General features: G+C 41.6%; 6 protein-coding genes and 1 long non-coding RNA gene across 23 annotated transcripts; 4 read left to right on the top strand and 3 right to left on the bottom strand.

Annotated features, from left to right (window-relative positions):
* The first annotated feature begins 9,423 nt into the window (after positions 1–9,423).
* Positions 9,424–34,140, top strand: YY1 (YY1 transcription factor). Its single transcript, XM_064174997.1, has 5 exons — positions 9,424–10,433; positions 20,098–20,260; positions 28,271–28,331; positions 30,715–30,873; positions 31,925–34,140. Exons 1-5 carry the CDS (start codon positions 9,737–9,739, stop codon positions 32,105–32,107), a joined length of 1,263 nt encoding a protein of 420 aa, XP_064031067.1. The 5' UTR covers positions 9,424–9,736; the 3' UTR covers positions 32,108–34,140.
* Positions 34,141–41,409: 7,269 nt separating this feature from the next.
* On the bottom strand, positions 41,410–51,423 carry SLC25A29 (solute carrier family 25 member 29). 4 transcript variants are annotated; one of them, XM_064174623.1, is made up of 4 exons: positions 51,117–51,423; positions 49,462–49,505; positions 44,899–44,982; positions 41,410–43,741 (listed from the first exon to the last, which is right to left on the bottom strand). In XM_064174623.1, exons 1-4 carry the CDS (start codon positions 51,148–51,150, stop codon positions 42,998–43,000), a joined length of 906 nt encoding a protein of 301 aa, XP_064030693.1. In that variant the 5' UTR covers positions 51,151–51,423; the 3' UTR covers positions 41,410–42,997. The 4 variants fall into 4 exon arrangements, with proteins under 4 accessions (XP_064030693.1, XP_064030786.1, XP_064030949.1 ...); XM_064174716.1 differs by having other exon boundaries at positions 44,899–47,471; positions 51,117–51,131; XM_064174879.1 differs by lacking the exon at positions 51,117–51,423 and adding an exon at positions 47,437–47,471 and having other exon boundaries at positions 49,462–49,500.
* Positions 51,424–67,462: 16,039 nt separating this feature from the next.
* SLC25A47 (solute carrier family 25 member 47) lies at positions 67,463–83,455 on the top strand. Its single transcript, XM_064174499.1, has 6 exons — positions 67,463–67,778; positions 75,918–75,961; positions 76,300–76,371; positions 76,638–76,820; positions 77,872–78,145; positions 78,954–83,455. The coding sequence occupies exons 1-6, from the start codon at positions 67,751–67,753 to the stop codon at positions 79,238–79,240; spliced, it is 888 nt and encodes a 295-aa protein (XP_064030569.1). The 5' UTR covers positions 67,463–67,750; the 3' UTR covers positions 79,241–83,455.
* A 5,150-nt stretch (positions 83,456–88,605) lies between these two features.
* On the bottom strand, positions 88,606–110,845 carry WARS1 (tryptophanyl-tRNA synthetase 1). Of its 2 annotated transcripts, none has more exons than XM_064174387.1 (11): positions 110,734–110,845; positions 105,236–105,439; positions 103,976–104,183; positions 101,240–101,348; positions 99,690–99,809; positions 98,597–98,779; positions 97,264–97,364; positions 95,322–95,434; positions 94,125–94,298; positions 90,622–90,762; positions 88,606–89,068 (listed from the first exon to the last, which is right to left on the bottom strand). In XM_064174387.1, exons 2-11 carry the CDS (start codon positions 105,347–105,349, stop codon positions 88,910–88,912), a joined length of 1,422 nt encoding a protein of 473 aa, XP_064030457.1. In that variant the 5' UTR covers positions 105,350–105,439; positions 110,734–110,845; the 3' UTR covers positions 88,606–88,909. The 2 variants fall into 2 exon arrangements, with proteins under 2 accessions (XP_064030457.1, XP_064030373.1); XM_064174303.1 differs by lacking the exon at positions 110,734–110,845 and adding an exon at positions 110,608–110,696.
* A 47-nt stretch (positions 110,846–110,892) lies between these two features.
* Positions 110,893–186,996, top strand: WDR25 (WD repeat domain 25). Of its 3 annotated transcripts, none has more exons than XM_064174179.1 (7): positions 110,893–111,018; positions 113,942–114,703; positions 155,509–155,656; positions 165,138–165,268; positions 182,559–182,729; positions 184,700–184,840; positions 185,800–186,996. In XM_064174179.1, exons 2-7 carry the CDS (start codon positions 113,987–113,989, stop codon positions 186,019–186,021), a joined length of 1,530 nt encoding a protein of 509 aa, XP_064030249.1. In that variant the 5' UTR covers positions 110,893–111,018; positions 113,942–113,986; the 3' UTR covers positions 186,022–186,996. The 3 variants fall into 3 exon arrangements, with proteins under 3 accessions (XP_064030249.1, XP_064030171.1, XP_064030080.1); XM_064174101.1 differs by lacking the exon at positions 110,893–111,018 and adding an exon at positions 111,029–111,280; XM_064174010.1 differs by lacking the exon at positions 110,893–111,018 and adding an exon at positions 111,029–111,317.
* Positions 186,997–211,140: 24,144 nt separating this feature from the next.
* On the bottom strand, positions 211,141–405,590 carry BEGAIN (brain enriched guanylate kinase associated). Of its 10 annotated transcripts, none has more exons than XM_064173099.1 (9): positions 405,240–405,590; positions 402,048–402,255; positions 346,177–346,205; positions 295,955–296,044; positions 280,141–280,302; positions 271,795–271,861; positions 219,742–219,849; positions 216,302–216,385; positions 211,141–213,234 (listed from the first exon to the last, which is right to left on the bottom strand). In XM_064173099.1, exons 2-9 carry the CDS (start codon positions 402,093–402,095, stop codon positions 211,867–211,869), a joined length of 1,956 nt encoding a protein of 651 aa, XP_064029169.1. In that variant the 5' UTR covers positions 402,096–402,255; positions 405,240–405,590; the 3' UTR covers positions 211,141–211,866. The 10 variants fall into 10 exon arrangements, with proteins under 10 accessions (XP_064029169.1, XP_064029091.1, XP_064029012.1 ...); XM_064173021.1 differs by having other exon boundaries at positions 402,048–402,177; XM_064172942.1 differs by lacking the exons at positions 402,048–402,255; positions 405,240–405,590 and adding exons at positions 278,484–278,540; positions 394,708–395,451.
* Positions 319,528–491,205, top strand: LOC135191455 (uncharacterized). 2 transcript variants are annotated; one of them, XR_010308826.1, is made up of 6 exons: positions 319,528–319,973; positions 426,786–426,813; positions 427,383–427,461; positions 456,224–456,303; positions 478,124–478,183; positions 491,105–491,205. It is a non-coding gene; the product is annotated as an uncharacterized LOC135191455 (long non-coding RNA). The 2 variants fall into 2 exon arrangements; XR_010308836.1 differs by lacking the exon at positions 478,124–478,183.
* Positions 491,206–549,312: the final 58,107 nt, after the last annotated feature.

Genomic DNA, 549,312 nt, shown 5'->3' with positions numbered 1-549,312 from the left:
CACTCTTGCACAGTTTGTTCTGCTCCCCACAAGTCTACAAGTCTGGCAAGTCCTTAGGTTCATTTGAGAGAGAGCTGCCAGTGGCACCAGGACCTGGATTCCCTTCGGACCACTGCATTCTGGCTTCCTGCTGGAGAACACTGTTTCTGCTGTAAACTGCTGCTGTTCATAGGAACACCTTCCCAGCAGTTTGGCTTTTTTATTCCTGCTCTGCTAAGGCAGTGTCACTTCATGAGATTTGCCTCGTGGAAGCTGTGTCTGAGACACTTTGACTTTGGCAGGTTTTATTTGCATTGGACTTAATGCCACGTGGATCCACAACTGAATTATAGCTTGCAGTTTCAGAGGCTACCATAGAGATTCAGCAGAGACTGTCTCTAAATTCCAAATTCACCTCCGTGAGTAAAATCTGCCATTCCCTAGGCTCTCTGCTCAGCCTGGTTTATGAGTGGGGTAAAGCTGTCTTGTAGCTTAGCCTTTTCCATTTTCTGACTACTAAAACTGCCCATAAGCATCCTTGTGAAGTCTCCCGACTGAATTAGAACCTGTAAATAAAATTTAACCAGTTTTTGTATATAGTTCGGGGGCAGGGCTTTTCAGGAAAATAAAATAACTCTATTTTTATAACTCCTGCCTCGTCAATTAATCCCCAACAAAATCACAAGGTTTACACTGTGATGTATATCATCATACAAAGTCAAATTTTCATAGGCAGTGCAGTTCGTAGATGAGCCATGTCATCAATGCAGACACACATGCTCAGGGGTTAGCCCAGAGGAAATAATTTTCTCTTTTCCCCTCTGTGGTAGTTTGAGGGTTCCTAAGTCCCCCTTAAACAAAGCCATAGGCAGAGGCCCATCCCTCTGGACCTGCTCATCCCAGAATATTGTAACATTCTGTTCCATCTTCTGCTATCACAGCTTAAAGGATAGTGCCTAACCTGATCTCTCCCGTTCTCTTCCTTGCCTTTCTGCCCTTCACTTCGCTGAGCAGTGTGTACTCTTATCTCAAGGTTCATGAGGGAAATGGCAGACAGGGAGTTGAGCCACTGAGGCCTTGCAGGTCCCAGCTTGGGGGAGGGGTGTGTGGTTTTGGCCTGCCCTCAGGCCAACTGAAGGTGAAAGGGGTGGAGGATTCTAGAAGGCCAGTTTGGGCTTAATAGGTTTCTGTACTTATTCTGCCTGATTGCCTTTTCTGTATATGCTCTTGTGAGCAGAATTTCTTTTTAAACTTCCAGCGTGCAGTATCCTCATTCTTACTCCTGGAAGGGATAAGAATCATTTCTGTCCTCCAGTCCTGGGTATGCTTGTGGCCCCACACTGGGACACCCTCTTACCTGTGCCGACTCTGCCCTGGCTCTTTCTGGGATTCTTTCCACTGCATTAGCTTTGCACCAGAGCTGTGAGTTGAACTGACCAAGTAAAAGCACCGAGGAGCAGAAAATGACATTTTCCTTTTGGTAGTGCAAAGTTGCTAGATACTTTTGTTCATATTATGTGTAATCCATTCTTTATGCAAGAAGGTGCTTTCATGTCAGCTAGCACAACAGCCACAGTTGCCCAGAATGCAGCAAATCCTGCTGGGTGTAGACAGGTTCATATTGTCTCTGCTCCCAAAATTAAATGCGAGGTTTGAAGAAATAAACAGTTCCTTACAAGACCAACTCACTTCTGCCCAAGTTCACCACTCCTCACTAGCTTCCAACTTTGCCAGTACCTCAGTTCTTTGCAAAGGTGTGCACTTGTCTCTAGTCAGCCCCGACGGGGTTTGCAGGACGTGGTGCAGCTCGCAGCAGGGTGAATAACTCCCTCTTGGGTCGGGAGAAGGGGAAAGTTCATAGGGAGAACCATGAAAATTCTGCACCAGCATCACGCCGGGCTTTGATCCCCACGCCCCTGTGCGAATACTGCAATCCAACGCCCTGCAGCAGAGAGCCTTGTAGCCGCCTTTTGGGTAACGCTCCTCCTCGTGCTTGCCGCTGCACGGGGCACCAGTCTGCCCGGGGAGCGGATCCCGAGGCCGTGGTTGTGCCGCAGGCACCGTCCGCCCCTGCGCCGCCAGTCGTCGTCCCATGCTCCCGCCGCAGCGGCGACTGCAGCCCGCCCCCTACTGGCGACGCGCCGCCACCACCGCGGGGAGCCCCGCTGCTGCCGGGAGCTCTGCTGCCGCCAGGGGTCCCGCTGCTGTTAGGGGTCCCGCTGCTGCCGATCCGCACACAGAGGACCAGGCTCCCTTCTGCGTTCCCTGCAGCAAGCCAAAGAGCGTTTTTCACGCTCAGAGCCGTTGTAGCAGCTCTCTGCCACCACTCTGAGGAGCTGCAGAGGCGGAGTCCTGGAACTTTGAGACAGCCTGGGCGACTCTAATCGGGAGAAACCGCTGTGCCTGTCTGCCTGTCCTACAAATGGCCTTGCAGTCATGAATAATTCTCGCTGCACTTATTTTGCCTCATATCGTTCTGCATTTTCTTCCAGCAAGTCTAATAGTCCTGCGAATGTAGTGGAAATGAGCAAAAGGGAAGCCTATGACTTGGGAAGGTCTAACTCTACCGGAGGCATGAACTGGATTTGACAGCACGCAAATGTTCTCACCTCCTTTAGAAACACGGGCTTAAGGAATTTGAAAACGCTTCGAGCTAGAAGCGTAACAAATGCACGCCTGCTCTAATTAGCAACACAGCTATGATTGACTACAGAATATATTCAGAAAGACTGCTTCTGCAGAATTCCAATGAAAACAATTTCCTCATCTGCACAAATATTTTTTCATGTGTCACATCTTTTTCAAAGAATCACAATCTTTCTGGGAAGCAATTTATTCCACAAAGAGGGTTTTTGGTTGTTGTTGTTGTTCAGAGAATTTGCAATCACTTTCTGTTATAAGACATATGTGTTGTTACACACCTTGACTGCTTATCCCATGAACAGTTTTTGTACTCTCCCTGTAACTTTGGTGTTTCAGGAGAAGTTTCATAAGCATCTCAGTACAAATACCTGAACGGAGTGTATTAACTACACTTCCTTTCCACAGTAAAAATGTCATATGTGAAAATAACATTGGTAATTGCTTATCCAAATGTAAGTACCTAAGGTGTTACTTTTTGACTGAGATTCAGGATTATGAGATGATACGGCTCTGGTGAAGAAAGGCATCAGTTTAAACTGTGATTTATCTCCTCCCTTGCCAAGTGTTGATGCAGCTCTTCACTAAAACCCTATGCTGCTGCACATCAAAAGTAAGACAGTATATCCTACACCACAGCTAACCCTGGCAGATCTGCTCTTTCAGACTTGTTTCCTGACACCCAGCTTTCAACCTGGTACACTCAAAAACTTGCTTCATTTCAGTGCTACTGAGCTCACTTCTGACAACAGGAGTGACACAAGGTCAAGGGGGGTACTCTGCTCAGCCCTTGAAGGCAGAAGCTGTGCTTGGGGCCGGGGGGGGGGGGGGGGGGTGGGGGAGTAAGTCACTTGAAAATGGCTGTGTAAATGCATAAAGGAAGAATTCTCAGTGCAGGGAACAGTTGGAGAAAAACTTTGATAATCAGCTGTGCTAAATTCCAAGGATTATGTCAGTCTCTGGTATGGCTCTGAAGAAATAATCTTAATCAGTATTTATATTACACCAGCCTAAGATATATCAATAAGTAAAACAGCAGTAAAATTCATCAGTAGATAAAATTTCCTCCAGTAAGTTTTAGTTACAAGCCCTTCTAACAGAAGCACACTAGGAAAATCATAGCTCAGCTTTGCCTTTGCCCAAGGAATGTGAATTTTTATACTTACGTTTGAGCAAACTGCCAGAGAACACTGAGTCACAGTACCTATTGCCTTCTAGAAACCCAGCTAAGCTGATTAAAAAGAGAAAAAAAAAAAAAAAAAAAAAAAAAGAAAAAACCCCAACAGGTACCCTTGGGCTCTCATTGAGACTATAGCAATGTATACATTTTATTTTTTTTTTTTTTAGTTAGCTATATTAATTTCAATCCCATTATTTTTCATTTAAAATGTAATAGTAACTGTTGGGGTACTTCATGCTACTGGGATCAATCTATAGCATAGATCTACGCTATAGATTGATCTCTATAGAACTCTAAAGCTGAGTTCAGCACTTTCCAGCATCAGATCTGGCATCTGTTACCCGAGTAAATGCAGATGCAGGGGGAGCGCTGTACGGCTACAAAAAGCTAGGAAAAAGGGTTTAGGAAAGGATGGCACAACTAATTCAGATTTTTTCTTAGTGGATTAATTTAATGGCATTGTAAATCCTAATTTAGATTTCTTCCCAAGGTGTTTATTTGTTGTGGGGTTGTTTTTTTTTTTGGTGTGTGTTGTTGGGGTTTTGTTGTTGTTGTTTAGTTGGTGTGGTTTGGGTTTTGTTTGGCTTTTTTTTGTGTGTGTGGTTTTGTTGCTTGTTTAATTCAGACTCTTCTGTTTTAATTGATTAATAAACTATTCTAGCTGAAGATAACAAATTTGATATCTTGAACTGGCAGAACTTATTCATGATCTTTGATAAGTGTTTAAAAAATGTTAACTAGAGAACTGTGCATTGCCAACTACTGACTAACTTTTCCTCCATTAAGTGATTATACCTGTTAAGAACAAAAATACATTAAAAAAGCTAACCATGCCACATATTTAACTAGATACCTAGTGATCTATCTACCAAGTAATTATTTTTTAAAAGAAGAGTTACCTTAGTTTTGTCTTGATACAGCTGAGATACAGTTCTGTAGTATGAAATAAGAAATAGATTTTATATAGATACCTTGCAACCAGATATTATACACCAGGTTGAATTTGTAGAGCAATGACAAACTGGGTTTTGTGAAACTGGACACTACTAGTTCACCACAACAAAAAAATACATGAGAGGAAAAAACATAATATCGAGTTGCTAATAATGTTGAGTGCTGTCCATCACCTACATCGAGCATATCTGAGAGATGGGTTGTAAGATTGCTCTCGAACCAGGGTGCTGCAATGCCTCATGCACCTGATGTCTTCCTGTACTATGACCAGCACTGCTGATCGCACTGCAGATAAACTGCATTTAACAAATGCTTTAAATCTAATCATGACACCCAGCATCCCAGGAGCTACAAAATGAAATTACAAATTAAGGAGGGGGGAAAAAAAAAAAAAAGAAAGAGAGAGAGAAAAAAACAGAGGCATATTTTTCTAGAGATGCCCAGTGAAAGAGCACCAGTGAGGCAATATGCATGAATTTATGAATTTCAATACAAAAAAAATTTACTTAAACATGAGGAAAGAACTTCTTTAAGGGCAGACAAGCATGGGAACAGGTTGCCCAGAGAGGCTGTGAAGCCATCATCCTTGGAGATACTCAAATGCAAACAGAATATGACCTGAGTAATCTCTTGTATTTGACTCCACTTTTGACCAGGTGTTTAGAGTATACAAACTTTAGAGATCCTTTATAGCCTTAGCCTTTTCATGGTCCTGTGAAACAGAGAAGATCAGTTACTCTTCTTTAAAGCTCAGGTGTGGTATCCTTTGGGGTAGTGAAATTGAAATAAAACATGATTTTTCAAATTACGCATGTATGTCATCTACACATAGTGGCAGTTACTTGTCTTCAGAATGCTTACATTAATGTAACTCTTCAGCCTACAGTAAGAACCCACCACATATGATCTTATGTAACACTTGATGCCAAGTATATAAAAAACCTAAAAGCTGTAGAAAGTCTTACAGAGTATATGTCTTGTCTTTTCTTCTTTTCCTTTCACTCCCTCCTCTCTTTCTTCTCTCTCATCTTTCTTCTACTTTATCTCCTGTCTTCTCTGCCTGTCTTTCTTTCTTGTGCCTGTTACTGACAGCTCAGGTATATGTGGATAGCACTATTTTTTTATAATACTGAACCAAAACTTAAAAGTTGTCTCTCAGTAACTCATAGCCTTCTAACTTCTTCAAGGAATGACTGTACAGAGCTACTAAACTGTTTTGTGCTTGCTTTGCAGTTGACATCTCTTTGAATCCTGAGGTTTCCCCTGCCTACTCAGCTTCTGAAGACAGGCAGACATGTGAGACAGTTAAGTCCCAAAGAAAGAAAGGCTCTGAGTATGGTAGTTAGTCAACAGAAAACTCATATGGTTTTGCTCTTTCAGTCACATATGCTTAGGACTCGAAACTGCTCTCAGGAATTTTCAATGCCAAGAAAGGTGAATGAAGAAAAAAACCAATACTGTGATGTGTGTGTGTGCTTGAAAAGCTAAAACCTGGTTTCTGCAGTCTGATGGTGGACTGTGGTTTACTACAGCACATTTTAAGGAAGAAACCAGAAAAGAACCACCACAAAGTGGCTAAATATGAGTCACCTAGATCATGCAGAAAATATATATCCTTAAAACCTTATTTGTTATGAACACCTATTTTAAATAGCAAGGTTTAGATTTTTTAAATTAAGGGGGTTTCACCCCTCACTTCTTAGATTTGGCTATGAAACAAGCTGGAGTTCTGAGAATGGGGAGCAAAATGGGACATGTAAGGCAGGGATGCAAGAAGTTATCAAGGGAGTAACTTCTGCTGCTATTTGGGCAGAAAAGAAAAAGTTTTGTTTTGTTTTTAAATGCCTTTTCACATCTTTAGTTTTGCTTGTTTCTGGGTTTGGCTTTTTTTCCCCCTCCCTTTTTTTTTCCCTTCTCAACAAGCACTTGGAAAACTGGTATACATTTAACCTTTGCAGTTAATGAAAACAAAATCACACAGTAATTAAGCAAATCACCTAATTCAGGATAAAGTATGTAATGAATAAAACACAGACCTGATGAAGAACATATTGTCCCTTGCAACATTTCTCTCTGAAAACTAACAAGTCGGGAATGTTGTAACAAAACATTGAAACAATGTATGAGAAAAAGTAGGAAACACTTGCAATATTGAAAATAGAGTGATTTTGAGGTTTACAAACTTCCAAGTGCCTTTTTCTGGATTAAACCCCAAACCAAACAAAAACTTGACCCAGAATAATCACTTCAGGGCCCAATCCCACTTTCTCTAAAGGAAATGTCAACTGTGGTGGAAATTCAAGAGCAGGACTGAGTGAATTGTACATTCTCTGAGTGCCCCTCTCCCCCTTAACTGTGTAATGAACTCATTATCTTTTATTTAATTTCCTTCAGCTGGAGGACAAGGAAGACTGGTATTAATTTATTAATTTATTAATATTCTTATTTTTGTAAATTCCAACCTGGTTAATTCTATGATTCTAAATTACAGGCACTATTTTCCCACACTTGTGTTTGCCCTTACAACTCTAGACAGAGGGGAAGAATCTATACATTGCAGTCTGGAGATCTCACTCCAGGATTTAAAAATAGCCTTTCAGTCTATGAGAATTTTGCAATGATAAACTACATCTTGCAGTTTGTTAAAGTGGAAGCGCTGAGTGTGATTTGAGACCAGGAATTCCCAGAACTCCACAAGTTAAGTAAATGTATTGTTATTTCTGATATTTAATAGGATACTATTTCCTAATCGCATAATTAGCCCAGAGCTCAGTATTGCTGGCTAGAGATCTGGGCCAGACTAACTTCAAGAATATTTCATGTTAAGTTAGATGAAGAAAGCATTTCTTAGAGGGAATCTTTTGTATCGTGGGGATGTGGGATATAAGCAAGCAAAGCAGTGTTGTAGTGAGAAGTGAAGATAGATGCAGAATACATACTTGCAGCAGCCTAGTAAATACGTGAGGCAACCCCTTACTTATTGTATCTTAATATGTAAGGGGAAGGAAAAGTAGTGCTAACAGCAGGAAAAAGAATGAGGAACAGATTATCTTACTCTGAGTACAGAAGGCCTATAAGGCTTCAAAGGGTTTTAAAATGCTTACATTCTGTAGCAATTAATTTTGTAAAAACAGAAATTTTTTTTTCCCCTATCCCACTCCCCCCTCCCTTTCCCCTCCCCCCCTCCCCCCCCGCCGATGTATATGTTTGCAGAGCTACCAGTACATTCATTTTCTACTGAGGATTACACATGATACCTTTGGAGAACTTTTCAAGACTACTATTTAAGAACATTTTACTGTGAGATCTTGGAAGACCCAGTCCATGGCTCTCTATTCCCTTCTTGTAAACATGTTCACACCTGTTTGCTTACATCAAGATGTTTCTTTGCAAATACTGGTCCCAATTTATACGTACACAAGCCTGTTGCCTTACAAAGCTAATAATCAAATGAGTGCAAAACGATAATGACTAGTATTTTTCTCTTGACACCTCTCCACATAGGGGTAAGGGATGTCCTATCACAGCTGGCAGAAAAAGAGGCAGTGTGTCTAGAGAACAAAGCTGCTGCCTTTGCAAAGCACATATTTTTGTTGTTTGAAAGGTTTTGTTGATCAGTGGAGTTCGGAGATGGAGAGATGTGTTAATTAAGGCAAATAAATACATCTGATAATTTTACTTTAAATGAGGGGATCGCTTTACCTGCTCGAATTTTGTGCAGTGATTGAATTACAATGTATCTCTTATTTTAAACTCAGCTTCTGGGTAACTGAGTTCATGAACTTGACTACTGATCTCCTCCACCTACTGCGATGTGACCTTAGACAGTGTTCCCGCTGCCAGCGGTGCGGAAACGAGAACCACTGCTAGCGAAAGCAAGTTGGCTGAGCGGGTTTGAGTGAAATACCGCAGAAAGCACTGTGCTGTACGCGGTGCCGATTCCCTCAAGTACGCCCGAGTCCTGCTAGCACTTCATGGGTAAAACTCAAATGAGCCGACCCCGCCGATTGCCCCCTAAGGCTTCTCCGGCGACTGCAGAGGCCGTGCCCGGAGCTCCGCAGGGGCCTGCTGCCCGCCCTGCAGCGCCACCCCGCCGACAATTCTCGGCCCTGGGTTGGGCCTCGGGGCGGCTGCTTAGCCAGCCGTTGCGGGGCGGGCTCGGCTAACCCAGCCTGCTAACTAGGTACCACCAGGACGTGGGCGCTACTGCCGGCCCGTGTTCTAGGCGCAGAGTCCTCTCCGCCCCGGCCCAGGCGCTTCCCGCAGGCCAGGCCGGCCCCACCACACAGCGGCTAGCAGCCGGATCGCTCGTGCCCGCTCGCAGGGCCGCGCGGCGGCCGTTAACCGCCAGGCTGCTGGCGCGCCACCTGCCGGCGCCTCGAGGAGCGGGTCAGGCCACTTCCACCGGCACAGAAAACACCCACCCACCACAGGGGAGAACAGGGCGCCAGAGCAGCCGCCCGCACGGCCGCCGGGCAGCAACGGCGCTTCCGCACAGGGAGGGCCCAGGAAGTAGGGGCGGGGCAGGCGGCGGAGGCGGTGACAACCGCCGCGGGCCGATTGGCGCTCAGCACCAGAGGACGCGCTCCGCAATCGCAGCGCTCCTTGATAGGCCAGCGGCTGCAAAGGCAGGCGGGCTGCTGCGGCACGGTGCGCCCCGGTAGGCTACTCCGCTCTCCTGGGCGAGCTGTGGGCGTGGCAGGCGGCGTTATTGGCCGCTTGGCGGCTAGGGGCGGAACCCGGCGGCAGTGGCCGCCCGGGGCTGGGGTCTGTCTCGGCGGCTGCAGCGGAAGTCTCGCGAGGGAGCGTAGCCGGGATTTGGCGGCTGGCTGCCTCCCTCTCGCTGGCTGCGAGGAGCTGGTGTTTGTGTGGAAGGGGGAGGAGGAGGCGAAACGAGAGGATCCCGAGCCTCACCATCCGCCGAGGGGAGCGGACCAGAGTCCCCTCGCCACCCGCGGAGCTTTCTCTCCTCTTCGTCCCGCCATGGCCTCGGGAGACACCTTGTACATCGCCACGGACGGCTCGGAGATGCCGGCCGAGATCGTGGAGCTACATGAGATCGAGGTGGAGACCATCCCAGTAGAGACCATCGAGACCACCGTGGTTGGCGGTGAGGAGGACGAGGAAGAGGAGGACGAGGACGAGTGCTGTGAAGAGTGCGGCCCGCATCACCCACCCCATCACTACCACCACCACCAGCCCATGATCGCACTGCAGCCGTTGGTTTCGGACGGGGACCCTAGTGGGGCAGGCGGCGGCGCGGCTGGAGGCGGCGGGGGACAGCTCCATCTGCACCACCACCACCAAGAGGTGATTCTGGTGCAGACCCGCGAGGAGGTGGTAGGGGGAGACGACTCAGACGGACTGCGGGCTGACGATGGCTTCGAGGACCAGATCCTCATCCCAGTGCCGGCCCCCGCCGGGGAGGACGAGTACATTGAGCAGACCCTGGTTACTGTGGCCGCTGCCGGCAGCAAGAGCGGAGGCGGCGGCTCCTCTTCGGCCGGCGGAGGAGGTCGCGTTAAGAAGGGCGGCAGCGGCAAGAAGAGCAGCAAGAAGAGTTACCTGAGCGGGGGAGGCGGTGGTGGGGCCGAGGGCGGCGGCGGCAGGAAATGGGAACAGAAGCAGGTGCAGATCAAGACCCTGGAGGGGGAGTTCTCGGTCACCATGTGGGCCTCAGGTAAATGCGCGCCGGACCCCTCCCTCCCCCGGCCCCTGACTCCGCCAGCGGCTGCCCGGTTGGTCTCGGACAGTTTTGTTTTGAAGGGAGGCCATGTTTTGATGTGTGTGATGGGCGCCGCCATGTTCATCGCCAGGGCAAGTATGGCGGCTCCCCGAAAAGATGGCGGGGTCTGCGCTGCTGCCGCCGCTGCTCCTGCCCGGCTCCGGCGGGGGGAAGGAAAGATGGCGGCGGCCGCCAAGATGGCGGCGGCTGAGGGGGTGCGAGAGGGAGGGCGGCAGCGCGCCGCTGGCTCTAGGACTAGGCCGCAATGGCGTAGTTTCTGCAGCAGGGGGAGGCGGGGTGTGCGGGCGGGCGCAGGGTGCGGGGCGAACCCAGCCTCCTCGCTTCTCCCCCCGTCCCCGCCCCGCCGCTGCTGCCGCCGCTCCCCGTGGCGCCCCGCCGCTCTCTCCACGCCTGCCGCTCGTCCTTCCCTCCCTCGGCCGCTGCCACCCGGCGCCCTCTGTCCTCCTTCTCGCCCGTTTCTCGACCCGTACCGGCCCGCCTTCCCTCCCCGGCCGCCGCTGCCTTTCCGGCTCCCCGCCTGCTGCTCTTCTCCCTCCCGCCCTGCGCTGTCGCCGCCGCGCACCCGCGGCCCCATTGGGCCGCATTTTAATGCCGAATGCAGGCGGCGGCCCCGGATGAGGCATGTGCTCCGAGCCACGACCGTTATTTGTGGCGGGGAGAACCTCTCGCCCAAGCGCCGCAGTCCCGACGGCTCTTCCCGGCCCGGGGACAGCAATTTCCCCGAAATACCGTTTCACAGCTCGCCCGGAGGGGATGGGCCTAGGGGCGGCCCGGTACCGGCCCGCCGGGCCGCTGCGGTAGCCAGGCGGAGTGTGGGTGGGGCCTCCGCCCGAAGCCGCCCGTGCCGGCGGAGGAAAGACTCTTGGGCCTCACGGGGCCTGACCGCGTCTCTCGTCGACTTCGGAGGGGGCGGCCACGACTAACTGGCCCTTCAGAAGTCCCCATGTCGGGAACTGGGGTCTGACAGCCGGGAGGGGTGCTTTAGCTCTCTGGAGGCAAGCCTCCGTCCTTGTGAGCCGCGGGGTGAAAATAAGACTTTGTGGCTGACGTGCTGAAACGGTTCAGCTTTTCCATAGTTATGTCTGAAGGTTTAAATAGGCTTTTTACATGGGCGCAGGGAGTTTGTCTTATATGACATTATATATGTTTTTTTTTTTGAGGAGGGTTTTGGTAAGTGTCTTATGACGCTAAAAGCTTGGGAATACAAAAAATTAGAAAGGGAATAAAAGCTTGTTAAGATGCTTAGTATATTCGGGTCTAGGAATAAACCTGCCATATGCCTGCCCTGCCCACTACTTTGATCTGTCACTACTTTCTGATCATTTCCTTTAAAGCCATGGAGAGGGGGAGAGGGAGAAGACTATTTTTAGTCAGCAGAAAAATGTTACTTGTGGCACATTTAGTGGGTTTGAGTGGTGGTTTGGTATTTGGTTGGTTGTTTTGTTTTTTTACTGTATTGCTGGCAGCCAGGCTGCATAGTCAAAGGTCTGTGCTGAAGTTACGTAAATGTAGGGGGAAAAAGAGCGGTCAAATGGTATCGATTCATGTAATGCTTAAATTGTCTGGTCTTTGAGTAGGTTAGTAATCTGTGTTGCATATCATCGTTTTTATGGTCTTGATTTTTTTTTTTGAATAGCATAGTGAGATGTTCTTTAAGCTCTTCATGTAGGGTGTTTGCTCTCTGTTCTGTTTGTGAGTGACCAGTAGTTGCTAGGGCAGTGTTAAAGTGTATTGGATGGCTGAGTTCACTTATCTGAAAGGATGGAAGGAATGGTAATTTTTAATTATTTTTTTTACTGTCTTTTAAAATATAAGTGTTTACTTCGCAGGCTTCCTGACACGTCTGGTACATAGTTGTTTTAGTTGTTTGACAACCTAGTCACACTAATCGAAGTTCCTTGCATCTTTATGAGCAAAGAAGAACTTTAAGAGTCTCCCAAATACTCTTTACTAGCATGGGGTTCTATGTGTTTCTGTGTATTGTTGTATGGAACTTGAATAAGTCCACTTGCTGGATTTTTTTTCTTAAAATTTACCATCTGATAAAGCAAAAAGATAATAGAATCTAGCACAATCTCCTGCCTTGTGGAAGCTACCTGAGATAGCTGAATGCAAGTGGATGTATAGCTCATGGTCTAGGACGATACAGGACCTCATGGACATAAACTGACAAATTCTAGCATGCATTTGCACTCTGAAATTCAGAGTGCCTGGTAGGATGCTTCCTTAGATCTTTTGCGTGCCGATTATTACTTGGCTGAGGTGAAGCATGTGTATGGTCAATACAAATGATTGTCTTTCTCCATACCCAGCTTTTGCATCAGGGTAGCCCTGTTGATTTTAGTGGTTTGTTCTTTATGAGCATGACAATGCAAGCTCAGTGGGAATGATACCCAGTTGTAATTTACTGGAGGTTGAATTGCATTGCTGCATTCAACTCAATTGTATCCGTGATGCAGAAAGATGCAAAATACTGTTCTGACTTGACTTCTGATGCCGTAAGGCCCACAGAAGCAAAATCCCAACACATGTAGATGAAAGAAAAATCCCGGTTTCCAACAGCCTTTGGTAACGATCTGGTCAGCTCAGAGTGATGTGAAGGTTTACTGAGCCTATTGGGTAGGCTTTTGTGCTTCTTGCCCTGCTTATTGAGTGCTATAGAAATGGTCTGAAGCGATCAAATGCTGAAGTTTTGTTGTCTGTCTTCTGAAATTTTAGAAGGGGTATAGTTGCCAGAAAAATTCTGAAGGAAGCAAACTACAGGAAAAAATCTCAACAAAACAGAAGAACAAACCTACTGGCTTGCAAAAGGATAGTTACACTAAAGTTTCCCTACAGAATTTGTCATATATTATCTTGAACAAAGAAGTAGTTTTGCCTCTGTATTTTGACATAATTAAAGACTTGCTTGCATACTGATGTAATTGACTGATTTAAATGCTTAACACAAAGTTTATCACAAGATGAATAGCAAATAAGTCCATGCATCAGGATAAAACAATGAGCCCTATATTGCTGTTCCTAAGTATTTGAATTGAGAACAAGGGCACTTTGCTCACCACAGTGTGGGAAGACAATGTGAATTAATTACTTGCTACTGTTTTATAGCAGAAGTGGTACCAAATTTAGCTGGTCATAAATGTTTTTCCAGAAATATGTACGCGATCTCTAGTTGAGCTTTTTGAAATACATAGAAATAATCAGTGAAATATATAGCGATGTGATTAAAGGGAATTTCTCAATCCTTCTCTTGTTAGGTGGCTTCTTGAAGTTGCAGTATTGTTGGTAATTACTTTAGATTTGACATAACTTCTGCTATCACCTTCATATCTATGGTGATATCAAACTTGTGACCCATGATTACTTTAATTAAAGTGTTTCATTTGAAACAGGAATGCTTTGTTCTAGTTCAAATTAGGCTTCCAGATCTTCAGAATGGGATTATTTGTCTGTCTTCATGTGTGAAAATAGGAACTGAACAAAGACATTCTGTTTTCTCTAAAAGTTGAAGAGGTGTGTGTGGTATATACTTGAATGTCCCTGTAGTGTGTTCTTTATGCTGTCTAATATCTATGCTCATAATTTTCATCAAGTTGTAATGGATTAAGAAAATTGTATGCAGTTAATGAGGCTTTCCAGGTGAGACTCCCAGTTTTTACCAGTAAAAGTTGGTTTTATGGAGTGGAATTGTTTGTGTCTTTGCTAGATTCAATTTGAGTCAATCTGCTTTAGTGACTTGTCTCCAGGTTGTATATGCAACAGTGGTAGGAGAATGGAAGCATTCTTAGAAATCACCTTGTCAGATTGTGTTTGCAAAATTGGGAGCATTTGGGAGAGTGGTGCTGAAATGCCATCTCCGCAAAATGCTGACATTTCAAGTAGCTGGAGCTGAATTTTGAGGCAGAGGGGAAGGTATTAGTGTAACTGCATTTGGAAACTTGAAATAGGTGTTGGCTTAAACTATTATGGTTAGCATAGGAAGTCTGCAAGCTTCAGGCTGAAGTAGCACAACCAAACAAAACTTTGCCCATAGATGTTAAACTACTCTGGGATCCCGTTCCTGGGTGGGAAAGACAAAGATACAGAAGTTGTATGTATTTCGGAAATGATTCTTCGTAATCTGAAAGTCTGTGCTGTGGATTTGTGTTTGAAAACTCGGGGTTGTTCTGGGTTTCTAGAAGGCTCATAAAAAAACCTCTTAAAACTGTTCTAACATCTTTTAACAATACAAGTGTTTTCATCTGACTTTATTACATTGCAGGGATAAGAAAAATAATGATCTGCTATCTGACCAGTTGTCTTGCAAGTAGTAGATGAGTCATTTAGTTCAGCTGTGGACCTATATCAAGGATGGCCAAAATTCTTTGAGAGATGAGTAATGAGTTTCTTACATGAATTTTTTTCACAATGGGGGTAGAAAGTGATTGCCTGTTTCCTGTTCTAAGACAATAGTATAGGCTGTTAGTATCCATAAGCATTGAGTCTGCTCTGACATTATTTGCATTTTTGCCAGGGAGCCTTAGAAGATAGGGTAGATACTCTCCTGCAGCTATTTCAAGTACCTTTTCAGTTTTGAAAGGGAAAGATATGAATGGATTAATCACTTAGAATGTCACAGTTGAGTTGCCTCATAGCCCACTTTCAAACGAGGGTCCTCTAGCTTCCTGTTGGATTCTTCCTTTAGAGGTCCATGTCACTCATATGCTGATGATTCAGAAGGTCTTAGTGCTTCGGTACAGTGTCTCACAAATGTTGAAGTCAGGTGGTGACTATAGATGTTTGCAGTCTTTTTGACAGTTCCTGTCACAGTCATATGAAATAAGAAATGGATGACGTAGAGAAGGAAGAACCTGTTCTCCAGCTGTGCACAGGGCACATCAGAGGGACAGTAACCTAGCAGATCATGAGGTTAAAAAAGTATGTGCTGTGCAATATGGAATTTAATATTTAGAACTGTCAGCTAAATAACTGTATTACTTAACAAGTGTAATTAAGATTCCTTGCTTCCAAACATGACCAATGAACACATTTGCCTTAGGAGACTGCAATATGGTAGCAATAACAAAGCTGTTACTACAGTGTCTTGTTAATACACAGTTGCTGAATACATCCTTTATCATGTAGTTGCCTTTCAGTTATTCCTAAAAAAAAAATTATTTAACTGTGTGATCAAAAAAGGAAAAAAATAGTTTAGTAAATGAAAGAATGACGAATATTTAAGCAGAAGGTCTTTTTAACTTGGTACCTTGAAGAGTGAGCTATAGGATTGAATTTCATTGCTTTGCTACCAAGTGTACCTTCCAAGTTCCTTTTTTCATTCCTAATTTTCCATGTGGGAAAACTGATTGAATAGCAGTTTGGTCTTCCTGTTCTACAATCAAGGAGGAGGATGGCTTGGAGAATTCAGGATCTAGAAGTGGAGTATGATGGCTAAAATAAAGAATAATTGAGGCAGAAATACTGGCAGGACTTCTTGGGTTGAGAGTTAAGGGAGGGGGGGTCATATTATAAATTGGGATGAATTCCAAAGATGTCAGCTGGAGTTTGTTACTGTTCTAGAAATGCATTAAATAACAGGGTTCTAAGGTGGATGGATTTTCTCTGCAACAGAAGACCTGCAAGAGATGGAGAAAGCATGGCAGTAAGAGCAAACGGTAATCAATAAAGTCTTGGGAAACATTCTGCAATGTTTTGTCATTGATATGTTATGTGGAATCAGTGATTTCTATAGTAGTTTTATCCCAGTAATCTGGCTTCTTCCTAATTCAGTTGATACTTGGGTTTGGTACTCTTTAAAACTTCTGGCTAATTCACCAGTAGAAATATGTTTAAATAATATGGTAATTTAAAAGAGATAGCTGGCTAAAATGCTAAGCTTTCACTGATCTTTGTAAAAACGTTTGACAATACTTGCTTTGAAGTGCATAAGTGAGTCCAGTTCAAGATACTTATTGCCTGTGTATAGGGCATGAGAGAAATGCAGATGGAAGGACACTCAGCATGAAGATTTGCTTGGTTATGTCTTAAATAGGTACATAGAACAACCCAATTTAAGCTATGTGTCTTAATGTGCTTGGATATAGAAGGATGTTGAGATGACTGTGGTGTCCCTAACATCAATATTTTACAACTATAGTAGACACAGCTTACTGCAGTGACTGGTAGTGCATATTTCTGTGAAGATAAAATTATTAACCAACTGACATGCATTCAGACCTTCACTATTTTTCAGAAGATGAGACTAAATTCCTTACAGAAAGCTGCATTACATCAATAACGAAAATGCTGAATACACACTGAAGCAGAAAACTGTTGTCCCAAGGAGTACAGGAGTGGTTTTAAGGGAGAAAACAAAGCAGACCAGATAGGTAAAGGAAACTAACTCCTATACTCTGACTGGCTCAATGGCTCAGCTGGTATTCAGCTTGTATGAGTGGTATCCATATTAGCTTGGCATGGACATAAACTGCATGGAATTACTTTACTATACCTTACATCTACTGCCCTTCTCCAGAGCTGCCACTAGAATTGATGGTTATTCCTCTATGTTTTGCTTTGAATGCAGAATATTTGATTCTCTGATGCTTCTTGAGAGGAAAAGGAGGAAACAATTTGGATGTAGTAGACATCAGGACTTCCTTGAAGGCATTAAGAATCAAGCAGTCAATTTACCCTGTTTACAGTGAGAGTATAAGTTAAATATGCAAGCCTGAGTGAAAGTTTGCTTGGACTTTAGCCTCCAAACTTTGATCTGCTTAGTTAGGGCATCACAAATAACAGTGAGGGTGGCGTAGCACTGGAAGAGACTGCCCAAAAGAGATTGTGGAGTCCCCTTCTCTGGAGACTTTTAAAACCTGCCTGGGTTCAGTCCTGTGTGGACTACCCTAGGTGATCCTGCTTTTAGCAGGAGGGTTACACTTGGTGATCTCTGGAAGTCCCTTCCAACCTCTAATCTGTGATTCTGGGAAATACACTTGTGATAAATTTGTCAATAGAAGACACTGGTAAAATTAATCCAAACATCTTCCAATGAAAGGTGGGTTTTTTTGGGTGGGTTTGTTATATTTTTGGTGGGGTTTTTTTGGTGGTGGGTGGGTGGGTTAGTGGTGGTTTTTTTGTTTGTTTTTTTTTTTAATAGGTTTTTTTTTGTGATATGTGGTGGTGTGGTTTTTTTCTTTTTTTGTGTTGTTTGTCTTTTGTATTCCCGTTGAATTGATGTCATAGGATGGTTTGAAACTAGGATGGTGTGGATACTAAAGAGCTGTTGAAATTTGCTGCTACTTTTTTTTAGAAGTATTTGCCTTTTGGTGTGAATGAGATGCTCTATAGTGTACCTTAGCCTGATATAACAGTTTAAAATAAATGTTTTGAATGTTGTTTGTTTAGTCTGTTTTGTTTTAGTCTTCAGAACTGCAAGCACGTGTTGCCATAGAGCTAAACTGTGGTATGGGAAAATTAAATTGTTTTTAATATACATGTAACTGTTAGTCTTCAATAAGGCTGACTTTCTTTTGGTTTGGCCTTCAGAAGATCTTAGGAAGTGTATATAAAATGTCTGTGTTTGCTCATGCATCTAGTTTGAGGCAAGAAATGGAAGATTGTTTCTGTCATGAATATTGTAAAACAGTCTTAACTGGAGGGTCTGGATAATTGTTGAAGTGGTTGTGTTAAAGGCATCTGATCTCATTCTATCTAGTCTGCAGCATTGAGAAGGTATCACTTAGCTTTTATAGAAGTCTTGTGCTCTTCTGAGCTTCAAAATGTCTTTCTGTCTCAAGGCACTGCTAAGTGTGTTTTCTCAAGCTTCTGTTTGGAAGATCAAATTGTTACTGAATTGTGAGTTTATTGACTTGAATTTGTAACTCCTCCAGGTGCTGTAAAACTTACTATATAATGCTTGCTAAGGCAAATTTAGTTGCTTCCTTTAAAGCACTGGTAAGACTGAAAAGTAGTGTGGTGAGTGGAAACTAGATTTGGGGGGGAGGAAGAAAAATTTTGTAGTTTTTTGAAGTGTAATGCTGCAGATAGTATTTTCTTGTTAGTGCTCCTTTATTTACAGTGTTGGAGTCTATTTTCCTCTTTCACCATGGAACATATACGCGAACTGCTATTTGATCTGGTAGATCAGATGAAACCCCAAACCAGCCGTAACATTTCTAGAAATAGCTCCATGGCAAACATTAAAAGCAGACATTACAAATTGAATAGAAATTTGTCCTTTGTATTTTTATTTTATTTGCATATATACTTGTCCTAGCTTGCCTAACCTAAGTCATAGAGTAATGAATAATGTTATTTCCTCTATTTCTGTTTAGGAAAAAACCCAACAACAACAACAAAGAAAAACCACAGCCACAAAAAATACCTAAACAAACCCCACAAACCCCTATTGCATTATTTGTTTTCTGCCTTATGTTCTCTGTTTGTTTAAATAGGGGCAATGCTGTTTCTGCCCCTATCACCTAGTATTTCTATTCTTTAAATGTTACCTGGAAAATAATGTCCTGTTAATATTTGTAAATACTTTGATATTTTAAGCCCTTTGTGTGTATTAAAGTGATTTGTAGAATCTACTCCCTATACACAGTGTATGAGTAGCAGTGTAGTGGCAAATTTATGAACGTTGAATAGTTACAACCATAGCAATAACATTTGTTCTGGGTATATTTGAGGGTGGAAAACAGGAGTGATGTTAATGTGTGCACTGCACTGAGGAACGTTGGTGGATGTTTATGTTATTTGCTTTTTTTTATCTGTCTCTTTGGTTCCTGTTATAAAACAGTAAGAGGAGAGAAAGCATCACGTCTGGGCATTTTATGAGGTCTGAATGTGAGTAGACAACCACAGCAAGTCTTCCAACTGCATCCATAGTAGGAGCTCTAGAGCACATAAAGTGGCAGCGTCTTAACTGGCATGCAGATCAAAGCTCTGAATGTTTATGTAGTGGAGTGGGAAAGAGCTTGGGCTGGCCTCTGCCATGGAAGGCAGAAGCCCCTTTGGGAGGAGGTCATGCTGTTTAGCGTTTTGCATTCTTTCAGATCTGTACAGGTTTGAAAAACTTTTATGAGTAGATGCTGATGCCTATTAGCAGTTGTTTATACGCTTCTTGTCCCTCCATGACATTCTGTTGGAGGTCAAGGGAGTCTGAAGACTCCAGGGTAAAGATCACTAGTCCTAACATCTTGGGGTAAATAATTGCCACTTCTCTGATAGGCTTGCTTTGTTACCTATTTGCCGTTGAGATTTGAAATGAGTATGGTGGAGGTTAGTCTTGAAGAGGTTAAGGAAATGAAGTGGTTAGGCATTGTTTCAGGGTACGTGCGTTATCTTTCAAATGCTTCAAACATTTCTAGATCATTTTGTTTGCTACTTATTTCTTTAGTTCTGTGCATATCTAGGTATGCCACTGTTCTTTTGGTGTTCTTTATGCTGTAACTGGATATCTTTCTGCTCTTTACAATTAGCGCAGAAATCTGGAAGTGCAACGTGTTCTTTTAAGTGTGCAGTAATAGTGAGTTTGTGTTGAGATGCAGCCTAATAACTTGTGTGCTGTTTTGATACTGAATATGTATTGAATGTAGTATTTTATATATTTCAGATGATAAAAAAGATATTGACCATGAAACAGTGGTGGAAGAGCAGATCATTGGAGAGAATTCTCCTCCAGATTACTCGGAGTACATGACAGGGAAGAAACTTCCTCCTGGTGGGATACCTGGCATTGACCTCTCAGACCCCAAACAGCTGGCTGAATTTGCTAGGTAAGTGGGAAGAAAAGATCTTAAAAATGGTTTTCCTTTCACTGCCTGTCTTGGGTTCAAATGCAAGTTCCCAGAGACTCTTATAAATTTGGTAGACCCAATGACAATTTATAGAATTTATAGAGTTTATAGAGTGCCCTCCCCTCCTCCCCCTCCTTTCCCCAAAAGACAGGGAGAGAGATAAGAGGTAGGGACACCCCCAATAAATCAATCTCACTCGATTTGGAAGTAAAAAAAGGAAAAGTTTAACAATAACTTAGAAAAAGGGATTGGAGGTAGGGGAGTTTACAAAGGATAAGGAAGGGAAAACAGCAAAATACAAAACAGGGATGGATACAACCCGAGTAGTGTGATGGTGTCTCTGCCTCGTGGCTGGTATGCAGTATCAGTGTGTGTGTGTGTGTGATCATGAACGCAGGTAAAGGAGAAACGAGCAAGAGAGCGAGGAGCAGGAAGTGCTCCTCTTTTATACCGCAGGAAGTGGGGGGAGTGGGCTAACCATCACCTGGAGTGTGGCCCACCCCTGAGGAGGGGCCGAGACCCCTAGGGTCAGGTTCAGGGTCACTCCCCCAGGAGTGTTAACCCTATACACTGCAGATTTAGCATGGCTTATTGTTCCATTTAATCATATTTGGAAACTTGAAACTTTAAACAGAGTAGTTGATACTGTGTTGAAATAACTGGATTTTGCAGTCAGCAGTGATTCCCCCAGTGACTTCTGGTCTTTAGTTCTCACAGGGTAAGACAGGACCTAAATACACTGATAAACTCTGTATTTTATATGAAATACTTTCAGTAGTCTTAGATTCTTCAGCATTCAAGGATGTAATAAGTGAAATGAAATATATTGTCTGTAAAGCCACTTACTGTTCTTTCTCATCTGCTTCTTGCTTTTAAGCTCTAGGTCTTAAACTTTTTAACAGTCATGTGTCTTAACACTTTCAAGTGCCTCTGATAATTGCAGTTTCACAGTTCACAGCTATACTGCTTGGATTTCCTCTGGTGGTTCAGAATTGTCACTCATTTACATCTCAATATGTTGACTAGAGTTACAGTGTGACTTTTACTTTCAAATAGAGGTGAAGTGACAGAAACTGTCGTGGGGGTAGTATCAGAAGCCTTATCTATTGCCCATTTCTTCTGCATAGCCCCTGACTGGTACGGAGTGCTCAGGGCAGCATTAAGTGAACACTGGTGTCTCCAAGTACTTGAGCACAACTGTTAGCCATGTGCAGCTGATAAAATTGTTTTTTCTCATGTGAAAAGCAAAGCTTTATGTGCGTTGAAGCTGCAGTCATTACCAGCTGGCCAGTTTTCAGAGCTCTGGTGCACAATTCTGACATGTAGAACAGGTGGATGCTCTGATGTTGTTAGTCTTGCTTCCTTTGTCAGTTAGTAGAAGGAGAAGTTTGTTGGGTTTTGTTTGTGTTTGTGGTGTTTTTTTTTAATCACTGGACTTTTTATTGAGTTGCTAGATGGCAGGAACTGTTGAGACGAGGCTCTAGTCTTTTGTTTTTGTTGTTGTTAAGTGGATCTTGGTATCCAGTGCATACGTTTATTTGTTTAATCTCTTCAATTTTGCTGCTTTTTACAGCTTGTTCTCTTAACCCATCAGAGTGTTTGTGCCCAAGGGCCCAGCACACCTCTGTACCGAATTATTTTCATTAAAGCCATCCAGCTATGGATTTTGAAGAGTCCTAGTAAGATAGTTTTGTAGGGCTTGCTGCTTTGAAAATTTATAAAAACCTGAATCTTTTGCAAGAAGTTACTTTCTCATAGGGTATTCTCCATGCAGTACTCTAGATAGGTTTGACTACTTGAAGTGGTTGCCAGGATTTCAGCTTTCTGAAATGACCAGATTGCTTCTATCAGTTCTGTGTGTATTCCTTAACACTATAAAATGCACCGCATCATTCTGTTGAGAATCTGACAGTCATGTAAAATCACCACTCGTTTTATTCTAGGAAGTTCTATAACTAGAATTTATAGTAGGTGATGGAAAAACTGAGTTCTGTGTGTACAGTCTCTTGTGTAAATATCTATGACGAATTGTGCTGATAGCTTATTTCAGATACAGAGAAACTAGAAGCCTCTTTTTTAAGATTTTTTTTTCTGACTTCTTGATCAGAATTGATCACTGTGAAACATTTACTCTTGCATTGAAAAAAAAAGGAAAATTAAGAAGAAAATGTTAGTTTCATGCTAGACCTTTAATAATTATAGCTCAGGCTAAAGATTATGGATATATTAGAATTTTAATGTTGCTGGTCTTGGTCCTCATGCAGTGAAGCATATTGAAGGGACAGGACTCCTAGCTAGGAACATGAACTTGAGCACTAACGCATGCAAACCTTTTTTTTTACCGGTACCTTGTTGTCTTTATCTAGATTGCTGTGTGCAGTATCACTGCAAAACAAAACTGGTTTTTCATCTGCTTGCATTGGGTTTGGAGGTCTTAGAAATACAGTTATTCATGCTAAAAGAAAGTTTATTCAGTGTGAAATTCTGTGGAAGTTTCAAGCGTTGCTGGTTGCTGTTTAATCCTGAATTTTGAAATTTTCAGTAACTATTCTCTAGACTTTGAGCAGCAGGTGATGTTGAAACATACTTTTAAACTTACTAAGTGGCTTCATATGCTGTGAGTAAGGTTTTCAGTAGCACATCAGTATTTTGATGACTTGAAAAAAGATTGTGCGCATTCCACATGTAAAGAAGCATGTAAAATTGTGTGGTAAGTGTATTGTGCAGTTCAGAGCAAATTATTTTGGGTTGCTTTCCTGTTTTCATTAATGCAGTTGGAAGAATCTCACTGTACATTGTTAGAAATTAGCTACAAACCCAAGCTAGATTATTCATGCAGTTCATTCTGAATAAGGATTAATTGACTGAGACATTTGCATCAATTCTTAGGAACGAAGTTCTGAGGTTAAGTTTAAGTGGGCAGAGCGTGAGTTCTAGTGGTAATAGCTTTTAGACAGGATTCTGGAGTTTTTACCAGTCTGGCTAGCAAGAGGTAGGGTAGGGATGGACTTAATGCCTGCAGTCCTCTCTAGCTCTGCAGGCCTTTCCATTAAAAAAAAAAAGGCACCACGGCTGCTCAGCAGCTAGGTGGCACCAGCAGTGAGCAGTTGGACGGTCTCTTGTGATACTATTGTCTTTTTTTAGTGCATTTGTCATTGAGTCATGCAGCAGGAATCCGGATCCTTTAGCTGGAGCTCTTACAGTTTTTCCTGGAACGGTTTTTATACATTCTAAAACTATTGAAAACTCTGTGTCAGGATGTTAAGATACATTTGACAATACAGTGGCAAATGACCATAAATTATACCTGGCTGGGCAATTTATTACCTCTTACGAATTACTGTAGCCTGTTGTAAAGCTCATGATTTTCTGTAGTATGCTTTAAAAAGGCAGTCAGAAAGAAAACATGAAACATTTGTGGATTTCTTAGGCAATCATATCAGACAGTGACATATTAGTGGTGAATTACCTGCTCAGAAAGAAAGAAAACCTAATTAACCACTGTGTTCCTACTTGATACCTTTTACTAGGACACTGGACATCCCTTCAAGTGAAATGAAAGATTTAATCCAAGTCAAAATTGATTACAGATAATTGTGCAGATAGCTGTGAAGAGGTTGTAACTGCATCGTAACAAAAAATTGGGGAAGTAGCAGATATATTTGTAGTTGCATATGGCAAATTCCCTGAAACAAAGCCACTAAAAAGGTTATATCTCTGATTTCTTGCTTCCTGCTCACCAGACAGATCAATGACTGACTGTCTAAAGACAGCAGAATACTGATATCAGTAAAATGTGGAAATTAGAGGGGAATATGGTGTTAGCTGGGATGTTATCACAGGAATGGGTCCTAGTGGTAAAAACTTCACTGTCCATGGATTCACATTCGGCTCTGCTTAGGACATCCTCTGATGGGGAGCCATTGTGAGGACTGCCCTTCCTTTCCAAAAATAGTTAAAAAACAAAGGAGAGGAAACTGCACTGGAGTTTGAAATTGGACACCCTTCTCCAAAGTGAAAAAGCATTCTGGTCAATTAGATTTATGACTTAATCCTCTTTGTAAGGTATGTGCTTTTGTATTGGTTTTGCTCTTCTTCCAGCCAAGCTTTTAAAGAGTGATAAACTGACAATTGCTTTACTTAGTGTTGAGGGGAAATAGCTTGCTCTGTGCCACACTGCAAAGGTCACTCTCTTTGTTCACACACATTATTTGTAACTAGTAATTATTTTTTACAGAATTTTCTTACCTAACTGTAAGCAAAGCATGGCATGACATTGGCTACAGACTCTGTGGTTGTAGATAAATTCGTCATATGCCTTCTGGCACTCCCCTTTTGTCTATTTATCCAAAATCCAGTCTAGCCAGTTTCAGTTCTTCAGCACAAGTGAATTCTTACAGCAGTGTAGAACCATGACGCTCATGTTATTTCTGCTTCAGTAGGGTAGCACAAAGGGAATGCCAGAATGAGGAAACACATCAGAAGTGCTAGTGACTGCTGATAGACAACAATTTCTTCTGCTTCTAACTACTGTTAGTGATGTGGTTATGAGCACAGGTAAACACCACTTCTGGTTATCGACCTCTAGGATGTGTCAGAGGAGTTGTCTTGAGAGAGTAATGCTGTTTAAGTTGCTTCATGTATATAGGGAGAAGAAAGGATGTAAGAGTATAGAGGTTTAACAGAGGCAATAAAAGGGAAATGACAAACAAGGAAGAAATTCTATATTGATATTTGTTTTTTGGCTTTGTGATTTCCTGTATTCCTGGCTTTAACACTGTTTCTGTAGCTAACTTAAAATTCAATCTATCATTGTGGTGGGTTAGGAACTTCCCTTCCCCCCCCCCCCCCCCCCACTTTGAAATTTACCAGACCAGCTCAGGCTGCTTGGAAGTTAAAGCTATATTTACAGCAAAGCAAAATTTACAAGCATATATGTATATATAGTGTATTTACAATAGTATACCAATTAGAAACAATACAGAAATCCAAACTCCCTCCTGGATAAAGAACCTGTGCAGAAGGGGTTCAAAGCCTCTTTCTTTCTCCCAGATAGACAAAACAATTAGCAAAACTTACTTGTTATCTGTTAGTGGAGGGTACTAGAGTGGAGCAAAGAAGCGAAAGGAAGCAGTGTCCCAGAGCAAAAAGGGACAAATTATTTACATTTTGGCTTTTTATCCCTTTTAGCAAACCAGTAAATGATATAGACTTTTATCATTATTATTCTTTTACAACCAGTGATCTAATTTCTGTTGTTCAGATACTCCAATTACCCTCAAACCAGCACAATCTTCAAGACAGTAAGTTGTGACGATTGACACAGGTTTGAGCTTGGGACTGATTCTGTCAGGGTACACTTCTTTCAGTTCAGATGGGTAGATGCAAGGAGTAGCTTACTTTGTGATACTGCACAGTGACTGAGTTACTCGCTTTATTTTGAGGAGCTGTGTGGTTTAATACCTGTGATTTGACTCACTCTTCTTTATGGGTGGATGAGAGAGTGTGCTTTTGTGGAGCTCATTCTTTGAGGCTCTTGGGTTGCGCACCTTCCTGCTTACTCTGCTATATCCCCATTCCCTCCCTCCACTTCACCAATAAAAGTTAACAGACTTCTTAATCACAACGTTGCACTGTCCATTTTTTCACAGTTAGCTAGTCTGCAGTTGCCGCTACTAGGCACAGCCTACATAGTCTCGCCGCAGAAGCGGAAATTCTAGTCTTGCAGTGTAAATTGACTTTCTGCAAAGGAAGCTGGTTCTAAAGCCAGCCAGGTGTTAATGTGTGTGTCAGTAGTTGTTTTTAAATAGTAGTGTGTGTTAGAGTTCTGTTTTTAATATTTCAGGCTAAGAAAACTTGGATGAAGCTGATGGACATGCTCTGCTGGGCGGGAGCCAAAAGTCTAACCACCAGCAAGAGCTACCTGCAACTCTGTAATTAATTAAGATCATCAGCCCAGGTTCTAGTCTGGTCTCCTTTTGCAGAAAGTTAATTTTAAAGTAAGACCAAATTCTTTCTTTCTAATACATTTGAATATGTAAGTCTTCACATTCTTCTTTGAGTGTTGTCTGTATGGATTTCACAAACTAGTGAGCAAGATAACATTTTTGGTAATACTTTCAATCCAAGTGTACGAGGACTCCAGCAGCTTCTTAATGGCCCTGGCAGTGAAATACAAACATGGACACTGTTGCCTGCCTTTTCTTCTTGAAGTTTCTTTTGTTTAGTTGACTGGCTTGGTTGCTTGTGGAATCCTGTGCTAATTATACACAGTCTTCCACATTTGAAGCTTAAGTTGTCCACTTCAGGTTACAAATAGGATTTAACATTGTGATCAGTGGAATGTTACACCCAATGTGAAAAATGCAGGTGCTGCCAACTAAAGGAATTTACCACATCTGTTGGTGGTGATTCCCTTTCTGCTTAGTTTCTCCCCTTATGAGAGGTGGGTCAGTAATTGAGAACCATAGTGGTTTTGATCATTCTGATGGAGTCAACCACATAGATATTTGGCCTAGGATTAGTTTGCTTTGTTTTTTGGGGGTGGAAGGAATGATTCAGCCAAAAATTTACCTCTGTTTCTGTTTTTTGTTAAGGAGGTCCCAGCTTTGTCACGTAAGGGTGTTGATTCTCTAGTGGAATCAAAACATAGCACTATGTTCTCTTTGTGTCCCATTGTGTCAAGCCATTCTTATGTGTGTCTGTTTTGACATAACAGGCACTCATTTCTGTGTCTTTTCATCTTGGAAAAATGAGAATCCCATGAAAGGGGTAATGGAAGGCTTTTTTTTGGTGTAGTTTCCTATAGCCTCAATACATGTATGGCATAGAAGCTCACTGGACAATGTAGTCAGTCAGTTAAGCCAAATCATTTGTTTGGATTTAGGTATTTAATATTTAGTGTTAAACACAGCTCAATCAGTCTGTACTCCAATTGGGTCATATAAATTAAATCTAGGCAATAAGGTCATCTAAATTGGTCTGTAGTCTTGCAAAAAGAAAAGTTGTGAGGAAGATAAAGATAATAAAGAAGCTGGTCTGTGAGAACAAATATAGCTAGCTGCGTTTTGGGATGCTTCTGCCCTTAAATTGAAGAAATGTTCAGATATGATGATGCAAGAGGAGCTTTGTCAACAGAAATACCTCACGCCTGTCTGCTAGGCACTCTTACTATCTGCAGTTGAGGAGATTGTTTGGGATATAGTGCTTTTCACATTTCAAAAAATGACACAGCACTACAGGTTTGAATAATAGATAGGTAGAAGAACCGTGTACTTCCATGAAATAGGGTCCACACAGCTGGCTCCTTTCTGACATTCAGACAGGTGTTCTACCATTGTTTTCTATAGTGAGTCTTACTGTATTTCAGTTGCCTAACACATGATGGGTTTCTTATGTAGTCAATGGGAAATAATGGCACCTGTAAAGGAGTGATGAAGATCCATGTCAGGACCAAGAGTAAACAGTTGATTGCTTGGATTTTCCACTCTTGTCGAATGACATGTGTACAGTAGCTTAAAGTAAGAATAATTGCAATCTCTGTGGTTATAATGGTTGTCTACATTGTGTGGATTCCACAACTTGCCAGTTTTCCTGCTTCTTTAGAGGTTTCTTTTAAAATCTTGTGTGGTGAAATACTGAAGAATGGTTGTGGTTACTCTGGCCTTGATGATGGGTGCTGGCACCAAAGCAGTTTTCAAACAAAAATTACTAATTAGTGTAAGTCAGAAAATATTTTCACATATTCAAAGGACTAGGAAGGTAGTATTAAATGTCTTAGTCTATGTGTGAGAGATCCTTCTAAAAAACCTGACCACCTCAAACCCCGAATTGTGCTGTTATGAAGGTTTTGGAAATTTTCAGCTGTGTACTATTGATGCGTGCAATGCAGTTGAATAAATATGCCCATTGTGTAGGCATTCAGGGGAGAAGAGCTGTCTACTAATGCTTTTCTACTAATGGTTGGGGTTTTTTTGTTTTATCTTTAAGAATGAAACCAAGAAAAATTAAAGAAGATGATGCTCCACGAACGATAGCTTGTCCTCACAAAGTAAGTGAAGTACTCAACTTCTTAGCAGGTAGCAATTCATAGACCAGATTTTTGTATTGGTATTTTTTTTCTGAGACTGAATAACTAAAACATCTTATTGTTAATAGACACTCAGTTAACAGTGTTTTGGTTACTGTTCTTCAGAAGCTGCCTTAAAAACCTTTCACTGAGTAATACATTATTCCCATTCCTTGTCTTAAGGTTAGTGCATCCCTAATCTTCTGGTAACCATGATGCACAGTCCCTAACATGCTGGTTTTACTGTTGTGATTTCCTGCCACCCAAGAATACATACTTGAAAGAATGTTCTGAAAGCTGTTAAAAGTACGTTCCTAAGATCTATATATCCTCTGCTTGGAAACTATTACAGATTTGGAGTCTAGATCAGGAATCAGCAATTTATGGTGGAGATGCCAAATTCAGCATTATTGGAAGACTGAATTACATTCCACAGAGCTGGGAGGTGCATCATCTTGAACAAGAGAGGGGCATCTTGGAGATAAAATTATAATCCACTCGTAGCTGGGAAGCCTCTGTCTTGAACAAATGTTGCCAGTCACCTAGATTGGTAGCATCTACCTTTACTGCATTATCCAGCTTTTGTAGAGCTTGTTAGCTGACTTTGTAATGAAGAAAGACAAATAAAATCTTGCTGACTTCTGGTCTAGATAATTGTGAGCCTAAGCTAGTAATTAGGACAGACAGGTAGTAATACAAATTAGCCTAAATAGAAGGCTTGTTTCTGACAGCCTAAGGAATTTACTAGATTCCTCTTTGTGCTTATATTGGTTTCCAGTTCTTTACATTTTAGAAGTGTCTTGTTTTTATTGTAGAATAGTATATGGAGATACATGAACTCCTTACAATACTGAGGAATGCTGCCTTCATTTTTTTAATTTACTTTTTCATAGCCTCACCTTCATCTGAACGGGGGGGGGGGAAAGACTATTCTATCCTTTCTCTCTTCTAGTGTTTCTAGGTTTTCTGCATTTATGACTTTAGTTTAAAGACAGAAAAATATTTTAGAAAATGTAACTGCTGCTCTCAGAGGCAAGTAGGGACTTTCAAAATAAATGCAAAAAAAGTTGATGGTATGTTTTTTTTGTTGCTGCCTTGCCTTGCCTAGTTCTGTTAACATGCAATGAATGGTGGCAGAAGACTTCTTAAATCTGTCAAAAAAATTCTAGTGCCTGAAGAGAGAAGTCCTCCTGAAAGCAGCATTTGCCTGTTTTCAAAGAAAAATGAAGTGTAAATAAATGTGGTTGTTTGGTTTTTTTGGGAGGAAAGAAGTACCTCCAGAGAGGAAGCCTGCAGAACTTGATTAGCAATTTAATGCTCCTTTAGGTTGTATTGGTGAATTTCTTACCTCACAACAGTGGTGTTGGTAGACTAGTTTTATGCAATTTTAAGCATAGATATGTTAAGATAGAATGTGCAACTATTAATGGGATTTTTTGAAGGAATTGGATCTTTGAGGAAGACATAAAACATGATAGATGTCTACTGATTGTCACTAAAAGGTGAAAAAAGGACAGAAAAATTAGCTAAAGGAGACCCCCCTGGTCATTGCTGGCTTAAGCATGCATGGAAGTCCAGGTAGTTTCCTTCTTTGTCAATGCAGCGTAGACCCCAGAGTAAGACTTGTGATTCTGTACCTGAGTTAATGTGAGTATGTTCAGTTGACACCAATTCAGATTCTTTAGCCTTACTCAGTTTCAGGGTCACTTTGTAGGTTTAAACTGTAGAAGCTGTGTCAGTCTCTATCTCAGGGTGGTAGTGACCAGTGTACTGCTGCCAGTTAGGATGAAGTAGTTTCTGTTAGCTGGTCCATGCTGGACATGCTCTTGCTCAGTTTCTCCTCAGGAAGAAGACAGAATGTTGGGAGATGGAGTGGTGCACATACAAATTAGTACTAGAGAATATTCTGTGGTGTGTTAAAGACTGTATTTTGTAATATGAGAGTACTCAGAATGTAGTGCCCTGAAAAATTTACCATGGGTATTCATGAACTATCATTCTGTCTTTTGTTGTGGTTGGGATTTTTTTTGTTTGTTTTTCTCCTGTAAAGCTACAAATGCCTTTGTTTTATTCATTTGCTTCTATTAGAGCTGCATCTTCTCTATGACACATTATTCAATTCACTTGGGGAGGTATTGGGGCTTTTTTGCTTGTGATTCTGTGACAGGTGGTTTTTTTGTCACTTTTTCAAATTATTAGTTTTCTTGGTATTTTCTTTAAATAAATGTAAAGGGTCTCATTTTCAGGGCCAACATTTAAGAAAGTATTAAGGATGCAAAAGCATTTTAAGAACTTGTACTGTAACAGATAAAACCTTTATCAGAACTAGCTTATGTACTAATTGAGTTTCACTGTTGTTTTTAAGGGCTGCACAAAAATGTTCAGGGACAACTCTGCCATGAGGAAGCATCTGCACACTCATGGCCCTCGGGTACACGTATGTGCAGAATGTGGCAAGGCCTTTGTGGAGAGCTCAAAACTAAAGCGACATCAGCTAGTTCATACTGGAGAGAAACCCTTTCAGGTATTGTTAACCTGCAGACATTGGTGCATATATGCAGACTGTAACTGTAACTGAGCTTCCATGTGACTTTAGGGATACTGTGTTCTTTTCTAAAATCAGGTGAGGCACTGAATGGTCAACTTAAAAATGGGAAGTACCCTTAAGATACTTTGCCTAATGTTTTAACTGTTTCCCTGGTCTTTTGTTAGAAATTAGCAAGTGGTATGTATGTGGAAATACTTTTCAAAATACAGTGTAGTTACAGAAATGAAATCTGCAGCTACTACCGACTGAGTAAAATGTTTCTTTCTCCTCATCTTTTCAAATTAGCACCTAGAGATAACTGAGACTCTGGGCTTTTTGTTCACCTGACTCCTGATTTTCAGTGGTGGCTATTAAACAGTTTTCAGCAAAATGATGGTAGTCACCGAGTCTTCTCCTGATCATATGAAGTCACATGAGCCTCTGGCCCCAGAAGTCTTATAATAGTTGTTATAATTTCTTTTTAAACATAAATTCATAGTCTTGAACATATGTGTGATTTCCAGAACGCATTTAAGTTAGGTGGTTTTATTATTTTTGTTTGATTAGCAGTGCTCAGGCATTCATTTAGATGTGTATGCTGGAGCTGCTGTGTGGTAAATATAAATATTTACCAGTAAAGCTGCTGCCTTTTGTATTCCAAGTCCACATTAAAAGTAAAGCTTGTAAAATGAGCAAATCTTTGCAAATTATCACTGGAAGAAGGAAATTGTGATGCAAAACACTGTTTCTAGTAAAATATGTTGTCATGTGCAGAGATGGTGTTTCAGCGAAAGCATTTGCTTGCAAGCTGCAAGTTATTTCCCTGTTTGAAATAGCTTTACTACTGTGGCAAAAACAACCTGAAGTATTGCTTTTAACGCGTAATGCAGTTTAGAAGTGATGCCCACAGCTTCACCTGTAGTGATCTTCAGCATCCAGCTTGGTGCTCGTGCAGTCTAATGACTGAAGAGGAGTATTCTTCTATGGGGCAGTTGGCATTTTGGTCCTATTTTGTTGGCTAATGGAGTCTGTCTTTTCCTTCCAACAGTGTACATTTGAAGGATGTGGAAAGCGTTTTTCACTGGACTTCAATTTACGCACACACGTGCGAATTCATACTGGCGACAGGCCCTATGTTTGCCCATTTGATGGCTGCAATAAGAAGTTTGCGCAATCAACTAACCTGAAATCTCACATCTTAACACATGCTAAGGCCAAAAACAACCAGTGAAAGTTGGAGGAGAAAAATTCTTGAACTCAAAAGCATCTTACAGGAATATGAATTGGAAATAAATATTGCCTCCCCTTTGTATATTGTTTCTAGGAAAGAATTTTAAAAAGAACCCTACAAACCTAAAGGACGTGTTTTGATAAGTAGTAAATAAAAAGCAAAAAAAAAAAAACCCACAAAAAAAAAACTTTAAGGTGACGTTGCTAAGATGCTCTACCTTGCTCTGTAATCCCGTTTCAAGAACACGGTGTTTTGTAAAGTGCGGCCCTAACCGGAGGGGTCAGTTCATGAACTTGCATCCAAAAAAGACAATTCTTTATACAACAGTGCTAAAATTGGACTTCTTTTCACGTTCTTATAAATATGAAGCTCACCTGTTGCTTACAATTTTTTTAATTTTGTATTTTCCAAGTGTGCATATTGTACACTTTTTGGGGATATGCGTGGTAATGCTATGTGTGATTTTACTGGAGGTTGATAACTTGGCTGGAGATAGATTTTCTTTAAAAGAATGGGCAGTTACATGCATACTTCAAAAGTATTTTCCTGTAAAAAAAAAAAAAGTTATATAGGTTTTGTTTGCTATCTTAATTTTGGTTGTATTCTTTGATGTTAACACATTTTGTATAATTGTATCGTATAGCTGTAATGAAATCATGTAGTATCAAATATTAGATGTGATTTAATAGTGTTAATCAATTTAAACCCATTTTAGTCACTTTTTTTGGAGAAATACTGCCAGATGCTGATGTTCAGTGTGATTTCTTTGCCTGTTCAGTTACGGAAAGTGGTGCTCAGTTGTAGAATGTATTGTACAGGCAATGACCGTTTATTAAACACCTGATAATATGTACATCCCATGTATTAGAAAGGGCAACAATAAAACAGTGGTCCTAAAGAAAGAATATGGCAGAAAATGATCTGTAAGGACAGTCTTATTTTCTTGTGTTGTCCAGAGCAGTCCTAGTTCCTCCTGACCTCCCAGAAATTGGAAGCTAAATAAACTCAAGTTTCCTTTTGCATTGCATTCAATTACAATGATTTGTGATGAACTCACATAATACCACATCAGATGGTGCACCTAAACAGAATTGCTGACTCTAGTTCTGGTTTTGAGTGATTTAGACTTCTAGTAACTGGAATGATGAGTTTGGAAACTTGACAGCGTAGTGGGGAGTTTTCAGCGTGCCTGGACAACAACTAGGTAAAAAAGTATAGTAAATAACTAAAACGGGCACCTTTGTTTAGTCAAGGTAAGTGTTCTTGGAGGTTTAAATGCCATAGCAACAGAAGGTGAGGAAATAGTAGGATTTGAGTCCACCAAATATTTAACAAAGGAAAACCAATCAAAAATTGTCTTTTACTTTTGGCTGACTTGTTTAACAATGAACATTCTTGGAACATTACGGGAAACTTTATTTCACAACAGGAACTCTGAGTTTTCAGAATTTGGACTTCTGGTGGTCTAGCTAAAAGTCATTACTACTCATTTGTTCAGGTGTTTCAAGTAGGAAACTTGCAGTAAAAGATGACTGATTAACACACATAAGAATATGCACGGAAAACCACAAGTATGATTTGGAGGGATGTGACATTTTATTGGAGTAAAAGCTTGTTAACCTTTTTCCAAATTCCGTTCTTGCAAGGTTCATCAAATCTTTCATTGCTAATACTGTAAAACTTAACGAGTCCACATTTGGTTTCAGTGGAGAAAAAAAAACCAAAACCTGGATAGCAACAAAGCTACTCTTAAACCCAAGGGAATTTTCATCCATATATGAGTTAATCTGAACACTGCAGATGTAGTCTGGGGGTAGCAGGGGTAGAAAGATGGGGCGTTTAATTGTAAAGTATGTATTAGAATTTTGGCAGATTGTTTTTTTTTTTTTTGTTTTGGGTTTTTTTTATATATATAAGCAGTTCTTGAACAGGACAATATACTGAAAATTGTATAGTTAAATTAAATTCTGTATACAGCTAAATTAGTGACTGTTCTTTTCAAAGGAAATAAAATGAGTTCAGTCTAGTTCTAATTTATCTTTATTTTTTCTTACGCACTACGTATGATGGTGTTAGGCTTGTACGGATGTTTGCTTTCCTCTGCCGTAAAGTGGTGCCCATTTTAGGGACCTGCAAGGTTTGTACCATGATGGTGTCAGTACTTCATTCTCGAACATACATTTCAGAGTAAATTTTATTTAAATAGTGATTGGAGGATTAACTGGGAACTGCAACTTGTATTGCATCTGGCTATATTGCCTCTCATTGTGGAGAGAGATGCGGAAAAAAAGTCATTTAAGCCTCAAATCAGTAGCATTCAGTACACTTCTGAGAGTAATAGGAACACTTAGTAATACATGAAAGGTGTTTTATAACTAGTTAATTCCATATTGAGTATGAATCCATATTTGCCCTGGGCAGTTTCTGTTATTTAAGCTTTCAAAGTATAAATGGCATATCTTTATATTAAAATGTCATGCATAGTTGATTCCAGAGTTCTCTCTATGGATTTTCTGTGAAGAAACTACAGGTTTTGAGAGTAGCAACACAGTCAAAGACTTTGAAAGCTTTGTTAGCCTCCTATTGACAAGTTCCTGCAACCACCAGTTTGTTGAGCAGGTTCAGGTAAGGGGAGTAGAGTGAGGGATGAGGGAAATGCCAACAGTTTTAAAGCTGCCAAAAGATTTATGTGCTTACTTGGCAAGCCTGTTCTGTTCATTTGAGCTTAGCATTTCGTTTTGCTTTATTTGGTTCTTCAGTCAAAATGGAAAGAGGCAATTTCTGTAGCTGTGTATTTTTTAGACTCTACAGTTTTTTAAAAGATAGAGCTGATTACAGACATTTCTAGTTGTGTCTGTGGTCTGCCAGTAACAGTAGGTCCTGCCTTCAGTGCAAGATCTACTGAACTTCAATACCTATTAGTTCTGGATGTCTATCTTGAAAAGGTAGGAGGAGCCCAAGTATAGATGCTAAGCTAAGAGATTTTTAGTGAAATGGAATACTAGGCAGGCAGCTGAACTTGCACTTAATTTTGAGTTAACTTTGTTTTAAAAGAGATGCACTGTTGGATTGAGGTAGTGCCATTTGACATTTCACTTCTACATGCAGTGGCCACAAATTGTCGATAAAGCCGAATTTTAAACACATTCTAACAGCTTGCCAGGGTCCTTCCCCCCTGCTAATTTCACAGTAAGTGTAAAAGGAAAAGTTGACAGAAATAGCAAAATTACTAAGGCTTTAAAATATTTGAACAAAGCTAATCCCTTCAAAGGGCTAGATGGTGAGGAATGGCAGTGATGATAAAAGGTGTTTCATTACTTGCCCTTTGGTTGCTTGCAGGGTATTTTATCAGGTGGGATTGATTAATCTTTCTGCGTGGTTAAGATGAACAAACTCAAGAAGAGTGTGTTCTCAAGCTGAGTTCTCAAAATGCAGCTCCTTAATGCCTTGAAGAAATAAGACAAAAAGCAGTACCTTTGTTTTGGGTCGAGTGGTAGCTGTTCCTGTTGCTGGTTGATCCAGTTCTACAATGAAAGCACTTTGCTTACAGACTTTTTCTTTTCCAGACAACTCTGGTTTCAGGGATTTCTTGAGTCTTCTGGGTTGTTTGGTGTGTGGTTTTGGGCTTTTTTTCCTGTGTCTAAAGCTTTAAAATTAGTTGCTGGCTGGAACCATTCCTTCCATACATGTTGCAGTATGAACATAGCATCCCTCTTCTGAGCTGCTGTTCTCACTGTGTTCCTCTATAAACTGGAAGGGAAGTTTTCTTCAGGAGCAATCTGCAAGTTCTTTAGAAATGTTGTTTAATTTGGGGAGGAGAGGCTTGTGGGATCCTTACAGGACTTCTGGATGCTTCTCATGCCACCACTTCTATATTAAATGTTCTTGTAGGTTTAAGTGTGATGATTTTTTTTTTTCCTGTTAGGCATCATCTACTCTGAGGCTTTATTTCAGTCTGTGCAGATACTCGTGGAGAGTAGTTTGCCAGGAGATGGCAGTGAATTACCAGTTTGTACAGTGTAACCAGCAGACATAATAGCAGTGCCAGGGTGCCCCTGTGAGGTCAAGTGTGTGTAGGGTGGTCTGTGGTGTTAAGTAGACTGATAAACTTGGAATGTGTCAGTGTCAAAGAGCACGTTTCCCACACACACCAGGGTGGAAGAATAAGGACAACTCTGCTGATTTCTGGGAGCCCCAAGCATTCTTGTGCATTCATAAAAAGCACCAGCAAGGCAATGAAAATAAAGACTCTGAATGAGAACTGTTTAGTGTGATCATGTATTCTTATTTCAACATTATCATGTGTCTTTAAAGATAAATATGGAAATGTAATGACATGTAGTGTTAATGAGTGTACTTTGAACCCTAAGTGGTCGTTTTGGTTATCTGATGGACATGTAAAACACCACTGCTTCCTAGAAAGGTCTTTAGCTTAGCTGAGGCAGTTAGCCATTTGGCTTTTCCTAGGTGTGTTGTTCCTTGTAATGATTGCTAGGCCATTGCAGAGACTGCAGGACAGATGTTCCATCAGTGAGCCCTGCGTTGCTGTTCTTCAGGCTATGAGGTAAAATGTTTTTCTCGCTCTAGCAAGCCCACAGTAAAGAGAGATATTGTTTGTGACTAACAGGTATATTTTGAGATAAATTGTAGAGCAGGTAAAGCTAGAGGTATATCATAGACTCCTTGTTTGGTGAAAAGCCCATATGCAGAAAAAGCTTGAAAACTGAGTATATCTCTGGGGTACTTCAGCCAAAGCTGAAGGCAAATTTGTGACCTGCCTTAATGTTTTAAGGATTCATAAATGTCCTTGCAAGATACTCGCCAAGGACCCTGCTAACATCACCAGTTGTGATTTCGGTTTGCAAAGTTTTTGGCTGCCTCTCACATGGGACAAAATGCAGCTTATGCTTTGGCTTATTTTTCAACACATTCCTTTTTCCTCAGCAAAACAGAAGATTTGGCCTTTGGATATGAAGTCCTTCAGTCCTCAATCTTAACTAGTGCTTTGACTGAATCCAGTCACTCCCATGATTTGAAAGGGCATGCAGCTGCTTATCATTTGAAAGTGGATTGTAAGGAATAATACTGTGACAAGTCTTCAGGGGTTGGTTGGTTTGTTTCTTTTCTTTCCTCTTGCCTAGGTTACAGAATTAACCAGGTTGAAAAAGACCTTTGAGATCAAGTCCAAGCTATCACCTAACCCTTCTAATTAACTAAGCCGTGGCACTAAGTGCCTCGTCCAGTCTCCTTTTAAACACCCCCAGGGATGGGGACTCCACCACCTCCCTGGGCAGCCCATTCCTTCATTAGTCCCTTGTCTTGAACTGGGAAGTCTGGAAGTAGATACAGTACTCCAGATGTGGCCCCACCAGGTTAGGGTAGAAGGAGAGAACTTCCCTCAATCTGCTGGCAAGACTGGTTTTACTGTACCCCGGGATACCGTTGGACTTCTTGTCCACAAAAGCACACTGCTGATGGCTCATGGAGAATCTGTCCACCAGGACTCCCAAGTCTCAAGGGTATGCATGAGAGATTTAATTTCATCTTTTTCCTTGAGTGTGAAATGGAAGTGTACAGTTTCAGTTATGAGCTGGTAGGGAATTAGGTATCTACCAGGGGAAGATGAAGGGCAAGAGAGTTATTTTTACTTTTACCTCCTTAATTGCAGTTAAAAAGCTTTAAACTTTACTAGCAGCCTGTTTGAAAATGACCTGTTGTAGACTTTTCCTTTCTGAAAGCTTATCAACGTATAAGGAAGAAGGTGTGTGGCTTGGTTGATTGCAACGCTTGAGCATACCTGATCTAGGATAAATCTTGGCTTTAGGCAACTAGATCAGGTCCTAGAATAAGAATACCTATTTTCTTCCATGCTATCTTTAGTCATTTTATTCTGGCAATGTTTAAAACTGGATATATTTAGTGGAGTCTGAGGTCAGGCTTTATTATGAATTCACTCTTCTATTGACATGGATATTGTTGAAGTAGTGCAACTCCATTTTACAGTTAAGAAACACTGAGGGTTTCTTTCACTAAGGAAAAAAAAAACAGACATAATGTATAAGTAATAATGATGCCATAAAACAATTTAAATGCATTAGTTGTAAAGTTTAATGGACCTGAAGAATCTTTTGTGAACATTAGAACTTGCCTTTCTTCCATTGATACCAATGTATAGGGTATTAATTTTTTACTGCAGGCCTTGCCTTGCTGTTGTTCAGTTTAATGATTGATGAAACTATAGAGCTTAAAACCACATTCTAGGGAAAGCCAAATAAAACTGATAATAAGCTCTAAGTAGACAAGCATTTACTGTATATCATATTATTGCACATACTAGGTCACTGTTTTTGTTGTTTTAAGTGATAATCATTTTTGTCATTAGGGCAGCACTGGTACAGAAGTTGCAGAATGGTTGTACTGGGGAAGGTATAAATGGCTCATTTTCCTCTGCTTTCCTCCCTCACTGCCCATCAACATACATAAAATCCTGAACTTGGAAAAAAAACCAATGTACTTCCTCGTGATTTCAAAGTGTATTTCTACTAGGTTTGGCCCAGCAAGTTCTCTGGTTGCCTACTGTCATGGTTTTAGGCCCTGCTGCAGCTGAGCTCCATGCAGCTGCTCATACAACTGCCCCTTTCCCCAGCAGGATCTGAAGGAGAAATCAGAAGCAAAATGCAAAACTGGAGGTTGAGATAAGGCAGGTTTAGCAAAACAGTGCAAGGAACAATTCACAACTGGAATGACAGCAGTAGTAATATAGATGTATATGAAACAAGTAATACAAAATGCACTCATTACACACACTCCCCATGCTGCCTAGGCCACATACATGCACTGCCCCCTTTATATAGCATAGAATACCCCAGGGGATAGTTCAGCTGGATATCCTAGGCATGCCCCCCCCAATGTCCTGTGATGAAAATGAACCCTATCCCAGCCAAACCCAGGATGCCTCCTCCCTTGCTGAGCCTCCCAGAGTCAGTCATACAGTCCATCAGATTATTATCTCTCTCCATGGCTGTGATATTTACAGTCCATCAGATTGTTATCTCTCTCCATGGCTGTGAAGTTTGGAAGGGCATGTTGCCTTGCATAAGCTTATATTTCCCCTGGATGGTTTTCTGGCTAAAGAGGGGTTTAAATGTACCTTATAATTAATAGTGTTTGGCACATGTCTGGACTTTAAGTTGTTCTTTACTCAGGGATCAAAAGTCTGTCTAACAATGGCTGTTTACACTTCCAGCAGAATAGTAAATATATATATGTCATTTCAAAACTCAACCATTTCTGCAAGGCAATGTTTTTATACTTGGCTCTAAGTAACTTTCCCAATCAAATGGCTGTCCTGTGCCTGCAATGTCCAGGGTTCCATCTTCTGCATATCTTGCTACTCTTCCAAATGAACTGTGAAAGAAAAATCTATAGGCAGGGCAAGGAAGAGAGGAAGAAAAACCCCAGAAGATGGAAAAAAAAAATCAAGCCAAACTGGATAGTCATGTTACAACTGCAGACATGATAAATTAATTCACTTTCACCCTAGTAGTTTTACTAAACTTTAAAACCTGGAAAGATTGTGCCTGAATGCTTCTTTCCCTCTGATCCTGATTGAGCATATTTGCAGCTTCAACTTAAAACACCAGCATGACACTAGTGAGACAAGTCGTAAAGACCATAGAGCATAGAGACTTGATAGTAGGTGAGTTTTTGCCTTGTTAACCCTCTGTTGTCGTGATATTAATAGGGCATCTCTTACCCAGTGTCATGCAGTTCTGCCCGAGTTTGCTAAATTAGTTGATATATTAAAAACCTACAGGAAGTAACTGTTTTTTTTTAAAGCTGAGACTACTGTCTAGCTTAAGTTAGGAGTTGCACAGATGCCAAGCAATTGACATCAGACTAGGTTAAAAGCAGGCTTTTATCCTCTTCTTATGCTCGAGAAACCTCCAGTATCTCCTAGTGGTTAAATTACAGCTAGATGAATTTCTAGAGGTAATGTAAATACTTGCTGTAAATGCTGCAAGTAAAACACTGTGTAGCCCATTTTTAATGGTGTTACTGTCTTTTAGGGAGACCTGTTTGGTTATTCAGAGTATTTGGTTCTGTACCGTGGTTTGGCATTGTTCCTGATGAGAGAACACAAAGTACTTAACTGGAACTGCCCTGGTCACGCTTAGTTGCAGTGGTGGCTTTTTCTGATCTAGCAAGCTGATGCTTGACAGGGTTTCTTCCAGTCACGTGTATCTGTGGCTTACAAAGCTGAATTAGCAGAGTCAGTACCTGAAATAACCTTTTTCTTGGGTCAGAACACACGTCACCCCACTTCTCTCCTGTATCTGTTTATCTGGAGAACTGATGCTCTCTAGGTTAGTAGAGTTGCCTGAAAACAAAAAGCTACAACCTATGAAGTCTTTTGCTCAACTTGTGCATCTCGGCCAGGAGAATGACTGAGGGACTTGTGCACCTTCCCTAGGAAGAGAGCCTGAAAAACCTGGGGCTATTTAGTCTGGAGAAGAGTGAGGGGAGATCTGATCAATGTGTACAAATATCTGAGGGGTGGGTGTCAAGTGGATGGGGGCAATCTGTTTTTGGTGGTCAGCAGCAATGAGGGGCAATAGCTACAAACTGGAACATGAAAGGTTTGACCTCAACATGAGGAGGGACTTCTTTGTAGCGAGGGTGACAGAGCACTGGAACAGGCTGCCCAGAGAGGTTGTGGAGTCTCCTCTGAAGATTTTCAAAGCCTACCCTAGGTGCTCCTGTCTTGGCAGAGAGGCTGGACTTGATGATCTCTGGAAGTCACTTCCAACCTCTAAAGTTCTGTGATTCTGTGATCTTGGAGCCAAGCATTCTTCCAATCTAGACGTAGTCTACAGACCTGGTTACTGATTCTGATGTGACTCTGCAGGGACTGTCTCTTGCACTTCTGCAGCCTTGGTGCTGATCAGGCATACTCAAACCAAATAAATGCATAGTATAAAGGATTCCAGCTCTTTGGTTCTAAAAGCAGGGTTGTTCTCTTAGCAGGTATATCTTCAGTGAGGTACTTGGTGAAAAGATTAGTTTGAATAAGTGAGCTCAGGCAACTTCCTTTCTTTGCTTCAATGAACTTTTGTTTTCCATGAACTTCAATGAATTTGCTTCAGCTCTCTAAGTCAGAGCAAGCACTGCCCTTCCTGGTGGTGTGTGAAAGGCAGAGGGGGAACAACTTCCTTCAGGCAAAAGCCAGAAAACCTGCTCTGTGGCAAGGTAGATTTAACAAGCACGGGAGCAAAACATAAGAAACTTTAGGAGGACCCAAGTTAAATTTTTTACAAAATTTATTCTCTCAATTTTATACACAATAATTACAGACTACTGTACAAAGGTGTAAATGGTCTTTGCTGTGAGTTGTTGTGCATATGCAGCTTAGTAGACAGATTTTACATTCAATTTGAATCTCAGTGCAAGTAGGCACTAAAACATCCAACATACCTCCAAGGTATAAAAAGACATACCAGTTTTACAGGTTTCTCCAGCATAGTTTGTTACAGTGCAAAATGCTATGAAATAAGGTTTCTTTAGAAAATTCGTATAAATTAAACACATATTGCACTTGTCCCAACCCAAAAGTGTAACAAGTTCTACTTACTGAACTATTCTGATACATTTTTGAACATTCCTCACACACATGCACTCCTTCCTCCTGGCTCTGTGTGCCAAATTTGTGTCGTTCTTACTCCAAATCTTAAGTAACTGTTTATAGCTCTCGAACTAATGAATGCTTCTCAAATAGACTGCTTAAAAGAACAAACAAAAAAAAATACAGCAGGTTAGTGTAACAAGAAAATTCTCCAAAGCTCTTTTCAGTCTTTCCAGTAGCACTGTAACTAAACACATAAAAAATCAGGATTGTTTAGATTGGTAAGAGTATACTGAACACCAATCCTCTTTCAGACACTTAACACTTCTGTTTAGAACCTCCAGTTCTAAATACGTACAGATTTCTGCAGTACTTCAAGCTGCTAAGCTAACATTGAACCCACAAATGTTTTGTGCAACACCACACAGGTAGGACTTTGACTTCTGTACATCACTGACTCCTATGGGGCATGTTGGGAAAAGTGGCACAAAGCTGCATTAACAAAGTCTACTTGCGCTGAATCTAGCCAATACAATCTGGGCACCCACCTAATCAGGAACAGAGGTGAAGGCAAACAACGATGATCTTACTAAATGTGAGTATCCCTATAAGCCTTGAGATTTAAAGGAATAAGTGCATATGAGTGCAGATACTAACTCTGTGCTTAAGACATGAATTCAAAGCTGAAAAGGGAGTAGCTTAAGAACAAATAGTTTTTCTTCTTTTTTAGCAAACTGATATGAACAAAGTTGCTACTAAAACCACTGACCTATAAAAGTAGCAGGAAAACAAAACAGATGACTAGCTGAATGCTAGCTTAAACATTCTGGGGTTACCTGCAAGATGCATCTAACATTTAATTTCCTCCCCCTACTTCACCTCAGAGGACTTACTTATTCCTGTAACATACAAAAAGAGCATTTCCTTTCTCAAAACATTTCCAGATTCAACTCAACTCAGTCTTTCAGAACACAAGTGGAAGAAAACCTGGTTTCTGGTACAACAACACTGTCCAGATCCTCTTCCAGAGCTGCAACAGTGACTGTACAGTACTTCCTAAAGGCAGGTCCCCATCTCAGTTGGATACAACTAGATATGAAGTCCTTACTAAGGCGGTGTGCTGTTTATACAAGTAATGAGATGAAATCCTAATTTGGCATGTTTAGGAATCCTTTATACAGATAGCACGTTTATACCAGTTGTGCAGGTTTACGTTTTAAAAGACCCAACCAGCACAGCTTTGGATCAGGAGAACAAGCAGCTAAGGTTCACAAACTGGAAGGCTGCTGAATTACTGGACCTGGTTCACATTCACGAAGGCTGTCTTCTGACTTCATATACATTAGGAACACGGTAACAGTAGCAAAGGTTGCTGCATTGACAGGAAAAGCACGGAGAAGTGTGGAAGTAAGACCTCTCGTGAACACTCTCCAGCCTTCTTCATGGTAACTCTTTCTGATGCAGTCTAAAATGCCATTATATTGTGTAACACCTCCCACTCCATCGGCCTGAAGCCTGGATTTGATCACATCCACAGGATACGTTGAGAGCCAGGACACAATACCTGACATGCCCCCGGAAAACAGCAGTTTGGGAATAACGTAACTGTCTTCAGCTTCACAGCCTAAATACCTGGTCATACAGTCATAGGTCAGGAAGTAAAAGCCAAAGCTTGGAGTCTCTCTTATGAATGTAGAGACCATGCCCCTGTTGATACCCCTCAGCCCTTCCTTTTGGTAGATTTTGATCAAACAATCCAGAGAATTTTTGTAGTTCTTTGTTTTCAGTTTGTATTCACCTGTTCCTTGAAGCTGCATTCTTGTCTTTGCCAGCTCCATGGGGCAGCAGATGATGCACTGGATAGCCCCTGCTGCTGACCCTGCAAGGAACTGGTTTAGAGGAGTGTCTTTCCCAAGAGCACGCAGAGTGTTTCCTTGTACACCAAACACAAGCGCGTTAATGAAGGTCAGTCCCATCATTGGTGACCCAATACCTTTATAGAGTCCAAAAGCCTAATAGAAGAAGGAGGAAAAAATGCTTTTTAACAGTGGTGCTGATAACCTCCTGAAACTGTTCAGAACATGGCCTTTCTGCCTCTCCCTTGTGTCCTAACTTCCTAAAAGTGGCCAGAAGATCAGTACCATCTTGCTTTGTAATAACAACTTTGTGACTGCCTAGGGCACAAACATCTAAACAATTTTAGCAGTATAATTGAACACATCCAAAAAATCCACCCAGAGACAGGTTTTCTGGTAAATTTTATACTTCAGCTTTTAAGTAGCTAAAATTCTAAAGTGACCTTTTTAATTATGGTCATCAAGCTTCAGGAGGAAAAAAAAAACCCTCACTAGTTTCTTCCCTCGTTACTCATTGTCTTGGGTTCAAATGCAGGTTCCCAGAGACCCTAATAAATTTAGTTCCCAGAGACCCTAATAAATTTAGTAGACCCAATGACAATTTATAGAATTTATAGAGTGCCCTCCCCTCTTCCCCCTCCTTTTCCCAAAGATAGGGAGAGAGAAAAGAGATAAGCATACCCCAATAAATCAATCTCACTCGATTTGGAAGTTAAAAAGGAAAAGTTTAACAATAACTTAGAAAAGGTATTGGAGGTAGGGAAGTTTACAAAGGATAAGGAAGGGAAAACAGCAAAGTACAACAAGGGATGGATACAACCCGAGCAATGTGATGGTGTCTCTGCCTCGTGGCTGCCACGTGGTGTGCTGGTGTGCAGTATGAGTGTGTGGGTCAAGAGGGAGCGCAGGAAAAAGAGGAAGAGACAGGCAGCTCCTGTCTCTTTTATACCACAGGAAGTGTGGGGAGTGGGCTAACCATCACCTGGAGTGTGGCCCACCCCTGGGCAGGGGCCAAGACCCCCAGGGTCAGGTTCAGGGTTACTCCCCCAGGAGTGTTAACCCTATACACTCATATTGCCTGGATTCTCAGATAGTGAGCCATTCAAATAACTCATTATCTCACTTCAAAAGCTAACTTCAAAATATCAGCTTCCAACTTGTGATCTTCGTGAAGTTTCTGGCAAACTTCTGACGATCTGCACTGTGAGAGGAGACTCTTTGCTCTTGATTTTCAATATTTGTGGTTTTTTTTTTTTAAAGAGCTTTCTCACCCTTCTGATACAAAAGATGGAAGGCATTAATTTTGTACTTACAGATTCTTGCTTTATGATGGACTGAAAGCAATGGAAGGTCCCACGGTAGAGAGGTTTCTCTACACTTTGAACTTGTAGACGAACCTATAAAAATTTGTATGAGATACTGATTTGTATGTCAAGAGCAGCCTAATTGGTAAACTACTGTCTTTTGTGTCTGTATGTAGATTTGCTATAGCAATACATATGTAGAAACTAGGCACTGGACAAAAGAGGTGACAAAATAATTTCTTAATATATATATATTTTTGAATTAATTTAGTGGTTGAAAACATGAAGGGAAAAGTGTTCTTAACTTCTTGTGGATAGTAGAATAAGAGTCTGTGGAAGTACAACAGAGTACACTTATCTAGGATTTCAGATTGAAGTGCCTACAATAAGTACTTTCTTTAGCTGCCAAGAATGCTTCTGCTCACACCAAGGTCTATCTGTACAAACCTGAGACAATAATTTGCAAGGCAAGCATTAGATTAATGATAATTGCAAACAGGATAGAGACTCTCAACACCCCCACCCATGGTGGTTTTGGCTACCAGACTTCAGTCTGTTCGCTGAGACCTGATTTATTTACTTTTTCAGAGGCCACCTGGGAAGAGATCTTTAAGATCTTTTTTACCTTGCATACAGAAAGAATGAAAGGCCACTTGCCCTCTGGTCGTTTGGTTTGGGTTTTTTTTTTTTTGCAACTTCTAAATGCAAACAATTTGTGAGAGTGTAGCTCTTTCAAAAGCATTAATGCTGGTAATTGGTTAACTTTTCCTAAACTGAAATGGTACTTTCTGCTGGCTAACTGGTGATATTAGGACACAAATCAACTGCCCAGATGGGTCTTTTTAATATTTAATGGCAAAGTCTAATTATTTTATTGCTGATTTGTCCTCAACACATTTCAAACAAACAAACAAAAGCCTCAAAGCTACCTAGGTCATGCAAAGTCCTACACTGCAATAACCTCAATAAATCAGTTTCACTGGATTGGAGAAGCTGGAAATCTGTCTTGTATCTCCAGCAAGGAAAGCTGTGGTGTTCCTCAGAAAAGATGCTTATCAACCACTTAATGCTGATGCTACAACTCCAGGGCAAAAATCTTCAAGACTCTTATTCTGAACAAAAGATTATCAGGTCTAAATGAGAGATTCTTGACTGTATTTTTTTTAAATCTCTGCCTCAAGTAATAATAAACACCACCACAACAATAAAAGACCCATAAGATAATGTGGGTCTAGAAAAGGATTTGATGTTAAGTTTCTTTGAGACAAAAAAAAAAAATATATTTTGTAGGAATAGGAAAAGCATTAAATGTTATTTTATGTTTCTCAAATCAAAACTTTAGCGTAAGCAAGCCAGACTGGGAGTCTGGCACCACCTCAGGTCTTTCAAGATAGAAAGCAGGGTTTTAGAAATTCTTAAAAGTAGGCTGATAGTAGAATTCAAAGAAAACGAGTCCTTTGTTACTCAAAGTGATAGCTGGGGGTCAGGCAGATTGCTAAAACTGCTCAAGAAGTAGACCTACAGGCAAAGTCATAAATCTTAACAGCTGTCAGAATTGCACAAAATGAATCTTTTACTCCATTTATAATTTGCTAATATTGTTTCAAACCCTGTCTATGCAATTCAAGTTGTATGATGTTTGGGAGACCTCCTTACGTTTAACTTTTATACATGCTTGTCTTTAGCAGTTTAGAATTAGTCACTCTGTATATAGGATGAATTTCCAAGTGACAAACAGCTCCCAATATTTCTGTCTAAATAATTTGTAAAACATCAACCAGTTAAATCTTGTTGTATGATAAAATATTTAGAGTATTGATGATGCTCCAGGTCTCTTTCCTCTGAGCATGGCAATGACCACATAGGGATGCCCACATGGAGACATTGCCAGGTAAAGGCAATGATTGCACATGAAACTTTATTTCATGAATCTTAATACCATGTTCAACAAGTTCTTGAATGGGTACAAGTATAGGAAGGATGAACTATGTGCAACATTTAACCCCCTTTTATTTGTTGCCCAATATTGTTGTTTCCTTCTTATTTGAAACCACTGTTTCTAAGGTTTTAGATCTAATAGTAACACACTGTAATTTCAAATCAGTAAAGGCTTGCATAAATGTACTCTAGGCTAAGCAAAAAGTATCACACTCCCAGAACTGTCCAAATGTTTAATAATGTGCAAAATGAGTAAGTGGTCTGTAAGTGTTTCAGCAATGAAAATGTCCTCCAAAGACAAGGTAAGACCTCAATAACAGTGTGCCTGAGATCCAGTTTTAGATCCATTGTATATGGACATGTATGTAGTTAGAAATGCATACCAGAAAGAAGATTCAGAACAAAACTTCAAATCCAAAAAACATACAAGCAAAAAGGGATATTTAAACCCCACTCCCTCCAAGACATAGCTGTAGGAGAGGGACATATTAATTTAAAACTAAAAAGGGAAAATGCTTTGAAAGTCTTTTAAGTCTTTATTTGTACCAATACATTTGGGAATAAATCAAGACTGAGAGAAACAGAAGTGTTCACCTGGGCTATACTTACTAGGTAACTCTCCCGTGATGAGGCTTATCTGTCATCTACAACAAAGTAACACTTTTGCTGTTAATGAAGACAGCCCCTAGCTCAGAAAGTAAAGGCAGTTAAAAGCAAAAAAGCAATTTTATACATTACATCAACAAACCAGGGATATGGAGTTTGCCAGTTCCGAGATCAGCTTGCTTGTGGGTTTTGCAGAGTGACTTTATAGACTTAATCTCTCCCTGTGTGTCCCACCATCCCCCTCCCCACCTTCTGAAACATGATCCCTGGCCAAAAAAAGGAGCTTAAAAGCCACAACAGAAGTAAACCTCAGGCTTATCCAAGCAGCTTTCCCATTATTCAATTATATTAAAAACTTAACAATCTAAGATGACTATCAGCTAGCCCTTTAAACACTGCAGAACTAAAGAAAGGGTTAATTCTTAACACATAAATGTATGCAATAAATTATGGAGTGTCTTTTAAAAAGATTTTTCTTTAGGAACTGGCCACAGTGTTAGTTTTCCCCACATACAGTGGTGACTGCCAACTAATAACACAAGCATTAGGATTTGACAACAACAATAAAAGAATAAAAGTTTGTAATACCTGGAAAACATTTAAAGCCATCTGCAAACAAGCTATTTTATTCTACTGTAAATCAAGATGATTTTTTCTAATGCCATCTATTTTGCATTAATATATCTGCTGGGGAGCTCCAGTTTTGTGGACACTTAGATGCTTGGTTTCGTGTGCTAGAAACCATTTCACCTTAAATACAGAAAAATCCCACCACCACATGCTTAACTTTAGTCTGGGCATAGAATGTCAGCAGTTTTGCTAGCTTTAGTGAAATGACCCAACACCTTAGGTTAAGCACATAAAAGTTAGAAGTGTGGGGGTGAGAAAAAAGACAAGACAGCTGCCCCTTTACCACTGTAAAAGAGAAATAACAAAATAAATAAATAATTATGCAAGTCTGGATAATACCATTCCTGAAAACATATACTAGAAGTCAACTCAATTACTTAACAGTCAAATTTACCACACTCTGAGAAACAGCTTTTAGTATTTTAGCAGCTTGCACTTGAGTGGCAAGGGCAAATATTCTCTAGTTAGGAAAATCTATGTTGAATTAGACATGTGCTTGAATACAGAGCATGGTGATGACCTCAGTAACACTGTCCTCTCTTTGTATATCTAAATTCAGCAAGGTAGAGGTACTCCAAATATAGATCTAGTGGTTGGCATGCTGTCTGCTGCAGTCAACTGATCTGGTATATTAATTTAGCAGGGAATATATTGGCACCCTTTATTCTATCCTTCCAGTGCAAGACTTTGGATAAGGCTGCCAAAAAGTGATTTGTCATGCCATTCTGCAAAGTGGGCTTGAACTCCAGGAGTCCTGGCTGCAGGACCCTCCAGGAGATTCCAAATCTTATCTTTGAAGCAGTCACCCTTTGTATGCGTAATATATACAGCTAAAAGACCATTGCAAAAATAATCTTTAACTTGGGAGGTTATAAAAATACATAATAATACTTAAAGGTGGAAAGAACTCCTCAGACAAGCTACACGCTCTGGGTTTTTATCCCTTTGTCTAAGGTAAAACAAAGTAATGCTTAATAAGTAGCAGAGTTTGAGGGGAAAACAAGCTACGAATTTCCAACCTGGTAATAACAAAGTAAGTTTGAGTTACAAATGCAAGGAGAGGCAGTTTCAGCAGTTAGTGATGAACAGCTGCAGAGAAGCAAGCTTAAAAGTAAGTTAAAAGCAAGATTGTATTTTCAACTACAACATTGTGACTGCACTGGTAAACTTATAGTTCAGGCCAACGTTTGTAATGTTACTGGTTAACATACATAAAAATACTTTTTTCACTTCTAAAAAGCTGGAGGATCTATAAACAGTAGTTGAGAAGGTCTGCTCCAACCTTTCCAGTGCAGATTTATGCTTCTACAGTGTCTGGGGATTTTTTTTCCTCCCCTACTTCTTGGAAAACTGTACAGTTTCCTATCTAGAGACAAAGGTATTTCATAATCAACCCACCTTAACCGTGTCAAATGGGTGTCCTACCAGCACTCCGGCAGCACCTGAAACAAAACCAAAGCCCTGGTCATGGCTCAGTTTTATTCCCGAGTTGAAGGCTACAGTAGCCCAAGAACAACCACCAGCCTGAGGTGTAGGCACACAGCGTTACTGGTAGGTCTGGCAAGGAGCACCCTATTAAGTTAGAAGAGATTTACAGTTTAGTCCCTCAGGCCTGCACTTAGGTGCCTTTATGCTCCCATCAAGCTTCAGAGCCCCAGGCAGGGGCTGAGGCATGTGGCTGCAGAACGTGCTACACCATACAGGATGTTCATCAGTGATTCCTAGTCTCAGCCTAAGGCAAATCCGGGCACAATATTTCATGTACGTGCCACTCTGTGGAAGCATAGAAAACCTGACAGCTTCTATAGAGGAAGAAGAAGAGCCTTGCTTCCTGCCCACAGCCCTGCCACATGCACCTGCGTTACCAAAAACGTTTGCTGTCACGGCACTTAGAATTTACGTGCAGGCCTCTTAGTTGTACTGCCCAATAGGAACATGTGCTCTCGAACCCAAAAAACACCAGTCCTGGCTAAAGCAAGGCATCCTCAGCTGCCTAAAGCTGTGAACCAGAGTTAGAAGTTCAGCCCATTCATGATCTCAGACACGCAGAAAGGTAATGCCTCTCCCTCTATCCCAGAGGATGTGTCAGGAATGCAAAGCCCACTCCAGGCAGGGGTAATCCAGGCTGGTCAATGCCAGCACAGCAGCAAGACAGTCTAAGCCACAAAAACAGTGGTGTGCGCTGTGCTCCACAGGAAACCAACCATATGGGATCCCTGGCAAGGCAATGATCACCAGGGATGAAGTCAGACGGAAGCTAAATAAGATAAAAGTATAATCTCTTTGCCAGTTTGGCAAATAGAAGACCAAAGACAAATAACTGAGAAGACGAGAGAATAAATCTTCGGAACAGCTGCTAAAAATAGAAAGCTGCAGGCCGTAAGTAGGTGCAGGGGGAAGCGTAAGACGAGCAGGCGGATTCTCTCCTCCGCCTGATGCTGAAGCTCCCCGCTGTGTATATTCCCCGGTCGGAGGGGTTCCGCGCCTTCCACTGCCCGTTTGCTCACACCGAGAGCGCTCCCTCCCCAGCCGCCGCTGCATCCAGCCCCTCCAGGGCAAACGCGGGCGCTGCGGCAGCGGCGCGGGAAGGTGCAGCCCGCACCCCCCCGCCACAGCAGGAAATCCCCGAGATCGTCCTCCGCCGCACCCGCGCTGCCAGTGCCCGGCCTCGGCGGAGGAGGCTCGGCGCCGCCCGGCTTCGGCCCCCACCTGCAGCAAAGCGACCCCTTTCATCGCCCCGCTTGCACAACGCGATCCTCCGCTCCCGACACAACAGCTCCGGGCCCAGCTCTCCCTTTCACCCGCCCCTCCTTTTTTCCCCCCTCTCTCCCTTTATTTCCTCCTATATTTTCACCCTTTCTCCCTTCCTTTTCTCCTTTTTCTTTTACCCTCTATTTCTCCATTGCCCCCTTTTCTTCCCTCTCTCCCTTTTCTTTTCCTTCTCCCTCCGCCCCACATTCATTTTTTATTTTTTAAAAATTATTTTTAATTTTGTATTCTGTTTGGTTTTTTTTTCCTTAACCCCCCACCCCCCCCCGCCCCGCGCTTCTCACCGCCGACGCATCCCGCGAGGAAATCCAAAGCCATGCTGGTACCCTCGGTCCCCAGCGGGCCCAGCCCTAGCGCGATGCCGCTCCACTTACTGCCACCACCAGCCTCGCCGCCCGCCCTTTCAATCGCCCGTTCCCCCTCCCTGCCCGAGAGGGGCCGAACCACGCCTCTGAAGGGGCGGGCGGCGGGACAACTCCCCCATGCCGCCCGCAGCCACTGGCGGCTGAACCGGGGCGGCTCCGGACAAGGGGCGGGACGCGGATGAGACTGCCGGGGATGAAGCTGCCGGGACCGAAGCCACGGAAGGGGTTCCCGGCCGCTTCGGGCTCGCCTGCCGTGGCCCCGCCCTCTCCCCTCGAACCCTCCGTTCGCGGATGCAGCTGGGAAATCAAACCAAGTAAAGCAGACAAAAATCTTGGAGAACGGGAGGAAGGGGGGCAGAGCGTCCCGCCTGCGGGGCATCAGTCACCTCGGAGTTGTTTTGGGTGACTCAGGGAAGCTCTTGCTTTCTGCCTGAGGCATCCCTGTAGTGGTTGGAAAGCCTGTGAAGCCGTGTGATGAGGAGTTCAGACAACAACAGAGTTGAAACGCTTCTATCACTTCTTCCACTGAAGAGAGTCTGAGAGAATTGGAGTAGTTAAGCCTTCAGAATACCCCGGGGACACATTGTTGTGGCCTAAATGGAGCTAACATTGAAATGTGGCTTATAAAGACAGGAGAGACTTTTTACCATGGCCTTTACTGATAGAATGGGGGCTAACCATTCAAACTGGAAGAGGATCTATTTATAGTATATATATTGTGGTGAGCTTGGTGACATGCTGGAATGGGTTGCCCAGAGAGACTGTCAATGCCCCATCCCTAGAACTGTTTAAAGCCAGATTAGATGGGGCTTTGGGCAACCTGATATAGTTGAAGATGGTCCTGCCCAGGACAGGGCAGGTGGACTAAATTATCTTTGAGAGTTCTTTCTCACCTGAATCATTCTGTGATTCTCACCTACACAGTGTTGGCCCAGAGAAGGGAGAAAGGGTACACCTACAGATCTGGGCTCTGCCCTAACTGCTGCCTCCATGGCATAACTGGAAGTTGCAGAGATAAGACCCTACCTCTGATGATCAAGGGCACAAATGACCAGCCTGCTGCAGATGAGGTGTAGCAAAGCCTTGGATCTCAGCTTTGTACACTGCTGCTGTGTTTCATTGTGCAGGAGAGGCTTTCCCTGTTTTATATTAACTCTGTTTTCCTGGCTTCAAGGTGCTCTGGTGCTAGAGGCTTTAAACTGAACACTCAAACTGTTGCAGTTTCCAAAGGGAGCTCAGTTTAATCTGCTTATTTCTGGGGGCAATGTCTGAGAAAGAGGAATACCAGTGGCCTAGAACAATGAGTAGCCTACTCAAGCTTTGCTGAAAGTAACGTGATCTTCCTCAGAGCCTGCAAAGTCAGTTTTTAGAGAGTAAGTTCCAGAAGTAAAGCAGAATGGAGAAGCAGAAAAACAGATGGATCTCCCCCCCCTCCCCATTGTGGCATGGCAGTCCTTTTCTAGGTGTAGCAGCTCAATACAAAGCTCATAAATCCTTGCAGTAGAATAGCATATTAAAAATCAAGCCAATTTTTAACTTCTGTGCAAAGAAAACACACACACAGAGAATATAAACAAACACAAGGATGCTTCCAAGGTGGTCCAAAATTTCTGCTACAGAGCTATCATTACAATTAACAAGCAGATAAGAAGGAAATGAAGAGTGCTTTAAGGAATCCCTCACCTTCTTCCTCACATCTTCCAACCAAACACTCATTTGGGTTCCTTCTCATCCCTAAGCACTGCCAAATCACATCAAGCATCCGTGTGTCTCCAGGATGCTTTGGATTCCCTGATGCCCAGGTATCTGTCCTACCTGGGGACAATCAGTTCACATTAGAAAGCAGACTGGCACTGTCATTAGCTGCAGCACTGATGGCTTTGGGAGCTGCCCACTCCTGCTGTATCATGCACTATTCTGCCTCCTAATAGAGATCTTAGACTTTGCCAAGCCATGCACCTGCAGCCAATACTGGAATTCAGAAAGTCCAGATTGATCCTTTTCCCCTAAACATTTATTTTTGGGAATCTTGTCCATTCTGGCACCCATGAGAGGAACTACAACTGTGTACAACTCTGAAGGTGAAAGTTATTTGCATCTGCCTTGTAGCACAAGCCTTGGAAAGATCACTCTATCCCAAAACATTCCTGGCTAAAGTGCTTTAATCTGTTATTCAAATCCTCTGATCTCATAAGTAATCTACCTCAGAGAAACAGAGAAATTACCTTCTTCACCAGAAGCGTTATGTAACTGTCATGTCCACACACAATGGACACAGAAAACATTTCTTGTCTCTTTGCAGGCACTTCTTATGTTATCTGAAGACAGTTTCAATCTTAGTCTTTTTCTTCTCTGAATTATATTGATGATTATATTTTGACCTCCATTTTTTCCTACCCCTTCCCTTTCTTCAGTAGTTCTGGACTTCCTTGAACTGACCTTCAAGGCTTTGCTGTGCAAGGAATAAGTTACCTTGACATCTACATGCAGCACATATCTGGCACTAAACTACAGCAGTTTCTCTATCACCTGGTGATGTCACCTCAGTAGAGGAGACTGATGATGTTTCTGCAGCCCCTCTGGGAAAAGAAGATTTGTGGGGTGAAATAAACACAGATTTCATGAAACAGCCAAGCTGATACCAATGCAAATACAAAGTATAAAAAGTTATACTCAGCTCAGCAAATGTGCAGTGGTCGCAATAAAGAGGAAAGCAATCCTCAGGAAAGGAAGAGCAGAGACAGAGCATATCCAAAATGGAGCACAATCAGAAGAGCCTCTGTCCTTACTAAACCTCCTCCTTTATAAAGAACATGACATTTATAGTATGGGATACACCTGTGAACCAACTCCAGTCAGCTGCATTGGCTGACCTTAAACTGCTAACTGCCTACAGAGCATGCCTGGCCTAGGATTCTGTCCCAGTGATCAGGACACTGGAGTGTTTGCAGGCAACAGTTATTCATATATCTGAATATGGGATCAGTCATCATGTAACACAGCATAACTCATTTATAGGCCCAAGATGTGCCACACATCCTTTTCAGTAGATCAGCTGTGTGCAGCTATGTTCTCTGTCTTGTACTTGCAGTTTCTTTCTACATAGTCATTCCTAGTTGTCCATGCTAAATTGCCTTTTCCAGATTGTCTTTCCAGTTTGTCAAGATTACCTGCATTCTAATCTTGCTGTTGATGCTTGTGCAGCCCCTCCCAGGTTGCTGCAATCTCTGAAGGCCTGTCTTGTTCCTGCATGCTTGAGCGGTTCCTAACCAACTTTATTCAGTGCTACTGCATGTTGTATTCAATGTTGCTGAACCCCACTGGAGCAGGCACACATTTCAAAAGGGGCAGGTGGCACTTTTTAAATTAACACAGAGACCACCAAGAGCTCACTGGTATAAAGTTTGAGATGTCAAGGGATAGTTCACTAAGGAACAAGCATGACTTCAGTCTCGCTGGGGAGTTTCCCTTTCATCCGTTTTTTCTTGCTTGGGGTCTTGTGTTATGTTTCAGCACCCTTGTGAGGTGGCATTGTAAGAATGTGGAGGAGTTTATTAGGTTTGTCTGTGAGGGGGAATGGTGAGTCAGCACAGGTGCTTATTTTTGTATGTCTTTCATAGGAGCTTTGTGATAAAGGGAAGGAAGTCATGGCATTTACAGTTTGGTAGTGTTATTGAGGGCAAATATTTTGTTTCTTGATCCATGTGCAATACAGATACAGTTTTGGAGAGGAGAGATAACCTGGCACTTAAAGAAGGACAGATTTAATGGTTCCCCTCTTCACTCAAACTCTTTTTCTAGACTGTTCAAAAGCTATGTACCCATTTTGCTGATATGTGATGCCTCCAGCTCAGAGTGTGACTCAGAGAGCTGTTTGGAGCCCTTGTTCCCTTAAGGCTCCACAGATTCAGTTCAGCTATGACGGAGTTTTTATGCTGCTAAACAAGATCTGAACATAAGTTATAACTGGCTGAGATGCATCCCCTAGAAATCTGGAGTAAGAGGTTGAGCTTTCCCTGCTTTCTTCTTCTTTGGGAGCATTTAGTGAAATGTGAATTCATCAAACTGAGAAAACAGAAAAGAAAGAGCTGATAGCAGCTCAGGAAACTAACACAGAGTCCACCAGCACACAGGGCAGTTGGGCTGCCACATGTCTGAGAGAAAATGTTGAAGTTATAATTTAATGCTATCCTTCTTCAAAGATCTTCTTCCCTTTGCCCTATTGTCTTTTAGATCTGAATGGTAGCAATACAGGCGGAGGAGGCTTTGCAGGTGACAGTGGAGGGGTGAGATAGTAGAAAAGGTTTTCCTCTGTCCTTGTGTCAAGAAGTGACTCTGTCAGCTCTCTGCTGCCTTTGTCACCCAGGCAAGATCTGGGAGGTGAACCTGGACAGAAGCCTGGAAAAGTGAATTGGTAGAGTAGGGAGTGGAACAGAATAAGGTGGAGAGTAAAGAAGGAGCTGAGCAGAATTAGCACTGCAGGTAAATAAAACGCAAAGAGAACAAGCAAAAGCAGAGTGAAGCAGGAAAGGAACAGAAATGTGGAGTTGCAATAAACTTGCAGAAATTGTGGTGGCAATGGCATGCAATGAAACACACATTGTTGACTCAGGTGTTTCAAAATCTTTGTTTGCTTGCAAGTTTGGCATCAGCAATTGGCCCTGTCTCTGTAGATATGTCTCACTAGAATGTGAATGAGGGGTGGTGGATATCAGGTTTCCCCGTTGCTCCTCAGAACTTCAATGGGGCTTGGCCATCTCTGTAATTACCTGGCAGGAGAATTTACTTCCACATAGCTAGCCTTCTGCCCTCAGCCTGGTCTTTGTCTTCTAAGGTAATGCACTGCTGCATCATCACATCTTCAGTACTCATAAAATTACCCAGAAAACAGAATTAATTCATCTTTTTATTTTGAGCTGGCATTGGATTTTGAACTTCTCCTTCCTACCACATACTTGGGCTCCCTGAATCACTTGTCAGAGACCTTTCGGGGCAGCAGCTTTCTCTCTCTGCCCTGTTTATGATGTGAACCTAGGTAGCACTATGTGCACATAGCAAGCACGAGCAAACTGCTTGCAAGGAAAACCCTGAATTTTTCAGAGGCAGCAGTCCAGCACAACTAGGTTTGGAGATCAGCTGTTGCTTCATCAAATAGGTGACCTTCTACAGCAGCAGTAAAGAAATCCAAATAGTGAAATGTGGGAAATATTTGGACACAATGTTAAGTGCATAAGAAAATCTTAGAAGATGAGCTGCTCTGTGGAAACACCCAGTGTCTGAAAAAGAATCTTCTCCAGGTGAATTAGTTCAGTACCTTTGCTTGGATTTGAGTCCATTTTCTTTGTTTTCCTGAACAGTGTCGTATTCATTGCTGTACTTGTACTCAACTGTTCCACTCAATGTTATGTTATTGGGTCAGGTCAGTAGGATACTCCAGATCCTCAAGTTGAAGCTGGTTTTGAAGACAGTGCAACTAAGGCATTATTCATAGGGGACTAGATGCCTTTATTATCCATTAACTTTATGACCTTGGGTGGCTTTAGGGTATTCTCTGACGTTATTATCCCACTTGCTTCAAAGGTACTGTATATCAAATGTTGAAACTTCCCAACCTGATGAAATCCCTTGATAAGGCTGGTGTTTCAAACCATGAGAGGTAACTGAAGCATTTGTACCAGAGTCAGGTATTGCTGAAACATCTGTCTTGCTTATGGATTTGCTGATGGATTGTTGGAGAAATTCTTGCTAGCTGAGGACACAGAAATCATAAACATGAGCAACCCGTGCTGGGAATATCCTTGAGTCCATCCTGGGAGTTAAGATAGCAGGCACAGGGTAGAGCTCCCCACATGCAGCTGCAGGGGGTGGAGTGCAGCTGCAGGTGGGCAGAGTTTAGCCAGCCCCAGAGGCTGACCCTCAGATTGTTATGGTATACTGACCTATCCATGCCTTACCTGTAACCCTGTACCCTCTGATTGTAACCAATCTTGGTGGAGCACACCTCTTGCTAGAATGCATATAAGTCTCTGTATCATGGAAATAAAGCGGACTATGACCATCTAACCATATTGGTGAACAAAGAGTCATTGTACCCAAGCGCTCCATCAGCAAAGGATAAGGCTTTGTGATCTCCTAATAGGCCCTGTCACAATCCCAAGATTCCCCCAATATATCCTGGTCAGAATCCAAAGATTTAAGACCCCTTCTCTTCCAAGTGAAGTCATGGCAGGCAAGCAACTGCCTAAACTAGTATCTGAGATGCTGAGCTGGTGAGAGGCAAGAGAATGAGAGGTACTGCAGGAAGGGGGTTAGTATGCTATAAATTTTGTATGTTTGATGCATTTCCAACTTTCCATGCTGTATCCTGGTAAAGTGGAAACATTGTTATTACTGGGCACACATATCTTCTGGAAATCATGGCCCTTGCTGCTTTAAGCAGAAGTGGCCAAGTTCTGACATGTACCTTCTGTTCGTCTCACCCTCTCCTTCAGGTGACATTGTATATGTGGAGGAGTGTTGGGTTTCTCAGACTCTGAAAAGACACGCTGAGGGTCACCAGAATGCTGAGCTGGCCTCACTTAGGCCAAGGGGGAGCAGGAAAGACACAAGCTTATACCCATATGGTACATAGGTGGTCAGTCCGTTTATTGAAGCTAAGCGTGATGCTTACATCGTGGATTCGGTACAAGAATGTGTACTTCTGACAGGCTTACACATCAGAATATGGGCTGTCCACATGCATAGAGGCAGACCTGACTAACTAACCCACTTAATCCCCCTTTGCACAGCTAGCCACAACATTTGTGTATTCCCAGGGCTAACCAGCCTGTCTCCTTGCACAGCTCAGCACTTTCTCTGCTTCTCTGCTAGCCTCCCAAGGCCACTTTTCTGCAGCTGTGCCTCCTTATCAGAATGACCTAAGTCTGTTCAGTTACTCAAACCCCAACAGAGGAGCATTTTAATTCATTTTACTGGTTTTACATATACCATTCTGCTGCAGAAGACAAGAAAAATAATCATAATTTGCACCTAAACCAGTAAACAATGGTTATGGTTACTCAGAGGAAGAATGCATCCTTGTTCATAGCTGTGTATTGTTTTGTTTGAAATGCAAATCTGTAGCCAACCCACTGAATGCTTCTCTGGAAACACATGAGAAATGCACTGGCCAAGAAGCAAGAAAAAGCTGCCTACAAGCATTAGCCCAAAGTAATTTCTTTGTCATTATCTTTGATTTCAAAATCCATATATGCTTTGAGTTATGTTGCCTAAACTGCTGAGTCTTTTCTGTTATGCTTCTTTTAAGCAGTTAGCAAGTAGGCTATAGAAGGGTAGACCTAAAAAACACACCTCCATGCTGGGTCTTTTCTTGTCTCTTCATAGGTTCCATCTTTATTCTCTGACCTGTGCTATGACAGCTAAGGCATAATAATTACTTTTTTATGTACATTTGGGGAAGGAACCGAGTCTCAAGTATCTGAAATATTATGAGGAAGCTGTCCTCTTATGTTTGCTGAGGTGGAGTGAGTTTCTTTGCTGCTAGCCTTTGTTGGAGAAGACCAAAGACTTTGTGTGAGCATGCAGACAGAAATACAGAGAGCAGGTCTCTGGCGGAACTAAATGCTAAGTTGTTTAGCAGCATAGTTTTAAGATGCCAGAGAACACAAAGTGGCATGCTGAGAAAAGAGAGTGGGCATCGAGTCCAGTTACCTAAATTAGTAACTATCTATCAGCTTTATCCATCTCTCCTTCTGCATGTTACTCTGTCATTCAACAAATACACATGTGACTGGTGACAGTGGGCAAAAACTGTTGGGAAATCATTCAGAAAAGAAAGAAAAAACTCAGTAGCTGGCATCTGTACATGATTTTTCCAGCCTGGATTTGCAAACAATATAGTCTAAGTCTCAGGCTGTTCCAATGAAGTAAAAATGTGCAATTATGCCCATTTCATAGGTAAGGAAACCAATAAAACGGATTTGTTCTAAAGGAACAGAAGGCAGAGCTAGGACAACCTCCTCTGCCTGCCTCCTGCCTTTGTTTTTAAGCCATAGGAACGTTTCTGTGAGGCAAATGTTTTTTGTTTTTTTTTCAGTGACAAGAGCTATACAAATATACTTTCAACACCGTGTACTTGAAATTTCCTGGCACAGTTTGTATCCACATGCAAAGTCAATGACTGTGAGACCAGGTCTGCACCTGAATCTAAGCAAGTTATTCAACAGTGTAGACACACAGTATGATGCACCAGTCAGTAATAAATGAGGAAGAATAGCATGGAAAGGAGAGGAGAGGAGAGGAGAGGAGAGGAGAGGAGAGGAGAGGAGAGGAGAGGAGAGGAGAGGAGAGGAGAGGAGAGGAGAGGAGAGGAGAGGAGAGGAGAGGAGAGGAGAGGAGAGGAGAGGAGAGGAGAGGAGAGGAGAGGAGAGGAGAGGAGAGGAGAGGAGAGGAGAGGAGAGGAGAGGAGAGGAGAGGAGAGGAGAGGAGAGGAGAGGAGAGGAGAGGAGAGGAGAGGAGAGGAGAGGAGAGGAGAGGAGAGGAGAGGAGAGGAGAGGAGAGGAGAGGAGAGGAGAGGAGAGGAGAGGAGAGGAGAGGAGAGGAGAGGAGAGGAGAGGAGAGGAGAGGAGAGGAGAGGAAAGGAAAGGAAAGGAGAGGAAAGGAAAGGAAAGGAAAGGAAAGGAAAGGAAAGGAAAGGAAAGGAAAGGAAAGGAAAGGAAAGGAAAGGAAAGGAAAGGAAAGGAAAGGAAAGGAAAGGAAAGGAAAGGAAAGGAAAGGAAAGGAAAGGAAAGGAAAGGAAAGGAAAGGAAAGGAAAGGAAAGGAAAGGAAAGGAAAGGAAAGGAAAGGAAAGGAAAGGAAAGGAAAGGAAAGGAAAGGAAAGGAAAGGAAAGGAAAGGAAAGGAAAGGAAAGGAAGTGTCACAAAGGTTTACATATAAATGCATTTTTAATATCTTGGCCTGTCTTCCAGAAAGCTTCCTGCTGGGTTGTGTGGAAGCTTCCATCTGTCATGCGGAATATATTTGTTGTTGCATTGTTCAGTCACACAGAAAAGGCACCCATTTGTTAGAAACTGAAAGTACAGGCTTAGCAGAATGACTAATGTGCCTTTGTAGAAACTTCCCAAGTACTCTCTGAGAGCAACACTCATACAGCTCCTGAACTGATGCCAGGGAAAAGACAAGAGTGATAAGTGAGGCTATGAACTTCATATGATATCCAGTTAGTACTGGTGTCTCAACATTCTTTGCTGACATTAAAACTGCTCCTGAAAAACCTACAGAAACTTCTGGCTGAGACCTCAATTTTAATCCAGCTCAAGCCAAAGGAAAAAGTCAGCTTGGCGTTGGAGGCACAGAATTGATCACCTGCTGATTAAATAGGTCTGTATTTCCACCAGGACAGTGCACGCTGCTTGTACAGAGATTTATGGCACAGATCCCTGTTGACCAAGCCAGTATGAGTAAGCTCTTTAGAACAGCCTCCTCAACAATATGTGTTTAATACCAATCTCTGGTGTTAAACTTTGCTTTGCCATAGAATTTTTAAGAGACACTTTAGTTTTTCTTGAAGGCATCAATGAATTTAGCTTTTTATTTTCCACTTCTCAAAGATAAAAACCCTGAAATCCTTTTGTATATATGCCCTCTTAACATAAGCTCATAATAATGCTTAGAAAAAAACTTCTCTTTTTTCTGAACTCATTTGGGCCAAGTTTGCCAATCAAATGTGTTTATAACAATCTTTCCCACATGATTTTAGTAGCTAATATCAAAGCCCTAATTAATAACACTTTAGACTTCTACAGCAGGCTTTACTTCCAGATTTCCAAGTAGCTCTGAGGTTGTTGAATCACATTAAATTGGATATTTCCAAAGGGAAGGAAGACTGTCAGCTAGTCAAAGTGATGCAGCATCTCAAATAGTTTTCACTGGTGTACAGCAGAGATCTGAGGAATTCTCAGTTTGAGAGTATTGGAAAGACACAGACTTGAGAGAGAGTACGGACAGGACTGCACTGAAGTAACTGCATCAGCAGTGGGTTCAGGACTTGTCACTGATAGCACCACAACAGCTATATTTTGCTGCCTAATGCCTGAGCTACCCCTGCTGAAAAGGTTGAAATGTATACATCAGCATCATCATGACAAATAAAGAGTACATTATTGCTTGGTGGGGAAGAAGAGGCCAGGAACATGAGTGCCTCCCTCTGCTCCTGGCTCTCCAAGCCTACTATCAGGTCACTGACTGTATCTTCTGTTTATTACATGGAAAGAGACTCCAAGTGCAATTGGAAAGTCAATAACAGTCCTGACATCCTCTCCCTGTGGTGGATCACAGCCAGGAGTGCTAGCAATGCCAGCTGACATACAATCCCTTCCCAGGTTTGACTGAGGTGGTGCACTGCCACCTGTCACAAACACAGTGTTTGTGTAGGGTGGCTGCTAGTGTTGCTGCTTCCACCTTTTCCAATGATTTACCTGTAGCTCTCTGAGAAGTCCCTGATTCCTTGCAGTGACTTCATGGCAGTGGAAATACACACACCAATTGTGCTGATAAGAAGATTAGATATAGGGAGATTGAGTGACTTGCCCAAAGCCAGAAACTCTATGTCACTTCTTAGATTACTACAATAATCTTCAGTACTCTGGGAAACAGGTTGTTTTCCCTTCTCTTGGAAATGCAGGTAGAAACATTCCAATCTTATATCAGCTTTCCAGAAATTAAATCACTTGATCACTTACACTTTTCTAAAAGTGGTAGAGTTGCCAATCCTCATAGTGGTTTCTGTTCTAGTTTTGTCTGTTTTGCTGTGAAATTCTTTCCATGGATGTTTGAATCCATGGAATTATGGGGGTATCATTAGTACCTGAGATAAAGGACAATGAGACTCTTTGAATCAATATCCCATAACACAGAGCCAGGAGCTTCCACCCACCACCAGACAAGCCAGGCACCAGACTCTGCCAGCTCAGCATTGCTGGTGTCACCCTTTCCTGTTCTGCAGTGTGCAAACAGGCATGTAGTGAGGTAACAGCTTGAACAGATTCTGTAGTCAAGGATTTTTCCAAAATAAGTGATATGGTAACTAGTGTATATCACAGGATCACAGGATGTTAGGGGTTGGAAGGGACCCAGGGAGATCATCGAGTCCAACCCTCCTGCCAGAGCAGGACAATACTATCTAACACAGATCACAGAGGAACACATCCAGACAGGCCTTGAAAGTCTCCAGGTAAGGAGACTCTGCAACCTCCCTGGGGAGCCTGTTCCAGTGCTCTGTGATCCTTACAGTAAAGAAGTTCCCCCTTGTGTTGAGGTGAAACCTCCTGTGCTGCAGCTTACACCCATTGCTCCTTGTCCTATCACAGGGGCAAGTGAGCAGAGCCTGTCCCCCTGGCTCCTGGCCAGCCCTCAGGTGTTTATAAACATTTATCAAATCCCCTCTCAGTCTTCTCTTCTCCAGACTAAAAAGCCCCAGGTCCCTAAGCCTCTCCTCATAAGCCATGTTCTCCAGTCCCCTCATCATCCTCGTAGCCCTCCACTGGACCCTCTCCAACAGATCCCTGTCCCTCTTAAACTGGGGAGCCCAAAAACTGAACACAGTATTCAAGATGAGGTCTCACCAGGGCAGAATAGAGGGGAAGGAGAACCTCCCTTGATCTGCTGGACACACTCTTTTTAATAGACCCCATGATCCCATTGGCCTTCTTGGCTACAGGGGCACATTGCTGTCCCATGGATAACTTGTTATCCACCAGCACTCCCAGGTCCCTCTCCACAGGGCTGCTCTCCAGCAGATCACCTCCCAGCCTGTACTGGTGCAGTTTATTATTCCTTTCCAGGTGCAGGACTCTGCAGTTGTCTTTGTTGATCCTCATTTGGTTCCTCTGTGCCCAGCTCTCAGTCTGTCCAGGTCTCTCTGGATGGCTGCACAGCCTTCAGCTGGATCAGCCAAGACTCCTAGTTTGGTGTCATCAGCAAACTTGCTGAGCAGACACTCTGTGGCCTCATCAATGTCATTGATGAAGATGTTGAACAGGACTGGCCCCAGCAATGATCCCCATGGGACTCCATTGGTTACAGCTTTCCAGCTGGACTGAACACCATTGATCACTCTTTGAACTCTATCTTGTAACCAGCTCCTAATCCACCTTACTGTCTGCTCTTCCATCCCACACTTCCTGAGCTTGCTCACTAGAATATCATGTGATATGCATGTGAAGGCAATATTGCATAGCCTAAGGGGAATAAAAGTTGCAGCGTATCATGGCAGAAAATGAGGCAGGAACACTTTCTCAGCAAATCTGAGCAGGTGGTTTCAGAGGCAGCAGGTGGTTTCAGAGGCAAGAGAGGGCGGGCTTCTCTTTCACTTTGCAGGAACTGGTAATGTCCTGGGAGTGAGCTGTGGAAGGAGACAGGTCAAGGGGTGCCCCTGCTTCTTTTCTTTCACTTAAAAGCTTTTATTTAACACTGATTACTCACCTAAAGCCTCCCTCTCAACCTTTCATTTTGCCCCATGCAATTGTACCAGTTCTCTCACCCTGCTGCTGCTTTAGCTGCAGAGCAGATTTTTCTGCCTGGGTGGGCAGACAGCTGCCTCCTCCTGTAAAGCAAATGGAGAATTTCATCCATCATGCACCATGCAAAATTAAGGCCTTCCTTGATTTTCTGTCACTTGGTTTCATAACTTCCTGCAGATTGAGTCATATCATCAGACCTGTCTTTTCATCTGACAGAAGCTTCCAAGCACTGCTTTCTCAAAATCCCCTGTGAAAGTAACCCATTTTAAACAAATCACTCTTAAACCACAGTTTGCTTCTGGAGGGAGGAACTTGTGAGTTATTTCTAGCAGAGCACTATCCCTTCTGGCTCAAAGCATATTTTTCATGTGCAGTTTCTTAGGTCATGCTTTGGGAAGACCACCTGGGTTGAGATTTCTTTAGTCTGTGTTTTTTGGGTTGTATCTGCTGACCTGTGGCATTACAGCCCAGATCCTGATAAGTGTTTCTGCTGAGGCTGCTGTGCAAGAGCTGGTATGTCTCTGAAACCTGGTGAAGAGAAAATTAAAGAGGCTGCTCCTTCACTGTGGTGTGAAGGACAGTGAGACCTCACAGACTGTGTCCTTAGGAGGACTCCTGGTAAGACAGGCTGAACCACTGCCTTGAGAACTGCCCTCTTTAACAGGCCTGTATTGTTTGGGGTGTGCCAGCAAGTAACAGCAAACAGAGTAACACAGGTTCAATTTCTAGCATGGGACTTCCTTCACACCAAATTACACCCTTCCTTCATGGATGCTCATGTGCAAGGGGCTCCTCTTCTAGAAGGTTGTGCCCTTGCTGGACTGAGCTGGTCACACACAGCTGATGACTGTGGCAGTGGATGCTCTTTTCCTCTAAGTTCTGCTCCCATTGGGACCAAGTGACTGGAGACTATGGTAGTGGTGACTGTGTTTGGTGGGGCTTGTGTTACCTTGTTAAGTCTCCATCAAGGCAAAATGTACCTGAAGTAGCTGTGTATGTACATTCCTCCAGAGTTGGCTGCCCCCAGGGACTCCTTCATAGAACAAGGTGAAATGTCTCAAGCCCAAAATGTTCTTCTTTCAGATTGCTGCTTTCTGAGTGGCCTCTCTTTGCAGAGTAATTCCAGTCAAGTGGAAAACATTACTTCCCACTGAGGTGATGGAAACCATTATCAGAAGGTTATCAGAATGCTTGAATCTGGAGTCAGCTTTGTGGTATATAAAACAAACTAACATTTTGATAGAACCGTTGATGTGAATTAAGGTTAAAATTAAGAAAACATGAATCTGTTGAAATGGAAGGGTTTGGGGTTGGTTTGGGTCTTTTAAATGAATTTTAAGTTTCATAAAATCATTAAGATTGGGAAAGACTGGAAAAGATCATCAAGTCCAACCATAACCCAACTATCATGACTAATGAACTATATCTTGAAGCCTCTACATGCTTCTTGAACATCTCCAGGGATGGCAACTCCACCACCTCCCCAGTCAGCCTGTTCCATCACCTGACCACTCTTTCAGTAAAGAAGTTTTTCCTACTATCCAATCTAAACTTCTCCTGGCACAACTTAAGACCGTGTTTCGTGAGGACGATTCCCTTGGAGCTACTCAGCTCAGCTAGAAAAAATGGAATCATAGAATTATAGAATCATATTAGTTGGAAATGACCTCTAAGGTCATTGAGTCCAACCTGACTTAACACCACCATGGTCATTAAGCCACATCCCAGAGTGTCATGTCTACACATTTTTTTGAACAGCTCCGGGAACAGTGATTCCATCACATCCCTGGGCAGCACATTCCAATGTCTGACCACTCTTTCAGTAAGTAAATATCTCCCAATATCCCATTTAAACGTCCTCTGGTGCAATTTGAGGCCATTTCCTCCGATCCTACCACTTGATACAAGGGAGATTGACACACACCTCAGTACAATCTCATTTCAGGTAATTGTAGAGACCTACTTTTTTAGATTTTCTGCTTGTTCTTGTGTAATTTCATGGGAAATCCTGATTAGCCCTTATGGTGTCAGCCAGTGTCGTGCCAGCTGGTCTCTATTTGTTTGCTCATATTGTGCCAGTCACTGCAACACTTTCATATTGGGAATAGAATGAATTCCTTCACTTTGCCTGGAAGCAGGTCCCAGAAAAGCAGTATTAATAAGTGTTGTCTAAGCAGTGGTCCCAAAGGTGGCAGTGACTGCTGTGGCATGGGCTGGAGCAGCTTGGCAGGTTGCCCAATCCCTGCTGGAACTGGGAGCCTGTAGGCTTGCGTGCTGCCCCTCCACAGGGGACTGTGTCCTTGTCCCCATGTGTCACTGATGTGGTAGTTCTCACACCCGCTCCCACTGCTGGAGAGAGGCTGCAAGGACAGCAACTGGGAATGGCCAGAGGGAGAAGTGGAAACATCACCTTTCCCCCCATTTGGCAGGTACAGACTGTTGATGAACCGTTAATAACTCCTGCATGGTCACCAAGTATAACAAGGAAGGGCTACTGAATAACTCAGTGTGTTTTTGCCCTTGCCTCCCTATTTGTCTAGATAATATTTTACTGTTGGCTTTAAGTTTTTGCTGTCCTTGCATGATGTTACATTGGAATAAACTGTTCTTTCCAGTGCAGAAAGTGTTAAGGGAAGGATGCATAAGAAATTATGGCAAACAAGTTGCTAAAGCTCCTTTGAGTTCCCAGAAACTCCAGCCCTCACACTGAGCTGTGCTATATGTCACTGACACATCAGTCCATCCAAAATACTCACTTCAGTGAGAAATAGGTTCTTGTGAATTTGCAGAACATGGTACTGGGGACTAAAGTCCTCAGCTCCTCTGTGAAGCCAACCTAGGGGGGCAGCAGCCATGAAATAGTCTTTACCCTTTGCTGCCAATGAGCCTTGGCTCTGACCTGAGGAAACCTCTTCAAAAGGAGTAAAATTGAGGTCATGACTTGGTAAGTCCTTGAAATCATCAGGACTTTGGCTTCCAGATTCACTCTGGGCAAAACTTAACCTCTGCTGTGTAGATGTAGCAGCTCTCTGGTGTGGGACTGTTGTGCACAAACAGGCAATATGGCATATTCTTGGTTCCCCTTAACCAATGAGTTTCTCTCTGCTTTTCTCCTGCTGAGATCAGCACCCTGTGCTGGGTGTAAATTAGGAATTAAAAATAAGGTGCTGGACCATTTACCTGTCAAAATCCATCTCCCATCTTCCCTGCAGGGCAAATCACTAGAGTATGGCTTGCAGCAACAGTGACTCCTGCTCCATCACTGAACCCAGTAAGGAACTGGCATTGGAAAGGGAGTTGGGAGACTGAAAAGGAATTGAAGAAGCAGAGCTCCTCCAAGGGCAGGGCAAATTACCTTGCTGTCTCAAAGGGAAGCTGTATGTGGTTGGATTAATTTCTGGGCTTCATCACTTGCATACACAGGGAGCAGGGAACCTGTGAGAATCTGCACAGAGCTTTAGGCTCAGCTTTGTGAATTAAGAAAGCCAAGGAAAATTCCTTGGGAATGGCACAAGGAATTCTCATTGATGGGAAAAGTGTCTGCTCCATTAGGGGAAAGGATAGGTTGCAACGGGAGAAAGAGTCATCTCATACAGAACGACCTGTGCTGCTTCTCCATGCTGCAGGGCAAAATAAATACGCACTGCTGTCTTCTAGGGTTAACAAGTACGACAGGGAATGGCCTCTTCACAGTCAGTTACCCTGCTAGGCACCACCCCTTTGTGATTTTCCAAGCAGAAAGGCACTGGCAGAAGCAGCTCTGGCGCAACGTTTCAGGGCTTCACGGGATTACTTATTCACTGTGTTCCTGGAACAGCTCCAGGCTTCCCATCTCTGCCTCCAGTGCACGAATTCATCAAGTGTCTACAGGGTTCACAATCCTCAGAAGCAAGAGGAGACAGTAGGAAGGAGATACATGCAGCAAATCACCTGTCTCCGAAGGACCTGGAAGCTCTGGAAACGCTGAATTCATATCCTCCTTTCTACCTCTCTAATGCTTAATCAGGGTAATTAAAGCAGCAGACTCAATCTGGATGGATTTCATTGCCGGGGCCATTGGAGGTAAATACATAAAGTAGTGCTTGTGGATGAAAGCAGATTGCTGCGTTTCCTTCTTGTTCAGCTAATGGCAGCTTTCAACGGTAAAGTTGAGAGCTTTTCGGTAAGGGCTGCTTGTTAGAACACATTCTACTTTATCGAGTGGAAAATGTCATCAGAGCAGGCTCACAGAGCTACTGGAGAGGCAGGGCTGCAATTTGGTCAGCTGAGGTCATTGCTTTGCAATCTCCTCTGGTTTAATTGCAGTGGGATGGGGTAAAACTCTGACAGGAAGACACAAAGTGAAATATGCTGCATGCAGTTACTGTTGGGGGCATGGCTCTGGGGGGTTGAGGATATGACCCGTGAGATGAGAGGGGTGCAGACATGGCTTTTTTTGCAGTAAAGAATGTCTGAATGAATGACCTTTGTGTTAGGTTAAGATGTATTTGCAGCTGTTGTAGCAATTTCAGTGCAGGCATGCTGTGTAGAAGGTCTGTGAAAAAGTAGGTTAGCTATGCATAAAAAAAGTAAAAGGAGAAGACTGTGATTTCATTCAAGACATTTTTAGACCACGTAGTGCTCATACCCAGCTTTATTTCAGACAAGATATTTCAAACAAGTGTGGTTTCTTTTCTGAAATTTTGTGAGATTTAGTGGACTATCAAATATCAGAACAAGAGACCTGGGATTACAGCTGCCAGAAAGGACAGGTAAACTGGCCAAATGGCTGAGATGTCCAACCCAACCCTGTATGTCAGATCTTGCTTTGAAATCTCATGAAATATGGCTGTTTCCCTCACAAAAAACATCCTGTAGTCCGAGTGTAGATGTGTATTTCCTAGGAAGTACCACAATGAGTTTAACCTTGCAGTCTCTTAGTGATCATCACTTAAAATGGAAAAGTAAAGCAAGGTTTAGCATCTCAGCAGCATCCAACCCTGGAGGTGCTATTAGTCCCAGGTGTTTGTCTTTGAGTTTCCGAGAGGCCCTGCTTGTGAAGGACCCTTCATGAGAGAAGGGGATGTAACCATCCCCTCCATGACAGCTTGCCATCTCTTCTTTCCTTGCTGACTCTAAAGCACTCAGTGGAGATGGTAGTCCTCTGCTGAGGCTGGCAACAGGATGTCCATCCCAGAAGGATTCACCAAACCTCCTCTGAAGTCTGCCATTAATGACTGGGCTCAGCTCAGCAGGACAGTGGCAGCTGCTTTCAATGCTTGGACTGCTTTGCTTTTGTTGGCACAGTTGTAGCTTAGACAATTAAGGCTAAACTTCCTTTTCAAGGGGATGTGAACTGTGTGAAACAGTTTAAAACTGGCTTTTCACTTCATCATTCTGCCTCAGCTCCTGTGCTAAGCCATAATTTGTGTGAAGCCCCTTGCATGTGCACTAGCATCTCTTGCTGCCTGCCCAAGCAGCAAGCCTGTCCCACAGGTGCCCTGTGAATGTGTGCAGACTGGGAGGGTGCATGCTGGGGAGCTTCAGCTGGGGTCAGAGGTGTCTTTGATTGGTTTAATGCCTCTCACTAACCCACCTGTGTCAGAAAGCAAATGCTTCCATTCTGTCATCTGTGTCTACCTCGGGGCTTTTCTAGGAGAGATAAAGCACCCTTAGTTGGCTGACAGGGGTGTTTCCTGGCATGCTGTTCCTTGCTGGGAGCCTGCACATAGACGTGTGCTGGATACCTGGGCAGTGTTCCAAAGGCCGTGGTCCCTACCCTGGCACGGGACAGCTTCCAGGGGTGGAACAACTTTCCTGTGAGAAATAGGATGTCTTTGGTGCTGAGCTTGTTTCATGGCTTGTGTTTGCTAGAGCTGAAGCAGTTTCTGCATTCCCAAGGAGGCTATACACCTGGCTGAAGTGCATCAAACAACTCAAGACACAACACAGATAATAACAGAGTTTTTGTTTAGTAAATTACATCCTTGTGATTTAGAACTGCTTTCAGAGTGTTTTGGAGAAAGCATAGATTAAACACCTCTGAAAGACAGCAGAGATGCAGGCCTTCTGAATCCTGTGTAATAATTTAGCCTAGCTCAGAGGTGCACAAATACTCTGCACTTCTTCTGAACTATTACTCCTGTGGCCATGGGACAAACTTGGCATCTTCAGCCCAGGAAACAATGACCTGCTCTAATTCCACAGGGGCAGAATGCGAGATAAATATGTTTAAGGACTGTGGAAATTTTCAAAACCTGGTGGTGTCCTCACAAAGCAGCTGGTCTATAAGGATGTACTTCTTGGTCAATAAAGCTAAGCAGAAGATTGGACTACAGTCCTTCTGAGGTTCCTTGCAACCTGAATTTTCCTGTGATCCCATGTGTGTGTTTTAGCCCTGCTATGGCATCAGCCTGGGCCATGGGCAAGGTATGGGTATTGAGGACTAGGCTATTGATGACTAGAGGATGATTTAACATTTATGCCAGTCTTAAAGGTTTGGGAAGGAGAAGCTGAGATTCACCCAGCAGTGGCCACAGGATCACAGAATGTCAGGGGTTGGAAGGCACCCAAAGAGATCATTGAGTCCAACCACCCTGACAGAGCAGGACCATACAATCTAGCTCAGGTCACAGAGGAACTCATACAGAGAGGCCTTGAAAGTCTCCAGAGAAGGAGGCTCCACAAGCTCTCTGGGGAGCCTGTTTCAGCTGTCTGTAAGGGTCTGCAGCATGCCTCGGCTTCTCCACATCTTACTACAAGGTTACACAGCAGTCAGATACAGCCCAAGGTTAGATAAAACAGTCCTCCTATGGTGGGAACATGCTGTCTCCTTAAAGCAGCTCCTGCTGGCCACTACCAGGGTCATGTTACTGGAAGAAGGTCAACTTTTTTTTAAGATATAAGGCACTGGTTATGTTCCCAGATCTTCACAAAGTAAAGGACTTTGGAAGTTGCTTTTTATCCATCCATTGCATGCACCCTGCTTCTCCTTGGATCTCTCAGACAGAAGCTATTGCAGCCTGATGGGCTCTGTACAGCTGCTGCCTGCTCTCTGCAAATTAGCACTGTAGTTGCCATCTTGCCAGGAATTCTCCTTGACTGAACTGCTGGGTCGAAGGGGCCAAACTCATGAAGAGAAAATTAGTAATTAAGTTTTGTCTCTGCACTCTGTGGCTGTGTATAGGACAAGCTGCAATCTCTGCCCAACACCTAAGAGTATCTCAGATAAGTTAGTTAGGGACTTGTTGAGCCTTTTGGATTCTCACAAATCTATGGGACCAGATAGATTCCATCATAGGGTGCTGAGGGAGCAGGCAGATGAGCTGGCCAAGCCACTCTCCATCATTTACCAATAGTCATGGCTCACTGGAGAGGTCCCTGAAGACTGGAAGCTGCCAATGTGGTGCCTATCCACAAGAAAGGTCAGAAGGAGGACCCAGAAAATTACAGACCTGTCAGCCTGACCTCAGTGCCATGCAAGATAATGGAGCAGATCATCCTGAGTGCAATCACAGAGCACCTACAGGATGGTCAGGGGATCAGACCCAGCCAGCATGGATCTAGGAGGGGCAGGTCCTGCTTGACCAACTTGATCTCTTTATGACCACATGACCCTCCCAGTGGACACGGGGAAGGCTGTGGATGTAGTCTACCTGGCTTCAGCAAGGCCTTTGACACTGTTAGCCACAGCAAACTCCTAGCCAAGCTGGCAGCCCTTGGCTTGGACAGGGGCACTCTGTGCTGGGTCAAGAACTGGCTGGATGGCTGGGCCCAGAGAGTGGTGGTGAATGGAGCCACATCCAGCTGGCAGCCAGTCACTGGTGGTGTGCCTCAGGGATCAGTGCTGGGCCCCATCCTCTTTAACATCTTCATAGATGATCTGGATGAGGAGACTGAGTCCACCATCAGTAAGTTTGCAGATGACACCAAGCTGGGAGCAGGTGTTGATCTGTTAGAGGGTAGGAGGGCTCTGCAGAGGGACCTGGACAGGCTGGACAGATGTGCACAGTCCAAGGCCATGAATATTAACAAGGCCGAGTTCTGCACTTTGGCCACAACAGCCCCATGCAGTGCTACAGGCTGGGGACAGAGTGACTGGAGAGCAGCCAGGCAGAGACGGACCTGGGGGTGCCAGTGGACATGGAGCCAGCAGTGTGCCCAGGTGGCCAAGAAGGCCAATGGCATCTTGGCCTGCATCAGGAACTGTGTGACCAGCAGGACCAGGGAGGTCATTCTGCCCCTGTACGCAGCACTGGTCAGGCCACACCTTGAGTACTGTGTCCAGTTCTGGGCCCCTCAATTTAAGAAAGATGTTGAGGTGCTGGAACGTGTCCAGAGAAGGGCACCAAGGCTGGTGAGGGGCCTGGAGCACAGCCCTACGACAAGTGGCTAAGGGAGCTGGGGTTGTTCAGCCTGGAGAAGAGGAGGCTCAGGGGAGACCTCATTGCTGTTTACAACTACCTGAAAGGAGGTGGTATCCAGGTGGAGGTTGATCTCTTCTCCCAGGCACCCAGTGACAGAACAAGAAGACACATTCTCAAACTGCACCAGGGCAGGTTTAGGCTGGGCATTAGGAAGAAATTCTTCATGGAAAGAGTGATTGGCCATTGGAATGGGCTGCCCAGGGAGGTGGTGGAGTCACCGTCCCTGGAGGTGTTTAAAAGGAGGCTGGATGAAGCACTAAGTGCTGTGGTTTAGTTAATTAGAAGGGTTAGGTGATAGGTTGGACTCAATGATCCTAGAGGGCTTTTCCAACCTGCTTAATTCTGTGATTCTGTGATAAAGTAGGCATGAAAAACAGCTAACTACAGTCCAATGAAGATCATTCACCTGGTTTTACATTTATTTTCATTACAGATGGTGCAGTGTTTCTCAGTGGGAGTCCCACAAGATCCCTCTCCTGTATGCATGCTGTACATTGCTGGTCTTGTTTGATTCTGCTGTGCAAACAGGGCATTTGCAGGTCATGCCATCTTTGTCACAGGCTATTAATATTGCATGGCATGTGCAAAACACTTCTTCAGCCTTTGGCGGACTTGGCTGAGGTCCTCAGCTCTGACAACTTAACTGCCCTGGGTGTGCTGGCTCTTAAGGAGAGCAGTTCATGGGAGGTCGTTTGGAGATCTCAGATGGGAGCAGTGAAAACTTTATCCTTATGGCTCCCAAGTGAAGATGTTTGGTCCTTACTAGTTCCAAGGTGAGCAGAAGCTCTTAAGGCTGAGAAGCAAACTTTCTTTATTTTGTCTATGTTGCTTCTGTCTCTGCATCTTAATGTGAGAACAGGACAACGTCTCCAAAAGGGGGTACACTTCTTGTCAAACACTTACCCAGACTTAGTACCTGATGTGCATTAGACAAGGCTCCCACCATCTTTAGCTGATGAAGCAAGCCAGGTCTTAGCTGTGCAAGGCAAATGGGGCCCCTGAATCACCAGTGTCTGGTCAGTCTGCATTAGCTACCTCTAAGGTTGAGTGAGACTGAAATTGATGTGTTTCCAAATCCTCTGGAATGGGTTCTTGGGCCAGGGGAACACACCTCTGAGGTCAATACAGTCACACTGGCATTGATTTATGTGCTGTTCTTCCCTGGCTAGTGGGGTCTGTGCAGTCTGCTTCTGCCTGATGCCTAAGAATCTGAGGCAGTGCAGGTGGCCCTGGGTGACTCTGTGTGTCATCACTTTACTTAGACCAGAGGCACTGCTCCTGTATAACTCTGCCTGTGTACTCCTCTGTCACTGCCTCTCTTCCAACCTGATCTCATTTTGGATTTGAAATACAGAAGATAGTTTCTTGGCCCATTTTTCATCTTCATTTCTGGCAGATTTGATAGAGATTTTTTCAGGACAAACCTCATTTTTCTTAAAGCAAGATACTGTTGGTTGTTTTCTCCTGAGTAAGGCATCTCAGGATTGTCTCCTGGTAACTCATGCCAACATCTGCTGCTTTTCTCCAAAATGAGAGCTTGCCAGAGGACCCAAGCAGGCAGGTAACCACAGATGAACATGGCTAGTGAAATGCCCACAGCAACTGAAAAACGTTTAAGTATCTTGGGGTTTATTTATTTTTTTGAAGAAGGACCCAACAGGACTCAGTTTCCAATCTGAGAATCACCGGACATACCCTGAATCTCTAACTGCTGTCTCTCTGAAAGGCTCATGAAGTACTTTCATGAACTTCATTTCTGTCTGAATACATGCATACAGCTCTGTCATCACCTCTCAGATGGCTTGGCAGTTGATATACTGGGAAGAAGCTAGCTGGGCATCTCCTTTGTCATCTCTTGTACCTGCAGGATAACACATTTAGATCAGAGCCGAGAAGTGCAGTGAGGTGAGGGCAGGAATGGTGAGCAATGTGTTTGTTATTGTGATCAAGAGAAATCCACCTTGAAGCTCCTTTGCCCTCCTCATCTACCATTAAGGAAGCATCTTTGTCTCAAAGGATTGAAGCGTTTCCAACTCCAGCAGTTATTTTAAGGTCTCAAAATGAGCCTGAGTGGTGATAGAGGATGGACAATCTGCCCTCCCCCCACTGCCCAGAACACTGGACATTCCGTCACTGCCACAGGCGGGGAGTCCTGGTCAGCTGGTGTGCGAGGCATGCTGCTGAGCACCACGGCTTTGTGCACAGCCGACGCTAATCCCTCGCTGCCCTTTAATCCTGCTGAGCCCCAAGTGACGGAGGGTGAGAGGTCCCACTGCAGAGTAGAGCTGCTGTTTGTGCTGTGCCTCGTGTCACACCAGCCTGCCTGGGCTTTAAGCAACTTTAGCTTGTGTTCTTTGCTCTGCTTTTGTAGCAGTGTTTGGTATACATGGGAGATGTGCTTTAGAGACTTAGTCTTAGTCCAGCATGACGCTGTGAACCCTGATGTTCAAAGATTTCCTCTCTCAGGGCTTTAGAGGTGCTTTGTAAGGTGTAGCTGGGACAAGTCCAGTCCCTGTTGTTCAGGAAGCAGCAGAACCTCTCTTGTCTTCGAGAGGGAAGACAAATTGCTGGGAAACAGTAATGCTCGAGGACGATCCCTCTTTTACAGATGTACTCATGACTGCTGCTTTTATTCTTTAATATTTCCAAGTCAAGAACCAAAATTAATTCAGAAACCTTCCTATGTCAGTGGGGATGCTTTGCCTATCACACAGGGGTGCTTGGTCCTAGTCCAAAGATCACAGAATCATAGCATGGTTTGGGTTAGAAGGAACCTCAAAGATCATCTAGTTCCAACCCTCTGCCATAGGCAGGGACACCTCCCACTAGAACAGGTCACTCAAGGGAGCATCCACAACCTCCCTGGGCAAACTGTTCCAGTGTCTCACCACCCTCGCTGTAAAGAACTTCTTCCTAACATCTAGTTTAAATCTCCCCTCTTCAAGTTTAAACCCATTACCCCTTGTCCTGTCATTACAAGACCTTGAAAATAGTGCCTCCCCAGCCCTCCTGTAGGCCCCCTTCAGATACTGGAAGGCTACTACAAGGTCTCCTCAAAGCCTTCTGTTCTCCAAGCTGAACTCTTGTAGCCTGTCCTCATAGAGAGGTTCTCCAGCCCTCTGATCATCTTTGTGGCTCTCCTCTGGACTTACTCCAACAGTTTGATATCCTTCCCATACTGGGGGCTCCAGAACTGTACACAGTACTCCAGGTGGGGTCTCATGAGAGTAGAGTAAAGGGAGAGAATCACCTCCCTTGCCCTGCTAGCCATATTTCTCTTGACGCAGCCCAGCACACGGCTGCTGTCTGGGCTGCACATGCACACTGCTGGCTCATGTTGAACTTTTCATCAACCAAGACTCCCAGATCCTTTTCCTCAGGGCTGCTTTCCAGCCACTCACCACTCAAGATGCTTTATGAACTAAGGTGAGAGCAGGAACAGAAGCAGTCCAATATTATACAGGCCATCCTTTTAACCCTTCTATAGCACTGCTTTTCATGTTTTCCATGTTTCCAAGCTTGCACCAAGGTGTTATTCCTCCTGAAACATTTCCCATGACACTTGAATTCCTCCTCTGAGCATGGCTTGGTCACGCAGACACCACATTTGTGCACTTTGCTCTGTCATTCTTGGCTCACATATAATCTCTGGAGTTTGAGAGAGGTCTGGTGCCAAGCACAGCAGGGCTCTGAGGCTGCATTTTTCTGCCATTCCCCTAGTGCCTTTCTGTAGCGAGGTGAGATGGTCTGACATGAGGTACACTGTTAACCATCTCCAATACACTCTCTGTTTCAGGTGGTCTAAGCACAGCTGTGGGTTATCCGCTGGACACAGTGAAGGTACTTGTTAGTGCTTTATTTCTTGACTACAGACCCAAAACAAACAGGTTCTTTTCCTTTCCCTTTCACTCTCCTTTTAAGAAAATAAGCCTATGACAATGCTTTCATCTTTTTGTACACCAACATATTTCACTTTATTTGGATGAGCTGTTGTACTTTTTTTCTTGTGATGCTATTTTCTGGTTAATTATCTGGTTTGTTTCTATGGCATTTGTTGAATTTTGGATATTTTTTTAATCTGATATCAGAGAATCATAGAACCTTATAGGTTGGAAGGGACCTGCAGAGATCACCAAGTCCAACCCCACTGCATTTTAAGTTTGTCCCTGTATTCCTAGGTGAGAATTCAGACTGAGAGGCACTACAATGGGATCTGGCACTGCATTCGGGAAACATATAGAACAGAAAAAGTAAGTACTTTACATCATAATTGCTGATATCTGTTACCAAGACCTTGTTTCAGAGAAGCAAAGCTGCCTCTGTCAGTTTGGGGAGGATGGGAAGCAGCTACATATAGCCATTTGCGAGGAGAAGTCAGGATGAAATGTGACTCTGCTAATGAACTGTGAGATGGGAGTAAGTTATGGCTCAGCAACGCATAGCCAGTGTTTCCAAGCAGATGCTTTCCCATTCTATTCTCTCTTAGAAGTATTCTTTATTCCCTGTTTTTAACCAGGTTCGTGGATTTTACAAAGGTGTGTCTGCGTCAGTCCTCACAGTGTCGGTCATTTCTTCTGTTTCATTTGGCACGTACAGAAACTTCCTTTGCACCATCTGCAAGCTGAGATATGGGGCTGCAGATGCAAAGCCATCCAAGCTGGATATTTCTCTTGCTGGAGGTGCTGCTGGTGCTGTCCGGGTAGGTAAACAGCTGAAAGGGAAAGTACAACAAGAGAGCTTGTCCACAGACACAGGAGGCTGAAAAAGCAAGGAATGTTTTCTGTCCAGAAGAACACAGGGGAGCTTGCAACCAGCCCGGTGCGTTTATTTTTGCAATGGATGGTCACACTCTGCTTATACTGCCCCTTTGCTCTGGTTGGTTCCACAGTGTGGCTGAGTACTGCCAGGTAGCTCCTGCCAAGTGTGGTTTAGAGCACCAAAACACTTCAGAACACTCTGTTAAGAATGACATGGACCTTGGCAGCAAATACAGAAAAAGGAAGGGAAACGATCTAGGCAGCAAACTTTCCAAATGGCTCTGGTGGGATGTTTATGTAAGAGAGACGTAACTCAGTGTGTTAAAACACAGGCTGGTGCTCTGACAGTGGCTGCATAAGCCCAGCACAGCACTGCTGTACAAATAGGCAGTACACAGCATTGCATTGTCAGGGCTCAAAACTCAACAGATTTGCCTGGCAAATCTGCATGATCCCAGAACAGGGAGGTGAGACAGAATCCAGGAACTGCTTCCCACAGACAGACGAATTTCTGCAAGCAGCAGAGCTCACTCCTGATGGCATGCTGGGCAGAAACATGTGTCTGATCACAGGCAATCCCCTCACACAGAAGTACAGATGGATGGGTTTCTAGGTGTTTCGTGGCAGGAATGATTCTGCTCAAAACAGGTTAATATCTTTATGGCCTTTGCTCCAAATAGAGATATATACAAGAGCCTCAAGTCTATACTGCCTTATAACTGAGGATGTTTCTTTCCATGCCCATTTGGTTTAATAAGTTGATGTATGTTATTCAGTATCCTCCGTTGATTTCTGCCCCACTTTCCACTCCACAGTGTCCTGCATGTGTGCCCTGCAAGTGGTATTTTCCACAGAGATCAGGGAGGAGGATGAAACTCACTGGCTTTGGGGAATACTACTGTCTGAAGAGGTGGAAGACAAGGAATTTGCAGGAAGGAGATCAAAACATTCTTTAAATATGAAGGGTTAAAATACTCCCTTCTGATGTTGCAGGTTGTGTTCATGGCTCCTAGTGAAGTGGCTAAAGTTCGCATGCAAACTCAGAGGAATCCACATCCTTCCCTCACATCTCCCCAGTTTGATTCCAAGCCAAAGTACCGAGGGTCTTTGCACTGTTTGAAGGTGATCGCCAAGGAGGAAGGTTTTGGGGGTCTCTACAAGGGCTGCTCTGCATTACTTTGCAGGGATTGCTCTTCCTCTGCAATATATTTCCTTACCTATTCTACTTTGTGTGACTGGCTCACACCAGCTGAGAAAAACAAACCAGGTAGGTATCAGGAATTATCCCGGCATTGCCTGCAAAAATGACTTATTTTAGTACCACAACAAGCAGGAAATCAGGCTTTCAGAAAACAGTCACTCATTATCTATAAAATCTCACCTAGATTCATTCCTCATGTAGACTTGCTGTGTGTTTGCTTCCGGGCACGATGGGGCCATTGGTGAACTCTTGATGCAAGTGCCCACAGCCTGCATTCCAGACCTATGTTGGCACTACCTTGTGCCTCAGCAGCTACTCCTCTCCCAGTGACAAGGCTGTTTATGACACACCAGTATATGGGTGTGAAATCTTCTTAATGTAGAAATAGGATAAGTAACTAGAAATGAAATATGGACAAACCTCCATCATGGAGCACAGATCAGGCTCAGTCCAGAACCTGAAAATAAGGAACATAAAGACACTGAAGTTTCCTGGTTGTGATTTGGCTCTCCAAAAGAGCTTTTAATTTTTAGAAAAGATCTAATAGGGACATTCAGCAAACAGCATCTTCTTGAAAATGATAAAGATAAATAGAGCCAGGTGAGGAAGGGTGAGGCCTCTCAGCCTACATCACATCTACACTGCATTGTGTTAAAATAGAACCTGAGTCTGGATGAGCCAGTATCATATATTAAAAAATAGAGTACACTATGAAATCAAGATACAACACTGGGAGAGGTCACTGGAAACACACAATTGCTAGAGATGGACAAAAGAGCTGCCAAAACCTACAAAAAGTAACAAAATTGTTTGACAAATCTGGAATGTGTAAAAAGCTTGAATTAACTGCTCCGTCCTTGACTCTCTCGTGCAGGTTTCCTTGTTGTGCTGCTTTCTGGTGGTTTTGCTGGAGTTCTGGCATGGGGATTAGCTACTCCCATGGATGTCATCAAATCACGGATGCAAATTGATGAATCAGACCAGCACAAGTATAAAGGCCTCATCCACTGTGCTAAGGAAAGTGTGAGGAAGGAGGGTGTGAAAGTGCTTTTCAAAGGACTGGGTTTAAACTGCATTCGTGCCTTTCCTGTGAACATGGTGGTATTTGTAACATACGAAGCTGTACTGAGATTTACAGATCATTACACAAGCAAAAAGTAGCTTGTACCATTTTGTTTAGAGGTGTATTTTATTCAATTTGTTGTTTGTAATGCAACATCCACAAACAACTGCTGAATGCTGTTTCCTTTGATGGACAGTGCAAGAAGCATGGATATTTCAGCACAAAGCTGAATAACTGAAGGCTTTATTTAATTTTTACAGGATTACAAACTAATTAGGGACTCCTGAATTTACATACAACCTTCCTTTTATGTCATTAGTATAGCAAGACTGTAGCTGCTGTTTAGGATCTTGAAACGTTTGCCAGTATTTATGTTCTAGAAAGATGGTATTCTTAACAGAGATTTTGATTAAGGCTTCATTTTATTTTCTAACAGCACAAACCCCCAGTCTTCACAACCAAGGCAAAATCTGGGGGAAGTCTGTGTAAAATTTAACACTACCCAGTGTGTGCTTTTCACATGTAATGCCTGCATTGCATTCATCGAGTAATTACATATCTGCACTTCAAGCTGCAACTTTCCTTCCCAGCTGCAATTTTCTCAAACTACTTTGTAAACACAACCCTTTGGTAGCAGCATCAATACAAATCTCCTTGCTTTTTCCTGTCATTATTTAATGAGAGCCAGATTTGGTCTATTTACGTAAGTGGCTGCACTGAAAGTGAAACCAGGCACAGATTCCCATAAGCCATGTGATTTTCTCCCTGCACAGCCCCATCCCAACAGCATCCGTTGCCGCCCGGAGGCTGATGCACAGCAGCTCTCCGGAGGCTGGCACGGCTTTGGAGGCAATCTGTTCTCATCCTGGAAGGAGGGCAGGAATAGATGCAGAGCCACTGTGCTTCTCAAGGCAGAGGCTGCCATAAAATCTGTGCTGTAATCGGGCTAGGGAAGTTAAAAGGGAACCTCAAAGTTGTAGAGTGTGGTTAGGGTTTACACCTTCAACATTTTAAAGTGCATACTCTCCTCCCTTTGAACTAAGCCACTAGGAGCAGCCACATGTTTTTTGCCAAATGTGTAACTGGAAAGGATTTTTGACTTTCCTAACAATTATTTCTCTTTCACAAATGTATTAACTTCGAACATGTCAACTGAAAAAAAAGAAGAATAGCCACACTACTGCTTCAGAAAGGAAGCCTCTAAAGGCAGAAATGCTTTAACTAGCTTATCCCACCTCAGGAGCAGCAAGTATGTTTTCTGTCCCTGTTTTAGTCCCTGGACGATGAGATCTGGAGCAGACTGGATCCAATCTGTCAGATTCTGCTGAAAGTGCATGTTTTTTTGAGGGAAAGAGGAAGATTCTGATTTAAAAGGAGCTCTTACATTCAGGGTTGACTCCCTCTGGTCCACAGCCACTTTCACCACTGGGTAGAATGGCAGTGGTGTGGCACTGACTAGAGCAACCACGATCTTTCAGCAGACAGGACTTGTCAGCTACCATGCACATAATAAAAGTAAATCCTGTACTGGAAAAACAAGTTTTAAAAAAATGAAGAAAAAATAAAGGGAACCCCTTCCATTCCAGACAGAGAGGATGAAATAACTCTTGAAATATCCTCCTGAAATCTAAGCCTTCAGCTGGCTTTTTAGACAAGTTCACATCCATGGTGTCAAACAATCAGCATCATTCTTCTCTGAAGTGTTGATCCAAGCACAGAGTTAAAAGAGCACACGGAAGCAGAGTATGTCACCTTAAAGGGGAGTGAAAGACCCAATGCTCTACCACAGCAACCTACCACGCCCAGTTACATCTTGGGGCATTCAACACCAAACTTTACCTTTAGTGAGGAAGTCCTGACAAGAGAAAAATTCATTTGAACCCTTGCAATCTGGAATTCCTCTTTGGATGCCTCTTAAATCTACTACCATCATTTGTCTCTGCAAGGAGTATATTTATCTGAGTGCTGTCCTGATGGGGAATGATTTAGCCCAGCTCTGCCTGGATCTTTTCTGCAATCTCTGCTTCATACTGTATTATTCTCAGCTGACCCTGTTTTCAGGCACTACATCCTCTGAATGGAGACAGTAAAAGAACGCTTGCAAGTCAGACTAAGCAACCATTTACTGTTAGGCAGTGTTGATACCATCCATTGTCAGCCCTGGGCTTGAAAATACAGTAGCTCAGCTTTCCCAATAAGCTCCTGTGTGCAGATGACTAAAAATGTCTCCTCCTGTGGGTGTATCTGAAATACAGTTGGTGTCAAGAAAGAGAAATTACTGATGAGTTGCAAAAGTGAGTGGGAACAACTGCAGAAGCCAGTATGAGGGGCTGAGAACTGTAAGCCTCTGGGTGTTGAACACCATATAAAAGCAGATTCTCACGTGGCCTGACCCCATGCTACACAAGAGACGAGCTGTATTTCCTGGGAGCTTATTCCAGGAAATCACTGCTTTCCAATCCCATAGTATTCACAACCCTTACCTGGAAAAAAACGCCTATACACAGTGTATGACACTGCCTTAGAGCGAGGACTCACTGCTAGCTCCGTGGTACAAACTGCCAACAGCTGCAGGAATGGACTGTATAAGTACTGTAAACAATGGCACATAAACATGAGCAGATACATCATAAATAGTACTTCTGTGCAAACACATCAACCCGGGCGTTTGGCTTCTGGATTTTAGAATTTGACTGCGTTGTTTTCTGATTCCTTCATTAGCTCGACCTTCCTCTGCTCTGCTAGTCACAGAACTGTTTATTCTGATAAATCAGCTATCTGAAGGCTAGCTTACAGAACGAAGACACCGCATTTCCTGTGCTGATAATGGGCTTACTTTGCTATTGGGACAGGAGCCTTTTGTGCAGATGATTTCTTTTAGTTACAAGGTTGATAGCCTTGAGAAAAAGAAAAAAAGAAAGGTCTTTAGAAGGTACATTTTGTTTCATGTTCTTTTATTGCTGATAGCTCCTGTTTTTTTTGACAGTGCTTTTGAAAATCCATGTAGGTTTCAGCATGCCTCTCACTGACTGTGGAAGAGCCATCGGAAGCTTCAGATAACAGCAATTGTATGATAATGTTTCCATTTAAGAACAAATCTTCACACCAAACTTGCTGAAGCATTACTGTAAACAGGTCACACTGACCTTCCCCTACTTCAGAGCTGCAAGCTGTACACAGTAGAATATAACACCTAGTCTGGACAACTGACAATCACTGGACAACTGACCCTTTTTGAACAGTTAGCTATGGGAGCAAGAAGTTTACCTGATAGGAATGGATAGAAGGTGTTACAAAGCATGCTATTTTACTACTTGAAAGGCATGTGGCATCAAAACAATGACCAGCTCCATCAGATGACTAAATCAACATCTAAAAGGTTAGGAACAGAGGTTAAAAAAACAGAGTAACTGTAAATTAAGCCTTTAAAAAACAGGCTTTTATATATTGTTTACTGCAGTGATGTATCACAGTATCACAGTATCATCAGGGTTGGAAGAGACCTCACAGATCAAGTCCAACCCTTTACCACAGAGCTCAAGGCTAGACCATGGCACCAAGTGCCACATCCAATCCTGCCTCGAACAGCCCCAGGGACGGCGACTCCACCACCTCCCCAGGCAGCCCATTCCAGTGTCCAATGACTCTCTCAGTGAAGAACTTTCTCCTCACCTCGAGCCTAAATTTCCCCTGGTGCAGCCTGAGGCTGTGTCCTCTTGTTCTGGTGAACATACTATTCTGGTGAACATAGTATGTGAACATACTATGAGCAAATAGAGGAAAATATAAGGAACATAGCTTGATAATGTTCTTAGACATTTCACACATGCTTTTGAAGACTGCCTTGCCTTGCCTTGCCTTTTCAATACCTCTGGGACATAAACTGTAAATATGACACTTTGCCAAGGCTCCTGTGAGGAATTGTATCATTTCAGAAGCATGTTCGTACAAATTTGTCAGAGTCCTTGAGTAAGGTGTTCGCTGAGTAAACAAATACTAATCAATGTTGCTACTACTTTTCTGTTCAGGACTTTCAAAACAGAAATAAATTGCTGTATTGTAAAATCATAGGTTTCACTTGAACAGAACACAGTACTGTTTCTACTACAGCATATATCTCTTTCCTGAATAATTGAAATAAATCTTACAGGACAGATCTGCACATAATGTTTTAAAGAAGAAATTTGCATTTGGAGTTTGTAAAATCTCTTTCAAAAGTCAATTTAAGCCTTATCTTCTATGTACAGCTTAAAGATGACAAAAAAGTGGACTGCAAGAACATGAAGCCCATTATTAAAGTCTACTGTAAGAAAGAGCTGGTTTGTTGATTAATAGATTAAAAAAGCTGGTTTTCTTTTCTAAGAATTGCTCCACCACATGGAAAAAAAACCAAACCACTCCCCCCCCACACTTTCAGTTGATTGTTAAACACTTGTTAGCACTGAGATACATCTGTGACCTATAGAGAGACAGTCACTGTTAGACATTCACTTTAATACTTTAAGTCAATGGCACTACAGTATCACAGTATTACAGTATCACCAAGGTTGGAAGAGACCTCACAGATCATCAAATCCAACCATTTACCACAGAGCTCAAGGCTAGACCATGGCACCAAGTGCCATGTCCAATCCTGCCTTGTACAGCTCCAGGGACGGCGACTCCACCACCTCCCCGGGCAGCCCATTCCAGTGTCCAATGACTCTCTCAGTGGAGAACTTTCTCCTCACCTCCAGCCTAAATCTCCCCTGGTGCAGCCTGAGGCTGTGTCCTCTTGTTCTAGCGCTGGCCACCTGAGAGAAGAGAGCAGCCTCCTCCTGGCCACAACCACCCCTCAGGTAGTTGTAGACAGCAATAAGGTCACCCCTGAGCCTCCTCTTCTCCAGGCTAAACAATCCCAGCTCCCTCAGCCTCTCCTCGTAGGGCTGTGCTCAAGGCCTCTCCCCAGCCTCGTCGCCCTTCTCTGGACACGCTCAAGCATCTCAGTGTCCTTCTTAAATTGAGGGGCCCAGAACTGGACACAGTACTCAAGGTGTGGTCTAACCAGTGCAGAGTACAGGGGCAGAACGACCTCCCTGCTCCTACTGGCCATTAGATTAGCGATGGCAGCTCGTGCAAACTAAAGGAAAGGACAAGAGCCAAGCACTGCTGTTTTCAGCACAACTTTGAAACACATGCAATATGAAAATACTGGCCTTGCATTTCAAGCTTTACTTGGTTCCTTATACAAACATAAACTACCAGGGGCACTTCATATACAGCTTGTTGCACAGAATCATAGAATGGTTTAGGCTGGAAAGAACCTCAAAGATGATCCAGTTCCAAGCCCCCATCATAGGCAGGGACACCTCCCACTAGAACAGGTTGCTCAAGGTCTCGTCCAGCACCTCCAGGGAGAGAGAATCCACAACCCCCCCGGGCAACTCGCTCCAGTGTCTCACCACCCTCTCTGTAAAGAACCGTTTCCTAACACCTAGTTTGAATCTCCCCTCTTCAAGTTTTAACCCATTATTCCTTGTCCTGTCATTACAAGACCTTGAAAGCAGCTTCTGAAGTGATTGGAACTGAGTCATAATTGCTTTTAGCTCCTAGATTGCCAGTTCTAAGCTGGATGTTCAAAGGCAAAGGTTCATCACCGCATCACGCTACAGATGCAACATGGTCTAAATGGGTGGCTTTGATAACCCAACGATCATGAATGGGTAATCTGTATCGCCCTGGTCTGGTGGAGGCTGGAAGGCACAGACTGTACTAAACCTCCAGAGGAGAAAAAAACCCGTGCTGAAGAAGCTCCTCTCTATGGTGATCTACTGGAATGGGCTGCCCGGGGAGGTGGTGGAGTCGCCGTCCCTGGAGCTGTTCAAGGCAGGATTGGACGTGGCACTTGGTGCCATAGTCTAGCCCTGAGCTCTGTGGTAAAGGGTTGGACTTGATGATCTGTGAGGTCTCTTCCGACCTTGGTGGTACTGTGATACTGTGAAATAGTCTCTCTCCAGCCTTCCTGTGGACCCAGCCTCATAACTGTAAGATGTGTGATAAATAAGGGCACGACTCGTGTAAGGGTAACAGCGGGGTGGGGGGGGGGATGTGCCTCCCTGGGCTGGGGAAGCAGCGCGGGAACCGGCGGGCGTCTCCCGCCTGTGGGGGAGTCAGGCTTGTGCGGCTGGGTTTTACTGCGCAGGCACCGGCGGCAGGGTCGGGAGGACGCGCGGAGGAGATCGCAGTTTTCACCTCCAACGACCGCCAGAGGGGCCTGAGGAGCCGCCTGCAACCCGGGTGACACAGGCGCAACCCGGGTGACACAGGCGCAACCCGGGTGACACAGGCGCAACCCGGGTGACACAGGTGTGTGAGTGAGCTCTGGCGCGGCAGGAACTGAAGGGCTCGTTTTCGTATTCCAGTAAGTATGCATGAATGTCTAAATAGAAGGGGCTGTGGTGTGCTGGTTGCACGAGTTGGTAGAGCGAAGCCTCCCCTCATTCTCAGCGCTGCTCGCTGCCTTTTTAACAAATAAATTTCCTGTTGTCTTCGGTATGAGCTGGCTTGTGCCTAAGACCATTTATAACAGGTGGTTGCTGAAGAGGACGTGTACATTGCTACAGAACCAGACCTGTGGGAAGGTAGCAGCACCAGCTTCAGGAAGCACGCAAAGCCCAGCACAGAATCACAGAATATTAGAGGTTGGAAGGGGCCTTTGGAGATCACTGAGTCCAACCTTCCTAGCAAAGCAAGATCACCTAGGGTGCCTAGGGTAGTCTGCACAGGAATGCATCCAGGTGGGTTTTAAAGTCTCCAGAGAAGGAGACTCCACAATCCCCTTGGGCAGCCTGTTCCAGGGCTCCGTCATCCTCACTGTAAAGAAGTTTCTTCCCATGTTGAAGCGAAACCATTTATGGTCAAGTTTGCAGCTGTTATTCCTTGTCTTATTACTGTGCACCACCAAAACACCCACCTCTCAAATATTTGTGGACATTGATGAGATCCCCTCTCAGTCTTCTCAAGACTAAGCAGCCCCAGGTGTCTCAGTCTTTCTTCTTAGGGGAGGTGTCAAGTCCCCTAATCATCCTTTCACATGTTCTCATGCAATCATATAGAATCAGAATCAACCAGGTTGGAAGAGACCTCCAAGATCATCCACTCCAACCTAGCACCCAGCCCTGTCCAATCAACTAGATCATGGCACTAAGTGCCTCATTGGGTCTTTTCTTCAACACCTCCAGGGATGGTGACTCCACCACCTCCCTGGGCAGCCCATTCCAAACGCAAATCATTCTCTCTGGGAAGAACTTCCTCCTAACATCCAGCCTAGACTTTCCCCAGCACAACTTGAGACTGTGTCCCCTTGTTCTGATGCTGGTTGCCTGGCAGAAGAGACCGGCCCCCATCTGGCTACAGCCTTCCTTCAGGTAGCTGTAGACCTATCATAGCACAGACATGTAAATTCTTTTTAAGAAAGGAAGTAATTAAATGTTACATGAGATATTTTAATAAAATGCATTTCCTCACTGGAATTAATCTTTAAATAAGCACTCAGTGTAAACAACTTGGTGTAGTAAACCAGAAGAGATAGTACCAAAAGTGTCCCTGTGTCCAGCACCAACTTCATTTTCACAACATGATTTAACAGTTAGTATCTTTTTATTACTAAAACCTAAAATTTGGGATTCCATCCTACCTTCTACCTGAGAATACAAAGGAACTTTATAATCTTTTGATAACTTCCTCCCTCCAGAGGCATTCACATGAGTTAAAGAGCTGTAGAAACAAAACTGCAGTGAGATTTCTGTGGCTTACCCAGGTCAAAGAGGACAAAAGCAAAACCAGTCTGATATTCTTTCTCCTCTGTCCAACTTGCATATCTATAGTCTTCCTGCTTTTAAACAAGGCCAAGAACACTGTGTAATCATTTATGTAACATTCCCTGTCCTTTTGTGTGCAGCATGGTCCCAGCAAGCCAAAAACACATGTTTTCTAGTAAATGAGATGCTAAACTGTGCTAATAGCTGCACTGAAAGTGAAACCAGGCACAGGTTCCCATAAGCCATGTGATTTTCTCCCTGCGCAGCCCCATCTCGACAGCATCCGTTCCTGCCCGGAGGCTGATGCACAGCAGCTCTCCGGAGGCTGGCACGGCTTTGGAGGCAATCTGTTCTCATCCTGGAAGGAGGGCAGGAATAGATGCAGAGCCACTGTGCTTCTCAAGGCAAAGGCTGCCATAAAATCTGTGCTGTAGTGGGGCTAGGGAAGTTAAAGGGGAACCTCAAAGTTGTAGAGTGTGGTTAGGATTTTCACCTTCAACATTTTAAAGTGCATACTCTCCTCCCTTTGAACTAAGCCATTAGGAGCAGCCATATGTTTTTGCCAAATGCGGATCTGGAAAGGATTTTTGACTTTCCTAACAATTATTTCTCTTTCACAAATGTATTAACTTTGAAGATGTCAACTGAAAAAAAAGAAGAATAGCCACACTACTGCTTCAGAAAGGAAGCCTCTAAAGGCAGAAATGCTTTAATTAGCTCATCTCACCTCGGGAGCAGGCTTTTTAGACAAGTTCACATCCATGGTGCCAAACAATCAGCATCATTCTTCTCTGAAGTGTTGATCCAAGCACAGAGTTAAAAGAGCAGACAGAAGAAGAGTATGTCACCTTAAAGGGGAGTGAAAGGAAAGACCAAAGCTCTACCAGAGCTCTCCCAAAGCGACCTACCACACCCCGTTACATCTTGGGGCATTCAACACCAAACTTCCTTTAATGAGGAAGTCCTGACAAGAGAAAAATTAATTTGAACCCTTGCGATCTGGAATTCCTCTTTGGATGCCTCTTAAGTCTGCTACCACCATTTGTCTCTGCAAGGAGTATATTTATCTAAGTGCTGTCCTGATGGGTAGCGATTTAGCCCAGCTCTGCCTGGATCTTTTCTGCAATCTCTGCTTCATACTGTATTATTCTCAGCTGACCCTGTTTTCAGGCACTACATCCTCTGAATGGAGACAGTAAAAGAACGCTTGCAAGTCAGACTAAGCAACCATTTACTGTTAGGCAGTGTTGATACCATCCATTGTCAGCCCTGGGCTTGAAAATACAGTAGCTCAGCTTTCCTAATAAGCTCCTGTGTGCAGACGACTAAAAATGTCTCCTCCTGTGGGTGTATCTGAAATACAGTTGGTGTCAAGAAAAAGGAATTACTGATGAGTTGCAAAAGTGAGTGGGAACAACTGCAGAAGCCAGTGTGAGGGGCTGAGAATTGCATGTGTTCTTCCTGTGTTTATCCCAGGCCTACCTCACTGTGTAATCTTTTTTATGAAATTCAGTATCTTTGTGTGTAGCATGTTCCCAGTAGCCCAAAGGGACCTGCAGTCTAGTAAACTATGGTACACAGGATGTAAGAAAACAAATAATGGAGCCACTATTTATTATCTTGATATATGACCTCTTATGAACATATCTAAAACAACTTCCAAGTTAGGCTTTGTCTTCAAAATGAAATTTTTATTTATAATTTCAACTTGTAATACAATAAAATACAATATTGTGCTGACAAACATGCTTTTCTGCAAGGAGAATTCTTGCTTATATATTCTGATTTTAAATAGATGGGAGTCCCAATTTAATTAGTTCCTGATGTTCATTGTAATTAACTTATTAATAGCAGTATTTATAAAGCACTAATTGCAGACTGTACATAACTAGGGAGTGATGACATAGAACAAAAGACAACAGTTAATCAGTTTTGGTTAATTGAGTGTTAATTACTTCACACATTTCTTCAAAATTCAAAAGCCAGCTTCCGTGGAGTCATGAACTGCTTCACTATTTCATCTGTGACCTGCTTCCGTCTCTCTTGATGAGCTGCTACCAAGGGCTGCAGTGTTTCAATAAGAACTTTCTTCAGCTCACCCGTGAGCAATTCCCCACTTGTGTATGCCTGTCAAGAGAGTGTTGATTCCTAAATATGGTGCTACATGGAAAAAAGACTCACTGAGAAGCATTTCTTTAAAAGCCTGCCCCTAGCAAATACAGATTTGGATGTCTTAAAAATAAGCACATGCCTTAGCAGATCATGTGGTATCACTCTGAAACAAACAGCTTTAATAATTGCTGGTTGCCTTTCAAGAGATTAAGGCAGCTGGGCAATTTCATATGTGATGAGCTGTATGGACTGAATAAGCTACATTCACAAGAATTTAATTGGGAAATCCTCACAATTACTTGCAGGAAACTGCTTATTTTTCTCCCCAGTCAGCCTAAACAATTTTTCTCTGCAATGAGAGGTACAAATTCTCATATTTTTCTCTCATTGCATTTGGGTAAGAGATTAGGTGATAAAAATATCCTTCTTAGAGCAAAGACATTCAGACTCTGGGTTCACACTAGTAGTCATATTCACAGTTGGTAATCTGTTCAGTTGCTGTGACACTGAACATGCTTTAACTAGAAGAACAAATTCACAGCTGACTGGTTCAGCCCTGAATAGAAGTCATGGCTGCGGCCATTCAGATATGATTTGAAATGGCAATAGACTCACCTTCCTTCCCCCTTCCTAATACCAATTCAAAGTGCGACTGTTGCTGATACTCACTCAGCAACAGTAAAAGATGTTAACAAAAAAGGAACTCAATTGGTGTCATTTCAGTGGTGTTTTTTTTTTTTGAGGGGTAGTGCTCCAGGAGTTGAGCTCTGTAGCAGAGTTATGCTGTTGTTCAGTGGTTAGAGACTAATGGAAAACTGCTCAATATGTCAAATGTGCTCCAGATTTCCATAAGGAATTTACAACAGTTCGCATGGTAGCTGTCCAGAATTGCTCTAGTGTGAGGAGAAGAAATAGTAGTTCTTGACTTTCTTGCAGCTGTTTCCAGTAAGGAAAAGCTGATAAAATATGACATGGGTACTATCAACAGCACAGTACAGGTACTGCCTTCCAGGAACACACACTGCCTAGTACTGATCAGATAGCTGAAGGATATGAAATGTCATGCTACTACCTCCAAAGGCAGAATTCTGCCAGATAGGCTTAAGGAAACGCAACTTCTGTGTATCAGTTTTTGCTTAGGATCAGTGTCTCATAGCTATTACACTTACTGTGATAAAGCACCAAAGCCCCAGCAAACTTTAGATGTGAACTTCTCTAGTTTTGCAGAATATTTAGGTTCCTTGCACGTAATGAACTGGCAGAGTGTATCATACAATTAAAACATTAATCCCTAAGGTGGCCTAATTTGAAAAGGGATGTTGTTCTATAGTCTCAGAGTTACTTATGAAAATATGAAGGATTTATATATTTATTTAGCTTTAAGTAAGAGATAAATTGTTCTGTGAGAAAAAAGAAACAAAAGCAAAGATCTCAATATTGGAACTTGGAGTGGATGGAGAGCAGAGCACCACAATTACCCTCCTGGAGAAGGTAAATAGGAGGACTTAGTAACACCTTTGCCCTCGTGGTAATGAATGAATACTATTCTCTTCAGCTCGGCTACTTACTTGCTTCAGTTGTTCAAGCCTGTCATCATCTTCTAGGAAGAAAGTCAAGTACATGAAAGACACATCAACATCACAGTTACCGCCGTACTTCCTGTGCTCTTCGACAGTATCTCTGCCTCCTGAGAAGGCATGCTTGTTAATCTGAAACAACATCATGATGTTATTGTCTGATTGCTACTAAATTCTGGATAAGTATATCATAAACAGAGCTGTGTCACGATCCTCCACACACTGTATTAACTAGCTGGGGGTGAGTGGGGCAAGTTAATGCAGAGCCTTAGGCCTGAAGTAGAGGCACAAAATTAGAATCCAGCAGAGATTTGCATGATCAGAACAAAAATAAAGCAAGAATTACCCAATCTTGAAAAATAATAATAAAAAAGTCCTTTTTTGCTGAAGCTGTTGTCTAGTGGGATAGAATATGTGCTTGAAGGAAATGTACTTCATGTAAGAGCAAATAAGATACTTGTTAAGAAATTAATTTTGAAAGAGGTGAAGAAGGGATGAAGAGTTTTGAAGAAATACTAGAGAGAACCTAGTCTCCTTCTCTCAGGGAAAAGGGAAAAAAGAGAAGGCAAATGTAAGGATTACAAAATTCTGGACAGAATGGCTAAAATTAGACACACACTGAATTGTTCAGTCTGAAAATGGAGTAAGTACTGAAACCCTCCCTCTTTTTTAGCACAACTTTCTATGGTACATGAACTGCACTGGTGAATAGACCTACTTGCTAATCCCATTCCCAGTAAATTTGCAAGCCACTGGCCTATTCAGCAAAAGCATCCATGTGTAGAATCACCAGAAGATGCTGAGCTTCCTACGAATTCAAAGAAAATAAATTGCCAGGAGAAGGGAGAAAAAAGTATCTTCCAACCACAAGATCAGCTTTCATTTGGCTCTTTTTCAGATACCATCAACAGTCAAAAGACACACAAGCATACAAAGCAGATTTTTTTTTTTTACTTCACTTTAGTTCTGGTATCTAGGAAATGTCATATATTTACAATTTCTGAACATTCTTATTGCCTGTACAACTATCAAGTCCTTTTCTGAATCTTTCTAACCAGCATGCTACAGATAATGTCTTGTGGCAATGAATTACCTACAAAAGTGATGCATCGATGAGTATCTCAAGGAAATAAATCACTGTCTGCCCTATTACATCTATTCTTCCACTGTAGGACAGCCTGAATAGCTGTCTCAGTGTCTGTAAAGCTAAGTTTGTACATATTGTTTTGCCCTTCCTTTCACCTCTCTCTGTACTAGATTTTGAAAGTCTTTGTATGATTTTTTTTTCTCTTCCTCATCTCTCCAGTTTGCCTTCTTTGTTAAGGTAAAAGGGATTTGATACAATGTGCTAGACATTGTTTTATACAAAATATTTCCTTTATTAAAGTTCACCTTTCACATATTCTGGCACCTACTTGTTGACTGAGGGTTTCAGACTTATCTGCAATGATGCAATGATATTTTCCCTGAATTAGTAGAAATTTTGAATATAAAACCAAACCAGAACATTTTCTGTGAAAAATAAATAACTGACCTGTAGTTTGGTGTTGATAGATGAGATAAAAATGGTTTATTATAATGTTGTCATTCATCTCCTTTGATATCCCAGAAGCTTCTCATCCTTTCCTAGTATCTAGCAATTTTTCATCTTCTGTTACCTGTATGTTTTGAACCTCATTACTTAGCAATGTACTGGCAAGCTGAAAAATGCTGTAAATGGTAATTTTTGTGCAGCAGTGGTGCTTCATTTTTAACTTTCATCCATCACCAGCAGGCACCTTTCCTACTCCATTTCTTAATTTATTTGTCATAACAACAGGTGATCTTTCACTCAAGCTCTGTTTCTGTAAGGACTTGATTCTGATGGGCCTCAGAAGCTGAAATGTATTTCAGCTTGTCCTTCATCACTCAGTACTTTACATTATCTTCAGATTTTTTTCTTTATAGCTTTTATATTTCTAGCATTAGAATTAATTTATTACTTTTCTAACTAGTTTAAAGAGAGCAGAAATAGGACTTATTAACTGGATCCCTTTGCAATTACTAACTACTTGCTACTTCTGAAATGACAGATTCCTTTTTCAGACAGCATCCCTGTAACTGTGCAAAACACCTGACATTTGTATAATCCAAACACAGGAAGAATTCCAGTTCTTCAAAACTGTACTGTTTAATCAGTTTCTACATAAGATAATGAATCATCCTGAGATGGAATCATAAAAAGAATTAATCCAAGTCCACCTAGCAGAAACAACATATATATCTTTTTTTCCTGTTTTGACAGGTAGTTATTTCATGTCTGGTTATACCCATAAATCCTTTCCCAAACACTGATTTTTATTTATTTGTTTTTAAATACTGTAACATTAAATAATCTCTCACTAGATAAGAGGGAGTTTTCCTTTAAGCTCAAAAAGGCACTAGGTACATAATCAGATAGAAGAAAAGACCCCTTCTAAAACATAGGTGAAATTCTACGTAATGATTTGTGAAATGAAGGGAGGAGTGCATGGTAGCAGCAGATCTCCAAGCATCAGCAAAAGCAGAATCAGTCATGGTTGGAAGGGACCACAAGGATCATCTAGTTCCAACTCCCCTGCCATGGGCAGGAACACCCTACCCTAGATCAGGCTGGCCAGAGCCCCATCCAGCCTGGCCTTAAACACTGCCAGGGACGGGACCTGAACCACCTCCCTGAGCAACCCATTCCAGGCTCTCACCACTCTCATGGTGAACAACTTCCTTTTCATGTCCAGCCTGAACCTACCCATCTCCAGCTTCGCTCCATTCCCCCTAGTCCTGTCACTCCCTGATATCCTAAAAAGTCCCCCCCCAGCTTTTTTGTAGGTCCCTTTCAGATGCTGAAAGGCCACAAGAAGGTCATCTTGGAGCCTACTCTTCTCCAGACTGAACAGCCCCAACATTTTCAGTCTGTCCTCATAGGAGAGGTGCTCCAGCCCTCTGATCATCCCAGTGGCCCTTCTCTGGACACACTCCAGCATGTCAACACCCTTCTTGTAATGGGGGCTCCAGAACTGTATGCAGTCTAATGTGTTGTAACTGACACTGTGCAGTGCTTGGTGTCCCCAGCATTGAGAGGCAGTCAAGAGGAGCTGTTTGTTTGATTTACATCATGGATTGCTAGATTTCAAAACTATGGCAACATAATATTTATTTTTAGAGCACATGTCTCCATAGCTCCTATTGTTACACTACTGCTCTGCAGATATCAGATAAACAAACATAACGTTTTGCACATCGTTCTGGCTAATGTTTGCCCTGTTACACTAGTTGGGAAGGCAAAACAGGTATTTGATAGCCGAGCTAAATATGCATAGCTTGGTCAATTCCTGAAGAAGTTTTGTCATGAAAGGCATGGGAAAAAGATGCAGATATGTTTAAGGAAAACATTTTAAAACTGTCACTGTAACTATGAGGACCACCACTTCTTTTTGTTCTAAAGCTGTGTGCTCTCAGGTTTTTCAGATTCATACCTTTGTCTTGATTTGTTTGGGTGTATCAGTGAGGAAGATGGAGGAGTTTGGATCACTAGCACTCATCTTTGTCTGTGCTCCTTGCAGGGCTGGGAAGAAGACTGAGTGCAGTAAGGCTGGTTTAGGCTGTCCAATTCTAGGTGCCACATCCCGGGTCATTCTAAAATAAGGATCCTAGAACAATGTGGTTTAAAAGCTGATTAGTGCTGACTCATTCATGCTCTCAAAAAATCCCCCAAAGCCTATAAACCCCCCAAAAAACAAACTACAAAACATTCCAGAACCTACTTCCAGTTCACTTCCTTCAGAGGAACAACTATTTCTGTAGTTTCGCTGTACCCTCCAATTCTTTCAGTTAATAGCTGTGTTTACAAAGATTTCTATGCATTCAAATAGTTGTGAAAACTACACTTAGTATGCCTGATGGCACATGCAGAATGACATGCAAGCTTCCTCCTAAAGTGTTTAACAACTGGCACTGAATCTAATCTAAATCAGTGACCAAGCCAGCAGTGCTGTGCTGATGATCTGACTTAAATCAGCTACAACAATATTACCACATGGTATTATGGCTGATGAATGTAATTACAGCATCTTATGGTGCCTGCCTCTAAGCCTAAAATAGCTAAATCTGGCAAGTGAAGAATTTGATTCCTGGGAACCATACTTATCTAAAGTAATGACACTACCACTGTGATTTGTAGCTGACGCTCTCCCATCCTCTCTCTATAGATTGGAATTGTTAAGGCTCTGCAGCCTTTCTGACAAAATATTTTTGTGCTTTTTTCATTCTAATTGATATGAGGTTCCCCCGCTGTGGTTCAAGATAAAACTCTTGTGCTGCAAGTTGAGCTCATGACATCTTGTCCTAGTTACTGTGGAGATGCCCCTAAGTTTCTTCATACCCCCGTGTCAGTATACTTAGGCATAGATTTTACTCTTTGCCTTCAAAGATGTTAGCTCACTGTGAACTAAGTTTAGATCAACACAGAATCAAGATTGGCATGAATACATAATTGTTGGGTTAAGCCTTAATCTTTGTCAGGACACAGCACAACACCCTTTTATCTCTTCCAGCTTCTGCCTCAGAAAGGTGCTTGCAGGAATGTTTTACAGATGTTTATTACGACAAAGCTTGAATGGTCTATTAGAAAAACAAATCTATTTAAGCCAAATTAAGCAATATGATTTACTTACCTGATCAATAGCACACGGGATAAGGCAATGAATGTTCTCTTTGCCATTGAAGATCTGTGGAAATGATGAACTGAAGGATGGGGCAGCTTGAATAGCAGGAAAACTGATCTTTCCTAGGGAAAAAACATGTTTGTAAAAGCTAAGCAGCCAGTGTAGGCAATGACAAATTGAACTTTGTGAAATGTGTAAAATGCAAAGTGAATCATTCAGATGCTTAGTTGAAGATCAACATCTATATTTAACAGTGTTGCCTTATCTTTTCATCTTTACTTTCCCAAATGTCAACAAACCTTCAACACTGAAACTAATGAAAAAAAAGCAAGCTATTATGACAAAGATTTCAGAAAGGGTTCATCGGCACTTACTCTCTTCACCACTGAACCATCTACCCTTTCCAGAAAAACACATTGCTCTGAGCTGCTCATTTGTTTTCTGTCTGTGAGAGAATGACTATAGAGCTACTTACTAGGCTAGTTCATAGAATCATAGAGTCAGGCAGGTTGGAAGAGACCTCCAAGATCATCCAGTCCAATCTAGCACCCAGCCCTATCCAGTCAATTAGACCATGGCACTAAGTGCCTCATCCAGTCTTTTCTTGAGCACATCCAGGGATGGTGACTCCACCACCTCCCTGGGCAGCCCATTCCAATGGCAAATCACTCTCTGTGAAGAACTTCCTCCTAACATCCTCTAAGATCTTAGAATCACTGCTATATGCATACTGTACTCATGAAAAATCTCAGATGTGTATTCCCCAATCAAAATCCTCTCAGAAGAGAAAGCAGATAGCAGAATTTTCCAAACATGTAATGAAGCCATTTTATAAGAGCACTGTAAAATAGAAGCCTGTTCCTTGGTTATATAGTGATGGCTGAAAATACGTCATTGGCCCAGCTGGTGGACAAAGAGTGCTGTTAGTACTCAGGAACCCTGAGACTTTAACGCTGTCTTTGACATAAAATCTGTCTTGTAGCCATTAGGATGGAAACCTGGAATCACAATTAAGGAAATGCGAGTCACCTAGTACCTTGATTATTAGGCTTTTGAGCACTCCTTTACTCTCCCATCTATGTATATGCATGTGTATTAATATATCTTTTTTCTGAAAAGCTTCTATATAAATTTGAAGTAGAAATTTCTTGGAGGTACAAGTGACTATAATCACAATTTTAGAAAAACCAAACAAGTAAGTTATTTATCCTGCATACTCCACTGTTGGGTGCTTTGTACTTTGCTGTTACTAAGGCCAAAAAGTTAGGCATCATTCTAGATATTTCAATGTAAAATGGTTTTTACACTGAAGGAATCACAGTAACAGCCTTTTAGAATCGTAGAATTGACCAGGTTGGAAGAGACCTCCAAGATCATCCAGTCCAACCTAGCACCCAGCCCTATCCAGTCAACTAGACCATGGCACTAAGTGCCTCAGACAGGCTTTTCTTGAACACCTCCAGGGACGGTGACTCCACCACCTCCCTGGGCAGCCCATTCCAATGGCAAATCACTCTCTCTGGGAAGAACTTCCTCCTAACATCCAGCCTATACCTACCCCGGCACAACTTGAGACTGTGTCCCCTTGTTCTGTTGCTGGTTGCCTGGGAGAAGAGGCCAACCCCATCTGGCTACATCCTCCCTTCAGGTAGTTGTAGACAGCAATGAGGTCACCCCTGAGCCTCCTCTTCTCCAGGCTAAACAGCCCCAGCTCCCTCAGCCTCTCCTCATAGGGTTTGTGTTCCAGGCCTCTCACCAGCTTTGTTGCCCTTCTCTGGACATGTTCCAGCACCTCAACATCTCTCTTGAATTGAGGGGCTAGAAGCATGGGGTCGTCTTGCTTTTTCTGTCCATTTCATGTGTGGCAGATACTAATCTCTTTCAATTGTTACTTAAATAACGCCACAGTGAGTGAAAGCAAGCATCACTTTTAATAACATTATTTTCATACCAATGCAATCACTGTCTGTAAATCCAAAGATTCCTTTGACTTGGTTAAAAGTAACATGCTTCTGAACTTTGACAATGTTTTTGTAGAATCCAGTACTTTTTCTGCGAGAAAGAAAGTGGAAAAACAAAATAAGAAGAGCAGAAAGTGATCCAAAAGCTAAAAATGACAAAAAAAATCTAGGATGAAACCTGTTTCAGATATTTTGTGGCCTGCATTTTGTGGAGATGACAATCAGAGAATTATTTACAAAGAAGAATGTTACGTCTTTGAAGTTTAATTAATTTTTCCTACCTCCTAACATTTAGTACAAACATTTTTTGACATAATTAACTGTTTAAACTAAGAAATATATAAATTTGTAAAGAGTGCCAAAATTCCACATTGAGCCTGACTTTTACTTATGCTTCTCTGTGAAGTCAGGCACAACCTGAATAGATCACTTCTTCTGTGTTGCTTGGTTTCCCCAGTGTGTATCCCATACAGGACACTGAGTTTCACTAAAGGAATAGAAGCTTAAATTTCCAGAATCTCATTTTCCCCAGGCTAATATCCCAAGGCAACTTCCTTTTGTATTTTTGATGAAGAAAAGGAAACTGTGTTTCTGCCCTGCCCTTCTCAGATTCATGTTAAGGTATTTTTTCTATGGCAGGAAAATCAGAGGAGTGAAAGGAGGAAAAACTGCTTCACATTCTGTGATCTGTACATTATACAGTTAGTCTCTAAAATACATATTCTCTCATCCAAATCTTTGAGGAAGTTTATCACCCCACTTGGAAGGGACGCCCATTCCATTGAGGCACAAACCGCACAACTTCAATTCTGAGCTCTGCCATAAAACTTCTTCCTTCTGAGAAGGCATTTCCAATAGCAGTTTCTTTTCCTTAAATTTTCTTTAAACTTCACTCAAAGTTCAAATAATAATCCTCCATGCTGTGTTACTAAATTCACTGATCCTAGTAAGTTGCTAAAATGCCTTTTGCTGATGCAGATAAAAACACATCTCAAAAGAATTTGCTACCATCTTAAATCAATCCGAAGGCTTGAGATTCAGTTATTTTTACAACTTTGCTGGCTTAAGATGCTTTTCATCATTTTAATTTAAGCATTGCACAGAAATATTTGTTCACATGTTATACAGGGGAATGACATCAGTATATATAAAAAACATTACACAGCAGAAAAATTCATAAGCTTGCCTAAAGTGTTGTAAAACCTGTCTTGAGACTTTCAAATTCAGATACACTTTTTAAAAAGATTCCTGGATGTCAAAAGTTGGAGTAAAAATAAAAGCCTTTTTTTTTCATTACAATGCTCTACAGAAATTAATACTTACCCTAAATAGTCTAAATCAGAAAATATAAAGGTTTTATTGATGTCAAAGCCACACGCAATGATGTCTTTTGCATTTTCTCTAGCGTACTCGTATGCCTTCTCAGTTGTTAGGTCCTTCCAAAGGTATTTCTCATCATCAGTTAACTGTATAATTAAGGGAACATCAAATACTTCTTGCAACCACCTAATAAAAGCAGAAAGATTTAATCTCAAAATTAAAATCAAGCTGTAAGTCAAGCAGTCAAAATAATTCTATATATCTAAACAAAAGCTATAAAGAGGTCTGCTTCTCTTTTCTTTGTGTGCACATGCAGTTATATTGATGTGCAGAGAAGAAACACTTTAGAGTGATTATAACAACATCTTATCTGGAAAAAAAGGCTCACATTTATCCTTTCCTGTACATATGACAGCAATCATCATTTGCAATGAGAACAGAGTTCAAAGAGAGTTTTAGCTCTTTGAGTACATCTGTATGTCCTACTGCTGCAGACACTGCATTATTCAGTTACTGAGTCTCAGTGAAAACTTATGTTTATGAACAGAAGTTCTAAGGAGTGCCACAGAGCTAAGGGTGCAAGGAAGAAGGCTTTATGGTCACTGTTGCAGTTTGAGGTTAATGCCTTTAAGAAAACCACAAAGTTAAAGATCTCCAGGAGCTAGTGTCCAGAAGGTGTACCAGAAAGTGTAATCTTCATATTTCATAATCCTAAATTCTGCTTCCCTATAAAATTGGTTGCGGAATCAGTTTTCTTCCCTTTCCCCCTCTCTTTCTCCTGCTGGGAAGGACAAGCAGGTTCTTGACTCCCTGGTGGAGGAGTAAGGTCTAGTCGACTTTGACAATGCTGTCACTTAGGCCTGGAACTGCTTAACTGGGGAAGAGGTAAAAGAGCAGTCTGTTCTGCTTAAAACCACAACAGCAATGCACGGATTATGATCACTTTTCACTGAAGGTAAGATTGCATTAAGTTCATTAATATTCACCTCACTTACACAGAACTCCCTGCAATGTATCATTTTGGCAGTTCCATAAATCACATTCAACACTTCCTTAGAAAATGCTTTGATTAATATAAACAGCAGAAATAACTTACTTTGCAAAGATAAATTGGATAAGATGACCAACATGCATTGCCTGAGAGGATGGCCCTCTGCCTGTATAAAGGTAAAAGGACTTCTTATTTTCATAAGCATCAAGGATTTGGTCCATATCTCTAAAGAAAAATCAGAAAACATGATGAAACTCTTTAGGAGGAAACACATATAGTAAAAATTCCTATTTGAAATTTGAGTGGCTTTAAAAGAAAAAGATTTTGTTGCATTTTTTTTCAAGTATTGCCTTTTTCAGAAGAAAACACTCAAAGAATATTTAAAAATTAAATATTAAATATTAAAATGAGCAATATAATGTTTATGTAGTTCAAGTTATATATTAAATTTAATAATTCAAATCATATAATCTATGTATACAATATATTAAAAAATGTGCAACTTTTATAAGTACTTAATTGGAACAATTAAGGCCTAGTAAAATGGAGCTGGGTTCAAACAACCAGCTTGGAATGGTCTATTGTAGAGGCTAATGCCCTAAATCACACTCAGGCACTCATCTGAAATGTCCTAGTTGACATAGCCCAAGAGCCCATGCATGCTAACAATTAAACAGTGTAGGTGATTGTCAGGCTGGTGCTTAAGATTATTTCCTAGGACTTTCTTCATGTAGCACTGCAGATCCAGAGGTCCACAGCACATGTGGACCCTTGCTGAAATAAGCAGTGCCAGCATACGAGCTCTGGAGTTGTCCTCTACACCAATGCTTTTGCCTGGCTGTTAATGTAGAGTCAAAATGGAATGTGGATTCTGTCCACATTTCTTCAATCTGGTATTAGTGAGGATGTATCAGAAGCTGATGCACACAAGGGTTTCAAACATTGCCAGGTTTAATTGTCTAGGTTCTAATTTAAATTCCCAGAGACTCAAATATATTTGATAGAACCAATAGCAATTTTATAGAGTGCCCTTCTCTCTTCCCCTTTCTTTCCCAAAAGAAAAGAATTAGATGTAGAGAGCGGAAAAGGTAAGCACACCCAAATAAATAATCTCACTCTGATTCGGAAGTTAAATAGAAGAAAAGTTTAACAATAAATTAAAAAGGTATCTGAGGTAGGGAAGTTACAAAGTTATAGGGAAGGTAAAACACATATAAAATGTGTAAATACAACCAGATTTTGATGGCAATTCGTTTGTTTGCCTCGTGGGTGATGGCCACATGGTAAAACAAAGAGAACCAGGAACAGGATGGTGATACTGGTAAGCAGGGAGCATAGCAAGAGCAAGAGAACAAGAAGTCCCTCTGCTTTTATAGACCTTTAGACAGGAAGGGGGGAGTGGGCTAACCACGAATCACCTGGTGGTGTTCAGACCCACCCGTGGGGAGGGGTCAAGACCACCTAGAGTCAGGTTCAAGGTCACTCCCCCTGGAGGGTTAACCCTGTACACCAGGAAAAATCTGCAGTAGCTGTTAATTTCAAATGACGCAGCTGGTTTCCCTTGGTCTAAAAGAACATGGCCTGTTGGTAGTTTGAGGTTTCTTCCAATAATGCTCACAGAAGGTCTAAGAGTTTTAAAACAAGAAAAAACTCACCTGTGAGAAAAAAAGATTCCTCTGCGTAGAAAGCGGTGAGGTTTTTGCCCAGTAGCTCTTTCTATTCGATTGATCAGGTCAGTGTCAATTTTACTGCTGCCAAACCGAACTATGATTTTAAAACATTTAAAACAAAAAGTTAAAAAAAAAAGGCCATAATATTGCTACAAACAGATCTTGGATTACCAAGCATGTACTAAAAAAGCCTAGATTAAAAAAGGGTATCTACTTCTTCAAGTCTCAGGTAAAACAGCCAGATTTTCCTGATTCTTGTCAGAAGTTGCAGCACTCACTCCAGTACTGACTTATCATGAGATCAACTTGCAATATTAATTACTGCAAATGCTAAAGTACTCATGAGAACAAAACAGAGACTCTGGATGTAAAGCTAAATTTTACAGGTACAAACCACCTAGTTCCATCTATTGCAACTACCTTAACCACTGTCCCGGGTTAGGGTGGATCCCTTCTCCGGTAGAATAAACTCACCACAACACAGAATTTTTTTTGAAAGTCAGGGAAAGATGAAATTGTAGTTCTTATAATGTAATAGTATAAAGAGGAAAAAACTACTAGAGAAAAAAAAGTACAATAACCTTAAGGAAGACGGGGAAGGGGTCGAGCGGTGGCGAAGCAGCAAAAGCAGCAGCAGCCAAAACAGCAGCTGGGAAAGACAGCAGGCAGGCGCAGCTTAAGCAGCAGAAGCCAGCAAGGGGAAAAGAACAAGCTGTGCTTCTAGACATAAAGCTCTTGATGCTCCAATGAAATTATATTAACTTATCTAATGTTGCCATTACATGGCTTGTCCCTGGAATGTTCACCTCTCCCCTATGTCTGAGCTAGAAAATCAGCTCAAATGGCCACAATCACAGAGATTACACTGGCAAATTGCATAGTTCTAAGACATGTCCACACAGAAGAAGCACTTTAGGTCTTCCTAGCTATTAACAGGACATATCACTGACATTTGACAAATCTCAATTATCATGACAGTTTCCTAAGGAAACCAGAAACAAAGACATTAATTAAAACGCATTAATTATGCAGCTAGCAAACGGTGACTTACATGACTACTATACTTCTGCCCCGTGGAAAACATGGCAATCACTTTGAATGTCCTCCTGTAGAGTCAGATGTACTCTGAGTAGTTCCCTCCTTATAGAATCACAGAATGGTTTAGGTTGGAAGGGACTTGAAAGATCATCTAGTTCCAATCCCCTGCCATAGGCAGGGATACCTCTCACTAGGTCACTCAAGGCCCACATCCAACCCAGCCTTGAAAATCTCCAGGGAGGGAGCATCCACAAAGTCCCTTGGCAACCTGTTCCAGTGTCTCACCACCCACACTGTAAAGAACTTCTTCCTAACATCTAGTTTGAATCTCCCCTCTTCAAGTTTAAACCCATTACCCCTTGTCCTGTCATTACAAGACCTTGAAAATAGTGCCTCCCCAGCCCTCCTGCAGGCCCCCTTCAGATACTGGAAGGCTACAACAAGGTCTCCTCAAAGCCTTCTCTTCTCCAGGCTGAAGAGCCCCAACTCTCATAGTCTGTCCTCATAGCAGAGGTGCTCCAGCCCCCTGATCATCTTTGTGCTCTTCTCTGGACTTGCTCTAACAGGTTGATGTCTTTCTTGTATTGGGGGCTCTAGAACTGTACACAGGGCTCCAGAACTTCCAACATTTCTACAATACTTAAAATCCCTCCAAAAGAACAAAAAAATCTTCTTCATATGTCCTACGTAAGTAACAAGAATCTTGTCTGCTTATACATTCTAATAATTACCTTTTTTTTTGCCCCTACTGATGCATATTTTTCTGTATATTTTGTCTCCAACTACCTTCTGTAGACTAAGCCAATACACACTTACATTTAACATGGACTTAACAACAACACTGCAGAGCTAAACGAATGCTGACAACAGCATCTGAGCTCCCAAAAGCAAGTAATGGTTACTGCCACATGAGGCTGTATGCTCTATCATGAGCAGAAACCAGCAATTTAAAACTGAGGCACTGTATATGAACTGAAGATTTAAAATAATGAAAAAAAAAGCAAGAAAGCAAGCAAGCAGAGTAAAAACTACTGAATAGTTCTCCTATCTGTTTCTACGCTAGACTGAAGCAAGCTATTAACATAGTGGACTGTAAAACAAATAAGGAAATTAACTAAACCTGTTTCTTAAGCTACAAAACTTTGCAGGTTGTATGAGCTGCATCTTCCTCATTCCACCTAATGCTTAGTTTTTCAATCAATAATGTGTCTTCTGAAGAAGTCATTATGCATGTAGATTTCTGCATTAGTTTCAGATAATCCCTGCACTCCCTAATTCAGAAGTCAAGGCAGATGTGGAGAGACAGTAGGAAGAATCTACAGCGTGGCCAGATTGCTCTAGGCTCTAGTTTTTCTGCATCACAGATGCTGAAGATGCAGACACTGAAGTCAGGGTGTTTTCATCAATGTAACTTAATCTATTAACAGTCCTTATGCCAAAAAAATCAAACTGCAAGTAAAACCTTCATTTCAAGCTGAAAAGTTCTTTGGAAAGTATTTAGGTCTTCCACAACTAATGCCTGCCTGGGGCATTTTCAATACTTTTGCCATGTGAATGCTATGAGCAAACATAAATTAAATGTTACCTATGAAGGTTCTGATCAGGGTTTGTGGTGATGCTTTGCTGTCTCTGTTAAGATTGCTTTACATTAATTCCTTAGTAGCAGTGAAGGAAGAGTTATACCTATAAGTTTGTCATAATCCACGCCTTTTGCATTTGATGTCTGCACAGTCCAGGGGTCCACAAAGTCCTCATCCTCTTCTTTATTTGTACCATTGTTTATTAATACAAGATCTTTAGGAGGCAAGCCTGCCTGATAATCTTGTCCAGTTGTTGCTTTATATGACAGTTTTAATGATAATAGCATCCTCACTGCAGCATCAATTTCATCCTGAATAAAGGAAAAAACCACATTTGACTTTACATACTTAGACAATTACATTAATGTCTTAGCCTTTCAAAGTCCTGCATCCATGCTTTGACTTGAATTGCATTATTTGTACATAAAAGCTTAGCGTTTACAAATTTGCAGCATCACTGACAAAGGTAAAGAAAAAAACCAAATAGGTCATTTTCTTAACCAGCAGAATTTAAAGCATTGTCATTGCTAAGATATTTAAAGCACCTCTGTCTCACTTTTCAGAGGTATGACAAATTTAACATTGTAAGTGCAAAATCTGAAGATATATAAATGTAATATAAATTCTCTAGTTCACAGTGCTTCTAGTAGCTCACCTTCAAGTAATTTCATTTTATTCATTACAATCCATAGACAGGCTTGAAGACATACTAGAACAAAAACTACTTTATGTCTTATATGGTTATGACCTTTTTAATACAAAGCTATTGTAACATCTCATGCAAGCAATAAATAGACCAATACTTAATTGAGCTCTTAGTTTTCAGAGTTTACTCCCATAGGTGATACACTAAGACAGCCCCTATTAAAACTGAGTTCTCTTTGCCAACATGGCGATGACAGATCAGGGATCTTTAACGGCAAGTTACTGGATCACTTAAGGTAGATTAAGCAGGGCCTATCAGTATAGTTACAGGAAGACATTATTTGCTATTGTGTACAATAATGCATGTAAAAAAGATTTTAATGAAGCAGCTAAATCCAGGGAAGAATGCAAGTGATATAAACTCCATGTGAAAATCATGTATCTTGGATCTCATCACGTATCACGGCAACTTGCTTAAGTACACTTCCAGGAACTTCTATGACTCTCTATTCTTGAGGAGTAAAAACTTTGCTCTTGCTAGTGACTACCTTGCTCCAGATAAGAGCAATTTACAAAATGGACATAAATACTTCCTAACAAATATTTTTTTTTCTTACAGCAATACAAAATAGATCTCAGAACAATCATATTCTTCAGCACTCTTGAAGACAGTCCTAACTTGAAAAAAAGATGGCTTGAAAATAAGAAATGGAAATACCTTTGGTGCTTTTCCTGCTTTCAATGCTCTCACTTTCTCCCCTTGTTCAGTTACTCTTTGAAACAGCTGAAGTGGACTCAGAGATTTCAAATCACAGTTTGGATTATCAGCCATTTTGCCAGATCTGTTTATTTACAGTTCAACTAAGTGTAATGTCTTCCAATTCTTCGGCTTGCACATTCAAAACAGCAGCAACCACAAGAACTGTAGAGCAAAAAACAGTGCAGTTCATTTTTTCACTTACATCCTGAACATCAAATGAGAATAAGAATATAAAAACTGTAATGACCCCATACCTAATTATATTCCCATCAGATTAATGAGGAGACATTAATACAATGAAGAGCAGCTTCATACAGAAATAAACTGAAACTGACAAGAGTATTGAATAAATTTAGAGAACACTCTTAATGTTGTTTGTCTACAAAACCTTTTAGAAGTAATTTTTTTCACAAAGGTAGAAGTAATTAAATATGCATACAATTCAGAACATCTCAGAACAGCTGGTAGAGATTACTTTTGTGCCACTTGATATTCTGTCAAATTCTGAACGATAAAGAGATTTTTATAACTACCATATGGATTTTTTGTCTTAATCTATGTAGTATATTACTTAAATCCAAAGATATACAAGAGAAAAGATTAGTCAGCTTCTTTATTACTTTTCTAGAAGTTACAAAACATGCTGATGACAACAGAACAACCATTGGGTAAGCAATAGGCTGTGAATTTAAGGCCTGTTTCTTGGCAGTACATAGGAAAAATAAACCTAGGAACTGGCTTAAAATGATGAAATAGCTGAGAGTAAGAACAAAGTAGTTTTCCTACACCTGACATACACCTTGATCACTGAAGCTAACACATTGCACACCCATGCTTTCACAAATGGGCTTCTCTTCCATGGCAACACCTATTGCATTGTATTTATTAACAGTATAGAATCACAGAACCAGCCATGTTGGAAGAGACCTCCAACATCATCCCATCCAAACTATCACCCAGCCCTATCCAGTCAACTAGACCATGGCACTAAGTGCCTCATCCAGGCTTTTCTTGAAGACCTCAAGGCACGGTGACTCCACCACCTCCCTGGGCAGCCCATTCCAAAGGCAAATCACTCTCTCTGGCAAGAACTTCCTCCTAACATCCAGCCTAGACCTCCCCCAGGACAACTTGAGACTGTGTCCCCTTGTTCTATTGCTGGTTGCCTAGCAGAAGAGACCGACCCACATCTGGCTACAACCTCCCTTCAGGTAGTTGTAGACAGCAATGAGGTCACCCCTGAGCCTCCTCTTCTCCAGGCTCAACAACCCCAACTCCCTCAGCCTCTCCTCATAGCGTTTGTGTTCCAGGCCTCTCACCATCTTTGTTGCCCTTCTCTGGACACATTCCAGTATCTCAAAGTTTATCTTGAATTGAGAAGCCCAGAACTGGACACAGTACTCAAGGTGTGGCCTGATCAGTGCTGAGTATAGGGGAAGAATAACCTCCCTTGTCCTGCTGGCCACACTGTTCCTGATGCAGGCCAGGATGCCATTGGCTCTCTTGGCCACCTGGGCACACTGCTGGCTCATCTACAGCCTACTGTCCACCAGTATCCCCAGGTCCCTTTTCACCTGGCTGCTGTCCAGCCACTCTGTCCCAAGCCAGTTGCGCTGCTTGGGGTTGTTGTGGCCAAAGTGTAGAACTCTGCACTTGACCTTGTTAAATCTCATCCCATCATGCAGTTTAAATGTTCAAAACAGAGGACAGAACAGCATTAACTTGACATGGGAAGAGTGTTTAAAGCCCATTATGTTTCTGGTTATAGCGAGCTTCCCATATTTACAGAGAAGAAAATAGGTGTTAAAAATGGCTAAGGAGGACACCATCTGTCAGAAAAACAACACTGTAAGGGAAACTGCAACTAACTCGAATCCATTTGGATGAACAATAATAAGGTACATAGAGAAGCCTACAGAGACTTATAAAACAATTTCATAAAACCTGAGGCTTTTAAAATGAGGTAACAGTGGAGATGGTAACAACAAAGATGAACTGAGGGAAAAGTAAATTTTTAAGGAAAACTATCACTGCAGCTTGGGTGGGGTTGTGAAGTGCTGCTTCACAATTGGATGGGGTCAGTTTATGAAGTGCTGCTTCACAATCAGATGTGGGCTGTTTATGAAGCCGCCCAAGCTATTGCACACTTTTTTATTTGAGGAAAGTGATGTCATCTCAATCATAAACCTGATGCTTATTTCACATGCACTTGTGCTAGTTTGAAGCTAGCTAGAATGTTTTGGTGGGAAGATTTAGATCACAGGCTGTGAAAGAGAAACCATGGTGATGTCTACTTCACTCATAAGTTTGCTGAGAGGTATAAGAACAAGAATGTAAATATAGGCAAGACATTCGGTCACTGCCTGGGCTTTGAGCTGCATTTCTCTCTCTCTCTCTAACCTAACCTGCCATCTCTCTGATTAATCCACCTGCTTCCTAACCCCCCTGGCCAACCCTCCAGTCTGCCTTGGGTACAAGGCAATGTCTGGGGTAAGGTAGAGAGGAGTGGCAGAAGGTGGAAGGGCAGTTGGGAGACCCTCCTGGGGACTCAGGTTGCTGAGAGGGCTGTTGTGTTTTTGTATTACCTTTTAACTTGTATATTTCTGTATATAACAGTATATATATTGTGAATATCTGCTTGTATATCCTGATAAGCTGTAAATGTAAGCTTCATTCAATTTCCAGAGCTGTCTGAGTCTAGTCTGGGTGATTTTAAAAAGTGTGTGCGTGTGGGTGTGGGTAACACCCAAACCATCACAGCACTGTATTCAGATGTGAGTGAGAAATGCAATGCAAGTCAAAAGAGCTGGAATTTCATAGAGTTGGAAACAGTGGTGTGTTGAAAACACAGGATTCACCCTAAGCATCCTCTGTAGTGATATGCCCATGCTCACAAAGGCAGCACTCTGTACCCATGTAAACTTCTTCTAAACTGCAAAGGACTGTGTCTCTCTGGAGAGATTCCTTAACATATTATTGATCCAGTGCTATGTAAGAGGCATGAATACAAGATACAGAAGTGAACAATAAAAGCTGTTAATAAAAATACAAGTTCATTTGGCTCCCTTCTTCCAGAATTAAAAAAGAAGAAACCAAACATCTAATATTTGCATTTGTTGTTCAGTATTTCAAACCTTTCCTCCTACAACAATGATCATCCTAATTGCAACCTGGGTTACATTTACATAGCATGTATTTAAACTGTCGCTGTGAAAGCCTTCACCTGCCTAGAAAACTTAAGAAGGACGATTTGGTAACTTGCTGGTTGCCAGAACATACCTATTACTAAGGCTATGTTTATCAGGCAGCTGCAATATTCCCAGATTTCAGCTTCAGTTAAATACCCTGAGAAAGCTGAGAAGTCAAATTTTATTTGCTTAGTCTATTAACACTGATATCACATTTAGACTAGTAACTGACTAAAATAAGACCAATTGATGTATTATCAGTAACACTTAGCTGTGATTAGTTTGACTGAGCTCTTTTTAAGAAGTAATTTGAAGTATATCAAACAATTCTATGATGTATTCCTTATTTACTTATACTCTTTTATTTGAATACTACTGCTTTCTCATGGGCTCAAGATACTTGGATAACTGGAAAATAAAGTATAAAGAGCAAATTCATATGAGAAAATGTTAGTGAAGATTAAGACACATCTTTTTCACAGAAGTATGCCAACTATACATACTTGCTTAAAATGTTACAACATAAAAAAAGGCAAACAAGAATCATCCTTTGGTGTATAACAAATTGCTGTTTTAATGCAATTCCTGAAAGTACATCCTTACTGATAGATTGCTTCCATTCAGAAAGGCTGAAATGACACAGCTGCCACTGAGCATGTATACTAGAGTGTAGAAAAAGAGACTCTTTAGAAAGTTTGCAATGCTATAGATTTGAGCTGAGCAAAGAACATCAAATGAAGGTGCATTTTCATTCAGACTGAAAAACTGATCTAATCACTGCAGCAAGAGATGAGGACATTATGATTGCAGAATGGAAAGGATATTAAACTTATCTCTATTTTCCTGAGTGCTGGATAGAATTCAAGCCAGGACTCATTAATATGGAACTTTCAAAGTTCATAAATGCAACTGTGAACCTTCTAAAAGGAATGTCTGGATATTCAGCATTTTATCATATTTTTTCACTGATATTATCAAAACTAACAGTCTCAGATACATTAAACATCACACAAAAATAAATTTAAGGGGAAAAAATGCAAGGGGAAAATATTTGAGAATGGACTATCAGAGTATTTAGGACCAGGGTCTAAGATGAACCTAAAGGTTTGTGGTGTGAACTTGAAAGGCAAGAACTGTATGCCTTTTCTATCCACACAATGCAGGGTAACTCATGATGGGTATTACTAGTGACTGCTTCAGCATATTAAATCGTCAGACAAAGGTCAGAAATGATCTCTGGCACAGGTATCAGAAAACAGCTGTATTCCTCTCTCCTGCTGCATGGCAACCTATGACAATCTCACTGTTCTCTACCTGCTTCGGTACCTTAGAGACCTGAGAACCAGAGAACAGGGCTTCCCATTATTTTAAAAGCTCTTTTGTGGCAAACATGGCATGAAGGTTCACCAAGACTTAAAAAACGACAGCAATACAGAAGGCTTGAAAATGTTTTCATTAACCAACAAATTAATGCGACTATAAGTCTGACAGTACTTATGCTCCTGAAAATGGTTTTGCCTTCTGGAAATGAAACTGAAAAATAAAAAGCGAATTTAAAGCAGTTAGTACACACACAGATGTGTAAAACATGCCTTGAGAAGTATTCCAACACAGACTACATTTCATAGTAACTGTACCTTCCCAGTCACGGTAACAAATCAATTTATGTATGAGAGTACAATAGAAGTGTGCAAGATGATTCCCACTGTGAATCTTTACTACATTACAGCTGCTAAGAGGTAAGCTCTTGTGCACAGTAAGCTGACATGTTTAACCCTGGAGGCTTGCAGTACTTCCCTTGCCGTCTTTACCCGGGCAAAGCAAAGGCACTCCACAGCTCTGTCCTCTCTGGGCCGCATCTTCCAGCAAGCAAGACCCAGCCTCCTCCCCTTTCCCACAGTAAAAGGGCTTTCCATGCAGACGCTTTGGTAAAACAGCCAAGGGGGCTGCAGCTCCCGCAGGAAGTGGAAGAAAAATCTCTCTCAGCGCATGGACTCCTCGTAAAAGGAGGAAGGAAATGTACCTAGCAGACATCCAGCAGAGACGTCTCCCTTCTGCCCCCAGTCCCGGCGCCCCGTACTAACCACGGGGGCGGCAATAACCACCCCAGGACCCCTCCTCCCCCTCCCCCAGATCTCTCACCAAGGCCCATTCACGCCTCGGCTGGACGCCGTCCGGACCCGCTCGTTTCACCGCTCCTCTCTCATTGACATTGCATCAGCCCCCAGCCGGCACCACACTCACGACTCTCGGCTGGGAAACGCGTACCCTCGGAACCATTGCTTCTCATTGTCCTTCCTCCCACTGCAGTTACCAGCTTGCGAAGCGCCCTCCCCATGGACCACAGCGATAGAAGAACGGCCCCTACGCGCCCAGAGAGCCTCGGCTTGGCCTGTTCCTTTCTCAGCACAAGACCTTGCAAGAGGGTTGTGGCGCCCGGAACCGCTTGAGCGGGGAACCTAGATTCCACCCGACGCGCTGTTAAACCCGGAGCCGCTGCGGACCGGCGAATGCGTGCGGGGCTGCGCTGCCGGCGGTGGTTGTGCGGCGCAGGTAGCCGCGGGGCGGGGTCGGCCCCGGGGCAGACGCGGATGGGAGGGGGGGAGAAGCGAGTCGAAGCGGTGACGGCAGCTCTGCGTCTAGGGTGGGGATGGCCCCGTGACTGGCCTTGGTGCCATGGGACTGGGAAAGACCGCGCGTATATGGAGAGCAGTAACGGCGCCTACGCCGGGGCACTGGAGAAGGAAAGGGCCTCGGCGACAGGGTCCTCCGGACACCACCGTCACGCAGCCTCGGGCAAGCGTGAAATCTCGCCGTGAGTGGCCACCGGCGTTGCCCTTGGCTTTCTGTTTGTACGCGTGTTGGCATTTGGGGTGACTTAGCGGGCGTAGGGGGGTGTGGGTATCATACTTAACTCTTTCCGCTTGAACATATTGAAACGAAACTGAAAAGAAAAACAAAACTCTACATTGCCTTGTCAAACCAACACGTCCTAAATCGTATAATTAATACATTCACGATCTAGTTACAGTAAGTTTCCAGTGAAGTACAGTGTGGTTTTAATTTTCTCTTTTCCCAGTTAGGCAGCATAAGAAACTTTGCAGCAGCCTTACTTTAAAAAAAAAAAAGGGAATTGAATGAGAGGTCTTAAGATGACAGAGGTGCTCTGCTTTTGCGAACGTGCTGAATGTGCCGTGTCTGTAATGGGATGGCTTTATGCTGACCAAATGTAATGGGATAAGTTCTTTCTAATAGGAAACTGTTTTGTCCTGGTGTGTGAAAGGCATGGTCCTGTACTTGCCTCTGAATCTCGCCTTTGTTTTAATTTATTTTTTTGCTAATATAAAGTAAAGTGATAGAAAGACTAAGCCAATCCACTTCTTTTCATTTATACCTTTCAGTCAGAGGTCAACTTCTTAATGTATCTGTTCTTTGGACAAGATGCGTTTTGGCTGGGGTCTGTGTTCAGCGCTGCAATACAAACAGTAACCACTTGTTGCGATTACTGAAGTGTAGTCCTCCGAGGCTGTTAGCTATTTGTTAAGAAGATTCAATTTACTGTGGAAAAACTTCAGTTTACTGAATTTGAATTGAATTGTTAGTTAAATTTCCTTGAAAGACTACTAAATATTTTCCTGGATGCTATTTAAGTGAGCCTCTTTTAGTAAATAAAGCTGTACTATTAAAAAAGAATCTTTCCATGCCCTAGGTTGCTGGTGTTTATAGCTGTCATAAACTTCAGAGAAAGACAAAATGTCCTCTAGAGGGAGATCTTGATGCTTCTACGTGTTTTTATTAAGGAAAGCATCTGTGTAATGAGCGTGTATCTGTTCATGAGAACTCCTCTTCTGCATCTGTGCTTGGCAATTTCACTGCAGAATACATAGCCTCTAATATAATACTTTTTGTAGGCTGAATGAAGCATGCTTACTTTAATTCAGAGATCCAATTCTGAATTTAAATGGGTAGTCTGTACTAGTTCAAAAGTACTACTCCTGCAGTAGGACCTGTATTTGTGGCATCAATTCTGCAAATGCTTATGTAGATACTGACTTTCGTACCACATTCTCATTTTAATCTGGATGCTTTGGAGAGTAGTTGATTTGCTTATCTGAACAAGAAGATCAGCAACTCATCTGGAAGTGTTGTGGGTTAAATGGCTTTAGCATGAGTGCTAACAGCTGGGCAAGGACACAGCAGAAATAAAATGTCCATTTTAAGCAGCCTTAGCAACTGAAGTGGAGCAGAAATTTTTTGCTATAAACAGCAGAAGCTGAAAGATTATTTTTGCAGATACATCAATTGTTTGAATATATTTAACCCTATACACCACATATTCCATCCAAAGTACAGGAATAAGCTTGGCAGGATTGTTATGGTGGTGAGTTATTCAGTGTGTGATATAGAATCATAGAATCAACCAGGTTGGAAGAGACCTCCAAGATCATCCAGTCCAACCTAGCACTCAGCCCTATCCAGTCAACTAGACCATGGCACTACATGCCTCAGCCAGTCTTTTCTTGAACACCTCCAGGGACAGTGACTCCACCTCCCTGGGCAGCCCATTCCGATGGCAAATCACGCTCTCTGTGAAGAACTTCCTCCTAACATCCAGCCTATACTTCCCCCAGCACAACTTGAGACTGTGTCCCCTTCAGCATGACATTTATTTTTTGCAGCTATTAAAATAATTCAGTAAATAAGGCACCTGTACTCTTTTTTTTTTTTTTTTTTTTTTTTTTTTGTAAATGCAGATAATGAACTCAGCACAGTTTCTGGAATAAGACTGCTTTGTAAAACCTAAAGGCTGTGTGGAACATGGTCTGTGGATTTAGGTAGAAAATTTCCTCGCTGCAAGACAGTTGGATGGATCAGAAATGTTTTACTTTTTAAGTTTCTAGTTGAATCCCTTCATGGTCAAGAAAAGACTGGATGAGGCACTTAATGCCATGATCTAGTTGATTAGACAGGGCTGGGTGCTAGGTTGGACTGGATGATCTTGGAGGTCTCTTCAAGCCTGGTTGATTCTATAATTCTGTGTGTTTCAAGTACTTTGTATGAAACAGATATTATTAGACTGGCTCCAGAATAGATGTAGCATTGTTAGTGTTATAAATGTACACACCAAAGCACTGCACAAGTAATTGACTTCATTTGTGCGTGTGTGGAACTGCTGCTGCAAGTAAGCTTGAAATGATTTGCAGTACTTATGTTGCAAGTTTTTGTTTTCCTTTTTATACTTTTTTTTTCTGTGTTATGGAAATTCATCTCTGCTGTGTATTAAAAATGCATACAAAGTGCTTGGAGGCAAATAGTGTTGCATAATTTGATGTACAGATGTTAGAATAGAGGAATAAGTTCCCTTAAGTGGGCATAGAAGTTAGGGGCTTTTTTTGTTCAGAAAGGCACGTACTTAACTTGCTCAAATTGTAGACTGTAATAAATTGTGCTCTGAATAATCAATTCTTTATTGTAGATCATAATTGTGGAGGATTCCAGCTGTCTGCTGTGTCTAACCATAATGAGCTCATCACTGGTTGCTTATGACGATTCGGACTCTGAGACAGAAACTGAAAAGACTGACGTTCCCCATGCTTCTAGCAGACAAGCAAGCCATCCAAGTACTTCTGTGAATTGCCATCAGTACTTTACATCTGCTAGTTTTTGCACAAAATCTGCATATGAAGTGCAGTCTCCTAAGAACACTGACAACTCTGTTATGAGCACTGCTTGTGAAGATCCCCTTGAGCATTACACGCAGAATAATAACACAAATTTGGCATCTCCTTATTGTAGGAGAGCATACTCTGGCCATACTGCATTATGCATGTCCTACAAAAACTATGAACAACCATCAAGCTCTTCAACAAACTCTGGCAATGGCATTTCCCAGAAGAGATTGCTTAAAGACAGTACCACCACTATAAAAGGAATTAGACCATACATCCCCAAAAGGTTCCGTCAAGAAAATTCCACTATGCTTAGACAAAAGGAACCTGATCAGAGAAATAGCTCAGATGATGATGTTAAACTGGACATAGCAGGAGAGCAGACTTTAAGCAAGATCTCTGGATTAATCAAGCCATATTTGGGATCCAAATATAAATTAACTGAACTCCCCAAAAGTTTAGTATTTTACATGTCTAAACACAGTGGTCCTGTTAATGAAATCCAGTGGTGTCCTGTACGAGAACAAAGTCACCTGCTTCTCTCGGCTTCTATGGACAAAACACTCAAGGTAATGTAAAACAGGATGCTTTGTGGACCAGTTACCTAGCTTAAAAGTACTGTATTAACTAGTGGTCTTCTGTGAATAACATCCTTGCTTATGTGTGTTTAACAGTTCAAGTGTATTTAGAATTTGAGATGTTCTAGGGTACGAGATCCTATTATGAACTTGCCTCCTTAATCCTTCATTGTACCTGCAGTTGGTTCCATTATTTTGGGTTTTTTTTAGTTAGATTTCTACTAGATCATTTCTCATAATCTTTATTAATGTTACACTTCCATTAATTCTTTCTTTAATGGTACAATGGCCATAAGCACTATGGTCTGGATAGAGATTCTGTCTTAAGTTGTTAAAAGAAAAATGTCTGCCAGCACTAGAATAATATTTTGAGGAACTTAACCTTTCTGACAAGCCTTAGTGGCTACTGGTGGGAGAGGCATGTCAGATCAGATGATTTTTTTTGTCTGAACTAGTGGGACAGATCTTGCATCCCAGAAAAGTGTCCTGTCATGATCTAAGGCGTCTTCACTCTTTGTTTCAGGGGTTAGTGCAGTACTTAAACTGTATTTTCCTTCTAGCTTTAGTGACTTCAGTTCTTTCTTTGTTGATTTAGTTGGAACAAGGAGTCTTAATTTCATCTTAACAATGGGTAATAAAGCATATACGCAAAATGCTTTTGCCAGATACAGGCCTTGTGCCACTGCTGGGTTCAAATAGTAGTCTTCTGAAGTAGGTTTATACAGGAATATGGGTTTGATCAGAGCACACAGAAAGTGTCCTTGTTGTTGGAAGGCATGCTTTATTGTATCCAGTGTGTGTTTAATGTGTCAGGTTCAATTGTTTTAAAACCTAAAATGTAGATGTTTAAGTAAATCTTACTTAACAAAGAAGTAAGAGTAACAAATCCCTTTGTATCAACATGCTTCTGAAATTAGAGGAGAGCAGGGAATTTTGAAATGGACATTGAATTCTGATTTCATATAAGCAAAACAATCTTAAATAGGGCTGGGGGATAGATTGGACTGGATGATCTTGGAGGTCTCTTCCAACCTGGTTGATTCTGTGATTCTATGATTGTAAACATTTTACTCTTTTGATGTTTAATTTGTAGTAGAGAACTTAGTTTCATTTATTGTTGCTTTTGTATGATTTTTTTCTTATCCTGGAATTTTTCTTTCCCCAGTTTTTCCATGAGGCCCTGTGAAGTATGTGCTGGCTTTGCATCTTTGATGCAGTGATGTTCTTGAATCTTGGACAGAGTTTCTGCCTTTTTCCCTCCATAATGTCTATTAAAACGTTGGTGCTCACAAAAGAGAAAACTCCACATCTAAGACATGCATAAAAATTACTCTTTTAAATTGCCTATCCTTTGTTCTTTAAAGTTATAATAACTTCACTGGCTCTGTAGTCAGCATAGCCTATCACACCATCAAAGTCTGAGTGCTTTGAACTCTGGGAAATTCTTCCTTCATCTTCTTTCCCAAGCTTTTTTTTTTTTACATCTTAAAGATTAAATGGAGCACAAACCACACTTGAAGTACAGACTTAGAAAAGACCAAGATGTGCAGAAAGTGCTGATGCTTGGGTTTTTTTGTTAGCACCAATTTTAAGTTTGGTTTATCCAAAATTATAAACACCTATAACTTAAATATGTCTGAATTTGGCTTTTTGTCTTAAACTGTCACACCACCTGCTTAATGCTTTGTTTTTGCATCACAGAGCTTCATTTTACTGCTGAGTGAAATTATAGATGTGTTAAATTTGATAAAGCAATCTAAAATCAATATTGTTATTGCCATGCAAAATGACTTCAGTGGAAATAATAGCCTGTCTCTTGTCTAAGCAGAAAGCAGGATGACTTTATTTCTCTAGGGTAGTGTTATCACCCTTGATGGGAAGCAATCCTTAAAAGTAAAGTTGTTTTTTTTTTGAGGAAAACCAGTTGCCTTAGGTGCCCCAAAACATGGAAGTGCAATTGTTAGTGGAGTATGTTAATGTTGGCAAATCTAAAACATGAATAAAGTATGATAAAACACACTTCAGTAATTTTGGAGGGTGGTCTGTAGAGAAATGAACGGTTCTTACTGTTACTTCTTAATATTGACAGCTTGTAGTGGTGTGAGCAGTAGCATCATTATAGTTTGAACCTCTACACAAGTACCTTTTAGGCCAGCAGAGGGCACGGTTAGATTAAGTATTGACTTGTTACAAACCTCATTTCACGAACTTTAGAGGGTCACAAGACCAGAAATCTCTGACTCTCACCGCAGTTGTTTATCTTCTGGGGATTTTTTGGCTATCTGCCATTGCCTGAAGTTCTCCATTTTCTAGTGTAAACATAAAACAACTGATTGAAAATGCAGATCCAGAGGTGGTACTTTCTTTTTCCTTTCCTGATCCTGTACCTTCTCAAGGCTTATGTTTGTTGTTGTTTTCTTGCAAAAACACCTGCTTGAAATTGCTGCTTTAAATCCAGGCAGTGGAAGCATCTTTTCCTTCCCTTAATGTGAATGTGCAAACACTTGTGGTGTTTTCACTGTTTACTTTGAAATTTTGATTTGGATTAAATTTAAAGCACTGTTGGAAGCCTAAAATCCCTGTATGATCAGAGAGACTGGGTAATCCAGAGGTACAAAATGCTGTACTTTGTTAGCTATGTGAATAGCTGTGACTGAATATTTTAATGTGTAAATGTCTTGGATTCAGTCCATACATTGAGCCGATGTGTTAAGACATTTTGTCTTTTGAAGACTATAATATTAGTGGAGATTTTCAGAATTGAGAGTTCTGACTAAGCTTATCTGACTGACTGTAGTAGTTTTAGTTGTGCATAGATGAAAGGATCTATAGCAGTATGGATTTTTGGTAGTATTTAGCCAAACAGTTTTGTATCTTCTATGTCTTCTTTTGTGATCAAATGTTTTTCTCTTTAATTTTTTATTAGTAAGAATTTTCCTTTTTGGGAAAGGATTTTTTTAAAATGAAGGGACAATTACTTAAAGATCACCAGATTAAGAGAACTAATTTCTTTATTTCCATCTAAATTATTAATACTAAATTGTTCATACCATGCATCTAAAATATATGTATAACTGATTATATAGTTTCTTTTTAAGTGTGTGTGTTCATGTATCCTTTTTAAATGAGAGGGAAAGAATAATCTACTTTTTATATTTCCCTAGTTTAACCAGTGTGCACTTTGATATCTTTATGAATGAATGTAAAGTCATAGTACAGATTGCAAAAACTAAGTTGATATTTTCAGCTTGTTGACTGAAAAGCAGCAGAGGAGAAAGTTCTTCACTGAGGAGTTATTGGACACTGGAATGGGCTGCCTGGGGAGGTGGTGGAGTCGCCGTCCCTGGGGCAGTTCAAGGCAAGGTTGGACGTGGCACTTGGTGCCATGGTCTAGCCTTGAGCTCTGTGGTAAAGGGTTGGACTTGATGATCTGTGAGGTCTCTTCCAACCTTGGTGATACTGTGATAACATGAGGAAAGATCATCTGTAGCAGTTTTTATAAGTACAATGTGTCTTGAGGAGGAAATTCACTGATTTAGAGGATTTTACTTTTCCTTGAAAGTATTTGCTCTGAAGTCTCTTTTGGTGTGTGTGGCTTCATTGAGGAAGGGAAAAAACACAACTGAATGGTTGTCAAACAGCATAATTGAAAAATCAGTTGTCAGCTAGGGACAATTCTGTGATGCTGTGACGTTGTAGAGTGGTTGGTGCTGGCCTCTTCTCCCAGGTGATTAGTGATAGAACAAGAGGGAATGACCTCAAAGTGCAACAGTCTGGGTTTAGACTGGATATGAGGAAAATTTTATTCACAGAAAGAGTAGTCAGACATTGAAATGGGCTGCCCAGGGAGGTGGTTGAGTCACCAGCTCTGGATGTGTTTAAAGGTCGTTTAGATGTGGTGCTTGGGGGTATGGTTTAGGGGTGAACTTTGTAGAGCAGGGTTATTGGCTGGACTCGGTGATCCCAAGGGTCTTTTGCAGCCTGAATGATTCTCTGTGTGTGTGATTCTACAGAATAATGCTTCTACCAGCAGATGGGGCTCCTCAGCATCTGAGAAAGGAATTGTGGATAAACTGAGCCTCTATAAAGCCTAGGAGATTTTCATATTTGCCTCCAGCTTGTACAATGAAAGACCAAAATTTGAAGTTCATGTATGTGTCCCAAAGTGTGTAAGAAAACCTCATGGAGACCTGAAGGTACATATCCCTTCCCATACAACATCCTCTTGTATTGTGGGTTAATTACCCACAGTTCTTATCTGGAGCATTAATAGAAGAATATTTCATGCTAAATTTAAAATTTGTAAGGAATGGGAAAAAAAAAAAAAAGCTTTGGCAAGTCTTTTACTCTCTCTTGGGCTTTTGAGCTTCCCCTTCCAAAAGGGAAGCTGATAGTACTTCTAGCCTATATAGGTGCAGAAACGAGCAGGAAACCTGATGCAAGTTAGGGGAAAATGCTGTTTGCCACAGTGCTGTGGCAGTGCTCTCCACTTTTATGTTCTAACTGTGTTATCAGTGACTTCTGTTTCTAGTTTAAGTATACATTTTAGGGCTTGTAAAACGTGATTCTCTTATGTTTTCTTCAAAAACCACTGCCTTCTGTTTGAATAGCTGTTGTAAATGAAATCTAGGCTACTACTACCATTTTTAGTTTTGCCTACTTTAATTCTTGCCTACTTCTAATTCTTGTCTAATACTTTTTTTGCATAAATTTTGAGACTCTGTTATTAAAGGTCTGGTTTCCATAATGTGAATATTCATCACTTGATTAGGTATTTCTGGTTTCAAACCCCAAATATAGAATCCAAAATCACAGGTTACTGTTGAATACAGTTGTTTACCTTAGGTAGAAAGTTTGATGTGAAGTTGTCTACTGAAAGACATGTTTACCAATTGCAGAACAGTACGTCTTTGTAATGTGCTACCTCAAGAGATTTCGTGCAGATGCTTCTCTAGTCTTAAGAGAATTTCTTGTGTTGTTAGATCTAGAGTGGTTTGTATTACTTGTCATATTTAATGTACATATTTTACTTCTTGGAGTGTATGGAGTACTACAAGAAACAGCATCATTGTTTTCAAAGCCTGTTATTTTGTGGCTGTGTGCTTGTTGGAGAAAGCTAACATAGTATATTCTAAGACTTGGTTGTTCTTGTTCCTGTTGTGTTCTGCTGCAAGTGATGAAACATGATAGCTTCCATTCATCCATATAATGTGCGTAGCGCTGATGGTACAGATTACTTACTGTTGTTACCCTGTCCCAGAATAGGGAATTACTTGTTTTCAACCACTCTACATAAAACTTGCTTGCAATAGGCAGTGTTTCTGTTGTTCAGTCACATGCATGTCTGTTTATGAAGGAATGAATTTAAGCTGCTAGCACGTTTCCTTTAAGCTGCTGTGTAGCTGTCAGATGGTTACAGCCCTGTCACTGCTAGGCTGGATTCTAACTGTTCACTAAGCAGTATTAGTTATTGTGCTGCTAGTATCCTGTGTATTGCAGTTATTAATTTTTACAATGTAATTGTGGCACTGCTCCTTTAACTGTTGTTGGTGCATAAGAATTTGGGGAGTCATCCTACTGAATACATGCATTTCACTTTAATTGAAGTGTTTTTAAAGTGATCTCTCTGATATTGGTCCACTCAATACTGTATCTTAAAAATAACAAGAACTTCTCTCTGTTGTCTTGGAAGTGGCAAGGAAGTGCTTGTATTCTGGACATTACGTGGCTTATCTACTTGTTTTCTCAGAATCATAGAATCAACCAGGTTGGAAGAGACCTCCAAGATCATCCAGTCCAACCTAGCACCCAGCCCTAGCCTGTCAACTAGACCATGGCACCAAGTGCCTCATCCAGGCTTTTCTTCAACACCTCCAGGGACGGTGACTCCACCACCTCCCTGGGCAGCCCATTCCAATGCCAATCACTCTCTCTGGGAAGAACTCCCTCCTAGCATCCAGCCTATACCTTCCCTGGCACAACTTGAGGCTGTGTCTCCTTGTTCTGTTGCTGGTTGCCTGGCAGAAGAGACCAACCCCCACCTGGCTACAATGTCCCTTCAGGTAGTTGTAGACAGCAGTGAGGTCACCCCTGAGCCTTCTCTTCTCCAGGCTAAACAGCCAAGCTCCCTCAGCCTCTCCTCATAGGGTTTGTGTTCCAAGCCTCTCACCAGCTTGGTTGCCCTTCTCTGGACATGTTCCAGCACCTCAACATCTTTCTTGAATTGAGGGGCCCAGAACTGGATACAGTACTCAAGGTGTGGCCTGACCAGTGTTGAGTACAGGGGAAGAATAACCTCCCTTGTCCTTCTGGCCACACTGTTCCTGATGCAGGCCAGGATACCATTGGCTCTCTTGGCCACCTGGGCACACTGGTGGCTCATCTTCAGCCTACTATCTATCAGTACCCCCAGGTCCCTTTTTGCCTGACTGCTCTTCAGCCACTCTGTCCCCAGCCTGTAGTGCTGCTTGGAGTTGTTGTGGCCAAAGTGCAGAAACTCTTATGAAGAGGATTGTAAATAGGCTGTTCTGAAATACTGAAGTTGACTTCATGGTGCCTTGTTCTGACCTTCTTCCTTTGTCTATTCAGAACTATGTGTGTGTTGTTTTTTTTTTTCCAGGGATTTCAGGCTTTCTGATTACTAAGTGGAATTACACTTAGCATTCAATAGGAATCTGATATTACTGGGTATATGTATGAAAGTGGTAAGGGATTCTTTGAATACTTTGATCTTCCTCTAAGTAAATGATTTCTTACACTTCAAGGAGAAATATTCTCTCTAATGCTAATTTTGTAAGAAAAGGAACATCATGGAGGAAGGCATATACTTGACCATTAATGAAAGCTTCAGACTCTGCTTGTGCCTAGATGATAATACAGGTCAGGATACTATGGTTAGTTGTAGCAACACTGTGACCAGTAGGACAAGGGAGGTTATTCTTCCCCTGTACTCAGCACTGGTCAGTTTGTGTCCAGTTCTGGGCCCCTCAATTCAAGAAAGATGTTGAGGTGCTGGAACGTGTCCGGAGAAGGGCAACAAAGCTGGTGAGGGGCCTGGAACACAAACCCTATGAGGAGAGGCTGAGGAAGCTGGGGTTGTTTAGCCTGGAGAAGAGGAGGCTCAGGGCTGACCTCACTGCTGTCTACAACTACCTGAAGGGACATTGTAGCCAGGTGGGGGGTGGCCTCTTCTCCCAGACAACCAGCAATAGAACAAGGGGACACAGTCTCAAGTTGTTTTAGGGGAGGTTTAAGCTGGATGTTAGGAAGAAGTTCTTCCCAGAGAGAGTGATTGCCTTTGGAATGGGCTGCCCAGGGAAGTGGTGGAAGCACCATCCCTGGAGGTCTTCAAGAAAAGCCTGGCTGAGGCACTTAGTGCCATGGTCTAGTTGATTGGATAGGGCTGGGTGCTAGGTTGGACTGGATGATCTTGGTGGTCTCTTCCAACCTGGTTGATTCTATGATTCAATTGTTCTGCAAAAGCCATTAACACAAGTCAGCAGAGAACAGTTCAGGAAGGTGGTGGATTTTGGTCTCTTCATCCCAATGTGATGTGTGGGTAAGTGTTGTTCCGCATTTGGTGTGTTAATACCTAGATACATTTAGTGATGTTACACAGAGATTTATTTTTTTAATTATTTTCTTGTTTCTAGCAATGCTGTTGTCAAGGAAACAGAAATCTTTGCAATGCCTTTGTTCTCAGAATCCACTTCTGGAGATGGCTTGTATAGTTTTTATTGTGTTCTTAGTAGCTAACATACTCTTGTGTCTCAAAGGATTATTGCTTTTTCAAATGAATGTTTTTCTTTAAGTATAAATAGCACCATCTTGATCTCTATACTGTTTCACAGGCCAGTGTTTTCTTCTTCACCAACAAGTGCTGCTTTGGATTAGAATTTAACACTTGTGAGAGATGGCATTTAAAAAAAAAAAAAAGAGGAACAAAATTGCAGTGAACCTCTTGGCTTCTGTGTTAGGGGTTCGGGTCTCTTAAAGGCATGAGTTTTCCTTCACAGTTAGAAATGTCTCCTGCATTAGGATCTCTACCAGAGTAGCACCCCAGGTGGCCTTGCAAAACATTTTTGGCTGCTTTATAGCCATGTTAGAGGATGTGGCTATGGGCAAGAAGAATGTGAGATGAATATTCCTTGGCACAGGCAATATGCTTGTATTTTCCCTCTAGCTGAGAATTTTTTAAAGCAAGAGAGTTAATGAAACCTCTCTGTAGATCCTCTTCAGTGTCTCTCCTTTGGGATCTCTGCAGTGTCTTTCCCTTTCATTCAGCTGTTTGGCTTGCTTAAGTGTTGAGGAAACAGTACCATGCTGGTTTATGTTGTGCAATAGGTGCTAAGTGGCTACAGGGGAGATGCATGGGGGAATGGCTATTGTGACAGTTTCACAAGCCTTTCTTGGGAAATCTCAAAGGATGGAAAGTGACTTTTGGATTTCCTCAATGATGTGGAAAAAGGGATTCTGTTTCATCCTGTTACTGAAAGAGCTCTGATTATTTGTGTCATTACTTACAGAATATTAAATGTTTGACTACTTGTCCTTGGAAATCCATCTGGACTGAATGGCAGAGTTCTGCACTTGCTTTCTACTAAGCTGTTTATTAAGTATCTCTGAAGTAGCCTCTAGCAGAGAAATAAGCAACCTTGTTCTCTTCCTAGCATAGCCAGTCTACTAGAGCAGAAAAAGTTAGGGCTAGTGATGTCAATGAAATAGTGTCTCTAATGAAACTTAACTGATAATGTCTTAAATTGAGCCTTCCAGTAGTGCATAGGATCCCTGTGGGCAGCTGCTAAAGAGCTGAACATCAGAATGTCACTTGAGATGTGAGAACCGTATGGTGGTGTTATCCCCTGTCCTGCATGTTTCATTAAAATTGCTGGTAACAAAGTCAATATTTTGGTGCTTGGAAAAAGTGGAGCTAGAGTAAGTTCTGAAGTTAATATGTAATATGTTTGTGAGACAGTCTCAGCTTATTTAACAGCTGAAAAATTCCCAATATCTTTTCTTTTTAAAAGTATAACTAACTTTGCTGCTTTTCTGGGAGTTGAGCTTTATCAATACATCTCACACACTGCTATGTGTTAAAAAATAAAAAGCTGCTAATAAAGCTAGAAGGCATCTCATGACTTTGATTCCCTACCTCTCTTGGTCTGTTGATGTTGTCAAGGAAACAAATTTTTGAGAAGCTTTGCTGTACTTTTTCAGGTTCCGTAGGGAGATTACTTGTGTAGGATTTATCCAGCAGCAGGGATAAAAGCAATTTGCCTGAACTTTCTATACTTTTCTGTGTGATCACGTCCTTGCTTTTCAAAAGCAGCTTTTATTTTTAGTATGTGTGAAATAGCTGCCTCTTTAAGGTCATAATATCAGTGAATGTACCAAAGATTGCTGACATTTGACCTTCAGATAAAGCCTGATAGAAGAATCTTTAATGACATTTTGCAATGTATTTGTGCTCCAAAGACTAATGTTCATTACAGATGCCTTTTAATTTAAAGGGGAAAGAAACACTAATAAACTACTTGTTCTTCAGAGGAGTTGCTTCAGTACTGTGGAACTAATGACTTAGCATCATCTTTTATCTCCCCTCTTCAGATTAAAAACATTATGCGTCTAGCTTGGTACTGCATTTGATTTGTCTTTCAGTACATAAAGTGATGGCTGATTGGCTGGTTAGGGTATTGTGAATGAGCTTTACCTGCAATGTGCTTGTGAAGGCTTTTTATGTATTTACAGTTTAAATCTGATTTTTCCTCTAGGGGACATCTAAAATTATAGTTATTGAAACCTTTCTCAAATGTTTCAGTTGGCTGTTGGATTGAAGATGCTGGGTGTGACTGCATATGATTGTATGTTGTGCATGTGCCAGTTGCATAGCATCTCACTTTCTGAAGTCTGGTTTTGGAGTTTGTCCTGTTCTTTAGTTGTCTTTTTGCATATTGTAACTTCCTCTTTAAAAGAATTCTCCTTATTCTGAACACTGTGATTAGTGGCTAAAATTGTATATTAAATATTGAGCAACCTGATCTCCTTTTATGATCAGGTTACCTGCCTGGTGAATGTGGGGAAGGCTTTGGATGTAGTCTACCTGGACTTCAGCAAGACCTTTGACACTGTCTGCCACAACAAGCTCCTAGCAAAGCTGGCAGCTTGTGGTTTGGACAGATTCACTCTGAAATGGGTCAAGAACTGGCTGGAGAGCCAGGCCCAAATAGTGGTGGTGAATGGTGCCACATCCAGTTGGCAGCTGGCACTAGTGGTGTTCCCCAGGGATCAGTTCTGGGCCCAATTTTGTTCAATATCTGTATTGATGATCTGGAAGAGAGGATTGAGTCCAGCATCAGTGAATTTGCAGATGACCCCAAGCTAGGAGCAGGTGTTGATTTGTTGAAGGTTAGGAGAGCCCTGCAGAGGGACCGAAACAGGCTGGATGAGTGGGCAAAGGCCAATGGGATGAGATTTAACAAGGCCAGGTGCAGAGTTCTGCACTTTGGCCACAACAACCCCAAGCAATGCTACAGGCTTGGGACTGAGTGGCTGGAAAGCAGCCAGGCAAAAAGGGACCTGGGGGTACTGATAGATAGTCGGCTGAAGATGAGCCAGCAGTGTGCCCAGGAGAGCCAATGGTATCCTGATGTATCGGGAATACGGTGTCCAGTAGGACAAGGGAGGTTATTCTTCCTCTGTACTCAACAATGGTCAGGCCACCCCTTGAGTACTGTGTCCAGTTCTGGGCCCCTCAATTCAAGAAAGATGTTGAGGTGCTGGAATGTGTCTAGACAAGGGCAACAAAGCTGGTGAGGGGCCTTGAGCACAAACCCTATGAGGAGAGGCTGAGGTAGCTGGGGGTGTTTAGCCTGGAGAAGAGGAGGCTCAGGGGTGACCTCATTGCTGTCTACAACTACCTGAAGGAAGGATGTAGCCAGGTGGGGGTTGGCCTCTTCTCCCAGGCAACCAGCAACAGAACAAGGGGACACAGTCTCCAGTTGTGCCAAGGGAGGTATAAGTTGGTTATGAGGAGGAAGTTCTTCACAGAGAGAGTGATTTGCCACTGGAATGGGCTGCCCAGGGAGGTGGTGGAGTCACTGTCCCTAGAGGTATTGAAGAAAAGCCTGGATGAGGCACTTGGTGACATGGTCTAGTTGACTGGCTAGGGCTGGGTGCTAGGTTGGACTGGATGATGTTGGAGGTCTCTTCCAGCCTGGTTGGTTCTATGGATGACATGCCTGGCTGTCTATGGAAAGCATGACAGCTAGGGATGACATACAGACATTTTAATACTTGACTGATATGTTAAAGTTAGCACTGTGTTAATAATGCAAAATAAATTAATTGCATCAGTTTTAGTCTGCCTGCTAGTATGGAAATAGTACTAGTTATGAATGCCCTTGCTGCCAGCGAAACACACAGCTGCTTGACATAATTCCTTGCTTATTTTCATAGTTAAATACTTCATCTAGTCGTAATCATGAGCAGAACTATGTCACTGATTTCTGTGGGTTGAGGATTGCATCTATCTTTTCCATAGCCCAGGATTTTTCGTCTTTTGTTCTTCTTGTAGTTACTAATATTAGTCTTGGGAATGATTTCTTTTTTGTCAGTTGAAAAAGGGTTTTAAAGAAAATGTTACTTGCCCAGACTCACTGATAAATGAATGCATGGTTTGCTAAAGCTGAGGTTTCCAAACAGCTGTTGTAAATTGTTAGCTGCATACTGCCCCTCCTAAGTGTCTGTGTGAGCAATGAGACTGCAATAACTACTTAAAATAAGAAGACCACTTTATTAATGTTGCAGATGGGGTAGAATTTGTACATTTGGAATCGATTATTTCTTAGAAATAGTAATTTTGCTTTAAGTATGATTGCTATTGTTTTCAGAACTGTTGTAGCAGTGTGCTGTTGCACATGTACTGCTGATTGTGCCCCTGCGTAAAGCTCTGTACTCTGTAACAGGAGCCACTCATCTGATGATCGAGTCAGTGGATCTATCTATAGCTGCTGTCCCTGCTGCATCAGGCTCTCCTCTTGGATAATGTGCAAGAGTGAGATAGCTTCAATTGCTCCTTTCCAGTTGTTTGTGCTTATTTGTTTTACTGACTGCATGAACAGAAGAGGTGGTTATCTGATTCGATACATGCACGTATATCAATTAGAACTGTGCAGAACAAGTGACCCTAGCAGATTCACAGTTTGTATTAAGAAACCCCAACCAGTCAAAATTCCATGATATTATTGGAGTACAGTGCAGACATGTTGAGGTGCTGGAACATGTCCAGAGAAGGGCAACAAAGCTGGTGAGGGGCCTGGAGCACAAATCCTATGAGGAGAGGTTGAGGGAGCTGGGCCTGTTTAGCCTGGAGAAGAGGAGGCTCAGGGGTGATCTTATTACTGTCTACAACTACCTGAAGGGGCATTGTAGCCAGGTGGGGGGTGGCCTCTTCTCCCAGGCAACCAGCAATAGAACAAGGGGACACAGTCTCAAGTTGTGCCAGGGTATGTATAGGCTGGATATTAGGAAGAAGTTCTTCCCAGAGAGAGTGGTTTGCCATTGGAATGGGCTGCCCAGGGAGGTGGTGGAGGCACCGTCCCTGGGGGTCTTCAAGAAAAGCCTGGCTGAGGCACTTAGTGCCATGGTCTAGTTGACTGGCTAGGGCTGGGTGCTAGGTTGGAGTGGATGATCTTGGAGGTCTCTTCCAACCTGGTTGATTCTATGATTCTATGAATTTTGGAAACCACTATTTAACTGAAACTTAAAGTAAAATATCCAAGCATCTTAAGAGTTGGTCCATGTTGTTTTTTTTCTCTCCTCTTACCAGAAGTTGTAGGTCAACAGCAAATAAATAGTGTTTCAGAAGCCAAGACTGCACTTATGTTCTGAGTGGAACAGTGTTTATTGCTCTAATAGTGGATACTCAATCTGGGATTCATGCATCTGTGGGATATGTTTCTTTGAGTCCTTGGTTACCTGTAGGAATAGCAGACACTTAAGACAATTTGCCTCTTAAGTGCTCCAAGTCTGAAATTGAGGCATTTAACACTTGAGGAATCTCTACTTCCAAGAGAGCATAAAAGTATGCAGTTTGGGGGAAGTGATTGATGCTAATGAATATGATACAGAGAGGTGAAGAGATAATCAGGTTATTTAATAAATGGCCATAATAATTGAGCTAATTATATCCTGGGGAATTTTGATACATTTGAAGTTCTTCTTTGCCTGCTGGTGAGATATTAATTGCTGAAGTGGTTTTTGGGCATGAATACTAACTACTAGTAGCCACTATTGTAATTGTGTTTTCAGGTGCTCTGAATGCATTTCTATCATTCTTAACACACAAATATTACACTCTGAAGTCATTGAGAAACTGATGAACTTATGCCATCTTTTTCTTATCACAAACAGGTTCAGCAGTAGAAAATGTAGTGCTTTTAATACTTAATAGCTACCTGTCATATGTTGATTTCTCCCTGTCATATGTTGATTTCTCTTGGTTCACTTGAATGTGTGCATCAAAGTGCTCTGTTTTAACCATGTCATCCCAAATATACTTAATTTTGTGTGAAACACATAACCTATCTGAAGTAAATGTTTGTTTATATGTCATATGCAGCCAGAGTGGGGATGTAAGTATCTTTGCCGTGCTTGGTTTTGCTTCCTGCTAAAATAATTCTGATTTTCCTTATTGTACAACAAACCATATTTTAAATAACTGATTTATGAACGTATTGCAACTTATTTGCACATCTTTGTTTACCAGGAACATAACATTTGAGGTACATCCACAGGGATAGGCGTATTAAAATGATTAGTCAGAAAACACATAAAGGTTAACTGAAAAATAGATGGGAATTCTTCCCTTTATTTTGGTGTATGTGGAAAGTTACTTCTCCTGCACTGCTTGCCCAGCATGAATGCAAGACTGCTATTTTGTAGATACTAAAATAACTTTGTCACACTCAACTTCTGGCTGTTTGAAAATGTGATTTATATGTTCATCTTCCTTACAGCCAATGGTTTATGGAGAATTTGTTACTAGCTTCGGGCATGGCTATCCCAGAACCTTTCTGCGCAGTAAAGAGTGCACTGTGTTGAAATATGAGAGTCAGTGGCAGAAATGCTGCTGTTGAGAATAGAATTGCTGATAACTTAGTTTTAGTGGATATATATACACTTCATTTTTGTGAGCTTTGCTTGCGGTATAGAGGTTACCTGTCTTCAGAGTAAAAGATTTATTTTAAAGGTGGTTCTCTTTTCCTCTTTCCCCTCCCCCCCCTTTTTTTTTTTCCCTATCACCTTACTGTATTATTCAGCATTTGGTAAACATAACTCTCTTGGTAATAGTGAGACTTAGCTAAAAAGATTGATTGGTATAGATGACTAAAATATCAATTGAAGTCTTTGTTTGTATGAATCTTACTGTTTGGTCTGATTTGCCTCAGCTGTTCTGGAAACAGCTTAATTGATTGATATTTTGTCAGAGAATTTGTTATTTTGTTTGGACTGTCTAATGGAGTGAATTCTAGGCTTCTTTAGTGCAGACCTGCAGTGATTTGGAGATGTCCTGGGTTAGGGTGAATCCTTTCCCTGGTAAACTCATTACAGCACAGTTTTTTTGGGAAGTCAGGAAAAATGAAATTGTTTCTTATAGTTTATAGCAGTATAAGGAGAATAAACTACTACAGAAACATAATAACCTTAAGGCAGATGGAGAAGGGGTCAAGCAGCAAAAGCAACAGCAGCCAAAACAACAGTGGAGGAAGATAGCAGCGGGTGCAGCAAAGCAGCAAGGGGAGGGTCCAAGCTGTGCTTCCAGACATGAAGCTCTTGATGCTCCAATGAAATTATATTAACTTATCCACTGTTGCCATTATATGGCCTATCCCTAGAATGTTCACCTCTCCACTCAGAGCTTCCACTTCTAAGTTTCTCTGATCTGATTTTTTTTTGTCTGAGCTAGAAGTCTAGCTCAAATGGCCACAGGAGAATACTTAATTAGGAGTTTAAAATGGTCTAAGCAAATGGGATGCATAATCTGTTGGTTGGGTTATGATGTATATAGTCAAATACCATCATATTGTCTCAGTAGGGCAGATGAATTAGCTTGAAAAACATATTTTAATTTTTTTTTTCTTCTTAATTTGCAGTAAATGCAATTGTGAGGATCAGAGACTTACACATTTACCTATGATTTTCCTCCCATCTTCAGGGCTTACATCTTCAGGAAGTCTTGGTCAAGATCAGGTTCAGTGTTCCTTCTCTAAGACAGTAATGCTTATAGACTTTTTTCTAACAGAGTCATGTTAGTGCATTTTCTGATTTCTTTCCCCCCATATTTTCACATTATACATTGTATTTCATACTTTTTGTTGATATTTTTGTTTGTGTTTTTTTTGCCATGAACTTGACTTATTTGTAAACAGAGTGGAAGAAGAAAGTACATGACCTGATGTGGGTAGTATACTTGGTATGCACAGAATGTACCCTTTGCTTGATGGTGAATACTTTTCATAGAATCAGCCAGATTGGAAGAGACCTCCAAGATTGTCCAGTCCAACCTACCACTCAGCCCTGTCCAATCAATTAGACTGTGGCACTAACTTTTAAACAAGTATACCTCATGTCAGTCTTACTATCCTGAGTTCAATTAAGGAAGTTCAGTCATTTTTGTTGGTTTCCATCTGATGATATGAAGAATTTATTACTAACTGTCTATTCTGAGAAAAGCAGAATTAATGGGGTTTTTCTCTCAACTTTTACTTGTGGGCTCACTTAAGGCTAATGGGAATATTCTAATGAGATCATTGGTTATAAAAGAATAATAATGATAAATTCTGTATCATTCGTTGGTTTGCTAAAAAGGATAAAAAGGCAAAGTGTAAACAGTTATTCTTTGCTTCTGAGCACTGGATCTATTAACTGCTTTCTCTAAGCTCTTCCACTAATCCTGGCTAACATTTCCAGGTAACAAAGTAAGCTTTGCTGGTTGTTTTCTGACTGGAGGGAGAGAAAGGGTGGCTTTGAGTCTCTTCTGGGCAATTTCTTTGTCCAGGAAAGAGTTTGGATTTCTGTATTATTACTAAAATGTATGTAATTGTGAATATATATATATAAAAAAAATATGCATGCTTATAAATTTAGCTTTGCTGTAAATATAGCTTTATCTTACTTCTAAGCCAGCTGAGCTAGTCTGGTGAATTTCAGTAGTGTGTGTTTGTGGAAGTTCCTTAACCCACTACAACTTAAAGGAGAGCTTCTTAATAAAAGCTGTACACTTGCATTTGAACACATATCCTTATATTAGCAGGTAAGCAAATGTATCCAGTTTTTCTAAGCAACAAAATACATGATTACAGGTCTAATGATAGTTTAAGAGGTGTTTTCAGGTGTGCTGAAATCAAGGACTTGGAGCAGATGAACTTAATTATCTTTGTGAATATTCACAATCACATTATGTGCTTTAAATGTCACATTTGGAAATAGTGCCTCATTGCTACTTAATTAACAATAATTGCTCAAGGTAGTACTTAATGTTTCTGGAATTTCTTAACCCACTGTGAAAAATGTACATTGCCTCTAAAGATCTAGCTGTATAAACCCCATATTTTACTTAACTGTTTGTTCAAGTGTTACTATTGCTTAGACCCTCTGCACTTTTTACCTTTAGCTCTGCTGCATGGGGAATCAGTTATTCTCTTTGCAGTTTTTATAACATCTAAACCATGCTGTATGTAATAGTTTTTTCTTTTTTTAAAAAAAGGCAGTTTATTTTCTCTTCAAGTTTTTAAAGGCAGAATAAGGAGAAACTGTAGCAAAATGTACTGGCAATCTGAATTCATCATGAGGTGTTACAAAGGTGTGTTGACATCTTCAGCTAAAGAAGTATGGCTTATGATAATACCAGAAGGGTTTTTCTCAGTCATAGCACATATGCTTTATATGTTTTTCTCTATAAGGATGGTTTTTCTTGGCAAAGAGCATTATATGACCCAAGACAGCTTACACTGAAAGCAGAAAAAAAAACCCACAGATCACAAAAAAATCCTCCCTATGTTCCAGTTTCCCTCTTCCGTCTTTCTTCTGTGCCTTTCATGTAGAAATTTAATTGAGATGTCAAAGGATTCCATTCAAGTTGTGTTTTTTTTAAATGTATCTTTCTTTTAAAAAGACAGCCTTCTTCTTTGCAGCAGCACGCATTGCTTGCATGTGTGTGTGTATACATATATATATAACATGTCCAGAGAAGGGCAACAAAGCTGGTGAGGGGCCTGGAACACAAATCCTATGAGGCTAGACTGAGGGAGCTGGGGGTGTTTAGCCTGGAGAAGAGGAGGCTCAGGGATGACCTCATTGCTGTCTACAACTACCTGAAGGGACATTTTAGCCAGATGAGGGTTGGTCTCTTCTCCCAGACAACCAGCAACAGAACAAGGAGACACAGTCTCCAGTTGTGCCAAGGGAGGTATAGGCTGGATGTTAGGAGGAAGTTCTTCACGGAGTTGAGTTGTCATCCCTGGAGGTGTTCAAGAAAATCCTGGCTGAGGCACTTAGTGCCATGGTTTAGTTGACTGGACAGGGCTGGGTGCTAGGTTGGACTGGATGATCTTGGAAGTCTCTTCCAACCTGGTTGATTCTATGAATCTATAAATATATGTATATATATATATTTTTTTTTTTAGTTAACAGTAAAGCTGTCTTATCAATTACTTGTACTTACAAGCTGGATATTCTTGTTGCACATTTTGCTTATCTGTGTGAATGAGATGTTTCTTGAAATACTAATAGTAATGTATAACTTATTTCATAACAAGCTCTTTATGTGGAGTATGTGAAGTGCTTTACAATGAAACTTTTAATTTGTGACAGTGCTTGCAACATACTAACCAGAGCTTTAAATTTTCAGACACCAGTTTAAAGCTAATTCAGAGAACAGCAGGAAAAGCTACTAAATTTTAGAAGCAGTCTTGAAGATGAATTAAACTAATTATCTGTACTTTGTGCAGTGGGAGTAGAGATAACTGCAGGTACACAAAGGCATAACCAGCAAAGTGAGGAATATTGTTTGTAGTGGTGAAAGTATTTTGATGGTGACAGCATGGGTGGAGAAATTGATAGCAAGCTGAAGTAACTTGAATCTGATTGTGGTAGGGCCTTAAGTGCATAGTCTGAAAATAGCATTGGAAATGGTAAGCATTTCATAGAATCAACCAGGTTGGAAGAGACTTCCAAGATCATCCAGTCCAACCTAGCGCACAGCCCTGTCCAATCAACTAAACCATGGCACTAAGTGCCTCAGCCAGGCTTTTCTTGAACACCTCCAGGGACAGTGACTCCACCACCTCCCAGGGCAGCCCATTCCAATGGCAAATCACTCTGTGAAGAACTTCCTCCTAGAATTTCCTAATAATTTTCAGTTGTAGAATGGTTTGGAGAAAATAAGCTTTTGCAAGCTTTTCACAACAAACAGGTTTTGATCTTAACTATTTTAAAACATCACTGGAGAAGGGAAGGCTGAGAGGAGACCTTATCAATGTCTACAGTTATCTGAAGGGTGGCTGTCAGGAGGATGGAGCCAGTCTCTTTTCCTTGATACCCAGTGAAAGGTCAAGGGGCAATGGACATAAACTTAATCACAGGAATTTCCATCTCAACATGAGACAAAACTTCTTTACCATGAGAGTGACAGAGCACTGGAGCAGGCTGCCCAAGGAGATCATGGAGTCTCTTCTGGAGATCTTCAAAACCCACCTGGATGCCGTCCTGTGTGACCTATCCAAAGTGGGGGTTGCAGAGCAGGATGGACTTGATCTCTGGAGGTCTATAGAACCCCAAGTGTTCTGTGATTCTGTGATTGCATCATTCTAACTGAATGGCAGTGTTCTGAATGTCAAAAAGCTTTCACCCATTTCAAATTGGGTGACAAAATAATGCTTACTGCCTAACTTTTTTTCTCCTCATTATGCTTGAAGGACTCTTCATAAGAATTGATGAGGAATCTGCTTTTGGATATCTCAGTAAAGAGCCTGGCTTACCAAAAAACTTTATAAGCAGCTGCTGACATGATTGTTTATTTTAGAAGTTGTTCATCTTTATGTGCATAATTAGGAATTAAGTAATTAGATACTCCTGAACAATATGTTCAAAACTGATCTCAAAGATTCTTAGATTTTTGCTTATGTGCCAAAGCTTGTAATGCTGCTAGAGTTTTCAAGTAACCCAAACTCAAAATATTTACATAAACTTTTAAAACATTACTCATTCTGTAGTTCTACAGTGATAGTGAAGTAAATACAGTCAAGTAGTGAAGTGGCACTTTCTCTAGGGTTGTGCTGCAGTAAGAAGTGCTGGACCAAATTCTAGCTGATATGTGATTATATTCCTTAAACTTAAGGTGTGATGGTGCAAAAAGTTGATCACTTTGGGACATATGATGCAAGATCTCTTGGGTTTATGGGTATGTTTCAGTGCTGTGATGCATAAAGCAATCAAGGCAGCTTGGGTACTAGAAGATTCAATGCTGGGTTGGTCTGATACCCTCCTGAGCTAGACAGGTATTCCTCTGGGAGGAGTTTAACTGTGGGATATTTCATGGTAACACTGTACTGATATGATGAGGGAACAAGTTTGTGCTATCTGAATATAATCAGAGACAGACCCTGCTGACAAGAGAGTAATTGTGTTATTGCTTTCTAAAACTGGATGTTCATGGGACTTTAGAATAGTGTGAGAGGCAGTGATGTGCAATTTTACAAATACCTAAGTATTATGTTTGCTTATGTAGTTAAATAATTGATTGGATCCTGTGTAAATGTCGGGAAATGTTTGCATCTCTCAGCATGCTCCTATCAGCTCCTTGATGGTTCTGTATTGCTGTTTGTCCTGGATTAACACAGCCATTCTCACAAGCTCCCCCTTGCCCACAGAGATGAGGGGGAAAGTAACCCAAAAAAGTCCATCTAGGTTGATGTAAAGAGTTTACTGGGAAGGATACAATGCCTTAGTCTCTGCAGAAAAATGCAGCAAAAAGCAGAAGTGGCAGCAGAAGCCAGAGGTAGAATGACTACCCCCACCCAAGCATGCAGCAGCTGGAAAAGACAAACATCCCAAACCTGGAAACCAGAAGTAGCAACCAAACAGAAAGCCTCTCATGTTGCAGTCTAAACTTCAAGTCCCCTGATACTTTGCTCCAGCCAGCACTTTCATTTTGAAGCTGGCATGATGGCAGCGTGGTATTGAACATATTCATCTGTAGATTCAACTCAGCCTCTGAGATGTATCATGGTGGCATGTCAATGTCCAAGGAGGAGAAAGCTAGTCTTAAAACAGATCCTGGATTTTTAGCATGGAGCATTATTATCTTCATTTCCACTTTCAAAGTTAGCCTCTTCTATGCACAGTAAAATGAAAGTTAGAAATATCCTTACTATGACAAACCCACAAGAATTATGCAAGCTTTAAACTTATTTCCCAAACTATTACTATAGAGTAATACAGTAGATACTCAGAATTGCTCAAATGAGTAAGTATTTGTGGGTGCTTTCACCCATACTTTCATATCAGAACTTCTCATTTGAGCTCTGCTATAAACTAAAAAATTGTTGATCACACCTGGCAAAAAAGCTTTGAAACATTTGAACTTAAGTCATAGTAATCTCTCTTTAATGTACAGCTTATTGTATCTTAAACTGCTGTCATTTTTCTCACCAACTGATAGCCAGGTAAGGTAAATGCACAATTTTTAGATGCTTATCAGCCTTAAAAGTACCATATATAAAAGAAATAATATTGAGGTTATGTTTAATGTTGTTGAATCTATTATTAAAGTTGACTGACGTATTACTAAAGAAGGATCTCTACAAGAGTCTTCTCGAGGACTTGGAAGAAATAGTTCTTTTTCCAAGGTTGTTTTTTGAAATCTTGATTTCATGAAGACTGTTTTGTTTTACTTTATACTGATGAAAAATGTAACAAAAGAACAGGCTGTTCTATACTACAGGAATGTAAGTGAACATGAAACACCCTCTCTGACTAGATGTACATTAGATTTGCAAATTACCTACAAGTGCCCTTTGGGATAAAGGCCTTCATGAAATCATTGTCAAGAACTTACTGCTGAGTTGACTTATGTAATAGGTGGTTCTTCAAGATTTCACAGGAGAGAGATTAAATCTTATCAAGAGTACAGTACAGAAACTCCATAGAGTAATCTAAATGATATTACAGGAACTGAACTATATTACAAAAAAGAATATCAAACATATTTGCAGTCTTCTGTTATTTGTCATATGAATGCTAAGCTCCTTTCTAATGGATTGCATATCTATTGAAAGGAGAAATAGCAAAAGCTAATCAGTTTTCTTTTGTGTAAAGCTGTTAACATGTAGATACTTGAGTTCCCTCAAAAAAATTAACATCTGAGTTTGCTAATAATACCTGTTGACATTGTCTAAATTGCTTGGAGAACAGAAGCTGCTGTAATCACTTCTCTTGAAAATTGTATGTATTGAAAAGAAATCAAGATGACACAGCCAATATTGTACATATGTGCTAAAATGACTGTGAATTACTCAAGTGTTGGTGAACTTGAGACAGTTGGAGTTAGTGCTGGTAAAGGCTTTACTAAGTGAGGAAAGAAAACAAAGTTGTACCTCTCTCTTTAGCATACAGACACATGGATGTGGATAGCAGGAATTGGTGCAGTGGCCCTAGCATGCTGCAGACAAATGTGGAAATAAATATTTTTATTTGTAAGGTAACGAAAGGCAAAACTCTTGTGGTAAACCTGATAGGCCAAAAAAAGGCTTATCCATGTCCTGGCTTGCCCAGGCATGTTGTTCTGCTATGGGGAGAAGCAATTGTGGGGAAAAAGGATAAAGGACCTGCAGCCATTGAATCTAAGGACTCTGGCTTGTCCAGACATGTTCCCCTGCCCCCCCTCCTTCTGTGCTGGAGGAAGCAACCACAGGAAAGGAAAACGAAAGCCCTGGCTTCACCTAATATAGGGAAGCTGGCAAAGTGCCATTCTGATTGGCTAACCCATGTCCAAAGGCCCATTAGTCTCAGGCTGGTATTGATAAAAAGGGATGAGCAGGTAGCACAGTGTGCTGCTGGTGCTGCTGCTGCCTCATTACATCCTGAAGGTGCCTGTAAAATCCACTGCCTCGAGATTACCAGGAACATGCTCTAAATGCCTGCATATGGTCGGCCTGCATAGCCAGTGTGACATTGTGCCAAGACTGCACATTGCATTGCATCCTGCCTGCCCCTCTGCAAGGCTTCTGCTGAATCAGGAATCAAGAGGAACCATGTCAGAGACTGTGCTATAGACTCCCAGCTTCCTGAGAAAAGAGCCTGGGAAACTCCAAAGCACCTAACAGCTTTGAGACCACTGGCAGCAACCCCTCCACGTGCTTTGGGTACTGTCTGATAGTATTTTGTGAGTAAATACTTAAAGCCTCTTGTAATTCACTAATTGCCTTCTGCCATAAGCAGAAAGGAGCTTCCTGTGTCCTCTAGTGGATAAGTGGTATAATTAATCTTCCAATATAATATTTGTATTTGCCACTTTAAAAAATAAGTGCCCTAGTTTTGCCTGTTCTCTGAGTGTATGAATTTCCAATCTGTGTGGTTTTGAACCTTGTGAATAAGTTTTCTGGAGATATTTAATGTTAATTAAGAGTTTCATAGTTATGAACAATCATTGCCTGGATATAAAAATTAATACAGATTATTAATTTTGCATAATCCATCTCAGTAACCTCTGTTGGCCATAGTAAGCTTCTCAGTGTACTTATCAGCCCTTGTAACTGTGCACTGCTCCACACTGCATGGTTGTGGTGGTGGCTGCACTGAGTGGTAAAAAACCCTCCACAGTTACAGGGGTGTATGTGCATTTAGAAGGCATAATATTCACAGCATACATAGCAGCTTGTTCTAGGGAAAGCAGGAGGCCAAACCTTTTGCTGAGACTTTTATTGGTTGGACCATGAACTTCCTGTGAGTTTTCCTCATTGGTTTCCCCAGTTCTTAGAATCATAAAAATTCTAACAGCTTAGTAATGATGGAAGCAGTTGTCATAAAGCAGGAAAGATTCTTAGTCTGGGTGACACTGGTGTAAACCAAATAAATGGAGGCTCATCCATCCATCCTATGGAGACAATTCTTGAAGACCTCAGCCAAAATTTATCCCTATAGCTTTCAGCCCAGGTGTTTTCTTCTCTACCTTTTAAAGAGATGAACAAGTGCTGTATGTGATGTAACATTCACTTATCTTCACTTGAGTGTTGGATACTGCAGAGTTTGTGCTGAAACCAGCAGTGGAGTGAGCTATGTAGTACATAGGATGCTGAAGTAATCTAAAGAGCAGGCATCTCTGTCCTAAGTGTCTTGCTGGCATTTAAAGGGTTCATAGCCAACAGGACTATGTTTAAAGAAGTGTAATACAAAGGAGAAGCCAATGTATTTTCCAAAATCTTGAAAGAGGGAAAAGGGGAAAGAATGCAGCTTTTACCTGTATTGCATCTCCATTATTTCACAATCTTTAAGAGTGAAAAACTGGGAAAATCTTAGATGTCTAAAAAAAAAAAGTCAGAGGATCAGTGTATTTGGAGATCCTAATCTCATTACGTGAGGAATTTATACTGCAAACTGCTGCAATTTTCTAGTGTCTTTTACAAGGACAAGTGCAATAGAAAGCATGGTCAGCAATGTGGAGGAATTGATGTGTCTTGAAAATCTATTGGGATAATTTTCCCAAAGTTTTTAAATGAGAAGTCTCCTGGAGTCCTGTATACCCCAAAATCCCTCTCCCTCTGTGGTTTGAATGGGAGAGGAAAAGGCACGAAAGACCTCTTTCCCCACCCCTGTCCTGCAGGCATGAAGCGGGGGAGCAAAGGGCTCTTGTGGCATGAGGGGTGCCCTGTGCACATGCCCGTGCTGGAATCGGGCTGGGGGTTGGCTGTGAGCTTTGCACCTAGGAAGTGGTAACTCAACTCTTTGGCTAGAAAGGGTATAAATATTGGGGTACTTCCTGCCTTGGGGTTCCCGCCTTAGAGTTCTCCCCTACCTGGATAGTTCCTGCAGAAAGAGTCCCATGGCACTCTGAAGGACAAGCTCCTGAGGGGCAGGACTGTCCCTGCTCTGGATGGCTTCCCACCATAAGCAGCCACTTTATGCAGGCTTGACAGGCCTTAAGGAGCCTCGGAAGTCTTTTGAAAGAGAAGGAGCAGACAGGCATCTGGACTGCCCTTTCTCTCAGCCAGCCTGACTCACCTGTGAGTAAACTCCTGGCTCAGCCTGATTAATAGTGGGGAATGCTATATTCAGTAACTTAGCCTTTTCCACCTCCTGAATTCCAAAGTAGTCAAACTTACCTGTGGTGGCCTTGTAAGATCTTCTCAAACTGAATCTGCTAATTAAAACTAAATTCATTTCTGTATATAGTTTTGGGGGTGGGTTTTCAGGAAAAATGGGATGGCATTCAATAGCTCCAAGTGCAGGGTGCTGCACTTTGGCCACAACAACCCCGTGCAGAGATACAGGCTGGGGTCAGAGTGGCTGGAGAGCAGCCAAACAGAAAGGGATCTGGGGGTGCTGATTGATACCCACCTGAACATGAGCCAGCAGTGTGCCCAGGTGGCCAAGAGAGCCAGTGGCATCCTGGCCTGCATCAGGAATGGTGTGGTCAGCAGGAGCAGGGAGGTCATTCTGCCCCTGTACTCTGCACTGGTTAGACCACCCCTTGAGTACTGTGTTCAGTTCTGGGCCCCCCAGTTTAGGAGGGACATTGAGATGCTTGAGCGTGTCCAGAGAAGGGCAACGAGGCTGGGGAGAGGCCTTGAGCACAGCCCTACGAGGAGAGGCTGAGGGAGCTGGGATTGTTTAGCCTGGAGAAGAGGAGGCTCAGGGGTGACCTTATTGCTGTCTACAACTACCTGAGGGGTGGTTGTGGCCAGAAGGAGGTTGCTCTCTTCTCTTAGGTGGCCAGCGCCAGAACGAGAGGACACAGCCTCAGGCTGTGCCAGGGGAAATTTAGGCTGGAGATGAGGAGAAAGTTCTTCCCTGAGAGAGTCATTGGACACTGGAATGGGCTGCCTGGGGAGGTGGTGGAGTCGCTGTCCCTGGAGCTGTTCAAGGCAGGATTGGACGTGGCACTTGGTGCCATGGTCTAGCCTTGAGCTCTGTGGTAAAGGGTTGGACTTGATGATCTGTGAGGTCTCTTCCAACCCTGATAATACTGTGATACAGTGAAAACAATAATAATTCTATTTTTCCATATATTCCTGACTCGGCCACAGAACAAGAAGGCAAGACAAAATGGTTTCAGGAAGATGCTGTTAATAATGATGACTTGGTTTCAAAGAAAGAATCTGGAACTATGAAAATTTGACTCTACAGGAAAGAAAATCTATAAATGCTAGCAACTGCATAACGATTGTGTTTTGAACACATCTGTACCATAGGTTCTAACCAACACATCTATTAAACATTTCATATGTATTGTCATATTAAGCTGCTTTATCATATCACTTTATGTGCTTTCCTGTCTTGATTACAGTTCAAATGGATGATAAAAATTGGTGAGTCTCTGCTCAGTTGTTCCACATCTTTCAAATTTTTAATTGCTATCTGCTTCTGCAATGGCAATTTCTGTGGAGAAATTTAGACAATGTCTAAGGGCAGTAAATTGTGGTAGTGCTTCTCTTTGCTGGCCACTTCTCTAGAAGTAGTTTTAAACAGTGCACAGAGAGAGTGCCTGTACCTGTGTCAGATTTTGCTCCACTCATCTTCAGGAAGGTGTGTCTGGTGTGTGTTCAGCAGCAAGTGAGAACTTGTGCTGTGGCTGTGTTGGTGTGTGGAGAGAGCATGCTGCTCTGTGAACGCTGCGTGTGCTGTAGTGTTACAACGTGCTGAGGCTCAGACAGCACTTTTTGCCATGCATTCTCTCTTTGAAACTGTTAATCAGTCACTTCTCTGTGTCAGAACACATCAGAATAACAGCTAAGCTTGTCTTGTTGAGTGGATCTGAAATATCCCACATTTTCTGCAAGGATGACTTATTCCTATTTTGAGGAAAACGATCTTCCCATAGAAAGTGAAGCAAAGATTAGAGAATCTGTGTGGAAAAGAGGAGCTATCTTCTGTGCCTGAAAGTGAACAATCACTGTTTAATGTAAAAGTAAGTTTGCCACGTTTTACCAAAGCCGCATGCTTATCGTGTAAGTGTTGTCTGTTCTTAACTGCATACATTGACAGTGTATGTATGAAACCCCCAGGTGCTTAATCAGAAATTAATAGTGGTCTTAATAGTCCCTCAGGGAAGAGTAAGTTATAGTAGGTGCTATAACATTAAGAGGTTAAAATCCTAGTTTTCAAACTCAATCTCATTCTTAAAGTTTATTACTCTCCCAATTTCCATTGGCATTATGACTCTTGTAAGTGCTAATGCGTGTGGAAACTGGACCACTTACATAAGCAAGAAGATGGTTAACAAACTTTAAAACTGTAAATGAGAGACAAAATGAGGATGATGTAGTTACTGTGAATTAGAATTGGTCCTCCCTTTAAAATTATGGGATGACTTGTAAGAATGAGCCTGAACATGAGCCAGCAGTGTGCCCAGGTGGCCAAGAGAGCCAGTGGCATCCTGGCCTGCATCAGGAATGGTGTGGTCAGCAGGAGCAGGGAGGTCATTCTGCCCCTGTACTCTGCACTGGTTAGACCACCCCTGGAGTACTGTGTTCAGTTCTGGGCCCCCCAGTTTAGAAGGGACATTGAGATGCTTGAGCGTGTCCAGAGAAGGGCGACGAGGCTGGTGAGAGGCCTTGAGCACAGCCCTACGAGGAGAGGCTGAGGGAGCTGGGGTTGTCTAGCCTGGAGAAGAGGAGGCTCAGGGGTGACCTTATTGCTGTCTACAACTACCTGAGGGGTGGTTGTGGCCAGGAGGAGGTTGCTCTCTTCTCTCAGGTGGCCAGCACCAGAATGAGAGGACACAGCCTCAAGCTACGCCAGGGGAGATTTAGGCTGGAGATGAGGAGAAAGTTCTTCCCTGAGAGAGTCATTGGACACTGGAATGGGCTGCCCGGGGAGGTGGTGGAGTCGCCGTCCCTGGGGCTGTTCAAGGCAGGATTGGACGTGGCACTTGGTGCCATGGTCTAGCCTTGAGCTCTGTGGTAAAGGGTTGGACTTGATGATCTGTGAGGTCTCTTCCAGCCCTGATGATACTGTGATATACTGTGATACCGTTGAAGTTAAACATTATAATGGTCTTTTAATGGCATCTTAATGGCCTCTTGGAGGACTTGCAGTGAAATAATTTTACCTTCTCATGACTGCACTTCATAATGGACTATAGGAGCACAATTTAAGGTCTATTTTTTTCACTGGCTTGTTAAATATAGTAAACCCACTAAGTTGCCATTCTGTGAAATAAAGGAAGCATCAGACTTTTGTTGTTAGGTGTATCTGGCACACTTACATATTTTGTCTATCTCAGCAATAATGAGGTAGTGATTTGCATAAAACTTTATTTGCATTGCATAGTAACAGTGAACACTGAATTGATTTTCCATCCAAGAGGGGAATTTTTCATGATACAGATGATTTCATGGATGTGTAACTCAGAAGCTCTGCATCGTGAAGAAATTGATTATTACATATCCAGTGCTGATGTTCTGTGCAAGTAGCCTGAAAAAAGTGAAAGTTTAGCTTTTATTTTTGTGGGGCATAGGTATTGAATGGGAATAGTTACGTATAAATCTGGCACTGCTCCAGCTCAACAGCAGCAGTTAGGATATGTCCTAATGAAAAGAAAATTTTACAGTAAGTTGCTGTATCATGAAAGAGGCTGTGGAGTCTCCTCCTCTGGAGACTTTCAAGGACTGTCTGGATGTGTTCCTCTGTGATCTGTGCTAGATTGTATGGTCCTGCTCTGGTGGTGGGGTTGGATGCGATGACATTCTTGGGTCCTTTCCAACCCCCAATATCCTGTGAAAGGACTCAGATATAACTGCTATTGAATAAGTTTTTAAATTGAAACTTTTAATTGTAATTTTATCTTTTTATTTGTAATTTTAATTAATTTAATGCAAATAACCTGGCAGGCCAAGATTTCACTCTGCACTTGTTCACACTTTGATGATTTAAGTCCAGCTCTCATCACAGAGATGTTAATTTTAGATAAACATGCCTTATAAAGAAACTAATTGTCTGTTGTGGCTTCAGTTTGTAAGGGGAGCAGGTCCTATTGTACAGAAGGACTGTACAATACTCTAGCATTTATTTACTTCAAGCATGTAAATATTTTATTGGTATGCTGATATTTCATGTTGCAACATCCGTGCAAGTGTTACTTGTCAACATTTAGCAACATTTCCCTTGGAAAGGAAATGTGTATTTATCTACTCTCCAAAAACCCCAGAGCAAAGGCCTTCCTCTGAGAGGGTTGTGGAACACATGGTGGATTGAGCTTGTCTGTCCAGAAACTGCATAAAGGTAACTGTGGAAGAATATTGAAAACCATCCAATGGAAATAATATCTTTTCCCAGCTGTTTATCTTGTCTATCTTTCTCTAATTCCAGACGTGGATGACATCCAAGAAATAGCAATTCACTGGTGTCCAAGTTTTCTTTTTCAATTTCTGAATCAAGGGGATGGAGAAAAAAGTTATTTGCAGGTGGGATTAGCATGTCCTGATAAAAGTGCAGCACGTGGGGTAAAACTTTAGCTTTTGATATTTACAAATTCTCTTGACAGAAATGTCTCAAGTGTTCATTTCAGCCTTGTTCAGTCTCTTACCATTACCCATTTGAAAAAGAATTAACATTTTTCTTAAAAGTTCTGTTTACCAGTCTTGACTTGAAAGTTTCCCATGGAGGCTACATCATTTATACTGGCTAAACCCCAGCCAATTTGTATCCTTCAAAATGATTTACATTTTCAGTTTTGATTGAGAGGTTAGATTTTTCACTGTGCTACAAGTTAGCCTTTGAAGTATGGAAACATTAGCTGTATTTCCAAGAGTAGATGGCTAACAAACAAACCTTTGTGTTAAATCTAGTTGCTTTACCCAGAAAGTTCCCTTACAGTATATAACCAGGTGGTCACAGCTTTTGCTATAGTGGTGTGGGGCTCTTATTTTTACTGAATTGGAATGGGCTGCCCAGGGAGGTGGTGGAGTCGCTGTCCCTGGGGCTGTTCAAGGCAAGGTTGGACATGGCACTTGGTGCCATGGTCTAGCCTTGAGCTCTGTGGTAAAGGGTTGGACTTGATGATCTGTGAGGTCTCTTCCAACCCTGGTGATACTGTGAATTCTGTCTGTCTTCTTGGGGTGACAAAGCTGGTGAGAGGCCTGCAACACAAACCCTATGAGGAGAGACTGAGGGAGCTGGGGTGGTTTAGCCTAGAGAAGAGGAGGCTCAGGGTGACCTCATTGCTGTCTACAACTACTTGAAGGGAGGCTGTAGCCAGGTGGGGGTTGGTCTCTTCTCCCAGGCAAACAGCAACAGAACAAGGGGACACAGTCTCAAGTTGTGCCGGAGGAGGTATAGGCTGGATATTAGGAGGAAGTTCTTGCCAGAGAGAGTGATTGGCATTGGAATGGGCTGCCCAGGGAGGTGGTGGAGTCACTATCCCTGGAGGTGTTGAAGAAAAGCCTGGCTGAGGCACTTAGTGCCATGGTCTAGTTGAGTGGACAGAGCTGCATGATAGGTTGGACTGGATAATCTTGGAGGTCTCTTCCAGCCTGGTTGGTTCTTTGATTCTCTTCTCTTTCCCTTTGCCATCCAAAAATATCAATGTTTTACATTAATCTGTTAGTGTTTTCTTAAATAATTTTAAAGCATGCTGGCAGCTCAGAGTGCACTTCCAGGTTTTTTGTTTTCCTGTTAACAGCAAAACCACCCAAATGAAGCTTCACAATTAAGAAGGATGGAGCCTTCCTTGGAAAAGGGCTGCTGAGTTACTGTGGGAGGGAAGATTGAAGTAAAACACACCAAATAACTGCAAATGCATTTCACAGATACACTTAGTATGCTTATGCTATCTCCTGAAGTTAAATGTAATGCTCATAATTAGCTCAGTTTTTGAGTTCACCTCAACTAAAGATTGTTGGCATTTGTAAATCAATTTTCATACCACCAACTTTTTCTAGTAGTACTTGGCTTGCAGTATGCTGATGTTCATAGATTCACAGAATGGTTTGGGTTGGGAGGGACGTTGAAGATCATCTCGTTCCAACCTCCCTGGTATTGACAGGGACACCTGGCACTAGACCAAGTTGCACAAGGCCTCATCATATCTGGCCTTGAACATCTCCAGGGATGGGACATCCACAACCAACCTGGGCACTTGTTCTAGTGTCTCACCACCCTTCCTGTGAAGAATTTCTTCCTAATATCTAGTCTAAATCTGCCCTCCTTGAGCTTCATTTAATTCCATCTCATCCTATTCCTATGAGCCTTTTAACAAAGTCCCTTCCTGGCTTTCTTGTAGGCCCTCTTCAGGTGATGAAAGGCTGCTGTAAGGTCTCCTTGGAGCCTTCTTTTCTCCAGGCTGAACAACCTCAAGTCTCACAGCCTGTCCTGACAGGGGACATGCTCCAGCCCTCAGATCATTTTTGTGGCTCTTCTCCAGACCTGCTTCAGCAGTTCAGTGTCTCCTTATGCTCCTGCCTGGGTAAGGCACCCTATAAAATAAGATCTATCTTAAGATCTAATGTGCTGCTGTACTTTTGGGTTTTGGTACAAGAGAAAAGAGATTTTTCCATTTCATTGGTTTGATAAATATACTTGAAACATATTGAAATGTTGGGTAGAAAAAAAACCTGAAGCGAGACTGTGCTGTGTCAGCTTATTCAATTTATTATATTTTGTTACTTTCCATTCTGCTGGTTCCTACAGTAGTGTAATAAACTATCCAAATACAAACTCTTGTTCAGGTACTTGAGCAGTAACAAAAAGAACTGGGGCTGTTTCATCTTGAGAAGAGAAGGTGGAGAGGGATCTTATTAGCATCTATAAATATCTGAGGGGTAGATGTCAAGACAAAAGTGCTGTTCTGGTTTTGGTGGTGCCCAGTGATAGGAGGAGGAGCAAGCTGGAAGGGAGGAGGTTCCACCTCAAAGAGAGCAGTCACTTCTTTACTGTGAGGGTGACAGAGCATTGGAACAAGCTGCCTGGAGAGGTTGTGGAGTTGTCTTCTCTGGAGACTTTCAAAACCCACCTGATGCATTCCTGTGCAGCCTGCCCTGGATGATCCTGCTTTGGCAGGAGGGTTGACTCAATGTTCTCTAGAGGTCCCTTCCAATCCCTATCATTCTGTGATTGAGTGATTGTTTTTCATCAACCACTAGTCTTATGCTTTGGATTAGTAAGATTGTTACTTGAGTTTATGTCAGCTACAGGAAAAAAAGCTTGTGGAAATCTGTGCTTGTTCAAATGACAGCACTGATATCTGCCTCTTACACTGTGTCTGGATTAGGAAGATGGATGTCACTTAAAATATGTTCCCTTGTGCACTCTTAAACATTCCTGGAGCAAACGTTCAACACATCTGAAAATGTGTTATCTTTGTCTAGCTTTAAAGAATCCTCATGAAAAAATGGTGTGGGCTTTTTTTGTTTGGTTTTGTTGTTGTCATAGTCTACATAACAATCCAAACATCCATTTATGTCCTTCATAGCTGTATGAAAATAAGCTTGTTAACTCTTACAGGTTATACTCCTAAGATAGACCTTACCTGGGTTTTCCCTGGGTCTTAGCTCTGAGATTCTACACAGTTTCACTGCATGTTTAGATAGAAGAGTGCAGAGACAGTGATCCATTTTGTGATTCTTCTTTCCACAGGTTTCACCTTCTACTAAAGCTGTAATATTCAAATCATTATTTTAAGAAGACACAAATCAAAACAACAATAAATCTTTCTAAATCTTCCAGTAGTTACTCTAGGAATTATACATATTACATTACATGCCCATTCAAGATTCAATTCATTTCAATCACGTGGGGCCAGCAGAGGCTTACCACATCTTATGCTTGCCTGTTTATTGCTTTTCAGCTATTTGCTGCTTCTTTTCTTGGCTTTCTCTTTCCTCAATTCCACAAACAAAAGAATGTTCCTGTTTTCATGAGTGGCTTGTTTTTAATGCTGTTTGAGTAGACATACCCACAGGGTGCTTGTAACTCTGCCTGGAGCTGCACTTCATCCAAGCAAGGAATTTGAAGAAGCAGCAGCTCCTCTGCTGCTGATTAAGGAAGTTGAACATCTTCCTTATGAGGAGGGACTGGGGGAGCTGGGGCTCTTTAGCTTGGAGAGGAGACAACTAAGGGGTGACCTCATCCATCTTGATGAATATGTAAGGGGGGAGTGCCAGGAGGATGGAGCCAGCCTCTTCTCGGTGATGCCCAGTGACAGGACAAGGGGCAGTAGGTGGAAGTTGAGGCATAGGCGGTTCATGTGAACCTGAGGAGGAATTTTTTCACTGTGAGGGTGACAGAGCACCGGAACAGGCTGCCCAGGGGGGTTGTGGAGTTTCTCTTTCTGAATTCAAGAACTGTCTGGATGCATTCCACTGTGACCTGCTGTAGGTGATCCTGCTCTGGAGGGGGGCTGGACCAGATGATCTTTTGAGGTATCTTCTAGCCCCTGACATTCTATGATCTTTTTTGTAACTTTTCCATGGGTGACAAAGCTGGTGAGGGGCCTGAAACACAGCCCTGTGAGGAGAGGCTGAGGGAGCTGGGGTTGTTTAGCCTGGAGAAGAGGAGCCTCGGGGGGACCTCATTGCTGTCTACAACTACCTGAAGGGAGGCTGTAGCCAGGTAGGGGTTGATCTCTTCTGCCAGGCAACCAGCAATAGAACAAGGGGACACAGTCTCAAGCTGTGCTGGGGGAAGTATAGGCTGGATGTTAGGAGGAAGTTCGTGCCAGAGAGAGTGATTGGCATTGGAATGGGCTGCCCAGGGAGGTGGTGAAGTCACCATCCCTGGAGGTGTTGAAGAAAAGCCTGGCTGAGGCACTTAGTGCCATAGTCTAGTTGAGTGGACAGAGCTGCATGATAGGTTGGACTGGCTGATCTTGGTGGTCTCTTCCAACCTGGTTGATTCTGTGGTTCTACTTTTACCCTCTGGCACAATGATGTTTCAAAGACCCTTTTAAAATTGCTTTTCAAACTAGAAGAGACATGATTTTCTGTAAACAGTGTGGAAAATACAGTATATAGATACTGACCAGAAAGCAATATGGTTCAGGGAGTATAATGTTCTTGAATGTATGCACATTAGCAGTTGCAACATACTCAAATTTCAGAGATTAATTGATTTCTACAATTAAACCAAAGCAAAACAGTTTTGTCCTTCAGACATACCAGGGAGCAATGTTATTCTAAGAGAGGTGAAAGGAGAGGTTCATGTTTCTTCAGTTTCACAAGTCTGTAGAACAACTTGAGTATGCATTGGAAGGATGCATCAAGTTTCAGTCAAAGCACAGTAATGTTTCATGCTTCTTGTAACTCAGTGCTTTCCCACATCATCCTTGGCCAGGGCTGCTTCTTAAATGCCATCTTTGTATTCTAATTAATGAAGATTTCTTGCTGTCGTTCATGCAGTAGGAGTCATTGACAGAGAAAGCTGGCAATAACTTGGCACAACTTGGTTAAACTGAAGGGGATGAGTTTTGTAGTTTTAGTATTGATGTTCCATTGAAATGAAAACAATTTTGTTATGCATACTCCAGAAATTAATTTCTTGTTTAGTATTCTTCATTGGCTCTACTGTAGTTCCTTCATGCATGCAAATTCAAAATGTGTGCAACTTAATTCCGGGTACTTGCTTCTGACTTCTAATTTATTACAATTGAATCATTGTTCTTGGCTTCACTGTGCAATTAGTAACTGAATAGATGCATCTTTCCAAAACTAAGGCTGCTGTATTTTCTTTACTGCAATCTAATTTGCTTGGAGGCAGCATGTTATAGATAATCATAGGAACTCTTCATTATCATTCTAATTTGTCTGTCTTCGTATGCTTGATGAGTTCTCATGTTACTTTAGTTACTCTCCCTATGTCGTACTCTCCTTACATTTTGTGTCCTACGAGTTGGCTAATGTCATAGCAGATCATCTGAACATTCTTCTGTGGCTGCTATTTTACCTGAATTTCAAGTACTTGCCCTGCTTTTTCTTCTGTGATTTTACCAGGAGAGTTTTTATTATCCTCAACTCAAAGTTTATTTTTTCAGGCTGTTTTCCTGAGAACTTTCAGTCAGAAAAAAGAATCTTGACAAGTATAATGATATGATGGTTTGGGTTTTACCTGCCCCCTCCCCGCCCTCCACTTTGGAAATCACCCAGACTAGACTCAGCGGCTCTGGAAATTGAGTTAAGCTTTATATTTACAGCTTAGCACAATATGCAAGTAGATACTTACAGTATATACAGAAATATACAAGTTAAAAAGGTAATACAGAAACACAACAGCCCTCCCAGAAACCTGAGTCCCTAGGAGGGTCTCTCAACCACCCTTCCACCTTCCTCCCACTCCTCTACCTTACCCCAGATCTTGCCTTATGTTTAAGGTAGTTTTGAGGGTTGGACAAGGGGATGAGGAAGCAGATCGATTAGTCACACAGACAGCAGGTTCGGTTAGAGAGAGAGAGAGAGAAGTTCAGCCCAAAGCCCAGACAGTGACTGTGTTATCTACGTTTTTGTTCTTATGCATCTCAGCAAGCATAAGAGTGATGTTAACATCACCATTGTTTCCTCTTCACAGCCTGTAATCTAGTCCTTCTCAACAAAACATTCTAGCTAGCTTCATCTAGCACAATAACCTCTAATAAATCTCATCTGTTATACTGCTTGGTAAACTTTTGATCTCGAGGATGAGGAGGTCCAGTTGTTTTACCTAAAATGCCAGTTGCTATATTTTCACATTCCTAAACCATATGGGAAACTAAGCAACTTCTAAAGCCTTTCATTTCAAATATTGTGAAGAATCTGAAGGAGCAGTTGAATTGCAACATGCTTCAGATAAAGTAAGAAGAAAATTGCTTTTGTAAAAAACCCCAACAGTCCAGTATAATTTTGTCACTTGGCTGTTTCTAGCTGCCGTTTTGGCCCCATACATTAATCCCAGCCGATAACTATGTAATTACCTTACTTTGTATAATGTGACAGGAAATCAAATGAAAGCAGTTGATAGAAAACAAATGGAGAGGCAGTATTATGAGTAGTGAAGTAGAGAAGAGTAAGAACTACTACTGAAGTGTGATTTGACTCGACACCTTTAAGCCAACTGTAATAAAATTGGGAAAAAATAGAGTGTTCATGATTCCTTAATACTGGGAAGGCATTGACAAAGGTCTTTGAAAACAGCCAGGCTCAAAGCTTTGAGTATTGGCTGTTTATTTCTTTAAAATGTTGAAGAATTATTTTGTTTGTAATTGTAGATTTGGAGGAGATAATACAGTAATATGTGACTTTTTTGTAATGACTACCTGAAGGGAAGCTGTAGCCAGGTGGAGGTTGGTCTCTTCTCCCAGACAACCAGCAACAGAACAAGGGGACACAGTCTCAAGTTGTGCCAGGGGAGGTATAGCCTGGATGTTAGGAGGAAGTTCTTGCCAGAGAGAGTGATTTGCCTTTGGAATGGGCTGCCCAGGGAGGTGGTGGAGTCACTGCCCCTGCAGGTGTTCAAGAAAAGCCTGGCTGAGGCACTTGGTGCCACGTTTTAGTTGTTTGGACAGAGCTGAGTAATAGGTTGGACTGGATGATCTTGGAGGTCTCATCCATCCTGATTCATTCTGTGAACAACAGTTACACATGTCATTATTTTGAGGTTTTCTTTTAGGTGGAAAGGATGGGCTGGTTTCTGCTTATGATGTAAACCATTGCTTGAATGTGTGGCAATAAGCAGTATCTTCAGAGTATCAGGCTGAAAAGTGTGCTTTTAACTTCTCATCTTGGCAATTAAAAAACACATTGGATATCACAAGATAAAAGATCAACCTCAAGTGTAATGAGAATTTCCTCTAGAAATAATACTGAGATTGTATAAGAGCTGTGTTACTAAATCAAGCAAGAACACTTAAAAGAGCTGGTCTTTTGGTAAAAGCAATTGAATAAAAATCTGTCTTCCTTTGACAGATGCATGATAGTGTCTAGTTCTATACTTGGGTGTTCAGTTGCCTGTGATGGAAGAGATACATGTATATCAGCTTCTCTTGTTTTTCAAATGAGCTATTCCCTCTGCATGAATAATCTTTTATGTAGTAAATATACAAGCCTTTATACCAAAAACTTAGGAGTTTATTTTGTAAACCTTTATTTATTACAAATAAATGCAGAAGTTCAGCAGCCTTTGATATATAAGATACAACTTTGTAAGTAGTTCTAAGACAATTTCTTAAAAAATCTTATGTTGAAGTTAGAGCTAAAGGCATTGAGTGCCATGGTCTAGATGTGCTAGTCTGAAGCAAGCTGGAGTTGTGCTTCTGTATTGTTTATCCTTTGTATATTTCTGTATATAACTGTATATATTGTAAATAGTTGCTTGTATATTTGCTGCTGTGAAATAAATAGCTTCATTTATATTCCTGGAGTCCCTTCTGAGTTAGCTGGGGCAATTCCACAAAGTGTGGGGGGGTGGGTAAGAGCCCAAACCATCACACTGGATGACTGGACAGGGCTGGATGCTAGGTTGGACTGGATGATCTTGGAGTCTCTTCCAACCTGGTTGAGTCTATGACTTTTTCAGTCATAGTGTTGCAGCCTTTCCTTTCTCCGTAGGTTGTTCTTGGATACAAATCCTTTTGCTGAGCTCTTACGTAGATGCCACTCAGAAGAATGAGTTTGGGATCTTCTGGAGAAGAGTCTAATTCACATTCCTGTTTGGCAGAGGAGACATAATCAGTTTCACTTGATAACAAGAAATAACAAGTCCCCTAATTCCTAAGGGACTGTCTTGTCTTCTATTTTGTACCAGGAGTGAAAAAAATCTCTTGAGGCAAGTAGAGCTTCACTTTTTCTCTGGAAAATTAGAATTGAAACTTTAAGCTGTGAAATTGTGCTTCTTGGTAAGTGCTGCACTGTATCCTTGTTGCTGCAGGGCAAACAGTTAACATGTCAAAGTTACGCTGAGCTAAATTCACCAGATGTGAGGCTTAAAGAAAAATCCTTGGTGGGTCACTTTGAATCATACCTAGGAATGAAGGTGTCCAGATAAAGCTTGCAGAGTGCTACTGCACAGCAGGACAGGGTCTACTATCCTCTTCTGCTGCCTTGTGTTAACTTCTCTATCTGTTGCTCTGTGAAGCTATAAAAGTTACACCTTTCAGCATTACTTAAAAGCACATTTGTACACTCCAGAGAAGTGCTTTGGACCATACCTTGATGGAAGACTGTCCTAATGCTTCTGTTTGAACTTATGGCTTGTATTGAGCATTAACTGTGGGGTTGGGTAGCAGTGACTGCAGGAGTGGCCTGTGTGAGAGGAGGTTGTGAGTTGCCCTGTGCTGTTGCAGCTGCTTCCATCATGCTCTGAAATGGATGAAAGCAGTTGACTGTGGGCCAAAACTTCAATGGTGCCTCTCTTCATACATTGAAGAAAGAAGGCAGCCACAAGGACACATATGAGAGAGGACACACAGAAAATAATGGAAGGAGGTAGACGAAGAGATGGAGAGCAGAGGATCAGGAAAAAGCAAAGCACAGGGGGTGTAACGCATGACATACAAGGGAAGGCAACGAGAAACCTTTTGCCCTCACCCAATCCTCCTTTGATGGCCCTTATCCTAGTGAGGACATGTGGAAGGCACCAAGCCTGAAGACTGGTGAAAACAGTTGCAGAGGGGCTTAGGTGCAAGGGAGGTGAAATGTGGGACTAAAGGAGGCCTTGAGGCAGAAGGTGCTCCCCAAGGTGCTTGCTTAACTCTTGGTATTTTTCCTCTCAGTACTTGAATCTGCAATTAGAAGTTTATATTAATTGGCAATAAACTGCATGAATTTCCTCAGTCAAGACTGCCCTGTCCATGTGGCTCTAGTTCTAGAAGACATAGCAATGCTGCCATTACCTGAGCTGAAAGAGCTGACAGAAAGCCTAACAATGGAGAAAAATGTAGTATTTGGTGTTCCTTCCTTTGGGTATGGTCAAGTGGGCTTAGCCATAAGTGTCAATCATTTATTCCATTTCACATAATGGGGAGAAATGTGCACCTTTAGGAATGCCATTTTTTTTTTAACAAGAGGACCTTAGAAGTGCTGTTGAACTTGCATTATTTCATCCTTGTTGTGAAAATTAAGTTTTCATACTTAATCACTAAAACATGACAGAAAAATATCTGAAGCATGTACCACCCGTTTTCTCTTTCATCTTGATTCATTCATTAGCTTCCTTGTATTAAAAGCCCTCCAAGACATAAACCCTACTTTTTTAGAACTGTGAAGCTTGAAATGATCATTAAAACTCATTTAAGCAGAGAAATTTACTTTTAAAGCAGTTCAACATTAATTTTTTCCTGATTTCTTTTCTTGTGCATACAGTTGAGTACTTAGGGTATGACCATCACAATTTCAGTCTTAACTGACTATTCAAGTAATTAATACTAATTAGTTGCTTTGCATTACAGATCTGCACTCTTGGTAGAAGCTGCTTTGAAATAATTTTCTCTAACAGAATGTTATCTTGTAAGCATAGACTATGTAATAATGGTATTGTCAGCAAGTCCTTTTTGTCCAGTAAGAATAGAATGTAATTGTAGATAAAAATACATAAAGAGAAGCCTTGCTTTTTTTTCCTCTGCCTTTACGTTCTTCTGCATTGTAAATTGTGCTGAAGAAAGCAAATATGTACTTCTGTTTTCTGCTTTACCCAGTTGTTTTTTAAATAACCTTTACAATTCACAAACATGCAGTCAGTATTATTTTGGTACTAACTTCAGTGTTCTTATGTCAGATACGTGGAGACTGAGTTTGATTCCTTCCCAACCACAGCGATTCATAGTGATGTTGTGGCTGAGGGATTTGGCTTAGTCAAGGACTTGTCAGTGTGAAACTAATGATCTGACTTGATGATCTTGAAGGTCTTTTCCAATCTAAGAAGTTCTGTGATTCTGTGATTGCACTTAGAAGTAATTTTTTTAATGTTTTCTGTTAATTGCCTAGTCTGGTGATACTAAGAAATGGACTAGAACAGACAAAATTCACAATAAACTTTCAAGCTCATAGGCGGTGTTGTTTTCATCCTGCAGGTTTTTGCAAGATGAAAATAACTAATCATAGAGAAGAACCATGAAGTAAAATCATAGAATCATAGAATCAGCCAGGTTGGAAGAGACCTTCAAGATCATCCAGTCCAACCTCGCACCCAGCCCTAGCCAGTCAACTACACCATGGCACTAAGTGCCTCATCCAGGCTTTTCTTGAACACCTCCAGGGACGGTGCCTCCACCACCTCCCTGGGCAGCCCATTCCAATGGCAAATCACTCTCTCTGTGAAGAACTTCCTCCTAACATCCAGCCTATACCTACCCTGGCACAATTTCAGACTGTGTCCTCTTGTTCTATTGCTGGTTGCCTGGGAGAAGAGGCTAACCCCTACCTGGCTACAATGTCCCTTCAGGTAGTTGTAGACAGCAATGAGGTCACCCCTGAGCCTCCTCTTCTCCAGGCTAAACACCCCCAGTTCCCTCAGCCTCTCCTCATAGGGTTGGTGTTCCAAGCACCTTGAAAGCAATAAGCTGCCTTGAGTTTACTGAAACTGCAATAAAACTATCATGAAACACTGTCAAAATGTTTATTTATTTGTAGCACTAGTATTAGAAGCAATACAAAGTGGCATTTATGGACATGGCTACAGAATTTTGTATCCAGCTAAACAGGTATTATATTGTATCATACAATCATAAAGGTTTGTAATTTAGCTTTTACCAGTGCTCACACAAGTGAACATATCTTTATATAGGTAATTTGTTGCTGAATGCTTAATTTTATCTTAAGACTATGCCCAAAAGAGCACCACTAAAAGGATGGGATTTTGATTATTGTGGACTGTTTGGTAACTGAAACTGTAATTCATACTAGTTTTCTTTTCTAAAGTGTGGTCTTTGGAAAGAATTGCCTTCCTCTTTAAAAATGATTGTTAGAATATGAGCAGGACTACTTATGTTCTGCAAAATATAAAGTTGTTACATACTTCAAATTAGATAAAAGTAGTGGTCAGCATCAACCTAATTCTGTCCAGAAGAAATTGTAAGTTGAGATGACTTGGACCAGTCTCCATGCGTGATAATATTCTTGTCTGCTTCGTTCAGTGAAGTTAAGATAAAATTCTACTTAAAATTATGAACTGAGCAAGAAATATGATAATAGTTTAGATAGGTGTGGAAGCTATGATATCCTAGAATCCCTCTTACTTGATGAAAAGCAAGATCTGATAGAAACAAAATTTGGAAGAAAAATTGTTTTAAGTGGGGCTATATTTGGATACATCCCTGAACACAGGTAGGGCAGCAATGTGAATATGAAATTATAGCATAAATTGCTGTTGGGAGTAATTTAGACGTTTCAAGAAATAATACAAGTCATAAAAACGTATTGCTAATTTGTGCCCTGTTAATAAATTGCCCTAATTCTAATCAACCGTGCAATTATTTCAAACAGACTTCTACAGCTTAGCAGATATGACTTTGGAATGCAGATCTTTCTCAACCATGATGATTTGCTGCAGCTACTTATCAGTGCATTGATAAAAAATATTGTGATTCTTGCTAAAGTTGTCCTTATCCTTTTTCTTTTTTCAAGATATGGGATGCTGTAGACACAGGCTGCTGTTTAAAAACATACTCCTGTCACTCCTGTGCTGTTCGAGCTGCCCAGTGGTCATCTTGTGGAAGAAGGATCCTCAGTGGGGGCTTTGATTCCATGCTGCATTTAACAGATGTTGAAACAGGTAAAGGTCATATAAGGGTGCCTTATAGCCCTACCTTTGAATCCAGATAACTTTGATCTATAAATGTTTATCTGTATTTTTAGAAGAAAGAAATGTAATGAAAGCCAAAATGAAAGAAAGCTAATGGAATCCAAAGTTGTAGTTGTTGAAACTTGCTCTTACTGAAAAAAACCCAACAACAAAAAAAAAAACCAAACAAACAAACCACCAAACCCAACCAAATAAAAAAATCTCATCAATTAAGGGTGTTGAAGATACTTTAAAAAATGAAATATCTTTGAGCTCATGTTCAGGTATAGTTTCTGTTCTCAGGTGCTGTGTAGACGAATAGAGTGAAATGTGCATTTTTTTAATGCTCTGTCTTGATCACTTCTTAAAGCATTTGAAGATCCTCTTAAGGCTGATTTCAGTAACATTTAGGCATGATTAATTTAAACTTAGGCTTGTACCTCATTCTCAGTTGAGTTGGTTTTCAGTTTATGCTTAATAAGGTGATTTTTAAATTTACATTTATCTTCTACTTTCTCAGTGAGACCTTAGAGATGTCAATTCTGGTATGAAACCTTGAGACTGAACCTGTGTTGCTTTGATGTAGTTGTGAATCTGTTTTGAGATTTGATTTTGTGACCTTAACTAATTTCCTGGATGCTTGCTCTCCTTATGTCTCCACCAGAAACTTAAGTGCTTTTATGGGCTATATTTCTTTTTTCCTATATGTATGTTGTCAGCATTCATATGGCTGCGTTCTTTGGGGCTGTATCTAATAGGGCACCCCTATGTGCGAGTAACTGAAGGATTAGGCATGAAATAGTACTGTGTCTACTGAAGAGGTGAAATTTTCTTCCTCCCCCTTAATTTATTTTTAAATGTTTAACTGCTGCAATGGTGTAAGACCACAAAATAAGTATTTATTAAAATTGCAAGCAATTCTTGTCTATTTCTTGTCTTACATAAAAGTAGAAAGTGCATTATATGTGAATGTGTGGAGAGCAGAAGTCCTATTCTGATGAACTGGGAAGATGGCCAAGGACATTTGTGAATGTTACTCACGTAAAAAGAAGATTTTTATCTTTTTTTTTTTTTTAGTTTCCATGCCTAAAAAAGGATTTTTTTTCAACATTTGTTGTAGCAGATGTATTTCAAGTCAGTGATGACTGAATTCATGTAGTTTGGGAATGTAAAACATGTGAAACAATTATGGAATATTGATGTGTCAAGAATATCCACATGTTGTAGTAGAGAAAGGAGCTTCACATATCTGATGTAGAAGTAGTATGTGAGGTCTGTCAGACCTTTTTTCTTCTTTGAAAATTTATGTTCTCATTGCAGCAACTTTCCCATTTCTAGTCTCATGTAAGTAAATTTGACTAATCCAAATGGATTTAATTTTGCCTGCAGTGCTTATAAAGTATAGCAGTAGAATACATTTTATGTGCCTGAGTCATTTGAAAGGACCACTCTGGGGAATTCTCCTTTTATAAAATCCTGGAACAACTTACACAGATGTGTAGTATTAGTCATATGCTTTAATTTCTGATGTCTCATTGACTTAATTAACCAGTAACGGGATGGTGGTGATCTGGCTAGAACTAATTGCAGTGGTTCATTTGAAAGAAGGTATTTTTGGTGTTTTTAGTTAATGACAACAGTAAAAAATTCCAAGTTTCAAAACAGATAAAATTATAAATGGTTCTTTCCTTAGTGACTTGGGAGTTCTGTAGGATTTCTAACTACTTTGTATAATGTATGTGTAAAGACAAGATGAATGCTTATAAGCCTTGAAAATACCAGATATTCAATATTGCCTTTTTTCAAGAACACAGAATTCCGTGTAGCTCCTGTGAACCGCAGTTGTAATGTTGATGTTTGGACTCAGCTTTCAACGATACATGCCTCATTTGGATGAGTCAGATATGAGTGACAGGCACTTTGGTGGCATTGTGGTAGGCTTGAAAGGCCAAAAAAAAAAAGGCTTATCCATGTCCTCTTTGCCCAGGCATGGGTTTCTGCTCTCTCTGCCTCTACTGTGGGGAGAAGCAGCTGCAGGAAAGAGGACAAAGAACCTGGAGCTACCGTGTCTAAGGACTGTGGCTTATCCAAGCATGTTCCCTTGCTCCTCCTCCTCCTGTGCTGGGTGAAGAAACCACAGGAAATGAAAACAAAAGCCCTGGCTTCACCTAATATGGGGAAGCTTGGTAAAGTGCCATTCTGATTGGCTAATCTATGTCCAAAGGCCCATTACTCCTGGGCTGGTTTGATAAAAAGGGATGAGCAGGTAGCACAATGTGTTCCTGCTGCTGCTTCATTGCATCCTGAAGATGCCTGTAAACTCCACTGCCTCGAATTTACCAGGAACATGCTCTAAATGCCTGCATGTGTGTGGCCGGCCTGCATAGCCAGTGTGACATTGTGCCAAGACTGCACATTGCATTGCATCCTGCCTGCCCCTCTGCAAGGCTTCTGCTGAATCAGGAATCAAGAGGAACCATGTCAGAGACTGTGCTACAGACTCCCAGCTTCCTGAGAAAAGAGCCTGGGAAACTCCAAAGCCTCTAACAGCTTTGAGACCACTGACAGCAACCCCTCCACATGCTTTGGGTACTGTCTGATAATATTTTGTGAGTAAATACTTGTAATTCACTGATTGCCTTCTGCCATAAGCAGAAAGGGGCTTCCTGTGTCCATCTAACTGATAAACGGTATAATTAACTTCAGGAATCTTCTCTTCCAGTATAATGTTTGCATTTGCCACTTTAAAAAATAAGTGCTCTAGTTTTGCCTGTTCCCTGAGTGTATAAATTTCCAAACTCTGCATTTTGAACCTTGTGAATAAGTTTTCTGGCGAGATTTTATGTTAATGAACAGTTTTCATAGTTATTAAGAATCATTGCCTGGATATAAAAATTAATACAGATTATTAATTTTGTCTAAACTGTCACAGGATTTCCTATACATGCAAGACAGTTTCTGATTTCACTCTGTGTTACAAAGTTACTCTCTTCTTTTTTCTTTTTCGTACTTCTCACAAATTTCAGAGAAACAAGACTAGCAATTTGCCTCTGGAATCCAAATAAATTTGATATAAAAAGCCTCATTTCCATTTGAAAAACAAAGGCAGCTATAAGTTTTTGATTTACATTAGTTCACTGAATCATTCATCCCTCCTCACTCCTAATCAGTACTGAGATGATTTCATTTTATCTTAACTTCAGATAGATGTTAGAACTGTTCCTTCAAAAAAGACTTCTAGATACATTTTTAGACTTCAGTCTTAATTATGTTCCATTGCTAGACTGAACTAAACTACCAGTGTGTTTAAATGCAGTAAATGCATACCAGTGTCATTTTATAAGTAATGCTGCTGTCTTTAAGGCTCTATCTTCTTTTATCTTGTGTATACTCAAGTCGAATATTTTTCTAGTCATGTTTGTTGAAGTCTCATTTTTCTTTTGTCTTAGTTTTCAGTATAGATACTTGAATTATTTGGGGCAATTAACAAGGCAGGAATTATAAAATATGTAGTTAATTTTATTTCTGGAAAATCCTGCCCACAGCAATATGCAAATTAGTTAAATTTGGGTTCTGGTTTGGTTGGGAAAATCTTCACAAGGATGCTTATGGGCAATTCATTCATTTAGGAGAACCAGAAACTTGGAAAAGTTCAGCCACAAGATGGCTTTGCCTCACTTATGAATAGGTAGCCTGGAGCCCTAGGGAACGTCTGTGCTACTCACTGCAGTGGAGTAGAAATTGCAGGATGGTCCCTGGCTCCTTTGTGGCAGTGTTGGAACTGCTCGACTGTTGAGAGGCTTCTAGATCTTCCCAGGGTGCTGGGAAAGAGGCAGGCAATCTCTGACCTGACCCTGGTTCCTCTTGGCATGGAGATTTGAAGAAGTTCTGGCAGGATCTCTTGCAGATATGCAGAGAGCATGATGTTGGTGGCACTTCTTGCCGCATCATGAGGCACTTAATGCCTTCTCCTGGGAAACTTGAGGCACTTAAGTTTCCAGGTAGTTTTTATAAAGCTTTTTGAAAGCTTTCCACAGGTGTGATGATAATGCAGCAGTTTGAACCAGGGAGACTCTCTGGTTATGTTCACCTCTGCTAACTCTACACTCACAGTCATTTTCTACTGGTGATAGTTAAGGTATTTTGTTATTTAGAGTATCAAGTACTGCTATATTCAGAGAGCATTGGAAAAAAATTGCTTTTAAAACAATTCTAGGTCAAGAACATTTAACATATTACTTCTGCTATGTCCAGATGTAATGGAGATGCTCTACCAACTTTAGAAGGGCGATTGTATTTTTACAAATTATTTATATCTGTTTTATTTTTGCAATATGTTTTTATTAATCAGTGGATTTATCATTAGCCACAAATGAATTGGTACAATAGCATAGGCAGAACATTGGCTGAGTTGATACAATATGCATGTTGTAGATACTTTTCATTGCTTTAATATTATGATAGAGAGAACGTTCCAAGAAATTTTGGCATGTTTCCTATGCTGCCAAACGCTGCAGTTGTATTGTAGTTCATGGGCTGAGCTTGATTGGAGATGTAGCTTCTTCAGAGTTTTAATGGGGACTTTAAATTCCCTGTTATTTTGAAAGTTTTTAATGTTACCATGGCCACAATACTGAAGTCAAACTGTTGGTTTTGAAGGAAGGTTTAGATTATGTATAATGTGGTCACTTCTATCTCTGTTGCTTGGGGTTTTTTTTTTCTAAATTTGGGTGTTTTTATATTATTTTGAGAGTATCTTAATGGAAAATATTGTACCTCCATCCTCCTCTGCCTGATCCTCAGGTTTTTTAATGTATTTGTTCACATAGGACTTTTAATGCCCATACATAAACATTGCCTCAGGAGAGCTGTAACTTTGTTCTGCTATTCCTCCACTTCTAGTAGTACTATGTAGATGTATACTGTTTTAACATGCATGAAGATTTTAGGTCACACCTGAGAAAAAAGTGTAACTTTCATTTTTTTAATACATTTTTTTCTTTTGACTGCATGTAGGTATCTTTGATGGAAGGTGAAAGGTATTCCTCCCAAAACTCAACAGTTTAAAGTCATACATTGAAAGCAATTTAGTGGTCACTCTCCAGCTAGGAGGGAGCAGCATAGTTTTTGCAGTAAGAAGAGAGAAAAATGTTTTGGGGACATTTTCAAGATTAAGAGATAAAATGATTTAATATTTCAACCACTTCTGCACGTCAGAAACTTGTGACTTTGTAAACTTAGTAAACTCAATAGAAATTTAGTTCTCGGAAAAATAATAAAGCAATTTGTAAGCATGCCAAGAGACAATGGATAAGTGACAGCTAACATTGATTTGTAAGAACAAATTAAGCCTGATCAATCTAATGTTCTTCTCCCTGTTGTGCATGAGAGAGATTGTGACTGTAATGAGATTTTTTTTTTTTAACACATTGTCTTGTGTCTCTTTGTAAACACACTAAGGAAATCCATTCTGCCTACCAAGATTACTCTCATATCCTTGGATGTCTTAGGCTTCGCTTTTCTTTACAGTTTAGCGTGAGGAAGTGAATGGGTTTGGATTGTACAGGTAGGGGTGTGAACCTGAGGACCACTGAACACAGTTACAGAAGCATCCTGTGCTCTGTAACTGTGCTGATGTTCTGTGGAAGATTCAATGTTAAATAGCCTTTAAAATAGCTGATTTCTTAGTTGAGCAATATCATGGTAGGCTGCAGCATAAAGGAGCAGAAATATATGTTTAAAGTCTTTTTAAAGACTGCTTTTTTTTTCATACTGTGTATGTTTCCAACCTAAACCTCCCCTGACACAAATGGCCTCAAGTTGCATCAAGGGAGGTTTAGGTTGAACGTTGGGAGGAAGTTTTTTACTGAGTGGGTGGTCAGGCACTGGAACAGGCTGCCCAGGGAGGTAGTGGAGTTGCCGTCCCTGGAGGTGTTTAAACAAAGAGTGGATGTGGTGCTTGAGTCTATGGTCTAGTGATGAAGGATGCTGGGATAAAGGTTGGAGTGGATGATCCTGGTGGTCCTCTCCAACCAGAGCGATTCATAGTGATTAGATGTTGTGCTGAGGGATTTGGTTTAGTTAAAGACTTGTCAGCATGAAACTAATGATTGGACTTGATGATCTTGAAGGTCTTTTCCAATCTAAGAAATTCTGTGTAATTCTGTGTTTCTGTTGAGCTTTTAATGAGTGAAGGATTGAATTCAAGTACTTTGTGAATATAAAACACACTGATGTGATGTAGTATTCTTACTGAAATTGTGAAAATTAAAAGACAGAGTCCTGCTTTGGAATAAAAAACTCTAATATGGAGAAATGATTTGTGATACAGATGTTCCTTCTATACATTTTCAGAGGATGTAATTTTCTACAGTCTAAGAGTTGGTTGAATCTTTGTTATGCTGTCTTTAGGAACTAAAATGCAATAAAGGTTTATGCAAGCTTGCTGAATTACACCTACTATACCCTGTTATGAAGAAGGGAATCTTCTGTTGAGAGGATATTTTTGGCAGTGTATCAAAGCCCCAAGAGTTTGAATGTTTAGTGTTAATAAGGTGAATAATTATAAAGAAAAATATACATAACTTTTAATACAAGCTTCCAGAAAAGTGGAGCAGGGTCTGAAGTAAACATTGAACTCAGATTTCTGAAGCTGTGGGGCTAGATTCTGTCTCAGCATGTTTACAGCCTAGAAATCAGCAAATTCTGCTTGTAGTGCTAAAATACTAAATAAAACTTGTACAGAAGAGGGCTAAGCATTAGATTCCTTGGTTTAGAATACTGAATTGCACAAGCTGTTTTGCCTCATGTCATCTTCCACAGTGACCTGTTTAATCGCTCAGAAGAATGTTTTTGTTGAGGTTCTGAAAGATTCACAGCAACAGAGTTTTCATAGCCATAGACAGTATGTCTCAGTGCTTCAGCCCTGCAGCCCTATCTGAAAAGAGAGAGTCTAAGGGATGTATTCATAAGAATTTTAGCAGAGCTCATTTTGCTGGGTTCAGACATGTTTGTATGACTTAGGTTATGTGTATTGTGCATAAATTTCAGCGCATCAGAAAGCTTCCTTTCTGTACTGGTATGATCCTCCTCTTTTGAGTTTGCTCAGTCTTGCTGCTTTGCTCTTTTGTATTCCAATCTTTTCCTCATTTTCTCTGACATGGCAGAATTAATTTAATGTATGCACCTAATAAAGCCTCTTCAAAACACTTGAGTTTCAAAAAGAAATGTTTGACTGCATTTCATATTGGGGTAAGAAAGACTATTAGTTGGAGAGGATGAACCTTTAAGATAAATGTGTTGTGACTGCTCCTCAGAACAATCATAAGGTTAGCATGGCTAATATCTGCAACAAACAGTAAGGTAACAGCTTAAAATAGGAAAAAGGAGGTTAAAGAGTACAGAGGTGAATAAGATGCTCAGATTGTTTGCATAACTCATTTATCTACTGCAATGTCGAGTTTATAGTACTGAGATTGTTACAGAGGGATTCTATTAATGACTGTAACTGAGAAGTTTTAGATAAAAGCCTCTGGCAGTCACAAAAAAGGCAAACTCAATGTCCCCTCCTGTTTAAAAAATGAGAAGATGTAATATGAAATGAAAGAATTTTAGTTTCTGGAGAAAATATCAAGCAAAGGATTACTTGGAAGTATTTGTGGATGAGATTGAAAGATGAACCAATTAATAACAAACTATGTTAAATCAATATTTTTTTTTTGTCTGAGGAAAAGATAGCATCTTGTAGTTAGTAAATAAAATGAATCTTGAATTTAGTGAATATTTTCTTTGGTTGTGCTGTACTTGACTTTCTTATGTCTCGGGCCAGAGAGCAGAATGACCCCTCCCAAAAAAGAAATCAGTTTTCAGAAGTCTGTGGAGGAAAAATATGTTGTAGTAAAGCAAATTCCACAGTTAATGTTTGTGATAATTTCAGTGAATGACTTCTGTACATTTATTTGAGCAGCACATTTTATGGGGATTACTGTCTGCTTGAAACATCCTTTATAAAGATGTTCAAGAGGATTAGGACAGGTTGGCTGCAGTTTTGCTCATTTCTGGCTACAGTACCATTGAAAATTTGTTGATTATACTCCCAGAGTGTTTATTAGTAAGAACCAAATTCTTCTGGGGCAAGGTGCTGTTAAACTGACTGGTAAGCCTCCATGGAGAAACTCAGTTATTTCCTCAAGTGCTGTGGAGAGTTAGATGCATGTGTATATCGCTTTTTTAAAGCCTGCAAATGAACCCTGGTAGTGGTGTACACGAGAAAAATACCTTGTTGCTCCTATAACTGATGATTTTAATACTTTCTTCCTTCCCTGTGGAGTTGTTGTTGTTTGTGTTTGTTTTTTCTTCCATAGCTGTTGACATACTGAATGATCCCATGGTGAGAGATGGTCGCTGCTGATTAGGACTTGTAGAGCAAACTTCTGTTGCCCTTATGTTTTTATTTTCTGGGAAGGAAACTGTGGACTAAATTAAGTCTTTCACTCAGTAGTGGCAGAGAGGCCCTTTAGATCTTGCATTGGTAAAGACTATTTCTAAAAAGAAACAAAACCCACCATTGTTTGTGTAGAGCAACACTTACTCCTCCCTTACCCTCACTTCAGTCTGTTTTCCCTGTCCCTGCTACCTTTAAGAGTCCATGATGAAGTAAAATCTCTCTTCCATTCTTTCAAATGAATAATTTGACAAGTCTTAGCATATTTGCTCTGTAAGTTGAGGTCAGCTTATGAGGAAAATGGAACTGATAATGAAATCAGATAAATTTGCTCCAAATAATGAAATAAGCACATAAAAAATTCTGTGTGCATTATTTTCAGTGTTGTTCACCTAACAGTGATGGTTTAGGTGTTCCCCCCCACACTTTAGAAATCACCCAGACTAGACTCAGCCAGCTCTGGAAATATGAATGAAGCTTATATTTACATCTGGCACAATATACAAGCAGATATTTACAGTATATACAGTTATAGACAGAAATATATAAGGTAAAAGGTAATACAGAAACACAACAGCCCTCCCAGAAACCTGAGTCCCCAGGAGGGACTCCCAACAACCTTTTCATCTTCTCCCCCCTCACCCCTCCACCTCCCTCAACCTTACCCCAATCCCAAGGAAGAATGGAGGTTTGGCCAGGGGGTTAGGAAGCAAAGTGGATTAATCAGAGAAACGGCAGAGAGGCTAGAGAGAGAAATGCAGCTTGGAGCTCCCCAGCAGAAGTGGCAGGACTCCCTTATCTGTGTTTGGATTCTTGTTCTTATACATCTCAGCAAGCCTATGAAGGAGACAGACATGAACCTTGTTTTCCTTCCACAGCCTGTGTTTTAGTTCTCACCAAAACATTCTAGCTAGGCTCAAACTATCACATCACCTTTGACAATCTTGGTGTTTCTGAAACTAAATTGAAAATAATAACATAAACTATTTTCTGCTCAAATTTTAATCTCATATTCTCACTTTATTTTAGGGAAGCAAGTATTTAGTTACAAAAATGAATTTAGGATCAGCACGTTGAAGTTCCACCCTACAGAGTCAAATGTTTTCATTTGTGGAGGATTCAGCCCAGAAGTTAAAGCCTGGGATGTAAGGACTTCCAAGGTAATGGAAATAATTTACCTCTTTCTCTTTTAGAATATTTCCTAGGTTGAATGTGCTGTTTCAGTTACAATGAGTATTTACAATGCAGGAGTTATACTTAAATAAGGTGTTGGGTTTGTTTCATAGAATCAATCAGCTTGCAAGAGACCTCCAAAATCATTCAGTCCAATGTATCAGCAGTACAGGCTGGGAGGTGACCTGCTGGAGAGCAGCCCTGTGGAGAGACCTGGGGGTCTTGGTGGCTAACAAGTTATCCATGGGACAGCAATGTGCCCCTGTGGCCAAGAAGGCCAATGGGATCATGGGGTCTATTAAAAAGTGTGTCCAGCAGATCAAGGGAGGTTCTCCTTCCTCTCTATTCTGCCCTGGTGAGACCTCATCTTGAATACTGTGTTCAGTTTTGGGCGCTCCCCAGTTTAAGAGGGACAGGGATCTGCTGGGGAGGGTCCAGTGGAGGGCTAGAAGGATGGTTAGGGGACTGGAGGGCATGGCTTATGAGGAGAGGCTGAGGGACCTGGGGCTTTTTGGGCTGGAGAAAAGAAGACTTAGAGAGGATTTGATGAATGTTGATAAGTATCTGAAGGCTGGCCAGGAGGTGGAGGTACAGGCTCTTCTCACTTGCTCCCTGTGATAGGACAAGGAGCAATGGGTGTAAGCTGCAGCACAGGAGGTTCCGGCTCAACACAAGGGGGAACTTCTTTACTGTAAGGGTCACAGAGCACTGGAACAGGCTCCCCAGGGAGGTCGTGGAGTCTCCTTCTCTGGAGACTTTCAAGGCCTGTCTGGATGTGTTCCTCTGTGATCTGTGCTAGATTGTGTGGTCCTTCTCTGGCAGGGAGGTTGGACTCGATGATCTCCTTGGGTCCCTTCCAACCCCTAATATCCTGTGATCCTGTGAGATGGTGATTACAGTAGAAAATTAAAAGTGACAAAGGATGAGGAAAAGGCAGAGGTGCTTAACACCTTCTTTGCCTCAATCTTCAATAGTGGGACAGGTTGCCTCCAGGACAACTGGCCTCCTGAACTGGCAGATGGAGTCAGGGACCAGTATAGTCCCTGTAATCCATGAGGAAGAAAGGGACCTGCTGAGCTGCTTGGATCCTCACAAGTCCATGGGACCAGATGGGATCCATCCTAGGGTGCTGAGAGAGCTGGCAGATCATCTTTTGTGTAGGTTTAATTCATAGAATGGTACTGTATTTTTGTTTTACTGCCCAACTATGGGTTTTTTGCCTCTTTGTTTGCTCATCTGGATATGATGCCTCTTCCAAATGGGTACAATCGTAGATTTGTCTTTCCATAGGCTATTCCCTGTCTTCTTCTAATACTGTTGCCAAAGATGTTATTCATAGTTTCATGGAATGGTTTGGGTTGGAAGGGATCTTAAAGATCATCTAGTTCCAATACCCCTGCCATGGTCAGGGATACTGTGCATTACAGCAGCCTCATCCAGTCTGGTTTTGAACACCTCCAGGCATAGGCATCTACAGCCTTCCTTGCAAACTTGTTACAGTGTCTCAACGCCCCCACTGTAAAGAATTTCTTCCTGATATCCAGTCTAAATCTGCCCTCCTCAAACTTCAATCCATTCTCCCTCTTATCACTATAAGCCCTTGTGAAAAGTCCCTTCCTGGCTTTCTTGTAGGCCCCTTTTACATAGAGGAAGACTGAGGTCCACCCAGAGCCTTCTCTTTGGCAGGAGGAACAGCCTCAACTCTTGCAGCCTATCTCCATAGGGGAGGTGCTCCATCCCTCTCATCATCTTTGTGAGCCTGCTGAAGATTGTTACATTAATTTATTTTTTCTTTTTGCCTGGCAACGTTGCTGTTGTGTCATAGAATCATAGAATCAACCAGGTTGGAAGAGACCTCCAACATCGTCCAGTCCAACCATCCAGTCACAACAGTGCATCCTGTGACATCTCTTGATCCCATTTTACGTGATTTCTCAAACGGCAGTGCGCTCTGTGGCCAGGATGCTGAATGAGACTAGCAGAATAATGCAGTTTTCATCTCACTGAGTGATTATCCATTTTTGCAATGCTGAAGCTCCTGCCTTGGAACCTGTTTTAAAGAGCTGTTGATCAGTGAGGAATAATGCACACAGGGATTGTCTCTGTAACTGCAGGACACTCCAGTGCTTAGAAAGATTGTGTATAATTCCATTTAGAATCAGTCAGGGTTGGAAGGGACCACAAGGATCATCTACTTCTAACCCAATTTCTGTAAGCTGATGCCAGTGAAGAGAGGAAGGGAAACATCCCACCTTATTATAAGTATATAATTTACTTTCCAAGAGAATAAATTAAATGAATGAGTTGGTAAAATAGGAAAGGTTTTAAGCTTGGTAAAAAAAACCAAACAAAACAGCCTGTTCATTTTATACAGCTTTTGTACTGTGTTCTCTGGAAGTTTTTAGAAGCTGTTACCTGCATTGTTCATTAGGAAACAATTACATTAAAGTAGAACTTCACCAGCTGGAAAACTGGCCAATTAGACAGCACATGAGGAATATTAATTTTAATGATAAGCAAGGTCTAATGAGCTTTGAAAGGAGAAGGCTTGAGGTTAGCCTGGTAACAGATATTGATCCTTTTTGTTTGTTTGCTTTATTTGTTCATTTGCTCCTAATTTTGCATGTACCTTGATTGTCTGAAGCAGCAGTGTGGTTTACTCTCTTGCCTCAAAACACTTCCCAAAGGAAGGAGAGAACTTCTATTATCTGTTTCCCCATCTGACACAGCAGCAGCCTAACAACGTGTGTAGATTGTTAAACACCTGCATTTGTGCTGGTTTTAAAGTCTGAGGAACTCTGTGAGTGTACTGAGTGAATGTGCGAAGGTCATAACTGAATGAAGACAAGTCAAAAAAGATGAAATTGATTTGATTGCTCATAGCTCCTCCTTGCAGAACAGCATCATCAGAGAGTCGTTAACCGCAGAGTAACGTGGTTACATTTCAAACCCTCAGCCATGGAACAGTGTGTTGGGTAGGCAGGATATGCCACATGCAGCTGGCGGCCAGTCACTAGTGGTGTCCCTCAGGGATCAGTGCTGGGCCCCATCCTCTTTAACATCTTCATAGATGATCTGGATGAGGGCATGGAGTCAGTCATCAGCAAGTTTGCAGATGACATTAAGCTGGGGGCAGATGTGACTAAGTTGGAGGGCAGAAGGGCTCTGCAGTGGGACCTTGACCACCTGGACAGATGGGCAGAGTCCAGTGGGATGGGGTTCAATAGCTCCAAGTGCAGGGTGCTGCACTTTGGCCACAACAACCCCATGCAGAGATACAGGCTGGGGTCGGAGTGGCTGGAGAGCAGCCAGACAGAGAGGGATCTGGGGGTGCTGATTGACACCCACCTGAACATGAGCCAGCAGTGTGCCCAGGTGGCCAAGAAAGCCAGTGGCATCCTGGCCTGCATCAGGAATGGTGTGGTCAGCAGGAGCAGGGAGGTCATTCTGCCCCTGTACTCTGCACTGGTTAGACCACACCTTGAGTCCTGTGTTCAGTTCTGGGCCCCCCAGTTTAGGAGGGACATTGAGATGCTTGAGCGTGTCCAGAGAAGGGCGACGAGGCTGGTGAGAGGCCTCGAGCACAAGCCCTACGAGGAGAGGCTGAGGGAGCTGGGATTGTTTAGCCTGGAGAAGAGGAGGCTCAGGGGTGACCTTATTGCTGTCTACAACTACCTGAGGGGTGGTTGTGGCCAGAAGGAGGTTGCTCTCTTCTCTCAGGTGGTCAACACCAGAACGAGAGGACACAGCCTCAGGCTGCGCCAGGGGAAATTTAGGCTCGAGGTGAGGAGAAAGTTCTTCAGTGAGAGAGTCATTGGACACTGGAATGGGCTGCCCGGGGAGGTGGTGGAGTCGCTGTCCCTGGAGCTGTTCAAGGCAGGATTGGACGTGGCACTTGGTGCCACGGTCTAGCCTTGAGCTCTGTGGTAAAGGGTTGGACTTGATGATCTGTGAGGTCTCTTCCAACCCTGATGATTCTGTGATACTGTGATCATTAAGACCATCAGTATCTCATGTCTGCTTCTCCCTGGTCTGGGAGACTCCTGTGGATACTTGAGGCATTCCTGCTTTCAGTGTGTGTTATTGTATTTATTCACAAGATAAACCCAGGCTGTTTTCTGTATTTCCATGTTTTGCATCTTAACACAGTTATGGCCATGTTCAAGGTTGGATGAAACATCCTTGCCAGTATTTTGGGATTTTTTCCTGTTCCAACAAGTAGTATTGCTCTTAACTAAAAGAGGTGTTTGAGGCCTCCTGCAACTTCATTTCAGTTTTGATTCAGACAGCCTTGATAGCTTTCAAGTGCTTTTATCTTCATTACAACTTGTTCCTGTTTTGCCTGTTTTTTCAAGTGTGCTAATCTGTTATTCAGCTTGGAATGGTTTGTGACTGAATCATAGAATCAACCAGGTTGGAAGAGACCTCCAAGATCATCCAGTCCAATCTATCCCCCAGCCCCATCCAGCCAACTAGACCATGGTACTAAATGCCTCAGCCAGGCTTTTCTTGAACATCTCCAGGGATGACGACTCCACTACCTCCCTGGGCAGCCCATTCCAATGCCAATCACTCTCTCTGGGAACAACTTCCTCCTAACATCCAGCCTATAACTCCCCTGGCACAACTTGAGACTGTGTCCCCTTGTTCTGTTGCTGATTGTCTGGGAGAAGAGACCAAGCCCCACCTGGCTACAACCTCCCTTCAGGTAGTTATAGACAGCAATGAGAATCTTTTTTCTTTCCCAATATCATGCTCTCTATAGCCTTTTCAGGGTGTGCAGTATATTTTGCCAACAGTGGGAACACTCTAAATCAAGTGGTTGCATTTTATTACTCATTGAACATTGAAAACTCAATTTTAGCATTCTCTGATAATTCAGTTTTAGAGGTTATTCTTTATGATGTACTCCTGTGTTTTAACAGCCTCTCCACTTGCACATCTCAAACTTAACTATGAGGCAAAATGATAATTGTGTAATTGAGGGAGTCTGGGGAATTCAGAGCAAGACATTAAGCATCACAGAGATGGAATTGCTAATAACAAAAATATTGTGCAATTATACCTCCATGCAGTGGTTGAAATGGGCAGCTTTATGCCAGTGTGCCACATTGGTGCTTTCTACTAATGGGCTGAGAGAGGTATTTTTCCAAATTCCTCTGAAGTCTTACTTTGCAAACAATTTTTACTAGGAGCATAAGTTTATGGGTATAAATTACTACTATTTCTTAATGTATTGAATGTGATGAAATTTGATTTGTAGGTCCCAGAGAAAATTTGTGAAGACAGGTTTGAGGCAGCCTTTCATCTGTGAAAACATTGAGAAATGTACAGTAGGCTATTAATCAGAAAGGCAGATATATTAAAAAAGGGAGAAAGTTGAAAGGCACTTATTGCTATCCCTGTTGTCTTGAGCAAATAGGCAAAACAATTTCAAATGTAGCATTGAGTATTGAGCAAGATAAAAAACAATAACGTAGTCAAAATCTTCAGGATAAGGCTGAGCAATATACTTCAGAGAAGTGAATGGGAGAAACAGCTTGTTAACTGCTCAGTAAATTGTGAAGTATACAGGCATCTCCAAAAACACAGAGTCAAGTAATCAAAGACTGAAAAAAGAGTAGAATAGCATGTAGAGATTTATTACATTGGTATTACTTTCTGTGTTAAACCAAATTTTATCTCCCTGGCAAAGAGATTGTTCTGGAGATCTTATATTGCTGTATATGACTCAATTATGAAACATTTGGAGAATGTTTATGGAGAGTTTATGAAAGGGCCAGAAAACTTGGATTTGAGTTGCTATGTTTAAAAGAAAAATCGCTGCAGTGCCAACCAAGGAGGGAGCATCACATTGAGCAGCCCCCATGAGATCTTTGAACCTAGAAAAACCTTGTAAAACTCCTTTTAAGAACAACTGTGTAACAACACCAATACCTGAAAGTAGTTCCATAATTTAGAAGTATTTCCTTTCTCTGAGCTGTGGAAGAATTTTCTAAGATGTTCAGCACAAACAGGGTGAATTACAGTCACTCTCTAGCTTTGTTGATCTACATTAGCTTTTCAGACAAGGGAACAATATATATTCCTATCACGTATTTTAACCTGAAATTTTAATATTCCTGAAATATCAAAGAGAACAAAAAGTTGAGACATGTGCCCTTTAGCTCAGCAATAAAGACATTTTGTGTTCAGCAAAGAAAATGTGATTACAGGGTGGATTTTTTTTGTTATTTGGTTCTTTTCATTTTGTTTTCTCTTTTTTTTCCATTTTAATTTGTGTTTCTAAGCTTACATAGATGTAATATCAGATCAGGACTACAAATGTAACTTGTTCGGGTGTTACTTCTAGAGCAGCTAAAGTCCTTTATATTGTGAGTGAATTGCCAAAGTGAATTGCAAGCACTGCTTGACACACCAGCGAGGTTTGCATAGTGTAAAGCAGGCATGCTATTAGTGCTACTGAAAGGACATACAGCACTCAAGAACTTCCATCTGAACGTATCAATTTCAATTTTCTACATATATCTGCATAATTATTTTTCTGTTTTGCATGGCTTACCTTTTTATTTGCCTTATACTTTGATGAAACAATGTATTTAGGCATTCAGGAACTTACTATTATGCGTATAGAATTGCAAGGAATTCTAAAGGTAGGGACATGACTAACTCACTTTGTTAAAAATAGGGAAAGAATGCATTAATCTGTTGGATGTGCTCTGGTTTCGATCTCTTGTTTGCTGATTCTGTGGTGTTCATGTGTTCTGTTTCATAAACCTCTGAGGCTTGTTGGAGCCTTGGCAAAATCTGTCTGCTATAGTTGTCAGAACACTGAGACCGGACAAAGGGTAATGCATTATTTGAGAGATTGAAGGAGAAGGTCATAAGGCTCCAGTCTTTAAGCAACATTTTAGGCCTCCATAAATGGGAATCCACTGCTTCTGTTTAACAAGTAATAGAGGAAGGGCATCAGGCAATGAAGATGCAGTAGCAAGACCTGACACAGCCACTGAACACACTTGTAGAATCGTAGAATGGTTTAGGTTGGAAGGAACCTCAAAGATCATCCCATTCCAACTCCCTGCCATAGGCAGGGACACCTCCCACTAGAACAGGTCGCTCAAGGCCCACATCCAACCCAGCCTTGAACATCTCCAGGGAGGGAGCATCCACAAAGTCCCTTGGCAACCTGTTCCAGTGTCTCACCACCCTCACTGTAAAGAACTTCTTTGTAACATCTAGTTTTCATCTCCCCTCTTCCACTTTAAACCTATTACTCCTCATCCTGTCATTACAAGACCTTGTAAACAGTGCCTCCCCAGCCCTCCTCTAGGCTCCCTTCAGATACTGGAAGGCTACTATGAAGTCTCCTCAAAGCCTTCTGTTCTCCAGGCTGAAGAGCACCAACTCTTGTATCCTGTCCTTGAAGGAGAGGTGAAACTATATTAAAAAAAAAGTTACAAGAGTTAAGCAAAGGTTTATTATGAAGCTTATTTGGTGTCACACTATGATTTTGGACGTGAAAGAGCAATTAGAGAAGCTGGAGAAGGCAGAGACTTACCTAGGTATTGTAAAACAAACTAGCTAAAGGGGAGATCACAAGGGGAATTTAGTGAAATGCTTCAATCATGGCTCCATAGTTTGAAAAATGTGAGTTACAGAAAGTAGTGTGTGAGCAGAGTCAATTGAAAAAGACAAACACACAAGGAAAAATGCAGTGACTTATAAGAAATGGGAAGAATACAAATGTCCAGAGTTTTGGGATTAACAGCAAATTTTAATCAGGAGAGAACAAAGCTTTTTAAAACAATACAAATTAATACAAAGTCAATCTGTTGGAGCAAAAGGCAAATTTTAAGGAAAACTTCATTTGGGCATTTACACAAAATTCTGTTTTCTTTTTAACTGAGGTCTTGTAAGCCACAGAGAAAGTTAACAATAAAAATGGTAGAAGCAGTTATTTTGAGCTTTTAAAATTTGTCTAGGAACGCACTATAAAATTCTTGTTATTACAGAGGCCAAAGCAGGGTTGTGTTTTGTTTGCCATCTTGGTTTGTTACTCTGGATCAAACATTGTTGTGGGTTTTTCTCCCATCTTGGTTTGTTACTCTGGATCGAACATTGTTGTGGGCTTTTTTCCTACCTTGGTTTGTTACTCTGGATCAAACATTGTTGTGGGCTTTTTTCCTACCTTGGTTTGTTACTCTGGATCAAACATTGTTGTGGGTTTTTTCCCCCACCTTGATTTGTTACTCTGGATCCAACATTGTTGTGGTTTTTTTCCCCACCTTGGTTTGTCACTCTGGATCAACATTGTTGTGGGTTTTTTTTCCCACCTTGGTTTGTTACTCTGGAGCTAACATTGTTGTGGGTTTTTTTTCCCACCTTGTTTTGTTACTCTGGACCTAACATTGTTGTGGGTGTTTTTTCCTACCTTGGTTTGTTACTCTGGATCAAACATTGTTTATCTACAAATTTGCAGTTATCATCTATGGCTTTATGCTTAAAAATACAAAATTAAAGAGATGCTCTTTGTTTTTGAGCTTGGATTGAACATTGTTGTGGATTTTTTCCACCCCTTGGTTTGTTATTCTGGATGGAACATTGTTGTTTTTTTTTCCCCCCCTTGATTTGTTACTCTGGATCCAACATTGTTGTGGTTTTTTTTTCCCACCTTGGTTTGTTACTCTGCATCAAACATTATTGTGGGTGTTTTTCCCCACCTTGGTTTGTTATTCTGGATTGAACGTTGTTTATCTACAAATTTGCAGTTATCATCTATGGCTTTATGCTTAAAAATACAAAATTAAAGAGATGCTCTTTGTTTTTGAGCTCTATCTCCATAGTTGAAGAAATAAGTGAAAGTCATTAGAGGGCAGTTAAAATTAATAAACTTAGAGTCTAAGTGCAGTGCATTTGTTTCCTTGGAAACATTCTATTGCAATTTCTGTTGCATCAGATGCAGTCATTTTAAGTAGTGTGTATTTAGGAGACCTAATGAATTTGTCTCTGGATAGCATATAAATATGAAAAAAGACTGTAGAAATTGGTGGAGCTACTTGCACTTCTGGTTTCTATAGAAACAGCTAATACATTGTCATGTACTGGTGCTATTAAGAAGAACAGTGTAATTAAACTAAGAAGATTTATTCCATGCTTTAGAAAGCTGAAATGATTTTTCTCATAGTTTGTCAATTCCTTACTGAGTCTGTGGACAGAAAAGGTCAAAGATCTATATCGGGGATACATTTGTGTTTGAATAATGGCATTTGGGTTTAAATTATAACATTCAGGGATCCTTTCTGAGTGCAAAAGCACATTTTATCTGGCTGTATGATCTCGCTGCATTTATTTGGAGATCTTGTACAGTCGTATTGCAGATGAGAATGGCAGGTCTGGGTGAGCATACAATCTCTCCTGGAGCAACTGCTCCCAGGGAGACCTGAAATGGGCCAGGAAAAACCAGTGCTGCCTCCTGGAGTGCAAGTGTTTGAGTGAGGAGCTGCCAGGGGCTAACTCTTTTAGTTTAAGCCTATTTATAGAGAAATTTTACTCTCCCAGCAGTGACCAGTATGCTTTAAAAAAACGAGAATATGAAAGTAGAGCAAACTATTGCATTCCCAGCATAATAGTTACCTGGGCTTTTCTAACTTATACTTAAGGACTTTCTGCAGCACAGATGGTGCCTTTGTCTTTCATGGCACTCTGAGTTTTCACACTGTGAAACTGGCTGTTCTTTGTGTGCAACATCCTTTAGCATGGAATTAGACTTAAATATGTACTGTGTGAAAAAACATCATTTTCTGTGTGTTTTGAAGCTGCCTTCTGCTAGTTTGAAGTCTAAATTCTTATAATGGCAGAAAAGCTACTCTGTATCCCAGATGTTCCTTGTCTGCTTCCTATTTCAATTCTTATCCTATTTGAGATGGGGAAATAATTTTCACTAAAAAATCCACTGGAAAATTTTTTCCCTAATGTATGGTTGATGCTTTCCTTCACAACGTTCTTCTGTCTTCTCAATCCGAAAGTGACTTTAAAAGCTGTTGCAGACTGTGCTGCTTGTTATGCCTGCTTGCTGCTCAAAAGGCCTGTAGACCAGTGTGATCAAAGGCCTTGCCGTGCAGGACTCCAGATGTTTCAATGTGAATTATGCCAGAGACCATTTCATAGAATCACAGAATCAACCTGGTTGGAAGTGACCTCCAAGATCATCCAGTCCGACCTAGCACCCAGCCCTACCCAGTCAACTAGACCATGGCACTAAATGCCTCAGCCAGGCTTTTCTTGAACACCTCCAGGGACGGTGACTCCACCACCTCCCTGGGCAGCCCATTCCAATGGCAAATCACTCTCTCTGTGAAGAACTTATGTTATTATTAATGTTATTGCATTACAGCCTGAATCATCAGGAATGGTGTGGTCAGCAGGAGCAGGGAGGTCATTCTGCCCCTGTACTCTGCACTGGTTAGACCACACCTTGAGTCCTGTGTTCAGTTCTGGGCCTCCCAGTTTAGGAGGGACATTGAGATGCTTGAGCATGTCCAGAGAAGGGCGACGAGGCTGGTGAGAGGCCTTGAGCACAGCCCTACGAGGAGAGGCTGAGGGAGCTGGGATTGTTTAGCCTGGAGAAGAGGAGGCTCAGGGGAGACCTTATTGCTGTCTACAACTACCTGAGGGGTGATTGTGGCCAGGAGGAGGTTGCTCTCTTCTCTCAGGTGGCCAGCACCAGAACGAGAGGACACAGCCTCAGGCTGCGCCAGGGGAGATTTAGGCTGGAGGTGAGGAGAAAGTTCTTCCCTGAGAGAGTCATTGGACACTGGAATGGGCTGCCCGGGGAGGTGGTGGAGTCGCTGTCCCTGGGGCTGTTCAAGGCAGGATTGGATGTGGCACTTGGTGCCATGGTCTAGCCTTGAGAATTGTGGTAAAGGGTTGGACTTGATGATCTGTGAGGTCTCTTCCAACCTTGTTGATACTGTGATAAATACACTCAGTCAGTAGAGCACATACCTACACATTAGCATAATTAGTCCAGGACAACTCACTACATCAGCATAAACCATGCCTTGTTATTCTCATTAACAAGGTGTCTGTTATCTATCCCTTCTGAGATAAGGTAGCCTGCAGCTGGTGGGAAACCAAGGCCAGAATTCGTCTGTTGTTACCAGGATTCTTCTGTTGTTATCCTTCCTCATGCCGTTCCCACAGCTCTTCTGCACCTGCATTCCCACAAAAACTGTACCTTGTTTATACCTAAACTCTTACAGATCAGTACTAAATTAAGTTCAATCTCTTCTTCACTTCAATCTTTCTCCCTTTCCATTTAATTATTCTCAAAACCCCCTTGATAATCTTGGCATATGTCTGAAAATGGAGTACTTACAAACAGGAAAAAGCTTAAATAGAAAGGCAAAATAACCTTTTGTCCATTACATAAAGAGAAATACAGCAGTCTTATGTTAACAGTCTTATAAAACCCAGAATTCTGTAGCATGCTTGATCTTCTTGTCTATGGTATTGTCATCTGTTTTGATTAAAATTGTCATTATAGTTTTTAGGTGATCAGAGAGATAAATTGGATTTGTCATGTTGTGATGATGTTGTGAACATGTAGCTAAAAAGCAAACAGTTGTCATCTGCCTCAACACCTTACAGTCTAGAATAGATTGGCATAAATGGCTTACACTGCAGTAGATAAAAAAACCCAACCTTTTATTATGTGTAAAATAAGCTTTCTTTTAAGTTAAAATGCACTTTTTAAGTTAAAACGTACTTTTTGTTGTTAGTAATGGTGTAGTACAGGTTCACAGAGGAAACTGAAATCAGTCCCCTACTGCATTAATTACCTCACCTGCCACTAGGAAGAGGCAGTTCATGCCAAAGTGCTCAATCTAGAAAGGTAGGACAAGAAGTGGAAGGAAAAATTTGACCATTTTTACAGTTTAGAAGCATTACAGATTAATGATATTTTCCTTGGTCATCCAGATTGCTTGTGGTCTTGTTAGATTTGTTTTGAGGCCTCACTGCCTGATACTCAGGGCAGTGACTATAAAAGCATGTTTCTTTCTTGTTGTGTGTATAAAACTTGAGGTGCTTTTAGGAAGGTACATTGCATATAGGTTACAGGTGACCAGCACAGAGCTGGGGTGAGCAGCAGCTTCTGAATTGCTTGTGTGGAGGCTTTGAGCTTCCTTAACATATAAAATACTAGGCATTGCACTTGCTTTATGGAGAGGAGTATTGCAGAACACCCATCTGAAATATGTACCTTGATTTCAGCATCACAGCTTGCTTTTCAGCTCACCAGAGCCATAAGCATCTGTTTGAAACTGATTTAATTTCCTTAAACTACCTTTCTTGTCAAATGCCTGCAGCCATGAATTCCTGCCTTAGTGAAGAAGCTTTATTATGATGTTGGCTTATATTGACACCATAAACCATTAGGCCTTCCCTTTAGATGATTTCTTTTCTGCCCAGAAAATTGTTAGATTGAAGAAGTGGACTGTAGTTTTCCAATGCTTATGGGTGATAAAACTGCAAAAAGATAAAGTACAAAACTTGCTATTAACAAACTAAAGCCAGCAGAGTAAGAAAACTAGTGCTTTCCTCAAGCAAGTTTCTCAGGCATATCATAAATTAATTGTCTAAGGTAGAACAAACCAGGTTTAATTAGGAGTACTTTGCTTAGCAGGAGTGTTGTAATTAGTTCTTTTTGAAAGCTGTCTTTATGGGACAGTTTAGAATACTATATTTATATATATATATATATACACACACCAAGGACCAAGCTGTTGTTCCAGGTGTTAATTTATTGTTCTCTTAGTCAATTCTTACTGTGTGCTTTGAAGACTCAACAGCATTTTTCTGAGGTAGAAAAAGATATATAGAAAAAGATGGTCTTTTGGACTCTACAATTTCCTGTTTCAGAGCTGAGATACTCTGGTAATATATCATTCTCCATTTTCCAGCACCAACTGGCCTGTTTGTGTTTGGTTGTTTTGGTTTTGTTTCTTTTTTTCCTGCCTCCCTATCCCTGTTTCTACGCATTTCTGCTGCTCCATACTCTGATCTTGCCAACTTTCTGGTTGAGACTTCTTATTTCTGTGAAGGCACCTGCTGCCAAGTAGCTGTTTCCTTCAGGCTGCTGGGGTGGTAAACCCTTTTTTTGTCCCCTTCTCTGAGTTTATTTCATTTCTCCTGCAGTTCCTAGAGCTATCAGTTTTCTGAAATGCTATTTCTCATTCCAGTCAATTATCTGTTGTGGTTAGTTTTGTGGGGTTTTTTTGTTTATTTGAAGGATTTTTGTGTTGTGGTGTTTTGTTGTTTTTTTTTAAATATCTATTTACTCCTAAAAAGAAATTCATTTACTACTTTACTAATGAACATGGCATCCTGGCCTGGATCAGGAACAGTGTGGCCAGTAGGATGAGGGAGGTTATTCTTCTTCTGTACTCAACACTGGTCAGGCCACACCTTGACTACTGTGTCCAGTTCTGGGCCCCTCAATTCAAGAGAGATGTTGAGGTGCTGGAACGTGTCCAGAGAAGGGCAACAAGGCTTTGAGGAGAGGTTGAGGGAGCTGGGGTTGTTTAGCCTGGAGAAGAGGAGGCTCAAGGTGACCTCATTGCTGCCTACAACTACCTGAAGGGAGGTTGTAGCCAGGTGGGGAGTGGCCTCTTCTCCCAGGCAACCAGCAACAGAATGAGGGGACACAGTCTCGAGTTGTGCCGGGGGAAGTATAGGCTGGATGTTAGGAGGAAGTTGTTCCCAGAGATTTGCCATTGGAATGGGCTGCTGAAGGAGGTGGTGGAGTCACCGTTCCTGAAGGTGTTGAAGGAAAAGCCTGGATGAGGCACTTAGTGCCATGGTCTAGTTGTCTGGACAGGGCTGGGTGCTAGGTTGGACTGGATGATCTTGGAGGTCTCTTTCACCCCAACCTGGTTGATTCTATGATTCTAATGAACTATGGAGTTAGAACTCTATGAAGAAGTAGCTAAGCATGCTGATTTCTTTATAGAGAAAGCAGAGGCTTATAAATATGCAAATATCACTTTTGGCTTTACAAAGTTTAATTGCTTTGTGTATTATGTAGATTCCTACACTGAAAAATCTGATGAGAGCAAGTAACACATTTGTATATTCACTAAAAATGCAGGGAAGTTGCTGAAGAGTGTACCAGTTGTTTGAGTCTGAAGGTTTACATCTTGTTGCTGGTATTACAGGCTGTGTAGGGTGCTTGCATAATTGAAGTTCTTCACTAAATGCAGAAATCATGTTTCTGAAGCATACATTTCACACAGACTGTGAAAAGCAGTTGGAGTAGCTGCTGATGCTGTCCTTCCACATGCTGAGATCACAGGAAGCAGAGCTGGAAGGGACTGTAGGAAATTATCTGGTGTATTGCTACCCTCGAGTGGGATCAGCTTGTTCTAAACATTTCCAGTCATAGATTTTTTTTTTCCAGCTTGAAGGGAGAAATCAAAAAGTTCTTGTGTTGTGTTTGATGTTTGCAGTTATGTTTCTTTTATTCATTAAAGTACAAACCAGACCTATATTCCAGGATATTTCACTGGGACACCTTAACATTCTTGAAAACCCAAACCAAAAGTATGTGTTTTACAGTATCTGTAAAAGATCTGGACACTGAACTCAGTAGTCATATGCTATGTTAAGGGTGGCACTGACATGCCTCACAGAATTGGGAGCTGTTTCGGTCTAATACTTCAAGGGCTTTCTGCTCTGTTTTTATCTAGTGCTGTTGGAAGATGGGCTAACCTCTGAACACTGTGTAGGAATTGCAGGCTGCTATGTTTTAGCTGTCTTGGAGAGAGAGAGATTTAGTTATTAATAACTGGGAGTCTTCCAGTGTCCTAATTTTAAGGATCACTATATTCAGAGAGATGGATTGCTTTGATCTGGCCACTTGCCTTGAAGTTTTCCTTTCACTGGAGGCAAATCAGGGGAAAAGAAAGAAAAACTATTGATTTGCAAAATTCTAAGTAGATAACATAGATTCAGAATTTCATGAGGAAAGGTGGAAAGGAAGTAAAATTGTTCATATATTCTTTAGAATAGTTCAAAGTCTCATGCTTTTTAAGATCCAACTCACAAAGTGTTCAAATATTCAGAATACTGTGGCTGAGGACCCATTTCTTCCTGAAAGAGGGTATCAGTTTGGAAACTAGTGTTTTTAGTCTGAGAAGATGATCTGGCAGCTTTGGTATTTCATTTTACATCACAAACTTCTCTAGAGATTGTTCATATGCATTAATTACATGATGGAAACTAGTGGATGACCTTATTTACCCTTGAGCCCAGATGTGCTTTGAAGTATTGATGGCTCTTTCTTACACTGCTGCACTGCATTTTCAGCAGAGTAGCAGAAAAAGCCTCTATTTCAGCAGAAACACCAGGAGCTGCCTCTTGCCAGGATGGCCAGTGGGCATATGAGATGTTAGGTATGGGGTTGAATGCCTGTAAACCAGTGCAGGATTCTGGTTGAGTCTAGTATGGGACTTGAAAAGCCTTGAATCATTGAATTTATTCATCCTCAGTCATCATAAACAGCAATTTAATTTCAGAGTAATCCACAAGAATACTCACTTCCTGCCCTGTCCTTCTCATACCTGTAAGTCCCAAATCTTCACTAATGTGATTGAGCACTTTTCTTTCTCTGGATCTGCATCTGGCTGAATCTTTTGAGAACAAAAAGACCAAAAACTTGCAGTCATGGTTCCCTTAAAGGAGAAAGGAGAGATCCTCAGAGTGTGCTGAGTTCACAGTATCACCAAGGTTGGAAGAGACCTCATAGATCATCAAGTCCAACCCTTTACCACAATTCTCAAGGCTAGACCATGGCACCAAGTGCCACGTCCAATCCTGCCTTGAACAGCTCCAGGGACAGTGACTCCGCCACCTCCCCAGGCAGCCCATTCCAGAGTCCAATGACTCTCTCAGTGAAGAACTTTCTCCTCACCTCGAGCCTAAATTTCCCCTGGTGTAGCTTGAGGCTGTGTCCTCTCGTTCTGGTGCTGGCCATAGAACCTCAGAATATTAGGTTAGAAGGGAACTCAAAGTTCATGTGTCCAACCTTTCATGACAAAACCATGACCTAGACAAATGGTCTAGCCAAATATTAATGCTGTCCAATGTTTGGGACTCCACTACTACCTGGGGAGATTATTCTAATGGCTGATGGTGACATGTGAGTTGCCCTACTGCTCAACCAACAAATGTCAGGTTCCTTTGAGCCAAAGCTTACATAAGTGACCCAAATATTGCTTTGTTTTCCTCATCTTGGTTTGAATGCCAGTAGCAGATGCCTACTGTAGGATCCCCCTTGGAGACAAACCCTCTGATCTTGACCCAGAGGCATTAGATAAGGCTTCCACAATTATCATGCTTACTTTCTATACATTCAAGGTTCTCCTTAATATGGAGCCTTACCACTCCTCCTCTTCTTCCTTGTCTTTATGGAACAGCTTAAGGCCATTCATGGCAATTCTCTAGGTATGTGAATTGTTCCACCATGTTCCAGTTATTCCTATGATACTGTAACCTTTGGACTGAGTTCCAGTTCCTCTGTTTGCTCCCCAGGCTATGTGCATTATATGTTCTCAACTGCCCCTTCACCTTCCCCCTACTCCTCTCAACCTTACCCCAGTCCAAAGGAATAGCAGAGGTTCAGCCAGGGGGTTAGGAAGCAAAGTGGATTAGTCCAAAATGAAGGGTAAGGTTAGAGCGATGCAGGTCAGCCAGCAGCCCAAGTGAGAGTGATTATCTAATGCTTTTATTTCTTGTTCCTACACATCTCAGCAAGCCTGTGAGTGAAGTAGGCATCATCATTGCTTTCTTTCCACAGCCTGTAATCTAGTTCTTCTGAACAAAACATTCTAGCCTGTTTCAAACTAGCACATATGTGTACGCTTGAAGTGATTATCTTCTGGTTCTCGTCAAGGGAGACATTCAGAAAAGAGAAGGGAATTTATGTAGACCCATCTTTGCACACTGTGTTGTCTAAAGGTTATTCTGGATCTAACTCTGATTCCTTGGGAGAATATATATAAAAATATAACATCTAAATTGTACAAACTGATGCTTGTTTTTATCTCATTTAATTTTCCTGTGTGTGGACTCCTTAGATACCCTGGTAAGCCATTCCATACAGTAGAACTTCTGTCTTGTAAAATTCATTTTAAACAAATATGTAATTCTTTTGGACGTAGTTATTAATCCTATTCTGTCAAAAAAAAACCCACAACACTTTTTTTTGTCCCCTAGGTGTTAAGAGTGTACAAAGCTGCAGTACAACAGACACTGGATATACTCTTTCTCACTGAAGGAAGGGAATTTCTTACAAGCACAGATGCGGTAAGCCGGGACTCAGCTGATCGTACCATTATTGCCTGGGACTTCCAAAGTGCTGCAAAAATCTCCAATCAAATTTTTCATGTAAGATTACCAATTAATACTGTTTGAGTCATGATTTAGTGTTTCATGTATGTCAGTGTTCTGGAGCAAAAAAAAAAGAAGCTTTTGTTTTTCTGTGAGATCATTGTGTGATGTGTAATGTGCTGCTAATGTAAATTGAGAGCTTGTTTCATCTTTGTATTTTAAAACCACTTACTCCTAAAAATGCCTTGAAGACTGATCATAGAATCAACCAGGTTGGAAGAGACCTTCAAGATCATCCAGTCCGACCTAGCACCCAGCCCTATCCAGTCGACTAGACCATGGCACTAAGTGCCTCATCCAGGCTTTTCTTGAACACCTTCAGGAACGGTGACTCCACCACCTCCCTGGGCAGCCCATTCCAATGGCAAATCACTCTCTCTGGCAAGAACTTCCTCCTAACATCCAGCCTATACCTCCCTTGGCACAACTTGAGACTGTGTCCCCTTGTTCTGTTGCTGGTTGCCTGGGAGAAGAGGCCAACCCCCACCTGGCTAGAACCTCCCTTCAGGTAGTTGTAGACAGCAGTGAGGTCCCCCCTGAGCCTCCTCTTCTCCAGGCTAAAAAAACCCTAGCTCCCTCAGCCTCTCCTCATAGGGTTTGTGTTCTAGGCCTTTCACCAGCTTTGTTGCCCTTCTCTGGACACGTTCCAGCACCTCAACATCTTTCTTTAATTGAGGGGCCCAGAACTGGACACAGTACTCAAGGTGTGGCCTGAGCAGTGCTGAGTATAGGGGAAGAATAACCTCCCTTGTCTCCTATTTGCATTTCTGTGCTCATTCACTGACAGCTAAGCTCTATTTAGGCAAGGCCACTGCAGTGTCATTCTGAGTTTGCCAGTGGAGCGTGGCAGTAGTTGCTATAGTGCCACGTTTCTTTTTCCCACACTTTCATACATTTTTCATCAGCTGCAGTGAGGGCTATTGACAAATGGAGTTTAATATTTGCATAGTAAAAGCAACCTGATACATGCATATAGATATCTAGTGCAGCAAAATTTACTTTTATCAGCACAGGTGCAGTATTTCTTTAAGTATTCTTTACAGGCAAGATATTCAGTGGGCTAAATTGTCTAGAAAGACTTACAACCGCAAAGGAGATTACCAAGGCAGTTAACAGATAATTCCAACTCCCTGGGTCTTTTTTGAAAACTCAGGTCTAATATCCTATGTAATATAACATGATTGGGTTGTATATAGGTACTTCTTAGCTGAAATGAACAATTCTCTACTGACAGGGACATGTAGCTGATGATCTAAGGGATTGTTTCATATTTAATTCCCACTTATGTCTTTACCTACTGTTGGATTTATGACATCTTGTATAGGCAATAGAAAAAAAAAACAAACAAAAAACCACACAGTATCACCAAGGTTGGAAGAGACCTCACAGATCATCAAGTCCAACCCTTTACCACAGAGCTCAAGGCTAGACCATGGCACCAAGTGCCATGTCCAATCCTGCCTTGAACAGCTCCAGGGACGGTGACTCCACCACCTCCCTGGGCAGCCCATTCCAGTGTCCAATGACTCAGTGAAGAACTTTCTCCTCACCTCGAGCCTAAATTTCCCCAGCATAGCTTGAGGCTGTGTCCTCTCATTCTGGTGCTGGCCACCAAACCAAACCAGAAAAAAAAACTGCATAAAAAAACTCATCTGAATATATAAAGTACAGACCAAACAAATTCTGCATCAAGGATGAAAATGAAACAAAAACCAGAATTATACTGCAGAGGGAAATGGGATTTTGGTCCGTTTCTAGGAAACTGGGATAGAGATTTGATTTAATATTTGCCTTGTTATAAGACTTCTGGAGTATTATAAGAAGTATCTTAAATGATGTATACTATAGAGATGACTTATGTATACCTTACCTTTTATGGTCTTTGAAGTATGGCAAAAGATAACCTGAATCACTTGAGCAAATCCTGTTTTTCATAACCCACAGCTTTCTTTTAAATTTATTTTCAGGAGCGTTACACGTGCCCAAGTCTGACTCTGCACCCAAAAGAGTCTGTGTTTGTTGCCCAGACAAATGGGAACTACATGGCTTTGTTTTCTGCCCAGCGACCTTACCGGATCAACAAAAAGAAAAGATATGAAGGACATAAGGTATCCTCCTTCACCAGGAGCTTAATATCCAAGTCTAGAAGGAAAAGAGATAGCAAAGTACCCCTGCTTTTTAATATGTCTGATTATAGTGTTTGATTATAAATTAGTGATAGGTATTAATTGGCTTCATTTACCTTCCTGTGTGGCAATCTATTTTGAATTATATATACTCTGAAGAAAATAGTTATTGGAAGACTTTATGAATACTTAATAGCTTGATTAAATAAGTTTGTGTTATAGCTGTGTCTTAATAAACACCTGGAGAAGTCCTTGGTGTGTATTTATTTAAAGATACAATTTTTTTGGTACTATATTCATTTTCAGTGTATCACAATGAATTTTTCTAATTGGCATCAGGAATTGCACTGATACTGATTTTCACAGGTGGAAGGATTTATTTATAGATAGAATTTTGATACTATGTTCATTTTCAGTATATCTCAATGATTTTTTCTAATCAGCTTCAGGAGTTCAGGAGTTACACTGATACTGATTTTTACAGGTGGAAGGATTTATTTAAAGACAGAATTTTGATACTATGTTCATTTTCAGTATATCTCAATGATTTTTTCTAATCAGCATCAGGAGTTCAGGAGTTACACTGATACTGATTTTTACAGGTGGAAGGATTTATTTAAAGACAGAATTTTGGTACTATATTCATTTTCAGTGTATCTCAACGATTTTTTCTAATCAGCATCAGGAGTTACACTGATATTGATTTTTTTTACAGGTGGAAGGATTTATTTAAAGGTACATTTTTTTTGGTATTATATTCATTTTCATTGTATCACAATGAATTTTTCTAATCAGCATCAGGAGTTACACTTATACTGATTTTCACAGGTGGAAGGATTTATTTAAAGATAGAATTTTGGTACTATATTCATTTTCAGTATATCTCAATGATTTTTTCTAATCAGCATCAGGAGTTACACTGATATTGATTTTTTTCACAGGTGGAAGGATTTGCAGTGGGCTGTGAATTTTCTCCAGATGGAACGCTTTTGGTGACAGGAAGTTCAGATGGTAAAGTGGTTTTCTACAACTATCATACTGCTAGGATTATTCGCACTTTGTCTGCACACAAAGAAGCTTGTGTGAGTGCAATATTTCACCCAGTCTTGCCGTCGCTTCTTGCAACATGTGATTGGGCTGGAGAAATCAAGATCTGGCAGTAACAAGCAGAGTTACTTTAGAATATGTCTCCTGTTAGTCTGTCAGACACAGAAAATAAACCATGCTGTGTAATGTCAAATCTGAGCAAAGCAGTAGTCTTCCACCCTCTCCTGGTCTTAGTGATGATTTTCTGTCTCTGCTATCAGCCTTCTGGTTCACATCTAGCCCCACCCTTGATGTGAATAGCTAAACTTCAGAAAATTATTGCTCTTTTTATGTAGCTTTTCAATGTAACTTTCTTTAGCCAGGTTTTATCATAAAATCATTCATGCTGGAAAAGACCTTTAGAGATTGAGTTCAGCCATTAACCTAGAACAGACAAGTCCACCACTACACCATGTCCTGAGACACCACACCTACATGTATTTTAAATGCCTCCAGGGATGGTGACTTCACCACTTCCCTGGGCAGCCTGTTTGAGTGCTTGCAACCCTTTTGAGTGAAGACTTTTTTTTCTAACATCCAATCTAAACCTCCCCTGGCACAACTTGAGGCCATTTTGTCTTGTTCTCACCAAAAACTGGTGAGGACATACTGCTTAATGGTGAGGGTGTTCAGATCAGTAAATGGCTATTTGGTCATCCTAGGGTTTTTTTTTCTTTAGTTTAAAGTAGTTTTCAATAACTTAGCCACCTGACCTGGTCACTGAAGGATTAGGAAGCAAAGGATTAGATGAGCAATATTGTAGCTCAAGGCAAAACAGCTTCTGTGCTCAAGTAGAGGGAGTATGACAGAAAAGGTGGGTCTACTTCTTTTGGAAATGAATAGCTGTTACCAGATCAGCTTCTGAGAGTTCCCAGGGAAAAGTGTGTGAGATAACTTTTAAGCTATTTTTAAAGTCAATAAATTTGTGTTCTTCAAATCCTGATATTTAGACTTGAGTTTTAAGCTTACACTTGTGACTGTACATGAACAAAACAGATCTATGTGTATATATTTGTAATGAAAAAAATAAACTCTTTTTTATGTACATGGTACCTTTATTTTTCTGTTTTCCTCATGTTACTCTTAACAAGTTAGTACTCAAGATTATTATGGAATTGATACTTGAAGAGAAAAACAATTATATGCTACCCTAATCTAGTGTGAACACACAGTCATTTCTCCATACTTCTTCATGTTACTTAGACCTGGAAAGTAGTCACCATGCTGTTCAGTGCAGGGGATGTTCTTTGATATTCAGATAGGAGTTGGGCTATTCTGTAGCAAGCATCAAATTCACTAGGCCATAACTCTGCATTTACATATGCATAGATTGCATGTTAATGTGTCTTACATTTGTAGACTCATAGGATGGTCAAAGAGTGTTGTACTGTATCTTTGTTTTACCATCCAACTGTGGGTTTTTTTGCCTTCTTGTTTGCTGATCTGGATACGGTGCTGTTTCCAAATGTGTGCCATGGCAGATTTATCTTTTTATAGGCTATTTCCTGTCTACTTTTAATACTGTTACCAAAGATAGTGTTCATGGATTCATAGGATGGTTTGGGTTGGAAGGGATCTTAAAGATCTTCTAGTTCCAATCCCTTTGCCATGGACAGGAACACCTTCCACTAGACCAGGTTGCTCAAGGCCTCATTGCAGCCTTGAACACCTCCAGGGATGGGGCATCTACAGCCTCTCTGGAAAACCTACTACTAGTATCTCACCATTCTCACTGTAAAGACTTTCTTCCTGATACCCAGTCTAAATCTGCTCTCCTCAAACTTCAATCCATTCTCTCTCTTCTTATCACTACAAGCCCTTGTGAAAAGTCCCTTCCTGGCTTTCTTGTGGGCCCCTTTCAGGTAGTGGAAGACCAAGGTCTCCCTAGAGCCTTCTCTTCTCCAGGCTGAACAACCCCAACTCTTGCAGTAGGACAAATGCTTGTGTTGCTTAGTTCTAGAAATTATGGTAATTCTGTATGTGTGAAAAAAAAGTCTTTGCACCCCATAAGCCATACATATTCCCAATTCTGACTCCATATACCTTACATTGAGTGCCAAAGGCTTGGCCTAATTGGTCTACAAAGTTCAAATGCACAGGGCAATTATGTTGAGTGAATGGTCTCTGTTGTGGAATCCACAAGTACTGTACAATAGCAACTTTGTAGCCTTTTTTTAAGTGTGATTATTGACACAAACCCAAGGGCTTTTTACCCATTTTTTACATATTCAGTTAAAACAACTTTTTCAAAGAAAAAAAAAATTCATAATGCTCTTGCAAATGGCAGATTTTAATTAAGTAATAAGCAAGATGTACTCCATTAGTTTGTAGTTTGTGCCTTATAGCTTGTAGTAAGAGATAAGCTCTATACTGAGACTGTGGTTGCACAGTTACGTTGCTTGAATTCTGGTCCAAAGCATTGTCTGTGTGGTTTTAGTCATCTCGTCCACAGTTACGACAGCTTTTGACAGAAGGCATTATGCTTTAGTGAACCATGCCATGTAGCACAAGTAACTTTTTTTTCCCAAACTGTTCTTAATTTCTTGCTTTTGACAATTAGCTGTTTGACAAGAGCCTGAATTTTGTGCTTAAAACTTTTGCCTCTGGCATACAAGGCAGTTGGACCCTTTAAATAACAACTGGTTCTGTCATTTGCTTGAATTAGGAGTAAGTCATCTTCATAAATGTCAGAAGGAGTTCAACTGCAATTGAAGTAGTAGTTGCCTGTATTTGAGCAGGCTGAATCACAACTGAGAGGGTGGTTCTATGTCCTTCCAGGCATTTTAGTTCAAAATGTTCTATTTTAACTTCTGGCAGCCAGCTGTGTCTGTGTGGAGGGTGAGCAACATTGTAGCTGTGTGATGCATCTTGTTATCTCAAGAGATAATCTAGCTAATATTTTATTAAATACAGTATTGAGAAGGGCCTCTTAAATAAACGTGAGCTTGCAGAAATGCCTTCCTGGATGAGACCCCAGGTTATGTGAAGACTACTCTACATCTGAATGAGCTCTCGGGACATTGAGTCTCAGCTGAGAGCATCTCGTATCTCTTGGAGCCAAAGGGCAGACTTTGGGAATCACTGCACATATTGCTTAGAAAAGGAACTGCATTTTGAAATATTGTTCATGTTGTTGCTTAAGTTTAACTTTATCCCTCCTGAAATTATTTTGTAAAGGTAAATTTTGGACTGTTTGGGGAGTGGGAAGCCTAAATTTGATTAAACTCAGTAGAGAAAAGAAACTTGAAACTGTATGATCTTAAAGAGTGTCAAAATTAGAATTGCATTTGTGTCAGATTTCCAAAATGGCTGGAGTTGTAATTACTTATGAGATCCAGCCAAAGGTTTTTTAATGCAATGAAATTATGTTCACAGCATTATCTTCTGTTAAAATCTTTCTAATATATATAAAACTGATTAAGGCACAGACTGAAATTTAATCATTAAAAGTGTTTTAGAATAGTGGCGTCAATTAAGTTTTCATTATGATCCAAAGACAAATTCTTCCTTGTAATCTTATGTAATGAACTGTAATGAAAAAAAAACATCCACATTGCTCCAGCATTCTGCAATTACCAAATACTGTCTGTGTGGTCAGAGAAAGCTTTCAGAATGTTGTGAATTGTTGGTTAATTTTATTCATGGAACTGTAATCTAGAAATTTTGGAATCTTGCTTCTAGGAGCAGTTCTTCAGATTTTATAGAGAGCTCTCTAGGGTATTGTGTATTAGTGCCAAGGAAGAGACCTTCAGCATTTTGAAATGGTCTAGGCTGTGTAGCTAAGCAAGCCAGATTCATTTTAATCTATTTTGTAATGTACCAAAAAGTAATAATGTCAATCTCTACTACTTTATTATCTACTACTGGGGTGTTATTAATTTGGGGTGTCAGAGGATGCAAGTTATTCAAGTGTCTCTATCTCCAAAAGCTGTTAATTAGCAGGCAGTTATTAGAATCATTGTGTTCACTCAGCTGTAATACTGTGGGTGAGTCACTCTATTTCAGCTCTAGGCCTAATCACACAAATAAGGTATGGCATTACAATGGGATGACTCCGCAGGGGACAGGCGAATATAAAGCTGCAAGACTATGGCAGAACAGAACAAAACAGCAAGATCAAAATACCATGGAATCTCAAATTTCCCAGTATCCTGATATATGAGTTTGAACTGCATTAAACTGTTAAATATTTGCTTTCTCTGACTAACCTTCATCTTGTTCTCTTAATCTCAGTTCCTCTTAGCCACTGCTTGCATTCTCACCATTTAATTTCCAGTTTTTCTGTCCTTGCTTCAGCAGCTTATCCTCTGCATTTAAATGTAGTCTATATGCTTGTGCTGCGTTCATCTTCACATCAATACATTTCATTTTGTTCTGCTCTGACATTTGGGTTTCAGGCTTTCATTCCAGCTGGCAATAGAAAGGTAGCCAGAAATCCCAGAGCACTTAATTCTTTGTTCTTGCCTTCCTCTGTTTTCCAGTTTTAATGAGATATCTTACATTTGGGTATCGTAGGACTCCCTTTGCTGGCTTAGGTGGAGGGGTGTTGTCCCCTCTTCTTAGCCATTCTTCTGTTGTCTTCTCTTCCTATCTTTGATTACTACTTTATTGTTTTGCAATTCTTTCTATTATAGCCACTCCTACAGGTCATACCTGTGTCACCATTTAAGTTTGCTAGGAGAGTGCTTCTGAAGAAAAAATAAGAATACAAAAAAAAAATCCCAAAACCAAACGTCCCAGTTGTTGCCACTTGCAATACTTTCGTTTTGTGAGTGCACAAACTTTAAAATGAACCTGAATGAGGAGATGTGCTCCAAGACCGTATTGAACACGTCCCAGCTGGTGGGAATAGATTGAAGATAATTCAGAGTATTCCCTACTCCCTCAAATGCATGTGTCTTAGGTGCTGTGTTTTCAGAAGTGAGGCAAACTACAAAATTAGTGTGGTTGGGGCTTACTACTTGCCAAGGTAAATATAGCTTCAAAATTTTTAAAGTCTTTGTCACTTTCCCTTCGTGACTTACTGCTCTGCACAGAGGGGTCATATGTCTGTTGTATTCGTGCTTCAGAGAGTGGGAATGCAGAAAATGCATTTATGAAGGGAAAAGAAAGCAATTTTGGTACCAGTGGTAGTAAGACAAGTTGGCCTCTGCCCAGAGAATGATGAATTCTGCTAATTGAGCAAAATGACTCCAAACTGGAACAGAGCAGCCTAGTCTATAATGTGAATAGTTGGTCTCCAGATACAAGTAGGACTCCCTTTGCTGGCTTTAGGTGGAGGTTTAATGGAATTAAATTTATTCTGTCTTTCCCAGTCCTTGGATATCCTTCTACACAAGCTTACTGAGAAACCTACCACAATACCTGAGTACTGCACTGTATTGATTTAAGCTGACTGACCCCAAAAGTGGGGACAGGGTGATGGGGCTGCCCCTACCACAATGGCACAGAGCAGGCTGGGTTGGGAAGGGCAGTGAAAGCAGGATGTGTTAATCCACTACATGCACAGAAATTATAGAGCATCATCCATATCCAATTTTCCACTATTTTGGATAAGTGCCTCTTAAAAATCAATCAAAAAATGTTGCAGGAGATCTTTGGAGAAGGTTGAAATTCATCAAGTTTGAAAATGCCTGAAGTTACAGTGCAGGCAGGTTCAGCTAGATTTGTTTGTCTCCAATTTCCATCAGCAGGGCCATAGAACTCAGTTACTGTTCGTAGTTCTGAATAAGATTTGTACTCACAAAATTTCTGAAGTGTGTCCTTAGAAAAGCAATTTATGTAGTTACTTGTGTGTAAGTGTACCAGCCCTGCTAGAAACCTGGTTACATCAAGAAAGCAATTTTCTTGTGTTCAGGTTTTTACCACTCTCTTAGAAGCAAGTAGCAAAGAATTGTCTCAGAAAATCATTTAGATGCTTCTTTACCTATGTTTTACTGCATAAGCACCTCCTTTGTTACCTTCTTATTACACACAATGAAATTCCAGCAGCTTTCCATCTCACAGCACTCCAGAAATTATTTAAGCTGAATATTAGGTAAATAATGGCACACATTAGAAAGCAAAGAAGTTATTTTGTTTCCTTCCCTTTCCTTGCTTTGTTTATCCTTGCCAAAACAAGCTGCTCTAGTGTCCAAAGAGAATGTCTTTAAAGTCTTTAGTCTGGAGAAAAGAAGAGTTAGAGGGGATTTGATAAATGTTGATAAGTATCTGAAGGCTGGCGAGGAGGGAGGGGCCAGGCTCTGCTCACTTGCTCCCTGTGATAGGACAAGGAGCAATGGGTGTAAGCTGCAGCAAAAGAGGTTCTGCCTCAACACAAGGGGGAACTTCTTTACTGTAAGGGTCCCAGAGCACTGGCACAGGCTCCCCAGGGAGGTCGTGGAGCCTCCTTCTCTGGAGACTTTCAAGGCCTGCCTGGATGTGTTCCTCTGTGATCTGTGTTAGATTGTATTGTCCTGCTCTGGCAGAGGGGTTGGCCTTGATGATCTCTTTGGATCCATTCCAACCCCTAACATCCTGTGATCCTAGAGATAAAAGTTCTATGAGCCCCAGACAGTCTGGGTGGTTAATTTGTGTGGTTAATATGTAGATCTTTACTCTTTGTTCTAACGCATACAGTCACTTGAAATGCAGAAATGATTTCCAATCATGTACTACTTTTAGTGCAAACCTGAAAATGCTCATTATGCTGTTAATATAAAACATGCTGTCTGTGAACTTCACTAATGACAGGGAATACTTCTTCTGTATGCAGCCTCTCCTGGGTTGCCACAGCCCACTCTCACAAGCCCCTCTACCTTCACTCAGCCCCAGAGACCTTTTCTCTTGCCCCTGAGCATTTTGAACAGTGATGAGAAGGGCTTGATAGGCGTGGGTCAGGCCTCAGCACATCATAGTGATTTCTGTGGCTTGGGAACTTCCACACTTTTCCCAAATATTTCATCAGCTTGTCAGGATTTTGCACTTGTTCTGAAGTAAAATTCCAGACCCCCATCTTGGTCACTTGCCCCTACGCTTCCACACACCCTGCTACTCATAATTATCCAGCCTGGGTGCAGATCTCAAGGTGATATTCTTGAGAGAGACTTACATCAGGCTGGACAAAACAACCTGGCATGCCAGTAAACAGCACAGCAACAGTGCAGCTCTAAGCTGCACAGCTCCACAAGCAGCCAAAACAGGACCCCAGTATGTTGGCCTCAGTTGCCCTCAGAAAGCAAATACATACTATGGGGGAAAAAAATGTCAGATTATAAACAAGCCTCAAGCCTTAACTGAATCCCCTCATTATTTCAACTCTGTTTTCCTGCCAAAATAGACTGCCTTGGTTAAGACAGCTACTTTTTGAGCAGCACATGGGGTGTCAAAAATGGACTGTCCTGCATTAACACAGCCACTCTCACAAGCCTCTTTCCCTTGGATGGGAGGGAAAGTAACACACACAAAGCTTTACTGGAAATGGCACAAGGCACAATTACAGAAAATTATTTACAATTATTTGCATTAAAGTGCAGCAAAACACAGAAGCAGCAGCAGAAGACAGCGACCCACCCACAGACCGTGACCTGCAGCCCACTCAACAAAGGCCAACAGGCCCAAACTGGAAACTGGAAGCAGCAACTGGCACAGCCTCTCATGTTACAATCTGAACTTCAAACCCCCTGATACTTTTGGTGCAGCCAGCACTTTCATTTTGAAGCTGGCGGGACGACAGTGTGGTGTGGGATGTAATCAGCAGATTCAACTCAATCCATGAAACAACTCCAAACAGATAATATTTTGATCAGATATGTGTCTTCTGAATCTGGATGAAATCAATGAAGTGAAATCTTAATCATATAAAATAACTAATTTGCAGATCTTGTCTCAAACATAAAATATATATATTTTTAAAAATAAAAATATTCCTAGGAAACTGTAGTATCATTGAGGAGGAAGACATGAAGTTCCTTCTCCAAGAGCAAAGGAGGTAATGTTCATTTCACTGGTACTAATCTCAGACTCTTCAATTTGAGTTCTCTCCTAATTTCTGATGCCTCAGAAACTACATGGCTGCTGGTGAGTACTCAGGTGGATCACACCTTAATGTAGAAAGATATCTGAGTTGCTGCATGCTCTTCATAGGATGTGTGGAATCCCTTTTGGTTTAGTTTGGTTTTGTTTGTTTGTTAATTTTATCAGGTGCCATGTGTGTATCGCAGATGATAACATGAAGGCTAATGTCAAGGTCACCAAATCTTATAGCCCAATGTAGCAAAATACTGTGGTTCTGCAATATTTTTATATAGCTCTTTTACTGAGCATGTGCCTGACTTTTTTCAGAGGTGCACACCTGGGGTGGAAAGGAAGGATGCCAACACACAGGAAGAACAGTCTGTATAAGCTTTGTAGAGTAATAGGAGATTAGGAGGAAAACAGAAAATGTGCTGGGAGAATGAGCAGCAATGTCAGACAGCATAAGAGAAGATAAGAGAAAGCTGAGATAAGATTGGAGAAGAAAAGATGTGGCTAATCACAGAACATGAAGAAGTCATCGTGATTTGCTCACAGAAGTGTACACAGCAAGGCTGTATCATAGAAAGGAACAGGCCTGGCCATGAAAAGTAAGGGCAAACATTCAACATGAATAAAGGAAGGAGGATTGTTCTCTAACAGCTTTAGATTTCACAAGCAGTGTCTGCTAGTGAAGATCCTTTTGAACCCTTGACCAAGAGGTTGGCTGCCCAGGAAACTTAAGAATCCTAGAATCACAGAACTGTTTTGGTTGGAATAAACTGTGATGATCACTGAGTTCAAACATTACCAAGTGCCCAGTCTGGTGCTGAAGCTTGTGAAGATGGGGAAAGTACATGCCTGCTGAGCATTGCCTCCCAGTAGCAGGCAGGAGGGCATGCCCAGTCACCTGGCAAAGCCTCCATCCTTGTCAAACTTCAAAGCTATTACAACTGCGATAACTCCAGGTGGACAAACTTTGGTATGTTTGCCCTGTGACCTTGCTAGGGTTGTGGAGCTGGTGTTGCTCAGGTTGTATTGCTGCACAGGCCAGAGCTGAGAGCTTTACTTTGGCCCATACTTGCCCCCATATATAAAAGACAACATAAAGTTTCTGGAAGTCTATTGCTGTGCTTACAGGACAGCCCTGCAGCACTCTGGTGCTGCTGCAGGTCTGGCCATGGCTGCTTCAATGGCAGGTGCACTTCCTTGGGTAATTGGCATTTTGAGAGCTTTATAGTGGAGACATTTTATGATCATTAAAATAAAGACAATGCTTTGGGGATTCCAGCATCTGATATAGTTTACATTTGGACCTCTGATCTCTACTTCAGAAGGGCAATTTTTAATACTCTATGTTAATGACATTTAGAATATTTTCCTTTTTTTCCAACATACTAGCTGAACTACCACCTACATTATGTACTTTTAGGGGTTTCTGCTATTTGTTGCATTTTGAATGCCCTTCAGGGAGAGTGGAAGTTTGCAAATGCAAAGCACGGCAAGGTTTCTCTGAGGGAATCTGCAGTTTCCCCTATTACATGTGCAACTGCTTATACTAAGTCGAATGCTTTCTTTAGTACAAGCTAAATGCCACTGGAATAACAGAAAATGCATCCAATTTTAAAATAAACATGTTAACAGGACCTGGGAAAACTCCCACAATCTTTGGCTTGACTGCTTTCATTTTGACCAATGCTTATGGATTTTTAACACAAAATTTGCGTGGTCAAATTTGGATGTGCCCATACAGTTACTCGCCATGCAAAGTGGCCTTTGGAACTGATGTTTCACCAAATGAAAATTCCTCCTTCCCTACTGTAATGTGAGTTGATCCTTGTCACTGGAGACAATATTCTTCTGATCATGTTATTTTCCTGGAGGAATAAATAACAGGTATCCCTGAGATGATTCCTTTCCTCTCTCATTTTTTGACCTTCCCATTTTCCATATATATTTTGAAGGATTCGGGAACATTTCCTTGGGGAGAGCAGTCCTAAAGAGAAAAGGGAAGGAAAAAAAAAAAAGGAAGAAAGAAAAAAAAAAAGAGGACATCGACCTTTTCAATGTGTTTTAAGCTGCCTTTTACTTAGGTATCTGTCAAGAGTGACCTTTGACAGAGAACATGTTCTTCACAGTCAGCACTGAGATCTGATGGTAGCATTTTTATTCAAGTTAGGAAGCCTATCTGTACTTAACTTCCAATCAGACTCCTCTAGCTTAAGAAATCTCTATTAGTTCTGCATGAATTATTTCTGAACCTGAGATCCTGGAAAGTGGCAACTGTATGAGGGAATACAAACAGCTTTGTAAGACAACTTGTCAGTGGAAAATTTTGGCAGTAATTTGAGTAAATTAGGGTAAAAATATCAATGGACTCTTCAGATGTTTTCTGGTGGGATGTTATTTTTCTCCATAACGTAAGGGCTCGTTTGCTCCTGAAATTAATTGCTCTGTTTTTATTTTTAGCATTCATAATTAGACATTAATTTGCTTTCTGAATGCTTACATTTCATATTCTGCAATCATTCCCTTTTGAGCAAGTACTGCTCTAAATCTCTATAAGAAAAAATAAATAACAATTAAGTACATTTGAAATGTTGCTACGTTATCTAGGTGATTTGTTTTTACGTTTACATGGGGCACAGTCCCAATTCATCCTGATGTTGCTGTGAGACATAGATGACTCAACAGGAATTCCAATAAAGGCTTTCACACAGTGTCACTGTGGAGATCTAACCCTCACAAGCTTACACACAAACTTTTCTACTTCTAGGCACAACTTTTGCACTGTAACTCAAGATTTGTTTAAATTGCTCTATGTTTCTTGTTATTTCCCCCCCCTGCTTCTATCAAACTGCTCTACACTTCTGTATTGTAGCACCATTTTCAGGAAGTGTTTTGAACATTTTAGTGCAATAAATAAGAGAAGTAAAAGTCTTATGCCTTTATTACCAAGAAAGTAATATTCAGTACATGCCATACTCTGTGAGGCTGAACACATCAGATATCAACCTGAGCTAATAAGATGTCTGCTGTGGGCTGCACAAGAACCACTCTGTAACTGGCAACTGTCTCCAGTAGGAGTGCCTTCTGCAAGGAAAATGTTCCAGGGGACCAAGTTCCTCATCTTTCAAGGAATTACACCACTTAACCAACACATTTGTTCCTCAACATAACATTGTATCATTTTCCATACTGGTTATTTCCTGTCTTTAAATTAGGCTTTTATTTGTGTGTTAGCAGCCTGTATATAATGTCTCTTTTATGGCTGGCATAAGAAATGCACATCTAGCCCAGAATGCAGCCAGTATGCTTCTCAGGTTTCAGATCAAATGCTCTTGCTGTGAGGCTGAAGCTCACCTAAATTACTAATAGAAAGGTTTTAACAGTAAGGAAGTTGTCCTAATTTAATATTTGGAACAATATGTGTAGGTTTACAAGCTTTATGGTAGGAAATATCTTCCTCCTAATCAAGATGTGGATATACATGCAAAGATAAATGTGCAGCCCAGCAAAAATCTCTGCTATTTTTCTAGATAAACAATACACTGCAGCAGGCAAATGGAAATTTATTCATTAAGTAGAATTCAGAGCAGGTGTTGATCTGTTGGAGGGTAGGAGAGCCCTGCAGAGGGACTTAGACAGGCTGGATAGGTGGGCAGAGGCCAACGGGATGAGATTTAACAAGGCCAAGTGCAGGATTCTGCACTTTGGCCACAACAACTCCAAGCAGCACTACAGGCTGGGGACAGAGTGGCTGGAAAGCAGCCAGGAAGAAAGGGACCTGGGGGTACTGATAGATAGTAGGCTGAAGATGAGCCAGCAGTGTGCCCAGGTGGCCAAGATAGCCAATGGCATCCTGGCCTGGATCAGGAACAGTGTGGCCAGTAGGACGAGGGAGGTTATTCTTCCCCTGTACTCAACACTGGTCAGGCCACACCTTGAGTACTGTGTCCAGTTCTGGGCCCCTCAATTCAAGAGAGATGTTGAGATGCTGGAACATGTCCAGAGAAGGGCAACAAAGCTGGTGAGGGGCCTGGAACATAAACCCTATGAGGAGAGGCTGAGGGAGTTGGGGCTGTTTAGCCTAGAGAAGCGAAGGCTCAGGGGTGACCTCATTGCTGTCTACAACTACCTGAAGGGAGGAGGCTGTAGCCAGGTGGGGGTTGATCTCTTCTCCCAGGCAACCAGCAATAGAACAAGGGGACACAGCCTCAAGCTGTGCTGGGGAAGTATAAGCTGGATGTTAGGAGGAAGTTCTTCATGGAGAGAGTGATTGGCATTGGAATGGGCTGCCCAGGGAGGTGGTGGAGGCACCGTGCCTGGAGGTGTTGAAGAAAAGCCTGGATGAGGCACTTAGTGCCATGGTCTTGTTGACTGGCTAGGGCTGGGTGCTAGTTTGGACTGGATGATCTTGGAGGTCTCTTCCAACCTGGTTGATTCTATGATTCTAGTGCTGGGAGGGTTATCCTGACAAGGCTCAAGATGAGTACTTCCTCTACAGTTTGTATTCTAATTTGTCTAAATTTCTGAATAATTCTGATGTGATTCAAATGTGTAAAACAATTAAATGTTCCTAAGACAGGGAGCATAGCCTGTGTATCATCAGTAGGTTTAAGATAAGCGCTAAAACCTTTATGAAATGTGGTGTGTGGGATGGCCTTAAGATGGCTAGAGGCATGAATTGAATGGTACTGCAAATAAACTATGGCATGAAAACTTCCACAAGCGCCCAGAGAAGAAAGGACAGGGTGATTAATGCTGAAATGATAACATTTGAATGCAGTAGGTGACTTCTGCCTGACACACATAGGTCTGGAGCACAGAAAAAATGATTATTTCAGCCAGCACCGTGAGGGAGAAGCCTTACTCTGACACCACTGTTAATTAGGAAGGACTTTGAGAGGTAAGTCAAGATACGCTCCATGTTTATATTCATCTTTGCTCTACCTTTCTGAGCAGCTGCTGCCCTGGTTTCTGCTCTGCAGATGTGTGTATACACTGTGAGAAGTGTCATAGTCTGAGGGGCTCCAGGTTATCCCAGATTTCCTACAAAACTACAGAGATGAGAATCTCCCCCAGGGGGTGAACCGGTCACACCCAGATATCTATTCCTTGCCTGCATCAGGAATGGTGTGGTCAGCAGGAGCAGGGAGGTCATTCTGCCCCAGTACTCTGCACTGGTTAGGCCACACCTTGAGTCCTGTGTTCAGTTCTGGGCCCCCCAGTTTAGGAGGGACATTGAGATGCTTGAGCGTGTCCAGAGAAGGGCGACGAGGCTGGTGAGAGGCCTTGAGCACAGCCCTACGAGGAGAGGCTGAGGGAGCTGGGACTGGTTAGCCTGGAGAAGAGGAGGCTCAGGGGTGACCTTATTGCTGTCTACAACTACCTGAGGGGTGGTTGTGGCCAGGAGGAGGTTGCTCTCTTCTCTCAGGTGGCCAGCACCAGAACGAGAGGACACAGCCTCAGGCTGCGCCAGGGGAGATTTAGGCTGGAGGTGAGGAGAAAGTTCTTCCCTGAGAGAGTCATTGGGCACTGGAATGGGCTGCCCGGGGAGGTGGTGGAGTCGCTGTCTCTGGGGCAGTTCAAGGCAAGGTTGGATGTGGCACTTGGTGCCATGGTCTAGCCTTGAGCTCTGTGGTAAAGGGTTGGACTTGGTGATCTGTGAGGTCTCTTCCAGCCTTGGTGATACTGTGATACTGTGATATCCTAACTATGTTGTTCAAGTCCCATAACCCTGCAAACACTTTAGCACTAAGCAGCAAGGTCATTTCGTTCTCTTTTCTCTCTGCCTCTCCAGCTCTCCAGAGGAGCCCTTACCTGGGCAACCAGGTAACTAGGTAGGAGTGCCCCACAGGCTGCGGCCTTCCAGGCTGCAGGCCGCAGTGATTTTGGCCTGCCTGGGGCCTAACTGGGAGACAATGGGGGATGGGAGAAAATGAGCACTGGCGTTTTGGTGGCTTGGGTTTGCCTGGGGGGAAGGTTTGGGGAAAATTGGCATGTATCCTGTGTGTGGATTAGGTGCTAAGGACCTGTGTATGCTGTATCTCTTCCTGCACCTGTTAAAATGCAGCCTTTCTGTATTGGTCTCCAGTAAGAGTGTTACTGTTTTACCTCCCTCTTTCCTTTGAGAAAGAGGAAAGTAAGAGAATCTCAGTCTGTCACACTCTGCAACCAAAAAACTACAGCAAGAAGACACAATGATTTTCTCAGGTCTGGCCTTTGAGCTGTGGGAAAGCTCAGAACTAATCCTTTCCTGATTTGCAGGCTCTATTGCCTGGACAACAAGAAGCAGGCTCAGCAACACTAATGATAAACCTTAGCGTAGCCTGGATCCTGAGGTTCTAGGAGGTTCCCTAGGTTTGGTTGCTGTTTTCTACCTTGTTCTCTGATGTGTCTCATTTAGTTTTGTTGTTTGCTGCTGCACAGTCCTTGGCTATGATTGTATATCCCAAGATATGAGATGTAAACATTCCTCTTTCTCTCTTGTCCTCTTGCCTTATTTTTTACCTCTTTATTCCGCCCCATACCAGTATTCACAGCTGTGCAATTCCCTGCATTACACATGCCACATATGTCAAAACCAGGACAGCTCATTCTAACTTTCTCAGTGATGCAACAATAAGACATTGTCATGTAGGGTACATCTAGTGCTACAGCACCTATGAAGCAAGCAAGAGCCTCACAGAAGTCATCCTAGATTCATACTATTGTAAATGTGAGCAAAATCTGTCAGCAGCCTCTGAAAGAGCCACTCAAAGAGATAGTTTGCTAATTAGTCTCTGTTATCAGTATTAGGTTTATGAGGCTTCTTCTAGGCTCTTGCTAGTTAGCCACCCACTGAATGAAGAGAATGAGCACCACTGTTAAATGGGTCCTTTTCCGATGGTAGATAGTTCCTTGTTGCTAACCAATGAACTCTCTGATCAGTCCTGTCTCTCTGAAGCCTTCCTTTAAAATAAAAAAAAGGTATTTATTTCAATAGTTGTGTGAAACATTATCCACTCAGTAAGAGAACATGCAAGGATTCAAAGCAATCCACAAGTGTTGAAGTCCAGCTAGCGTGGATGGCACTAATGGAAGGTAGTTCAGTTGTGTCAAGGTAGTTTGTGGCAGTGGTGGTGTCTGTTTTGAATAGATCTATTGTGTGGATTGATAAATAGCTTGGGCTTGCAAGCAAGTATACATGTATAGAGTGTTGAAAAAATGGCATGTGTGCAATGTCAGTGTCTGTAGAAGCACAAAGTGGAGCCCAGATGCTCTACAGTAATTTCTGAATGCTGTATGCTGAGACATTTGCTCTGTTTCAGTTTAAGAGGGCATTGTCAGCAGAAAGGACTGGCAAGAGAACGGGAGGGCCTGAAGTAATCAACTTTCTGCAGATACTGGAGGGCGATCAGAAGTGAATGCCAAATCCTCTGGTTCCAAGGAGCTCTGACTTTCATTTTGAGCTAAACATAGAGGATGAGAAGAAAGTGTTTAGGGGTGGACTGGATGAGGCACTTAGTGGCATGGTCTAGTTGATTGGACAGGGATGGGTGGTAGGTCAGACTGGATGATCTTGGAGGTCTCTTCCAACCCGGTTGACTCTATGATTTTATGACTTCAGTTGAGATCATGAGGGCTGGAGAAGTTTCCACAAAGACTTTCTAGAGGCAGAGGGAGTTTCTTGGGGCCAATGGTGTGAAATGTATACAGCCACATTCATGTCAAAAGAAATTCTGGGTGGGTCAGCTACATGCATGTAGCTGATTAAATGCCATTTTCAAACAAACAATGTGCTTGGCCTTGAAAACCTGGAAGTTCACCATACTTGCTCTTGATTTTACAGAAATAAAGGGAACTATTTGAACTTCATCCAATATGTGAGGTGTGCATAGCTGTTTGGTGAGCTGTTGTAGCCCAGGAATTGGCTTATGAACAGGAAATCTTAAATTACACATCCAAAGGGGGAGAGAGGGGGGAAGCTAAGCACAGGAAAACAGGTAATACAATAGGCATGGCTTATGCAATTACAATCAAGAGACTACCCAGCTGAACATGAGTCAGCAGTGTGCCTAGGTGGCCAAGAGAGCCAGTGGCATCCTGGCCTGCATCAGGAATGGTGTGGTCAACAGGAGCGGGGAGGTCATTCTGCCCCTGTACTCTGCACTGGTTAGACCACACCTTGAGTACTGTGTTCAGTTCTGGGCCCCCCAGTTTAGGAGGGACATTGAGATGCTTGAGCGTGTCCAGAGAAGGGCGACGAGGCTGGTGAGAGGCCTCGAGCACAGCCCTACGAGGAGAGGCTGAGGGAGCTGGGATTGTTTAGCCTGGAGAAGAGGAGGCTCAGGGGTGACCTTATTGTTGTCAAGTGGTGGTTGTGGCCAGGGGAAGGTTGCTTTCTTCTCTCAGGTGGCCAGCACCAGAACGAGAGGACACAGCCTCAAGCTATGTCAGGGGAAATTTAGGCTGGAGGTGAGGAGAAAGTTCTTCCCTGAGAGAGTCATTGGGCACTGGAATGGGCTGCCCGGGGAGGTGGTGGAGTCGTCGTCCCTGGAGCTGTTCAAGGCAAGATTGGACGTGGCACTTGGTGCCATGGTCTAGCCTTGAGCCCTGTGGTAACGGGTTGGACTTGATGATCTATGAGGTCTCTTCCAACCTTGGTGACACTGTGATACTGTGATACTATTATGTCAAGTATTGTATAATCAAGTAATAAGAGACAATTCATCCTTCATGAGCTTACAGGCTAAAAAGATAGAAGAATTGCCCTAACTTTTCATAAGGATAAAATAAAAACATTGGACACGTTAACAGTTTAGCAGAGTGTGATGGTTTGGGTGTTACCCACCCCCCACACACTTTAGAAATCACCCAGACTAGACTCAGCCAGCTCTGGAAATATGAATGAAGCTTATATTTACAGCTGGCACAATATACAATCAGATATTTACAGTATATACAGTTATATACAGAAATAATCAAGGTAAAAGATAATACAGAAACACAACTCCCCTCCCTGAGTCTGCAGGACGGGCTCCCAACTGCCCCTTCACCTTCCCCCTACCCCTCTCAACCTTACCCCAGTCCCAAGGAAGACTAGAGATTTGGCCAGGGGGGTGAGGAAGCAAAGTGGGTTAGTCCAAAATGGAGGGTGAGGTTAGAGAGATGCAGCTCAGCCAGCAGCCCAAGTGAGAGTGGTTATCTAATGTTTTTATTTCTTGTTCCTATAGATCTCAGCAAGCCTGTGAGTGAACACCATTGCTTTCTTTCCACAGCCTGTAATCTAGTTCTTCTCACCAAAACATTCTTGCCTGCTTCAACCTAGCACACAGGGCTTGGGAATAGTGTGTGTATGTTGAGAAGTTGTATGTTAGAGTGTTTGAGTGGGAGCAACATTTTTTTCTGAAAACAAAGCAGAAATTCAAAGCTCAAAACAAAATAGTCTTAGAAGAGAGAGACAGGTGGAGTTATGAGGAGCTCAAGCAAGAAATCGAGTTTAATTGATGCTGACTAGAATGCCAAAAAGTGCATTTCATCTTCAGTGTCAATACAGAAAGAGAGAAAAGTAAAAGACTGCCTGAACCTATTTTAAATAAAATACTTGTTCAGTGTATTTATGAAGTGTGACTTACTAGATTGTTTGTGCTTGCACACTTTGACTTTCTGGGCTTTGAGATCTTAGTAATGAGCTGTTTTCTGACATTCCTTCCAATTAGATCCTTTCTCCTTGAGTAACAAATTTTCTTCTGTTAAACTAATTTAGTCTCTGGAATGTTTTTCCCCACTGCCACAAGTCAGGTCATTGTAGTCAGGATTGACATCTCTAGCATAAAACCCCCAATATCACTGCACCTGCAAAACATGAGTTTTTCTCTTTTTAAAAAGGGGAGAGGAGAAACCAAAATGAGAATAAAAAAAAAAAAATAGTCTGTATTGCTAAAAAAAGCCTTTCCCTGGGATTTTTTCCTAATGTACCCTAAGGATGAGTGGAACATGGTAAGTGTGACTGGAATGTTTTACTGCATTTTGTTCCAACACAACCATCATCCTGGCTCTGCCTCCATTCTCTTATCTATCCTGCAGCTTGCCAAAAAAATTCAAGCTGGTCTTAAATCGCAAGTTTTCAGCTTAGTTACCTGCCTGATGTGTGCATTTTCAGGGCAAAATAAGAAAAAAAAAATCTAGTTTGTTGTAGATGGGCAATAATATGATAGAAAATATTTGGCAATTTGATAATTTAGATATACAGACTCACTTTTTAATTTTCTTCTTTTCAGTTTCAGGTTTTGCCTTCCTCACCTTCAGGCTGTTGTGGATTCTGAAAGCACAGGTAAGTGGAGATGAATCAGAAAATGATAATTCATTTCCTGTACTAAGACTGAGCCTGAGAACTGGAGCTTTCATTCTTTACCTGTTTCTCAAGGTATAATATAAACACAAGGCCAAGACTCTTAACACTAGCTGAAACTAAAATAGCTAACTCCTTGCTATCTCACTGAGAATAGGCATCTCATTTTAGTGTAACTCTCTGGTCTTTGGGGATAACAGCATTTCCCACACTTGCTGAGAATAAAGACTGTGAGGTGCTGAAGGTCTATTGAAATAAATTGCCAAATTCTGGCTAAGTGAATCATAAACTTCAGTTAATTTCCTGATTTAGTTGGTTGTGGCAATTAATGAGGCAGGAATTATAAAATAAGTAGTTGTTTTTATTTCTGGAAAGCCCCACCCACAACTATAGTTAATTTTGGGTTCTAAGTCATCCAGAAAAATCTTCACAAGGATGCTTGTCAGCAATTTAGTAATTTAGGAAAATCAGAAAAATTGGAAAAGGTTTGCCACAAACAGCTTTGCCCTACTTACAAATAAAAAGCAGCCCAGAGCCCTAGGGGAGCCCTAGGGAATGTCTGTGCTACTCATGGCAGTGGAGTAGAAATTTCATGATTGCCCCTGGCTCCTTTGAGGCAGTGTCAAAACTGCTGTTGAGAGGCTTCCAGATCTTCCCAGGCTCTAGCAGGATGCTGGGAAAGAGGCAGATGATCTCTGACCTGATCATGTTTCCTCTTGGCATGGAGGCTTGAAGAGGTGCAGGCAAGATCTCTTGCAGATGTGCAGAGAGCACAATGTTGGCAGCACTTGCCCTATCATGAGGTACTTAATGCCTTCTCCTGGGAAACTTGAAGCTCTTAAGTTCCCAGGTAGTTCAAGACCAAAACATCAGGACTAAGCTGGTCCCAAGTACAAGGCAGAGCAGAACATGTAGTCCAAGTTGAGAGCAGTGAGGCAGAGCATGGTGTCTGAGCAGAGCAGCATATAGAGCAGAGCAGCACATGCTGAGGCAGCTCTGTGAGGCAGAGGCACCAAGGCAGAAAGAGCTCTGTGAGGCAGAGGCAATTCAACGGCTTGCAACTTGGCTCAATATATATTATTTGCCTGAGTGTAATGACTCCTTTGACCACAGAGGTTCACCAATCAGAATGGCATTTGCAAAACTGATCAAATTAGGTGAAACCAGGGCTTGCTCACCCTTATTTGGGCAAGACACCAACAAGTACCTCAACACCTGTGGGTACCTGTTTATCACTTTGGGAAGGGACATAGTGGCCCAAGCCTTTGTTTTCCTCCTGCCCTTGCCTCCCCCATCAGCAGAAGGTTGGGGCAAGGCAGGACATCTTTTAGGCCTATTAGCCTTCCACACATCTCCCTGACCAAAACAATCCCACCAGCATCAACAGTCGTAACTACTCAATTAGGAGTGCTGCTGCTGTTGTCCCCATCTCCTCGGGTTAGTGGCACAGTAGCTCTCTTGGAGTGAGAGGCTGCATACTGTCTAGACATTCAGCATAGGGCTTTCTCCTCGTACCACCCTATATAACTAATGTCCACACTCAGACACTTTCTACTGTAAGAAAAAATCTAAATTAGGGCTTGACTTATTCCTTGTGTGCTGAGAATGTTTTTTTATTCCTCGTGATGCATTTTATGATGTTACATGTAAAATTGGAATGGGAGAGGATGCTGACTAACACTGACATTATAAATGTAATAATCTGGGACTGGCTGCTGTTTCTCTCCACCTATATCATAGAGCTGTCATTGCTCAACTAGGTATAGTAAATATTGCTGTGGCTCTGCAGCTCATATGTGTGTCTGCTCTGATTCATAAATTACAAAGAAAATTCTAGATGGGAGGATAAATTTAAACATGAATTCATTAGAGCTGACTTCAAAAATAAGAATTTGTCTGAGTAATCATAGAGTATTAATGTTTGTGTGTCAGTGATGAGTGTGCTACTGAGGAGGCATTTAACTCCCATTGGGCAACTTTTCCAATGGTTGTAATCTTGTATCTGTCACAGTTTGAGCCCTTACAGATAAAGACATTCTCCCTACACCGGGATGTAGTAACTGTCTGCAGGAATGACCATCTCCTCAGCAAAAGAAAACTAGGATTGAGAGGGACCTTGTCATTTCCCACAGAACGTGAGTTGTCTCACAGAATCACAAAATTAACCAGGTTGAAAGAGACCACTAGGATCATTGAGTCCAACCTATCACCTAACCCTTCTAATTAACTACACCTTGGCACTAAGTGCTTCATCCAGCCTCCTTTTAAACACCATCAGGGATGGTGACTCCACCACCTCCCCGGGCAGCCCATTCCAGTGGCCAAACACTCTTTCTTCCTAACGTCCAGCCTAAACCTGCCCTGGCACAGTTTGAGACTGTGTCCTCTTGTTCTGTCACTGGATGCCAGAGAGAAGTGATCAACTCCCTCCTGGCTATGACTTCCTTTCAGGTAGTTGTAGGCAGCAATGACGTCTCCCCTGAGCCTCCTCTTCTCCAGGGTGAACAACCCCAGCTCCCTCAGCCACTCCTCATAGGGCTGTGCTCCAGACCCCTAACCAGCCTTGTTGCCCTTCTCTGGATGTGCTCAAGCACCTCACATCATTCTTAAATTGAGGGAACTGGAACTGAACACAGTACTCAAGGTGTGGTCTAACCAGTGCTGAGTACAGGGGCAGAATGACCTCCCTGCTCCTGCTGACCACACCATTCCTGATGCAGGCCAGGATGCTATTGGCCTTCTTGGCCACCTGGGCACACTGCTGGCTCATGTTCAGTCAGCTGTCAAAAAGCACCCCCAGGTCCATCTTTGCCAGGCTGCTCTCCAGCCACTCTGTCCCCAGCCTATAGTACTGCATGGGGTTGTTGTGGCCAAAATGTAGAACACAGCACTTGGCCTTGTGGTGTCCTACCCTCTAACAGATCAACACATGCTCCCAGCTTGGTGTCATCTGCAAACTTACTTATGGTGGACTCAATCTCCTCATCCAGATCATCAGTGAAGATATTGAACAGGACTGGGCCCAGCACTGATCCCTGAGGCACACCACCAGTGACTGGCTGCCAGCTGGATGTGGATCCATTCACCACCACTCTCTGGGCCCAGCCATCCAGCCAGTTCTTGACCCAGCACAGAGTGCCCCTGTCCAAGCCAAGGGCTGCCAGCTTGGCTAGGAGTTTGCCATGGCTAACAGTGTCAAAGGCCTTGCTGAAGCCAGGTAGACTACATCCACAGCCTTCCCCATGTCCACCAGGTGGGCCATCTGGTCATAAAAAGAGATCAGGTTGGTCAAGCAGGACCTGCCCCTCCTAAATCTGTGCTGGTTGGGTCTGATTCCCTGACCATCATGTAGGTGCTCTGTGATTGCACTCAGGATGATCTGCTCCGTTATCTTGCCTGTCACTGAGGTCAGGCTGACAGGTCTGTAATTTCCTGGGTCCCCCTTCTGACCCTTCTTGTGGACAGGCACCGCACTGACTGCTTCCAGACTTCAGGGACCTCTCCAGTGAGCCATGACTATTGATAAATGACAGAGAGTGGCTTGGCCAGCTCATCTGCCTGCTCTCTCAGCACCCTAGGATAATCCCATCTCATCCTATAGACTTGTGATGGTCCAGGAGACTTGACAAGTCCCTAACTACATCCTCTGGGGTTACAGAGGGAGCTGTTCTGTTTCCCTGACCCCACCTACCAGCTCAGGAGGCCAGCTGTCCTGAGGACAACCTGCCTTGCTACTGAAAATCGAGGCAAAGAAGGTGTTAAGCACCTCTGCCTTTTCCTCATTCACCTCCTTCTCCAATAAAGAGTGGAGATTATCCCTGCCCCTCTTTTTGTCATTAATATATTTATAGGAACACTTCTTATCATTCACAGCAGTGGCCAGTCTATGTTCTAACTGGGCTTTTGCCTCTCTCATTTTCTTCCTACACGACCTAGGATCATCCTTAATTTTTCCCTGAGTTCTCTCCCCCTCTTTCCAAAGGTGATATGCCCTTTTTTCCCCCTCCTTAATTCCTTGAGCAGACCTTCACCCATCCAGGCTGGTTGTCTTCCCCGGCGGCTCTGCTTTCAGCACATCGGCACAGCCTGCTCCTGCGCCTTCAAGATTTCTCTCTTGAAGTAGGTCCAACCTTCCTGGACCCTTTTATTTTTAAGTCCTTTTTCCCAAGGTAGCCTTTGAGTTAGTTCTTTGAGTAAGTTGAAGTTTGTCCTCCGGAAGTCCAGTGTGGCTGTTTTGTTGATGCCCCTCCTAGCTTCACTGCACATTGAAGTCTTTGTTATTTCATGGTCACTGCACCCCAGACAGTGTCTGACCACCACATCTCCTACCAGCCCTTCTCTATTTGTAAACAGCAGGTCTCATGGCACAACATAGCCATCCTAAAGTCACATTACACCATGGTGAATCTGGAGAGATCAAATGAAGAAAGGGTAATTGATGTTATCTATATATGCAATTACATATTTCTTTATATATATCTGCAATTACATTATTTCTTTCCCAGAGTGAAAACTGAAGGTAAGCAAAACATTTAGACATCACCACAAACAAAATGTAAATCTATTGAGAGAACACCTAGTATCTTTCCACCCTCGAGTCTCTCTGTGGTTGTTTCAAACAATCTCAACTGGATGCATTAAAAAAAAGAGAGAAGGAAATATTTTATTATAATCTTCCATCATTATTATTTTTAAAACATTTAATCAGGTAATAATTAAACATCTTAGAAGATTTATGTGAATTATTTAAACTCTTTTTTTTTTTTTTTTCACATCAAAAGAAAACTTGCAAAATTGCTGTCAGTTTTTCTGATCTAGGAGAAATTAAAATCAAGACATTTACCACTGAAGGGCTTTTCTAGGCATTTCAATTGATGCAGCTGAAATCCGTGGCAGGGTTACACATCATTGTGTAACAGTATGTTACTAAAAACTGTTACAAGGTTATAGGTTCTCTCAGAAGGATAACACAGTAGTAACCGGCTGTAAAGACTGTTTTCAGTTTGCCTATCAGTGCATATAAACTGGGTGTTCAAAAGTACAGTAGTATGAAAGACTGTAATAGAACAGGATATTAAATAATCAGTATGTAAGATCTAGCAGAAATCTACTTTGTGGAATTCCCAGAACTGATGAGCTCCATGTAGCTGAAGATCATTTCCAGAGCAGTCTGTATGCTTCCTGGGTTTTGCACTATGTGAAAGCTTTGAACTGTGGTGGATTGCTCTAAATGGCTGTTGTCAGTCTGTACAGTCTTCCCAGGGAGGGCCTCAGCAGGGGTCACCCCATATCAGCCTTAGTGAGAATCATAGAATCAACCAGGTTGGAAGAGACCTCCAAGATCATCCAGTCCAACCTAGCACCCAGCCCTGTCCAATCAACCAGATCATGGCACTAAGTGCCACATCCAGTCTTTTCTTGAACACTTCCAGGGATGGCAACTCCACCACCTCCCTGGGTAGTCCATTCCAATGGCAAATCACTCTTTCTGTGAAGAACTTCCTCCTAACATCCAGCCTATATCTCCCCTAGCATAACATGAGTCTGATACTGAGTTCTAGGTCATAAATAACATGATGTATTGTTCAATAGATCACATATTTTATTCTTGCATACAAATCCTTGTATTCATTGATCAGATAAATTCATCTCTTGTCTTAGAGTTTGTCTAGATTTTATATGCTTGTATAAGTCAACAGCAAGGTTTTTGTAATCTGTTTTCTATCTCAGTGTTTCCAAGGGGAAATAATAGCTTTTCTGAATTTCCAAGCCTATTTATTGCAGGTCAGATTCTGCCATAAGAAGCACTTAGCCTCCGGAAATTTTATTCTATGGATTTTTTATAGACGTCATGGAATTACTTGTGGCATGGCCGGCCACTCACACTCAATGTGAGCAACTATGGGAGCATAAAAGCACAAAGTGTGTCTCATTTTAGTGATGTTGTGCTTAGTCTTTGTGACATTATTAGCTACTATTGTACTCCACAGTGCTGCTACAGACTTTAAAGGAACTGTAAGGACTTGATGCCAGATCTTCCAAACAGCACAGCAAGTACTTCCCCACATCAATAATGGTTAAAGTTTTACCTTATCCATGATGAATACAAAGAGCAGTTGGAATTGTCCATGCTTTGGATCTGTGGCCTCATGATTTAAAATATTTATGTAGGAAACAAGCAGTTCTATATTTCTGGCTCATAGTGGTGACTGCTTTCAGAGAACCGGTATTGAATGGTAGGTCATTATTTTAGCTTGATAAGGACCTAATTTAAACTTCCACAGTGATATCACTGATTACTACCACATCCTGCACTTAGTAAGATGTTTCCCTATGTATAAGCTGATAAGAGTCAGTATTTCAGGTGTAGGATATGTGTATCCTTAAAGGAATTATTAAATATTTATCCTGACTCTTACCAAGCAGCGGTACTGAAGCCAGGAAGTGATTCCACGGGATATCTTTTTCTCTCTCCTTTGGTTTTCTCCTCTTTGTTTTTTTCCCCTTCTGATTCTGTACAAGTTGTGCACTCCTTAATGCTGAAGTGGTGAGAAACAGAAAACCTGATTGAGGAAATTAAAAAAGTACAACTTCTTGGTCCCATGGAATTCCCATAGGCTACATAAGGCCAGATATTCCTTACATAAAAAAAAAAACACCTCTGTCTCTACCTATGAAAAAAGGGCAACTGCAGAAAATAGCAGCCTTTTAAAGACCTAACAGATTGTGTCAAGTCTGTGTGTAATGGAAGAGGAACTTAAGTCACAAGGAGCTTTGATAATTAACTTCTGTGTGACTTATGCCTCCCGGAGAAATCCCATGTTCTATTGGCCAGAGTATGCTTTAATGAAGGAAAAAAAATCCCAAATATATCTCCACTAGTATCTTTTATTAAGTAATGCAAAATACAGTATTAATTATGACACTGCATGCATTTTAGACAATATAAATGCAAGCCTACAGAAAATGTGACAAAGAAACCCTCAATTACTTTTGAGGTAGTATACAAGGAAAAATAGGAAAGCAGAAACACAGTGGATTAAAAGAACAAAATATTAGTATCACTTTGTGCATACATGAGTCACTCATAAATACATTTGTATGAAATAAGATACAATTCCATTCTTGTTAAAAAATATACTTCTTCAAATCCAACATTCTTGATTGTTTTGTTTTCATGTGACATTGTGTAGTCAGGTGGATGTCTTTTTTATCACCGCCGCCGTGATTTGTACCCTTTTCCTCCAATAGTTTAGGCACAGATGGCCTCATGCACAAAAATGAATAAGAAACCTGCTTGAAGGGAAAAGAATTCTGCTCAAATAGCTTAGGATAGTCTAATAAATACGATTTTGCTTATAAAAATATTTCAGGTTTATAAAAGAGGGGAGGGGACAGTCTCCCACGTGGAAATGATGTTAAGTGAAAAGTGCTGTATAACATTTTTGAAGAGATCTTGTTTTAAACATATAGTACCCTTATGAATATATATTTTATAATAATCCTGTTCCTTAGAACCTTATGGTTCACTTAGAAGTGCCAAATGCTCTTTGCTTCCTTTTCTTTGTCATCTTATTGCCATTTTGGAAGATGCCTAGTTCAGAAGGGTTCCGTATAATTGTGCTTTTGTAAGGCTGTCCTTCCGACTCAAACCAGTACTCCCAGTCCGTTGAAACTGTTGCTGTTTGCTGTGAATACCCGAATGGCTTCCTGGCTCCATGGAAGACTGGTGGATTTCCGAAGCCTCCACTGAGCTCTGATTGAGGGATTCTGCTGAGCTGTTGGGGCTCACATCCACGTATTCCCTTTTCAATACTGGGCTATTTTCAATGTTTTTGCTACTGCATAACTGGACAGTGATCCTCTCATTTTTTTGGTCTCTTGACTCTTTTGCTTTGTAAGTGGGCAGTTTGTCCTGTTTACAGCTAGTGTTGATGTCGATATTCAGGCCGCTCTCCGTTCTCAGGAAGCAAGAATCCACAAGTCTGCTTTGGCAGATATCATCTCCCTCTGAGCAGCTGTCTGCTTTGTAACTAGCATAGATGGGGCTTGTTCGACTGTCTCCTTTCTTAACAGGGCTGCTGTAGTACTGCTCCGAAAAACTACAGGGCGACAGCCTGCCAGTGTTCCTGTAAGAGTATGCACCAATGTCCTCCACACTTAATTGCCTCCATCTCCCGGGCAAGTCTTCTTCTGAAAGGTTGGTGTTCCTGCACTCATTCCTCATTTTCTGATTTGCTAAAGCCTGCTGTGGTGTAATGGCTGAGAAGTGAAATGGTTCATTTGCATATGGAGGCAGAGTCCTAGTAAAAGTGGGTGAGTTCTCATCAGCAAGCTCCACGTGCTGTGCAGGTTTGGACTTGGCAAACCTAGGACTTCCCTGATGCTCATAACCTGCAGGTGACTTCCTTTCAAACAACTCCTCTCGGTTGCTCATGTAGATTGCTTGCTGAGAGGCTGTCAGAGTGTTGGCTTGGGCATTCTCCTTCTCCTCAGATGTGACACTGAAGCTGGAATAGGAGCTGGAGGTTGGCAGAGAGGTAATGTACTCTGGGAAGGCTTCATGAGAAAAGCTGGAATGGAAACCGTCTTCTTCAACGGTGCTGTCCGTGGAGTTCTGAGACCTCAGGAATCCTACATCTTTCACTTGTGTGTCCACACTCTGCCTCCTCTCCCTCCTCCTCTCCTCAGGGCAGTAAAGGGCGGTGTCACTGCAGTAGATGTCTGACTTGTACTGGGGACGTTGTCCGAGTTTTCCAGCTGAGTCCTGAAAATTGAGATCTCTTGTAGATGGGCTTGACAAGTGTGAAGACAAACTGTTCGGGTCTGGTTTTTCGAGTACTTTGGCAATGACACAAGTGGGTATGGTATCAGCGTAAGATGTGTGGCACAAGGGGACAGAAAGGCTGCAGCCATGCTTTTCTAGATGGATGCTGACTCTTTCCTGAAAGTCAGATGGCAACTGTAACATAAACAGATAACAAAGAGAGGAGAAAAGGATTCATATCAGTACTGTCTTTGGTGTCTTCTTGGCTATATACAACATCCATAGATGGATGATGATTATGACATTACATAGCTCACTATATGGCCATAATCTTTGCATATTTCTGAAAAGAAACATCAAGTGACTTTCATTTATTAATATCTGGAAACCTTCATCTGCTTCCCTTCATGGAAAACACTGTGAAATGAAAAGGTTTCCTTCCAAATTACCTCAGGTTGGATAGGAACGGTATATAGAAGGTAGTAAACAACAATCTTAAAAAGACAGGTGGAGAATTAAAGCAATGTTTTCCATGCCATGTGCATGCCTGGGATTTGCAGCTGGAAGTATGGTGATGTTGAGGTCTCTGCTGGGGGAAGGAAAGAGAAAGAAGAGATCACACCTATTCTATTTTGTTGCCTTGCTTTGAGCTCATCTTGCTTCTAACCCAGTGCCATCTTTTTTGATAAACAGTTCTGTTGGAAGGGGCAGGGATGCTGATTTCACTTACACTTAAAACACTGTCTCTGGCAGGACTCTTTTGTGCTGGTAAGAAACAAATCAGGCCAGATTTGTTGCCCCAGCAGCTGGACATGGCTTGTCGGATCAATCATCCACACAAACCTCGGCAGGTTCCCCTTTTCCAGCAGCTCCTAGCTGCCTGCTTTTCTAGCTCCTTACTACATTGTCAAAGACCCAAATTTACATTATGATTTGAGTGACAGACTACTTAGAATTAACCAGTAATGCTATTATATATCAGAAATCATATCATTTTTGGAGAAAGCCATGATCAGATCTATAGATCACTTGAAGAAATTGAGACACCACATTTCTTGGTGCAGCTTGGAAGTTTGGTAAGTAAGGCCTAGGCAGGTGTTGCCAAGAATGCTTGCCAGTCCAGTTGTGTCTGCCTTGCTTATTTCAGTTTTCTATTGATAATCAGATAGGGATATAAAAGAAAACTGCATGATGGCCATCTTGGTATTTCTTGATGAAAATCAAAAAACCCCTCATATTTGGACTAAGTTTTGAGTTTGTGACTGTGATAGCTCCTTTGAGTTGATTTACACCACTTAGGAATTTAGCTCTTGAATGCTTGGATGAACTCTGATTTACACAGCACTTTCTTTTTATCACTGGATATAAAGTCCCCCCTCACCAAATAATCAGTGATTTCCCATGTAGCCCTAATCATCTCACTCTCTCCTTAACTTTTATTTCTCTAGGGGGAAGAAACCTGTAAATACTGAAGTGTTCCCCCTCCTCTGTATTTTAAGAAAGAAATTTAAGGTGCCTCCTCTTCATAATCACATAGTATAAGATAGGAAGCTCCTCTTTTATCTTTGCAGGGGAGTTTTAATAATTGGTTCAGTCCCCAAAACTCAACGTGTCCAAAATATGGCATGTTGTGAAATGGCATTCTTGTTAATGTGGAGCAGGATGAGTGGTTTTTTTTCAATCAACAGACCTTCCAGGATATTTTGGATTAATCATTATGTTATTAACTAGCTCATATCTCTTCCATTGGAAATAAAGAGTATGATATTGCCAATCTGCTGGCAGATAGCAATATTAGTCATAGTAAAATTAAATAAACAGGTCTCAAAATAGGGCTGCTGTAAATTGCCACAGAAATGAGGGAAAGAAATACAGTTCATTCAATGTGAAACTGCTGTTTGGGGCAGTTGGTATTTTAATGTCCTGTAACACTACTGTTTGATTTTTTTTATAAACATTCTATAGATTATGAAATGCATTAAGAAAATGAACATTATTTTCTGGGCATTTCACTGAAAATTGGAATTACTAAAATGATATTTCTGTCACATTACAATAATGGAATATAGTTTAGGCTTTGGGATAATATACAATACTTTTCTTCTGGCAATATTTGCATTTAGAAGGAATTTAGTGGCTGTGACAGCACATTCACTCTTGTTAAATTAATAAATACTTGGACTTACAAGAGGAGACTTTGCCTACTTAATTCAGTATATGACAGTCAGGAAATTGTTACATTTATGACAGCTTTCTGCAAGTGAATGGCTAAATACCTTATAATGTCTAATTTTTACTAACAAGTAGGACCAACAATGTCATGATGATTCCTGGATATGCATTGCTAAGGGAAGTCAGGACAGAGGCAATGGTTAATTTGGAAGTTGTGTCTAGTCGAAAGAATCCCCCTCCCATTTGATAGAAGAGTCTTTTTCCTATCCTTATTTACCAGAGCTGTTTAGTGCTCTGCACTGGCTTAGAAATGGTTTGTACTACCACATTTGGTTTTATATTATTCCACTGCAGAACTGCACAAGAGAGACCATTTGAGTGGGACACTAACCTGATGACACTGACAAAGGAAAGTTTTACTTTTTTTCTATGACCTTCACTGAAACAATACCCAAGGAAGGTGTTACTGCTTTGTGTAGGACCTATAACCCTAAAGATAGCCTTGCTCCCTAAGGTAATGTTTGCCTTCCCTTTAAGGAGTCTGTTTCTCAAGCCTAGTTTCCTTGGAAGCAAGTTTTATTAATTAAAGTTTACACCTTGGAAATCAATCATTCAGTGCTCTGGTTGCTTTAGAGAAATATATTTGTTCTGTCAGTCCATTTTAAAATTCAGGTTTAGAAATTAGCTGGACTGGAAAATAGCTTCAGGAGGAAAATTGATTGTATCAGAGTCTCTGATGCCTGCAACTTGTCATTTCCCTGCTCTCACCCCTCCCCATTCTCCCCCAGCAATTTGCAGTCTAGAGTTCTCAGCACTTGGGTTTTGCTAAACCCTTTATTTCCCGTGTGATCAGTGCCGGCCTGTTCTACCAAATAGCAGAGGTTTTGGGGAAGAGAGTACCTCTAAGTTCCATCACTGTCTGCCATTCTGTCAGCATCTCCCTCAGCTGCACAGAATGCCTCCTGTGGCTTACAGCAGAGGGAACCAAAGCCTTAAGGGCAAACAAGTTCTGGAATTGATACATGTAAAATAACCTGTTTTCCATAATATATTTATTACTTTGAATATTCACTCAGTTTGGTCACATTACCTCTGAGAGCTTATGTGCCCTGTCGTAATTCTTGCTGCACTGGAGCAGCTGAGCAGCTAAATTGCAGTCCTTCCTATAGAGCTCCTAGAAAAACAAAACAAAACAAAAATAGCCTGTTTTGTAGAGCCTGTGAACAGCTTGTGGTTTTCAGTCTTCTTCCTATGCCTGAGCAATCTTTAAAAATTGACTTTGTGGAAATTTAGAGCATAGCTTAACTTCTAAATACATTAAAACTTGTATTTCTTGCATGGTCCTGAGCTTTGTGCCCTTTTGTTCCACGAGGGCTAATAAAAGCACTAGAAAGAAAATTTTGAGAACTATTGCTACAGAGCAGTAACCTGCACTACTAAAAGTCCATTAGGAAATGGACTTCTACTGTTAACATGCATAGCACTATGAAGGCTAAAAAAAACCCCAAGATCTTTTAAACAAAAAAAAAAGAAAATTTAAGAATGGACAAATTTCAGTGAGTATTATCCACTGTGATACTACTTGAGAAAAATGCTAATATAATCTTATGAGACCATGGAAGAAATAAATTGCAGAAATTACATACATATATATATATAAACAAACAAAAAAGCCTCAAACAAGCAACAACCCTCCCCCCTCAAAAAAGAAAAAAGAAAAAAAAAAAGTGTTTGCCTCCTTAAGAAACTTTCTTGCTGATTCCTGACTCCTTTCATATCTTGTAGAATGTGCCTATATGGATATGCTTTATCTCACAGGAATTATTTGATACTACAGAACAGGATATTTTTACTGGGTGAAAAATTATCATGAGAATTCCACACAGAGCAAAACAGAACTTAAACAAGCCACTTACACTATTTTTGTATTGAATGGCTCTTGCAGCCTATTTAATGGGAAAACTGAGTACACAGATTTGCCCTTCATCTAAATTTAATTTGGGACACATGACTCTGTAATTGTATCCTTTAACCATACCATTTGGTGCCTAGAGGTAAAAGCTGTATGTTGATTTTCCTATTCAGCTTCAGACTGGATATGAGGAGGAAGTTCCTCAGCATGAGTGGTGAAAGCCTGGAATGGGTTGCCCAGGGAGGTGGCTGAGGCCCCGTCTCTGGAGGTGTTGAAGGTCAGGCTGGATGAGGCTCTGGCTTGATCTAGGGCAGGGTGTCCTCCCTGCCCATGGCAGAGGGGTTGCAACTACATGATCCTTGTGGTCCCTTCCAACTCTGACTGATTCTATGATTCTATGATAATCTAGGTGCTATTAAAAACAAAACTGGCTTCAGAAGTTGCCTTTATAGGTGGGCATAGATGAGACAAAGTCTAAAGGTGCTATGGACACTAGGATCTGTTTCTCTGTTAAGGTTAAGAAGTTTTTACAGAGAAATGGTATTGATTACTGAAATTATTTATTTTTTTCCTGTAAATGTTGTAATTTTATTGCATGCAGATTTTTAATGTTCTGCTTGCTCTTTTTCTGTGAAAAGGAAAGATGAAAATTCCCTTTGGTTTGAAACACCATTTTAAAGATATTCTGCAATGACAGGTGCAACAAATGTCCTCAAGAGTCTGTGAAGCGTGGCAGTAGTAAATGTAGTCTTCTTATGATTATTAGTTTACTATGGCTTCATATTCAAGGGCCTTTAGATATTTTTGGTTTGTAGTTTTTTTTGTGTCTCTGTGAGGTTTTATACATGCCAATTGTGCTTTTAATGTACTGGAAAGAAACACTCATTTTTGTAAGTCTTAAATTTTATGTTAGTACACAATATTTTTATTCTTGAAAATAGATGCAATCAGAATCTAAGAATCCGATATTAAAGCAAAATGCATTGCATGTGCATTGTGATTCTGACATGTGACATGCACCTTAAGCACAGAATATATTACTGCACAATGAATAGCACAGACAACTACTTCAAGTCACATATGGTATTGCTAGGCACACAAAAATTAGATCAAAATTTTAATCCTTGTTTCAAAAGCTGTGTGCCTCTGTTTCTGTGAAGCGGTTGTCATGGAGAGTAAAAAAAGCATTTCTGACACTTTATTTTTAGTAGCTTTAAAAATTACTATAGAAAAATTACATGTGAGTTGAGTGTGCCACATGTACCTTGTTCCATACTTTCTATCTCATGCCTGGAGTGTGCCATGTGACTAGAATCACAGAATCACAGAACGTTAGAGGTTGGAAGGGAGCTCGAGTGATCATTGAGTCCAACTCCCCTGACAAAAGCAGGATCACATAGGGTAGTCTGCACATCAATGCAGGTTTTGAAAGTCTCCAGAGAAGAAGACTCCACATCCTTTCTGGACAGCCAACATAGTCCAGTGCTCCATCAATCTCACTGTAGGAAAAGTTTCTCCTCATGCTGTTTTCTCAACACAAATTCTTTAAAACAAAAGGATCAGATTGCGAACTCTTTGTTTCCATTGGAAATTTATTAAACATCTAGGCACAAGTCATATCAACAGGAATGATAATGGGCTCAAATGCTCCCTGATATTTCATATGAAATACAGGACTGTTGAATGTAAGATGATGAAAACTAATCACAGAATCACAGGATGTTTGAGGTTGGAAGGGACCTCCAAAGATCATCGAGTCAAATCTCCCTCCTCAAGCAGTGCCACCTAGAGCTGTTTGCACAGGGCCATATACAGATGGCTTTTGAGTGTTATCAGAAACATGTTTTCTGTAGATGATTTTTTTATTAAGTGTCTAAGGAATGGAACAATAATGAACTAAATGTCTGCAATCTTCTTCTCTTTTCATCTTTCTTAGTTTTGTTCCTTGAAGGATTTCTTGAGCTTGGTTGCCAGCTGCAGTATGCATGTCAGTTTTCAGCATGTTTAATGAGATGCAGAATGACAATTCGCCAGAGATGTTCCCTGCTTCATTCCACACAGAGATAGTTAATTGTTATAGATGAACCACAGCTGGAGAAAATCTGTTTCCTTCTCCCTGTAACAATCTGAGTGATCAGCTTGGGTCAATACTACCTTCTGCTAGCAGAGCTCAGTAGTGCTGGGCATCTCATTTCAGTGAGCAAAACTGAAAGATCAGAGAAACTTCAGGAAATGTAGGGCTTTATAATGTGCCTGAAATCCTTCTGATGAGTCCTCACTCCACACCTGTGTCCATGCATATCTCTGTCCATGCAATAGCTCTGAGAATGTGCTTCCATCACTGGACTAGTACTGATGGCAAAATCCATGTGGGAGTATTGCCATTTCTTAAAATAGTTTTATAATTTTTACAGTTTTAGGTTAGTTATATGTAAAGAAAAAAAACTACCAATGAAAAGTCTCACGCCCATGCCATAGAAAGAGGAGACTCAAATTAACCAAACGATGTAAGTAATCCAAAATAAATGTTAACTGTGCAAACAATAAGAAAGTTATTCTACAATTTCATAGGAAGTGCATGATAAAATCTCAAAATGTATCCATAATCAAATACTTACATTGTCTTCTGATAACTTATCTATTGTCACCTTGGCTTCTATTAAGTGGTTATTGAGTGCAATAATTTCATGGCTCAATGCCCGTTTTTCCTCTTCATAATGTTGACCCTGTGTAGAAAATGGAGTAGTCAGTATTTTCACTACTGCAGGAATATTAAAAAATGAAGACTGATGTCATTCTCAAATCCAGGGGAAAGCCCACCAGGCTGGGGGGTTTAATTTTTCTTCTTATACTTTCACTCAGCAGATGAAGCAAAGTACTTTGAAAATATGGAGGTTGAAGTGAGCTCACATTAGGAAGCTTCACAAAGGCTCTAGCTAGCCTGTGCAATAACATTCGACTGAGCATCACCTATTCCTTCTTAATCACAAGAAGAGTTTTTAACCTGGAAGAGACATAGGGTGTTCTTGGCTTTTGCTACAAGAATGCCTCACTCACTTATGCCATTAGCTCCTATTCTCACTGGGGAGGAAGAACAATGTTTTAAAAGTAAAGCAGCTGTGTTTGAGCCAATTTCTTTTTAGCTGTTGGCTCTGCTGGCTGCTTTAAAAGCCCTGTATGAGATTATTCATTTCTCAAGATGAATGTTTGCCTGATTTCAGGGTTAACACTCATTAGCAGAATGTGACCTGCTGTGGGATAAGAGGAAAATATATCAGATTCAAACTTCTTACTGCCCAATAATTTAATCTTGCTACCGGTAGGCTGTAGCTCTTATTATAAATGCAGAGAACTCAGGGTGAGAATTAAAGCACCAGTGGTCTTTCCCATACTCTTCACATTTCAGTGTTCATTGTATCACTTCATATATAAAAAAAAATATTTTGTAACAATCATTTATAAGCCTGCTTTCAGAACCAGGTTTGTCTTAAAAAGTAAGGCAGCTTCTGAATGTTTTCTAGTTGAGATCAAGGCACCTGCCTACTGCTCACAGCCGTGCAAATCTATCATAGTAAGAAGGTTTACTTATCATCTAGAGAGATCTTTTGGAGAGTATTGTTGCAATAAAACCATAGAGTAGGATAAACTTTAATGTACATCTATTATGTTTAGCAAACTTAATCAACTTAAAGATTCACTACCTCACTTCCCATTCTAAAATTCTTGGAGTAGATTTTGAAGGACTTTCTCCAGAGGAATGATTATATTAGCTACTGAAATTTCCCAAATGCCATATTGCAAGGGTCACACAAAAATGCTCCATCATCAACGTACTCAACATCATCAACTAATTGACAGCAATGGGAGTTGTGTGTTTTGAAGTCTGAATGAATACCAAGGTTAATTATCCAGCTGTAAATTAGTAGGCTATATTAAAGAAGGATAATTAAATTGGAAGTGGCAATTTTCATCCTAAGTTGCTATTTAAAGAAAAACACCTTCTCAAATAATCTAAAGCAAAGCCACAGCTTGCTTTGAAAAGCACAAATATGATTGAAGTATCTTTGTGAAGGTCTAGAGTGACCTGTTTTTATGTCCGCTTTTTTATGGGCTTTAGGTTTCTTGTGTGACATGACCTTCATTCTCACAATCCAGCTGTACCTGGAAGCTGATTCAAGCTTGTCATTTCTCTCATCTAAACTCACACTGATCAGGTGCTCCTGCTAGCTACCTGGAGGCTGTATCATGGAAAGCCCAAACACAGATTTGAGAGCTTGCAAGAGCTCTAACCTCACTAATTTTAATGAGACACGTGTTCTTAGGAGGCTGTGTTTTTCAATTAGGCAAATAGATGTGGTTTTACATGAGCCCTTAACTCTCTTTGACTTTATTGTGAACTAAACCATTAAGCACTGTTTATACCTCCTGGACATCTCTACACCTGTAGAAATCTGTCTCTGAGAGTATGACTGATTACATTTTCCGAGGTATTTGGCCACACAGTGAGGTAGACAAGTAACTATCTAAGTACCTAGGAAAAATGTGTCTCCTCAATTGTCCAAGTCATTCATGCTTCTGAAGGATCCACGTGTGTGGAGTACAGATTTAATTTTCTAAATAACCATTTGTTTTGAAGGTTTTACCAGTCCTTCTGTGGCAAGTTTTCAGTGTCAAGGTGGCTGATTTGTAGGACCCCATTTTGCTCAGAGTTTCTCTGATTTTAGTAAGTGTTGCTCTTGCCTAATTCAATTGAACTCAGTGTATTTTTCAGTTCAAGAAAGATCATCTGATCAAGGATTTACATTCTCCAGAAGAGGGAAACTGAAAGGGTGGCAGATTCAGACTTTGGAAGCAGCATTGAATAATGCTGAATTTGACTGAATTATGGTTTAATTTTGTTTTGATTATGATAACTTTTAGGCTGATGCTTTCTAGGCTTTGTATTTGACCAAGCGTGACTCAAAAAATATTTTATGTCTGTTAAAATGTAAAATTAATCTCAGTCCAAATTTATACTAAACAAATCAGCAGACAGACACCAGAGTAATAAACATCTCAGCAGTGCGGTGGAGGAGGGGAAATGAGAAAAATCAGTCCCAGCCTTCTCCACCAATACTTGCATCTGTCTCTTGAAATTATTGTGGCTGACAGAGGCAAAGAGTCTGTCTCAGCTGGTATGAGGATCAGTTAGAACACAAAGGGGTTTGGGCTGGGGGATAGGTTGGACTGTATGATCTTGGAGGTCTCTTCCAACCTGGTTGATTCTGTGACTCTATGATTCTATGATACTGCATTTATAGAATCATAGAATCATAGAATCAACCAGGTTGGAAGAGACCTCAAAGATCATCCAGTCCAACCTATCACCCAGCCCTAGCCAGTCAACTAGACCATGGCACTGAGTGCCTCATCCAGTCTTTTCTTGAAGACCCCCAGGGACGGTGCCTCCACCACCTCCCTGGGCAGCCCATTCCAATGGGAAATCACTCTCTCTGTGAAAAACTTCTTCCTAACATCCAGCCTATACCTACCCTGGCACAACTTGAGACTGTGTCCCCTTGTTCTATTGCTGGTTACCTGGGAGAAGAGGCCAACCCCCACCTGGCTACAATGTCCCTTCAGGTAGTTGTAGACAGTAATAAGATCACCTCTGAGCCTCCTCTTCTCCAGGCTAAACAGGCCCAGTTCTCTCAACCTCTCCTCATAGGATTTGTGTTCCAGGCCCCTCACCAGCTTCGTTGCCCTTCTCTGGACATGTTCCAGTACCTCAACATCTTTCTTGAATTGAGGGGCCCAGAACTGGACACAGTACTCAAGGTGTGGCCTGACCAGTGCTGAGTACAGGGGAAGAATAACCTCCCTTGTCCTGCTGGCCACACTATTCCTGATGCAGGCCAGGATGCCATTGGCTCTCTTGGCCACCTGGGCACACTGCTGGCTCATCTTCAGCTTACTATCTATCAGTACCCCCAGGTCCCTTTCCTCCTGGCTGCTCTCCAGCCACTCAGTCCCCAGCCTATAGCGCTGCTTGGGGTTATTGTGGCCAAAGTGCAGAACCCTGCACTTGGCCTTGTTAAATCTCATCTCATTGGCCTCTGCCCACCCATCCAGCCTGTCCAGGTCCCTCTGCAGGGCTCTCCTACCTTCCAACAGATCAACACCTGCTCCTAGCTTGGTGTCATCTGCAAACTTACTGATGCTGGACTCAATGCCCTCGTCCAGATCATCAATAAAGATATTGAACAGGACTGGGCCCAGCACTGATCCTTGGGGAACACCACTTGTGACTGGCTGCCAACTGGACGTGGCACCATTCACCACCACTCTCTGAGCTCTGCCATCCAGCCAGTTCTTGATCCAGCACAGAGTGAATCTGTCCAAACCATGAGCTGCCAGCTTGGCTAGGAGCTTCTTGTGGCAGACAGTGTCAAAGGCTTTGCTGAAGTCCAAGTAGACTACATCCACAGCCTTCCCCACATTCACCAGGCGGGTAACCTGATCATAAAAGGAGATCAGGTTGGTGAGGCAGGACCTGCCCTTCCTAAACCCATGCTGGCTGGGCCTGATCCCTTGGCTATCCTGTAGGTGCTTTGTGATGGCACCCAAGATGACCTGTTCCATGACCTTGCCTGGCACTGAGGTCAGGCTCACAGGTCTGTAGTTTTCTGGCTCCTCCTTACGACCCTTCTTGTGTATGGGAATCACATTGGCCAGCTTCCAGTCTTCAGGGACCTCTCCAGTGAGCCAGGACTGCTGATAAATGATGGAGAGTGGCTTGGCCAGCTCAGCTGCCAGCTCTCTCAGCACCCTAGGGTGGATCCCATCCGGTCCCATGCACTACATGCAACAAAATCACTATATCAGTGCTATGATTGTGAGTTGCACATAAAAAATGCTTGTTTGACTTTTGACAGATCCCTCTAAATTTCAGGTGCTCTACAGGTGCTGAAAACCTCTCACAACTCAGTAGCAGAATAAGTTATTGGTGTTATTGATAAGTCACTAACTGGGCTGAGGGTTCCTGAAGGCCACTCCAAAGTGCTATATCTATAGGCTAAAATGGGCTGAGCTTTGGGTGGATATTGGTTCAGAAATCCATTTTGAGTCAGCTCAGTGCATGTTACTCCTGCCCTTTCCACTGGTACAGAGCCAGTGTAAAAGAATGGAGCTCCACAGTGTCTGACTAATGCAAGTGAAGTGCAACCATGCACTTGAGTCTTAGTCAGATCAAACTCATATTGCTGGGTGACTCCAGCAGTGCACAGCACTGTTAATGCTGAGGAAACCAAGTGCACAGAGCCCTTGCTCCTACCCTGCACTTAGTATGAGCCTCATTGCTTCATTCTCTTGTCTGATGAATGAATTTGGTGTCTGCTCATCACAAAGGAGCTAAATGATATAATAAGAGATATCATCTCTGTCTAGAACCTCATTTTTCTTACAATCTGTATCTACTACAGTGACAACTTCCCTGATATATTTACAGATCTACAAAAATGTAAGGTGTCGCTTCCAAAAGTGTTTGGTATCATCTAATACCTGCGTCTCTTATCTGTGGTATGAGTGTGGTGAAAAGAGCTCTAGCAGGTTAGTACAGAATGAAGTAATTAACAGATATGGGTATTTGTGGAAAGTAACAACAGTTGTATGGAAAGATCTGTTTTTCTTGCATATTAGTGGATCCACAAGGGTTCCTACTGTAGCCCTTCAGCAGAAATAGAACAGCGTAAAAGCTGTCTCTCTGGTAACGCTTCAGTCTCTCTTCAATGCTTTCCAGCAGCTGGAGAGTGTCCTACCATAAAGCTGTGTCAGCCTATTAGTCAAGGCTATGCTGCTTGTTGTCATCTCTGCTGTCCTGTGGGAGCTTTGAGATGTGTATAGACCTTTTGAAATCAGTCTCAATTTTGCAAATGAGCAGTGCTGGTCTGTGGAAATGTCAGCCTTTTCAAACATGGCAAAGTAAATATGCTCTTGATGCTCCTGTAAAGAACATTTCAATGAATAGCATTTCAGTGCTGCAGTGAGAATAGTGTAATTGTGTAGCAGTGATCACCAAGGTACTGGGGGACCAGCAGCATTCCTTTGGAAATTCTTCTCCAGAAGGAAGGGAGCACTTCCACAGGAAAAGTCCACCATTTTGGACAAGTGTAATGTTGTTAGTTTTGTGCTTTTCTCACAGAGCATCAGTCATGATCGTTTAATCACAAATATTAATAGGTGCTAAGCAACTGTGATGTATTTACTGTTCTGTAGACTGTAGTTGGTGAACAAGTGCACAAGATCTGTGTAAATATACAAAATATTTTAAGGCAGTATTTGATAATCTCATTGAAACCATTTTTAAGGATAAAACAGAGCAGCTGCAGATGATACAAAATGGGGAGAAGTGGCTAATATACTAGAAGATTGTGGTGCCATCCAGGTGGTTGTCAGTGGACTGGAGAAAGGGGTTTTCAGGAGCCTCATGCAGTTCAACAAGGGGCAGCGCAAAGTCCTGCATCTGGGAGCAGGACTCAATGCACCAACTGACAGTGGAGGGAGGGGGCTACCAAGCTGGAAAGCAGCTTTGAAGCAAAGGACCTCAAGATCTTGCCAGACTTGATTGAACATAAACCAGCAGTGTGTTTCCTTGCTGCAAAGATGGTCAAAGGTAACTAAGGCTACATCAGGAGAAGCAGTGTCAACAAGTCATGGGAGATAATCCTTCATCTCTACCCTGCACTGGTGTGGCCATACCGTGAGTACCACTTCAGGCTCCTCAGTACTAGATGGGTATGGATATACTGGTTATAGAGTTTAAGAAACGGCCAGGAAGATGATTCAGGGATTGAAGCAGTTCTTTTATGAGGAAAGACTGAGAAAGCTGGGACTGTTTAGCCTGGAGAAGACAAGGCTCAGATGGGATATCATCAATTTGCATAAATATCAGATCATAGAATCATAGAATTAAACAGGTTGGAAGAGACTTCCAAGATCATCCAGGCCAACCTATCCCCCTGCCCTATCCAGTTGACTAGACCATGGCACTAAGTGCCTCAGCCAGGTTTTGCTTGAACACCTGCAGGGACGATGCCTTCACCACCTCCCTGGGCAGCCCATTCCAATGGAAAATCACTCTCTCTGAAGAACTTCCTCCTAACATCCAGCCTATACTTCCCTCAGCACAACTTGAGACTGTGTCCTCTTGTTCTATTGCTGGTTTCCTGGGAGAAGAGACTGACCCCCACCTGGCTACAGCCTCCCTTCAGGTAGCTGTAGACAGCAATGAGGTCACTCCTGAGCCTCCTCTTCTCCAGACTAAACACCCCCAGCTCCCTCAGCCTCTCCTCATAGGGTTTGTGTTCCAGGCCCCTGACCAGCTTCATTGCCCTTCTCTGGACACGTTCCAGTACTCAACATCTTTCTTGAATTGAGGAGCCCAGAACTGGACAAAGTACTCAAGGTGTGGCCACCTGGGCACACTGCTGGCTCATGTTCAGCTACTATCTGCCAGAACCCCCAGGTCCCTTTCTGCCTGGCTGCTCTCCAGCCACTCTGTCCCCAGCCTGTGGCACTGCTTGGGGTTGTTGTGGCCAAAGTGCAGAACTCTGCATTTGACCTTTTTAAATCTCAACTCATTGGCCTCTGTCCACCCTTCCAGCCTGTCAAGGTCCCTCTGCAGGGCTCCCTACCCTCCAACAGATCATCAAGACCAACCTCTCTGCCAGAGTAGGACTACACAATCTAGTACAGATCACAGGACATAAAATGAGATCAAGTTGGTCAAGCAGGACTTGCCTCTCCTAAATCTGTGCTGTCTGGGTCTGATGCCCTGGCCATCCTGTAGGTGCTCTGTGATTGCACTCAGGATGATCTGCTCCATTATCTTGCTTGGCACTGAGGTCAGGCTGACAGGTCTGTAATTTCCTGGGTCCTCCTTCTGACCCACCTTGTGTAGGGGCACCACGCTGGCCAGCTTCCAGACTTCAGGGACCTCTCCAGTGAGCCATGACTCACTGGACAGGTGATAAATGATGGAGAGTGGCTTGGCCAGCTCTTCTGCCAGCTCTCTCAGCACCCTAAGATGGATCCCATCTCATCCTATACACTTGTGAGGATCCAAGAGACTTGACAAGTCCCTAACTACATCCTCTGGGGTTACAGAGGGAGCTGTTCTGTTCCCTGACCCCACCTACCAGCTCAGGAGGCCAGCTGTCCTGAGGACAACCTGCCTTGCTACTGAAAATCGAGGCAAAGAAGGTGTTAAGCACCCCTGCCTTTTCCTCATTCACCTCCTTCTCCAATAAAGAGTGGAGATTATCCCTGCCCCTCTTTTCGTCATTAATATATTTATAGGAACACTTCTTATCATTCACAGCAGTGGCCAGTCTATGTTCTAACTGGGCTTTTGCCTCTCTCATTTTCTTCCTACATGACCTAGCAACATCCTTAAATTTTTCCCTGAGTTCCCTCCCCCTCTTTCCAAAGGTGATATGCCCTTTTCTCCCCCTCCTTAATTCCTTGAGCAGACCTTCACCCATCCAGGCTGGTTGTCTTCCCCGGCGGCTCTGCTTTCAGCACATCGGCACAGCCTGCTCCTGCGCCTTCAAGATTTCTCTCTTGAAGTAGGTCCAACCTTCCTGGACCCTTTTATTTTTAAGTCCCTTTCCCCAAGGTTAACTTCTTTGAATAAGCTGAAGTTTGCCCTCTGGAAGTCCAGTGTGGATCTTTTGTTGATGCCCCTCCTAGCTTCACTGCACATTGAAGTCTTTGTTATTTCATGGTGACTGCACCCCAGACAGTGTCTGACCACCACATCTCCCACCAGCCCTTCTCTATTCATAAACAGCAAGTCGAGCAGAGCCTTACCCTTGGTAGGCTGGCACACCAGCTGTGTCAGGAAGCTATCTATACTCTTTAAAAACCTTCTAGCCTGCCACTTCTCTGCTGTGTTGAGTTCCCAGCATATATCTGACAAATTAAAGTCACCTACAAGAACAAGGGCTGAGAGTCTTGAATTTAGCTTATTTATTAATTAATGTTTTGCCAAGTCACAAACTAAATTGCAGGAATATGTAGGAATATCTTCAGGGGCTGTGGTAGCATCACAATTACACTTCATGATGTTCCATTGTCTCATCTTTGCTTCCCACTGCAGCAATCCTCAAGACTCCTGTGCTTGTCACAGCACATCTTCATAAAGCTAATAGCCTAGCTCTCTGGAATGCTATTACATTGAGGTAAGGAGTAATGACTAATTCATTATATTTATTCTGCAGTATACTAAATTCTTTTTTTAAGTGATTTTTTTATTTCCAAGCTGTGAAGGGTCCAGGAAAGCCTGTATTCTTCAGAGACAAATGCATGGCATTAAGGATTTTTAAGTGCTCAGTTTTCTAGGAGCATCAGGAAAGATATGTTGCTAACGTGTCTTGTGCCTGAGGCCTTAACTACTTCAAAAATCTATGTCATGTTGGAGTTCTCCCACATAAAGAAGACAGTGGCAAGAGCATTATTCCAATGTGACAGCTTTTCCTATGGTGAACACACAAGATAAAAGGAAGCGACAGCTCTATGAACCATGGGTTGGCTCAAGAAGAGGCTAGATTGTCTGCTCTTGCCATATCTTTAGATTTTTAAATTTTGTAATTAGACCTGGGAGATCATCAAAGTGATTAAGAAGAATTGTATGGTCATAATTAAATGGAAGAAATGAAAGGCTTTAGCTGAGCTTCTAGTAAGGAGTCAAATATTTGCAAAAATAAAATGAACTTGTGTGAATGGGGAGAAGAAGAGAGGTACCGTTACTGCAGACCACACGAGCTAGGCTCATTAGACTTGCAACCTGAAGCTGTCACTCAAATGACTGATTACTTGATTCTCAAACTTTCTAGTCACACAGGTTAATCTGTTGAAAAGGGAACAAATCTTTGAGAAACTACTGGAGACAGGAGATTTCTCTACTTGAATAGACTGAGAAGAGAAACTTGCAATAAAGTCTTTGAGTAACGAAGCAAAATAACCTAGTGAGGAAGATGTGGAATTCTGAACTGTAGAGTCTTATATTCATTCACATTAATTGCAGATCATTTTATTAAGTGAGAGAATTCTAATTAGAGTTGATTATCTAAGTAAGGGTAATTTCCCAACCAAATAACAAAACTAATGCTAGATTATTTACCACTCTATTTTTTCCCCCTAGGAATTTCTAAATCCACATTTCCTGTCACCTTTGACATTTTTTCTTAATAATTAGCTGGGTAAAAGAAATATTAAATTTATCTCCCCTTCCCCTTGTAATTGCTCCCTTAAAATAACTATTTAGCTAAATGCTCTCTCTTGGGAGTTAAGATATGTCTCTATCAGTAAAGTTTGCTCTGATTTATCACAGACTGAAGGATGACTTCTCCCCCTAGGTTTATATTTGCACTTGAGTGCACAAGATTGAAAAGAAAAGTAGTGCTGAGTCAGACTTGTGACCAACACCTGCTGGTGGTACCAGGGCAAATCAGAACCTGCCTCAGCAGGTCTGCTGTCCCTGCAGTGCTTATCATGGTAGTAATACAGATATTTGTCTTATTAGTATTATTGTTATTCTACAGGCTTCCTTCTCTTGCCTATCTCAGTTCACATCTTGGGCTGTCCCTCTTGCTGAATTTGATTCTTACAAACATGCCCATGGTCAGTATGTGTATTCTTTTGTACTCTGTCTTTCTCATCTCCCGAATCTATTTAATATACATTGAAACATCAGCTGGAGTATTAATTGGAAAGGTTTGGTAAGCTGGCTGAAAATTTCCAAGTATAGTACAGGGAATAAGCATAATGCACTTTTGTGTTTTCTGTGTGAATTAGTCCCTTCTTTTTTATTTAAAAAAAAAAATCTGTGTTATTTACTTTGTCAAATCTCATGTTGGATAAAGCTATTTAAGGTTTGACATTCTCCCCTTCTGACCAACACCAGGGAAAATCTCTATAAGCTCTTTTCAACATGGAATAAAAGAAACTTGTTAAAGTGAAATGCTCTGTTCAAATATCCAGCCCCTCAGATCTTGCTACGAAATGTCTTTTTTTTGGCAGCATCCCAAATCAAACTACCATAACGAAGTATAATGACTATATTAAATAACTAGTGCAAAATAAGTCTAAAAAACAGGAGTCATTATGCAAATTGCTTGAACAGAGTGAGAATTTTGCTTCCAATTCTGCTAGTATGTTATTCAAATCTCTTCTGCCTCCTAATGCACTTCTCTGCTGAGCTGTTTTGGTGGCTGTTCACAGGATCACAGGATCACAGGATATTAGGGGTTGGAAGGGACCCAAGGAGATCATCGAGTCCAACCCCTCTGCCAGAGAAGGACCACGCAATCTAGCACAGATCACATCCAGACAGGCCTTGAGAGTCTCCAGGGAAGGAGACTCCACAGCCTCTCTAGGGAGCCTGTTTCAGTGCTCTGTGACCCTTACAGTAAAGAAGTTCCCGCTTGCGTTGAGGTGAAACCTTTTGTACTGCAACTTACACCCATTGCTCCTTGTCCCATCACAGGGAGCAAGTGAGCAGAACCTCCTCCTCCTGACACCCAATCTTCAGATGTTTATAAACATTTATTAAATCCCCTCTCAGTCTTCTCTGGACTATAAAGTCCCAGGTCCCTCAGCCTCTCCTCATAAGCCATGCCCTCCAGTCCCCTAACCATCCTTCTAGCCCTCTGCTGGACCCTCTCCAGCAGATCCCTGTCCCTCTTAAACTGGGAAGCCCAAAGCTGAATGCAGTATTCAAGATGAGGTCTCACCAGGGCAGAGTAGAGGGGAAGGAGAACCTCCTTCCTGGAGAACCTGCTGGACACACTCTTCCTAATACACCCCAGGATCCCACTGGCCTTCTTGGCCACAAGGGTACATTGTTGTGCCATAGTTAACTCGTTATCCACCAGGACTCTGTTGTTGTAGTACTTTTAATATGGATTTAATTGTGGTTCCTTGGAATTGCTGAGACACCCTGGGTGGAAGGACAGGCAGGAGTGTGCTAGAGAGCTGGAGTGACTTTTGTTGCATGGTTGTGGTCATATGAGACTTTGCTAGGTACAGTCACTTTGGATCCTCATGCCAGGACTGCTGTTTCTGCTGACTATGGTTTGTGGTGTAAATTCTGGTAAAAGGGAAGCTTGCAGAATGGATATCTCAATGTACTGATTAAGCTTTACTACAAAGTGCAACACTTCCTCCCCATCTGACTGCTGGGATCAAATCCAAAGAAAATAAAACACAGATTTTTTTTATGAAAGGATTTTCTCCTACAAGCAGACAGGAAACTCACTGCTGTATATTCCTTATGTTGCACTTCAGGGCGATCATTTGAACCCTTGCTTCCAGAGTTTGTGTACATGAGAAAGACTCTGCCTTTTGGTCAAGGGAAATGTCATGACCTTCCTTACACATCACAATATCAACTATCTTACTTGAATCAGCTCTATATACAATTTCAGAACTGTCAGAATTTCATTTTCCTCATAAAATATTCTGCACAATACTGGAACTCCACAGTCCTCTCTTTCAGTCATGAATCTGGATTAAAAAGCCTTTGCTACCACACAGCAGTTCACAGACCCATCTGCTGTGCTTGGCACAACTTCATTACCATTGTGAAAGCTAGGATGCTGAAAATAACTCTTTAAAATGGAAAGAACCCTCGTTTGGAAAAGAGGTACTTTTATCAGTCTTTGCTGCTAAGGAAAGCACACATGGATTCAACACCTTCAGTATTTCATTGCGGCATTCAGTGATCTGGTTCACAGTCTGAATGTAGTCCTGTACTCAGAATCTCAAGATTCTGCTTTCTTTCAACCTAGAGCTTTGCAGAAATTTGAACGTTGTGATTTATTGATAACACTTATCAGAGCTATTTGTATGTTTCCTAATAATATTGTCTCTGATATATTATTTCCACAGCAGCTTGTAAATATGAATATCTTCCTCAGCAGAGGGTAGAGCAGATCTTCCTCTCTTTGTATATCTAGAGTGTCGTTGTCCACGTCTAAGCCAACCAACTTCCTGCTTTCCTTCAGTCAGCACAGAGATTTCTTCAAAGCACAAACTCTCTCAATGTGTAGTGACTTTTCTGGGAATTGTCAGAGAAACAGCTCCCCAACAGTACCAGCTTCTCTGCACTAGCTGGCAGAGATGCTGAGGATAAAAATGCTTCCCACATTTACATGCTAAATAGACATGTAGCTTTTAGATTCCTAAAACTAGGTAAAGCAGAAGCAAAGACTGAATCCATATTTCCCAAGACACGAGTCTTGTGATTTGTGGGAAGCTTGATTTTCTGGATATCTGTCCCCAAGGAAGAGCAACATGAAGGGATTTTGCAACTAATGTGAGTCTAGCTGAGACAGGCTTTCAGTTAGTTGATTGGAAATGACCTATTGCCAGTTTTATTGGGAAAACCTTGAGAAATGTAAAATGTGCTGGCTTCCTACCTCTGTGCCTCTGCATTTGGAAACACTTCTCCTTTTGTAAAGCTCTGCATCCTGAGTGTAGTCAATTTTGTTTCATCTGATTAAAAAGCTATCTGATGTTTAGCATTTTCTCTCCGTAAATACATTTATAGAAGTCAGTTGTCTTTGGTGGCACTAAACAAGTGATCTCTTGAGTCTTTAGCTGAGGCAGCTTTGCTACTTCTGAATCTTTTTTTTTTCCTTCAGGTATCAGACAGCTTAAATGATTTCCCACACAATTTAAAAAAAAAAAGGTAGATATCAGAATTTGAGCTACCATCTTCAAACTGGGTTCTCCCTTGTCTGAAACTCTGGCAAGATCATCATTCTACTCTATTCGCTTGTTTTCCCCCATGGTTATACAAGTACTACTTTTCTCATCTTTGCCATGGCGTGCTGCTGGGAGCTCCTGTTGAATTGTTCTGTTACTCTGACTTTCAGACTCATTGACCTTTCCTGGCTCTCTTCTTTCTTGAGTACAATGCCTGCCCCCACCACTTCTCCTTTCCAATTGTTTTGATATGGTCTACAAAGCACCTTTATAGATTTTATGCTTCTAGGTGTCTGTGGGAAACAGATTTTGGCCAAATGGGCACAGCTTCTGAAATGTGCTGGTCATTCTGAATTTGTTACCTAGCACCAATTGCATCCTAAAAATAGCCATAACATTATTGCTGATAAAGTGTTTTATCAGCAATAATGTTATGTCTATTTTTAAGATGCTTGAAAAATGTTGATTAATGCTGAGAACTGTACCAATCACTGACCTGTCCTGATCTATCCTTCTGAAAGACTCTTTATAACTGAAATATCCCTGCGTCTGCTACTTTTTGAGGTGGCTTTTAGTTATTTTGCAGCTTATCTATTAACTGCTTTTCATACTGTATCTCCATAGTTTTGTAATCACAATACTATGATGTGGTACTTGTCAAGTCTAACTATGCAAATATATCTACTCAGCTGCCTTTGCTAAAGGAATTATGGTTTATTTAACAATTTAAAATTAAACCCCACATTATTTATACTCCTGTGGCTTAGGTATCCAGCATCTGAGCATTTTGCATGATCTCTATGTATCCTGTTCTACACTTGACCTCTAAGATGTTGATACATGTGAGCTTTTTTTCCAGTCTCTAACAATTATCCCAACAGCTGGGGCTCTTTAGCTTGGAGAGCAGATGACTAAGGGGTGACTTCATCCATGTTTATAAATATGTAAGGGGTGAGTGCCAGGAGGATGGAGCCAGCCTCCTCTCGGTGATGCTCAGTGACAGGATAAGGGACAATGGGTGGAAGTTGAGGCACAGGAGATTCCATGTGAACATGAGGAAGAATTTTTTCACTGTGACAGTGACAGAGCACTGGAATGGGCTCCCCAGGGAGGTTGTAGAGTCTCCCCCTCTGGAGATATTAAAGAACTGTCTGAATGCTTTCCAGTGTGATCTGCTTTAGGTGATCCTGCTCATGCAAGGGGGCTGGACCCCCTTGCATGATCTTTTGAGGTCACTTTCAGCCCCTGACATCCTATGATTCTATGATTCAGAAAATGACTTAAAGTAAACATCAACTTAACACATTAGCATGTATTTTTAATTTAGCTTGGAGTAGGAAGCTGAGAATCTGCTCAGTTGCTTTGTTTAGGACTCTTCTCTGGAAGATTATGCAGATCTTTTAAAAATGAAAAAAAAAAAAAAAGCTTTTGCAGGTGACATATTGCCCAATATTGTAGTTTCCATTGACTTCAGCACCTGGATTGTAATCAGGAGTAAAATATGTTCTGGTTTAAAGCAAAGTGTGCTACAAGAGCTCTGCCTCCAGCTAAGAGCAATGGAGAGAAGAGTGAAAGATGCCCATTTGGTTTCTGGCCTTACGGCAAGTTAAGGACTTAAAGGGGCATGAAATGCCCCAGTTAGGTCAGAAAGAGATGTTCTCTATCACAGGCAGTCTATGCTAGTGGCTTTGCAAAGCTACTTTAAGAAGCATATGACAGTAATAGTCGAAAGAGATCTGCTTTGTATTTGAACAGTACAGGGCCACACACACAGGATAGGAGGACTTTGCCCAGTATTGTGCTTGAGTTTAGAGATATCCTAACAACAACAACAACAACAACAAGAAGCATATTTCTGAGTGCTGTACTTCTGTAAACCATCAGAGATGGAAACTCTGTCTGTAATTAGCTTTCCTGTCTAACCTTAATATACATAATACCTTTTTTTAACTGTGATGCTTCTCAAGTGACATAGATTGAAAGTTAATTACCACTTGCAGCTAATTCATTTACTTGCAGGGACAGGAAAGGAAAAGAAAGGAAAGGAAAGGAAAGGAAAGGAAAGGAAAGGAAAGGAAAGGAAAGGAAAGGAAAGGAAAGGAAAGGAAAGGAAAGGAAAGGAAAAAGGAAAGGACCCAAATCACAAATCTTCTTAGTAAACATACAATGCTATAATTAATTATTTTAAATGTATTCTTTTGGTAATCCCCCTCTCTCCTACTTCTCTAACAGCTGATTCTTCACCCATGCATGCTGAATAATTTGACAGCTACTTCCTTCCTGACAACAGAATATGAAGAGCCCTGAGAGCCTTGTAGGTAAACTACTCCCTGGTATTTAACAAATGTTATTTAGATGCTGTAACCAAATCCTCTGTCACTGTGAAGAGTAAGACTTCATTGGTTTGTGGGATATAGAAGTGTTATGCAGGTTGTTAGGGCCCCAGACCTGTAAGAAATATAAGGAAAAAGAACAAACTTGTGCTTGAAAACAAGGCTGGTTCTGTTGCTTATGCCTCTGACCTTAGAAAGGAACTTTAAGGGGACTGTATTTACTCATAAAGTTTGGGAAAGAATGGGAAATACTTGTCAGAGAATACACTCCCTAAAAAAAAAACCACATTAAAGGTTTGAGTCTAGACCCAAAGGTACTCTTTAGAAAAGTCTTTATTCTTCTCTTGTTTCTTGCCTTCCGATTCCTTCTACCTTCCATCTCACTGTTGTTCAAAAGTATGTCTAGGAACATTAGTTTTTAAGTCAGGAAAACTTTATCTAATTGTTCTGACTTTGTGTTCAACTTTTGATTTATGACTTCTGTTTACTATTTGTTGTCATGTACTAATTTCCTCAGAACTGACATCTAGTTTATTGGTCCTTTTCTAAGGCTTGCTGTCATAATATTTTTGCTTTAAAGGTAGAGATATAATTTGCTTTTCAGCTACTGAGATCTGTTTATAGCTGTGTTGATTGTCATTAGTGGTAAGAAATTTGTGGTTGTTAAAAAATTCCTTTTATCCCATTTTTTAGCTCTAACTTTGAATCTTGACAAACAGCCTTTCCATTCTGCCACTCAAAAATGAGAGAATGAATACTGTTCCCAGCAGCTTCTTAGCAACTAAGAAGCTAACCTCTTAGTTCAATAAGGACAAGTGCAGGGTCCTGCATCTGGGGAGGAATAACAACAGGCACCAATACAGGCTAGGGGCTGTCCTGATGCGAGGCATCTCTGTGGAGAAGGACCATGGAGTCCTGGGGGACAGCAAGTTCTGCATGGGTCAACAGTGTGCCCTTGTGGCAACGAAAGCCAGTGCCATCCTGCGGTGCATGGGGAGGAGTGTGGCCAGCAGGTCTAGGGAGATTCTTCTCCCCTAATACTCTGCCCTGGTGAGATCACATCTGGAATACTGTGTTTAATTTTGGGCTCATCAGTTCAAAAGAGACAGGGACCTACTGGAAATAGTCCAGTGGAGAGCCATGAGGATGACTGAGGGACTTGAGCGCCTCTGCTACAAAGAGACTTGGAAACCTGGGGCTGCTTAGTCTGGAGAAGAGTGAGAGGAGATCTAACCATTGTATACAAATATCTGAGGGGTGGGTGTCAAGTGGATGGGGCCAATCTCTTCACTGGTCAGCAGCAATAAGACAAGGAGCAACAGCTACAAATTGGAACATAGGTTTCTCTTCAACATGAAGAGAAACTTCTTTACAGTGAGGGTGTCAGAGCACTGCAACAGGCTGCCCAGAGAGGATGTGGAGTCTTCTTCTTTGGAGACTTTGAAAACCTACCTGCATGCGTTCCTGTGTGAACTACCCTAGGGGATCCTGTCTTGGCAGGGAAGTTGGACTTGATGATCTCTGGAGTTCCCTTCCAACCTCTAATGTTCTGTGATTCTGTAACCTTCAGGCAACTTGACAGCTAGAATATAGTGTTGGAAGCCCCTGCACTAGTCTCAAGTTTCAGCAGAAGTCATAGGAGTTGTTCTAAATCAGAACTTTTAGAAGTCCCCTTCTGTAACCTGCTGTGGTGGGGAAAATTCTTGCTATGCTCCGGAATCTCGTTCTAGCAAATGGCTTGAAATCATCAGCAAAACTACAGCTCAATTTACCTGTATAGCTGTAGGTAAGGATAATCTAATATAGATATTTTAAAGTATATTACAGTTTAATTTAATACAGGTAGGTAACCAGGGGCAACACCCCTACCCCCCCCCAGTTTTGTTGCAAACAGCTGGACAGCTATACTATTTAAATCATTCACAGCCTGTGCTGTCTGCTTGTGATGATAAAACCAGGCACTGTTGGAAGGTACAGAAACACTTCCTACCACTCTGGCATGATTTCAAAGTCCATATTTTCCAGCAGATTGAATACAGGAGGTTGAGTCTAAGTGATGTCCTAATTGCTATTTGATAGCTAACAAAAATGCAACTTAAGAGCTGGCATAAGCTACCATGCCAGATTTCAGGTTCTCTGGATCTGTCTTGTGTGAAGATCCAGGCATTCATAAATAATTTAGCCTCTCTCAGTCAAAACACCATGTTTTTTTTAATAGATTTTCTCTGCCAGTCAGAAGACCACTGTGATCAACTCTTTTGAGCCACTCAGCTCATGCCATAAACATTTCAGTCATCAATTCCTGTGAAGATTTTTTTTTTCTATTGGTAAGAAACAGCCTGAAGATTCTGCAGAAAGCTGACTAATGTTTCATGAGATACTTGTTGTCTAGTTGAGGATGACTGAATCTGTACATGTCTCCTATGTGTCTGTCCTGGTAGGGCATAAACCCTGCTGGACTGGTTTAACCCTTGCTCTCCTCCTCCTCTTGTGGGGTCCAGGAGTGGAGTTAGATGAGGAAACAATAAGGGTTTGGCCCCAGCAAAGCCTTGAGGGCTAGGGGCTTGGCACCACATGTCAGGTGTCTTGTGCTGTCCTCCACATGCCTGCATGGTCAAATGAGGCAGGAAGCTTTGAATTCATTGGCCAGAACAATGGTGCTAGTGCCTATTGGCCAGTTTGATTTTCAAAATGAAGTATTTAAAGGGGGATGATTTAGAAACCATTTCTTTCTGCACCTGGCTTTTCTGCATTCAGCATGGAGCCTTCCTGCCTCTCATTGTTTGTGGCTCGTTAAAGGTGGCCACGTGTATGCAGCTCACACCTGCCAGTTTAGCAGCTCAGCAGCATCTCCTCCCTCTGCCTGGAATGTTTTATATTTTACCCTGGGATCATTATCTTGAGTTTGAAAGTGTCTTTGATACAGAAGACTTGCTCAGGGACCAAAGGCATCGTGAGTACATATGCTGGAGTGAATGTCAAGACTCTATAGGCATAGTTAGAATTTTTCCTGGTTTTGCATTACTGCTTTCCAAGTTCTGATTGTTTAAACTGTTTAATTCTATGCAATTGCTTCCTGTCCACTGAAAATCCAAACAATCTCAGGGAATTTTTCAGATTTTTGAATATTAATCAAAAAACATTCACACAGCAATTTATATTCATAATTCATAAATGATGATTAATTTCCAGTACAGTGTCCCAGTGCAGTAAGAATCACGCTAGAGGTTTTGCATTGCTCCATGTAGCTGAAGATCATTTCCAGAGCAGTCTGTATGCTTCCTGGGTTTTGCACTATGTGAAAGCTTTGAACTGTGGTGGATTGCTCTAAATGGCTGTTGTCAGTCTGTACAGTCTTCCCAGGGAAGGCCTTAGCAGGGGTCACCTCATATCAGCCTTCGTGAGAATCATAGAATCATAGAATCAACCAGGTTGGAAGAGACCTCCAAGATCATCCAGTCCAACCTAGCACCCAGCCCCATCCAGTCAACTAGACCATGGCACTAAGTGCCTCAGACAGTCTTTTCTTGAACACCTCCAGGGATGGTGTTTCCACGACCTCCCTGGGCAGCCCATTCCAATGGCAAAGAAGAAAAGCTGACACCGAATAGGGCCTAAAGTCAGGTCCTTGACATGAGGATGAATGGGAATTTGAGTAGCGTAGGAGAAATGGAAATGAAAAATTAAAGTCAAATGGTGTGATCTTTAAACTGTATGACATGTTAATTGTCACTATTTATCACTATCAAGTGACCATGGAAATTTAGAATTGAAAACCTTAATGCATTCTTTATAGGAACAAAAGCTCCTGAATTATACAGCAGTCTAAAATGTTCCTAGTGCAGGTGACTCAGCTCATCTATGCATTATTTAAAGAGTCCTATGATATCAGACAGTCTGCTGCTATGTAACTGCAATCTATATCACCATTTTTCACAGGCATGTTTTTACAGTTTCCTAATTCTAATTGTAAAAATTTGGAATAGTCCTACTAATGGACTTCTGCAGTATGACTTCACCCTCATCTAGGGTTGTGGCTGTCTCCAGCAGTAATTTAAATATACAGTTAAACTTGTGGTGACTCCTTTCTAATTTTGGAGAATGAAGGCTGGAATCATATTTGCATTTCTAGTCTAAGAAAAGATATTTCAAGAGCATTTATTCTCTGCACTAGGAGATTGTCTGGAAGATGAGGAGCAGCCTCAGACAGTAGGTTAAAATGGTCCTGCTCTGTGAATAGGAGGAAAGAGGTGGAAGCAGCACTTTTCAAGTAGTTATGCTATCTGCCATGACACCCCTATAGTCCGACTCAAGTTGACCTTTTAATGTTACTGTCATTCACATGCAAAGAAAAAAAAGCTTAAGTTACAGCTTCTTCTAAAGCTTCAGACAGAAAATCACTAAGCAGAAACCACACATCTCATATCATCTCAACAACATCTCTGGAAGATGTATATTTCTTTTACTGTTGTTGTAGTAGTGTTGCTTAAATAAAGTGGCCTGGACATTTAAAATATATTAAAGAATTCTTTCTAAGGTTAATTTTCCACCATTCACATGTCGGTAAAAGATTTTCTTCAAATTATCACTACAAAAGCTGTCTTTTTTATACACAAAAATACATAATAGACAAAATAGAGCTTTAAAATAGAATTTACATTCCAGGCTTAAAACTGAAAAAACATTACTTTTTGCTCATAAAAAGAATAAGATGCACAAGTTTCATTATATATATTTTTTCCTTTTTAATTAAAATCCAATAATCTCATCAGGAAATATGGTTTCAAAGTAGTGCTGATGAGGGAACCGTTTTTAAACCACACCAATATCTGTGAGGATGAATAGGAATTTCACAGTATCACAGTATCATCAGGGTTGGAAGAGACCTCACAGATCATCAAGTCCAACCCTTTACCACAGTGCCCAAGGCTAGACCATGGCACCAAGTGCCACGTCCAATCCTGCCTTGAACAGCCCCAGGGACGGCGACTCCACCACCTCCCCGGGCAGCCCATTCCAGTGTCCAATGACTCTCTCAGTGAAGAACTTTCTCCTCACCTCCAGCCTAAATTTCCCCTGGTGCAGCCTGAAGCTGTGTCCTCTCGTTCTGGTGCTGGCCACCTGAGAGAAGAGAGCAACCTCCTCCTGGCCACAACCACCCCTCAGGTAGTTGTAGACAGCAATAAGGTCACCCCTGAGCCTCCTCTTCTCCAGGCTAACCAATCCCAGCTCCCTCAGCCTCTCCTCGTAGGGCTGTGCTCAAGGCCTCTCCCCAGCCTCGTCGCCCTTCTCTGGACACGCTCAAGCATCTCAATGTCCCTCCTAAACTGGGGGGCCCAGAACTGAACACAGCACTCAAATTGAAGAGCCAAAAATATGTGTGTGTCAGTAACATTCCTCCAAACTGAACCTTTCTGTAACACTGACATTGAAAAAAGCCTGGATGAAGCACTTAGTGCCGTGGTCTACTTGATTGGACAGGGCTGGATGATAGGTTGGACTGGATGATCTTGGAAGTCTCTTCCAACCTGGTTGATTCTATGATTCTATGTTAATTTCTCTTCTCTCCCAATTCTCATTTCTAAATGCACTTTTCAAATCTCCTGAAATGGGGTAAAAAACATGATTGGCTGTTCCTAACATTGATTGCAGAGGCTGCCACCTCTTGACTAGTGAGAAAAAGTGCTGTATAGGAGTCAAAACTCAAAATTGAGTCAGAATAGAAAAATGTGCTCATTTTTCATGTCCTCAACTATATAAAACAGAACTTCTTGATGATATGTACTATCACAGAATTAGAATCATAGAATCATAGAATCAACCAGGTTGGAAGTGACCTCCAAGATCATCCAGTCCAACCTATCACCCAGCCCTAGTCAATCAACTAGACCATGGCACTAAGTGCCTCAGCTAGGCTTTTTTTTTAACATCTCCAGGGACAGCAACTCCCTCACCTCCCTGATCAGTTACTCTAAGTTACTCTGTGTATTAACCTGTGCAGGACTCTGACATTGTCTCTACTGAACTGAAAAAAACTGAGTTAACAAATACTGAATATGCTCCCTCTCCCTCCCTCACAAAGGAGCTTTAGTGATTAAATGTGGAAAATGGATGGCTGGAGAGTGCTGAGGAGCTGCCTAATGCTCCTACCTTCTCAAATGCATACTGAGATCAGAACAAGTGAAATGTGTTTCGCCCTTTAGGAAAAATAAAAAGTGATGTCAATTCTAACACTACGAGTGGAACTGAAAATGCAGATGCCATATGGCGTTACGGCACATACAAGCACTGCAAGGATGATCACTCACTCAAATGAGTAGAAATTTACTACTGAGATGCTGTTGCTTTCTCTAGTATTGCAGTAGTGCCTGGGAGTCTTATTCATGCACCAGGACCCCATCAAGAGCGAAACACCACGCAGGGAAGAAAAATTGAGATCCCAGCATCAGTGGATATAATTGCAGGCCTCAACACACTTGACTCAAACCCTTGTACAACAGAGCCTGGTTTTATTTGTTAACAGAAACCTTTAGGACTCATGCTATTATAGTTGCATCATCTCTTTGAGTTCATCCTTAAAACATGACTCTTGCCAAAAACTCAATTCTCAGACCTTTTCAGCTGGTAGAAAATCTGGCAGGTTTCTAATGTATCACTGAAGATGATATTTTCTATATTTTCTATCAACAATGCTCGAAGAGTGATGGATGAAGGCTGCTGCCTTGCACAGGAGATGCTGTCACAGAGATGCTGATGTTTACCTGAAAATGTGGTTATAGGATGGTACTCAGAAAAGGAGAAATTACCTTTTGTGTTCTATTTTAGACCTCATTTCTATGTCCTTGTCTGGATATAATAATTCTGTATCAAACCTGAGTATGTTGGTAACTCACAGTATCTCCCCTTAGTCTCTGTCATTGCTTTGATTTCTCTCCCCCCACTCCACCCTCTTTGCAAAGAACCAGTTTGTGGTACTTTCATCTTAGCCAAGCTCAGCCTGCAATCAGCTGGCTTTCAGCTGATTCCCTGACTTCTGTGAAATATCAAGGAAACAAGGACCTCTGTTTTAGATTATTTTCATTATAATCCCCCAGTAAACCCTCATTTAAATTTCTCACTCAGAATATGGTCACTGGAAGATTATATGATAAAAAAAACCATCTGCTGAGTAGTCAACACACTCAGGTAGATGTATCCAAGGAGACTGACCCTTATGATGGCAGACTGCTTCTGAAAATTTGCTATTTGTCTCTGTGAGGTTTGAAGGTCTCTGAAAATCTGGCACTACATATAAATGTATTGAATACAGAGCCATGATGGGAAAATTCTCTGCTCCACAAGCAGAAACATTTGAGGCCAAGGGTGCCTCAGGAAAAGACCCTGTGAGTTAGAGTCCTGCTCCTCGCTATTGCTGTTGTACTGTAAATCCTAGCTGTAAATTGATCACACTTCAACATCAGTGCAGCTGCTCTTAATAAAAATTGTCCTAGTCCTCTGAGGATTTGCAACTTTTGTTTAATACTCAGGCTAAATTTTTTAATGGCTTCTGACTATCCATTTCTTACTATAGCAGTGGTGTCCTTTAGTTTAAATAGTTCTTTGTCTCTGCTAAATTTACAGTAACTTAGACTGATGACTTTATAGAAATCAGTCAGAATCCCCACAACCCTTATTCTCTTAGACAAAACAAGCCAGCATCTTTTAATCTCATTTGAGAAGATATGTTCTTCATTTCCTTGATAATTGTAGTCCTGTTACACACTGAATTAATCTTCCTTGCATCTGCAGTTTCCCATCCTGGACTGCATATTGTTTTCCAGATGGCCTCATCATGGCCTTGTTCTCTAAAAATGCCTCACAAGGGACATTTGAAATGAAATGACTTTTCCAGCTATGATTGACTAATCAAGACAGAATTTTCTCTCTTTCTGGCACCTCCAGTGGGCAATCTCTAATTTAGATCAGATTTTTTCCATTAGTTTGAGGGCATAGCTTTGTCCTGCACATGAGTGGATATATATCTGAGAAAATGTTGAGGCTCAGGGCACTTATTGCATATGCAATCAGTTGAGTAATATCCATTTGCTCCAAAAGACTGATTCATATTCTAACTGATGCTAGAAGTGCCTATCTTTCCTTGTTGCTTGTAAAAGTAACACAGGAATTTCACATTCCTAAGTGTTCCTAAGGAACATCTTCCTCATGAGGAGAGACTGAAGGAGCTGGGGTTTTTTAGCTTGGAGAGAAGACAACTAAGGGGTGACCTCATTCATATTTATGTAAGGGGTGAGTGCCAAGAGGATAGAACCAGCCTCTTCTCAGTGATGCCCAGTGACAGGACAAGGGGCAATGGGTGGAAGTTGAGACATAGGAGGTTCCATGTGAACCTGAGGTAGAATTTTTTCACTGTGAGGGAGACAGAGCACTGGAATAGGCTACCCAGGGAGGCTGTGGAGTCTCCCTCTCTGGAGATATTCAATAACTGTCTGAATGCATTCCAGCGTGATCTGCTCTATGTGATCCTGCTCATGCAGGGGGGCTGGACCAGATGATCTTTTGAGGTACCTTCCATCCCCTGACATTCTATGGTTCTATGAAATTGGATGATGTGGTTAGCTGAGCCAAAGTCTGCTGCATGATAGGCAGCATGCACTTTGTAGAGCATGCTGCAAAACTTCATCATGTTCCTATGGCTTGGGAACATCCATTCTCTCATATGCTTCCCAGTTCCCACTGTGGCTGCATGGTTGCTGGAAATAACATAGGACAAGTCATCACTGGTTGTAGAAAACAATATATTTGCTTTCTCTGACCATAAACCTACATCTTTTGTTCACTAGAATGTTTATAGTTCAGCTACCTTTTCACTTAGTATGATCATGTCCTGCTTCCACATTATACTATCCTATTCTGTATCTTTTGTATGAGTGATTCTTTTTGCTTTGTTCCATGACTGTCTGCTTCACTTCGTTTTGGGCTATCTTGAACACCAATTTCACCAATATCCTTCTAGATATCTTTTTTTTTTTTTTAAATTTTATTTTTTTCCCCATGTCCTGCTATTTGCACAGACACAATTCCTTCTGCTATATGTTTTACCTTCCCTTGAGAAATCTAGTTCACCTTGTATGTTGGTAATCTTAACTTTGTTTCCATGCCGTATGATGTACATCTTTCTCCTTCCAAGCTTATCACCCACAAAGCAATTTCTTATTCATTTAATCCCAGAACTGCTCTATATGTTTTCCCCTCCTGTTTTACAGTGCATAATCCTCGAGAACTTTCAGGCTTTTTCCATTTTCCAAGTTCTTGAAATCTTTAGTGCAGTTAAATAGGTCTCTTAATTAATCTGTATTCTGACAGTCCAGATAAAGATTCTTTTTCATTTCTCTGAATTCTGCTATAAAATCTTTAGTCAGAGCTGTGACATGCACTTCTCAAGAGCAGTTTTCTAAACATTAATTTCATTCAGTGCTAGCTGAGCTTTTGAAACTCTTTTTCTTAGTGTGGATATCCCATTTACAGTCCTGTGGAGCTCTTCCATGCACAGATCTGATGGTGCCATTGTAGTGACTGAGCAATCTCCTTTAATTGCACTCCATGCTCTGTGTGGTAAGTGATATTCTGTTAAATATTAGTAACAAATAAGAAAGAAAATAAACTTGTATTCTATTACAGTTCTAACTGTGGCTGCAACTGTTTCCATACTAATCAGTGAACTTTTCCAACCTAATCAATATCCCACACTTGTATTTACTGGATTTTACTCACTTTTCCAATATTATCATCAGAACTATGTGAGAAAGTACTTATATTACAGGAAGTATTTTCACAGGCAATTCACATCACTATGGGATGAACAATTTCTCAGCTTTTCCTCTGAGACTGCAAATGCAACTCAGATGAAGTTGTATCTTTTGGCATGGTGGGGGGGAATAAAATAAAAACAGATGGGGTTTGGGCCTTCCTTCCTTCCTTCCTTCCTTCCTTCCTTCCTTCCTTCCTTCCTTCCTTCCTTCCTTCCTTCCTTCCTTCCTTCCTTCCTTCCTTCCTTCCTTCCTTCCTTCCTTCCTTCCTTCCTTCCTTCCTTCCTTCCTTCCTTCCTTCCTTCCTTCCTTCCTTCCTTCCTTCCTTCCTTCCTTCCTTCTCCAGATCTCAGTTATCTAAGTAGGTGACCTTTAACTAGATTAAACTAATTGCATTGAAATTACAGCATGTGGAACAGTAAAAGAACTTAGACAATGTACAGATTTAATTACATTAGGTTTACAGGGCTATCCACAGCAAATGAATATCCCAGTTCTGTCTTTTCTTCCCGTATCTTACCCAATTAGACCTATTCCTTACGAATATCTGTCTGTCTTTATATACCAGAGACAGAGCAGTGGATCTTTAAAACTCAAGATCTGAGCTAAAAATCTTCCCATACAGATAAGGCCTGAAGCAGCCTGGTAACAGACTATATCACATGCTGACCACTGGGTTTTGGGTGTTCATTTGAAATAAACCATAGGTTTAAAGCACGAACTTTGGTTGGCACCTTATTTGACTGAGACTTTCATTGCTTCAGTGTGCTTCTTCGTATGCTCTTTCTCTCTTTCCTTGTCTTCTCTTTCTCTCCCCTTCTGCTAAAGGTAGTAGCACTAAAGCTACCACCTGAAAAATCCATATTTGATCACCCAGACAAACTTCTGTGAGATGTGTTTTGATTCCATTCACAGTTTATACCTTGAACCATCTTAAAGCAGGGCTGGGATTTCAGCTATTCTTGCAGAAACTAATTGATAGGTCATAAACACATCACAGAGAGCAAATATTTACTGCTAATTTAGGAAAAAAGTTAAATTTGGAGATTTTTTTTCATCCTCCTAGGAGGAAAAAAATCCTGCTACAGCACTAGTCCTATGTATCTTTTAATTAGGCTGTTTAATAAAGATGCTTTTGATCTGAACATTATTGTTCTGTATTGCAGTCCAGAGAGACTGATCGGTCTGAGATTCAACTTCCTCTGAGTAACCAGCAGCGTTTGGCTGCAAGGCAGGATGGTCTCTTATACTACCTGAAAAATTCTTGTAAGAGCTGCCTCAGAACACAGGGATTGATCTTGACTGTGCATTTCAGCTCCATTTCAAATCTTTAACTGTTTGTTCACTGGAAAATAAAAGGAAACTTTACTGCCATTCTAAGGGGCTTACATGCAGGAGTTTGCATTTCAAGCATTTAGGAACTTCTGTAGAATACAAGCTAGTGATTTAAATTGGGCTGTGGGAATAGCTCTGAGAAAGGCTGAACAAATAAAATGGAACTACTTCATTCATCATTTTAATAGCATTTAGCTTGCCTCATAAAGAAAGTGGTAGCTTTTATTGCTCATACAAAGACTTATGCCACTATTAAAGAATGATGCTTCAGCTACTTCTGCTCTAAACTACAGAGTGTGCCAAACCCCAGTGGACTGAATTCTATTTAGTACTTAGCACCTAAGTGCTAACTAATAAAGTAAAATGGAAGGGCAGTGTTTGGAAACAGCAATTGCAATATTTAAAACGTGATGGTAGGGAGAAGAATAATACCTTAAACAAAAAACCCCACATTTGTATACATCAGTATGTTGAGATGTTAGATGTTTCCAGGTCAAATCTCTTGAATTTTATAAGACCTCATACTACATTAAAACAGCAAGGTGTAATTGGATTAAAACTTCACCAAAATACAGCTTCTTCTCTAAAAAGCTTAGCTTGTGTGATTCAGTTACTGAGGAGAAATATTACTGGATGCACAGATGTGCTCTGAATTCTTCCTAAAACCACCACTGGGTTTCACCCAGTCTGCATCCAAAGCTTTAAATAGAAGTCTGTTAGTACTGTCAAATCATTCAGGTTCCTGCAGATTCAGATATTCTGTGAAAATTAAGCATACAGGAGGCAGGTGGACTCCCTATTTTTGGAAACAAATAAAATTTCAGAAGTGCTCCCTCCAGAGAACTTCAGGGTAGGTAGCTCATGCACACTTCTGCTTTGTGAAATGGGATCTCTGTGCTGATGTATTCTGTAGTCTATTTTTAATATGAATCACTGCTGTACCCCATGGGAAATGCTGTTCATTCAGGGCAGATGGTGCAGAGAAGCCAGGGAGACGAGAGCCCAAATGACAAATCCCTGATATGCTTTGGTGCCATTTCTGACCGACAGGGTTCAGTTGAGTTTACAGTTGCAAGCTGAACACGTTCCTATTACTTTCTAAATGAGAAGCTGAAGTTTGCTTCTAAGATTCTGATACTGTATGGGAAAAAAATATCCAACATTGTCATTTTGGAGATCAAGCTTTAGACTAGGGATTTTTCCACTGAAAAAATAGTAAAATAAAACCCCTTTTCTACTAGTCTTACAGAAGAAATTTTACACTTGTATTCACAGATTCACAGGTTGCATTGGGTTGGAAGAGCTGTTCAAAGATCATCTTGCAGTAAGCAGGGACATATCTAACCAGATCAGGGTATGCAGGGCCACATCAAGGATGATCTTAAATGTCTCCAGGGATGGGACCTCAACCAGACGACACCAGGGACCTAGGGGTACTGGTACATAGTAGGCTGAATATGAGCCAGCAGTGTGCCCAGGTGGCCACGAGAGCCAATGGCATCCTGGCCTGCGTCAGGAACAGTGTGGCCAGTAGGACAAGGGAGAATATTCTTCCCCTATACTCAACACTGTTCAGGCCACACCTTGAGTACTGTGTCCAGTTCTGGGTCCTTCAGTTCAAGAGAGATGTTGAGACACTGGAATGTGTCCAGAGAAGGGCAACAAAGCTGGTGAGAGGCCTGGAACACAGCCCTATGTGGAGAAGCTGAGGGAGCAGCGGCTGTTTAGCCTAGAGAAGAGGAGGCTCAGGGGTGACCTCATTGCTGTCTATAACTACCTGAAGGGAGGCTGTAGCCAGGTGGGGGTTGGTCTCTTCTCCCAGGAAACCAGCAATAGAACAAGGGGACACAGTCTCAAGTTGTGCTGGGAGAGGTATAGGCTGGATATTAGGAGGAAGTTCTTCCCAGAGAGAGTGATTTGCCATTGGAATGGGCTGCCCAGGGAGGTGGTGGAGTTACCATCCCTGGAGGTGTTCAAGAAAAGACTGGATAAGGCACTTGGTGCCATGGTCTAGTTGACTGGCTAGGGCTGGGTGATAGGTTGGACTGGATGATCTTGGAGATGTCTTCCAATCTGGTTGATTCTATGATTCTGTGACCTTGAGATTCTCCTCAACCTGCTATTTCTTCTACAGTATGAAGAATCTCACCTATGTATTTGCCCTACAGCTTCCTCATCTTGTTGCTTTTTTTTTTTTTTTTTTTTTTTTGTAAGAAGAAGAGACCTAATTTGCATGCAATACTTGGAACCATTGTTTTTTGCTACAGCATAATTATATTCTTGTTCTCTTCTTCTTGGGGTTACTGGTAGAAGAAAAGCTGAATATGAGCTGGCAATGTGCACTTGCAGTCCAGAAGGTCAACTGTATCCTAGGCTGCATCAAAAGAAGCAAAGGAAGGGATTCCCTTCCCTCTGCTCTGGTAAAAAAAACCAACCGAATACTGTGTCCAGATCTGGAGTCCTCAGCACAAGAGATATGGATTTGTTGGAGTGGTTCAGAGCAGGGCTACAAAAATGATCAGAGGGCTGGAATGCATCTATCAGGAGAGGCTGAGAGAGTGGAAGTTCAAGTCGGATAAGAAAAGGCTCTGAGGAGACCTCACTGTGGCCTTTAACTACTTAAAGGAGAAAATGTTAAGGTATTAAATGAAAAAAAAAAAAAGAGCACATGCAGACTAGATGTAAGCAAGAACTTCTGTACAAAGAAGGTGATGAAACCCTTGAACAGGTTGCCCATAGAGATGGTAGAAGCCCCATCCCTGGAAACTTTCAAGGTCAGGTTGAATGGGACTCCGAGCAACATGATCTAATTAATGATGGCCCTGATCATTGCAGAGAGGAATTGTACTAGGCAACCTTTAAAGGTCCCTTCCAATCCAAACTACTCTATGATTCTATGGTAATGTACAGAACAGTTTGAAGGTGGTGTTTTAGTAGAAGTGACTATTATAATTCAAAAACCCTGAGTGGTAATAGCTAGTTCTCAATGTCTCAAGGTGTGTATGAGATTAGAGCTGGGTTTCTGATATGCTGTAGGTCACTACTCAGACATCATTCTGTTGATTGTTGCAGTCTCCTTTTACCCCCGTGGCCCTGAGCAGCTCACTTCTGTCAGGGAATGCTCTTATTGCATCTGGTTGTCTGCCTCTTACAGGTCATCTCAAAACACATACAGGCCTGAGATCAGATTCATTGACAAAAAGGATCACTCATACTTAACATTTAATTTCCTGATTTTAAACATCCCTTAACCAGAAAAAATGCTAATTTATAATCAGCATTATCAATTATACCATAATTTAAATGTACCTATGTGAGTCTCATGTAACTTTTCTATGTGGAACATATGTTTAAGGGACAGCAAATGTATAACAATAACAAGTTCCATGCCTTCATTCAGCTTGCCAGTAAGCACTACAAGGGACTTGAACATCACACATTTCTGGCATCGACAATTAGAAATAATCAGTATGAAAATGCAAATCTGGAGTTAGCCAGTTTGTTTAGACCTGCATTTGTGTTGTGCCTGTCTTTGTGTCATTCCTGTGCTGCTTAGTGTTCCCCCTCAAATTTTTTTTTTTTTTTAAATATTGGAGAAATTTTGTCTTTAGATATTGTAGACAACTTGGAAAGCAAAGGCTATGAACATTGCTCATGAATCCACCAGTCATCTGCTAAGTATCTGATTAAGTATGTGCACTGATGGCTTGAAGGGTTTAATTTTCATGTTTTGTTTAGTGTTTGGTTGGAGAAGTAGGAATAATTGGCTGTAGTAATGGATTTTTTATACCTGCAAAGTAGAATGAACACATTCATGGGCTCACTTTCTTCTGTTGGTACAGACTGCTTTATTGAAGCAGATTTGCAGTGGAAGCTTATCTCTAGCTTCTGGCTCTGAGAAGAAAAGTAAATAAACCTAAGCAATTAGAGTAATGTTCATGCAGGTGCAAAAAGTCTGCACAAAACTCTATTTGCTCTTGCCTTCAAGCCCCTTTAATCATCATTGCAAAGCACGAGTTGTACATGAGGCTTTTGTGTGGTGTATTTCCCACATAGAGTATTTCACTATAGAAATCCTCAGCCTTTGAGACATATCTGGTACCAAAATAACTCTGAGCATCTTCTCAATCCTTGATGGAATGAACCACTTCAGTAATGAGTGGACAAGCTGTACTGTCTCCAAGGCAATTCACAGATTTATTGCACTGCTTAGTAGCACTGTAAAAAAAATTATAATAATTCTAATCTGTGTAACTATGTAGTAGATAGGCAGTAATTGTGAAATGATGGGAATCAAGGGGTTCTGAAAAACATCTGCACTACCTTGGCAATTATCTGCACATCTAATGAAGTATAAACCCCCGTGGAAATCAGTATGCCATTGGGATTGTCCTTTCTGTAATTTAATAATTTTTTACATTTATTTTCCTCTGATAATAGAATCCCCTTTTATTTGCTTGCCCTACTGATATTTTGAAATTGAGTAATTAAAACTGTTGCAAGGGTTTCCTCAAAAAAAAGCTCTATTCATGCTACTGAAATTCACAAAAACTTCTTTCTTTCTCTTATGGTGCATCCTAAAAAGTGAGTGATTCATTTAATAGGTTTATATTAGTGGTGGTCTGAAGGTATAATTTCATCCATTAATTCAATAAAATTTTCTCCAACAAAGCTTTTCCTTTAAGGGCAGAAAAATCACGAGGCTGTTGAACTGATACTTCTGTTAAACCATAACAAAAGAGAAGCATGTACTTTAGTTTGAATGAAGGGTATGTAAGATTTTAAACCCTTCATTTTAGGGTTTAAAATTAATGTTAAATCAGCTGTGCTAGTTTGAGGCTAGCTGGAACATTTTAGTGAAAATTGATTATAGGCTGTGAAAGGGAAACAATAGTGATGTTTACTTCACCTGTAGGCTTGCTGAGATGTATAAAAACAAGAACAGAAACAGATAACACAGTGTGGGGCTCTGTCACAGCTGGTGCCTGTACTCTTCTCCCTAGCCTACTTCTGTGTGACTAATCTTTCTGCTTTCTACCCCACCTTGCTGATCCTCTGATCTCATCTTGCATGTAAAGCAAGCTGTGGGATAAGGTAGAGGAGTGGAAAGAAAGTGAAATGGTGGTTGGGAGCCCCTCCTGGGGACTCTTGTTTTGAGGAGAGGTGTTGTGTTTCTCTATTACCTTTAACTTGTGTATTTCTGTATATAGCTGAATATATTGTATTGTACTCCTTGTATATTGTGCTAAAATGTAAGTATAAAGCTTCATTTTTCTTAATTTCCATTTGGCTGAGTCTAGCCTGGGTGATTTCATAAGAGTGGGGAGGTAGGTAACACCCAGACTGTCACATCTTATTTTGGTGTCCAACATGGGGCACAAATCCATGACCCTGGGATTAAGAGTCCCATGCTCTACTGACTGATGGTCAAAATACAAGTATGGTGAAGCGTGGCAGATTGACTACATCACTTTACCTCATTCTCATTCCCATTCCCTTGTACCATTCCCTCATTATCTGAATGGGTGCACGTTTCTGCCATCAGGAACAGATGCCCACCTCCTGCAAGGCAATTGCGGCCCAGGTGACAAATTCCACCTAGACATCAGCAATCACATGGGTCACTTTGCATAATCCTGCATGACCAATTTAGTGGGAACATGAACAAGTGGAATGGTCAAAGTACAAGCATGATGAAGCATGACAGATTGACCACATCACTTTACCTCATTCTCATTCTGGCAAGCGGTATGATGCTAACAATCATAGAATCATAGAATCAACCAGGTCGGGAGAGACCTTCAGGATCATCCAGTCCAACCTATCACCCAGCCCTAGCCAGTCAACTAGACCATGGCACCAAGTGCCTCATCCAGTCTTTTCTTCAACACCTCCAGGGACAGTGACTCCACCACCTCCCTGGGCAGCCCATTCCAATAGCAAATCACTCTCTGGGAACAACTTCCTCCTAACATCCAGCCTATACTTCCCCCGGCACAACTCGAGACTGTGTCCCCTCATTCTGTTGCTGGTTGCCTGGCAAAAGAGACCAACCCCCACCTGGCTACAGCCTCCCTTCAGGTAGTTGTAGACAGCAACGATGGTAGAGGCCAGCACAGGATGGCTGGAAACCTTTCCAGTTGCACTTGCTACAGCACATAACACCATTCTTGGTTTGGAAAGATAAATCATGTGGAGTCATCAGCTATTATAAACTCATTTATAAATTAGCTCATTGAATTCCAGTCTTTTACCAATAGCATGTTGTCAGAGGAACATATATCATATATGCAAATTTTGTTGTACTGTGTTCAGTTCTGGGCGCCCCAGTTTAGGAGGGACATTGAGATGCTTGAGCAGGTCCAGAGAAGGGTGACAAGGCTGGGGAGAGGCCTTGAGCACAGCCCTACGAGGAGAGGCTGAGGGAGCTGGGATTGGTTAGCCTGGAGAAGAGGAGGCTCAGGGGAGACCTTATTGCTGTCTACAACTACCTGAGGGGTGGTTGTGGCCAGGAGGAGGTTGCTCTCTTCTCTCAGGTGGCCAGCACCAGAACGAGAGGACACAGCCTCAGGCTGCGCCAGGGGAGATTTAGGTTGGAGGTGAGGAGAAAGTTCTTCACTGAGAGAGTCATTGGACACTGGAATGGGCTGCCTGGGGAGGTGGTGCAGTCGCCGTCCCTGGAGCTATTCAAGGCAGGATTGGACGTGGCACTTGGTGCCATGGTCTAGCCTTGGGCACTGTGGTAAAGGGTTGGACTTGATGATCTGTGAGGTCTCTTCCAATCCTGATAATACTGTGATACTGTGAGTTCCTGTGTGCATTTCTTTTTGCTTTGAGATTTGGTTAGTTGTTTTTTCCCCCACAACACATGACTGATTGCTGAAACAGAACTAAAGGTAGCTGAAAATCTAGGCATTTATCATCATCCCTGGTCAGTTGTTAAACTTCACTCAGGCACCCAATGACAGAACAAGAGGACAGTCTCAAATTGCACCAGGGCAAGTTTAGGCTGGACATTAGGAAGAAATTTTTACATGGAAAGAGTGATTGCCCATTGGAATGGGCTGCCCAGGGGAGTGGTGGAGTCACCGTCTCTGGAGGTGTTTACAGCGAGGCTGGATGAGGCACTTAGTGCCATGGTTTAGTTAATTAGAAGGGTTAGGGGATAGATTGGACTCGATGATCCTAGAGGTCTCTTCCACCCTGGTTAATTCTGTGATTCTTTACTCCCATCTGCTACCACAACTTTCATCAGTTTTATTCCCCTGTAAAAGTCTCTGTGTCTCTGTATTGCTGTTGGTTTCTTCTCCTCCCAGACTGACAGACTTACACAGTTATTTTTCTCTCCTAGTCAGGATATTACAGGCAAGAGAGATGAAATCGCTGTTAAGAAGGGAGATGTAGAAATAGGAAAGAAGAACCAGCATCAAGCCAGTGTCCCAGTTTAGGGCCACAGGCTGCCCCAGACTGGAGGGCAGAAATGACAGTTACTCCTTTCGAAGAGTAAGGGTGAAGATACTGCACACTAATTGGAAGTTTAAAGGGGGGTTCTATTTACAGGTGCATATATGCAAAAGACAGTCAGGTAGAATGAATACATCCACAAGCTAGGCCACGTCTATGGGACTAAAACCTTCTAGAATCCTCCACTCCTCAGCAGGCCTGCGAGTAGGCCAAAACTGCTCTCCCCAGCTTAGGCCTTAGCAGGCCATATGGCGCAGTCCAAAGCTCCCTGCCGGCGAGAAGCCGTCTCCTCCACGCACACTGTGAGGTAAGCAGGGGCAGGCGCTCTTCCCATAGGAAAGAAGTGAAGGCAAGAAAGGCAGGGAGGAGAAGAGAGCAGTATCAGCCAGGCACAGCCTCATAATAAAGAATAACAATATTACAGTAGCCTGCGACAACCAGCTCTGTCCCCTGGGACAGGACTTTGTAGTTTCCTTAAGGGAACCTAGGCCCCCTGAAGCTACCACAGCCAGTCTTTTACCCATCCTTCCCCTATACGCTATATCTGAGTGGCAAAACTGGCCTCCATATCTCACAGAGGGAGGTCATACTGGGATTTTGGAAGAACTCCAGGCAACAGCATAGAATCGGGCAAGGAGGTTTTCAGGGGAGATGCACACAAGAGCCTAAGGCTCCTGCTCTTCTTCTCGCATTCCTTTGGGACTTCATCTCTTCTTGCTGCCATGCAGTCGACAATCCCTGTCATTTCCCACAAGAGCTGCCTTGATCTCCTTCCTTCCTTCCTTCCTTCCTTCCTTCCTTCCTTCCTTCCTTCCTTCCTTCCTTCCTTCCTTCCTTCCTTCCTTCCTTCCTTCCTTCCTTCCTTCCCTCCTTCCCTCCTTCCCTCCTTCCCTCCTTCCCTCCTTCCCTCCTTCCCTCCTTCCCTCCTTCCCTCCTTCCCTCCTTCCCTCCTTCCCTCCTTCCCTCCTTCCCTCCTTCCCTCCTTCCCTCCTTCCCTCCTTCCCTCCTTCCCTCCCTCCCTCCCTCCCTCCCTCTCTCCCTCCTTCCCTCCTTCCCTCCTTCCTTCCTTCCTTCCTTCCTTTCCAAACTCCTGGGAGAAGGAAGGGAGAAGGAAGATGGAGGAGGTAGAGGCCAAGGATTACTGTGAGGTAAAAAGAGATGGAGGCCAGGAACAGAAGGAAAAAAGAAGATGTGGAGAGTGCTGGTAAGTAAGACTTTCTGATCCTGGTACTGTAAGCAGTATCAGGGATGTATGTTCACTTGTGAGATGCATTGACTACTGTGCCTTGTCCTCCTACAGGCTGTACCATAAACGTATACCTTCCCTATTTTTTTCTGTTTCCTGTGCTTGTGCTCTGCCCTTAAGCCAGCAGACATCAAACTATTTCTAAACAATGAAACTTCAGGTTTGCTAGATTTGCAGCCAGTGGTACTGATCCAAAGAACGATGGCTGAACTTCATGAAAATAGTAATTTTGATAATTTCTGTTTACTATGCCCATTTTCCATTTCCTTCCTATTTCAGTAGCACATATGTATGACTTCCTTGTGTTGCCTGTGCAGGACATATTTGGGACCTTCTCTTTAAGTCAGTTTTAACTTCTTGTTTATATGACATGCAATACATTTTGTTTCAATGACATTGTCTACTCTTCAAGTCTACTCAATTTCACATCTTTCCACATCTATCCTATTCCAAATCTGTTCACCTTTTTCATGGTACGTCAGATGATTGAAAGCCAGGTGTAGTTGTAATACTTGCTGTTATTCAGTGAATCAACTGTTAATTGATTTTTGAGAAATCACTAATTCTGCCTAATCACTAATTCTGGGTAGAGATACTCAGTATTGTCTGGATTGCAATATGCACATTAAAGCAGAAGAACATATATTCTGGTGGGCATAGCAGACTGTAATGGGATCTTGCTAGTGCAAGAATACCTTGTTGGTAACTGGTTCTACATTCAGGCCTTGAGTAATCTTCACATCATGCTGTACTTGCTTGGAGGGGATATAAAAGGCGTCTGCCACAAGAAGTAAACTCACCTACCTAAGTGCTCTTTGGCAGAGCACTCCATGTATTAATGTATTTTCTCAGTTACATGTTCATGCCAACCTGACATGTCCTGCTGGTAGATAATCCTGGGCCAGCAGTGGTCTGTAGGTCATTATCAGTTTGGAATTAGTCAGTGTAGCAGACCTGAGTTGCTTCACAGGTGTTTCCCATATGACAAACATGGGGCTCAGAATTGAAGGGGGTGTTAGCTGAGAATAGACTCTGTTTCCTGGAGTTCTGTTTTCAGGTGTCTCCTGACTCTACTCCAATTCTTTTTCCTGCTCTTGAGGACTCCTTTCCAGCTTATTGCAACTGCTGTACCTGGGATGAGTTTAATATATATATGTTTTAAACTCTATTTTGGTATTAGATTGAGTCATAAAATTTGTTTTCCTTTCACCTCAGGTGCTTCTCCCCTTTTCCTGGGGGAGAGGTCATTGGGTAATGGAGCAACTGCTCTACTTTAGCCCCACACTTGTTCTACTAGCAGATGCCCCAGTTGTGATGTAATAAGGAAAATACGTTTTTGAGAAGTTAGACCATTTGTATTCCTACAATAAATACAATTAGAGTACAATCACATACTTTAGCAAAGAAGAAAAACAATTCTCCTGTTGATACACACAGAAGACAACACAGGACTGACAGATACTTGTATTATTTTAACAGTTCCTAGATTTTCTTCTCTCTCTCAATTGGGTGCTAAAAACTTATTCCTACTCCGCTTCAGAGATTTATAATGAAGATTATCTTTACAGATTTGTTGAAACCCCAAGTAGGACACATATAAAATTTTGACTTCAAAGTTCCTTGAAGTGCAGCATAAAAGATTCGTCTCTAATCCACGCTTGTACTTTTCATGTAGTTTCCCTGTGAAACAATCTGTGTTCCTCTAAAATTGTTGGCATTTAAAGTTAGGATGTCTTATGCATTGTGTGCTGTAATAAACTCTGTCTTAGTATTTATTGATGTCAGTCTTCTGTTATCCTTAAACGCTTCTGCAAGATCACTCAATTTAAAAGCTTTTACTTAGAGTTTGAAAAACCTTCTTCTGGCACAACAATATTCTGCTGAGAAGTTTTTGATTTAAGACCTCCCTTAGTTTAACTTGGCTCATGCTTAAATATTAGTACCACTGTATATTATTCTTTGTACTGCACCCAGGGATTTAGAGTAGTCTGAGTGCAACAGTAATACAAATGATTGATACAGCCTCTATCAAAGTTGCCAAACTTGCTAATCTCTATATTTACAATGTTAAAGTTTTCTATGAAATTGTCAGTGAACTTTTCCTTCACGGTATTAAATAAATCTGGTTGCTAGAGCCAAGCTGTGGAGAAGGCACAAATTAAACACATTATTAAACACATTGAAGTATAAGATGTCAACAAAGAGAATTTTCTCTTCATTCTGGTGGGTGCAGGTGTATCAGGAATTCTAGTTGAAAAACCCATGAAAGAAGGTTATTCTCCAGGATCCTGTTTTGCTATAATGACCAACAGTTTAAACTACCATTCTGCTCCTTTTTTATGTAGTCAATTTCTGTTGCTTCTTTCCTCTTCAGAATCTATTCCACTCTTCCTATGTGAGCCCAGACATCCCACTGACAAACTGCATTCATGAAGAAACTATTCCTTTTTTCTCTCTAGACATCATTTTCCAATCATCAGCCTGCTTCCATAAAGGCTTTCAATCATCTGAAGTCTTCTTGGATTCGAGTCCCTTGTGTAGACACAACACTTTCTTGCAGTTCAGGGGCATCCTACTCTCTCCTCAGCCCACTGTAAACATAGTTTAATTTTTGTACCCACTCTGTCCTGGTTCTATTCTGTGATTGGGCACCTTCTGAGGCCATTCATGCACCTCATGCTCTAGCTTCATCATGCTTCTACAGAGGTGACTATTTATTACCAGGAAAAATATATAGCATACATTTCTAATCTGACAGAAACATACTTTTTAAGCCAAGATGAAGTGTATTGCAAAAAACCAAAACCAAAACCCCAAACAAACCCATAAAAAAAACCCGCAAATAACAAACTCAAAACCCCAACAAAAAAATCCAAGTAAAAAACCAGAAAAAACACTGGCACCACCCCCCTCCCCCATCTCCCCCCCACGAAAACAACAACTATCCCTTGCTAGGAACTCCCAGCCTACTATTTCCTGCAGTAGCTATATGCCAATAAAGGCATTTTATACTTTAGAACACAAGTTGTGGGGTGGAGCTTTGTGTTTTTAATAATAAACCATAGAGCTCATCAAAAGGAAGCATTCATCCAATTACTGAGTAATTTTCAACATGAAGAAGTCACAGCTAAGAGTTGACTGTGGTACTGAAATCTGTCTCCTAGAGTTTTGTTATTGAAGTCTGTGAATGCAAGATTGTGCTTAATAATAGCTCTTTCATTTTTACTATGAAACCAACATTGACACTGTTAAATCTGATCTTGTCACTTTTTGCCTTCAGGTCAATAATGTTCTTGCAACTCATTTGATAACACAGTGGCAGAAATAAAAAGTCCTAAGTTGATCATATAGAAGACAATTAGGAATCTTGGTCTCTTCTAGTTGTGTTATCAAATTTGAACTTCGTGCAAAAGCTTCCCATCCTGCAGTATTGGAAATCTCTGCAGTTACTTAGGGCATCTGTTGATGCAGGAGGAGGGAAGAAAGTCTGAGTGGGATGAGAAAAGATGTGTGGATACACTGAAAACTCTTCACACAGCACAGAACTACAGCAACTTTCTTCAAACCCCAGTATGTTGCTACAAAGCTGAGCTAGCTTTGGTGTATTTGCAGAAGGAGGGCTGCAAGCACAGATGAGAGCTGGTGGAGAGGCTCATAAAATTTGTAAGAGAATCTCTGCAGAAATTAAATTCCTCTGAGGCTTTCTCCAACAGTTAAGACCTTAGGTGAGGGTGAGCTAAGCCCTTAGAGTTTATCAGATTTTGATTTAAAATCCCACAGGCTTTAATCTACAGGGACACTCTTCACGTTGTGCGAAGCCTTTGTTCGCTTCAGGTTAAATCTGATCTCCCCTTTGTAACGAATAAAATCTTTTGGAACCCTCAGGTCTTGGTAAAGGAACTGACTTATTTTAAAAACCACTGTTGGAGCAACAGGAACATCAAAACAAGGAAAGAGCAAAATATGTGATTTTGCACCTTGCTAAACATAGAATGATATTTAGGGATGCTGCTTGTACAGTCATCTATACAAGACCATATTCTCTCACCCCGGCATGCTACCAAGGAGTTACTGACACTGAACCTAGAAAATCATGCCTGCAATACAAGTTTAATATTTAGATAATGCATATAAAAAGAAAACCATCTGAAACTCTCATCATAAAAGCACTTGCAATGGGCAACCATCTGCTATTTCTGCAATGCACATGGCTTAGCAAAGCACAGTAAATATGAAAACCATACTTAAAAAAGAAAGCGTCATTACTTAATGATTCCTGAGTGGTTTTCAGTAGTTGTTTTGCTATTCTCACCAGTCTGATGCATTGTTTTCAAGAAAATCAGATGAGACAACTTCTTAATGGATTGAACTATTTTTTTCTCTCCCCCCCTTTTTTTTTTTCAGATCTACATAAATTTTTTAGTCTTTAGTCTTCTCAAGAATGATCACTTTAAATGTATTTGTCTTTTAGGACACAACACAGGTACCCAGGGAAAACATAGGAAGGGATTTGTAGCTCTGAATGACAGACTATTATTGCAGCCACAGGAGCCTGGTATTTACAGAGTCATAAGTCAACCTCATCTCACCATCTCCTGGTGAGGTACTGGGTAAAGCTCCTTGTCTAGTGTCTCAGTGGAAGAGGTGTGTCCAAAGGGTATTTAGGTTCATGTGCTTAGACACTTTAAAAGCTGGCAGTCATGCTGTTTCTCTTATTTGTCTAGAGAGAAGCCTGAGACTAGCTGACCCCTTATACTCAAGTAACAGGCTAGGAGTAGGTGATGTCAAGCATACATTGGCTTAAGTTCTGGCTAGTACTTACTTGTATTAACTTTGTTGAAAATGTAGTAGCTGGCTGAGAGGGAAACTCTTAGAAAAAAAGATATGACAATCTCTAGTTCACTTTTCCTCACTGTTCCTTGCATTTTTAATTTTAAAATAATGGTATATTAGATTTTCCTTCAACTTTCTGAAAATTCTTCATGATTCCCAGATTTCTTAGTAGTGCATATTAAAGCATCAACTGCACGTTTGATATGGTCATTCCAAAACCTGAAACTCTGTTTGCATAAAGTTACTAAGTGAAAATTGTTATCTGTATTTCCTATCATCCTTAATTACTATCAAATTACTAAATATTTTGTCATCTCATGATACAAAAATATGTTCCTGAACACAGAAAGCTCATTGACTTCTCCATTGCAGCACTAAAACCAAAGCATGCTCCATGAGGTCATGCAGGTAAAATATCAAAGTCATTGTTACAATTTCTTCTAACTATATGAACTTGATCTGTGTTATACCTAATATTTTATAAGTGATTTGCCTATATAGTTTTTTCCTTTATTCTCTATGTTTTAGGGCTAATAATTGGTATTGACTGATACCAGTTATTTCCAGTAGACACTAATACAGTTTCCATTTTACATAGCATTTCTTTCTTAAAGTTTTATGATGGTAGCTTTCTTCTCCTTTGTTCCTAAATGTGAGTTCTGCTCTTAGCAAAGTGGTATGAATGGTGATTGATAAGTATTTAAAATCTTATAGATGGTTTGAATCAAATAAATTGCTATTTTTGCCACCCCATCCCCCCCCCGTTTTTTCCACTAAATACATACATTATTGAGTTAGATTTTATTCTGTTTACAAATATACCATCTCTCACCAAAATCTACAGCTCATTTTATTTCAACACCAAGTCCCTGTATAATGAAGGCAAAGAGAGAATTCCTTCATGTTCAATGCAGCATTTTCATATCAGGAAATTGTTACTGTAATTTTATAACTACTTCTAAAAAGCTCTGTACTGATTGTAACTGGCTATCAGAGTAGGCCATTAAAGGTAGAAATGACAGCTTTCTCTTTTTTTTCCCTTCTTCTTCTGTGTGCTACAAATAGCTGTTCATAGAGCTATTGCACTGCTCACTGCAGTGCTATAGTCTGTGGCAGGTGCAGATCAGCATGTGATCTACCTCTGCCTTCTGTTAATAACTGTAGGAATATTTAAGACTACTATTTTAGAGTTGGCAGGCATAATACAGGATAGCATTCCCAACCTCTCCAACCCACTCAGTCTATCCTAAACAAGCTAATTTAACCATTTTAGTTGCACAAGTCCTTTCCATGAGCTTCAATCATAGTTTTGCACCAATGCATACATGTTGCTTCCAATTCTTTTAGCTTATTACTAGTTTTTTAGTGCAGGCATGGAGGCAGCTAGAGAGTCTCATAACTGTTGTTAACTGAATGGGTTTTATCCTTGACACCTTGTATTTATAGCAAATAAGAACACTTGATTTTTCCTGTTCAATCCTTTTTCAGTTGTTTATCTTGATGCCTGATTAGTATAGCTCACCAGTTCTGATGGCAATACTTTCCTGTTCGCTTCAGCAAAGTACAACTAAACCAAGCAGCTTCATTTCCTCATAGCAGATGGATCCATATTCTGCAGAACCTAAATTTGCCACCTAAAGTCACATGCCTAGTTAGCAACTCTTCTGAGGCATTCTGCTTTCTATTCTCTTTCTTGTAGGATAGGAAGGCTCTCTGACCAGGAACTATGTAGATGACTTCTATCTCTCAGCAGCTTCTTGAGACCTAGTCTTTTGGAGACTATAAAGCTATCTGGCATTAGTGCCTGTGGGGAAATTACCATCAAACTTCCTCATTCTAATATGTAAACCTTCAAATCAGCTTAAGGAGGATTATAGGCAGTTAAAAGAAGTTGAAAGAAGACAGATCCACGCTCCTTTAGCATTCTCTTCTAAAAGAGCTTCTGGCCTATACTTCTTCTTCCTCATGGAATATATTCTCACTCTTAATCTCTGGCTGTTTACCCAGAAAGAAAAAATCCTAGAAGGTGAACAATGGAAATCTGGGCAAGCCCATATAATGACAACTTAGCAAAATGTCATTGCAGCAGATAAAGCTAATTACGTGTGTTACCAGGGAATAAAATAAGCCTTGTTCAAATGAATTTTATCCCTGTAATGTGATATTTGCTGAGTTCCTGTGTCACTGTAACTGGGAACCCTGAGATGTAGATATATTAATATAGTAGTATCAAAGTCCACAGGGGAGCAGAACAGGTACTGGGGAGGTATCTAGTGAGAAGGTTCCATCACTCTGGGAAGGGAAATGGAGATAGCTGCTTCCCTTGGTGCAGAACATTATGCAGGACTGTCAGCATCAAACCTATATCTACAGACTTTTTTTTTATCCCCAGTGCACTCTAGGAACTTGTGTAACCAGGAGGAGAGGGATGAGTGATTAAGCAGAGACATTGAGCCTGAGGAAATAAAGACTTGCCCTGCTTTTCATGACCTGCTAGAAGTACCCGGTGCAGAAGTTTCTCTTGATCACACGGCAGGTTTGTCCCAGGACTCCAGCCAAAGACAGAAGAGTATTGCCACACTTGGAGTGGCTCCAGGGGAGGGTTTTGCTCACTCAGCTTCCTCCTCATATTCATCCCTTAAAGTCAGAAAGCTTCATCTCTACATGTGGGAAATCTTAGCAGACTGATGCAGCCATGTTTTGCACACCCTACATTTTCTTACTTCTTTGTTTTTGAAGATCTAACGAAACTGAATTCCTCATTGAAACACCTTTTATTAACATTTTGGGTATTAAGTTGAGTATTGAATGGCTGTACCTTGTTAGGATGAATTAAATATGTCTTGATAAGATAGATTTAATAATTGATAACTTAGTCATCTCTCATAAACTTTAACCTGCTTTCCTGGCATCTTGTATAGAAACTAAAGATTTATTTTATTTGACATCCTTCATCTATCTAAACACTGCATACTTTGATAAATTTATCTATCCACACTAGACCTTTGAAAGAAAAATTGCTAATTTTTTAAAACAGGGAAATATAGAAGTTCTGAAAGAAACCTTAAATTATCAGGTAATTTGAGGGAAAAAAAATCCCCAAACCAAGCAACAAACCCAGTATATTGAACTGTGCTTTCTTTAATCAATCCCACAAACCAGAAAACTATGTTTTGTGACAAAACAGAATCCCTAACTACTTTAACATCATCCAACATTCAAACAAACTTCATTGACCTTACTACAACTGGTGCATAAAGATCCATTCAGTAAATTTAGCTTCAGAAACTGTATTGAGAGACTTGGACTAATTTTATTAGAGGCTTTAATTTTGATTCTTCATCTAGTAGTTGGGTAACTGTAAAATAACTACTTATTAATTTAAATCTCATAGAGCTGATTGATGCATGCTAATGCATTTTAGATTTAATAATCACATCTTCCTTAATTGAATTGTATTTTCTCAGACAGAGCATATAATTAAATCAAGTCTTTTCTAATCCTTCTCATGCCAGATTACTCTATGGTACATTGGGGAAGAATAGTCAAAAGTAGCAATTTAGTTAATTTAATCTCATTGAAAAAAAAATCCATAGTCACATTGTGAATGTTTGGGATATTCATCATTTTCCAAAATTAAGAGATATATTTTTTCACACATGTCTTCTGCATTAATCAGGAGGTGTAAAAAAGCAGTAAGACTGAAAATACTTCTAGGAAGGAAATAGTTTTAAGAGAATCCAGCAAATTTACACAGCAGATGGTGAAATCTGCATACTACATGACAAGCAAGCTACTTCACAAAATTGCTCTCAAATGCCTTAATGAAGAATAAGGCTATTGCAGAGAAGGCACTGAAGACACTATCTCTTTACTGAGATAGTCTGATGTGCTTTTATATACCTGGTCAGTTGTTCCCAAGATGCAAGTCCAAGACCTAGGGTATTTCAAAACAGAAAGGATTAAAAAATCCTGTCTTGAATAAAGGAGCCAAGTGATCTAGACTTGGGGATGGAATATCATTCATAGTAGGATGTTCAAGTTTGGCATTTTCTTTTTATAATGGATCAGAAGAACAGGGTATAAGTTGTGCTGCCAGTGTGTCTTTTGTGTCCATAACACCTTAAAGGGTTTATTCTGCTATGGAAACAAGCAACATCTTCTCTCTCATGTGTTGTCTCATAACTGAATTACTGGCCTGATTTCCTTTGTTCATCTGATTTAAATTACAGACTTTTAGTAGTAAATGTCACAAGTTTTTGAATTTAAAATGACTTGTAGAGAATCTGGTTTCACTTCTGGAATTCCAAACTGTACAATGTTATCGAAGATAACATTGTGGAGCCACAGTGTTTTGTCAGGGAACTTTGATGTCATGTTTTATGCCATTTCACTTGAAAAATTATTTACTCTTAATATCATACTCAACTTGTTCTGGAAAAGTTCTTATAAAGATTTGTTTCCCTGACTACCCCATGCAACACCCTTGAAAGCTAATTTCATAGCAGTAAAAGGAAAAAAAATGTCACTGGCATATAATTAATAACACATCATGGAAAAATCTGGTTAGCAAAAATGTTGTCAGGGTTCTGTCTGTGCAGTAAAGGCATCCTTTGCTTTGTGAGTGGCTTGTAACACATATGCAGGATGATTATTTTTCTTCTGAGTGTGAAAATACAATAGTGTTGGTGCTTAGTGTTTATTCATGGGGGCAAGAACACATTGACTGAGGTCAATAGGCATATTGACTTTCTGAGCAGAATATGTCAGGTTTTGTCTTACCATTGTTTGTTTCTTATTTGAAGTAAGGCCAACCTACACAGTGTATCCTGTTTAAAAGGGCATTATAATAAAAACTGCTTACATTTGTACCTCCTGCTGAAGGTCTTGCCACAATGTCATCTGGAAATATTCCTCATGTTTTCAGCTCAAAGAATGACCTATGTCTGATATGAACTCAGGGTAGAGGCACCTGTTGTCCCTTATTCCGCTCTTTTGGAACAGGGATCTGAGCAGAAAATCTGAGCTCTAAATGACAATACTTTATCTAAATTCAACAAATGCAAGCAAACTTTGTTGTAGACTGGAGAAGGATTCTGTCATTCTGGATCTGAATTCTGCTTAAATAAACTTTTTTTTTTTAATATAAAATATGGGTGAATAAGGTATCAGTTTACATTCTGATTGCTTCTCTAAGCATCAATTAGCTGGCTGTTCTTTTTCAAGTTCTCAGGAGTTTAATCCAGGCACTGGATATCTTACATGTCAAAACATTTAATCCAATTTATAACTTTTTGTCCTGTAGACTTAAGATCAATTCTTTGGGAAACCAGCAGTGCTGAGGATATGTTCTTTGTAGATGAACATGATCAGTTCATTACCTAACCTCGCTGCCAGCAGGACCAACTTGTTGGAAGCCAAAGGGATGGTTTTATCTGCCATCATGCTCCTTGGTCTCTCCCAGCATTGCAATTATACTTGAAAAAAAATCTTACCTGTCAGCTTATTAAAAACCTTTCTGAGCTGGCTAGTCAGCTTCACAGCCTGTGATCCTTCTGCTAACGATTTAGAGGCAGTTGACAAAATGTACCTATAGTCATTCCGCACAACTATCATCTCCCACATTTCAAATCAGTGCTACACCATGCCAGGGCAGAGCCCTTCTGGATAATACAATGCTGAATAAATTATAGCTGAAGGGAATAGGGATGATGTTGATTGATGTTAATTCCCTGAAGTCAATGTAATCTTCTAAGGCTATATTACTGACAGTAGGTTGAAAGAAGAAATGTTTGTTCCTGGAGCAAAAAACAGCAAAAGGGAAAGAAAACATACAAAATTACATATTATCGTATCTCTAGTGAACAAAGAGGACTCTGCTGGAGGTATAGGCGACTTGTGATGATAAAAGTGACCAAAGATTTTATGATGTTGATGCACCTGTAGTACTATTTTGTGAGCACAAGGGATGTAATTAAAACAAGACAATATACAAATCAGTCTTTCTTCGTCCCTCTTCATTTTCTCTCCACAAAAGTAATTGTCTTTTTGTATCATAGAATACAAGGCAAAGGTCAAAGATAGCCACATGCCAGAAATATTTCTGTTATTTTCAGCTACTTCAAAAGCAACATTTTTTTCTATTATCAACTGGTCAATATGGTAGGCCCCAGGGCTGTTCTGAGAGACAGAGATTAAACCATGGAGATTAGGGTGAAGAAAATTATTAGAAACCTCAGGCAGAAATGCATACTGGTGGAACATGTTGAGAAAGAAAGAGTTCTGTCAAGAAACAGAGACAAGATTGGAAGTGAGAAGTGTCCATTGTCACTTTACACCTTCCACAGGTGGCTTATACCTGTGGAAAACATCCTACTAAGAGGAAGAAACAGAGCAGAAGAGTAGTCCCACCGCTTTGGAAAAGAGTAGCAAGTAGTTTCCAGCACAGTTTCTCACAGTGTCATATTTTTCTACAGCAAATAGGAAGAGGCTGGACTGCTTGCAGAAGTCTTGGGAAGATGAATTGCCCTGCCAGCCACATAACAATGAAATAACAATGGGTAATGAATCTATTCAGACAGAGAAAGGACTGAGGATGTCTGAAAGTCTGTGTGCTCAAGCAAGGTGGAGTCATGTTCCTAGTTTACACAGGCAGATTCTTTTATTTAACTGCAAAACATATGCATCTACTCAGTCTGAACCTGTGTAGTTGCTACAGGTGTTAATGTGTGTAGGCTTAAAAGGCTGGTTCTGTTTGGTCTATTTGCTACATTTTTTTCTAGACAAATAGTGTGGAAAGAGAAATGGAGATCTTTAGCACAAAACGCCTGTAAGCATAAAAAGATGAAACCTGAAGTCCTCTTAGACATGCATTTTTTCAACTGCTGGTTTTATAAATGATTTGCCTCCGTGGCATTTATGGTCACTTCCTTCCTTAGAAATGTTGTTTTGGTCCACAAAACATGGACCTTCTGCCTTAACTAACCAGCTCATGAGTCCCTCTTGAAATTCACAGCTGTTTTCACTGAATGTGAGCAAATGAGCCTGCCAGGTTGAGCTGACTCTAAACTTTTCTTGTCTTTGGGATGCAAATCCTTTAAAGTATATTTAGGTCATCTTTACTTGATTTTCCTGGGACATAGAGGAGTGAGGAGGGCGGGGGGAGGGAGGGGAAGCAAGTTATTCTTCAGAAAGAATATTAAAAACATGTACTCTAAATCACTGCATTTGAAGTGATTTCACTGTGGAAGCTGTTGTGTTCCATGCAGGAATCTAAACATGCTGTGCTTCTGCTTTCCTTAGTTTTGTCTCAGAACAAGGCTTTCTCGCCATTGCCTTCATCTTTCACTTATGATTTAAACCATATCTGGGAGTGACTGATAGCAGTTGTAGGAGTCTCAGGTGCAATCTAGTGACTGGCTTCAATTCCAAAGCCAAAGTGCTGGGCTTGCCAGCCTAGCTGAAATTGTTCATTGAATTTCTTGCCATTTTCCATATCATTTACCTTCTTAGCCTTGACACCCAGCAAGCTGCTTCCTTTAAAATAAGATTCCCCTGACACAAAATCTTAGAGCACCACTTAAAATTGCCCAGCTCATATTTAATTAATCTTTGGATTTTCCCAACTGGAGATGCTTAAGTATGTATTATGACCACCAGACTGTAAAGCCCCAGATATTCAAGAGCTGGATAAATAACTCATAATAACATAGAGCATAAAATATTCTCTGTACCTCTTAGTCCTCTTCTAGCTCATAGGCAGAGGAAGAAACAGGATAAAAACCAGTGCATCATTTCGGACCCAATTGTCCTTAACACAAATTCCTTTTTACAGATGGTTTATATATCCATTCCTTCCAAATTTATAACTGACTCACATTCCCCCAGCCTGCCTTGGTGAAAATGAAAAATCAGGTATGAATATGATGTAACAGTTTTCATCTTGACAGGTGATAAAACATGTAATGCTCTCTGTGTCAAGGGATGATGCAGAGGAGAAGCCAAAGCCCCAGTGGCTGAGGATGTTGCAAAGGAGGTTGGCAGGGCTGGTGTAGCCAGTAGCCAGCACTTCCTGCACAGCAGATCATAGTAGTCCAGTCACATTTCTGATGTCTGAAACCATTCACTATTGCCTGTGCTCCTGAAAGGCTCTGAACAGACACTGAGGGAGGAGAAAGCAGTTTATTTCCTTAAAACCAACAGGATTTGGGATGACCATTTAAAGAATGAGAGCTGTTCATTGGTTTGGCAGAAGGCTTGAGTGAGATGGGTCAGTAGATGAAGGGGCATGGTGAACTAAGGGTCTGCAGAGTTGCTACATTGATCTATCTGCTGTTTTCTATGATCATCAAAGGGCTCTGTTCCTCACCAGATGGATGACACCTTCCATATCCACCTCCAGTATTCCCTGTGCATTTTTATATTAGAGACAGATAGCGTGCATTTTAGAAAGAGCAGAGGTTTACATTCTGGCTTCTTGAAGGACTTTGCATGACAAGTGAGCCTATGTCCCAGAGCTGTCTGTCTGTCAAACTGTTTCTTTGATGTTACAGAAGACTTATTTCAGAGTGTTACTGGAGAATAAGTTATCTTTGCAGGAAAAACTCTGTTTCAAGAACAGTGAAAACAGTCAACTTGCTAGAAGGAAGGGATGCCTCCAGACTTACTAGAGAGAAAGTATCCATCCAGAGGGACCCGGACAGGCTGGAGAGGTGGGCCTAGGCTAACCTCATGACATTCAACAAGGTCAAGCGTAAGGTCCTGCACCTGGGGTTGGTGCAATCCCAAGCACAAATTCAGGCTGTGTGGCAAATGGCTGGAGAGGAGCCCTGAGGAAAAGGACCTGGGAGTCTGGGTTGATGAAAAGCTCAACATGAGCTGACAATGTGCATGTGCAGCCCAGACAGCCAACCATGTCCTGGGCTGCATCAAGAGAAGCGTGGCCAGCAGGGCAAGAAAGGGGATTCTGCCCCTTTACTCTGCTCCGGTCAGACCCCATATGGAGTACTGTGTGCAGTTCTGGAGCCTCCAACATGGGAAGGACATCAAACTGTTAGAGTGAGTCCAGAGGAGGTCATGAAGATGATCAGAGGGCTGGTGCACCTCTGCTATAAAGACAGGTTACAAGAGTTGGGGCTGTTCAGCCTGGAGAAGGCTTTGAGGAGATCTTGTTTTGTGCTTTCAGTAACTGAAAGGAGCCTACAAGAAGACAGGAGAGGGACTATTTACAAGGTCTTGTAATGGCAGGATGAGGACTAATGGGTTTAAACTGGCAGAGGGGAGATTTAAACTAGATGTTAGGAAGAAGTTCTTTACAGTGAGGGTGGTGAAACCCTGGAACAGGTTGCACATGTAGGTTGTGGATACTCCCTCCCTGGAGGTGTTCAAGGCTAGGTTGGATGTGGGCCTTGAGTGACCTGTTCTAGTGGGAGGTGTCCCTGCCTATGGCAGGAGGATTGGAACTGGATGAACTCTGAGGTCCCTTCCAAACTAAATCATTCTATGATTCTATGAAAATGCAGATGGGGGAGAAGAAATGGGTGTGGTTTTCTTTGGCAGTTGGGTTTATTAAGCAGCCATTATTAGGTATTGGGTCTTCCCAAATGTAGATAACATTAAGGATCTGGCTTATAGCTTTAAAGGTAAAATTACAGAACTAACTGCAACTGACTGCCTTAAAACTTTGGAAATTTTCAGAAATTTTGTTGCTTTAATCTATTGAGGATCATATGAGTGATGCAGTTATTAAGATCATATAAAGGTTTTCTTGACATATGGCTGGGATGACTCCTATGATCTACTTTTGACTGCTGTTTGTGAGCAGCAAGACCATAGCAGGCCATCCTCAGGAAACTCAGATGAGGATTAGGAAAAGTGAAGACAACTGGAACTAAATGTTATAAAAAGTTCTTTAATTGAACAGTCCTATGATAGTCCATAAATTGAGGGCTCTGATTAGTCTTTTAGTAGATCTTAAAGGAAAAGTCAATTATTTTAATTGAGGGCTTGGATTATTTTATGCATCTCTTTTGTTGTTTGGTTGTTTTGGTTTTTGATGGTTTTGTTTGGTTTTGTTTTGTTGTTGTGGTATTTTGCTTTTATTTAGCTGATGGTCTTTGGAATATCCTGAAAATCAGATGGTTTGACTTACCTGAATCAAATATGATGCTAATTTCTTAGTAGCTTTCTGTACAGTTCCTATTTGACATATTTTTGGGCTTGTCTTCCCTTCAATTTCAGTGCTTCAGAAGGCAAAGCAATCTGGAGTCAAGTGGTGCACAGAGCCTGCTTGATCTCCTTCAAGCCTCTAAAGGTACCTTCAATGACTATCATATTAGTGGGACAAAAAAAGGTGCTGTGCTCCATGGAAGCAGTCTGCTTTATGTGCTCTGCTCTGAAATAATTTCTCAGGGTTTTATGTGGATACTGGTACAGCAGTTTAAATACTCTTTGATTTGATCTGAAATGTCTGATAGAAAAGCATGGATTTTTTTTTTTTGGCAATCCTTCTTTCTATGTTTCTAATCCTTTTATTTCATTTATCAGTCAGAATGCCTCTATTTTATTTATCTTTTGTAGTGCACATGTATAAAATATTAGGCCACAGAGGAAGACAAAATCCTGAAGTGATTTGAGTGAAAGGAAAAATAACATAACAAAGGAGAAGTGGAGGAAAAAAAGCAATAATGAGAGATCAAATGTTATTTATGCCTGTACAGTGTTTATACATCATTTACGAACAAACATTAACTGTAACCCAGCTGTAACTTTGCCCTGTTGTTAGGCAGTTACAATAGCATCAGTAGCCTATTCATTGTCAGCTATTTAAACAGACTCCTGAGATAAGAACAAGGACAACTTCTAAATTGTGTTTCCCATTTCTCAGTAAAGGCTGCTGTCTTTCCAGTATGTTGCCATAGTCTCTATTTACTTTAAAAACACAATCTCTTCCCCTCATTCTAAGCTGCCCACCCACGCAAATGTTACATCTGAGGCTTGTGTAATATGTGAGCTTATCTGAGCACCCTTATAGCTGTACATCAAGGCTCTGTCTGGACCTACATACCACATGTTTATGTGTGTGCACTGTTCTTGCTAGAGCCATGCTAGCTGTGGGGCTGAGAAGGAAAAGGCAACAACTTACTGTAGTGAGCCGGGAGAGGAGGATAAAACTCAGGCTGTCCTCAAGACTAGAAGATCTATTGAAATTTCAAGTTGTCATTCTTCCTCTTTAAAATTTTCTATGTAAATTTTCTCCTTATGGTGAATATGATGTCCCAGCAGCATTAGCAACGAGCTAGGGCACTAAAGGCATTACTATTTCTTTTAAACAACAAACTATCTTGAATGAGTGGTGTGTGGATCCTCTAAATGGTAATGTTTTCCTCAATTGCTAATTGGCCTGTGACAGTGACATTGACATTGCAGAGGCAGACACTTGTAGACAGGAAATTAATACATTGAGTTTGATAGTTATGAAAGCAAATAATCTCCACGCTCTGCTAAAACACTTAAAAGCTGATCAAAAGCATCTCAGAAGCATGAGAAAACCCTGGATCACCTTTTATTTTTTTTTTTTAATGAAAATGTATTTTAAACCCACAAAGTTATTAGCTAAATTAACAAGAATTGTATTAAAGGTACAAATTACTCAGCCAGATCATCAGCCAGTGCAATCTCCATTTAAATTGGAGTTATGCTGTTGTACAAAGCTTGAGTTCAAGGTCAAGAGACAGTTAAAGCCATATATCTTTTTTAAGCAGGCTGTATTTCTGCATTTGAAGCAGGAGTTTGTGGGTTTTGTTTGTTTCTTTTTGTTACATTATATATTTATTTGTCCTATGACTTATGAACTATATAAACACACTTAATATTAAAAAAACACCACCAACAAAAATCCAAACTTACCATTCTGTAAAGCTTATCCTCCAGATCCTGATTAATTCTTTGTAAGGCTAGGTAATTGTTCTGTATCCTAAAACAAAGATGATATCATATAATTGAACACATTGTTTCTTGTGTTGCTTTTTATCTGTAATTTCCAGATCAGTAAAAATCCATGACTTGCACTACTTGAAATCTATTTTCTTATCACTCCTCTTGCCAGCTAGTGCCTGCCCTTGAAATATAGTTAGCATCTACTGCCTAAGCAAAACTTTGTTGTGTTTGTTTACTATATTTAATGGCAAATTTCAGCAGGAAGTGAAAAAGATGTTTGCTGTTCTGCACTTCTGTGCAGACATGCATTGCAGTGTGGGAACTTGCATAAAGAGACTGTAGATTTACATTAGTCTCAAGAATACCATGTCAGATAGGAAGCTCAAGCTGTACGCTTAGAAAGTGCAGGAAATAAATAGAAGGAGCTCTCAATATGGAGAACTGCAGCAGAATCCTAATGAGCATAACAAAACCAACACATGAGCATTACAACATGACTTAATGGAGAATAGTCCTTCATTTTACACACGTTCAAGGAATTGCTTATTCTCAAGAGCTAAACACATCCTCTTTCTTCAGGAAATATGTTTAGACATCTCTAGCCAGGAAAAGGTGGATATTTATCTCACTAAGGGGCTGAATGGACTCACAAAAAGGACTTTCCTGATTATTCCAGAGCGATACACCAAAGAAAAGTTTCAGTCTGTACACCTTTCAATGGCTTACATGTTAACCTTGACACGGGAAGGGAGCAAATAAGCTGGGCAGCCCGTGGGGGAAAAAATAGCTATTTTTGTAGCAGCACTGCCCTTTTCTTCCGAGAAGATAAAGAAGGTATTTCTTTGTTCTTGTTTGCATGTATCACCGCTGCAGGATGTATAGCATTTGTAAAGCAAATGTTAGAAGTGCAGTTGGGAAAAGTTTGTCTGAATAAATCTATATGTCTATACTGGGATTCTTGGGTCAACAGGTTGAAACATTTTCAGTGGTCAGTTGATTTTAGGTAATAGTCAAGTGTGTTGTGAGACTGAATTCAGATGTAATACACATTCATTCCACAAAAAGTCACTTCTTCTGAGAAGCCTGGGTCTGGATTTTTTTTCCATGATGATCAGGAAGAGGCTTTTTGGCTTACCATACAGCTACCATTGGTTGTTGAGATTACAATGAAGACCTCTGTTTGAACCGTGTCATGGCTACGAAACAAGAGATTCAGGCCAACCATTCCTGGCAGTGAAGTGTCTCTCTCTGCTTCTATTGACATGGAGATTTTCTTTCCAGCTAAATGATCAAAATTCTCTCTTCAAAGACAGGCCAGTGGCACCCATTGAGAAGCATGCAGGGCTCCAGCTGGGTATGCAGTAATAGTGTTACTCCTGTCACGTAGACCTGGGAGGAGAGATCTGTGCCAGGGACGGCTACTCTGTGGGCATAAATAATTACATCCCCATGGGTGAGTCTCCCAGAGGTAGGGAGAGACAGCCCAGTGTCAAGGCAGCTTTTTCAAACATGCCTTGTGAGCCTGGGGAGAAGTATCAGTGTTGTGTATATTTTACAGAGCTATGGAGCAGAGATTCTTCCCTGTACAGGTGATCTGTGGTAAAGGGCATTTTCTAAGGTGCTGACCCAAACGGGCTGAAAATCTATGAGACTTGTACTAACTTACAGCATGATCATTAGTTGCTTCTTCTCACAGTGTCACTGTGTAAATGTCCCGGTGACATAAAGGACTGACTGAAGTTTGCAGATCTCTGCTTTGTTCACGCTCTTATTAGATGCAGCATTTGCTTCTAAGCCTCTGCTTAGGCATTTATTTCTGAAGCTCTAGGTGTACTTGGGATTTGCACAGCTATTTGCAGAGAGTCAACACAACAGAGAGATCTTAGAGTACCCTGTACTCAGTTTTTCATTGAAAAGGAGAAGGCAGACATGATCTTGGTAAACCAGTGGAAGCAAGGAGGCTTAACTTGGCTTTGCCTGCACACAATTTTGATGGTAAAGTTGAATGCTATAGTGCAGTAAAGAAGGATGTAGAAAAATAGATAGGGCCTCTGAATGAGACCTGCAGTGCTCAGTACCTTGTCTGTCATGGTCTGCAGTTTCTCTCTAGTATGGCAATACAGAACAGGTTAAATATGCTTTACACCTAGGCATTTTGTGGCTCAACTACAGATGGAGTAACATCAACATGAACCTTTAACCCCTACAATGTCCTAAAAATCTGTATGGTTTCAAAAGCATCTGTATAAATTCCTGAGAGAAGAGAGAAAAAAAATATTAGTTCAGGACTTTTCTACCTCAAGTCTCACTGTATCCTGGTCTATGTGGAGAACTGTAGATGTTGAAGGCTCCCTTTCCATGCTTTTAATACCATGAATCACCAGTGGTAGTTGTTACTGGGATATCTGGCTTACTGTGATTAGTAAGACATCATGGGCTTTGCTCATCAGCTTCTGTCAGGGCTGTTTTTCTCTTGATGTGGATACCAGAAAGATTGGTTACCATTCGTATGACTGCTCTTGGTTGACAACACTTCCATCCTGTAGATGGTAGAGGAGTTTTGGACAAGCTTCTTACAGTCTGCTTCTTTGTAACTTCTTTTGTCTTTGTAACTTCTTTTGTCTTTGCTCATCAAATTTTCCTCTGATCTATGGCTAGATGAAAGTGGCCCACAAACCCTAGTTCTGCAACACAATTCATTTTGCACTGAAAATATTTAACCGCTTCCCAATTAAATCAAATCTAAAAAAACCCCTTCTACAGTAAGTTGTATATTGAGCTTAGGAAAATGTTTCTATTGAGAACATTACACCAAGGTAGTCAGAATAAGCACAAGCACGTGCACATACACACAAGCACCTACACATGCAAATATACAGATTAACCCAAAATAGAAATCCGCTGTGCCAAAAGAAGTGTCAGCAAGTGTGGGTGGCGAGGAGAGGAATAGACCCAGAAATACATGGAAGAAAGTGTTAAGGTGTAAAAGAGGAACAGAGTAATCAAATCAATCTTTGAGCAACGCTGTAAAAGAGAGGAGAACTAGGGAAAATTATTTCAGTTTGAAAAGTATCAGATAGGCAAATGGTAAATTAAACCTCTGCAGAAAAGATATACCTAGATAGGCTGAACCTTGTGAAGTGTGACTGGGCTCATCAACAAGGCTTTAAACTAGTTTCAAAGAGGAGTGGGGATGTAGCTGGCCTTGCTGAGAGCCCTACAGGTAGTAGTCCATCACTCACAGAGCAGTGTGTTGGTATCTTAGACAAAGAGAAGTGCAAGATTGATCTCCTGCTTTGTGATTTTTATCGCCTATAAACACACTTATAATACTCCAGATCTCACAGAACTAATTTCTGCATTTAAAAGACAGCAAATCATAGAATCAACAAGGTTGGAAGAGACCTCCAAGATCATCCAGTCCAACCTAGCACCCAGCCCTATACAATCAAATAGACCATGGCACTAAGTGCCTCAGACAGGCTTTTCTTGAACACCTCCAGAGATGGTGACTCCACCACCTCCCAGGGCAGCCCATTCCAATGCCAATCACTCTCTCTGGGAAGAACTTCCTCCTAACATCCAGCTTAACCTCTCTCTTGATTTGAGGAGCTCAGAATTGGACACAGGACTCAAGGTGTGGCCTGACCAGTGCTGAGTACAGGGGAAGAATAACCTCCCTTGTCCTACATGCCACACTGCTCCTGATACAGGTCAGGATGCCATTGCTGGCACACTGCTGGCTCATGTTCAGCTACTATCTGCCAGTACCCCCAGGTCCCTTTTTGCCTGGCTGCTCTCCAGCCACTCTGTCCCAAGCCAGTAGCGCTGCTTGGGGTTGTTGGTGGCTAAAGTGCAGGACCCTGCACTTGGCCTTGTTAAATCTCATCCCACTGGCCTCTGCCCACCCATCCAGCAGGTCAAGGTCCCTCTGCAGGGCTCTCCTACCCTCCAACAGATCAACACCTGCTCCTAGCTTGGTGTCACCTGCAAACTTACTGATGATGAACACAATCTCCTCGTCCAGACCATCAATAAAGATATTGAACATGACAGGGCCCAGCACTGATCCTTGGCGAACACCACTAGTGCCAGCTGCCAACTGGATGTGGCACCATTCACCACCACTCTCTGGGCCTGGTCATCCAGCCAGTTCTTGACCCATATCAGAGTGAATCTATCCAAGCCATGAGCTGCCACCTTGGCTAGGAGCTTCTTGTGGCAGACAGTGTCAAAGGCTTTGCTGAAGTCCAGGTAGACTTCATCCACAGCCTGCCCCACATTCACCAGGCAGGTAACCTGATCATAAAAGGAGATCAGGTTGGTGAGACAGGACCTGTCCTTCCTAAACCCATGCTGGCTGGGCCTGATCCCTTGGCCATCCTGTAGGTGCTTTGTGATGGTACTCAAGATGACCTGTTCCATGACCTTGCCTGGCACTGAGGTCAGGCTGACAGGTCTGTAATTTCTTGTTTCCTCCTTCTGGCCCTTCTTGTGGATGTGCATCACATTGGCTGCTTCCAGTCTTCGGAGACCTCTCCTGTGAGCCAGGACTGTTGATAAATGATGGAGAGTGGCTTGGCCAGCTCATCTGCCAGCTCTCTCAGCACCCTAGGATGGATCCCATTTGGTCCCATGGACTTGTGAGGATCCAAGTGGCTCAGCAGGTCCCACAAGATCCAGCAACATCCTTAAACTCTTCCTGGGATACGTCCTGTTTTTCTCCAAAGGTGATACACCCTCTTTTTTATCCTTAATTCCTTCAGAAGCTCCTTGCTTATCCATCCTGTCTATCTCCCTTGTTGGCTCATCTTCTAGCACATTGGGACAGCCTGTTCCTGGGCCTTCAAGAGTTCTTTCTTGAAGTAGGAAACCTCACTGCTGTCTACAACTACCTGAAGGGTCATTGTGGAGAGGCTGGTGCTGGTCTCTTCTCACAGGTAACTGGAGACAGAACAAGGGGGAATGGCCTCAAGCTGAGACTGGGTAGATCTAGCTTGGACTTTAGGAAAACGTTTTTCACAGAGAGAGTGGTCAGGTACTGGAATGAGCTGCCCAGGGAGGTGATTGAGTCACCAACCCTGGATGTGTTTAAGGGTCATGTGGATGGGGTGTTTAGGGGTATGGTTTAAGATGAATCTTGTAGAGTAGGTTTATAAACTGGATTTGACAATCCTGAGGGTCTTTTCCAACCTGGATATTTCTGTGATTCTGTGATTTTAATGTTCTAAATCTGTCTTCTTCATAAATAATATCAAGAACAGATCAGCTTCTCTGCACTGTGAAACTGTTTTAAGAATAAGCTTCTGTGAACCAATAACTTATCTTTTTTGATAGCTTTTTGTGTTCATATTATTAGGCGAAACCCCATGTGACTCCTGGTACATATATGTGCATGCATTAAATCCATGTTTAGATTCTTGACCAAATTAGGTGAAGAGTGTTCTGACCTTATTGAACACTACAAATATGTCTTTGCTCTAATCCATCAGACAATACACCTCTAAGACTGCAGATCACCACGGAAAAGGAAGTTTGCAAAACCCCCTGTGCCACTGCTTCCACTCTCAAGCCCCCCTAAGGCCATGAAATATATCTAAAGTAAAATGTATGCTTGGGGTGACTTTCTTTGAAGGACAGAACTTTACCCAGAGTGTAGTTTAGCTTTGAAGGTTTCTGTTAAAAGAGTAAGTTGATCTAAAAACCCCTTTCCTCTCTCTGCTATTGCAAGTTGTGTGGACTTCCTTAACTAATAGAGCTGCAGGTTTCCTCTTCAGAACACTCCTTTACACCGTGAAGCATCTTTGGTGAAACAATTGTGTGTGGGCTAATCTCAGTGCTAAATATGTTTGTATGGGTTTGTTCCTTGTGTCTTAAAATAACTCTGCTCTCTGGTAGAAGCTGGGATACCCAGTTGATACCCAAAATAGAGTCTAACACAGGAAACTCAGTATGACTTTTAGAGATCAATTTCAGTTCCAAAGCTGGTAATTGAATAGTTTATTTCAAAAAGCCAGGCAAATCATTGGGATCACAATGAGGTATATAAAATCCTCTGTCTCTTTTCAGTCTTTTCTAAGCTGAACTTATGCTTTACACTTACTATTTTCCAAATCTACTCAGCACTGTCCTGATCTCGCTTCCACTGAGCATAAAGAAAAAAGCCACCTCGAAGTGTTTGTAGAGAGACCCTAAACTTGGCCACTGAGACATGTAAATAACCTTCCTGCTTGTGTAAGAGAGGGAAAGCTTAGCAGCAGCACAGGTAATTCTGGCTAAATTAAGAAACTACAGGCTTTCAGAAAGCAGTAGAAAAGGATGGTGGTTCATCCTCTTTGAACAATTATACACTTAACAGTAATGGAAGTTTAATAACAGAAGTATTTTCTAGTATGCAAGTGGGATATTTTCACATAGCATTTATTTATTAAGAGAGTTGAATTTCTCTCCCTGTGCAGTGAATAAAGCAAGAGATATATTATTGAAACTAATTCTAGGTCCTTGTGTTTCTCGCACCGATTTTCCTTTGGGGCATGTTGCTGACACACTTTTGGATGACAGGGGTTTTTCAGTCGCTGTCTTTTTCCAGGTTGAGAAATCTAGTTGTTCAGCTTGTGGTATGCCTTGCTATTCTCAATAGAAACATTTTTAAAGCTCACCTCATACAATATTTTGGCCTTCCAATATGATATATCTTCAGGGGAATAATTACCTGTCTGAAATGTAATTTTGAATGTAAGTTTTCTTTGTAATATGGTACAATGTTCCATCAAAATATTGAACAGTCAGTTCCACTAATCTGATGTTTGATGTGAGTGCTAGACTTTGTCATGAGCAATAAAAGGCTTTCTAGAAGGAATTTTGAAGGCTAACTTATCAGTGCCCACTGATGATGATTATAGGCTTTCTAGTGACTGTGAAGACTCTTTGTTTTAACAGAAGTGGGATAGTTAGCCACTTTGCTAAATATGCAGGATTTATGGCAGCCATGCCTGAAAAAATGTTTCAGGTGAAAAGAACACCAACATTTCCTCTTCTTAAAGCTGAAATATGTTGGAACAGAACTGCATCAAGGGTGAAGTTGTTTTCAATAGCTCTGCTGCAAGTGGTGTGATAGGAAAAATGTTGCTGGCAAGAAAAAATATGAACATTCAGACTGCTCTTGATGGATGCATATAGATTTCAGGATGATCATGGGATGTACTTATTTTTGCCTTGTTTTAAGAAGCCTTCCCAGTTAAGGAAAAATTTAAGTTATAAGACCATATTACGATGTGGTTTAATTTGAGGTCTTACAGCCTCATTCTGTTTAAAATTTGATAAAATGATTCATTGACTCAGTTTATTGGTGGTTTCTGGCTTCATTTTGATCTGTTTTTTTACCTTCTGTGAGGAATGAAAAATATTTCTTTGGGTATAGCCCTGGAATGATTCATTCTGAATTCAATTTTCACTCATCCAGTGAACTGAATCAAACAGTTCAATTAACTACAATCAGTTTAGGAAGGCCCTCACGATAAATGGAAATACATTACTGTTTAAATGGATAATTGTAGCTTCAGAAGTTTTGAAAACAAATGAAAAAAAAAAAAGGATATTAAGAATCACTGATAAAATGAAATCCAGGTTACAGTCCATTTTAATCAGAATGCCAGGAGTGTGTATTATTATAGTTTACTATCAATATTAACTGAGGCTCTGATTTAAAATAGAAATCTGCCACAGCCTCAACAATGTTGAAGAATAGGTTTTCAGTTCTACTTGGGACTAAAAAGCAAATGATTTGTTACTGCATATAAAGTGAAATTTAATGTTATTTGGGTTGAACACAGTTTCAGCTTCGAGTGATGGAGGACCAAATTCTATTCTCTTGTATCAGTATAATGGAGAGTAACAACAGAAAAAAAAAGCAGCCAGACTTATTAAAAGACATCTATCTGTATATACATAGTATATGTGTATATACATGTAGTGGCTTCATAACCTTTGTATATGTAACCCACTGTGGCACTAACCTACATGTGTGTTTACACTCAATGTCATATATGCACCTATATAGGAATATTTCTATTTGCATATTTACTCTCAATATAGATGCATTGTACATATCACATGTAAATTACTTAATGTAGTATGTAATATATACTCAGATGTGTGAAATAGATGCTCAAAGTGAAAACACATGTAACCAATAGATAATTAATGTTATGTGTTTGAGACTGTATGTTTTTACTTATATCTATATCTATATCTATATCTTTAACACCACCACTTGTAAATTCCTAATAACTCTATTTAAAAAAGTGAGTTACTGACCTTCTCAGTTTTTCAGTTACTTTTTCAAGTTCCTCCTGAGCACGTCTCAATTCTATTTCAAGATACTGACGTGTAGAATCAAATTCCGTTTCAAGCATTTCCAGCTTATGGGTAGTGTACGATAGACGCTTTCGTAATTCCCCCTTCTGTTCTTGCAAAGTACTAGAAAAACAAAGACCACAGCTGTAGAATTTAGCTGCTCCCAAAAAGCTTTTCATGATCCAGTCTTTGACTGATTCCCTAGAGTATAGGTTGGCGTTAAGCCAGAGAAGTGTGCTTAGTAATTTGTTTACTGCACTTTGAAAATCTTCTGATTTGGATAGTTGACTCTCTTCCATCTGTCCTTTCTAGTGCATTCGTTGTAATGTCTCGTTAGCCACAATGGAATATTTTCTTGAAGAATCCTCATTAAAATACAAAATACAGTCTAGAGTTTAGGTTCACACAGGACCTTTCATTTATAGTTATCTTTGCATACTGTCACTGAAGTAGCAGATCTCAATGGTGCAGCAACAAAAACAATTCCCTGCCAATAAGCCAAGTTTAAGTATATTTTGTGGAGGAAAAAGTTTCTTTTTCTTATTTGATTGAATTTCCACCCCAATCCCTAGTCATAATGCTGCTAGAGATGTTATCTGGCAGCATTTCATCTGGAGAATAGTAATCAATATCATAGCAATTTGAAAGTTACAGTTCTTTGCCCATTTTCCAATTTATTTTGCAGAATCACCATGGTTGGAAAAGACCTGTAAGATCACCAAGTCCAATCATTATCTAACTCTACTGGGGCTGCTACTACACCTTATTCTTAAGAACCATATCTAGACAGCTTTCAAATGCATCCAGGTATAGTGATTCAGCCAGGGCACCCTGTTCCAGTCTTTGATTACCCCTTCAGTATAGAAATCTTACAGAAGGTTTATCCTAAACCTCCCCTGGCATAACCTGATGCATTTTCTTCTTGTCCTATCAGTCATGGCTTGTGGGAAGAGACTGGCATCCACCTCTCTACAACCTTCTTTCAGGCAGTTGTAGAGAGGCATAAGGTCTCCCCCCAACCTCCTTTTCTTCAGACTAAACAATCTAAACTTCCTCAGCTGCCCCTCATAATACTTATTCTCAAGATCCTTCATTGGCTTCATTGCCCTTTTCTGGACTGACTCGAGCATCTTGATGTCTCTGAGAGAAGAGTTCCCAAACTTACATGTGAACATTAATTTGTCACAGTTCTTTCTCTTAATAAAGCAACTATGCCTTGTTTTTAACTTTACTTCAGTTGCACTGTTTGACAAAGAAAGCACTAGGCACAGATTTTGGAGAGAGAAGGTTTTTCCACTTTGTTATTTTCTCTGTCTACAACTACCTGAAGGGACATTGTAGCCGGGGGGGGGGGGGGGGGGGGGGGTTGGCCTCTTCTCCCAGGCAATCAGCAACAGAACAAGGGGACACAGTTTCAAGTTGTGCCAGGGGAGGTATAGGCTGGATGTTAGGAGGAAGTTGTTCCCAGAGAGAGTGATTTGCCATTGGAATGGGCTGCCCAGGGAGGTGGTGGAGGCACTGTCCCTGGAGGTCTTCAAGAAAAGCCTGGATGAGGCACTTAGTGCCATGGTCTAGTTGAGATGAGGCACTTAGTGCCATGGTCTAGTTGAGTGGATAGGGCTGGGGGATAGGTTGGACTGGATGATCTCAGAGTTCTCTTCCATCCTGGTTGATTCTATGATTCTATGATTCACTGTTTTAGAGATGGTATAAAATAAAGCCAAGAGGTCCAAGCAAAATTTATATCATGAAGATCAAAGTGACATCTGCACCCTAATAGTCTACTTGGATTTGTAATGATGAACCTGAGAATCCTTCCCTGCTTTACTGGATCTCTAGCACATGATTTCAGGTGAACCAGTCTGCTCTTTCCTCAGTCAGAGCTGCTGTCTCTGGAAATAACTGTACCTTGGCTCAGTCAACCAAATTTTGAGTTGATCTCTTGCTTTCCAGTGGGAGCTCTGAGGCTCTACAGAACAAGAGCATGCCATTGCCTAGAAACAAAAGTGCTGCTGTGTTGTGATGTGAATTGCCTTACGTGTTTTTAAAAATACAGTAGATGTACTCCTTCAGAAAAAAAAATCTTTATTTCCTTTGTCTGGTGAGTACTGTCAACACATTTACTAGACTAATTTTTTGGGTCTTTTATTAGTCTAGACACTTGGGAACAGTATGCCATCCTCCAAGAAACATTTGTCTGAGGTGACTTCAATATGACTGCATTCTCTACAAGCTGCTGTAAGAGCAAAAAGCTTTACAATTGCTGCTTATGTGATCTATGTAGCTTAGATCTAGGAAGCAGTCTAATGTTTTGCCAACACAGTGCTCTATTTCAATTGCACATACTGCGTGGTTAGAGTTATACTTAGATTACCACTTGTGGTTATAGTCTCTTGAAATAATATATTCTAATTCAGACATTTAATGCAGCTACAGTTAAGGTAATCAGTTAGTTTTTGTATTTCACTTGGTCAATAAAACTCCAAAATTATCTAGGGAAATGAGAATATTGACCCATTCTGCCCCCCTCCTTTTTTTTTTCATTGTACCACCTTTTACTGGCTCTGTTGTTCTCAGTATGCATCTGCACATCTTGGGAAAGAAGAGTGGTCAGTTCTCCTTCCTGTAGCCTGGCAACTTTGATTTTCTCCTGTGAAGTGGGTGTTACATGTCAAAACTGTTTAGACTGAAAAGAGATTTGATTTCTGTTGCTCTAAAATTCTAACCACTAGGATTTGTAAAAAAAAAAAAAAAAAAAAAAAGTAGATAAGAGGTCTCCCAGGCTGCTGCTCTACACTGGCCAAATGCATTAATGAAAATCCTTCTGTACCAGGGAGTTTCTTCCACAAGCAGAGTTTTACCTCTGGAAGAAACAGGGGCTGTAGAGGTACAAATATAAAGGGAATGCTGGGGACGTTTAAGTAAGTAAGCTGATGACAATTAAAAAAAAGAAAAAAAGAGGAAAAAAGAGAATATTAATGGCCTCTGAAAACTTTGTCTTTCATTTCCATGTGTAGGTATCTTCTTGTTTTTTGTCTCAGTTTTGTGAAGGTTAGGCAGGACCAAAGCAATTCCTCAAACAAAGTTGCTTCTACATATACCTGTGTCTAGAACTGTCTGTATGGGAAAATACAGGGTTCAAACTGTGAGTTCTGAGTAAATCTTGATCCTCAAGTGGAATGACTTCACAGAGAGAGTGATTTCTGCCCCTGGACTCAGCACTGCTCAGGCCACACCTTGGGTAACTGAGTCCAGTTTTGGGCTCCTCAATTCAAGAGAGATGTTGAGATACTGGAACATGTCCAGAGAAGGGCAACAAAGCTGGTGAGGGGCCTGGAGCACAGCCCTGTGAGGAGAGGCTGAGGTAGCTGGGGGTGTGCAGCCTGGAGAAGAGAAGGCTCAGGGCAGACCTCATTGCTGTCTACAACTCCCTGAAGGAAGGTTGCAGCCAGGTGGGGTTGGGCTCTTCTGCCAGGCAACCAGCAATAGAACAAGGGGACACAGTCTCAAGTTGTGCCAGAGGAGGTATAGGCTGGATGTTAGGAGGAAGTTCTTCACAGAGAGAGTGATTGGCATTGGAATGGGCTGCCCAGGGAGGTGGAGTTGTTGTCCCTGGAGGTGTTCAAGCAAAGCCTGGCTGAGACACTTTAGTGCCATGGTCTAGTTGACAGGATAGGGCTGGGTGCTAGGTTGGACTGGATGATCTTGAAGGTCTCTTCCAACCTGGTTGATTCTATGATTCTATGAAGTGCTGATCTAAGCTGCCAAAAGGTACTTTGGGATTCAGTTCTGGATGGCTTGGCAGATTCTGACAGCCTGAAGCTTGTTCTAGGGCCCTAGTTTGACAAAACATTGAATTTAACTTCAAGGTCAGACTTTTATTCCCTTGAAGTTCACTTTGAAATATTTGCGTTCTTGAATTTTCTTTCTTTCATTAAAATCAAGACTATTCTAATGAGCTTTAATGAAACAATCTGCATACATACACTCACATAATCCTTTGGGTAGTGAAGCATAGCTGTAACTTTGTAAAAAATATGTAGGCTAAGGGGTAAGTCAGACAACTTCAAAGTTCAGTTATTCATATGCAGCAAAACCTATTTCTGAAAAAGCTGAAAGATCCTGAAGCTCTCCCAAACCTAGCAGAACTGCTTAGTTTCTACTTCAATTCATCTGATACACACAAAACTGGCTGGCTGTTTTTAAAGGACATCTGGTTTGTGATGGGATTATTTAAGATGTAACAGTAGGCACATAACAGTAAATCATTATTAAAAGGCAAGTTATTATTCAGAAAACTAAATATGTTAGAAACAAATGGTAGAAATAAGAACATGCAGTGTCTCAAATTTAGTATTTCTAGTATCAGGATAAGAGGCTCAATTTTTGTTTTATACAAAAGCATTGTATTTCATGGGCTTCTTAAATTTATAAACTAAAAATAGATCTTATGAAACAGATGTTCTTCCTCTGAAAACCTTCCTGTCACCGTGGTACGGCGTAACAGCATGCCTGAAATCTTTCCTTATGCTGTTTTGTAATGTCTGGGCTTCTCACAAAGAATGCTTACTTTTGTTGTGCACCCCTCTAAATTTGGTGGTGGTAATTTAGACAGGAGTGAAAATATAGTAAAAATAAAATGTAAAAACATGAAAAGATGAAGTCAAGCATTTAGCATTTTCCCTTCCCTCCAAAAAAGCCAACTCCAAAAGTTAGATGCATTTTGTTTCTGCTTGTCACATACCAGTTAATAAAAAAAAGTTTGCTATACTTTTTTTTTCTTTCAATATTGATAAATCAGTATATTTTATTTTCTAATTTATAATTTACATGATAAGGTTAGTAAGACCTCACAGTTCTATATTAGGCATATAATAATGCACACAATACAGAATATATGTATTCCACAAATACATATATATATATATATATATATATATATATATATATATTCATTGTTCAGTTATAAATGAAGGAAATAATTTCATGGAAGAATTACATGCAGGAGAAAGGAAAGTGCTTATTTGCAAATAGAAAAGTCTTGGAAAATCTAGTGGTATTAAGCATTAGAAAACACCAATACTATACTCCATGGATGTCCTGAATCCTAATGGGATCCAATATCCTGTCAAGTAGGACCTTTTGCATAAACGGTTCTCTATTTCTTCTAATGATCTCAAAAGTCCTGCTCCTGTGACAATGAGTGGTTTGCAAGTCAATACTCATTTGGCTTCATTAAAATATTCCCCTAAAAAGAAAAGGATAGGAAGTGCAATATTAAATATTTAGTTTGAAGAAAGAAACCCTCACAAGGGAAGCTACTTTAAAAGTAGGTCTTCAGCAGGTCTTGACTTTCCAAAGTATTGTATTCACCACTTAGCTCTGTTTAAACCCACTGAAAATATAAAATAGATATAAAAACATAGACTGGCACAGAAATTTGTGCCCACAAACATTGCACTGCTGCCAGTAATTGTCAGGTTTTGAATTTTGGAGTAGCTACATGTCAGAGAATTTGAAGCCCTCTTCCCTAAGTCTTCACAGAGAGATGCCAAGCCCCATTGTTGAATCGTGATGCTGTAGATCCTTAGCAAGAATGGAGGCCATTCAGAGGAGCTATTATCAGGTGAGAATTAGCACTATTTAGGCTCCACATTTAGTGAAAAGAGATCTATTTTACAGAAGAAAGATGAGATGGCTGTGCAGGAAAGGTCAAGCATCACCAGATACGCGTAACACTTTCCTGCTGGTAAAATGTTGCTATCAGTTTGCTCAAGATCGAAGCAAAGGCATATTTTCATTCCTGGTGTCACCTCTGCCTCTCCAATAAGCTGCTGCCCACAAAAGGTGGTGAGTGACTGGAATGGGTTGTTTTTTCCTAGACGGTCCCTGCAGCTTGTATGTCAAGCTGAGCATTGGTGCCACTCTACAGAGCTTCAGTCCCAGGGAAGGTTGCATGAGATGATGAGAATGGAGACAGATAAAGTGTGCCTATCAGTCAGGATTCTTCTGTATCGCTGGCTGGAGACACTCCAGGTGAACATATTTCCACTGATGAATTTCAGGCAAAACTAAAATGCCATATGATGATGGCACTATTCTGAGGAAGGTGTCTTAGAAAACTAACAGATTGTCATCGTACCTATCTGATCTGCCAACTCATCTGCCCAAGTTGGGGTTGTTTAGCTGCCTGAATGCCAGGGTATCTCTAGAGCTTGTTACCCTCTGACAGTCCAAAGAGAGAGTACTCCCTAAACTGTCTCTACCTGACAGTCAGTGTCTATGGAGCTGCCCCATAGTTGAACCATCTTGAAGACTCCGTGTCTCCACTTGGCTGGTCAAACTGCTTCAGCAGCATTTTCATGTCTGTTTGACACCCCAGGGCTTTGCTTTGCAGATGGATCTGAAACGTAGTTTTGAACTGGAGCAAACTACTTTTTTCAACTACTGAAATTCTCCCTGAATTTCCTGACTGTATTCCTTCACATAGCTCTAGGAGTAAGTAAAACAATACATAATTAATGGTGTTAGCAGGGAAATTACCAATGAAAGGAATGCAGAATGAGGACAAGATAGACACCCATGTCAGATACCATAGAATCATAGAAGAGACCTCCAAGATCATTCAGTCCAACCTAGCACCCAGCCCCAGCCAATCAGCTACACCATGGCACTAAGTGCCTCATCCAGGCTTTTCTTGAACACCTCCAAGGACAGCAACTCCACCACCTCCCTGGGCAGCCCATTCCAATGCCAATCACTCTCTCTGGCAAGAACTTCCTCCTAACATCCAGCCTATACCTCCCCTGGCACAACCTGAGACTGTGTACCCTTGTTCTGTTGCTTATTGCCTGAGAGAAGAGACCAACCCCCACCTGGCTACAATCTCCCTTCAGGTAGTTGTAGACAGTAATGAGGTCACCCCTGAGCCTCCTCTTCTCCAGGCTAAACAACCCCAGCTCCCTCAGCCTCTTCTCATAGGACTGTGTTCCAGGCCCCTCATTAGCTTTGTTGTCCTTCTCTGGACTTGTCCAGTATTCTCATTTCTGGGTAATGGTACAAGTTTTAATGTAGCTGTGAAATCCTAAGTCAAACTGACATTTTGTGGTAAACATCCTCCTTGGCAGAAAGGACATGTAAGTAGAAACCAATGTGATCTGGGGTTTGAGACTCTGAGTCTTGTAGCTGGCTTTGCCAGATGTGCCTGGTGTTATAACGTTGAGTGAGTTAAGATAAGATTCACCTGATCAGAAGCAAGTGTCAGTACTGCTGGTGAGCTCTGACTCTTGTTCTTAGTGATGATGAGCAAGCATTATCAAGGTGAAATGAATCTGATCTATTTTAGAAGCCTACCCTTAGATGAGGTGACAAATCTGGAAGCACCCATTTTCATTAACTGCAATGGGAACCTAATTGAGTAGCTCAGATGTAGACAACCACGTCTCATCAGATAGCTCCCTTTGTTTCTGACTCAGTACTCTGCGTATGAGATGAGGTAATAATGTTCCTTTTCTTGGTTGCTTAGTTTGTGTGGAGGCCTGAGAAAAAGAACTGTGGCATGCTTTTAAAGTGTTTGTCAGAACTGCTTCATGCCTGCTATGGGTTGCATTCTAAATGAGAGCATCACAGAATCAGGAATTAGAACTTTTATGCAGGGAAAAGTCAAAATCAGTCAGCCCTGCACAAGTGTTTGCTGTGAAGGATTCTAGAGAGCATGGGAAGGTCTCTGGAAAAAGCCAAGGGACTGTCTGTGAGCCCAGCCATGCAGTGCAGACATACCACTGATGATAGCCAGCAGCAGTGATGTCACGGGCAGCTGAAGAGTGTGATGTCAGATTTGTGTACTTGTTTTTCTGAAAGCACATTCCAAATAGTGTGGAGCTTCTGTAGACTTCTGCAAAGAAATAGCCCATTTGACTCAGGAAGGGCAAACAGCCACATCCCTGGTTTTGGTTTCTATCTTTGAATGGATACAGGAATCACAAAGAGGGAGTGGTCAGCCAGGCAGGAGGCAAGACCCTGGAGAACCTCTCCCTGACATGTAACTCACACTCCAGGGAGCAGCTGGGGGCAGAAAGTCCTGGGGATGTTTGCACCTAGCAGAGATGTCATCAGGAACTCGGTTCTGTCCAACAAAGTTGGACAGAATTTCTATTTTGATCTTCAGGCTTTCAGGGAATTCCAGCTGCAGCAGCTCCTGCTGATCTGGATTACCCAGGACCTTTTACTTGAGCACAGCTCTGCAGCCGGTCACAGAGTTTGGTTCTGGCATGAGTGACACCAGATCTGCCTGCTGCTTGGTGTGCAAGGAAGACACTGAAAATCTGGCTTAGGAGAAGTAACTTTGAGATGACAGTTTTTTTCAGATTTGTTGTTGCTGGGAAATGAAGTTCAAACGTTTTACAAGTGTTTTCAAGATTAAGGAAAGATCTTTAATGAAGCAGCAATTGGATTTCTGTGTTAATCAAGTTTTGATTGTGTTACACCTTCAGGGTCACCATTTCAAAAGGGTAATGCCAAAAACTACATTTCTTGTCTGCAGCATTTTATGTCTAACCCTGCATTCGCTGCTTCTGATTAAGAGTGGAATAAGATCAAATTGCAAAGTGTAGATCCAAATTCTGAGAATCTAACTAGAGGTCTAAAATCAGTCTTACTGGGAGAACAGATTATGTCGCTGCAGCCCAAACCCTGAGTCCAGTCCACAAATTCTGATGCCTTTGTGCAATTTATTCAGCAGCCTCAATGGCAGCCAAAAAAAAAAAAGTCAAGGCAAATGTGTATCCAAGTTCTATAACAGGTGCTTTTCTATAAATTCAGGCTCACACAAACTTTGTTCAGCTCACCTATTTATTTGTTTTTTTTTTCACCGAGATCTGTCTGGTTTGTTTGGTTTTTAATTTCTTTTCCTGTAGAACACCCACCAGAATTCTGCATGACTTTCAAAGAAGTTTGTTAAATATCTGAAACTTTGGAGTATGAACAGCTTGCCTGTCAAATTTCATACAGGTCTTTGCTTCCTATAGAAACAGATCTGCACATATACGCACACATATATAGACAGGTAGCTTTTGTAGGGTGCTTTTTGCAAGTATTAAATAGTTTGATTTTTCTTTTCAGTACTCATATTCAAAATAAACAGTCTGAAGCTGGATTTGGTTTGTGAGAAGGTAGGCTTGGACATATGTTTCAGAACAAATGTGTGGGTGATCCAGATCTGGAGCTCAGATATTTTCCAAATGACTGATGGACATGTAAACAAAGTAATAGAGCCCCTTTCTTAGATTCCAGGCATTCTGGAAGAATTTTGACCAGAGAAGAGTCATTTGTAAGGGAACTGGAGGAAAAAAAAATGAGATGTTTAGCAGTTAAATTCCAAAGTGCTGTGGGGCAGATCTTTAGTGTGAGAACCTATTTGCAGTACTTGCTGGTAAGGCTAACTTTAAACAGAAGTATTGCTGGATTTTGAAGCATGACCTTATTTCACTTGGGCTGTGAGCACCTGAGTTACCTAATTTGTACAACTGAAAATTCAGACCAGGTGAGAGATATTCTATGGTAAATCTGTCCATGCTGTGCTGGGCCTATTCATAAGCAGTAGACAAGAGATCTCTTTAAAAGTAAAAGTGAATTAACTGCGTTGTGGTTAGATTGGGCTGACATTGCAGAAGCAGTGACTTCTATAACAAGAATCCAAAGGCCACAGTCTCATCTATGCAACAAGGACATTCAATATTAATGGTAATATGAGATGATTAAGATAGGAAAATTCAGTTATATGGTGACATGCAAAAAACCCTCAGAGGAGCAGCTGTCAGCACTGAGTTGTCTCAAGTGCATGCCATTATTGTCATTGGAAACGTGAGAAGATTTGTGAAATATGCTGATAATAATGACATACCATTTGTTCTTTAATTAAAGGTACTATCCATAACCTAAGGCTCTGAATGGTCTGAACAGAAATACCGTGCATACAATTACAACTTTCAGAAATAGACACTAAAGGTTCTTTGATTGCTTTAAGTTTCCTCAGTGTGAAATTGTAATTCCCCCAGTATACTGAAAACTACAAAAGGCAAAGGGAAATGATCAGTGAGAATTCAGATGTGCATTTAGGGAACATATTATTGTGCAGAACACTAAGAAATTGAAGGTACAGAACAGCTCATGGAAAGGGAAGAACATGGATTTACAAACTGGGATGTCCACTGTCCACCATGAACAGCTGCACTGGCTAGATGAGCACTGAGCTTGGTTCAGGGCTGCACAGAGGCCGAAGAGCTGAGCTAGCCCTCAAAGGGCTGATTTAATACTTCTGCTAACTTGATTTGGATCTGGACTCTTCAAAATATGTTTCTGTTTCCTATTAATAAGATGACCACTTTTGCCTACAAGGCACTTTTGAGGTTAACAACCTGAGTGTAATCAGCATGGTTGTGTAATGAGAAATGAATGTACTACAGAGTGAAAAAGCAAAAGCCTGTTGTCCAAATTCAGAGGTGACTAAAGTGAAGTGAAATAGTGCAAACAGCAGAAGCTTCTTCCAAGCTGTTTCCTGGTGCCTGTGTTAGGATTTCCATAAAGACTGCAGGGGTCAACTGGTTTAATCTCTAGCAGGTAGACTCTTACAGTTAGTGGCTTAAAAGGCAAACTTCCTACGGAAGTCTGAACAAAGGCTGTTCCAATTCACTTTGTTTCTACATGTTTCTAGAAAATGAAGGGATGAACAGGTGGGAAATAGGGTTGTAAGAGAATTTAAAAAAGCATGCAGTTCAAAGACACATACATGGATCCTGGCTCATTCTCTAGAATGAAACCTAACAACCCTGGGAATGAAGGGATCTTCATGCTGCTTGCTGCCCAGACTCCACTCTTGATATGAATCTGGAATGAGGTTCATCTCTCTGAGAGATGCTGTTTTCTGGCTTTGCAGAGGCTGATACGTTTGCATGAAATGTTTAACTAGAAGAAAAGATCAGTTACAATGTAAAGTTACAGGGCATGAAAGGCTAAGAGCAACAGAAATGGCTGACTGCAACAAATACTTGCTATAACAAAGGCTCCTGGATGGTGGGGGGGCTGGAGGAAGGGCTGCCTCACACAGAAAGTGATTTGAAGTTGTTGAACAGACATTGTCTGCTTTTTAATGTCTGGCATAGTCCAAGCAGTCTGCACAGCATCTCAGTAGGGAATCCAGACTACTAAGCAGTGATGAGAAAGGGGGGGGGGGGGGAGAAAAAAAAAAAAAGAAAAAGGAAAAAAAAGAGGTATGAAGAATTTGATGCAGAAAATTAGAGGTAGACTTCAATTTATTATTTGGAAGCCAAAAAGAGCTCTCCAGGTGATTGAGTAAGCTGCCTTCAGTTGCAGCAGTTCTTCTTACAGCTTTGAGTGGCCAGCTTCTCGATTGCTTTCGTTTGTAGTCATGGATAAGCACTCCCTCTGGAAATTACTGAAAGCAGCCTGCTGCATCAGTTCACAAGCTTATAAAGTTATATTTTAATTGCATTATTAAGCCTTTCTCACTTTTACTTTTTTTCTGTTACTTTCCTGATTCATCTGGATCCAGCTGTGCTGGAACAGGAGTCCGGTTCCTCCTGAATTGTGCTGTTTATTTGTTGTAGAATATGTAATGAGAATGGGTGAAACTCACTGCTCAGAAGCAAGCTGTAATTTGTCTTATGCTTTCTGTTAAAGGACTGAGGTTGGAGATGTGGTACAGGAGTGCTATAGAGATGTGCTTTGTAGTAAGGGAAGAATTTTATTTCCTTTTAATTTGGTATAAATCATCCAGGCATAGGTTGATGGACAGAGGCTGTTACCTCTGCTCTCACCTTAGCTATTTGCTTCCTTTTCCAATTCTTTTCTCTTTCCTCTGATTTGAAGTTTGTTTTTGTCTGGCTCCAGGGACTCATTTTGGCTTAGTACTTCCCATCAGGAAGTTTATGCTAAGCAGCTGAGAAAATTAAATACACTCTTTTGGCTCCAGGACCATTCAGGTAGCATTATTACTGAGACTGGAACTGGAGCTGGCAGCAACTGCAGATACCACTGTTTTTTTCCCTTTTGTCACAGAATCACAGAATGCCAGGTTGGAAGGGACTCCAAGGATGATCTGGTCCAACCTTTCTAGGCAATAATGTAGTTTAAATGAGACAGTCCCACACCCTGTCAAGCTGAGTCTTAAAACTGACTACTATAGGGGAACCCATACTTCCCTTGGGAGATTATTCTAATGTCTATTCTAACTCTTCTCGATGTGGTTTTGTTTTTTTTTTTTTAATACTTCATGTGACTAAAGTTCTGAATTTGCTTCTTAATTGTTCCTGGTCATAGTGGCAAACTGATTCCCTTATGTGACAGAAGCTCCTGTTATATCTCTAACTTGAATCCATGGGTGCTTGCCATTAAAAAAAAAGCCAATTCTTGCCAGATATTATTACTAAAGAGTACAGGAAATAATGCAGCTTTGCTTAGAGTGAGAAAGAGTACTGAGCTCTCAGATGCTCTTAGTAGCCATTGCTGCAGTAAGTTCTACTGCAGTCTCTGTTTCGTGTTGTTTAGTTCTCCCATTACATACATGTGCTAATTTGAAGCTAGTTGGAATATTTTGATGAGAAGAATTAGATTACAGGCTGTGAAAAGGAAACAATGGTGACGTCTACTTCACTTATGGGCTTGCTGAGATGTGTAACAAGAAGAACACAAATATAGATAACACAGGCTCTGGCTGCCTGCACTTCTCTTCCTAACCTGCTGTCTGTGTAACTAATCCTTCTGCTTCCTAACCCCCCTGGCCAATTCTCCAAACTCGCCTTGAATGTGAGGCAAAGCCTGGGATAGAGTAGAGAGGTGGAAAGGAGGCAGAAGGGTGATTGAGATCCCCTCCTGGGGACTCTGGTTTCTGGAAGGGGTGTTGTGTTTCTGTATTACCTTTCTAACTTGTAGATTTCTATATATAGCTGCATATATTGTAAATACCTGCTTGTATATTGTGCTATTTGCCATTGGAATGGGCTGCCCAGGGAGGTAGCAGAGTCACCATCCCTGGAGGTGTTAAAAAAAGGCCTGGATGAGGCACTTAGTGCCATGGTCTAATTGATTGGATAGGGCTGGGTGCTAGGTTGGACTGGATGATCTTGGAGGTCACTTCCAACCTGGTTGATTTTATGATTCTATGATTCTAAGTAGTAAATATAAAGTTTCATTCTAATTTTCAGCTCATCTGAGTCTAGTCTGGGTGATTTTCTTAAGTGTGTGTAGGGGCAAGTAACACCCAAACCATCACAATACATCTGTATGACATCACTGAAGCAATGTGAGCTTTATGGATGTTCTGAAATATTTTCTGGCAGTGGAACACATCACTGGTTTGTTAATGCAAGGAAAAAAATCAAATTAATAAATTAATTCAACAAATTAAATGGCATTCCTTAGCCTGGACACACCCAAATTCTCAACTGTGCACACGGAATTCAAATTCCGAGGAAACTATTACTATGCCTGGATTCATGTATAGGCTGTTGCACAGGAATGATGAGAGTTACAAGCTGTTATCTCAATGAACTTATTTTCTGTGAATATCTTAAGATATTTTTAGTTTTTCTACAATAACAAACGATCCCCAGCTCTTTGATCAACCTGATAGCACAACAAAAGAAGGAAAAAAAGAGAGAAAGGAGTTGCTATCTGTCATATTTGCCTAATTATTTTGAGCTCTACCTTATTTTATACACTGCAGCACACTATTTTAGGACTTGTTAACGGAGAAGTCTACTCTGCAAGAGTATAAATGAGTTCACCTCCAGCAAGTTTCCCACTGTTCAGCATGTTGTACCGCCATTTCATATTACCTTTCTCCTAACCTGTAGCCACGATTTATTAGTTCAGTCCTGCTCCCTCTGCTGAACTGGCTCTTCAGTGTAGCTCTGTGTTTTGTTGCCTTTTTTTTTCTCACAGGGAATGAGAGGGAACAGATTGCATTCTACCAAACTCCTGTTAGCAGCCCAGCACCTTGGCATTAGCTCTTCTGTCATTTTCAGAGTGACTCAGTAAATCACAGAACCACAGAACTTTAGAGGTTGGAAGGGCCCTCCAGAGATCATTGATTCCAACCTCCCTGCCAAGGCAGGATCACCTAGGATAGTTTGATCAGGAACACATGCAGGCAGGTTTTAAAAGTCTCCAAAGAAGGAGACTCCATAACCTCTGGGCAGCCTGTTCCAATGCTCTGTTACCCTTACTGTAAAGAAGTTTTTTCCTCATGTTGAGATGAAACCCTCTGTGTTGCAATTTGTAGCTGTTGCTCCTTGTCTTATTGCTGCTGACCAGTGAAAAGAGATTGACACCATCCACTTGACACTCACCCTTCAGATATTTGTATATAATGAAGGAGCTCTCTGCAAGTGCAGAGGGACCAAGACAGGCAGCAGGTATTAATCTGAAAAAATTGTTGCATAATTCATGTGAAAAGCAATACAGAATGTGCTTCTTTAGAGGGGACCCAGGAGCCCTCTGCTTCCACTTACCCTGAAGATGTATCACCCAAAGTACCATGTGGAATGAGGAAGCAGCTTCAGTACTGCAGATTTTCCCAGAATTTCTTCTTGTGCCCTGAGATGTGGATTGCCTAAACACAGGCCACATTCTTTTTTGCCTTGTAACTGAACTACTGTAGCATTCTGGGTGAACTGGGACTTGGGAGGCAGGGTCAAATATTTTGAAAACCAGGTTTAGGTGCCATGGCTATATTTTCCTTCACTGCTCGCCTCCTGGTTTTAACAAGGACAAGCAGCAGGGCATTTTTTGCATGAAGCTCATCCAAACCCAGGTAAGAGTAGAGTGCACGTGTGGGGCTTCAGGGGACCAAAAACCAGGAGCTCAAACCACCTTTCCAAGATTGTTGATTGTTGTTTGTTTTTTTCACTCCACAAAGTGCTGACTGTGCCAAAAAATATGAAGAGAATCTCACATATGTCTTTCATACATCAACAGCTTAAGAAGAAAATTATTCACCCATTATTCAAAGGAAATCAATAGACTGCATGAAGACAAACCAAAGATTAACCTGTCTATATTTTTATCTAATTAATTTCTTACTTTGAAATATGTTTCAGTGTCTCATATGTCACCAAAAAAATATAGAATCAGTGAATGACACTTCTTCTACACACCTGCCACTTGAAATAAAGTCATGCAACAAAGAACAAAGAATATATCCAGGAGAAAAATAGAAGAGAATGTAAGAAAAATATGGAAAAATGAGTCAATGCATATAATATGTGCTGCATAGGAATATAAACTAGAATCTGTCATAACTCCTCCATCCTTTCAACATCTCTGTATCTATAACATTGGAAAAATCCTTGCTTCACCAGACTGATGATTAATGTAAACCAGGTAAAGGATAAAATATATATAAGCACCTGCAACCAAGAACAGTGAGTGAACTGCCCAGACAGCTGTGGGTATCTGTATTATAAGAGCTACTCCATCAGAAAAAAAAATTAACTGATAGTAGACAGCTGTGAGTTTTGCAGCTTCTTAAATAGCTTTCAGGTTTTACACACCATAATAGCAATTATTATAGGCTTGGCTAGGGCAAGCATCTAGTGTACTATAATAAAGAGATCTGCTGTTATTCCCCTAATTCAGAAAACATAGTGGAACTGAACAATGAGAGACTGCAGACTGACACGAAGAAATGAAACATTTTCATGGATATCAGAAAGTTAGAGAGAAAGCATAACTTCACAAAACATCACTTATTAGTTACCTGTCCCAGAGGGTAGGTGAAGATTTTGCGAGCCTGCCCTGGAGAATTCTAGGTTGCCATAGGCAGGTTGGCACCCAGGAATTTCGTACCCTGCAGCATGAATAGAGGATAAACCATGGCTAGGTATGGCTCATAAGACATACGAGTGATAACCTAGCTAGATTTGCTGCATATTAGTAGGCTATGGCATAATTTGGAATTATTTAGGATATCTAACTTTAAAGCAATATTAAACTACAATGCAAGGTGATGTTACAGCACACACAGTGAGTTTCTTGTATGAATATTGTTGGTTGGAATCAGCAATTATAGTTGACCTCGTGGTGGTTATAATGGGTGCTACTCCATCTGATTTAATAGAGAAGCATATGGCCATAAGATTTATAAATCAAGCTCTTGTATTTTTGCATTGTAAAAACATCAGATTACACAAATTTATGCTTCATTGAAAGAGGGTCAGCAAAATTCCTTCTGAGCACCATAATGAGAACATGTTTAACAGTGTTAATTAGATCTGGGCTGAGGTTCAGGTTCCACATACCAGGTTCCATGCACATTTACCAGCAGCAAAACAATAGCTGCAAAATATTTGTTGGAAATGAAAAGCACAAAGAGAAGCAAAGTGAACTAGCAATACAAGCTGTGAATAACACACAGGAAAAGCATATCTAGAGCCCAGGAGAAGGCCAATGCGACGGGCAAATTAGCAATGAGAACTGTTGCCCAACATTAGCATCAAGCAATGCTGGCAAGACACAAAACACTCTGCTCAGTCCTTAGTCAAGCAAATTCCCACTCAATTTAAATGCAGTTTTTCCTGAGTAAAATCTGAGTAAGGACTATAGTATTTGGCCACAGAAAATACCTGGTACAGTATCGTTGTGTTCCTTTGCAATATGAAAAACGCAACATATCATGCCTCAAAGGACAAACTCGATAACAGATCAGGTTTTCCTTAGCCAAGCATATTTATATTTATGACCCAGAATTTTGCATAAGCTTTCCCTTTGGTCAATGGTAGCTACACACACAGCAAATCCTATCTTCTGGTATTCATAGCCAATTACCAGCAGTTTCTGCAGAGCAGAGACCTTTTGAACCATAAACACAGTTTCACGTAGAGGACACACTTCAGAAGCAATAGCCATGCTAAAAAGAGCAGCAGAGAATCTGTCTTTATGAGAAAGGAGAACTCTGCTGAGTCTCTTGCCACTACTGTAAGCCCTGGGATGGGCTTCATGTCAAGGACTACTGGCAACAAGATGATGTTTAAGGCATTCGGAGAAAAAGCTCTAAGTAAATTCTAGCACATTACTCCAGCTGTACTACTGAGTTGTTTGTTGAATAAGGAATACCTAAATGTATTTTAACTTCTTCTGTACCAAACTTGGACTAAGACACTCAGGGACAAAAAGAAAAATTAAATGGCCCAAGGTTTAGGTATTATCACAGAAATTTACAGCAATATTAGCTTAAAAATCAAAGCAGAGGTGAGATTACATCTCTGCACTCTGTACTGTCTTGACACTGTTGGTTCTTCAGTGAAATGTCAGTGTTAATTTAGAAGTTCCTTGACTTTAAATCTCATAATCAATAAGTGTGTATTTATTTAATACAAAGAGTTCTACATTACTTCACAGAGTATTTTCATTCTCAACTGCGGATGTCAGAAAAACAGTCTATTGTAGCAATGCAGATTTAAAAACAGCTTCTACCTGGCTTACCACTTTGCATCTGAATATTTTTAGGTACAACACTGTAAACCATTCCTAAAAATCAGGTCTTTTAAATCCTAACTTAAAAAAAAAAAATGAATTCAGGCAAAGATTTTCCAGAACTAGTGGAGATTTTTCAAACCAGTACTTTGTGTATATTTCTCTGTACTTCCCTGAGAAACTGTTAGTAGTAGTTTTCTAGTGAAATGAGAAAACTTGTCAATTCCAAGATGGATGAAATGAAAATATCAAGCTTTTCAAGCCCAGAAAAACACTTAAATTTGGTCTGTTGGAGCAGAGAAGCCACAAAAACTGTGTGCTGTGTTCAGATTCATTACCAGCTCTCTTCCATGTCGTCTTTATCTTACCTGTCTCGTACTTTTTACTGATACATAACAAATAGCTTTCGCTATGGATAATCTCAACAAAACGTTTTAACGCTGCGAGGCTGTGAAATGTTTTGACAGAGAGGGGAAGGGTGTGAATTCCACTTGAGCTGTTTGCTCAGTGTTTTTTTCCTGACATCTTCTTGGTGTAATTGCTCCATAAGTGAGTTAATGCAGAGAAAAGCTCTATACTTTAAATGTGGTGAGTCTTTCTAAAGCTCCCAATTGGGACTTTATAATGTTCCGTCTTAGAAAATCAGCGTCAGTTTTACACCATCTAATCACATGTGCAAGATTGAAAAATAATTAGTATCTCTAAAATTTCTTTATGTGACATGCAAGCACAAAAGTTAACATGTTGGCTTCTGCAGTTTACATGGGATATTTTTTTTTTTGTCTGACATGCAAGCACAAAAATTAACCTGTCAGCTTCTGCAGTTTCCCTGGGATATTGTTTTATCATTGACAGATCAGAAATCAGCAAAATGCACACACATTTCTGTCATATAACAGTGGTGGATTGTAAATGAATGTATAGGGTTAACACTCCTGGGGGAGTGACCCTGAACCTGACCCTAGGGGTCTTGGCCCCTCCTCAGGGGTGGGCCACACTCCAGGTGATGGTTAGCCCACTCCCCCCACTTCCTGTGGTATAAAAGACAGGAGTTCTCCTGTCTCTTCCTCTTTTCGCCCTCTTTCTCCCTACCTGCGTTCATGACCGCACACACACACTGATACTGCATACCAGCCACGAGGCAGAGACACCATCACACTACTCGGGTTGTATCCATCCCTGTTTTGTATTCTGCTGTTTTCCCTTCCTTATCCTTTGTAAACTCCCCTACCAACAATCCCTTTTTCTAAGTTATTGTTAAACTTTTCCTTTTTAACTTCCAAATCGAGTGAGATTGATTTATTGGGGTGTCCCTACCTTTTATCTCTCTCCCTGTCTTTTGGGGAAAGGAGGGGGAGGAGGGGAGGGCACTCTATAAACTCTATAAATTCTATAAATTGTCATTGGGTCTACCAAATTTATAAGAGTCTCTGGGAACTTGCATTTGAACCCAAGACAATTTATTTGGCGTCTCAACGTGGGGCTAGGTAGAAAGAATTCTTTCAGAGAAGATTTGGAAGTTAAAAAATGGATATTCTGAAAGTCTTAATCATTAACGCATTTGCATGGCTGTTGTGGGGCTGGCTGTTAAAGTTTATAAGTTACCATGTCTTCTGGATTGTCATTGATATGCTCTGGGAATATTCTAAGCATTTGCCTGCCCGAGTCTATGCCTATTTCCTGAATTCTGTTAGTAATATCACTGTGTTTAGAAATGTTTCTGGAACATGGAATCAATCTGAGTATATGCATTGGAGCACAGAAGCTCCAGATATTTTGGGGGAAAAATGGTACTGGATAGCTGTTATTTCACTGTGTGTAAATTTGGGTTTGGGAATTAATAAGATAGCGGTGAACTGGGACACGTGGAAATATCGAGTGGGCGCCGCCATTAGGGTGCTTAGGGGGAGGGGTAGTCCTCACTGCCCCAGCTGCAGCTGCGGGGGATGGGCGACAGGGCAGACCGGGCAGACCGCCCCTAGCGCGGCTCCGCCCCGAACTCCGCCTCCGGTCCCGCCCAGGGCAGCCCCCCGGACCCTGCCCCCTCAGCCCAGCCCCCTTCACCTGGCGCCAATTACGACGCGGCCAGCAAGATCAAATCAAAACCCTCCCGCAGATACCGATCCAGGGCAAGGGACCTCTTCGGGAACCAGCACCCCCCAGCAACAGCAACCAGCTGGAAATGGACCTGATAATGGAGTGATCCTTATCAGCTCCACGCCCAGAAAGGAAATCAGGCACATAAGGCAGGAGTATGCAAGGGCAAACGGACAGTCCCTTTTAGCCTGGCTTTTGAAATGCTGGGATGCAGGAGCAGAAACAGTGGACCTAGATCACAGGGAGGCGAAGCAGCTGGGATCCTTGTCGAGGGATGGAGGTGTGGATAAGGAGCTGGGAAGGCTCGATGGTACCCACTCACTTTGGGCCAGGCTTCTGATAGCTGTGAGGTACAGGTACCTGACTAAGGATGACATGATTTTCCATCCCCTTAGATGGACAGATATGGAACAGGGGATCTCATACCTGAGGCAAATGGCGGTTCAAGAGATAATTTATGGAGCCGACCAGAGGCCCTCGGACCCTGATGATGTCCGCATGAAGCCAGCCCTCTTAAAGAAACTGACTCAGTGTGCCCCTTCCACATATGCCCCCACATTGGGAGCACTGCTGCTGGGCAGAGACCCCAACAACCTTCCCACAATCAGGGAGTTTGTGAATGACCTAAGACAGTTTGAAGACAGTTTGTCGAGGAAAACCTTAATTGCCACTGTAGAGACCCTCACCCAAGAAATGAACGAGCTGAAAGCCTCTTTCTCTGAAATGCAGAAGGCAGAGGATGACTGCTCCTCACCTTCAGAATGGGTGCAAGTCTCAGCTATAAGGAACACACGCCGCCGTGCTCCTCCTCCTCCCCGCAGGAGACCAGCCCAGAGCAGACAGGGTACACACAGGGGGTCACTCTGGAGAACACTGTGTGACCATGGGGAAAACATGGATAGATGGCATGGCCAGCCCACCTCAGCTCTATGGGCCAGGGTAAGGGAACTGCAAGGGACAAACACAGGGAATAACTCCTCCAGAAGAGGGGTTGCCCCAGTGTCCCGCAGGCAGCGCTCTCGCTCAAGGGGTGGTGAAGCCAGTAACTCAGGTCCATGTGCCTCATGCAGTCACACTGCTCAGAATTAGAGGTGCCCTGTCTCCAGCCAGGCGGAGGCCAGGGATAACAGAGTATATTGGGACGTGTTTGTGAAATGGCCTGGCACTTCTGAAGCCGAGAAGTACAGAGCGTTGGTAGACACCGGTGCCCAATGCACTCTGATCCCCTCCAGCCACAGGGGGACAGATACTGTTACAATTGCAGGAGTCACAGGGGGGTCTCAGGAGCTGACTGTGCTGCAGGCTGAGATAAGCCTCACCGGGAATGTGTGGGAGAAGCACTCCATAGTAACTGGCCCTGATGCACCTTGCATCCTGGGGATCGACTTTCTCCGGGAAGGGTACTTTAAAGATCCGAAGGGAAACAAGTGGGCTTTTGGCATAGCAGCTGTAGAGACTGCAGACAAAGAGCAGCTGTCTATCATGCCTGGCTTGTCAGATGACCCTTCCGTGGTTGGTACCCACAAGGTGGAAGATGTTAAGTTACCTATTGCTTCTCGTGTAGTTCATCGCAGGCAATACCGCACCAACAGAGACTCCCTGCTACCCATACAGCAGCTGATTCGCTGCCTGGAGCAGCAGCTTGTCATCAGCAAGAGCCACTCGCCCTTCAACAGCCCGATATGGCCAGTGCGAAAGGAGACGGGGGAGTGGAGACTCACGGTGGATTTCCGAGGCCTGAATGAAGTGACTCCTCCAATCAGCGCAGCCGTGCCTGACATGTTGGAGCTGCAGTATGAACTGGAAACAAAGGAGGCCAAATGGTATGCCACAATTGACATTGCTAATGCTTTCTTCTCCATCCCCATTGCAGAAGAATGTAGGCCGCAGTTTGCCTTCACCTGGAGAGGAGTCCAGTACCACTGGAACAGACTGCCTCAAGGGTGGAAGCACAGCCCTACAATCTGCCATGGCATCATCCAGACTGCACTGGAGAAGGGTGGCGCTCCGGAACATCTGCAGTACATCGATGACATCATTGTATGGGGTGAGACAGCAGAGGAGGTCTTCCAGAAGGGGGAGAAGATCATTAATATCCTGTTGGATGCAGGTTTTGCCATTAAGAGAAGCAAAGTGAAAGGGCCTGCCAGAGAGATCCAGTTCTTGGGAGTTCGATGGCAGGATGGCCGACGCCACATCCCTATGGATGTGGTGAATAAAGTGGCCACTATGGTGGAACCCACTAACCGGAAGGAGACACAATCCTTCCTGGGGTTTGTGGGCTTTTGGAAGATGCACATTCCCGGGTACAGTCAAATTGTGAAACCCCTCTTTGACGTTACAAGAAAGAGAAATAACTTTGAGTGGGGACCTGAGCAGCAAGTGGCATTTGACCAGATCAAACGAGAGGTGGTCCATGCCATGGCCTTGGGACCAGTTCGAACCGGCCCAGAGATTAAGAACATTCTCTATACAGCAGCCGGTGAGAATGGTCCTAGCTGGAGCCTATGGCAGAAAGCTCCTGATGAGACAAGAGGCCGCCCACTCGGGTTCTGGAGCAAGGCGTACAAAGGCTCAGAGACCAAGTATACCCCCACAGAGAAAGAAATCCTAGCTGCCTATGAGGGAGTCAGAGCTGCCTCTGAGGTGATTGGGACGGAGTCACCACTCCTTTTAGCTCCAAGGCTTCCGGTCCTGACTTGGATGTTTAAAGGGAAGGGTTCGACTCTGCACCATGCCACAGATGCCACTTGGAGTAAGTGGATGGCTCTGATAACTCAGAGGGCTAGGATGGGGACTCTCGAGCGTCCAGGCATTGTAGAGGTCATCACCAACTGGCCAGAGGGCACTGACTACGGAAAGCCAGCAGAAGAGAAGGCAGTGACCCGTGCCGAGGAAGCCCCCCCATACAGTGACCTCCCTGAGGAGGAAAAGGCATATGCTCTCTTCACAGATGGATCCTGCCGCCTGGTAGGCAGCAAGCGAAGATGGAAGGCTGCCGTCTGGAACCCCACACGCAGGGTTGCAGAGGCAAGAGATGGAGAAGGCGAATCCAGCCAGTATGCTGAGGTGAAAGCCATCCAGCTGGCCCTGGACATTGCAGAACGAGAGCAGTGGCCAATGCTATACATCTACACCGACTCATGGATGGTAGCAAATGCCTTATGGGGGTGGCTGAAGGAGTGGAAGAGAAATGATTGGCAGAGAAAAGGGAAGCCTATTTGGGCTGCTGATCTCTGGCAAGACATTTCTGCATGCCTGGACAAACGACCAGTTAAAATCCGACACATCAGTGCTCACATCCCAAAGAGCAGAGCCACTGAAGAACAGCAGCATAACCACCAAGCTGACCAGGCTGCCCACATCTGCCAGATTGACCTGGACTGGAAGCACAAAGGTGAACTGTTCTTAGCTCGGTGGGCACATGACTCTTCTGGTCACCAAGGAAGAGATGCCACATACCAATGGGCCCGAGACAGGTCCGTGGACATATCCATGGAGGCCATAACTCAGGTTATCCATGAATGTGACATCTGTGCCACCATAAAGCAAGCCAAGCGCATGAAGCCTTTGTGGTACGGGGGAAGGTGGTCAAAGTACAGGTATGGGGAGGCCTGGCAGATTGATTACATCACTCTGCCTCGGTCTCGTAGTGGCAAGCAGTATGTGTTAACCATGGTGGAGGGAAGCACGGGGTGGCTGGAAACCTACCCAGTACCTCATGCTACTGCCCGTAACACCATTCTGGGTCTGCAGAGCCACATCCTGTGGAGACACGGTACCCCAGAGAGAATTGAGTCAGACAATGGGACCCATTTCAAGAACCACCTTGTAAGCAACTGGGCAAAAGAGCATGGGATAGAATGGGTTTATCACATCCCATACTACCCACAGGCTGCAGGAAAGATTGAGCGACACAATGGCCTGCTGAAAACCACCCTGAAGGCTATGGGAGGTGGAACTCTCAGAAACTGGGAGAAGCACCTTGCAGAAGCCACTTGGCTGGTGAACAGCAGGGGATCAGTTAACAGAGCTGGTCCTGCTCAGTCTGCCCTACTGCCCATAGTTGAGGGAGATGGAGTTCCTGTGGTCTGTGAAAGGAATCTACTGGGAAAGACTGTGTGGGTTGCTCCTGCCTCTGGTGGGGGAAAACCTATCAAAGGGGTGGTATCTGCAGAGGGTCCTGGTCACACATACTGGGTGATGATGGAAACTGGTGTTATCGAGTGTGTCCCTCAGAGAAATCTCTCTTTAGCTGAAAAGGTTTTGAAATCTCAGAGTTGATTCCATGTGTTCCAGATACTTTCAGGTTATCTTGTATTATAGTTGTATAATAGTTGTATCATAGTTGTGCAATACTTGTATCATAGTTGTGCAATACTTGTATCATAGTTCATAAGGGGTTACAAGTTGTTTTTGTAGTTATACCCTCACCACTACACGGCGTCCAACAGAACCTACATGACAGCAGCAGCTATCCAGAGTCCTACAGCATCGCATCACACCACGGCGTCCAACCAGAACCCTGCATCTGATTCGTCACTGATGCCCTGCAGTGAGAGACTGTTCCTGATTTCCCTCCAGAGGATGTCTACAGCCATCTCATCTACACCTGTTCCCCTGATGCCAGACATGAAGAGACTGTTCCTGATGTTTTCTTCGCAGAGGGAAAAGACTCTTTTCCTGAGTACCAACAAGAACTGTTCCTGCTTCACTGACTTTTCTTCCGTTCCTGCCCTGCTCACATCTCAGCAACCTGCACCGGACCAGAGGAACACATCGCCTTGGGATACAGCCGGGGACCAAGAAGGACTTCACGAACTCTTAACCCATGGACACTTTTCCCATCTTTGGAGAAGAAGACTGTTCTTAGGAAGGTGGAAGTGGTCTAACCAAGGGGTGGAATGTATAGGGTTAACACTCCTGGGGGAGTGACCCTGAACCTGACCCTAGGGGTCTTGGCCCCTCCTCAGGGGTGGGCCACACTCCAGGTGATGGTTAGCCCACTCCCCCCACTTCCTGTGGTATAAAAGACAGGAGTTCTCCTGTCTCTTCCTCTTTTCGCCCTCTTGCTCACTACCTGCGTTCATGACCGCACACACACACTGATACTGCATACCAGCCACGAGGCAGAGACACCATCACACTACTCGGGTTGTATCCATCCCTGTTTTGTATTCTGCTGTTTTCCCTTCCTTATCCTTTGTAAACTCCCCTACCAACAATCCCTTTTTCTAAGTTATTGTTAAACTTTTCCTTTTTAACTTCCAAATCGAGTGAGATTGATTTATTGGGGTGTCCCTACCTTTTATCTCTCTCCCTGTCTTTTGGGGAAAGGAGGGGGAGGAGGGGAGGGCACTCTATAAACTCTATAAATTCTATAAATTGTCATTGGGTCTACCAAATTTATAAGAGTCTCTGGGAACTTGCATTTGAACCCAAGACAATGAAACAAAATGGGAAAAGCTCCTAGCGTTGTTACTGTGCTGTTTCCTTTCTGAAACAAGCCTATTAAAAAAGAATGTTGTATAGTCATAGTATAAAAGTAGTTCTTAGCTACAGGAAAAATATTGGTCCCAAAAATCTGATCAGAAACTACTTCAGATGATCAGATTTTAAAATTACTTTGTATCATGTTGTAAAGTGGCAAAGTGACTATTTTTCCTCTTCTTTCTATAGAGCTGCCCTTACTATATGATTCTATTCCTCACTTATTTGGTTGAGACTGACCCCAGTGTCAAGTGAAGTTCAAATCTAGGTATACTGTTGTAATAGTCTGCATTTTCTTGTCCTAGAACATGCAGTATGTTACTTCACATATTGCCTATGGCTCATCTAACAGTAATCACAGACAATACCTAGAGACCTACAGCCATTCTGGAAAAGGAAAAGATAAAAGCACTTTATTTCATTGTCTAGAAAAGAACAACTAAAACTTCATCAGATTTAATGGCAGAAGGTGTTTGACCCATGGTGCCTGGAGCAGACTCATACAGACTGCTTTGCCTGTTTAAGAAAATGCTGTTATGGGAAAAGTTACACAATGCTCCATATAGTTCCTACAGTATAGGGATCTCTGGTTCATGTACTACTCAAAAACACTGTTCTTTTATGGTAGATGTATTGGGTACTATAGTCACACTATGGGTATGCTAGACATGTGGCAAGGTTTTGGTGGTGAAGGTGGTGAACAGGATACCTTCTGTGAGAAGCTGCTAGAAGCTTCCCTTATATCCAATAGAGCAAATGCCAGCCAGCTCTCAAATGAAGTAAGATCCTAGCAGGAATTGTTCATACATGGAAACAGAGGAGCTCATAATGGAGCAGATCTGTTCTTGAATGACTGCAATTTTTGGAAAGGACCCACACTGAAGCAGTTCATGAAGAACTGCAGTCCATGGGAACCATTCATGTTGGAGAAGTTCACAAGAACTGTCTCCTGTGCCAGGGCTCCTATGCTGGATCAGGCAAAGAGTGTGAGGAATTTTCCCCTAGAGGAGAAAGGAGTGGTAGAGACAATATGTGCCGAACTGATCACAGCTCCCTGGAAAAAAGGGCAGGGATGGGGCAAAGGCTTCTAAGATTTGTTTTTACTTCTTATTCTTCTGTTCTTATTCAATTAGTATATTAATTTTTCCATGTCAAGTCTGTCTTTCCAGTAATGGTAATGGGTGAATGATCTCTCTCTGTCCTTATCTTAACCATTTGAGTGAGGAGTGAGAGCGTTTTTGGTGGACATCCAATATCTGGTCAGGGTCAACCACCACAATAAGGTACACATGATAATTTTACAAATGCCAATTCAAATCTGAATGCCTTTTTTTTTTTTTTCCCTGAAATAATGTGTCTTTCAGAAGTTGAAGAGTTTCATAGTTGTTTTGCTTGTGAGTGGAGAACTTAGTGAACAGGCTTCAGCAGGCAAAAGCCACCCCAAATTTTGCATCTGTTAAAGGGAGAATAATTTTCTGTACCACAGGAATGAATGTGTCCTGGTCTGATTTTATCTTAAGTCAGTACTCTTTACAACCTGAAGGGGATTTGAAAGTCACCCTTATACTGGGTTATGCTATTATAATTTCTGTACTTGCCTAATTTAGCACTGTTTTACCCCAGCATGAAGAAGATCCTCTATTTTTGCTTCTATTAACAGCATGCAGCTATTTTAAGGGCATGCTTTTCTAAACACTAATAACCTCAGATGAAACGTTGACAGAGTAAGCTGGAGAAACCACAGGGACACCTTGGAACATACTGTCACGACTCTACCTCCACATCCTGTCCTCATTGAAGAGACACGTGGCAGTGGTGCTGATTTAACATCACAGACTCGCAAGATGTGCTTGCTACCACTTTTCTGCCAGTCATGCCAATGTAGGTAACTGGCTGTCATCTCCATGGAACAAAAGCTGGAGCAAATAAAGATGTGAAACAATCTTTTTTTTTTTTCTGTAAGGAGGTGGCAGTTCTATTCCTGGAGTTACCCAGAACTATCCGTGACCACAGCACTGAATAACATAAAACTGCTGCAGGAAACGCAATGAGATATCTCAATGAATATTTTAAGTATGACTCCTTAATTGAAAAAAACAAGTTCCTATGGAACAGTACAGCCTCCCAGTTGGGAGTAATCTGCAGGGACTAGACCAGCAGCTTCATAGTGTGGGCACCAGTTTCACAGTGTGGGCACAAATGTTAACAGAGTACCTGGAAACATAAGGAGGGTGGGAATGTCTATGGAGCAGAACAGGGAAGATGATGACACCTGTTATCAATGAAGTTAATACCTATTTTCTGATGGTATAGTAATATAAAGATGTGCTGCCAGTTTAATTTAACAAGTTTTAGGAGTGTTTCACTGGTAAAAGTGACAAAGCTGGTGAGGGGACTGGAACATAGCCCTGTGAGGAGAGGCTGAGGGAGATGAGGTTGTTCAGCCTGGAGAAGAGGAGGCTCAGGAGTGACCTCATTGCTGTCTACAACTACCTGAAAGGAGGTTGTAGCCAGGTGGGGGTCAGTCTCTTCTCTCAGGCAACCAGCAATAGAACAAGGGGGGACAGTCTCAAGTTGTGCCAGGGGAAGTATAGGCTGGATGTTAGGAGGAAGTTCTTCACAGAGAGATTGATTTGCCATTGGAATGGGCTGCCCAGGGAGGTGGTGGAGTTGCCGTCCCTGGAGGTGTTGAAAAAAAGCCTGGCTGAGGCACTTAGTGCCATGGTCTAATTGCTTGACTAGGGCTGGGTGATAGGTTGGATTGGATGATCTTGGAGGTCTCTTCCAACCTGGCTGATTCTTTGATCTTATGAAAAGGCCTTCTGACTTGGATGCTTCTCAGTATCTTTTTGGCCAAACACAAAAATCCACCCTTTCCCTCTCATCCCATTTCTTATTTTACCTCCCACTCTTCCAGTGATCTCCTGACATGGCTTCTCTTAATTTCCAGCTTTGCCCATGTGCACAATCTCCACCCATCTAATATGTTTCCGATAATGCCACTGGCTCCCCTTGATGCATCAGCTGCTGCAGTATTGAAGGTGAAAGACTACTTCCATATCCTCTCTTGGGAAGCCAAATATTACAAGAAGCTTTATCTACCAGGAAAAATCAGGTAAGAAGTCTTGTTCAGTCCTGAACTTCTAAGATCAAGAACACCTACATGAGATTGAACCTATGAAAGATTTAGTTGCCAAACTAATGTACCTGTTAAACATCTACAATGGATTTTTTTTTTTCAGATGCTTTTGAAGTGTGCAACTTTGAATGTTTATAAAAATGATATTGCACAAATCATTGACACTCTGAAAGGCTCCTTGTACTATTTTGGATCCCAGCTCCAAAGCAGACAAATTGAGGGCTTCTTAAAGAAAAAAAAAAAATCATTGACTACTTTTTTTGCTATGAGTAAATCCACTTTTTTTTGTTTTAATTATTTTCAGAAATGTCTAAAAATATGGCATACAATATACTAATAAATATAGTTAAAATTCAGCAAAACATTAAGCAATCTGTCAAATAAAATTTATCATGGCCCAAAACTGTGATCAGTAATGTCAATGGGTCATTGTATTTACTCTACTCAGCTATCTATATTTATCAAATCACGAGGACAGCCTTTTGTGTAGTGAATATGTAAGTATATGCAGACACATGTATGTGTATGTACATGCTTTAAATCCACTGTTTTTCAGAGAATGTATGTGGTAAGTAGTAAATATTGCTTTCAAATACACAGTAAGAGCACAAATTGTGCTTCATTCAAACACAAGACAATTGATTCAATACAGGCTTGTAAAATCATAGATTCATAAAGTCATTTTCTTTGGAAAAGACATCTAAGATTGTCGAGTCCAACCATAAACCTAAGACCACCATGGCCATCAAGCCATGTCCTGAAGTGCCATGTTCATATGTTTCTTGAAAACCTCCATGAATGGTGACTCCACCACCTCCCTGGAAAATCTTTTCCGATACATGACCACTTTTCAGCAAAGAAATTTTACCTACTATCTGATCTAAACCTGCCCTGGCACAATTTCAGGCCATTTCCTCTCCTTCTGTCACCTGATACTGTGGAGAAGATGTCAACTCCCACCTCACTGAAACCTCTTTTCAGGTAGCTGTAGAGAGCAATGAGGCCTCCTGTCAGCTTCCTCTTCTCCAGACTAAACAATCCTTATTTCCTTAGCTGCTCCTCATAAGACCTGTTCTCTATTAATGCTTCTTAGTATCTGTTGATATTAAGAAGTATCAATAAAATGTAAGAGGTTTTGACTAAAATTAATGAATGTTCTGTTCATAAGATGCTGAGATGCCATACTCATGCAGGACACAGCACTGTACAGATTACATAAATTTGTAATAACCAGCAACTGGTTTAAGCTCTCAAAAGATCCTGTATAAACAGACCAAAAAATTGTCCAAACTTGAGCTAACTGCATTGCATGAACAGGTGCTCCAGTTTGCATATGAATATCCATGATTGGCTTGAATCTACTTAGGTATTATAACAGCATCCAAGACTGTGAGAAGCTTTGCACATTTAGTGATCACTTTTCTTGGTATCATTGTGGCATTTTACTGTGGCTGTATGGCTTCATATTTTGTCAGTCCTTTCAAGGCATGAGATAGACTTACTGTTTTGAAATTTAACAGCTGGCTGACTACAATTTTACTGATGATTAGATATGGAGGAAGAAACAGGTGCAGAAACTCCCTCCAGAAAAATATGATAGTATCTGCATGGAAATAATCATAAATTCTTAATATTCTGAGTCTCCTACATGGGGAGCTGATCATCTGCATACAGTTAAAAGCATTAGCTAGTTTTACTGTCTTGCAGTTTATAAACTATTGCTATAGAAAACAAATGAACAAACCAACCAGCCACACTTTCCAGTGTTATATAATTCAACAGGTGATAGTTTGTATACTCCTTAAATGCACTTTGTTCTTTTCTGTGGGAAACAATAGCCACAAATGCATTGCACTGATGCAAAAAATACACCTGTTGTCTGTATACATTTCTCATTGGAACTATACTTGCTTATTTGTTTTGTATGCCTTATGAAGTTTCAGTATTAGTAATACCTCTCCAATGTTGTCAATGATAACATCCAACAGCTTGTCTGAGGCATTTATTTTGCTGATGAGATTGTTATAGTAGCAGAACTCAGCCTTCACGAAGAATGGTTTTCCATATGCAGGAAAACAAGTAACAGAGTTACCTAAGAGCTGTCCTTTTCTCCATTTCTCTTGGGTTCTTCAACTAGCTGAATAAGTGTTGTTTCTAATATAACTAGGCCATTGTGAATCATGTCCCCCATACTGTTTCTCTATCATAAATACTTTGTTCCTGTGTCCCAGCAACAGATAAACTTTTTGGGTTTTTTTTTTCTGGTTTACTTCAGGAAATCTTAACATAAATTTCAGCAGCTCTCTCTGCACTTGAATTTTTGTTCCACCATGGAGAATGCTATGGGATAGCTGGCAGTAAAGTATCTGGCCAAGAAGACTTCTGTGTACAGAAGTGAAATTTTATCATAATGTGACAAATTTGGAAAGATGTTTTGCATTCTCAACATATATAATCCTAATATATAGGATGCTTAAGTTATCAGCTGAATAAATTAGTCATACATTAAAAGCTACCTTTTGAGTCATTTACTGCCAGTGTATTTCTCTCTTTTCCCAATTTTTCCAGTCTTGCTTGCAGTCTCTACATTTGGGAGCTTTGAATAATCACGGACTCATTTTGTCATCTAGGAATGGACTATCTAAGAGGACTTTTCTAAATATATGAATTTGTTTTACTGCAGGCATCAACTGTGCTTGTATTTATGTTGCATACCTTTTTAAAAACCTGCTATGATGTTTTTAAGTAAGCATGCAAATGTGTGAAGGGAATCATACTGAATACAGAGTAGGATTAAGTTCTCTGAGAATAGTAGCTCTTTTGTGCAAAGACTGTCTTCGCTTGCACGGTTGCAGCAATCCATGTCTGATGCCTTCATAGCATCTGAAAGAACTGATAATGAAAAGACATCTATTTAAAACAGCATAGGTTTTGCAGGGTAAGTCAAGACATTAGAATCATAGAATCACAGAATCAACCAGGTTGGAAGAGACTTCCAAGATCATCCAGTCCAACCTAGCACCCAGCCCTAGCCAATCAACTAGACCATGGCACTAAGTGCCTCATCCAGTCTTCTATTGAACGCCTCCAGGGATGGCAACTCCACCACCTCCCTGGGCAGCCCATTCCAGTGGCAAATCATTGTTTTAAAGCAGCACAGGGTTTACATGGGATGTAGAATAGAGCTATCACTTAACACTGAAATACACTGCTTTCACCTTGGAGAGGTATCCTAAATTTTATCTGAAACCTCAACAATTTTCAATTACTCACAGAATACAGAGGTTAAAGATCTGTTATCTAAGTAGTCACAGCAAACTGTCATGAGAAGTGTTTCACCAAGAGGGAAATGCTGGCATTCTGGGGAGAGGGTAGTGATGTGTCTCTAGAAATGCTATGCAGAATCACAGTCACTTGTTTTCAAGAAAGGGGTTCAGTCTAAAAGAGATGCTCAGAAAAAGGCCTTGTGTGAGAACTGAGGTGTCTTAGAAAGTAAATTCAAAAGCAAAGCTGGGCTAGATCAATCCAAGTAAAGAAATTGGGATATGGCTGCCATTTTAAACATAATGGGGTTGGGAAGATCATTTTTTCTAAAGAAAATCATAGAATCATAGAATTAACCAGGTTGGAAGAGACCTGCAAGATCAGCCAGTCCAACCTATCACCCAGCCCGATCCAATCAACTAGACCATGGCACTAAGTACTTAAGAAGAAATTGAACAGAACTGATGACAATTACATTTTCTTCTGAAAATTAGAAGATTTTATAATGACAGAACAACATAATTCTATAGCAGCCTTCCAGTAAGAGTAACAGATAGAAACCACTTAGAAGATGGACTATGTGGTTGTCTATAATTGCAGATAACTGTTCCAAAACATCCAGGTTCCTAGATGTCTTTTTTTCCTAAATTACTTTTTTCACAAACCCACTAATGTCAGTACAGTTAGCCTAACAATGGATCCCAGTCCTTCTAAATCTCACTCCTTCCTACAGTGTCCAGTGGCCTTCACAGTATCACAGTATCACAGGGTTGGAAGTGACCTCACAGATCATCAAGTCCAACCCTTTACCACAGAGCTCAAGGCTAGACCATGGCACCAAGTGCCACGTCCAATCTTGCCAGTAAATTGGTACTTGTGGTAGAACAGAACCAGCCATCAGGTCAGTACTGCCAATGACTGCAGTCAGAAATGAAGGAAATCTCATGGAGGAATCTAGTTCTACCTTCCAGAATCTGATGTAGATAATGAATTTGTCATTTGATCTCTGCTAGCAATGCATTTACCAATCCTGCACTTTCATGTGTTTGCAATACAAAAGCATTTCAAGAGAACAGTTGTATTTTTCAATTGAGAATACTATGATTACAGAGATAATATCTAGAGCAACATTCCCGGGAGATGCTTCCAAGCAGCTTAAAATCAATACAAATGAGGAGTATTTTATATTTCTTTGTACTTTGCTTCATATTTTTCTATATAACCCTTATCTTTTACCCCTGAAGTGCATGTCTGCTTTCACTGTGGATAGTTTTCTATGTTCACTTTGCTGAGAAAATGAAGCATTGAGTGATCTGCTTCATAAATCTGCTCACTGGAGAATTGGTAAATATGCATGTAAACAACTGCCCTAGAGTATAATCTGAGCTATTTTCATGTTATAGCTTGGTAGATTTGAAGAAGGAATTAATTAAAAAAGTAAAAAAGAGAGGCTGTATTTCAGTTCAGAAATTGTTTTCTGTTTCTGTCTGCTCAGAAAGCTAGTCAAATCATCCTCTCCTGCCTGCCACCATAGACTTAGATTGTTCTTTTTCTAAATTCTGCTCTTAGTGAAGAAGTTATTCATCACTCCCTGCACCTCTGATGAAATAATTCAGAGGAATTGCCCAAGCTGTTTGGCATGGAGTTTATTCCTATATTTGTGCAGGTTCTCTCAGTCCATTTGTGCTCTGCGGGCTATTTGAAATTGATTCTTTCTGGTTTTATGTGTCTTCCATTATAAAGGACAGATTTTTTGTGGTCTTAGGGTATACTACATTCATTTTCAAGACACTTATCTATGCCAGGCACTGTTATATTGGGCTCTTGGGTATGCCAATGAAACAATATGGATCCCAGTGTAGAGAAAATCAGCCCTCTTATCTCACATTTGCTCTCTTACCCTTTTCCCTTCTCATCAATTTAAAGTATGAGTTCATTAAAGCAGAAGAAAACTCTTAGGTTTTGGGAGAACAGCATGCAGTGTAATGAATCCTTATCTCAAGTGATACAGTAAAGACAAAATGAGAGGAAGTTTCTGGTGGGGTCACTTCAGTGGAGAGTCTTGAGTAATCGAGATTCAGATAACCTAATGGGAAGACTTGAAAATTATGTTGCTAGTCTGAATACCATTTGAAGCCAGACAATATCAATGAAAAGATTGAATCCAGAAGAATGCAAGAAACACATCAGCCTGAAAGGTAAAGAAAATGCAGAACTTCACCACCCTGTGAGTGAGCGTTGCCAGGGAAGATGGTGGCATTGGCATGAAGAAGCATGCATGGTACTCCAGCTTGTGCCAAAGTAAGGGGCCATGACTACTGCTTCTGCAAGAGATGAGTAAGAGTTTTTAGCCTTTCCTCTAGCAGCCTTTCCTCTAGCAGCAGTGCCAGGTCTCTGGCAGTGGCAAAGCAGGCAGCTGCCCCAGCAGCCACTTGTTTTGTCTATGTCTCAAGTTGGCTCTGCAAAACCCATTCCATTTATTTCAGGACTTGGATCAAACTGTACCTGGTGCAAGGCCCATTCCGTACTTTTAAAGTGTTTTGGGTGAAGAGGAAAACAAAAAGGTGCTGCAGAACAAAATTGTCAGGTGTCAGCAATCAGAGCACAATTAAATGTTATGAACGGAATGAATTATCATCTTAAAAAAACCATTAGCTGTTGTGGAACATGTCTCTCTTAGAGGCTAAAAATGTGTGTGTGATCATGTGAGTTGTGTTACACCTGGCTAACTCCTGTCATGTGCTTCTTCATACTTTCTTGTGTGAAAACTGGCTGTGTTGCAGAAAACACGTTTGGTCTCCACCCAGATGCACACGAGTGAGTCATGGGCACGTGACTGCTTCATTCACTGTAGACAATGTCTAACTATAATGACAGCAACCTAATGAATACTTTTAGAACTGGAGAGATATAAATGCAGAATTGTGTAACAGTGAGAATTCAGTAACATGGAATAAACCTCTCAAAGGTGAGATAGCCTCTAAAGCACTACTTGGCTGGAGTAAAGGTTCTCTTTTCAAAACATAAATAGCCAATGGTTATTTTCTCTAAACAGTCTCATAGACACCTATGTTGGGGAGTATGGAGTTCCCTGAGAGGTAGAACAGCCTGGGGCTGAGCATTCAGGCTCTCCAGCATGACTATTACTCCTCTGCAAGGCGAAAAGAACAGGTTCATGGAGGAGCTTGCCCCATTCACAGTGCGTTCAATCCTTCTAATCCATAGGGCTGGTCAGCATGGAATTAACATATAGCCCAGCAGCTGCAATCCTGGGGTTTTGAGAACCCACTGGTAGTGATATGTGCCCCACACTTTTGGTGATTCGAGTAGGAAGCACTGACTTGTTTCACTTTGAGAGACTGTTTTGGCCTTTCCTCAGGATATATACAACCCTGCTAAGTGGTTATTGGTGCAGGTCTCCATGGCACTGGCTCTGGACAACCAGAAATACAAGGACAAGAAACTAGCATGGAAGGAAACCAAATAAATGGTTCTGTAGCTTTATTTTTTTTTTCTTTTCCTTCTCCTTTTTTTTTTCCCCCCATTTGGTATTTCTCTCTTCCTTCAGCTGTTTAAAGCCTTAGGTGGGCCCCCAAAACCTTATTTAGGAGATGTGAAAGTCCCCTCTGGACCAGGGAATTTCTTCTTGAGGCCATGCAGTGCCTGTGTTTTGTTCCCAGAGAGTGATTTGGCTCAGATATCAGAAGAGAATTCACATAGAATCAACCAGGTTGGAAGAGACCTCCAAGATCATCCAGTCCAACCTATCACCCAGCCCTATCCAATCAACTAGACCATGGCACTAAGTGCCTCATCCAGGCTTTTCTTGAAGACCCCCAGGGACGGTGCCTCCACCACCTCCCTGGGCAGCCCATTCCAGTGGGAAATCACTCTCTCTGTGGAGAACTTCTTCCTAATATCCAGCCTATACCTACCCTGGCACAACTTGAGACTGTGTCCCCTTGTTCTATTGCTGGTTACCTGGGAGAAGAGGCCACCCCCCACCTGGCTACAATGCCCCTTCAGGTAGTTGTAGACAGTAATAAGATCACCCCTGAGCCTCCTCTTCTCTAGGCTAAACAGGCCCCAGCTCCCTCAACCTCTCCTCATAGGGTTTGTGTTCCAGGCTCCTCACCAGCTTTGTTGCTCTTCTCTGGACATGTTCCAGCACCTCAACATCTCTCTTGAATTGAGGGGCCCAGAACTGGACACAGTACTCAAGGGGTGGCCTGACCAGTGCTGAGTACAGGAGAAGAATAACCTCCCTTGTCCTACTGGCCACACTGTTCCTGATGCAGGCCAGGATGCCATTGGCTCTCTTGGCCACCTGGGCACACTGCTGGCTCATCTTCAGCCTACTATCTATCAGTACCCCCAGGTCCCTTTCCTCCTGGCTGCTCTCCAGCCACTCAGTCCCCAGCCTATAGCGCTGCTTGGGGTTGTTGTGGCCAAAGTGCAGAACCCTGCACTTGGCCTTGATAAATCTCATCCCAAGAGCAGGCATGCATGACTTTAGGTGCAGTATGCTAATGCTAAGTAGGCCAAGCAAATGATTGAAATCTTAATACATTCCTTTGGATTTGGAAACCAAGTGCAACTGGTGGCTAATTTGGCCTGAGATTTGGAAAACTATTAACTTCTTACAGTACAAGTAGGGAAAGCAGAAGGTCAGATTTGGCAACTGATCCCCCCAAACAAAACAACAAAAAAACCCCAACAACCACATACCCCTCAAACAAAACAAACAAACAACTCCCATGAAAACCCTCAACCCCACCCCACCGAAACAAAACAAAAGAAAACATAGAGGAAGCCATGGAATTTCCTGTGGGAAATCTGATTCCTACTTGTCCAAGCTTTATTGACCATTAGCAATTGGAATAAAATTGGATAGCACTCTATTAGCTGATAAGCAGTTCTTCCCAACCTTGATCAGCTGGGTGGTATTTGCAGAAGCTGAGGATACTTAACCTTATAGTCTGCATGGGATGCCATGGAATGTGAGATGGGAGAGTGTCTTTGTGGGAGAAAGAAGCACTAAACACTTTGACTGACAATGTGGCCATGTTTGAGGTAGATCAGCTGTGGAAATAGTTAAGACCTCTAATATGAGGTAGGTGATTCAGAATAGCTTGAGTTTTCTTTTTGCCATGACATGTTCTCTTTGCTTTATAGAAAGAGAATTTTGGGAGCTGAAGAGCTACCTCCTCTCAGCTCTATTGGTTTGCTTATACATTGCTCATTCCTAACATCCCTGTGATTTCCTCTGCATAATGAGAACTGGGAGTACAAGATTAGGAGATGTTTCCTCACGTCCTTGTATTGCACATATACAGCATAAGACTAGAGAAACAATTGATATCTCAGCTCTGTCTGAGCAGTAGCTGTTTTGCAGGAAAGGTGTCAGCCCTGACTATCACCAGAGGCTGCTTTGACTACTGATAAACACTGCACCATTGCAACAAGTGGCCATCCAAGCTCTTGGCATTAGAATTCAGAATTTTCTTGCAACATATTTTTTCTCTATTTCTCTGCTTCTGAGCATAGCTAAACACTGTGTTTTGCTAGTTCTTTCAGTGTTAATCTATCTATTCTCTTTCAGAAGGAAGCTGCACTCTTCCACTGCTACTGGGAGGCTTAGGCTCGACCCTGGCAGCTATTTTAGACCACTAGATGAGCAATCTTCTTGAATACTCACAGGAGTATCTTGTTAAGGTTGCTATAGCTTGTTCTGGCAGTTTTTTTTTCTTCCTCTCTTCCTCTTTTACAAAATGCATTTCAGCACCAGCTCTGAACTTCCTACTGGCAACTACCACTTTGCTAAGGTGACATCCTTTCATGGTCTAATGCCCAGTGTCTTGTTCCTGTCTTGTTTTCGCATAATCTACTTCTAACAGCTCCAGACATCTTGGCAGAAAGGCCAAAGCATACTCACTATCAGTATTTCTTTGCCTTCTACTGATAAAACTTAGAGTTCCACTGCTCCCTGCAAACCTTCAAATGAGCATAAAAGAGTAATGCAAAACCCTCTTTCTCCCTGCGTTCAGGTGCAACCAGAATAGCAGTTCTTGCACTCCTAGGAATGCAGAGATGCTAAACTGTCTGGACATTAAGAAGGTGGAAAGGTCTGGGCCCAGCCCTGTTCTCTGTGCTTATCACTGGCCAACATCTTAGAGAGCTCCATGGAAGTCTAGCAATGAAGCACCACAATTTCTTTTTCACAGGATCTGTCTTTAGAGCACGTTTTGATTAATTCCTGCCCTGATGAAGTTATTGTTGAAGATCTAGTGGGAATCTGGGTTGATTTTCTTCTCTGATTTCTTTTGAGTTGTCTGGCCACACCTGTGACCAATTTAACACCTACATCTCTTGATATGTATGCTCTTAGGTGATTGTCTACTAATAGTTTATGTACTTAAATTTCAGAAAGCTATGAGCTACTGCTTTTTGACTCCTGAAGACTAATCCAGGTAGATGATCTGCTCTATCACCTGGCATTAATCAGACTTGAGTTGGCACCTCACCCCCCTTCCCATATTAGAAAATTCTCCTATTTGGCTCTCTTTTCTTGCTTTTCTTTCTGAACATATTTCAGAACCATTGCAACCAAACCATTTGTCTTGGACAATTAGACTGATGAAAGGCTCCAAAAATAGGAAAATGAGGGAGAAAAAACCCCAGACATTAATATTAGCTTGTGATGTGTTCAATCAGATGTGCACAGTCATAACCTAAGTTTGTTGAGTATCAATATTAAGTGCGGAAACAGCTCACTTAAAAGGGTGAGAATTTTACACACCTTGTAGAAAGTTGTGTGATCATTTCAACCTTTAGTAAATATTTCATTAAACCTTATGGAAAAAAAAAATTCCATTTGTAAGGGTTTTACATCCTGATGTGAAGACGATTTTCATTTCAGACAAGTCCTGCATTCCGATTAACTCCTATGGATAGGGTAAAAGTATTAAGAGACCTTTTTATTTTCACCTCAACAATGTGCAATCTCAGGATCTTTCCAGCTCTGTACTTTTCCAGAGGACAGTAATTTGCTGAAGGAACCATTCTGTGGTTCCGTGAATTCTTAGCAAGTTGATATCAATTTGATTACAATTAACATTATGTTCCATTTCCACTTCCCTCCTTCAAATAAGGATAAATGATGGCAGTACAAGCCAGAAAAATGACTTAACATAAGATGAAGTCTCTCTAGATTTCTATAAATACAAGGTTCATTCTTCTATTGTAGGCAGTAATTTTGTCTTTTATGTTTCCCACTTTTCTCTTCATTTGGACCTGGCAACTTAAATGAGTAGTAAAAGTGAAACAGGAAGGCTAGATGTAATGAAAATGCAGTTGTCTGCATTTACTGAGCCCACTCGATGGTCTTTAAATTATTTTTCCTTATTTTTATAGCTGTTCATTCTATTCAGGCTAGCTAGTGTATGTCAAACACCACATAAATTCATACAGAAACAAACCTTCTTTATATGTTAATGGAAATGATGCACTCTAAAATTAGGATGTCTAATGCAGCACAGAATAAAAGACACTGAGCAATCTGTTCTCTGTAAATTGAATTTAAACATGCATATAAAATACAACAGCTTTTAGTTAAAATGGGCAGTCTCAGTAATTCAGAAACTAGAAACACATGGGCAGCCCCACTAAAGACAATAAGAAGCAGTCATGTCAATCACCACAGGTGCTGGGGAGGTCGAACAGAGGAAGGGTGTTAGAAATGGCCCACAGGGAAGCTTGTTAAGTGCCTAGAACAGGTGGGGTATGAAGACTGACCCCAAGGAAAGAAGGCTTGCTCCCAGAATTAGTTTGCTCTAGCATTTGCTGAAGACTGTGTGAAAAGTTCCTGAGTTTTTGAGAAGGCTGCAGAGAGAGGTGCCTGATACAGCTCCTGAGAAGACTTTCAGCAGTCCACACATGTGCGGTTTTGGGTGAACTGTGATGGTCTGAGGACTCCTAATTTGAAGAGCCTGGACTGAAGCAGAAATTAAAGGATGGGAGACAGGATATGGAAATTCTTTTCTCCAACAATTTGCTCGGTATCTGTGCCTCCTCATACACCACAGAAGAGGGTTTTCTTGCCTAGGGCAGCTGTAGGTAACCTCACCTGCTCTCTGCAAACTGAGAAAGGAGCAGTGAGTTGGTTTTGTCAGTGACTCCATCCTTCTGAGGACAAAGACCTCTCCCCTCGTGGTGTCTGACACAACCAGTAAGCTCTGCAGGTCTTCTGCAGAGAAACCTTAGATTGAACCTTCAACTTCCAGGATAGTATTGAACCTACAATAACCTGCACCAGGTAAGCTTTTGACTAACAATATTTCATGCTGTCTTAAAAATATGCATTATAACTTCAGGATATTTTCTTGTACCACTTAGTTTATGTGACTGGGAGTACTGAGAAAAATCCAAGTTAAGATATTTTTAATTGTTGTAAATTTAAAACAATAAGTACAGTGAAGCATTATTGGTGTGAGATACTCTAGTATGCTAAATTAAATGTAAAACTGTGTTAGGGTGATGTTCAGAAACTTGGGTAAAGTCTGTCCTTTTGATTATGAGGTCATGATGGCAGACTGAAAATAATTCTCCTGTGGTAAAGGTCACATGTGAAGGCTTTAATCAAGTAATGAATTTTGGATCTTATTGTCTTCAGTGTTAGGGTTTTGAGGTTTTGCAGTGTGAGTGTTTTGGGTTTTTTCCCCCTCTTTCTTCATGGAATCCATGCTTGGATCACACAGTGAGGGAATCTCTGTATTTAATGAGATAGATAGCTGCAGTGTTGCTGTTTCTCTTTCGTGGCCCTGAAGAACTTTTGCATGTATGAAAGTGCTAAATAAGCTACATGAAACCCTTTGAGATATGCCCTGTGGTGAATAGGCTGCAAGCCCAGCCTTTTCACCAGCTTAGCACTGGTGTATTGGCCAGTCAGTGAATGCCTTGTTGTTGTTAAAAATGAATGCAGCACAATGTATTTACCCATTTTTCATCCATAAGTGTATTTTATAATTGCTGGAGGGCAACTTATGACTGTTTTTCTATGACAGTGTAGCAGAATATACTTTTGTCTTGTACTCTGTGGACCAGATACACTATCACAGTTTGGTTTTGCAAGAGAGGTGCTTCATCTTTCCGAGCTCCACCAGAGGCTTTGAAATAAGACATTGATATTCCAAAAATAACTTCCAAAAAAGGAAGCCAAATATTAGGACCCTAACTTACAAGCACCTTCTGACCTGCAGTTTGACAAGAACGAAGCTCAGCAATTAAAGTGTAATGGGCACTCCACGAATTACGTTGGTATGGCAGCCAGTGCTAAAGCTGAATTGTTTGTTCCCCTAATCTCCTTTTTAACGTTCAGAATTAAAGGAACTTCTTGCTTGAGGGTTTATCAGATCTGCCTTTTATCAAGTAGTTTGAGTAGACTGTGGGCTAAACAGTTTATCTCCCTCTGTGCTGGATTATCTGCCCTTCAGTGTTGTTTGGCCACTGCACTTTACACCTCTGCTTCTCTGCAGCTTCTCACCTAATCAAATCTCACCTACAGAAACAGAATACAAAGTACAAAGAATCAGTTAAAGATGGTATCACAAATTTTACTGTAATATAAGCCTGAAATAAATACTTTGGACGACAGGGATGTGCTCCCTACTATCAAGCTCTATAATCCATTTAATCAACTGGTCAGGACTTTTCTTAACATTATTTTTAGTCTTTAACTTCATTTTTATGGCCACGAAGTCTTTCAGCTGCAAGAGTAAATGTACTCCTGCTCAGCTGGTGCTCATTTGTTTGTACACCTGTGCTGCTCTATAGCTTAAACCGTTTATCTTTCCCTCTGCTTGTTCGTGCCTTTTGTTTACTTCTAAAAAACAAGGTGATGGGAGGAAGGGGTAGGAGGAAGAAAGGTAGGAGGCAGATAGAAAAACTACAAGGAATCTCCAGGTAGTTTTGTTTGATAAATTCAGAGATTGACCTTTTCTTCTTCTTTGTCCTCCTGCCAGTGTTGACTTAAATCAGTCATATCTACCAATCTGTGAGATTTGGCTCTGTGAAAAGGAAACAGAGAACTATCTCGTGGAAATGTAAGAATAAACCTGCAAGAGCACCGTAAAACTTCATGGGGTGAGATTGGAGGGAACTGAGCAAGGTGGGACAGTGCTTTGTGGGGAAGGGTTTGAACAAGACTTGTGTAAGTGTGAAGAGCATTTCTGCTCTCTTTATGTTCCTGCTCTAGAGAAACTAATCTCTTCTATGTGAACTCTGATTGTTTGCTGTTGTTACTAAAGCAGTTTCATAATATCAATAAAGGTTAGATGGGTATTTTAGAGGATTTTTTAGACAAGATTTTAGAGGATTTTTTTTAAGGAGACCTCGCTGATTACTGCTGTTGGCATGTTGATTCCCATGCTCTCCAAATGAACAGTGTAAATGTTTACTGCTCCCAAATTTGAAGCACATTTATTGCCACAGTAACAGTGCAGGGATGCTTTGAAATGCATCATCTCTCCTGGTAGAGATGAGAACATCTTGTAGAAACAAGAACACTGAGCCAGAGATCCAGTCTCAAAGGCTTGTGTCAGAGCCAGAGTGGGACCTATGATCTTCCTGGTGCTGAATTCTCTGTGCAATGGTGATGTGCCTCTCTTCACATGTGTCCATGGTTTTACCATGCTTTACAGGCAGGCCTGGGAAGATGACAGTGAAATGAAAATGGCTTCATCATAAATCATTCCTCTTAAACATTAACGTGTTCCCTGCATCAAATGGCTGCAGATTCCCTCAGAAGAGAGGAATCCATCCTTTGACTTAAGCTAAAAAGCTTCCTGGGAATCTGCTCTGTGGCAAAAATACCTGTTGTAAAAGTCAAGCGATTGGAATATTTGTATTTTGCTGTGTTGTTTGTAGCATAGGCTGCAACTATCTTTTGTTCAGTAGTCCATAGAAATTCATGACATCAACGAGGTTGGAAGACTTCCAAGATCATCCAGTCCTACATATCACCCAGCCCTAGCCAATCAATTAGACCATAGCACTTAGTGCCTCATCCAGGCTTTTCTTGAACACCTCCAGGGACTGTGCCTCCTCCACCTCCCTGGGCAGCCCATTCCAATGACAAATCACTCTCTCTGGCAAGAACTTCCTCCTAACATCCAGCCTATACCTCCCCTGGCACAACTTGAGACTGTGTTCCCTTGTTCTGTTGCTGGCTAATACATCTTGGCTGAGAAGCTAATAGGAGAATCTGAGAGTTTTAATTTTTTTTCCCCTGCCTTGCAGACACTTTCTGTATGACTGAATCCTTTCCAGCCCTAAAGAAAAGCTTTAATCCTCTCCTATGTTCTCATGAGCTGCACAAAATAATTTAAAAGTCTCCGTGTTGTGACATTCTTTGTTAGAGTTCTCAGTCTTCACTGGTAAAGTGAAGCCCTCTGGGGCAGGTTCCAATTCTGACAGTGGGTGGCTGAGTGTTCAGTGTTTCCCCTGAGCAACCTGTTTGCTCCCATTGACTACTGGAAGTGTCCTTCCACTCAGTGTCCCCCAGACTTCTATCTGATCCTCATTATGGTTTGTTTTTAACAGTGTACTGAGTCCTTTGGCAGGCGCTCTTATAGTGCTGCAACCAGCTTCTTTCCTTTTGTAGGCTGAAGCCAGTATTGAGTTGTTAACAGACTGAAAATACTGCTCAGCTTTGTATGTTGGGGAAGCAGCATTTTAGTGAGGTCACGTAGTGAACAGGGAATATTCATTAAACAAAATTCAAATTGCATCACCCAAAGCAGCTGATTTAGGTTATGGAAACTTAAGCAGGGATCTTAAGGTTTCTTCATAGTACTTAAACCAGTATGGGCCCTGTAAGATCTTTCCAGGAAGAGACTGAAGGCTTTGGCTTTTCACATGGTTATTTCTTACAAACTGAAATTCATACAAAGAAAACTTTTAGTGAGAAAAGAATAGCAAAGTACAGTGATGGACAGGATGATTACACTACACTGGAAGACCTCCTAACTGGGCAGTGCATCCAGTTCAGCTTGACTAATCATTTTTTTTTTCCACTTTGCAAGCTGCTTTATAGCCCTGAGTTGGCACTGTACTTACCTGCACATGTGGGTAATGCAGTAAAAGCAAAGGGCTCTGGGGGATTCTTGGACTCAAAGAAACATCATGTACTACAAGTAATAATCTGTTCTGGGTAAGTGTGTACAGCTTTGTAGCAGGGCATTTTATTGTTATCTTATTTTGTAGCATCAAGTGCTCAAAAACTGTGCCTGGAACAATACTGTTCACATCTCTGTTGTAAAACATGACTGTCATCTATCTAATAGTAGCAGTGACAGTGACTTAGCAGTGCTTATAGATGGGATTGTAAAAGATGTCTGTGATAATACAAAGAATGCCTCTCTTCAGTTTCAACAACATTTCATGCAACTGCATGCTATACCTCAAATGAATTTTCTCCCTATCTCTGAGGTGTAGTTAATCTATGTATTTGCAGCATATATATTACTTTCACATTTAGACATTTTCAGATGTGATGTTTAGAAGTGTTTGATGTTTAACTAATTGGAGAAAATACAGACTACCCACTTTGATTAATTTTCTGCCCTTTCATTTATGAAAGAGTAACCACATTATTCTGCAATACTAGAACAACTAAGTTAAAGTGGAGTTCCACACTATGATTGATTATGCTCTGTGCTTCCTGTTGAGTAATTACGTTCAGTAAAGATCATTCTACACAAGTCTGCACAAACTGCCATTTCAGCAAATATTTAGCGGTATGTTAATGGGCTGAGATGCACATCCTGACGTGTCTTATATAAGAGACTTCCACAAATCTGTTCTGGTACAGTATCACAGAATCACCAAGGTTGGAAGAGAGCTCATAGATCATCAAGTCCAACCCTTTACCACCGAGCTCAAGGCTAGAACAGGGCACCAAGTGCCACGTCCAGTCCTGCCTTGAACAGCTCCAGGGACGGCGACTCCACCACCTCCCCGGGCAGCCCATTCCAGTGTCCAATGACTCTCTCAGTGAAGAACTTTCTCCTCACCTCAAGCCCAAATTTCCCCTGGCGCAGCCTGAGGCTGTGTCCTCTCGTTCTGGTGCTGGCCACCTGAGAGAAGAGAGCAACCTCCTCCTGGCCACAACCACCCCTCAGGTAGTTGTAGACAGCAATAAGGTCACCCCTGAGCCTCCTCTTCTCCAGGCTAACCAATCCCAGCTCACTCAACCTCTCCTCGTAGGGCTGTGCTCAAGGCCTCTCACCAGCCTCGTCGCCCTTCTCTGGACACGCTCAAGCAGCTCAATGTCCCTCCTAAACTGGGGGAAGGACTTCTGCATGGTCATGGGAAATACAGGGCCTGGCTTGCCTGACTCTTTGGGAACAGTGATACAACAAATGTCCTGCAGCAGTGCTTTTTTGTGTAACTGGAAAAGCACTTTGCCCCGAGCAGTAGCTCTCAGATGGGAGGTTTTTTACTTCTCCCATTTGAGTGCATCCCGAGGAAGCATGTTTAGGGATTGGGAAATGTGCTGTGAATGAACTGAGAGAGAAATTGGTGTCAGGGATGGAATAAGAATGCTTTTGTAAGGCACTGTGAGGAGCAGGAGCAACTCAAAGGTTTGACTTTCAGAAGCTTCCTGGGCATTTACTATTCTGACCGTTTCTCATCCTTGGTAGAGGGGCAGAAAGAGAAAGTAAGTTGCTCTCCAAACTCTCTGGCTGGATCAGCCTTCTCTTTGAGGCTCCAAGTTTGTTCCTGCCAACTGTTCTCTACTGTGTTTTTTGCTATTTTTTCTGAAGCCCCTCAGATCTGGTCCCCAGAAGAGAAAGCATCCCTCAGAGTGGGTCAGACAATATATGCCATTATCTTGGACAAATGCTGACCCCCATACTATATATAGTTAATGTAAGCCGCCTTCTTCCCACAACTGCAGTTGTAGCACTGATCTCTTGACATTTTTCTTTGAGGAAAAGGTATTGTTATCAAGAAAAGATTCACAAAGATTTTTTTTTCCTAAATATATTATCCTTTGGTCCATCTTATGCTAATTAAAGAGTTATCAAGTGTTGAAACAAACTGGCTGTTACCATCCCTAGAGATATTTGAAAGACATGCAGATCTGACATTTAGGGACATGTTTAAATGGTGGACTAGGCACTGTTAGGTTTACAGATGGGCTAGATCTTAAGGGTCTTTTCCAACCTAAATGATTCTATAAGAATAGCATGTACACGTTTTCTTCTCCCTCCCTTTGATTTCTCACAATCTAGGGAAAGGTTTTTCTGAGCTGTATCAGGCCATTCTGTTCCTTCATCCAACTCACCCCAATTACAAACACTGTCTTGGAGCCAGACAGGTTCTTTCTTTGCTGAGGCCTCCTGCTATGAGATGGTGTTGCCCCAAGTATTCAACTGACCTTCCCACTGCTTTTTGCTTTGAATTTACTCCGGACAACAATCAGATTGTGGCTTTGGCTGGTAGTTTTGTTCAGTGAGCAGTGCAAAGGAAGTGTTAGAAATCCTGCCAGAATACATCCAAACAGATTGAATTCAATTGTGTTATAACTTTGTGTAATTGCTTTCGCGAAGCAACCCATATGAGTGTTTTGGTATTTACATCAGATTTATACTCTTGCTTTCAGCTATATTCTTACATTGCCTCAACTTCAATGGGGCTCTAGTTACATTGCCAATATTAGAGTTTTGTATCTTAATCTTTACAATGTTGATGAGGAACTTCATCAATAAAACAGCACACCATATTTCTTTCATGAGCATAAGGATACACTGAATTCTAACACTAGTAGGAGCCGATGTGGAATCTCTCACTTAACTGTCCACAGCTGTGAGAGGTCAGTGAAGTGAGTGTGTTTATTGACATGTGAGAAGTGAGTATGTGTGTCCATGTCTGCCTATATCAGCCCACAACTTAAATTCTGAAGGTAAATTGGGAACTTGCCACAGTTTCTGGATAGAAATACATTGTCTCTTTTTTTGGTAAATAGTCTTCTTTAAATGGAGTTGCAAAATCACATAAGCATCAATCCCAATCTGTTGTTATTATCAGAAGTTGCTGCATGATCTCTTTCTTGGTGGGGGGAGTAAATATTTATATTTTCAAATTGGGCCATGTAAAAGAAAAACGACTCAAGCAAAATACATCTGTGGTTGCTACAGATTGTTGCCATTCAAACTATAATTTTCTTCAATGGGAATTCCAATATGTGAAGGACCTGGACTGGAGGTATGCAGAATAATAGAATAAATGAGGCTTGAAGTTGCTTCTGGAGGTTGTGCTGTCCCATCTCTTGTTCAAAGCATATTGCTTAGGGCATTGTCCAGACACACTTTTCATATCTTCAGCGCTGGAGATTTCAAAACCTAACTGTGCTAGTTTGAAGCAGGCTAGAATGTTTTGGTGAGAAGCACTAGCTTATAGGCTGTAAAAGGAAAACAATGGTGATGTCTACTTCCCTCATAGGCTTACTAAGATGTATAAAAATATAAGTCAAAACATAGATAATACACTTGGCACCACTCTCGCTTGGGCTGCTGGCTGAGCTGCATCTCTCTAACCTCACCCTCTGTTTTAGGCTAACCCACTTTGCTTCCTAACCTTTTAGCTGAACCTCTGTTCTTCCTTGAGACTAGAGTAAGGTTGAGAGGAGTAGGGGGAAGGTGCAGGGGTGGTTGAGAGCCCCTCCTGGGGACTCAGGTTTCTGGGAGGGGAGTTGTGGTTTTGTATTACTTTTACCTTGTATATTTCTGTATATAACTGTATATACTGTAAATATCTGCTTGTATATTGTGCCAGCTGTAAATAATAAGCTTCATTCATATTTCCAGAGCCAGCTGAGTCTAGTCTGGATGATTCCTAAAGTGTGTGTGTGGGGGGAGGGAACACCCAAACCATCACACTAACATCATCTTTCCTCTATTGTCTAAGTTCAGGCCATTGTGAAAGTCAGAATTAAATCTGAGAGAAATACACACCAAGAAAATATATTGTATTTAAAGCAAAAACATATCAAATCAAAACCAGTGGTTCCACAACGTTTCCCAGTAACTGTAAGACACATCGTTAGTGAAAACTGGTAAAGGAGGGAGAGGATTTGATAGAAAAGCCCTGATTGTGTCAGAGAAATTTGTACTTTCAGGACTGCCTTGTAACTTCTAGTGGAAAGTTTTGTTGGACTAATTCTTGCTTATCCTTGAGTGTAGGCATAGATTCACAGGATAGCTTGAGTTGCAAGGGATCTTTAAGTGTTATCTGTTCCAAACTACTCTGCAATGAACAGGAACATCTTTGACTAGAAGAAGCTGTGCAGAGCCCCATCCAAGCTGACCTTGGATGTTTTCAGGGATGGGGCTTCTACCACTTCTCTGGGCAATCTGTTCCAGTGCTTCACCACCCTCTTTGTGAAAAATGTCTTCCTTGTATAAAGTCTAAATCTACCCTCTTTCATTTTAAAACCTTTACCCCTTGTTCTCTCATGTACCCTGTTAAAATGTTTGTCCCCATCTCTTATAAGCCCCTCTTAGGTATTGAAAGACCATAATAAGGTCTCTCTGGATCCTTCTTCTCTGCAGGCTCAACAACTTGATTCTCTCATCTTCTCTTTATAGGAGAGGGGTTCTATCACTCCAATCATTTTTGTAGCCTTCTCTGGACACTCTCCGACAGGGTATGCAAGACTATGACTGATTGAGCAAACTCAGCCTTTCAGAATAATTTATTGTATTTAGCTTGCTTCTTGCTTTCTCCTCTGACAATCTGCATAGTTTCTGCAAGGCATACAGTTCTTTTTCCCTACTGAGGGGAGATGGCAAATTTCCTGTGACAGAATCCTGTTGCAGGTGGTCTTCCCATTTTGTGGGAGAGATAGTTGCTGAGATCCAGCTGTGCAGGTGCTGAAGGGAGGACTACTAGAATGGGAATCGGAAGAAAATTCCAGTGTGCTTGTCTTTTCAGTGCCTTAAAAGGCTGCTGTGTAGTCAAAGGCTGGGAATCCTTACATTTTTCACTTAGTGTAAAATTACTGAGCTCAAAATAGATACACTGGGTTAAGCATGTGGTAGATAATCCAGTTTTGTTCTTGTGCTGTAGTATCAGCACTGGTGTGACTGCAGAAATGGTCAAGAGATGGTTTTTCTCCCTGTTGTGTGCTTTTTAGCCAGCTCTTCCCAGTGCAGCTGCAATGTTTACTCATTCTTATTCCAGTCTTGTCTCCTCCAATATCTTCTTAATTGGATGCATGACACCTCTGCTGGAGCAAAATGCCACAAGCAGACAAGGTGCTCACTTGTGAGGAAAAGCAGCCTGCTCTGCAAATGACTTTTTTCAACCCCAGGTAGATGATTTTTTTTTATTATTATTTCTTTTTTCATTCACTCAGTTGGAAAGATAAGGTATACTGTGAGCACTGCAGAGAGCAAGCAACTTTGGCTTAACATCATTTTAAGGCATAACTTTTTAAAGTGTGGTTTTGCAAGATTGCACTGGCAGTTAGAAATGGATGCAGATATAAGCACGTGTGCATACTCAAGTCTGATACTTTAATAGATGCAGAGCTGGGATGGTTTCCTTCTGGGAAACCACAAGAAACTAGGGGTGGCTGCCTGGGAACCACAGATGAGAAATGAATGTGAGTGCTTTAGAAAGCAGATCTGGGAGCTGCAATTACAGAAAGGGGGGCCTGGTGTGTAAGGTTCCCACTGCTGAACCCCAGGACCAGGCACTCTCACGAGCTACCCAATGGCTATGAGCTTGGAACTGTCACCCATATGCTCTTAGATGCTGGGCTAGGGAAGCTGCAGTTGCTGAGTTTATTCCTGTAAGTGCTGAATGTTTTGTTTTAAATTACATGCTTAAAATGTCCATTTGTTCCCATTTGAATATACTCCATTCAAACTTGCCAAGATTTATGTTCTAAAATGGGAACTGATGTCCCATTCTTTACAATCACTGTATTAGCACTCAAATAGTCTTGCTACCCAGCTGGAGAGTTCTTTGAACAATCAGAGCACCTAAATATGGGAGATTCATATCAAGAATGCAGTTTATAATGCAGAACTTGAAAGTCCAAACAGTACTTCTGAGAATGGGAGCGAAAGGCACAAAGATCAAAAAAAGTAAAATGCACCATTTCTTTCCTGTCCAAAGCAAGGGTACAAATTCAGATGTGAAGAGCTGTGCAGAAAGTACTGCAATAATGCACTTATCCGACGAAGAATGAAGTAACTCATGAGCTTACAGTAACATGGCATCAAATGAACTCATTATGCAATAACTCTTCTGCAGATCTGAATCTTCCTCTGTTTTAACACTAATCAGTGAAGTCCCACACCCTATCTGCACCTGCTGTATTTGAATTAGACAACAACTTTATGGAGGTGCCTCTCAGTTTTCTACATTCTTAAGTCATTTTAGGCTGGGAAAGAGCTCTCCATTACTCCCATTTTACAGTTGGGAACTGAGGCCTGAAAATGTTAAAGTTGAAGTGCATATAATCATTTCACTTTTGAAGCCAGTCTGAGATGTTTCTGTTGTGCATTTGAGGTTTAGTTGCTTTTGAGAGGTAAACTTCTTAAACTTTGTCCATTTCAAGAACTTCCTTTGAAGATGCTCCCTGCCTCAGTATGAAGGTCCCTCTTATGAAACAGCCCTCTCAGCTTCTTTAACCTTTGCCTGCCAGTCTGCAGTGGGTTTACACCATTCAGAGTTTGGTATTTACTTCCCAAAGGTTAATTGCAACACTACTCAGAATTTTGGAGGTAAAATGAAATTAGTATTTACAAAGTTGTCTAAATATAAAAGGTAATAAACATACACAAATAGACATTTACAACTAGACAAGAATCCAGCTAACTCTCCAAACCAAGGCCAAGGACTCTCCTGTACAAACCCAGAGCCCTGTGGACAAAAGGTCAGAGGGCTATCACCAGCTAAGACAATATTGTCTCTTTCCCTGCTCCAGTCTTACCAATATCCTAAATAAATGGTTGGGGTAGGGCAGGCAAGGCTAGAAGGGAGAGAGAAACAGTGGGAAAATCAGGTAAGAAATAGAGAACTAGCACACTCTGAACCTCAGATTGTATGGAAAATAACCCAAGGAAATGAGAGAAATTTATCTCTTTATGTTCTGTTCAACCCCCTTTTTGGGATGTACTTTCGAAGCCTCTCAGTGTTATTTACCACTTAAAATTAAGTAGCCTTTAAAACTGTAACATAGACCCATAAGGAGGAGTCTGTGTGGTGCACCCCACGACATCAGCAGCCTTCCATCAGCAGCCGCTGCTGCATGCTTGCTCCTCCTGCCTGGGACTGCTAGCGACTGGGCAGCAAAAATGCCTCCGGTTTCTCACATGACAAAAGACTCATTGCTTTTGTTACATCTCTCGAAATGACTCTGCTAGTGGTCTATGCAAGAGGAAAAGTGTCTGAAAGTCCCTTTGATTGATATCTCAATCTGTCCTTTTATTTATTTCTCCTGCTGCCTCCTTCACCTAGCTTCTGTCACTGATAATTTGCTTTCAAATGCAATGGATAAGCTTCCAAATTGTCCATCTCCTCCTTTAACCACAACTTCTTTCAGTGCATCAATGACTGAAAAGTTACATTTTCATTTAGTGTGAATTTGCAAAGAAAGCCATAGAAAAGAGGCAGTTATAATATTCTGACATGGCTATTAGAAGAATAAATCAAAAGAAAATTCTCCTCCTGCTGCCTGCACAAAATGGGGGAAAGGATAGGGCAGAGGCCCTGGTACTGTGATGCTAAACAACAGCAATTACTATAAGCTGCAAAGGGCGTAGAAATGGTAGTTGGGCTTCTCTCTATGACAATGAGAGATTATCAAGAGGGAGGAAAGAACAGTTGTGTTAGTTGCCTTCATCTCATGCTATGTATTTTGTTCCTTATTTGCTACCCTTTTTTAAATGCACAGGAGAACAACAGAATAAATCAAGGACATTAGCTTGATTCACCAGTAGAAACTGGAGGAACTATTTTTTGTTTGAATGCTGAAGTCTGCTCACACTGATGGTATATATGCCTCTTAAAGCTACTGCTAATAGTACTTTGCTTGCAAGACTATCTGTGTCTGGATCCTTCCTCATGAGAGGCCTATGGCTACTATGGAGAGAAAATAACATTGGAAAGAAAAGCAGTCACCAATGAGTATTGAAATAATTTGAGAAATAGAGAAGAAGCAAGCTGGAACAGGAGCATTTTGATTTGGCTGAGGTATGTTCTGCTTTGGAACTTGTCCCTGCTCCTTGGCTGAGTGAAACTACTCATTTCAGAAATGGTTATTCTGCTCCCAGAGCAAAAGCCCTTCTCTTGTGATATGTTCTTTGCCCTCTTTGTCTTAAAGCAAATAATTTGTGTATACTCTCTTGGCTTTGGCAGAAGCCCCTCAAAGAACTTGAAGAAGTCACTTAACCATTCTCGGTTTTACCTTTTAAGAAGGCAATAATGCTTGCAGAAGCCACAGAAGCTTTCTGAGACATAGTTGACATCTAGAAGTGCAAATGTTCTGTTGTTGGCCAAACAAACCTACACAGTGCAGGGGCAGAAAGTGATGATTTCTGATTTCTCTGTGCTACATTACTGCTCTTTGTTCAAAGAAGGCTAGGCAAAAAAAAAAAAAGGGCACTTTTACAACTCAAATACAGCATTTACAATTTTAATGCTTTGCATGCTGATCTAGTGTGGTGTTTTTTTTAATGTGACTTTTATTTGTCAGCAGAATAAACCATGAGAAGCATTTCAGTAATTTACTATAGTAAGTGCTTTCAGCAGCTTCTGTCTTTCAGCTGTTTGGTGCTTCAGCACAAAGATAATCATCTTGGCAATTAGTTATATTGTTATTTATTAATCTCCAGGTTTTTATTTTTAAGGACTGGGCCTTTCTACCTGTATCTTCTTCATCCATTACAAAAAAACCTTTATCTATAAATCTTCTTTTTGCCATCTTTTTTTCCTGGTTACTACTTTCTCCATATAGATCCTAGCTTTTGAAAGACCACTTCAAGCTTCATCATTGATGAAACTGCATGAGACTCCCTCTTCTTCCATCTCTTTGAGAAGGCTACAGGAACCACTCCTGAACAAGTGGGGCTGGTAAGGGAATGCAGATGAGGGAGGAACAGCAGTCAGCAGTGCTGCAGACTAAGACTGTAGAACTGTCCTCTGAAACCTGGGTTTCTCCCCCACCTAGACATACAGGAAAACAGATCAAGTGCAAAGTCTGATGAAATAGACTCTGAGGAGAATAGTGAATCTCAGTCTCTAAAGTTTAAAGAAAATTAATCTTTGTTACAGTTGCATAACCTTAGGTGGTGGTTTCCACCATTCTGGGAATAATGGTGGTGGAATACAGCAGTCTAAGTGTAGGAACCAGGATGAAAAAAGAACAAACCACTTCCCCAGAGGACTAGAGCATTGGCAGCTTAAATCAGTGATTAGTCTCCCAAAAGCTGCTAGGGTAGGAAAAGTCTGGAGCTGACATCCTGCAGAATTAAGTCAGTATCTGGGGTGAAGAAGAGGTGAAGCTGCTAATGGACCATGAGGAGAACCTCTCCAGAAGCTGAAGGGGTGGCAAACACCTGAGAAAAAGATACAAGGCTAGGGACAGATGGGGAAGAAGGTTGAGGACTCTTGCATTTGAGAGTAGGCGGTTGCGACCTCAATAAAAAGACACTTCCTCCAGTGTCACCTTTGCTCTCAAATTGATTTTTTTTCCTCCTCTTTAAGAAGAACAGACTGTTACCACTCTTGTTTTCTGTCTCGCATCACTCCCTCTGTGGTACTATTTCTTACAGCCTTAGCAGGAAACAGCTTGTTTGCATGTATCTCTTATAATAAACAACACAGCTTCTAGTTTATTTAATGTCTTCAGATTTTGTGCTTTCTGTGTATTGGCCTTGTTGCAGTTGTCCTCTCAAACAACTCCAGTTCTGTAAACCCAAGCTTTTCTCTCTTCTAACACTTTGACTGTGTAGAAGATGATCTGTTTTTTCCTTTATTTTTTTTTTTGTTAAATTCACTTAATGACTCAAACTCCACAAAGTACCATTCCTACTTCTCGCCAGCTGGTGGTCCATATGCTGCTGCATCTCTACTCTTGTAAACACAAGTTTGAAGTCATGCTCACAGATCGGAGTTTTGGTGGTTAATATGGCAATATGTTAAAATGTCGAATGATGCAGAATGAGTTGGGGGGTGGAGGGGAGAGGCAGTATTCTGCACAGTTAGAAAACTTTCTTTTAAGGGGTTCCCAGAGGTTTGCAGTTATCAGGAGACTGCAAGTCTGATAGGAGCAGCACAGGGCTGGAATTTGGGACCCACAACATCTTGATAGAAGCATCTGTGAGCCAGTGCCCTTAGTGCTGTCTACCAACTTAAGCTCTAAATTAGGACAAAAAATAGTCTGGCACATTGCCCATGAAGGAGTGCCAGCTTCTAGCTGAAACTCTTCATTACTCTAGAAAGGGTGGTAAGTGTTCCCCTGAGGAGATGGAAGTTTGTGACTTACACAGTGTTCTCAAAAGGAAAAAAAGAAAATCATTTGAACTTTGACAGTGCTTCAGAGAGAATCCTAATGGCTGTGGCTGTAACCCATGTCTGTAGAGCATGACTGCCAGGTGCTTCAAAGCTTTAGACCTTAGTCCATGTTTTCAACTCAGTAATGTCAGCACCTTCACCACCTGCATATCAAGCAGATGTACAATCTCTGACCTGTTATGCTTCCCCTTTATATTGCATAATTGCCCTTAATTTTGGCAATTGGGGCATGACTCTGCAAGCCAATGCCCTAATTTCTAGTGCTGAAGAAAATATGGTAATAATAGAAAATGCAACTAATAGATTTCTGCAAAAAAAAAAAAAAAAAAAAAAAAGCTGCCAGTAGTAAAGGGATAACAGTCTTTGATTTTACTGATCTTGCTGCTAACAGGAAGGCTCCTCTGCCTTTCTGGAAGTTGTAGTTAACTAGTTTTCAGTTCAGTGGCTCATAGCAAAGATAGAACAAAACAAGTTCTGAGAGCATTTTGAAAACCTTAGGTTTGTAGCTTTGTGCCATGAACCTATGCTGCAGGTTCATGCCAGCTATGGTTCCAGCTCATGCAGACTTGTAGAGGCAACACTAAACATGACTGACAGTAGTATTGTGAGTACATTGCTCTTTACATGAATATATAAAAATACAAATAATATTGCCTTTTAGATAAAAAAATCCATTGCTTTCTTGAATCTTTTTACAATTCCAGTAATCCTGCAAAATTGTAGTTACCTGTCTTCAGCTTTTGTGTAGTCTGTGCAAACCAATATGTAATGTAACTAATGTATGCAAAATGAGGTAGATAACACTCAAAAAGGAGCTGCATTTCTGGGAAACATTGGAGTCCTTCAAGGATGCAGTAATGGATTCGTTCAGTTACTTGAAATTCGGCATTCAACCAGATCCATGCCTATTTATATCTCAAGACGCTTTCCTAAATTTGTGTATATATAGAGATGATGAATAAGGAGATGGGACAGTCTACAAATGCAGGCTGGCAATTGAATCAGAACTGTCTGCGCTGTGTGCCATGGTAATTAGGAGTTCGGTGCTATGAGAAGCTTAAGATTAAAATTGTGTTAAACTCTGTTTTAACTGTGCAATAGGATTTGGAGAGCTCTTCTTCAGGGGATGGAAATGAGAATGTAAAGCAACTACAAAGCCACATCAGAGAAGTCCAGTCCATGTGGTGTTACCAGTGAAACATGCATTAGAATTTTACTGTCAAAACTGTGACTGAAACCTTCTCTGTCCCTTGAATCCACGTAGCTATTGTTGTCTGCTCACTGCATGTGTCTAGATTATAATAAAAGCTGTTTTCTGTAGTGGACCATGGGAGGGTTATCATAGAATCAGTCAGGGTTGGAAGGGACCGCAAGGATCATCTAGTTCCACCCCCCTGCCGTGGGCAGGGGCAGCCTTATCTAAATCAGGATGGTAAAAGCCTCATCCAGCCTAGCCTTAAACACCTCCAGGGATGAGGCCTCAATCACCTCCCTGGGCAACCCATTCCAGGCTCTCACCACTCTCATGGTGAATAACTTCCTCCTCACATCCAGTCTGAATCTACCCACCTCCAGCTTTGCTCCATTCCCCCTAGTCCTGTCACTTCCAGTCACTATCACTGCATTTTAGATAAGAAAAAAATGTTATTTAAAGCAAAGTATATTAAGCAAAACTGCCTAGACTAGCATTGTTTTTTCCCAAATGGCTCCATGTACACTGTGCTGGGATCTCTGCTGGAGGACTTTTCCTTTACATTTAGATGATATTCAGTCCTGCTTTGTAAAGAAAACTCTCCAGAATCTCACAGCATGTGAAACCCCTCAGTTCTAGTAACTGAATCTGCTGAGACTTTGTCAAATTAGGAAGCATAACACTGTTAAAGGAAAGCAAGTTGAAGTCTACAGGTACTGCAAAAATCTGCATCAGCAGCTTTCTCCAAGTGGAGGCAAAAAAATGTTCTTGTCGGAAGTTACCTATTATCTATAACACTTTGCATCATATGCAGTACACAAGACAGCTTTACTCCTCTAAACTGGCTTTTGTTAGCCTACTACCTGTTTAGTGCTATAATTTCACATACTTTTGATTTATCAGGAAAAAAAAGAGTCATTATTTTTAGGTTGTGATTTCTCTTGTAGATTGAGAAGGAGGGCAGGAAAGGAGGAGGGGGGAGTTGCTTTGTTACCAAACTGTATAGGTCAGCTATATTTGGCCCAGAGAAGCTCGTGTCACTCTGTGACTCATTTCTTCCCTCTCCTGCCCATATGCTCTGTTTCCAAAGCTACCTCTTGAGTTATACAAAGGGCTAATTAACCTTCCTTGTAGAAAAGTCAGGACTCCTGAATTTGGGCCTTTCTTAAAATGGGACTTGGGAGGACTGTGTTTCTCCTAGAGTCTTCCTGCTCTTAATTCCTCCAGTAGAGAAGGAGTTTAATAAAGAGTACTTGATATAAAGACACAACGTAAACTGGTGGCATCTTGCAAAGGAATAGAACAGGACCAAGTAAACATGAAAATGTGCCTCAGGAGAATCCACAACTGCTCATGTCATTGTAGCAAGGGATCTTTGGCACATACCAGCACAGAGTACTTCTTTGCCCTCCACAACTTGGAAAATGGAAGCTAGGTGAACGATGAGTCTTTCTATCAGTCCTCCCTTCTATCTTTGCTCTCCCTTCTTCATTCTTTTCAGGAAGCTTACCAGATATCTCTGAGCTCCAAAGCAAATGCTGACCTTAACGGGGCTGTCCTAGTCTACATTGCAAAGCATATACTGAAAATCTACTCCGAAGCCTGCTTCTCATGCCTATTGCTCTTGGTTGTGTTGGTACAGCAACGACAGGGATAAGCTAGGAAAAATCTTGCTCTTCCTGAAAGTTTGGGAGAGGTCAGAAATGAAGTGAAACTAAACTCTTGAGGCTCAGCTTTGGCAGGGTCATGCTTATAATGTGAGTTGAGAAACTGGGTGCTTCTTTACATAACTCTGCCTGGTACTCTGCAAGGCTGCAGGAACATGTCAGAGTACAGCTACAGCAGCTGCTGGTGTACATTTGGACAAAAATAAGCCAGAACCCTTCACTAAGAGCCTGTTTAATGAATACAGCACTGGGAAGACACAGGACTGAAGGCCTCTATGGATTTGTGTAAAATCTCATTGCTCTGCTTGTTTTGCCTAGGACAGTCAAATTTCCATTATGCTGAGCTACACTGCTGCTTTCCAAGTGATTTACTTAAACATCATTGATACTTTGTCTTTCACCACTCTACTTACATTGCTTTAGGCTAATTTGTCGAGTTTCTCATTTCTATCTAGCCTTCAGAGTGTTTGTCTCACTTGATCTTTCACTCTTTAATTGTCTCTCATCAATCTAAATCAGAATCCAAATACAAGCATCATTTCTATTCACAAACTGGGAGTCAAAGCTAAGCATACAATTTATTTTGAATCCAAATAGAACTGTTTAAGTGCTATAGATTATTTATATGCAATCTAATGACCTTTCCCTATAGAAAGCATCACTTTCCACATTATGAAGGATGTGCCTCTGTCCATGAATGTATTTTGTTACCAATTCCCCACTGAGTTGTTAAGAATATTGAGTAGAGCTCTGGAACATATTTTCAGTCACCCATGGATCTGCATTAAAGATTGGAATATATTTGGTACACGTCCATCTGGACTCATTGAAACTACTGCTTCCTTGTTAGGGGCCAGAGAGAGGATATAATATCCCAAAATGACCCAGAGTTACAAACTTAGTTAAATATTTGTGTGCAAAGTCCTTTGCCTTACATTTAGTGCTGTGTAAATGTCATTTCAAGCACCTACATCTGTAGGACATCTTGGCAGAAAGACCAATTATACAGATAATTTCTTTTTCTAGCTGTAGGCTACTCTGTACAGGTGAGGCATTGAAAAATACCTTAATTTGTGCAGTAGCTTGGTTAAGTCAGCGTCCCTGAGTTAAATGACAGCATGTAGATTTGACACTCTTTTTAACAGACATCTACAGAAAAGAGGAATATTGATGGCTTATGTCCTCCAAATGCCTAGTGCAAGAAGGAGCTCTTGATAGATGATGTAGGGAATGATGAAAATGCCATTCATTGCTGGGAATTCCAGTATACCTTAAACTGACTCTCTTGCATAAATGACAGTTACAGCTAACAGAAACCTAAAATGAGCTCATCTGTTTGATCTGATTTATATGAGGTTTTCAAAGTTAAGGTCTTCTGCTCCAGCATGAATATGAAACTTAGCCTTGTTGAAGGCAGCATTTTGGAGCTGTTGAGTCACGAGGCTCTTGTGAACATGAGGGTCTTTGTGGCCCAGTAGGAACTCCATGAAGACCTCAGTGGCTTCCAACAAAAGCTGGATGTGCCTCCTTTTTTTATCTAGGACAACCTTCTCCTCTTTTTCCTCTTTATTTCAAAGGTGAGCAAAACCAAGGTGAGGTGGTAAAAGTTTTCCTTTAGCTCTGAGTAGCTGAAATGGCATTTGTGTAATCATGATATCCCAGTATGTCACATTAAGTCAGTCAACTATGACTCTGCAACAATATTCCTCTCAAATATCATTTGCCTCTCTAGGTACAAGTTGGCAGCATGATATCTGTATATGTTTTTGTCACACACAACTTCTCAACTATCATTTTGCTCACAAGGTAACAGTTGGACAGGTTCAGGATGGAAGCTAGATTTCCCAGTGCTTTACAAACAAATATATGAGGAAAATAATGCTTTAGGAGGCAATACAAATGCATGTGACATGGAGGCCCTTCTTATCCCAGTGTAAACATTACTAAAGTGAAGCAATGAGCAGTGACTGTGTGTGCTGTCAAATGACATGGATCTTTTTACTCCTGGAAGAATTGAATGGCAAGACTTCTGAAGTTCACATGAGCAGGGGGCTGGTCACACATGTAAGAGAAATCCAGCAAGGAGCTACAGGCACTCATGATCCTGTTATCCTGCTTGAAGATTCTGTAAATTACACATCTCTCATAGTCATGAATCCCAAGAAGCACGATTATAGCTCACTACCTGCTGCCTATTTTCCAGCACATTGTACTTCAAGCCAAGCTGGCTCTAGGTTATCACTAGAATGTTAAGACAATTCAGCCCCTTCATTTTGTTCTTTTTTTTTAATGTGGAAAGCTTAATAGTTTTGATTTATTTCAGATGCTTTTGATTTTTAAAGAACATTGACTGAAACGTGGTGATGCAGACTTTTACTTGAATGCATTCTAAAGTCACTTGTGTGTAAATCAAGGATTGATTGCTAAATTAAATTGCCTAAGCTATGCCAGCAGCGGCAGAGCTGGCAATTGCAAAAGCCTGTAATAAAGTGTGGCAGACAAGTTATCTTGTTCCTTTCATCAGTCTGTGCACTCTAGCAGCAGCAGCAAGCATTCAAATTGTACTTGATTTCACCACAGAGCAAACTCAAGTGTGGTTCACAAACTATACTGCCCTTGAACCATCTGGAGTCTGCAGCTTGGAACCTGTTATACTCCTGGGCTTATAAAATTGTTTTGTTACTGCTGGAGCCATGGCCACTGTCTGCTTTGTAAGCCACTGCTTTCACTATTCAGTACATATTCCCCCAGTAGATTTGCTCAGGGCATTTAGGTAACTGAAGCCTAGTCATTATTTGCAATAAGAGAGCACCTGGTTTGCCAGCCTTTGAATTTTGCCGCTATCGATGACCATTGTGTCTTGAGGCAGGGCGAAGCAATCCAACAACAGAAAATGAAACTGCTCTGGAAGCTTTACTCCCTATGCTACAAAGTTTTGAACTAATAACACTATGAAAAAAGAGAGCTTTTCCATAGCAGCTTATATGTTATTGCTTAGTGACACACTTTGCCTTGCAAGAAGGAGGTAGGCAGAGCGTGGTATTACCTAGGTCCAGCCTCTTCTCCTTGACTCGCTGCAGCTCTCAGGTGTTGGCATGGCTCATCTCCTCCTAGCTATTTACTTAATCTCTTCAGATATTCGCTCAGCTCCCACTTTCCCCTGCAGGCCCCTTCACACAGCTATGCTTTGCTTCATTCAACTTAGAGAATCTGTTTTGCCCTCTTTTCCTGTTCTGTTTCTTGTTTACTCCACTCTATTTATAGAATCATAGAATGGTTTAGGTTGGAAGGGACCTCAGAGATCATCTAGTTCCAATCCTCCACCATAGGCAGCGACACCTCCCACAAGAACAGGTTGCTCAAGGCCTCATCCAACCTGGCCTTGAACGTTTCCAGGAAAGGAGCATTCAGAACCTCTCTGGGCAACCTGTTCCAGGGTTTTACCACCCTCACTGTAAAGAACTTCTTCCTACCATCTAGTTTAAATCTCCTGTTTTCCAGTTCAGATGTTGTAATGCAACAGGTGACTGGAGCTGATTTTTTCCATTGCACCAGCCTTTCAGATCATTCCTCAGAGCACAGTGTTGTAGGACAATATAAGAGTAACCCTCCTGCCTCAGCTGTAGCGCTGATTTGAAAGACTACCACAGGTGACAGTAGTAGGGGAAATGACATGTAAGGGACTTCAGTATGAGCTACATAAGTATACTGTGCCCCTGACAACACTAATACATTTCTTATAGGTGCTGGTGTAAGCACATCAGGATGGTTCTGCACTGAAACTGATCTCAGTTTCAGAATGTAAACGTGTCCATTGCTCCTTTCACTATGCTTAAAGCTCAGTCTAGTCTCAAGAGGGGAGAGAAATGTGTGGTTTAGCTGTTCTGCAGTCACACCTTGGATGGCAGCATGAACAAACCAGGTGTGCTGAAAACAGTACTGCAGGGCTGCTGCTGCTAGGCTTTTCTGGGACACCAAATCATCTTGCAAAGCAGAGAAAAATGAAAAACCCTTTTCATCATCCTTTTGCCTCTCCTTCTTATGAAATGGATCAGCATTCACCCAGCTAGATGACTTCTCTACCATGAATTCTGATGACCCCAAACACAAAATGCTTTCATACCAGCATTTCCCTATGCCCTGTTTCTTTTGAGCTGTCCCTTTGCTAGTGTCCTCAGCTGGGATTTCAAGTCCAAGCATTACCAAGCTGGCACATAATGCTGAGCAGATGCTAGAGCTGCTGCTTGCACAACTCTGCTACTGTCCTGTGGCACTATGGCTCTGTAAAAGAAACTGGATCCTGGTATATCAACTATGGAAGTGAAGACAAGACTTTGTGTAAAGTAAACCATATTTGTTGGTTAACTTTCTAAATAAAAAGGTCCTCTCCTTATGTTCAAGTAACTATGGTAAAATTAATGGAGATACAGGCTGAGAGAAGGAACAAGGATAAGGTGGGGATGGCAGGAAATTGCAATGTATTCATTAGCATATGAAAAGGGCTATATTTATACTAACGGCAAGGAAGGCAGAATGATCTAGTGAGCATTTTGAAAGGTATTCACATTTTCACTAAACTGCCAATGAAACTTCTCTCTAGGACTTCAAGTGCCTCTGATGCTCCTTTTGAAGAGACTGATATTCTCTCCTTACCACAGATGAAGTCAAACATGCTTGAGAAACGTCCAGGTCTGAAAAGTCAAGAGACCTGGATCAAGGTGCTGACTTACTACCAGATGTATGAATAAACCAAATTACTTTCATGTGTTCTGAAACAAGGACCACATTGTTACCTTACAGTTTTCTTGAGACATGGATCATTTTTAACAGAGATCTCTGGATGGTTAGTGTAGAGACACTATTGATGCTGCCACAATAATCCTCAGCTGGGGAATGCCATGGTTATATTGCCATCTAGAAAACAGGATCCGCTTCTTTACAGGCACTAATGCTTGAGCTTGGCAGTTGATGGTGGTGATGATGTGTCCTGTTTTATGTACTTTTAGATACACAGTTCAGTCTGTTGTAGATCTCAGAAACATTAGAACTGTGACTATTGATTTACAGAGTTTTGAATTGTCTTTGAAACTTTAGCAGTGCACTTCAAAAGAAAGAAAAATCTTTTACTGAACAATCTCTGTCACCTAAACTGGCATTTTCTGTAGAGGGAGGTACTTGTACATGTAAGAAACATTGAGAACCTGATCAATATTGCTACACAAAAATCTGAAGGTATCTTATGCCAAACCTTACAATGCTTTCCCTTGAAAGCTGACTGTTTAACCTGTATTTCAAGTAGGATTAAATGGAAGTAAATAAAAAACTACCAGGAGTTCATACAGAAATTACAGTGGAACTTATCTTTCATTTGCACATCTGGCCATGCTATGAGTTCAAGCTGACTTAAAGGAGCAATTTCCAGAGCTCTTGCAGTTTTATGTGCCAGCCACCACAGATCTGCAAGTACTCCAGACCTGGAAAGGATGTGTTCATCTTGAATATATATATACCAAAGACAGCAAGTGCTAAGAATCAAAATAAGAAGGTGTAGGTATATTTGAAATGTATTTAGTTTAAGTCATTGTTTGTAGACATAAAAAAGAACCAGATTAAAAAAAAAACCCTGTATTTAAAAGGTTATAATCAGAAGTAATTAATGTTTAAAGTGACTAGGTAACCATACACAGCCAACCTACATAAATGCAGATCCTCAAGAGGTTTGTGATTAGTAGTTAGCCTTGCTTCCAGCCTAATGTAGTAGTACCTTGAAATGCTATAAACACTATGTACTGCTAAGAATTCTTCAGTGTGAAGACATCATTGCAGTAATTGATCCTTCTAGCTGATTTCCACCCCCCATACACACACAAAATAGTATGTTTCCAATTCTAGAGGAAGTTCTCCCTGTGTCAGACTGAATACTGGTGACTTCCCACCTCTGCTTCCTTTTGCTCCTTCCACCTGTAACACTGTCACCCGAGCCCCTGCAGGAAAGAACTGGATATGACATTGCAGGTCACAGTGGCCCTGTGGTCTGTAAGGAGAATATATTACTACAATGCCCGAGGAAAATAGTATTTTTCCAGCTAGACTTCTCCATGCAGAGGAGTGAAGTAATGCAACACTAAGAGATAGTTCACTGTATTATTCATTGCTTGTGTTACCCTAGCTCAGTGAATTCAGAGCTCGATAAAGCATGGGTCATCAATGGTTCAATTTCACAAGCTCTTGAATTTGCCTGTATGTCTGAGAGGTAGCCCCAGTTCTTGGGGGTGCCTGAGATGCACTGTGCTAGAAAACGTGCACAGCTCACTCTTAAGAGTTCTGGAACTGTCTTGTAACATTTGGCCTTGCGGGTTCCCAAGAATGGTCAGTGCAGAGCAGCCCTTCTGAAAAGCATAATGCTCTGTATCTGCTCTTCATATTTAAAAGATCTTCATATCTTGAAGTGCACTAAGGAATGCAAACATGGATTTCTATAACCCTGGAAGTGTTCAACCTGACTGCATAGGTTGTCTTGTGAATAGCCAGCTTGCTTCTTTTCTCATCTTTGTCCAGCAAGGTTTCATTTTTATGAATCCCTGATTCCCTTCCCCTCGCACGTTTTCAGGAACCTTGTGCACTCAGTACCCCAGCTCTATAGTTGGTGTGGAATCACCCCTAGTCCTTGGGTCGACACCAGCCCAGCAAAAAGAGAACGGAAAAGGAGCTGGGCCCAGGAGATAGAGCAGAACATATTCAAGTATTGTGTGGGAATGGCTTTCCCTGTGATGCTACACTGGTTTCTACATTTAACAAAAGATACCTGACCTGCCTTTTCCCCTCTGGTTTATTACTTCCTTCTGCTGGCTTCAGGATATTTCTTTCCATGGCTTCTCTGAAGCTGCAGTACTTAAACGACAAGATAATATGTTGTTTGTTGTTTTGGTTTTGATTTTTGGTTTGAGGTTTTTTTTTTCCCTTCTTTTTATGAGGTGTCAGACTCAGGTTTATGAAAAACCTAATTATCTCAGATCTTAGTGTTCACTGGGTATTTACAGTAACTACTCCAGACTTTAAATTGCTAAGACTCCTGTCAGTTTGCGTCCAAGATGATGATTATAGATAGGGAGGCTGGAAGATTTCAGGATGGAGCAGCACAACTGTGATGGATCTCAAGAGAGATCCATCCCCCAAGAATACAGGGAACCTTTGCACTGGCCTTGTACTGGCTTGGGTGCTGGGGACAAACCTCCATCAGCAGCAATTTTTACACATGAGAATTGCAACTCATTAAACTCCTGGCATGGCTTGACCCTTCTCTTGTTGGAGTTAATAGTTAGACTCCCACTTCCTTCCGCAGGCAGCATGGACTTTTTCCATCTACACAGTGCTCAAGAAATACTGAAGTAAGGCTTGCTGCATGCCTGACAGCTGCAAAACTAGGGTGCTAGAAAAGTGGAAATGTATGGCTGTTTGCTCCTGTCAGCAAAATTCTTCTGTTTTCAATATGTTCCTGAGCTCCTTAACCTGGACTTTGTAGCCCATTATTGCAAATGTGGTAAAAGCTTGTTTACTAAAAGCAGAGGCCAAAGCATGTTCAGGAAATTTGTAGAAGTATTGTATATGTGCATACATGCTTATCAAGCAAAGCTGTAAATATGTGTTTGCTTGCACCTTTTAAGAGATGAACTCATGGCATGCATGGGCTTATACCACATATGATCTCGTCTGAAATTCTGACTAAACCTAGGACCACATTCTGGGGTGTTTCCTCAGTTGTTACTCAGGAAAAACTTGCAGCCTTAATGTTAGCATGCTTATACACAGGCAAAGCCATAAAACATCTCACAGGTTTTTTTTTGTTGTTGGTTTTTTGTTTATTTTTTGGTTTTGTTTTCATCTCCAAAGTTATAAAACCCTCATCAGTATGAGATACCGCCCCCCAAAAAAAGTATAGCTGAAGCACTTTATGAAGGCTGTTAGAAACTTTTGAACATGTGTTTTCAAGCCCACTGTAATTGACTTAACCTCCCCTTTTGCAAATGAAAAGCAGTATTTGCTCCCCCACCCCCAGCCCAGAATTCATTAAATAGTTGGTCGTTTCTCTTTCGTTTACATTTGCCACTTCATCCCCATGTTTTTCCATAATGTTAGAACTTCACTGCATTTCTAATAATGCAGGATAGCCATTCCAAACTCCAGAGACCTACAAAGTTATGCTTGGACAACTGTTGTCACTAAGCAAAGTCTCTAGGTTCAAAGGAGGAATTTGAGCTTGTCCAATTAATCCAAGTTAGAGGGTGGCCAGTGTTATCGGTTATTAAAATAAGATCCATAAAGCATTTAAAGGATAGTAAGAAGTTTAGCTTAAAAGTTTGACAATAGCTTGGGCTTTTATTCATAGACAGGATTTTATTTCCTTTTAAAAGAGACTAGAATACTTTTTTCTTTTCTGCCCTCTCTCAACAGCTGGTACAAAAGCGTTATGCCCCAAAGCAGACTTGCACTCGGACATAAGATGAAAAACTTATAAAAGCCATCTCCTTTTGCTTAAAGCACAGAGATGTGCTGAGGAACTGGTACAGCATGACAACATTTTAAACACACAGGAGACAGGATTTATCTGGCTGGTATATACAATATAAAACGAAAATCGAACACCAGTGTTACAGCGTTATATTGAAACAAGCCACAGTAATTAGATGCTTTGAAGTCAAGCCTATATTTTCTTCAGCTTTTTCATGAATTATTGATCCACTTTCCTCATTAAATGGATTGGCAAGCTCTTGCAGTAAATGGACAAGTGACTACAACATTTATATAACCAAATATCCTGTGCATCTGGCAATAAAACCTGTTTGTGTGTAAAACACAGTTTCTGAATTGCTCTCCCTGTAAAAGATTTACTAGAATAACCACATTCCTGTTCTTTTGTCTCTAAAAACAGCTTCCCTTGCAGCATCATGCAATCCACTGTTTTACACTGATCATGTTAAGCACAGTATTTTCTAAGTGCCTGCATCATCCTTTTGTGCAAACGAACATTTCTTCTCTATAATGAGACGCAAATAAACTGTCTCACTTACCTTATTTTCTCCATCTCTGCCGCAGAGGCCTACAAGAAATCAAATAATAGGAGCAAGTGAATGAAAGGAAACATTCACTCTGCGGATTTATGCATAGTTAAGGCTTTCCAAATGGTTTTCGACAAGTGTCTACAAAGCGACGGTGAGCGAAGCCCACATCTGCATTAGCCGAAAATAACAGTGACAGATGAAGTGGGGACTAAAGCGGCGCGCCGCAGGAGCACTGTATACCCACGAGCCATGGGCAACAGAATGACTCAGTTGTAGCGCTGAGGCAGAAAATGGGGAGGGAAGGAAAAAAAACCACCACCGACGAGCGAGCAGCAGCAAGTAACAGGTTACTGAGCCTCCCGGGTTTCAGAGGGAAAGTTGAAATGCAGAGCTCCCCTCTGCCGGGTGGGCACGGCAGCAGGGCTCTGCCGGCTGGGGAAGGACCCTGGCTTCATCACACGTGAGCTTCGAGCTCAATTCGTCATCTTTCACCGAGTCGGACAGATGGAAGGGACACAAGCTTGCCTCCTTAGTGGGAGTTTCCAGTGATCAAATCACTTTCCTCAAGTAATGCTCTATCTCGACAATTAGCATCTCAATACATGGAGGCTTTTCTTTAACCCTTTCCCTGCTAACCCCAGCTGTAGCCTACGAGTTGGTACCTGCTCAGGTCCCTCTGCCTGCGGCTGCAGCCGGGCTCCCCTTAACCCTTTGCCGTAAGCACGGCACCTCCATAGCCCTGAATCTTCGCGTCCCAGCAGAGCCGTAGGTGCTTATTTCATGAATGTGTTTATTTTCTTCTTACCGTATAGGTACTGTAAATCGCTACTTAGCTGTAACACAGAGTCTCATCAATCTCTCTGACATTACTTCCATGAAAGCATGGTCTTGTTAACTCTTGGATTTCTTTTTCTTCATTATCTTGTGCCTGTCCTTAATCGCTGCTTTCATTTCATTCTATCGCACCACGGGTACAGAATATCATCAATCCTTCTGGTTCTGCCTTACTGTGACTAAGGAATGAGCACCCGGAGCAATCCTGCAATCTCTAGAGCCAGATAAATCCCAGCATCACAGAATCTCTTATTTATACTGAAGGCATTACTCATTAATCATAGACACTTTAAAACTTATTGATTAATGGCCAACAATCATATTTGAGTATGAAATAAATTAAAGATGAAAAATAGGGAAATGTAAATTTAATCAGCTAACCAGCAGGAAATCTGTCAAACTGCCTAATAAAACATCCCAAATGATAAATTGTTGGTTCTTCATTGGGTCACTCATCTTCCCTTCTTCTCATTTTTGATTTGCCTATTAGATGAGTTGTCAGCCAGGCTGGTGTTTGCTTGATCGTGTCTGATGACATAGATTAAGGAGTTTAGGCATTCACCATAAGTTGGTACACAAGCCAGCTGCAGGAAAAGCCCTCCTCAGCTTCAGTAAGTAATGGATCTAATGCATGTTTATATGGTCCTTGCATGCCTTGAGGAAGCACAGGGCTGCCCATGATAAATCCCAGGTTTTGAGACTACAAATCAGACCCTGGCTCTCAAAAATACTTTCTCTAACTTGTATCTGTCCATTGAATCTATGTGTATTCTGTAGTATACAAGAAATAATGTAAGCATTGCTGACCAGAAAATGACCTACAGGGGTTTTCTCTTTAGACATAGGAAGTTCCTGGCATCCCCCTGGGCTTGACAGTTTGGTTTTCTGGAGATGAACTTTCAAAAACTACTTTAACCATCATGTTCTTGTCATTCTGTGCAGACTGGACATAGTTTTCTCTAGGGCCACTTATTATTGCTTTGCTTGAACCTGTGGAGTCACTCATGAAGAAAGAATACTTGGACTACCTGATTGCAGTCGTTCTGTTAGGGCAGTTGCTACAGGTGTAAAGTAAAGCTGCCTGGCCTTGCTTTTGCCTAGTGCTTTGAGTATTGCAGTACTCAAAAGGTTGGGTTGGGGGTTGTTTAGTGTGATTAAAGCAGAGGATGGAGAGAAGGAGCTGTAGGCTGGCTTTCTGGCAACACTCATCTGTGAATACAGGTGAGTCATTTGCTGCCAATCCTGACTGGAAATTAGTGGTGGGAAAAAAAGAACAGTAAATGCCTGACACCAAAACAAAGCAGAAAACTAAACCAAGCTGCAATTACTTTCATATGAACTATTAATTTTTTTTCTTTGAAAAAAATATTTATGCTATGGCCTCTTTTGTTCCTCCTTATTGTAAAAGCTGCTTGTTTCATGTGATGTGGTCAGTTATCTTTTGGACCATTAGGGGCATTGTCTGCCTTTCCCTCACTGTCTGTGTAGTAAATAAAAGAGGATTCCTCTCTGATGCGGGAGCAATGGGTTCAGCTCCATCCTCTTCAAGGACTCAGGTCAGAGACATTTCTAGGCTGCAGTACTGCAATGCTCTGTTACTTCTTTTGATGGAGATCCACTCCTAATAAATAAATAGGAGTGAAGCCCAAATGTTTGCTAGGGCATTTCCCTGAAGAACAGCTTATCTTTTCAGGTAGTGGTGTTTCATAAGAAGGTCCTTTTGTCATACTTTTGTTATTTAAAAATAAATTACTTTATTTGTATGTTGTTTTTTTTTAATTCATCTACCTTTTCTTCTTCCTTTTGTACTTCCCCCCCGCCCCCCCCCAAAAAAAAAAAAAAAAAGCCTCATCAACTGAAAATTATTTTAAAAGTCTGTGATTTTTGGGAGCAGCTCTGTTTTCAATAGGTGACATTTTTGCTAAGGCAAAACTTCTGTTTCCTAGATATATCCTATTGAAACTGCTTATGGAAGTTTAATGGTTACATCATTCTCCTTTATTATTCTGTCTAGGCTCTTATCTGTCATGTCCTTCTGAGATGATTTGAAACTATATTCTAAAGAGCTCTGAACTGGCCATTTTAAGGACCACTTTTGTCCTGAAAGTCATGTGGAACCTATTTCAAGCAGAAAGACTGAAGGGAAATGTATTATAAAATTGGTCTTTCTGATATGTTATTCATAAATTTCTGCTTAGTAGGTTGATTCATTTGAAGTGCTTCTTGGTGCTTGATCTTAACAGGATGATTGAAGATGTGCATTTTTTTTTCTTTTAATAATACATTTTAATTAAGATCATCAATTACCTTTAATTACAGAAATATCTCTTGTGATTTAAGTACCTGTGTTTTTTTCCCCAAATGTAAGAGTGCAATGCAACTAAGGATTTATTCAGTCAGGCTAAAAATAAACTTTGGCTTTTAACAATAAGGTTGCTCCCAGTAATTCAATATGCTATATTTCCTTATGCAGTCTCTACTTAAAATACTGAGACTAGTTTGAAGATTTCCATTTTTACAGAACTACTTGGTGTGGCAAATTTGCCTGGAAGAACTTTCAGGCAATGCCTAAGAAGTTTGACTTGTTTCCAAGTATTTGAAGAGAGCAAGTGTAAACCACAGAAAAACACTCAAGATTCTCCCTCATGGAAGCACTGAACATGTAAAAGTTAATTCAGATATTCAAAACACAAATCAGCAGTATTCTTTTTTATTTTAGTATCCTGCACTACTTAACTTCCCCTTTCTTCTTATTCTAGATTGGAAATTGATATTGTTTGAGAACAAACAGAAAAAAAAACCCCAAACCTGCCTGGATGCATTCCTGTGCAGACTACCCTAGGTGATCCTTCTTTGGCAGGGGCTGGGAGTGGGGGGATTGGACTCAATGGCCTTTAAAGGTGTGTGCCAACCTCTAATGTTCTGTGATTCTGTAAAGTCATTCACTGGATTGATTGAAAACAGGAATACTGTTAATGGAAACCCCATGTTATCTTATTGTGGGTTTTTTTTTCTAGACAGCCCCTGAACCTCTGAGTTTTCTTTTGAGTCAGCAGAGAGACTGAAAAATACAGTGGCTGCCTAATATTTTATCCTTCTGTGTTTGATTAAGGAAATAATGTCAGGACAATGATAGAACATTCTTAACCATTGACATACATGAAACTGAGTACAGTGATCAAATCATTGGACTTTTTGCTTGTATGATGAATCATAGAATCAACCAGGTTGGAAGAGACCTCCAAGATCATCCAGTCCAATCAGTATCACCCAGCTCTGTCCAATCAAATAGACCATGGCACTAAGTGCCTCATCCAGGTTTTTCTTGAACACCTCCAGGGACAGTGACTCCACCACCTCCCTGGGCAGCCCATTCCAATGGGAAATCACTCTCTATCAAGAATTTCCTCCTAACATCCAGCCTATGCTTCCCCTGGCACAACTTGAGACTGTGTCCCCTTGTTCTGTTGCTGGTTGCCTGAGAGAAGAAACCAACCTCCACCTGGCTACAGCCTCCCTTCAGGTAGTTGTAGACAACAATGAGGTCAGCCCTGAGCCTCCTCTTCTCCAGGCTAAACACCCCCAGCTCCCTCCTCCTCTCCTCATAGGGTTTGTGTTCCAAGCCTCTCACCAGCTTTGTTGCCCTTCCTGGGACATGTTCCAGTACCTCAGCATCACTCTTGAATTGAGGAGACCAGAACTGGACTCGAGGTGGATTGTTGATTATTGAATGAAAACTTTTGAAAATAAAATAGGAAGTTGTGCTGATAAACTATCTATCATTCTATGCAATTCACATGGCCACTGCGTTGGTGAAATACCATGTTTAGTTTATTTCCTTTATTGTATTGTCACTGTCTGATGGGCAAGCAATCACAAGATTTCAGACCTTCCAGATTTGTAATGAAATTTCTATTCCCTAAGATCTTGAGTTCAGTTTCCATCTTTCTGCATATCCTCAGTGCATGTGTGGAAAAAAAGGAGGAAAATCAGGCAGTAATATTTTTTAATGACAATTGGTTGTTGGTTATTTTTTGTTTGTGTGTTTGGTTGGTATAGTTTTATTGTTTTTTTCTTGAAAAGAGAGGGACAGGATTCAGATGCTGGCTCAGTGCTCATTGGTCTTCCCATTGACTTCAATGGATTTTGGATTGGCATTTTGGCAAGTCTTTACCAAACATGTAAGCAAAGAATCATAGGAAGTTATTGCTCCTTATTTAGTCTACCTGTTATTCTGACTTGTTTAGTGCTGTTGCTTTAATTTCTGTGGTGAGGGAGGTCTTTTCCAACCTGTCTGATTCTATGGTTCTATGAAAACAGCAAATGAAAGTTCACTTGCAATTAAAGTGATCTGGACTTCTGGCAAATCTGTAAATTGTCATACATTTTCAATCACAGCTATTTAACTTCAGCAGCTCTTTTGTGCTCAAAGGGCTACTAGTTTTATTGAAAGAAACCCCTGTGGACTTTTTGGTTTTTTAAATAGGGCTCAAGAGTAAATTATTTGATTTAACAAAGTTTGCAGACTACATAATTTGTTAGGATTAATATTTAATTACACTCTTAATCAATTTTTAGAGATTTCTTTGTATAGGTTTCAAAGCACCATGTAAGTGATGCCTGGAAAAGTCCAGATGGAGAGCAGTGACAAATGGTGTTCCTCGGGGGTCCATACTGGGACCTGTGCTGTTTAATATTTTTATCAATTATATAGACAGTAGAATCAAGTGCACCATCAACAAGACACCAAGCTGAGTGGTGCTGTCAATACACAAGAAGGGCAAGATGCCATCCAGAGGGACCTGGACGAGCTGGAGAAGGGGGCGCAGGTGAACCTCATGGGGTTCAACAAAAGCAAGTGCAGGGTTCTGCAGCTGGGTCAGAACAGTCCTCACTATCAATATGGACTGGGAGAGGAGGTGGTAGAAAGCAGCCCTGTGGAAAAGGAGTTGCAACAAGAAGCTGGACATGAGCAGCTTGTGTGTGCTTGCAGCCTAGAAGGCAAATCTCACCGTGGGCTGCATCAAAAGATGCATTGTCAGCAGATCCAGGGAGGTGATTCTACCACTTTGCTCCAGGGAGACCTCACCTGGAGTACGATGTCCAGGTCTGGAGCCCTCAGTAATAGGAAGGACATAGACCTAATGGAGTGGGTTGAGAGGAGGGTCACAAAAGTGATCAGGGGGTTGGAGCACCTCTTCTACAAAAACAGGCTGAAGGAGATGGAGTTGTTCAGCCTGGAGAAGAGGAGGGTCTGGGAAGATCTAATAGCAGCCTTCCAGTACTTGTAGAGGGCCTACCAGAAGGATAGGAAGAGACTGTTTATTGTAAAAAAAGCCTCTAGTGGTAGGATGAGGGGCATTGGTGCCAAACTAGAGAAGAACAGATTTAGATTGGATGTTAGGAACAGGTTCTTTACCATGAGGATAGTGGAACACAGGAAGAGGTTGCCCAGGGAGGTGATTTGTGCCCTATCTCTAGAGATATTCAAAGTGAGGCTTGGCAGGTCTCTGGACAGTCTGATTTCATTGAGGATGCCCCATGATTCTAAGTAACTCTGAGTAAGACATATCAAATCTCTCGGTAGTATTGAACTCAGATCTTTTAGACTAACTGCATACAGCTAAGATACAGCATTAATTCACCCAAATCAGTAAAGAAATTTTCTCTTTAATTCTTAGAGCAGATTACTAAGTTCAACACTCAAAATTTTCACACCACACCTGAATGTGCATCTCCAGATCAGCAATGCTCTGTCATGCAATGTCCATAGGCTGCTGGACTCCATCTGGAGAGAATCAGATTTTTTGTCATGTCCCCCTCCCAGCCCCGTGTTCTCTACTACTACTAAACCGATTGAAATCAGAGGGTGATTTTAACCATGTTAAATTTTGTATGACCACTTTGCTTCTGTCTGATCTTGTACCAATTTTATTTTGAAAGATTATGATTCCCATCCTGTTTATAGATTCCCATATGTACTTATGAAAAGATGTCTTATCTGAGAGGGAAAACAAGACATGACTGTCCTGGAGTCCTGTACCCCTAAATTCCTCTCCTGCCCGGACTTCGGGGGGAAAGGGGAAAAGCCGCCTGGTTTCCCCCCCCCCCCTCGCCTGCCCTGCAGCCGAGAAGGGGGCGGCGACTGCCCCGTGAGTTCCCGCGCTGGAGCCAGGCTGGGATTGGCCGTGCGCTTTCGCGCCTAAAGTGTGGTAACTCTGCCCTTTGGCTAGCGAAGGGTATAAATATTGGGGGTCTTCCCGCCTTTGGGGTTCCCGCTTTTGGATTTTGCCTGTGCCTGGACGAGTTCGCTCACTCTCCTGTGCCTGGACTGCAGAGAGATAAAGGACTTGCTTTGGTGTTAGGCACACCTTTGTCTGCCTAACGACCCTTAACGACCCTTAACGACTCCTGTAGCCGCTGGAGGAGGAAGACCGACTGCACGAGCCAGCCTGAGTGAGTTATTTGGCTTAGCTTAATTTAGTAAGAAACCGCTATTAATTAATAGCAGACTCCTTTTCCAAAAACTGACTTCCAAATATATATAGTCAGATTATTAATGGTATCCTCGTAGAATTCTCATGCAACTGAACCTGTTTATCAAACGAAATTAATCTTTGTATATATAGTTGTGGGGGCGGGTTTTGTAAAAATAAAAAATATCTATTTTTGATAAATTCTCGACTCGGCCACGAATTATTACTGCCCTCCGCAACAATGACTCTGACTGCTCTCAGAAGATTATACTACTTTCCCCCAGTCAGTTCAGCATCCCTTCTTTGGATCTATTCCAAATTAGCTTAAGTCTGATTTGAAAGCTATGTACAGAGTTGTATATCATATACAAAACAGCTTGGTAGTACCTTATATAACAATATGAATGCTTCAGTGACTCTAGGGAAAATATATCTGCAATGCATCTTAGGCTTGTCTCAGATTTTCTGTGATTTTGTCACATTGGAGGCTCATAGTTTATTCTACAGTCCAAGAGTACACCTAGATCTCCATTTCTCTGCCTCAATTATGGTCACTTCTGTTAAACCTTCCTCATTCTTATATTCACTATCATCCTTATTGAAAGATAAGGTAGAGTATTCCTTTAATAAGTGGACCGCGTTTAAGTTATCCTGAGCTTCTCTCTGACCTTCAGCATGCAGTAGGTCTTCTTTTTATTTTTCTGTCTGTGTGGTTGAAGATCTTTTCATCATTAGTCTTTTAAAAATCCTTAGCACAAGGTCCATCCTCACTGAAAAGTTGGCTGAAGGAGGCTGGGGCATAACCACAACAAAAATAAGGTATAAAGAAATCTGTTTTTCTCAAGACAGGCCTGTAAGATCTCCGTAGAAAATGCAGCATGCTTGCACATGTGTCAAACACAAATTAAATTGAACCTATAACACACAGGCTTCTCTCTTGCATGCTTGGGAAAACACATCATCCTCAAGCTGTTTTATTTCCTAATATTTTAGGATCTTTGTTTTGCTTCCTTGGTTTCATTTTCACTCTGCAAAGTCTCAGAGCTAGATTCCCAATAGGAGTAAATTAACAGAGCTCCAGTGAAGTCAAGCCTTGCTGATTTATACCACTAGAGGGTCTCCTTTTAAATGGCTATTTTGATGTGTCAAGCTGGTTATTATCATACCCAGCCCTCTTAGCTATCATGAAATGCCACAGTGTGTCTCAAAAAAATAGTCCCAAAAGAACCTGCATCTCTCCTCGGTGTTGCTTGGCAAACCATCCAGTGAAACTCGAACAAAGACTTTTGAGATCAGAAGGCTTCCTGCCTTACAATGACAGTTCAGACTACATTTGAATTGTTTGCTACACTTTTTTCTCCAACAGATAATTTGAACGTGTGCCTGGAACAGAGATAATTGAAGTGCTTAATTGTATTAAAAGTAGTCCTCTCCATCAGCAGAGGCAAGGATCTGTGGTGCTAGTTGTAGTACATAGCTCTCATATGAACAGAAAAGCCCTTCCAGACAATCTGACCAGATGAAGTAGAGCCAGATACACACAGTATTTTTTGTTTCCTTTGTGATGTAAAGACACAGTAGCATTTCTATCTTAGGAGAATGAATTGGTGAATTGTTTTCTTTAGAGTTGCCTGGCATCATATGAGGCCAGAGAATTATGAAAGCTTAAAACTGGGAGGTGAAGCCACACTGCTTGTCCAATTGACCCTCTCTACACTTCACTTTCTGCTAGCTTGACTAGTGTGACCCCACCAGCAGCAGGATAACTGTGAATATTGTAGGTGAGCAAGGACCAAGGTACCAGAGAAAAAAGCAGTGTAATACTAACTGCAGTTTTGTGTCTCTTGGCACTACTGACTGCACATTGCCTGTATACTCATTTGAGTGCCTGTATTACAAACATTGGTAACTATAACTACAGATGTTCCATTAAGGTGTTTAGCCACAGGAGTTGCCATTGGAAAAGCTCCTGTTTGTCAATAGATAAGGAAGGGTTCAGAAAGTCGAATTCAGAATGTTCAGACAACTCAGAAACTCTTCCTAACAAAACCCAGACAAAAAGGAGTAAAGATGACTGTTTTCAAGCTGGGAGAAGATGGCTGGAAAGAGAAAGGAAATCAACCATTTAGCATGTTCATTGTAGCCTGATTAGGAAATGGGCTCAAAGTTAAGCCAAAAGACCTGGAGAAAATGATAGCAGGACCGTTTTGATCACAGAGATAGTTATGTGTTGAGGGAATTTCCCAAAACAACGGTGGGATGTGCTGTAAAGTTTGGAAAGATTTATATAAGATTTTTGTTGTTGTTTGGGCTAGGAGGGCAGATTGGACATGTTTCTGACTGTGACTGCACCTGCACAAGGGCAGGACAACACAAACCAGTGTAAACATTCCTTCCAACAAAAGGAATTTGCTCTCTCCTTCACCGCCTTAAAAATCAGTCAGTTCCAAAGGCATCATTAAGTCCCTGAGATCGATGTTCTGTAGAGATGTCTGAGTCTCCTACAAAGAGAAAGGTGGTGAGAGGCCTGGAACACAGCCCTGTGAGGAGAGGCTGAGGGAGCTGGGGTTGTTGAGTCTGGAGAAGAGGAGGCTCAGGGGTGACTTCATTGCTGTCTACAACTACCTGAAAGGAAGCTGCAGCCAGGTTGGGATTGTTCTCTTCTCCCAGGCAGCCAGCAACAGAACAAGGGGACACAGTCTCAGGTTGTGCCAGGGGAAGTATCGGCTGGATGTTAGGAGAAAGTTCTTCCCAGAGAGAGTGATTGCCATTGGAATGGGCTGCCCAGGGAGGTGGAGGAGGCACAGTCCCTGGAGGTGTTCAAGAAAAGCCTGGCTGAGGCACTTAGTGCCATGGTCTGTTTGATGGGACAGGGCTGGGTGCTAGGTTGGACTGGATGATCTTGGAGGTCCTTTCCAACCTGGTTGATTCTGTGATATACCTTTCATTACTTATGAACTTTCCTATGGACAGAAAAGAGTGAAATAAACGAAGTTCAGCAATATACCCAGACAATGTCACATATATTGCATTGGAAAAAAAGCCAAACTTCAAAGCTTTCACCACTTCTGTCACAGCACTGGGGGAAAACAATATCTGTTTATTGATTCATCTTATTTTTTACTTTATTTCCAACCAATGTGTGGTGCTTCAAAGTCATACTAGTGGGGGATATATCTATTTCTGGAACAATGAATAAAAAGCCATGGCCTATGATAGATTTTTTTGACTTTGTGTCTGTAATTGTTTAAGCAATAAAAGAATGAGGCCAGAGAATAAAATTATAGAGGTCTTTGATCTTCCCCCTTCAAACCAATCTTTCTCTTTACCAGAGGAATAAGAGCTCCCTACTAATATAATGGATGAGATTAAAAAACAAACAAAAAACAAACCCATAGCAGGCTAAAAGGGAACTATGATACTTGAAACAAGGGAGGTGGTTCTAGTCATCACTTTGGTTTATATGCAAGGGAAAGTCTGCATTTGGGGAAGAGAAGGTATGTTCTTTCTAGAGTGCCAGTAGTTGTTACTGCTTTGATTGTTCTTACCACAAGACACCAGTTGCAAACACTACATTGTATATTTGAGTCCTCAGTGGAGTTAGGGTACATGCAAAATATGCATCTGTAAACCAGGCTTAACAAGTTGCATCCCTTAGTTCTTTACTGTTAAGGTTATAAACTGTCTTTTGCTATCTACCTGGAAGTCAAGAGATAATAAGAGATCATTATATATCCATAGAACTTGTGAAGCCTGGAACACAGAGGAGAGGCTGAGGGAGCTGCGGTTATTTAGCCTGAGAAGAGGAGGCTCAGGAGTGAATGCATTGTCACCTGATGGGAGGCTGTGTCCAGGTGGGGGTTGGTCTCTTCTCCCAGACAACCAGCAACAGAACAAGGGGACACAGTCTCAAGTTGTGCCAGGGGAAACATAGGCTGGATGTTAGGAGGAAGTTCTTCACAGAGAGAGTGATTTGCCATTGGAATGGGCTGCCCAGGGAGGTGGTGGAGGCACCATCTCTGGAGGTGTTCAAGAAAAACCTGAATGAGGCACTTAGTGCCATGGTCTAGCTGATTGGATAGGGCTGGGTGATATTGATTGGACTGGATTATCTTGGAGGTCTCTTCTAACTTGTTTGCTTCTATGATTCTACGTGTATGTATTTATATAGATAACTCAGCAAAAACCTCAAGATGGTGATTATTAATTTCCATTAAATTAATCTGTGAAACGAGACAGAGCTTAGAGAAGTACCTATTTTACAGAGAGCTTGAATTCTTTAAGGGAGTCCCAAGGATGGGCAGTGATATTAAAATGTAGAAGGAATGTGAACCTTACTCTTCCAGGTCTTCAGGTTGTTTGCTAACTGCTTACCCTACCTCTTAATTACTTTTTAGGCAGGGTAAGAAAGAAGAAACTCTCTTTTTGCCTGCTTCTCTCTGCACTTATGCACAAGAGCCAGGCAGATTCTCACTCCAATGTTAGTAAATAAGTTAAAATATTACTCCTAATATGCACTGATTTTGGTCTTGGCAAAGCCACAGTGTTACTGTTCCCTGCCAGCACTGCTGAGTCCAGTTGTGTCATTGTAATAATTTTAAAGTGACTTCAAAGCTGGACTTGTATAGTATCTTAATTGCTACAGGGTTATAAGAGGACTTTTCTTTTTATATCTGCCACACTGTGCATTAGCATTCTTCTCAGGGGTTCTTTTCTGTGAGTTTAAAGAAGTCTGCTCTCACTCCTACACAAAATGTGGAATTGTTAGGCTTTACTGTGGAGACATTAAATCAGACTCTGGAGATTCCTTTGTCAAGAAGGGAGCTGTATTGTTAAAATTACATCTGGCTTTTGCACGTGTCACATTTCACAGGAGCATTGAGCCTGTATTATCTGGTGGCTCTGCTTGCAGTCTTCCTTCACACAGTGCTATTTTTAGATTTCATCCTGTTGGAATTCAATAGTTTAGTTGTCAAGGCAAGCAAGAGAAGATAGCTAAGGTTGAATTTGTCAATGATTCAGCCATGCTGCTAGTACTATGTAATCTTACCATAGTGGAGGACAAATACTATATTCGGGACAAATAATTGCGTGGAACTGTCAGGTTTTAGATTGAAATTATAAAGGGCTTGAATATAATTGCAAACCAGATTTGAATCATTACAGAATAAGTAGAAGGTTATAAGAAGACTCTGGAGGATGCTGCAGTTTTCCCGAAGGGAATAACAGCTCCTCACACTTTGACTGCAGTTAAGATTTTGCCCTTTCCTCCTCTCCCCTGCCTATTTTGTTCCCTTGAGCACTTTCATGTATGTTTACATCTACACGAGGGAGCAACGAGTTTGGCTGTTGTGTGATATGAGTATGGTGAAATACCAGGTTCTTTTCTGTCAGCTGCTGAGAAATAGAATCATAGAATCAACCAGTTTGGAAGAGACATCCAAGATCATCCAGTCCAACCTAGCACCCAGCCCTAGTCAGTCAGCTAGACCATGGCACTAAGTGCCTCATCCAGTCTTTTCTTGAAGACCCCCAGGGACGGTGCCTCCACCACCTCCCTGGGCAGCCCATTCCAATGGCAAACCACTCTCTCTGGGAAGAACTTCTTCCTAACATCCAGCCTATACCTATCCTGGCACAACTTGAGACTGTGTCCCCTTGTTCTATTGCTGGTTGCCTGGGAGAAGAGACCATTTGCAGTTAAACAGAATCAGGCTCAAATTCCACAAAAAAGCTGACTCCAGTGGGATATCCAGTTTGGTACTGGGATGTTATACTGAGAAGCTGAAATCCCATGAATGAGAAAACAGGCATAATTCTTCATAAACTAATACCTTTGTACTGAAGGTAATGATGCAGCAAAGCACACAACTCATAGCAGCTGTGATCACAAGTGTTATTCCACTCAAAATAACATGCCTTGTGTCTAGCAAGCATCCTGGGCCATAAGTTTAAAGATCACTGAATTTCAGTGCTCAGTGATTTCTGAGATTCTTACTGTGCTGAATCAGACACTGTAGCAAATTCACTCTGGCTTAGAAAGATGTGGGATATTTTCTTTAGCTAAGTTAAAACTAGGGAATGCAGTCAAAGTGGCAGAAACTTTACAGTGGTAATCCTGTCACTGAACATTTGTATTCTGAGATATTTGAGTGTCAGGAAGACAAATGCACTAGCTGATGCTATAGCTGGATTTTGGAAGGTCCTTGAAGTGCAGGGAACTGCAGGTGGTCAAGGTTTGGGGCTGCTCAGGGTGCAGATCATGAGAAACATATGGGAATGGAAATAGTAGGCCTGGGGATAGCAAAAGTCTCCCTCTGAACTGTCTAGATACTAGACACCCAATGTATTACTGATTTTAAGAGCATTTGAGGGCAGCATATTATAGATACAAGACAAAATACATACTTGGAAAAATCCAACTCTTAAATTTTCCCATTTTAGACAATTTAAGGTTAATTCACGTTTTTTAAACAATGAGCCAGAAACTTCAGTTGTTTGAGTGCTGTCTGGCAGGAAAACCTGATTATTGCCAGTTTGCTCTTCGCAGTGTGGAAGATTTGCAGGACTGAAGTACCAGTCTCCTAGCAACCACAGATCCTCTAAGAAGCTTCTCTTTGATAGTCCCTAAAATATGTTAATGCCACTAGATATTGCAAAACAAAACACTAGGACCCACACCTAATGAAATAGGGAATTTTGATTTATATCTTCCACTCAGAATAACAATGTGCAGGTCTGCAACTGTAGCACAGTTCTGGTAGTGACTCAACCCAGTTTAGGTTGCTAACCATTTTTGTTTTGTTTAATTAGATTCTCATTACTAAATCCCAATAGTGCAAATGCTTATACACATAACTGTGTGCATGAGTAGTCCCAGTGAACTTCATGTGACTATTTATGTGTTTAATTACTTGCTGGACTAAAGATCTACTGTCTGAATTTCAGCAGACGCTATTTCAAAGGATTGCTTCTCTCTTCCCCTGGTTATCTACATGCATCTTATTAGGAGAGTATTCTCTGACAATCTGTTATACACACACTGAGATAAAGATGTTTTCAGCCTCAAAAGTCAAGTTCAAAGCTCACATTCTCATGGGAGTTTTTCATTCAGCAATTATGTTGTCCTCAGAGGGCTCACAGAACACTTTACCCCTCCAATGTGCAGTAAATTTTTCAGGGTGCAGCCCTTAGAGCAGAAGGAACAAAGAAAAGAAGCAGGCATGTTAATCAATTCAAATGCTTACTACAAGGTACAGCTGCAGTGGTGTGCCAAGAGACATCAAAAGGGCTACGCAGATGTAAGCCAGCCCAGGATGCAAGACCTTGCATTTAATGTAGAATCCCAAAGGCTGTATTCATGCTGCTACACTGCTTTTTTTTAATTGGCTTTCCCAACGTGGGGCTAGATATTTTGAGTGGAAATTAGCTCTGGGAATTAAGATGAAGCTAATCAAGCAGCTATTGTATTTGGTTGGTGCATTGCTCTGGTCTGGTTTTGTTTTCTTGGCATTTAGTTGGTTAAAAGGTCAAATTGTTGCTTATTTCATTGATCTGGCTTATAATAAGGCTAAAGCTAAGGTTTCAGATATGTTCTGGAGCTGGGGTGATTTTATTCTTGGTTATGCTGGTTTTAATATCTCTGAGAATATTACCAAGGACATTACAGGAGCTCTGGTCAATAATGTGACAATCAATGGAAATTCTGCTTTAAATATGGCTCTAATGAGAGTTATTCAGCCTAAGACAGGAATTCCAACTGTTTGTATAGGTACATGCTCGTGTAAAACTGTTTTTCTTCTCACAATTTTTAATATTTGCCTCATGATTTTAATATTCATATTAATTTTGGCATTATTGGTGAAAAATTCAAAACCAGTTCTGTAAGAGCTAGGAAAAATTCTGTGTCTCAGAAGCAGTCTCTTTCACAGCAAAACAAGGGAACACAGTCATCGGCTTCCCCCTTGCCAGCCTCTGCCCCTCCTCTAAGTGCTGGGAACACAGCCAGTGTTCCCCCACTAACGTAAACAATGATAAAAAACAAAACAATCACAGAGTTCAGCAGGAGCCTCAGGAGCACAGGCAGGTACCCAAAATCAGAATGTTCCTAGCAAAAATGAAAACAAGTCAGGGTTGGCAGGCATCCCAGGAGGACAGGCAAATAATCCCAAATGTAATACACTGCTAGTGCTGTAACGCTAGCCCAGTCAGTCCAAATCCTAATGACACCAGCTCAGCCAATTCGAACCCCCAGCCAGCAGACCAGAACCAAAATCCTCCTGTTAAAAGCAAGGCAGATTTGAACTCACAAGCTCCAGGTCAGACCCCTAAGGATTCAAACCCTCCAAGTCAGACTCCTAAAGATTCAAATCCTCCAGCAGACACATCCAAGTCTGTTGCTGCTCAGGCCCTTCTGGCACCTGCTAAGGCAAAAGCTAAGACAAAGAGTGGTTCGCAGGAGGATGTAAGAGAGGGACCTCTGGTGATCAGCAGCAAGAGAGGAGAGAGGAGGCAGTTAGTCTGCGAGACCTTGTAGATGTGCTGAGACAACAATACTCAAGTGAGAGGAGTGCTGTGAGGTTAGCTGCCAGGAGAGGATGGTTCCAATGAGTTTAGGAATGCTATGAGGAAGATTGTGTTAGGCCCGGCACCACCAGAACAACAGGAAGAGAGGAGGAAGATGACATCCAAGGCTCCAAGGATCCACTCAGAGAGGTCAGGGAAGTTAGGAAGGAATACACAAGGGAATCAGGTGAGCCAATCCTAAGCTGGCTAGTGAGATGCCGTGGCATTGGTGCTAATGCTCTGCAGGTAGGAGACAAGTCTGCCAAGCAGCTGGGACCACTCACTAAGGAGAGTGGAGTGGACAAACACCTAGCAAGTCCTCTTGGTAGGGTTAGCTTGTGGACACGCCTTCTGTTGGCTGTGGCTATGAGATATCCTTCCCGAGATGATTTGCCATGGGCTGCCAAGAAGTGGAACACCGTTGAGCAGGGAATTAAGCTTCTGAAGGAGTTTGCTGTGAAGGAAGTGCTTTATGGAGATCATGGCACTCATGAGCCTGATATATTCCTTTGGGAACAGGTCTCATGAAGAAGCTGATTAAGCTTGCTCCTTCATCCTATGCTAACATCTTGGCCAGTAAATTTCTAGCAAGGAGTGATAATGGAAGATCTTTCACTGTTGGTGAATTCACTGACAGCTCAGGCAGATTGAGGACAGCTTGTCACATTCTGGTATAATCTGCCATAAAACTATGACTACAGAGATTAAAGATACATGAAAGAACTGAAGGAGGATCTCAAAACATTACCAATCTGGTAAAGGATACCATTCCTGCATCATCTGAATGGGTGCATGTTTCTGCAGTCAGGAACAGACGCCCACCTCCTGCAAGGCAATTCCAGCCCAGGAGGAGACAAATTCCACCCAGACAGCAGCAATCACGTGCGTCACTGTGGATACTTCTGCGTGACACATATGGAGAACATGAACAAATGGGATGGTAAACCTACTTCAGCTCTTTCAAAGAGGGTCAGGGATCTGCAGAGTGGCAGAAACAGAGGCAGCAATGCCAGAAAGTAGCTGTCACTTCTTCAGCTCCCGAGAGCAACTGCAATTGTTCCAACAGTTGCAGTTCCTCTCACAACAACACCAATCATGTGTACACCCTACATGCCATGTTCAGCATTAGGGGTGCCCTGCCTCCAGCCAGGAGGAGGAAAGGGATAGTGGAGAGAACCGAATCTATTGGAATGTATTCATTAGGTGGCCTGGCAGTTCAAGAGTTCGGAAATACAGGGCTTTAGTTGACACAGGTGCTCAGTGTACTTTATTGCCATCTAATTGCAAAGGGACAGAGTCCATTTCTATCTTTGGAATCACTGGTGGATCTCAAGAGTTAACTAAGATACAGGCTGAGATCAGTTTAACTGGTAAAGAGTGGAAGACACATACTATTGTAACTGGTCCTGATGCGCCTTGCATTTGGGAATTGACTTTTTGAGACAAGGTTGTTTCAAAGATCCTAAGGGTCATAAATGGGCTTTTGGAATAGCATCTGTAGAGATTGAGGATGATAAATTGAAATTGTCTTTAGACCTGAACTTTCTGATGAATCTGCAGTTGTGGGACATCATGACATAGAGGACCTGGAAGTGCCAATTGCAACTCAAACTGTTCATCATAGGCAGTACAGAACTAACCGTGACTCTTTGTTGCCCATTCATCAGCTGATTCGTCAATTGGAGAGTCAGGCTGTCATCGAGAAAGCTCATTCACCTTTCAACAGTCCCATCTGGCCTGTGCGCAAACCTACGGGCGACTGGAGACTGACAGTTGACTTTCGTGCCCTCAACGAGGTGACGCCACCCATGAGTGCAGCTGTGCCGGACATGCTGGAACTCCAGTACGAGCTGGAATCGAAGGAGGCTAAATGGTATGCAACCATAGACATTGCTAATGCTTTCTTCTCTATTCCCATAGCAAAGGAGTGCAGGCCTCAGTTTGCATTCACCTGGAGAGGAATCCAGTACCAGTTCAATCGTTTGCCTCAGGGGTGGAAACACAGCTCAACCATCTGTCACTCAGTCATCCACAATGCACTGGAGAAAGGTAAAGCTCCAGAGCACATCCAGTACATCGACGACATCATTGTGTGGGGCCAAACTGCTGAGGAAGTCTTCGATAAAGGTAACAAAATCATTGACATTCTGTTGCAAGCAGGTTTTGCCATTAAGAGAGACAAGGTCAAAGGACCTGCCAGAAAATTCAGTTTCTGGGAGTGCGGTGGCAGGATGGTCGCCGTTACATTCCTCAGGATGTGATCAACAAAGTCTCTACCATGGCAGTTCCCACCAGTAAGAAGGACACACTTTCTTTTCTTGGTGTGGTGGGATTTTGGAGACTACACATTCCTGGTTTCAGTCAGATTGTCAAACCTCTGCATGATGTGACTCGTAAGAGAAACAATTTCGAGTGGGGACCTGAACAACAAGCAGCCTTTGATCAATCAAACGAGAAGTAGTCCATGCAGTGGGCTTGGACCTGTGAGATCTGGTCCGGACATTAAAAACATTCTGTACACGGCTGCCAGTGACAATGGTCCAACTTGGAGTCTTTGGCAGAGAGCTCCAAATGAGACACGTGGTCGTCCACTTGGTTTCTGGGGACGTTGTTACAGAGGTTCAGAGACAAATTACACTGCAACTGAGAAAGAGATTCTAGCAGCCTATGAGGGAGTGAAAGCAGCTTCTGAAGTGATTGGAACTGAGTCACAATTGCTTTTAGCTCCTAGACTGCCAGTTCTTAACTGGATGTTCAAGGGCAAAGGTTCATCACCACATCATGCCACAGATGCAACCTGGTCTAAATGGATGGCTTTGATAACCCAACGAGCACGAATGGGTAATCTTGACCGACCTGGTCTGGTGGAGGTGATCACCAACTGGCCGGAAGGCACAGACTGTTCCAAACCTCCAGAGGAGAAAATAACTCGTGCTGAGGAAGCTCCTCCCTATGGTGATCTCTCTGATCAGGAAAAGAACTATGCTTTGTTCACAGATGGTTCCTGTCGTCTTGTTGGGAACAAGCGAATATGGAAGTCAGCGGTTTGGAGTCCAACCAGGAGAGTTACCGAAACGAAAGATGGAGAAGGAGAATCCAGTCAGTTCGCTGAGGTAAAAGCTGTTCAACTTGCTCTTGATGTGGCTGAACGTGAGAATTGGCCTATCCTTTACCTCTACACCGACTCGTGGATGGTAGCCAATGCTCTATGGGGTTGGCTAAGGACTGGAAGAAGAATGGTTGGCAGAGGAAAGGAAAGCCTATTTGGTGTGCTGATCTATGGCAGGACATTGATGCACGGCTGGAGAAAATCCAGTGAAGGTGCGGCACGTAGATGCACACATGCCTAAGAGCAGAGCCACTGAGGAACATCAACATAACCAGAAGGCAGACCAAGCTGCTAAGATTGCTCAAGTTGATACCAACTCTGAACTTGACATTGACCTTGATTGGAAACACCGAGGTGAGCTGTTCTTAGCTCGGTGGGCCCATGACTCATCTGGACATCAAGGCAGAGATGGAACATACCGATGGGCTCGTGATAGGTCAATTGACTTGTCCATGGACGCTATCACCCAAGTCATCTATGACTGTGACATTTGTGCTGCTATTAAGCAGGCTAAGCGAATCAAGCCCTTATGGTATGGTGAGAGATGGTCAAAGTACAAGTATGGTGAAGCCTGGCAGATTGACTACATCACTTTACCTCGATCTCGTTCTGGCAAGCAGTATGTGCTAACGATGGTAGAAGCCAGCACTGGATGGTTGGAAACCTATCCAGTTCCACATGCTACTGCACGTAACACCATTGTTGGTTTGGAGAGACAATCTTGTGGAGACATGGAACTCCAGAGAGAATCGAGTCAGACAATGGTACTCATTTCAAGAACAATCTTGTGAAAAACTGGGCCAAAGAGCATGGTATTGAATGGATCTATCACATACCCTACTATGCACCAGCTTCAGGGAAGATTGAACGCTACAATGGTTTGCTGAAAACCACCCTAAAAGCCATGGGGGGTGGAACTCTGAAAAACTGGGACAAACATTTAGCAAAGCTACCTGGTTGGTAAATAGTAGAGGTTCAGTAAACAGAGCAGGACCTGCACAATCAGATTTGGTCCAAACAGTAGACGGTGATAAAGTTCCTGTTGTACGTGAGAAGAATCTGTTAGGGAAAACTGTTTGGGTATTTTCTCCTTCGGGCGAAGGGAAACCTGTCCGAGGGGTGGTTTCTGCTGAAGGTCCTGGTCATACATACTGGGTAATGCAGGAGAATGGTGAAATCCAGTGTATTCCACAGAGAAATTTAACCTTAGCTGAGAGAGTTTAAATTCAAGCTGTTAGGAGTTTTCTGTTCTAGGTAACATCGGCGCCCAACACTGAGAGAATCTACGATAGAATCTACAGTACGTGAGCACGAACCCAACATCACCTGGGAGTCCCTGTTCTGAGCTTTTGAATCACCTACATCTGATTGAAGTGTGAACTGAACTTGTATATATTGTTTTAGTGTAAATATTGGTTTAGATTAGATTGGATAATTCTCAGCGATACTCTGAGCGAAGTAGACAAGGGGTGGATTGTGCTAGTTTGAAGCAAGCTGGAATGTTTTGGTAACAGAACTAGATAACGGGCAGTGAAATGAAAAACAATTGTCACTTCTCTCACAGTCTCGCTGAGAACTCTGGGAAGAAGAAACTTCTCCATTTTGTTTCTCTCTCTTGCTTTTGCCTTAGACCTGGTCACATCTCATTAACCCTGCTCCTACTAACCTTGCTCCCTAACCTCTTGGCTGCACCTCTTTTCTTCCTGAGATGAATGAAGCAGAAAGGACCACAGTGCCAGGCAGAACTTGCTGGAAAGGACCAAAGTTCCAGATGTCTGAAAAGTAATGAGCAAAGTTCACAAATGTTCTTTTAAAATGGATTTTCCTCTTCAAAGATGCTGTTCTGAAGGAACCAAATGACTCAATGAATTGGTTGTGGCAATTAACAAGGCAGGAATTATAAAATATGTAGTTAATTTTATTTCCAGAAAGCCCTGCTCACAGCTATACACACATTAGTTACATGGGGGTCTAATTTGGTTGGGAAAATCTTCACAAGGATGCTTACGGGCAATTCATTCATTTAGGAGAATCAGAAAGTTGGAAAACTTTAGCCAAAAAATGACTTTGCCCCTGGAGCCCTAGTGAATGTCTGTTCTAAGCACTGTGGTGGAGTAGAAATGTCAAGATAGTCCCTGGCTCCTTTGTGGCAGTGTTGGAACTGCCTGGCCATCAAGAGGCATCTAGATCTTCCCAGGGTGCTGAGAAAGAGGCAGACAATCTCTGACTTGATCCTGATTCCTCTTGGCACAGAGGTTTGCAGAGGTGCAGGCAGGATCTCTTGCAGATGTGCAGAGAGCATGTCAGTGGCACTTTTTCCCACTTCATGAGGCACTTAAATGCCTTCTCCTGGGAAAATGGCGGCACATAAATTCGCAGGTAGTCTAAGTCCAAAATGTCAGGGCTAAGCTGGTCTAAAGCACAAGGCAGAGCAGAACACATTGTCCAAGAGCAGTGAGGCAGAGGCAGCACAGCAGAGGCAGCCCAGCTGCTTACATCTTAGCTCAATTGATATTATTTTCCTGAGGGTAATGGCTCCTTTGGCCACAGAGATTTATCAATCAAAATGGCATTTGCAAAATTGACCCTATTTGGTGAAACCAGGGCTTGCTCACCCTTATTTGGGTGAGCAAAACATCAACAAGTACCTAAGCCCCTGTGGGTACCTATTTCTCTCACTTTGGGAGAAGACAAAATGGCCCAAGCCTTTGTTTTCCTCCCGCCCTTGCTTCCCCCATCAGCAGAAGGATGGGGCAAGCCAGGACATCTAATAGGCCTATTTGCCTTTCAGGACACTCAAAGAGCAAGAAACTGTATGAAATAAGTTCTTAGGAATCTTGGAATGTGCAAAAAATGGATCTTCCTATATGGAGCTGTGCTATTAAGAACATGTGTGCTAAGTTTCTATAGGGCAATTGTGACAACTGATAGCATTTATTGTGACAAATGACAGCATTTCTCATCCATTTCTGTTGGATTTTGCACAAGTGCCACAGAATCTCATTAGTTCAGTCTTTATTACATTCACTATAGAGGCTTAACCAAGAAGAAAAAAGCTTTCTCTTCTTGCTTTTGTAGGTGAAGGACAACTACTGACTGTGGTCAGAATAACCAATTGACTTATTTCAGAGTAAAAAAAAAAGATGTCAGAGCAGAAATGAGGTATATAAGAGGCAGTGTCATGTCTGTCTCCAGAGTATCCCTGCCTAAGCCCTTGACTGTGAGAAGGAAGGAAACTTTCTATGTAAAAGCCCTTCTGTTTGTAGTATATTGCAAAGAGCTGCCACTAGCTTTTATACTTGTAATTAGTAAGCAAATCCACAGTAAAGTGGAGGGAGATGCTCCAGATAATGAAATTCTCTGTAATTGAGGACCATGGCCTCTTTGGAGTAATTATGAAGTTACTTCTAGATGTTCTAGAGTTCTGAAACTGACAAGAAATATTGCAGATATAGCTGTGCTTCTGTGCAACCCTGACAGTCAACAGTGTTTTAGAAGTTAGACAAAGAAATTTCCATTCCTTTGTAGTGAGTTCTCTGGCATGTGTTACCAGTGGATGGAGCAAGTCAGATGATTGCTGCAGTGGTCCAAAATGAAGGCTTTTGACAGATATTATTTAACTGTAAGTGAAAAACAAAAATCATAAATAGACAAAAAAGTGTTTCTGTACCTCTTAACTAGCAAAAAAATGATGATGGAAATTTATAACTGTAAAAAATTACTTTTTTTCCTCTATTCAGAAACATTGTTTCTTTTTTAATACCAGCATCATTATATAACACAACAGTAAAACTTCTCCCCATGCCAGGACAGTTGTTTGATTTTCTGTTATATGTCAGACTCATTACGTAGACTCTCCTCTTTTGTGACTCCAAATTAATTCTGAGCCACAGATCATATGTGAAGCAGTCCTATTGACCAAGGTCAGTCAATCTTTTATTCACATCCCAGGTGGCTGCCACTGGGATAAGAAAAAGAGATTGAAACAGAAGGAGACTCTACAAAAAGACTATAGAGAAGAGAAGAAAGGGAAGGTATCAAATAATGACAGCCTACACCAGCAAAATTGTCATTTTACACTGATGACATTTGTAGGAGAAATATTATTGCCTTAATAATGCATCATCCAGTGCTTTGCTATGCCAATAGTTTTGTAATGAATACCTGGTAAAAATAGGTGTGGAATGGAGAGACTCCAGCATTTCCTGAGCTGCAGAGACACTACAGAACTCCTCTTTCACAAGAGGTCAACAGAAAGTCACTGGATTCTGAGTGCTGTAGAAGGAATGTTTCTGATACAGGCCATGGAAGGTTCTTATTTACTAAGTCACGATGAAAGAGACTGAGTAGGCCACATCAAATTGACTCCAACCTGTGCCATTAATTACTCTCAAAGAGCTTCTTGGGAGAATTAAGGGAAGAGTGAGAGTCAAGGGAGTTTCCTCCATTGCCTCAGAATTGCTCTACTGAGAGTGGATTTTTTTGTTTTAATCATTTTGGAGGGGCTGGGCATCTTTTGAAATGTGTTATATCTATCACTATTAGGAGAATGGCAGGTTTGGGCATCAGGAAGACAAAGTGACAGAGACAAACAATGACAGTCAGTTGCAAATACACCAGGATGTTTCATAGATTTGGAAGAACAAGGAATGTTTGCGTGGGGCTCTAATAAATTAATGAGCAGTGTGTTATAAATAGCATCACTATGCACTGGCTTTCCAGTCAAGGTTAAATGAATATAGAGTTAATTTCTTTTAAGAAGTCAGCTAAGGAGATGTTAGCAACTGTTTGTTTTTATTATTATTATTTATCTAAATTGAATTTTTATAACAGAGGACAGATATTGCTGTGGATCAAGACTGTTTAATCTAGTATCCCAAATCTTGCTTTTCAACTCATTCTTTGAGTGACAATGAGACTAGTCAGGAGATGGATTTGGGTATTAGTGTGTCTGTATCAATACCTGTAGAATAAAAGTTGTAAACAGTGCTTTCTAATATCACAAATATGCAGAAAGAAGAAAAGAACCAAGAAGGGTGAAATATGCAGAGGCAAAATGGGCTGGACTCAGTAAAAAATTCATAGGCAGTGTCATATATGTAAAACACTTTTGCCTGACTTTGGCAAGGAAATTGGACTTTAAATAAGATATAAATTAAACTGAAAGCATATTTATATTGATAATGATCTTTGGTGTGATAATATACTTGTAAATATCTAGCAGTAAAAAAAAAATTGCCCTTGTGCAGAAATGAACAGAGGGAGTCTGTGCATCTGCCAAATAGCTTGTTGCAAATAGATGGGATTTTAGTGCACCAGGGCAGGTTTAGGGTGGGTGTTAGGAAGAAGTTCTTCATGGAAAGAATAACTGGCCGTTGGAATGGGCTGCTCAGGGAGGTGGTGGAATCACCATCCCTGGAGGTGCTCAAGAGGAGGCTGGATGAGGCACTTAGTGTGATTTAGTTAATTAGAAGGGTTAGGTGAAAGGTTGGGCTTGATGATCTCAGAGGTCTTTTCCAACCTGGTTAATTCTGTGAAGATCTGCTTGAGAAATTAATCACACTGATAAACAGGAGGGGCAAACCAATAAGGCATATAAGCAACCACAAAGTATGTAACAGTGTTTTCTTAAAACAGCTTGCTGGATGGCCAAAAAAGAAAGACCCACAAGGTAGAGTATTGTCATTTCATACAGTTGTACACATCTTCTTTGAGTAGTGTAAATATCAGGAATTGAGAGATGAGAACCATGGAAAGAAGCATTGTCACCAGTGTGGCAGAATGAAGAATCCAAGAAAATATATGAAGCATTAAAAAAAAATAAAATAAGGAAAGGGTTAGAAAGCACATATATAGAAAAAACTAGGAGTGACTGGAAAATAAAAGACTCAGCAGTCAAAATGGATATTTTAGCATATAATATTAATATAACTACATAATTAAAAAAAAAACAAGACAGAAGTCTTTTTTGACATTTGTGGTAAGAAAATACCAGAGCCAGTCAGAGCCAGCCCTTCCTCTGATGTCCCTTTTCAACAGGCAAAGGATCTAAATTTATAGACTGATATTCTGACTCTATTGATCTGTGTGTCATTTTTGCTATTCATTTTGACTCTTCCCAGAATTTCATCCAACAGGCATATTCCTCTGGGGTAAAGAATTCACTTTAACTTCAAATTTGATATTAGTATTTATCAGGCAGAAGATGACATTGCTCTTGTCTCTCTTAAACCAAAGGACATAGCAAGGATTTACTTGTAACTCTGTACTTTAGACATCACTAAAAAGGACTATCAGGATCATTTTCTCCTTAGGCTGCTGTGAGGTCAGTCTAGAACTCTGATACTGGCTACAAATCCAAAGGAACCCTCAGAAAGGAATATTTCATGCTGTTGGGTCATGCTTTGAAAAAACAAAGCTGGTTTTTTTTTCTCCTTACAGCAATAACGAGCGTATTTGAAATGAGGCTGAACATGAGCCAGCAGTGTGCCCAGCTGGCCAAGAGAGCCAATGGCATCCTGGCCCGGATCAGGAACAGTGTGGCCTTACACTCAACACTGGTCAGGCCACACCTTGAGTACTGTGTCCAGTTCTGGGCCCCTCAATTCAAGAGAGATGTTGAGGTGCTGGAATGTGTCCAGAGCAGGGCAAGAAAGCTGGTGAGGGGCCTGGAACATATCCCTGTGAAGAGAGACTGAGAGGGATGGGGTATGCATCCTGGAGTAGAGGAGGCTCAGGGATGACCTCATTGCTGTCTACAACTACCTGAAGGGAAGCTGTAGCCAGGTGGGGGTTGGTCTCTTCTGCCAGGCAACCAGCAACAGAACAAGGGGGCACAGTCTCAAGTTGTGCCAGGGGAGGTATAGGTTGGGTGTTAGGAGGAAGTTGTTGTCAGAGAGAGTGATTTGCCATTGGAATGGGCTGCCCAGGGAGGTGGTGGAGGCACCGTCCCTGGAGATGTTGAAGAAAAGCCTGGCTGAGGCACTTAGTGCCATGGTCTAGTTGATTGGCTAGGGCCGGGTGCTAGGTTGGACTGGATGATGTTGGAGGTCTCTTCCAACCTGATTGATTCTATGATTCTAGATTCTATGAGCTAGTCAAGTTTTATAGGGATAATATATTTTATTACACCAGCTGGTACTTTCTGAGAAGTAAACAGAAATGTCATGATGTTTCTGGAACTTCATTTGGAAGAAGTAATGGCTTAAACACATAAATTTTGTTACCGTTTTCTTTCCCTAGCTGTATCACTTGGCCCAATAGAATGTCTCTTGCCCTGCAAACATTGCCTGTTTATATCCTTGTGCTTTCAAAGCTAGAATAGCCCTGAGAAAATATGAGGTATAGATGTTGCAGCTTGGTGATTGTATAAGCATCTCTCCTTTTCCCTAACCATCCAGAAGTGTATTTTGCAATTCCTGCCTTCTGGTATCCTAGCATTTAAACTAAAGGTCTTATGTCAAATGTTTCATAAGAAGATGTATGAAGTGATAAAATGAGTGATTATGGAATGTCCCATAAGTTGGAGCTAATTGTCTAATTCCTGTCAGGCAGAATTTGAATTATATCTTGCTGCCTGAAGATTTATATACTCTCAGATAAATGTCAAAGTTTACTCTGATTCCTATTGATCTTTTAGACCTTAAGATTGTTTTGTGACAATGAGCTCCATATGCAACTTACTTTGTTTCAACGTCACTTCTTTTGATCACTTTTGAATGTATTGCCATTCTGTGTCATCTAAGTCTTTCATTCTTGCATTACAAAGGTAGAAACTGGAGCACCTGACAATCATCATTCTGCCCATGGTTTTGTATGTGTTTTTCATAAACTTAATCCACTCCTTTTTTACTGTCTCTTCCTAAAGAGTTATTTTGACTACTTTTAATTCCTCTTTCTTAAAAACATTCTGTTTCTGTCTGGAGTTAGTGAGATGAAGAAATTTTTGCAGTACCCTATACTGGAGTTATATGACTTCTTTTTTTTCTCTAACTGTTTTTCTGGCTACCATAGCAGTTAGCAGATCTTCCTACTGCATTTTCCACAAGGAGATTTTGTTCTGTTCTTGTCTTTTCCCCCACAATAAGTTTAGACTTCTTGCCACTGAGGATGCTTGTATTTGTCAGTACTGGTATTTGTTTCCCTTCCACTACACCTTCTTCCAGTTCTACTAGTTTTACTTGAAATCTTTCCCTGAGTAAGTTTTTGTTACTTTTAAGGGTTTTTTTCTTTCACTTTTTATCTGTTTTTTCTTATGTTATTACTAATTTTTTTTTTAATCACTGTGTCAATCTATTATTTACCTCTAACTTTTATTAAACTTTTGGATCACTTAGTCTAAAAACTTTTATTTTTAGCTTGTTTTGAATTACAACAAGATTTTATTTCACCCTCACTGCTTTCTAACTTCTTGCGTTAGCTAATAAGAGGTCACCTCTACAGAGCTTCCCCAAGACCTAGTAAATGTAACATATTCAGTCTTGTGGAATGACCTGGAGAATATAAACATGAAGAAATTTTGGAAAAGTTAGGTGTTGGGGAATTGCATATCTGTGAACCTCATCTCTGTGCCTGGAATGACCATGAAGCACATCCCCTTGGAACCCATTTCCATATGCCCAGGGAGGTGGTGGAGTCGCCGTCCCTGGAGCTGTTCAAGGCAGGATTGGACGTGGCACTTGGTGCCATGGTCTAGCCTTGAGCTCTGTGTTAGCAGGTTGGACTTGATGATCTATGAGGTCTCTTCCAACCTTGGTGGTACTGTGATACACAAACTTCTGCTCTGGGACAATTCGTGGGTCCCTCTTCAATGCCACCCTTGAATTATTTGTCACTCTCTCTAACACTGATCTTGTCTATTCTGTGCACAGAGATAATTTACTTCTTTACCATTCCTATCCTGCTAGTTCTAAATCCAAGTTTGTGTTAGCTTCTTTTCAACTACTTAGAACATCTTGACCCTTAATGAAGTCTGCTTTACAGTCTCCTAGTCTAAAAGTATGGCCTTTCCTTCTTGCACTGAGATGTGTAATGTTATCTTGGACTCTATTAATGTTCTTTCAAAAAGTTAAATGCCAGATTACTTTACTCTGATTTCATCATTGTTTACTGCACCGTGCAGGCTGCCCAGGGAGGTGGTGGAGTCACTGTCCCTGGAGGTGTTCAAGAAAAGACTGGATGAGGCACTCGGTGCCATGGTCTATTTGACTGGCTAGGGCTGGGGGATAGGTTGGACTGGATGATCTTGGAGGTCTCTTCCAACCTGGCTGATTCTATGATTCTATGATAAAGAAGTTTTACTTGCAATCACAAATAGAAAGGCTTATTGTTATTAGACCTGGCTTCTCAGATCCTTGTCAGTTGATTCCCTTGGAAACAAATCTTTAGGGAACTCTTAATCAGTTCCTGTATTCATTGAAATATGTTTTGTTGCCATTGTTTGTCTCTATACATTCTTTTAAAGGAAAGCATCATGTCATTTTATATGCAGTATCCTTAAAAGATTGTTCTAGCTCCTCTTTTAAACTCCTCAGTCCTTTGGGGCACAGTGACCAGAGTGAGAAGCTGCCGGTGTCTATAGAAGTAGAAACAGCACAGTACTTCTTAACACAGTGATGAAGTTTTATATAACTTTGAAATTTTTTTTTCCTTTCCAACCTGCTGTGATTACATAAGACTTAGACTCAGAAGTTCAGTTGTGAAAATTATTTAGCAGCATCATATTGCAATATAATCTTCTGTTTAGCCAGGTGGGGGTTGGTGTGTTCTCCCAGGCAACCAGCAATAGAACAAGAGGACACAGTCTCAAGTTGTGCCGGGGGAATGGGCTGCCCAGGGAGGTGGTGGAATCACCATCCCTGGAGGTATTCAAGAAAAGCCTGGCTGAGGCACTTGGTGCCATGGTCTAGGCTGGCTAGGGCTGGGTGCTAGGTTGGACTGCATGATCTTGGATGTCTCTTCCAACCTGGTTGATTCTGTGATTCTATAATTTCATGGTCACTGGATCCCAGGCATCCTCTGACCCCCACATCTCCCACCAGCCCCTCTCTATTTGTGAACTGCAGGTCAAGCAAGTCTGCACCCCTGGTGGGCTCATGTAACAGCTGAGATAAGAAGTTGTCCTCCATACACTCTAGGAACCTTCTAACCTCTTCTCTGCAGGGTTAAAGTCCCAGCAGATGCCTGGCATGTTCAAGTCACCCACAAGAACAAGGGCAGGTGATCTTGAGGCAGTCTCCAGCTGCCTAAAGAATAGTAAATCAACTTCTTCTTCCCAGTTGGGTGGTCTATAACAGACTCCAACAAGGTCAGCCTTGTTGGACTTCCCCCCAGTTCTTACCCATAGGGACTTAACCTGATCATCCTTAATCTCTAATGTCATGACATCTAGAGCATCCCTAGTACATAGGGCCACTCCTTCTCCCTTGCCTGTCTCTCCTGAAAGTCTGTAGCCATTGATTACAGCACTCCAATTGTGTGAGTCATCCCACCATGTTTCTGTGATGGTGACAACATTGTAGTTTTCCTCTTGTACCATGGAAGCATGATTTGTTCTTTTGGGGTTGATTGGTTGGTGTTTTGTTTGTTTTAAAGAAGAGGAAAAATTGCAGCAAGACATTTTAAAAGTATATTTCAAACTAGCTATATCAAAAGATGACAAGTCAATGCTAATTAATAACTTATGTAGATAGAGTTTTATGCAAGCTGTTGCTTTGAAGATATTCTTAACTCTATACTGAGTAGTTTAGTTAAATAAATGATCAAATATAAGGTTGTAAAGTTCTGAACATTTATCAATGTTTCAAATTGGTTCTGGGTAAACTAATAATAACCAAATTCATAGGAGCAAGCTATTTTTAACCAAAAGATATTCTTAACATTCTTTATCATATGAAATTAAGGCATCTAAATCTTGGTTAAATTGTGCAGATCATATTGCATTAAAAGTTGTTAGCAGTACCAAGCTTTTTTCCAATGGCTTCCGAATGGAAATACTACATTATCCTTTACAACCGAGAAATGTAAGCCTCAGATAAATATAGCCTCCACAGCATGTGCCTTGCACCCTAATTCCTATACAAAATTCTTCCATGACAAGAGCTGTAATTGGACAGTTTCAAGGCATTCCAGGGCTTTTGATGACGAGATCAGCAGGGATTTGGGGTGATCTGAATCTGTCTCCATGGGAGACACAATTTTGTGGGGGATGCTGCAAGCTTGCAGGCTGACCAGCTCATACATGATGAGATCCCAGGGAAGTCATCACCACCTACCTCCTGGGAATCAGCCTTAAAGCTACTTTCCTCCTACCTCAAAGTAGTTGCTGTCACATGCATCTCACCCAATTTTGATATGCAGCCCAAAACTGAGGAAGAGTGGTAACTCTGAGAATGTGAGAGTATTGTCTACCTGAATTTGTTTCATTGCCTAACACATCAAGAAGCACAGTGCCCCTCAGTGAGTATTCACAAGATGGGACTAGCAGATCCTGCTGCTTTGTCTTTGACTTCCCTTCTCAGTTATGATCAACTCCACAGTGGTCATAATATGTTTTACATTGATAATAAAAGCACAAGTATTATTAGACTTTTCTTCTTACAGTATTAGTCAAATCATATTTTCTATCAATAAATAAAAGTCAGTGACAGACAATTTCTGGATTTTATGGCAGAGGTGCATGAAAACTACCAGAAGGGAGGCTGTAGCCAGGTGGGGGTCAGTCTCTTCTCCCTGGCAACCAGCAACAGAACAAGGAGACACAGTCTCAAGTTGTGCCGGGGAGGTCTAGTTTGGATGTTAGGAGGAAGTTTTTTGCAGAGAGAGTGATTTGCCATTGGAATGGGCTGCCCAGGGAGGTGGTGAAATCACTGTCCCTGGAGGTGTTAAGAAAAGCCTGGATGAGGTACTTAGTGCCATGGTCTAGTTGATTGGATAGGGCTAGGTGCTAGGTTGGACTGGGGTGGGATTTTCTCCCTCATGTTCCCTTTTTCATTTCATACTTTTAAAATCAGTTTCTGAGAGGTGAATTGTTAATATAACGCACTAACACAGCTGTGACTTAGGTTTTAATGTGTTTTGTTAAATGGAGACAAGTGAACACCGTGATCAAAGTAATCAAAGTGAACACAGTGAGTACGCAACACCACCTTGCACCAGTTGTAAATAAAAACTACAGAAAATACAAAGAGAAGCAGAGCTGTGCAAAGATCTCCTGGATCAGGTATTTTTGGAAATGCAGAAGACAATTAGAAAATACTGTAATGGTTCACCTATCATATGTAAAGGTAACAGCTGACAATGGAGAACAAGATAATAGAAAGGTGGATTTATTTCTGACAGTAGCAAGTTCTGCTGCACTTTTGCTGAAGTTAATAGTTTCCAGTTAATTTAATTCTGCAGTAATTTAAATACAGGACTGCATTACAGGGTTTTCAGAGCTATATTTAATGTAGAAATGTATTTTTAACTTTGAGCTATAAAAGGAAAGTGCAAATATAGGAAGTCTGTGATTGAAATAACTTTGAACTGCATTGCCCTCAGTTCAGAGAGGATGAGTTCTGCGCTATGGGTGGCAAGGACTGAAAGACTGAAAAGAAACCTTGGAAGGACAGTTAAAGTTGCCATGCCATGCAGTCATTCCTTGTAGATTTCAGGGCTTGACCATGCCCTCACATTACAGATGGACTTGATTTAATTTTTTTGTTGTTGCACACAGCCTACCAGAACTACATAAGAACAAAAGAATAATTTCTTCAGGGGAAGAAATTTAGGTGTCACACAGAGGTTAATGTTCAGAGATTTACATGCACTTAAAAGACTAGTTAAAACATCATTGCAGATGTAATTCTGCACATTTAACACCTTTGCTGGGAAATACTAAGTTAAATTTGATACACAAGAAATCTCCTTAGAAAAATATAACACTTTTGCTGTTACTAAGGGTTACAGAGATCATGCCCTGATCAGGAGGCAAAAAACCACACACACACAAAAAGAGAGAATGAGTTAATGTGATAATAGGGTATACATAACTTTAGAAAGAACCAGATTTACTGGTCTGGAGCTGAGAACATCTTACTGGTATACAGAAACTTTCCTTTTGCCAAACTCACACTGTCTAGAAGCTACCCATTCTCTAGTATTTTCTTCATGAGGCAAATCTATGCTTTTGAAAAATTCTGGTATGACTAGGAGGTTAAAAAAATGGATTAATTGTGAAATAATAAATATGTATAAGTTACAATTAATTGTCAACTTGTCTGCTCTGCTAAAAAAAGAAAAGTGTACAACAGCATATGGAAACAGGTAATTCCTTTAGTGGTGTATATAGTTATATTGGAGAATGTATGTCTAATTTAGTTACTAAAAGGAGGACCTGAGAGTGATGCTGATGGAAAATTTCCCACTGACAAAGAGTTGCTCACTTTAAATAAGTTTTAGGAGAATGAGGAGTGAAATAAACATGTGACCATTTATAGGTGCATTATCACAGTAAACACAAAACTCACTTGTCCCTCAGTGCCTCAGGGAAGTTTGTTCTATGCTCTCACCAAATTAGTGGTGTTCCCCAAGGATCAGTGCTGGGTCCAGTCCTGTTCAACATCTTTATTGATGATCTGGACAAGGGGATTGAGTCTAGCATCAGTAAATTTTCAGATGACACCAAGCTAGGAGCAGATGTTGATCTGTTGGAAGGTAGGAGAGTCCTGCAGAAGGACCTGGACAGGTCGGATAGGTGGGCAGAGGATAATGGGCCTCAGCACTACAGGCTGAGGACAGAGTGGCTGGAGGGCATCCAGGCAGAAAGGGACCTGGGAGTACTGGTAGATAGTAGGCTGAAAATGAGCCAGCAGTGTGCCCTGGTAGCCAAGAGAGCCGATGGCATCCTGGCCTGTATCAGGAACAGTGTGGCTAGTGGAACAAGGGAGGTTATTCTTCCCCTGTACCTTAGTGCCATGGTGTAGTTGATTGGACAGGCCTGGGTGCTAGGTTGGACTGGATGATCTTGGAGATCTCTTCCAACCTGGTTGATTCTACGATTCTATGAAAATAATGCCCTCACTTACAAGCACTTTGCAGTGCTATAGCTTTATTTTGCTGACTAGACTGTACATGGTTATTTTCTCTCAGATACAATGCGTATATGGTGTTCTAGCGCTCATACTTCAATTTTTTATTCTATAGTTCAGGAAAAGATACCACATTTTCAATAACAGGCAACATCTTAAAAGTGTTTAACAAAACCAAAGCATGGCACAATTATTTAAGACTACCAGGAACAGAAACACTGTAATTGAAGAGGCATAGGAAAAAATTCCAGTGTACAGTTGAGTAAAGACTCCTCAAACTATGCAAATAAGGTAATTGATCATGTTATGGGTGAATTCCTTCAGCTTTCTAAGATTTTGCAACGCATCCATTTCATGAGCACATCTTGAGATGTGTATAGGGTTAACACTCCAGGGGGGGCGTAACTCTGAACCTGACCCTAGGGGTCTTGGCCCCTCCCCAGGGGTGGGCCACACTCCAGGTGATGGTTAGCCCACTCCCCCCACTTCCTGTGGTATAAAAGAGGAGCACTTCCTGCTCCTCATCCTCCTCCTTTTCCTGCGCTCCCTCTTGACCACACACACTCATACTGCACACCAGCACACATGTGGCAGCCACGAGGCAGAGACACCATCACATTGCTCGGGTTGTATCCATCCCTTGTTGTATTTTGCTGTTTTCCCTTCCTTATCCTTTGTAAACTCCCCTACTTCCAATACATTTTTCTAAGTTATTGTTAAACTTTTCCTCTTTTTAACTTCCAAATCGAGTGAGATTGATTTATTTGGGTGTGCTCACCTCTCCCTCTCTGCATCTAATTCCCTATCTCTGGGAGGGGAGGGGGAAAGAGGGGAGGGCACTCTATAAATTCTATAAATTGTCATTGGGTCTACTAAATTTATTAGAGTCTCTGGGAACCTGCATTTGAACCCAAGACAAGATGCTATGCAAAACTGATTACTTTGAGGGTTAGTTTACTGCTAGGGAAAGTAAGGCAGAGCCAAGTTGAGCCTTTACTCAAAGTAGCATGATAAACCAGCATAGACAACTGTAAGAAAAGCTGGTATTGTAAACTCTCTCTCTTTAGCCACCTCAGGAAAGCTTTGATCCATCTCAGGAGCTCCTAGTATCATCCTACAGTGCAGGAACAACGTTGATGTTAACAATTGTTTAATAGAAAATGAGAGTTTTTAAAGGCTATTGTTGGTTAGTTATTTCTGACATATTACACCAGTTCCCATAAACCTTATAAAATTCCATTATAGCTTAAAGGACACGTGCTCATATTTATTATAGCTATTAGGCTTCATAGTTTTGAGAAATGCAATAAAGCTATTGATCTCTAGTACTAAAATAACTGAGTTACTAGAGAAGCTACCTGTTGTTTTTCTGGTGATGATAGAAGTCCAATAAGAGTGGAAAATGCTTAATCCCTAGTCGTCATGATGTTTAGCTAATCATCATGTTATTAAATAGTGACTCAGCTAGTAGAGCTTACTTCTTCCTTCCTTCTCAAAGAACTGGAGAGGTTATGTAACGAGAAAGTGAAAGGTGAAGCTTTCTTCTCAACATCCTGCTCTTTGTCACTATTTCTCAATGTGGGGGAGAGGAACACTTAAGATCTGAATGCATACAAGAAAAGCAGGAAACCGACCGTAGCTGTCAATACACAGTTTATAAAGCTGTAACACTGCTGTGGTAATATTGGGCAGAGACACAATAATATGCAAAAATGATTCCTGCAGATCTGAGCTCAGAAATTAAGCAGTTAGCTATGTTACTACCCAGCACTTGTTCTGAATGCCTGGTGCTTGAAGAACAAAGCCTCTTCTCCCCAGGTTGCTTCCTGCAGTGTTAGTTCCTGCGCTCCAAAATGGCTATAAGGTACAAAGAAGCTGCCAAACCCTTCTTTCTGTCCTTCCTATTTCCAATATAAATAAACAGAAAAATAATCTGCCAACAGCTTCTCTCTTGCAGCAAAAGAATGTTTTACATTTTTGGGGAATAATTAACAGGTGTTTTCTACCACCACATGCTTCTTTGCTGCTCTCTATTTGTGACTTGTTAGTCCAGCTCCCAGTTCTGCATCACTGGTGGTTCAACAGTGGGCTGGGATGTGGGTAGAGCAAGAGGAAAGTGGGAAAGGGGGGCTTATGCAATTGCATTCTAACAGTGGAAGGAGAACTTAGAATTGCATAAGGTCTGCTGTTGTGGCTGTCAATGAAGCAAAAAGTCATTTACTTTTAAGTGGGGACTGAATGGCTCAGCAAAAAAAGAGCCAAAATAATTTTGTTTTAATTATTTATTGTGTTCCAGTTCTCATTACTGTTTCTGGTTTAATTGTCTTTTTAATTAACTACATTGATTGTAATGGACTGTACTCTTCCCTCACGTAACTTTGCTGACTGGTTTAGCATCCATTTTGGTTTACTAAAACGTTAACAAAACAAAAAGACAATAGAAAACCTTGAAATACTGAGTCGAGGAGAAGATGGGCATATCCAAGGCAAAGGATGGGTCTTTTCTGCATTACACTGCTTAATGTGGGCACCCACAAAGATAATCTGTGCAGGATTTTGTTACCAGTTTGCTACTTGATGTAAATTCCTTATGATGAGTGAGTAACTTCAGCTCTGTGTGGTTTACAGTGTGGTGTTTCTGCTCCCTCTTCGCAATAACCTCTCATGTAATGAGAAATATTTTATCTTCTACTGCTGTATGGGGACTGGTTTCTGCTGGAGTGGAAGGACAGAAGTGCTTGGCACAGTGTTGTCTCCACTCACCCTGTGTTTGTGTGCTCCGGTGTGGGGCTTGAGAATCCCTGAGGCCCAGCGGCCACAGGGTTGGGGAATTCCCTTGGGTCTGTTAGGGCAGGGTCTGGCAGCTGAGATCTGTCCCAGGCAGCAGGGCAGCTGGAGAGCACTGTGGGCAACCCCAGCCCTGGACACTCTGGGGATAGAGTTGGTCTGGGCCATGGGACTAGTTTGATGGGGTCCGTGGCTAGGCAGGGCAGGACCATAGGAAGCTGCAGTGTCACTGGGACACGGACTATCAGTGCCTGGAGGCTGTCATGGGGTCCCAGGCTGTGTCCCAAGTGGGGGTCACCTCAGGTAGTTAGGACCATTAAGGCCTATAGGTGCCCTCCAGTGCCTGAAGGTTCAGCAGTGGCTGTTGCTGTTTGTTTTCACCCTGCTGGCTTGAAGGCAGTCGCAGTTCTCTGGCTGCCAGCCTCTGAGTCCCCAGAAATAGGGCACGTCTGGTACTTTCCGCCAGCCTGCAGCACAGTGCAGCGCAGCAAGTGGTGTGAAGGGCTGGCTGGCTGCTGTAGAAATAAGTGCTTGTGAACCAGGTTTGGAATCCTCAATAGCTGCTCACTTTAACCATGTTCACACAGCAGGTTTTCGTTACTACGGTTATCTAGGGAATAGCTGTTCTTTGTGGGAGATGTCTCTCTGCCTTCACAGTACCACAGTATTATCAGGGCTGGAAGAGACCTCACAGATCATCAAGTCCAACCCTTTACCACAGGGCTCAAGGCTAGACCATGGCACCAAGTGCCACGTCCAATCCTGCCTTGAACAGCTCCGGGGACGGCGACTCCACCACCTCCCCAGGCAGCCCATTCCAGTGTCCAATGACTCTCTCAGTGAAGAACTTTCTCCTCACCTCCAGCCTAAATTTCCCCTGGCGCTGCCTGAGGCTGTGTCCTCTCATTCTGGTGCTGGCCACCTGAGAGAAGAGAGCAACCTCCCCCTGGCCACAACCACCCCTCAGGTAGTTGTAGACAGCAATAAGGTCACTCCTGAGCCTCCTCTTCTCCAGGCTAAACAATCCCAGCTCCCTCAGCCTCTCCTTGTAGGGCTTGTGCTCAAGGCCTCTCACCAGCCTCGTCGCCCTTCTCTGGACACGCTCAAGCATCTCAATGTCCCTCCTAAACTGGGGGCCCAGAACTGAACACAGTACTCAAGGTGAGATCTAACCAGGGCAGAGTACAGGGGCAGAATGACCTCCCTGCTCCTGCTGATCACACCATTCCTGATGCAGGCCAGGATGCCATTGGCTCTCTTGGCCACCTGGGCACACTGCTGGCTCATGTTCAGGTGGGTATCAATCAGTACCCCCATATCCCTCTCTGTCTGGCTGCTCTCCAGCCACTCCGACCCCAGCCTGTATCTCTGCATGGGGTTGTTGTGGCCAAAATGCAGCACCCTGCACTTGGAGCTATTGAATGCCATCCCATTGGACTCTGCCCATCTGTCCAGGTGGTCAAGGTCCCGCTGCAGAGCCCTTCTGCCCTCCAACCCAGCCACATCTGCCCCCAGCTTAGTGTCATCTGCAAACTTGCTGATGACTGACTCCATGCCCTCATCCAGGTCATCTATGAAGATGTTAAAGAGGATGGGGCCCAGCACTGATCCCTGCACTTGTTTCAGTAGAACAAGTGTTACTGTACGGACAGGCCCAGTATTTATTCCTCATTCTTCTCTGTTTAAAATGCTCTTGCTGTTCAAGCAGGGAGTAGGAGACAGAGACTGCCATATCACCGAACATTCCTGCCCAACTAACATCACGTAGCAGTGCAAACAGCTGTGCATTTGAATAATTTCAGCTTATCTTTGTGGGTATTGAATTTGCCACCAGGAATCAAGAGCTGTTAGCCAGCAGTGTCTGCAGACTACATTCAGACTAACTGCTCACCAATAGACACTTCATAAACTCACTCGGATTTTTTTCAACATTAAACTCCAAACAAGTTCTGGAATATCATAGAATCAGCCAGGTTGGAAGAGACCTCCAAAATTATCCAGTCCAACCTATCAACCAGGCCTATCCAATCAAGTAGACCATGGCACTAAGTGCCTCAGCCAGTCTTTTCTTCAACACTTCCGGGGATGGTGCCTCCACCACCTCCCTGGGCAGCCCATTCCAATGGCAAATCTCTCTCTCTGTGAAGAACTTCCTCCTAACGTCCAGCCTATACCTCCCCCACCACAACCTGACACTGTGTCCCCTTGTTCTCTTGTTGGTTGCCTGGGAGAGAAGAGATTGACTCCCACCTGGCTACAGCCTCCTTTCAGGTAGTTGTAGACAGCAGTGAGGTCATCCCTGAGCCTCCTCTTCTCCAGGCTAAACAACCCCAGCTCCCTCAGCCTCTCCTCATAGGGTTTGTGCTCCAGGCCCCTCACCAGCTTTGTCGCCCTTCTCTGGACACGTTCCAGCACCTCAACATCTCTCTTGAATTGAGGAGCCCAGAACTGGACACAGTACTCAAGGTGTGACTCGACCAGTGCTGAGTACAGGGGAAGAATAACTTCCCTTGTCCTACTGGCCACACTGTTCCTGATGCAGGCCAGGATGCCATTGGCTCTCTTGGCCACCTGGGCACACTGCTGGCTCATGTTCAGGTACTATCTACCAGTACTCCCGGGGCCCTTTCTTCCTGACTGCTCTCCAACCACTCTGTCCCCAGCCTGTAGTGCTGCTTGGAGTTGTTGGTGGCCAAAGTGTAGAATCCTTTGGGTAGTGAAGAAGGAAACAAATTTAGTTGTAGATACAGTGGTGGTTTCAGAGACGAAAAACAGTGAGGTATTTAAACAACTTCTGTCCCTTCTGGGTACTGAGTAAGTTTTCTACAACAGAGAAAAATCTACCCAAGTCTGATTTTCAGAAATGAAAAAGCTTTTTTAAAACTCAGTAAGTGCATTATTTTTCCTGGGAAGTTATGATTTTGGAAATTTCACAAGGATCCTCTCAAAAGTATTACACAGCCATGTAAATGTGCTGCTGTAGTATCTGTATCAGACAAAGGAGCAGAATTCATGCTTTATTTACTCTCTGTAGATAGGTAGCAATGGTATCTCAAAGCAAATGCATCTGCTTGCTAACACTAAATAGTATTTGTCTTCCTGAGTCATTATTCAGTCACAACTGAATGTTCTGAACTGTACTTTCAATAAGATTTTGCAATCAGTTTTGTATTTATCTGTTAGTATTCTCCCCCCCCCCCCCCCCCCCCCCCCCGATTTTCTTGGCTTATTTATGAGAATATCAAGAGAGACTGTTTTAAGCCAAGATTTATGGCATCTGCTGCTTTTTTCCTTACCCACAAAATGTGTTTTCCTGTCATCTAAAAGTTCTGGTGCTGAAGACTGTCATCTGAAAAGGTCAAATTTAAGCCCCTTTGGAAAGAGTAAATCATTGAAACAAATGTCTGTCCTAGTCTGTGAAAATTCCATTTTTTTTAGATCTTTATAAAAATATATGTGTTTCACAAATGTAAATCTACTTCCTAAATGGGTTCCTGCTTCTCTTTGTTAGACCTGATACTCTGAAAGTCATGGTTTTGGGGCAGGTAGGCTTCATTTCTGAGGCCCACATACAGTATAAAACCTTCCAGTCTACCTGGTAAATCATAAGACTTTCTGCTCTTGAAATTTGTCAGCCTAAGCATTTTAATGCTGCAGTTTCTGATGTTAGACTAAAACCTACAGAGCTTCAAGCTTTCAGAGAAATGAGAGTACTCAGGTGCAGCTTTGGCAGAATAATGTAGTACTGATTCCCCCTTTTCTGTCCCCAAAACAGGGCATAGGGATATAGAATGAGAGAAAACAGTCTCAAGTTGCACCAGGGGAGATTTAGAATCATAGAATCAACCAGGTTGGAAGAGACCTCCAAGATCATCCAGTCCAACCTATCACCCAGCCCTAACCAATCAACTAGACCATGGCACTAAGTGCCTCATCCAGGCTTTTCTTGAAGACCCCCAGGGACGGTGCCTCCACCACCTCCCCGGGCAGCCCATTCCAATGGCAAATCACTCTCTCTGGCAAGAACTTCTTCCTAACATCCAGCCTATACCTACCCTGGCACAACTTGAGACTGTGTCCCCTTGTTCTATTGCTGGTTGCCTGGGAGAAGAGGCCACCCCCCACCTGGCTCCAATGCCCCTTCAGGTAGTTGTAGACAGTAATAAGATCACCCCTGAGCCTCCTCTTCTCCAGGCTAAACAGGCCCAGCTCCCTCAACCTCTCCTCATAGGATTTGTGCTCCAGGCCCCTCACCAGCTTTGTATAATTTAGATTATATATCAGAGGAAACCTTGTCACTTAAAGATATTAAACACTGGAATAATCTCCATAGGGAGGTGGTTGGGTACTCATCTCTGAAAGTGATTAAAAAATAGATGGACAATGGTGTTAAGGAACACAGTTTACCACCAGACATGGTCTCAGTGATTTTAAAAGTCTTTTACAACCAAAACAATTCTATGATTCCATGAAACTCAAGCTGTGGTAGTCTCATAAGTAGTGAACCTTCAGTTTAGTTAGGTTTGATGTTAGAGCACGATGGGGAGGGGACCAAGGTTATGCTTGTGTTTCTATCAATTGCATACAATTGGTCAATCAGTAGAATTTTAATAATGAAAACCTTAGAATGAGTGGGGTAAAATATTAGTCATTCACAAGTGAAAAACAAATCAGAGCAACCTCTGACTCTGTGCAGGGCCTTACAGCTGAATCTTCTCTTGGCGAAATTCAGAGACCTTCACTGTGTTAACCAGACAAAATAGTTGTGTTGATTATTGCATATCTTTGTGGGAAAGAGTCACTGCATGCTGGTGTCTTCCTCTTCTGTGATATACCAAAGCCATGCTATGGCAGGGGGAAAAAAAAATCTAAAAATTGAGAGCATGACAGACACAGGCTGCTGGCTGAGGGATGAAATGTAAACCAGATTGAAACACCTTTAAAATCTTTTGTCATAGATTGCACAGAAAGGCCTTTAGGCCAAATGTAGTCTAGACAAGAAAGATCTATTGGTCTTTTCAGCCTCCTGTTCTTTTGCCTTCCTTTGTCTGGTTCTACAGTTTTCAGGCATTTCTGGTGCTAGTAATTATTATAAGCCTGTTGTAGCTTCCATTGCTTTGAAAGGGCCATTTCCTTCTAAATGCACCCAAAGACAGAAAGTGCAACTGAGAAGTGATTTTCAAACTCAAAGAAAGGGGAAAAGTCATATTAACAGAAATCACTGGAAAGAAAACAGTAAATATTTATGACTATCAATGTTGCTTTCCCATGGTTGCTGTCAAGATATACTAAAATCAATGTGAACTGCATGCACTCAACATTTTACTCTGGATGAGTAGCTGCCCTTCTGAAGGTAAATAGTAGATTTGGCTGGTAAATGATAATGTATTCTAGTTGGAGTCCTGAATCCTGTGCAGAAATGTATCATTATAATAATGTCTATTCCTTTATCCAAATGTCTTCTTCCTTATTCACTTGCTACACCCCTTCTTTTATAAAAATGGAGTGGGAGGGGGCTGGGCAGGAGAACAGCTCAAGTACAAACCATAACTTCAAAAATTGCAGGCTTAAAAATGAGATATTTAATTCCACTGAAAACATGTTCCTCTTATTGTCAGGAAGCTCAGACTGTATTTTATTCTGTCTTGAATGAATAGCTTACTCTTTTGAGAACTGGCTTGTAGATGTCTATGCTCTGTAAAGATGATTTTGATCTAATTTGTATTTGATGAGCTGAGAAGCTGTAAATGACCATATGCGTCATCTTGGGAACGTTGTAGCTTTATGCACTGTGTTCAACTAGATGAAGGCTCCATTAGTGACCCAACGGAGGTGTTTTAGAGCAGGCAAGGAGAACTCTCTAAACACCATCTGCTCATACCGTTGCTTGTAAAATGATGTCACATCTGCTGCTCTAAAAACATTGTGCTGATCTCTCCTCTATTACATGGCTGCTGCTCTGCTCTTAGCAGTGGAAAAAGGAGTCGATACTACATTACTGGGACAAGAGGCGTTAACTATAGATGAAATTGCGCGTGGCCCACTTGGCTTCCCTTAGCTTGTGACTGTAGTGTAAATGTCACTAACAAAATGAAGGACAGGATTCACCACTGGCTAAGTACTTGGACTTTTAGTCTTTTCTGAGTTCCATCTTACCCAAGCTTGACTGCTGCTAGGTCAACTAATACTACGTGCTTCTAACCTAACATGGCTAAGTCCTCTTGCAGACAGAAGAGATATTTAAAAGAATTGATCGGTGGAAAACAAGATTTAGCTTAGATTTCTGGTGGAGTGAGATCAGAAAGCACAACCGTTTCTTTTGGCCCTCAGATTTTATAGCTCAGTGTATTTGGCTGCTTAGTCCCTGTGATGTATCATAAAGCTAATTTACCTACCTTGGATACTCCAAGTGTATAGATCTGCATACATTTGCAATACTACTCATTACTACTGCACCCAGAGTGACAATTTCATAATAATGTTGTAAAGGAATTAGAAAAACAATCAATGTTAGTAGCAGAAGTAGAAAGGGTATAGTGATGCATTAGGAACCCTTGCAAATACTGAAGAACTGCTGCCCAAATCAACTAAAGATGTGGAACTTGGATTTTCACATCCAAATTCAGTTGTTTTGACCTGTGATTCTTGCACATTATTACCACACTGGAGACTGTTTTCAAGGATCTGCAGATCAAGAAAAAATAACAGAGTTAAGTTGTTATGGTTTGTGTTGCTAGAAGCTCAGTGCCTGTGCTCACTTTATAAGATAACAAGTTTAAAGCTCGTAAGGCTGGCAATTGCTGTATTTGTCTGATGTCTCTGAGTGGTGAAAGGAACTGATCGATACCTTTTTTCAAGCACATTTTTTTTTGTGAAAGAACTAAGACATGTGTTTTAAAATAGCTATTTTGACAAAAGATTTTTAGGCTACTAACAGTCACCTCCAGCTTGCAAGGCAGAGGGGAGCAAACTTCAAAGCAGTGTCATACAGGATAACATTGCAAGAACAAGGCTAGAATACCAGGAAGGGAGCCCATGTGGTATTTTCCATCACCATATGAGACTTGTATGAGGCTCTAATGATTTGGTCTGTCATATGCATGTTGTGCTGAAGAATTGAAGCATCTGATACAGTTCTCTTTCTTACCTTCCTCTGGTAACCTTGAGTTATCAGAGCTGTGGATCAAAGCTTCATTATTTCTGCAGTTGAGGGTAATTCTATATTGTCCTGTCTGCCTGAAAGAGCAGGAACAGACCAGAAAATAGGACACTGGGATGTTTTTCAGGCCTGTGCTCTGCTGCTGACTTGATCGCTGATGTGGACAAATCACTTCATCTCTCCTCACTTCTAGTACTGCCTCTTACTATTTCTCTTTTAAAGGATTGCATGCATGAGCCAGTGAAATAATAGATACTTTCCATTATAATGTATTTGACCCCAAATCTTACTTGTAAATTTCACTATACTGTAAATGGAAATGAAAGATTTGTTGTTCATTTAAGAAAAAAAGGCTTTTTTTACAGTATTGTAACAGACTGGAAGGGTTGAAAAGGGACTGAGAGCCTTCTTTAGGAAAAAGCTCTGTCCTGGAGCAAAACATATGTCACCATCTTGTCTGCTTTTTCAGTGAGATTCTGTTAGAACTCAGGTGCCCTAGAAGCTGAGTTACTTTAGAAATGGAAGATCAGTTGCATTTTCTATTGCTGTGGTGTTCTACCACAGACTTTGAAGGACAATCTTACTCTGCCTGAAGTTCCTTCAGGCCTGGGACTTTCAGGTGTGTAAGGCTATAATTTCTAAAGGTGCCTCTGCACCCTCAGAGAGCCATACCCATGCTAAGATATTCTCCTTGCAGGAGAACCTGTAATGAACATAAGAAATCCTCATCCAGCAAGGCACAAATCAGTGTAATTTTAGTCATTTGTGTCAAAGGCTATGACACATCAGAATGCTGCCTATATGGTTGCTTAAGAATAAAACAGCTTTTCTGTATTAGATAATCAAGAATTGAATCTTCTTGATATCCTATATAAAGGTCTACACTGGTCATATTTCTTCTTTGCAATAATTACTGTCATTTTAATTTCTTGTGAGAGGAATGAAAAGGGCTGTTATTCTAGCTTGTGCTTCACTCTTCTGCATTTCAAATGGATGCAAACCTTTGTAACAAGCATTTGTTCCCTTCCATCTTGGAGGCTATAGTAATTAAACACTTGAGAGCATGTGTTGATTGAAATTAGAGCAAAAAATGAATACTTTGTTTTCAGATAGTTTTTCTAACACTACAGGGAAAGAATCAAGTTGCTTGTATGGAGCCAGACTTTGGACCTTTAAACCACACAGGAGACAGAACTACTACATCAGTGACCCTTCAGGTGCCTTGTCCTGACAGGTGGCAGTAGCTCAACCTGAGCTGGTTAATGAGCCCCCCATAATTAATTTGAGAGATGAAGAACGGGTGAAGATGGAAGACAAACAGGGATACAGTTAGTTTATAACCTGTGCTATGCCAAATAAAGAAGAAATCTTGAAACTGTTGCCAAACCAAACTGAGAAGCCCACCTAACATATTACCATGCAGACACATCACTCTGAGTTCAGAGGCTGTGTTCACGCAACGATTCTGTCTAGATAATGAGTGATTGTTGTTGGCTCTACCTTCGTTAGTGCCACTTTGGATGGATGCAGCTAATTTTTTCTCTGTCATTGCTCTGTAAGTACAGTTAGTTCCTACCAAGCAAGGCTGTGTTTCTGCTCTCTAACCACTTGCCAAATTCACTATCTTATAACATCCAAAGTCTTCCAAAATGTTTTTTAGAAATGCCATTATTGAAGCTCAAGCAATTTTTTTTTTAAGACAACATCTTCTGCATCAGATTGGAACATTGTATTTTTAGCAACTCGGAGAGGATATTGCTGCTTAGTAATTTGTATTGATCAGTCTTGACCTCGATTATTTTGTGTGATGACATTATCCTATGACCTTAGATGAAAAGTGCACAATTCTTTAACATATGTGAGCCAATAATTAAGTGCTTCTAAGACTTCTTGCACACAGAATGTGTATTACTGATAGTTTCTATAAGATGGAAAGATGTAGCTCTTCTAAGACAGAAACAATCCTGATTTCTTATGACAGAGAATAAATGGTGTCTTATGTGGTCACTTGTGCAAGCAAAGTGTATACATGAAGACAAGATCTAGTTGAAAATTGGTCCTCATTTGTGTACAACTAAAGTCAACTGAAAACTAATATTCAGGTTCCTTCAAATCTCAGGATGCTGCAGACTTACTAATGTGTGGTGTCAGTCTCCTGAATGATTAAGAACCAGGTTTTTACCCATACTTTCCTCCTGGAGTACTAGCAGTGTTATTCAAAGCTTTCCTGAAGGCATCTGTTACTTGGAATGAATATATTTACGATAAAATGTGTATTAAAAGACACAGATGAGCGTGCTCTCGTGCCTGGCTTTCTTTGAAATGTACTCTGGATCTGAGGAAAATATGTTTGAACTTATCCACGTTTCTCTCTGCATTAATGTCTCTTTGAACAGATTCTGAGAGCATGTGTTTCAAATTCTGAGAAACTTTACATTGTGTACAACCCTTATCAGACTTTTCCTGAAATTTTTTTGGACCTGTCCTGCATTTTTCAGCCCAATGAACTCATATTTTCATTTCAATCTGGGAGTATGACAGAGTTTCAATTTGTTCACCCTCCTCAACGCTGGTGTGGATTGAAAGGCTTGTTTTCATCTAGTTCCATAGAATCAACCTGGTTGCAAGAGACCTCCAAGATCATCCAGTCCAATCCATCACCCAGCCCTATCCAGTCAACTAGACCATGGCACCAAGTGCCTCAGCCAGTCTTCTCTTGAAGACCTTCAGGGACGGTGCTTCCACCACCTCCCTGGGCAGCCCATTCCAATGGCAAATCACTCTCTCTGTGAAGAACTTCCTCCTAACATCCAGCCTATCCTTTCGCCGGCATAACCTGAAACTGTGTCCCCTTATTCTATTGCTGGTTACCTGGGAGAAGAGGCCACCCCCTACCTGGCTACAATGTCCCTTCTGGTAGTTAATTTTGAGCTTTCCTCCGTATTTATTCAGTGACTCTAAATTTAGATTAATACAGATAAATGAGAAATACTTTCATCCTACTGACCAGGTTACTTAAATATTTAGACCATAACAATGTCCTGTCCATGGTATTTTGTACCCATCATTATTCTCATTAACCTGAATCACTTATTGGAGCACCCTCTGATCCTGCTATCTGTCTGGAAATTCTTCTGCATAGATTTAGAGCGAAGATATTTTCTTTGTGAGATTTCATTTTGATGGCAGCTGTTTGCAACCTGATAAATACTTGCTGCAGAAATGTCCCAGAACATTTTGACCAGTTCTCAGAAGTCTGGAAGTTGAAAATCACTTTAGTGGATTTGGATCCAATATAGACACATCAAATGCAGTGCAGACATCGCCACAGACACCTCAGGGCTCTTCAGAAAACATAACAGGTAGAAGGAAATGTCAAAGTATTCCTCTTCTAAGTCAACTTTTTTTTTTTTTTTTTTAAATTAGGTGCAGCTTTGCTAACCTCAGACTTTTCAACCATATTCTTTCAAGCTCTTCCATATATGTGTTATACATCTGCTATCTTGTTTTTATATTCAAGTAAATGTAACCGGATTACTCTTGAAGATTATCTTCTGCATATGAATAATTTGGCAACTAAAACATGGAACAGTTTCAGGCAATGTTCTATATGCATATTGAACTGATCATTGCATAATAAAGTGTTTTTTATATGTCTTTACAGTAATGGTACCTATGACTGTATGGGTATCCTTTTGCTTCTTGCTTGGCATGCTTCAGGTGAGGGCTTGGACTAAATAAATTGCATAGAAGTGGAAGTTTTTGCATGTAGGAGACATGAGTTGTAGATATGTCTAAACGTGTTTTGCTTTAGTTTTCTTTCCTGCCACTCCTTTCTTTTTTTCCACTTTGAGCTCTGCAGTATGACAAGATGTTTGCTAAGGTAAAATGCTTTGTAACTACTGTGTTTAAATTAGTAGATTTAGAGAAAGATGATGCTTAAATTGGAATAGACTGATCCTTACATAGAATCAACCACGTTAGAAGAGACCTCCAAGATCATCCAGTCCAACCTAGCACCCAGCCCTATCCAGTCAACTAGACCATGGCACTAAGTGCCTCAGCCAGGCTTTTCTTGAACACCTCCAGGGACGGTGATTCCACCACCTCCCTGGGCAGCCCATTCCAATGGCAAATCACTCTCTCTGACAACAATTTCCTTCTAACATCCAGCCTATGCCTCCCCTGACACAACTTGAGACTGTCCCCCCTTGTTCTATTGCTGGTTGCCTGGGAGAAGAGGCCATCAATTGAATGAAATTACAGGGCCCTCTGACTGATGGCTAATTGAAACGTGGACAACACATATCCTGCCATGGGCTTAGCCTGGAGCCTACTGCCTGCTTTTCTGGACAGCTCCCATTGTGGAGCTGTGACAAAACAGTGTGCAAATTCTATCTACATTTGATTATCTTTCATTGCTTCTCTCTCCATCCATCTTTGACCAGTGATAATCAAAACATCCAAGGATAACCTATAAAGGCCCAAGTTTGGGCTGCTGAAGATTGTATGAAATCCTTAAGCCTGGGATGTGCTCCCACTTGCTACAGTCCTCTGTGAAGACAGACTTCTGTTTCTTTTTTTTGTTTGTTTATTTCTTTGAATAGACTTCTGAAATAATAATTTATCTGTAGCAGATCCCGTTTTAGCAACATCTATGTACATATGTATAGTGTTAAGCCACAGCTCCTGGATTTTTATTCTTTTAGCAGAATTACAACCCCTGCTCTGGAGGCATGATAACATAACGTATTAGTTGAGCGCTTGGCAGCCTGCAGTTTCTAACAATGCTGTGCAAGCAAAGAAAAACAATTTCCCTTTGACCTCCTCAAAAAGTGTGACTACCTCATCCTGAGCCAAATGGAAAAAGCTCTTAAGAAAAAATTAAAAACATAAATATTTTTGACCAAGCCATTGAAGAAAGATTCAGTCTTTTCCTTTCTTTTCCAGTTGCTAATGTTTTGAGGTTTTATTTATTGTTGTTGTTTGTGGGGGTTTTGTTGTATTATGCTTCATTTTGGTTTTCAGAAAAACCAGGAACGAAATTATCAATCTAGATGTACTATTCCAGATGCACAGACCTTACAAACGTTTTCAGGATGTTAGAACTCTTGCTGGCACTAACTGAGCGTGCCTGTTTAGTGCAGACATGCCTAAGCAAATTTTAAGCTGGTGAGCCTGCCACAATACTCTATTCAGCCTTTCCCGAGAGTGTCTTGACTACTCAAACTGAGCTGATCTAGTTATATGTATTCTTCATTGCAGTGCAGGAATACCTTTCTTATTTGATCTCATGGCAGCTTCCTTCACCAAAGTAAAAGGACTATAGTGTTGCGTCCTATCTTTCTTTTCTCCCATACCTCCTAGAACTGGTATCTTCAGCTACTAAAAACAAACCCTCCACGTTTGTTTCACCCTGGGGAAAAGATTATGTGCATAGTAAGAGCCCACCCAGAGAGACAAAGCATTTCTCAAATAGTTACATAAATGAACAAGTACTTCTCACATACCACCCAAAAAATGATGTGAAAGAGAGCTCACCATGCTTGTACTTCTAGGCAGAGATGCAGATTTTGTGGCTGGCATTTGTTTGCTTTGAGAAATCATAATTTCTACAGGCAAGCCAGTTCTTGTTCTGCATGAGGCACCATTATCAAGTGACCTGAGAGAGGGACTTGTATCCAGAGACAAGGATTTCTCTAATTTGAGTCTTCGTGTTCCAGCCACAATGTCTTCACTTCTCAGGCTTTCTAAGTCTGCTTCCTCATGCGTTTTTCCATCTAGAATGTTCTCTTTCCAGCTTGCAGAAGACTTTCTCTTAATATGTAAATCATCTAGGCTTCTCACACTGGTTGGAAGGGTATTTTTCAGTTTAGCAGCTCGGTATGCCCTCAGGCTCATGGGATCAAGCACTCTGAAAGTAACTTCATTAATAAATTGAGAGAATTTGAGTTTAGCTTCTATTTTCTCTTCCACAACAGACAAAGAGCTTGATGATCCTTGACTCACCAAGCTCAAATCAGATGCAGAGGAACTGCTTTTCTTGTGAGTCTTCTTCTGCCTCTGGAGCTTTTGGCTTGTGTTTCCCACTTCTGCTGGATGAAGAGAAGACTGTTCCAGTCCGTGGATTTTTTCACCCCCTTTCTGACAGTGCTTTAATCGATGGGGTCGATAGCCTTCATCCTTATTTTTGCTTTTAACAAAGCTTTTAGCTTCTGACCTTGTGCTACCCTGTAACTCAAAGCTGTCCTCACTGGAGCTGCAGCGTTTTGAGTAACTGTTCATTGTCAAATCTCCAGAGAGTTTCCTCTCCGCATCAGTTCCTAGTTCTGGTACACATGCGGTGGTGGACGCACTGAATGCTCTTTCTTCAGTCACCCTGCCAACCCTCTCTTGCTTGGCTGGTTTTTCAGGCACAACTCCCTCTGGCTTAACAGAGGAAATGGAGCCTTTTGATTGTGACTCCATTTATTTTTGTGTCCGTATGTCAGCTGCCATCAATGAAAGTGGCATTCCCATAAATCCTTCCCTATCTTGTAAGACAACAGGCATGACTTTGAAAAGCATAACTGTGCTGCCACCACATTTTATCCCATATGCATCCCAAATTATGTATATGTTTCATAATTAGATCAATACCACATTCCCATCATTTTAATTAACCATGCTAATGAACGGAATCTATAGGACATGCAAATTTTCCAGGGTATTGAGTGCCTAGCAGATGAGCATGGCTTTGATTGATCTGATGCAGCATATGATATATTCCTGTCTGTTGAACTGGAAACCAAACTACCATGATGTAGATCAATTTTTGCTAAGTAAAGTCTAGGGTGGTTCTGTTTCAGAGCTTTTTAAAACCCAATAGTAGAGAAGGTCATGTTATATTGTCCTAGTGCTACTAGCGCTTGCTATTCTATGAGAAAGCTTGGTGACAGATCTCACAGACTCAAAAAGAGAAGAAGAGAATGTGATTCTCACTTTCTACCTGGCTGTTCTTGCCATATTTTTCATTCTAAAGTAATTTTTAAAGGTTTGATTCAAAAGCAAAGTGCAATATTTCAGCACTGTAGCCAAGTCTGGAGTAATAGTGATGTGTTCTTCCAGTATCTTGAATGTGAAGCTGTTCTCATTCAGTACTGTCCTTATACACAGGCAAGTCTGAACTGTGAACTGCAGGACTTCTATGTTTGCTTCGTGCGTGTGAGATAGTCTAAAGGCGTTTAAGGTTGGTAAGGAGCTGTAGTCTGATTTTATAATCATCATGAAGGTTTGAAGTGTCCTGATGATATGCTGCTACAGGGACTGTCCAGAGAGTGCACAATAATAATAGTAATGCTCAAGAGCTTTTTCTTTCATCTCCTTACTGCACCATAATAGTAAAGGCAAGTCATCTGACCCTTTTTTTAATTGAAGAATAATCAAAGGTAGCAAGGAAGGGGAAAAAAGTGAGTGAAGAGCACATACATATCTGACAACTCAGAGGCAGCTTGGATTGAAATGTAGTTCTATGGACTTGTGGAGTGGATATTACATTTAAGTTCCCCATTACAAGTTACTTTGCCTGCTGCACAGAATTTATTGTCTCCACATTGGTAATTTCAGGACTCATTTAAACCATAGTTCATAAAAACTGCTGAAGTGTTGCAAATCAGTCTAATTAACATAGTAAGTGTATTAATTTTGCAAATAACAGGAGGACAGGAAGATCCTTTTAACACATCAGAAATCAATTGGTTTTACTGGAATTACTTTCTGAAATGCTTTCATATTTTCTGTGGGACTGTGCCATTCCACTGAATGTTAGAAACATTATTGTGGTCTCAGAGACAATATGTCTTAAAATGCCATAAATCCTGCTCACACCTTTTTTTTTGAGATGTATTTATTCCTCTCTCACTTGAATGTAAATGGTAGCAGTTTAGAGGGCTGGTGAATGCTCTTTACTGTCAACACAAAGGTTTTTATGACCTTTTCAGTGCAGTCAGGGAACAATACAGCGCTACTCTCTTCTTTGTAAAGCCAGAATGAAAGGCTTTTTCTGTATGTCATAATACAGACTCCGACAAACTTATGGTTGCTCACTGAAGGAAACAGAATTCCCCAAAGGGGTAGCTAATGCATTTCAGATCTTTTGCCTTGCAGGATCCATTAGAGCTTGGCAAAGTGTGAGTTCTGCAATTTTAATTGACTTTATTAACATGTCTGTTTCAGAAAGAAAGCAAGCTTCATTGCTGAGCCAGATTCTGTAATGGCTTGCACATCTTTGGAGAAGATTTTTTTTTTTAAGTCATGAAAGACTGGGCTCATTTGTGCATGAACAAAGTTATGTTAACCACAAGAACCAATTCACCTATCCCTTGCAAATGTTAAGATGTGAATCTGACAGAAGTCTGTGACACAGTTAGAAAAATGGCTCATGTAATTGTCTTCTACTGTCAGGAATGAGCCTGTTTGTTCTGAAATATGTCATCTATAGAGCAGACAAATGCAACTCTTAAAAATGTGAAAAATATCAGGATTTGAGTTATAGATAGCCAAGGTAAGATGAACTCCTCCCACTTGTGGGCTTTTATGCTGCTGTTTCTCTTGCTTTAGATGATTTCTGCCTAACAGGTTCAGATATGTGACACAGATATATCAAATTATTACTAAAAAAGACCAACATGCAAAATGACATCTGAGTTGTCTTACCTGAATTCTCTTTTCATGTCAGTCCCTTTATATCTTGATTAGAATAACTAGATTTATAGTAACAATGACTATTCAGTGGCCCTCCTTAAATAAATTCACAAAAAATTCTCCAGAGATTTCCTGCAATCACAGAAATTACTTCCACTACCCACATCTACAAACAGAAAACCTCAATATTAAAACCAAGTTGCGTAAGAATATGAACTTTGAACTCTTTTAATGGTTTGGTGGTCGTAATTTTTTCCATGTTAAGTGATTTACATTGTACAGTGTTAATTTATTTTACCCTATATATCTAAATTTCTTTGAAGTCTTTGCTCATAAAGGCAATTTCTTATTCTAGTGCAAGCAGGTATGTCTGTGAATAGCAATGTGCTGCTGCAGTAGTCTGAGCTGTACTCTCAGAACAAATGTCTTCACAGAGCTCAAATTGTGTAATTTCTTGCTATAACACACCTCTACTATGCAGATGTTTGCCTTATTTCCAAGTTCTTCTACAACTGTCATATTAAGGTTAAAATAATCTTAAGAAAAAAGCTTTTGCTTTAATTTTGACCTGTTTTAGAAATGATGGTCACAGTTCTTGGAATAAGACAGTATGCCTGTGCAGAATCAATTGAAAAATGACATAGGGGCAGTTCAAGGCAAGGTTGGACGTGGCACTTGGTGCCATGTTCTAGCCTTGAGCTCTGTGGTAAAGGGTTGGACTTGATGATCTGTGAGGTCTCTTCCAACCCTGATGATACTGTGATACTGTGATAACTGATGGACTTTACTGTAAATAAGGTATCTTTTGATAGCAGCTCTGCCATTACCCTGTTATTTGTTCTCTGATGAACACCTGCTCTTTCTTCTCTAGCCATTAACTGTCCTCAAAATTGTGGAAGGACTGGCTTTTTCTTCACATAAGGAGACTCTGATCAAAATGACATCTCTAGGTACTACCAAAGCTCATATAATTGTAATTCATAAGTGAGACATTCCCTGGGACTCAGGTGGATCCAGTTTGTAATTTTGTGGTTCAATGGTGAAAATGATCTATTTTAGTTTAGTCGTTAGCATAAGAACATAAACAGAGCAGTGCTGATCCTTTCCTGCTAAATTGACTGCTGAGACTGAAACATTTATAACAGAATGATAACTCAGATCGCATCGTAAATGGGACTTGTGCAATTATTCAATATTTCATTTGACAAGATTGGGACTTGTCTAATAAACTTCTTAGGAAAACACATTAAGATTTTTCTAAAGATTAATTTAGTCTTATTTATGTGCTGAGTGTCATTTTACAAAGCTATTCTTAGAAACTGAATATTTTGTATGGAAGTGGAGCATAATTGAGTTACCTGCAAACATGACTTGATGGAATGCAATGTCTCTACGGACCACTGTCTGGAGATTTAAAATGGAAAACTGAGTCCTTTGGGAATTAAAAAAAATCTCTATTTTTTTTAAACTTCAGGAGATTTTAATTTGTGCTAATAGTTCTAATAGTATCAAAAGCAAATACAAGCTGTCTTGTGGTTGCTGCAGTAGGTTGTTATGACAACTAGAAGTTTCTTTGTGTCGGGCTCTGCAAGATATGATCATTTTTAGGTCAAAGCAGACAACATTCAACAGTTATTGTACTTAAGAAATGTGCAAGGTTTTGTATATTTAAAATTATGTTTTTTGATACATTAACAATAATTTAAACAGATTACATTTTAAAAGTAAGCAAATCTCAATGTGTTCTAACTTTGAGATACATCCTTTTTTTTTTTTTTAATTAATGGGGAGAAAAAAAAAAAAGTGTAATTCTGGTTTTAAACAGCATTAAGGTTTATTTGAATTGCAATTAAGGTTGGTTCCAGAGCCTTTTTGTAATCACTGGACTTCATGATTTCAGATCAGTGACTACACTGTGCTGCTCTTATTACAGAGAGGGGGGAATTTTCCCACTGTAGTGGAGTGTATTTCCTATATGTTATTTTATTTCTAATTCCAACTCAACCTTTCAAATGGTCAGAAACACTGCCTGAGCACCAGAACCAAACTCACTAGAGTTGGCAGGGTTTAGAGAATTTAGAAATGCTCAGTTTTCCCTGCAGATCTGTTAGTATTTCACCACACAGACCACTCACAAAATAGCTATAGCCCAACTCTTCAAGTGTCCATTCGTGTTCAGATATACTCTTTCCTCCTGATGTTAATAAAAAATTCATTACATCTTATCTGCTACTGTTAGTATTTAATGCACTTGATTGTGGGGTGTTTTATGGGACCTTTCTGCATTACCTTTTATCCTTTTAAGTAATAAGTTTATCCTTTTAAATAATACAGATACTCCATTCTGGGTTTCTTTAAGCAGACAGAGTTTTTTTGGGGGCTTGAGTATTTTTTTTTTCCTTATCTCATGGTTGCCAAACACTAATATGCTTTTAATACAAGGTTATCTAGCCCAGTTTCTTCATCAAGACAGTGTTGGACTCAGCATTGTTTTAATTGTTCTCTCAGAAAGTGTATTGCTTTTCCAAGTTAGTAGCATTCATGTCTGTTTCTAGGATGCTAGGTATCACATAGAAAAAATTCTCCTGCCCTAAATAGTACCTTCACCATCTTTTCCTTTTGTTTTAAATAAATAATTTCTAATGGACAGGTAACATAGCCAGTATTTCCTGCAGTCATTTTACCTCTCTAGGTTTCACCTGAATGTCTTGTAGACCTAAGGAAAATTGCAGCAGACATTTGCTGTAACTCTATAAGATCTAAGTGTCTTCAGGATCAGTAAAATGAAAGTTTGGTTCCTTCATTTGAATGAGTGATTGTTAGTGGGAAAGAGTTATAAATGTTTTAATAATTTTTAAAAATAAATTATTGGTAGGTCTATCTTGTAAAGACAAACTCAAACTTGCACCTGTGCTGCTACCATTAAATCATAGAATGAAAATGTGTATTTTAAAGGAGCTAGCCTCGGTACTGCTCTCTTCCCAAATCAGGCTTTGTTGGCATGAAAAGGGTATGAGAAAGTGCTGTGATGTCCTACAGACTAAAGACATTTAAGAAACTCATGCTTCTATGCAGGAAACTGCATGGTGGAGAGTATCTGCACCCAACCTTGAATCTAAATCTAATGATCTAAGGGGCCTAAATTCCTTTAAATTCTCATTAACCTACTGCTCCGCTATGATGTGGAAAACATTAGTCTGTTTTACATCTGCAGAGTGACCAAACACAATGCAACAAATTTCTATGCCAGCTTTTTTGCCAGCAGTCACAAGTCTGATTAATTTAATTTATAGCTGTATACTAGATAGAGCTGTGCTAAGCCTGTAAGGTGTTGAGCATGTGTGTAAGAGGTGAGGAGAGATGACGTTTGACATAAATCTTGCATCACGCTGAAAACAGTCACTGTTCTCTGACAGATGCCACAGCCCCAGTAAAACCAGTCAGCCATGTATTTAATGTGCAAGCTATATTAATAGTTTTTAAAAATAATTAAATATTGAAGACGAGGCAAACCTAAGGAAAAAATGCTTCAATATGTCAATCTTAAAATCAAGTATAATAGAAGAGCCTGTACAAGACAGGTCCTTACTGTGTTCAGTAGAATACTGTGTGTTCTGTCACTGTGCAAGCAGCCAAATCAGTATCAGTTGTGAACTACTGGCTATTGTGTTGTCTGTTCCCTAGCAGCAGAAACTGTGGACACATGTTGCTGTGTATATATTTTTTTAAGCTGCTCAAAGAAATGTATCAGACACTTGCTGCACTAGATAATGACATTTTGCTACCCTTAATTCCCAAGGGACTTTTTTTCCCTTTCATTCTCTCATGAAGAGAAATTTTAGTCTTGCTGAGAAAAGCCAGCAAAATGAAGCTGTAGACTGTGGTATTTTTTCAAGGGCTTTAAGTGATCTTTACTTTATCCACAATTCAGAAAATGGACTGCTTTGAAGAGAGGCATACAAACTATCTACAATATAGGAAAGAGATTTATGATTTAGGCCAAGTTTCAGAGCATATACAGTGTAGCATTTTCTTCACTTTAGAACTTCTCAGTAGTAAAAGGTTGTGATATCATCTGCCTGAGTGATTATTGTCCTCATCTGAGAGAGATGGAAGTTCCTAGCTAACAGAAGATTATAATGTGTGAATAACAGGTTCCTTATCAGATTAGTGTTTAGTGATCAACCATGGCTGTGTACCTTGACTGTGAAGGAGTCTTCAAAATGTTTCCTGTCCTTTGCCACCATCACCTTTTTCTTGCTCAGCTTCTGCTTCAGCCAACTGCTCCATGAGCTCTTCTTCACGTGCAGTACTTTCTTTGTAGCCGTGCTGTAGGATAGGTAGAGCTGCAGGTCATCAGCGTTACACTAGCATTTGATTTTCTGTCTCTGGTTCACTTTGTAGTCGCTTGGTGAAAAGAGAGCAAAATAATTGATACTTCTGAGACTACACAGATGAGGAGTCTTAGTTTTTTCTGCTGCTCCTTGAACATCTGTGCTTTTAGGAAAGTGTCAAATCTTTTGAGTCTATTTTTAAAGCTGAGGTAGGATGGCAATGTCATGTGACCTTCCCAAATAGGTACATGGTTTACCTCATTTTACTCTCCCTTTTTTTTTTCCTTCCTATTTCCTAGCCCCTTATACTTTCATTGTTGTTATTCTTATTTGGCAAAAAGAGGAAGAAAAGGTGCAAGACAATGGAGTAGAAAAATGAATGGAAGAATGGAATGTTTCTCATGCAAAGATAGACTTGGAAAAAAAGTGCAATTCCTTTTTCTTCAGGTGGAATGAAAATATTTCCCACCCAGTGAATTCTGCTATATTCAAATAACTAAACAAAGAAACAAGCAAATAAACAAACCCCCACAAAAATCAACCAACCAAACTAAACAGCAACAAACACAAAAACAACCCAAAACACATGTAAAAAAAAAACAACCAAAAAAAAAAAACCCAAAGAAAGAAGCCCCACAGACTATGTTGTCTATACCAATCTAATTGCTTTTACAAAATCCATTTCTAGTTTGATGCTGAATGCCACAATCTACAAGGCCTTGCTAAGGCATATAACATCCCTTTTTGATGTGATACCATGTTACTGGTGAATTATAAAGTCCATTCCAGTCATACTCCCTGGAGTACTGGAGAAATCTTTCAGTACTACAGCTTTTTGACTTGTCATCTTTTTTATATCTGCAGCAATATGTAATTTTGCTAATTATATGTAACAAACAGAGGAAATTTTAAGTCTGGGAGAAAGTCTTTGTCAAGTGTACAAACCACAAAGTAATAAAGTGTTACTGTATCCTTTTTTTCCCACTCCTGTCCAGTGTGTTTACTTAAATCAGTAAATTTGGTGTTAGACTGAGCTGTTCAATGCATATTACAAAAATTCAGTTCTTTATAGTGGATCACATCCCTGGGCAGGGTTGACCTATACTTGGTTTGTGAGATTTGATTTGGATTGTTCTGTTGTATGATTAGAAAACTAGAAGGAATAAAGAAGGAATGGGCCTTTTCATCTAAGTAATGCTACCTCCTTGACCATGGAGTCACAATTTACCTTTGGAGGCGTCACAAGTAGAAATCTCAACTTTCTAATCTAAGAAATAGTTACCAATGATAACTTCCTCTTGTTGTTGAATAGTAATACTTGTGAAATCAAAGCTTCTTAGTGGTGTTACTACTCACTGATGTCTCCTTTAGTCTTGTGGAGATGGTACCACAAGGTTTACTACTTACAGGCATTTTATAACTGTCCTCTGTTTTCCCAAGATGTGGAGAAGGGTGATGGGGTGTCAGACTAAATCTCTCCATTATTAGCTTCTAATTAATAGGCTGTTCAGAGCTGGCCTAGGAAGCTTAGTGTTGTTTGCAAAAAGGAGCATTTATTACTGTTCACTATAACTACAACACAGTAATTTTGCTATATGTGCTCTCATTTTTTATTGCTCCCTATGCATAATCTGCCAAAGACTTTCTATTTCTCTTACACAGTAAATAAGGAAATGGTTGTTCCAGCTCCATGCTTCAGTATGTCCTGGAAGTTTGCTTATACAAGCTTGCCTGCATATAAATGAGTTGACTTGGCAGTATACTTTTAAATTTGTTCTTGCAAATAACTTGAAAAAAAACTAGAAGACATAAATTGTAAGTTCTTGACTTCTGTTGTCATGAAATCTCAGGAAATGAATGGCTGGAACAGAAGGAAAATATGTAGTTTTCTGTGGAAGTTCATGAAATAATTTGGGTTTTCTTTTACTGAGTATTTTTACCTACATAAAAATGATGATAAATAATGCTATGTAGTTGTATAGGTCATGTTTGTGATAGAGGTTTCCAGGATATAAATACCAGAGCTGTAGTGTCTCAGATGCAGTGACAATATGGTTTTACTGGGTACTGCAAACCTGCACGTTTGCAATCAGATTTGGGTGCCATGGGAATTGGTGTTAAGCAGGTGAGACCAAATTAGGAAAAAAAAAGTCTGAGTGTGGGTAACAGTGTGTTTGCACACCAAACGTAAAGTTAGCACTGTGGTTTGGCAAGTCCTAACTCCTTTCTGCCACAACCGTTGCAGCTTAAACGTGAAGCAAAATCTTGGGGGTTATTTTTTTCTCTTCCCTTACAAGTTCCATAGCCCCATCTCGTTGCATTACATTAAAGGGACATGTTCAGCTCAGATGTTTAAATACTCTTGCAGAAAGCATGCTACAATGTGTGCTGTTTGCTTTGGCAAAAGGCATGTGTTTACATGGTTTCTCATACAAACAACTATTTCACCTATGCTCTGTTCAGTTTAACAATGACTAGTGTTTTGTAAAATTTTACAAGCAACCATGACAAATATTTTTCCTCCAGATTTTTATACAAACCTTGGGTAGATTTAATGTGCGCATATTACCTTTATTATTAATAATAATGACACTACCTGGCTTTTTCCTTTCTTAAAGATAGTAAATATTTTTCAGTTTCATACATAATGGGTAGTAGAATATTCAGAATACATATTCCAGTTCTGATGAGATCAAACAGACATGTTCTGTGATGTGTATCATGGAAAATAAAAGAGGCATTACTCTTATTTAAAAACCTCTATTGTGACAATCAATTATAAATCATTCCATTAATTTTCTAGCACTGCAGCTTTGGGAAGCTTTATTCATATAATCTGCTGTCTTGTACCTTAATATATTAAATATTTCCTTTTTAAGACAGTAATGTCTGCCAACTGAAACTACAGAGCACGTTAGTTCGTGTTTAAAGCAGGCATTCAGTTGTCATATTGCAGCACCGCTAATTCAGTGCTGAAGACTTCTTTACTAGCTGTTATACATTTAAAATCAAAATAACAAGTATGCAAATATGCTATTAAAAGAAAGCAGTACTTACTTGAGAAGGATTCTGCAAGCTTTGTTCTGCTAGTCCACAGACTGAAATGGTAGAGCCAGATTTAGAAGTAGCTTATTAGGTGCATGTTGCTTCAATAGTTACAGCTATTTTTTAACTGAAAGATAGGATCGTTTTCTTCTAATGAAGGCAGCACACAATGATACGCTGTCCATGTTGCTATGAGAGAATAAGCTTGCAGAGCAAAGTCAAGCAGTTGCAGAACAACTTACCAAGGGTCATTTGCTATCAACTTCCAGGGCTTTCCTGTGTTGTCACAAACTTTAACAGCACCAAGAAGAGCCAGGGTATGTCACAAATGCAGGAAATTGCTAGTTAACTATATACACTTGAGATTGAATGTGATTGAGTCGGTATTGTTTGTGAATATAAGGAGAATGCTGTGTAGAGCCAAAATCTTTCAGCTGAAACACCCACTGAATTCTCTTAAGGGACTAGGCACTGATATAATTGAAGTGCAATACCTGCTGCTCCTCTTTGCTCAGCTGGCCATATGTTACTTCTAGAGCTCCAACCCTGAGAAAAGAGTGTAGGAACTGCCCTAAAGGGATCACACAAATGTTAAAAACTACTTATTTTGGATTGTCTTTGATGTTATACTTTTGGAGTTTCAGTGATGTCACCTTTTAAAGTTTTTAAGTATTCTTGTTAGAATTCTGCCCGTGTATAGCCCAACATAAATATATACTTCATGGTCCAATAGTCAATTAGTCCTGCAGTTTTGCACTGCAGAGAAGAAGCTATCCTTTAAATGTAGCCATGCATTTTGAAATGTTCTACTTTAAATTGTCTTTTACACAAGGTTGGTTTTGGCTAGAGTGATATCTGTGGTGTGTTTATCAATTAGAAATTACCCTGAGTAACCAGGTTTTGGCTTATCTTGCTTTGGCTTGTCCGAAAGACTGGAACTTTCATCCCTAATGTGAAGACGAGTGTGAACTGTGCTATCACTCATGCTTTTCATCATTACCTTCACAGCCTCGGATGGGAGGGGATGGCAAATGGTCAACCACACCTCCATGCCTTGACTTGAAAGAATAAAAGTTGTCAGGGGAGTGGGAGGGATGACTGGTTACATTAAGGTATTGCACTGCTGCTGTTGAGTCCCTACATACACCCTAGACATTGTGGGAATGCTCAGGAGCTTCCTTTTATAGTTGCTCCTTGTCATCTGTCAGGAGATTGAGTTTATTTCTCCCACTAAGTTTTGAACATTGAAAAATGTGCAAGACTTGGGTGTTCAAGAAGGTGTATCTTCCCAGCATCCTAATGGCAAACTCCTAACATCAGCACCTTCCATTCACCATTGAAAAAAAAAAAAACAACCCAACAACAACAGATCTTTCCTCTTAAAAGGCATCAATTAATGTCTATAGGCTGACACTGAAGTCAAAACTCTTCAGAAGATCCTGAAATTGAGCATGTCCTGGCTTTAACAGCTACAAGATACAGACACAGAGCTGAGGTTACTATCTCACAAATCCTGGTGATTTCAATAGTAGAATGACTCCTGAAGCTGTAAGCCCCAGCTTGTGTTCCCATTTGTTTTAACCACTGCTGGTATGGAAAATTTGGGGATTTTTTTTTTTTTTTCCAGACCAGCAATGCCACTACATAGTTCTGTAACCAGTTTTTCCACAATAAAATCTTTTGCCTAGCAAATTCTTCCCCTCAGGCTCAATTACAGTTTAGCAGCAGACTGATGAGTTCAAGCCAAATGTAAATGGACAGTCATTATATGCCAGAAATGAGGGGAAGTGAGGAAACCTATTTCATTTCTTGAGTTCTTTCTCTTCAGTGAGCTGATATGAAAGGAAAGGAAACATGACTTAAATAAAAAATGTATTTAGCCATGCCATACTTAGAGCTGGGAGATTAGAGAAACAAAATATTGCCCAGTTGTGTGTTCATACCCCTTTACCTCTGGCTTTTACAGGTGTAAAACAGGTCAATTCCAAATGCATCAAATAAAATTCCAGTTCTAGTTTCCAAGAAAGCTTTTCTCATGAACTACAGCTAAACTGTATTTCTTTGCTACCTCATTTTTCCAACTTCTTGGTTTGCTTTTCTTTTTGCACGCTGTACCAAAAAAGTATCTTTTCTCCTTTCACTTCCTGCCTCCCCTTGAGTAAAGCTTTCTCATGAATCCATAATCCTATTGTGAATTTCTATACAGGAAACCTGCAGCATTTCAGAATGAATGGCTGGCACAGCCACTGAACTTGGGAAAAGATACAGAATTTCTGATCACTAGCCTGGCTGAGAAAACAGTGATATGATTGATTCTAAGTATATCTTGCAGAACACTGCTATCTAACCACTCATTCTTTCTCATTTATTTTTCTCCACCTCTCTCTTCTCTCAGTAAAATAGTTGCTAACAATAACCTCAGCAGCAGTAAGAAAAGAAAGTACAGTCAAGGCTCAACTGAATTTCATCAGTAATGTGACTGGAATCTTTGGTCTTGCCCTTTTATGGGATTTGAATTGGATATTTAAAAACTCATACAATGTGAGAGGAGCATGTCTTAGAAGGGCGAGGAAATGAACAATGAGCAGTTATTACTAAAAGCTGGTGAAGAAAATGCAAAAGCAGTCTAGTGAAAGACTGATACCATTACTCAGTTTATCACTGGTTATATTATTTAATTTGCTGGTAACTTAATTAAGAGAGCATGCAGTTTTTGTTGTACCAAACAGAATAAGGACCAACTCTTCTTGTACATTCCAGATCAATTTGAATGACTAACAGGGATTGCCACAGAAAAAGTGTTGGGTTATTTAAGTATTATCTATGAAGAAAGAGTGCTTCTTCAAGTGATCCTGAGTAATATATGTAAAAGCAATCATAATACTTGAAAGAGAATGGAAGTTTTGGGAGGTTCAGTGACATTAATAGTCACCTTTCAGCATCATCTTTTAAATATCTTATGTTATCAATAGTCTCATTGTATCAAATCTAGATATAAAATAACCTCTGAACCTGCATTTCTAAGCAAAAACTGACAATGTCCAGCTTGTATCTTGGAGGCCTAAATTGTGTCTGTGGGATTATTCTGCCTTTCTACATCCTCTGGGATTGTTCAGCAGAATAACTATGTCTCATCTGGCTGCAGTACTCATCACTCTGCCAAGTGCAATCAAATGTAGGCAGAGGAGAGGGCAGATAACCTTGCAAGAGGGGGTGTGCTGCAAATTCAGGCAATATATAGCAAGTTCCCTTTCATGTGTGCACTAATTTTTTGTTTCACCACATTTATCATTCTCCACACATAGCCTTCTATCTGCACATCAGTCAGGCTCAGCTTTTGGCAGGCTGGCCATTGCACACCTCTGCAAGGATTCCCAAAGAAGGATTTTGCATTTGTATCAGCATCTGGACACATCTGCCAAAACCATAACGTACACTGAAAATAGATGTTCATATAATCAACCAGGTTGGAAGAGACCCCCCAAGATCAGCCAGTCCAGCCTAGCACCCAGCCCTATCCAATCAACTAGACCATGGCACTAAGTGCCTCATCCAGCCTTTTCTTGAATGCTTCCAGGGTCAGTGACTCCATCACCTCCCTGGGCAGCCCATTCCAATGGCAAATCACTCTCTCTGGGAAGAACTTCCTCCTAATATCAAACCTATACCTCCCCTGGCACAACTTGAGGTTTGTGTCCCCTTGTTCTGTTGTTTATTATTGTGTCCTTTGCTGGGACCTGATGATTCTAGAAACTTTTGGTTAGATTTTGTGTTCCAGTGAGCCTTGCCTTTTTATTTCTAACAAAAAGCCCATGCAAATGTCACATGCAATGATTTTTGAGGAGAATAAACTTTACTTTTGGCAAAATACATAGGAATTTGATGGTGTAAAGCTGAAAACATTATTAAAAGTAGAGAATATAATACCACCATGTTGAAGTTATTGACTTAATATAGCTTGAAGCAAAAAATTCTTAACCTTGGGGCAGCACTACTAAAGCAACATGACCTGTAAATTTCCTGTTACCTATAAATTTCAAGCATATTTGTTTAACTCTGGAAATAAATCCATGAAGCTGGAAAGCTTGTGGAATTGATGAACTATTATTGATTCCTTTTGGGTTTTTCTTCTGTTGTTTTGAGTTTATGGATTTTCAACAAGTGCTCTTTATACCATCTGTAACCAGAATTTTCCCAGTATGCTGCCAGTGCTGCTTCTCTAGTTATTTCTCCTGAAATTGCTTCAAGAAGATAGGGAAGGCAAAACAGAAAAATCAAACTCCAGATGCTAAACAGATTTGCAGAAGTGCATATGCCTGTTAAGGTCTATTTAGCCACCTTTTTGCCAAGTATATTTGTTGTGCTCTGTTAAAGTTGACTCTCTTGAAAGTTAGTCTCTTTTTCAGACCCTTCAAGGTACAAAAAGTACAGCTTTTGCCGTGCTAGCTAATGTGCAAAACCAATTCTTACAAACCATTAGTGTGTCTCCCTGACAAAGACCATTCTAAAGCAGTCGAGTGGTGATGGGGTGGCAGCTGTGCCCACTTGTAAAGTGATAGCAGGGTTATGACACAGAAAAAACGAAATTATGATTTCCAGGGACTATCAGGTCCCTCCCCTGGGACAGGACTTTGTCTCCGTAGTCTTCTTAAGGGAATCTGGGCTCCCCCAAACTACCACACTACTACTTAGAAGTACCTTTTAACTGTTTCACTAACTAATCTTTCACAGTCTTTAGCAAAAACAGGAAGATAAATGAATAGCTTAGAGTGTTAAAGGTACAAAAGATTACTTGTGATTTAGACATAACGTTCTCATTTTCTGGTATGCAGGAGATGGTCAACAATAGGTTCAAAATAATGTTTGCTTGCTTGAGTGACTGAGAAAATGCTGATTGTTTTAGAGTGCACGTCTCAGCCCAGGATATAATATGGATATTGCTTCAGAGCCTTACTTTGAACATCCTGCTTTTCTCTTAGAAGGGAATATGAAGAATAAACTTATCTCAAATCTTAGAATCAGAGAATGCATCAAGACTGGTTTGGAAAGGGATTTCTAGACATCATCAATCAGGGACATCCTCAACTAGATCAGACTGCTAGGAGCCCTTTCAAGCCTAATTTGGAATGTCTACAGAGATGGGGCCCCCACAACCTCCCTGAACAACCTGTCCCATTGTTCCACCACCCTCATAGTGAAGTTCTTATTCCAAATGTCCAATCTAAATCTGTCCTTCTCTGTGTTAAAACCAATGCTTTTGTCCTAGAGAGAATTGCCTTTATAAAAGGTGCCTTCCCAGCTTTCTTATAGACTCCCTTCATGTACTGGAAGATCTCCCCAGAGCCTTCTTTTATCAAGGATGAACAATCCCAATTTCTTCAGCCTGTGTTTGTAGGATATGTGTTCCAGTTTTCTGATCATTTTTGTGGTCTTCTTCTGGACTCTCTCTGTCAGGTATATATCCTTCTTGTGTTGAGAGGCCCAAAGCTCAACACAATACTCCATGTCAAGCCTCAGGAGAGCAGAATAGAGCGGTGGAATCAGTGCTGTCAGTCTGCTGGCCATGATGCTTTTGATGCAGACTAGGCTGTAAGTGGCCTTCTAGGCTGCAAATGTGCATTGCTGACTCATGTCCAGCTTACGTCATTCTTAGGGACTGTAACTCACCAAGATCCCAATGTAGCTCTAACCCTGTCCAGAATTTAAAGATATCCATCAGCTCTGAAAATTGAAAGTTCTATTTCTTGGCAGGTGTCATTAACACCTGCTAGTGGTACACTACATCCTATTCTACCAGGTAGTATGACAGCTGCAGAGTGGTAATACTGTGGTCTATTTCCTTTGCTGAAATGTATTGCTTCTGTTTTGGGGACTGACGGATGGTTTCTGTCAACAAAGAGCACCATACTGACACACCCACTAAAATCACAACAGCACAGAATCAGGAATTTTAAGGTAATTATTATGGGGAAAATCATCTTTATATCACCTTATCATGTAAAACAACCTTTTTTTTTTTAAAAAAAAAAAATCTGTGTCTTTCAAAATGTACTACAATTTAAACACTCCCAAATTTATTTAATAAAGACTAAATTAATGAATTTAGTAGTGCTTGATTGAATTTAGTCTTTAATATTTATTTATTTAATGGAATCATGTGGATCTTAGATTTCATTTAGAAAAAAAGAGGAAGCTGGGCTTTAGCAGAAATACCTGCTAAGTATTGCATCTGAAAAGATACATCTTGGGGAGGGGAAATTAATTGATGCGAGATGATATTTCTCAAAATTAATAATGTTTATTAATTTTGCTACTCAGAATTCTCACCACCCCAGACCACTCATTTTAATAGTATTTTGGTTCTTATACAGTTATGGAAACATTCTACGGATAATATCTACACCTAATATAATCAGCAAAATATATAAACATTAATTGACCTGGAAGAGAAAATTCCCATGGTCAAATGCTGCTTGTGGTCAATATGCTGCTGGCCCAGTAGATGGGCTCAAGGAGCTCTTTCTGCTCTATAGCAGAAGGCAGTAGAGAATTACAAAGAGGCATTTAAGCATTTACTCACAAATTATTATTATCACCCTCATGGGGGCTAGCCACAGCCCAAACAGTGCCCAAATGCTTTCAGGGGACTCTGTCTTGTCAGACATTGAGGCTTGAATCTTCCCAGCTTCTGGGGAAAGGACGCAGACAATCTCTGACCTTGTTCTCCTGGCTTTCTCTGGATGATCTATGTATATGTGCAGGGATTCTAGGCAGGACCTTCAGGTGCAGAAGGCAGATGTTGTGCAGTCTCAGCACAATGTCATGCTGGCCACACAGGCTGATCACGTGCTGGCATCCAGGGTCTGCTCCTGGTAACTCGTGGCAGTGGAGTTCACAGGCAAGCAATAAGGCAGTGTGCAATAGCAGCAGGGCTGGGCACAGCAGAGAGAGCAGGCAAAGAGCAGGGAAGCAAAGGCAGGTTGTTCGCCTGCATATCTCCCTCTATCAGGGTGGGCAGAGATTAATTGCCCTTTGGACACAGAAAAGCCAATCAGGATGGCAGTTAGCCAAACCATACCACATTAGGCAAAGCCACAGGCTCACTTTTCCCTAACTTGGGAAAAGCACAGGCCTTGCACTAGGCAGGCACAAGCTAAGTGTGGGTACCTTACACCACAGGACCCTGGGCAGCCCAGTCTCGGTGGCTCCAGGTTCTTTTGTGTCCATTTCTGCACTTGCCTGTCTGGTGGAGCAGAAAAACATGCCTAGGCAAGGCAGGACATGTATAAGCCTATTTTGGGCCTAGCAGGCCTACCATAACAATAGAGAAGTGAAAAAACTCCCAAACAAAGAACCATCATTCAACTTAAACTTTAATTAATTGGCACCATATCTGACACATAAAACAACAGCTTTTAATAGCCAGAAATTATGGTTTGTTCACATTCCAATTTGCAGTTTGAAGATGTTTTGATAGGGCTGGGTGATAGGTTGGACTGGATGACCTTGGAGGTCTCTTCCAACCTGGTTGATGATTCAGGACACTGAGTGAACAGCATGACCTCTCAGAAAACATGATCCAGCTCCAAATAGATCTAATGTGTTGAAAAGTGCTGATCAAGACTAAACCAAATTACTCTTGAACAGGTTTGATTCTTCAGAGGACTAACAATAGTACCTGCTGCAGTAATGATTAAACTCTAAAATGGACGTTCCAGGTGATCCCCTGTAGGTGTACACACACTAGACATCCTTTTAATAAGCTTTTAATATATTTGTGGCTGTAAGGAACCTCAGAATTTCATCATTCAAATGGTTACGTTCAGGTTAATTTTGATCTTCCTAAAAATTCAAGGAGCTTCAGAAATTTAGCTTGAAATTGTGATTGATCTGACTGCTATCCCATTTAGGATTGTTACATAAGAGCACTGCTGGGTAGCCCTGGTGACTTATCAGAGACCTGCCACAAAGTGTGATGTTCCAGTCTTTTATATGGATTTTAGCAAAGCTGTGCTTTACACAGTATTTCATGTCTTAATTCCTGAAGAACTATTCTGTTATTGCTCCTGTCCTCGAGGAATTTCCCTGAAGAAATGATGCTTGAGCGTATCCAGAGAAGGGCGACGAGGCTGGTGAGAGGCCTTGAGCACAGCCCTACGAGGAGAGGCTGAGGGAGCTGGGATTGTTTAGCCTGGAGAAGAGGAGGCTCAGGGGTGACCTTATTGCTGTCTACAACTACCTGAAGGGTGATTGTGGCCAGGAGGAGGTTGCTTTCTTCTCTCAGGTGGCCAGCACCAGAACGAGAGGACACAGCCTCAGGCTGCACCAGGGGAGATTTAGGCTGGAGGTGAGGAGAAAGTTCTTCACTGAGAGAGTCATTGGACACTGGAATGGGCTGCCCAGGGAGGTGGTGGAATCGCCGTCCCTGGGGCTGTTCAAGGCAAGGTTGGACGTGGCACTTGGTGCCATGGTCTAGCCTTGAGCTCTGTGGTAAAGGGTTGGACTTGATGATCTGTGAGGTCTCTTCCAACCTTGGTGATACTGTGAAATATATTGTTTAAAGAGGCTTTCTTCTGCTAAAATATCTTATTTCTGTCCGCTATTAAGACCATGTCTTACTTTTGTGCTTTCAAGGGGATTATAATGAGGTAGGCTGCACTAACAGAACAGAAATTCACAGTCAATTTGGCAAAACTATTCAGATACTGATGCCGGATTTTAGTGATAGATAGTGGACCAACAAAACAGCAATGGTTATTGATGCATTACCTGTATTTTTTTTCTGTGTGGGGATGCTTTCTCTTCCTGCTTTTGAGTTGTAAGGTTTGTGTGTGAGTATTCATATTTGTTTTGCTCAACAGCATAGTGAACCAGAGTTCTTATAGGAGAAAGTTTGATTATGGAGGAGGTTTGATTTGCATTTTGATACAGGATGTTACTCCTGGGTTTTGAGAGCTAAGAACTTCTACCTTCATTGCTACTAGGAAAAATATAGTGAATCTTCTATCATTATTGTTACAAGGTTGGATAAAATAATAGTTTACGTGGAATTTGTGGCATATGCACCTTTGGGACCTTTTATTCCTGCAGAGTGTTTTGTGATTCTTGTGTTTGAAAGAGATAGGAAGGAAGCTGAGGAAATAAAGCATGTCTATGAAGTTCAGAGCAGCCTTTTCCAGGCTCCTACAAAAGGTTCAGCATGTTATTTGAGATATAGCAGTCCTCATAGCACACAGCAGCTATGTGCACTAACACTTTGTCAAATACTGGAATGAACAGAAATTGTTGTCTGTTTTAAATGAACTGTCTTTAAAATTGCAAAACTTGCCTTAAGTAATATAGTAGATCACAGGCTGAGAGGCAATCTCACAGGAGGAACTGCTTAGAGAGGATAGCGTGTGCAATATAAGAAGGAAAGCAGGAAGGGAGATTTCATGAAGCTAATGCATTGAGTACAGGTAAATTCTGATTCAATCTACCATACACAGCATCTTGAAATGCTGATGTTTTTCTGGACAGTTTGGATGAGGTTGCTTTGCTGAGCTGAGTGCAAATTTAACTACTTCAGACAGTCATAAGACATTAGAGGATGATAGTTTGCAGAAGTGCTCAGTGTTACTGACATTGAAAATTCAATCAAATCCCTGATATTTAAATGTGGTAGTGCCCATGCACCCAACATTGACTTTTTTGAGACAAATAAACACACAGAATAAGATGACTGTTGTCTTTTGGTTACATTTGCTGCCCTGAGGCATCAAGAGGTTTCTCAGGAGACAGTAGATGTCTTCAGGCTTAGCCTTATCATTCAAAGAAGGGTTGCTTATCAGAGCTCCTGGACCACAGTGAACATTCCAGATCCCTTTGTCTCACTCCTTTGCTTGCATGTCCAATTTGTCCCATGTTTTTTTGGTCTAGAACCATCTTTTCCAGATATGAACGATACTGCTTTTCTCATATGTGTTCAGAGAGGAGAAACAACTGAAAATTTCCTGAATGCCTGAATTCTGGCAAATCTGATTTATGCTCCATGAGTCTCTGCATGACAAAGTCATCTCTATTGGGTCCATGAAGAACTATTTAGACACAATCTCTTCAGAAATCTTTTGGGAAAATGGTATGTCCCATATGAATGGAATTATACCTCTCCTATGAGGAGAGGTTGAGGGAGCTGGGCCTGTTTAGCCTGGAGAAGAGGAGGCTCAGGGGTGATCTTATTATTGTCTACAACTATCTGAAGGGGCATTGTAGCCAGGTGGGGGGTGGCCTCTTCTCCCAGGTAACCAGCAATAGAACAAGGGGACACAGTCTCAAGTTGTGCCAGGGTAGGTATAGGCTGGATATTAGGAGGAAGTTCTTCACAGAGAGAGTGATTGGCATTGGAATGGGCTGCCCAGGGAGGTGGTGGAGGCACCGTCCCTGGGGGTCTTCAAGAAAAGCCTGGATGAGGCACTTACTGCCATGGTCTAGTTGACTGGATAGGGCTGGGTGCTAGGTTGGACTGGATGATCTTGGAGGTCTGTTCCAACCTGGTTGATTCTATGATTCTGTACATCTTACGTGAAATCTCATGCTGCATTAAGTGAAGTTGATTTGGAGGAAGGCAAGATACCTTCCTTTCTGTAGAATATATTCTCCAGCTGAAGTTGTTCAGTTCCTATATCATGGTAATCAATCATGCTAATTACCCTACAATAATGTGATAGGGCTACATAGGAGGTACTTTATCACACCAATTGCTGCACACAGGGAGATGAAATATTTATGCAAATGCTGTATAAGATTTTGGTATGATTGGATTGTGGTGATAATGTATTTATAGTTACCTCTCTAAAGCAGCATAATTAAGTGCAGAACCAACAGAGTCAAAATTTGTTAAGAGTACAAAATATCTTGTTAAGGCATTTTTATGTAGAATAAAAGCCCTCATTAGATTTTCAGAGAAATGAACAAGTTATGAAAGCTAAAGTACTATTTATCAAAACAATGTACTATACTTAATACAAGAAATACATGATGTTAGGAGGACAGGCTCCTGTTTTGTTCTAACCAAGAACTGCTTAAACCAGACTTACTGCCAAACTGCAGCTGGGGAAACTTCATTTTCCCTTCATAAGGCTTTCCCAGTAATTTCAAATCAAGACCTTTACCTTTTTTGTACATAGGTGGAACTGCCTATGCAGTACTATCTATGATGGTTTGCATGCTACCCACCCCCCCCAACTCTTATGAAATCACCCAGACTAGACTCATCCAAGCTCGAAATTAGAATGAAGCTTTATATTTACAGCTTAGCACAATACACAAGCAGGAATTTACAAAATACACAGCTATATACAGTAATATACAAGTTAAAAAGAGTAATACAGAAACACAACACCCCTCTGAGAAACCAGAGTCCCTAGGAGGGGCTCCCAACCACCCTTCCACCCCCTTTCCACCCCTCCCAGACTTTGCCTTACATTCATGGTGAGTTTGGAGAATTGGCCAGGGGGGTTAGGAAGCAGATGGATTAGTTAGACAGCAGGTTAGGGAGATAAAGGAGGTAGCCAGAGCCAGAGAGCAACTCTGTTATCTATATTTATGTTCTTGTTTTTATACATCTCAGCAAGCCTATGAGTGAAGTAGACATCACCATTGCTTCCTTTTTCACAGCCTATAATCTAATTCCTCTCACTAAAATATCCCAGTTAGGCTCAAATTAGGACACTGTCCATGTTGTAATTCCCACAAACTTTCCTGGGGTGATTGCAGCCAGACATGAATGAAATAATCTCTGCCTAAGAGGTGTATTTCGGTTTAGAAACCGGCATGAATTCTCATTAATTACATGAATGCCACCATTGTTCTCAGAATGCTGCAAATATACTATAACTTTAACCATGAAATGCTTGAGTTAACAACTGGCCATGAGTCATGCTATTTTGCCATTTATGCCTGTTCCACTACTCTGCTCAAGATGGGTTACCCAGTAGCTTCTCAGACAAAGCGTTTGGCCAGCAGTTACAGTGCAATGTAGCCCCTGCTCTTTATAAGGCAAAGTGTTCTGTTCTTCACAGAGCACTTTTGAGGACAAGCCTTTTCTCTCCCATATTAAGCACAGCTCAATCACAACATTTGTTGTATTAATAGCTCGATTTTGAAATGTTTAATCCACTGAACTAATGAGACAGCATTTTGTTTGGTTTTTTTTCTAGCACATAGGAAAGGCACATTATGCACTAATCTTACCATAAAGTAACTTATATCACTCATACACAGTGTAGCCATTTAAGAGCTAGTGCTCTATTTTGATTCTGAACTATAAAAAAGAGAGAGGACCTTTCTGGTCATTCTTTTGAATAGACTGAATGAGCAGGGCATTGATTATTAAAAAAAAATAAGTGTGTATCATGCATTGATATGCTAAGAGGGGTAGAAAAGCAATCTATAAACCCTTATTGCTGTCTACAACTACCTGAGGGGTGATTGTGGCCAGGAGGAGGTTGCTCTCTTCTCTCAGGTGGCCAGCACCAGAACAAGAGGACACAGCCTCAGGCTGCACCAGGGGAAATGTAGGCTGGAGGTGAGGAGAAAGTTCTTCACTGAGAGAGTCATTGGACACTGGAATGGGCTGCCCGGGGAGGTGGTGGAGTCGCCGTCCCTGGAGCTGTTCAAGGCAGGATTGGACGTGGCACTCGGTGCCATGGTCTAGCCTTGAGCTCTGTGGTAAAAGGTTGGACTTGATGATCTGTGAGGTCTCTTCCAACCCTGATGATACTGTGATACAATTTCTCATTGTTCACTCTGCCTTCTGCCTTCCACCCCCTCCACTGCTCTTCCGTGCATGACTGACTCTTGACTGACAAGACAACACATGAGATTTTATTGGCTTTCTATCTGGGGAGAGAGAAGAAGGTGGTGTTGGACTCTTCTGGGGTTTCTTTGTCCAGCAGAAAGGATTAGATTTCTGTATTATTTCAAAATTGTATATAATTGTAAATACAGGTAAATATATTGTGTATACATTCTTGTAAATTTAGCTTGCTGTAAACTATAGCTTTATCTTACTTCCAGCTTCCTATCAGCTCTCTGAGCTGGTCTGGTAAATTTCATTTTGGGGGGAAGGGGGAGAAGAAGTTCCCAACCCATCACACACAGATGCTGTACCTCAACCATTTTTAGGTCAAAGTCATACTAAGGTAATGACCAAAATTGGTGTGCAGTCTATATTTGTAAGTAGAGCTGACTGTGTTTGCATAATAGGAAAATTATCATCTCTAGCATTTGGGCTAACTGGTACAAAATAACTGTATCCATACTGTTATCTCTCCTAGCTCCATAATAGGAAAGTTATGTGTCTTTCCCACTCAGAATGTTTCTTTGTCCATATTAATTCTTTGACTGTGAGGAGAAATTACTTAGGAAAGAGCTAGTTATCCTGAGACAAAGCTTTGCCAGACTATAATGTCATTATAATATGTTTTGGTTTTGTATCTTCATCACTGTTCACTAACGTAAGTCTGGTCTACCTAGGACAGTTATATCTCTTGTTTATCAAAAAAGCCACTGGATTTCTATTCTGCCACATTTCTGTTTCTTCAGTTTCCATCTGAACTCAGCTAAGATAACAGCCATGTTATTACTGCTGTTTTATTTCCTTGAACTGTGCTGTTGCATCTTTTTTCTTTATGTCTGGGTCTTGAATAACACAGATAGCTTTGTGTCCACTCAACAGTCACTATCAAATTGTGGTTGGGGCTGATCTAATTTTTATTTTTACCTAGCTAGTTTCACCTAACTTCAATGCAATGTGATAGTTCAACACGGTGTTTTTCTGAGTTCCACGCAGAAAGTGTTCCTGAGTAGCTGTATCTTTTACCCAGCATTTGTCAATTCGGTGATGCTGCTTTCCTAGAAATGGCACTAAGTTTATTTTTCATCATTTTTATTCCTTCTCCCCCCACATTCTCACCTGTTGAGGTGCTGGAACGTGTCCAAAGAAGGTCAACAAGGCTGGTGAAGGGCCTGGAACATAAACCCTATGAGGAGAGACTGAGGGAGCTGGGGTTGTTTAGCCTGGAGAAGAGGAGGCTCAGGGGTGACCTCACTGCTGTCTACAACTACCTGAAGGGAGGATGTAGCCAGGTGGGGGTTGATCTCTTCTCCCAGGCAACCAGCAAGAGAACAAAGGGACACAGTCTCAAGTTGTGCCAGGGGAAGTATAGGCTGGATGTTAGGAGGAAGTTCTTCCCAGAGAGAGTGATTTGCCATTGGAATGGGCTGCCCAGGGAGGTGGTGGAGTCACTGTCCCTGGAGGTGTTCAAGAAAAGCCTGGATGAGGCACTTGGTGCCATGGTCTAGTTGACTGGCTAGGGCTGGGTGCTAGGTTGGACTGGATGATCTTGGAGGTCTCACCCAGCTTGGTTGATTCTATGATTCTGTATTTTTTACACCTATCCATCCTGCTTTTTGCTTAGAACAAATACAGTCTAAAAGTAGCATGCTCTTTTATTTCTTAGTGCATGGATTAAGAATTTTAACTTTTAGGTACTTAAGCTTGAATATTGTGCCACCATAAATAATTATAATCCATGTCTAGGAAAAGGCTAGTGCTAAGATTTAGAAGTTTGTTATTTCTGATGATAAGTAAATCCTGCTCAAATTTAGGCTGAATACTTATTTTTCCAAAAAGATCTTGCCATAATGTCTATCAAGATATATTTAATGAAACTTTCAGAAACACCTCCTTCTTTTCTTTACTCATAAATGTATTAATTTGCACACAACATAGTTTATGACTTAAGATCTAATATTTATGTTGTGAGCTACACTGTACTCTGTCATAGTAACCTTGAAACCCCTTACATAAAGAAAGGAACAACCTATAGTATGCAACCTTGTGGATTTTTTGGTTTTGGGTTTTTTTTGTGTGTGTGGGGGGTTTTTTTTGTTAGTTTTGTTTTGGTTTTCCCCACAGATATGTACAAAGATTAGGATGCAGTTTGATGTTCTGACTATATTTATAGTCGTTGCATTGGTCCTTTAAGAACTTTGGACATCTCGAAACCATGATATCAACCACGGTAGTTAAAACCCATTTAAGATGGAAAATCTGCCTTCATTAAAATCTTTTGGTGGTAGTGAACACTTCATTTCAAATTCCCCACTTCTCATTTTCATTTAAAAAATATTATTTTGGAGGTTCAAATAGAAAGAATGTTTGCTAGGGCAGCTTCTGCTGGTGAAAGGCAAAAGGAGAAGTAGAATCACAGAACTGAACTGCCCTGACTGGAAGTGCCCTTAAAAGATTGTCCAGTCCAACCTTTCATGGGAAAGGAAGCCTAGATAAGAAAATGTAGCACTCTGTCCAATCACATCTTGTAAACTTCCATTATCACCATAAGTTGTGATGTTGCTGTTGGCCCTTTCCTGTCATAGAAGCACTTTGCTAGCTCATGTTCAACTTCTTGTCTACCAGGAATCTCATGTCCTTCTCTGAAAATCTGCTTTCCAGCTTGTTGGCACCCATCTTGTATCAGAATATGAATCATTCCTCCTCAGGTGCAGGAGTTCTTTCACATTTCTGTTTATTGAACTTCATTCCTCTCTGCAGATTTCTCCAGGTCTCCCTAAAATGGCAGCACAACCATTTAATGTATGAAACACCCCTCCTAGTTTTTCTATTATCTACAGTCTTGTTGAAGATACACTTACTGCAATCAGTCAGGTCATTAACCAAGGTGTCAAACAATATTATTCACAGTATCCATCCTTGAGGTATAGCACTGGTGACTGATCTTTATTAAACAAAAAGAGGACCAATGTATTTGTGTATGGTAAAATGAGTAGAAAAGGTAAAGGAAGGGGACAATGAAATTTTGCATATTGTGCTTAGCTCAGATACTTTGATATTTCCTCCTTTATCTTCCTTTCTTAAAGACCAAAGTTATACAAGAAGTTGGTGGGGAAGGGGAAACAGTAGAGTTTACATGCATCTGGAATATTGACATGTGAAAGAGCACTTTTGTTTGCTGTAGAAACTTCTAATCGTTTCAATATCTATTACTGCTAGTGAATAATAAACCAAGATGCAAAGGAATGACAAGATTCAGATACAGCATGAAGTATCTAAAAAATAATGGTAATCTGAAAATGAAAAATAACTTAATACCATAAAAGCATTTTGGGGAAACAGAAAATAACATCACTTTCATTACTGCTTGCATGAAACCAAAGTAATCTGTGAATAGAAGCACTGCAATTATTCAGAAGATCCCATTTTCTTCTTACCACCAAAGACAAATCTCAAAATAATGTCTCTGTGTGCTTACTTTTTTTCAGTATTATTCTTGCATAAAGTTTTTCCTGAGTGTAGGCAAAATCAAGGCTCATTAAGGCCCTAATACAAGCTCACAGTTGTAGGGATGTTTTTGGCAACAAAATAGGCACTGAAAGGATTTCTAAGAGGTAAAAGGCATTTCCAGTGTGGTTAAGCGAGAAGCCCTTTCACAGCTTAGAAGGCAGAATGGAGAAGGGAGAGATTAAATTGGATAGAGATCAAAATAAAGGATTCAATTGTGTAAATTAAAGGTGACTTGATAGATAAAGTGGCCTTCAGAATGAGTACACACCTTCCCTTACTCTTTTAGCTTGAGAGGGTCAGTTAGTCTTTGGCACCTCAGTTATCCATTTCCAAACACATAATTGCCTTAAAACAACAAAATCATGCCAGACAGTGGAATGCCCAGGGAGTGCAGAGGAGTTGTAAGATCCCATGGGGCTTGAGGTGGAAGAGTTATGACATACTGTGGGCAGATAGCCAAGAAGATAATCAGTATGAGAGGAATGAAATCCAAACACATGTATGTACTCTGCCATGGCTTATACACCACTGCATTGCACAAATTGTTTGCTGTGATGCAGCATTTTACAAACTAGAAAACAGGAATGTTTGGGCTAAAAATGCTGAACTGTCATCGGAAATGGCAGATTCTAAGGACTGTATTTCATAATTTGTTTTTCAAAGAGGAGGCCTTGAAAAGAAACATGCCCAAGATTTTGAAGAAAATGCACTCTTTCAAACAATTGGTAATTTATTCAGCTTTGTACCTGGGCAAGATGGTATCTAACACTAATGTATTCTGTAGAGAAAGTGAAGATGCATTCTCAGGACAAACTGCAGAAGACAGAACTTCACTACATTATTACTAAAGCATGCTCAGGCCTCATTCCACAAAGCACCTCTGTCAATCAGCTGGTGTCTTCCTGTGACTCTCAAACAGGATGGCTGAATGTTATGAGTACTTTAATCACTGGACATGTACACTCAGTCACCAATACATTATTGTATACTCTTGTATTTTATTGGATGTTGTTCATAGTCCAAGACGTGAATTTTTGGCTGAGATCTAGTACTTAAATCTCAAAACCTTTTTCATTCTAAAATATGAGATATTATGACCATCCAATAATTTTAAACTACGGCAGAAAGCTTTGTCTGTCAGCTTTCAGTCCACATGATCATTGCTAATTCTGTTTTACAGACAACAAAATGGCTCATCTTTACAGAGTGTCTTGTAATCTGTGGCTCATCATTAAAGAGTGTCTTGTAATCTGTGGCTCATCTTTACAGAGTGTTTTATAATCTGTGGCTCATCATTAAAGAGTGTTTTGTAATCTGTGGCTCATCTTTACAGAGTGTCTTGTAATCTGTGGCTCATCTTTACAGAGTGTTTTATAATCTGTGGCTCATCATTAAAGAGTGTTTTGTAATCTGTGGCTCATCTTTACAGAGTGTCTTGTAATCTGTGGCTCATCATTAAAGAGTGTTTTATAATCTGTGGCTCATCATTAAAGAGTGTTTTGTAATCTGTGGCTCATCTTTACAGAGTGTCTTGTAATCTGTGGCTCATCTTTACAGAGTGTTTTATAATCTGTGGCTCATCATTAAAGAGTGTTTTGTAATCTGTGGCTCATCTTTACAGAGTGTCTTGTAATCTGTGGCTCATCTTTACAGAGTGTTTTATAATCTGTGGCTCATCATTAAAGAGTGTTTTGTAATCTGTGGCTCATCTTTACAGAGTGTTTTATAATCTGTGGCTCATCATTAAAGAGTGTTTTGTAATCTGTGGCTCATCTTTACAGAGTGTCTTGTAATCTGTGGCTCATCTTTACAGAGTGTTTTATAATCTGTGGCTCATCATTAAAGAGTGTTTTGTAATCTGTGGCTCATCTTTACAGAGTGTCTTGTAATCTGTGGCTCATCATTAAAGAGTGTTTTATAATCTGTGGCTCATCATTAAAGAGTGTTTTGTAATCTGTGGCTCATCTTTACAGAGTGTCTTGTAATCTGTGGCTCATCTTTACAGAGTGTTTTATAATCTGTGGCTCATCATTAAAGAGTGTTTTGTAATCTGTGGCTCATCTTTACAGAGTGTCTTGTAATCTGTGGCTCATCTTTACAGAGTGTTTTATAATCTGTGGCTCATCATTAAAGAGTGTTTTGTAATCTGTGGCTCATCTTTACAGAGTGTTTTATAATCTGTGGCTCATCATTAAAGAGTGTTTTGTAATCTGTGGCTCATCTTTACAGAGTGTCTTGTAATCTGTGGCTCATCTTTACAGAGTGTTTTATAATCTGTGGCTCATCATTAAAGAGTGTTTTGTAATCTGTGGCTCATCTTTACAGAGTGTCTTGTAATCTGTGGCTCATCTTTACAGAGTGTCTTGTAATCTGTTGCTCCAGAATACTACTTAGCAATAAATCTCATTATTAATGTCAGATTTCCAAGCAAGCTGTTGTAAAACATTTTGAGCATCCTGTGAATTGCATGATCTTGCCAGTTTCCTCTGAAGCAAAACACAGAGTAAAGGTGTAGAATGAAAGGTCTACATATGGTTTCTTGTACAACAATGAAATGTAATAGCACTACAGTAATCTTCCTTTGTTTGTGGCTTTGGAAGAGAGGAAAAAGAAACCTGCCACGATTAAAATCAGTCGAAAACACAACTTGACTTTTTCCCAGTATTTATTCAACAGATGTTTCAGTGTGTGTGAGAGGATGATTATTCACTGATGAGCAAGACTGGCTATATAACAGCAAACAGATGACTGACACCTAGATTCAAACATGGATATTGTACAAATGCTAATATGAAATCTGATGCGGTGCTGATGTCTACGAAGTGACAGCAGGAGATAAGAGACTGCAGTAGAGTGAAGTTGACTTTTAAACTGGAATTAGTTGGAATTAGGGCAGCATTTAAAAATCTTAACTGCCTGAATTGGAGCTTGACTAATCAAAACACAGAGAAAACAGTTCCACATATCTGCTCCATGGGTGTAAGACAAGGATGTCTGCCTTTTTAAGATTGCTAGCAGTCATAAAGGGTAGGAAACAACTATGGAGATGGAAGGAAAATACAATTTTCTGTATCTTCTGTCCTTATTTTTCATGGAGTTTACTTGGTTACTAGTACAGAAGGCACTGAGAATAGGATCTTACTCACTATGGATTTGCGTTTAAATACCAGAGTAACCTAAACTGAAATGTTATGTTTAGATTGTATATATTAAATTGTTACACAGAAATGGACAACTTCATAAATTCTTTAGATGAGGACTGGCTTTCTTAGTTCTTTACAAGGATTTTGCCTAAAGCAGGCCAGCAAGCTCTTCACTTGCATCTAGAATTTGTTGTGGTTTACTTTTACAAAAATAAATGGATCAGCAGGAATCTGAATTTTGACATAATCTCTAAGATCACAAGACATAAATGGTACTTTACACAGAATAGAAGTGGATCTGCTCCTATATTGAATCCAATCTTGAAACTTGTCTTGTGGGCAACACTTTGCTGACTCAGAGTGAAAAAGAAAGCTGTGTTCTCTCCTGAGTCTGTACACACTAGGGTGGAACCACTTCTGCTTTGCACACAGTGATAAAGAATGGTATTTCTGGTTCCTCTTTGTTATAGTGACCAATGGAATCTGAAAAGTTAAGGAACAAATATTTCTATTAGAACCTGTCCTGGTGCTGGAAAAAACACCCTTACAGAAATAACAAAAATATTCTCAAGACAGAAACTCCTCCTTTGTTGTAGGGGTCAGTTTTGATCTCTCATTTTAAAAATAGTTCCTGGGAATGTTTCACACAGTGATATATCTGAGGCTATAGAGAGCCTCAAGCTCTAATTTTCATGGGGAAGAAAGCCCATGGATAAAGACTTTGGCCATAGCCTACAGCAAGAGCAGACTCCTCCCCTTCCTCCAAACATTTTCCTTTAAAAAAATTACAGTTGGGAAAGAAGATCTAAGTGAAATGGATCAATACATAGGCCTGAATTCCAGTTTTAGTGGGTTTGGGGTGAGGGAGATGTTGGTTGAAAAGGAGAGAAAGCATTTCAAGTGGGGAAAGAACTGTAATTCTAATAACTTTGAAAGTCTGGTATAATTAATGCCTTGTTGTGCCTGGACTGAGTGGTCAATTTAAAGTTAAGCAAAAGTTTGTGAGCTATTGAAATGCAAATGTTATAACCTGCAGTAGGAAACAGGAAAGGTAGGAGACATTTCCAGACTACAGGAGACTTGCAAAGAGACATCTATTCAGATTGCTGTACTGGGTGATTAAAGCAGTCTTCCCTTTTCTGCGCATGGCTCAGAGCTAAACTAGTGAGACAGCTATTAGCTAAAGTAAGGAGAGCCATCTCTTGGGGGTGGGTAGTACAGGAGAGAGAGGCACTCGAGAAAGGACTGGGCAGCCATCGGTATGAAGGTAGTTCACCACACAATCAGTGTCAGCCTCAGTTACACTTTGTTGACTTTCAAAATCCGACAGCCCTCAACTGTGAAGCAGAGGTTGTCCAAGATGAAAAGCAATCAACTGGCCCTGGTAGAAGTAAAGACTGTAATACAGCATTGATTACACTCTAGAACAAGGTGGTGCTCCCCTAGTTACCTGCTCTGTTGAGGCTTTCTTGTCTTTTAATAAGATGATATGAAGGCAATTGACTCATGTAGCCCATAAAACACCAGGTTTAACTTTCTTAAATTCACTGAGAGGTTCAGGGCTAGGTTTTATTGCAGCCCTTTAAGTCTGAACCAAGCCTTTGTTGCTACTAGTTAAGACTTGTCAGAAGAGTTACATCTGCTCATGTTTATCCCAATCAGACACCAGTGGCTCTGCCACTTGATGCTAGGTTGGTATAAGTAACAGTTCAAAATATTGAGACCTTTAAAGCTTGTTCAGAAGACTTACAAAATGGAAAATAGAATAGTGTTGTTTTATTTAACATAAGTGTTTTATTGAAATGTTTTGTTTACAGGCACATAGGAATGGAGAGGGAGAAAGAGATCTATAGGACAGCTACAAGAGGAAGTGCTCCTTCAATCCTTTTTCTGAGTAATTGCCTTAGCAATTAAGTTTTAAGACCCAAGTAAGCTCGAGGCAACTCTTTCTTCTTACCTAAGGTGTCCAGTCTTCTCTCAGAGAAGTGTCTAACAACCATACTGGCAGTGCTTTAGAATTATGTTGCCTTTTATCTTTTCTGTTAATTGTGTTCTTCTTTTGTCTTCTAGGTTGAGGAGATGAATCCCACTTTTTGAGGTATGTATGTTGATGGTTAACGGTGTCACAGTTCTGAGATGGACCTATAGCTCTACAGCTGAAAACTGAGGTGCTGAGGTTTGCTTATGAAAATAAAATCAGTCTCAAGCATAGGGTTTGGACTTTCACCAGGAGAACAAACGATTTTGGTTCCTGTTGCTGATTACAAAAGCAAATAGACTTGTTTCAGAAGTGGAAAAGGACCAAAAATTAGAACTGCAGACCTACCTCCAAATAACTGCTGATTTTCATCTTAGAGCAAGCTGGTAGTTAGATGTGGAGTTGTGTTCCCATATCACCAAAGGGATGGTGTTCTGTGTCCCACCTGATCTGCAGAAGAAGGGGACAATTCTTACTTCTTCCAGGCATGCTGGCTGGCCTAGTAGAACTGACATATCTGATTAAAACTGAATTGGCATATTTCCAGGGTAACTGCATTGTTACTAGAGTATGCTGGTTTCCATAAACAAAAAGATTAAGTGCCTCAGACTGAAAATAGTGTTATACCTAGTGCTATCAATTCTCCCTCAAGAGTGCATGTTTGACATGAGTCTCATTTGTTCATCTAGGCAATAAGGGAGCTGTACCAATGAACTGGATGCTGGAAGGTGAAGAGTGCCTGGTTTTTATGCCATCCTCAGTAAAGAGGTAAGAGGGCTAACCAAATGGAAGATGGAGATACAGCATGTGAGTCAGGCTGCAAGAACAAGTTTCTTGCAAGCAAGCAGAATGAACTAACTATTCCAGTTAGGGATTCACAGATGTGTAGCCATTTTAGGTGGGTGAGTAGAAGAGCTTCCAGCCTTCCTTACAAACTGGATGGATCATCTTCTTTTTGCTGTTTGCAGCTGGAGCACTTCATGCTAGCTAGCGCACTGCTGAACTTTGCCTTGTTTCAGAATAGGGAGGAGGCAGCTGGTGCTGTAACTTGACTGAATCAATTTGTAACCAATCAATTAGAAAACCTGCATGTGCCATGTCCCATTTCCTGGCTAGAAAAGGGAAAAGAGACATTGTTCTGAATTCTGTTGTGTTCCCAACGTAGCATTTCTCCAACTACTAAATTAAATATTATCGCTTGTATATGAGTGCTGCTCTAATCAGCAATTTAAAGGTTTCACTTATTCACTGCTTCCCAATACAGGGGTCATTAAAACCTTGACAGTCCAGTGATTAATTAACTTCTGTTTTTTTATCCATTTGAGGAGGTGTATTTCAACATGAGCAGCAATAATATTAGAGAATAAATTGCACTGTGTTCTTTCCTCAGTGCTAATAGGCTGAAATCTTTGGGCTGAGTAGACTTGAGTGTAATTACAGTGCTGCAGCAGAGGCATTATGAAAAACAGAATGTATTTTGAACAGAACAGGCATTTATTTTCAGGGAGCATTCTGGTTATCTCTGCAATTTTAAGGTAGAAAAATGGTGGTAATCCAAAATAGCTTTTAATTTGATGAGCTGTAGCCTGAACAACATCTACTTAGAAGCTAGAATTCTTTGTCTGGAAATCTTCATGGGCAGAGCTGGTTAACCAGGTCTTCTGAAAGCTAATCAAGCTTTCAACTGTTTGCAGTGAGAAGATAAGATTAAAGTTCAGCTATATGTTAAATGCTAGTTATTAGAATTAGTCTTGGGGAAGAAAATATTGCTAAGAACAAACTTAAATTAAAAAATTCTCCTGGGAAACTTGCCAAATATTGACAGTGTCTCTAAATCCTTGAATCGTGATTTTTAGATTTGTTAGCAGTGCCTTTTCTGTCAAAATATGCATTTTCCAGTGCCTGAAGTAGTGCACAAATTTAGCCAAGGTGTAAGTCTTAAAGTAATTGATATTTGCACAAGCTCAAGAGAGACTTCAGTTTTACAGGCTGATATGTCCAAAAAGTCCATCATGATTGAAAACAGTTAGGCTGAGGCTACAGAAATAATGTGAACTTGATCTGTAATAGCTATTCTGAACCAGGATAAGCATGGACATTAAAGCACAGAGCAGGAAGCTGTCTGTCTTTTTTTCATCTTCTATGACATCTGTGCCCACATCTGATAAAATAGGAGGAGGAATAACAGCTATTGCAAAAGCAGAAAGACCAAGAGCTACATTGTGAAATGGAGAGATGGGGACGAGGAGTCTGATGAAATTAGGGTGATGAAGAAATTAAGTGAAATGATAGTTAAATGGAGTGGAAAGAAATCTGTGGAAAATGAAGAAGCAGATAGGGATTGCAAAAAGACAAAGAATTAGGGACACAGATATTGCTAAGGATAACTAAAGAAGTGTTGCTTACCTGTTCAACTAGTTGATTGGACAGGGCTGGGTGATAGGTTGGACTGGATGATCTTGGAGGTCTCTTCCAACCTGGTTGATTATATGAAAAAAAAACCCCAAAACAATTAGAGGAGGGTGGTATATGCACCTGCAAAAGAAGATTGATGTAGGGAAATGAAACTTGTATAAAGAATATTGAGTGTTTTACGAGTCAAATTAGGAGTCAAATGTAGATTAAAGTAAAATATGCCTGCAGATTCTGAGAACCTGTCTGAGGTATCAGAACTTTAAGAAAGCTTAGAATTAGATAGCCCTCTAGGTTAAGATTTCATTGACTTCAGTCACATCTGTAAGCACTCAAATACACTGTAAATCCAACCTGCAGTGTTCAGGTGGATATGCAGAAAATGAGGCATTTAGTGTGTCAGAGGTGTGACAAACCAACGTCATATGCCACAGGTTTTAATGACATGATCACATATGCTTGTAAGAGGGAACTTAGTTCATAGAATCAACTAGGTTGGAAGAGATCTCCAAGATCATCCAGTACAACCTATCACCCAACCCTGTCCAATCAACTAGACCGTGGCACTAAGTGCCTCATCCACACTTTTCTTGAACACCTCCAGGGATGGTGACTCCACCACCTCCCTGGGCAGCCCATTCCAATGCCAATCACTCTGTCAAGAGCTTCCTTCTAACGTCCAGTCTGTACCTCCCATGGCACAACTTGAGACTTTGTCCTCTTGTTCTGTTGCTGGTTGCCTGGGAGAAGAGACCAACCCCCACCTGGCTACAACCTCCCTTCAGGTAGTTGTAGACAGCAATGAGGTCACCCCTGAGCCTCCTCTTCTCCAGGCTAAACAACCCCAGCTCCCTCAGTCTCTCCTCATAGGGTTTGTGTTCCAGGCCTCTCACCAGCTTCATTGCCCTTTTCTGGACACATTCCAGTACCTCAACATCTCTCTTGAATTGAGGAGCCCAGAACTGAACACAGTTCTCGAGTCCTTCCAGTACAGGCAATTCGTGATACTTTTTGCTGGACTACGTGGCTTTGGTGTTCATGTAGGCATATCCAAATAGGTTTTCCTAGCATTGGAACCTTTTAACAACCAAAGTGATTAAGTTAATCTGTCTTGTAATATAGCTGCACTTTGAATACAAATTATTATAATGGTGATCGCTCCGGATCTGTGCTTGAATTATCCTCTCCTGTTTCTTTGGCCACCTTCTAATCTCCACTACATCACCACTGTACTTTTTGCTAAATGTGTAGGAAAGGACAATGAACAATACTTAACCAAAGAGGTACATTCTGTGTCTTGTGTCACAAACTGTCTCTTGGGAAAGCCTGCCTCTCCTCTGCAGTAATATCTACAGAAGGGGCTAGGCTCTTCCTATAAATAGACAATTGCCTCCTGGCATGAGCAGGAGTTACTGGATGAGAGAGCTCAGCTCTTCAGCAAGAAGGGACTTGCTTTTCCTCTTTCTGAGAAAAGGTATGCCTGACAGGCTCTCACAGAGGAGGAGATAAGAGATTTTCTCTAATCAAGCCTTGATGCTAGTACTTCTATTTCTGAAGCAGGATTATTACAGTCCTTGAGCTTAAATCAAAACAAAACCAGAGTCTTTTGAAGCTAAATGGATTATATTGTCACAACCTCCTGTTCTGGCAGCATAACTCCTTGAATAGTTTTTCTCTTTTTGATCCAAGATAAAGATATCAGTTCATTACTCCTGTGCAGCAGTTCTTCGTGTCTCTAACTTCAATCTTTAACATTTCCAAAGGGCACTTGAACCACTTGGTTTGCAATAACATTTTTTTTTTAATCTAAACTCTTACAGATAAGGATTTTATTTTTCCCTGAGAACAGTTCCTTTGGAATCCTAGTTATTTCTTTCTTAGTATCTCAGATTTCTCATTGACACTTCTGGGTCATGTTAAACTGGTTTTATTTAACCTGTAGCTTTCCCCCCAAGCTTTCTTTTATCATTTTGAAACTCCTATAATTAAATGAAATCCTAATTCTTTACCTAGTATTTTTTTCTAGTATTATCATTTGGATTTGCAAGTAAGTTAAACATTATGATTAATGCAGCAGAAAAAAAGGCTGATTTTGTTTTCATGAGTCTTTTTCTCTACACTGTCCCCAGACACAACTCATGTGGCTTCCATATAAATGTAGTACAGCCCAAATCACCTGCATTCTTTTTATGCCAGCTGTTGGGTAGCTTCAATTAAATTAACTTGTTTGCATCTGAGCTTTGTGTGTCTTTCTTCTTTCTTGCCTCCTTTTCTGTGTAGTCACCAGATGTGATGGTTTGGACTCTTACCCGCCCCCCCCCCCCCACTTTTGTAATTGCCCCAGCTAACTCAGATGGGACTCCAGGAATATAAATGAAGCTATTTATTTACAAGCAGCACAATATACAAGCAGATATTTACAGTATCACAGTATCATATACAAGGAAAAGTAATACAGAAGCACAACTCCCCTCCCAGAAACCTGAGTCCCCAGGAGGGGTTCTCAAACCACCCCAACACCTCCCCCTGCCCTCTCAACCTTACTCCAAATCCTGAGAAAGGAATAAAGGTGCAGCCAAGAGGTTAAGAAGGAAGGTTAGTGGCAGTGAGGTTAAGGAGATGTGGCTAGGTCTGAAGACAAAGGCAGAGTGACACAAAATGGAGAATGTTATCTAATGTTTTTCTTGTTCCCAGAACTCTCAGGGAGACTGATGAGGGAAAGAGACACAATTGTTTTCCTTTTCACAGCTAAATTACCTAGTTCTTTTCACCAAAACATTCTAGCTTTCTTCAAACTAGCACACCAGAGTAAAAAATGATTTAGAAATCTTACATCTAGATAAAATTTTCCTTTATGTTTTTGTGGTGGTTTTTTTTCCCTCAGAAAAGATTATGCATGCGATATAAACTAAGTAGGAAACAAGACTTGGGATTTTGGGATTCTAGTTTTATTTTGAGTGGAGTTTTTGGCCAACTATTTCAATAAACTAACCATAGTAACATTATAATTTTCTATGCTAAGAACACCACCACAGAATCCCACCATCAAAATACATCACATCACCTTCTTTTTTTTTTTTTTTTTAAGGGAAGTCTCCATAAGTTTGTTTCCACCTCTTTCCATTGATGTTTCCATTGATGTCTATGTCTTAGACATCAGTCTCTTTTTGTCATATATAGCTGTGATGCTCTTTCATCCTGACTTTGGGCATTTACAACCTCTGACCACTTTGCTGCAACCATTTGCTTTAGTTTTCTGGGAAAAAAAAACTGCTCTGGTGAGTGAAAGAAATAATTCCTCATCTACAAATTACCTTTGCATTCTTCTGTCTCACTATACACGTCTCTCCAGTAACTATCCCTTTAAAAGTAGCTGTGAATATAGAGAATCACTCTCTGTCCATCCTTAAAAAATATCTTACCTCTCAGTACCTTTGTGAAGCTTGTCAATACATCATTATACTTCCTCCTAACATCCAGCCTACACTTCCCCCAGTCTCAAGTCATGCCAGGGGAAGTATAGGCTGGATGTTAGGAGGAAGTTCTTCCCAGAGAGAGTGATTTCCCATTGGAATGGGCTGCCCAGGGAGGTGGTGGAGGCACCGTCCCTGGAGGTGTTCAAGAAAAGCCTGGCTGAGGCACTTAGTGCCATGGTCTAGTTGACTGGATAGGGCTGGGTGCTAGGTTGGACTGGATGATCTTGGAGGTCTTGCCCAGCCTGGTTGATTCTATGATTATATGATTCTAGGATTCTATACTTGCTACTGATGTCAGAAAACTGCAATAAGAAATTTACATTCTGCTACTATAAAGTCTTTTGAAGGAAAATGCTCATTACTCCCCAAAAGGGACAAATTGCGTTTGTCATTTTTTAACATTCATGATACTTTCTAGAACAAACATGAATATTGTTTTATTTCTGGTATTTAAGGGAGTATTATGATTTACAAACATATGAAGCTTTTTCTTATGCCAAGCAAAGCTAATACACCTCTGTCAGAATTTTAATCTGCTTGCACTCTCATTTTTTATAATAAATGATATTGAATATTGTATATATTTTACCAGATGACAGAGTCACTGAATAGGAAAATTAGCTCCAGTGCCTAGGGCAAAAAGACATTCAAATATTTATATTTATGGGATACTTAAGAACTTTCAAGCTCGTGCTTCAAGGCACGATGTAAGGAATTCTGACTTGTTTTTTTTTGTTGTGGATGAATTAAGGGTATCTCCCTTGCTCTCTTTCCCAAAGCTGCACATGACATTTTTTGTTAGACATCCAGGCCCCCTCTGTGAAAAACAAGTCAGCAAAGCCATCCTGGCAAAGGGTTGCCAGAGCAACTGCCTTACTGATGGGAAAGGATGGCTTCTGTCTCTCAAAGAGATGAAGCAAGCCTGTTCCGTTCATCAGGATGGACCTGCTATGCAGTGTCATGAAGTGTAGGGAGCAGTGAGTCAAAGGGAGAAGAACATGGTGTCCTTATATAATGGTGTCTGTACACAGCTTTTTCCTCAAGTACTGTTTGGCAGGGGCAATCTGCCTCCTTGTCACCCCTCTCAGCAATAATTTGCACTATTCTGGTGACATCTGCTCAGAAGACCAATTTCTGTCAGAAGAACTCTTGTGGCTGCCAGGCTTTGCTGTGACAGCCCTGCACGCCAGAGCAGCTTCACCAAGCATGGGATGCTGGGGATTCACAGATCGTGACTCTGCAAGGCCAGTTATCCTACCTTCTCTCAGTGCCATCAGTGCCACGGTTTGAACAGGATTCAGCAGAGCTGGGCAGAACTGAATAGTCTGAGAAAATAAGGAGAGTAAGCAGGATTGAGTAAGGGAACTGATAAGGAGGCACAGCTGCAGAGGGGTGGCCTTGGGAGGCTGGCAGAGAAGCTGATCTCTGTAGGTGAAGGCAGGCTGGTCAGCCCTGGGAACAAGCAATGTTGTGGCTAAGCTGCTGCAAGGGGGAACTAAGGGGGGTAGTTGGTTAGGTCTGCCTCTGTGCATGTGGACAGCCCATCTCTACTATGTAAGCCTAACAAAGTACAGGCCCCTCTACCAAGCTGTGCTATAGAGGCATCAGGCTTAGCTTCAATAAACGGATTGACCATTATGCATCACACTGGGGTAAGCCTGGCGTCCCTCCCTCTCCAATGTGGCCTAGAAGAGAGGCCAACTGGACACCATCAGGAAGGTAATGACCTTGGCCAATAAGGAGCTAGGCACCCCCTGTGAGAAATCTACTGGTTGTTACTGTCATGTTAATCTTGTTAAACAAAGAGGGACGTTGATTAGGGGCAGGAGAGTCCAATCCTTCACATCAAATTGAATTCCCACCACACTGACACCTGGAAAGCTTTTGGTTTGGAGTATGCCCGGAGGCAAATCAGGGTTATTTTGGACTGAGGAAATGCAGAGCTTAGCAGAAAAAGGCAATGCATTGAGAACATTTGGCAGCATTCCTTTCTTCTTTTAGCAATCAGGATAAATTTTCACTTGATTGAAGCTGTAGCAGAATGCCACGATCAAGGGACTAGCACAAACAGCTTGGATTCAGACTCCATTATCCTGAGTACCACATGAGAGAGATGTGAAGGATTCATTGGAGGGGGCCTTTGAAATCTCAGTGGGAATTTTGTCTGAATGAGAGCTGGGGAAAGCTTCAGTAGTGGGCTAGGATACAGAAATGTAAATAAGTCCCCAGACTGAGAAGGAAGGCTGTGCCTGTCAGACACTAAAATAACAGTTGCTTAGAGCCAACTGAGCCTCTATTTATGATATAGAGATTAATAATCTGAGTGGCAAACAAAGGTGAAGTGATTCAGAAATTTAGTTTTCAATTTTTAGAAATGTGGAACAGGCTGATTTTTATAGCAGCAGATGTAAGATGGGAGGAGGAAGGGACAGGGCTGCAAAGGAAGCTGCAAGATGGTTTTTAGACTGTATGAAAAGCATTTGGCTGTGAACAAAAGAAGGCATTTAAATTCCTTTTGCCTTGAAGATAATTAGGGATCTACAGAATCAAAACCCATGGAAGGACAGTATGGCATCAGGTCAAAAGCAATTATGTGAACAGGCTAAATTAGCACCCTTTATAGCCCACCTTTAAGGAGTTAACGAAAATCACTGCTGTTTCTCAACAATACTGACAGGTACTGTGCAATGTGAAAGAAGGAAATGCATGAAGCTGAAGTGACAGTGGTCAGCTGAAGTTCTTGTTAATTTAGTGCTGGAGTGTGTCCAGAGAAGGGCAACAAAGCTGGTGAAGCGCCTGGAACACAAACCCTATGAGGAGAGGCTGAGGGAGCTGGGGGTGTTTAGCCTGGAGAAGAGGAGGTTCAGGGGTGACCTCATTGCTCTCTACAACTACCTGAAGGGAGGTTGCAGCCAGGTGGGGGTTGGTCTCTTCTGCCAGGCAACCAGCAAGAGAACAAGGGGACACAGTCTCAAGTTGTGCCAGGGGAAGTGTAGACTGGATGTTAGGAGGAAGTTCTTCCCAGAGAGAGTGATTTCCCATTGGAATGGGCTGCCCAGGGAGGTGGTGGAGTCACCATCCCTGGAGGTGTTCAAGAAAAGCGTGGCTGAGGCACTTAGTGCCATGGTCTAGTTGACTGGCTAGGGCTGGGTGCTAGGTTGAACTGGATGATGTTGTCGGTCTCTTCCAACCTGGATGATTCTATGATTCTATTACTTTTGTAGCTGCTATGTCATGGTCAAATTATGGACAGAGATGTACATTATTCAGTGTCAGTTGTGGTGCATGGAGAATCTGCTAGACGTTGTAGTTGCTCAAATGGTCAGTAAACTAAATATGGTCACAATCAGTCAGGATTCCATCTTTCTCCTGAGTCTTCCTTTATTTCCCTTCTCCCTCAATTGTAGAAAGGTGGTTCTTTATTCCATAGGAGGGCTTACTACGGAAGTGCTTTGGGCTTGATGCAAACTAGGGGGCAATTGCTTTGCTGAATGCCTGAGCAGTGCCAAAACACTTTGATCATGTGTTTGGAAACAGGTGCTCTAGCATCAGCATGAGAGGTATGTACTGTGTTAGATCAATCACAGAAGAGCATGTACAACTGTGTTTTAAATTTTTCAGTCCACGTTTTCAGTCACAGTCTTCTTTTTTTTTTTAACTCATATTTGCACATACATCCCTGTCTTCCAGGGGGGGAAAAATGCTTCCAAAAGTCATTCAAAAATTTTCACTTTCAATCTTATTCTGAAAGAAATTGATAAAATGGTCAAATAGTGTTAACTTACTCTACCTAATGGTAGTTTGGCCGTGGTATTGGTAAATGGTGTGATTTTCAACGCCATTGGAAGGTAGGAATTCAGCCCTACATGTGTGCAAGACAGCTTCAGATGACTTACACTCAATCTACAAGATTGAAAATGCAGCTGACAAATTCTTTTCCCGTAGTCTGTCTTTGTGATGTCTCTTCCTAAATTTAAAGAGACTTTGTTTTTAATCCCTAAATCTTTTTTTTTCCTAAGTAAATACTTCGTGCAAGAACCATTGCATAACAAAATCTGAGAAGTTAACAAGTTTGGCAACTTCTAGCACGTTATGGAAGTACATCACTGCATATCAACTTCATTTCTCAAAACCAGTGTCAGTTTCAGTAGTCAGCATGAAGTATGGATTGCATGTGAGGTTTTTGGAAAGGTGATAGAAGGTCAACGAGATGACTGGACATACAGCGTGTATGTGATGGTTTGGGTGTTACCTGCCACTCCACTCTTATGAAATCACCCAAACTAGCCAGCTGAGCTGGAAATCAAAGAATGAAGCTATATTTACAGCTTGGCACAATATACAAGCATACATACACAAATATATGCAGTTATATACAGATTAAAAGCAACACAGAAACGCAATACCCTTCCCAGAGACAATCAGAGACCCCAGGACAGCTCCTGACCCATAGCCCCTTCCCCTCCTCCCTCTTTCTGTCCCTTCAGAAATAACCAGATCAACCTACGCATATCTCACATGATAAATCTGGAGATCTGAGGTGAGATGTCAAATAAAAGACAACAAGGAAGCTAGAGGAAAAAAGGGGTTAGGTGAATTAGAGACTTAAAGGCAGAGTCAGACACAGAGACCAGACCACCAGAAAGAAGGCACAGCCAGAAGTGAGAGCTAAGAAGTGTGTATGTGAGAAGTGACCGTCTTATCTGTGTTTTGACTAGCTGCTTTCTCAGCAGAAGAGTGGTGATATAGGGCACATGTTGTTTTTCTTCTTTGTCCTCACAGCAAAGGATGTAATTTCTCTAAGTAAAATATTTCAGTTAGTCTCAAACCAGCACAGTGTAGAAGGCTCCTCTTCAGTAACTTTTGATTCCTTTAACGTGACAATATACAACTGTCAAAGCTGACTGCTCACAAATTCCTTCCCTACTCATATAAACAGTTTTCCCTATCTGTCCTTTTTCTGCTGGATAATTCAGATGTGGATAAGAGGGGAGAAAAGATAACTTATGAAGGTCATCCAGTGCCTTCCCAGGCAAGGGAACAGACTCCATTTAGGTTAGGATCTGGAATGGCACAAGTTCAGATTTCTGCCTCTCTGCACTCAAAACTGTGGTCAGCACGCCCTGGCATCCAGCTGCAGCATTCATGGCTGCATTTCTCAAAGGCTCTTTTATTCATGTGTGTCTTTCTTAAAATATTAACTACATCCTTAAAATGCTGAGGTTTTTTACTGAGAAATCTAAAAATGTGCTAGCCAGACAAATGATCTGAAAATAACCCAAGAAGGTAAGTACTGTTTCTTTTGCATTGTTGGGGAGGGGAAATTAATTGATGAGAGATGATATTTTCCCAAATTAATATCGTTCATTAATTTTGCTCTTCAGAACTCTTGCCACCCCAGCCACTAATTTTAATAATATTTCAGTTCTTACACAGTCTTGAAAACATTCTATGGATAGTATCTAGATCTAGTAATAATCAGCAAAAGATCTGAACAGTAATTGAACTGGAAGAGAAGATTCCCATGGTCAAATGTTGCTTGCAGTCAATATGCCGCTTGCCCAGTAGATGGGCTCAAGGAGCTCTTTCTCCTCTATGGCAGAAGGCAGTAGAGAATTACAAAGAGGCATTTAAGCATTTACTCACAAATTATTAGTATTACCTACTCTTGGGGGCTAGCCACACTCCAGACAGTGCCCAGATGCTTTCAGGGAACTCTGTCATGTTGGACGTTGAGGCTTGAATCTCCCCGGCTTCTGGGGGAAGGACGCAGACAATCTCTGACCTTGTTCTCCTGGCTTCTTCTGGACGATCTGTATATATGTGCAGGGATTCTAGGCAGGACCTTCAGGTGCAGAAGGCAGATGTTGTGCAGTCTCAGCACAATGTCATGCTGGCCACGCAGGCTGATCGCGTGCAGGCATCCAGGGTCTGCTCCTGGTAACTCGTGGCAGTGGAGTTCACAGGCAAGCAATAAGGCAGTGTGCAATAGCAGCAGGGCTGGGCACAGCAGAGAGAGCAGGCAAAGAGCAGGGAAGCAAAGCAGGGAAGTTGACCTGCGTATTTCCCTTTATCAATGTGGGCCGAGATTGATTGCCCTTTGGACACAAGAAAAGCCAATCAGGATGGCAGTTAGCCAAACCTTACCATATTAGGCTAAGCCACAGGTTCACTTTTCCCTAACTTGGGAAAAGCACAGGCCTTGCACTAGGCAGGCACAAGCTAAGTGTGGGTACCTTGTTTACCACAGGACCTTGGTCAGCCCAGACTCAGTGGCTCCAGGTTCTTTTGTGTCTGGTTCCCATGCTTGCCCCTCTGGTGGAGCAGAAAAACATGCCTAGGCAAGGCAGGACATGTATAAGCCTATTTTGGGCCTATCAGGCCTGCCATAACAAACATGCAGGTTGTTATGCATGGAAGTGAATCTTTCCCTTCAGTTTGACTGATTGATTAATTTTGATTCTGAATATGATATAGTTGCGGTTTCTTGAATGCTTCATTCCACTCTGGTAATTTTATTGCTTCTTCAAACAAGCAAATATAGTTGGGATTCTGGTTGTTTTGTTGTTGTTGTTGTCGTTGCTCTGGGGTTTTGGTTTTGCTTGCTGGAGTTTTTTTCCCTATTATGTAATGTATGAGCATGTTGTTCTTGCCACTGTAGTCCTGTGGTGCTCTGAAGAAACCAGCTAGGAAGAACTTGTGAGCTTTTTTCTTCTTTTTTTGCCTGTTTTTTTAAATAAATGAGAAATTTAAGGGAATTAGTGCTATCCATAGTCTCTGGTCCCAGGAGGCATTCAAAAGGAGAGTGAGTGCATAAATTCTGCTTGGAAGAATGTTGTTCAGAGTCAGATAAAATGCAGATTAGAGATTTTTAAATGGGAAGCTCTACTATAGGGACTGCTCTGTAGTTCTGCCAAAAAAAACCCAACAAAACCCCCACAACCTAATTGGTCCTGGGAAAATTCCAGCTTACTTATGAGTAAAAGTAGTATGGAGAAAGGGAGAACAAGGTTTTGTTTACATTCTTGGCCTTTCCCCCTCTGTTTATTTCCTCAGTCTTTATTTTATTTATTTTCTCACAATAAATGTTTTAGGAAAACAAAAATGAGGGAAGGGGCCAGATTCCTCCCTTAGTTTTTTTTTTGGTCCCAGTTCTGCTGAAAGGGTTAGGGTTTGGGGGGGTTAATTTGGTCTTTTTTATTTGTTTATTTAATGTGAAATAGTATTTCTGGTTTATGGCTGATCAGAAATCTTGCTGGGTTACTTCTGGATGCTGGAGACAGATGTTCTTTTAGGCATTAGTTCAGTGCAGAAGCTTCACCTACAACACTTGCTCCTGTGAGGACTGCTCAAGGCCAGAAATGCTTCTTAATCTGCTGCACCTACAACAGAGAGAGAGAGAGTAACAGGGTTCAGAGGAATCTATGTCTTCCTACTCACCATGGCCAGTCCTTTGCAATGACTAATTTAGGGCTCAGTGCTGCTGCTCCACTTTCTGTTCTGCTTCTTTTATCTTTGGCACCCCTTTGGTCTTTAGCAGTGAGTGATCTGATGTGTTGTTTGGTTCAGTTTTTAGGGAGTGAAATCCCAGTTATTTGGGCAGAAGGCTTTGCACTTTGTTTCCACATCTAGCTCAGATTTGCGCTGAGGTGGCAACAGCAAGACCTGCTGCTGTGCCACACAACATATATGGCTCTTTGCTGGGATATTCCCTAGCTGCTCTCCTTTGGAAGTGTCTTTCAGCTTTAAGGATCTAGCAGCCAGTGGAAAATACAGATCTGTTGTCTGGATATTAATTACCCCATTCTTGGTGGATGGGAGCACACACTGGTGTAACTGTTCCATTTCAGTCTTACTTCAATATATTCTCCTTGCAGCCATGAAAACCAAATGTGCAGTTTGGGGTTTTTTTTTGAGTTATTTTTGTAATAATTATGGTCAAGATATCAGAGTTTTCAAAAACAAAATACTAAAGCTCTAGGAAAATAGGAAGGCAGATCAATGAAATAAAAATTAGTCATATAACAGACTTTCCTCATTTTTTTTTTTTCACTCCAAGTTTAAAGATGATGAAGGGATTATGAAATTTTTATTATCACAAAGAAGTAATTGAAAAGAAAAAAAAAATCTTTGTATTTCTGCAGAGGTTTTATTTTTATTGTTCTTGTTTTTCCTGGGAGAGAAGATGTAATCTGTCAGGGTGGCAAAATTTGGCCCATCATTTTAATGATGCGTCAGGGGACCTAAAAGGTGTATTTTGCCAAAGATTTGCAAGCTTCCTGCCTGTTGTGAATTTTCTGCTGTCTGCCCTTCAGGCATGAGATAAACAGCATTGGCTTCAGACAATCCTTGGTATCAGGATGCTCATATTTCCCATAGAGCAACTGGAATGTCTCAGAATTCTTCATGCACTCTCTCTCCCATGGAAAGTGGTACTGTGTATTTTAAGCTATCTTCTATAGTCCTTAAAATCTCCATTGAGAAAAGGAGAGGGGAAATTGTGAGCTCAGAGTATGCACAGAACCTTTAGTTACCAGCTTCTTTGTAGAACTGTCTGAAAAGTGGGAACTGGGATTACTTAGACTGGAGAAGAGGAAGCTGATTTTGTTGATCTCTGCAGCTACCTGAAAGAAGCTTGCAATGAGGTGGGAGTTGGTCTCTTCCTAGTGTCAAGTGACAGAACAAGAGAAAATGGCCTCTTGTTGCCCTATAGGAGGTTTAGATTAGGGAGAATTTCTGTACTGAAAGAGTGGTCACACATTGAAATAGGCTGCCAAGGGAGGTGGTTGAGTCACTGTCCATGGAGATATTAAAAAATGTGAAGAGATTGCACTTCAGGCTTGGTTCAGTGGGCACTGTTACATTCACAGAAGCATAGAATTGCTTCAATCAGAAAAGACCTTCTGCAACCTAAGACCACCGTGGCCATTAAACCATGTCCTGCAGTGCCATGTCCACGCATTTCTTGAACAGCTCCAGGGACAGTGTTGGGTTGAATGAACTGAAACAATTAAATGAAATTCTGAATTCTATCACCAAAGTTAAAGGAAGACAATCAAACAAACAGTCACTTCCACAGATTCATAGATTGCATTGGCTTGGAAGGGACCCACAAAGGTCATCTTGTCCAACCCTGCTGCAGGCAACAGGGGCACCTCCAGCTACACAGGGCTGCCTAGGACCACAGCAAGTCTTATCCTGAGTGTGTCCAGGGAAGAGGTCTCAACCACATATCTCTGTTCTAATTTAAATTCCCAGAGACTCAAATATATTTGATAGAACCAATAACAATTTTATAGAATACCCTTCCCTCTTCCCCCTTCTTTCCCAAAAGAAAATGTAGAGAGAGGAAAAGGTAAGCACACCCAAATAAATAATCTCACTCTGATTTGGAAGTTAAATAGAAGAAAACTTTAACAATAAATTTAAAAGGTATCTGAGGTAGGGAAGTTGCAAAGGTATAGGGAAGGTAAAACACATATAAAATGTGTAAATACAACCAGATTTTGATGCTAATGGCTTTGTCCATCTCGTGGGTGATGGCCACGTGGCAAAACAGAACCAGGAACAGGATGATAATGCTGGTCAGCAGGGAGGCAGGGAGTGCAGAGAGGGAGAGACAGGAAGTCCCCCTGCTTTTATGGATCTTTAGACAAGAAGGGGGAGTGGGCTAACCATCACTTGGTAGTGTTCAGACCCACCTCTGGGGAGGGGTGAAGACCACCTAGGGTCAGGTTCAAGGTCACTCCCTCTGGAGGGTTAACCCTGTATAGCACATCCCAGGATTTTACCACTCTCATTGTGAAGAGCTTCCTCCTGCACTTGATCTTCTTCTCTTTCATCCTACCCTTTGAAAGCTTTTTTCTCAGTCTAATGAAGTTCTGTATATCAAACAAAGGCCTGAATCCTGCACAAATTGATCCTCTGCAGGAAATAATTTGCCCCTCTTCCTTCCCATAAAGATAGCCATTTTAGAAAAAGAACAAATAAAGAAAGGAGCAAGAGAAGCAACATGAACTGTAAGGCTCAAGGGAATAATTAATTTCCCTACCTTTACACCTAAGATATTTTCCAGTTAAATTATTTATTGGATAGCATTCCAAATGTTGCAGATGTTTGCCACATGATGCCTGTGACAGTTTGGGTGTTCCCTGCCCCCCCCCACTATTAAAATCACCCAGACTAGACTCAGTCAGCTCTGGAAATATAAATGAAGCTATTTATTTACAGCTAGAACAATATACAAGCAGATATTTACAGTATATACAGTTATATACAGAAATATACAAAGTAAAAGGTAATACAGAAACACAACTCCCCTCCCAGAAACCTGAGTCACCGGGAGGGGCTCTCCACCACCCCTGCACCTTTCCCCTGCCCCTCTCTCAACCTTACCCCAGTCCTAAGGAAGAATAGAGGTTCGGCCAGAGGTTAAGAAGCAAAGATGGGTTAGGCCAAATATAAGGTGAAGTTAGGGAGTAAGATGTTGCTCAGTCAGCAGCCCAAGCGAGAGTGAGAGAGAAAAAAAATGGCGAGAGTGTTATCTAATGTTTTCATTTCTTCTTCAGCAAGACTGTGAGGGAAGTAGACATCACCATTGTTTTCCTTTCACAGCCTATGATCTACTTCTTCTCACCAAAATATTCTAGCCAGCTTCAAACTATCACAATGCCTTCAAGTTTATTTAGACTTTGGTTGTCCAAGTCCCACAAGATAGCATAAAATCAAAATGCTGCCCTGCTCTACCCCAATGGCTATCTAACAGAGAAGAGATGCTGTCATGAGGTTAGCCAGTTGATGAGCATCCAATGCCATGCTAGAATTGTGCCAGAAACAAAGTATCATGGGGCTTGTAGTTCGGATTATAACATGAGAGGCTTCCTGTTTCTGGTTGCTGCTTTTGGTTTCTGATTTGGAGGGTGTCAATCTTTTCTGCAGACTTAAGGGTTTGGGGAGGTCATTTTATCACTGGCTTCTAATGCTGCTGCTGCATTTGCTGTGCTTTTCTGTGAAGTAGGTTAAGGTAATTGCGCATTGTATTGTCTTCATTAAACTCCTCATCTCAATCACAAGGCTTTTTGCGTTACTTTCACTCCTGATCTTTGTGGGGGAGGCTTGATTGTGAGATCAGGCTGTGTTAAACCAGTACAGATGCAGTAGTGCATAACCTGTCCTGGTTTTAATATGATTAACCAGTCCTACAATGAATATAGTGAAAAACCAAGTAAGAACAATTGAAAACCAGGTAAATACTTTAGGAAGCCTAAACCAGTGGGAAGAAATATAGGGGGGAAATTGGCAGACTATTTTGTTTTAGTTTTATTTTTTTTTAGTGAGTTCTTGAAACCTTTGGAATTCAGGTAGGTATGTGAGATTTTACATGATCAAAGGGTTTTACTGACATGTAAGTAAAATGGTTAATAACTCAGTTTTGTATCATTTTAAAGTTAGGAAGTTTAAAGGTATATATGGCCTAGATAGTACTGCAGACTTTCCTCTGCAACACTGTCTTGTTCTGCTGCTCTATTAAAACTAAAAGGATGTTTGGATTCGATGGATTTGTTCAGGCAGCAGATCTGACAGGTAGCAACACACAGCCATCCCTTTCATTGTGATTGTCTGCAACCCCCTCTTTTACCAGGAGAAACTGTGGGGATGAGTCTGACGGGAGAGCTTGTGCTTTTTGTTTGTTTCCAAAGGTCAGTCTGTAGCTTGTTTGCTGCTAAGGATGCTCTGAGAGCAGAGCTGGGAGGAATGCCGAGGGCTTTGCTGAACTGAGTTAGGGACCATCTCATTCTGCCCTATTGGCTCTCGGTCCAGAGACATACAGTATATGCTGACATATGGGACCATATTTCTAACTGCTCACTGAAACTAACCAATCAACTTTACTTCTGCTGACATCTTTTCTAGTGCAAGTTATCCCTCTGTGCCAGTGCAAGGGCACTGTCAACAACCATTGCTTGCCTAATGAACACATCTGCTCATGCACACAGAAGTGCAGGAGCAGGTCAAAGGCCTACCTACTTTTAACTTTTTTCCTATGTGATTTCTAGGTTGTGATTCCTGAAACCACAAGCTGCCCCTCCTAAAAAGTTTGTTGTCCTGTTTTGTCTCTCAGACTGAAGAGTAGTAGCTCTTCAGAAATAATAATTAATCTGTTTGGAAGCCTATAGGAAAATGTGGGGGGAAAATGCAAACAAAATACTCTAAACAAAACTTAATGCTCTCTTTCCTAAATTGCCTGAAGTGACTACATCGTTGTGGAAATCCAGCCTTGAACAGCTTGAGATTGATAGTTCTAACATAACTGAGTTATTGTGAGCAGATCTTCAGCACTTCTTTGAAACCATTTTCAGTCCCAGAGCCTCAGAACCAAGGCACTGACAATCAGGTGGTTAGCATTCTTAGCCTTCATTTGGGATTGTTGCAAGTGGTAGCATAAACTCTTCTGTATTAGCAGATTGGTTATGTTTGTTATCATCTGCTTTCTGCAAGGAGAGATTTAAGCTTCTGACTTAGGGACTTCCATGGGTGATAATTTGTCATAATGTCTCAGGAGTCCTCTACTTGCCAATAAAACGGAATCTCAGCAGAATTCTGTCCTTCATTTACATGTGCAGTGCTGGAAATCTTTCTCTTATGTTCTGCCATGCTGGAATAAGTGCATTTGAGAAGGACCTCCAAATGACCAGAGGGATGGAACACCTCTGCATTAAGAAAGGCTTGAGAGAGTTGGGTCTGTTCAGCCTCCCCAGGGACTACAGGGACATCTTATTTCAGCCTTTCAATACTTAAAGCAGGCCTGTAAGAAAGAATCAGAGAATGTCTGGGGCTGGAAGGGACTTCAGAAGCTCATCCAGTCCAACCTCCCTGCCAGAGCAGGATCACCTGGAGCAGATCAGACAGGAACACCTCCAGGTAGGTTTTAAATATCTCCAGTGAGGGAGACTCCACAACCACCCTGGGCAGCCTGTTCCAGTGTTCTGTCACCCTCACAGGGAACAAAATCCTCTTCATGTTTACTTGAAACATGCATCAGCTTCCACCATTGCCCCTTGTCCTGTCACTGGGCATCACCGAAAAGAGTCTGGCTCCGTTCTCCTGGCACTACCTTTTACATATTTATAAACATTGATGAGGTCACTTTTCAGTCTCCTCTTCTCCAAACTGAAGAGCCCCAGCTCCCTCAGTCTCTCCTTGTAAGAGAGATGTTCCATTCCCTTAATCATATTTGTGGCTCTGTGCTGGACTCTCTCAAGCAGTTCTATGTCTCTCTTGAACTGGAGGCCTCAGAACGGAACACAGTACTCGAGATGCAGCCTTACTAGGGCATAGTAGAGGGGCAGGAGAATCTCTCTCAACCTACTAGCCACAACCCTTCTAATAAACCCCAGAATGGCATTGGCCCTCCTGGCCACAACAGCACATTACTGGCTCATGGTCAACCTCCCATCAACTAGGACCCCCAGATCCTTTTCCACTTCCCTGCCTTCCAACAGGTCAGTCTCCAACCTATACTGATACTGGGGTTGGTCTTTCCCAGGTGCAAGACTCTGCACTTGTCCTTGTTAAATTTCATTAAATTTGTTCCTGCCCAACCCTCCAGCCTGTCCAAGTCTCACTGAATGGCAGCACAGCCTTCTGGTGTGCCAGCCACTCCACACAGTTTGCTGTCATCCACAAGGAGACAAAGGAAGGAAACAAAAGTTTTTATCAATGCCTGTTATGATAGGACAAGAGGTGAGGGTTTTGAACTAAAATAGGGTAGTTTTAGACTAAATATAAGGAAGGGATTTTTTAGGATGAGGGTGATGAAACACTGGAACAGATTGCCAACAGATTCCCAAGAGAGGTGTTAAAAGGCCCATCCCTGGAAAGATTCAAGGTCAGGTTGCATGGGACTCTGTGCAACCCCATCTAAATGAAGATGTCCTTGTTCATTGCAGGGGAGCTGAAGTAGATGATGTTTAAAGGTAGCTTCCAACACAAATGATTCTCTGATTCTATGATTCTATGATTACGGTAGATGTCCCAGTTTATACTAGCAAGAAGTCATAGAATCAGGCAGGTTGGAAGAGACCTCCAAGATCATCCAGTCCAACCTAGCACCCAGCCCTGTCCAGTCAACTAGACCATGGTACCAAGTGCCTCAGCCAGACTTTTCTTCAACACCTCCAGGGACGGTGACTCCACCACCTCCCTGGGCAGCCCATTCCAATGGCAAATCACTCTCTCTGTGAAGAACTTACTCCTAACATCCAGACTATACTTCCCCTGGCACAACTTGAGACTGTGTTCCCTTGTTCTGTTGCTGGTTGCCTGGGAGAAGAGACCAACCCCCACCTGGCTACAGCCTCCCTTAGGGTACTTGTAGACAGCAATGTGTTCCCCCCTGAGCCTCCTCTTCTGTAGGCTGCACTTCCCCACCTCCCTCAATCTCTCCTCATAGGGCTATATTCCAGGCCTCTCACCTGCTTTGTTGCCCTGACACAAGTTTAAAAACTGAACATTTTCATCAGTCATGGGTAGTATTCTATTTGGAGTGTCTCAGAGATACTTTTACAATTGCCTTTTCTGAATTGTGTGTTTCAGTCTAGATGTACAGGAAAACCATGATGGTCTTCAAGGAGCAGCACAGAGAAGGTCCAGCTAGCTGGTGTCCTTCCAGAGTCTGTGCTAGCTGTGGTGTAAAAGAAATAGCCTATCACCCCAACCTGTGTGCTGTTTTCTCTTGAGCCACAGGAATACTAGGCTAGAATTCTTATGCCATTTCTCTGTTGTACTTAGATGCTAACAGGAATTTAAATGAGGTGAGTCTAATTCAGTCTCAGTGTAAAGAGAGGCAAACAATTATTTCAACAGTTATGTCTATCATAGTTACCCTACAGAGTATGTTAAGTGCAAAGTACCTCTCGCTTAAACTGAATAAATTCCAGTAAGTGTAGACCTTTCCTGAAAGCTCAAACTTGCTAATTGTATTATTCATAAGTCAACTCCCATGAGTATAGAAAACTACACATTACATCAAGTAAAGTGAAGCCTGCATAGAGAATTAAAAAAAATAAGTTGCACCTAACTGTGAAATGTATTTGTAAATGAATTTTTTATTTCCCCTTGGCATTTCTGATCTTGAGTGCAGTTGTAGCCCTCTAATGCTCATCACTTCTGACAGGTGGCTGGCCAGAGATGCAGACAGCGACTCAGATAAATTTACTTTCCATCTTTCCTCTCTCCTGCTTCCTATCCATACTAGCAAAAACTTTTTACTAGAACAATTGCCTTTCCCTGAGAGAAAGCTGGCCAGAGTTTTAATAATAATCCTTCTCTGGTCATGCCACTTGTGACTGCTTCTGAGCTTTCCTATCCTTCCAGTTTTGTATACTGTGAGAAGTTGTAGCCAGGTGGAGGTTGGTCTCTTCTCCCAGGCAACGAGCAGCAGAACAAGGGGACACAGTCTGAAGTTGTGCCAGAGGAGGTCTAGGCTGGATGTTAGGAGGAGGTTCTTCACAGAGAGAGTGATTTGCCAGTGGAATGGGCTGCCCACGGAGGTGGTGGAGTTGCTGTCCCTAGAGCGAAAAGCCTGGAGGAGGCACTTAGTGCCGTGGTCCAGTTGATTGGACAATGCTGGGTGCTAGGTTGGACTGGATGATGTTGAAGGTCTCTTCCAATCTGGTTGCTTCTATGACTCTATGATATACCTGTAAAGATCCTGTAACTGGTCAGAGAATAAAAAAATTAAACCAGTGTTCAATATTTTCATTTGTTACTGAGTTTCTTTGAAGACTAAGCAGAAACATGATTAATTACATCACAAAAAAACCAAGAAGCATGAGAGGGAATATGAACATACAATCTTTTGTAATGATTAGGAAAAGGGTTTCAAGTAGAGCACCAGTTGTCTGAAATTGTGCCTACACTATAGGAGACAAAAATGTGGATTGCACTTAAATTAAGCATTATTAGAAAACAGGGGCAGGTCACTGAGCCCTGGTCACATTACCTGATGGGACTGGGCAGCAATGTGGGGCAGAAAACAGGGAGAAGCACAGTGCTACATGTTCTCTCTATCTTCCTCTCATGGATTAAGTTGAAACTGTTGCTGTTATTCTTGCCATGCTGCAGTCATGCTAGCTTCAAAAAGTGGAAATGCTGAATGGATCAAAGTATTATGGGGCTTGAAGTCCAGATTGCAACATGAGAGGCTTTCTGTTCCAGCTGCTCCTTTTGCGTCCAGGTTCTTGGGTGTTGGCTCTTTTCTGCAGGCATGATAGTGGAATGGGTGGGAGTTGTGTAGCACTGATTATGGTTTTCTGTTTTATGCCGGCTTTTCCTTGTATTTCACTGTGCATCTTCTGCAAATAGGCCAAGCAAGCTAAGGCAATCATGTATTATTTTATTAGATTAATTAGATTATTAGCTAAGGCAATTATCAGTGGGATTATACATTGTATTAAACTCCTATCTCTTTATCTCAGCCCTGAGTTGCGTGCGTGATTTTTCACCTCGCTTTTGTGTTGAGGGAGCAGGCAGTTTTGCCCCTGTGCTAAACCATTACACTTCCCCACTCTCTGCATCAAATATGGGGATCTCAAACAAAACTTGCAGTAGGCAGTGGAAGCTTGAGCTCCTAGTCCCATGGCAAAGGAGCAGAAGTCAGAAATCAGTAGTAGAGTTTGTATTCTTACCATTCTTCCCTTTCAAATCTGTACCTGTGGGTTTCATCTGATCTGCTCAGTCTAAATCTGATAAACTTCCTTGCTCTTCCTTCCTGAGTTCTTTCCAGCAAAACCCAACAAGTTTCTAACAGTGTTCTAAAGAGCTAATTTGCTGAGGCAAGTTTTTAATGGTTGATGTAATATGCAGTATTTACCAGTTTAATTGAAAAAAGCAAAGGTTTCTCCTTATGCTGATGGAAGCTACTGCATGCCAGACTGAATGACAAATTTCCTCAAGAAGATTTAGAGATGATTTCTTGACTGTAATTGCCATACTGCACTGACAAGCTGAATTCCATTATCACAGTGATAATTGAAATGTAAAAGTGGAATATTGACATTTGAAGATGAAAACAAAGAACATAGACTTTCCTGTTGACTCTCTTGAGCCTCCCTCTATCTGTTGTTTTGTGTGTCCATAGTGGAATTTATTCCAATAAGAACACTATTTCTTAGTTTAAACATTTTGTGCTTCTGGTCCAAACTCATCTCTGATACAGTGTTCAAGCAGTTAATGGATTCTGTGGCCACAGATCTGGCCTGGAGAGTAAACCTGAACTATTTATAGGAAAAAAGTTATCAGTAACATAGGATGTTAAGACATTCTTAACTGAAACAACAATTACAGCTGGAAACAGCATGGAAAAGGGCTTGAAAATCACACAAGTGCTTCAAATCAGAATGCAACTAATGGCCTTTTAAATTATCTGAAATAATTTCTCTCTATTCAGGGAGGGTGTTCAGGCCATTAGGAATGGGTACTGGAATTACCAGACTATGGTCCTTCAGTGGGAGCCTCTTAGAAGCAGTTCAGGTCATCTAAATATTTAAACATCTGAATATTTAAAGATGTTTAAATGGGAGTTGAGAACTTTTTTTTTTTTTTTAATTCCACTTTAGTACTGAAAGTAGAGGAAACTTATTCAGGCACTTGAATGTGTCACCTATGACTTAGCCAAGCCAGCCTAGTATCTGCCTGCTGCATGCAGGGATAGTCCCATCAGTCTACTGCAGCTCCAGACCTGGCCATTGTCTTTTGACTCCTCCCTAGGACGTGTCTGGTTGTGGTTCATGGTGTTTAACCAGCAGAGAACCAACCCTAGAGAAAAAAAGCCAGGTGGGGCTTGGTCTCTTCTCCCAGGCAACCAGCAACAGAACAAGGGAACACAGTCTCAAGTTGTGCCAGGGTAGGTATAGGCTGGATGTTAGGAGGAAGTTCTACACAGAGAGAGTGATTTGCTATTGGAATGGGCTGCCCAGGGAGGTGGTGGAGTCACCATCCCTGGAGGTGTTCAAGAAAAGCCTGGCTGAGGCACTTAGTGCCATGGTCTAGTTGATTGGACAGGCCTGGGTGCTAGGTTGGACTGGATGATGTTGGAGGTCTCTTCCAACCTGTCTCATTTTATGAAGAACAGAAGGGAAAAAAAAAAAAAGGAAAAGGAAAAGAAAAACCTATCTTCTGGTTTAGCTTCCTTAATATACTGCTAGCAAAACATACAGTATTGATAACCTCATCAGAAAGAAGTAGGCAAGGCTAAGACTTTGATTCTTGGTAGAAACTATCTAGAAGATGGCTTTAGATGTCTTGTAAGGCCATTAACAAAGGTAGATGAGTTGATGGAATTACTTAGAATCATAGAATCAACCAGGTTGGAAAAGACCTTCAACATCATCCAGTCCAACCTAGCACCCAACATTGTCTAATCAGCTGGTCCATGGCACTAAGTGCTTCATCCAGGCTTTTCCCTCTAGGGACAGCGACTCCACCACCTCCCTGGGCAGCCCATTCCACTGGTGAATCACTCTCTCTGTGAAGAACTTCCTCCTAACATCCAGCCTATACCTACCCTGGCATGACTGTGTCCCCTTGTTCTGCTGCCCGTTGCCTGGGAGAAGAGACCAACCCCCACCTGGCTGCAGCCTCCCTTCAGGTAGTAGCAGACAGCAACGAGATCACCCCTGAGCCTCCTCTTCTCCAGGCTAAATAACCCCAGCTCCCTCAGCCTCTCCTCATAGTGTTTGTGTTCCAGGCCCCTCACCAGCTTTGTCACTCTTCTCTGGACATGTTCTGTCTCTATTGTTAAAGCCTTCATCATGAGCAGCTTTCTTAGGGTTTGCTTCTCATCGTTACCATTGCATACCCAAATGAACTTCCTGGCTGACAGAGAAAAGACTGTGTAGAATGAAATGAGGACAAAATGAAGTATTTAGTATACACCTCTCCATATCCCTCATGTCAGAATGTAGCTACCTGAGCAATTTCCTGCATTTCTGCAAAATGTTCCCAAATTGACAGCTGCCAAAGGGACTAAAATAGTTCTTATATGAATAAAAACCTATTTAGAGAAATGGTTACCTTTAGATTTCTCTGTTTAGACTGTTAATTTTAATTTACTCCTGAACTTGACGTGATGAGGGAGCTGGGCCTGTTTAGCCTGGAGAAGAGGAGGCTCAAGGGTGATCTTATTACTGTCTACAACTACCTGAAGGGGCATTGTAGCCAGGTGGGGGGTGGCCTCTTCTCCCAGGCAACCAGCAATACAACAAGGGGACACAGTCTCAAGTTGTGCCAGGGTAGGTATAGGCTGGATATTAGGAAGAAGTTCTTCACAGAGAGAGTGATTGGCATTGGAATGGGCTGCCCAGGGAGGTGGTGGAGGCACCGTCCCTGGGGGTCTTCAAGAAAAGCCTGGCTGAGGCACTTAGTGCCATGGTCTAGTTGATTGGTTAGGGCTGGGTGCTAGGTTGGACTGGATGATCTTGGAGGTTTCTTCCAACCTGGTTGATTCTATGATTCTATGAGCTACTCTGTCAGGGTGATGAGAATCCAGGATGGCTGTTGTATTTAGGGATTCGTAGTGCTTTAGTGCAATTTATTTTAGTGAAATATTGAACCAAAAGCTGAGGAATCTCAAAGGGCCATTTTGGCTTTATCCCAGCTCCAGGCTGTGATGGTCTACACTTCCGTTGTTCCTGACAGACTTGTCCTTCTTAGTCTTGATGACTCTTGGTTGTGGAGATTTCAGGATTTCCCCTGACAGTGTATTACATGCCTGCGCTGTACTTATCTGCTAAAAAGTTCTTCTAGTAGCATACTTGAATATTCCTTGCAGCAATATGTGCCCATTTCTTCTTGTTCATCCTGTCACGAACATCTGAGATGCCTCTAGACATCTCTGTGTGGAGGTTTGAATAGAAGTCAGTATTCCAGCCAGGGCTTGGACGGCAAGATTGCATCACATGTCTGGTGAGCTGTTCCTATTAGTAGAGCCTAATGCAGCATCTGCTTCTCATTGAAACAGCATGGCATTGTTGACTCTTGTTTGGTTGATGGCTCACAGCATCCCTGTGATACTTTTTTTCCCAGGACTCCTTTGTAGTTGATTGTTTCCTAGTCTTCAGCTGTGCAATTGACTATTCCTACCTAAATGTCTCTTACACCAAAAATTACACCCTCATTAAGATTCCCCAAGCATACACCGCAGCAGTATGTCAGATTAGCAATGCAAGTTAAGTGCATTTCCCCTTTGCTTCTGCAACTCAAGTGCCTGGTTTCATATTCATTGCATAGGCAGGCAATGTCTATATCTCAACACTCAGATCTTGGGAAAGGTGGAATGTGTTTTGCCATGTACTGAAGGTTAATTTACAAACTGCAAATCAAGTCCTTTGTATCCATGGAAACATCACTTGAACATATGGGTATGCAGTTTCTCCTCCAGCCTTCTGATTAGGATCTGGCTGTTCTGCAGATGGGGTCTTTCTAGTTTAAAGGGAAAAAAAATCTGATAGGAAGGTTTGTATCCAAAACATTCTGGGAACGTAAAGAGATGCTTGTAGACTGTCTTAATTGATTCATTCACAGTGCAAGACACATCTATACATAGTAACATTTTGCTAATTCTTCATTTAAAGCCCAGTTTAGAATTTTCCAGTGGGCTGACTTTTCATAGACTTTATTGGAATAAAATGTGACAAAAAATTGGGCTTGGAAGTAAAAGTGTTTGGACAGTTTCAGAGAGTATTTAGCCAATGAGTGAGACACCTTATTTGTGACAGTGCTTCAAGAGCAGTATTGCAGCTAGTATTCACCACATAAATGGACATATAAGCTGCTCTTAGTTTCACTTCTACTAAGTAACAAACTGTTATCAATTCATGAGCAGAGACAGGAGAGAACATCTGACCATTTGAAGTGAATTCTAATCCTAATTCAGATGCTAATTTGTGACTTTATTCAAGACATTTTGTCTCTACCAACTGGTTTTGTGGCTAGACAGTGGTTGTTGTCCTACTGTTCAGAAACTTAAGACACCAGTGACAATAAGAGCGAAGAATTATTTTAAGTCTTTGCCATTGTGATTTTGAGTGAACTAAAATGATTTTATTTCTGTGTCCTTGAAGAGATAAAAAAATCTCGAAAGTCTGAGAGCAAATATTCTGCAACATTGACTGTTTTGCCAAACATTTGGTGACCTTAACATGGTCTTCCAGTATCTGAAGGAGGCTTACAAAAAAGCTGGGGAGGGACTTTTTAGGCTCTCAGGGAGTGACAGGACTAGAGGGAACAGAGCAAAGCTGGAGGTGGGGAGATTCAGCCTGGACGTGAGGAGGATGTTGTTCAGCATGAGAGTGGTGAGAGCCTGGAATGTGTTACTCAGGGAAGTGGTTAAGGCTCCATCCCTGGAAGTGTTTAAGGCCAGACTGGATGAAGCTGTGGGCAGCCTGATCTAGGGTAGGGTGTCCCTGCCTATGGCAGGGGAATTGGAACTAGATTATCCTGTGGTCCCTTCCAACTCTGATTGATTCTATGATTCTATGATTCCCATCACTAAAAATATTTATAAACGTGAATTCAGGGGAAATTTGTCTGCTGCCAAAGATAATTCACTTTAAAATTTGATCAAGGGTGTACAAATTGTCTGTTGCATACTCAGTTATGAAATTGGCCACAGAACTTCAAATATTTTGAATTTTCAAAATTTATCTGCAAACTCTTTTCAATATATTCTTATGCCTTTTCCTTTTTAGGAAGTAGCAAGTTTTAACTTTATTTTTCTGCCAAATATCAATGGAATTCAGGGGACAAAGAAAATACACTTCCAAGGCAGATCACACAGTATCACCAAGGATGGAAGAGACCTCACAGATCATCAAGTCCAACCCTTTACCACAGGGCTCAAGGCTAGACCATGGCACCAAGTGCCACATCCAATCTTGCCTTGAACAGCCCCAGGGACGGCGACTCCACCACCTCCCCGGGCAGCCCATTCCAGTGTCCAATGACTCTCTCAGTGAAGAACTTTCTCCTCACCTCAAGCCTAAATTTCCCCTGGCATAGCTTGTGGCTGTGTCCTCTTGTTCTGGTGCTGGCCACCTGAGAGAAGAGAGCAACCTCCTCCTGACCACAACCACCCCTCAGGTAGTTGTAGACAGCAATAAGGTCACCCCTGAGATGTTAACCTTTCTGCTAACTACCAGACTCCAGCAGACAGTAGCACTATATGAAACTGTCAAAGAAAAGTTCAGAAAAGTTTTTTATATGAGATAATGTTTGAGTTTAGCTCCATTTATACCTAAGACCTTTGGTTTTCTTCCTACTGCCATGAAGCCTTGTAAAGGGGCAGCAGCTCATTCCAGGTTTAAAACTTGCATTAGCATTGCTGAATGTCCTTTTGGCAGGAGCATTTCTGCCACAGGCTGAATACCATGGGTATTAGAATAAGAGACGGGGCAAATGCTTAACATAAGCAAGTTCCAGTTTATTGTACCCCAAGCATGGGTTTTTATACTTTCCATCAGAAGGCTACATAAGAAGGTTACAAATCATTTAGACTCTAATTGGTTATATATATTTGTGTTAGGACTACGCTGGAATTAAACAGTAATTGCTAGGATGCATTAATGACGTATTTCTTATCTTCTAACAAGACACACAATAACTTTTCTTAACAAAGCTGTATTATCTAATCCTTCAAAGAATATATCAACTTAATCCTAAGTAGACAGCTATTTTGTCTAGGTAGGAAAACACAGGCACCAAGCTGTACCAAGCTGTAAAACCATAAAGCAATCAGGTAAAACTTGTGGCCTCTTGTTTTACACATTCCACATTCCTTTCAGCGGCACTTTGACCCAACACTTTCACCCAGCTCAGTGGCCTGCTTTCAAGCCCATGGCTTGTGTTTCAGTGTGCCATACTCAAACATTTCTACAGAACCACAACACCCAACATTATTATATCCAACACATTTCTGACTCTCTTTTTTCCCCTAAGTACAATGTATAAACAGGTTTGCCTATTATAAAAGGGAGAAAGACTTTAAATTTTACTAAGGAAAACCCACAGTGTGCACCACCATAAAATTAAAGGTTTCTTCTGCTGCCTTTTGTCCTCTAGGCTTTTTCAAGAGATTGGTATAATTCTGATATAAATTACCTTCTGTATTTCTTATGAATGTTATTATTAAGATTTACAGTTACTATCTTTTTATTAGACAAACAGTTTCATATAGCTGCATAATTTGATTATAGGAGGAAAATAGGAGGAAATACATTCTAAAACAAATACTGGCAGGTATTTTTGCATTTTCAGCTACAAAACTAAATGCACCATATATAATTTTTTTTGTAGTGCTACAATTATGCTTAACTGAGCAAATGCACTGCTGGATGTTGGCAAATTATTGCTACCTTATCTTCTATTATTGGACAAAATCAGACTATTATAATTTCTTTGAAGTATCTAGCCATAGTTAAAGTGTGACATTATTTTTGCAATCAGGAAAATTTAGCAATTATGATTTCCATTAGCATTAGATACAACTTTTAGGTACCAATTTGGAAATGTAATGAACAGGAAAGAAGACTGCTGCTGTTTATTATTAATACTGTTATTATTGCTGGCTTTATTATCATTTGCAGATTTGTGTGGACAACTGTGTCACCTTATGAAACCCAACGATGAATGTTTGCTTAGAAAACACTTGATGTGGCAGAAAAAGGTAAGATGAGATTTATCTTTTTTATAGCTTTTTACAAAAAATAAATATGCAACAGTGGTAAAAGGGGAATATTGTGGTGGCTTGGGTGTTACCTGCCCCCCCACACTTTGGAAATCACCCAGACTAGACTCAGATGGCTCTGGAAATTAAGAATGAAGCTTTTTTTTACAGCATAGCACAATATACAAGCAGATATTTACAGTATATTCAGTTATATACAGAAATATACAAGGTAAAAGGTAGTACAGAAACACAACTCCCCTCCCAGAAACCCGAGTCCCCAGGAGGGGCTCTCAACCACACTTCCACCTTCTCCCACCCCTCTACCTTATTCCAGATGTTGCCTTGAGCCCAAGGAAGAATGGAGGATCGGCCAGGGAGGTTAGGAAGCAAGTGGATTAATCAGAGAGATGGAGGGTGAGGTTAAAGAGAAAATGCAGTTCAAAAGCCCAGGCAGTGCCCAAATGCCTTATCTATGTTTATACTCTTGTTCTTATACATCTCAGCAAGCCTATGTGTGAAGTAGACATCGTCATTGTTTCTTTTTCAAAGCCTGTAATCTAGTTCTTCTCACTTAAACATTCTAGCTAGCTTCAAACTAGCACAAATACCTAAAGCTTGATTTTTAATGGATGCAGGAATAATTTCAGAGTTACTTTTGTTAGAGAGTTCAGGCTTTAGTGTATCTTCTTTTCCCTGACACAGTAAAGGACTTACCCTTTTCAAGTTATGGGAAGCAGACTACACTAAACTCAGTGAACATTTTACTTCTCAATGACTTCTAGCAATTTTTTAGTTCTGCTTCCCATTGAATTCACATGACTTTTGAAAATCCTACTAAAGACATGCAAGCTTTAGACATGATCAAATCATGAATCACAGGTTTAAATCCACCTCTTATTAAAAAGCTCAGTTGTACTCTGGTACAACTGAAATCAAGTTTCAGCAGCATGAAAGGTTGACATTGTTCTCTTTCTAATATTCTTTCTTGTCAGCTGTATAGTAAGAAGGCAACAAACTAAAAATTTTCATTAAAAGAGGTTGGTTGCCTCTTTGTTAGGGTTTTATGATTTTTGGGAGCAGACATCCAGTTGTGAACAGCTATAGCTGTGAATAGAGTCCAGCTGTGAAGAGTGAATAGGACAACTAATTCCCTTAGGAAACCCTTGCCTTAGTGTTTTGAAATAACTATGATATCCATGTGATCTATAAAGCAGGTAGTCACTTCAAATATCTTCCTCAAGCTTCTAAAGAAGTCACACCACCTTTAAACATATTTCTAAGGTCTGCTGAATTTAAGAAATGTAAATCAATACAACCTCAAGTTGTCTTTATTTGTACAAGGATCTAAGGGATTTCTTGTGATGGAGAGGAAGGAATAGTTTGTCTTTCAGAAGACAATGGCCACATTTAATAGCTTTTGGCATTTGTATGCTTATACCATGTCTGCAGCTTGTGTTGTGCCAGAAAGGTCACTGTACTGGCATGAGTGGGTGAGACTGACAGTAGAGCTGACTGCTAGCATCTCACGCTGGTCATCAGCAGATTCGGGTGTTCTTGAAAAGGCCGGTATTGACTGATGCATCCAGCATGTGACTCTTACATGAAAGAGCATAGTGGAGCCTGGGAAGTTCTCTTCAACTGTAATGAAAAGGTGTAAAAATTTTTTTGTAAAGGCGTGACAAAGGTCCTGAAGTCAAATGGAAAACACTGATATGTTGGAAAGCAGACTGAGAAAGAAAGGGTCTGGTGTAACTACAGTTATTAGAGCTATGGGAAAACTAAGTTAATGTGCAGGTCATCTTCCAGTTCATCCAAAAACAGTGCAGAAACCCTGCCTATTACTTTTCTTGGTTGTGTGACTGATACATATCTGCCACATTTCCATTATGTTTCACTTTGCTGCAGGAACAATAGTATCTGCCTGTGGGAAGTCCAATACTTTACGCAACTAGGTCTCTGCTGTGAAAGAGACTACAATTGGAGTACTGATGTGGATTCATGACTTTCTGTTTAGGTTCAGTAAAGTAACCATTTAGACTTGTCAGCTCATAGGGCATTTTTTCAGGCACCTAAAATATAGCCTGAAGAGAATGTAGCTTGAGTTCATACTGAAGGAATTATTTGGTCACTCTGAATCCAGATGGGATATTTGATGACACGCTCCCTGTTTCAGTTCTCATTAGTTTCAAGGTGTGTGAGTTCTCACAAGCTTTTGATCATCATTTACATGTGCAATATATGTGGTTGTGTGCTTCTTCAGCATAGCAGCACATCTTTATTCATCTTAAGAAATAATGTTAAAGAGAACAAGGAAGACAACTTTCCAGTAAAAATGTGTGCAGTCCTTTCAGATTAAATATTCATGGCAAACCACATAGAGATTTGTTTCCATTTGTTTAGACATCAGAAGTCTCACTAGATTTGAGATGCTTGTAAATTATCTAAGCTTAGTTTAGGAGCTTGCCAGTGCTGTTTGATTTGAGATAAGTTTTTAAATACTGTTTATTCCCAGACAAGAACTTCAGATATATAGATGTTCTCGTTTAGAAAGAGCAATTCCTTCTGTATCTTCATGTGGTACAGTCTTTGCCTCAATCTTTACAGCTGAGACCAGCCCTTAGAAACCTCAGACACTGGAGGTAATGGAGAAAAACTGGAGGGAGGGAGGCTTTTTACTGATGTGGACAGGGTTAGAGATCACTTGGATGAAATAAAAGCACACAAATCTATGGGCCCTGACAGGGTGCATCCAAGAGTGCTGAGGGAATTGGCTGATGTTGTTGCAGTTCCACTGCCCATCATTTTTGAAAGACCATCAGTTTTGATTCAGTAGTGATTTGTGTATACTCAAGTTTCTGTAGATCAGGGTTCTTAGTAATTCAGTACAATTTGAAATACAGAATACAGGTAAGATTTTCTTTTCCTCCCTCCCCATGTTTATTCTGTATTTATTCTCTTCCTTGTATTTTTGGCATAAACCCACAGGGTTGAACAGAAAACTGTTTGGGTGTTTATGTTAGTTTGCTGCTGCTGGTTTTATCCCGGTATGGTGATACTGAAGTGTGTTTACACGCCAGTTCTCAAGAAACTAAAGCCAAAACATAGAAGCAGCAAGTTGAGTTCACCCACAAATTGCTCAAGGGGATGAACCCAAAACTTAAATTTTGGCACTCGCTGTTCAAAATGGAAGAGTCACAGGTTCACATCTGCCAACAGAACAAAAGAGGAAGCAAGGTGAAACAAACCCCATTTCCTCAGAATAAACATTTGTTTTGGTATGGTACATAGTGTTGAAGAGGAAAACATAATGAAGATTTCAGGTCTGTGAGGTCTCCTATATTCTTGAGTTCCCCTTTGCAGTTGTGGAAATATGTTTCCTAATGTCGAGTCTAAACGCACCCAGTCACAGCTTGAGGCCATTCTCTTTGGTTCTACCACTATTTACCTGTGAGAAGAGACTAACAGCAGCCTCTTCCGTAGCGTCCTTTCAGGTAGCTGTAGTAGAGCAATGAGGTCTCCCCTCCGCCGCCTCCTCTTCAAATTGCACAGCCCCAGCTCTTCAGTCTCTCTTCATAAGATTGATTTTCCAGGCTCTTCACCACCTTCGTTGCCCTTCTCTGCACTTGCTCCAGCACCTCTACATCATTTTGGGAATGAGGTGCCCAAAACTGAACACACCACTTGAGATGTGGTCTCACTAGAGCAGAGTACAAGGGGACAGTCACCTCCCTATCTCTGCTGGACGCAGCATTTCTAATACAAGCCAGGATGCCATTAGCTATCTTTGCTACCTGATCACACTACTACACATAATATGCTCAGGTTTGTACAGAAAAACAAAGATCTCTGCATCCTTTTCATGTTTTGGGAAGTGTTTTCCCACAAGCCTATGAAACCAGGTAGGGCTCTATAAAATTAATATTTACAGAGTTAATCAATGATACCTTTGCTTATTTCTAGAGAATATGAAGACTTTCCACTTAAGTTTAGTCATTCACAGCAGCCTTTGTACTGTTTGACTTTTATATAAAGTCAACAAAATATTGTTTGACTTTTCTCTGGTTTTGAATAAAATAGGAACTTTAAAATATATTTGGAAATTTATTCTGCTTTTTGTCTTTGGTTGATAATCTGTGTAACATGTTGTACACTGGTGGTGACTCACAAGATCTTGGTTGTGTATCTTATTTTTCTTCTATTAGAAAATGTTTATGTCAAAACCAGCATTCACAGTACCTCTTTATGATTCTATATGATCCTATAGAGAGAGTGATTTGACATTGGAATGGGCTGCCCAGGGAGGTGGTGGGGTTGCCATCCTTGGAGGTGTTCAAGAAAGGACTAGATGAGGCACTTAGTGCCATGGCCTAGTTGATTGGATAGGGCTGGGTGCTAGGTTGGGCTGGATGATCTTGGAGGTCTCTTCCAACCTGGTTGATTCTATGATTCTATAATGACAAAGGCTATATTTCTTCCAATACTCACATGAGACTGTACTTTCTTTTGGCAGCTTTTGTGACGGTCTCTATATACATTTTTCTATCACAATTTGAGCTCTTGAGTTTGACTATTTGTGTAACCCACACAAAAATCCCAACCAATGCTGGCTGGAAATGACTTTTGGAACTAAAATCTTTCTGGTATTATTCGGTGGTGAAGAAACTGACTCTAGATACTGATGCTGAGAACTGAAAGAAGCATCTAGCCACTGGGCTAAGCAATTTGTGATAGACTCAGAGCATAACAACAGTAAATCTAAGGCAACTGATCTTCTGGATGTGATCCAAACAGCAAGCAGTCTAAGCTGGGATCGCAATGCATATGGATGTACAAAGAGGATGCCGCTAGCTTTCATCTTGGCATTATCAATCCAAAACATTTCATCTAACTTCAGTTGCAGTAAGAATTCAGTTTAGGTGGAATTTGATTAGAACTATGCTTTTTTGACGGTTTCTTATATTGAGTGCAGAAATGCTCATGATCTCAGAATTTCAGCTAAGAAGAGCTCAATGTCCCGTATTTTCTCTTGGCTTTTGTACCTCCCTTCATCTATAACTAGATAGAATTAAATAATCTCTCTCTGCTCTGCAGGAACAGGTTCTGTTTAATTAGTGTCTTCTGCAAACCTCCATGTCAGACTTGCAGCTTTAAGAACTGCAAGAGGAAAGCAGAACAGCCATGTAGTCCCTGTACTGCAGCACTTAGCAGCTCCCCAGTGGTCATTATAGCAACTATGTTGTCCTGGACAGAGTGATGTAGTTTAATTAGATGACAGCTTTGTTTGGTAGGACATCTAGACACTATCTAAAGTATAAATCATGCAGTCCAGGTCAATCTGCCTAGTGTAACCATCTTCATATGGAGGACAATGATCTCCTACCCTCAAGCTTAATGAACACTGATCTAGCTACTCAGGGAAAAGCCTTCTCTGGCTTCAGGGATTGAAAGGGTCACACTTTTGCAAAAGGAGACCTGGTTCTGCTTGGCATCATTTTCACTGAGGATCCCAAGGCACCTTATTACTCAGCTACTTTCACAAGCACCTACCGGTTTCTACCTAAAATATAACATACCAATGATGTTTTCAGGCTGCTAAGAGGAGTTGAAAAGAGCATTGCTGAGAATAGTCTACCTGTGAAGGCCAGCTAGTCTACCTAGCCATGAAATCAACTTAGTACTCATATAGAAGTCCAAAAGTCTACTTTGTTTCTTGTAAAGCCCCATGGGTTTTATGAGGTTAGTAATCTTCTGTAGGACTTCACTAGCCTCATTACATTCCAATCTGCTCAAAGTTCACCTTCTCACCAGGGCAGAGTAGAGGGGCAGGAACCCACTAGCCATAGCCCTTCTAATACTCCCCAGAATGGCATTGCACCTCCTGGCCACAAGAGAACATTGCTGGCTTATGGTCAACCTCCCATCAACTAGGACACCCAAATCCATTTCCCCTTTGCTCCCTTCCAACAGGTCAGTTCCCAAACTATACTAATACCTGGGATTATTCTTTCCCAAGTGCAGGACTCTGCACTTGTCCTTGTTGAATTTCATTAAATTTCACCCCACCCAGCTCTCCAGCCTGTCTAAGTCTTGCAGAATGGCAGCACAGCCTTCTGGTGTACCAGCCACTCCATCCAGTTTGGAGTCATCAGCAAACTTGCTGACAGTGCACTCTCTGCCCTCATTCAGGTCATTGATGAATATATTGAGCAAGCACCATCTTTAATGTGTGTATTTAGGCAGATAGGCATAGAAAATGGAAGTGGACACTGTTGTGGAAGGCTAATAGGCCTAAAACATGTCCTGGCTCACCCTGTCCTTTTGCTGATGGGGAAAGCAAGGGTGGGAGGAAAACAAAGGCTTGGGCCATTATGTCCCCTCCCAAAGTGATAAACAGATTCCCATAGGTGTTTATGCACTTATTAGTGTCTTGCTCAAATAAGGGTAAGCAAGCCCTGGTTTCAACTAATGTGGTCAGTTCTGGCAAGGTACCATTCTGATTGGTGAATCTCTGTGGCCAAAGGAGTCATTACACTTGGTCAAATAATATAAATGAAGCTAAGTTACAAGCAGTGTGCTCGGCTCTGCCTCGCTGTGCTCGGCTCTGCCTCGTGCTTCAGACCAGCTTAGCTTTGATGTATAAGCTTTGACTACCTGTAAACTTGCTGTGTCTCAAGTGTACAAGGCTCATGATGTGACTCAAGAAGTGCCACTGACATCATCTCTGCTCCCTGCACATCTGCAGGACATCCTGCCTGCACCTATGCACATCTCCATACCAAGTCTGGAGTCCAAGAGGAACCAAGATCAGGTCAGAGATTGTCTGCCTCTCTCCCAACATCCTGTTAGAGCCTGGGAAGAACTAGAAGCCTCAACGGCTATCAAGACACCAACAGAACTCCTTTCAAGTGTCTGGAAACTGTAGTTAGCCCTGGGAATCTGGAGATAATATTTTGTGAGTAAATATTCATAAGCCTCTCTTTAACTGCATTCTATTGTGCCTTATGCCTTAGCAGAAAGGAGCCTCTTGGGTCTCCCTTGAAGGCAAGCAGCATATTGGCCACAAGATTCTCTTTCCTAAATAGTTAATGTTTGTTATATTATTGCTAGTTATTTCTTAAGAGTTCTAGATTCCCTGTTGATTTCCCTCTGTGCAATGCTTTCCATGACCACGCAAAGAACCCATCATTATTAAAAATGATGGTCTGTGGTGAGATAGCTAAATACCAAAACTTAATGAGCTATATTAATTCTGGAATAGATTCTGTCATACCATTACAGCCACACAACTTTAACTATGGAAATGATACCTAAAGAGTTTTTGCAAGATGTCATTCATGGCACCATAGTTTGTTACTCGTCTCTGACTGCCCAGGGAGGTGGTGGAGTCACCGCCCCTGGAAGTGTTCAGGAAAAGACTGGATGAGGCACTTGGTGCCATGGTCTAGTTGACTGGCTAGGGCTGGGTGCTAGGTTGGACTGGATGATCTTGGAGGTCTCTTCCAACCTGGTTAATTCTATGATTCTATTGCTTAGAAACACAGGGAAGTGGCTCATATGTGTAGCAACATATTATTTGTATTCAGACCTGCTGTGTAGCTTTTGTGGGGTGACTTCTGCCTTGCTAGTTCCATGCTGAGCCACTCACAGGCATGCAAGCAAGGCAATTGATTGACACTGAAATGATGGCTTTTCTCAAACCATCCTCCAGATGTCTATCTGCAGAGAGGAAGAGTGGAACAGCTTTACAGAGAGGCACTCAGAAATAATTTTTCCAAATACTCCTTACCAGGGCTGATTCTAATGTGAAGAATATGGCCACAGGTCTGGTCTTGGATATAGCAGAGGCAGATCATCATGCTGTCTTTCAGCACTGTCTTTTAGTAATTTGAGGGGATCTATTATGCCTTCTCATGGCTTCAGCTAGAACCTTGTCTTCCAAATCAAAGTACAGTATTTAATTCTTTGTTTCTCTAAGCTTCACTAGTAGGTTTGTTTTGGGTGGGGGGAAGAAGGAGAGAGAGGGGAAGAGTGGCTGTAATGAGTGAAAATACCTGATAAAGTGGTAGAAGCACAAATATAGAGAAAAAGAGAAAAGGTGCCACCACTTATCCAGCTGTTCTGGAAAGCAGATTAAGGAGTAGTTCAAAGCATACAAAGACTTTTAAGAACTGGGACAAGCAGATTAAAAAATGAGGTGTTAAATGCCTTCATAAGGCTGTCTCTTGTCCTGAGATTACACACCTGTAATTATGGTGACCTTTTCACTTAACAGCTAATCTAAAATCCTGATGCTCCCTTCTGCGTGTAACACACAAAGAATAGATAAAAGTTCTCCTGTAAAAGTATCAGCAGTGATCTTTAAGCAAGGAAATACCTGAATTTCAAAAATATTTTGACTTTTCCTCCAGATGGTGAGAAGTTGCAGCTCTCCAGAGCTGACGAGTGTTTTACTCCTTTCATCTGTCACTTGTAAAGAGATATGAAACATTTATTTCCCCAGTCTTCCCAGAATCAGTAATAAATTGTCAGAGGCAAACCATTTGTGATGGTTTGGGGGTTACCCCGCCCCCCCCACACTTTTGAATTTGCCCCAGCTAACTCAGAGGGACCCTGGGAATATAGATGAAGCAATTTATTTACAGCTAGCAGAATTTACAAGCAACTATTTACAATATATACAGTTATATACAATTATATACAGAAATATACAAAGGATAAACGATATGAAAGCACAACTCCCCTCCCAGAAACCTGAGTCCCCAGGAGGGGCTCTCAAACCACCCCAACACCTCCCCCCGGTCCCTCTCAACCTTACCCCAGTTCTCAGGAAGAAAAGAGGTGCAGCCAAGAGGTTAGGGAGCAAGGTTAGTAGGAGCAGGGTTAATGAGATGTGACCAGGTCCAAGGCAAAAGCAAGAGTGAGAAACAAAATGGAGAAAAAAGTCTTTCTTCTTCCCAGAGTTCTCAGCGTGACTGTGAGAGAAGTAGACACAATTGTTTTTCATTTCACTGCCCGTTATCTAGTTCTTTTACCAAAACATCCCAGCTTGCTTCAAACTAGCACAATCCACCCCTTGTCTGCTTCGCTCAGAGTATCGCTGAGAATTATCCAATCTAATCTAAACCAATATTTTCACTAAAACAATATATACAAGTTCAGTTCACACTTCAATCAGATGTAGGTGATTCAAAAGCTCAGAACAGGGACTCCCAGGTGATGTTGGGTTCGTGCTCACGTACTGTAGATTCTATCGTAGATTCTCTCAGTGTTGGGCGCCGATGTTACCTAGAACAGAAAAACTCCTAACAGCTTGAATTTAAACTCTCTCAGCTAAGGTTAAATTTCTCTGTGGAATACACTGGATTTCACCATTCTCCTGCATTACCCAGTAGGTATGACCAGGACCTTCAGCAGAAACCACCCCTCGGACAGGTTTCCCTTCGCCCGAAGGAGAAAATACCCAAACAGTTTTCCCTAACAGATTCTTCTCACGTACAACAGGAACTTTATCACCGTCTACTGTTTGGACCAAATCTGATTGTGCAGGTCCTGCTCTATTTACTGAACCTCTACTATTTACCAACCAGGTAGCTTGTGCTAAATGTTTGTCCCAGTTTTTTAGAGTTCCACCCCCCATGGCTTTTAGGGTGGTTTTCAACAAACCATTGTAGCGTTCAATCTTCCCTGAAGCTGGTGCATAGTAGGGTATGTGATAGATCCATTCAATACCATGCTCTTTGGCCCAGTTTTTCACAAGATTGTTCTTGAAATGAGTACCATTGTCTGACTCAATTCTCTCTGGAGTTCCATGTCTCCACAAGATCTGTCTCTCCAAACCAACAATGGTGTTACGTGCAGTAGCATGTGGAACTGGATAGGTTTCCAACCATCCAGTGCTGGCTTCTACCATCGTTAGCACATACTGCTTGCCAGAACGAGATCGAGGTAAAGTGATGTAGTCAATCTGCCAGGCTTCACCATACTTGTACTTTGACCATCTATCACCATACCATAAGGGCTTGATTCGCTTAGCCTGCTTAATAGCAGCACAAATGTCACAGTCATAGATGACTTGGGTGATAGCGTCCATGGACAAGTCAATTGACCTATCGCGAGCCCATCGGTATGTTCCATCTCTGCCTTGATGTCCAGATGAGTCATGGGCCCACCGAGCTAAGAACAGCTCACCTCGGTGTTTCCAATCAAGGTCAATGTCAAGTTCAGAGTTGGTATCAACTTGAGCAATCTTAGCAGCTTGATCTGCCTTCTGATTATGTTGATGTTCCTCAGTTGCTCTGCTATTAGGCATGTGTGCATCTACGTGCCGCACCTTCACTGGAGTTCTCTCCAGCCGTGCATCAATGTCCTGCCATAGATCAGCACACCAAATAGGCTTTCCTTTCCTCTGCCAACCATGCTTCTTCCAGTCCTTCAGCCAACCCCATAGAGCATTGGCTACCATCCACGAGTCGGTGTAGAGGTAAAGGATAGGCCAATTCTCACGTTCAGCCACATCAAGAGCAAGTTGAACAGCTTTTACCTCAGCGAACTGACTGGATTCTCCTTCGCCATCTTTCGTTTCGGTAACTCTCCTGGTTGGACTCCAAACCGCTGACTTCCATCTTCGCTTGTTCCCAACAAGACGACAGGAACCATCTGTGAACAAAGCATAGTTCTTTTCCTGATCAGAGAGATCACCATAGGGAGGAGCTTCCTCAGCACGAGTTATTTTCTCCTCTGGAGGTTTGGAACAGTCTGTGCCTTCCGGCCAGTTGGTGATCACCTCCACCAGACCAGGTCGATCAAGATTACCCATTCGTGCTCGTTGGGTTATCAAAGCCATCCATTTAGACCAGGTTGCATCTGTGGCATGATGTGGTGATGAACCTTTGCCCTTGAACATCCAGTTAAGAACTGGCAGTCTAGGAGCTAAAAGCAATTGTGACTCAGTTCCAATTACTTCAGAAGCTGCTTTCACTCCCTCATAGGCTGCTAGAATCTCTTTCTCAGTTGCAGTGTAATTTGTCTCTGAACCTCTGTAACAACGTCCCCAGAAACCAAGAGGACGACCACGTGTCTCATTTGGAGCTCTCTGCCAAAGACTCCAAGTTGGACCATTGTCACTGGCAGCCGTGTACAGAATGTTTTTAATGTCCGGACCAGATCTCACAGGTCCTAAGCCCACTGCATGGACCACTTCTCGCTTGATCTGATCAAAGGCTGCTTGTTGTTCAGGTCCCCACTCAAAATTGTTTCTCTTACGAGTCACATCATGCAGAGGTTTGACAATTTGACTGAAACCAGGAATGTGTAGTCTCCAAAATCCCACCACACCAAGAAAAGAAAGTGTGTCCTTCTTACTGGTGGGAACTGCCATGGTAGAGACTTTGTTGATCACATCCTGAGGAATGTAACGGCGACCATCCTGCCACCGCACTCCCAGAAACTGAATTTCTTTGGCAGGTCCTTTGACCTTGTCTCTCTTAATGGCAAAACCTGCTTGCAACAGAATGTCAATGATTTTGTTACCTTTCTCGAAGACTTCCTTAGCAGTTTGGCCCCACACAATGATGTCGTCGATGTACTGGATGTGCTCTGGAGCTTTACCTTTCTCCAGTGCATTGTGGATGACTGAGTGACAGATGGTTGAGCTGTGTTTCCACCCCTGAGGCAAACGATTGAACTGGTACTGGATTCCTCTCCAGGTGAATGCAAACTGAGGCCTGCACTCCTTTGCTATGGGAATAGAGAAGAAAGCATTAGCAATGTCAATGGTTGCATACCACTTAGCCTCCTTCGATTCCAGCTCGTACTGGAGTTCCAGCATGTCCGGCACAGCTGCACTCATGGGTGGCGTCACCTCGTTGAGGGCACGAAAGTCAACTGTCAGTCTCCAGTCGCCTGTAGGTTTACGCACAGGCCAGATGGGACTGTTGAAAGGTGAATGAGCTTTCTCGATGACAGCCTGACTCTCCAATTGACGAATCAGCTGATGAATGGGCAACAAAGAGTCACGGTTAGTTCTGTACTGCCTATGATGAACAGTTTGAGTTGCAATTGGCACTTCCAGATCCTCTATGTCATGATGTCCCACAACTGCAGATTCATCAGAAAGTTCAGGTCTAACAGACAATTTCAATTTATCATCCTCAATCTCTACAGATGCTATTCCAAAAGCCCATTTATGACCCTTAGGATCTTTGAAACAACCTTGTCTCAAAAAGTCAATTCCCAAAATGCAAGGCGCATCAGGACCAGTTACAATAGTATGTGTCTTCCACTCTTTACCAGTTAAACTGATCTCAGCCTGTACCTTAGTTAACTCTTGAGATCCACCAGTGATTCCAAAGATAGAAATGGACTCTGTCCCTTTGCAATTTGATGGCAATAAAGTACACTGAGCACCTGTGTCAACTAAAGCCCTGTATTTCCGAACTCTTGAACTGCCAGGCCACCTAATGAATACATTCCAATAGATTCGGTTCTCTCCACTATCCCTTTCCTCCTCCTGGCTGGAGGCAGGGCACCCCTAATGCTGAACATGGCATGTGGGGTGTACACAGTGATTGGTGTTGTTGTGAGAGGAACTGCAACTGTTGGAACAATTGCAGTTGCTCTCGGGAGCTGAAGAAGTGACAGCTACTTTCCTGGCATTATTGCCTCTGTTTCTGCCACTCTGCAGTTCCCTGACTCTCTTTGAAAGAGCTGAAGTAGGTTTACCATCCCATTTGTTCATGTTCTCACCGTATGTGTCACGCAGAAGTATCCACAGTGACGCACGTGATTGCTGCTGTCTAGGTGGAATTTGTCTCCTCCTGGGCTGGAATTGCCTTGTAGGAGGTGGGCGTCTGTTCCTGACTGCAGAAACATGCACCCATTCAGATGATGCAGGAATGGTATCCTTTACCAGATTGGAAATTGAGGTTGTAAGGTCCTCCTTCAGTTCTTTCATAGTATTTTTCATCTCTGTGGTCATAGTTTGTATGGCAGAGATTATACCAGAATGTGACAAGCTATCCTCAATCTGCCTGAGCTGGTCAGTGAATTCACCAACAGTGAAGGATCTTCCATTATCACTCCTTGACAGAAATTTACTGGCCAAGATGTTAGCATAGGATGAAGGAGCAAGCTTAATCAGCTTCTTCATGAGACCTGTTCCCAAAGGAATATCGTCAGGCTCATGAGTGCCATGATCTCCATAAAGCACTTCCTTCACAGCAAACTCCTTCAGAAGCTTAATTCCCTGCTCAACGGTGTTCCACTTCTTGGCAGCCCATGGCAAATCATCTCGGGAAGGATATCTCATAGCCACAGCCAATAGAAGGCGTGTCCACAAGCTAACCCTACCAAGAGGACTTGCCAGGTGTTTGTCCACTCCACTCTCCTTAGTGAGTGGTCCCAGCTGCTTGGCAGACTTGTCTCCTACCTGCAGAGCATTAGCACCAATGCCACGGCATCTCACTAGCCAGCTTAAGATTGGCTCACCTGATTCCCTTGTGTATTCCTTCCTAACTTCCCTGACCTCTCTGAGTGGATCCTTGGAGCCTTGGATGTCATCTTCCTCCTCTTCCTCCTGTTGTTCTGGTGGTGCCGGGCCTAACACAATCTTCCTCATAGCATTCCTAAACTCATGGGAACCATCCTCTCTCTTGGCAGCTAACCTCACAGCACTCCTCTCACTTGAGTATTGTTGTCTCAGCACATCTACAAGGTCTCGCAGACTAACTGCCTCCTCTTCCTCCTCTTGCTGCTGATCACCAGAGGTCCCCTGTCTTACATCCTCCTGTGAACCACTCTGTGTTTTAGCTTTTGCCTTAGCAGGTGCCAGAAGGGCCTGAGCAGCAACAGACTTGGATGTGTCTGCTGGAGCATTTGAATCCTTAGGGGTCTGACCTGGAGCATTTGAATTATTGGAGGTCTGACTTGGAGCATTTGTATCCTTAGGGGTCTGACTTGGAGCTTGTGAGTTCAAATCTGCCTTGCTTTTAACAGGAGGATTCTGATTCTGGTCTGCTGGCTGGGGGTTCGAATTGGCTGAGCTGGTGTCATTAGGATTTGGACTGACTGGGCTAGCGTTACCAGCACTAGTAGTATTATTATTTGCCTGTCCTCCTGGGATGCCTGCCAACCCTGAGGTGTTATCATTTTTGCTGGGAACATTCTGATTTTGGGTACTTGCCTGTGCTCCTGAGGCTCCTGCTAAACTCTGCGGCTTGTTTTGGTTATCCTTATCATTGTTTACGTTAGTGGCGGGAACACTGGCTGTCTTCCCAGCACTCGGAGAAGGAGGGGCAGAGGCTGGCAAGGGGGAAGCTGGTAACTGTGTTCCCTTGTTTTGCTGTGAAAGAGACTGCTTCTGAGACACAGAAATTTTCCTAGCTCTTACAGAAGCTGGTTTTGAATTTTTCACCAATAATGCCAAAATTAATATGAATATTAAAATCATGAGGCAAATATTAAAAATTGTGAGAAGAAAAACAGTTTTACACGAGCATGTACCTATGCAAACAGTTGGAATTCCTGTCTTAGGCTGAATAACTCTCATTAGAGCCATATTTAAAGCAGAATTTCCATTGATTGTCACATTATTGACCAGAGCTCCTGTAATATCCTTGGTAATATTCTCAGAGATATTAAAACCAGCATAACCAAGAATAAAATCACCCCAGCTCCAGAACATATCTGAAACCTTAGCTTTAGCCTTATTATAAGCCAGATCAATGAAATAAGCAACAATTTGACCTTTTAACCAACTAAATGCCAAGAAAACAAAACCAGACCAGAGCAATGCACCAACCAAATACAATAGCTGCTTGATTAGCTTCATCTTAATTCCCAGAGCTAATTTCCACTCACTGAAATATCTAGCCCCACGTTGGGCGCCATTTAAAAAAATGTGATGGTTTGGGGGTTACCCCGCCCCCCCCACACTTTTGAATTTGCCCCAGCTAACTCAGAGGGACCCTGGGAATATAGATGAAGCAATTTATTTACAGCTAGCAGAATTTACAAGCAACTATTTACAATATATACAGTTATATACAATTATATACAGAAATATACAAAGGATAAACGATATGAAAGCACAACTCCCCTCCCAGAAACCTGAGTCCCCAGGAGGGGCTCTCAAACCACCCCAACACCTCCCCCCGGTCCCTCTCAACCTTACCCCAGTTCTCAGGAAGAAAAGAGGTGCAGCCAAGAGGTTAGGGAGCAAGGTTAGTAGGAGCAGGGTTAATGAGATGTGACCAGGTCCAAGGCAAAAGCAAGAGTGAGAAACAAAATGGAGAAAAAAGTCTTTCTTCTTCCCAGAGTTCTCAGCGTGACTGTGAGAGAAGTAGACACAATTGTTTTTCATTTCACTGCCCGTTATCTAGTTCTTTTACCAAAACATCCCAGCTTGCTTCAAACTAGCACACCATTCATATCTGGTGGCTTTCTAAATAAAGGATTAGCCCTTCAATATTATATTTTTTTTCTCAGAATTGCTCTGTAAGCTTCATGAAAAGGAGGTAATATTTAAAGATTGTGTGCAAAAAAGCTGTTTGTCCAGTGGCAAAGAGATGTGGGCAAGCAATTCTAGTAGGTATTGTTTTCTGTCCCTCCTGCTCTGTGTGAAATTATAGATATATATAGGTGTGTGGGAGAATGAAGGAAGACAGACTGGCTGTCAGAACTGCTGGCTTTTATCAAAGTTGTTATTGAGGATGTTTGCAAGCTGGCACATTCCTAACAAAGTCAAAGTGTCGGTAGAGAACTATACAGGGGAATGTATCTTGCTATTAGCAGTATGGATGTGCTCTTAGAGAAAAAACAACTAGGTGCTCAATTGTAGAATCATCATACAATCAACTGGATTGGAATAGACCTCCAAGATCATCCAGTCCAACCTAGCACCCAGCCGTAGCCAATCAACTAGACCAAGGCACTAAGTGCCTCAGCCAGGCTTTTCTTCAACACCTCCAGGGATGGTGACTCCACCACCTCCCTGGGCAGCCCATTCCAATGGCAAATCACTCTCTCTGGGAAGAACTTCCTCCTAACATCCAGCCTATGCTTCCCCTGGCACAATTTGAGACTGTGTTCCCTTGTTCTGTTGCTGGTTGCCTGGGAGAAGAGACCAACCCCCACCTGGCTACAGCCTCCCTTCAGGTGGCTGTAGACAGCAATGAGGTCACCCCTGAGCCCCCTCTTCTCCAGGCTATACACCCCCAGCTCCCTCATCTACTCCTCACAGGGCTGTGTTCCAGGCCCCTCACCAGCATCATCACCTTTCTTTGGACAAATTCCAGTACCTCAACATCTCTCTTGAACTGAGGAGCCCAGAACTGGACACAGTACTCAAGGTGTGGCCTGACCAGTGTTGAGAACATGAGAAGGATAACCTCCCTTGTCCTACTGGCCACACTGTTCCTGATTCAGGCCAGGATGCCATTGGCTTTCCTGGCCACCTGGGCACACTGCTGGCTCATCTTCAGCCTACTATCTACCAGCACCACCAGGTCCCTTTCTTCCTGGTTGCTCTCCAGTCACTCTGTCCCCAGCCTGTAGCGCTGCTTGGGGTTGTTGTGGCCAAAGTGCATCCCATTGGCCTCTGCCCACCCATCCAGCCTGGCAGGGTCCCTCTGCAGGGCTCTCCTACTCTCCAACAGATCAACACCTGCTCCTAGCTTGGTGTCATCTGCAAACTTACTGATGCTGGACTCAAGCCCCTGATCCAGATCATCAATAAAGACTGGGCCCAGCACTGATCCCTGGGGCACACCACTAGCAACTGGCTGCCATCTGGATATGGCATCATTCATCACAACACTCTTTGGCCCAGCCTTCCAGCCAGTTCTTGACCCATACCAGAGTGAATCTGTCCAAGCCAAGAGCTGCCAGATTTTCCAGGAGCTTGTTGTGGCAGACAGTGTCAAAGGCTTTGCTGAAGTCCAAGTAGACTACAACCACAGCCTTCTCCACATTCACCAGGCAGGTAACTGGATTGTAAAAGGAGATCAGGTTGGTCAGGCAGGACCTGCCCCTCCTAAACCCATGCTGGCTGGTCCTGGTCCCTTGGCCATCCTGTAGGTGCTTTGTGATGGTACTCAACATGACCTCTTCCATGACCTTGTCTGGCACTAAGGTCAAGTTGACAGGTCTGTAATTTCCTATTTCCTCCTTCTGGCCCTTGTTGTGGATGGGCATCACATCAGCTTCCAGTCTCTGGGGACTGCTCCACTGAGCCAGGACTTTTGATAAGTGATGGAGAGTGTCTTGGCCAGCTCATCTGCCAGCTCTCTCAGCACCTTAGGGTGGATCTCATCTGGTCCCATCGACCTGTGAGGATCCAAGTGGCTCAGCAGGTCATTTACTGCTTCTTCCTGGATTACAGTGGACTATACTGCTCCCTGGCTCCATCTGCCAGCTCAGAGGCCAGTTGTCCTGCAGACAACCTGTCCCACTATTGAAGACTGAAGCAAAGAAGGTGTTAAGTACCTCTGCCTTTTCCTCATCCTTTGTTACTATATTCCCCTCTGCATCTAGTAAGGAGTGGAGGTTGTATAATGCACAAAGACCTTATTTGCAGGCTGGTTTGGAGGCAAACTGACAGGTGGATATTCAAAAGTACAGTTCAGCATTCCTCTGCTTGCCACTGTGCTGAGTTCAGTCTGTAGGTACTGAAGAGAGCAAAATGTGGATATAGTATCATCCCTGAAAAACAGCTCGTTGCTTTTGAAAGGTCACTGCAAAGTCTATCCTTAGGGAGAACTCACAGTTTCTACTTTCCAGACTGGTGCCTGTCCACAGGTTTGAACATGCAAAGTGCATATCACTTCTCCAAACAGCTCTTTGGGAGCTGCTGTCTTGTTCTCATTTGAATTTCAACATTCATAGCCTGAACAGAAAGGAAGGAAGTTTACCTGTGTGTTATGTATGCTGTTCTCCCATGCCACTCTCCAATCACAAGTGAGATGTCATCAGTACATGGCAGAAGAACTGTGAAATGAATGAACCATTTTTATCTCTGCTAAAATGCATATTCCAGTTCCTTGGGTTTGGATTGATGACAAAGCTAAGGGCAAGAAAGAATATTTCCAAAACCCATGTCCTCTATGTGCAGGTCTAATCAGAGAGACCTCCTGCTTTTTAGCATCAAGACAGAACTCCTCCTGCTGTTGTGGAATTCAAGTATACAGTGAAGCCACATTTTGGAGGTGTAGTGGCTAAGTATAGAGATTAAACTGGAAAGAGCAGAGAATGTATAAACAACTGGTGTGAGAGTTGCTCAGAACTTGCTGAGAGAAAATGGCAGATGATACTTTCTCCTTCCAGATGCTGAGTAGGACTCCTCTTTACACTTGATAAGCACCACAACTGCTTGTACTCAGCAACTCATCTGATGATGATTGTAGTAACTTTTTGTGACTTCACTGTAGAGGTAACTGACATGTGAGCATGCAGGAGAAGAGATAGAGCTATGCTCTGATAAAGATTGCCAAATGCCTTCCTGACCTCCTTGGACACCCTATTTAACTGAATTTTAGATACTTGAAGACATCTGAAGAAAATCTAATCAGAGAGGGAAACAGAAGATTAACACTGCAGGAGCCCACAGGAGGTGGGGGTTTAATTTGGTTTCTGTGGGTGCCTTAGTCTATGCTGGGCAAAAAAAAAACAAAGATGGATTTCAGTGCAACTCATGCAGCACTAATGCTACATTGCAGCTGGTGCTACAAAAACTAGTACCTTCGTCTAGTCGAATGAGGACTGAAGGTGATCAGGCAGAAAGTGACAGAAAAAGTGGTAGTAAAATATTTACCATGACATGATGAAACCATCAGCAAATCCAGTCTGTTTCTCTGGAATGAATAACGAGGTGCTGAAAGCTTCTCAGCTGTGCAGTAGGACTTTGGCTTCAGGCAGTGAAATTGCAGAATCTCCTTGAAACTCAAACTAAGAACATGGAAAGGCAGTTTCCTCAATCTGAGGGAATGAAACTGCTTTGACTGGAGTTACCAAGGTTCTGCTCACATCCCCCACCCAGACGATATAATCGTGACTAAGGACTTGGTCCTATCAAGAAGTGAACACTAAAGCAAAGTAGCAATAGCAAAGAAGTCTTCTGTTTCCATCTCCCCATTCCATACTTGCATCTCCACGAGGATCTGCACATCTTTTCCTTCCCAGAGGAGCAAAGCAAAGCACTGATGGATTTCAGACCTGCAGTAGCAGCAGCAGCAAGATAGCTTTTATACCTATTCCCTTTTCATCTTTCCAAGTCACTATAGTGAAACTAGCAGTCAAGTTGTGCTAACTTACTGTTAACAATTCAGGTGTAAGAAAGAAAACAAGGAACTGGGCAGTAAGGAATTCCTCTGAATCACAGTACCTCTTGGTGTGCAACAGAAATAGAAAGTGCAGCAACTGAAGTCATAGCAATTAAGAAAGCTTCTGCAGGAGAAGGTCACTCATGTCTTCCACTGTTCTTTAGAAGATGATCTTTCAAGACATCTGCTACAATTGCACTATTTCTAACGTGTACAAATTATTTCAAAAAGAAGTTCAACAGTCCATATTAGACACCTTCCAACATACATAAAGCCTTTCTGTTAAAAACTGTACTGCACAATATGAAGTCGTTTCACTGGGGACACTTGCAAGGTGCCAGGAGCTTTAGCGCTCAGAAGTGGTCTGCTCACGTTGCTTATTCATCACCTAAACTTAGTCCTCTTTCTGGAGCATTTAGTTGCTGTAAAGGTGATTGTAGGGCTGCAGATGGTGTGCTATGTCACCAGAAGAAGGAGAATAAGTACCAACAGCAGGTCATATTTTCCTCAAATTTCTCCTTCGTTATTACCCTCAAATTCCACCTTTGTATGTAGTGTTTCTGATAGATGAAGCTCAGGTTTTGCTCTCCAGAAATGACCTTTGGCTATTCTTGTAAACACATCTACAAGGCAGACCATATATTGTCTCAAATGGAATGGGAAGATTGGTATTTCAAAGACATTTTACCTCTAGATCAAGAAGGGGAAGCAAGGAGTCATTGTGCAAGATAACAAAGGATGCAAATCTGTCTCTTTGCTGTTATGATTTGCTTGTAAATGAGCCCAAATGTGTAGGCTCCCTCAGCACTCTCAGGAATGTGGGAAACATTTAAAAAGATTAAAACCTGTAACAGCTTTCATAACATTTTAGAGCATGTGGAAATGGGAATACAGTAGTTAGCTCTGTAGATCCCTTTTTTTTTTAAAGCTCAAATATTGCAGGTTTCACCAGAATTCATAAAATTAATGAAAAGAAAATGCTCTCCTCAGAAGAAAAACTGTCTCTTAAATGTTAGTATTTTCAGATGCTCTGGCTCAATAAGTTTTGCAATGTGCAGCTGCCATGCAAGGCAGAACTTTGAAAATTTCCTGACAAAGAAAAGTGGGAAGAAAAAAAAAAAATCTGATTTATCTGAACAGTTTAAATGTCATGACACAGTCTTATTTAAAGGAGTAGGAAATTAAGGATAATGTCTGCTTAGCCTTGATAAAGGTGCATCATGCCTATGGCTGATAGATGATTCTTTGAATACAATGTCACTAAGAAAAAGCAATTTCATGGAAATCTGCTTATTATAAGACTTTAAGAAACTAAACCCACACAAATAAGAGTTACATATGACAGTAGCATGAAACATCCCAAAGGATACAGATATACACAGAAAGAAGAGATGTTTTTTTTCAGTTATCCCACTGAGAAACAAAGAGTTGTCCAAAGTGACAGAAAGAGTCCTCTCAATTGCCCCCTCCCCGATTTAAAAGCAGCTCATATGCCACTTGTTTGGTTCGGCTTTCAAAAGGGATTTATGTAGTTCCTCATAGACTGAAATGCAAAGATGTGAAAGGATTCCATTATTGACTTGTCTGGGAACTCCCTTTTTGAATTCTTTTGTTACTGTGTTGCATCAACACGAGTAATCACTATTCTGTGGAAGGTGTATTGAATTTAACTCTACCCTCTTAGGTGAAAGGTAGCTACATGCAATGACAGTTATTCATTGTATAATGAATTTCTAACAGTGATCTTTCTGTTGCAGGATGGATTTCTCTCATTATTATGCATGCACTGGGCATGTATTAGATAACATCCTGTAACTTGAGGACTAAAGGAAATATTAATAAGAATTTGGGGCAGAAAATCCTTTGAATATCTGATGAGTAAATGGGCCTGGTTTTAGGCTCAGTTGATTGTCCAAATTACTCCTACAAGGAGAGTGTAAGAGTGATGACTGAAACCTACAACAAACCTACAGTTCTGTTGTACTGTAGACATTGTACTAGCAGCCCTGGAAGCAGATGCAAGCTCATAATGCCTTTGTCAGCCCAGAGCCAGTGTCCTGGTTTGCATTCCTATGACAGGTTTGCTGAGGAAACCCAAAGGAAGCAAAAGGCACCATTGACCATCTGGCCCTCTTCCAGGTCAAGTCTCTGGTAATTAGCCAAAGCATGTTTAGAAAAGTGCAGGGTGTATAACTCTTAGATATTGGGCTTCTTTCAAAATTAATTCATTCTGATGAAGTTGAGGACAAAGATGTTAGTAGTCCATTTTGTTCAGCAGCCCAAGCAGTTGCATGGGCCACATAGCTGAGGAGAGCTCAAAGATCAGTACACACAGTTTGCAGCAAACAGTGATTGCATACATTGATCCCATCCCTCCTATTCTCCATGGAACCAGAAGGGCTCAGTGCTGGCTCTGGAGAAGTTAACCTAGCTAGAAGACTGCAAGAGCTGCCTTTAAATGCTTGTGAAGATACCGCAACAAGTGAAGCATTTCTCTCCTCCAGCAGAGGCAAAAGTGAGTTTGACTGCCCTCGTTCAGAGCACAATATGGTTCTCTGGCCCAGGTGAGTATGCTCTGACTCATCCTCGTCTGTGCTGTTCAATTTTGCCTCTTGTTTGCAAGTAGGAAAAAAGCAAGCCAGTGCCACAAGAAAACAGGCTTGAAAACTCCCCCATCTCCTTGAGTTTCTCTGAAATGACACTACTGAGAACTGCATCAAATTTTTTGCTATTGATATGTAGATGTTAGTCTTCCACTGCATCAGGACAAAGATAACTGCATTTCCCCATCTATTTTGCACATAAATATGTATATTATCCCCGTGCCCCCGCTTCCGCCAAGATGATAGCAACTGATGTTCATGTAAGACAGGCTATGAGACAAAAAAGCCACAAGAAAATTGTGCTCATGAAATATTGCCTTCCCTTTCTTTATTTCAGCTTTTTTTTCCCCTCTGTTATACACAAAGCTCAGTCCAAGTAGGATCCCTCTGGTTATAAGCGTGGGTGGCCAATCTGGTTTTCTCCCAAGGTGACAGCTGCTTGCTTTTAATTAAGGAATATGACTGCCCTCACCTGGTGAGAAAAATGCTTGGAAACTTGCCATCTCAGTGATCTCATTGCATGTGAGCCTCTCTGTCGCTTATGACAACTGAGCCATGCCTGCAAAACAAAGGATCACCCACTACATGGGAGCACAGTTGGTAAAAGTTCTTTAAAACAGCTCCTGCTGTCTGTCTTAAAAATACAAATGTGGTAGGTTTGATATTATTAGATCAAATGCAAGACTGCTCTACCATTTATTGTTAAGCTATTATTACAGATCCAAAGGCGTTTAATACCCTTTTATTTAATCCTGCCAAAAGTTTCTGTGATTATTCCCAGAAACAGAGACTATCTGGTAAATGTTTTTATCAAAATCCTCTTATCTTGATAAGATATTATCTTTGAAAAAAAAGTAAAATCTCAGAGTGTAGTTCAGGTAAACAAAAAAAAGGGCATTTGAAGAGTGTTAAGAAAAGATTGTTAAAATGGTTCCTTTTTATTGGACTTTATTCAGCATTGATGTACAATTGAAAAAAAAAACCAAAACATTTCTGAGCAACTCAAACCAAAAGGCTTCAGTCATACCTTCTGCAATGGTGGACTTTCATTTGTGTCTCAAAATAGACTTCAGAAATCTTCGGGCTCTTCTTGAAACAGGAGTGTTTATCTCTCCACAGAGCTAAGTCATGAATGTGGGACAGAATCTGAGACTGAAAATGCTAACTGGGGTGGGCAGTTCAATTTTTCACATCCAATACATTAATTCTACCACAGTATGGGGCCAGGTGGGGGGGAAGATATTATAGTGTGAGATCCAATGTGTGAATTGCTTTCTTGGGAACTGTTTAGAGATGAGAAACTCATTTCCCCACTGCATTCAGAGAAAGCTGAAACACATAGGGCCCCTGAGATCAAACTGGCTCATAGAGGAGTCAGCTGTCTCAGCTGGATTTAGAAAAATACCTGGCCCCATGTTAAATCTATGCAGTAAAATACTTAAGGACTTTTTAAAAGAGTTATGTTAAATATTTTATTCAGCCAGGACCATTTGATGAGTTTAATCTTTGCAGATGTACATCCCAGATGCTGGGAGGCAATGCCTGCCATTGCAGGACGTGCACTCTTGTGAGCAGTGAGGATAAAAAAACAACTTCAGTTTCTCTTTCCTTGTGGTGCTACATGCTTGGGAAGAGTGACTGGAAAGTTGCTCAGCTGTTGTGGAGGGAAAATTAATTGATGCAAGATGATCTAGATGACTGGCTAGGGCTGGGTGCTAGGTTGGACTGGATGATCTTGGAGGTCTCTTCCAACCTGGTTGATTCTATGATATTTTTCCAAATTTAATATTTTTTATTAATTTTGCTCTTCAGAACTCTTGCCACCCACAGCCACTAATTTTAATAATATTTCAGTTCTTACACAGTCATGGAAACATTCTATGGATAATATCTAGATCTAGTTATAACCAGCAAAATATATAAACATTAATTGAACTGGAAAAGATTCCCTCTGTCAAATGCTGCTTGCGGTCAATATGCCACTTGCCCAGTAGATGGGCTCAAGGAACTCTTTCTGCTCTATGGCAGAAGACAATGGAGAATTACAAAGAGACATGTAAGCATTTACTCACAAATTTATTATCACCCTCACGGGGGGCTAGCCACAGTCCAAACAGTGCCCAAATGCTTTCAAGGCACTGTCTTGTCAGACGTTGAGACTTGAATCTTCCCAGCTTCTGGGGAAAGGACACAGACAATCTCTGACCTTGTTCTCCTGGCTTCATCTGGATGATCTATGTATATGTGCAGGGATTCTAGGCAGGACCTTCAGGTGCAGAAGGCAGATGTTGTGCAGTCTCAGCACAATGTCATGCTGGCCACACAGGCTGATCACGTGCTGGCATCCAGGGTCTGCTCCTGGTAACTCGTGGCAGTGGAGTTCACCAGGCAAGCAATAAGGCAGTGTGCAATAGCAGCAGGGCTGGGCACAGCAGAGAGAGCAGGCAAAGAGCAGGGAAGCAAAGCAGGGGAGCAAAGGCAGGTTGTTCACCTGCGTTATCTCCCTCTATCAGTGTGGGCAGAGATTAATTGCCCTTTGGACACAGAATAGCCAATCAGGATGGCAGTTAGCCAAAACATACCATATTAGGCAAAGCCACAGGTTCACTTTTCCCCAATTTGGGAAAAGCACAGGCCTTGCACTAGGCAGGCACAAGCTAAGTGTGGGTACCTTACACCACAGGACCCTGGGCAGCCCAGACTCAGTGGCTCCAGGTTCTTTTGTGTCTGGTTCCCGTGCTTGCCTGTATGGTGGAACAGAAAAACATGCCTAGGCAAGGCAGGACATGAATAACCCTATTTTGGGCCTATCAGGCCTACCATGACACAGCATGAAAAGATCTGGGAGCATTGATTGACAACTGTCTGAACACAAGTCAGCAGTGTGTGCAAGTGGCCAAGGAGGCAAACAGCAGCCTGCCCTGCATCAGAAATAGGAAGGTCAGCAGGAAGTGGTTGTGCTCAGCATCTTGAGTACCACATTTAGTTTTGGGACGCTTACCCTAAGAAAGGCATTGAGGTCCTGGAGTGGATTCAGAGAAGGACAACAATGTTGGTGAAGGATGTGGAGAATTTGCCTTATGAGGAGTAGCTGAAGGAATGGGGAAAAGAAAACTGAGGGGAGACCTCATGTCTCTCTACAAATCTCTGTGAAATGAGGTTGTAGCTAGGTGGGTGCTGGTATCTTCTCTCTAGTACCAAGTGATAGTATAAGGGGAAATGTGTTCAGATTGTACCAGGAGAGGTTTAGATTGGACATTAAAAGAAACTTCTTCACCAAGGAGTTACTAAACACTGGAATAAGCTCCCCAGGGATGTGGTTGAATCCCCATCACTGGAAGTGTTTAAAAGATGCACAGATGTGGTGTTAAGTAACATGGTTTGGAATCATAGAATCAGTCAAGGTTGGAAGGGAAAACAAGAATCATCTAGTTCCAACCCACCTGCCATGGCCAGGGGCACCCTACCCTAGAGCAGGCTGGTCAGAGCCTCATCCAGCCTGGCCTTAAACACCTCCAGGGATGAGGCCTCAACAACTTTCCTGAGCAACCCATTCCAGGCTCTCACCACTCTCATGGTGAAGAACTTCTTCCTCACATCCAGTCTGAATCTCTCCACCTCCAGCTTTGCTCCATTCCCCCTACTCCTGTCACCAACTGGTAGCCTAAAAAGTCCTTCTCCAGCTTTTTTGTAGGCCCTCTTCAGATACTGGAAGGCCACAATAAGGTCACCTGAGAGCCTCCTCTTCTCCAGATTGAACAGCCCCAACTCTTTCAGTCTGTCCTCACAGGAGAGGTGCACCATCCCTCTGATCATCCTCGTGGCCCTTCTCTGGGCATGCTTGAGCATGCTTAGCACCAGGCTTAGCAGAGTTAGATAGACTGGACTCAGTGGTCTTAAAGATCCTTTCCAATCAAAATGATTCTATGATTCTGTTCGCTCTTTGAGATCTCACACATTTCTGGGTAATGTTGGATTATCTACACCAAGGCAGTGATGATTTTGGTTATTTATATGTAGAGATTGTATAGTCTGACTCAACGTCTCATGGTTCACTTAGCAACTGGAAGTGTTTACCACCATAGAGAAAATAACTTGCAGTTATAGTGAATCTATATGTGGTTAGCTGGTCACATACTCAAAGAATAGAATCAAAGAATGGTTTGGGTTGGAAGGGACTTTAAGATAACCTAGTTACATCTTCCCTGCTATGAGCGGGGACACCTTCCACTAGGTCAGGTCACTCAAAACTCTGTCCAATCTGGCCTTGAATGCATCAATGGAGGGAGCATCCACAATTTTTATGGGCAATGTGTTCCAGTGTGCCACCATCCTTATAGTAAACAATTTCTTCCTAATACTGGATCTAAATCTAGCTTCTTTCAGTTTAAAACTGCCAACCATTTCCTATAATTACACTCCCTGATAAAACACCAGCCCAATTCCAGCACGGGCATCTGCGGGGGTCACTCCTTGTGCTGGAAGGCCCTTTTGCTCCCCCCCCCCTTCATGCCTGCAGGGAGAGGAGGGGAAACAGGTTTTTTGTGCCTTTCCTCTCTCATTCAAACCACGGAGTGAGAGGAATTTTGGGGCATACAGGACTCCAGAGCAACTGTACAACCTCCAGTCCTTACTAGATAGAGATGGAAACATAGTGACAAAGGATGAGGAAAAGGCAGAGGTGCTTAAAACCTTCTTTGCCTCAATCTTCACTAGTGGGACAGGTTGTCTCCAGGACAGCTGGACTCCTGAAGTGGTGGATGGAGTCAGGGACCAGTACAGTCCCCCTCTAATCCATGAGGAAGCAGTAAGGGATCTGCTGAGTCACTTGGATCCTCACAAGTCCATGGGACCGGATGGGATCCACCCTAGGGTGCTGAGAGAGCTGGCAGCTGAGCTGGCCAAGCCACTCTCCATCATTTATCAGCAGTCCTGGCTCACTGGAGAGGTCCCCAGAGACTGGAAGCTGGCCAATGTGATTCCCATACACAAGAAGGGTCGTAAGGAGGAGCCAGAAAACTACAGACCTGTGAGCCTGACCTCAGTGCCAGGCAAGGTCATGGAACAGGTCATCTTGGGTGCCATCACAACGCACCTGCAGGATAGCCAAGGGATCAGGCCCAGCCAGCATGGGTTTAGGAAGGGCAGGTCCTGTCTCACCAACCTGATCTCCTTTTATGATCAGGTTACCCGCCTGGTGAATGTGGAGAAGGCTGTGGATGTAGTCTACTTGGACTTCAGCAAAGCCTTTGACACTGTCTGCCACAAGAAGCTCCTAGCCAAGCTGGCAGCTCATGGTTTGGACAGATTCACTCTGTGCTGGATCAAGAACTGGCTGGATGGCAGAGCTCAGAGAGTGGTGGTGAATGGTGCCACATCCAGTTGGCAGCCAGTCACAAGTGGTGTTCCCCAAGGATCAGTGCTGGGCCCAGTCCTGTTCAATATCTTTATTGATGATCTGGACAAGGGCATTGAGTCCAGCATCAGTAAGTTTGCAGATGACACCAAGCTAGGAGCAGGTGTTGATCTGTTGGAAGGTAGGAGAGCCCTGCAGAGGGACCTGGACAGGCTGGATGGGTGGGCAGAGACCAATGGGATGAGATTTAAGAAGGCCAAGTTGCTGGGTTCTGCACTTCGGCCACAACAACCCCAAGCAGCGCTATAGGCTGGGGATGGAGTGGCTGGAGAGCAGCCAGGAGGAAAGGGACCTGGAGGTACTGATAGATAGTAAGCTGAAGATGAGGCAGCAGTGTGCCCAGGTGGCCAAGAGAGCCAATGGCATCCTGGCCTGCATCAGGAACAGTGTGGCCAGTAGGACAAGGGAGGTTATTCTTCCCCTGTACTCAGCACTGGTCAGGCCACCCCTTGAGTACTGTGTCCAGTTCTGGGCCCCTCAATTCAAGAAGGATGTTGAGGTGCTGGAACATGTCCAGAGAAGGGCAACGAAGCTGGTGAGGGGCCTGGAGCACAAACCCTATGAGGAGAGGTTGAGGGAACTGGGCCTGTTTAGCCTGGAGAAGAGGAGGCTCAGGGGTGATCTTATTACTGTCTACAACTACCTGAAGGGGCATTGTAGCCAGGTGGGGGTTGGCCTCTTCTCCCAGGTAACCAGCAATAGAACAAGGGGACACAGTCTCAAGTTGTGCCAGGGTAGGTATAGGCTGGATGTTAGGAAGAAGTTCTTCACAGAGAGAGTGATTTCCCATTGGAATGGGCTGCCCAGGGAGGTGGTGGAGGCACCGTCCCTGGGGGTCTTCAAGAAAAGCCTGGCTGAGGCACTTAGTGCCATGGTCTAGTTGACTGGCTAGGGCTGGGTGCTAGGTTGGACTGGATGATCTTGGAGGTCTCTTCCAACCTGGTTGATTCTATGATTCTATGATTCTATACCATTGTAGAACTCAATATTTTGATAGAGGTTAAAATAGTGACACTCTGAAAAAAAAAAAACAAACAAATAAAATAGCATAACAAATATAGCTGTAAATTTTGGCTAAGGAGCTACATACATAGCATCTGTGCTAAAATTTTTTTGCACATTGACATCCCAAAACACCACTTTCAGTCAAGTACTATCAAACAAGTTTCAGAAGGTAATCACTCTCCATTTCAAAGTATAAAAGTGTAAAAATTCCTTTTGGGCTGAGAATTTTTATGGGGTTTTTAGTGTTTTTTTTGTTTGTTTCTTTGTTTGTGGTTTTTTTTGTTGAGAACTGAAGCTGTTGCTGGCAAAAGCTATCACTACCCTCAGGCTTTCCATTCTCTCCAAACCACAAAGCATTAGCCTTGGTTCTTAACGTGAACAGGAAGAAATTCAGAAGCAGTACTTCAGTCTTCTGAAAGGGGCCAGTTATTGTATATTCCAGAAAGGATTTTTGCCCTGCTTACCCAGTTTGTGACAGTGATTTAGAAACCACAGTTAATCCACAAGAGAATGAAGACTGGTTTCATTCTCAGCTTCATCTGGGGAAAGGGAGGTTTCATAGGGGTCATTAACTGTTCTCCTCACTTCAGTTCATGTCCTCAAGCTAAAACTATCTTTCTTCTGAAAAAAAAAAAAAAAAGTCATGTTTATTTGGGAAAGGATCATGAACTTAAAACAAATAATTGTCATTGAAAGGCTTCACTGCATATTTGGGTTTCCTCTGGAGACATCCAGGCATTTGACTGGCATGTAAGAGCCAGCCAGTCTTTATAGAAATTCAGTATATGCTCTATTAAGTGGAAAGCAGTTCTTTAGCTTGTCAGAGGCCTTCTCCTACTATGAGAGTAGCTTTTTCCTTGTCCTCTGGGTCATTCTGTTCTGCCCCAGCTCGTTAGGAAGATTCAGCATGAGAAAAGAGACTTTACACCCGCTGCAGTAAAGGCGTTACTTGTGCCTAGGCGTAGCATTGTGACTCATTTTAGCAGCTCAGTTGTGGCTTGTTCTGGCGAGTTCTGATGCGGTCAGGATTTCTGTAGTATCTTCTATTTCTGGAAAGCTTGTGTTTATTCTGCCAATCCTTTCTGCTGTTCTCAATTATTTTTCTGACCTGAGTAGTGCCACACAGGAATACTATGCATTTCCCCAAGCCTTCCAAGTGTGTGTATTTCAGGACTAGTTGGCAGTTGCATGTCTCAGTTTCTTCATCTTTTTCCAGACATTTGAACATCTTTGACGTTCACATACACAGGCTTAGGTCAAGCAAATAACCTACAAATGGGCTTACTAGTTATTTTTATCTTGAAGCTCTCAACTATGTACGAATCTTCAGAAGTACTCTACAAGTGTTTGTAGCCCCCCCCACCTTTTTTTCCCCTTCTAGGTCTTAGCTAGCCAAAACTTAGAATGACAGGCTCCAAGCCATGTTATTTTCATCCTTATCAAACATCAGTCATTTCTGTTTCATTTCTATTTCAATATCTGAGTTAGATTCCATAGCATTGTTTTCTAAGATAGCAATGACAAACTCATATTTAAGGATGTCTTTCCTGCCAACCCTTAATATTATGCTATTGAATTGAATTTGGAGATGGTATGTCCTCTGAGACAAGACATTCTTTCTTTGCTGAACCACTTCAGTCTAGAATGGGCGAGAAAAAACAAAAAACAAAAATTCTTGCCAACTGTCCTGGATGCCTCAAATTCCTCTCACTCCATGGTTTGAATGGGAGAGGAAAGGTGCAGAAATCTGTTTCCCCCTCCAGCCCTGCAAGCTCGAAGAGGGGGAGCAAAGGATGCTTCTGGCATGTGGGGTGACTAGTGCAAATGCCTGCACTGAAATGAGGCTGGTGATTGGCTGTGTTTTCATGCCTAGTAATGGTATATGGACATATTGTCTAGAGAAAAAATAAATAGGAGTTTCTTCCTGCCTTGGGGTGCTTCCCGCCTTGATACTTCCCTGGCACTGCAAAGGACAAGCTCCTGCTGTGACTGGACCATCCCTGCTTTGGACTAGTCTCCCCACATTGCACTCTTTTGTGCAAGCTGGCAGGCTTAATGAGCCTCAGGTCCTTTGAAAGAGAGACACAGCAGCACCAGGACCACTCTCACTCAGACCCTCTTAGTAGTTAATTACTGGCTGCCTCCTGGGCAGGAGACTCTATCAGTTTTGGGCTCTCCCCCCCTCCGCTGTTGTGAGAGCAGCAGCATCCCATGACCATCCCACTCAGGAAGAAGTGCTCAAGACACTTCTGAGTTTGGTGATTCTGTGACTCGTCTTGGACTTCTGTGGCATGGATCTCTTATTGTTGGACATTGCCAGTAATGTGACAGGCTGCTCCTGCAGAAAGAATCCAGCAAGGGATCTTTGCCGAGTGCCTATCCCACATCCGTGAGTAGGTTTTCCCTTAATCTGCTCAGCCTGATTGATATTAGGGTAAAGCTGTGTTTATAGCTCAGCCTTTTCCATTTCCTGACTTCCTAAACAGCCAAATTTATCTATAACATCCTTTGTAAGATATTCCCAATTGAACTTAGTCTGCTAATTAAACTAATTTAATTTTTATGTATAGTTTTGGGGGTGGAGTTCCAGGAAAATAAAATAATTCTATTTTTATGTATTTCCTGACTCAGCTACATTAGTTCCCTGCCTCCACAACATCAACCTATCCACAAGGATGTTGGTGTAGCACAACAGGAAACAACCACTTCAAAGCCATATTTCCTATTAGCAGGAGTGGAGAAAGAAGTGTCATGGAGAAATGTTTCTCAAGTCACACATAAGACAGGAGAATATCTAACTGTGAGCTGAGAAAAATAACAGCACCAGATTTGGTGTAAACTACAGAAAATGACATAAATTAATAAGGTCAAGGTAGTTACAGATATAGCTGCTTTCCAGAAGGGATCATAAAGGGCACATTGTCAGAAGTGGATCCAAAGAGTAGGGAAGAAGCTTTTGTCTCAGAAACAATCCTGCAGCAATCTGAAATGATGGATTTCAATTTGCGCAATGTGATTGTCACTTTTAAAAGGTTAATGGAAAGGATACTTTCTGCAAGTCTCTGCTGGCATGTTGATCATGCCTAGATGATACACTAGTGCAGATGAAAGCCCTTGACAGGAACAGAGATATTCACAAATGCTCTGTGAGAGCTTTAGAATTGCTGTGTGGAGAGGGAAAAAAAAAAATAGAAGCCTTGTCTGAGGAAAAAAAGCAAATTTTGTCAGTCAGAAAAAGTAATTCCACATGCACGATATTAGCTTTGAAGGAAAAATGCACCAAAAGCATAACTGGAGATCTCCACATTGCTTTTTCTATTGATTTCTTTTTGGTATTGTTGATATGTAGCCTGGGATTGATGGGGAAAGCAGGACCCACCTCATGCATTTAAGTAACAAGTTGGCTAAGGAAAGATATTGGCTGTGTAAAGTCAAGAGAGCAGCTGAACTGAGCAGTGAAAGAGGTTTGTAAGTACTCTGTGATAGCAAAGAAATTTTAGTGTGCTCCAAAGGAAAAATGAATACTATTTCGAGACATGTGTGAAAGGAATACTATGCAAGAGAAACTCCTTCTTCCTAGATTTATTCAAAGAAACAGAGCTTTGCAAACAGTTGCCTTAAATAAAGACTAATGGCTTTTTTTAAACAAGTATCCCCACAGTTTCTGCTCATAGAAGCCACCAGAGAGCTCTGCCTTACTGCTCTTCTGCAGCTAGAAAAGAGAGAATTGCTTCGCTTTACACAAAGTATAATAGATGGTGCTGTATGTTTGGGAGGGATAAGCACTTCTCATTTTACTGTGGCTTCTCTCCAGGTGCAGCATGCTGTGGGAAAGTAATAGCAGTTCTGCCAGACTGCTTTGAGATGTCTGACATGCTTTAGCATTTTTGCTGTTTGAGGAAAGAGCATTTTCAGCTTTTGCTAGCAATAGGAGAGCTCTTTGCTTTCCCAGGAAACTTTGAAACACTCAATCCACTCCAACACAAAAGGCAAAGGAAATATTCCCTTGACTTCAATGAGAATTGGGTATAAGTCCAAAAGAGGGATGACGAACGAGCTGAATCAGCTGCAAGTGTTCTCCACTGGTGTGATTGCCATCTTTTATGCACAGCTGAAGAGGAAAAGGGACTGGGTTTTAGTCCTTCTTTGACTGCCTTCTGTATGCCTGCTTAACAAAGCTCAAGAACAGGACATATTTAACCCCAAGTCTTAGCTCTGTTTCTTTGAGAGTAAATTCAACAGAGCACCAGTAGCCTCTGCCTCATTTTCTTCTGAATTGCAGGCTTCTGTGCTGCAGATAATCAAGTACCTGTTCATATCGTACTTGCTATGCATGTGCAATATGGCCTGCTCATATGTGTTCTGGCTCACAAAGAGTATTAAACAGATTCCCAGCCACATATGCTGGTTTTGTTTTTCAGTAAATCCAGCTACACAGTCAATCTATTCAGCATTTTTTATACAAGCATATAGAATTCTTTATTATGTTGTTCTGAAAGCAAAAGGATTAGTGGTGTACTCATTGCTAATTCTCACATCTCCAACATGAAAAAAGTCAAAGGAACAATTAAGGTATTTTAAAATGCCAAAATATAGGTAATTTTGTTATTTTTTAAAAACAGGTGTTACATATTGTATGCAAAACACAGAGCATTATATATATATGTTCTGACTAAATGGTATTGACCACAAAGAGTAAGGAAATGGCAGCTACTGGCAACTAAGCTTTAGATGTTTTTTATCCTTATAGAACTGATACTGCTGAGTGCAGCACAGCAGGATTGTGTTGAGTGGAAAGAGTTGCACTGCTAACCATGCACAACAAGAAAGAGCACCAGTTCAGCTCTATAAGTGTGTCTCATTTGAGATTGTCCCAATCCTTGGGAAAATAAGGGCATTATTGGTTTTTAGGGTTCCTTCATCACCACTACAAAAAAAAGAAAAAAAAAAAAAAGCCACAGGAAGCTGTCTGATGATGTTCATCTCTTTTCTGTTATTGGAAATGAGATTAACATTCATGACTGTTTAGCCTGGAGAAGAGGAGACTCAGGGGTGACCTCATTGCTGTCTACAGCTAAGTGAAGTGAGGCTGTAGCCAGGTGGGGGTTGGTCTCTTCTCCCAGACAACCAGCAACAGAACAAGGGGGGACAGTCTCAAGTTGTGCCAGGGGAAGTATAGGCTGGATGTGAGGAGGAAGTTCTTCCCAGAGAGAGTGATTGGCATTGGAATGAGCTGCCCAGGGAGGTGGTGGAGGCACCGTGCCTTGAGGTCTTCAAGAAAAGCCTGGATGAGGCACTTAGTGCCATGGTGTAGTTGACTGGATAGGGCTGGGTGCTAGGTTGGCCTGGATGATCCTGGAGGTCTCTTCCAACCTGGTTGATTCTATGATTCTATGAATGTTAGATTTTATCACACCGGAAACTGGAGGCACAGATACATGAAGAGAAATGGCAATGAAGTTTCCATGCTTGGCAGTGGTGTTTTGTATCCAGAATGGTTTGGAAGAACTTCTGCACAACAACAGAGTGCTGGACATTTCTTGCCATCACAGTTCATTTTGAATTGAATTGATTTTCAAAGAGCCACCAAGCACAGCTCAATATAGAATATATTTGGCCACACTTAGGGAAAGATTTGTCACAAGGCCTTTGAAATAAAATTCTCAATGTTCAGAAAGATGGCTTAAAAATTTGTAGTTTTGTCTTTTGTGTTTAATTCAATAAAAGAAAGCTGTAGGTGACTTGGAAAAAATGAAAAGGAAAAAGATTGGCATTTTTTCCACACAGTTCTAAGTTTCCACGTGCACTGGGTGCTTTCTGGTCTAATCTCTAGAACGAAGTTCTTCCATATCTATTTCCAAATTATATTCTAATTTTGCTTCATATTGTACCAATATGATGGAGATGGAGATCATGGACCACTTTCTCTCTGATCCATGGTTCTAAAGGGCAATCATGGCCCTTCTGCAGCTGAGGTGGTCATCTGAACAATACACTCAACATGTATTTCTTTGAAATTATTCTGCTTTTGAAGATGGCTTGTGAAACCAAGTTTGCCACTAGTGCAAAACCTCTCATGAGTCTAAAGCTGGCCAGGCTGGAGTCCTTTGTTTGCAGAAACCTTTCTACATGTTGAGACTTATAACTTTTGACAATTTGGGTAGTATTTCTGTCCTTTGGGAAATTAAATCAGACAAGAGAATTTAATTTAGCTAATTCTGGGCAGCCTAATGGCCAAGAAAGAATGAGATTTTTAAGTTGTCACCAGTTTGTTAGATGTATATGTGTACTTGTGTTCAAGTGCTTAATTGTCCTTTGACAATCTGCAGAGTTGTGTTTGTTGGTGTTCCAGGGTGCCCATTTTATAAATTACTTTCAATGCTGTTTCTGAAAATGTAATTGATACTGTCTTATATTTAATTTTCTTCCATGAGGTACTTATCCTCTGTTCTTAATTTCAGTTGTGTTCCTAGAGCTTGGCAATCTTCTGAGTTTCTAAGTTAGAACTGTCTTATTCTCCATTTTCTCTGATACTTCACTGGAAAAATAAGTGGAGTCTTTTCCCTGATATCCTTCTGTCTGAGGTAAGAACCCATGTAGACTTCACTTGTATTCTATCACTAAGTGTTCCCTCTGTTTTCCAGATCTCAGCAGAAATATTGTTACTGTCTTATGCCAGTGTACCTACAAATTGTCTTAGTGACTCAGCTGTCACCTGCACAAGCAAAGTGACTAGATTCTCCTCCCAGCTGCAAAATAACTCCAAGCCAATATAAGGCAGATGATGAGAATCATAGCATGCCAGGCCACTGTCAAATCAGTTAGCCCACAGTAAAATTAATTTAGTTATCCCTGAGATGTGTAGGAAGCAAGATCTGTGAGCAGGAACCAAGTTTTTTCATTTTGAAGTCCTTAACTGTTGAGTTTGTCAGTTAGTGCATTTTTCTCTTTGAGGTACTTTTCCTTCTATTTTTCCTCTTTTTATCCCCCCCCCCCACACACACCCCCCCCCCCCACCCCTTAAATCTTACCAGACATTTGGTACTAAGAGTTAGAGTTTAGGAAAGTGTGACTTTTCTTCTGTGCTCTCACTGTTTTGAATTGTCAGCACCTTTTGAAATAGTTGGTAGTCTCAGAGAGATCTTTAATTTATCTGATTCTGTTCTCTGTATATATTAAACAAAAATAATTGAAGTTGGATAAAATTCAAAGCTATACAAATAAGGAAAAAGGAGATTGTTTAAGGAAAATACCTTGAAAGTCATTTAGCTGATTGTACTCACTGGTGTAAGGGAAAACTAAAGTAGAAGAGAGAGACACACATGAGCATTTACACTATATTGATGTAATTTCTTGAGAACATTCACCAGGATAAGAATGTGTACAGCAGACTCCAAAACATCTTAGCTGTAATAGAAATTGAAAGCCCAAAATAATGAGATGCTCTCGCTCTGCTCTGTGTGTGCAAGGACACATCACTGCCCCAAAAACCATCCAGCAAATTAAGATCCTCTTGAAAAAGCTCACTCTAGTTTGAGTATCTGCTTCTTTCCACAAAAGTCTGTAACATACAAGATATTTATTTCCCAGCAAACACTTATGAGAAATGACTGACTAGTTTAGCATGTGGAAAGCATCCCTCTTAATGCCAATTCATCCTGTTGGATTAATTAGCTCTGCAATTTCCTGTTTGAAAATAAATTGACTTTTAAACAATTATTTTCCATTTTCAAACTTGTAAAAATATTGATCCATCTGAAAGACTTGAGGAACAGTATTTATGAGATGTTGAGGTGCTGGAATGTGTCCAAAGAAGGGTGACAAAGCCGGTGAGATGCCTGGAACACAAACCCTTTGAGGAGAGGCTGAGGGAGCTGGGGTTGTTTAGCCTGGAGAAGAGGAGGCTCAGGGGTGACCTCATTGCTGTCTACAACTACCTGAAGGGAGAGAGTGATTTGCCATTGGAATGGGCTGCCCAGGGAGGTGGTGGAGTCACCGTCCCTGGAGGTATTCAAGAAAAGACTGGCTGAGGCACTTAGTGCCATGGTCTAGTTGACTGGATAGGGCTGGGTGCTAGGTTGGACTGGATGATCTTGGAGGTCTCTTCCAACCTGGTTGATTCTATGAAAATGCCCCAACTATGAAATGACCATAGAAAAAACATAGCAAAGAAGGCTATGAGGGTGATGGCCATAGCTGGTAGCCTGGCCATAGATGCCTTGGAACAGGACAGAAATGCATGTCACCATGGACAGAGAGAGGAAAGTGTTCATATTTGTCTGTATGACTGATAGGGATAATTTAAGCTACTGTTGTTAAACTTGTGTCCTAAACCAGCCTGAATGTTTCCATCCAGCATTCCATCTTCTCTCGAGGAATGTGGGAACATGGATTGGAAAAGAACATCTGTATAACTTGATGATACACCACACGTAATTTGGAGGCACTTAGCTGCGTTTCTAGTTGTTGCATGTTTGCAGATCCCTTGGAAAGACTGAAGCTTACATTCAACTGTTTGGAAGTCAGTGACCTCGATGATTAAACTTAGGTCAACTTTAGAATTAATTAGATACTCTATGTGTCCCCTCATGCTAGCTGCTGCAGTATCTGCTGCTGGGATGTTGCAGTTTGGAAGTTAATCTCTTTCTGCAACAGAGCGTATTTAAAGAGACATCTGCACTGAAGTGACCTCTGAATTACAACAATTTAAACTAATGTGAAACATTACATAATGATAATGGACCAGATTGGAGCTAACTGCTCACTTTTTCAGACGAGTCATGCAGTTGGTGACTGATTTCATGGAGTAGCTCACATGAATAATAGCTCAGCACTGTGAGTAAGGGATTTGCAATCTGTCTTTCTATTATTATTTGCCTAATTATATAACCTTTGTTAACTTGAAGTGCAGAGATACAGTGGAATATGAACACACTCACCTAAAAATTGCATAGGTACCAGTCAAAGCAGTAAGATACCATTTCTGTTCAGGGACTTTTACAACCTGGAAAGTAGCAGTAGAAAAAAAAAAAAAAAGGGAACTGAAATAGGTTTAATCAAAATCTATCAGAGCTATATGTAGGGTCAATGAAAGAAGCATGGAAAGCATGTTTGTGTTATCTTATAATTGATAGCTATACCATTTATAAAAGTAACTAATACACTTACATAACTCTTTGGGTGTAGGCAAGGTTGGACGTGGCACTTGGTGCCATGGTCTAGCCTTGAGCTCTGTGGTTAAGGGTTGGACTTGATGATCTGTGAGGTCTCTTCCAACCCTGATGATACTGTGATAAAAATGGCACAAGTGCCATTGCCATGATCAAGATATTTTCAAATTTCTTCTCTAAACTTAAGTACAAAAAAAAGAAAACAACCAAAACCACCACCCCCCCAAAAAAAAAAAAAAAAGAAAAAAAAAAAAAGAGAGAGAACAAGGAAAAGAGGGAAAAAAGGAAAGGAGGAAAGGGGGGAAGGAAGGTGTTGGGGAGGGGAAATTAATTGATGCAAGATGATATTTTTCCAAAATTAATATTGTTTATTAATTTTGCTCTTCAGAACTCTTGCCACCCCCAACCACTGATTTTAATAATATTTCAGTTCTTACACAGTCATGGAAACATTCTATGGATAATATCTAGATCTAGTAATAACCAGCAAACTATATAAACGTTAATTGAACTTGGAAGAGGTGATTCCCTCTGTCAAATGCTGCTTGCACTAAATACACCACTTGCCCAGTAGATGGGCCCAAGGAGCTCTCTCTGATCTATGGCAGAAAGCAATGGAGAATTACAAAGAGACATTTAAGCATTTACTCACAGATTATTAGTTACCCTTGCAGGGGCTAGCCACAGTCCAGACAGTGCCCAAATGCTTTCAGTGGACTCTGTCTTGTCAGACATTGAGGCTTGAATCTCCCCGGCTTCTGGGGAAAGGACACAGACAATCTCTGACCTTTTCTCCTGGCTTCTTCTGGACGATCTGTATATATGTGCAGGACTGCTAAGCAGGATCTTCAGGTGCAGAGGCAGGATATCGTGCAGTCTCAGTCATGCTGACCACACAGGTTGATCACGTGGTGGCATCCAGGGTCTGCTCCTGGTAACTCGCGGCGGTGGAGTTCACCAGGCAAGCAATAACACAGTAGACAATTGCAGCAGGCAACAGCAGAGCACAGCAGAAAAGCAGGGGAGCAAAGGCAGGTTGTTCACCTGCATATCTCCTTTTATCTATGTGGGCAGAGATTAATTGCCCTTTGGACACAGAATAGCCAATCAGGATGGCAGTTAGCCAAACCTTACCATATTAGGCTAAGCCACAGGCTCACTTTTCCCTAACTTGGGAAAAGCACAGGCCTTGCACTAGGCAGGCACAAGCTAAGTGTGTGTACCTTACACCACAGGACCCTGGGCAGCCCAGACTCAGTGGCTCCAGGTTCATTTGTGTCTGGTTCCCATGCTTGCCCCTCTGGTGGAGCAGAAAAACATGCCTAGGCAAGGCAGGACACGTATAAGCCTATTTTGGGTCTATCAGGCCCTCCACAACGGAAGGAGGGAAGGAAGGAAGGAAGGAAGGAAGGAAGGAAGGAAGGAAGGAAGGAAGGAAGGGAGGGAGGGAGGGAGGGAGGGAGGGAGGGAGGGAATTAAATATGGCACTTGACTCTTCATGATTGAATGGAAATAATTTTAGTCTGAGTAAATTTTACAAAAAAATTTACTAAGATGGGTCCAGAACTTTCTAGATGGGTAAATACATTCACATAAGTATTCGTTCTTGTCTTGATGTTTTCTTTGCTTTTTCTGTTAACACGAAGATTGGTGGCAAATTTCAAGGAACTGTGCTAAATATTCTCTGTAGCAAGAACATTTTTCACTTGCCTCAAGCTTTGTTGTGGCATTCATCCATTTGGACAGATAATTCAAAATCATATTTCAGTGATTCTGGATAGTTTAAATGGCTTGGAAAAAAAATAGATAATTGTAGGGCAAAGAAAAATATCACATTTGCCTCCTGTGGAGAAAAACAAAAACAAGGTCTTCAAACTACCTGGAACTTGGTATGGTGTTTGTTTTATACTTGTTCTGAAATTCCATCCAAACTGAGTCTGCTTTTAGAGCTTTCAAAAACAGCAGTTCAAATGTGATCTGTAGATGACTTGCAGTGAAGTTTACTGAGCAAAGATCAAAACTGAGAGGACTATAAAATGAGGACCATGATATAGCTAATGCATAAGGCTGCAAAAAAGTCAGTTTGGAGAGAAAAGGGGAGAATGGGAGATTGGCAGGGAAGATTGAAGCTTTTAAGAGAGCAGCAATCAAGTTCATTAAAATTAACTGGGAATCTACACTTCTCTGCTGTCAGAAACATTTGTGGAAAAAAAAGCTAGTGAAATGTCCATTCCTTTCTAGCACTGATTCAGACTGAGAATGACAACCTGAGATTGCTATCCATTATTCCATTAGCTAAAATGACTGCAGTCTGCTTAGCAGAGCCAAAGGTTTGAACCCTTCTGTTGAATTATGTCAGTGTCAGTACAATCCTAGATGATGGCATCTAGAGCTCCTGCTATTAAAAGCCAGGGAGCAACTCTGAAAAATGAACTTGGAATGACTTTCATGAAGATGGAAAATGTGTTTATGCTCTTGTTAGGAACTCCAGTGTGAACATTTCTTAGGCATCTTTGTTTCAGCATCTGTGCCTGTGTGAAACTTCAGAGGCGGTAGCGTGAGCTGGATTGGGTGAGCAGAATGGACAGACCTCAGGTCAGTAGCAGCTGGCCAATATTTGTATTTTTTGCTGTTGAGTGCAGGAACAGAGTTTTCTAAAAGCAAGGTATCTCTGCCCACTGACCTCCTACTCGTGTCCCAGAATATCCCAGGCCAGCTGGGGGAGGGGCCACACTGGCCTCATTCAGTGTGCAGCTTGTATTCATTTGCTGTAAGGTGTTCAGACTCTTTGGCAATCCAATTGTTTCCCATGAATTAAATTTTTTTTTCTTTTTCAAATCATGCTTACTGTCATAGTAGATGAACACATCATAAGCCTCAGTTATTTATTTGTATTGACTCTGGAATCAAGATTTGCCATTTCGGAATGACCACATCTTAGATGAAATTACCATGTTGATCTGCTGAAAGCACAGCTCTCATTGGTTTCAGAAGCAGTCAGGACCAGACAACTTTGCTATTGTGGTCTTTCAGTATCTGAAAAGCTGGGGAGGGACTCTTTAGGCTCTCAGGGAGTGATAGGACTAGGGGGCATGGAGCAAAGCTGTAGGTGGGTAGGTTCAGACTGGATGGGAGGAGGAAGTTGTTCACCATGAGAGTGGCAAGACCCTGGAATGTGTTGCCTGGGGATGTGGTTGAGGCTCCATCCCTGGAAGTGTTTAAAGCCAGACTGGATAAGGCTCTGGCCAGCCTGACATAGAGGGGGGTGTCCCTGCGTGGCAGGTGGGTTGGAATTAAATGATCCTTGTTTTCCCTTCCAACTCTGACTGATTCTATGATTCTGTATGTGTTAAATATCCATAAACAGAGAAATATATCTAGTGCCCATTTTTGAGTGTAAATTATCTATAGTCCACTACATGTTGCAATAAAGGCAGATACTTCAATACCTTATTCAAATCCTTTTATATTTTAATGATCCTTACTCTACCTGGTATCTTCTTTCTCACACATCACATAAGTACCCATATCTGCCACATGAGAGTGAGATCCTCTAGAGAGAGTATTTTTATATTAGGTCAGTAGAACTACATTACAGTCATACTGGTTTAAGTAATTTTTCTGGGGAAAAAATAGCATAAGCATGAAATTTAAGACTGCACCATGCTTGGATGTTTTAAATTTTGTGTAATTGGATCTGTAAAACCAGTACATTAATGGCACTTAATGCAGGCAGGTCATTCTGCCCCTGTACTCTGCACTGCTTAGACCACACCTTGAGTACTGTGTTCAGTTCTGGGCCCCCCAGTTTAGGAAGGACATTGAGATGCTTGAATGTGTCCAGAGTAGGGTGACGAGGCTGGTGAGAGGCCTTGAGCACAGCCCTATAAGGAGAGGCTGAGGGAGCTGGGATTGTTTAGCCTGGAGAAGAGGAGGCTCAGGGGTGACCTTATTGCTGTCTACAACTACCTGAGGGGTGGTTGTGGCCAGGAGGAGGTTGCTCTCTTCTCTCAGGTGGCCAGCACCAGAATGAGAGGACACAGCCTCAAGCTATGCCAGGGGAAATTTAGGCTGGAGGTGAGGAGAAAGTTCTTCACTTGAGAGAGTCATTGGACACTGGAATGGGCTGCCCGGGGAGGTGGTGGAGTCGCTGTCCCTGGGGCTGTTCAAGGCAGGATTGGACGTGGCACTTGGTGCCATTGTCTAGCCTTGATCTCTGTGGTAAAGGGTTGGACTTGGTGATCTATGAGGTCTCTTCCACCCTTGGTGATACTGTGATGCAGTATAGAGAAAAAGATTCTGCAGACTCCTGTGTAGCATTGGTGAAGTCTTGACAGATGGATTAAAAACCAAATGTGTCATTTAATTCAAGCAGCCCAGGATGTCTTTATAGACTGCCAGTTACCTCCTCCTGGCAGAAAAGTAATAAATTAGCATTTTAATATGTTAGTCATAAATTTCATAGAATTTCATAGAATTTCATAGAATCAACCAGGTTGGAAGAGACCTCCAAGATCATCCAGTCCAACCTAGCACCCAGCCCTATCCAGTGATTTATATTTTTATTTAGATATTGACAATCTTAATGTGTCTGAAACATGGAATACTTATCAGTCATTCATCTACTTGTTTAAGCAAGTACAAGACATTATCTCAAGCTTATTACTGAATGTCCAAAACATATTATTGAGGTCCCAGACCTGGAAAAAATTCAATCATGTAAATATCTGAAAAATTCTGTGGGCATAAATTCAGAATGTGGGATTAATGAGGTACACACATGCTTGCAAGAGCTAAAAATGTTAAAACCAAAGCTCAGAAATTTTGAACAGCTTTCAAATATGATGATGAAATCTGGTTTATCGTTTCCTATCTAGATGCTGAAAATGTGCTATAGTAGCCTTTGCTACATGATTAGTAGCCTTTCAAATACATCAAAACTGAACCCCAAAACTCCTCAGTGAAAGGGGAAATCCCAATGAGTTACATCTGGCAGTTTCAGATTGAATTTCTGTAATATACATAATAAATAAGCTGGTTTAGGAACTGCCTTAACTAAGCATATTATTTCACTTTAAGACTGATTATTAATACTGTAATTCTTTCTGGTCCAAATACTGGAGCACTGAATTTGCTTCTAAGTTTAGTGCTATTTCCTTGGCAATGGCTAAGGGTAAAATAGCACTTTGCATAAAACTGCTGATCATGTGATTTTTATATTACTTTTTGATTCTCCTAAAAATTAGACTAATGGGATGGCACTGGAAAATGCATCATAAATTAAAACTGCAAAATGCTACAGACCATTTAAGCTGCCAGGCAGATTAAGTATCTAAATAGTTTTCACTGATGCTGTTTGTTCAGAGAAAATTTTTAACCTTGATAAATTATTGAAGAAATATCATTAACCCTTTGACATTAATGGGGCAGCTGTCATGCTTCAAATTACACTGGAAAGATTGCAGAAGTTGGAATTATTTTTACACATTTCCAAAAAGTTAAACTTTATTAAGCTTTTCTATATTTGGAGAAGATCTACATTTCTTTGGCATTGCCCAGGGGCACCCTGAATTCCTTTATGCTCCCTCCCACTCCTTGGGTTTGAAAGGGAGAAGAAGACACAAAAACTGCTTTCTTCCCCCCACTCTGTGAGCATGAAGAGGGGCAGCAAAGGGTGACATTCTGTACGTGGGCTCACGCGTGTGGAAGCCCACGCTGGAATCAGGCTGGTGGTTGGCTGAGTTTTTGCACCCAGTGTAAATGGTAAATGACTCTCTGTCTAGAAAAAGGATAAATAGAGCAAGGGTTCCCACCTTGAGAGTTCCCATCTTGAGAGTCCCCTGCCACTGCGAAGGACAGGTTCCTGCTGTGACTGGACCGTCCCTGCTTTTGGATGGCTCCTACCTTTGTGTATGGCTCTTGGTTTTATCCTGTCCCTGTTTTTGGATGGTTCTCTCCACTTCTGCACCCTTTTGTGCAAATTTATAGGCTTGGCAAGCCTGGGGTCCTTTGAGAGTCATCGGTGGCATTTGGACTGCCCTCTCTCAGACCCTATCAGTAGCCAACTTCCTGACTGCCTCCCAGACTGGGGGACCCTAGCAGTTTTGGCTCTCCCCTGCTGCTGTGAAGGCAGCATCCTTCCACAACCATTCCACTTGGGAAGAAGTGTTTGAGACATTTCCAAGGTTGGTGGATCTGCCACTTGCCTTGGGCTTCTGCAGCCTGGATCTCTATTACTGGATATTGCCTGCAATGTCAGAAGGCTGATCCTGCTGAGGAATCCAGCAAGGGATCATTGTCGAATGCCTATCTCACCTCCGTGAGTAAGACATACAATTCCCTTAATCTTCTGCTCAGCCTGATTGATAGTGGGGTAAAGCTGCATTTATAGCTTAACCTTTTCCATTTCCTGACTTCCTAAATATCTAATTTTATCTACAGTATCCTTTTGGAAGAAATTCCTGAGCAAACTGAATCTGTTAATAAACTAAACTAATTTTTTTATATAGTTTGGGTTAGGGTTCCAGGAAAATAATTATAGCTTTTATAATTCCTGACTCAGCTACATTAATTCCCTGTCTCCATGACAGACATAAGGTCCTAGAACTGTGAAAGTTTTACCACTCAGAATGGTTCACGGGACATAGTTATCTCCATGTACTGTTCTGCGCAGTTGTTTTAGAGAATGCCAGAGTTGGAGTGTAGCTGTTCAAACAGCTGAGAATCATGGTTCCTGATTGCAGTAGACCTATTTTCAAACTTAAATAGGTTAGCAGTTATGTTCTGAATAATTTAGAGAAGAAGGATTCTCTCTGCACAAACAAGATGCTGGAAAACACACATCGCTTCTTCACTCTACTTCACTCTACTCAGTTCTCCAAGAGTTTAAAAAAATATTCCTGTGCTAGGTAATGTGATGGTAGGCTTGATGGGGTAAACATGGGCTTATCCATGCCCAGACATGTTGCCCTGTACCCACCTCCTTCTGTGCTGGGGAAACAGCCTTGGGAGGCGAGGGCAAAAGCCCTGGCTTTGCCTAATACAGTGAGGCCTGGCAAAGTGCCATTCCAATTGGCTAATCCATGTCCAATGCCTCAATAGTCACAGGCTGGATATTGATAAAAAGGATAAGCAGGTAACACAAGGCTGCTGCCTCCTCATTTTGCATCCCGAATTTGCCTGGAGAGATTACCAGGAACAGGCTCCAAATGCCTGCATGCAGTTGCCTGCATAGCCCCCAGCGTGACACTGTGCTGAGACCGCATACACCTCAAGACATCCTGCCTGCCCCTGAAAGTCTTCCTGCTAAGACTGCAAGTCCTGGAGATACACAGATGGTCCAGAGGAGCTGGGGACAAGGCTCCTTTCCCCAGAAGCCTGGGAGAAATCAAGTCTCAGCAGCCAATCAGACAGAGTTCCACATGCTTTGGGTACTGCCAGAGTTGTAATTTTGTGAGTAAATACTTAAAAGCCTCTTAGAATCATAGAATCAAACAGGTTGGAAGAGACCTCCAAGATCATCCAGTCCAACCTAGCACCCTGCCCTATCCAATCAACTAGATCATGGCACTAAGTGCCTCAGCCAGGCTTTTCTTGAAGACCCCCAGGGACGGTGCCTCCATCACCTCCCTGGGCAGCCCATTCCATTGGGAAATCACTCTCTCTGTGAAGAACTTCTTCCTAACATCCAGCCTATACCTCCCCTGGCACAACTTGAGACTGTGTCCCCTTGTTCTGTTGCTGATTGCCTGGGAGAAGAGGCCACCCCCCACCTGGCTACAATGCCCCTTCAGGTAGTTGTAGACAGCAATGAGATCACCCTTGAGCCTCCTCTTCTCCAGGCTAAACAGGCCCAGCTCCCTCAACCTCTCCTCATAGGATTTGTGGTCCAGGCCCCTCACCAGCTTTGTTGCCCTTCTCTGGACATGTTCCAGCACCTCAACATCTCTCTTGAATTGAGGGGCCCAGAACTGGACACAGTGCTCAAGGTGTGGTCTGACCAGTGCTGAGTACAGGGGAAGAATAACCTCCCTTGTATAATACCTTCCAGTATAATGTTTGCATTTACCCCTTAAAGAAATAAATGCTCTGGTTTTGCCTGTGCCCTGTGTGTATAAACTTCCAACCTGTGTGTTTTTTGAACCTGTGAATGAGTTTCTGGCCAGTTTTAATGTTAATAATCATCTTTCATAGTAATTAACAATCATCACCTGGATATAAAAATTAGTACAGATTATTAATTTTGCATAATCCTTCACAGGCAGTAACAGTGCTCTTAGCAGCTTTTGCAGTCAGCCAGCCCAGATACTGATAGGCACAATCAATTTCTCTGAATTCCCATCTAGGGCTTTTTAGCATGACACACTGGGCAGAGACCAGTGAATTTTTATGGCTCTGTCTCCTGTCCACCATCATGTTTCCTACTAAACAACTCCACATTTGGTGGGTTTTGTTTTGTTTTGCTTTCCAAGTGCACCCAAAGAATTTATTAAATGTATTGACATCTTTTGAACACAAACCCTATGAGGAGAGGCTGAGGGAGCTGGGGTTGTTTAGCCCAGAGAAGAGGAGGCTCAGGGGGGACCTCATTGCTGTCTACAACTACCTGAAGGGAGGCTGTAGCCAGGTGGGAGTTGGTCTTGTCTCCCAGGCAACCAGCAATAGAACAAGGGGACACAGTCTCAAGTTGTGCCGGGGGAGGTATCAGCTGGATGTTAGGAGGAAGTTCTACACAGAGAGAGTGATTGGCATTGGAATGGGCTACCCAGGGAGGTGGTGGAGTCCCTGTCCCTGGAGGTGTTTAAGAAAAGCCTGGCTGAGGCACTTAGTGCCATGGTGTAATTGACTGGCTAGGGCTGGGTGCTAGGTTGGACTGGATGATCTTGGACCTCTCTTGCAACCTGATTGATTCTATGATTCTGATTCTTATCAAAACATGGCTGCATTTGTTTTCTTGCCAAGCAAAAATCAGTCACAGAACTGATGTTCCAGGAAATCTACTTTTTGTGTGAATAGAAGCTTCAGTTCACAAGTCTTAGGGTCTCACTGAAATTCAGAGCTGGATATTCATCTAGGGTAAAAACTGTGCTGCATTTGTTTTCAGTACATGGAGATCAGGCATGTAGGGTTTTTATCATACTTATTTAATCATCTGGCTGTGGAGTTTTAATCTATATTTCAAGACCAAAAAGGATCATGGTAAAAATGTAAATGCAGCAACAGACCCTGGAGCACTGCATACTCATGAATTAGGCTAACTTGCACAGAATCTGTAATTCATATTGTAGGTGATCATTGTTCACGATCTATTTTCCTGTTAAGAGATTTATTGAATACTCTGAGGTTTGTCAACACTTAAGTGTTATAAACATCATTTATGAGGGCTTTCTAATTATTTTCAGAGTCATTAGGAAAAAAAAGATGGCAGCAGAATTGCTTACAGAGAATGAATGTAGTTCTTGTTGACCCAGACCCTGACTGCCAGTGGAAGCATCACACATTTAAAGCTGAGATGCTTCTGTCCATGCTTCCTCTGTGTGCAGTTTTCACAGCTTATAAAATCACCTTCTAATCAATAGCTGTGTAAGCTGAAACTCAATTTGTCAGGGCCCTGTGTCAGCGCTTGTGTGAAATTATTCTTTGTGTAGTCAAGCAGGTTGCTCTTTCTTTATGGTATCTTCTCTATTTAGGCAAATTATTTTCCAGTTCGTATGAAAAAACATGCACAGACTTAGTGTTAGATGAGTAAAAGAAGACAGATAAATAATGTATAAAGCAAGGTCTGGACTTCGATTTTAATAGAAAGCCCAAATAGATGATGAAATCTGAACTTTCCACGTGTTGAAGAGTATTCAAAATATGGGTTGAAGTACTCCATCTCTAGGCTGATTCAATGGATTTCAGGAGTGTCATGTTGTGATAAAACTAATGTCAGTCATCTGTATTAGAAGTCTGAATATTGGCTTTGTCTTTGTTTGTGGCTATCAGCAGTACAAGGCAGTTAGCTCTGTCTGCACAGCCATAATCCTCCTGTAGCAATTGCTCACTTTCACTAATGCAAGCACTTACCACTGTCCCACTGAAATAAATCTTAGAGTAAAAATTTGCATTTTCACAGTATCACAGTATCATCAGGGTTGGAAGAGACCTCACAGATCATCAAGTCCAACCCTTTACCACAGAGCTCAAGGCTAGACCATGGCACCAAGTGCCACGTCCAATCCTGCCTTGAACAGCCTCAGGGATGGCGACTCCACCACCTCCCCGGGCAGCACATTCCAGTGTCCAATGACTCTCTCAGTGAAGAACTTTCTCCTCACCTCAAGCCTAAATTTCCCCTGGTGCAGCCTGAGGCTGTGTCCTCTCGTTCTGGTGCTGGCCACCTGAGAGAAGAGAGCAACCTCCTCCTGGCCACAACCACCCTTCAGGTAGTTGTAGACAGCAATAAGGTCACCCCTGAGCCTCCTCTTGACCCATCATGTTTAAAGAATCTACGCTGGAACAACGTTTGTGATTGATTTAGGCTTTAATCTCAGGAAGAAAGACATTATAAACAGAAAACCATTCCCAGGATGTGGAAATTATAATGCCAATAGATCTAACTGGAGCAAAGGATATTAGCTCAAGAGCAATTCAGAAATAGATATTCTACCTGGCCACAATAATTAAGGTACTAACAACACATTTGTTCAAAAGAAGTTCAAAATGCTTTACCCACACCGGGAAGAATTGATCACTTATAGATTGTCACAGACTTGCAAGGTCTTTCAATTTGAGAGGCCTGATCTGTAGCTCATAGTTCTCTATGTATCTGGCCCATAATTACTTCCTGTGTTTTTAGTTCTTCCCTATTTGTTAACAAAATACAGTTATAGATTAGTTAAATACTGGTGTGTAATGGCAGCTGATGATCTTGAAACTGAGAGGCAGTTCATGAGCAGGGAATGAGAAGGAAAGGGAAAGGGTCAGCTGGTGGCACTGGGGAAGCAGGTCTGCTGCGGTGCGCGAGAGGTTGGAAAGCCATTTCTTCAAAGAGAGATCTCTGGGTACCCAAGCAGGCCAACACAGGCAGATGGATAGATACACAGACAGGTGCAGGGCAGCTTCTTACCATCTGTCCATACTTGTGTATAGTTCTCCTTTTAAGGAAAGTGTTCAAATCTGTTGTAATTTTTGTGTAGTTTCAATTAGATGAACATTTCTGGGGCAATTCTGTCTCTCAGGCAAAAGGACTACCTACTACTTAAGCATGATGTCAGAGAAATTTTAGCAATACTTCAAATAATCATTGTTTTGGTATTCCTTGTCTTCTTACTTGGTTTAGGCTTTTCAGTGTTCAGAGAAGAAGAAAGTAATGTAAAACTTGTATGTCATACAATCACAGAACCAGTCAGAAGGGATCACAAGGATCATCTAGTTCCAACCCCCCTGCCATGGTCAGGGACACCCTACCCTATAGATCAGACTGCCCAGAGTCTCATCCAGCCTGCCATTAAACATCTCCAGGGATGAGGCCTCAACCACCTCCCTGGGCAACCCGTTTCAGGCTCTCACCACTCTCATGGTGAAGAACATCCTCCTCATGTCCAGGCTGAATTTCCCCACCTCCAGCTTTGCTCCATTCCCCCTAGTCCTGTCACTCCCTGTGAGCCTAAAAAGTCCCTCCCCAGCTTTTTTGTAGCCCCCCTTCAGATACTGGAAGGCCACAAGAAGGTCACCTCGGAGCCTTCTCTTCTCCAGACTGAGCAGCCCCAACTCTTTCAGTCTGTCCTCATAGCAGAGGTGCTGCAGCCCTCTGAGCATCCTTGTGGCCCTTCTCTGGACACACTCCAGCATCTCCACATCCCTCTCGCAATAGGGGCTTCAGAATTGGATGCAGTACTCCAGGTGGGGTCTCAGCAGAGCAGAGTAGAGGGGAAGAATCACCTCCCTCAACCTGCTGGCCATACTTCTTCTGATGCAGCCCAGACTCTGGTTTGCCCTTCGGGCTGCAAGTGCATACTGCTGGCTCATGTTGAGCTTCTTGTCCACCAGCACCCCCAAGTCCCTCTCCTCAGGGCTGCTCTCCAGTCAGTCACTGCCCAGCCTGGATTTGTGCTTGGGATTGCCTCGACTCATATATTTATATATATATGTGTGTGTGTGTGCATTTAAATATATGTACATATATTTAAAACAGCAAATTGTGATAGTAAATTTAATTTTAAGAGAACAAAGGATTGAAGAATCATATTGGAAGACAAAACAGTTATTATTTCAACTGCAGCAAAACCACACTTTCTGAGTGAAATTTCTGGGGGAGGTGGGGAGGAGAATTGCCAATGAGCTCCAGGTGTGAGGATTTAGTGAACAGTTGTAATGGACATCCAGGATTCTCCTTTGAAAGTTATCTTGAATAGCCTCTCAGAAACCTCCTCTCTTCCTAATGTACTTGCTGGCTCACAGAGAAAGGAATAGTTTTGTGCAGTGTCTCTCAAAATTATCAGCCACTTCCAGTTGTAAGATGCAGTTTTGAGTTCCTTATGGTTTTTTTTTTTAGGTGTCATTTATTTGGACTAAAAGTTTGCATGTGAAAGGAATTCAGAGAAATGGAGATGGATTTAATGGGAGGAGCTGACTGTGGCAAAGGAGTATAGTTGTCTCCTAAGGTACTCTAGAGATTGAGGTATAAAGGCAGAAAGAGGCTAAATCATCCCTGGAGTAATGCTGGAGCTGCTGAGGCAGAAAGGTGAGCCCAAGAATGGAGGGAGAGAAAAGAAATCAGCAATGAGGTTGGGTTGTCTCTCAAAATGAGGACCAACTTGGCAGAATCTGTAGCTCTGTCATTTCTAAGCTGTCCACATCAGTGTTTACAAGGGTTTACATGGTCTGTTCTGAAGGGATATATCTCGCATTAGGAATGCATGGTCCTCACCTTCAGCTGGCAAAGCAGGACAATAAGGTGTCAGTTGTTATTGTTAGTCAAACGTATGGTGAATTGCAGAAATGCTTTGAATGCTTCTATGGTTCTGTTGCCACCAGGAGGCAACCCTACTCTTGCTTTCAGTGTAATTCTGGCTATTTTCAGTTCTTGTCCTAGCTTTGTAAGTATACTGGTCATTTCTATGCTAAGGCACTGGTTTGTTTTCTCTGCTTGGTAGATTCTGAAGTTTCTTTCCATTTCTGTCAAGAGAGGCCATAATGCATGTCCACAAGAGTCAGTGGGATCCTTTGCAGGACTGAGGATTTTGTAGAGCATCAGAAGTGCTTTTCCTCTCAAATAAGAATTAATACCTTTAGCCTGATTGAGACCACCTTGAGTTTTTGTCTGATGAGGGCACAACTCATTAATTGATAGTGTTCATGTCCAAGTATAAGCAGTCTTCACAAAGACAGGACTCTTCTGGATGGTCTTTCTGAAACTGAGATTTCTTGTGTAGCTTACTGCTGTGGTAGGCCTAAATAGACCAAAACAGGTTTTTACATGTACTGGCTTGCCCAGGTATGTTTTTTCTGTTCTCCCTCTTTCTGTTGTGGGGAGAAGCAACTGCAGGAAAGAAGACAAAGAGCCTGGGGCCACTGAGTCTAAGGACTCTGGCTTGCCCAGACTTGTTTTGCTCCTGTTTGCATCCTGTGATAAACAAGGTAGATACACTTGGCTTGTGCCTGCCTTGTGCAAGGCCTATGTTTTTCCCAAATTTGGGTAAAGTAAGCCTATGGTTTCACCTAATATGGTCAAGCTTGGCTAACTGCCATTCTGATTGGTTGTTCTGTGTCCAAAGGTCTATTAGTCTCGGGCCATATTGATAAAAAGAGATGAGCAGGTAATACAGTGTGCTCTGATGATGCATTCATGTTTGTTTGCTACTTGCTGCTGCCATTATTGCTCTCTGCTTCTGGCAGTGCTCTGCCTCAAGTGCTTCCTAAACTGCCTGGAAACTGCCTGCTTCAAGTTGGATGTTGTCTACATAGTAAGGGCTCTGGGGCTTCCCATGGAATTTAGGGTAGGGAAAGCTCACAAGTCAAATTATGCTTTAAGGAGTACCCACACAACGTGTGTGTGCTCAGGAAAGGTGGCTTCAAGTGCACCAGAAGAGTTGCAGTTATGTGCCTGTGGAAGCAAACAGTGAACAGTGCAAGAAAGGAAATAACTGTCAAGAACAGTTTGGCCTTGGGGTTTATTTATGCATATTTTGTACAACAGAAGTTGTACAAAGTCAAAGCTCATTAAGTAATGCCTCTCCTATTCACTGAGTGAGATGCCTGAATAAGGCTATGTTATAAAGCATATATTTAAACAGCCAAAATTAGATTTTTTTTCAGGTGATCTTCAACAGATCTTATCTAAGTTTAAGCTTTAAGCATCTGACTTAAGCTGCTACATGTTTATGCAGTATTGATTTTAGTGCATTTAGCCTTTCATCTGAGCTGATTATTTGGTCATCCTCACTGTATAACACAACTTTCTTGGTAATGGTTGTCCAAAATAGCCATTTTCAATAATCAATTCTAAGAGTTTTATCAGAAATTGCTGAGTGCCTTACTGCAGAGTGATTTAGACTCACAGAATCTGACCAGACTATTAATTTGATTTTGCATATCAAAGTGCAAAAAAAGAAGAACAATACTTTCAGATTACATAGTGGTCTTATTGGAGAAATGTTGTGGCTTTTCTGTGCCAGTTATAAGAACAGACTCTTGGCTCCTCCATCTGGTTACAAACTACACATAGTGAAATAGTTTACTGAGGGTTGCTCCTGAGGCAAAATATACTGCCCAACAACAGCCTGTTGTGTTGTTTGGTTTGCTGGTGTTTTGGGTTGGTTGGTTTGTTTGTTTTCTCCACCCTCTGATTGTCTTTATATTTGAGATGCTGCTGTGGTATTCTAAGACTTTTTCTACAAGTTTAATAAGAAATACTGTGGAACAATGTAATTATTTGGCTATATTTATTCTCTTGCTAGCCTGAGCTGTCAGTCAGGAAATACTTGGGTTCTATTCAAAACATGTCAACAGGAGATGCACTAATTTTGGAGGACTTAGTAATGAAAGCAGTGGAAGAGGCTGACACAGTTTATTATCTGGAGTAGATATCCAAACTCATCTTATATAATCATAAAACAGCCCTCCTGAGAGTTTTCTTCAGAGATTAATATGGATGCTATAGCGCCTCAGGATGATAATGTGCATTTTCAGCTTTGGAAGATTTCTTGTTAACAAGAAACACCAAAATGTGGGGTTGGTTTGTTTTTGTTTGGGGCTTTTTTTAACTTCATGTTTAAATAATATGGGAGGTATGAATACAGACTGGCATAATTAAGGAATGCTCATACTTAAGCCGTGCTTATGCAGCTGAATGCCATTATGGATCTGGACCCCATTAAGAAGACATTCCTGTAGCCTTACATCCACTTTTGCAGGCTGCTCTCCCAATCCAGTGTCCTCCTTTGTCCTTTTGTTTGATTTCTTTGTGGGTTTATCAAATCTCTAGAGTCTTATTACACAACAAGCAGGTGCAAATATGCTGTAAACATTCCAGCTGGATATACTTAATCACAACTTACTGTGCTAGACAGCTGCTTTGTGAAAAAAAGCCCAAAACAACAAACAGACACACACAAAACACCCAAAAAAACCCCAAAACAAACAAAACACCCCCCCCAAAAAAAAAAAAAACCACCAAAAAGCAAAACCAAGAAAACCCCCAACCAACCAAAAAAAAATCCAGAAAAAAGCAACTGATCATAATATGTTCCAAACTTTGTGAGAACAATTTCATGAGGCCTTGAAGGATGAGTTATCAACATTCTCTGCTTAGCTATCCTATTGTATGTAAGGTGTTGATTTAGTAAAATCCCTAATGTAATTAAAACTTGCACGTTTCAGAGGTAGTGATAAAATCTGTTGCCTACAAAACTCACCCTTGCTATAGTGAAAATCATGATTAGAGTTAAGTAGTTTGGAGTGACAGCTTTGCTGTCCTAAAAATAAAATTAATGGGAAAATGTTTCCATGCCAAAGGTTTTATTGCAGTGGACTCATTGTGATCTTCCACTGCTATGCCAGTACTAAAGTAGGACACATTGATCTATGGTAGAGCTTTATAGTAAAAGCTGTTGTCGAAGATCATAGAATCATAGAATCAACCAGGTTGGAAGAGACCTCCAAGATCATCCAGGCCAACCTATCACACAGTCAACTAGACCATGGCACTAAGTGCCTCAGTCAGTGTTCTCTTGAACACTCCTAGGGATGGTGACTCCACCACCTCCCTGGCAGCCCATTCCAATGGAAAATCACTCTCTCTGTGAAGAACTTCCTCCTAACATCCAGCCTATACTTCCCCTGTCACAACCTGAGACTGTGTCCCCTTGTTCTGTTGCTGGTTGCCTGGGAGAAGAGACCAACCCCCACTTGGATACAGCCTCCCTTCAGGTAGTTGTAGACAGCAACGAGGTCACCCCTGAGCCTCCTCTTCTCCAGGCTAAATAACCCCAGCTCCCTCAGCCTCTCCTCATAGGGTTTGTGTTCCAGGCCTTTCACCAGCTTTGTCGCCCTTCTCTGGACACGTTCCAGCACCTCAACATCTCTCTTGAATTGAGAGGCCCAGAACTGGACACAGTACTCAAGGTGTGGCCTGACCTGTGTTGAGTGCAGGGAAGAATAACCTCCCTCATCCTACTGGCCACACTGTTCCTAATCCAGCCCAGGATGCCATTGGCTGTAACAACTATCTCGTTCCATGGAACCCCAAGTTTGTGGTCACTGTGCAGTTGGTTCCACCCTCTAAGAGCAGAAGAATGACAAAGATGAGAAAAATTGCCTCTCCTGATCCAAATGGAAATGCCACTGATGCCTGCATTGGAAAGACAGTCAGGTAGCTTTAATCTGGATGAGAGCTCTGACAGTACAGCACAGTGAAAGCCAGTAGGTAGGGAGGAGTGATGCATACATCTGACACTAACAGAGAACCTTGTTCCTTTTTATGAAGCCAGGACTGGAGTCTGAATTAATATCTCAGAAAATAGGAGACGATTGTGGATTTAAATAGAGGGCATGATGGAAAGCATTGAAGGAGAACAAATGTTAAAACTTACTGACCTGGCCTGCCACCTTCTGACTTTAAACTTATCTTAATAAAAGCTGTTATTTAGTTTTATCTGTACTTATTCCTTCAGATTTTTTTTTCAATTTCATTATATGGTAGCTGATACATCTCTTGTTTTAGGACCACAGACTTTATTCATAGCTTCTGAACTCTCAGCCAACAGGCTATTGTTTTATAGAATAAGTCATAGTGGATTTTATAATATTCTTTGAATGATCTCTTATTTGACTTCTGGGCACATACAGCTTTAACCCAGAAATTTCATCTTCACAGAGATGTGAGATGAAGCAGACCTTTAAGCCAATGAAGTTCATGATGAATGTAGTTCACGAAAGAGTCATTGCGCTAGAAATAAACACTTTTTCAGTGTTTAAGAGAACAAAAGCTTTTTACATCTGTTTTCCATTTTTCTTTTCCCTTTCTCCCTAAGGAGAGAACAAGACACAAAGGATTTGAGGTCAAATACTGCACTTTCTAGAGGAAAAAAATTCTTGAGTATTGCTTGCTCTCTTTTCAGTGAGCTGGGTTGGTATATGAGTGGGATAGTCAGTAGTGTTGCACATGCTGAGAACCTGACAGAAACCAGAATACTTAGTGGCTTTTTTTTCAGACCCAGGAGCCATATACTGAACTCACTTCATGATCTTTTCTAGCAGGCACAGCTGCTGTGATTCTTCAAGCAACTGCGCAAGGAAATGTTTTGGTGTATTTAAGTATCACCTTTAAACATGCTCAAAGCAAGCTTCTGCTAAGAGTAATCTCTTGTGACAGAAACTGTTCAAGTCCATGAGGGTTGTGGCAGCATGTGGCCTTGGTTTCTAGTCCTTGCCCTTGTGCAGACTCATTGAATAGACAGCCATGTACCAATTCAAAGCATCTTTGGATAGCTTCCATAAACCATGGGGTCATCCTCATAGAATCATAGAATCAATCAGGTTGGAAGAGACCTCCAAGATCATCCAGTCCAACCTATCCATCTTGTAAGTCTTCTTGCACCCTTACTGTACCTTATTGTTTTAGCCAGAATTTAATATTTTGAGGTTGTGTTTCCAGCTAGGACAGTTGATTGCAGTCAGTTTTCATATTTTTAATGTATATTCATTCTAATGTACAGAAATTGTGTAAAGAAGTGTGCCAATTGAGCTCATGGCATTTAAAACAGATTTTTTTAAAAGATAACAGCAATTTAGCTCAGGAATATTGTGCAGGTGTCTGGCCATAGACACCACCTGAGCGCTTGTTTTGTGATCTGCCTGACATTTCATTCATAGAATCAACCAGGTTGGAAGAGACCTCCAAGATCATCCTGTCCAACCTATTACCCAGTCCTGTCCAATCAACTGGATCATGGCACTAAGTGCCTCATCCAGGCTTTGCTTGAGCACCTCATTTGGTTTGTGGCTTTTCCTTTTTTTAATTCTTTCACTCTTTACTGTTTCTGGAATACATTTCATGGTGACTGGCCCTAGCATTTGAGTTCCTTGGCCTTGTCCACATCATGTGATACTCCTTTTGTTTCACTTAACTATATACATAAAGAAGAATAGGAGCAGTTTTTTCACCAAGTGTAGCATCAAACATCCCAATCATAGAAAGAATTTTCTTCAGAAAAATGGCATAGATCAGGAAGCAAGGTCAAGATGCTGTAAAAGGATTTCTAACTCTGTTATGGTTTATAACAGTTTATAACTAAATCACAGTATCACAGTATCATCAGGGTTGGAAGAGACCTCACAGATCATCAAGTCCAACCCTTTACCACAGAGCTCAAGGCTAGACCATGGCACCAAGTGCCACGTCCAACCTTGCCTTGAACTGCCCCAGGGACGGCGACTCCACCACCTCCCCGGGCAGCCCATTCCAGTGTCCAATGACTCTCTCAGTGAAGAAGCACAAGAAATACATGACAGATGCTGAAATACAAAATCCCTGCCTCTCCAGCTTCAAATCCCTTTCCTCTCCAGGCCTAAATTTTTTTGAGATTGCAGTGAACAAACTCTGCTGTCTCCACCTATTCTTCCAAGCAGTAGCTGCTGCTTGGGCACTGTGCCATGCATTTGATCTGACAGGTATGGTCCATCACCACTGGGCACAGGCTGTAGTAGCTGTCCTGCAGCTCAGTGGTTCCAAGTGTCCTGAAAGACCACTTTGGACAAGTTTTAAAAACTGCTCTTTGGTCCTGATAGCAGGCAAGAGGGTGAGAGGATGTGGTGCTCGGGGATATGGTTTAAGGTGAATCTTGTAGAGTTATAGGTTGGACTTGGTGATCCTGAGGGCCTTTTCCAACCTGGATGTTTCTGTGATTCTGCTTGTGAACTGTAGGGACATGTGGTTGATTGTTGTTTTTTATGTTGTTAAGGTGTTCTTCTAGAGGGGAGGAGGGAAAACAGGAAGAAAGACATTTTCATGTTGTCAAGTTCTTCCTCTTATAGCACAAAAAAGTGCAAAAGACATTAAAATATCACTAAGGAATGGGGCTTTTGAATACATTTTATTGAAGTGTGTTCTCTTTGACAGGTCCTTCTTTTGGTTAGCAGTTTCATTCAGGTTATATTACTGCCACAAGAAGAAATTATAATATAATACAATCTACTGTGCTTTGTCACCTTACCTTTCATTATGGAAAAGCTTTCCAAATTCCCTGTACATTGCAGAAGATACCTGTTGCTGGATAAAGGCTGATATTATTTAAAGCACCAGTGGGGTTCTATGGACATTTTCAGGAATCATAGAATAGTTTGGTACTGCCAAAAGTTATCTAGTCCAACGCCCCTGCAGTGAGCAGGGACATCCTCCATTAGATCAGGTTGCCCAGAGCCCTGTAGACCCTGACCTTGAGTATCTCCATGGGCACTCAATAGGTAGTTTCTCTGCACAGTAGTCTCTTATGAAGCCTTGCGATGAGAAAACCAGAGTGGAGGAGTGCTTCAGCAGCCTGTTCAAGACCATAGCAGTTATTTGTATCAGGACCAAATTCAGCAGCTCTCTCAGCCTTCAACCTGAGGCTCTGTTCAGTTTTTCTCACTGTATGCACTTTGATCCATGAACTGAAGTCTCAGTCTCATTTCTGCTGCTGTAAATTCTATTGTTCCTGCTTCTATTCATGTGAGTTTGTTCATCCTAGCAACATCATTATGATGAGAATTTACTCCAGACACTAGACTAGATAAGTGAATGGATGTGGACCAGGGTTATCAAGGACTACCTTGGTTGGGTTGTCATAATTTTAGCAGGAACATGTCTTACTTTAAGTTGGACTTATTGTACTGCAATAGCTCATTAAATATGTCTTCTTTGACCTTTGGCTTTCCCCCTTTAGACTTTCTGTTGACTGGCTGGCCAATTACAGATTTTTCCAACCTGTGGCAAAAAGAAGAGTCATAAGCATTCCATCTTGGCCTGCAATTGGATAGTGTGCTGCAAATGATCAGCACACTGAATGCACAGGCTGTAAAATCAGCATATGAGCTGAGCCATACTAATGTGCTTGTATGAAGCTGGTATGGCAAAATCTTTAACATGGCTGGTTGTTTGATATATAGCTTCCTGAAAAGCCAGCATGGCATCATCCATGGTTAGGTTGAGTTTGATTTGGTTCTTTGTGGTTGATTGAGTGATTGTTGGGTTTGGTTTGGGTTTTTTTTTAAGAGGAGGTTACCCAGGGGATTTTGTTGTTGTTGTTTTCATTGTTTTTGTTTTCTTTAATGTCAAATACCTGACTTGAACTTATTTCAGCAAAAAAAAAGTGTGGCAGAGTCACAAATCATAAAACTTTATGGAATAAGTTCCTACTTTTAGATCTCATGTTCAGAGAAAAGATAAGAGGTAAAAGAAAGACTTTCTATTAGTTGGATATGCATTACTTGATAGGTTTACCTGAAAGGTTTACATTCAGTTTTAACCATTCATACTGCTGCAAGTTGAAGTGCAACAAGGCTACATTTCCTGATGTAAAGTGTTTCACCTTGAAATGCTGAAAGGAAAAGCTATTTGGTCTGGACAGAGAGGATACGAGGATGAAATATAATCCTGGACCAGAACTGAAACAGAAAGGTTTTGTTTTGCTGCTTTACGTCAGAAGGAACTCAGATTTCAAAAGCTCATGATGCTGATGTTTGGCACACGTGAAGAAAATCACTTGGAGTCACAGAATAATTTAGGTTGTGAATGATCACTCCCTAGTGGTGATGCTTAAGAGGCATGTATTTCATTTTATCTGTCGCCGTGCTGTGTTACAAAGCAGAGTTATCAGTGACATGACACCAGGAGATGGGATCAGAAGGGAGATATTAAAAGGGTGTGATTAGATTTCAGTGGCCTACACTAGTGCATCATCCCTGCCTCCATATCCTAAGCTGTCAGCCCATGGCTTGGATGGCAACACTCTGTGCTGGGTCAGGAACTGGCTGGAGGGCCAGACCCAGAGAGTGGTGGTGAATGGCACCTCATCCATCTGGCGGCCAGTCACTAGTGGTGTCCCTCAGGGATCTGTGCTGGGCCCCGTCCTCTTTAACATCTTCATAGATGATCTGGATGAGGGCATGGAGTCAGTCATCAGCAAGTTTGCAGATGACACCAAGCTGGGGGCAGATGTGACTGAGTTGGAGGGCAGAAGGGCTCTGCAGCGGGACCTTGACCGCCTGCACAGATGGGCAGAGTCCAATGGGATGGAGTTTAATAGCTCCAAGTGCTGGGTGCTGCACTTTGGCCACAACAACCCCATACAGAGATACAGGCTGGGGTCGGAGTGGCTGAGAGCAGCCAGACAGAGAGGGATCTGGGGGTGCTGATTGATACCCGCCTGAACATGAGCCAGCAGTGTGCTCATGTGGCCAAGAGAGCCAGTGGCATCCTGGCCTGCATCAGGAATGGTGTGGTCAGCAGGAGCAGGGAGGTCATTCTGCCCCTGTACTCTGCATTGGTTAGACCACACCTTGAGTATTGTGTTCAGTTCTGGGCTCCCCAGTTTAAAAGGGACGTTGAGATGCTTGAGCGTGTCCAGAGAAGGGCGACGAGGCTGGGGAGAGGCCTTGAGCACAGCCCTACGAGGAGAGGCTGAGGGAGCTGGGATTGTTTAGCCTGGAGAAGAGGAGGCTCAGGGGTGACCTTATTGCTGTCTACAACTACCTGAGGGGTGGTTGTGGCCAGGAGGAGGTTGCTCTCTTCTCTCGGGTGGCCAGCGCCAGAACGAGAGGACACAGCCTCAGGCTGCGCCAGGGGAGATTTAGGCTGGAGGTGAGGAGAAAGTTCTTCACTTGAGAGAGTCATTGGACACTGGAATGGGCTGCCCGGGGAGGTGGTGGAGTCGCCATCTCTGGGGCACTTCAAGGCAAGGTTGGACGTGGCACTTGGTGCCATGGTCTAGCCTTGAGCTCTGTGGTAAAGGGTTGGACTTGATGATCTGTGAGGCCTCTTCCAACCCTAATGATACTGTGATACTGTGAAATACTCTGGGTTATAATCTGGTTTCAGGGTATGGGAAGAAAATAAGCATTCACTTAAACCTATTCTGCTCATCAGCATACATGCCATTGTATGTGACATTTGGGGTTATACATTTCCCTCAGAGCTCCAGCTACTCACCTGTCCAAATTAAGAATGAACGTGACATGAACAGAGCAGAGAACTCTACATGAAAATAAATTAATGTCCCTCACGCACTAATTTATTTATTGGTGCTACACAGTTTCTAGTCATGTACAGAGTCTAAACTAATTTATTCTACCTGATTTTTTATATCTAATGTTTCATAATAAAGGCCACACTTTAGTGCTAGCATTGTAATACAAAAATTAATAAATATGCAAAGTTATCTGTTAGTGCTCAGTCATGAGTAATGAACACCTTGTACATGGCTGTTGTTTATCTGTCCTGCACTGCTGTACTACTGAGATTATTTTCCATTATTCTTGCTCTGTGATTTATATTTTTTCCTTTGCTTTAGAAGCTCTCTCGTGCTACAACTGCTGTGTCTGTCTTTTGATCTTAAATACAAGTTACGGTGCATTAAATATGCTTATTATTTTTAAATGTTTTGCACAGATGCTTGGTAATAAAGTATACCTCATGTGTTAGTGCAGAGCACATTTGTGTGCATCCTACACTTTAGCCACAACAACCCCAGGCAGTGCTACAGGCTGGGGACAGAGTGGCTGGAGAGTAGCCAGGAAGAAAGGGACCTGTGGGTGCTGGTAGATAATGGGCTGAAGATGAGCCAGCAGTGTGCTCAGATGGCCAAGAGAGCCAATGGCATCCTAGCCGGCATCAGGAACAGTGTGGCCAGTGGGACAAGGGAGGTTATTCTTCCGCTGTACTCAGCACTGGTCAGGCAACACCTTGAGTACTGTGTCCAGTTCTGGGCCCCTCAATTCAAGAGAGATGTTGAGGTGCTGAAATGTATCCAGAGTAGGGCGACGAAGCTGGTGAGGGGCCTGGAACACAAATGCTATGAGGAGAGGCTGAGGGAGCTGGGGTTGTTTAGGCTGGAGAAGAGGAGGCTCAGGGGGGACCTCATTGCTGTCTACAACTACCTGAAGGGAGGCCGTATCCAGGCAGGGGTCGGTCCCTTCTCCCAGGTAACCAGCAACAGAACAAGAGGACACAGTCTTCAGTTGTGCCAGAGGAGGTCTAGGCTGGATGTTAGGAGAAAGTTCTTCTCAGAGTGAGTGATTTCCCATTGGAATGGGCTGCCCAGGGAGGTGGTGTGCCTGGAGGTGTTCAAGAAAAGCCTGGCTGAGGCACTTAGTGCTATGGTCTAGTTGATTAGACAGGGCTGGGTGCTAGGTTGGACTGGATGATCTTGGAGGTCTATTCCAATCCAGTTGATTGTATGATTCTACGATTTGTATTTTGAACAGTATGTTTGAAGCTGGGTAGAAAATTGTATTGAGAAGCACTGAGATTTACTTAAGACCGTTTCTAGCTAATCTCCTGTTAAAAGTGAATAATGTCTGCTAATTTTTCAGCTGATCCTTGTTCAAACTAGTAAGCATAATGAACACCTCTTCCAAGCAAGATTTTGAATGTTCTCTTTGGGATATTTGATTGATTCTGAAGCCTGATTTCCAGAACTGAGTAATGGCAAAGCTTCCGCATAAGCAGCGGGGACTTACTTCCTCCATGTCATCTGAATTTCTTTCCCACCCTACTCATTTTTTTCAGAATATATCAGAGGTTGCATCAAATACTTTTTCAGTCTGTTGTTTTTTCCCTCTTAACTGACAAAATAATATTTAGAGCAAAGCCTTGAAAGTACACAGACTGCTCAATCTGTGCAGTCTTTGTTATACAGGGACTGACTGCAGTGAGAAATTTTGACGTTTCGTTCATTCTCACATACGTAGTCTGCCTTAGGTTTTTTCCTGCTCTTTTTTATACTTTCTTAATTCTTTCCTTTGTTGCTATGCATCAGAATGCAGATTTTGGTGTGATGTTTCTTTAAATGCTTAGTGAATTTGGTAAACAGTAAATCCCCACACTAGTGTTATTTTTTTTTAATCCTGTAAGACACTTAAAAAGAGATCCCTTTATTTACCACTAAAATCCTGAAAACTGAAAGGTAATATTGGCATGGCAGTAAATTACAATGCCTAAACCACATGTTAGCTCAGGAATATACAACCCATTCCTGAGCTTTTAGATTTTAGTGGGTTAACAAAATATTATGTCTGATAGGATTCACTTATGGCTCCTGGTTGATGGAGCCTTTGGAGTACTGAAAAAGGAATGGCTGTGGACTCCACCAGGGGCTATAAAGGAAGGGAGCAACATAAGTAGGATGACCTGAAAAGACATTCCTGTAGTTTCGTAGGGTTTTTTTAGTTCTGTTTTGGTTTTGTTTGTATTGGTTTTGTTGTTTTGGTTTTACATAACAGAATCTGATATCAGTAATAATAAAATTACCTGAGAGTCTGAGTAACTTCTGTACAAACTGGTTGAGTTTTATCCAGTTTGTGCTTATTTGCATAATATCATTGCTAATAGGGAAAAATAGTCCTAAATGTACATACACACCAAATATTTCCACTCAACATTATGGGCAGGAATGTGGGAGTGATTTCAGCTAGTGCTCTGGAAGCATAACCATAGTGCTCAGTTGTGGCTAAAAAGGCAAAATAGGGTGGTAGGAAATACTAGGAAAGGAGTATGGAAATAGGCAGCACACATGGTTACACCACTATTCAAATTCAGAGTGCACCTGCATCTGGAATAGTACATGCAGTTTTGCAATTGCTGCCTTACAGGTTACAGAGGAAATGAAAAGCAATAAACAATGACAGCAGGGGTGATGGGAAGCTTCCGTGTAAGGAGAGATCAATTGGATCAGGAGCCTTTGCCTGAAAAGACATGACAGAAGACAGATATTCTAGATATGACGCAGCGAATTTCTCATAGAAGATGGGTAGGGAAAATCCTTCGCTGTTTCTCAGAACACTGTAACAAAGGGATAGCAAATAAAGCCCTCAAATATCAAGTCAAAAACGAAAGCAAGAAAGCATCTTTTCCAAGCAACTCCCACAGCATACCTGCAAGATGCTGTGGATGCCAGTAGCAAAGGCTACTGGATGCAAAGACTAGGGAAGATAACCATTCCTTCACTCTCCAGGGTTTAGTCAGTCTGTTGAAGATCACACAGTGCTACCACAAGAACAAATTTTGTAGTATCATAGGTCTAATCCAAAACACGTTGAGCCAATGCATTTCTTTTTTTGCTGACTTCAGAGTGCTCTGTGTTAAAGTCTCAGATGGAATCTCAGTTCTGTTACAAACTTTGTCAAAACTGAGGGATTTCACTGGGCAGGATTTCCCACAGGTTCCTGGTGTTTCTAAAGCATAACAGGAGTGCCTTCTTTAATGTGGCTGAGACTTAATCATGATATTTATGGGCTGGGGAGTAATAGATTGCAGATTTGAAAGGAAATGGAAATGTGTTTGCCAAAAGATGAGATCACTGCAGATACATTCTTCAGGATAGTTTCATGTCTTTCAGTCAGCCCAGTGTCAAGAACATTGTTACGCACATTCTTAGGTCGTTAATGCTCCTCTAAACAAGTTACAGCTTTGACTGAGCACAGGAAGAATGGTTTTGGGTTTTTAATTCAAGTGCCTGCAACTTACCTTTTTCAGCTGATTTCACATGTAGCACTTTAAAAAGCTGATGAGCCAAAGAGGGGTCAGTCTTCATTTAAAGTTTGATATACTGGAAGTATGGCTTCCTTTGACTCACTTTGACTTTGTTTCTCTCCAGGTCCAGTTGTGGCCTTTATATATTCATGCAAATACATAGAACTGGGCTACTTTCTCTTCTGTGTTTTGGTTGTGATGGATACAGGCAAGCAGACAGCTTGGAAAGCACAGCTGTGAGTGCTGCTCCCTGTTGCATGGAGATGCTATTTCTGCACTCCTGCTGAGCACTGGAAAGATTTCAAAGATGGTTTCTTTTGTGCTCAGTAGCAGGAAATGTCTTCAAGTCATAATCTTGCCTCACACCTAAAGACAGTGAGCTGTGTTTGTTTTAAGTCGTGAAACTGATCTGTTTGTGAGAATTAATAAATCTTAGTTTGTGATTAAGCATACTTACAGCCACTTTGCTATAAATAGTTTATCTGGGCTAGCAGCCATCTTCTATTGTGGAGCTGACAGGATAATAACACAAAAGAAGAATCGTTTACCAGGTTTCATTGGCTTTAATGTATTAAAACATTTTCCGTGTAGAGATAAGGGGAGATGTTTAGGGAAATTCTCAGTTACACAAGCTAAACTGATACACAGGGAGCTGGGGTTGTTCAGCCTGGAGAAGAGGAGGCCCAGGAGTGACCTCATTGCTGTCTACAACTACCTGAAGGGGCATTGTAGCCAGGTGGGGGGTGGCCTCTTCTGCCAGGCAACCAGCAATAGAACAAGGGGACACAGTCTCAAGTTGTGCCAGGGGAAGGATAGGCTGGATGGAGGAAGTTCTTCCCAGAGAGAGTGATTTGCCATTGGAATGGGCTGCCCAGGGAGGTGATGGACTTACCATCCCTGGAGGTGTTCAAGAAAAGCCTGGCTGAGGTAATTAGTGCCATGGTCTAGATGACTGGCTAGGGCTGGATGCTAGGTTGGACTGGATGATGTTGGAGGTCTCTTCCCACCTGGTTGATTCTATGATATACTGTACAAAACTAGATACTGGAATTTCATGAAAACATGATACCTGTAGTTTTTCTGTGGTCCCTGTAGCATCTATAGTTCTAGGATAAACTTGTAATCAAAGTTAGGCAGCTGTAACCAAAGATGTAATCAAGGTTAAAATGACACACTGAATTGAATCATCAAGACCTAACCTCTACTTACCTCTCACCTTCTGTAGGAGATACAACTGCTTTATATTGAAAAGATTTCTAAACAGTGTTTGTGGATGCTTTAGTATTTTATTCAAGTCTTGCCTTTCCCCCCTTTTCTATTATATAAGAAAACTGAAATTACAATTATCACAAAGCATACTTCCTAATGTTCACTGATTAAACAAACAATGTAGATCAAAGGAAATTCAATAATTATGCATCTAAGTCTGCATCTAAGTTTTAAAACCCCCATATTTTAAAATGATGAATTATTCACAACTCAAGATGAAATGGGGAATATTCAAACTTGTGCTTTTGAAGTGTCATCATAATAATCTAGGCCACTTTATGCACATCTATATTCTTTTCATCTCTTGAGATCTCTGCAAGATGGTGGGTTCTTGTCACTACATTTCTGTTGGCAGTCAAGAAACAAGTATTTTAAAACTTACAGCTGTTTAATATTGTGAGTCAATTAATATTCAGAATTCCTAAAGGAGCTGTGAATTGTAGATTTTTTTTCCCCTTTTTTCTATATTTTGTGAGTTTGGTGGTTTTATTTTCTCTCTTTCATTTATTTATGTACATTTGTTAGTTTGTTTTTTTTTAATTAGCTGCCCTCTTCCTCAGTGTGATGGTTTGGGTGTTACCCACCCCCACACACTTTGGGAATCACTCAGACTAGACTCAGCCAGTTCTGGAAATTGAATGAAGCTTATATTTACAGCTTAGCTCAATATACAAGCCAATATTTACAATACATATAGAGTTATATACAGAAATACACAAGGTAAAAGGTAATACAGAAACACAACAGCCCTCCCAGAAACCTGAGTCCTCAGGAGGGGCTCCCAACTGCCCCTTCACCTTCTCCCACCCCCCTCTACCTTACCCCAGACGTTGCCTTGTGCCCAAGGAAGAATAAAGGATTGGCCAGGGGGGTTAGGAAGCAGGTGGATTAATCAGAGAGATGGCAGGTTAGATAAGAGAGAGAAATGCAGCCCACAGCCTGTATGGAAAACATCTCCCTTATCTATGTTTGGATTCTTGTTCTTAGAATCATAGAATCAACCAGGTTGGAAGAGACCTCCAACATCATCCAGTCCAACCTAGCACCCAGCCCTAGCCACTCAACTAGACCATGGCACTAAGTGCCCCATCCAGTCTTTTCTTCAACACCTCCAGGGACGGTGCCTCCACCCCCTCCCTGGGCAGCCCATTCCAATGGAAAATCACTCTCTCTGTGAAGAACTTCCTCCTAACATCCAGCCTATATCTTCCCCTGGCACAACTTGAGACTGTGTCCCCTTGTTCTGTTGCTGGTTGTCTGGGAGAAGAGATCAACCCCCACCTGGCTACAACCTCCCTTCAAGTAGTTGTAGACAGCAATGAGGTCACCCCTGAGCCTCCTCTTCTCCAGGCTAAACATCCCCAGCTCCCTCAGCCTCTCCTCATGGGGTTTGTGTTCCAGGCCTTTCACCAGCTTTGTCACCCTTCTCTGGACACGTTCCAGCACCTCAACATCTCTCTTGAATTGAGGAGCCCAGAACCGGACACAGAACTCAAGGTGTGGCCTGACCAGTGCTGAGTACAGGGGAAGAATAACCTCCCTTGTCCTACTGGCCACACTGTTCCTGATGCTGGCCAGGATGCCATTGGCTCTCCTGGCCACCTGGGCACACTGCTGGCTCATGTTCAGTCCATTCCAGTCTTTGTCTCCCACTTACATCTCCTTTCCTCACAAGGTCAACTTTCCTCAGATCCCTCTCCTCGGAGGCTCTACCCCAGTCTTTCACATGAATACAGTCAATTACACATCTATAGGCCTTGAGATTTTCCATATTGACAATAGCAAATAGCAGAATTTCTTTTTTTTCAAGGCAGACATACACTAGATAATGGGCTACAATTGTGCCACGTTGGAGGAGGAGGCTATAGGAAGAGTGCTGTAGTGGGTTGGACTTCTCATCTGGATCTCTTAACCTGCTATGATTCCCTGCATCTCCCTCCTTTCTTTCCAGTGCTGTATTAAAGAGAAAATTTTCTGGGGTCTTTGATTCTTGCACAAGAATCCAATGAACTTGAATGAATAGTGTCTCATCCACAAACACTGCAGTATGATGTTATGATATGCTAATGACCTACCTGCACAAGTTGAAGAAAGACCTCAGCTGCTCCTTTCAATACAGAAAAGAAAGGCGTCTGCAGTCCCAGTCATCTACACAGACAATAAAGTTAAAAGCCTCAGAATTGCTCACAATAAAGGAACCATGTATAAAGAAACACCTCACAAGTGTAAAAAGACCCTTAAATTGTTAAAAGAAATGACCCTCTAATAATTCTCATTTGAAGTGCTTATTAAGGTCTTTCCCTCAAATTCTTCATAAATGTTTCACAACTGTTTCAGTAATGGGGTTAAATTTTCTGGCTAACAGTGATCCTCTTCATAGTCCTATACATGAAGTAGTGTTCTTGAATGAGTCCCCATGCTTGTTCTGAATATTTCTGTACAAGCCAGACAGTTTTTTACTAGCTGAAGCATATATAATTTCTCCTTAGAGACATAGTGGACTAAATTCTGTTTCCATAGTGCAGGTCTTATAACTAGGAACTGTGAATGGCCTCAAAAGCACATGCAGCTGGTAAAAGGGTTTCTTGCAAATCCCTTCCTCTCATTCCTGTGGAAAGAACCAAGAAGAGCCTCCTGCAAGAGAAACATCTACTTCTCAGGTGCCAAAGGTATAGGCATATGAAATACCTTTAAAGAGGGAGTAGTGATTAGGTGCTAAATATGCTGAGTACCGAGCCTACTTGGTAGGAAGCCAGCAGATCCCCAACAGAAAGCCAGCAAAAAAACCCCATATACTTAAGGTTTGCCAGCTGCTGACACAGCTGGAAAGATTAATACATTCTTGCTTAAAGGGAGACAGGTGAAAGCTAAGTTACCAGTCCATTAAAAGAAAATGGTCACTAATTCTTTCCTCCCCTATTTCTGTCTTTGTTTCGATTGTATCATCTTAACTACTTCCATGATAAACATGCTATTTGCCTGAAGAAATAGGACAAATGTCCTGAATGCATAATGTGACCTCATCTCCAAAGATGATCACAGCAACTGTGATGAAAGAAGATAGATTTTCTTCTTAAATGTAGTGTGAATTGCAGCACCTGAATGTCACATCATTTCCCTGGACAGATAGAAGGACTCCTTTTGATGATTTACAACCCTGCATAATATGGAGCTACTTCTGCTGGAATGGTACCATCTAGGGTGGAAGTAAGGATCTGGGTGAGTTACAGTTACAACAAACTACTTGCCTGAACATGAGGCAGCATTGTGCCCAGGTGGCCAAGAGAGCCAGTGGCATCCTGGCCTGCATCAGGAATGGTGTGGTCAGCAGGAGCAGGGAGGTCATTCTGCCCCTGTACTCTGCACTGGTTAGACCACACCTGGAGTACTGTGTTCAGTTCTGGGCCCCCCAGTTTAGGAGGGACATTGAGATGCTTGAGCGTGTCCAGAGAAGGGCGACAAGGCTGGTGAGAGGCCTTGAGCACAGCCCTACGAGGAGAGGCTGAGGGAGCTGGGATTGTTTAGCCTGGAGAAGAGGAGGCTCAGGGGTGACCTTATTGCTGTCTACAACTACCTGAGGGGTGGTTGTGGCCAGGAGGAGGTTGCTCTCTTCTCTCAGGTGGCCAGCGCCAAGAACGAGAGGACACAGCCTCAAGCTATACCAGGGGAGATTTAGGCTCAAGGAGAGGAGAAAGTTCTTCACTGAGAGAGTCATTGGACACTGGAATGGGCTGCCCGGGGAGGTGGTGGAGTCGCCGTCCCTGGGGCTGTTCAAGGCAAGGTTGGACATGGCACTTGGTGCCATGGTCTAGCCTTGAGCTCTGTGGTAAAGGGTTGGACTTGGTGATCTATGAGGTCTCTTCCAATCTTGATGATACTGTGATACTGTGATAACTGTTATGCCAATTTATCTTGGATTGCTCGGACAGCCAGGTAAGCAAACTTTGGTTTTTTCCTAATATTCCAGTTCCTGCCTATGCAGGTTTGGTGTTACCTGGATCTGTAGGTTTTCTACAAATGGGACTCACTTGTGCTTCTGTGCCAAATTATCTCATAAGTCGCAGTTACTTCCTCATGTGTGATGACTCATTCAATGGATTTAATAGTTTATAACTACACGTGTCTTTTGACTGCAAGCCAGTCCACAAAATAACCCAAATCTATTCAAAACAATTGAATGCTAAGAAGACCGTTAGAGATACCTATGGGGGGTTTAGGCACCAAAGAATAAGAACCCATTTCTGCTTTACACCTCACAGTCTATTCATCTGAACTTTTGACAGAGAGCTTTTCTTGCTGTATGAAATTATTAAGGAGAATGAATTTAAAGCATAGTTTTCCCATTTCTGAGGAACAGAGATGAAAAATGGCTCAAAACAAGCAGGTTTTTGGAAGTCAAAGGGAAGCATGTCTTTCCCACTGCCTTTCTCTTGAGTTATACACGCTAAGAAATAAAAAAGCTGTTTTCAAACTGCGTAGATTCCCTGCAAAGCTAACTACCTTCCTACTCATTTTTACTTAGGGTGCTATTCCCATTGGAAATCATGCCAGCAATGTAAATACAGACATTCAAACGGATGCTATAAATTTTTCTTTTACCTTTTGGCTCACTCCTTTTTTCTAATAACATAGTCAGCACCTGTTTTGCCATGTAAGGTGCCAAGTGCATTTGTCTGTCATTACTTTCTCATCTTTTCTTCATATCAAGATATGGTTGATCAGAACTCAAAAGCCATTTCAGACATGGAAATAGTACTTTAGATCCTTATGGCTGTTTCCATCTGAAGACAAAGTAGTTTAAAAATGTATCACAGATCACAGTATCACAGTATCATCAGGGTTGGAAGAGACCTCACAGATCATCAAGTCCAACCCTTGTGAGTGGTTTCAAGCTCCAAAGCTTCTTTTAAGTAACATCTGAAGCACCAGAACCAGAGGACACAGCCTCAAGCTGCGCCAGGGGAAATTTAGGCTAGAGGTGAGGAGAAAGTTCTTCACTGAGAGAGTCATTGGACACTGGAATGGGCTGCCCGGGGAGGTGGTGGAGTCACCGTCCCTGGGGCTGTTCAAGGCAGGATTGGACGTGGCACTTGGTGCCATGGTCTAGCCTTGAGCTCTGTGGTAAAGGGTTGGACTTGATGATCTGTGAGGTCTCTTCCAACCTTGGTGATACTGTGATACTGTGATATGGAAAATACAAATCCAAGAATGTTGAATAGCTTTCCTGGGGTACAAGTAAATCTGTAACACAGCTAGGAAGAAATATAGGCAACAATTCTTGTAATTTCTGGGGTGTCTACAACCTGCCTTTCATTTGTTTTCCATTGGGTTTTTTTTTTTTTCAGTTGCCACATATGAAGTATTTGTAGCACAGAATTTGTTTGCATTTTCTGACTCTTTTATTGTACATAATTTGATTACTTCCAGCTGTGTAGATCTGGGAGATTGTTCTGTGTCTTAGGTGAAAACAACATTGAGATAAATAAGTTCCACAAGAGGAAAAGGTTACATTGCTTTTAGTTAGTAATAGCAAAACAGACTTCAGACTACTAAATCAGAAGTACACAAGTAGCCTGATTAAGTAGTTAAGTCTTTGTGTGACGTGATTATGCACGTATGCATGTGTGACAGAACATGACTGAATAGTCAGTTCCCTCATCTTTTGGTCTAGTTCTGGTCATTCCACTTTCTTAGTACCAAGTGGACATTTTGAGCCTTCAATTTTCTGTTTTGCTTTGTTCTCCATGGATGTATCTATAGCAGTAAATTAAGTATGCCATGAGCGTTCCCAGCTATTTAAACCAACTGCCACAGAATGGCTTACATCTGGGCTAGTAAATTAACTCACCACTCCGAAAAGGAGCAGCTGCTTGCCAACTGCCTACTGAAAACATCTGTGCTCTATGCTAACTCCTCAGTCATTCTCAGAAACAGCTTTAGAGAGTGTTAAATAGAAAAATGCCAGAAGATATCTGGAGCCATTCTAGCAGTTTAGCTGTAGATATTTCCTGGGAAGGCTTGCATTTCCTGGTATAGACATAATCCATAGAGGATTGAGATGAAATGCAAACTGGGGCAATCTTATAGACTGTTCAGATTTCCCCAAAATGTAACCCATTGCTTATTTTTTTTAACACATCAGCAAGGAGCACTTAAAGTACCTTTGGTAGATCTTAGGGAAAAGCATGCACCAAGTACTTGAAGTGTATATGCAACTTTGATCAAGCTATAGAAGGTTCACAGCTTATAGGTCTCAGAATGGGCATACCTGAAAATAAAATGATAGTCCTATCAAATTCCCAATAAATGGATACTATTCACTAGTGAGATTTCATGTATGATAGGAATCTTACTGTCAGTAAGACCTTTTAGGCCTTAAGGATAAAATACTCATACTGGATATCAAATATTGTTCACACATCACTAATCTGAACTGACAACATCATCCACTGACTACAGAGAATGATTAGTTAGGTCATTTGATAGTCCATTCTACCTTTTACTTATGATTCCTCAGATGATTCACGTTTCTAAAGCTACGCAGTGCTACATTGCAGGTTATTTTTAATGCAAAACAGTCTATTTCAGGTAGCTGTGAGCTCTGAAATAGGACTGAGAAGAATGAAGCTGTCAGTGAAACTGTGATCTTCATCTGGATGTTTGCCACACTGAGTCATGAGATGTGCTGCTGTGAGCTCCAATCAGTTGTGAATGCAGAAATCCTAATTTCTAAGACTATGAAGTAGGAGAGCACTTGGGAAGCTTCCCTTCCTAAGAATTGCTAGGTGGTTTCAGTTTGGTCTCTGTGAATGTACATTATTTAAGTGTGTGTTCACATATTTCCACCCCTCCATGCCCCTCCAGGAAGATTATTTCTTCATACTTTATATGGTATCAGTGCTGATCTCTTAATCATAGAATCACAGAATCAACCAGGTTGGAAGAGACCTCCAAGATCATCCAGTCCAACCTAGCACCCAGCCATGGCACTAAGTGCCTCATCCAGGCTTTTCTTGAACACCTCCAGGGATGGTGCCTCCACCACCTCCCTGGGCAGCCCATTCCAATGGGAAATTACTCTCTCTGTGAAGAAGAACTATGCAACTTAAGCAACTATGTCACCATTTCCCTTGTGTCCCTGCTGTGTAGTGTCTATTGTTCAAGTCTTACATGTAAACAAACAAATTAATGGACAACTTCAAAGTTTCCAGTGACTTGCTGTGGTGGTAGGCCTGATAGGGCAAACATGGGTTTATCCATGCCCTGGTTTGCCCAGACATGCTCCCCTGCTCCTCCTTCTGTGCTGGGGGAAGCAACTGTGGGAAGGGAGGGCGAAAGCCCTGTCTTCACCTAATGTTAGGCGAAGGCTGGCAAAATGCCATTCTGATTGGGTATTCTATGCCCTATGCCCCCTTAGTCTCGGTCTGGATATTGATAAAAGGGAAAAGCAGGTAGCACAGGGCTGCTGCTGCCTCATTTGCATCCTAAATTGTCATAGGCTGAGATACCATAGTATCAGGGGTAATAAGAGACGGGGAGAAGGCTTAACATAAGCGAGTTCCAATCCAATCGGTTTATTGCACCCCAAGCATGGGCTAATACACTTTCTATCAGAAGGCTACATAATAGAATTACAAAATCATGTAACCACTCTGGCTGCACACACCTGCATTAGGACTATGTTGGATTACACACTGTTTGACATAAACACTCTTCATATTCTCCCAACAACACGTGTATTGTGACTGAGCAGTTCTGGCAGCAGAGATAGGTGAAAACCACAGACTCCAGGCTTACCCTAGTTTACATTTGCTACACCATTCTCTAGGGACATTCCAACCTTCCACTTTAGCTCTAACTCAGCACTTACTGAACTCTCTCCTGTCCATGGCTGGACAACGGCTGCACCACAGTCACACAATTCTATAAAATCACTGCATTAAATATTATAACCCAAATGGGCTGCCCAGGGAGGTGGTGGAGTCACCGTCCCTGGAGGTCTTCAATAATAGACTCAATGAGGCACTTGGTGCCATGGTCTGGTTGAGTGGATGGGGCTGGGGGATAGGTTGGACTGGATGATCTTGGAGGTCTCTTCCAACCTGCTTGATTCTATGATTCTACTATATCCAACACTGAATTTGTCTGGAGAGCTTACCAGGAACTGGCTTTAAACACCTGCAGGCAGTTGGCCTGCATAGCCAGCATGACATTGCACCAAGACTGCACACCACATTGCATCCTGCCTGCCCCTCTGCAAGTCTCCTGTCAAGATGGGAAGTCCTGGAGACACACAGATCATCCAGAGGAGCCAGGTGAGAGACTATGTTATAGACTCCCAGCTTCCTGAGAAAAGAGCCTGGAAAACTCTGACAGCAGCCACTCCATGTGCTTGGGGTACAGTCTGATTTATACATTGTGAGGAAATACTGAAAAGCCTCTTCCAGTATCATATTTGTGTTTGTCACTTTAAGAAATAAGTGCTCTAATTTTGCCTTTTCTCTGCATGTATAAATTTCCAACCTGCTTGTTTTGAACCTTGGGAATAAGTTTTCTTGCAAGTTTTAATGTTAATAAACAGTTTTCATAGTTCTTAACATTCATCACCTGCATATCAAAATTAATACAGATGATTAATTTTGCATAATCCCTCACATTTGTCTTCTCATGGAAATTTTAAATCTCCCTTGAAAGTGATGGCAAAAGTCTCAGAGGCATAAGGGAAATTAAGCTCATTTCACTGGCAATTTCAGTGCCTGATTGCCCTCCATTTTGGGCTTACCTGCCTCCTGAAAGAAACTTTGATACCTCCTGAATGAAAATGTACTTTGAATTGTTGATTCAATTGAGAGAGTTACACTTCACTGGAAGTTTTCTGGACACTTCTATAGAGTCATAGAATCATAGAATCAAACAGGTTGGAAGAGACCTCCAACATCATCCAGTCCAACCTAACACACAGCTCTATCCAATCAACTACACCTTGGCACTAAATGCCTCATCCAGACTTTCCTTGAACGCCTCCAGGGATGGCAACTCCACCACCTCCCTGGGCAGCCCATTCCAATGCTAATCACTCTCTCTGGCAAGAACGTCCTCCTAACATCCAGCCTGTACCTCCCCCAGCACAACATGAGACTGTGTCCCTTTGTTCTGTTGCTGGTTGCCTGGGAGAAGAAACCGACCCCCACCTGGCTACAACCTCACTTCAGGTAGTTGTAGACAGCAATGAGGTCATCCCTGACCTCCAGTTGCAAAATGCTGCAAAATCAAATCCAGTCACTTAAAATACAGCTTTAACTTTCACCCATTTTGTGAAAGAAAAGAAAGATTTGAATATTGCTCACCATCTTGTAGCTCTTATTGTGGATAATGAATATTCAGCATGTTGTGTTTCCAGGAACTTTGCTCAAAATAGCACCGTGCCCATGTTTTAAAAAGTAATGAACATAACTGTGAAGGATGATTTTGATACTTTCCCTTCCTCTTCTTCAGTCTGGTTTGTTAACTTCTTATATGATAACACTTCTGCTTTCTGTAAAAGCGCTGCCACCTTAGCAGACAAACCAGAGAAGCACAACGGCACAGACATGTGGACAAGCGAGGCTAGAGGGGAGTTCCAGGGCTTGTTACCTCTGCTCTCAGCTTTCTGGTGAGATAAAATATATTTGAGGCATTCTTAGCACACTTTTGTCTAACCTATTCAACAAACCTCTACAAACATTGCAGCTCTGAGAGTCCTTAACACTACCTAAATCTTTCATCATACCTAATCTGCTTGAAAAAAATGAATAAATACCTAAATTTGTGTAACTGCTTTCTAACACTTTTTATCCTTCCCTCAGTGTCCAGGGCTTATGAAATCCTCAACCCTATTTTTCCCTCTCTGCTGGATTCTCTCCAGTTTGTCATCTCTTCTGGCAAATTGCAGCATGTGATTCAGTCTCCTAGGTGAGTGCTTCCCAACAGCAGCTACCCACAGACAATTTATATCTTATCCAAAATTGTCCTATTGATATGTCTGAATGGCATTTGCAGTAGGAGGCAAGTTGTCCACTATTAAATTGTGTTCAGTTTGTCATCTAATATAACTCACCCACCACAAGTCTTTCCTGCTATACTAATTTCCCAAGGTTATGTGTTGCAGTTATATATTGTAGTTATATTAATTATAACAAGGACAAGGTTTCCTTTACTGTCTTTTTTATTTAATTTCATCCTATTGATACCTTTTCTCAAATTATTAGCAGTTGCCAATTCTTCATATTTCTTTTTTTCCTTTAGATTTTTGTTTTCCAAAAGGACCCAACCAACAGTCCCCACAGTCTCTCAAAGGCTGCTTTGGGAACTCATTGCCCTTACCATGTGAATTTGCTCCTTTTTGTAGTTCAGAACTGAGAACTCTGCTATGTCTCGTTCCCTCTCATTCCATTTCCATCTTCAGATTCCTGTCCAACTCCTTTTTATTTTTCAGATATTAAAAACAGGTATTTGTAATATTAGACATTAGAAATGTAATGTATTTTCTTTGGCTTCTGAAATAGAGGAGACCTCCCAGCATCTTCCAGTTCATTGAAGGTAGCGAAGTATTTTCTTTGCCTCATGTAGAGCAAAGAATTGAATCTGAGTAAGAGACACTGTGCTGGTTTGTGACTAGCTGAAATATTTTACTGAGAGAAATTAAATCCTTAGCTGTGAGACGAAAGGGAAAAAAAACCCAACCAACAGCAGTAATCTATATCCCATCCCTCAGTTTTCTGCTGAGAAACACAACTAGCCAAAATATAGATAAGATGGTCACTTCTCACACACTTCTTAGCTCTCACTTGGGGCTGTGCCTTTATTTTGGGTGGTCTAGTCTGTGTGGCTGACTCTGTCTTTAACTCCCTAATCCACCTAATCTTTTTTTCCCTCTAACCTCCTTGTCGTGTTTTTACATCTCATCTCAGATCTCCAGATGTATCATGTGAGATACACATAGGTTGATCTGATTATTTCTGAAGGGAGGGAAAGAGGGAGGGGGAAGGAGGTTTGAGTTGGGAGCCCTTCTGGGGACTTTGATTGTTTCTGGGAGGGGTGTTGTGTTTCTATGTTACTTTTAATTTGTATATAACTGTACTTATTTGTGTATATCTGCTTGCATACTGTTCTAAGCTGTAAACATAGCTTCATTCTTTAATTTCCATCTTGGCTGAGTCTAGTCTGGGTAATTTCATTGGGGGGGGGGGGTGGGTAATACACTGAAAGAAATTTAGAGAAGGGCAACAAAGCTGGTGAGGGGTCTGGAGCACAAATCCTATGAGGAGAGGTTGAGGGAGCTGGGCCTGTTTAGCCTGGAGAAGAGGAGGCTCAGGGGTGATCTTATTACTGTCTACAACTACCTGAAGGGGCATTGTAGCCAGGTGGGGGGTGGCCTCTTCTCCCAGGCAACCAGCAATAGAACAAGGGGACACAGTCTTCAGTTGTGCCAGGGTAGGTATAGGCTGGATATTAGGAAGAAGTTCTTCACAGAGAGAGTGATTTCCCATTGGAATGGGCTGCCCAGGGAGGTGGTGGAGGCACCGTCCCTGGGGGTCTTCAAGAAAAGCCTGGATGAGGCACTTAGTGCCATGGTCTAGTTGATTGGTTACGGCTGGGTGCTAGGTTGGACTGGATGATCTTGGAGGTCTCTTCCAACCTGGTTGATTCTATGACATGAAAGGCTGTTCTATGACATGAAATCAGGCTCTATAATCTACTCTGAGATACAATCTGGTGGCAACTGGCTTTCCTGAGAAGAGAATGTTAGGTCTGTGTGGTCTTCAGGATCGTTTTGAGTTTTGTCATGAAAATTTCACTGAAACAAACACTTTCTCATTAAGAGTTTCAGTTTTAAAACAATAATATTAGGCAGTGTGGGAATGAGGGGCGAGGCAGGGAATCTGAGTCAAAACATTCCTAACCATGATAATTTTTGTTTAAGCAGTACAGATCTACCTCCCAGCTACATGTGTCAAATGTTGGCTTCGACACAAAGAGGAGGAAGCAGATTGTTGTTATCACTCCATATGCAATTTTGGAGAGCTCATAAACCACTTCCAGTTATGAAATACAACAGATGTCATGAGGTTGTGGTGGATTTTTTTGATCTTTAAAACCTGAGCTGTCTGATTCTCCTTAAGAATGGTGAGTAAATGTGATGGTTTGGGGGTTACCCCGCCCCTCCCACACTTTGTATTTGCCCCAGCTAACTCAGACGGCCTCTGGGAATATAGATGAAGCAATTTATTTACAGCTAGCAGAATTTACAAGCAGCTATTTACAATATATACAGTTATATACAATTATATACAGAAATATACAAAGGATAAACAATACAAAAGCACAACTCCCCTCCCAGAAACCTGAGTCCCCAGGAGGGGCTCTCAAACCACCCCAACACCTCCCCCCGGCCCTCTCAACCTTACCCCAGTTCTCAGGAAGAAAAGAGGTGCAGCCAAGAGGTTAGGGAGCAAGGTTAGTAGGAGCAGGGTTAATGAGATGTGACCAGGTCTAAGGCAAAAGCAAGAGTGAGAGACAAAATGGAGAATGTTTTCTTCTTCTTCCCAGAGTTCTCAGCGTGACTGTGAGAGAAGTAGACACAATTGTTTTTCATTTCACTGCCTGTTATCTAGTTCTGTTACCAAAACATTCCAGCTTGCTTCAAACTAGCACAATCCACCCCTTGTCTACTTCACTCAGAGTATCGCTGAGAATTATCCAATTTAATCTAAACCAATATTTACACTAAAACAATATATACAAGTTCAGTTCACACTTCAATCAGATATAGGTGATTCAAAAGCTCAGAACAGGGACTCCCAGGTGATATTGGGTTCGTGCTCATGTACTGTAGATTCTATCGTAGATTCTCTCAGTGTTGGGCGCCGATGTTACCTAGAACAGAAAACTCCTAACAGCTTGAATTTAAACTCTCTCAGCTAAGGTTAAATTTCTCTGTGGAATACACTGGATTTCACCATTCTCCTGCATTACCCAGTATGTATGACCAGGACCTTCAGCAGAAACCACCCCTCGGACAGGTTTCCCTTCGCCCGAAGGAGAAAATACCCAAACAGTTTTCCCTAACAGATTCTTTTCATGTACAACAGGAACTTTATCACCGTCTACTGTTTGGACCAAATCTGATTGTGCAGGTCCTGCTCTGTTTACTGAACCTCTACTATTTACCAACCAAGTAGCTTGTGCTAAATGTTTGTCCCAGTTTTTCAGAGTTCCACCCCCCATGGCTTTGAGGGTGGTTTTCAGCAAACCGTTGTAGCGCTCAATCTTCCCTGAAGCTGGTGCATAGTAGGGTATGTGATAGATCCATTCAATACCATGCTCTTTGGCCCAATTTTTCACAAGATTGTTCTTGAAATGAGTACCATTGTCTGACTCAATTCTCTCTGGAGTTCCATGTCTCCACAAGATCTGTCTCTCCAAACCAACAATGGTGTTACGTGCAGTAGCATGTGGAACTGGATAGGTTTCCAACCATCCGGTGCTGGCTTCTACCATCGTTAGCACATACTGCTTGCCAGAACGTGATCGAGGTAAAGTGATGTAGTCAATCTGCCAGGCTTCACCATACTTGTACTTTGACCATCTCTCACCATACCATAAGGGCTTGATTCGCTTAGCCTGCTTAATAGCAGCACAAATGTCACAGTCATAGATGACTTGGGTGATAGCATCCATGGACAAGTCAATTGACCTATCGCGAGCCCATCGGTATGTTCCATCTCTGCCTTGATGTCCAGATGAGTCATGGGCCCACCGAGCTAAGAACAGCTCACCTCGGTGTTTCCAATCAAGGTCGATGTCAAGTTCAGAGTTGGTATCAACTTGAGCAATCTTAGCAGCTTGGTCTGCCTTCTGGTTATGTTGATGTTCCTCAGTGGCTCTGCTCTTAGGCATGTGTGCATCTACGTGCCGCACCTTCAGTGGAATTTTCTCCAGCCGTGCATCAATGTCCTGCCATAGATCAGCACACCAAATAGGCTTTCCTTTCCTCTGCCAACCATTCTTCTTCCAGTCCTTCAGCCAACCCCATAGAGCATTGGCTACCATCCACGAGTCGGTGTAGAGGTAAAGGATAGGCCAATTCTCACGTTCAGCCACATCAAGAGCAAGTTGAACAGCTTTTACCTCAGCGAACTGACTGGATTCTCCTTCTCCATCTTTCGTTTCGGTAACTCTCCTGGTTGGACTCCAAACTGCTGACTTCCATATTCGCTTGTTCCCAACAAGACGACAGGAACCATCTGTGAACAAAGCATAGTTCTTTTCCTGATCAGAGAGATCACCATAGGGAGGAGCTTCCTCAGCACGAGTTGTTTTCTCCTCCGGAGGTTTGGAACAGTCTGTGCCTTCCGGCCAGTTGGTGATCACCTCTACCAGACCAGGTCGGTCAAGATTACCCATTCGTGCTCGTTGGGTTATCAAAGCCATCCATTTAGACCAGGTTGCATCTGTGGCATGATGTGGTGATAAACCTTTGCCCTTGAACATCCAGTTCAGAACTGGCAGTCTAGGAGCTAAAAGCAATTGTGACTCAGTTCCAATTACTTCAGAAGCTGCTTTCACTCCCTCATAGGCTGCTAGAATCTCTTTCTCTGTTGCAGTGTAATTTGTCTCTGAACCTCTGTAGCAACGTCCCCAGAAACCAAGTGGACGACCACGTGTCTCATTTGGAGCTCTCTGCCAGAGACTCCAAGTTGGACCATTGTCACTGGCAGCCGTGTACAGAATGTTTTTAATGTCTGGACCAGATCTCACAGGACCCAAGCCCACTGCATGGACTACTTCTCGTTTAATTTGATCAAAGGCTGCTTGTTGTTCAGGCCCCCACTCGAAATTGTTTCTCTTACGAGTCACATCATGCAGAGGTTTGACAATCTGACTGAAACCAGGAATGTGTAGTCTCCAAAATCCCACCACACCAAGAAAAGAAAGTGTGTCCTTCTTACTGGTGGGAACAGCCATGGTAGAGACTTTGTTAATCACATCCTGAGGAATGTAACGGCGACCATCCTGCCACCGCACTCCCAGAAACTGAATTTCTCTGGCAGGTCCTTTGACCTTGTCTCTCTTAATGGCAAAACCTGCTTGCAACAGAATGTCAATGATTTTGTTACCTTTCTCGAAGACTTCCTCAGCAGTTTGGCCCCACACAATGATGTCGTCGATGTACTGGATGTGCTCTGGAGCTTTACCTTTCTCCAGTGCATTGTGGATGACTGAGTGACAGATGGTTGAGCTGTGTTTCCACCCCTGAGGCAAACGGTTGAACTGGTACTGGATTCCTCTCCAGGTGAATGCAAACTGAGGCCTGCACTCCTTTGCTATGGGAATAGAGAAGAAAGCATTAGCAATGTCTATGGTTGCATACCATTTAGCCTCCTTCGATTCCAGCTCGTACTGGAGTTCCAGCATGTCCGGCACAGCTGCACTCATGGGTGGCGTCACCTCGTTGAGGGCACGAAAGTCAACTGTCAGTCTCCAGTCGCCCGTAGGTTTACGCACAGGCCAGATGGGACTGTTGAAAGGTGAATGAGCTTTCTCGATGACAGCCTGACTCTCCAGTTGACGAATCAGCTGATGAATGGGCAACAAAGAGTCACGGTTAGTTCTGTACTGTCTATGATGAACAGTTTGAGTTGCAATTGGCACTTCCAGGTCCTCTATGTCATGATGTCCCACAACTGCAGATTCATCAGAAAGTTCAGGTCTAAGGCAAAAGCAAGAGTGAGAGACAAAATGGAGAATGTTTTCTTCTTCTTCCCAGAGTTCTCAGCGTGACTGTGAGAGAAGTAGACACAATTGTTTTTCATTTCACTGCCTGTTATCTAGTTCTGTTACCAAAACATTCCAGCTTGCTTCAAACTAGCACAGTAAACAGGGTGGATAGATGGGTAGGAAAAAGGAAGGACACTCTGGGCTGTGCTACTTTAAAATTTACTCATTGAAATAAATGCACTTGTCTCTCACACTAGGACCTAAAGAGATACTGAGAAAGAAAATAAGGCTGTGTTCCCTTAGCTTTGGGTACTGTTTAGTCTGCACCAGAGGTGCACTCTTATGATTCACGCAGAGATGAAATTTGGTAAACAAAGACAGCATAAACAGTGTTATCTAGGACTTAATAAGGTATCTGCCTCTAATTTTAGATAAGCTAGTTCTGTTGATATCTCCATCCCCATCAAGCAGTTGTTGTACCTTTCTTTAGGCTTTTGTTTTCAGTTGCCACCTTTTGTGGGGCAACAGCTACACCAACACCACATTTCTTCTTGCTTGAACCTTTGCACATGCTTAAACCACGCCAAATGTGGAGGTATAGAAGACTGCATATGACTGCAGAAGCCTGTAGTTGAGTGTCACAGAATTAGTATTTTACAGAATATTATGAAAAGAAGTGCCTTTTACAAGAAATACATGCAGGAAAAAACTTTGGGTTAGATTTATCTTGTTCTAAATGGCTAATCCCATTTCACATATCAGTATGTAGTCAACCTCCATGGATTGATATGAATTCTGGAATGCTCTTAGATGTGCTGATGCTGTTATGGTTGAAAATGACATATTCTTTTTATTGTTGTTGTTCCATTTTCTTCTGAGAAAGATGACATTTCAGCAGACAAATTGTATCATCAAAAAATTAACATATGTGCCAGTTTTATTCAATTGTGGCAGCAATGCAGAAAGCCACTGATGCATGTTACAGATCAATTAAGTTTGGTAGGGGAACAGAAAACCAAACCAAACCAGACCACCACCAAGAACAACAACAACAAAAAAACCTCTTCTCCCTTAAGGAGAGAGTAATAGTGCAGGAAAAAACTTGAGTAACTATCAAGGGTATTGAAAGTGGAAACACTTTATATTTTCCTGTCTGGCTTTATGGAGTTTCAAGACAAAGCATTTTCTCTAAATGCACTTTATATCATTTTATGTTAGAAACCAATTTCCAGAAGACTCAGGAAAAACTTTATGAAAGATCTTGTCAAGGATTCATTTCATGAAGACACTCTTGTCTCTTCTTAGCTAAGATTTTACAGACCACAGGAGATTAAAAGGTTAGATGCACCTAGGACAGGCATAAAGCTGATCTAAAACATCATTAAATTAAACCTGGGCCCAGTGAAGCCAGCAGCACTTTCACTAACTTCAGTGAAAAGAACTGCCTGTCAGCTTGAACATTGTATAACTATGATGAGTCCTTTCCCTTAAAATTCCCTTATCAGTTCTAGCATATTAGCTCAAACTAGATATGACTGTAAATTACATTCCAGGATGTTTGGCAGAAAAAGACCTCTGTTCCAAAACCATGTATTTATGATCACCAAAACCAACCTGAAATTACCACCAGTGTAATTTTACCAGTGTAATTACTGAGTGTCCCTTAGTAGTTGTGTATTGAATGGAGATCTTGGATATTTAAGAGCCATAATACTAACAGGCCATTCTGTATTGACCAATTTTTATTCTCATGAGCATACTTTATCTGATGTTTCCAACCACTCTGCCTCAAAGGAAAAGTATATCAATAGAGAAAAAAATGGGTACACCCTCATCATCATTAAATAGGTCTGTAAAGGAGTATATTGTGTATTTTTGCAGTTATTTTCTCTGTTTCCTTTCCCCTAAACCTTCATGTAAAGACTGAAAGTGGTTACTTTAACTTGAGAAAAGAGATTTCCTGCTGATCAGAAAGTTTTGGGGTTTACTATGTTATTCTGTCATAATCACAGAGGTTGCTGAGACCTATATATAGATGGAGCAACAATAGCACGTGTCCTGTGGTACATTGTATGTTTGTCTTCCAGTGGAATCAAAATACTTCTCTTTTCCAAAGTAATGAAGTGATATTTTCACAGTGTTTTTTTCATTAGCATCCAAAACCTCTTTATACCTTATTCTTATCCTGGGCTATTGGTGAAAAAGCCCCCATCCAGAGAAATGCACATAACATAACCTATGTGTGGGATCGAAGACCAGAAACAGACCCTGCATCAAGGCTAAATTCCCTTGTATTATCCCCCACGTTCTCTAATCACTCAATCTCCAAATTTGTCTCTATGAATCATCCAGAAAATATATTTTTCACATCTTACAACAGCCTTTAGAATATGCTGCTACCTAACTCCTTCTCTGTTAAAGAGACCGTTAGCAAAAGTAGTGTTTTTTCACAGCCAAGTCGTGACTTTTCCATCCCTCGCACGGAGTAAAGCCAATCCTGTGAAACATCCCCATGCTCTCCTCAGTAAAATGGTGAAGGACTATTTAATTTTTCACTCTTTACCTCAAGGTCTTTCTGCCAGCCTTTGATTTTCTGATTGGTTTTGTGGATATAATCAGATACATGTGGAAAACTAATGCCTTAGATAAGATTTAGTCTGGAAGTTGAGTATGCATTCTGTAGATGTCAAATTCCTTTTTATGATGTCTTTAATCCCTTTTTATTTTTACAACTAGAGTTCTGTAATGCCTTACTGGGCAAAATTTTTTTTCATGTTTTCATGAGCAATGGTGTAAGAGATTCTGCCTCAACTCAAGGGGGAACTTCTTTACTATAAGGATCACAGAGCACCGGAATAGGCTTCCCAGTGAGGTTATGGAGTCTCCTTCTCTGGAGACTTTCAAGGCCTGTCTGGATGTGTTCCTCTGTGGTCTGTGTTAGATAGTATTGTCCTGCTCTGGCAGGGGGGTTGGACTTGATGATCTCCTTGGGTCCCTTCCAACCCTTAATGTCCTGTGATCCTGGGATCCTACCCTTTTTCCTCAAATCAAATATATTCAGCATTTATTTCAGTTTCTACTGTGATGGTTCACATTAAAATGTTTTTCATTAAAAACAAAGCCAAACAACCCCCCCACACACAGTCTACCAACCAACCAAACCAGCTCCACTCCCACCCCATAAAAAACCCAACCAACCAAAAAACCCACATAAAAAACCTTTGTACAGTGATGAGTAGGTTCAGACTGGACATAAGGAAGTTCTTCATCATGAGGGCGGTGAAACCCTGGAATGGGTTGCCCAGGGACGTGGTGTTTAAGGGCAGGCTGGATGAGGCTCTGGCCGGCATAATCTAGGGTAGGGTATTCCTGCCCCTGGCAGTGGGGTTGGAACTAGACGATCCTTGTGGTCCCTTCCAACCCTGAGTAATTCTATGATTCTAACTTGGCAGGCTTTTAATGTACCTTGGAACTTCAGTGTTCAATCTCAGATAGTTATTTTTGATCTAAGTCATTCCAGATAGGTGAATAGGTATTATTGTCTCTATAGACAGGGAAGCAAAGAAAAATAGAGGGTCTGAGATAGCACAGTGAAGATTAATGACAGCTTCCACTGACATCAGTAGCTGTTACTCTTCATCACTTTTAAAGCTCAAGCTACTTGCATTGACTGCTAGACAAAGATAGACTTGATTTTTAATAAGTTTTGTCCTTCTAGTCATGTGAAAGCTATTAAATTTATTCTAGGAAATACAATTCTTCTCTACAGCAGAAAGTTAGTAATTTTAACACTGTCATTAATACCAATAAGTGAGCATTAAGAAAGTAAAATTTTCAGTAGTTGTCATCATATTTGCAATCTCTCTGGCTCAGCAAGGACAAGAGAAACAAGAAATTTTAGAGCACAAATCTTCTGGAATCATCATTTTTTTTTCCTTTTTGCTATTGAATGCTGAACATGAGCCAGCAGTGTGCCCAGGTGGCCAAGAGAGCCAGTGGCATCCTGGCCTGCATCAGGAGCAGTGTGGCCAGTAGGACAAGGGAGGTTATTCTTCCCCTGTACTCAGCACTGCTCAGGCCGCACTTTGAGTACTGTGTCCAGTTCTGGGCCCCTCAATTCAAGAGAGATGTTGAGGTGCTGGAACGTGTCCAGAGAAGGGCAACAAAGCTGGTGAGGGGCCTGGAACACAAACCCTATGAGGAGAGGCTGAGGGAGTTGGGGTTGATTAGCCTAGACAAGAGGAGGCTCAGGGGTGACCTCAATGCTGTCTACAACTACCTGAAGGGAGGTTGTAGCCAGGTTGGGGTTGGTCTCTTCTCCCAGGCAACCAGCAACAGAACAAGGGGACACAGTCTCAAGTTGTGCCGGGGTAGGTATAGGCTGGATGTTAGGAGGAAGTTCTTGCCAGAGAGAGTGACTGGCATTGGAATGGGCTGCCCAGGGAGGTGGTGGAGCCACTGTCCCTTGAGGTGTTGAAGAAAAGACTGGCTGAGGCACTTAGTGCTATGGTCTAGTTGAGTGGCTAGGGCTGGGTGCTAGGTTGGACTGGATGATGTTGGAGGTCTCTTCCAACCTGGTTGATTCTATCATTCTATGATTCTATGATTCTCTGTCCAAAGTCTTCTGCCTATTTTTGCTGTAACGTCAGATGCAAAAACCTACACAGTCCTCAGCTGGTTTCTCACAGATCTAATTGCTTCCTTGTTTCCTTTATTACTCAAATGCTCTACAATAAACAACAAATACCTTGCCATGCAGCAAAGCTGTTAAGCAATTGTTAAAATCCCAGAGAGTCTTGTGTACTTACACTTAATGTACTTAAATGATTTTCTGAATAGAGACAGAGAGTTGATTTGAAACCAGAACACATTGCCTGGAGCCACAATAGTTAATAGTTTCAGCACCGGAATTAGAACTCCTGGTCCTCATTCCCAAAGAACATATGCAGGTCACTAAACTGTGCTTTACTTCATAGTGAGGTTGTTTCTGCTGTAAGAACTCTCTTTTCACTGGGGTAACAAATCTGAAAATAATAATTGGATATGGAGGGAACAGTTTCATAATTCAATTTAATGCATCAGCTCTTCTTGAGCAATTTGAGTAATTTACATTTCTTACATGCACAGAGAGGGATTATGCTTCACAGAGAGTTTTTTTCTTTTCACTTGGTTTTGTTGCTGGGAGGATGGAAAGGGGCTGTGGCTGCTTTTATTTCCACATATATGTGATAGTCATCATTTTTAATTTAATACAATTAGAGGTTTTGGCAGCAAAAATATTGTTACTCCTCACAGAATGTGAAGCAAGGGGATGAAAACTTGTTTTTGTATGTCAGGGTGTACAGATCACACAATGAGTTACTTGTTTCTTTAAAGTTATATCCAGTTAACCTCAAGATAGCTGTTGCTGTCTTACGTTCATTTCTCTTAGTATATGAGACTCAGCCAATCACAATAAAATGCAGAAGAGAATAACATTCAACAGCACAATGTCCACCTGGAGACCAGTGACAAATGGTGTCCCTCAGGGGTCAGTGCTGGCACCAGTGCTGTTTAACATCTGTCAGTGACATGGGCAGAGGGATCGAGTGCACCCTCAGCAAGTTGCAGATGACACCAAGCTGTGTGGCACAGTAGACTTGCTAGAGTGCAGGGATGCCATCCAGAGGGACCTGGACAGGCTGGAGAGGTGGGCCCAGGCCAACCTCATGACATTCAACAAAGCCAAGTGTAAGGTCCTGAATCTGGGTCGGTGCAATCCCAAGCACAAATCCAGGCTGGATAGTAAATGGCTGAGAGCAGCCCTGAGGAAAAGGACCTGGGGGTCTGGGTTGATGAAAAGCTCAACATGAGCCAGCAGTGTGCGTGTGCAGCCCAGACAGCAGCTGTGTGCTGGGCTGCAGCAAGAGAAGTGTGGCCAGCAGGGCAAGGGAGGGGATTCTCCCCCTTTATGCTGCTCTTGTCAGACCCCACCTGGAGTACTGTGTGCAGTTCTGGAGCCCCCAACACAAGAAGGACATGGAACTGTTAGAGCCAGTTCAGAGGAGGGCCACGAAGATGCTCAGAGGGCTGGAGCATCTCTGCTGTGAGGATAGGCTATGAGAGTTGGGGCTCTTCAGCCTAGAGAACAGAATGCTTTGAGGAGACCTTGTAGCAGCCTTTCAGTATCTACAGGAAGGCTGGGGAGGGACTATTGACAAGGTCTTGTAATGACACAATGAGGAGTAATGGGTTTAAATGGGAAGAGGAGAGGTTTAAACTACATGTTAGGAAGAAGTTCTTTACAGTGTGGGTGGTGAGACACTGGAACAGGTTGCCCAGATAGGTTGTGGATGCTCACTCCCTGGAGATGTTCAAGGCCAGGTTGGATGAAGCCTTGAGCGACCTATTCTAGTGGGAGGTGTCCCTGCCTATGGCGAGGGGTTGGAACTGGATGATCCTTGAGGTCACTTCCAACCTAAACCATTCTGTGATTCTGCAACACTGCAGATACTGGAGTTTAAGGAACGTTTTAAGAATCTCATGAATAGCTGCAGAGACTACATTTCAGCCACATTCCAGCAAACCTGTGTGTCTGTAGATGATGAAGGCAGAGATCACTTATTGAAGGCTGATGCATCTTATGAAGGGCACTTAAATATCCATCTTCTCATTACCCAGTTGGAATATGTATGCTTTCACTGAGATAAACATCGATTAGAATCATAGAATCAACCAGGTTGGAAGACACCTCCTAGATCACACAGTCCAACCTATCCCCCAGCCCTATCCAATCAAGTAGACCATGGCACTAAGTGCCTCAGACAGGCTTTTCTTGAAGACCTGCAGGGACAGCAACTCCACCACCTTCCTGGGCAGCCCATTCCAATGGCAAATCACTTCCTCTGGCAAGAACTTCCTCCTCACATCCAGCCTATACTTCCCCCAGCACAACTTCAGACTGTGTCCCCTTGTTCTGTTGCTGGTTGCTTGGGAGAAGAGGCCAACCCCCACCTGTCTACAACCTCCCTTCAGGTAGTTGTAGACAGCAATGAGGTCTCCCCTGAGCCCCCTCTTCTCCAGGCTAAACAACCCCAGCCCTCTCAGCCTCTCCTCATAGGGTTTGTGTTCCAGGCCCCTCACCAGCTTTCAGTAAAACAGTGGCAGGTGTAGATTTGACAGGGAAGGGGGGCAAGAAAGAAAAGAGTTTTTCTGAAAATCTGCTAAAGATGAGAGCAGAAACCTTGTATCATATTCACAAAGAAATGGCTTTGGGATTTTTTCTTATCCAGACTACAGGAATCTTGCTAATAGCTAGTTGCCAAAACAGATGCCCTGATTAATGAGGACAGATGGATTTCTCCAGAGGGCCTGCAGATTTAGACAGTACTTACACTAAATGAAATGCTAATGATTTGGCACTGTGCATCTCTGTGTGGATTAGAAACCAGTAATATTATTTTATTTGTGTTTGGTGGAGTTAGAACAATCACGTTCTGACTTTTCAGGTAGAAAGTTCTATCATTTTGCATCACCTCCATCTCGCTAATTGCTGTGCATAAGCGACCCAAATGCACGTGATGGATTTCACTGCCTACAGACTCTTTTGTTAAATTATACATTTCTTAAGGATTCTTCTCAAGTACTAGCTCAATTTTGCATCTTTCAAATGCAGTTCCCAAGGAAAATGCATCACTTCATTTTGGTAAAAAAATTTCTTTCATCACAATTTCCAAGTAAAAATAATCTGAAAGTTTTGTGACCCAGACATTTCCTACACAACTGAGCACTTTTGTTCCCCAAATCTGCCATTAATCAATATTTCTGTTACTAAAAAAAAAAAATTAAAGTACACATGTTCAAAAACAGGTTAATGAATTTTGCTCTGCTCAAATCATAAAATGAGAATAAAACCCTTTAGGAACTCCCAAAAATGCAGGAACTAGAAGAGGGTGTAAGAATCAGAAACCAGGACTAGAAAGTTGAGAGTGCTGTAAAAGTGTACAACAAAGATAAAGGAGCTTGCAATTCAGAGTCATCAGATCAACTGACTGGGAAATTTATCAGTGATACTTTTTCTTCTTAAAAATAAAATGACAACATTTTAAAACTGGCTATGTTCAGGTCTTGAACACTGACACAGAGACAGATGAAGCAATACTAGCCAAAAATGACAGTAAATTTGGAGCAGCAAGGTCTGAAGAGAGATGCCCTCATGGCACATACCAGTACTGTAAATTGTGTCCACAGCTGAAAAGTGGCAGACAGGGAGTTTGTTGTGTGGTCTCACAGAGTATCTTGGCAAGTTGCAGGCAGTCTCACTTTGTTCTAGTGTCACTACACCATCAGAGATTTGCTGAACTGCTACTCTGTAACATTTTGTAAGGACTAGAACATCTATGGCAGACTGTTTAACCTATGCTACTACACTCAGGAAGAGACACAGCAGCTTAAAATAAATTTGATGCAGTGCCTTCAGCATCCACAATATCCGTGGTGGTCCCTGAGGAGAGGGACTTGGGGGTGTTGGTGGACAAGAAGCTCAACATGAGCCAGCAGCGTGCACTTGCAGCCCATAGGTCAAACCAGATCGTGAGCTGCATCAGTAGATGTGTGGCCAGCAGGTCAAGGGAGGTGATTCTCCCCCTCTACTCTGCTCTGGTGAGACTCCACCCAGAGTACAGCATCCAGTTCTGGAGCCCCTATTACAAGAGGGATGTGGAGATGCTGGAGTGTGTCCAGAGAAGGGCCACAAGGATGCTCAGAGGGCTGCAGCACCTCTGCTATGAGGACAGACTGAAAGAGTTGGGGCTGTTCAGTCTGGAGAAGAGGAAGCTCTGAGGTGACCTTCTTGTGGCCTTTCAGCATCTGAAGAGGACCTACAAAAAAGCTGGGGAGGGACTTTTGAGGCTCTGAGGGAGTGACAGGACTAGGGGAAATGGAGCAAAGCTGGAGGTGGGGAGGTTCAGACTGACATGAGGAGGAAGTTGTTCATCATGAGAGTGGTGAGAGCCTGGAATGGGTTGCCCAGGGAGGTGTTTGAGGCCAGGCTGGATGAGGCTGTGGCCAGCCTGATCTAGGGTAGGGTGTCCCTGTCCATGGCAGGGGGTTTGGAACTAGATGATCCTTGTGATCCCTTCCACCCCTGACTGACTCTATGATTCTATGATTTAATTAAAGAAAGGATAGGAGACAACTTGGGGCAAACATTTGATGACAACTTCCCTTTCAGAATTAATTTTCCATGCCTGCCATCTTGTCCCTTCTAGATCCATTTCATGGTCAATCCAGTTTCTGGTCTCTCCTTCTCTTATTCAGAGCACTGAACACTGTCTTGCCTCTACATCGTACTGAAGTCTAAGTGATATTGACACTTCTGCATTCACCAACTATATTTGTGCTCTCAAAAGAAAAAAAAAAAACTCAGATTTGACAGGTTCTGGATGCTATGAATTCATGTTGATTGACGTTAATTCTATTTTGTGCCTTTAGTTACTTATTAATCACATTAGCTTCTTTTTCAATTTTTTCCCTCTATGGGGTTGTGTAGGACTTCGGATCTAATGGGGGGAAAAAATGAAGAATAAAGCAATGTGGGGTGATGGAGTTCCAACTTAGTCAATAGGCAGAAATACCAAATTCCTGGAGGTAAAGAAGTAATATTGCCAACTAGCCAGTGAAGCTCCTTTGTTCCAATCTCTCATAGTAAATATACCAAGCAGCCAAAGTTAGTTTTCAACATGTCAACACTGGAAACACTGGAGTACATTAATGAACCTCAGAATATAAGTTGGTTTTAAACTCTGAAATAGACTCTGGTTTTAGTGCAGCAAGCTTGCCCACTATCAAAAAGGGAGGTGGACTGAGTCCTGTTGCACATTACTCTGCTTAAATCCATTGAAATTCAAACACTTTACTGCAGACAGCAGTCAAATGTGAAAACACAAGGCTCATTTTGGTACTGGTGATGAAGACTGTGCTGCTTAAGCCTTCCTGAACACTATGCAGAGTGACAATACTGTCATCAGGCAGACCTATACGTGACAGCAGGAAATGTAAATCACTTCCTTTAACTGAGACACTCTCAAAGCATCGGGAAGTGAGGTTTGTATTTGAACTGAATGTGGCCACAAATGCAGCCATCTGTGCTGTTTGCTTTGCTGTCTGCCATTAGAAGATGACAATAGATGAGCTCTGACCATATGATATTTATGCTGCATTAACTTCCTGATAGATTTCACATATGTTTCAGGCCAGCAGAGTGAATATTGTGGATCCTTGCCTTCTTCTGCCCTCCCAAAACAGTGTGGACACATCTTCTCTTGGACTGTGGACCTCAAGTTTGAGTAATGCCGGAGTCAGACAGTACCATCCCATGGAGACAGCTGACTTGCTTCCATGGGATAGCAGATTTCCATGAGGGACTTCTTCATGAATCTCATGTTGAGTGATAGAGTAGCCTTAGGGCACTCTCTCACGTCAAAAGCTTCAGAAAGGAATTCTACCCACCCAGAATTTGCATTAGTGTCTCCTAAGGAACTGGTACTTTATGAGATTTTCTATAAAAATGCCAGGAGAAGGCAGAAGGTAGAAATGAACCTGCCAGAAACGAAGAGGGAGCTTAAAGCTGTCAGCCTTCTGTAAGATTTGTTCTTGGAGAGTTTTTTGGCACTGTTAAGCTTACTCTGTCAAATGGCCACTTTGTAGTAAACAGCTTCTTTGGCAAATTACTATGGCAATTAAAGGAAAACCTTTAAGTTTCCACATGAAATAAAAAAGAACTCTATCAGATCTGATTTATTCTAACATAATCTGCATTGCCTTCCCTGCATGTACAGTTTGCATCAAGTTAAGACAGCTGAAGCAGTGAAGAAAATGTTAAAGTATAAATTACTCTGGTCTCACACTACATCAGATTGAGTACAAGCATCAGTTCTTTGGGTGGGGACACACTCCAGCAGCTTTTGACACTGATGGGAAGAATGCTGTGGGCTTTTTTTATGTCTACAAACCCAGTTCAGTTCCTGGAAGAAGTCTAGGTAAAGAGAACTCGTTCTTATAACTACATAATGAAAAATGCAAAGTCTATCTTTAAACATTCACACTGTCATAGGATCATAGTATCATAGAATGCACTGGGTTGGAATAGACCCTCAAAGCTCATGTTGTCCAACCTCCCTACAGTGAGCATGGATATCTTTAGCTAGGTTGCTCAGGACTCCATAAAGTTTGACTTTCAATGTCTCCGAGGGTGGAGCTTCCACCACACCTCTGGGCAACCTGTTCCAGTATTTCGGTACCCTCATTGTGAAGAACTTCCTCCTTATGTTTAAACTAAATCTACCGTGCTTCAGTTTAAAACCATTGTTCTATCACTGTAAGCCCTTCTAAACAGTTCCTCTCCATCCCTCTTGTAGGTCCTTTTCACATATCGAAATGTAATTCTAAGGTCTCCCCAGAGGCTTCTCTTCTCCAGGCTGAACAACTCCAACTCTCTCTCATAGTTATGTGACAACAGCAAAATCAATTTGTACTGTTCACAGGGAAAAAACACATTTATTTTCAGTTTGCAAACTCAACTTAGGATTAGAGACTCAGATGGACTTTTTTTTCCAGCTTATGCTTACAAACATACAGGAGCTAGAGCTTGGCTAATGAAATTGTAAGTGATGTATAAGATAGAATTTTAACCTATCTCTTGTTCTCAACAGTTTAATTGGCTCCCTGGGGCAAACCATCAAGAAAGGAAACAGATATAATTCCATATTTGAAGTGGCCTAAAAGCAAATTCAGATCACAAAATATTTGTTGTTTAACAGACATAGTAAATTGCTGGGACTATCATGCTTCTAGGTCAAACTTTCTCAGGCTTGCCCCCACCACATCACTGCAGGCACTACAGAAAATTGTTCAAAGGACATGTGAACTTTAGGGAGACATTGGGGGAGGACTTTGTTACTTGGAACAGGCTGATCTTTATTTTTGCTAAGCTATTATTTTCAGACTCAGCATCTTTTTCTTTCTTCTCTCCTCAGGTCCTTATATCTTTTCACATCTGCATTCCTCCCTCAAGAGTTTGAATTTACTGTCTGTTCCCAAACTAGTCCTCTCTGTCATACCTTTTTTTCCAGTTTTACATGGTTTTGTTTGAGAGGCTCTTTCATTTACAGACTGGTAATGGTTTTGACCATAAAATTGAGCCGGTGTGATGTAACTTCATGTCACAAAACTGGATCCTTGCTCACAAAGGCACACTTTCTCAAGAAGAGGCTAAAGAACTTTA

This window comes from Pogoniulus pusillus, chromosome 1 (genome assembly GCF_015220805.1).
Source record: "Pogoniulus pusillus isolate bPogPus1 chromosome 1, bPogPus1.pri, whole genome shotgun sequence".
Taxonomy (NCBI): Eukaryota; Metazoa; Chordata; class Aves; order Piciformes; family Lybiidae; genus Pogoniulus; species Pogoniulus pusillus.
Note: the sequence above shows the minus strand (reverse complement) of the source record. Positions and strands in the feature narration are given on the sequence as shown.

Excerpts from the sequence above, each read along its gene's own strand:
- BEGAIN (XM_064172942.1), bottom strand. The coding sequence starts at position 395,451 with ATGAACAGTTACTCAAAACGCTGCAGCTCCAGTGAGGACAGCTTTGAG. Across the intron at positions 219,850-271,794 it reads AGGATAAGCTTTACAGAATG|GGTCAACATTATGAAGAGGA; the intron begins GTAAGTTTGGAT and ends TTTTCTACACAG. Across the intron at positions 216,386-219,741 it reads ATAAGTTATCAGAAGACAAT|GAGCTCTATAGGAAGGACTG; the intron begins GTAAGTATTTGA and ends TTGTTTTTCTAG.
- WDR25 (XM_064174179.1), top strand. The coding sequence starts at position 113,987 with ATGAGCTCATCACTGGTTGCTTATGACGATTCGGACTCTGAGACAGAA. Across the intron at positions 114,704-155,508 it reads CTATGGACAAAACACTCAAG|ATATGGGATGCTGTAGACAC; the intron begins GTAATGTAAAAC and ends TCTTTTTTCAAG. Across the intron at positions 155,657-165,137 it reads TTTAACAGATGTTGAAACAG|GGAAGCAAGTATTTAGTTAC; the intron begins GTAAAGGTCATA and ends ACTTTATTTTAG.
- WARS1 (XM_064174387.1), bottom strand. The coding sequence starts at position 105,349 with ATGGCTGATAATCCAAACTGTGATTTGAAATCTCTGAGTCCACTTCAG. Across the intron at positions 99,810-101,239 it reads GGAATCTTTTTTTCTCACAG|AGATATGGACCAAATCCTTG; the intron begins GTGAGTTTTTTC and ends ATTTTTCTTTAG. Across the intron at positions 89,069-90,621 it reads GGCTTGAACAACTGAAGCAA|GCATACACAAGTGGGGAATT; the intron begins GTAAGTAGCCGA and ends CTCTCTTGACAG.
- YY1 (XM_064174997.1), top strand. The coding sequence starts at position 9,737 with ATGGCCTCGGGAGACACCTTGTACATCGCCACGGACGGCTCGGAGATG. Across the intron at positions 10,434-20,097 it reads GGTCACCATGTGGGCCTCAG|ATGATAAAAAAGATATTGAC; the intron begins GTAAATGCGCGC and ends TATATATTTCAG. Across the intron at positions 28,332-30,714 it reads CGATAGCTTGTCCTCACAAA|GGCTGCACAAAAATGTTCAG; the intron begins GTAAGTGAAGTA and ends GTTGTTTTTAAG.
- SLC25A47 (XM_064174499.1), top strand. The coding sequence starts at position 67,751 with ATGGATTTCATTGCCGGGGCCATTGGAG. Across the intron at positions 67,779-75,917 it reads CATTGCCGGGGCCATTGGAG|GTGGTCTAAGCACAGCTGTG; the intron begins GTAAATACATAA and ends TCTCTGTTTCAG. Across the intron at positions 75,962-76,299 it reads ATCCGCTGGACACAGTGAAG|GTGAGAATTCAGACTGAGAG; the intron begins GTACTTGTTAGT and ends CTGTATTCCTAG.
- SLC25A29 (XM_064174623.1), bottom strand. The coding sequence starts at position 51,150 with ATGGCTTTGGATTTCCTCGCGGGATGCGTCGGCG. Across the intron at positions 49,506-51,116 it reads CCTCGCGGGATGCGTCGGCG|GTGCTGCCGGAGTGCTGGTA; the intron begins GTGAGAAGCGCG and ends GTTTTGTTTCAG. Across the intron at positions 44,983-49,461 it reads ACCCATTTGACACGGTTAAG|GTTCGTCTACAAGTTCAAAG; the intron begins GTGGGTTGATTA and ends AAATTTTTATAG.